This window comes from Vicugna pacos, chromosome 11 (assembly GCF_048564905.1).
Source record: "Vicugna pacos chromosome 11, VicPac4, whole genome shotgun sequence".
Classification (NCBI taxonomy): domain Eukaryota; kingdom Metazoa; phylum Chordata; class Mammalia; order Artiodactyla; family Camelidae; genus Vicugna; species Vicugna pacos.
This window is the reverse complement of record NC_132997.1, coordinates 60,495,698-61,050,554: the sequence shown is the minus strand read 5'-3', so window position 1 is coordinate 61,050,554 and position 554,857 is coordinate 60,495,698. Positions and strand designations below refer to the sequence as shown.

The window sequence follows — 554,857 nt, the reverse complement described above, 5'->3', positions numbered from 1 at the left end:
GTTAAAAATAGACATCTTTATTATTTCTTTCCTTCTTCTCTCTTTGGATGTGCTTTGTTGCCCTTTTCCAATTCATTGAGTCAAATGCTGTGCTTGAATGACTAATAAGCCTACAAAAAAACAGATGCTGGGGCTCATTCATAGTCAGAGACAAGAAACGAAAACAATGAGATACAAGGCTGGTTTGTTACACGCATCTGCATAGTCCAAGAGAGATCCTTAGCATATCTGCATTCCAGCTGTCAGGAAAAGAAGTAAGGAAATGGAAGGGAAAGGGAAATCCCTTCGTTTAAAAAGCACCTGCACACATGACCACCCACACCTCACGACCCACACACCAGAACTCAGTCATGTGGCTACACAAGACACCTCAGAGCTTCCTGAGGGTCTGCGATATGTATGCTTTCTTATAAGGTCTTCATGTGCCAAGATGAAAACTGGGGTATCCACTACTGTAGAAGGAGCAGAGAATGGATACTGAGTGCATAGCTGGCATGCTCCATCATTTCTGCTCACAGACCCTTTCCAGTTATTTCTCAAGAAACAGGATGGATCAGGCTTGTCAGTTTATAAAAGCCTAATTTCTTTTTTTTCTCTTTTTTGTTTGTTTTGTTTTCTGTTTTTTTGGTGGGGGGGATTGAGGGGGCAGATAATTAGGTTTATTTATTTTTAATGGAGGTACTGGGGATTGAACCCAGGACCTCATGCATGCTAAGCACATGCTCTATCACTGAGCTGTATCCTCCCCACTATAAAAGCCTAATTTCTTTAGACAAAAACATTTTAGTCTCCAACTTTCAAGGCAAAAATCTGAAGATTCTGTCACACTGAAGGAATCAAGAGACCTGTTGGTGCCCCTGACTCATGACAGACAGAAGCAAGAAGGAAAATGAGCACGACTGGGGAGAAAAGCAAAAACCAAGAGATGGAGGGTTGTGATACAAAGCAAGGTGCCAGCACTCAAGTTCAAGGTCATTGTAACCATGTCCAAGTTCAGCAGGCCCAAGAGCCTCACCCCACTGACTGAACAGGGTGAAATACCACTTTCTATTCTACCTCTTCTCCGCTGGTCCCATATTACTCAAAGAAATGTAGATCCACAAGGAAAATCTGTCTAAAATTTACATTTGTTCAGGAAAAAAAAAGTGCATAAAAAGGAGAATAATGTAGGAAGTGGCAACACTACCTCATTACAGGGGTGCCGCTGGCTGCTGGCCAGAGTCGATGCCCAGGTAAGGAATTCATTATCCCCTAGGGATGGATCTAATTTCAGCCAGTGGATGTTAGTGTCTTTCACATGACACATTTTCCTGTGTACCCGAGGTTTAAAATGTGTTTGTGCACATGCCTTCCCCCTCACCAGTCCCCAAGCTGACTGCAGAATTCTTGGGAGAGGTTTGGCAGGAATGTGCAGGTGGAAGATGTGCAAAATTGCAAAATGATTAAGAGGAGCCATAAACACCAATGTTGGGCAAAGACAGTGTCGTAAGTTGAATTGTGTCCCACAAAAAGGAATACTCATCAGGACTCACAAAGAGGGCAAGACTTCAGACAGAGCTGAAATGCAGGTAGGAAATAAAAATTAAATTTTTTTAAAAATCAGTTTTCTGTGATCAAAGGGTTTTCTGTGAGAAAAAGAAATGGGATGAAGGGTATACGGGGCTTTTTTTTTAAGTGAGATTTACAGAATGATTTAGCACTTTATGGGTGTGAGATTATAGAAAGCATTTACATGTTGGTCTAGCCCCTGGTTCCTAGCACAGAGCTCCTAAAACCCTTGTAAATTCCTAAGTGATAAGAACACCAGGAGCATCTTTTGCTCTAATGAGGTGACTCTGGGTGAGTTCCTGGATGGGGGTTGGTCACCAGAAACACCAAGGCATGATTAGAAGCTTGGAATTTTCTGCTCCACTCCCCCACCCCCATCCTCCAGAGAGGGAAGAGGGACTGGGAATGGAGTTAATAACTGATGCCCATGCAAGGAAGCCTCCTAAAATCCCAGTAGCAAGGGGTTCAGGAAGCTTCCAGGCTAGGAACACGAGCAGGTGCTGAGAGAGGAGTGCGCCTGGAGAGAGCACGGAAGCTCTGTGCCCCCTCCCACATACCTTTCCCTACTCATCTCTTCCATCTGGATGCTCATTCGTACCATATTCTGTAGTAAACTGGTAAAAGTAGGTGAGCAGCTCTAGCAAATAAATTGAACTCAAGGAGGGGATTCCTGGAGCCTCCAACCTATAGCCAGTGGGGCAGAAGCACAGGTGATAACCTGGACTTCCGACTGGTGTCTGAAGGTGGGTGGGTCAGAAATTTTTTCTGGGACTGAGCCCTCAACCTGTTGAATCAAATGCTATCTCTGGGTAGGCAGTGTCAGAATTGAGTTGAATTTTGGGGCATTCTGCTGGTGTCCAAGAATTGCTTGTTGATGTGGGGAAACCTCCACGTATTTGGTGACCAGAAGTGAAGTGCTCTCTGTGAAGGTAAAGGAGAAACAGAGGAAGGAGACACAGGAAAAAGAAAGACAAAATAGGGAAGAACTGGCTTTTTCCCTACACAGGTGGAAAAACTGTAGGTTTTTCCATACAATATGAATGCATAATTTGATTCAAAAGTAAACATTAAACCATTAAAAATTAGAGAGAGAGAGATTTAAGTCCTAACCCCTAGTTCCTGTATATGGGACCTTAATAGGAAATAGTTTCCTTGCAGAGGTAATCAAGTTAAAATGAGGTCATATGGACTAGGGTGGACTCTAAATCCAATGACTTCTGTTCTTATAAGAAAAGGGAGATTTGGAGACAGAGACACAGACATACATAGAGGGGAAAGGCCATGTGAAGAAAGGGGCAGAGACTAGAGTCACACAGCTCCAAGCCAAAGAACGCCAAGGATGACCTGGCACTACCAGAACCTGGAAAAAGGCAAGGAAGGATTCCATAAGCCTTTGATAGGGACATGGCCCTGCCAAGCACCTCAGCTTCAGACTTCTAGCCTCCAGAACCATGAGAGAGTAAACATCTGTTGTTTTAAGCCACCTAGTTCCTAATTTGTTACAGCAGCCCTAGGAGACCAACACAGATGAAAATTCTATTTCTGAGTCAACTTTGTATATTACAACATTAGAGTCAGTTGCAGTCAGTAGACCTTCAGGGAAACGGGAAAATCTGACATTGGGTATTTGGCTGGAAAGCAGTAAAAACCATGTTAAGGCTGAGAAATGAGACTTTGGCGTCTCACAGCATGCCGTGGTGAATCACCTAATTAAACTAATTCCTGGGATCACCTGGAATGAATTGACTTTTGAAGGAGGTTTAGGAGAACTGAGCTCCTCTCTGGCCGTAGACTAGTATGAAGAGCATGAGAAATTCAAAGTTGTGGGGTGAAAAGTTTAAACAGAAAGAAGTTCAAATCCTTAAGTTGTTTGGACTAAGATGAACTAAAGACTATTATTATTTAGCACCAAGGCTGAGATAGATGGGCACCAAACTCCTTCAGAGCTAAATGCACAGTCTCATGATTTCTAACATGACAATTATAACATCAGTTACAAAAAGTGGGACACCAAGAATTTAACCAAGGATATATGGCAGGTTTTAGAAGATTTGGACTACTCCAAGCCTCCAACACCCTCCCTCTCCCAAGGAACCTCCTCAGACAAATGAACCAGCCTCTCTGCCCCTGCCTGATGAGGCTGGCCCCCACTTTCTTAAAGACACCATAACTCCTTTACAGGAGTGACTCCCTTTGCAAAGGAAGTCATTTCTTAGTGCCCATCCCTGATATTTCCTTCCCACCACTCCTCATAGTCTTCTAACATTAACCAAAGGAAGATGCAGTACGTACTAGGGGCTAAACACAAGAGGAAAAGGACTAACTGTAGTATGTTGTTTAAACTTCAGGGAAGACTCTATATCATGGTGGGTAAGCACACAGGCCCTGGTGCTAGACTGCTGGAGTTCAAACCTTCCCTGCGACACTCACAGTGTGAACTTCGTCAAGGTCCTTAACATATTTTTGCCTCTGTTTCCACATTCATAGAATTGCAGTAGTAATATTTTTACCCCTTAGAGATTTTTATAATAATTAAAATGAGTCAACATATAGATGTGCTTAGAACAGCTGGCACATAATAACTGCTATGTAAGTCCTCACTATTACTGCATGCTACATTAAATTACCTTTAGGAGACAAGTCACGTGGGCTCCAGGCAACAATTGTTCCCCTGAGTGTAGCTAGACTCGGGCCTCTTCTGGCAATCAGGCTCCATCCTGATGTGTTTTGCATCTCTGGTTCACTGCCTCTCCCAGCACAATCAATCTGAACATCTTCTATGCTGAGCAGGTGCACGTGGCTAAGGAAATAAAGACAATGACTGAGCTGTATGTGCCTCTACGGGGTTCATTTCACATGGTCTGTAACATGGAAAAGAATTACTGAGTGAAACTGAAACAGCAAGGCCCAGGTTACAGCTTCCCCTTTGTATATAATTACCAATTCTTCAGGGCCTTCAGTGTGACAGACATTGTGTGCTTCCACTTTTCAAGCTGTTATGGACTGGATGTTTTTGTCCCCCCTCCATAATTTGTCTGTTAAAGCCCTAACCCCCAATGTGATGAGGTGATGAAGGTAGAGCCCAAAGATGGGATTCATGCCCTTATAAGAAGAGACACCAGAGAACTCTCTCTCCCCCTCCACAGTGCATTCTCTCTCTCTCTGTTTTCTATCATATCAGGACACAGCAAGAAGGCCAATCATGCTGACACCCTGATCTCATACTTTCAGCCTCCAGAGTTGTGAGAAATAAATTCTTGTCATTTAAGCCACTTAGTTTATAGTATTTTGTTAAGGCAGCTTGAGCTGACTAAGACAAAGTCATTGTTCTTTGTCCTCACAAGAGTGCATAAGACCCAGTCCCCGCCCTCAGGGGACTTGCAGCTTAGTAATTATATATTAATCTCAGGTGATCAGCTATAGTGATAGGGAAGTACACTAGTGAAAGCTAGGAATAAACTGCTCCTAGACACACATCCACAATTTTCTGCCAAAAGCAAGGGATTTGTTTGTTTCTATCTTGATGATAGCAAGCAATATGATTTATAAACAGCATCAAGCACTGTTTCTTCCCACCCATCATCCAGGCAAGTTCTCAGGAGCTGTACTTCTCTCTCCCTCCCTCAACCTCTCTCTCTCTCCTTCCATGTGTGTACATGTATGCGTGTGTGTGTACATTTCCCTTCACTTCTGCCCTCACCTAATTCAAAATTCTCAGAAGAGTTTGGACTAGGAATCACCAATATCCTAAGGTTTCAGAACAATCTTGCCCTGCTGCGTGATGGTGGTTTCAGAACCAAGGACAGCACCTGGGTCCCACCTTTCCCATGCTTCTAGCTTTCTATTTACACCCATGGGAGTGGTGTGATCAGACTTCCCCCACAGTCATAGGTTAAGCCAGATTTCTCACACACTGCTCTAAGAAAATAATGCTAATAGTGAAATAATAGTCACTATATCATAGATTTATTGTGTTCTTAAAATATGGTATACATGTATTATTACACTTAATACTCTTAACGACCCTAGTAAGGTAGGTATTCTTATTATCTCCAGCTTACAGTTGAGAAATAAATTCAGCAGAAAGATGGCAAGTGACTTGTCCAGGTTCACACAGATAGAAAGAATCAGAGCCAGAACTGGAATCTACATTAGATATTTATTATTATTCAATTTGATATCATTATATAACTAAAAGTATTGTTTTTCTCAATAACTTTGCTAAATAAAGCATTGTTTTCTAAGAATGCTATCAGAATTACGTGCATTTCACCATATGAATCTTACACTGTTGATCACAATTTAATTAATCTTGAGACATTGAGCTCCAGTAAAGTCAGGTAACAGGTGGAGTTCCCAGCAAAGACTCATACTGTGAGGCTGAGGCACAAGACCCCTGGTTAACCACTGCTTTCAATCTTACTCTGTGAGCGAGTTACTGCCACCAATAGGGAAGAATCCAGAAGGGGAAAAGTCATGGAAAATGCCTATCTTTTACAGACTATGCTGGGCATTTTTGCAATATTTTGAAATTTAATGTTAACCTTTAAAAGTAGTTTTTCAATTATAAATACATACTCAAGACAAAAACAAAATCAAAAAGAAAATTTTACCCATTTTTCCAACCCCCAAAGATAACCACTCTTTCTATTTTCGTGTATTTCTGTGTAATCTTTTCTTTATAAAGTTAATTTCATCAAGTGGGGGAGCAAGTCGCCCCCCCATCCCTGCTTCAAACAATGTTGTTAAGCATTTATCAGCTAAACATACTGAGGCTCCAAGTAAACGCTCATTTGGAAAAAAAAAATCATTAATTTTTTAAAGTTTTAAAAATTTATCCAGTAAAGGTTTTAGATAATCTTGTAGATATTTTCAAGTTGAGTTTTAACTATCAACCATAAATATTTGTAGCTGCTGTAGTGATCCCGTAGAAGAAAACAAGGAAACAAACTTGAGGGGTTCAGAAACTCAGATATCAACTTGCTGTCTACTTAAACACCACTAGGTGGTACTAGGTGATTTTTCTTTTCCCTTAAAGTAAGATGATTTGTGCGTGTGTGTATGTGTGTTCTCTCTGTCCTGTTAAGAATAGCGGAAAAAAGTGCAAATGCATTTGAGGGAAATTTTAGGGGAGATGGAAAAGTTCTAAAACTGGATTGCGGTGATGGCTCACAAATTTAAATCACAAATTTACTAAAACATCTTTAATTGTCCCTCAATAAAATGGTAAAGAGGAAAAAAGCTAAGATAAACATTTCCACATATGACATATCATGGGAGTATTCGTAAACTTTGTATATTCATAAGAAAACTCTCTGTTTAGCTACAAGTTAAAATTTTTAATTCATTTACATAATCTGAACCGCTGTAATTAAATATATATTTAAACTCGCTCTTCTGCACTATGTGGCACTCTCAAATAGAAACAATCTAATATTTAGTTCTGGCCTTTCAACATCTTCCTTACCATGCATAGTATTTCCATGTTGCCCATAATGGAACTTGAAGGCATTATGCTGAATAAAATAAGTCAAATAGAGAAAACAAATTTCACATATATGGAACCTTTAAAAAAAAACAGAACTTACAGAGAATAGATTGATGGTTGCCAGAGGTGGGGGTTGGGAGGCAAAATGGGTGAAGGGGGTCAAATGCACGAACTTCTAGTCATAAAATAAATAAAGCATGGGGATGTAATGTACAGCATGGTGACTATAGTTAATAATACTAAATGTATTGGATATTTGAAATATGTATTGCATATTTAAAACTTGCTGAGAGTAGATCGTAAAAAGTTCTCATCACATACACACAAATTTTGTAATTATGTGTGGTGAGGGATGTTAACTAAACTTACTTATCACTTCATAATGTATGCATATATCAAATCCTTATGTTGTACACCTAAAACTAATACACTATTGTATGTAAATCGTATTTCAACTTAAAAATATTGAGAGCCTATAAACCCACATTTTTAATTTGGATATTTTCAGCATTGGATTTGATTATAGACATTTTTTTCTACAATGATAGTACATGGCACAGTGGACTCTCAGTAACCCAGACATCCCTGGCTAGAGAAGTTGTAGAACTTGGGAAGTAAGCAAATCTAGAGCGGTAGTTAACTACCTTGGCCTCTTAGACCTAGTCTGAACTTCTTGTAAGAAGTTCTGTGAACTTGGACAAGCTACTTCACTTCTCTAGGCCTTTTCTTGAATTTGAAGTGAAACTGTTTCACAGTAATTTTGTGAGGATTAAACAGGTCTGACACCAGTAACATAGAGGGGGAAAAATGATACTAAAACTGCCACAGCAAACTGTACTTGTCAAGAGTGGCTATTACGATTCATTTTAGTAAAACTAAATCTCTGTCCTTCTATTTACAGATACTGTTGGGAAAGAGGGAAAACACAAAGCTTGAAAGCCTTGGTGGGTGCTGTTAAGCTTAAGACCTGAAGTAGGCAGACAGTCTATTGTTTTTATTAAAGAGTCAGATATAGCAACTATTTAAAATTCCAGGAGTGGGGGTGGAGGGACTAAAGGACAGTTGAAAACAAGGATTTTTTAATATTCTATCTAATTTGTTGTGTCATTGCAACGTAACCAAGGTTTTTATTCCCAACCCAAGCCTCCCCTACAGCCTGCTATGCAAACAAAGGCCCTGGGTGAGTAGTTTGAGAAGAAATCAAGGAAAAGGAGCTGGTCCCACCCTGGCTGTGTATGGACAGCGAGCTGCAGAAACAATCAAGATCACAGGCTCAGGAATATTGAACACACATCCCTAAAATTTAACAGAATTCTTGAGCAGTATGTTGAACTTCTTATAAGGGATAGATGGTTCTAACCACGGTTAGACCCCAAACTAAATGAATCAGGTTCTAGAAGAAATAACATGTAAATTATTAGCACAATTGCTGACAGAAACAACACACTATATGTATATTTGAGCCTAATTATTCATGGATTCCATATCTGTGCATTCACCTACTTGCTGAAATTTATTTGTAGCCCCAAATCAATATTCATGGGGTTTGGACAGACATTTGCAGACATGCACAGAGTAGCAAAAAACTTGTCACCCAATGCCTACATTCCCAGCTGAAGCTGACGAAGACAATGTTCTGCCTTCTTCTATCAGCTTTCATATTAGAACTGTGTCCTTTTGGCAGTTTATTTAGTGCTATGTTTTCCAATTTTTTTCCTTTTTTTTTGGTGATATCACTGTTGAAAATGACTCCTAAGCGTAGTGCTGATCTGCTGCTTAGTGTACCTAAGTAAAGAAGGCTGCGACCCACCTTAGGAAGAAAACACGTGTGTCAGATAAGTTTCGTTCAGGTATGAGTTATGGTGCTAGTGGCCATGACTCAATGTTCGTGAATAAACTATATGTATTAACTTGGGTGTCTTTAAACAGAAACACACAGTAAGATATTGCAATACAATTCAGATGCTAACTACTCAGGGGTAACTTGAGACTCCACAGGTTAAACGGCACAGTCCCCAATAGCACCGACCTTACTTCAGAGGCAACTCACAAGCTTGGGGGCCATCCACATCTGACCAACTGGCTACAAATTTGGGAGTCCAATGACAACTTCAGTCTCAATAATTCACTAGAATGACTCACAAAGCTCAGAAAAGCCCTACAAGCCTCGAAGTGGGAGGAAAGGGGCCAGGGCACAACCACTGAAGGAGTGACACAGCCATTGAGGACAGGACAAACTGGTTAGAACCAAGATGGCAGAAGTTTCGACTTTCAGTAGACCTTGAGCCTCAGGGTGCACCCACAGGTGCCATGACAGCTCCCCGGCTGACCACAATGTGTCAAAAAGTGAGTGGGGGGCACATTTCTTGGAAATCCTCGCCCCTTTCCCAAAGTGGTTGGAATAATCCTCTTGCTCATTAGCATATGAAATTGCTGAGCCCATAAACCCCAACAACCCCACAGCTGGCAGCCGCTCTGGCTCTGTTGCTCTCACCTTCTGAGATGGCCCCCACTCTGTCTGTGGAGTGTGTATCTACTTTTACTTTAAACTAAACACCCCACACCTCTCAGCTTCTCTCCCTCTCACCTTTCTGAGATGGTCCATATTCTGCCTGTGGGTGTGTATCTCCTAAGCCGTCTTCCCTTCTGAGACAGACCGTTCTCTGTCCATGGAGCGCATATCGCTCTAAATAAACTTGCTTTCACTTTACCATGCCTTGCTCTTGAATTCTTTCCTGCGTGAGGCAAGAACCTATTCTCCCCCAACATCTTTGGCTCAGCCAGCCAGGGGGATTTGGTAAGTCTTAGCCTCTCGCCCCCTCTGCGCTTTAGAGAACTGCGTCTGTCTCTCTGTGTCTCTCTCGCGTGAGCGCGCACTCGTCTCCTGTCTGCACCCCTAGCTCACTCTTACTTTTGGGCCTTACTCTACTGGAAGTGGGGAAAAAGAAACAAGCTAGGCATTCCCCAACCATGCAGCTGGGTCCTGCATTTCTCACTGTTGCATATGCGCAGGGATTGTCAGGAAATTTGGGGGGAGGTTACCGGCCATTCTCACTGGCGGCTAAGGACCGAACCATAGGAGACTTACTTAGACTGTAAGAGTTTCTGCCATGGCTGTGGCCACCGAGATCCCTCTGGGAGATCCTTCGCGCTGCAAGCAGTCTGGGTGTACTCGGGTGTTGGGAGAGGGAACCGTTCTGGGCCATGCGGTTGTGCCGCCATCATGTCTGGGCCGCCATCTTTTGCCGCCACGAGGCGTCCCCACATCCAGCCTGTCCCCTCCGTACATCCGGGTCCATCCATGTCCATCCATGTCTGACCATGCACCACCCTCGCCTCACCCTGTTGGGGCAGCTCAAGGCAGCTCACACCAGACCGGGTGGGGCACATAACCACACCTCGGGATACATGTCCCAGAGGCGACCCTCATCCACTGCTGCCACGCTTGCTTCCCCAGGGTTGCACGGCTGGGGCTGTCCTCACAGGGTGCCAGGCCCTCCATTCCCCCTAAGTGCTGACGCGGTACCTCCAGCTCCCGCCGCCATACTCACCCCGGCGCGCAGCCCTGCGGCGGCGCTGGAGGAAGAGCTCGTGGGAGAGCGTGGGGGGAGGGGTGCGCGGAGGCCCAGGGGCACCGCCCACAGAAGGGAAGAGAAGCTTACACACTACCTGTTTAACTGGCCAGCGCCTGTTTCCAGAAACGTACCACCCTTTCAAAGAAGGGAACCTGGAACCTAAACAGGTCCTGGAACTATGAGGATGTCCATTCCAGGGGGAATACAGCCTGGAACACAGGATTAATCATTAGCCATAGAACGCCTTCAGGAAGGTTGCTCATCCTGGGTACTGCTGACCCCGGAGAGAACCCGGGACCCCAGGACACTGGGGGTCACCAGGGTTGCCATGTGGTGGGGTGCTACCCCCACACTGGCCAGGATCGGCAGCACGAGGTGGATGGGGACTGCTGGAACCAGTCCTATCTTATGGAGTCCCCACGGGACCTCCTAAGGTCAGTGCTTCTTTCTGTCGCAGGAGCACACTCTCCCCGAAGGATCAATGAGAAACACTTACCCAGCCCCGAGAGGTCACTCCTTGGGTGCATTCTGAGTTACTGGGACAAGTTTTTCTCTCAACTAGTTAAAAAGAAAAAGCTCATCTTCTGTAATAACAGCCTGGCCCCAGTATAAACTCAAGGACGATGAGACCTGGCCAGAAAATGGAACCCTCAGCTATGACACCATCCTACAGCTAGACCTTATGTTCAGGCTTTTGTGGCCCCAAGAGAGAACCCAGAACTATGCAAGTCCTATGTTAGGGAACCTTGCCAACTGGGACCAATTCAAGCAACACAAAAGCCCCCTCTAATGTCATCTATGAAGGAACACAAATCCCAGACAGAAGACCCCAACCCCAACACTCTCACCATCTTTAGTCCCTCCCCGACCCTGTAAGCCTCTGTACCCTTCCATACCAGAAGTGCAGCCAGAACTTTGCCCCTCCAGGAAGTTGCAGGCTGTTCAACTTCCTGCCAACTCCTCTCTACTCTGGGAAGCATTGTGGCTGTATACCTTCCCCTCTCTCCCTGGATTTCTCTTATGTCCTCCTCTCCTGACTTCTTGACTGTCTACTGGTACTTGAGCCTTCTTGCCTTGCTTTGCCAGCAAGTCAGTTGTTACCTTTTTTATTTCGGTGAAGAGTTACCCCTCCTCAACACAAAGACACCTTGAGGGGAGATTTTTGCCTTGAATTACTGCCTTGTGGTGCTTCAGCCCCACCCTTCAGCTCTATTCGTTTCTTTTTTTTTTTCTTTCAGAGATAAAAGTAATCCAAGTTAATCAACTCTGGGTCTAGGTCCCCTCCCTCTGAAAGATTTAGACCCTGGGACTCTGGTTACTTTTTCTCCCCTTGGGTCATTGAATCTTGCAGCTAGACCTGTTTTATAAAAGAAGGTAAATGGGGGGAAGTCCCACACATCCAGTGTTCATGACCTGATTCCAAGATCCAGGGCTAAAGAACTCCTGCCAGGTGTGCCTGGCTCACACCCCTTCAAAGCGCATTCCTCCCCAACAGGAGCTCCGTGTTTTAGAGGAACACTTATGGGTCCACCTTCCTGAGGTCCACAACCAGGAACTCCTATTCCCTCAACTCTGAGGGGGGAAAGCCTGCCGGGCCACCTAGCACTAAGGCAGCTGGGGTCCCCCAGGCCCCATGAATCAGCCCATGGATCTGGCGTTTAGAGTATTTAACAACAGAGTTAGGGTTGAAGAGACAGAAAGGACTCAGGGACAACAGCAAAGTCACCAATTTTTGGCAGCAGGCCTACCCCTGCATCACCTCAGGGTTACCATCGCTTGGGAAGACACATGGTGAGGACAGAATCCAGGACACCTGGATCAGAGTCACTGTCTCACTGAGAAGGGACCTGTTTTAGGTCCAGCCAGGAGGGCCACTGGAAGGACGAATGCTCCACGTATAGGGAACGTCCATGAGGACCCTGCCCGATATGCAGACGAGAAGGCCACTGGAAGCGGGGCTGCCCAGTCCCAAAGGGGGTTTGGGACTCCCAAATCAGTGAGGGCCAAGAGGACCAAAGACTGACAGGCCTTGTACTCTCCCTGGCTTCCAGAGGACACCTGGTCATTTCTCCATTGAAGCCTCGGGTAACCCTTGACATGGCAGGTGGAAAAGTTGTTTTCTTATTAGATGCAGGGGCTGCCTACTTTGCCGACAGATTTCCCTGCACCCTCGTCCTCCCAATCCTGTACAATAATGGGGATCCATAGAAGGCCCCAAATCAAGTGATTCACCACCCCCTCCCTTTAGCTGCCTGCTAGAAAATTCTACCTCTGCACACCAGTTTCTGCTCATGCCTGAGTGCCCTGTCCCCTTGTTGGGAAGGCACTTGCTCACTAAATTCCAGGCAATGATCCAATTCAGAGACCCTTAATGGGGAAGGCACCCACCAAGAAAAAGCCATGGGAGCCTGCCTTGGTCCCAAGCCAGAGGAAGTCTCCATCCCACCCCATATTGTTTCTCAAGTGAACCCCACTGTCTGGGACACTGAGGTCCCTGGCAGAGCTACTATTATCAGGGTACCTTTAGAAATGAGGCTATAGGCAAGCCTCTTCACACCAAAGGCTGAACTGAGGTCCATAATTAGAGAATTTCTCAAACCCAGGACAGATCCTCAAAAATGTTTCAAATCTAGTCTTTATAGGACCAGATGTGTGGCTCCAGAAATAATCTAAAGTCCACCAATCTTTTTACCATTCCCCCAAACCAACCCTGTTTATCTTAAGAAACTTAAAAGTATCAAAAAGAAAAATTTTTTTTCTGGCATTAAGGGAACAAAGTCATCCTAGGAGCAACTTGCTTTTCTCCTCAAGCCTTTAGATGCATGTTTTACCTCGTCTTCTCCAGGAACCCCTATTTCACCATTTTTTTTTTAAATTTTTGAGAAAGGAGGTAAGTAATTTGGAACTTGACTTGTTAAGCACAAACAGAAATCTGTGTATTAGTCATCTACACAGAACCCCAGTTTGAATCCAACCTCTTGTAACTGATGACTTTTACATTGTATCTGATTCATGACTAAAATTTTGGAATGGAAACTATGAGGTCTCTGTGTTTGTGTATTGTAGATGTGTGGCATTGCCAAAATTAATTTGTAGAAGAGCACTACTTAACTGGCTAAAGGAAATTAAGTGCTTATGTAAATACTTAGAAACATAACCATAACCAGCCAGAGTGAATTTCAGGGCCATATGATCTGGGAAATAATCAGTACTGAATCGTTATCTTGTATAGAAGCCAGCTTAAGTTTGTTGGTTTGATTAATACAGACATGTCTTTAGATTCATCAGTGTTAAGTGTAATGCTTCTATTGTACCTAGGAAGGAAAGTAAAATTAAAGCTACTAAATGAATAAGGGAAACATTTCAAGATGCCAGAAAGTAAGATGTGTGTTTTCAGTAAAAGCAGGTATTGGGAATGGAGTTGCATTTTGTTAAGGAAGAAGAAAGCAGATTTTGTCCTAAAGCTGTTTGCTTCTTAATGGAAAAGTAAATAAGGGAAAAAATTGTATGGATACAGAAAGTTGTGGAAGGTTTGTGGAAGAGGAACCCTGAGGCATCTCAGAAATATTAAATGAACTAGGATTATTTGGTATGTTAAGTTAAATGTAACCAGTCATAATCCTGGTGGATGCGACAAAGTTTCTTCATTGATCACATTGTAATTCCATATTTAACCACGCCTTTTTAAGTCTTTTGTCTCTAGTACTATTGCAAAAGTGCTTCATCTTCAAGAAGATTCATAAGAAGGCTATGAAAGCAATTACAACAGTTACCACATCAAGGTGACGGCTATGCGAAGATACCACCATCTAACCCCAAACAAGCTGTTCTGCCCCTGGAACCCCTAGATCAGGTACACCCCGACTCAGCCCTGCACTAGCTACAGAAGACTGATCATCACCCTTCTGCACCTCCATAAGATTATGGGAGTAAAATCTGTGAGGCGGAAATGAAGTGGGGGGGAGGGGCAGAACACAACCACTAAAGGAGTGACACAGCCATTGATGACAGGACAAATTGGTTAGAATCAAGATGGCAGAAGTTTCGACTTTCAGTAGACCTTGAGCCTCAGGGTGCACCCACATGTGCCATGATAGTTCCCAGGCTGACTACAAAGGGTCAAAAAGTGGGTCGGGGGCACATTTCTTGGAAATCCTCGCCCCTTCCCCAAAGTGGTTGGAATAATCCTCCTGCTCATTAGCATATGAAATTGCTGAGCCCATAAACCCCAACCCCCACACCTGGTGGCCGCTCTGGCTCTGTTGCTCTCACCTTCTGAGACGGCCCCCACTCTGTCTGTGGAGTGTGTATTTACTTTTACTTTAAACTAAACACCCCACACCTCTCAGCTTCTCTCCCTCTCACCTTTCTGAGATGGTCCACATTCTGCCTGTGGGTGTGTATTTCCTAAGCCGTTTTCCCTTCTAAGTGAGACAGACCGTTCTCTGTCTATGGAGTGTGTATCCCTCTAAATAAACTTGCTTTCACTTTACCATGCCTTGCTCTTGAATTCTTTCCTGCGTGAGGCAAGAACCTATTCTCCTCCAACAGCATGATTACAGTTTTATTATAAAGAACTGACATATAGGGCAGGTCTGGGAGGGTCCCAAACACAAAGCTTTCATGCCCATTAGAAAGCTCTGAAAATGAGAGAAGCTGCAGAAAGACAGGTAATGCAAAACCAACCAAGGGCACCACAGTACCATTTATGTTCAAATATCCTTGTAATTAAGCCCCTGAAGCTATTAGTAACAGGATCATTGATATTTATGTTCTCAATTTTGGTGTCCCCAGAAAGACATCATTTATTCATGCATTCAGGAAACATAACAAGCACCTACTCTGTGCCAAGCAGGGCTCTAGATGTTAGAGAATAACCATGAAGGAGAATGGCCATGCTTCTGCGCCATGGAGCGTCCCTTTCTAGTCCAGGTAAAAGAGGGGTGGAAGATGGACAGTAAGTAAGAAAAAGGCTTTGACACAACATTGTAAAATGACTATAACTCAATAAAAATATGTTAAAAATAAATAAATAAATAAAAACACTTACCCTGAAAAAAAAAAAGGCTACTATATGTCAGACAGTACTAAATGCTAGGAAGAACAATTAGACTGAAAAATGCTAGAGCAATGAGACACAGACTACCTTTTCTCAGGGGCAAACCTTCTATGGCAGTGATAAATGAACAGAGACCTGAGAAGTGTGGACAGAACTAAAGGACTGGGTGAGAGGAGGCAGTTCCAGGCAAAGGCAAGCACAATCTTCAGGAGGAGGATAAACAAAATGCAAGAAGAGCAGAGCCAGTTTCCTCAGGAATGGCAGGACCTGAGATCAGAGATGCAGTCGCCAATTAAAGGATACAAGGTCCCAGAAACTTGTATTTTGGATGGTATTCAAGTGTGATGGGAAACCATCAGAGAATTTTCAGCTGGAGAGGGACACGATTTGACTTATATTTTTAAATAATCATTCCAGCTGTTGAGTGGAGAAAGAGCTTAAGGTGGCAAGAGGGATTGTGTGAGTGCAGGATCGAACAATCCTGCCAGGACTGTGGTGACTTTGACTAGGGTGGTAGCATTGGAGGGGGTGAGAAGGAGTCAGAGTCTGGATCAAGTCTGAAGGTAGAACCCACAAGATTTGCTAGTGGAATGGATGTAGAGAATAATGTTTCAGTCATACATACACATACTATATTCATTTTCATATTCTTTTTCATTATAGGTTACTACAAGATACTGAATATAGCTCCCTGCACTGTACAGTAGAAATTTATTATTTACCTACTTTATATATAGTAGTTAATACATGCAAATCTCGAACTACCAATTTATCCCTTCACACCCCCTCTCCCCACTGGCAACCATAAGTTTGTTTTCTATGTCTTTGAGTCTGTTTCTGTTTTGTAAATAAGTTCATTTGTGTTTTATTATTTTTTAGAGGAATGAAACACTGTCTGTCTGTCCTTGTGACAAACATGTCATAAATATGAAAAAAAAATCTGTCTGTCTCTGGACAGGACTTTTCTAACTTCATGTAACTAAAAGGTAAGTGATGGGCTCTAAAATGTGGAGGAGGAAGAGATGATTGGTACAAGAGGAGAAGGATGGGCCTCCAGCAGCTCTGGACCTAAATTTAAGGTCTAACACTGACAGCATGACACTGGACAAGGTTAGTTAACAAGACTGAGCCTCAGTTTCCTCATCTGTGAAATGGACAATAGTGGCCACATGCACTGACTTTATGTCTATACCTCTGCCTCCCTGAGAACCTGTGCACACTCGAGGGAGGGCCATGCCTGTTTCCGCTGCACCCCCCAGGCCAGGCCCACAGGAGGGAGCTGACCCAGCTTGGAGAACTGAAAGTGCAGCTCTGAGTGTCTCATAAATCTTTTGGTCTCGCCTCAAATTTGGTTCCCTCAGAAAGATGCTTAAGACTCTGTTTCCCCTTCTGCCATTCTCTTTTCCCTTCAGTACTCCTTTGTGGCTCATTTTTGCAAAATGAACACAACAGAGATAAAAAAAAGACTGTAGAAGGAAAGAGGCTAAGAATGGCTGTGTTAACGCTGAAATTGGAAATGTTTATGCAGAAGAAGCTTATAAATATCTTCATTTTAAGGCAGAACTTTTATAGATATGGAAATACAAACTAACTTTTTTTCTATTTTTGTTCAATTTCTCTTTAAGGTGTTTTTTTAAAGCTTTCCTGGAAGGGGGAGGGAGGTAATTAGGTTTGTTTGTTTATTCTTTTAAACTTTTTTAAATGGAGGTACTGGGGACTGAACCCAGAACCTCGTGCTTGCTAAGCACACACTCTACCATTGAGCAATACCCTCCTCCCTATTTAAGGGTTTTTTTTTTAATGATGGTTGCTGTTTGATGAGAATGCATTGAAACTTTAATTTCACAAGGTAAAAATATTTTCACCAGAGAAGAGGGAATTGGACTACAGAACTTCCATTTAGACTTTTCTCACAATGTGATTAGTATTCTCTCCTAACTTAGAAAAAACAACTAACATGTCTTAGTATATGTCTGAATAATTTAATAGCCCTAACTTGTGGCTAGAACTTGACTCTCTTTGAATTATGTTTCTGTGTTTGGGTTTGTACCCAAGTCCCTGACACCTTAGGCAAAACTGTTAAACTATTTGGACCAAAGCTCTCTTATTGACTCAATGGGGATCATAATGGAAATACATTTTAACATGAACGTACTTTACAAAAAAGTACATATATATGCATTTATTTTATATATATACATTATATATATATATATATATACACACAGCAATATGAAACTATGTGATTTTAAAAGGTAAGGAATGTAATTGTATGGATTCATTCAACACATATTTATTAAGGATCACACATAAAACATAGGGGGTTGTGCATTTGTGGACTCTGAGAGTGGATTTACCTCTGACAAAAATCTTTGTGATCTTGGAATTGGCAAGTAGAAAATAAATCTCAAAACAATTATACTGAGTAAAAGAAGTCAGATCAAAAATAAATAAATAAATAGAGTATAGAAAGGATGAAAATGCAAACAAATGTATAGTGACTTGAAAGCACATCAATGTCTTTCTGGGGCTGCAGAGGGGAGAGGGGATGGTGAGGAAAGGATGGAGGAAGGGATGACCAAGGGGCACAAGGAAACTTTTGGAGTTGATATGTTTATTATCTTGATTGTGGAGATGGTTTCAAAACCATATACAAATCAAAACCTATCAAGTTGTACATTTAAATAGGTAGTTTATTGTATGTCAATTATACAAGGAAGCTGTTTAAAAAAACTGTAATCATATATGCTTGGGTTTACTTCTGAACTTTCCATTCTGTTCTATTTTTGTGACTTTCCACCATCCAATACCAAAGTGTCTTTGTTTTCTGTAACCGTATAGTGAGTCTTGACATCTGTATTGTTAATCCTATAACTTCATTCTTTTTCAAAAGAGTTTTGGCTATTTTATTTCTTTTGCCTTTCCATATAGATTTTAGAATTAGATTGTGGATTTCCAAGAAGTAAAAAAATCCTCCTAGGATTTTAATTAGGATTGTGTTTAAGGGACAATTTGGAAAGAACTGACATCTTAAAAACATTGAGTCTTCTAATGCAAAAATATGGTATGTCTTCCCTATATTTAGATGGCTGTATTTCTCTGCAATCATTTTCAGCTCTAAGTTAGACGTGTTGAGGTGGTGGAAAAATTGAAGGCAATTTCTCCTTCGGTAGGAAGTTTGCCTGGTGAATCTGATGGAAGGAATTGGGGTAGGGAGTTTGTGGCTATGTGAATGGGACTGGCTATAGTGAAGGGCTCTGGAATCTAAGTTGCATAAGGATGAAAATGAGGACATAAAGATGATGGAAAATGCAAAATTTGGATCAGTGCACCAAAGATCCTGGTGAAGCAAAAAGAAAAGAAAAGAAAAAAAAGTTGACCTAAAAGACAGTCTCTTCAGTAAGTGGTGCTGGGAAAATCTGGACAGCTACATGTATAAGAATGAAATTAGGATATTTTCTCATACTATATGCAAAAATACAATGGATTAAAGACCTAAATGTAAGATCAGAAACCATAAAACTCATAAAGAAAAAATAGGCAGAACACTCTTTGACATAAATCACAGCAGTATTTTTTGGATTTGTCTCCTACCTAAGTCAAAGGAAACAAAAGCAAAAATAAACAAATAAGACCCAATTAATTTAAAAGCTTTTGCACAGCAAAGGAAATCATCAACTAGATGAAAAGACAGTCTCATCAATGGGAGACATATTTGCAAATGATATGACTGATAAGGGATTAATATCCAAAATATATAAATAACTCATACAATTCAAAAAACTAAAAATTGAACTACTATATGATCCAGCAATTCTACTCCTAAGTATATATCTGAAGATGACAAAAACTTGACTCTCTAGGTTGACTAATTTAGCAACCTAAGTGTCCATCAACAGATGAATGGATAAAGAAGTGGTATATAGTTATACAATGGAATATTACTCAGCCATAAAAAGAATGAAATTTTGCCATTTGCAACAACATGGTTGGACCTGGAGGGTATTACGCTTAGTGAAATAAATCAGACAAAGACAAATATTGTATTTTATCACTTACGTATGGACTCTAAAAATAAAATAAATGAATATAACAAAACAGAAACATACACAGATATAGAGAACAAACTAGTGGTTACCAGTTGGGAGAGGGAAAGATGAAAGGGCAAGATACAGGTAGAGGATTAAGAGGTACAAACTGCTGTTAAAAATAATAAAATAAAAATAAAAGTAGCAGTGAGGAGGAATTAAAAGTGTTGGAGGTAGTGAGTGGGATAGTAATGAGTAGTGTCTAGGGCATGCCCGTAAGAATGAGTGACTGAAGTGGTGGAAAACAAAAAACCATAAATGAGGTGGCCAGGGACTGACAAGGCAGGGTTTTTGGAAAAATCATCTATGTAAACATGGAAATCACTAAGAATAACTTCAGAAACATGGGTGGGGAGTATGGCTGTAAGCTAGGTGCTATGTTTAACATCACTAGAGGGGCTGTGAATAGATTCCTGCAATGAGGGAGATCAGGTAATTCACAGGAATATGCTTTTGCTCTGTTCTGTTTAGGGAAAAGAGGCAGGAATAACAATGATTCTGGAAATGACTACAGAACACCTAGTACCTCCTGGCCTGAAGTTATTATGGGGAAAAAAACAGTCACTACTTACCTTCAGTATCTTCTTCTGAAAATGAAATAAATTGTGCAATGTCTCTTGGAAGGATTACTACAAATAATTTAAGAACATTGAAGTACTTGAAGTTATTTGTAGATTTGTTGTGTGGAAGCTTCTAATATGTTATCTGCTATTTATGGCTAAACTCAAATGTATATGAAGATCATATTTCAAAGAATCAGACATGTGAGTCTTTTGTAAAGGCAAGGTCTCTAAAAAAGTTATAAAGAAAAAAATAAAATCAAACAGCTAGGAAGAACCACATAGCATATATATGTGCAGTTACTGAGCACAAGTCTGATTAATCATCCTACTTGAAGTTACACAGAAATATCACAGACCTAGAAACTAGAAATTAGGGATAAACTCACTGACTTCTTTGGGTCAGTCCAGAGTGCTAGATGTGTCATTATTTAAAAGAGACATTAATTTTATTTTCCCCAGGAAATTTATTCAAAACAAAGTAAAAGGTAAGAACCATAATGGTATCCCTAGTGGTGAAAATGAATAGGAAATGCATAGGAAAGGCAAATAGGGAAGTAAACAGATATTTATCCTACGAATGTTCATCCTTGCTGGCATATTATATACTAGTAATTGAAAAAAATAGTAGGGATTGATGTGAAATTCAGATTTAGGGAAACTAAAATCCACCTAAATTGACAATAAAATAGCACATTTAAGCTCAAACAGTATTTTAGAATTAAGTAGCCTCTGTACCTAAAACCTGAACCAAAACTACTAATTCAATGAAAAGGTAGTCTTAACACTAAACAGTGAACTGGTGTTTATAATATGCAATAGGAACTAAAAGTTTTGCATAATTCTTGCATGGAAACACAAGAGATTGTACACACTGACATGAAAGCTATCATTAAGGAAACTCAGGAATAAGACAAGATTTCTTAGGATACCAAACCACTCCCCAAATTGTAACACAATAATATAAATGGAAGATGGCAACACTCTCGAGACTGCCCAGTGGGTTCTACCTAGTGAAGGTCATGGGTGAAAGCCTCAGTGAAATCAAAAAATAAAGAAACATGAAAAAGAGATTTTACAATATGCATATGCTCCTTGCTCTACTGCTTCTGTTTTCACAGCAGAATTAAGTATCCGTTTTCTAACTTGATCTGATACTGCTTCCTGATGAGACCACGGGCCATGACATGCCAAGACAGTTCCCTGGTGCTCCGTGTGAGTTGGTCTGAGATGGGAGCATGTTGTTGATTGTATTGTGGCCTCCCTGCAGAAGGCCCTTCTGTAGTGTCCTCCCACACTGACTCTGTATTTGTCAGTAGAAGCAACCTTGACTCAAATAAGCTTGAAACATGTTTGCATGTTTCAGCATCTTGTTTTGGACCCCTACTACCATTAAGAAAAAATGCGTAGGCTAGCCTGATGAAAAGATGTGAAAGACGTCATCCTCCTCATCCTTGACTAGCTCAAAACCCATTTCCCACTCAGCTGACCTGCCAGCTGACTACAGAAACATAAATCCAGCCAAGATCAGCGGAACTATATCAAGCATTTGATAAAATTTCATATAAATAATAAAGGGCACTTGTTTAAGCCACTTACATTTTGGGGTGTTATTCAGGAATACTTACTGACAGAGTGGTCAGGAAAGCCATAACAGAGATTGTTCCCTCTGCCTCTGGCATCACCTGATGGTTTAGGGTCAACCATAATAGGGAGTGGAAGATAAGACTGATGAAAACTTAGTTATGATATTACGGCTTCTTTACAATTTACAAAAATAAGGATATGCCTTGAACTGTATCTAAGCCCTATAAACTGTAAATTAAGCTTATAAATTCACCTTAAGTTTATATTCTTCAACATGTATGAGGTGAATACTATTTATTCTTCCCTAGACTAACAAGTGTCCACATGGTACTTCAACATCCATCACCTTCTCTGTGCCCATCCCAAGGCAGTTTGTCAAATTATATTAACTTAGTAATAATTTTAAAGACCTTCCTAACTTCTCTTAGAAACACACAAAGTTTATCAACAACTTTTGGCCAGGCTCACCAAGAAGAGGGGACCCAAATAAACAAAATAAGAAATGAAAGAGGAGGGATAACAACTGATATCACAAAAATACAAAAAAACATGAAAACACTATGAACAAGTAAATGCCAATAAATTGGATAACCTAGAAGAAAATGACAAGTTTCTAGAAATATACGTCCACCAAAAATGAACCAAAAAGAAATAGATCATTTGAACAGAAGGATCACTAGAAGTGAAATCGAATCTAATTAAAAAAGAAAAACAACTCCCTGCAAACAAAAGTCCAGGACTGGATGACTTCACTGGAGAATTCTGCCAAACATACAAAGAACTTATACCAATCTACCAAGAATATACAACGGAGAAGATATAGTCTCTCCAACAAGCGGTGTTGGGAAACCTGAACAGCTGCATGGAAATCAATAAAATTAGAACATTCTTTCACACCATACACAAAAATAAACTCAAAATGGCCTAAAGATCTAAACATAAGACAGAACACCATAGATCTCCTAGAAGAGAACATAGACAAAACATTCTCTGACATAAATCATAGCATTGTTTTCCTCGATCAGTTTCCCAAGGCAATAGAAAAATAAAAGTAAAAATAAACAAATGGGAACTAATCAAACAATAGTCTTTTGCATAGCAAAGGAAACCATAAACCAAAAGAAAAGACAACATATGGACTGGGAAAAAATACTTGCAAATGATGCAAATGACAAGGACGTAATTTCCAGAATATATAAACAGCTCATACAACTCAATAATAAAAACAACCCAATCCAAAAAATGGGCAGAAGACCTAAACATACAAAGACATACAGATGGGCAAAAGGCACATGAAAAGATGCTCAGCATTGCTAATTATGAGAAAAGCAAACTACGATGAGTTATCACCTCACATGTCAGAATGGCCATCATTAAAAAGTCCACAAATGATACATGCTGGGGAGGGTATGGAGAAAAGGGAACCCTTCTCCACTGTTGATGGGAATGTAATTTGGTACAGCCATTATGGAAAACAGTATGGGGTTTCCCTAAAAAACTAAGCAGAGTTACCATTTAGAGTACCACTCTACCCAGTAGAGTGGGATCTAGCAATCCCACTCCTGGTCATGTATCTAGAGGAAACTCTAATTTGAAAAGATACATGTAACCCAATGTTCTTAGCAGCACAATTTATGATAGCCAAGACATGGAAGCAACTGATGAGATCAAATATCCATTGACATGTGATTAGATAAAGAAGGTGTGGTATATATGTACAATGGAATATTACTCAGCCATAAAAATGGAATGCCATTTACAGCAATGTAGATGGACCAAAAGATTATCACACTAAGTGAAGTTAGAGAAATATCGTATGATATCACTTATATGTGAAACCAAAAAAAGGTACAAATGAACTTATTTACAAAACAGAAATAGACTCAGACATAGAAAACAAAATTACAAAAAAAGAAAAAGAAAACTTACGGTTCCTGAAGGAGAAGGGGGTGGGGGAGGGATAAATCATGAGTTTGGGCTTAGCAGACACAAACTATATATGATATAAATGATATATGACATAAATAAATAACAAGATCTTACTGTAGAGCACAGGGAACTATATTCAATAACTTGTAATGACCCATAATGAAAAAGAATATATGTATAACTGAATCACTATGCTGTATCCAAGAAACGAACACATTGTAAATCAACTATACTTGAATTAAAAAAAAGAGACACACAGATTTGACATAAAATACTTCAGATTATCCAAACCAATTGTACCATGTCATTTATGCCTAACGTATCTCTAGAATGTTGTTAGACAGCAAGTACAATGTAATTAACAAGTACATGCAGAATGTTTCCTTCAATTGGTAAAGTAGTCAACATTCCCTCACAAAGAATAGGAAATGGTAAGTCTATCATTACAAGATTCTCAAGACCTGTTGCAAAAGGGATGTTTAGTGGTCTAACATAGCTAATGAACTTTTCTTCCAACTAAGATTGAGTATTACCTTGAACCATTGCTGGCTGAATTTTCTCACATTCTAAACCCATTTCTTTCTTTGAAGAGTTCTTTCTCAGCACTCTTTCCTGACTTTCAAACAGCTCCATTCCTTGGATCAAAGTAATCCAAGTTCCACTACACACTCTACTCCCCCAAAATCATTTTGAAAATCTATTTAAAGTGTAGTCCATGGACCAGGAGCATCACAGATCTCTGTTAAGCCTGCTGAATCAGAATCTGCATTTTAAACAAAAACCCCAAGTGATTACTTTCACTTAATTACACTACTATTATTTTCACTTTTTATTATCTCAGCTTTTATTTAGTTACTATTAACTTTTATTTAATTAACCATAACTTGTGGACTATGGCAGTGGGCTTCCCTGTTATTTTCAGCAGTTAGGCAGTCTTTTTTTTTTTTTCTAAGGCAGCCAGTCTTAAAAAGAGAAGAAACTAAGTTGACCCTTGACCGTTGACCAACATAGGTTTGCATTCAGTGGGTCCACTTATATCCAGTGTAAGTTTTTTGATAAATATACAGAAGTCCTTCTGTATCCACAGATTTGAAACTCGTGGATATGAAGGGTTGACTGTACTAGCCACTTTAAGTGAGGGACTTGAGCATCAATGGATTTTGGTGTAAGTGGGGTCTCCTGGAACCAATCCTCCATAGATATCGAGGGAGGAGTGTACTTCATGAGTATTGCTCCTTCTCCCAGTGCACACAGCAGGCAAAAAAGAGGAAATACGACCATCAGGAGCCTTGACTCACAATTACTATGAAGCTCTGAATCATTCACCCACTTGCATATTATCAGAACTGATTCCCTTTCCAGCCCTGCTAGATATTCATAAACATCAGTCATAGTCCCAATAACATTTTCCACACATTTACCTATTTTTTCTTCTACCAGACATTACATATCTCAGAGACAGGTACTAGATCTCTTATTCAACTTTTCAAAATCTCCAAAGCTAAATACAGTGCCTGATAAGGGGTAGGTATTGGACAGTGCCCCCTCTTTTAATTAAAGAATGGAAAAACAAAACAAAACCTTGGTCACTAAAATGAGTAACTGATTCATGAAATCTCCAATACATGCAAGAATATCTTACCTACTTCTGAAGTTTTTAATTATAGTATACATTTTCAGAGCCAAGAGAATTTGTTTCTTCTATAGTCTACTTCTCCTAGTAGGCTGATTCCAAAGATTTTAGTCCATATGACAGAAAAATTAATATTCATACAAAAGTTTACATACTTTCTCATTTCCAATGCATATTTCTTTCTTTTAATATCCTGTCTTAATCATCTTTGAATCTCTGACTCCTATAGTTTCTGGTACATAACAGGTAGTCAAATATTTGAATGAGTAAGTTATTTTTAAGCTACCATGAGTTTGTTAGCATATTACAATTAATGAAAAAAGCTCCAATGCAAAACATTTTAATGGGTTGTCAAATATACAGTTATTAGAATTATCTAAATATCACTTATATAAAAATTGGTATATCACATTGGATGATTCTATAAAATAAGAACACAAATCACACATTGACAACAACCCCTGCAGTCCTAGAACACCCCCCCCATCAATAGTACAAATTACAAATACATTGAAAAAAAAAACGACATTGTTTAGACATTTAAACCAAAGGAACATTGACTAAATACATTCATTCATCAAGTACAATAAATTTAGCATAGTCACTAACAACACAATTAGGTGCAATTTCACATGCTTTCACTTATCTTCCAGTTCAGCTCCCATAGTAAAGTGTCTTTGTGCACACGCCATTTTCATTTATATGCAGGTGCATCATACGTCATACTTAAGACTATTTCACTTCATAATCAAACGTGTTAATATATATTGTAAGTGAACACCAGGCCAAAATTTAACCCCAATGATGACAAATTTTAACAGTTAAAATACTTTAAAGTATATTCTAATTTGTCTAATTGCATGAATATTATTTCCTCTTACTAGACACTATCAAAATAAGTAGTAAGAATTTAAATATTAACTTCGAAGGAATGGAGACTCCAACCTTCCTAAAATATTAACAAGCATTTTAAGTAACAATACAATCATTCTGTAAATCAAAAAGTAATTTCATATTCGTTGCCAAATTTAAAATACCAGTGATTTGAAAGTAAGTTTCAGGCCTAAAATAGTTCTACTAAATTGCAAAATACAATTTTTAAATGTGCAGTAATTTGCTGATGAACATGTAATGGAATGTTTTTCACAGTAATGTTATGTTAAAACACTACTCTAAATGAACGGTCTAAGTAAACGTACCTTTACCAGCAAGAAAAGTGAAAAATTAAGGCCTTTTAATGCTATCTGTAACTACTACCTGAACTCAAATTTCAAACAGAGGTTACAATGCTGCAAAGTATTATTTTAACCTCTTAAACATATTGTTAGTTGCTTCACCTCAACTCAATTATTACTTTATCTTTACACAAACTTGAATGCTCGTTAACTTTATCTTAATGAACATTTCTCCATATTTTAATTAAGCCCCCAACCCACTCCATCTAGAGAGAATGCTGGAAATGATTGGGCCTTTGTCTGATAGGTTCACAACTATATATTCAGGGACTAAAAATGCTTTGCATATTTATATTTTTGAATGAATTAAGAAGCCTGGCCTCCATAGGCAACATAACTTGTTTCCTAAAGCATTAATAGACAATTACTACCTCTTCACATGACAAAATGACCTTTTTTTCTTTTTTTTAAAATTGAAGTCTAGACTATGAAAACATTACAGGATGTAATGGAAGGATAACAAAGGCTACAAATGTGTCAAATAAAGGTTAAAGGCACTGGATAAGGAAGATTATTACAAAGCACTGTAAACAATTCTTAAAGCAAATCAAGTTTTAACATATCAAATGCCAAACTACTAGGAACAAATGGCACTAAAATGATGACAATGCTTTAAAATAGTGAACAAAATTTCTGTAATTTCACAAAAAAAAATTCTTTCACTGTTTCATCATTTTCTCTTATCCTACATTTTAAAAAATATTCCAAATCGTAGAAAACAAACACGTTTTCAGTTGCATGAAACAAGAAAACTGCAACTGAAATATCTCTGAAAATTAGTTCTATTTTCTTAAGTTACATTATAAATTTGATATATAGACAGTATAGAGATATGAAGAACATCATCTTGGAAATCATAAAATAGTAAATTGTACTCAATCAAAATAGGGGAAAATTTCTCATTCAGGTGAACACAGTCTGAAGCCCCACAATAGCAAACTGTAGTGTAAAGAGGTGTAGTGAGTACAATCTTTCCAGATACATTAACAAAGAATAACGAATACTGAGCTGAAAATACCGCACACTCCATGTTAGTCATTTAATATACACATTTTCACATTTGTTTCTTGAAAAACTATTCAGATAAAATATTTAGCATTTATCATCAATTTTTAATTTATTTGAATCTATGCAACTTCTATCCATATTAAAATATCAATTAATGTAAATACTTTACTATAAAACTATTATACAATTTAAATTTTCATTAGAGAAATGTATTATTCACTATCCACAGTTTCTTAGTCCTTTTCATGAGTGCATTCCATAAGAAACACACTAAAATCATTATTTATGTTTGCTGGGGCCGGAGGTGGGGGGAATTATGATAATCCTATTAACCCAAACAATATCCTTATTATTTCTTAACTATTTACATGCTTACATATGCTTGGTGAATAGTGATCATTTGTCCCCACAGTGGTAAATTTCAGCATAATGTTAAATAACTGGACCAGACAGTAAAATGGTCACATGTGAACAACATGGACACCTGCTCTGTTACATGTAAGCTTACTTATAAAGCAACATAAAGTGGGCACTGGATAAGAGTGATAAAAATGTAAACAAATAGAATTAAATGTTAATCCCTTCCCTGAAAAACAAAAGATAAAATCGCTTCTTGTTTTATTAAAAAACATCATCTATTGTATCAAAAAAGTAAGACACTGATTTTACAAAGCTGTACTTCCAAATATGGATAAAGAAAATCTGGAACAATTGATTTACCCTTTATTGAGCTACAATGTGCAAAAAAATTTGACAATACTTAAATTTGTTAAATTCATTGTATATATTATATAGGCTGATACCATCCCACACCAAAAAAGCCTTGTTTTGTTATGATTCAAAATAGTATTTAATTATCTGAGCTTAAGATCTATTTAAGCACTATCCAAATAACAACAACAACAACAAAAGTCTACATTGGAGGAGAAAAAAAGTAAAACTAAAACATTTCTCACTATTAACTGTGACTTGAAATTCATCCCCACAAAAAAAAGCTACAGCCAATACCCATTTAGGCAGTACAGAAAATATAAAGTCCCTATGAAAGATACCTGCACTGAGTCTAAATTAAAAATGAAAAATAATCAAATTTTGCCATAACAAATGCATATGAATTTTAAAGTTATTCAGGTTTAATAAATTTACTAAGCATGGAATTCATAGAGTACTTGGTACTTCCTTGTGCTCAGCTATTTGCAAAGTACACTCAGAGAGGGCTGGGAAGGTGAGATAACCATAAAATTGTGATATTTTCCTTCATATAAAAAAAAACGGTGCTTGAATTAAAAAGTTTACTTTGTAATTCTAGGGGGGAAAGTCTAATAGTTCACAGCTCTAAAACATTTTCCAGGAATACGGCAAAAATGTTAACTACTTATTAGACCTTTCATTAGTGAATCAAAGTACAAGTAATGAAAATATAAACATTTAACATATTTGCACATTTAATTTCAAAGTTTTAAATATTTTCAATAACATGTAAGTAGTTAATTTTTAAAAGGTGGTGGATGCAAAACAGAGATAATACAAATCTTGTATTTCCAAGAAAATAGCACTGCCCATCCCAACTCTGTGAAATTAAATTATAATTTCTATCTTGAATATGATATAAAACTGTTTTGAGCAAGAATGAAACAGAAGCATAAATTTAGATATCACCAAACTCTACACGTTGCACTAATTTACATACAGTAATTTTGGGAACGTAACACTGGGTGTCGTCCTTCACTACTTATTAGAATTTTGAGAAACAGTTTTTAGCAACATATATTCATACGCCTGCTTAACTAAACTGGGAAGTATAAATACATGAATTGTAAAAGAAAAAATTCTTAAGAGTTATTTAAAGGGAAAATAAAGAGTTATTTAAAGGGAAAATCATCCACCTTTTTGAAGCTGCAAATTAGAGTAAAAAGTATTACATGGTTTATACTTGTCACAATGTATATTTTAAGTTTATATATTTCAATTTTCCCATAAATGAAATTTTAAAAGAAAAACATCTTGTCCCTTGCAAATAGCTTCTCTCTTTTCCTGACTCTGATAAGAATGATTATTAGTGCACTTAATTTCAAGACTTTTGTTGTTGTTGTCCATTTCAATTATCTTTTTCATAGCATGTGATAATTTGAAATATGTATATAAATGGAAATTAAAGACAAAATCTGCTTTTGGAATGCAGTAATTCTAAATCATTTTACTAAAAAGCACCTTTTGATACACTGGTCTGAACTACAAAACTTAAACAGTACTTATTTCTGTAGAATTTTCTCCAGTTTTACTAACTTCATACACAGCAATACTAAGGATATCAACCTGTGCTTTCTAGATTTTTGAAAATGTTCTAATAATGTAATGAGTTTAGATATGGCTCATTGTCAAGGTTGGGTGGACAGAGATTTCATGATGAACTGGCTACAGAAAGCTTAACTAAACTTGTAATGACTGAATAATGGTTTGCATTTTGCTGGAGCCATTTAGATGTTTAAGCCACGTACCACCACATTCCCTGCTTAACATTCCTAAGTTTTTTTATTCTTCATAGTCTTCTAATGAACAAATAATTAGTTTTCCTGAGTAAGATTATAAAAAAGTTAATCCCTCTACCAGAAGTATAAAGACAAATAAAATGTAGACTCAAAATACAATTTTTTTACATAGCATTATAAGTGCAGAGATATTAACCGCTGCTCTTCATTGTGATTGCCCCACCCCTTAAAAAGACAGCATCAAAGGACTCAATTATCTAAAATACTTTGCAGCACAGTAATTAAGTGCTTCAGCCCATAAACATATCCCTCATCTACTGTGTTGCTAGGGAACACGTGAGCAAAGTCTATCATTCGCACTTCTACTTCTGCAATCTCTTGGCAACCAGTGGGAAGATGGTAGAAAACTTTTTCCAGTTGGGAAAGTACATTTCCGTTTAAATGTTCCTGTGACATGCTTTTCCACCCATTATCTTGCTCTATATTTTCAACTTTCAGCGAAGACTGACTGTGATGCTTTTTTGAATACATTTTTCTGTGACGAGCATACATTTTGGACAAGCTTTTGCCCACTGAAGCCTCTATTTTTCCATTTGCTGTGGAACTTAACACGTGAAAGTTATTATTGTACTCCAGTACATCTGTGTCTGAGAGTTGTCTCTTAGACAAAAACTTTTCTGCCAAAGTTCTGTCATTCGATTTTGTAATAGTTGGCGGAGATGAACCTTCATAAACAAACAGTAATGAACTTGCATAAAAGTTAAGCTGCTTCTGGCTTTCAAACCACTGTAAAATATTCTCAATCTTCTGGATACTGGCAGCAATAGCATCTTTTCTTAAGCCGAATCCATTATGAAAAAACCGGGAGACTCCTATAAAAAGGAAAATTATTATGATTATGATGAAATTTAAAAATAGCTATTACTTGGGAAGTAATCTCACCTTAGACAATACAATTCTTCAGTTTTCTCCATCAGCCCTTGTAATTAAGGGAACAGATAAGAATTCTAATCAGACACAGAATCTCAGAGATCAACTTAATTTTTGGTGAAGATGGCCTTACTAGAAAACATGTAAATGACACATATGTAAAGTAAAATACCTTACTTAGACAAAAAATTTGTCACAGGGAGACTGCTAGTTTAGTTTTCTCTCTCTATATTCTCTTAAAGAATAGGATTCCAATATTTGCTTCATTTGCTATTGTGGGGAAGTTTATAGTAAGAGTACTTGGTTTGTTAGAATCATATTCAAGAACTAATCTAGAACCTAGAGTCAAATCATAACCATTTTTAATAATGTCAACAGCTCATTTACCAAAATACCAAACCATAATTGTACTTTATTTTTTCTGTCCTCGATAACATTGATTCAATCAGTCTTTTGGCAAACATTCAGCTCGCTTTGGATATTAGCACTACTCCAAGTTGAGTATGTTATTCAAAATTGAGACTTTACATGTTTTAACCTATCAGAATAGGCATCCTTTAAAATTATGGATATTTTCTCATATCTGGGAATTGATGGGTATATATAATTTGATTTTTGCTGTTCTACTTTGGATCAGAAACTGCAAAAGATATATTCAGATTAGTTTGTGAAATATTTTACTAAAAAGCCCATCTGAATATTATCTTGCTAGTAGTTAACTATACAAAGGCAAATATTAATGGTCAAGAGCACACTGTGGATGCTTACTTTGTATACATAAAATAAAAATTCTTCAAATTAATTACACTACTAATAAGCTCTTTCCCATTTTGGATAGAGATAAAAATAAACTTTAATATTATTTCTGATAATTCACGATATCACTGCTTTTATAATACCTTGGCCATATATATTTTAAAAGCATATATGTTAACAGACTTTACTTAAACTACTTTTAATGCCAGTTTATTTACTCTTTATGTAGTCCAAGAAGCTTATAAGCTCAACATATAATACAGCTCAACTATACATGGAAAATCTTAATAAAAGTACATTACATGCTACAACACACATTTTAAAGTCTCTTATGTAACAAGCAGTTTCAAAATACTATGATTTGAAACATAACCTCTAGTTCCAGGACTTGGACTAGATGGTTGGTTCACAGACGGTCATTATTTTTAAGTATACTAATAAATAAGAAATTAACTTAAATATGAAAGAGGGTCATTCATGGACCCAACTTTGGTACATTATGAACCAGGGATTATGATTACTCCAATTCTGTGAATCTAAGATTTGTTTGTTTGTTTTTATTTTAATTTTAAAAATTTGGTGGGGGGAGGTAATTAGGCTTATTTATTTATTCATTTTAATGGAGGGGCTGGGGATTGAACCCAAGAACTCATGGATGCTAAGCATGTGCTCTACCACTAAGCTATACCCTCCCCCACTTAAGGTTCATTTTTAAAACAAGTTTATATATTGTCAATTGAATCATTATACCAAAGGAGAATTAAAACTGAAATCACTATAGATTTTGATAACTATGTAGTAATAAAAGCATTGAAATATGGTTTTTCAATCCTTACCATCCTTTAGAGTTTCTTTCGTTAAGCTTCTTCCATAGTGCTGGTTTTGTGTCTCATAGCTATCAGAATGAACATGATAAACCTGTTAGAAAAAGCACTGAATATTAAAAACGAACACTTCTTGACCATGTGGGGTTTATTCCAGCAATACAAAGATGGTTAAAGATGGGAAGATCTATTCATATATTTATTCTAATGGATTTCAGATGAAAAAAAATTGTATTGTCGTATTAACGGATGCTGGAAAGGTATTTAGCAAATTTACATTCACTATTGATGAAAACTCTTTAAAAGGATAGATAAGTATTTCCAACACATAAAAATTATCTATCTCAATCCACCAAAAGTGAACCTCAAGTTTAAAGTAGAAATAAAGAAGCATGTGTCCTAAAATACAAGAAATTTCCACAAAAAGTATTCTACCACAATGTCTTTTTTTATCATTATTATCTAACACTATTCTGGAGTTCCTAGCAAATGGAAATAGACAAAAGAAAGAAATAAGAGGTATAATAATTTGGAAAGGAAGAGATAAAAATATTACTCTGAACTGAATTACTATGCTGTACACCAGAAACTAATACAACCCTGTAAATCAAAAAAGAAAGAAAGAAAAAGAAAGAAAGAAAGAAAGAAAGAAAGAAAGAAAGAAAGAAAGAAAGAAAGAAAGAAAGAAAGAAAGAGAAAGAAAGAAAGAAAGAAAGAAAGGAAGAACAATAACAAAAAGTACTACTTTGTAGATAAAAGTTGTATACTGGATAATCAACTTAAACACGAACATATGGAGACTGAGTACAAGTTAGTAAACAGAAAATAAGCTTTCACATATACAGTAATTAGCTAAAAAAAGTAAGACCCAATTTACAAATCCAACAAAAAAAGAAAAGACGGGAATAAACTTAAAAAGTATAAGATCTATAAAAAGATATCTTTAAAGCATTCTTAAGACATGCACAAACACATACCCATATTCTCAGAGAGGAAGATTCAACATCATAAAAGATAATTTATAAGCTAATTCTGAAGTTCATATAGAAAAAATAGCTAGGAAAAATTCAAGTAAGATTAGCAAGAAGGGACAAACCTTGCCATCCTACCAAATATCAAAGTGTATTTTATTTTCTTCCAACTTTATTGAGGAATAAATGACAAGTATAACTGTATATATTTAAACTATACAATGTACTTACTTGGTATACATACACATTATAGAATAATTACTAAGATCGAGATAAACACATGCATCACCTCACACACTCAATTTATTTTTTGGTGTGTGTGTTTGTATGTGTGTATGGTAAGAATGCTTAAAATCTACTCTCAGCCAATGTGAAGTATGCAATATTGTATTATTAACTATAGTCACCATGGTGTACATTAGATCCTTAGAACTTATTCATCTTATAACTAGAAGTTTGTACCCACTAACCTACATCTCTCCACTTCTCCCTCCCCAAAGTCCATGGAAACCCCCATTCTATTCTGTTTCTATGAAATTAGCTTTGTTTTTTCTTTTGTTTTTTTGATTCCACATATAAGTGATACCACACAGTATCTTCCTTTGTCTGGCTTATAGCATTTAGCAAAATGCCCTCTGGTTTCATCATGTTGTTGCAAAGGGCAGGATTTCCTTCTTTTTCAAGCCTGAATAATATTCCAGCATGTGGCTAAAGAGCTACATCTTTATCCATGTATCTGTAGACAAACACTTAGGTTGTTTCCATATCTTAGCTATTGAGAATAATTCTTCAATGAACATAGAAATGCAGATACCTCTAAAAGATAGTGATTCCATTAAAATATATTTTAGAATCAAACACATACGAGAAGTTTGTATGTGATAATGGTAGAAAAAGATGGCTTACTATTAAATGGTATTAGTATGATTAAGTAACAATCTGGAAAACAAGTTAGTTTTATTTATAACTTATTACCAGGCTAAATTCCAAATATATCACAGATCAAAAGGAACAAAATGAAATTATAAAAGTGCCTCCCCACAAAAGATGGAAGAATCCTTGAATAACTAATAAATAGGGAAGGTATTTCCAACTCAGACATTTTCATCACACACAATGTTTTTTAAAATGTTCAGTGTTTCTGCCATGCAGAAATCAAAAGACAAACAAAGAAAAGGTGTCTGAAATTTATATGATGAACAAAGGGCATGTTTACTCTTCTGGGAAAATGAACAATGTATCTGAAGAATTCACAGAAATCAAACAGCTCTCAAACATACCAGGAACAAAGCTTTCCCCTAAACTGTGGAAACCAAAAATGTGTCCAGACATTGCCAAATGTCTCCCCAGGGAACAAAACTGTCCCTGGTTCAAAATCACTGCTCTGTATCAGGCAGACTGCCAAAATCTACCATAGTTATAAATGCATGTAAGCTCAGCAAGTCCCCTCTAGGAACTTCCCTTAAGTCTACTAGCACACTGGTAGAATGAGGTAGGTCTTGAATAACTCATTTTTAACATTATTTGTAATAGCAGAAGACTGGAATCAATCAAAGGCTCCATCAAAGTGAGCTGGTTAAATTATAATACTGTGTCACTATGGAAAAATTTCCAAGACACATTAAATAGAGCAAGATACAAAACAGTGTTCAACAAAGTAGGCTTTGCAGTAAAAACACATATATGCGGTATTTACTTGTATATGTTTAAAATATTTCTGGAAGGATAATATTGGGGAAAAAATAACTATAATATGATATACTATGTGTGGAAGGTGACTTCTCACTCCGTTTCTCTATTTTTTGGAGTTTGAACCATACAACTACGTATCTCTTCAAATTTTTATCCAGTATTTTTAAGAAGTATTAAGAACAAATTGCTTTAGAAACTAATAGTTTATAACTTGCAGTCTGATATCACTATTACCATCTACCTCAAATGCTTCACTTTTTAAATAAAGTTCAAATACAACCAAGTTCTTACACACAGCCTATTTAAGACTATTTATCTTGAACAAAGTATTAGCATGAATGGAAGAAACCATTTTATAAATACCAAAATTACATCTGACTACAGGAAAAACTATTTTGTAAGAACAGTTAAGCCTATCCAAAATGTGTTTTAAAAAAAATAGCCATGTTCTCTATACACAGAAGGAATATGTTTGAAAGAGCACTTTAAAGGGATAGAGGTATAAACTAACGCTATGTGGCAATCATATTGCAATGTATAAATGTATCAAATCAACATTTACAACTAAAATTTACACAATGTGATATGTCATTTGTTACAATATAAAAGGATGAAATTGAGAAAATGAATAATCAATAAATTAAATACAAAAAATAAATTAGAAGAATTGTCAAATACCTAGTCATGTAAATCACTAACTAGAAAATGTACCAGAAAAAGAAGATTCTCAAAATTGTCACCATTCTATTATTCAGGTGTGTATTATCTGAGCTAAATTAAATTTCACATATGAAATATCTAAATTTCACATATAGACTAAAGCTGAGTTAATTTCAGTGGGACTCTATTGATATTCCCTCTTCCTCTACTTAACTTTACTAGTTAAAGCTGGACTAGAAAGACATCTGAGGATTTCTTTCATCTCTATCCAATGCCCAGTCATGGTCAGTGGAAAAGATAATTGTAAATCAAAAGTTAGAGTACCACCTTGAAAATATCTAAATAGGTAGCAAAAGAAGGTACTTAATATTTTTTTTCTTTTAATGGAGAGGAAAGCTGGGAGACATAAGTAGGAGGACAATGACAAGCAAAAAAAAAAGCTCCTAGCACTTTCTGGATCATATTTCACCATATGAGTTTCTTATTTTACATGAACTCACGTCAAGAGCAAACTAATTCACGTATCTTCAGCAAAACACATTTCCTATTAAATCAACTCCTATTAATGGGGAAGAGAAATCTGAAAGGTTACTGTTACCCACTATTATAAAGAGAAAAAGACATACAAAGAAGGAGTCTCATTTTCAGACAATTTGATCAATAAAGACCAAAAAAGAAGAATCTTTCCCCCCAGTAATTATGAATCAGTGATTAAGAAACATCACTTCTTTCCTAAGGGTAAGTATTTCTTCGTCAAAAATTTAAGTTTTTGCCAAAAATATACTGGAACATCTAAATCTTGAACTACATGTTCTAAAAAAAATTCAGGTAAATTTCTACAAAATGTATTTCAATTACTTGTGGTTAATAAATGTAATAAATTGCTATAGTTTCACAGGACATGTTTTCAGAATCAATAGGAAACTGGAAAATTAAACAGCCATGTACACAACAGTTAACTCATAAGGATGCCACTTCCAAAAGGCAGTCATTCCCAAAGTAAGCTGGTGATAACTAACTTCTCTCAAGGCTAATAGTTTAAGCTAATGTACACCCCACCTACCTATATGTAGTACACAATATCACCTTACATAAACTCCTATTTCACAATATGCTGTGCCTCTCCTTGGTCTTCTACCTATTATTTTCCCTGTTGCCAGTTCAAAATACCAACTTTTCTAAAGTCACTTTTATACCCCTCTCTCTCTTGACTCCCTTGCTCTTATAAGTCCTATTCTACTTCTATCTCTTTTGTAATACATTATCTCAATGAATTATGTCATTAAACCAAAGTGAGTCCTATCATCTACACCATCTTGTGATCAAGGAAATAACAGTATAATTGCTAACAGTCATTTAAAATTAAAAGAATTCCTCAATTAGCAAGTTCTTCTAACCCACCAAACCTCTTTTACTACTGGTTAAACATAACAAAAAATTTTTAAAACTGATATATTTGGTAAACTTCAGTCTATTCAGTGATATCAAGGGGTTTTTTGTTTGTTTGCTTATGTCTTTAATTTTAAAGGCATGACTGCCTTGGAGGAAAATTTTTTTAATTTAGAACATCGATTCTAAAATTATTCAAGTTTATCTTTATTATTAGTTTATAAATCCACTGTGATTAAAAAGTACAATGAATTTACCAACTACTAAAGAAATAACTATTTGAAAAAACATTAATTCTAACATAACTGCTATTAAAATTTAAGATATATCTCCCAATTTTAATATTCTAGAATTGTAAAATTAAATCCTGACACTTTGTAGAAAATGACAGGCTCATCCTAAAATTTATGTGGGAGCTTAAGGGACCCAGAGGGGAGAGCACAGCTCAAAGTGAGGGGAGGGTGTAACTCAAAGCAGTAGAGCACATGCTTAGCATGCAAAAGATCCTGGGTTCAATCCCCAGCATCTCCTTTAAAAAAAAAAAGTAAATAAAGCTAATTACCTCCCTGCCTCACTGAAAAAAAAACCCTAAAAATAAACAAATTAAGGGACTCAGAATAGTCAAAACAATCTTGGAAAAGAAGAACAAAGTTGAAAGTCCAACAATTCCTGGTTTCAAAACTTATTCCAAAGCTACATTAATTAAGACAATGTGGTTCTGAGAACATACCTGCAAATCACGTATCTGGTAAGCGGTTAATACTGAAAATACATAAAGGACTCATACAATTTAATAGGAAAAATTTTTGATTCAAAAATGGGCAGAGGAACTTAATAAACATTTTTCTAAAGATGATATCCTAATGGCCAACAGAAACTTCAAAAGGTGCTCGGCATCACTAATCATCAGGAAAATGCAAATCAAAACCACAATGAGATATCACTTAACATCTGTTAGAATGGCTATTATCAAAAAGACAACAAATTACAAGTGTTGGTGAGACTACGGAGAAAAGGGAATCCTTGAGTACTACTGGTAGTAATGTAAACTGGTGCAGCCACTATGGAAAACAGCATGGAAGTTCCTCAGAAAGCTTAAAAAGAGAAATACCTTATGATCCAGCAATCCTACTTCCAGGTACATATCCAAGGAAATGAAAATAGAATACACAGGGAACTACCTGGACTCCCTATACACTGCAGCATTACTCACAAAAGCCAAGATATGGAAACAACCTAAGTGCACTCAATGACTGAGTGAATCAAGATGATGTGGTGCTTACAGGCATACCTCATTTTACTGCACTTCACAGTGAGATGGTACTATAAGGTTTCTCCCTCATAAAACTGGAGGTATGATGATGCCAATTACTGAGAGAGGGAATAATAGAGACTTGCTGCTATTATTGTGGTTGTTACTTTGCAAGAGGGATATGTATCAGTTTTTTATATATTAGTCCAAGATGCCTTTAAGTTATCCAAGTAAAATGTCTAATCAGCTGTTAGCTATACAGATTAGGAGATAAAGAAATACCAGACGCTGAAGATCTATCAGTGTAAGTGGAACTGAACCAATGAGAACAAAGGAAACTGCATAGGAAGAAATAGAGCAGAGAGGGAAGCAGAAGAACAGAACTAAGCGGGATACCTCAATATTTAAAGAATAAACAGAAATGAGCTGGCAGAGAAGACTGCAAAGAGCTCGCAGGAAAAAAACAGGAGAGGGTATAGTGTTGTGAACACAGAAAGAAATATTTCAAGGAGGACCTAGTCAGGGTGAAAGGCTGCTTTTCAAAGTGAGGTAAGACAAGTAATGAAAATGCCATTTGGATTTAGTGACATGGAGATGTCAATAGGGACCTTAGTGAGGAGCCAATCTGGTGACATGATGGAGCCAAAGCCAGACAGGAAAGGGCTGAAGTATACTGAGTAGGAAATAAGGCAACAGAAATACATATAACTAGTTTGGTTGCAAAGGGGAAGCAAGTTAAATCCATTGCTGGAGAGCAGAGCAGGATAAAGTTCGGTTTTGATTTTTTTTTTAATTGAGAGTGATGTGAACACATTTAAAACAAAAAGGAAAAGAGTAAAGAGAGACAGAAGTTGATGACAAGAGAATATGGCTCCTGAAGAGGTGGGAGGGAATGACATCCAGAGGACATACGGAAGGGCTGTCCTTAGACAGGAGGATGGAAAATTCCTCAACGTGACAGGAAGAAATAAAGAGGAAATGAAAATACTTGTAGGTTAGCTATGTACATATCTGTTAGCAGGAAATTAAAGGAAATCCTGTAATATGGCTTATTTTTTTCTGAAGCAGAAGGCAAAGTTATCTGCTAAGAGGGAGAAGGAAAGCGGGAGGGTGAGAGATTTGAAAATAGTGATGGTTTAAATAGTTGCATGGTCAGATTCCTGTGGGATACTTATTCCTTGTTTGTTTCAATTATTATTTAATTATTATTATTTAATTATTATTCCACTATCCTTTCCCCCTTTACTATAAACCCACATTTAATCGAGTTTTCTGAAGTGAAATAACTGTATCAACAATTTCTCTGGTTTTATTTACAATCAGAATACCAAATTAACTGTGCTATTATAATTATCACATTAACAATTCATCTATAATGCTTCTATTAATTCTCTTGTTTAAAACTCAAAAGGAAGACTGTCTATCATCTTACATGATCAATCTCAAAACTATCCATATGCTTATATATAAACGATAATTTATTATACATACAAATTTTACCTCCACACACCTATATAACGTTTAGAGGATTTTATTCCACATTTAACACGCCAATAACTGTGACATATTGTTTGTAAAGATAGCCTCAACACCCTCTGCACACTGCCCTTTGTATTCTGACTTCCCTATTCCCACCATCAGAAGTGGAGTCTATTTCTCATCCCTATCAATATGGGCTGGCCCTGTGATATATTTTGACCTATAAAATTCCATAGAAGTGACATAAAGTGACCTTCTAACCTAGATTTCAAGAGTCCGTGTAGCTCTCACTCTTATGTTCCTGGAATATAGCACAAAAAGAAACTCCACCTAGCCTCCTGGATGGAAGATGAGAGACTACATGGAAAAAGGCCCAGCCGACTGTCAGCATCAACTCCCAGACAGGAGTGAGGGCATTTAGACCATCAAGCCCCCACTGAGCCATCAGAATGGTGCAGCCACAGGAGGGGCCCTAAATGACATCAGCAGAACTGTCCACCTGAGCCCAACTCAAACTGCCAATCCACAGAAACATGAACAAACAAAAAACAGTTTTAAATCAGTCTGAAACAACGGCCTAATTTTTAATTTCTCTTTTCTGTTTTAAATACATAGAAAAGTTACTGAATATATAAACTTAGCACTTTTCTCATTGGAAATTCATAAATAATATCACATTCACTTATGCACGTAAACTTAAAACTTCTTTAAAACAAAATTACCAGAGTCAGAGTCTTGAGGTTCAGACATTCATTAATTATTTGTTATCAAGTACTAAGTGTCGAATAATTGCAGCCACTGACCCTATGCTAGTGAACAAAAGAGCTAAAAATCTCTGCCTACACTGGAGAGTTATGGATAATCTAATTCAAAAATATATATGACATCTATAATTTTCAAGGGAAGAACATACAAAGTGAGATGTGAAAAAAAATAAAATTAAAAATAAGTGAAATGTGTGTATTATACTAATAATCACTCTTACCCTCATGCCAAGCACCAAGAACCCAATCTCTTCCATTAATGGATACTTGCTGACCTGTTGCTGAATCTTCTCAGATGAAGCAAAAGGATCATAGCTTTTTCGCCCTATCTTTACATCCATTATACAGGGCTTATTAAATTTATGGGTCACATCTTCCAGTTTTAGATATAAATCTGTTATTAAAGAAAATTCTTAATTAGTAATAGTAAAATATATTACTACTCAAGTGACTGTCAAGGGAAAACAAAAAAGAGGAAATCTTAAAACTGAGAAAAAAGTTAAAACAAATCCAGAGTCAACAATGATTACTACTGTATCAGAAGGAAAAAAAAAAAAGACTGACCAACAAATTTCTAACAGGTGTAAATACAGAGAAACCCTTGCAAGGAGGTAGAATAAATACTCAACCATAAGCAAAAGATATAAAATACAAGGTTTCCAAGGACATTAAAAAGGCAATGAGATTATTTTAAAAGCTGTTCCAGAAAACAATACCCCTTTGAATATAATTTATGTCATCTATGTCTCAACAGATACCCTAGTATTTTAATAATTCTTTAAAATGTTCATCTAAAATTATTGCTAGGAGTAAATCCTTCCCACAGAGGACACAACAGGTATAGGCTAAGAAACATAAATCAACCTAAACTGTGACTGACAAACAGACATTCTAGTCTTCCAAGCCCTAAAGGAAAAACAAGTATCCTGCTTTTAAGAACACAAAAAATTCTTTAAAAGCTTATTCATAAACATCTGTGGCATCCTGTTTACATCTTCCCTCAGAAAACGATAATAAATGGAGATTCAAGTAAAAAATTATAAACACGCTAGTTACCACACACTGTAGTGTAATGTTATCATACACTTGGTTTTAGCTTGAAAATAAGAATCCAGGTGCACTGAAGGGAACAAGTAAGAAAAGAAATTCTCCCCTACCCTCTCTTCCAGGGTGAATGAACCTCCTGAAAGTTCTGAATGAGATCGTAATTTTCAGTTATGAATGTAATAAAAAGCATTTCTCCTAAAAAAATTTCCTCAAAGACATAAGAGATTGTATCTCCTTTTTATCACAGTAATAAAGTTTTAGTCTTTTAAATAAATAAATAAAATTTAAATAAATACATTTACTTAAATAAACCTCATTCCTCAGTCAAAGGAAGCGGGTGTGTAGGGTGGGGGCAGGACTATAATTGTGTAGAACTAGGTGTAGTCAAGTGACAAAAAAGGAACTGCAGCCTAGGAGAGCAGCTTCGGCAAACATGAAGGAGCATGCCACCTTTTAATGGTTCTCACAAACAGACTTATCTTCAACAGGGTAACAGAAAATAAAAGGTCTGGACACAGACATGAAACTGCTGACACTGAAAGGTAATGAGACAGGTAGGAATATCTTGATCCAAAAATTGGAACCCACCCTCTTCTGTGCTTCAAAGATAACCACAGGAGGGATGGGAAGGTGGGGCAGGAAGCAGCACAGGACAGTCCCCTCAGATTCTCTCCTGCCACTTCCAAATACTGGGAGCAAGAGGGATGGAAACAGACCTGTCCCCTCCTTATAGCCGTAAAAAAAATTTCAGTAACAAGGCTTCTATTTCAAATATCAGAAAAGACTAATTAGATCCTATTATAGTAACTCATTAGCATTCACAAATTTATCATCATTAATTTCCATAATTCAAGAAACCCTAAAAGTCTTACTGAGGTGAGGCTATGTATAGGAGTATAAAGACAGTGAGTAAACCTAGCTATCACACCACCTATAGCTCACTGTAGGGTTATTATTTTCTACTTGCCAGTTTGGTAGTAATTAAAAACAAACAATAAACTGTCTTTTGTAATAAGGTTTAGATGACAGGAGTCAGAGTAGAGACTCTGCAAATCTGAATATAAAATCCCTACTTCCTCCTTCTCTTGGGAAGGGGAAAAATCCAAATGCAAACTCTCTTTACAGTAGTAGGAATACAATAAATGTTTGCTGAATTAATGAATGTTTGCTCTTCGTACTGCCCAGAGGGACTTTGGTTTGGCCTTCCTCACCCTGTAATAAATTGAGTCATTTCTTCAGTAAACAGGCCTTGAGTATCATTAGTTTTATCTGACATTTACTTTGACTAGCCAAATGTGTTTTTCTTTGCCTTACTTTTAGATTCTCAATATGTTTTATATGACTGGAGTTACCAAGTAACTGCTAAACTTTTGATTATTAGTCTTCAGTTAACAGGCCTTAAATTAAGGCCCACTGATAGTTGGTTCAGTGTTTTCGTTCTCTGGCCTTAAACTTTTTTAAAAGTAAGAATTTGAGATTCTCATTTCTCTTTCTAATTTATTTTAAGAAAACATCAAAACTTACTTTACAGATGCAGAGTTTTAAGTTTTAAAGAAAGAATACTGTATTACCTATCTAGCAGCTTGCCACAATTACTTTGAATAAAGGAGGTAAAAAGGAAAATGAGGCATGATCTGAGCACTGAGATCTTTATTTTTTTTTATAGTTTATTATCACTAGAAATAAATCTGAATACTAATTCTCTCTGTAAAATGCTACTAGCAAATTATTTCAGCAGAAGAGAGCTTAATTCAAAGTAGGTCAATCTTGAGATTTAGTAACTTAAATGATCAAAGAATTTTACTACAGGGGAGCCTCACTTATAAGGCAATGCCACAGAATGGACAATAAAAGACACTTTTTCAGCTAAGCCCCTCTGGGTACAGAGTGGGGCTGTATTTTTCAATTTTTAGGTAAACAGAAAATATGTTTTAAAATTCATCCAAAAAATCTGACAGACTAAGAACAAGATAATGTTCTGTCTGGATAGTTTAGGGTCATTTTGACCAAGGCCAAGGAAACAAATCAAACTATATTAATATGATGTTTGGAAAATAATTATGATATGACTATTTGATATGATGTAACGTGCAAGTAAAGATAGGTTTCTGAATATTAAAACTAAATAACTAGATATACTTTCTTCTAATTCTGAAAAAGCTCTATTTAATACAACAGATTCTGATGAAGTTAGTCTGCCAGAGATCCAAGGACTAGCATTTGTGAACCTCAGATCTAAGAAAGCTATTCTGTAAAACTTAGTCTTGGTATTTGTATAGTAAATAAAGAGGATATCTATTTTTCAGAAATACATGGATCTCTTTATAAAAGGTCACACTGACTAGAAATATAGTTTAATTTAAAGGGCTATGGCCATAAGCAACAAATCTATTATTTACTTATTAATTATGGAATGTATATATTGAATTTCTATAGTTTCTCAATTTTTTGAGGTAAGAATCATGAAAATAACTACCAGGTATTCCAAAATACACCACTTCATGCTGTTATAAGTAGACTATTAAGTAACATTTCTCAGTGGCTATACCAATGACATGGTTAGCATGCTCAAAATATTTATATACTCCATGCTGTTGATGATAGTATATCTAAGATTATACGAGGTTATTATGAATGAAAAGCTTTTTTATTTTAAATTTATTTTCTATTTAAATATATATAATTAAATACAATTAACTTAAATATAAATTAAATTAAATACTAATGTTGCTTTCTAATACATTAAGCATAAAAAATTCTACTGCTAGAATATAGTCCTGACACTCTGAGGCAGAAAATTTCCCAGTATCAAAGGAGAAAGAATAAAATTATTTGAAATACTGTGGAAAAATAGAAAGACCTACAAGTAGCTAAACAGTAAAAATGAGACAAGGAAAGGAAAGACAAGGGAGAGGATATCTAGGTATCTGAAGGAAGATTTACTCCGACCCCTTAATGAATATTACTGATTACATAAATCATTAGAACACAGGCTCCAAGTGTCGTCAACCTCTTTCCCACTGTATCTAGGTAATGGCCACCATCTTCATTTCTGAACCTCCCAAAAAGGAGAAAAGGCCTGGTGGTGAACCCTGCTCATCTTAAAAACTAAATGGAAAAACAGGAGGCCTTGCTTCTGTGTTTCACATCAATCATCAGCCATTTCTGAAAGCAACAGAAGCTGAAAGTAGAAGGAATTACAAATAGAGACACTGAGCCTTCAAATGTAAAGTAAAGGGGGAGGAAAGGAACAGCTTACTTCAGTCCATGCTTCCTGAAATTTGACTAGTAACCAGATTCAGAAACCTACCAATCAATTAGGCTGGAGATTACATTTGAGAGCTCTCAATTTGCTCAAACCTACTTGAAGATATACTTTTTTATTCCTCCAAGTAAATACCAATAAAAGGCTTCTGATGGTACACGTTCTAGGCATTTACATGCTTATAAACAAATGTTTTATCTTAAAAAGAAAAGAAAAAAACCCCCACTGTTCATTCATGTTCTAAGTTTTGCTAATGGTGACTGCACAACTCTATGAATACACCAAAAACTACTGAATTGTATACTTTAAAAGGGTGAGTTTTGCGATACGTAAATTATATCTCAATAAAACTGTCATTAAGATTTAAAAGAAAAAATTCCCACTGGTCAGCACATTCTTATGTTTCTCTCAAGTTATAATAAATTGCTGAGCAAACTGGCCGTACTTTCTATACTTATTATTCTGGATTATAAGAAATACACAAAGCTATATAAAACTCTACCCTGAGCACATAAGAAAAGATGTCCAAATAAAAAGAGAGAGAGAAAAAAAAGGTCAAGAAATAATAAATTGTCATTAATTTATTACTATGTAAAGTACATTAATGCAAACCACAGTATTCTACTAACATTTAAGAAAATAACTGTTTTCATGATCCCATGAGCTGAAGATGTCAAAAGTATTAACTTTTCTTTAATGAAGAAGAGAAATGGTAGAAAGACACATATATTCTGTTTTTATAATACTAGGCCTAACTTTATATAAAGCCTTCTAAAAAGCCCCTCTCATGAATTAAGACTAAAAGATGGATTTTAAGGAAAAGATTACCATTTGGTGCAGTGGGAGGTGACCAGATGCCATAATATTTTGGCAAATATTTTCGTAGCTCTAAAAGGACACCATCGGTACAATCAGCAGCATAAACCTGAAGCAAAGAGAAATACAACATATGCATGTTAATTTCTCATAATTCTTTATCATTACCCTACACATTTCTCAAAAAAAAACTGTTGAGTCTGGCATAAGTTTTAATTGGAAGTAAACTTGGGATAAGAAAAAAAAAAGATTACTGTGTGTCTCCAATGAAAAACTATGTATTGTTCAGAGCGCATTCTTCTTGGTTATCTAATTCTAGCCTTTCACTGTCCTTGAACTGTTTTACAACAAAGTAGTAGATAACTCTTAGCAAAAGCAAAAATATTCTTGTCTATAAACATGTAAATAAATTCTGGCCAGAGGAGGTGCAACTGATTTCCCTTCAATCCCAAAGAAGGGGAGATTTTAGTGTTCTTAGGTACACTCATTTCAACTTCCCTTTAAGCCATATAAATTTGTGCTTCTTTTGACTTCTCTTCTGAACCATTTTTAACATTTGCCTAGTTCCCTCATTAAATGAGTTTAACAAAATCTTTACCACATATTTATTTTATACCTGTAAGGAAACTAATTTTACCTTAAAAGTATCCTTTAACTCAATGTGAGTCTAATTATTGCTCATTTAATTCTTTGATTTGTAAACAGTAATAATTCTAGAAAATACTAGAAATGTCCAGATATCCTGGAACTAGATTCTTAATTTTTTTTCCCAGGAGAGAAAGAAAATATTTTTTGTTTTAAAAAAACTTGCAAGACATCTTATCCCATTAACTCTTGCCAGATATGATCTACCTAATTATCCAAAATCATTTAAGTTTACTAGTGAAAATGCTTGTGAAATCTCAGTACTAGAATTCTAATTATATATGTCAAACCATATTCATGTCAAATAGTTATATACAACATAATTCTACAGAATAAACTCAAGTATGACAGAAACTCACCAAATATCCATGGGATACACTGTGTTTCCCAGCTTCCCCTACTGAAATATGAGCAGAAGTGATATCAATCACTTCTGGGCCAAGGTAACTGAGAGCAGGGTGTACTTTATCATGTCTCTGTTCCTGGCACAATGACAGCGAGGATACACAGTGTTCACAATGACTGAACAACAAGATGGAGGAACGAAGTATATCTCCATATACTTACCTGAAGAAGTCCATGATATATTTATAAATGAAAAGGTAAAAGAACTGGAAGAGTAGAAAGGTAAACTTTCTCTTCTTTAAATATTTTTTTAAAGTAGTAAGACTGGTATTTACTCCAACATGCCAAACAAGATAACCTAAAAATTTTCTAACCAGAAATGCAGGATAAAATATAATAAATGCTTTCTAAACACATAGCATTTTACAAAATACTATGAAGGTAATAATGTAAAAATATAATCTATTTCTTACTATCACATTAACAAAGGAAAAATCAAGATGTTTAAGAAACTGAATCACTAGATTAAAAATATATCCCTTCCTAGGAAAAAAGGATGGAAAGGAGGAAAGGAAGAAAGAAAAAAGAGATAGAGACAATAGGTGGCTCTGATCAATTTATAGATAAGTTCTAGCAAGCCTTTAAGAAAAAAAATCCTGATCTGATAAAAGTTCTTCTACAAAATAAAAAAAGAAATGCCTCAACTTATTTTATGAAGCTAAAAGAAATTTGGTATCAAAACTAGACAAGGACAGTATGTGAAGAAAATAGTTCAATCTCATTTATAAGCAAAGCTGGAAAAAAATCTTAAATAAAACACCAGCAAACAAAATCCAGTAATGCATATTATTAAAACCCAAATTTAAAAGGACATGTCTAAGTAGGTTTTACTGCAAAAATGAAAGGTAATGTAATATTAGAAATCTATTATAGCATTTACCACATTAAGGAATTAGAAGAGGAAACTCATATGACCATTTCAATAGATACAGAAAAGGTAACTGAAAAATATTCAATACTCATTTGTATTTGAATTGTTCCTTGAAATAAAAATAAACATTATATATCTTCCCCTTCCCCAAGAAGCTGATCTGAACCAACTGCATCAATGGGGGTTCCTTGTCCTCTTGCCATTGTCTCTCACTGGTCCAAGAGACACTGGAGGGTAGAAGAGTTGAGGTTAAGTTATGTACTTCTCTAGCCTTATCAGTTCATGTCTACTCATAAAGTTAGCCTCCTTGAGTTCCAGAAACCACTCCCTCCCCTTGCCTGTTCAGGCCCAGGGATAGTATAGCATTATCGCTTGCAGGTGGCCTTAAATTCTGACCACACCTTTGTAAACAGTCCTCTTATTACTGACAGAGTGTACCATTTGCTCCTTGACAGAATCTTGACTCACACAGAAGATAATTTCCTTAACCTGGGAAGAAGTACTTCTCAAAAACCTTTAAAGTCATACTTTAATGGGGAAATGTTAGAAGCACTTCTGCTAAATGAGAGGAAGATGCCCCCATCATTGCTACAATTCAGCAATGAACTGGAAGTCCCTGACAGAAGTAAATGGATTCCAAAGGAACAAACAAGACTTCCAATCACAGAAGATATACCTGTCTATAGAGAAAACAATTAGAATTGTTAGAGAATCGCAGATAAATGAGTTAATAAGAGTTCAGAGAGATTACTTTATATAAGAACACTATACAAACATCTATTTCATTCTTATATATTAGCAACCATTGCAAAACTAAATTTAAAAGTTTATAATAGAAACAAAAAATAAGGCACCTAGTATAAATCCAACAAATTATGTGTGAGACTTTTATAGAGTAGATATAAAATACTTTCCTCAATAAAGAGGCAGTGTAAGTATATTCTAAAAGCAAATTCTAGAGCCAGACTATATACGTTCAAATCTGGGGGCCATAATTAACTATTTGAATGATCTTGGTCAAACTATTTGGCTTGTACTTTTTTTTTCACTTGCACCTACATTTAAGTGCTAAAGTTATAAAATTCTTAGAGGAAAACAAACATAAACCTTCATGATTTTACATATGACACCAAAAGCACAAGTGATGAAAGAACACAAACTAGACTTCAGAATTTGAAGTCTGCACTTCAGAGGACACTAACAATACAGTGAAAAGATAACCCAAAGAATGGGAGAAAATATTTACAAGCCACATATCTGATGAGGGATTTGTACCTAAAGTATGGAAAAAACTCCCACCATGAAATAAAGACAAGCCAATAAAAAAATGAGCAAAGGATCTGAATAGACATTATTCCAGAGAAAATATACACAATACATACATAAAAAGATGCACAACACCATTAGCCATTAGAGAAAAGAAAATCAAAACAATGAGATTAACACTTCATTCACTTGAATGTCCCTAAAAAATAAATAAATAAACTAATAAGTGCTGGTGAAGATGTGGAATCCTCATACATTAGTGATGAAAATGTAAAATGGGGCAGCAACTTTGGGGAACACTTTGACAGTTCCTCAGTAAGTAGAATGTAGAATTATTATGACCCAGCAATTACAATCCTAGGTAAATACCCAAAGGATTGGAAACAAGTACTCAAACATTTATAGATGAATGTTCATAACAGCACTATCTACAAAAGCCAAAAGATGGAAATAACACAAATGTCTATTAATAGGTGAATGGATAAATAAAATGTGGTATGTATGCATAATGGACTATTACTTAGCCATAAAAAGGAATGAAGTACTAATGCATAACATGAACCTTAAAACAACAAAAGAGGCTAAACACAAAAAGTCACATATTGTAAAACTCCATTTATATGAAATACCCTGAATAGGTAAGTCCATAGAAAGCAGACTGGTGGTTGGCAGGGATTGAGGAGAGGAAGGAATAAGGCACCATGGCTCAAATGGGACAGGGTTTTCTTTTGTGAGATGAAAATGTTTTGTAACTAGATAGAGGTGGTGGTTGCAAATACTGAATGTTCTAACAAGTATTCCTAGTAACATGGTCAATTAGATGTCAAGTTTCTCCCTTTCCCCCTACCCTTCCCTTTGGAGTCCCACAGTACACATTAGCACATTTAAGGCTCTACGAAATCTTTCAGTTAAAAAACAAAAAACCACTTATTTAAACTCAGTGTTTCTGAGAAATAGAGGTAGTCTCTCAGCTAAGTTTTTTTCAAAATGTAGGTCACAACCTATTAACTGAAATCAATTTAGTAGATCAGAATAAGGATCTTTAAAAAATGAAGTAGAATGGAAAATACTAGACTACATCAGTAAAGATAAGCACTGTCTTTCTTGAAGCTTTTGTTTTGGTCACATACACAGTATACTAGGACATGCTATTTTCTTACTAAGTCACCATGAGAAGACTATGAAAAACACCTTGAATACAACAAAACAAATCTTACCTCACTTACCATATTATAGAATTCCAGCTCTCTTGGACCCCTTGGAGGTGGCTGCAACTGTTTTAAAACTGTGCCATCTGGATGTTGTAGTATACCTATAGAACATAAAAATGGGTATTTTAAAATGCTTTAATAACGGTGTATCTTGCATCACAGGATAAATTTGTTCCTAAAGTTACAGATAAACCACTTTCATAAAATCAACAGTTTCCTTTTACTTATTTCAGAAATTTTAACATTCAACCAACACATTTCAGTGCTTGTTCTATGTATTGCATAGCACCAGAACATAAATTCTAAACAGCTTGATTTTATTATCTCCAATAACCTGAGATTTTCTAATAAATAGAACATATCTGTAAATTTTTATAGAAATTCTTTAGTAGTAGACTTTCCAGGGGATGTTAATTTATAGTTAAACAAGAAGCAAGTTAAAAGTAAGTAGCATAAATTGATCCCACTTTTATAAACAGAAAGGAAAAAAATCCTGTTAACAATGGTCCTACATGAATTTCCTACTTCTAAAAATTCTTCCCTATTCAGATGCACTGTGTACAGCTGTACAGATAGTATGAGGGCACCTAGCCAACAGGAAAAGTGGGGGCTGAAATCACGCACTAGCCTGGAGCAGGAAGGGGCACCTTTTTATAATCTACCCACTCAAAGGGAAAACCTTTTTCTAAAGTCGTCATACATGGACTAGCACTGGCCCTGTTCCTATGCCATGAAGACTCATTCCTAAGTTTATAATATTAAAATCATTAATTTTCATATATTGAGATTTCACAAAATCATGCAAGTTAGAACCCAAAAGAGCTCAAATAAATCTGTTTACAATTTTGATAATATATGCCACTTAAGTTTCTATTTCTTTTGGCAAATGTCAGGAATTTTTAATCATAACAAAAATGCAGAATTTAATCAACAGAGGCAGAAAGTATCTATCAAGAGATAGAGTCATCAAGTTATTTAAGACCCTGTTATAAAAGGAAGGTAAACATTAATCTATATGGATAAGACTGGTTGGTGAGCAGTCAAAAGATCTGGGGACTTCAAGAAATAGTCTATTACACAGTTAAAAATTCCTGAAGAAAAATTGTTAGTAAAGGTTGGGGTGGAGAACAAGAAAGGCCTTTACTCTTATGGTAATAAACATTTTCTCTGAAGATGAAGAATGGTAGATGCAAAGAAACCTTGTGGGTGGGAGGGTTGTGGAGCATTCATAAGTGACAAGAGAACCATGAAGCTTCCCTACCTTGGGACAGGCACCGAGTCTAGATATAGGTGAACATGCCATTAGACAAATACATTTTTAGCAGGCAAGCAGAGATCAGCTAGACTGTAGACAACAGTGAGGAGTGGCAGGATGGATTACTGACAACAATCCTAACACAGAAACAGATTGCTTGGTCCAGCAATTTTCCCACACTACTCACTCTGCAAAACACCCCCTCTAAGTTTTTAGAGCAAGTAGCCATGGAGAAGAAGATGGTAATCCCAGGCATTCTCCCAGTTAGTGAATTCCAGGATCTAAAAGTAAACCAATAGTATCTTATACTTCAGCCAAATCCCTTGCAGCTAAAAAACTGTCAAGATAAAAAAGGAAGCATCTTGGAAGGCTGAGCCAAACCAGATGAATTGAATCTAAGACTGTAGTCCAGCACCAGTTTAACTAAATTCTAGGGGGAATATGATTTATCAGCCCTACACAGAGGAAAGGGCTCATACTCTTTATGTGGAATAATAGTACATTTCACTCCCTACTGTTCTTTAAGATGTCTAAAATCCAATTTAAAAAATTATGAGACATAACAACAACAAAAACAGGAAAATGTGATAATCAAACATAGTCCAATAGAAGCTGACACACAAATGACCAAGTATTAACAAAGAAAGATGTTAAAACAATTCTAAGTATGCATAAAAATTATAAGAAAAATGGATATAAATGTTGAATAGATGAGGTATTTCAGGAAAGAAATGGAACGTCTAAAAAAGAACCAAAATAAATTCTAGAGCTGAAAACACACAGCATCCGAAATAAAAATTTCAATTGATGGATTAAGAATGAACGTAAAGGAAGATCAATACTAAACATCTAAATTAATGTAATGAGAGAAAAAATATCTAAAAAGAAAAAAGCATTAGAAACCTGTAGGATAATATCACACATTCTAACAAATTCATAGTTGAAGTATGGTAAGGAGACAAGACAATGGGTCAGAAAAAAATTCTGGATTCCACTTCTATGTAGGATACAGAAAGCTGGAAGAGTATCATTTCCATGTAAAAACAAGAAAAAGCTAGATAATCTACAAAATCATAACTTTTCTTGAAACCATCAGAGCACTGAGATTGTAAACAACAAACATGTAACCTAAGGAAAGACACACACCACTATTAAAGGCGGGGTGAGAGAACATTCTTGCTTGTGACAGAGCATGGCAAGAAGATTGGGCCACCTTACAAGGCAGTAAGAATAATTTAGCTAATATTTTTTAACAGATAGCTAAAGGCCAAATGTAGGTTAGAGAGATGGCACAAAACTCTGAGAAGTGCAAACACTTGCAGCATCTTTTCCAGCAACCCCCTCCCCTTCTACATCAAGGCAAAACAAAAACAAAACAAAACAAAACAAAAACAAACAGAAAATAAAAACAGAAAAAGCAACTCTTAAAGGTACAGAACTTGAAGCTGCAGACATCACTACTGTAAGCAGTAGCATAGGGGGTCACCAGAGGAAGAGAACCCACGCCTTTCTTGACGTAAGTTATTTTTGGCCTGTCGTTTTGAGACGTAAGCCTGGCCACAATCCTTGTCCTTGAACAATTAAAGATCTTAAGGAAAGGGAGGGAATGTAGGAACAAAGGAAAAGTAGTCAAGAAACAATAGTTCAGCAATAAATTATAAAAAAAAAGAGTCCTAGTTCCTCCTCAAGGAATATACATAACAATCTGACACTCATCTTTGAATTCTTCAGGAACTGAAGCACCCATGAAGGATGGAAAGATGATGTTGACCTTTGCTGACCCTGTGACTTCAATCAATCATCAAAGCTTTACCCCAATTCCATACCGAATTCTCTTCTGCCCAAGCCTCTTCATGAACATGCATGTAGCTTAGCTTAAAACTTTTCCAGTTTTGCTGTCCTGGGAGACACTGCTTTGGGAAAGACCCCTGGTGTTCTCCTTACCCGCTGCAAGTAATAAACCCATCCTTCTCCAGATCTTTGGCTTGGCTGTATCTTTTGGATTGACACCCACCAAGAGGTAAGCCCAGTTTTTCAGGTAACATTACTATAGGAAAAAAAGATCCTCCCAGAACCTTTTCCTCTGTGAACAAAATTCTTAAATTTCTGGGGTAAGGACTGTAAATCAAGTTGCGCCCCAAGGCACAGGTAATCCACTGTGGATGAGGAAATAGTTAAAAAAAAAAAATCCTCTAATGCTGGGTGGGGACAAGAAGAGAACAGAAAATCACACTGGGTCCTGACTCCAGAGGTCTCCTATTACTGGAGGAGGGGAAAAGAAATTTACATAAAGTACTTGCTAAAGAGTTTGATAACCACATTAAAAAGGGGCAGGATCACTGAAAAAGTCACATGCCATGACTCAGGGTCAGAGGGTCTACCTAATGTTGAAGCTGGACCAGAACAACAGACAATACCACTATACCTAGCATCAGCCTACTAATCACCAAATAATAAGCACAGCAGTCTACACTTGGAGGAGGGGCATGGACATGGAGAAAAACCATCTCTGAGGCATGGGTACATAAGAAGGCCTAAAACAGAAGGTTAGACAGGAATATTGAGAAAAATCCTCTGGCAAATCAGCCCTGCTCTAAACGTAAGATTACAAAAGAGGAATTTCAAGCCCATAGTACGCTGAAGGTATATTGGTCTGCTCAGACTTCTGAAATAAAATACCATAGACTAGATGGCTCAAAACAACAAAAACCTATTTTCTCACAGTCCTAGAAATAAAAGTCCCAGATTAAGGCACCAGCCAGCTCGGTGAGAGCTGTCTTCCTGACTTCTAGACAGCCACCTTTTCACTTTGTCCTCCAAAGGTGGAGATGAGACAGGAGGGAAGGGGACAGGGCACAACCACTCAAGTAATGACAGCAATTTAACACCAAAATGGTGGAAGATTCACCTCCTAGTTGGCCTTAAGGATTAAGAGGTTTAACTCCTAGTAGACCTTGAGCTTCATTATATGCTCATTGTAACAGCAAGATCAAATAACATGCCTGCAGGCGCCATGACAGCCCCAAGGCTAACCACAAAAGGCCAAAGAATGGGCAGTGGCCCAATTCCTGGGAATCTCAGCCCCTTCCCCAGGGCAGTTGGAATGTTCTTACCTGTAGGCTCCTGAAGCTACTGAGCCCAGAAAAAGTGGCAATACCACGCCTAGCAGCCCTTTTCGCTCCCTCCTCTTTGGAGTCGGCCCACACTCTGTCTATGGAGCATGTACCTACTTTTACTTTAACCTGAGCACCCAATTCCCACACCTCTTTCTTTGCCTTTCTCTTGCCTTACACTCTGTGCAGTATGCATCTCTCTAAATAAATCTACCTTTACTCAACGGTGGCTCGCACTTGAATTCTTTCCTGCACAAAGCCAAGGACCCACACTTGGCGGGGCAAGTTCCAGGGGCTCAATCGAGACCTGGGACATGGCCCTCCTCACGCCCCACATCTGTTTTCCTGCATCAGGGAGAGAGATAAAGCATGCTCTCTCAGGTCTATTTCTGTAAAGACACTAATCCTATTGGACCAGGCCACACCCTTATGGTCTCATTAATCTTAATTAATTAATTAAGATTACCTTAATTAATCTTACCTCCATAAAGGCCCTATTTCCAAATACAATCATATTGGCGTTGGTGTTTCAATGTATAGTATTTTGGAGGGCACAACATTCAGTTCATACAGAAGATAACTGTAACAACAACAAAATTCAAACTTGGCTCCACTCCTGACTAGACTGGTTCAATCCCCAACATTAACAGCCTAGCAGAAGAAGCGTATTCATTTCAGGCATAAATACTGTTTGCCTCAGTTGCTTCAAGCCTAATATAATGTCCAGATTTTAATAAAAAATTAGAAGTCATACGAAAAAGCAAGGGGAAAATCACTATCAAGAGATAATACAACACACAACAATTTTAGAGATGACACTGATATTAGAATTATCAAACCTCCCACTTCCCAAATCTGGGGCAATTCGAGCATCAAAATAAGCAGCAACAAAAAGGAGTAAGATCCATCCATTGAAGTTTGAAAAAATCTATTAGTCCATCCTACCAATTAAAGAAAGAAAGTGAGAAGCAAAACCTATATTCCTTAAAGAAGAATGCCAACTAACAAGTGTAACAGGAATCAGAGAGTAGAATATTAGCATTTTCCAACATAGTAATAAGTGAGTTGTTCAACTATTGTAAATGGATGCTTGTAACATTTGGTGAAAACTTTGATGTCTCAAAATATTCCTCGCAAATTATTTACTTACAATAGTAAAAATGAAAACTTTACGGTGGAAAAATCAGGCAGACTTCATTTAACCAGGTGATCAAAGTTGTATCATCATTAATGCACCTGAGATCCTGCACTTTATGATATGATGCTTCAAGAAAACATAATTCAACTAGTATTCTTATGAAAAAATGCATTCATCTGAATCTAATCATGAGGAAATAACCAGACAAACTTAAAGGATATTCTGAAAAGCCATATGCCTTACTCTTCAAATATTTCAGTTATGAAAGATAAAGAAAAAGTAAAAAATGGCTCTAAATGACAGGCAACTAAAGGGTCATCTAAAAATGCAATGTGTAGTCTTAGATGGGGAAAATTTGCTATAAAGGATATTACAGAAATAATGGCAAAAGCCAAACATTAAATATTCTGGATTTGCTAATTTTATCATGGTTTGTTAAGAAAATGTTTTTATTTTTAAGGGATACACAATTATTTAGAGGAAAGGAGTCACAATGTCTGCAATTTTATCTTAAATGGTTCTGCAAAATAGCTAACATACACAGAGAATGATAAAGTAAGTGTGGCAAAATATTAATAATAGGTAAATCCAGATGAATGGTAACGTTCATTGTATTATATGTGCAACTTTCTTCTAAGTTTGAAATTTTTCCACACACACACAAATTCTTTAAAAAGGCAGTACCATTTACAGTAGCATCAAATACTTAGGGAAAATCTAGTGTAAGACCTCTACACTGAAAACTATCAAAGGCCTAAATAAATGGAAAGATACACCATGTTCAAATACTGGAAGACTCAGGATTATGAAGAAATCAAATGTCACCAAAGCTATCTACAGATTTAAAGCAGACACAAAATCTTATCAGGTTCCTTGGGAAAAATGACAAGCTGATTTAAAATCTAGATGGAAACGCAAAGAGTCAGAAATAGTCAAAAAACAATCTTGGAAAAGAACGTGGGATGCTTGGCCTACAGTACAAGACTTATAAAGCAGCTTAGATTAAGATAGTAAGGTATTATTGCTAGGATAAACAAATAAATCAGTGAAAATAAGAGTCCAAAAGCAAATGCAGGAAATTGATTGAAAGAACTGGGAAATATATGCACAACAAAGTACAAATAAGCTGTAGAAAAGAATGTGGAGGCACTCTACGAACTGACAATACTACTTCTAAGATATACTCTTAAGTTTAAAAAGCAAAGTGCAAAACAGTATATATACAGCATAATACTTTCTGAGTCAAAAGAAAGGGAATTAAGAAAAACTTACTTAGATCTGCTTATTTCTGCAACAAGAAACTCAGAAAGGATAAATCTGAAAACAACAAAATTGGTTTACCTACAAGGGATGCTAAGGAATGAGGCAGTGATAATGTACCTTTCTGGAAAGTTTTGACTTTTGGATGTATTTTAATTTTATAGGCATTCAAAAGTATATCATTGAAAGAAGGGAACCTAATTTAAACCCAAAACAAATAAACCCATCTGCAGTTCAAATGAATAATACTACCATCGACAAAAGGGGAGTAAAAATAACCAAACCAAACCAAACCAAACCAAAAGCCTAATCCAAATAACTTCTGAAGAGTTTCCAACCACACACGCCCTCAGTATAAGGGAATCTCATCTTGAATTCTTTATCCTAGGTTTGTTTTCTACAGTAGTATGGGTATAGAAACTGAAAATCATAGGATTAAGAAAAAAAATAATATTACTGGGAGCCAGGTTCTCACTGAGGTAGATGGGAAACACAAATTTAGAATCAGGAAAGGAAAAGAACTCTGTGAAGCTGAAATAAAATTGGAAGTATCAGTATGCAATTATGATTTCCAAACTATTTACATATACTTTTTAGTTATGTCCACTGTAAAGGCCTTGAAGCAATGACATCCCAGTGGCAATGAACAAACCTGAACCCAGATCTTGGTTTCTAAATACCATTTCTTCTAAAAATGAACCAGGGCTCCTTGGAGAAATGGCTGGTTCTAGAGCTAGGAAGGGAAGGCATGATATGAGTCAAAAACAACTTGTGACAGAAAGGAAGGAAGTACTCCCACTGGCCAAATATGGGACAATTTGAATAGCAAAGTAAACAAGTTCTATAATGGGTTATGACACTTTATAAAATAAGGATCCATGACTCCAATCTGATCATAAAAAGAACATACATACATAGGAAGTAGTAAGAGGACTATTTCTTTTTTTCCTTTTTACTGATGTATAGTTGACTCACAATATTAAAATATTAGTTTTAGGTATACAACAGAGTAATTCAATACTTTAATTACTACTTTATTATATTTGTATTATACTCCATGCAAAGTTATAGAGGAAGTGGTAGAATTGGAAAAATCACAATTTTTCAACTATCAGAGTAAAGACTGCTTCAGGCAAGAAACATGAAAAGATGCCAAATCTAGGAGTGAAGTATGATTAGTACCCTGCTATCTGGATGGTTTTAAAGTATCTCTCCACAGACGGCTCATTAGTTGCAAGGTGGAAAATATTAACTATTTACTGGAGAATCCAGACCACACTTGGACCAGATGATCAAATTAATAGCACTAACAGTGGACAGACAGACATTGTGGACCTCCAGATGTGATACCTTAAGAACATAACTGTATAATGTTCAAGCCAGAAATGTATCACCTGCATCTCATTATAAAAATCCATCAGAAATCCAAATTAAACAATATTTTATAAAATAACTAGCCTGTACTCTTAACAATGATATTATATATATATATATATATATATATATATATAAAAAGGCTGAGAAACTGTTACAAATTAAAGAATTTTGAGAGACATGACAATTAAATGCAATAAATGACACTGGACTAGATCCTATGCCAAAAAATTAATATGATAAAAGGCATTATTAGAACAGTTGACAAAATTAGGATATGGACAACAGATTAAAGCACTAAATCACAGTTAAATTTTCCATACTTAATAAACATGCTGTGGTTACAGAAATATACACTGAAGTATATTCTTAGGAAATACACACTAAAGAATTACTGTGTAAAAGGGGCATGATATATGTAACCTGCTTTCAAATAGTTCAGAAGAAATACATAATACATATACAGAGATAAGTTTGGCAAAATGTTAAATTCTTTGTATTGTTCTTGCAACTTTTCTGTAAGTTTAAATTATTTTAAGGCAATTTCAGAGGATATATAATAGACTAGAGTAAGCCAAAATAGTTGTCAGTTTCCCCCCAAAACATTGTCCGTTAAAATTCTTCTTCTCCCTGTAGACTATCTCATTTCTATATTCTAAGTTGGACCAGGAAACAAATACCAGATTTCAACCATTTGTTTAACACTTCAAGAACTTTTGAAAGAAATTAATGGTACATGTTAAATATTAAAACAGAAAAAGGATTGTATGCTTTGGTGAACTTTGGGAATTTAAATTGAAAGCAATTGCACTTTTGTGAAACATTTCTATAGAAAAAGTTGTATAAGGTGCAAAGTATACTATAATGTACAAGAAAGTTTAATGTTATTTATAATAACAAGAAAATGGTGAAAATCTAAAATTCTATTACCAGAGGAATAGTTAAATTGATACATCCACTGTAGAATGCAAGTTTTTTAAAGGAACAAAGTAGATATTACAAGCACATACCACATATGCCACATGATACAGAATGAAAGCAAAAAGTTGCTGATTGATATACATGCACATTTGTACAAAAAAATCAGAATTGCATTAATGCGTAATGTACATGTCCAGAAACAATGGTCTGAAAGTTAGCAGTGTTAGAGATTGCCCTGGGAGAAGAACAGGGGAAAAGGTTCTACTATATTCTTTGAATTTTTTCCCTAAAAGATCATGTACTGCTTTTATAGTTTTAAAAAGCAAATTACTTTGTATTCTTAAAGGTAAGATTCAAATATACTTTGATGAAATGATTTCATTGAAGAACATGAAATACAACTGTGATATCAGGGCTATCACATACTCTTTTTTTATTACTTAGCTATAATGATATAATAAGATCTATTTTTCTGTTCAAGTACCTTTGTGCTATTGGTTCCATGTTTTTAATTTTTAATCTAATAAAGCCAACAACTCCTTTTTGGAAACAGGCAAAATATCAATACTAAATTAAAAACCCTGGTTAACTAAAGATGGTAATAAAAATTAAAAACAAAGCAAAACAAAAACAAACATCCACAATGTCTTTAAGATAGCTTATTCTGAGAATTTCAGCTGACAGCCAAAGCAAAGTATGATCTACACAATGTACTTTACAAGTGATTTATGACAGGAAAGATATAATAAATTCCTGAACTTTGAATTTACTGACCATTTGTTACTCATTTTATAAATAAGGAAGATTATCATCATTCAGGTGTCCTTTCACTAACAATATATGCAAGACTGTGTAAATAATTGATAATTAAGTTCAACAAATATTTATTAGGTTGCTAGCAAAATGTTTGAGGTATTGTGCACTGGTGATACAAAGACAGTTCCTAGTCAAGAGAACTTTACAAAACTGAAAGAAAAATGTTTACTTTAAATTAAATATAATAAAAAATAAAATAAAGGACTCCAGACTCTAGAATCTAAGCTACTCCTTTAATTTGGGTGACAAATTAACTCTTTCAGCCACTGTTCGCAAAGTAGTTTGAAGTCACATTCGGGGTACATTTGTATTAGTCAGAGATAACTCTCTGAACAGGATCACTATTACATGTTTTGATAACCAATGGTTACACTCAACTGCTTGTGTTTATGTTGGGATATTTTGTTTTTTCCCCTTTTGTACATAAGTTGTTTTTAGGGACCCTCAGGGAAACAATTATTTCTTCAGGCCTCTAGACTGAATGAATACTCAATAATATTAGGAATATTATTCTTACAATTGATTAATATAAATCAACAGGATGCCATATAAATCTATTAACGGTATTCCATAAATACTTGCAAACTTTCACTACCAGAAGTTACACACACCAGAATGTCTCTATGCTAAGGACCTTGAGAACATTACATGTTTGTTTCCTTACCTGTGTGTACCAAAAACACTGTCAATTTTCACTCAACATTTTCGGAGTTTGAGCCCCAATTTGTGCACAAGTCCATGGCATGGAGATAAACAGATTTGGTCTCTAATCTCAAAGAACTAACAATTTAATGGGGAGAAAGGCACACACATCTACACATCACTAACGTCTATATTTTTAAAGGAGAAAAGAAGTAGGTAAAGATAAAGGTAGTAGAAAACGTTGTTCTTTAAGAAATAACATACATATATCCAAATTCATCCATTTTCAAAAATCCTTGTTTGAGTTATCTGCAAGCACAATACAGTGGAAAAAAAATGCTCTGAGGCAGAACCCTTGGTTTCCTGATTCTACACGATAGCTGTGTGACTTTAGGCTTGTCACTTAACCAGCCTTGGCCTCAGTTATCTAGCCTAAAAATGTCAGTATCATCTTACCAGCACAAACCAAACTGTCCCTAGTGGCTTCCAGGTCCAAGGTCCGCATTACTCACATAGTCATCCATCAGATTCCCCAAGTAATCAATCATGGCCTAGGGAACCAGTGTGAGTAAACTAGGTGAATTACAGTTCCTAAACTGAACTTTTACATCATCAGGAGAATTAACCGAGATAGGCACTGTGCTTTAAACGCAGTGAGCTCGAAAAAAATCTATCACACAGGCCATGATAGTCTTATAAAGACGATCACGAGTATCTGAATGTATCATCTGTGTACCACTCTAGTACAACAGCAGGGTGTATTCCCTACCATGAATCCAAGTTTCACCATTACTGGAACCACGCCTCCCGAAGAAATCCAAAAGATACCAGAAAAACCTCTTAAGGGGGTGGGTAGAGATATCCCGGATAAGCCGAGACAAGCTTTCCAAAAATAAAAAAAAATTTTAAAAACCCAAACAAACAAAACCCTGTTTTTTCCTTCCCCTCCAGCTATGCAGCTGCACCCAGAAGAGAAGCACTAGATCAGCATCATCTGCATTTCATTCCTTTTCTTTTGCAATACTAGCCACCCGCCTATAATAAACAGACCTTGTGCTCAGGGGAGAATTTACTTCCCCGTCCAGCAAAAAAAAAATGAAGTTCCTTATTTTCACTAACAACAAACGCAGTCTCCAATCAATACCCACCCTCCCTGGGGAGACCAGACACTCCTCTCCCCGCCACCTCCTGCTGCCGGCCTGACGCCCCACACCCCAGCAATCGCCCACTTTTCGAGCCCCTGCTGCACGGGTCGCGAGGCTCTAGGGGAAAGCGAAAGAGACCCGGGGTGCGGCGTGACGACCCGGAGGGGCGTGCAGCCCGGCGGTGAGCGCCAGGCTGCCTCGGCCGGCCGGGGGCTCGCGAAGGCGGAAGGGGTGCGGCGAGCCCCGCGCCACCCCCACTTACCTACTTTGTCCTTCCCGTACATGTGCCCGGCCACCTGATGCGAGAGGGGCACGCAGCCGTTGAGGAAGCGGAGCCTGCCGCCCGCCGACTTCGGGCTGCCCTCGGGGGCGGCCTCGCTCGCCGGTGAAGTCCGCATTTCTGGGGGGCCGGGCGCCTCGAGCCGGAGGGGGGATGGCGGCTCCGTTGCCATAACGGAGAGCTGAAGCGGCTGCGGCGGCGAGAGCAGGGAAAAAAATAGGGCGGAGGGAGGGGGCGCCGGAGAAACCGGGGGTCACTCAGGCTCGGCCGCGAGGAGGCCTGGGGGTTCCTGCGGCTGGTGCCCGCTGTGGCCCGGCGAGGGGGCCCATGACGCCGCGGAGGCGCGGGCGCTCCCCTGCCCAACTCTCCGCGGACCGCGGCTCCTGCTGCTGTGCCGCGGCGGCCGCCGGACCCGCAGCAGCCTCGGAGACGGATCCCAGCCGATGAGCGGCGGCGGCGGCGCCCCGCGCTCCCTGGGGCCTTGACGGCGACGGCAGCCCCACCTCCCGCGCCCCTGCCCCTCCCCCTCCCGCCGTCCTCCAGTCCCTTTTACTGCCGCGCGCGCGTCAGCGCCGCCTGCCCGGCCGCCGCCGCCGAGAGCTTCCGACTGCGCGACCCGCGGCTGCCGCCGCTACTGAGCATGCCCAGAGGCCGCCCGACGGGATCCCCGCGGCGGGGCGCGCGCTGGGTGCTGCCCGGACGAGCGAAAGGCGACCTGGATGCCACGAACATGCTTGGCCTTTCTCACCCCCACTTCGACTGGCATTACAGTGCCGCCAGGGCTCTTACGCCTTCAGTCATTCAGTGGGCGTTTCAGCGCTTTCTGAGGTCTACCTCAAAGACGCCAGGGGCTCCAGCTGTGCGGAGCGGCCAGTCACGCGTTAGGAGGCTTGGGAGGCAGTAGCTATGCCAACGGTGCCTTGAGAGATCACCCTTTAGGTGCATTCACCTCCCTCTCCTTCCCCGCACAGATACAGTAGGAGTAATAACAGGCAGCTTAGAAGACGAGCCTTCAAGACACCCTTGGAGTAATCCTAATCTTCCCCAAATTGGTGCCCCTAAACAGCTTTTATTTAAAAAAAATTGAAGCCGACACTGATTTCAGACAGTAACAGAGAATAATCTTAGTTCTTTTTGTTTTAAGTGTGCACATTCTTAAAGAGAAATGAGCCACGTTTTCTTCCTCTCTCCCCCTCGACCCTTAGTGCAGGTTCCAAAATCCTCAACAGACGGAGAATTGGGTCGAAGGCAGAAGAAAGGGGTGCACACTGAGAGAGAGGGAAGATTCTGGAATGGGACACACAGTTGGTTCCTGTGTCTGCCACTGGCAATTTCATATGAAAACTGGACCTGAAGATACCAGACTAAGCAAGAAAATTCGGGGTAAAATCTCAGATAATCTGATTATGGTATTATATCAGCACATGCCCTCTGCCCCGAGAAATCCGCACACCTGGAAGAGACGAAAAACCTGGCCCGGACTCCCGATTCCAAAGGCCCGGCCCCTCGTGATTGCGCAAACTCAGTTACTACCTCTCCAGGTCTCTTCCTCCTCCCCCTCCTGCGGCTGTCAAAATCCAGGCTCGAGACTTCCTAAAGCCGGGTAGGCAGCTCTGCGCATGCTCAGCATCAGCTGGGTTGAATAATACACACGTGCTTACGACCCCGTCACTGCGCCTGCGCGGTAGCAACCTGGAGCCGGTGCCCTCAGGACGGACGCCTGTCACACCGTGACTCCAGCTGCCCGCGCGAGCCGGTTTGTGCTCAGTTCCCTGTGCACACCCTTGCAAGCGACGGCGCCATGAGTATGACTTCCAGCGTACGAGGTGAAGTGGGACCTGGGAGCGGGTGAGGCTGGCGGCCTGCGCACCGGTTGCAGCTTCCTCAGCGCCTCTCTGGGTTCCCACTGCCCTGCGCGCCCGCCTGTCCTGTAACCTTGAGATGCAGAAGGGCAAACGCTCTGCCGGCCTGCGGGCTCCCTAGGCCGCACGGGGGGAAGGGGGAGAGATCCGGGTATGATCCCCGGGCGTGGGGGCCATGCAGGCATCTACCTAGGTCTAGACCACGTTTCTCCTCACTAGCCAGACCGTATATCCTAATGATCCCGCTGCGCTGCTAGCTTTTCTTGTTTTCCCCTGGGACCCCTCTGTGTTACGTCAATGGGCCTGGATAAAAGAAAAGGTGAAAGCAGAAAGAAAGAAAAACCGCTACTCCTTCTCGTGTTTAAATCACTACGGAGTGAGAATGTCGGTTTCCTGCAACCCTCAAGCGATGCATGACTAATCACATCTTAGTTTTGCACATTTTCTAAAAGAGAAGAAACCCAATCCGAGGTCTTCAGTTTCCCAGTTTTTTATTATGCCTCTGGCATCTGGCGCTCGGTGGCAGTAGTCCAAAAGAGCGGATTGAAAATCGAGCTCCCGGGGCTTCACGTTTCTCATCTTTGCTTCCCTTATACTGGTACCCAGCGTTTGGAAACATTACTTCGCAGAAAGTCCCGTTAAAAGTAAGAGACTTTCTAGAAGTCAGTTAATGTGGAGCTTCACTTAATAACAATTCTTGGTGGGGTGTTAATTGTTAATAAAATACTGTGTGCCAGCTACGTGATACATGCGATCTTTGCCCAGGTATAAAACGCCACACCTCAAGGTTTGGTTACGTGTAACTGTAGTTAAGTAAAGGTAAAGAGATTGTCCAGAAGTTAAATAAAAATAGCCTCCTTGATTCATTTGGTAAATATTGAGCCCCTGGAGTGCAAGGTTATGTGAAAGATCTCTACTGAGTTGAGCCCTAATCTTGTAATAGATTGTATGAACTGGAGAATTCCACCTGTTGCCAAAAGTTACCTGGCAGGGTGAGGGTGAAAACCCATGACATTTTTAAGGTACTAATGGCAGTGTATAGGAGGTGGTTATCTGCAAAAAATATTTCAAAGGATACTCATCTTTAGGCTCCTTTAAATAGAGGCATCTTGGTGCATTTAAAATAGGGAGTGCTTTTTGTTTCTGTTTTGTTGTAAAAAAAATTTTTTTTCAGGAATAAGACTATTGTGTAAAATAAGATATTCATGTGACTTGAGCTACTGATAAGTTTATAGGAAGACAGTTTACACTTCTGTGATATGGGCCAAAAGGTTCCAAAATGTATTTTTTAAGTGTGGAGTCATTTTGTGTAGATGGGCACTAAAGTCTAGGTAGCATAATATTAAATGTGAAGTAGGTGAACCCTAGGACTTCTTAAGACTATCTGCAAGCTAATCTTTCTTGCAATCAAGACAAGTTTGTTGTTTTCTTAATTTAGGGGAATCCTATAGGGGATTCCAAAGGTAACTTTCCCATTTGCCATTTTCTAAGGGATAGGAAATTGCTTGGTGAAGTGGGTTATTAGCCTAAATTTTTAAGTACTCAACTTTTTTTATGAGAAGTAACTACTTTTTATCGCACCTAAAAGCATAAAGTTTGTTGTGAGGACCGTGGGTAGAGAGGCCCAAAGCCTTTGTAAATCACTTCTACTGGTATCTTCTTCCTCAAATATAGTGGTGGGGCAAGGTAGGGACAGAATATCCGTTCTGTAAAGTTTAGATCTCAACTTGTTCTACTCTCAGTTTTTCAGCCAAACCTGTTAATTCCTATAGATTGAAAATCAATTTAGATCTTTTGATTTGGGGGAAGAAAGGACCATGTCTCTTCTCAGTTAAATAAGTGAATAATTATAAAAGACTTAGAGTGGTATTTGGCAGTGGTAAGCATTGTATATGGTAAATTTAAAAAGGGTGTGTGTATGCATGCAGAATACTTGTTTATATTCAGAAGGAAAAAAGGGTGGGTGGTTGAATGAGAAATAAAATTAATGGAGATCAAGTCAGGACACAATCTGGGAGAGTCAATGAGGATAAGTGATTGAAATTTGAAATCCAAAGATCCGAGTCAGTGAGATGGCTCTTGAAACCTGTTTGGTTGATGATACCAAACTTATTCTTCACTTGATACCAGATATTTATTATTGTTCAAAAATGATCAGAAACATTAAGTGGCTTTCACTGCTGTTGCGTTACAGGTCTATAATGACAACCAATAGATGACTTTTGGGAAGTTTACTAAACTTCATGCTCCTTATTGCCTCAAAAACTCATTAAATCTGCTCTCATCCTTAATCCCTTCCCTTCTATTTGCAAAGAAGAGATTATCTGAGGCTGTTCTCTCTCCATATCCTCCAGATGCCATTTTCTCCTGCTCCCTTAAGCTCTTGCCTCAGTAATAATACCTATTGCTCTTAATTCTTCAGTCCTCCCACAGGGATTTTCTTATCTTCAACCCATAGTCAGTCATAATTCACCCTTATCTTAAAAAAAAAGAGCTGAGTAAGCCAAATATTTTTAAAGGCCTTCCTTACTTCTGCTGTGCCCTCAAATCACTTTTGTTTTCATATTTTGCTTTACCCTCAAGTTACAAGATAGGCATTAGTCTATCTGCCTTGCACTTATTATATGTCCCAAACCCCAAACACTACAATACATGTAACCAAAACTGAATTTCATAAATTCTTATTTTCTGGCTGTTACATTATTATTTCTTTTGCTGAAACTAATTCATAATTTTCCAATATATTTAACCACACAAAAATAATGTTTGAATCCAATAAATTCATCAAGTCATTTAAGGTAACTCTTCAAGGGCTTTTTTTTTTATCTGAGAAGGAATGTGCAGACCATACTGCAGATAAAGGAGAGAGCACCTATAGGTTATAAACAATAAATAATGGAGTGATTTGAGCTATAGATGAAACAAGATGGGTGGTGAGTTAAGCCTTATTGGAGCTGAGTGAGGGTAACTGGGAGTTCATTATAGTACTTCCTGTGTGTGTCTGAAATATTCTATAATACAGTTTTATTTTTAATCTCAGGAAGTATTTAAATTCCACGCTTTGATACCATAGATTAAGATGAGGTCTAAGAGAAGTCATTAGGTGTAAGAGCAATGTGATAGTAGGAAGGACAGAGGGAGCCACAAGTTCAAATTAGTTATCTGTTACTTCTTTTTACTTAACTAACATTGAAGACCACCCGTACAGCAGGCCTTGGGAGAAAAACATTACCAGGCACAGCCTACTAATCTGGGGGAGCCCTCAAGCAGGCAAAGATTTAAACACAGCTCCCCTCCCCCTTTCCTGAGATGAAAGGAGCATTCTGATTCTATGGCAGTTGATGCTGGGCAGCAGAGGACAGTTTGGGACAGAAAAGGGTCTAAAGGAAAAGAAACAGGGTGAGACTTCTGTCTTAGGTTCAAGCAAAATGATTCTCTCGGTAGAGAAAAGCCAAGAAATAGGTTGTAAACATGGGTGTGAGATTTGGAAATAAGTTGATTTTTCTATCTCTGAATAATTCAGAGAGAAAACCAAAGATTATACAATAGGAGGCCAAGGGAAGAGTAGGAAAGGGAGGGATTATTTAGAAATGTATTTTTTGTATTTTGTTCTTTATATTTTGTTCTTTCTATTCATGGTATTTGTATAGGTAGAAGGCATTGTTAAGCAAGTTTGGGTAGGGTGGGGTTTGATCTGACTATAGGAATACTGTACCTTGCTAGGGGTCTACAGAGAAGAAAAGTAAGGATAAACTGAAAGAGGTAGAGATAATACTCAGGATTTTTTTCTGGACTCCAGTTCTGAAAGAATGTCTGAAAGTTGCCATCTGAAACATCTTTAGAAACTGGGTCTTGGTGAAGTACCTTGTTCAATCAGAGATGGTGTCTATTCTTAATAGACATGTGTGCTATCAAGACCTAAATGTTACTTGGGTTTTATTTTTATTTGTTTACTGTCCTGGGTTTTCAATTGTTTCTCTAATTGTTGACTTTTGAATCTATCCTCATTCTTGTCTGTCTCTGTATAGTTTCCTTTTCCTTCTTTTCCCTAGAGTTGCCAGTGGCATCCATAGCTTTTTGCCAGAAAAGACTGATTCAGGCTGCAGTAATGAAACAATAAAAGAGCAGCATTTTTCTTATTCTGGAAACTTTTACAGTTGTCTCTAATGAGATTAGAGAGTTAGAATTTGGAAAGGGGAGAAGGATGGAAGTACTTTTTTTAAGACCTTATCTAACCCTGTGGTTCTAAAAAATTTATTGGAACAAATACAAAGCCATTTTCCTAGCACATATATGGCTCTGTGACATTTATATAGGGTCGTAAGTGACCCTTCTTAGGGAGTGGGATCACAGAGTGCATGTTTTGATTCCCCATGGGACAGCTACTCTTGGGTGATACCTAGAGTCAGTTCCCTCGTCAGTTATTCTGTCATTTCTTTCACCATCAAAAACTCCAGAGGAGGTAAAGATTTAAAAAAAAAAAAAAAAGCCACCCAGTGGATTCAGTTGGTAATATAAGAAAAGCAAATAGAAGAATGTTTTAATAGCTAAGAAAGATTCTTTTGACCTATTGTGAGTGTTGGGTAGAAATTCCTGTAGGATTCTCTTTTTATATCATGAAACAGATTAATCCTAGCAAATTGTAATTATTCTTTGGATCTCAGCCTTTATATAATAATACAGGCATCATTAAAACAAATCTGTTAGAGATTACTTCAAAATTCACCTCGAAAGTAAAGTATAACTAAGATCAACAGCCATTTAGGGAATTGTGTTATTTTAGTCCTTTGGGATATTTACCCCTTTGTAAATTTATACTGAAGATTTAACATTTACCAAACATTATTGAGCACATACTATACAAGGCAGTGTTTTAGCCCATTTTGTGATGGGTACATTAGCTATTCAGAGTGGCTTTCCATTAGCTAAGTGTGGATTGCCATAGCTGCTGACATTTTCTTAAGGGAGTTCCATGGCAAATGAAAAGATCATGAATCAAGCTAGAAATCAGAGCGAAGTTTCAGCTCTGCTTAAAGTTGCCACAGAGTGATACCATGAAGCAGCACTAAAATTTGGGAAATTGACACAGGGTGTGTAGTTAAAAATATCTCTTCTCAAAAGTTTGAAGCTGTCATATGACTTGTTAACTTTTCTCAGTCAAGTAGCACTTGGGAAGGACATAAAATTAATGTTTATTTTAGGGGATTATGGCAGGGAGGAATAGAAATGTATGGGCAGGGAAACAAACTAAATTTCTTCGTAGAGAAAAATACTGTGGTTGCAGATAGAATCTAAGGAACATGCTAATTAGAAACATCTGATTAAAACTAAATTATTAAATAAGCTACCAAGATAAAAGGGACTAAGTGTGAGAGTGGTTGTTCCTTTCCGTTAGAGTTTTGCAAGAATGAGCTCCAATTTTATGGAAAGTACTATTAGGTTGAGTAATTAATCACATTAGTACAATTAGAAATTTGACTCAATAGTGCAAATAAGTCTTACAGTTAATTATGCATTATATGTTTTTGTTTGGCCTTGGAATGTGTTTTTTGTACTTATCTCTCTAGGGCTTTATTTGATAGTCTGGGAACTTATTTCAAATACTGTGAAGATCTGACTCAGGAAGTGCTGGGACGCAGTCCAGTGTGTTTGTCCTGACCCCTGTTCAACTTCTTCCTGCAGTCCACTCCATGCTGGGAATAGACCACTCTCCTCTGAGGCTGAGGCTAACCAGACTATGCAGAACTCTCTTCTCTCCAAAATTCTCTGGAACTGGGGTAGCTGTTAAGTGCTTGGGTTTCTAAGGGGTCTTTGAAAATCTGTGTGAAAAGAATCCATAGATGGCTTATTGGTCAAGCAAGTAGTTGAGCAGAAAAATGTCATTAAATTTAAAATGAAGTGTGTAGGGAATTCAGATCATCCACTGGTGAAGAGTAAAATTTTAGAATTTATTAAATGAGAATCTAACTGTAGTTATATTTTCTATGAAATTAGTACATTCCAATTTTTATTTTAATGAGTTACTTTGCAATTAAAAAAAAAACAACTTTTGAATGACTTTGAAGCCCAGAATCCTGCTGGATATATTCCCTTGAGTGTTTAATATTAAGGGTTGGTTTTGTTTTAATTATCCTTTCTTATTTTTTCTTTGGATACCAATTCTGTTTGTGGTTATGCATTTTTAAATGACTAAAGGACCTACTATATAAATGAATTCTGGTGAGTCATTTTGTTAACATTATCACCTCCTGATTTTTGGGGGGAGGTGAGAGGGTCTTATTTCTAATCTGAATTTTTTCATGTTAATTTTTTTAAGCAAAAGATATCTGCAAGCTCTCATGTTATTTTAAATCTATTTATGAACACTTAACAATTATTAAGCTTTGTTTTTCCTTCTCCATCTATAACATAATTTTTAAGTTTCCCTCTTCTATCTTAATTTAACTAACACCACTCAATAGAAAATACACAATTGCCTCAGTAAGGGCTGAGGAAAGTCTTAACTAAGGACTGTTACACCAGCGTGTTCTGATCATTTTGTTAACATTAAGACCCTTTGACTGTTGGGATGCTTAATATCCCCAAACGGGATTCCCTAAATGTTCATGTTAGGTTATTAGTGTCTGTTTTGGCTTTGCTCAAACCTGTTTTCCTTCCCTGCTCTAGTTGAATGGATCGCCGCAGTTACCATTGCTGCTGGGACAGCTGCCATTGGTTATCTAGCTTACAAAAGATTATATGTTAAAGATCATCGCAACAAGGCCATGGTAAATCCTCACATCCAAAAAGACAACCCCAAGGTAGTACATGCATTTGACATGGAGGATTTGGGAGATAAAGCTGTGTACTGCCGTTGTTGGAGGTCCAAAAAGGTAAGAGAAATAAGTCCTCTATGTCAGTGCCACCTTTAATATAACATTTCCTTTTGAACTATTCCGTCAAACTGGTGTCATTGGATATTGTTAAGATATGCCTTTTTCTTTTCTTTCTTTCTTTAATAGATTCTGGTTTTCTGTTTTCCATGTACTCTTCAGGAATATATTCACTAAAATGTATAACCTCCATGCAGTAAAATTACATCGTACCCTCATTGAGTTAAGGTGAATGTAACTATATTCTTCACCAAAGAAGAGAAAAAAAATCCCTTTTATTTACTCCTAGAATTTTCTCCCCAAGTGGCTCTTAGCCTCCCCTATCTCAGGAAAAGAAGTGTACAGCCTAAAAATGAAGAAATAGAAGAGGTGATTTTTTTTTCCTTGAGGTTTCAAGCTCCTGAATTCTAGGACAAGTTTTAGAAATGTCAGAAGAGACTTGTGGAAAATCACCCCTGAAATTTCTTACCTGGTAAATATATTGACCCTGTATCCTAAGCTTTCTATAAGCTGCACCTCCTAAATGTAAATATCTAACACAGGATTTTTTTCTATCTTGAAAATTTCCTTTTGTGAGAATTGCATTTTATCAAGTTCCATCTAGAAATGTCATCTGTGATACATGCAGCTTTTAGACAGTGATGACAGCTAGTGATCTAAAGATGGTAAAATGCTTTCCTAAGGTCACGAAGCAAATACTTCAGACATTGAATAACTTCAAAATTTCTGGTATATTTTGAGAAATGTGGTGAAATACTATGTGTACTGCCACTATTAGCATTTAAATAGATTGGATTTCACTAAAGATGACACTGTACGTCCTAAGAAAATGGACAATAAGAGTGATATATCTATTTCTGAAAGCATGTTATGTCAGGGACCTCTTCCCACAGTGGAAAGCCACTATCACAAATCACATATCACGAATAACAAAGAAGTCACACAATAGTACTAGAAAACATATTCCACTAACCTGCTTCTCCAGATACAACTGATCTTGTATAATCCAGTGGTGATACAGTGCTTAGATCATGTCATTATGTCTGAAAACTACTTGATAAACATGTAGCATATGAACCAAAAATTAATAGTCCCATTACAACAAATTATACCTTAAGAAGAGCACTATTCATTTGGAATGTGATTGTTTGTAAGCACTAGCGTGTTGCTAGAAAATAATCCTCAGTAATATTCTGTAGACTAGATCTGGTGTGTTTTAAAAAAATTAACACCTGTAATAGGTTTCATTCTGTTGTTGCTCACCAAAATATAAAAAATACGTTTAGAAATTATGGAATCTCTAAGTCAGAGTTGTAATAGTTCTTTAGTCAGTGATCTTAAATCGTTCATTTAGCATCTGTTATGCTTACATGCATGAGAACAGTTGAATAGTAAAACAGCAAGTATTGTAGATGTGTATAGTAGATGGAGTACGAGTGCTTTAAATAAAAGGAAGAGCTTACACTCTGGGCTAGAATCTTCTGGGAAGGAGTAGTGATAGACATGGAAGTTAAACTGCCCCTGGAAAGACCGGTGGCATTGGAATACACTAGCAGTTATTGGGGACTCTTTCTCAGAATCTGCTAGAAAAGACTCATGTGAACAAAGATGGATAAACGAGGAATCTAGTCTGGTCCTTGCACCTCCGTCCCCCAAGGAATAAGTCCAACCTGAGGAGGGTCTTGAGTACCAGTGTGAGGAATTTGTGCCACCTGACAAGGGGGAGCTCCTTGTCAGGGATTTCAGACCTAAAATTATACTTACATTATATTATATATATATAATATATATGGGAATGGAGAAAAATGAACAGATACATGAAACATTTGGAGGGAAGGATCAGCCAAGTGCAATGACTGATTTGCATGGAAGATTGGGGAAACCTGTAGGATTGGAAGAGGGAGTGCCATCAACAGCAATAAGAAATTCAGGGTGAAAAGCCAATTTTCCAGGATGGTGAAGAGGAGTTCAGTTTCAAAGAGTGACTTTGACATGACATTTGAATGGCAATGTCCAGCAGACAGACTGAAATGTGGGACTAAAGTTGAGACATCAAGGTTGGAGATAGAGATCAGCAGAATGGATGAGTCAAGCGCAGGAATGCAGCAGATCCTTGATAGAGATAAAAATCAAGGGCTGAGTATGAGATCTTGGAGAATTTTCTGCATTTTGTAAAGATGAACAAGAGCCAAAAAAGGAGATGAATTAGGCAAGAGTTACAAGAAAACTATGACTATTGTGGCCTCACAGTGGAAAAATGAGAAGTTTCAAAGAAGGTTCAGTTGTGAACATCAGCCAGTGCAGAAGCCCACGAGGTGAATAAACTATCACAGTTGGATTAAACAATTAGGCAACTGACCTTTTGGTGTAATTTCAACAGAATAATTAGAATAGAAGCTGTGTTCAAATGGGTTACAGGATGAATTACTACTAAAGAAATGCTAAAAGGCTGAATATATGTCAAAATTTTGGTAAATGTGACAGTGAATGGAAAGAAAAAGAAATACAAGGACTGCTTGAGTGAATTCTGAGGCTTAGTTCTGTGGTCAAGTAAAGGGTGCTTGCTTTGGTTGGTTGTTTCCAGAGGGTAAACGGTCAATAAAGCAAATACGGACTTTTATAGAATAAGATCTCAAGTGTTTCAGGAAGAATCACAAATGGACACAAGCTAGTGGTTTAAATGTTTATTCTTGACTTTATAAGTCAACAAAACATTCCAGGATTATTCTTTCATCATACAATTTAGATTTTCCAGATGATTAAACTGGAGATGGCCGTTTCCCATAGGTAGACTTCAAGGAAAGGAATGCCAGCCCAGTCATTTATTTTTTATTTTCTGTGTTGTCTTTCTTTTTAAGCTTACCTTTTATGCCATTATTAATCCTTTTTGCATCTGTGATTTGTCAATTCTGAATTTTCACTGACTCTTGGGTACTTTTTATTCCCACATGAATCAATTAAGAGTTCACTTTGAATGTTATTCAAGTTAATGGATGTTCTTATTCTCCAGACATCTTTGGAAACTCCCTCACATTCCTGAAGTTCCTAAGGTTATCACACAGGTGCCAAGTCACAAACTTACATGTCTGCACAGAAAACTTGTAACTAATACCTTTGATTAGATGGCGATATTCAGTGTTTTTTTTTTCCCCTTCATACAACCAATTGTGTTCGAAATATAACAAAATTTAAACACCTATCTAAAAAAAGTTACATGTGATATAGACTAATTCAGTTCTAATTCATTCTTTTTTTAAATTATAGTTGATTGACAATATTGCACTAGCTTCAGGTGTACTGTTTTGTGCAGATTATATTCCACTATAGGTTATTACAATATATTGGATCTAATTCTCTGTGTTGTACAGTAAATATTTGTTGCTTATCTATGTTATGTGTAGTAGTTTGTATCTGTTAACCTCATTCTCTTAATTTGTCCATTTTTTTCCCCCGCTTCTAATTCATTCTTAGGGTATCATCACTGGAAACCTATTGTGTGTGTCTAACATTTTGAGCAGTTTTCTCAGACCTAATGAATCAGATCTCTTAGTCATATGCAGAAACTACCTCTTATTAACACCTTACTCCTCTCCTCTTCCCCTGAATTGGCATGTCCTCTGCTGTTTCAGAAGCCAGCCTGTTTCATAGTATTTCACAAAAGGGCTACCCACAAGTGAAGTGAGAGGGAAAGGAGCCAATAGAATGGAAATGATTAAAGCGACTGCAGGGAAAGATTCTGTTTGAGACAGCGGTATGTTGAAAGAGGATGGAAGGAGATGAAAGTGCGCACACAGACTGGAAACTCAGCCTTAAAAAGGAAAATAGTCTTAATTTCGAAACGAGGTGAGGGAACGGTGTTGTAAGAGGGAAGAGCATGCAGCAGAGTCTGACTAGATTCCCACACCCCACTCACCTCAGGTAGGTTACCTCATCTGCTGAGTTGTGTGAGGGCCGTTTCGGAGGCAGGGGAGAGTTTGAACAAGGACAGAAGAAGAATGCAGAGTAAGAAATCATCAAGAAAGAGAAGATAGGTGAGCCAGTTCACATCAGGAATGCAGCTGAAATGAAAATGAAATGTAACTGTAGAATCATTTTCTTTCCTTAACAACTTCAGGATTTGAGTTGGGTTTTTTGGTTAATAGTAGGTTTTTTTTGGTTTTGCCCTGTGTGTGTGTGTGTGTGTGTGTGTGTGTGTGTGTGTGTGTGTGTGTGAAAGAGATCATTTGCATCCTATTAATGGTTTGTAAGTGAGTTGCACTAACTTTATTTCTTCATAGAAGCAATATTCTGAAAATTGCTTACATTGCTTGCCCAGTCCACATAAGGACAGCCTTATAAAATCTTAACTTTTCTTACACATTTTCCTATTATATCTACTATCTTACATCTTACTAAAGTAAGTACGGAGAAATGCTATAAAATGTCATATTCTCTCAGGTAGCCTCAAAGATCTCATTGCTTTTGTTTTCTTTCTCAACCAAAGCAAGCTTGTTTCTCTGAGCAATTTATGGTAATGAGCCAAATGGCCCCAGACAACTCCTTGGGAAAATGTAAATCAAACTCTGAAAATACAAAGGTTGGAGAAAGATTGTTTTTTAAGTTTTTGTTTTTGCAAGTAGAAGAGATAAGTTAAGGAAAAATATATATTTAGTTCCATCTTGAATCACCCTAAAAATAGAAACACTGTAACTTGAGACGTGAGACTTGTTAAAAAGAAGGAAATCTTGTATTTTTTTATGAAGACCCTGATAACGTAGCTAGCTTTCCAAGTGGAGAGCAAGGATCGCCAATGGGTTTTGTTTTTCTCCTAAACATTTATTCCTACCTCGTCTGCTACCTTCTTTTCTCTTAGTTTTAAAGATATTTGAGATTTGTAGTTTTATAATTGGGTGAACAAATATGAATAGGGTATTTTCTGGACATATAGGACATTCAGCCAGTTTAATTCACAAACTTTTCTCCAGGATTTGTTAGTAAGGAAATGCTCACATCTTAGAACAAATGTTAGAAGCATCTGTGAGCTATACTTTTTTCCTCATCAGTTTTCTGACCTTTATATTTTTAATTTTAAGTACTGATATTACACAAATTGAATTAAATATACCCTTTGTGCTTTTTGTAATTTAAGCTCTTCGCTTGACATTTTTAACACATTTCAGAATTTTAAATGAAAGAGGATTATTAAAATTCACATGTTTTCATCACATTATTATTTAATACAAAAACTGCTATACTTCCTAGATTATGTTTGAAAGTATATATCCACAAACGTGTTTTCTTTGTCCTGCATAGAAAGGTCAAAAATAAAACAAGATACTTTCTGGAAAAAAACACAAAATATTTTTATGTAATTTACCATTTGAATTTTAATGCCAAGTAACTGCCATTCATTCATTTATACTATATTAAGAATTATGAATTGACTTCAATAAATATATTCCATTAACATATACAATGTTTTCTTAAGAAATTGCTAATTCTGTGTTGAAGTAACTCATTTTGGCTCTTGGTTGGAAAAAAAATGTTTAATCTTTTTATTAACTTAAAATGAGAAATCTCTAATGAATAAACATAAGAATGCCTAATCTTCACATGAAGTTTGAGAGATGATTCTGACTTAAGTCACTAATTCCTGGGGTTAAGTGATATAGAAAGTACTATTAAAAGTTATCTGTGCCCCTAAACAAAGTGATTTTGAATACTAAGTTTACATTTAAAGGCATACAAAACTTTATATACTTTAAAGAAGCATGAAAGTTTATTAACAAATAGCCAGGATCTACTTACTATTTTTTTAAAGAAATATTTATTTCTTTACTTATTTTAAGATCATGATGAAACATGTGAATTTCAGTTTTTAGGCAGAACCAGATTATTATTCCTATTTTAGACGTACGGCTTTCTTTATCTTTTGTATATTTCTCCTTAGATTTCTCTCTGTTCTTTATTCGACATATGGAGGAAAGTAATTTGAGAAAATGTATTAGTTTTCTAGTATTATCAATGTGAGATTTAAAAAGAAATAAAATTTAAACATGCTATTTCAGTAAGTTATTTGAGGCTTTTCACAAATATTTCACTTTTCAGAATTCGTTTTATAACCTATGTGCATAAAACTCTACAGTGACATATTTCGTGTGTGCTGTTTATACACATTGAGCTTTTTACAATGTAAACTTTTATTCTCACTGTAAAATCATCTGTTTGTTTATTAAACATATGTCACTTTGAAATGCTGTTCTTTGCTGTGGGATACATTTTAGTTTGGTTTTTTTTTTTTAATAACCTCTTTTCCTCATCCATGCCAAGAAAACACTGAAAGCTTGGGTTCATGTTTTCGCTGCAAGGACTTGTTTTTAATATGAATATTCTGTACCACATCTTTTGATAAAAGTAATATAAATTTTGTGTACATTTATATTGCTACCCCAAGATAGAATTTATACCTGGAAATAGAAGATAAGCACATGATACTGATTTTGCAGTTAGACATTTCACAATCTCTCTCTTCCTAGTTCCCATTCTGTGATGGAGCTCACACAAAACACAATGAAGAAACTGGTGACAACGTGGGACCCCTGATCATTAAGAAAAAAGACACTTAAACAGACACTTTTGATGCTGCAAACCAACTTGTCGTGATGTTATCACCCGACTGTTTAATTTAGAATGACTACCACTTCTGTCTACTTCCCCCCCCTTGGGTTCTAGATGTGGTATATTGCAAACTACAGCTTTCATATTCACGGCACTTGCCTTACTTGTTGAACCATCGTGGTGCACATTTGTTTAAACCAAAAAAAAAGAAAAAGGAAAAACCAACCTCATGGACTGTGGGTTATTTTGATTTTGTAAGGATCCATTTCTTTACATTTAAAAATAATGACATTAGCATATAAGATGTTGGATGTTGAAGTTAATGTATTAAATTATTCTCAAAATCATGTATGTGCAGATCATACTTGTAACTTTCAAAGAAAAATTAACACTTTACTATTACTTAGGAAACTAGAAAGTAAATTGGGTGTGGTTAGGCTACATTAATCTCTTAATAACAGTCTGGGAAAAATCTGTTATGACCTTGGCTTTCTTCTTGACAATGGTAATGACACAGAAAATACGGCCTCGTGTTTTTAATCAAAATGAACTTTGAATGTTAATTCTGCTTAATTCTAAGTGAGCCAGGTCAATAATAAAGGGGCAGGAACTTCTTTGTATTCATCTCCATGGATATTTAATTGGTCCATTAAAGAAATGAATAGTGGAAATTTAGATCAAAGTGATTTTAGATTTAAAGTAGTTATGAAGGGATGTCTTAAAATTTAATGTTCCAGAATTCTAGCCGAGAAGTGGCAAGCACTTGAACTAGGGACACCGAAGGAACTGGAGCACATGATGTCAGGTCTCTTGACTGCAAAGACACATCCGTAAGAGAAACAGTGGAGTCCAGATCAAAGGCATGGGAAGATTTTTATTTCCTCATTCTTGATCATCAGGCACACAACTGATTCTAGTAAAGGAACTGTTTCGGGGAGAAAAACTACATCCTCTCTCAAATTGTATAATCTTTTTTTTAAAAGCAAAATTTTGAAGACAAGTGTTTGTTTATGTAATGTTCTTCAAAGACTTAGACCAGAAACATGGCATTTCATTGCTGAGTCAGAAAAAAGAGAATATGAAAACAGAATAATTAAGAGCAATAGAAGAATTAAGACAGGAGTAGTTAATATATGTTTTTTAAGAGAAATTAGGTTTTGGGTTTTAAGAGTGAGAAGGAAAAAACATGGCAAAATATATATGTAATGTAGGCAAACGTAGTTTGAAATTAACACAGGTTAACAGGTAAATATTCTTACCATTTTTTTTGCATACACTTGAATTCTCAGTAGTAGTCAATTACAATTTTCTACTTTATAGAATCCAGAATTACCTTGGAAGTCACAGGAATCAGTGAAACCAAACATTAGCATTCCTGTATTTTGTGTGATCCCTGATGTTTTTTTAATGTATGGTTTTGTGTATTACGGTTAGGTAAAGTTGATCCCAAAATTCTGTGTACTGGTTTTTAAGTACATGATTTAGTTGAACTTACCTTGAAGGCACATCTTCAGCACAAAATCTAAAGTACTACAAACCTTGATTCTACCTACAAAATACTTGATTGAGCTTTTCCCAAGCTTCTTCCCCTCCTTTTTAAGTAAGTATGATTGGGTCAACAAAAGAGAGCATCTTGCTTTTAAAGGGTATTGTTTTAAAGAAAAATATATCGGTGAACTCCCAAAGTTACTAATGAAAGGATATCCTTTGAACAGACTAAGCTGTATTCTTAATTTTGAATTTGAAATAGTACAAGTCATGCATTTTTATAGCTAGTGGAAGTATAAAAAGAAACCAACACAAGTGCTCAAAACTGTTTTTCAGTGGTGTAGGTGGGTATGTTTATAGTGAAATTGGAAGTGATCACCTAACTGTGAAATGCAGATCTACTGTAGCATTTTGATAATCCAATATGATAGATAAAAGTCATCCCAAGATCATGTTAAAATTCTATTGCATGCTTTTTGAACTAGAATTCCTTTAGGATATTAAAACTTTTTCATGCTATTTACTTAACCTAAAAAGTAAAGTAGGTGTAGTTAAGCTAATGGGAGGTATTTTTACACAAAAATCTTTGTGTACAATTACTGTTCTCATGTAAGCACCCTAAAGCTTCTAATTGCTTTTTCATTTGATTGAGAGATCGGGCAAGTGGGGCTCCCCTACACTATCACCATTTTTTTTTTCTATCATTTATTTTTCAGTGATTGCAATAAGATTTTGTGCCAGGCTGAAAAATCTAACATTAGGAAGAAACTTGTTTTGCAGTAATTTATAGCGACATTCACCTATTCCAGCAGACAATTCTTAAAGCTTTTATTATAGACCATATAAATGAACACAAAAGATTTTGGAGTATTAAAAGCTTGCAGTTTAGATTATATCATTTATGACAGGTTATATAATTATGATAATCTATGATTTGGGGTTATTTTCCTTGACAGATTATAACAAATACAGTCATGTATACCAGTCTTTCTACAAAGTAGCTGGGTTTATTTGATTTTATATTAGTTATGAAGGATTTTGTTTTAAGATAAACATGGATCAAGATTCCTAATTAGCAAAATGTTTAGTGCTTGGGGATCTGTGAGGGTGTTTTACTCTACTAGTTGTCAGAAACTGCTTTTCCTCCCTGATTTTAACACTGATTTCAGGCAGAGCCGCTCGCCTTTTAGCCTTTTAATTGAAATGGTTCGACCAAATGGCATTTTAAGCATTTGTTTGCAGATTCTAGACCAAGATTAAAATGTCTGCATCCACATGGGGGAAAAAAAGGGTTGATAGAAGATCATCAAATCAAATTTAATTTTTATTACATGGTTATTCCAACTTCTGTGATATTGAAGTATCCTTTTGTGAAATGTTGATAGTGGTGTTAGTTGCTTTAAATATTCTTACCTGACAAAATAAAAAGTTGGCAGCCCTGTATTGGCCCCTACTTTTTTTTTTTAACTGCTTCATGAAATCTAAAAATCTGGGAACAATTAAGGGAAGGTTTTTATCTAAAGTTCTGAGACAATTTTATAAAGGTATTAATATAGGTTTATTGATTTTGTTTATATATTTGAAATTTTTCATATATGACTTAGCACAATGCATTGAGGTTTCAAGCAGTTATTAATGTAAAAAGTTGTTTTCACTTCCATTCAATTTATCATCATGAATCCAAACTAAGAATAATGCCAATCCATTCCAACCCCTTCACAACCTATGACTTTAAAGGAGAATAAAATAAAATACACAACATTGAGATTTGCAGAGGATGATTGTTAACTGCACATCTGCCTTCCTGAGAAAAGTCTTTTTTTTTTAATGGACTTAAGAAGTATTTGGTAAACAAAAGAATTGCATGTATGAGCTGAAGTTGCCAGGAATCATGCCCAAGGGGAAAGACTAAATAAAATTTTAATCAGTAAATGAATGAAAATCTTTCAGATTATAAATCAGGGGTATTAGTACAGTATTAGCCCAAAGGTCTCTGAACAACAAAAAAAAAGCAGTTCAACCTCAAAGCTGGAACAGAAGCGTGCCAAGCTGAGAATGTTGTCAGTGAGGCATTGTGTACACTGGCTGTTCTTCACTTGCGGTAACACCTTGTCTCTGAGGATAGTCTGTTTCTAGTTCTTCCAGGCTGTCCCTTACAGACCAGCAGAAGTCAAGACCTGGTTCTTTCAAGTGCTATTTCAAAAGTTGTCTTCATCTGTAAGTATACAGAGTTTTATAGATTCCTAGCTCTATTTTGCACTTAAAATAATTTTGAACATTGCCCATCAGGCACATGCTCATTAGTGTAAGATAAATTGTTTTTCTACTGCTAATATCTGCCTGCCACCATTTTCGTTTTTGGGTTACGCAGTGGCTCGTCTCACTCCATATACAGGATAGACATGAGAGGTGGTGTTGCTTATGGCTCTATCAACCATTAAACTTAACTAAATCTGTTAAATTTATTTCAAAATCTCCCAACGATGAAAGCTAGAGTTCCATTTATGTACTTCATGTCTGCACAACAATCCTAAACTTTCTTGATCCAGGCTCTGCCTCTCCTACACAGTAAGGCTGTGTATCACCTTAATACCATGATGATTTTGTACGTGTAGAATTGATCAGCCTTCATCTTTCCAACTCGCAGTCTGCCCTGCAGCCATGACATGAACCTTTTTATCTCTCCACCTCCCTTCCAGCAAGGAGCATTCTAATGATCACTTAAAACAACCTCATCCCTTTCTCAATTAATACTATTTCTCTTAGGATCCACTGGGAAACTGCTTCTAGCACAGAAGCTGCAACATTGGCTTTCCACTGCTGGTTACTGCTTCTAGTGCTACGCCACCTAGTGTAGAGTCTCCGGTAATGAAAATATTAAATCATAAATTGCATCTCTTAATTTAATAATGCCATCCAGCATATAGACTTAAGTAAGTCCCTGATCCTGAAGAACTTTTATGCTCTCAAAAGTGTGGTCACTGGTCACAGTTTAGGTTACAATTCTGTGACTTAACACTTTTGGCGTCTGGTTTGCTGACACTGGTAATGCTACATGACATTTTTTTTAACCCTGAGAAAGAAAGTGTTTCAAATTTTGACCACTACAATGTGCCCAGTACCCCAAACAGTACATAGCAGGTGTTTGATAAACACTTGTTTTAATTAATAAGAGATTTTAATGTAATTTTAAAAGAATACAAAGGTAATTGCCAGAAAGTCAGTATTTCTGTCTTGTTCTGCCCCCAAATCCTGATTATCTTTTTTTTTTTTTTCAAATTTGCTCCTCTGTATGCAGTATTACAGACTTTGAACATGCCTATTAGGGAAATTTGCTCCTCTGTATGCAGTATTACAGACTTTGAACATGCCTATTAGGAAAATTTTCCTAATAGGCTATAATTTAGGCTATAATTTAATCAATACTTCCATGCTTAAACTTCTAGTATAAAACCCAACCAACAAGCAAGTACTACTACCTAGATCAGCTTGTTTTGAGCCAGTGTGCACATGATGCTTTATCATTGTGGGGAAATGTGGTACTTGGGATGTTTAAGATCTGTGGACATTGCTTCGGGAGAAGAGAAAGCTGTTAAGAAAAAGACCAAAGATTTGTCAGCCCAGAAGGCTTTCTAATTGCATTTGTCACCTCTTTGGTGGCAGAGTGTGGACAGGGGCAACAGTCATGGGCTTCTAAATCAGACTTAAGTTTAAATCCCTGCTCTGCCACTTGAAGAAATAATTTTCTGTGGCTCTCCATGATGGTTAATTTTGTATGTCCACCAGACTGGGCCATAGAGTGCCCAGATGTCTGGTCAAACATGATTCTAGGTGCTTCTGTGAGGATGTTTTTGGATGAGAGTAACATTTAAATTGATAGGCTAAGTAAAGCAGATTGTCCTCCTTCATGTAGCTCGGCCTCACTGAATCAGATGAAGGCCTGATTAGAACAGAAAGGCTGACCCTTTCTGGAGGAAGAGAGACTTTCTGCCTGCAGCCTTTGAATGGAAACATCTACTTTTCCTGGGTCTCAAGCCTGCCAGTCTCTGGGCTGGAACTACACCATCGGATCTTCTCGGACATCTCCACCTTGCTGGCTCCCCCTGCACGTCTTGGGACTTCAGGTAGATGGGTATAGCTAAATAACTCTAGAGATCCCTGACTAATACAAGCTCTTTCGTCATTATTTTTAAACATGTAAGAGGGGAATTATATCTACCTGAGAGGTTTAGAGATCATGTATTGGAGCATCTATCATCTCACACATGACTTACCCTAAAAGCATGTCCCCTACTAAAAGCAAGATAGAAGGATATTTGAAATGGTTTTCTACATAAATAATACAAAGAAATGATGGAACGTTGGCAAACTTACTTCGTTAACACCCCCAGGACAATTTTCTAAAGAAGTCTCCTATTTTTCTGCATGAGGGGAGAAAAATCAGTTTTCTAAATATCCAGGTCTTTCTACACCAATTTCTACAAATAATTATTAAGTACCTACTGTTTGCCATGCTGTAAATATCAAGACTGAAACAATCCCTGCCCTTATGTAGTTTATCAACTGATAACTCTTGGGAGGAGGGGAGATTGTTATATAATCAGGCCATTATTAATATGATTAGAGCTATGAGGGTGACAGTTACAAAAAGTATAAGAGCACAAGGGGAAAATATCCAGAACCAGAGGATGAGTAAACGTCTGAGGGGGAGGAGAGGTTTTAATTTTCAAGGCTGGGAGACCAATTCAGAGTGGTCCACTTTGCCCTCTTCTCCAAAATGGCCCTGATTGGTTCTACCCCTTGTTATGTCTGCAGTGTACCTCCCTGTGGCATGATCACCTGAATAGTCTTTTTCTTCTGACTTTAAATTGCAAGATGAAATCCAGTTGCCATCCCTCATTCATCAAGTGAAAGCAAGACAAAGTCAGGATTAAACCCAGGTAGGTAAACCCTCATTGCTTGGGCTAAAACTGAAAAGGTCTTGTATTCAACCTTGATCAGTTCACCAGTGAGGCCAAGAAGTCATATCAATGGAGTTATGTATTGTCACTGGCTAATAAAGAAATACCTGATCTACATGGAAATGTTTCATGATCTCAGTACCAATAGTGGTGTTTTAGATTAAGCAATACTACACAGTAATTTTGAAGAGGAAGATTAAGTGGATATTTATACCAGAACCATTCTCAGTATTTGCTGCCCATCAGTGAGCACGTAGGAGGGTCTCTAACAAAGCAAAGAGCTGAGGACTTTGCCTTTTCAATTGTGTGACCTTGGTCAGATCACTACCCTATTTAAGCCCCTATAAAACAGGGAGAATGGGACTGACTATCTCACAGGGCTGTCATGAAGATGAAATGCACATGAAGCGCTTGACCCATGCTCAACACCTGGTAAGTGTACTCAACTGCTCATTATTGTCCATTATTGTTCAGCTGTTTAACAGGGTACCAGAGTGCTGTAAAAATTGTTACTATTGCATCTGCCATGACCATTTTAGTTCAGAAAATTTTTCTTGATCAAAGACTACCATTTGGTTAGAACCACAGTCAACCAATCATAGTTAGTGTGTAAGATTGCTTTGATTATTACATTCTTTGATCAACATCCAGAACAAGAAACTGGAAAAGAACAGAAGCAATAAACACACTGCACAAAGGTGATAAGATTGGAAATAAGCTGAGAGAAGTAACCCAAACAGTCCTACATTTTTCTCCTTCCCCCTTTGTCCTTTAACCTCTTCAATTAATATTTGCTCCATAGGATGAAAAAGCCTAGTGAGAAATGCAAAGTTCTGAAGATTCCCAGGTACCTGTTACCACGACCACCAGGGGGAGACCTGGCTACACCTTTCTATGGCCAGGTACTAGGTATAGTGGAGCAGTCTCTTTCTTATAAGTTTCTTATTAACATTTAATCAAGAATAGAAAAACTGCAGTGCTGTTGACTAATGGGAGTATACTAGTTGATTTCAAAGAAGCTGTTTCATCTAGCTAAGTTTTTATTAGTATCCTCAGAAAAACAGAGGAGAATGTAAATCCTAAGGGTAGAATCAAACTCCAAATAATAAGCAGATCAAAGCAAATGGATCTGAGACTTTTTTATCAGTAGACACAGAAAAATGCACACATGCAGGGTAAAACCTCCAAGAAATTCTGTGTGTGATATTAAATACAATTTCTAATCTCACATCACCTTCAAACACATCTTAAATGATAGGAAACATTTAAAATAATCCACTTCCCGAGTGAAGCACATTTCTCTAGCCTTAATCTTCTAATTTTCTGAAGAGCAAGGAGATTTCTTTTCCTTCTTGGTAAGAAGGATTCAATAAATTCATAATTCTTTGGGAGGATGAAATGAACAATCAACTATCTCTTTCTCTGTGTGTGTGTTTGTATATGTGGAAAATACTAATGTTTTACATGTATCAGCTTCAAGTTAAAAAGTCACTTTACAGATATAAATCAAAGTGTAAAGTATGCAATTACAAAAGAAGCAAACTGCTTTTGGGGGTTAAATTTTTATTGCAAGATGTACCAGCAGAAGGTCCAGAGAGATTCAAAAAAGATAAAGGACTTCTCTGGGTTTCAATAGTTAGAAAAGACTACATGAGAAAGCCAAACATAAACTGAGTCTTAAAATACACACCATAAGGAAAGAAAGACCTGTCGTAGTCCATTCAAATCTAGAATAAATGAACAAATGGCTTCACTCCCTCAAAACTGTTTGAACACAGGTAAAGCAGCAGAAGAGTTCAGTGTGAAGTGGAATTTCATGACAACCTTCCACTTATGCAAATGCCATCAAATTTTCTTAACCCACTAGTCACTTGGGCAATCATTTTAACCCAAATAACTTAGTAAGGAATCGTATCTTCTGCTATTCCATTTGCATGATCTGCCCTCCCTCACCCTTATTTGTGTATAATATTACTTATGTTCAACATCCATCTCAAATGCAATTTCCTCTGAGAAGCCAATGACAATCTCTTGTTCCTTTCACACTCCCCAAACATTAATATGCAGATACTTAGTCATTCAAGGAACAAATATGAAATATCTTAACAGACACTTTGGTTGGATACAAAGACGTACTTAAAAACAGCCTTTGACTTTAAAATGATTTCAGCCTAGTTGGAAAACTAATAATAATAATAGCCTAAAACAAAATCATTATAGCTAAAATAAAAGTATGTGCAAACTACAGTGATCCAGTCCATTCAAATTCCGTTCTTAGGGCTTACAGAGAGGTTGAGACCATCTTTCCAGATAAACTGGCATTGAACTGGTACATGAAGGATAAATGAGATATTCCCAGTCAGAAACTAAGAAGAAAGACATTAAGGACTGCGGGGCGGAGAAACCAATGGGGAAAAAAGCAGAGAGGCTTTAGGCTGTGTAGGGCGCTAGTGGCGTGTGAAGTTATGGTCTCAGTGTAGTTCTTCATGACCAAGCCCGACTACCCTCTGGCGTCATCATTCAGCATTCCCAAACCATGCTCTAGGAATCAGCTATTCCATCCTAATTTAGATGCCATACCAAGCTGCTTTCTCTTCTTGGAATGCCTTCCTATACTTTAAAATATATATATAAATCCAACTTCTCCAAGAATCAAAGAATCAATTCAGATAGACATTGCCTCCTCTGGGGAGCTATCCCTACTCCCTCAGTTAAGATTAGCTGCCCCTTCTTTGCAGCCCACAGAACTCTGCTTATTTTCTCTCCGAGTCCTTACTACACTTATTAGAAGCCTTTTCGCTTAAGCCATGAGGTCTTTTCTGTTTCCCTATCGGCTAATATTTGTTGAGTGAGTGAATGAACACACAAGTGAGTGCATGGACCTCTATTAAGTACCAGAAACTCTGGTAGGTGAGGGGAGGTGGATGGAGGTGCAATAAGACATAATCCTTTCTCTTAAGGAGTTTACAGTCCCGGTAAGTCATCAGTGGTGTTATCAGTGGCTGAGGATGAAGGGAGAAGAGAGGCCACTGAATTGTAGGAGACATTGGCTGACATTGGAGGGAAGAGGGAAGGGGGGAGATTTCTTTTGTGGATGTCTGATGTCTGCTAACACAAAAACTGAGAACTTGTAGACCTGTGGCCAGAAGAGCCACTGGCAGATTTTGTTTACCTCTTTAAGCTAACATTGAAAAACCAGAAGTTTTTCTGTAATAAGGTAGATTTTTGACTTCATTTGAATAATTTGGTGACATGGAACTGCATTCTTAGGGGTAAGGAACAGCTTCCCTTTTTAGATATGGCATTAACTCTCATGTTTGCCAGTTTTTATATTAGAAATAAACTTATCTCAGTTAAGGAATGTGTCACTTCAAAGAAAAATGTAAGGTAAATCACTGTGCAGGCAATATTGAGACATGGCCTCAAAAGTAACGGTGGTATTTTAATGATGATTCAAGGCCACAGAAAACAACTTCAGATTCTCACCTGCAGTTCCCAACAATTGGTCAAACTGTACATGTGAGTTGGGCATGACTATCTGTAAGAACGTCACTGTATGCAGCACACTTTTATAAAGTGTCATCTTTGTAATTATTTTCCAGACTTTAATCTCATCTGAAATTAATATCATAACCCCTACCTTCTTTTATTTGTATTTTCCTAGAAGATCTTTGTTCATCTTTTTCAAATTTTCTGAGTAATTTTAATTTTGTACTTTCTGTGCAGAATATACATAGAGAAGTGCAGAATGTTCTTTATTTTGTAATTCAACTAGAGTCTTTTTTTTAATAGTTAGATCCTAACATATTTATATCTGTGGATACAATAGTTAGATAAGTTTTACTTCTATCATCTTTTAATGATTTCTTTCTTATCTTTAGTTTTTTAAAAATAAAACTTCACTCTATGTTCTACACTTGTTTTGTGTTGGTGTATGTTTTTCTTGTGACAATTTTGAAAAGTTACAATTTTTGTTTTAGTTGTTATCTTTATTATGAAATAGACTTTCTCCTCTATTTGATTAGACAGTGTCTGACTCCTACCTCTTCAAGAATTATGACACGAGCACATTTGCACTATCTCTCCCTGCCTTCCCTCTCTGCTACCAACCTAAATAGGCATCTGAGGGAAGTAGGTTATGGGCAGCAGAACAACAAGTGTAAAGGCATAGAGTATATTATGCTCAGCGTTTTTTATTTATGTGTTTGAAGAACAGCAAGGAGGCCCCTGGGGCTGGAGCTGAGTGAAAGAGGGAGTGAGAAGTGATGAGCCAGAAAAGTTGTTAGAGCTACGTGACTATTTGTCGTTTACTCCGAGAAGGAGCAAACACTACTGGAGGTTTCTGAGCGGGAGGCTGACATCTGATTTACATGTAACACAGGCTCCTGTACAGAGACCAACTGTAGGGGCACGAAACACAGAATCATGGAAACCGTTGGGAGGCGATCGCTGTAACCCAGATGAGAGGAATGGTGGCGACTTCATCTAGGATGCAGTGGTGGAGAGTTGGTCAGATTCAGGATAAATTTTGAAGATAGAATAAATCAGATTTGCTGATGGGCTGGCCATAGTGTGTGAAAAGGAGAAAGAATCACTGCAAGGCTTTTGACCTGAACACTCACTGAGACGTTCTCCAGACTGCTGTAGGAGGATAGCAAAACCTGTAATTAAACCCCGAATTAGCAACCTCAGACAGTTAAACCTATTATTAAACTACAATAATAATTGAAATGGTGTGATACTGGAGCATGAATTTGCACACCAAAAAAAAAAATCTATGAAAAGAATTGAAGCTTAGAAAGGATATTAATTCAAATAAGAATTTAAAGTAAAAGTGTTATTTCTAGTCATCATTAAAAGGATAAATAATTCAAAGGATTATGCTAAAACAAGTAAATATCCAGCTGGGAGGAAAGAATAATGTTGGAAACCTGCCACTACCTGATATCTTACACTAAATGCTCATCCTCCCCAAAAATGTAAAGATGGTGAGAGACTATAAAATTCTGAAAGAAAGGCAGAACAATATTTTTTAACTCATGAAGTGGGAAAGACTCATTAATATAACACAAAACACAGAAGCCATAATTTTTTGCTTCATTAAAAGACAACTTTGCATGACAAACACCCAATAACTAAGATCAAAAGACAAACAAGAAACAAGTTGGGGATACTGTTTGAACAAACATGTACAATATTATTCGTCAACTTTTTGTATTAACAAAAAAAGCTTTTTAATCTCATAATAAAAAGATTGAGAAGAAAAATAGAATTCTATAGAGATTTAGGAGTAGTGGCACAGGGCATTGGTGGGCAAATTTTTCCCTCACATTTTTCTGATTCCTGGTAAGTACGAAAGCTGTGGAAACAGAGAGGAGGCTTGGTAATGCAATCCAAGGCCAAGAAGAAGACAGACATCCTTTCCATTTATTGGAGCTATGTTAGCAGGAGGCTAACTTTAACAGTGCATAACTTTGACACAACATTGTAAAATGATTATAAATCAATAAAAAATGTTAAAAACAAACAACAACAACAACAACAACAACAACAACAACAAAAAACAGTGCATAAGGCTGGCTTTCTTTTAGGTGCTCTACCCGTTGTCCAGAACACAGCACAAGCCTCTTCCCCATTGCTTGTCCTACCTTCGGAATCTGAAAATCCCTGGCCCCATCTGATAACTGAAGCAATATAGGCAATTTAAACTCCAGGAATGAGAGAGGAGCAAAGGATTTATTTAAGTGAACTGAGCAAAGGAAGAGAAGGAAATAGATAAGAGTGGGCCAAGGGAGAGAGGTTTTTGGAGGGGAGATTGGTCATGTAGATTGTCCCTAGCACTAGAAACTGAGGCCACATCTGAGCACGTTGGATGAGATAGGTAGGGATATTTCACACTCTCCTGCACTATGCAAGTGCAGCACTAGGACACTGAAGGCTGCAGAGAACACAGTGCCATTTAAGCAATGGATACGGAAGTTTCCTTTTGAGAAGCCTGATGAAAGCAGAGGAAGCAGGGCTCACCGCCTGTGACAAGTACCCAGTGGGAGCAACTCTCCTGCGAGCATTGAAGGTAGCAGCAGGATGGTACCAAGCCCAGTGACAATACTGAAGTCAGGGACACACAGCTTATACATACTGACAGAGGGTTTCAAGCGGAGGACCACAGAGGAGCCCTTGGGAGGTGGTGGAGGGATTCTGTTACATGGAGTTGGATGACTTCCATGCTCTTGTCTATGATGAGTCTGTGCACGTTTGAGAGCCCTGGTTCTTTTCCTTCTTGTATGTGGTATGACTTTGCTTCTGGAGTTTGTAATTTTGGGGTGGGCCCTGTGAAACTTTGGTACGAGATGGGCAAACTGTCCAACTGCAGAAGACTGATCAAGATGTATCATGCAGTGGATTTCCTTTAAAATGTGTGTGTGTTGTTTGGAAGGAAGAGTAGTGATAATATTTCAGTACTTCTTTGTAGGCAGCTCAACACTAGGAAAGAAGACTGAAGAGGCACACTTGGCCCAGTGACTAAGCTGTTGGCCCCACTGATCCCAGGAAACTGTAGTAAGAACCTGAGGGGCCTCCCGGGGAGGGACACTGGCTGGGCGGATGTTCAGGCCAGGAAGCGCCAGGATGGCCATTTCAAATATTAAATTATTGAAATTCCTCCGAACCAGCCGGCGAATGGCCTCTGCCCAGAGACGACCCCCAAGTGCTGCCCTTGCTCTCCTACATCTTCTCCCAAACCCCTCTTCCACCCAGTTGCCTGTGATCTAACAACAAAAGGGCCTCCACAATCCTGTTCCAACACTACAGTCCAAGGGAATGAATGACCAGAAAAAGGTCTTGATTTTTCCATCAGCTTTTGCATCATTTTCCAAACTTTGTTACACCCTCTCCTGCTGGTTAAACTTATTTTCTCCACTCCCTTTTCTACTTCCCATGTAGAAGTAGCTAGCACCTTCTTTTCTCCCTACACTTACCCCCACTGAGCCCAACTTCTCAAGATAACCTTCCCGAGACTTAAACTCTGGAAACTGCTGACCAGTCCTGGATCTTCTGTTGGAGCAATGCCCAGCAGCTAGGCTGCATCCAGTTTCTTGGAGGCTGGGCATCAGCTTCTGCAGCTCTTGAGAGTGATTAAACTTAAAAGGAGGGTGAGGTTCCTCTAAAAACATGTCCCTCCCAGCCTCTTTTCTTCCTGTCCTCTCATTTCTGCCTTATTTTCTTCACCAGGTTTTTCATTTCTTGGTTTCTCTCCACTAGGCAGATGCTCTTAAAACAGAGACTGCCAGACCCTGGGGTTCAGACTTGGACATATTGGGCACCTGGCCTTTAAAGAGGCCTTTCCTCTCCTGGTGTGCATCTGTTAGGAGTAGGAATACAGCCTATTTCTGTTCTGTTTTCTATTCTCTTTTTAAGCAGTGTAAGGAATGGTTTCTTTCCCCCCAGCTTATTCAGCTACTTTCCTCTACAGAATATTTTCTCATTTCTAAGACAGGTGAATTTTATAAAACACTTTTGTCCACAATAGACACTAGGAATACATTTTTTTTTAAAGTTACTTGAAACACATCCTTTTTTTTTTTTTAAATGGAGATCCTGGGGATTGAACCCAGGACCTTGTGCATGATAAGCATGCACTCTGCCACTGAGCTATCCCATTCCCCCAGCAGTACTCTTTACGTGAATGGTGTGGGTGCTATCAGAGTCTGCTAAAAGGGGGTCAAGTCTCTGTTTAAGGCATTATAAAGGTGAAATAAATGCAAAAGAGATTTCCCCCATTCTTTCAATAGTTTAAATGAAATACATAAAATCTTCTCCATCCCCAAATAAGTAAGTTTTCTGATAAGAACTAACCAGGGCTTTATATTTAATAATGGCACTTCCCCAGATGACATAAGAGTGAATGACTCCTTTACAATCAGTACTCTTTTCATATCTGACACGAGTTAACGCTAGCTGGCGTTGCTGGAGAGAACAGCTAGCTACTGATCCTGCCGCTGCTCGGTTGAGAGCACGGTACTTAGAGATGCCCTTAGAGGAAGCAGCTTAACTAGAAGCAAATTCCTGAAATGTAAAGCTTCCAAACCCTGGTTCATTATTTTTAGAACTATTTTACTTAAGTGAAGCTCAGAGAGGTAAATAACTTGGCTCAGATCACACAGCTGTTACATGGAGGGGTCAGGAATCAAACCCAAGTCTCTCTGACTCCAAAAGTCCAAGTCCTTGCACACAACTCCACTTTTCACTCAGTCCTAAACAAAGATGGATGCTGAAGTCACTACTTGCTGTATTTAAAGAAGAGGGAGAGCATCCTGGACTAAAACGGGCGGAAATCAGCTTAGTTCCTCTCTCTGGAAGAGGGAAGAGAGTGAAGAAAGGAGATACTGCAAACCGGGAGGATACAAGGAAGAGGAGTAAAAGACACAGGAAGAGAAAAGGCAGAATGGTATCACTTATCTATTGCTGCCTAACAATCTTACTGGAAATTTAGCAGCTTAAAACAGCACACATTTGTTATCTCACAGCTTCTGTGGCTCAGGACCCTTTATTTCAGGGTCCCCTGAGGCTGAAATCAAAGTGTTGGCCATCTCATCTCAAGGTTTGACTGGGCCAGCATCTGTTTCAAACTCAGATGGTTATTAGCAGAGATCTGTTCCTGGTGGCCTGTTGGACTGAGATCTTGCATTTCTCACTGTTGGCAGAGACTGTCTTCAGTTCCTGGCTGGTTCCTGGCCAAAGGCTACCCTCAGTTCCCTGCCACAAGACCTCCCTAACATGACCTTTGCTTTATCAGTGCTGTCAAGGTGCACGTTAAACCTCATGAGACATAACTGCAGAAGAGACATACTATCTCCTTTGCAGTATTCTGCTGGTTAGAAGAAAGTCACAGGCCCCACCCACAATCAAGGGGATGGGATTACACAAATACATGAGTACCAGGAGGTAGGGGTCATCGTGGGCCATATTAAAGCCTGTCTACCACAGGGAGCAAGGAGTTTTAGGCCTCCAGACTCTAGTTTGCCTCTCTAAAGCCAAAAAGAAATCCCAGAAACCAACACCTCCTAAAATTATTCTCCCACTTCTTCACCTGCCAAATGCATAATCATCCTTCCAAACTCAGGTCAAATAGTTATTTAATGATCAGTTTGGTTGTTTTTTCATGGTACCCCATCCACATGTTTCATTCCTCCCTCCTTGGTTGTTCCACAGTGTTTTGTTCAAACCTCTAGTAGAGATAGCACTTAATAATTATTTATTATTATCTGTTTATGTATCTCCTACCCAATTCCAGCTTTTGAGGGCATGGCCCTGTTCTAGTCATTGAAATAGTAACAGAATGTAGGCAAGTACCTGCCACATTGTAGACCAGAAATAGTTGTTAACTGATTAATTATGACATTAAATATCTCAAGATAAATTATAATAAATCCTAGAGAAATGACATAGACAGTAAGCATTCAGAGAAGTGAGAAGTTACATTCATTTCCTATGATCACAGATATTACAGTTAGACTTGTGGGTCAATTGTACAAGGAAAGCAAGTTTAGGCTCACTATAAAGAGAAGTGTTAACTATAAAACCATCCCAGGAGCTGATCTGTTCCCAGACTCACTAGAATATCTTGTCATTACAGATCGCTGGTCTGGGGATACCTGTGTTTTTTGAAGTATGGGACTAAGTGACCCTTAATATCTCTTCCAAACTTCCAGCCTATAACTTTATAAAGTTCCTGGGCTTTTGCTTCCAACTAGCATCTCATCTGTACTCTCTTCTTGGGTTTGATATATAAGGGGATTTTTTTCTTGGAGGACCTGCTGAAGGAATTGGAACTAGAAAAAGCTCAGAGTTTTTTCAGCAAAGTAAATCTTAGTCTGCATTCAGGTGATCAGTTCACCCTATATTATGTATTCTGTCTGTTGGGTTGGGGAAGGGATTCAGGGATAAGAATTTCCATTCACAAATGAGGTAACTATCTGGGCAGGTTTGCACCAACCATTTGTTGCAGAGAAGGAAAGAGGAGAGAGGAGGAGGACTAGACACCAGATGCTTCGGCCTGGTCACAAGGAAAGAAAACAGAACTTGAGTCTAGGTGGTAGGGACCCATTAAAGTGGCTTTCAACAGACAAAACTTTAGAAATAATGATAAGAATGAGATTATAATGAACCTTTTTCAAAAAACCACATCCCCCTGCCTTTTCCTATATAACCAACTTCCCTTTTCCTGGTCCCTAAACTGCGCTTCTCCCCATCACTTTCCTTCCTGCCCCCTGAGAAGCCCCCCCCCTGCTTCCTCATGCTTCCCCTCCAAAGCCTTCTCCCTCTTTGTTGCTGGCAGCTAGACTTTTGCTTAGCGGATCACCTTGGTTGTGTTCATTTCCTCAGTGTACTTACCCACGCTTGTTGCCACGGTCTCCTGCCTGCCCGAAGACCGGGACAGCCAAGACCCTAACCCCGACCCCTCAAGGCTTTGAGAGGAGCCTTGGAAGAAACACAAAAGTCTTCTTCTTTCAGAATTTCTCTGATGAGGGGGTAGGTACAGCTCAGTGGTAGAATGCATGCTTAGCATGTGTGAGGTCCTGGGTTCAAACCCCAGTAATTGCATTAAAAAAAAAAAAGTTTTCCCTGCACTTTTCACCGGTGTGAAAGTGGGTGTTTGGTGCAGGAGAATTTTTTTCCTTCTCTAGTGTTTGTACTATGTCTCCAGTTCTCACCTTCCCAGTCCTCTTTCTTCCTCCCTGTTTTAAGTTATGCTTGCAGATAGCACAGGCCCCAGCAATATGGGCTGAAACGAATCAAATGCACTTTCATGGTAGGCTGCTTCACGGGACCCAGCAGCCAGTGCTAAGCATTAATGGATCAATCTTTTGTTTCTACAAGAAAATAACTTAGTTTCAGATAAATACAAAAACCATCAATGTTAACCTCTATGAAGGGGATTAGGTCATTATCTTTCAAAATTAAAACCTTAACATACCATATACCAGAAACTCCACTTCTAAGAATTTATCCTAGAGTCACTCACACGAAAGTAAAGGATATAGTTTTGAGGTTATTATGTGATGCATTGTTTGTAATGGCAAACCAAAAGAAACAACCTAAGGGTTAAAGAATAGAATTCAGACAATGAAACAAAATGCAATTTTTAAAAGAAATGGGGTAGATCTTTATGCACTGATATTAAACTCTCTATAATATATGTTAAGTAAAAAAAAGTGCAGAAGAGTTTGTATATGCTTTATTCATAGCTACATTTTGTGTGAAAAATGTACATTTGTGTCAGTGTATATTTGTGTGGATATGCATAATTATGATTAAAATCATAAGGTTTCAGGAAAAATCAGTGTAAAGCTTTACCCATAGCTACAATGCTCGAAGTATTTGTTACATTGAATGGAGAGGCATTAGCTTCTGGAATCCAAGCCCAAATCTGAAGATGACTGGAAATGGTTGGTAGAATTTTGCCTCAGTTATAATAGATAAACCGAAAGGACATGCGCTTTCTTCTCTAAGCAGGTCCCTCTAAATCAATTCAGCACTTAAAGTTCTGATAGACCCAACTTTTCACATTTCCTCATGCAGTTTCCTCTTTCTTCTATAATTCTGTATATAAATACTCCCTTTCAATCCCTGCTCAACTTTTTTCCAATAAAGCCTTCTCAACTGTAAGAACCCCTAGTGACGGCTCCATTTTTTGATCCAATAAAGATCTCGGTCAGGTCTTTACGGGCACTTGGCATATATTATTTATATTATTTTATCTGTTCATCTTCATTTATGGGTTTTGAATTCCCAGTTCAGCTCCAAACACTTGCAGCAGAGTATCTCTCATTGAAGGAAGATCCGGATTCAAATCCACTAGTTAGAAATTACGTGTTACTATGTAACCTTGTTTACTTTGCTAAACTTCTCTAAACCTCATCTGTAAAATGAAAATAATAAAACCTACAGCATGAAGTTGTTGGGATCATGATTCAAAAACATGATGCCATTCCTAGCGTCTGACACGTGTGAGTTCCAGATGTGAGTCATGCCCTGCCCAGGTTCTAACAGAGTAATTTGCAGGAAGTCATTAGTATATCTTTATTTATGATAACATAGGTTTAAAAAAAAAAAAGGAACCAAACACAATGTAATTTTCAAAGATGATCAATGTAGTGGTTAAATATCTTGCATACCCAACATCCAGAGTAGATCATTTTGTTCTTGTTGCTTTTAAACACCAACACCTTCTATTCTATATGACAAAATTAGCTTCAGTAATATTGTAAAAAGAAATGAATAATAATAATGGCTAGAAAAGAAATGCAGATGGAGAAAATTTTCTTTCATTTAACTTCATGTATATCAGCATGCTGGTAAAAATTAAAATTTTAATATTTCAGTAAAATAAAAGAAAAATAGCATCCATGCTGTTTAATTACATGAATGTCTTTTTTGAAAGAAAAGGAAAACACCTACATATTGGTCTGTGGCAGAAATGAATAACATCACATTTTCTGTTTGGGGTGTTAACTTAGAAAAATTTGTCAGTAGCTTCATCAAATTAGACTTTCTTTGTGTCTTCAAGTTAATAGTATGGCCAGATTTGTGGATCTATCTTCAGAGCAAACAACACATTTCAATCATTTTAACTTGGAAAAGGTTTCTTTAACACAAAGAAACAGACACACAAAGAGTTAAGGAAGGTCTTAAACATGACGATAAATTTGGCAGAGTCGTAAAAATCAGATTTAACAAGAAATTCCAGAAATTGCAATACACTTCATGTCTTTGTCTTCAGGTCTGATTCTAGAGGCTTTCAAAAGTCTCCACATCAAAAATTTTCTATTAAATTATTATCTTTACCAGAATTTACCTTTTCTGTAATTTAGTAATAACTTCCACAGTTTTGCATTCTATTAAAAAAATCAGTGAAAATGACTGAATAATAGTAAATACTGGCATTTTTTTTGATCCATTGCTTTAAAATGGATGTCCAGTGCTTAGAATTCAAACATTGACTTTTGATTTCTTCTAGCAATGTAAGACCAGAATCCTTCATTATTTCTCTTGGCAGTCTTTGAACTTTTATTCTTTTTTAAATGTAAATGTCCCATTTCCTGGCATTTTGTTGTTATATAGCCTTCTCCTCAATTTCTGTGCACAGATCTTCAGGGAGAAATTTCAAAGCTTGGCGTTTCATCAGATATTATTTAAGTTTGATTCTCACTGTTGGCAAATATTTTCATATCTGATTAACTTTCTAAAACTTTCATACCAGAAAAAAAAAATAACAAGAGAAACTTGCTTATATCTATCATTGTTTATTTGAAATCTATAGTTTAAATGTAAGAATGTGTAAATTACAAGGATTGGAGGCAAAAGCTGCCCAATGACCTAAAACAATGCTCAATCATTATGAACTTATTTTCAAAATGAATGCATGTAGCTAAATTCCATTGGGTCAGAAGCCAACAATACAACTGGAAATTCTCCAAATTAACTTGCATGTAGTATGCAAACCTATTAAAGGATTAGTAATAAAAAATGTGCTAATTAGAAGCTTACTAGTGTATTACTAAAACCCAACAGGTGATGAAAATGTTCTAAACTCAGACTGTGGTGATGGCTGCGTAACTCTGTGAATATACTGAAAACTATTGAATTGTATACTTTTTAAGTAGGTGAATTTTGTGGTAGGTGAATTTTACTGTAATAAAGATGTTAAAAAAAACTGAAAAGAAACTGCAGCGATGGTTTAGAACTTAACATAAATGAAAGATTTTTGAGGGTCGGAGAATTTTTTCACTGACTTTGTTTAGAGTTGCTGGCAGCTTTATATTATTGTTAAATTCTCTACAGTGAGCCCCATGTAGTCTGTACCCAGGGCGAACAGTGTGCTTGCACACCGCTGGATCATTCACAAGTTCATAATTCTATGTAATATATTTGTTACTAAATTTTACTCCTTTCGGCTCTCAACTCAGGGCAGCTATACTACAGTTGCCCAAATGCTGATCCACACACTAATACAGAGGATTGTGAATCAGCACAAAATGACATATTCAGGGATGACTTTGCAATTTCCTTGCCTCTGATACTGATTTTTTAGTCTTGTAATTCCTCTGTCTCTCTCTCTCCCCTTCCCCTCCCCAGCATTCTGTGTTATATCTGAAAATTATTCCAAGAGGCTTAATGTTCTTAAACCTGTCAGTTGCCTGAGACATTTTTAAAAGGTGGTTTTCCTTTTATAAGGTACAAAGGCTACAGCAGCTGTGTAGTTACAACACCTACCTCAACACCTACCTTCACATGAATTCCACCTCCTTTTCCTGCCAAGGCAAGAGAAACTTCAACCCAGACGCCAAAGGCTTGCTTTGTTTTGAGGTGGGTGGGATGTTAATGTTAAAATGTGACTCAGTTTTTTTTTTCCATTCCCCACTAGAGTGGTGGGCTGGGGAGACTTAAGAAGTTAACCAAATAGCAGTCACTTATGTAAGTGCACCTTTATGGGATCTTTTTGTCAAAGCCCAGACACTGTGGCTCTCTTTCCCATTTCTAATCAATTGCCCTCTCCCATTTCTTTCCAGACAGGCAAGTTTCAAAACAGCACAGCTATCTCCTAGCAAACAAAGGGCCTCTGCCCGAAGTCTCTCACTTTTTCTCATGGTCAAATGTGCTTTCTCTTCACTGTTTTCTAGGCAGCTGAACTCTTTAACTTTCAAGTTTTACAAGGTGGATTACTCCCACATTTTCTATCTCTCATTTCTTGCATTTCTTCATCATTTAATGATAGAGTTTGTGTCTTTTCTTCAGGACAGCAATGGATGGAGTTCTTTGGCAAGTAAAAGCCAGAGACAAGTGTACAAAAGGGACTGGCTCCCAGGGTGGAGTCACCCATCTGCTCTCTCTATAATAGAAGGGTTGACAGAGTGAATGCCAAATCCCACCCTCTGAGAGATCGACTGTCCACAAGAGAAAGGGGTTATTTGTTAGGGGAACACAGACATTTAGAAGCATATTCTGGTGCAGTAGAAGGCGGTGAAGAGCTGTGGCTAACAGCTTGGCTATTACCTGTCACTTATAGGCTATGTGACCTCATGAAATAGTTTTTTCCACTTTAAATCTCAGTCTCTATATATGTAAAATGGGGCTAATAAGAAGTATTTCCTTGATTAAAAAGCAGACTGTTTTTGTATTCTAATGTTTATGATTGGGCTATCTGACCATCTGTGCTGTTTTATATTGCATGTCTCCTAGTGCCCACCCTCTAGGGTTGCTAGGAGGCTGAAAGGTGATTGTATTTTTTTTTTCTAATGGAGGTACTGGGGGTTGAACCCAGGACCTTGTTCATGCCAAGCACTTTCTACCACTGAGCTGTACCCCCACCCCTTTTTATTTTTTATTTCTGATTATGTGTAAAGTGCAGTTCACTGGTGGAAATTCTTCCATGATGGACACATTCTTCTTTGAGAAAGTAGGGGAAGCATGTTAGAATCTGTGGGAACATGAAAATTTATTTTTATTGTTGGGGACGTGGGTTTGTGTATGTATGGGGCTTTATTTTCCTTCATATCTTCACGTTGGCCAGAGCTCAACTGAGACAGCTCACCTCTGCTCCAGGAAGCACTTGCCCTGGAAACTTGAGTAGGGCTGGAGGACCTACTCCCAGGATGGCTCGCCAGGTGCAGGTGAGCCTGCATCTGGTGAGTTTATTTTTAATATGTATCTTATTGAGGCATAATTTACATACTCTAAAATTCACCAATTTAAAATGTACATGTCAATGATTTTTAGTGAATTTATTGAGTCTAACCATCACCACCATCTAGTTTTAGAACATTTCCATCACCCCAAACAGTTCCTTTGTGCTTCTTGACAGTTCATCAATGCAAGCTTGTTGACTTGCATTCTCAAGCCTAGGCAGCTACTGATCTGCTTTATTTTGGTCTTCATAAATTTACTTTTGTTGGACATTTTATATAAATGGAATCATACAATATGTAGGCCTTTTGCATCTGGCTTTTCTCACTTTGCATAACATTTCTGGTGTTCAACCATGTTGTAGCATGTGTCAGTAGTTTGTTCCTTTTTACGGCCTAATAATATTCCATTCTGTGAATATGCCCCATTCAGTTTATCTGTTCACCTGTTGATGGATATTTGGATTGTGTTCATTTTTTTGGCCATTATGAATATTGTTACATAGATGTCTTTTTGTACACATATGTTTTATTTCTCCTAGGTTGATTCTAAAGTGTGAAATTGCTGGGTCATTTGGTAGAGTTTATGTTTTTGTTAAGAAACTGTCAAAATATTTTTCCAAAGTGGCTATACTATTTTATATTCCCACTAGCAGTGTATAAGGAGCTCCAATTTATCCACATCGTCTCCAACATTTGTCTTTTTAATAAGAATTTTTTTTTAATTGTGGTTAAAAAAATGCCCCACAAAACTTACCATCTCAACTCTTTCTAAGTATACAATTCAGCAGTGTTAGATATATTCACATCATTGTGCAACCAATCTCTAGAAATTTTTTGTCTTGCACAACTGAAGCTCTATACCCATTAAACAACAACCCCCCCTTCCCCCCACCTTCTAGGCTCCCTGGCCCCTGGAAAGCACTATTCCACTTTCTGTTTCTATGAATTTGATACCTATTATAAGTGGAATCACATAGTATTTGTTTTTTTTTTGTGACCGGCTTATTTCACTTATCATAATGTCTTCAAGATTCATCTATGTGTCAGAATTTCCTTCCTTTCTAAGGTTGAAGGCATGAATTTTTGAAGGCTAAGGAACACTGCATTTATCATCCTTAGGGTTAAGCAAAGTCCCTCTTGCAGTCCTAGGTGCAGGGGAGGGAAAGGGAAAGAGACGGAAAGAGGGAGGGAAATAGGAGAAGGGTATTGGGGAGGAAAGTTTCTGAAAATGAGAAAGAAGTACAGAAAGGAATTAGGAATACACACTTTATCCCCGTTTTGCCCAAGGTGAGCCCAGCCACTAAACTCCTTGGCAGTCAGAAGTAATTGCCTTTCACAAGATACATGGATACATGTATAAAGGTTCTCCTGGGCAGACTGGCTTTTGGAGTCCTTGCAGCTTTTAATTGATTATGTAGTTGGCTCTGCATTTACTGCCCATAATTAGATCCTCTTAGGCTTTTCGGAAAAACATATCCAGCCATGATTCTGGGCACTCGGAAATAAATTCGTTAAAGGGCTATATCATGTAGACTTGTTTAACAGCTTTTATAGAATTCACATGTTTAATATTGTTTAAACTGAGGAGTAAAATTACTAGTGTCTCTTTTTCTCAGTAAATTGCCATATATTGTCCTGGATTACTTAGAGAAATAACAGAGCAGGATAGTCATTTACTGCCTCTAAACAATACCCTTTACTATTACATGGTAATAGCAGATGGAAAATGTCCAACTATTGGAAAATAGAGCAAAAATTCCCAGAGTGACGAAGTGTAAGGTTGGAGTTGACACGTTCCATCCAGCACATTTATATCATAGCCTAATATGACAAGTCCCATCAAAGGATGAAGGGACTAAGTTTCTGAAAATACTTGTGGAGAGGCAAGAGATTTCCTGCCATAGGGGAAAATTATTAAATAGAATTGAAAAAAAAAAAGAGAGAAAGAGAGATCTGAAAAGGAAGAACTCTGCAAAAGGGTAGAACACATCTAATCAGGGAATAAGATTCTCTCTACAGACAGCTTTCTGCTCTAGGACTATCAGTACCTTCATCTTTTTTACATGAAACGTCTGAACTGAGTTGCTTAGGGACATTTTCCTATAGAGATTTTTTTTTTCATTTTAGAGAAGAAAACATGAGAGGAGACTGCTGTGTTGTCATTGTTGCTTCTTTAAGAAATTATACAAATGAATTCGTGTACTATTTGTATAATTTGTTAAAACATTTTTTTTTTTAACAAGGGCCACATCAGTGATTTCCAAACCTGTTTTTCAAGTGCTAGAAGCCGTTCTTCTAACAAACTCTGAAGTAGAATCCAAACACAACAGCAGCTAACTTTTTCCTGAGAAGCGCCATGATCCTCTCACTGGGCAAAGTGCATCACGTGCATTATCTCACATTGCTCTATGAGATGGGTGCTGTTAAACCAATTTTTATATGAGGAAACTTACCAAGTCCACTGAGATAGGTTAGAAAAACCAGTAAATGCCAAATTGTTCCAGTACTTGTGTGGGATGAGAGGGCCCAAGCCTAGAGACTCATCCACTGGTCTGCCGCCAGCACCTCCTCATGCTGGCTCCCATGAGCCCAGCCCTAAGTTCTGGGACTTCAGTGAAACACCACCCTGCCTCAGAGCGGACTGTCGGGAGCCCATCTGCTGGGCACTGTGCTAAAGAAGGAGGTGATGCAGCTCCTCTGTTCAAGGAGAGTCCTAGCTACCCAGATGTGGTTCATTTTATGTGTCAGCTTGAGGGGGTGTGTGGGGGGGCGATCACCAGCCTGAGAAAAGAAGATCCTTCTCACCAACGGTGGTGGCGGCATCCAATCTGTTGACGGCCTGAGTGGAACAAAGAGGCTGAGGAAGGGTGAATTTCCTCCCTCTCTTCTTGAGCTCAGACATACATTTTCTCCTGCCCTTGGACATCAGAGGACATGGGTGCTCCTGGTTTGGGGGCATTCAGACTCCAGGACCTACACGAGCATCCCCTTCCCTCCCTCCTCTTTCTCAGGCATTTGGTCTCAGACTGAAGTTGCATCTTAGGCTCTCCTGGCTCTTAGACCTTCGGACGTGGACTGAACGACACCACCAGTTTTCCTGGCTCTCCAGCTTGCGGACAGCATATCATGGCACATCTTAGCTTCCATAATCATGTGAGCAAATTCCCATAATAAATCTCTTCTAACATATCTATGGTCTGTAGACCCTATCAGTTCTGTTTCTCTGGGGACCCCTAACTAATTCACCAGGGCTGCTCAACGCTTTATTAAAATGGATTCTGACTGGAACCACGGAAGGCTTTCCCTTCTCATACCACATCAAACAAACAACCCCCTCCAAACGTTCAAACATTCTTCTGCTTGCTGTTCAGTGCTCAAAAGTGGTTTTCATGAACAATAAAAAAAATAGGCTACAAATGGACAGAAGCAGTTTTGAAAAAAATGCAGGTTGTAGAAGGGTACACATAACAGAAACACCCTTGAAGGAAGCACATGTCTGTCACTCCTGAGTTTATGGCTGACTTCATAACCATGAAGGCTCTCTGCTCTGTGCCCCTCTCACACCATGGTTCTGGTCTAGTTTCAAACAGAGGCTCACTCAACACTGGGTCCTAACTCAATGGAGACTTACTTGGGAACAAGGAAGTTGATGCTACAAACACAGGCCCCAGACTGGAAATCGTCTCCTTGAAGTCTCCTGGCCTGTAGCTGGACAGAGTTAGTAGGAGAGAGGGTAAGGATAGAATCTTGACAGCCAGCAGCCCAGATAGCTATTCTGCAAATGCTTTACAAGGAAATGTTTTGACTTCATGTGTACCACACACCTATTCTGAGCTATTCTGAGTCTTCTGACTGGGTTCCACCTCCTGGTGATTCTGGTTTTACAGTTATGGAACCACAGAATCACACAGGGAAAAGGCCCTGTTGTATCTGAAGACCACGGCAGTCTTTATGCCTGGAGCTGTCTCATAATAAATGAGAGCTCTCATCAGCCCCAAAAAAGCATCCACAGGTCAAAAGAGCTGGGAGCACTTGGGCAGAGAGGCCCTTTACAGACAAAGACTTTTGACAACATAGCCACAAAGAGGCACAAAGGAAAAACCAAACGGAGCTCTATATTTGCAAAGACAAACATGTCTTCATAGAGAGCAGGTGGAGGAAAAGCAAAATTGGCAATCAGCAGCTGTTCCCAGCAGTACCTGAGGAATCAGATAACTTCCTGTTCCAGAGAGAGCAAAGCTGATGGTGGTGTCCCTGGCAGGGCAGCCACTCTGCTGGCCCCGCTCAGCCAGGGTGAAGTTCATGGACTATAGACACTGGACTCCTGGCACAGGCCCTACTCTAGCATGCCCCATTCGCCAGGAATGCCTGACTCTTTTCACGAAACCCTTCCTTTTCACTCTGCTCTGAAAACTTCTGGCCAGATCAGTGTGTCAGTTTCTCTAGGGTCTTCATAAACTGTCCAGGTTTCTGTTTTGACTCTATTAGGTGTGCTTGGCCAGCACACATCAGCTGCTCCCAGGAAGCTCTTGGTTCACCTCTTTCACCTGCTCAGCAAACCTCTCCAGGGACTTCTCCAAATAGGACAATTCCTTTATTCAGCCTCTTTCCCTGGACCAATCTCTTTCCCAATTAACATGACTTGGAAACCACTCTGTAGTCCAAGTGCTGACAATGGCTGCTCTATATCCTGCAGAGATTTCCATTTAAAATTTGAGTTTCTGAAAGGAAGTGCAATCCACGTGGCCAGTTCAACAAGATATGCAGCTGCCATTGGATGATGGTTCTGCTGCAGCCCTGCTGCCAAGTGACAAGAAAGTCAGGATTCTCATTGCCATGGGTGACGGTCGCATGGAGATGTGGAGTCCAGCTCCCACCATCTCTTGGTCCGGCCCAGAGGGAATGAGCTATCTTCTTCAACTGCCTCCCAGAGCTTCGGGGCAGGCAAGGCAAGTGGGTCGGGTCTGTGGGCCACGCTCCCGGCGAGCAGAGGCAGGAAAGGGCCAGGTGGCTCTGGGTAAGGCCTGTGGGTGAGCTGCTGGGGCCACCCGTCCCTGTGCCTCCCTGTGCCTCACTGCCCCAATTCGGATTTCTAAAGAGTGATTCTTGCTAATTCTGATGCACAGCCAGTGTGGAGAACTACTTTACAGATGTTGGGGCTGGAGGATTCAGAGATCTTCTTTCATTTCTTATTTGGAGTGGGTGGAAATACAAACTCAGCAGCCTCAAGATGGAAGCTGGGATAGGACTGACCAGGGAAGAATCCAAGGGAAACAGTAATGGTGATGAATCCTGAGGATTCAAAGCCCAATGTGGATAGAACTGACTTAATCTTTGTAAAACAAAACAAAAACAAAAAATTAGTTTTATTGAGATATAATTACATACCGTCAAGCTTAGAGTGTACAGTTCAATGCCACTTGAACAACATGAAGAGCCCTTGAGGGCATTATGCTAAGTGAAATGAGCCAGACAGAGAACAATAAATATTGTATGATATCACTTATATGTGGAAGAATCTTTTCTAAAAAATCAAACTAATAGAAACAAAGAGTAGAAAAATATTTGCCAGGGTCTAGGGAGAGGGTGAATAGGGAGAGGTCTGTAATAGGGTACAAACTTCCAGCTACAAGTTGAATAAGTTCTGAGGATCTCATGTACAGCATGGTGACTGTAGTTGTTAACATTGTATTGTAAAATTGAATTTTGCTAAGAGAGTAGTTCAATGGGAACCTCAGTCCTACAACCATAAGGAACTATATTCTGCATGAGCTTAAAAGAGGACCTCAATCTCCAGATGGGAAGGCAGCCCAGCTGATACCTTTCTTTCAGTTCTTCAGGAGGAAGAAAAAAAATAAAAACCAGATGAAAATTCAGATCTACATTAAGGACTAAAGAATCCCCAGATAGCAAATATGTGGACAAATGCAAAAGACTATCTTTGTTCTGACTGTTTAATGCAAAATTATAACGTATATTGTGGGATTTATAATGTTCATAAGTGTAAAATATATTGTAACAGTAGCACAAAGAACAGGGAGTTAAGCCATTATAAATGCTTACATTTAACCTGAAGTGATACAATGTTAATTCTGAATATACTCTGATAAATTTAAGACACATATTTTAATCCTTAGAGCAAATGAAAGAGAGAAAGAAAGAAAGGAAGGAAGGAAGGAAGGAAGGAAGGAAGGAAGGAAGAAAGGAAGAAAGAAAGGAAGAAAGGAAGGAAGGAAGGAAGGAAGAAAGAAAGAAAGAAAGAAAGGTAAAAGAGGAAAAAGAAATATGTAAAGGATTAGCTACAAATCTATTGAAAGATTTTCCTCATATTCTTCCTTTTCTTCTTCCCCATCCTTTTCCTTCCCTCCCTGAATAATTCAGATCTAAAGCCAACAGGTAGGGCCAAGCAAGGTAGGTGTCTATGCCAGCGTTGGGAGAGACACAGTGGCTCGCAGTGTGGAGTCAGAGCCCAGCTAGAGTGAGGAGGGCATCCACACGGGGTGGGTGTGGTAAGGAAGGTATGGGGAGCAGAATTCTAAGATGCTCTGGTATTAGTTTCCTAGGGCTGCTATAACAGAGGGTCACAAATTGAGTGACTTCAAGCAACAGAAGTGTATTTTCTGGAAGCCAGAAGTCTAAAATCAGGGTGTTCATAGGGTTGGCTCCTCTAGAGGCTCTGAGGGAGATAGCTTCTCATGCCTCTCTCTGTTCCTGGTATTGTCGGCAATCCTTGGCATTCTTTGGTTTGTAGCATCGTTACTCCAATCTTTGGCTCCCTGTTCCCATGGTCTTCTCTGTGTCTACCACCTCTGTGTCCAAATCTCCCTCTCCTTTCTTTCATAAAGACACAAGTCATTGGAGTTAGGGCCCACCCTAAGTCCAGGATGATTTCTTCTTGAGGTCCTTAATGAGCTACATCTGCAAAGACCCTGTTTCCAAATAAGATCACCTTCTGAGGTTCTGGGTGGAAATGCATTTTTGGTGAAACCATTTAAACCCACTGCATCCCCTAAGACTCCCACTCCCTGCTAATTAAAAAAAATTTTTTTTTGTTGAAGTGTAGTTGATTTACAATGTTAGTTTCAAGGGTACAGCAAAGTGATTCAGTTATACATATACATACATACATAAATATTTTTTCTGATTTTTTTTCCATAATGTGTTATTGCAAGAAATTGAATATAGTTCTTTTTGCTACATTTAATAGACTGTGACACCTTGAGCAGAGAATCCATCTATGCCCTGTCTGGACTTCTGACCTACGAAACCATGAGATAATACATAGGTATCATTTTAAGCCTTTAAGATTGTGGTGATTTAATACTCAACAATAGAAAACTAACACAGTATCTGTAAAGAGGGATGCCTGGTGCAAGGTATAGGAGCCCAAGTTGGGTGAGAGCATCCATGCAAAAGGAAATTCCAGCTTGGATTGTCAGAGAGCAAGAGGAGTTAAGGAAAGCGTCCTGGTGGGAGCGTTGCCTGGTGGGGGATATCAGAGCCAGGGGATAGGGGATGGAATTCACATGGGGAAGCACCCCACTGTAGGGTGCTTAAACACGGTAAAGAAAGCGTCCATGTTGAGGGGAGAGTAACTTGATGCAGGTGTTGAAGCCTGAATGGGTGAAGAGGGCTTTTATGCAGAGAGACAGCCCAGAACAGAGAGTTGGAACAAGAACGGGGTGAAAAAGTCATCCATATGGGGATGGAGGGAGAGGTGGCTCAGTGCAGAGCATTGGAGACCAATTGGGAATCACAGGTACTTGGCAGGGGATGGGGAGCAGGGGGGAGCCCTAGGAAACTAATACCAGGGCATATTAGGAGATGAATTACATCAGAGGATACTAAAGAAGCAAGTATTTTGAGTATAATGGGAGATATGTTCTTGTTGCCAGGAGAGAGAGTTTAAAATATAGAAATGAAAAAATTAGAATGAACTTCATAGTGTTAGAGTTGAATTGGAGCTATTGGTGTAAATTTCAATTTTCACTGTATCACGATAGTTATAGAAATAGGTATAAATGCAAATGTTTGTACCTGCATATACACACATGCATACAGTCCCTAACTTTGTCCATGGTGAGGGCTTGGAATAACTACACCCAATAATAGTGATACACCAAATGCCCAGATTTTGGTTTCTAAATAATAGCTTTTCTTTTTAGATTCCACATATGAGTGTTATCATATGGTATTTTTCTTTCTCTTTCTGACTTACTTCACTTAGAATGATGATATCCAGGTCCATCCACATTGCTGCAAATGGCATTATTTTATTCTTTTTTATGGCTGAGCAGTATTCCATTATATAAATATACCACAGCTTCTTTATCTAGTCATCGTCAATGGACATTTAGATTGTTTCCATGTCTCGGCTGTTGTAGTATGAACGATTGCTATGAACATTGAGGTGCATGTATCTTTTTGAATTAAAGTTCCCTCTGGATATAAGCCCAGGAGTGGGATTGCTGGATCATATGGTAAGTCTATTTTTAGTTTTTTGAGAAATCACCATATTGTTTTCCATAACGGCTGCACAAAAATTCATTCCTACCAGCAGTGTAGGAGGGTTCCCTTTTCTCCACAGCCTCTCCAGCATTTATTGTTCATGGACTTTTGAATGATTGCCATTCTGACTGGTTTGAGGTAATATCTCATTGTAGTTTTGATTTGCATTTCTCTGGTAATTAGCGATATTGAGGATTTTTTCATGTGCCTATTGGCCATCTGTGTGTATGACCCAGTAATTTCAGTTACAAAGTTTTATCCTAGAGAAATGTCAACATATGCCCACAAAAGAGATGTGTACAAGAATACTCATAGCAGCATTATTTATGATACACCCAAACTGAAAATAACCCAAATGTTCATCACCCTGAGAAATGAAGAAAAAATTATAGTGTATACATACCATAGAATACTACTCAACAATTTAAGAATTAACGACTGATACACATAACAAAATGGAAGAATCTCAGAAACATTGTTAAGCTAAAAAAAAGTCAAATACAGAAGGGTTTTTATTGTGTTTTTCTATTTACATGACGTACAACAACAGACAAAACTCATCTATGGTGATGGAAATCAGGACAGTGGTTCCCTATTGGGAACTGAAAGCGATCACAAGGGAATTTTCTTGGTGATAGAAGTGTTCTATATCTTGATTGTGATGTTGTTACACATGTATATTCACTTGTCAAAATTCATTGAATTGCATACAGATAGGTGCATCTCATTGCATGTAAATTTTAACTCATTTTAAAAAAGACATTTTCCATATGTTCATAGAATTCACGTTCTAGTAAGATAGCCAGTTATGAGCAAGATAAGTGATATCCCTAAAGTAGGAACATCTTGCTTCTGAAATTCAAAGAATAATATAAATATTAAATGCACTTCAATGAATAGGTAGAGGAGGATCTCATAAAAGCCTGTATCATTTGAGTTGGGTCTTAAAGAATGTGTTTGTTGAGTGATTGGTGGGAAATCATTCTATGCAGATAGAATGCATTATGCAAGGATACGTGACATTAATTAACTATTGTGTGTAAGCTAGAGACGGAAAGGAAGCATTTAGGGACAAATTGGGATGGATATTTTGCAGTAAGCTGAGGCATTAGACTTCCGTGATACAAACCAATAGAGGCTTTTAAGCAATGGAGTGATGTGAATAGGGTATCTTTTAGTAGAATGTAGGATATCTAGAAATAGGGAGAAGTTGACGCCAGTGTCCTGGGTTCTCTGTGCCTTCTGAATGAAATGGCCCTGAATGTACCTTCTGCTTGAGTGTGTTTTTGTGATCTATTGAGCGATCATAAGACTGTTCTATCAGGACTTCCCACTTAATGACCCTGGAGATCTTTTCTGGGCTTCTTGGTAATGAGTTACCTGCAACTAGTGCTTCCCCATAGTGGGAGTGGCTGAGCATGGCCTCACTTCCTGCATGATATCCAAATACGACCGGCTTGGGAATGCAACTCTCTAAAACAGCTAGAAAGCCGAGACTTTCTCCCCTTTTTACGAAGACACTCTCAGGCTTGCCGTATAAAAAGGAAGAGCAATGTTGGGATAAGGTCCCAAAGATGGTGCATCAAGCTAGCCCCAATAGCGTTTCAGAATCTTCTGCCCCAAATTTCTTCAAACTTCCCACAGCTGATTGGACCATAGGTGGCTAACTAACCCAAGAGTAGTCAATCCACACTTTGTTCCCTAGCTGACAGTTTATAGCCTGGAGTTAAAAGATGGGTTATAGCAATGAGAGTCTTCCTTTTAGGGAGATAAACAGGGAGTACCAAAAGGCTGGGCTGTTTAGCAGCTGAAGCAGTTACTGGAAGAGTGTCAAAAAGTAGAGTAAGGGTGGTTGGAGCTCAGTCCATGTACAAGAGAAGCTAAGGAGATGCTGGGAAAAGGAGGGTGGGCCAGTATGCAGACAGGAGTCCTCAGGGAAAGGAAAGTTAAAAGAGTAGCCAGACTCCAGACCTGGCTTTTAGTTTTAATTTTTTGGGGGGAGGGGGTGAGAGGCTTCTAAATTAAGTTTCAGATTCCATTCATATTTCTGTCTTTCTTTCACTATCCTATTTCCTAGGACATTTTACGTTACGCGAGTAGTTTTTTTTTCCCTTGCTCTTTGTAAGTCTTTAGGGTGCTATGGTAGCTATTGTTTGGGGCTTCCTGGAAAGCTTTCCTCCACCCCTCACCTTGTAAGACATTCTGATTCCTGGCCACTGTGAAGGAAGGTGGACGTGTCCAGTAGTCTTTCGGACATAAAAAGCTGAAACTGGGGTGAAAGTTTGGCTGGAAAGAGAGATTTTAAAGCTATCATCATACAAATAAAAATAAATAAGAAAATCAGTTTTATAGAGCACTTTCAACGTATTAGATATTGGGTTTGGTGCATTATATTAATACCAGTTACTTCTTGCAATAACATACCCAGATATTATTATCTCTTTTGTCATGAGAAGACTGAGGCTTAGAGGGTTTAAGTGGCTACCCAGTCACACAGTGTGCAGGGGTCAGAGCTGGGATTCCGTCCCAGGATAGGGGTAAGTGTACACAGCTCGAGCTCCTCCAGCCACACTGAGTGGCCTCCCAGTTCACGGAAGGACATGAAGTCTATCTTTCAGGAAGGTATTGATGGTGAGAGATCAGAGAATGGAACTCCAAGGAGCTCTCACTCTTGAGAAAAGGAACTAGTAACGGAAAAGGGAAAGTCAGAGAAATAGAAGACCCAACGACTGTGGTGCTGTGGAAGCCAGAGGCGGTGAACGTTTTGAAATGTAAAAGAATAACCAGCAATCCAGTGGCCCAAAAACATCACGGAGGATAAGGAGTGAACTGGATTGGGAATTAGAACCTCAAGAGCAACCTTGGTGAAAACCGAATTCTGCCGGTGCTGAAAGCAGAAGCGAAGTTTTAATGAGCACACAAGTTCTTAAGAATTGAGGGGATGAGGAGGGCGAGGAGAATGCATGGATTGAGCGATAGTGTACTGACAACGGAAGGGAAGGAGTCAAGAGTGAGGATGAAGCTCAGAATTCGGAGTTACGAGGAGGGGCGGACCTGCGGGATTAGCTCGGAGAAAGGAGGCGCCTTTTGAAATAGGAACTAGGGAGCTAAGTGAGGCGTCATAACTGATGTGAGTCTGTGCACGTGTGAGAAATTGAGGCAATTTATATATTTGAGAAGAGAGTGAAATCTGTAAAGGTAACAATGACAAGATCAGCTGTAGCACATTTTAGAAATTCCTCTACACGCTTTGCGAGCAAATTTATTATCCCCATTCACAGGTTGGAGCCCAGGCGACAGGTGGAGGTGGGCGCCGAGCAACCCGCCCTCGCAGCGCGCTGGAACTACACTTCCCAGTGTGCCCGGCGGGGCGGGGCGGGGCGGGGCGAGCGCAGGCTCCTTCCCAGAAGCAGAAGCGGAAACAAAAGAGTCTCGCCGGCGTCCCCGCCCGCACACTCGCGCACTCTCGCGCTCGGGCGCACTCGGAGCAGGCACCGGCGCCCGGAGCGAGCCAGCGAGCGGCGAGCCCGGGACCCACCCGGCTGAGCCAGCCGAGCAGCCGGCGAGCAGAGCCCGCGACGACCCCACGCCCCCGAGCCCCGCAGCCGCCCGCCGCCCGCCGCCCGCCAGTGTCCTCACCGCCCTCCCTGACCCATGGCGCTGAAGCGGATTCAGAAAGTGAGTGCCGGGGCCGGGCCTGGGGCGGCGGGGCGGGCTTCGGCCCCCTGCCCTCGCTGACCCTGGCGGTGGTCCCGAGAGACGCGCCGGGAGGACACAGGAGGAGAGGGTGGGCTGGGGCGGGGACGGGGGCCGGAGGTGCCGGCCGGGCCGGCGGGCACCCGGCAGGTGAGGAAGGAGCAGCGGCAGGTCCCGGGTGCTGGAGGTGCTTGGAGGCAGGGAGCCCGCTGTGCGCTCGCGGCGGAGCTGCTCCCGGAGCCGCTCCCGGAGCCCCCGTCTGGAGATCCTCCGGGATCTCCACACCTCCCCGAAATCTGTGCTTCACGGTCATGGCTGGATTTTGCCCCTACCCGCGGCTAGTTTTGGCCCTTGTCATGCTGCTTTCTCCACGTTGTTTTCTTAAGCCCGTTCTCTTTGATGTTCTTGCTTTCCCGAGCTCCCGGGGAGGGCTAGGAAGGTGTGGTGGGCCTGCAGCCTTCCTCCGCGGAGCTGTTGGGTTTGTTCTTTCTCTCCTGTGCGGTTGGCTCTTGCTCAGATGCCCGAATGGGCTGGAAAAGCTCATTTGGGGCCGAGAAGCCTCCTGCCCCTTCTATTTTGGTGCCTCTGCTGCTGCCACTTCAGGTCACATAGCTGTAGTGAAAACATAGTTGCTGATACACAACAGGATGACCTCCTGGCTGTGATTCGTGGTGAGTCAAGCCAAGCAGGTTCTTTTTCCCTCATGATAAACTTGTATGTAAAGTTTGAGACACAAAAGAAACTGCCACAAATTAAATTGATGCTTTGACGCATGGGTATAGAATGAGGAAGAAATGTATTATATTCATTAAATATTTATCCATCCCAACGCAATGTGAAGAATTGTCTTACCTTGCATAATATTATCACTACCGTCTTTAATGTGAACGTCTTACAAAATTGGGGTTAGGGCATTTTCTTTCTGTTTACTTTTATTATTTGTTGGGTTATTTGGTCTGTTCACCGACGCAAGTTTTAGGTTTCGCTATTGTAGTTCATGGGGAGAACATGGAGAATTTGTTTTCTTAATGAGAAGTGCGTTCAGCCAGTTAAGCCAACAGTGGATAGCATGTTTTGTAAAGGATTTCAGAAGACATCTATGCCTACCAAAAGAATTTATCAGCTTTTTCAGGCATGAATCAGTAGAGCAGTGATAGAGATGTATACATTGTATTCTCAGTCTCCATTGGTGGCATCTTCTGGTACAGCGGACAATTTTGAGACCTAGCCAATTTTTTTTTTAATTTTTGGTTCAAATACTAAAACTAGAATATTGGTTTTGTGTGTGTGTGTGTGTCTTTTAAGATTCCTCTCAATGTAAAACACAAAGCTAATTAGCATTTATTAATTAATATGTTTTCTGATTTGAAGATAATGCAAGTATATATTTTTTTCATATAGTTAGATTCTAATTTTGAAGCCCTACTTGGCATCTATGCCATGCTTTGTATATTTATTAATGATGATGTAATATTGGCTCACATTTGAAGTAAACAGCACATATTTTCCAAGGAAGTCTTAAAATTCCACTTCCTTCTTCCTTAGTTGTGAGAATTTTTCACAAGACTTTACACATAGAATAGATTTGAATAGTATAGAATTTGTCCACAGTAATTAGACATTCAAAGAAAATTGACACTATTTGTAAGTATTATACTGGGCAATTATCAATCATCATGCTGAGTGAATATATTTGGCTTGTATTTGTAATATGGCATATACCTAAGTCGTATTTTTAGTAGGTATTAGTTATTATTAGTTTCTAACAGAGTTGTCTGGCAAAAAAAAAAAATTCTTACCTAGAAATGATGTCAGACCTTTAACAAGTTGATATTTTGGAGAAGAAATTTGGAATCACATAACATCCCATCTCTGTGTCAATCTTTGGCTTTCCTTTTCTGTTAGAAAAGTTGACCTGAACAAATCTCTTTCCATTAATCACATTTTCAAACCATTTCCTCAAACTTTAGGTGGTATTATTTTGTTTGATTCCCCCCTTTTCCTCTTTCTTTACCTACCTCCTTGATTAGAAGCCAGTTCCAGGGGAGGTGTGCTGTTTGCCACGTGAACAGTTACAAACCCCTCTTTGATATCATCAGTGTACAAATTCTTAAATCGTGGATGCTTCAGCAAAAGAATGTACATATTAGCTTTTGGACTTTCTTTTTAAGTTAATTAAAGTAACGCTGTCAAGTACCTTCCAGGTCATTGGGTTGTCATTTTCTTGTACCCACACGGGCAGACTTTAGAACTATGCAGAATCTCAGTGAACTCTGCAGTAGTGCAGTGGAGTCTCAAAGTGGAGTGGAGGGCAGAGGAACAGCCTCTGGAGTGGTGTATGAGAATCACCCCCGGGACATTTTCAGACTGTCTCCACTGCTGTAGATGGAGAGATGTTGAATCCCTCGGATGGGCTGGGGTAGAAAGAAGGCTGAGAATCACTGATGTTCTAGTCTACTCTCCTTTCTGTTCAGAGAAGGAGCCTGAGATCTGGAGTGGAGTGCTTTGTCCAGGTTAATCTCTTAAGAAGTGACTTGGCATATTTGAAAATGTTAAAAAGTTCATAACTTTACATTTCTTCAGTCATATGAAAAGATTAAAGATGGCTGAGTTAAAATTGTATGAATATACAAAGTATGCGAATATGAGTGCTTAAATATATTTTATGCTTGAGTATGCTAAATGATTTAATACTCTAATTTAGACATCCAGTGCCAGTTTTGCATTTCAGCTCATAAATTTACACACCCATGCCCTATTTTTAGATACAGTGGAAGATGTTATCACAGTCACCTAAGTCACTAAAGGAAAAAAATCTGAACAAAGTCTGAGGAGAAATATCTAAAACATGTCTGAAAAAGAGGGCAGTTTTTCAGCTGGGCATTTATTATTTTTTAGAATTAATTTTGAAGTGTTTTTTCTATCAATTCTGTTTTCAAACCTTGGTAAACTTTTTTTTGGAAATCATTTTTTAAACTACAAATGTTATATCACAATACTGAATGTCTTGAAAACCAGAAAGGAAAAAAAAAGGAAATCCTAATACAGTCATCATCATCTTAGTATATTTCCCTCTAGATTTTTTTAATTTGTCAAGAAATTGAAGTAATAATCATACTAACATGATGTGATCTATCTTTTGAAAAGTGAAACAATAGAGTTTTGTTTTGCAAATATAGCAACACAGATATCTATTCCTTAATGTATAGTTCTGTCCCCAAGATGGATTTTTTTTTAGTAGTCAATTTCACTTAAAATGTATATGTAAATATAAATTAAAATACAATTTTATGAATGTTTTAAGCTGCTGAATTTTTTGATTTATACAATTTCACATTAAACTATTTATGTCAGTGTAAAACTCTTAGGATACTTAAAAAAAAAAAAACAAAAAACACCCAGCCTTTTGTGGATGGAGCATCAAATGGGAGAAGCAGCTCTGGTTTCTATTCCTGGCTCTGAATTACTAGCTTCTTTCCCTGTCCCTAATGACGCTGCTGAGAAGTACAACCAGCATGTGTAACACATAATGATTACTCTGTGCTAGACACTATACTAAGTGCTTGACATATATTAATTGATTTTATCATTAGTGAGCCCAAGAGGTAGAAACAATTATCCCCATTTTACAGAAGATGAAACTAAGGCACAAAGATGTTGAGTAGTGTACTCAGAATCACATATGTGGTAAGTGGCAGTGTTAGGAGTCCAAACCAGACTGTTGGCTCCAGAGTCCATGCTCTTAACTATTTCACTGTCCAGATGGACTTACGTCTTATATCTGTTTTACCTAAATTGAAAGACATAGAGTCAGATGAACTTATGGATGTAAGTATTTTGCAAACTGGAATTTTCTACACAAATGTAAAGTGGCATTATAATTAACACTGGCATATTTAATAATTTTCATTGATGGATCACTCGTGTTGGTTATGCATTGTAAATTTCTGCTCTGCAGTCATATGCACTGGATCAGTTAACATGGTAAAAGAATAATATATCTGTACATCTTTGTTTTGTCACTTATTCATAAATGTAATTCATAAATGTTTTGTCATAAGTATCATCTCATTGTGAAGATTTTGTTTGAGAAAGTAGTTTATGAATTGATCTAGCTGTTTAGTTCCTGTAATGACTTTGAATAGTAGTCAGCAGTTCAGTTTGCACAGATATGTTAGAAAGACTGGCGGATTAGAAGATTAAGCCTAAGACTCCAGGTTCCTTCCAAAAAAAAAAAAAAAGACACTGCTTTAAAAAGTTTTTAAAAAGAAGGGACACAGTATTCATGCCTTTTGGTAGATAAATGGTTTGTCCTGAGATGAAAGGGAAAAAGTGTTCTTTTTCTAAAAGCCACTGTATGAATTTTTCTGCTTTTAAGTCTTTATAATTAAGCTCAATCTTCCTTTGGCCCCATTATCATGTATTTTTCTTTCCTCATCATAACAAAGGTGTAAAAAAACAAGATAACTACTGTCTATCCTAGTTTAAAAGTTCTGAGGTTCCTTCTCTGTGGAAATAAATAGCATATCCAAATATGGCTGTTTGTGCCTATTTTAGGAAGCCGGGTACATATTATAAAAACCAAACCTAGCAGGATGTGGGATTGTCTCCAGCGAAGCAGAGTAGCATCCTTACTCGTTTTAGTTCGCTGAAATACATGTAGAAAACATATTTAATGAGTGCCACTAAACAAAATGATCAGTCTAATAGTTCCCATCAAACTGAGTTAATAGGTGTCTCCAAGGTATTAGTTCCCCTCATCCCTTTTTTCAACAGTGGATGAACTCGTATTACACTTAAAAGCTGTTATTGAGGTACTTGTCCTCTCTCCTCTTAACCCCGTATGCTGGAATAAAAGATACTGGAATATATAACATAACCCGTATTTTGAGGGTTTGGGTACTGGAGGGGTCCTCAGGGTACCTGAGAACAAATGAAGGCCAAACTGGATCTTTGTCTGGCCTGTTTTGGTCTAGGTGGCCTCTGAGAAGCTGAGGTTTTTTCTGCATTTAATTTAGTTCTGGGATGAATCTGTGACGGTTCAGTTAACACACTTTAGATGGTAGTCCTAGGCTCCTGTGTTCCAGGGGTTGTCCTTAGTATGGGAGGGCACTGCCATCCTGAAACAGTCTGGCGCTTCCCATCCGATCACCCCTTTCTCTGCGACTTCCAGACTTGCCTCTTTTCGGAGGTTTCCTCCACTGTTCTCTAGTCATACTACCCTGTTTGTGTGACTCTTCTCCTTCACTGACGGCACCTTGCTTATTAGGCTTCTTGTCTCCTCTGAGATTTTGGAAAGCCTTTCTAACTGGAGTGAGGTGGGGGGTTGGTTCCTTCACCTTAAACTTCTTTAGCCAGTAAAATTAACCTGATGGTTCTCACTCCAGGAGGCCACCCTCCTTTTGTGAGTGGTTTGGATTGCTCTGGAGGGGACCTAACAGACCCGGTGCCTGGGCTAATGTTCTTCCCTAAATCTGTAAAACTCTTGCCTGTGTTTTTACTTGCCCCAAGTTTTGATGTGTTCTTTTTTTAGTTTTCACTTAGTTAAAAATATGTTCTGATTTCCCTTTTAATTTATTTTTTGACTCGAGTCATTGAGGAGTATATTATTTATTTCCCAAATAATTGGGATTTTACAGTGCTTTCTGCTCTTGATTTCTAATTTAATTCCATTGTGATCAGAGAATACGTGTTTTTATTTGACTCCTTTAAACTTTTTGAGATTTGTTTTAGGGCCCAGAATGTGGTCTCTTTTTTTTATTTACACAATAATAGCACCCTTTTGGTGTTCAGCATAGCTTTTGAATGAACAGTGAATGAAGTTTAATAATTTCTAGTCTTCATTTTGCTGGGTGTCTGTAGAGTCTAGGTTATGCCTAAGGAATGAATGCCAAACTAAGGTCTACACCTTGCCAGTGCCTCAGTGTCTCCTCGTACTTCCCTGAGCTTTCAGAACAGGGGTGACATAATCAGTTTAGAGGATCACAAACAACATTTTAAAAATTGGAGAAGAAAATATTAGTGCTTTGGGTGTAGTAATGGTATTGTTTTTTCAAGCTTTTGTTTTAGTTACGTATATATGTCCCTGTGTGTATGTGTATGTGTACTAGTTTGTGATGTTTAATGTTTTTCTTATGAATTACCATGAGGGAAGATTGAAAATCATTGTTCCATATCATAAGATCTTTAGGTAAAAACAATATTGTCAGAAATACCTGCCATATATTCATACATGTACATATATGTGTTAACATGTATGTATAGAGAAAGCAAATGAACACATACACACACATATATAGATAAACACATAATGTAAAATATTCTAGCCTTGGAAATATTTCTATGTAAATCGAACTGTCAGTGCTCATTGTTATCTATTACAAGCAGCAACATTTTATAGTCATAAAGTACAACCACAGTATTCAAGAATAGAACTGAGTGATGCTGAAAGAGATTAATTTATGATGCAAATACTTATTAAGTGCCTACTATATATATGCCAGCTATTAGGGACAGAGCTGTGAGAAAGTAAATATTTGGTAAACATTGGTAGATAAGTTTGTGTTTTAAGTAGGTTTTAAGAACTATATTGCTAATTTTTTTCTTTTTCCTTGAAGCACCGTCTTTCTTGGTTACCATGAAGTAAATAGTAACTTCATAATGGGGCACTCCAAATGTTCTATGTTGCATGTTCCATTGTGTGTCAAAATTCTATTATGTATTTGAAAAGTTGTATGTAATTTCCTATCTTTTTTTTTTTTTTTTTTTTTTTTTTTTGCATCTCAGAGTGTCTTTGAGCACAAACACTCTCAAAGCGTATGAAGTAGTGTTCATGTCTAACCTTAAGGCTCCTGGGAAAAGGTAATAAGAATTCCTTTTCATTGCTTCATTCTTCACACTTTTGTTTCTCTTGAGCATAGCTGAAAATGTGCAAATGGCCTTAATTCAGTCCTGGAGCATTGTTGGCTCCAGTGTTGATTGAGAATAATGTGCTCTAGTTATTACAGCCTTGAGATGAGTATTGTTTGGGGTTGGGAAGGGTGCTGGAGTGGAAATCAGCTGGTCTGAGCCTTTGTCCTAGCTTTGGCTTTGTGACCTTGGCCAAGAAACTCATAGCCTTTATTCTCTTTATCTAGGAATTTAATGGATTGAACTAGGTAATTTCTATGGTCCTTTCTGATTTATAATTTTTGGCATACCTAAGTAATGTTATTTACTGTTTTGTTTTTGTTCCATAGAAAAATGGTTATAAAAATAAATATTGAGCAATGCTATATGAAACTTGAGTTAACATTCTATTTATTTTAAATTGTCAGAATTGAAATAAGTGTGGACATCTTAATGTATAAGATCAGTGAGCCTCTAAAGACGTATTACTTTTTGATTAAAGGGCGTTTATTTGTGATGCAAATAAGATGTATTTCTGTTTTTGTACTGGTATCACAATGTACTTTTCTAATTCCATTTAGCATCCATCTGTTTCACAGGTATCTTTTATACTTTGAAGATTATTTTATCTGTGTATTTAGACAACTGCCTTACACAACTGCCTTTCATGTAGATTTTTTAGATTCAAGTTAATGCATTAAGGCAGCACCTTATGTATATAAGGCATATATAAAATGTAATAAGGAGATATTTAGGAAAGTAAGGATAGCCGGCATTGTCTAGAAAATTTAAAACTAATAAGGGTGTAAAACATCTTCTGTCTAAAAGGGAATGATGTTTGAAGCTAGGGGCAAGATAGCATTTTGGGGAATTAAAAGTCATTATGACTGATGCAGAGGACACTGGGGGAAGTGGGAGAATATATGAGGCTAGAGAGGAGTCAGATCCTGGAAGGTCTGCTCAGCCATTTTAAGGATTTATAGCATTTTAAGGATTTATACATCTTCTGTTAAGGCTAATGAAAAGCATTGATACGGTTTAACGTGGTACTTTAAGAAGGTGATTTTGACCCCACTGTGCTGGTAGAGAAATAGGAGGTCAGTTAGGACATCATTACACTTGTTAAGTGAAACCCAAAAGGATTTGAGCTAGCGTGATGGCAGAGGACATTTGGAAAGAGGGGTATGTGAGAAGGGTATGTAAGAAAATTACATACTTGGCCTTTTTGAATTGGCCTGACCCACCCATGCCTGCCCCTACTTGGCCCTGCAGGTCACACCTCTAAGGCTCGGCAGTCTGGCCAGTCCTCCGCCTACTGCCTAGTCTGTTCTCAGATTCTTTCATAGCATCTCCCTGGTTTACACTTTTGGCTTCTTACCCTGAAATGTCTCTCCTCTGGCTTTTCTCTTATGCCCTTTGGACCTCAGGTTTTTTTAATGACTAGCCTGTTCCTGGGACCCTTTCAGTGGGAGGATCTGTACCAAAGGAGAAGGTGATGCTGATTCATGTGTGGGGGTGGGAGGGTGGGGTGGGACAAGAAGGGAAAAACTCCAAAGTTTAGAGTTCGGATTACTGGAATAAGTGCCTTTTTACTATAATACTTTGTAAAGTATACTCAAATACAGTTTTTTTTTTTTCCTGGGATACCTTGGACTTGTCTAAGATATGTTTTTATTTATGTAATTCCTACAGTGGAAATATTACATGTAAAGGGAGGTGATTGAGTCTTCTCTTTAAAAGGAAGCCATGTTTTAAGTTAGAGGCAAGATAGCATTTTGGGAAATTGGAAGTCATTATGGCTGCTTTAGAGAGCACTGGGGGAAAGTGGTTGAAGATCTGAGGCATTGGGTAGACAATGTCCCTCATCCTGACCTCAAATGTTTATTCTAAATTGTGCTCTTTATAGTTCAGATTCAGTAAATATTAATTTGATGCGGCGAAGTCAGTGGCATCATTGCTTTTCTGATCTTCTTCGTTTTGTGTTGAATTTGGCTGCTTTGATATCATTACTTTTAATAAACAGCCTTTGCCAGAGATACCTGATCCAAAGAGACAGAGAAGCAGCCAGGACCAGTTTGTTGAAGTGAATTTGGTCCCTATAACTTAATTGGATGTCGTCAGCATTTTGAAGTCTTCCAGCAAGAATCTCCGTGGTTTAAAATAAAGATGTTTTTTAATTCAAGGGCTTAAAGAAGTCTGTATCCAGAGACATTTCTGAGAATTGTTTGACATCTCCCTATTGAAATAGCTCTAGTCAACTGGATAAGGAGATCAGAGTCTGAACTATAAGCCCATGAAATGTTTATTTACAGACAAACCAAATATAGCTCTTATATCCCTTTAGAGACAACATCAAAAATGCAATCCAGTAAGAATCACTGCCTTGTTTTAGGAGTTTTGAGATAAAGATGGTTGTGTCACATTAATTAATTGCCTGTTGAACCAGGATTTTTGAAATAATGCTTTCATATGCTTTGGATTCAGTAATTTAGAATTTGGACTGTAAATCAGTCCTTATGCATGGGCTGCTTATGTCCTTTACACACACCCGGTGGGGTACATATTATATCTATTATGGAAATTTAGACCTTCTGAATGTTGAAAGTAGACAAGAACAAAGCATTTTCAGTCTGGTCAGCATAAATTTTAGAGAATATTTACTGCATAGTGTCATATTAAGTCTGACCATAAATAAGACAACTGACTTGTTAGCTTTCATTCTCTACTGTTCAGATTGGGTTGTTACCCTTCTGGGAGCTGAGAGATTAATGCAGCCCTCTCTTCTCTTACATTCCCTTCTTTGTTTCCTTTTATTTGCTTACTTTCTTTGAATTAGGCAGCCTCGTCTACTTTTAGATTTTAAGTCCCCTAGAGGCAGGGACTGTGCCTAAGTTGGTTTTATGGAGAACACTCAGCATATTGTGGGGGTGTTATAAACATACCATCCTTGCCAATTTAAAATTCAGTTTCAGGCCTCTCAGTACTTTTCTTTGTGTCTAGTTGGTTATAAAAATCTGAACCAGAATAGAGGTGCTTAGCCATGTAAGTCTATATAAATGCATTAAGTACTTGTTTTTGTGGATTCATAGTGCTTTTATAGTGCCAGTCATAATATAGGGACTATCTTGTAATCTACCTTTCATTACTATGTATCTTTATTTTGAAATTTAAATACCCTAATTATTTTTTTTTATTTGAGTGTGAGTCACACTGGAACAGAAAACTGCTTCACTGACACAGATTACACAGATAACTTTAGCATTCTTTCACCAGTTTGATTGATCTGTGTTTAAGTATAAGGTTGGTTTGTTTTAAACTTACTTTGTCTCAAAGGAGAAGGAAATTGAAACTGTATTTCAATTTTAGATTTAGGAAATCACTGGAAATGAAATTGAAAGATATACACACACACACAAAATATATGTATACACACTGTGTTTACTGTAACAAGTTCTTTTCATGTATGGGTTTATAGCTAGTACCATTATTTGATAGCCATCTTTTACATCGTATGATTTCTCTGTATTCTGTTCAAGATATAGCTGGCAGTAGAATTGCTGGGTCATTGAGCATACCTGTGTTCGCCGTTAGTGGTTATTGTCAAACTTTTCCTCTTCTGCCAGCAGCATATGAGAGTTCCAGTTGCTTCATATCTGTGCCAACATTTGTACTGTCTTCTTTAGTGGCATAGCATTTTGAAAAATTTTCCATTTCCGTCCACTACAACGTCACTGTCTTCACTTGTAGTTTTTGAATTCCAAGTTTGCCATTTTCTTTCCATTTTCAGCAAATTGATGAAATAAAGTTGAAGTAAGTTCTCATGGTCCTACTCAGATGTCAAACATTGGCTTAAAGGATGTGCTGTCCACTTCTTTTATGTGTAACTTTCTGTAATGAAGCTTTGTAGAGCCTTGGAAGGGTTGGGGAGGGTACCAATCACATTGAAGTCTATGTAAATGGCGCCCTTTGGAGTTGGTGCACATGGCCTGTGGGGCAAAATGCAGCAGCCCTGACTGCTGCTTGTAATAACTGACAAATACACACACACACACACTCTTACCTTTTTCTGTGCTCCAGCAATCCACGTTTTAACAAATGAGGATTATTTGTGTTTAAGCATTGTGGTGTGCCACAAGTTTAAAGGAGTGGAGTAAGGTAGAAACCCTGAGGCAATCCGTCTGGCTTTTCAGCATTTCCTACCTCTTATAACCTTTTTAATGTTTCATATTTGTATTTATTTTTGGTATAGTAGGGAGTTTGTGTCAGTCAAGATATTTTATACCGGTTCCTTCCTAGATCACACTTCTGTCCTAGGAGAAACTTTCTTTCTAGCACTCCCTTGAGTGTTATAAACTTCAATGAACACATTGAGATGGTGACCCTTGAGGCTTGTAGCTATTTTTACATACATTTTCTTGGAGAAACAGCTACGTGTAAGTTTCTAACGATCCAGAGGACCTCTTTTCTATATCTTTTAAACCATATCTTATGAAGTTACTTAAGTATTTATTTATTCATTTATTTTGTTAAGAGGGACACTGGGGTTTGAACCCAGGACCTTGTGCATACTAAGCATGCGTTCTACCACTGAGCTATACACTGCTTCCCCCATGAAGTTACTTTTTTCCACAAATAAGTTCTCCTTGAATTTCATGCCCCAGTTTAATCATTAACAAATGTGCCTGACCAGTGACTTTTATTAGCATCATAATATTATGTCATTCAAATAAATCTTTAAAACATTGGGAGTGTAGAGTTGGGACTAGAGTATAAAATCAGAATCATGATCCCTATTAGAAAGGATGTTGAAGTGCTTAATAAACTCTTGCTGTAATCAGTCGGGCTGGTTAAATTGAGCTTGGAACAAGTAAGGAAAAAAACCTCTGTCCAGACAGTCAGCTATGTCTATGGGTAGCTCTGTCACCAAGGATTGCTAGTGTTTGGAAGACAACTTAACTTTGAGACTAGGTCAGCTCAGCACAAGTCCCTAACTCCTTTTGGAAAAGCAGCCGAAAGCTATGTCCTGAAAGTAGGTCAGCAGCATCTTAAATAAACAATAAGAATGGAATGTTTAGAGTGTTGAGGGCTTCTAAATCAGAAAAACCATAACAAAAATGTCTAACAAGAATTCTGTGTGGCTTTGGACACCTTGCTAGAATGTCATACGTTCTGTAAATTGAAAATAGTTGTGACAGTGGTATGTGTTTTTAATACCTTAATGATTAATATTCTTTTGAGGTTCATTTCTAGATTTTATTATATGTTATTATAAAAAGCTACCCCCAGTGTTTTCGAGTGATTTTTCACTATTTTCAAAACCTGTTATTAAGATTTTTTTTAAATTATATGCAGTCTGTATATCTACATGAAGGAGTAATTGATTCTGATTCTATTGCCAAATCTAATCATTTGCATTCCTAAAAAATAGAAATTTGAGATATCTATGCTCTACTGATCATGTTATTCCTTAAATTTTATTGTTTAACTCAAACTATCAAACGCCTGATATGAAAGGCATTGTGCTAAGTATTGTGGAGGAATCCATGAATAAAATGCATGTAAATCCTGATCTTTTAAAATAACATTCCGGTAGAAGAGGAAAGAAAAGGAGGAAACTAGTATTTATTAAGCTTCTATTATACACAGCAGATGTTAAGCTAGGTACTTATGTGTTTTCATTTAATTTTCAGTGTAGTTCTTCAAGGTCATCAGTGATATCCCCATATGAGGCACTTGAGCAAGAGGTCAAGCGAGTTGGCCAAGGTCACATAGCTAGTAAGTGCCAGTAGCAAGGCCAGCTCTGACTCCAAAACTCATGTTTCTTAAGTGGCCATTGGGAAGACAGCCACTGTTAAGGACAATGGATAGAATTTGGGCACAGGAAGATAGTGTAACAGGGAAGAACAAATCTGACTGCATGTTAGATCTGTTCCTTTAGCTCTAACTCTTCACTGTGTTTCCTGGGTTTAGTCATGCTGGTTCTGCACCTTTTGTAAAAGAATGTTGCCTATTGCCTGAAGATAGCCCATTCTCAAGGCTCTAACCTGTAAGGGTATAAAACTTTTTCATTCATAACAGAGATAAGAAGTTGCAAAACACAAAGGATTCTGACACCAAAAAGTTTGCAACAACCAACCGCACTTCTGCCCCCTTTTAGTGTTAAAGGAGCCTAAATTCTGACTTGGGTGAGATCGTTCTCCAGGACATTTGTGCCCCATCTTCTCGGTCTGCTGGCTTTCTGAATAAAGTCGTTATTCCTTGCCCCAACACCTTATCTCTCATTTATTGGCCTGTTGTGCAGCAAATAGAATGAGTTTGGACTCAGTAACAATAGAAGGAAGGTTATTTTGGACAATTATTACTATGAGGTGAAATTACTGGGTCAGAGACCATATTCATTTTCTGCTTTCAGAATTACTGCCAAGTTGCCCTCCAGAAGGTTCTGTCTCAACTTACTCTCTCTCCAACATCGACTGACATGCTTATTTCCCACCAAAGCCATGGGTGGAGATATTCTAATAGGTTGGCTGTGGTTTGGTTTGGGTGATGGCCTTGTGGGGGTTTGACTATTTATACAGTGCTCTCTCTGTTTTTTCCCTACAAAGCACTGTTTTCCTTTGTTTTGCTTCTGTAACACACACATATACACACAGATACAATACTTAAGTAAAATGAGTGGTTTAAAATGCTTTGTCTTTGAGACCTTTTACTTTTAATCAGCATGGGATAAAATTATAGCCATGAGCCTTGGATTTTGTGAGGATCCTATAGATTTGAGCAACTTGTGTAAGTCAGTGTTAATTCTTAGGGAAAGAGTAAAGAGCAAAGGAAGAGATTACTGGTCCTAGCATTTCCTTTTGAAATATAAGAATCATTAAACTATTTTTAATATTCCATATGTGGGTGTGATGCTAGACGTAGATAAATAAGAATGCCAATAATAGTAGAGAAAACATAAATCAAGTAATAGGGTGGTTTTTGAAAACCTTGGAATAAATTCAGTCAAAAGGGAGAATTTAACAAGTATAAATGGTCCTTGATTTCTTGTGTTTATCTAGAAGTACACTGGCTTCTGAAGAGACTAAGAGCAAAAGGGATGAGTTTTGGTTTGTTTGGTTGTAGTTTTTGTTTGTTTTATACTTTCACCTCCTTAGCACATCTCAGAATTCTTCATTTTTCAAATTTAAGACCTGTATTTTTGTGGGCAAGGGAGGGTATTTATTGTGCCTTTTGTTTTCTGTTGGTCATTTTGTCTGTGCATATGCATCATAGTTTCAGTGGCTTATTTCCAGGAACGTTTCCAGACATTTTGACAAAGGGAGAGAACATTAGAAATTTAGACCCTTTAAAAGAGTCTAGGCTGTGTAAGTCTCCTCACCAAAGTGCTTGAGTCGTTATTAGTAGTAAGGAATGATTGCTGTGACTGTTAAGAATGATGTACTGTCAGCTGCCTCTTTCCTATAAGTGAGCTTTAAATAGACAACTTAAGAACCTGGCCTTTGTAGTTCAGTTGTTAGATTTTATCTCTCGTCCTTAGCTCTAACTTCAAACAGGAGGTAGAATCAGGACACAAAGAAACGAGAACCAGATAACAAGTATTTTTCTATACTATTTTAAAGGGATTTGAAAGAACAGTCTGACATTTGAAATTTGAACACAATTCAAGGCTATTCCAAGTAAACTGTGGTTTGAGGTTTTTTGTTAGTGAACAAAATTAATTTGTATGTGTATGTATAATTTATTCACGTATACATTACTAATAAAATATATACATGCAAGTCATCAATTTTTTTTAAACCACAATTAGAGACTATCATTTTCTAGTTCAGGGCAAAGAAGTTCCATTTACCCATTTAAACTAATGTTTAGAAAACTCAACATGATGAATCTTTTCAAAAGCAATTTCCTAAAAGCCCAAATTTAGGAAAATGTTAAATAAAGCACGGTAATTCTAAAATGGGGCTATGACTTGGGAACTGCTCCTCCCCAATCACTTAAACTGGTTAAATAATTAGAGAATTGGATGGTTGTCATCAGTTCCATATTATCTTTTTTTTTCTGAGGGGGGAGGTAATTAGTTTGTTTGTTTATTATTTTTTTTTACGTGGAGATACTGGAGATTGAACCCAGGACCTCCTGCATGCTAAGCATGCACTCTACCACTGAGCTATACCCTATCCCTAGTTCCATATTATCTTTTTTTTAAAACATTTTTCATATTATCTTAACACTTATTTGAATGCCTTCTATGTGCCAGAGACTGCTGTATGCCTCACATGTACCATTTCACTTGTTTATCATAGAAACTGTGGATGAAGGCTGTAATGCCATTTTGTATTAAAGGAAACTTAAGGCTTGTAGAGAAAAAAATGTTTTGCCCAGGATCATATGGCAAGTGAGTGATGGTACATGGACTTGAACTGAAAAGCCTTGCTTTTTTAACCACTATCACTAGGTCAAAGACTGAAATCTTCCTCTTTATTGTTTAACTAAACCTGGACCAAAGAAGCCGCTAACTCTGTTAGTTAATTCTTGTCAGGAGGAGAAGCACGGCACCAGCTGTGGGGGAAAAAAACAACAAAAAACAAAAATGAAAGTACCAGGGTGTAGAGGGTGTATTGAGAAAGACTGGACGCCTTGGACTTGAGGTTGCACTTGGCCCAGTTCCTTAGCTCATATATCACTTTCTTTTCCCTACCACATCCTCTTCCTTGTTTGTCTCTATTAGAACACTGAACTCATTGCTGTAACCACTGTATTGCAGTGATTCTAAGGCGCACGTCTTTTTCATTTTAACATTTCTAAAGTCTGGATGTGTCTTTATAATTGATGGTGTCTTAAAATTAATTGGCAGAGTTTTTTCCTTAATTATTGGTACATAAAATAAAGATTTAGTTTACAGTCAATGGTGTCTTAGATTTGCTGAATACAGTGTTTGTTTACATATGTCCCATGAAAATGTTTATATCATTTGCACGGTTTTAAATACCAGGTGTATACAGTGCTTTTTCTGATTTCTAGTCCCTTTTAATCTCCAGCCCTGCATGTTGAACTAAATTTTTCCTTGGTGTCACAAGGATCACAGATTCATTGTGTCTGTTTTCCAAATCAGTGTGTCTTGTAGTCGTCCCACATCTCAGTAGGTGGTATCTACCTTTGTTACTTTTTTTTTTTTTACTTTTATTTGCATTTATTTTTTGCTGAATTTATTCCCAGGCCATAAGTTTTTGTTTCTTCAGTTTCTTCTGGGATATCTTTTTCTTCTGTGCAACCTCCTCTTCTGGTTTAGGAACAATCTGCTCTTTTTCAGTAAGGATCATCTCAATGTGGCAGGGAGAGCTCATGTAAGGGTTGATCCGACCATGAGCTCTGTAAGTCCTGCGCCGCATCTTGGGAGCTTTGTTCACCTGGATGTGCTCAATGACCAGTGAATCTACATCTAAGCCCTTAAGTTCTGCATTACTTACTGCATTTTTGAGCATGTGCAGTAAAAACTCAGCACTCTTTTTGGGCCATCGACCCTGTGTCCAGCCCCACTGTTTTGCCTGGGCACACCTACCAACTCCACCATTGTAACGACGGAACGGCACACATTGCTTCTGTAAAGTGACGTCCTTCAGATACTTGGTGGCTTTTCGGATATGCATACCCTTAATGGCCTGGGCAGTTTCACGAGTGTTCTTAAAGTGAACACGAAGATTTGAACCTCTTGATTTGCATGACTTTGTGGGGTTTTCTGGGTCAAGTGAATAGCGAACCATTTTTAGAGGTCACCTCAGGCCGCCTACCGGAAAAGGAAGATACCTTTGTTACATTTGTGAAGCTAAAAAGCCAGAGGTTCCACTACCAGGATTTGATTCCCAGTTCCACCCTATACTAGTTCTGTGAGCACACAGTGAAGTGTGGCACCTTTATTCTTCATCTGTAAAGTTAGGAGCATAGTAACACCTATGTCTCAGGATTGTTAGGATGGTAAAACATCAAGTAAATATTGGCTGCCACTAGTCTTCACCATATGTTATTTGTGACCTTTCTCCTTACTCTGTACATGTGATTCATCATCAAATCCTGTGATAAGTAAGCCCTTCAAAATATCCCAGACCCGTCCTCTTTTACCTGCCCCTCCTCCAGTCCAAGCCTCTCTTCCTGTAGCTTCTCTTTCCCACTTCTAATCCATTCAACACACAGACCAGTCGGAGCCATCTCTTAAATCAGATCATGCCACTTCTTTTTTTTTTCTTTTTTTTTCATACCACTTCTTAATATCCCTCTCAATGCACTTGGTGTAAAACCCCAAATCCTTAATATGGTGTATGTTGTTCTCAGTTTTCTGCCTGGCCTCTGCCAATTTCAACCTCATCTTATACCGCTCTGCCTCCCAATGTCACTCATTTCTCCCAAAATTAACTCTCTCGTTCTCTAGATTTCAGCTGAAATGTTACTTTCTCAAAGACATTCCCTGATCTTCCCAACTAAATTAGATTCTTCATTCCTGACATACGGTCTTTCGTACTGAGTGTGACCCTTTCATATTTGAGGGTGAGCAGTTCCTTCCAACTGAAGGGAAGGAAGTTAAGTAATTTCCCCAAGGTCATAGGGCTAGAGCTGGAATGCCAACCCAGGACTGTCCAGCTAAAGCTGTGCCACTTCCATGTTTCTTCCTTTGCTTCCTTGAGAGCAGGAAAGAGCATATGAGTCAGTGTGCTAGGCTTCACAATGTGGCCCACTGCTCTCCTTTCTTTCCATTTAACCTGCACGTTGTTCCTGTAACACCCATCTCTCTGTGAGCTTTCACTTGACCAACTTGGATTATGAGCTTGTTGAAGTAGGATCTGTTTCTTACGTATTGCATACCTAGCACTTAATATATGTTACCTTGAATGCAGTAGATACTCATTAAATATTTTGTCTTAGGGATGTTCAAGAAAAACCGTATTTTAATCCATTTGATTTTTTCCCAAAGTTTGGAGCTGTCTCATGAGGGAACTTAATATCCTTATTCCATACTCTTCTACCTGTCAGTGACAGAGTACATTTTATGTCTCCATATTTTTGAATAGGACTGCCTAAAATGATTTTAAAATGAGTAGTTTGTGTCTTCATGGATTATTATGCATGTTTCCCTGGAAAAGAATTAACCTGAAGTATTTTTTCTTCGCTTCAGGAATTAAGTGATCTACAACGCGACCCCCCTGCTCACTGTTCGGCTGGACCTGTGGGCGATGACTGTAAGCTTTGCTCTCTTGCTAGGATTTTACTACCATTAATAATACAGGTCTGAACACTTGTTAATGACTCCAAAACTGCTTTGTTTGTTTCAGTGTTCCACTGGCAAGCAACTATTATGGGGCCTGTAAGTATGATTCATATATATGAAACTAAATCCCTCAGCCATGCTTCATTCTTGACATTTCACCTTGCAGCAGATGTTTGTGGCTAGGGTTGAAGTTTCCTGTACCCTGAATCACCCAGGAAGCAAAATATGAGTAGAGGATTTATGATGATTTTCTAGAGCCCTGGTGGCAAATACTTGCTAGGATGGCGTTGTCTTTGCCAAATCCATGATTGTTAGGCGTAGTAATGGATCGCCCACAATTTGCAACCAGGCTGCATGTTTGCTTTATCTTTTTTTAAACACAGGAAGTCAGTTGTCCAGAACTAATCATAATTATTCTCACATCAACAGTTCTAGTAGTTTAGAAGTGAGTCTAATTAACCCAGTAATGGAATTCCTACACAGAACAAGCACCAGTTTGCAGTCAGTCTCATCGCTGTTCCTGTGTGTGAGGGAGAACTGATACTTCAGTATCACAGTGGCTCTGTCCTTGCCACCTCATGAACTGGCCTCTTGGTTTCGTTGCATTGTCTTGAACTTAAAATTATCTGCTGTTTTATGCCTGGCTTCTCTTAACACATATTACCTTTATTAAGATTTTTTTTCTTTCTACACCTGAGAAGCAGTTATGACTTGAAGCAGGCTCTTCTTTCTGTGGGCAAAAATCTGATTGCGTAAGAATGGGCCCTGCCAGCTCAAATCTACTTTCTGGGTGAGAGTAACTTAGTAACATGTTTCCATGAACATCATTCTCTCCTTCTTCCCAGGACAGAGCCTTACCTAGTAAGCCATAGAGTTTTTAATCTTATTCCATTATGCTTAAATTTTAAAAAATAGAACAACTGTTGAATTTTCAGAACAGGAGTCCTGGGCCAGTGTCTTAAATTATTAAATTGTTACATTAAGTTAGTTTTTTAAAAGGGTGAAGTGCACCATATTTATTTATCTAAGAATTTTTAGTAAGAATCTATTTGTTTTTCATTGCTTACTAAGAACCTTCAAAATAGTATCATTTCAAGGCTCACCCTTGCCATTTGAATTATAGCCCTTGACAAATATTTCTTAGGTGAATCACGTGTAGCAAATGGTGACAATTATGTACTCATACCTACCCTTTCCTTTAGTAATGTAAATATGCTACTCTGTAGTATCGTTTGAATATCTAAGTGGACCATATCTGTTGATTGTAATTTACTTACATTTTCTACATTCTTTATAATTTTTTATGAATTAGAATTAATATATATAGTAAGAATAATTATATAGTTCAGTCCTCTAATGTATATACAGAAACTTAAGGAGGAAGTAATGAGCTTTGCTATTATTACTAAACTGTTAATATAACATAATACAATTGATTAAATATAAAGGAATTAAAATAGAATTTAAGGTATTTTTGCTACTTTTTTCCTTTTTAAAAAATCATCCTTTTTTTTCCCCTTGCTTGGAACATTATAAATATTTCCTAATTGCCATAAAAAGACATGGCCAAATTTAAATTCCTCTTATAAAGTTGTTTCTTAATTTGATAATTGTATGAAATTGAATTTGTCTAGTTTTGTTTGGGGCTTTTTTGCATTTTCTGTGTTATCTTATAAACTGTTGCTAAGTGAAGATTTGATATCTAAATTATGTAGCAGTGTCACTTAGCCTTTTCATAACTTGGTCATTTCAATTCATCTCCGTTCTTGCCCTTTAAAGTACCATCAGAACTTAAGTTTTATAATTAAGAAGGTAAACAGTAGCCCCAGTGCTTTTTTCCATACTGATTGCTGCTGTAGAAAATTATTCTTTTCTCCCAACAGCCTTGTGTGTTTACTGATCTTTAAAAGTCTGTACTCATAAACAGATTTGTTTGGGCAAGTCACACCACTGTGTGTGTCCTATTTTTGTTTTGTTTTAAACTGTGATGCCATCATGATTGTTGGAAAATCCTCCTTCGTGCCTGCAACGAGAAACCTGTTTTCAAGGTAAATGATTTGAACTTTTGACAAGATGGCATTTTTTTTTTTCAAACTGGTAACTTGGGGGGAAATCATTTTAAGTTACTAAATAAATATAGTAATCAAACACTGATGCAATTTATTTTGTAATTTCAGCCTGATAGCGCATATCAAGGTGGAGTCTTCTTTCTCACTGTACATTTTCCGACAGACTATCCTTTTAAACCACCAAAGGTATTTTTATTTTTATGATTGACATGAGTCCTGGGTCAGGGATTTTACTCTATCCAGAGATATTTTCATGATGTCAGAAGACTGTGGGTAGGTTAGCATGTTCAAACTGTTTTGTAAAACCACTGAATCTAAAATATACTTTCTTACTCAAATATTGTATTGTGTCTATAAATAAAAGGTAGTATCTGTTAGGCTGTAAATTAGCTTCCCTACTTGTCTTTCTCTCCTTATGTATAGTTTGGGAAGTTTTTATGGTCAAGAATTAGCATTTTCCATTCAGTCGTTCCTAGGTTGACCCTTCTTTCTCAGTTTTTAAGTCATCAGCAAACATTTATTGAGCACCTATACTGTTCTGTTGCATTTGGGAAGACACAAGAAAATATGACACAGTTCCTTTAGTGTGATAGGAAAGATAAAAGCACATCCTTATTAAATTTAGATTAAATCTAAAGAGGAAACAAATGATGGAGGTATCAATGAGGGAGAAAATCATTAACAAATTGTGTAACTGAGGAAATAATTATTTTAGATTTCTAAAAACACCTGATTAATATTATATATGAAACGATGTAACAACTCTTGTGGGAGAATAGAATTCTTGGTGGATTTCTTAGGACAGGTAAGCTGGGGCTCCTCAACCTTCCTCTGAAACAGGGTCAACACCCTAATTTTAGTTCCGAATATCTCACTTCCAGGTGTCACTTGATAATCAAGTTAAGACAAGGATTGCTTTGAGGAATGATGAAAGCAATGGTTGATTTCTTGCATTGCTACTCAGCCAGTCACACTAGCTATTACAGACTTAATTTACTACACTTTTCAGAATACTTCTCAGTTCCTTGGGGTAGGGGAAGGCAGGAAACTGACTTTATTTACTTTCACATTTTCAGTAGATAAAACTACATGTGCATAAAGTAGATGTTCATCCAGTTTGTGCTGAATATATTTCTCCTCTAAGATCCCATAAAATTGAGGACATTTTACCCTAGAGCAAATTAGTTCTGTTTGGTTTCTCAGTTTATGGATTATCACAGTTTTGTTTTGTTTCATGTTTAGATTGCTTTCACCACAAAAATTTACCACCCAAACATAAACAGCAATGGAAGTATTTGTCTTGATATCCTGAGGTCACAGTGGTCACCAGCTCTGACTGTATCAAAAGGTAATTTTGTTTATCAGATTTATAGCAGTGAAACAAGAAAAACACAGCAGGAGTATCTTAGGGAACAAAGTGTAAAAAAGCCAATCTACTATGTTTTCTTCTGCTTTGATCTTGCTTTGCTTTCTTAGCTCTTATGTTGTTCTCGCTTTTAACAGTTAGCTTGGGGGACTGATGGGCAAGTATAAATGATGAAATGAGAGAAAGTTAAAATGCTAGAGCTAGGAATTTGGGGATAAGCCTGTTGACATTTTACCCCTTCAGTTTGGGCTTTGTCTTTTAAAAAAAGAGAGAGACAGAACCAGAGACACGGAGGGAGAAAGAGACAGAATTAAAAATAAGATTTTAGGACCAGTTTTTTCTTTCATTAAGTGGAATTATTTATTGATACAATGCGTAAAGCATTATATCTCTTTTACTTCATCTAAGAAGAAATGTCAGATTAGTCAGATAAATGATTTAAAGTGGAAGACATGGGATTGGGGATTAACAGACACACAGTACTATATATAAAATAGATAAACAACAAGGACCTATTGTATAGCACAGGGAACTATGTTCATTTTCTTGTAGTAACACATAATGGAGAAGAATTTGGAAAGAAAGTATATATGTATGTTTGTGTATAACTGAATCACTTTGCTATACACCTGAAACTAACATTGTAAGTCAACTACACTTCAATAAAAATTTAAAAAAAAACAAAATTTTAGAATAAAAATACACATTCTATATGTAAAAAATAAAATAAAATGGAAGACATATTCCACACTTCAGAAGAATGCAGTACATATAGCATGTTAGTCTAAACTTCAAATAATCAACAGCATCATTATAAGGACTGGTACACAATCCATGCGGATTCTCAACTTTAACACATTCTTTGCTAAATTATGAGATGTGTATATAGAGCATTGGAAATTGTTTTATTTCATTAGCCAATACTATTTGCTGTGCCAGCCTCTTAATTTTGTCTTGTTTCTCTAACAGAAAAGAACCTGAGTTACTGTTCTGAGTTAGAAGCGTCTGTCCCTGAAAGGAACTTGGCAGTTTTCCCTTTTTATAAAATTAAGAAAACTGTTTCTCTTGAAGAATTTGGGGGAGGAATCCCTAGTCATTTAAAACACTTTTTAAAATGAATGCTACCTGAATACTTGTTTTAAAAAGTGGTAAGGTTTTTAGGAAGCAGTGTCCACAACCATGATTATTTCAAGTATTAGATAAGTAATAACCCTTCAGGTCAGTTAGTTATTTTTGAATGACAGGTTTTCTGACTTAAAATGTTCGTGCATACCACATATGCACCCAGCACATAGTAAGCACTCAGATGATTGTCAACTATTAATACCTTTTTCCTTATCTTAAAACATTTTGATTTGTTTGCATAATAGCGAAATCAGGGGACGTGGCTCTTGGCAGCAGAAGTGGGGAGATGAAGAACTTCCCTGTTGCTTATTATTGTAGCTTAAACCTTCTTCCTTTGTTTGTATATTTTCTACTTTTTATATTTTAAATGTCTTGTTTTTTTATCATGAGTTTAGTCTGGGAACTTTCTGGAGATCTGAGCCCAGATAATCTACCCTGTTGGTTTAACATACAAGACTTGAAATTTCACTGGGCAGACAAGATAAAAAAGATGAATAAAGTATTAGATTTTGTTAGTTCTTTGCAATCCCTTTCCATGTCATTTAAGAATCAGCTCCACTTTATAAATTCACTTCTGTAAGAGTAGGAAAAGATAAAGGAATACAGTAGAGTAAAGTGAAGATGAAAGATTTTTCCAGAGATTTCTTGTACCACCTCAGAAGCGGTGGCATGTAATTGAAGCAGACAAATGAGGAACCAGAGTCCTATTCCCTCCTTTTTCAGATACTTAGATTTGTTAAAAATTATAGCTATTTGCATTAGTACTTTGATGTAATGTTCCAAGAAACAACTACCATATTTTTTCAACTTTCATTTACATTTTAAAATATATGTTATGAAGTGATAGCTGTTCATATTATTTTTAAATGCATGTGATATGGAATATGCACATGGAATAAAAAATTCATTGAAAATAATCTTACAAATCTTCCTTCTTTAGCACTAAGCCCAAGCTGAAAAAATGCATGAGCATGATCTCTAAAATAGTGGATTGTTAACTATCATTTGATTACTTTACCTTTAATTGATTAAACACAAATTTTCTGCATTAAAGTGGAATAAAAAGTGGACAGTTTTCTCATTAAAGTAAAAAAATACCTCTAAGAAACATCTAATGCCGTTCTAGTATTTTTTCCATTATGTACCATTTGGGGTATATGTGTTGTTACCTAAAAATATTTTTGTAGAGAACTTTTGAGTTTAAAGGTTATTAATAGCTACTTTGGAGGCTCACGTTTTTTAAATAAGTAGAAATTCAAATTGAATTTAAAGCTTCAAAAGTTATAATAATTTTGTCTTATACACGCTGTACAGTAATTTTGCAATTTAAAAAATTAGATACTTGCTACCAACCAAAGTTAACCTAAAATGTAATTTAATGTGTTCATTTTATTTTATGTTTTCTTTGTAAGTTTTGTCTATTCAGTATAGTTATTTTCACCTGTGTAATTTGTATAAAGTAGAAAACTCAGAATCTAATATGATGTTTTCTTTTAAATCTAGTTTTATTGTCCATATGTTCTCTACTTTGTGACCCTAATCCAGATGACCCCTTAGTACCAGATATTGCACAAATCTATAAATCAGACAAAGAAAAGTAAGTGTTCACTTATGTTAGTTTCTCTTTGGGTACATTTTCTATGTAATCTGCCAAAACATAAGTATTATCAATGTTTTTAAATACATTTAGTTATGCTTGTTATGTTTATATTGTTTGTTTATCTTTCCAATGCAGTAAACCTTTCTTTTTTAAAAACTCTATTAGTCTTTTTACAAAGAATCTTCTTCCCTCTCACTTATTGTTTAATCCTTTATTATTTAATGGTACTTCTGCATTTGCATAGTATGCATATTTTTTGATAGTAAAGAACTATAATTTTAGGTAGTAAATTTATAAATGAAAAAAATGGATAATTGGAAAGTATTGAATATCATATTGCTTATTCTTTCCCAGAAAGAGGGTTACTCCTAATTCCCCACTAAACTGACCTAATTTTCAAGCTGTTTTATCTTACTTACATTGATTCATTTGCATTTTACAGATGGTGCCCATTCAGGGTTGGTGTTTATAGGTTTCTATTAGAAGTTGGTTTCTTCATTTTTTTTATGATTTAGGTATGTTTTCATATAGGTTATGAAGAGATCCATTAATTTAAAAAATCATTTTATGTTTTCTGCTATATTTATTCATGAGCCTAAGTTACATTGACCCAATAATTAGTGTATGTATGATTATTGCAATTAAGCATATGAAGGTAGAGTATACAGTTTTATATAGATAGATTCTAAAAGATTTAATTTATGTTTTGATTATATCCCTTTTGTATACCTACAGATACAACAGACATGCAAGAGAATGGACTCAGAAATATGCAATGTAAAATAAAAAAAATTTTCATATATACCAGAGTACTGTAAAATCTAGGTTTTTTCAACATTAGCAGTAAATTGAGCACTGTTTACTGTTTCATTGTACCATGAAATCCTTTGATTTTTACCCATTTTAAATGTATTTCTGAAGCAAGACAAAACAAACTTCCAAAAATATCCTTAAGACTGTGATGAGAGCATTTATCATTTTGTATGCATTGAGAAAGACATTTATTATGGTTTTTAAGATACTTGGACATCTGCATCTTCAGCTTACAAGATCTACAATGCATCTGAAAAGCAACCAAATTATTTTTTGCTGAAACTAGATGTTTTTACATGGAAAATACTGTATGTGTTGTCTGAATGTTGTCAGTTTTATAAATCTGTATTCAGATTTCATTCTTCTGTTAGCTCACTTTATAATTTGTATTTTTTTACTGTATAGACTAAATATATTCTATTTACATGTATGTCAGCTCATTACTTTTTTCCTGTGAACAGTATTGATAAAACCCAACACCTGATAATGAAATGAGTTAACTGGCTGTCTCCCTTGTCTTAAGGTATTCTGTAGATTGGAGATTTCTTAAACATGAAATGATCTTTACACTGTAATTCTCAGTATACTGATTATGAAGAAACACTTGTTTTGATTTTGTTATACTTGACTTAACTTTATTGCAATGTGAATTAATTGCACTGCTAAGTAGGAAGATGTGTAACTTTTATTTGTTGCTATTCACATCTGAATTTTTTTCCTGTATAGGCAATATTATATTGACACCTTTTACAGATCTTAATGTAGCTTTTTCCATATAAATAAAACGCTTTTTCTACTATTTGTCTTGATTACTTAAAAAGATTTTAAAAATTACTTTAAATTACTTTATAAGTAAGGATCAATACTCTATATAAAATTTTGCATGAAAATTAATTCCAAATTATGAGAATGAGATCTATTGTATTAGGCATTAATCACCATTAGTTATATAAATTTTATTGTTTTAGATTTGTATCTGTTTGCCAAGTTGTCGATCTAAAGGATGATATACGTTGGTTCCTTGTTATAGAAGAGAGTTTAGAATAAATTGGGGTTTGTCTTGGATCACATCTAAAATGGATTATTTACAAAAGTACTGAGATGAATGTAAGGTAGTGTTACCCAGATTGAAGAAAATTTTTATAGACTTGAAGAATAATTAGGCTAATTCATTAAAATGCCCCTCTAGGTGTAACTGATGTTGTATTTCTTAACAGTGTAAAACTAGAATTTCTAAAATAGAATTTTAGTGCCATCACAGTTTAAAAGAGGACATCCATTTTTTACCATAGAAGTTACAAAGAAAATTTTGAAATGTTACTTTTCCTATTTTATAAATTGTCAGTTAAAAGTGATATAAATAAGCAAGTTATTGTTGCAGATTTTAAAGAAAGCTAGAAAGTTCTAATGTTTTAACTTGGAAAAAAAAATACATCTCTAATTACTAGCATGCTTACCAAACCTGAGTGTCACTTTTAGGAAGGGTTGTAGCTCTTCTGATGATTGCAGTAGCTGTATAAGTGTGCAAGAATCTGTGATGGGTGTAGTCATTAGCAAAGCATTTAAATCACTGAAGTATTTTACCATGGTTCATTATTATTAAAGCACAAAATAACCCATTGTTAGAAAATGTGTTTTTATAAATGAATGTAAGATAATGAAACGAATTGTGAAATGGATGTTTAAGAAAATATAGGTTTAAAAAGTAACTATATTAAGTGATGTCTTGAAACAGCCATATCATGAAAAACACTACTTTACTAGCTACATTATTATAAGCTACATTAGCCCAGAATTTGAACATGCAACATCATTATATTTAAGTATTTAGTATATTTTGATAATAAAAGGTTTTGTTTCTTGAATATCTTCCACTTTTTAAAAAAGCTTTTATTTGTGTGGCATTTATTTTTAGAAGTGTCTTTTTTTCCTTTATTAAAGTTTTTGAAACTTGCCTAACTTTTGTTTGCCTTTGCTTACATCTGAATTGTACAATCACACTCTTGAGGAGTAAGCCCAAATTCTCATAATTAATTAAAAATCTTCAAAGTTCAGCAGTGGCATATTGGTCAGATCACCATTTTGAGTAGGTTGTTTTGTTTAATTCTAACAGAGTATGTGAATTACCTAACTGAAAATTCCAAGCCAAAAGCCTTTCTCCATAGGTTAACCATTAATTTAAGGACCTCCTTGGAATAAGGGAAATGGGTAGTCTTTTGGAGATTTAGGATCCTATCTCTGGAAGTCCTGGATGCTTTGAGACATAGTTGGAAACCATATTCAAATTGGATTCTGGACACTTGGTTTTAAATTGTAAATGAACTGAACTAGTAGGAAGAGGGAATATTCACGTAAAAGTTCTAGCATTTGGGGGACATTTTTGTATGATACGACTTATTTCTTTATTTCTTTTCTTTTTTTAAATAGAGGTGCTAGGAATTGAACCCAGGACTTTGTGCATGCTGAGCACATAATCTACCACTGAGCTATACCCTCCCATGAAGATAGATTTCTTGACAGACTTATTTTAGTGCTCTCTTAGTTTCTACTGTTGTAGAGGGAGGGATGTTCCTTTCTTACCTCGGGAGGAAGTTGCTTTGATTATGCTGGCACAAGTGCAAATTCTGAGCGGTGCTTTCCTCATCTCATTTACTTGATTGTGTTAAGATCTTTCTAGTGCAAAAGATCACTATGAGTTGTGTACGAAATTTTTTTGTTGTCAACTTTTAATATACACGTTGTGGGGAACAGTTATGAGACCACTTGTGTTAGCACTCCTGATACACTCGTTTTGGCAGGCCTGTGACCACCCACACATTCAGTGTGTCAGTAGAAGAATTCACAAGACGAAGCATATGGTTGTGCTCACAGCTAAGATTTATTATAGCAACACAGCAGAAATACACAGCTGCATCAGTAAGGGGGAGAGACAGATCAGGCAGTGTCTTAGGAAGCCATGTGCACGCTTCCTTGTTGCATTAGTGAGGATCACCCCCAGCATTATGCTAAATACAAATTGTAGTAGCAAGCCTTATTTGTTGATATCTCAGGCATAGCTTTCATTACTTCAATATTAAGTATGGTGTTTGCTTCATATTACTAAATTACCTTCTATTCCTAAGTTTATTGAGGATTTTTTTTATCACTGTTGAGTTACATGTTGAATTTTATTGAGTATGTTTTCTACATCAGTAAGATTATTATTGTGATTTTTATCCTTTTTCTCTTTTCATGTAGTATGAATGATATTAACTAATGTTCAAATGTTAAATTATCCTTACATTTCTGGACCAAAACCCACTGTGAGATGTATTATCTCTTTAAAAATCACTGGATTGTATTCGCTAAATTTCGTTGAGGATTTTCACATCTATGTTCATAAGAGAAGATGGCCTGTAATTTCCTTTTTTGAGTATTTGTGGCCTCATAAAGAGTTGGGCAGTATTTCCTCTTTATTTACTGGAATAATTTGTGTAAGATTTGTGTAATTTCTTCTTTAAATATTTTGAAGAATATTCTGAAGCCATCTGTGCCTGGAGTTTTCTTTGTGGGAAGGTTTTAATAACAAATTCTATCTCTAACGTATATGGGACTAGACATATTTTCTAATTGTTACTCTGTTTTGTTAAATTGTGTTTTTCAAGGAATTTGTGCATTTCATCTACGTTATCAATCTAATTGGCATAGAGTTGTTCATGATATCCTCTTTATAGTCTCTTTATAATCGTATCTTACATATATATTTATATTTTCGTTCTTTTTTCTTGGTGACTGCTAAGGGATTTTTAATTTTATTAATCTTTCAAAGAATCATTTGATTTTAAAACTTTTCTCTTGTACATTTGTTTTACATTTCATTGATTTCTATTTACAATTTTCTTCTATTTCTTTTAGTTTTGATTTTTTAAGCTTGTTGAGATTGAAACAGATAGTTTTAGCCTTGCTTATTTTCTAATATGTGCATTTAAGACTATTTCCCCTTAAGCACCACTTTACCTGCATCTTACAAGTTTTGAAATATTACATATTATCATTCAGTTTTATAATTCCTATTTTGATTTTTCCATTTACCCTTGAGTTGTATATACAAATGTATTGTTTAAGTCTCAGACAATTGTGTTTTTTTTAATTTTTGCTATTTATTTCTAGCCAAGTTCTCCATGGCCAGAAAACATAATCTGAGTTATTTCAATCCTTTGAAATGTGTTGAAGCTTGATTTAAGGCCCAGAATATGATAAATTTTGATAAATGTTCCATTTGCACTTCAAAATAATATGAATCTGTTATTAGGTGCTGAGTTTATGTGCCAATTAGATCAAGTCTGTTAATTGTGTTCACAATATTTGCTTGTTCTCACAGCCATTATGGGAGATGTGTTCATATCTTTATGATTGTGAAATTGTCTATTTATTAGTTTATTTTTGCTTTAAAGATTATGAAATTGTGGGGAGGATATAGCTCAGCAGTAGAGCACGTGCTTAGCATGCACAAGGTCCAGATTTCAATCCCCAGTACCTCCTTTAAAAAAAAAAAAGATTTTGAAGTCATAGTAATGGATACACATACAGTAAACTCACGTATAAAAAGATGTATAGAATGCCTCATTAAGAGATATTTCTTAATGAGAAAAGGATCATTCTCATTATGTTTTATTGGCAGAATGAGAATCTTATTAAAAAATGTGTCTCTCTTCATAATAATGCTTTTGCCTTAAGGTCTACTTTATCTAATATTAAAATAGCTTTCTTTTTGGCTAGTGTTTGCAGTATATATCTCTTTCTGTTCTTTAACTTTCTGTCTTTTAAAAAAATCTGTGTCTCTTGTGCTCATTACATAGTTGGGTTTTATTTGATTTGGTTTTTGTCCAATATGACAGTTTTAGTATTTTAATTGGAGTATTTAGTCCTTTGCATTTAATGGAATTGCTGGTGTAGTTGGGTTTCTACCATGTTCCTGATTTTTTTTTTAAACGTGTTTAATTTTTTGCCTCCTTTCTTGCCTTCTTTTAGATTAATCAATCTTTATAATAATCCCATTTTTCCCCTCTGATAACTTGTAAGACATTCTTTTCTTTTTGTGTGTGTGTGATTACCCTGAATTAAAAGATCCATCTTTGTCTTGTACTTTTAGTATAAATTCTTACTTATACCATTTTCCCAGTAATATAAGAAACTTAAACTACTTGGGCCCATTACCCCTTTCTCACCTTTTACATTATTACTGTTACGAAGTTTGACTCTACATATATATTAAATTCCACAAATGTTAATATTCTTATTTTGTATGTTATTGCCAGTATACTGACCTCTGTATTTACTTTTCTAGTGTTCTTCATTGTTTCTTGAATTTTCTTGTTTCTATCTGAGATCCTTTGCCTTCCTTTTAATATTTTAGTGCAAATCTGGTGACAAATACTTTTTTTTCTTGAAATATTTTTCTGCTATCATTTTTTACAGAATATTTTCACTGGGAATAAAATTTAGCTTACTATTTTCTTTCAGCACTTCAAAGATATCATTCCATTGTCTTCAGATGCCACAATTCTGTTGATAAATCAGCCATTTTACTGTTGCTGCTTTAAAAATAATGTCTATTTTCTCTGGCTGCTTTTAAGATTATACTTTTGTTTTTTATTTTTAGCAATTATTTTATGATGTTACAAGGTGTAGTTTTCTTTGTCTTTATCCTGCTTGAGGTTCATACAGCTTCCTGAATCTGTAGGTTGATACATTTTCGTGAGTTTTGGAAAATCTCAGCCAATGTATTATCAAATATTGCCTCTGCCCCATTCTATTTTTCCCCTTTAGGACTCCAGTATAAAATATATTAGACCTTTTAATGATATCCCACATATTTCCTAGCCATTTTCTGTGTTATCCTTTGTTCTTTTTTCCTTTGTGCTTCTGTTTTGAAATTGTATTCACCTTTTTTCCAGTTCACTAACCCTGTCTTCTGTGTATTCAATCTGCCCTCAAACCCATCCACTCAATTTCAGATGCTGTAGTTAATTTCAGGTGTATCTTTTTAGTTTTAGAAATATCATTTGATTTTTTAAACATATTTTAGTTTTCTATTAAGTTCCTAAATTGTTTATTTTGTCCATGTTTTTTTCTATTGTTTGAAGTCCTTAATCATGGTTATTTTAAAAGTCTTTGTCTGCTAACTTCAATGAACGGAATCACCTGTGGGTGTGGTTTTATGCTTTTATTGAAAGCCAGATATTGTGTATAAAAACTGAAGAGTCTCTGTATGATGTTCTGTTCCACCAGAGAGGGCTCACCCTCTCTGCTAGGGAATAGCATGTAAACACGATCACCTTAAGGCAGTTAGGATCTGCACTTCGTTGAGTCTGGTTTGTAGTTTGAAGTGAGAAGAGTTTTGTCTGGTTTACCCTTCTCCATAGTGCATAGCCTTCTAGGATTGTCTTTGTCTCCCCAGACCAGAAGATTCCACTCTGCTTTTCAATAGTATTTTTTGATTCACAGCTTTATCCTCTTGCTTCTGAGAGCTGCAGAATTCGGCAAACATCTGGAGGGGTAACTAACCATACATTTGAAGCCTTTCAAACCCACCATTTTATCACTTTTGATCTGTGCAACCATCAGAAGTACTACTAGTTTTTCAATCATGAACAGTCACCTTCTGTCAGAGATGAAGCCTGAATTCTCAGCCTTATGCTAAGTCCAAATCAACAAGTGTCCCAGGTAAAAGGGGGACTGTCGATCATCAGTGTCAGCTCCCCACTTCAGTCTTTTAACTCCTAGTGTGTTCCTTGGGGCCCCTGTCTTTCTGCCGGCCTTGGTCTTAATGCTGTGAGATGGCAGGAAATTATACTACTTTTTCACAAGTTCAGTTCTTTAGCTTCCTGATGAACATCGCCTGATTCTGGCACGTATCTTGAGGAGAAAACCAGTTGCGTGTTGAAGTCCTTTAAGTTTCCACTTTTGTCACTTCAGCAGTATGCAACCACAGGAAGTCCTGCTAGTTCCTCTGTCCCCTAACGGTGCTCACTGCCTGTGCTCAGCCCAAATTCTCAGCCTCTAGCTTCTGCTCCAGGAGAATGACTGCAGATACTCAGAGCTCAGTTTGATGTATTTCATCCAGTTCTGATTCTCAGTAGGACCTCCGATTTGGAAACAGAAATCCCTACCTCTTCATTCTTTGAATGCAGTACTACTACAACCTCCTACCTTTTTTCCTACCCTTGGACTGTCTTCAAATTTGTCATCCTCAGAAATATGAAAGTATTTCATTTAACTCAAATCTCATCGTGTGGGTTATCATTTAAAAAATTTTAATAGTTCTCCATGGCCTCAGCTAAGAAAGAAAGAGGAGTCTGGGAAAGAAAGAAGGGAGATGCTTATGGGTTAGCCTTTGAATGCTACACTTCTACTTCAAACAGTGAAGCTCATTTTTATCGGATTTATGTACCAGTGTCCTGTGGGTTCACAGGTTCATTTCCTTGGTTTAAATATCAACCAGTAGATTAAAGTACTAAGTCCTTAAGACTCTCATGATCTGACATGACTTGCATCTCCAGACTAATTTTCAACTCCCTGGCGCCCACCAAACTTCCTACAGTTCCCATTGGCTCTTAACCTCTTCCACTTCAGTAGAGACTGGTGCTTCTCAATCTCAGACTTTGGTCAAAATGTTCATGCTGCCTAAAGTGCCCTCTTCAATCCTTTAACTCTATAATTCCATGTTTCTTCTTCCTTACCTGATGAGGAAGTGAGTAGTTCTCACTGGTGCTGACATGACACTCAGTGTTCATCTTTTCCCACCAGCTTTGTTGAAATACAACTGACATAAAACAGCGTGTGAGTTTAAGGTGTACAACAGGTTGATTTCACACATGTGCATATTGTAAAATGATTACCACGGTAGAGTTAAATAACACCACATAATTACTTTTTTTGTGGTTAGAAAATTTAAGGTTTATTCTCTTACTAGCACATAGGCTTTCTTCACTCTTTTTCATTTTTTTATTGTTTTTCTCTTCTCATTGGATAATACCAAAGTTTTTGCCTTCTAACTAACAGATTGTTTATTTTGCTTATTCCACTGTGATATTGATGCTCTTTACTGTACTTTGCACTTCATTCATTGGACTCCTCAGCTCCAGAATTTGTGTTTCAGTGTTTTTTATGATTTGTATCTCTTTGTTAAACGTCTTAATATTTTCATTTATTGATTTCCCTATTTCATTGAATTGTCTTTCTGTATATTCTTGTAGCTCATTGAGTTTCCTTAAAACAGCTATTTTGGATTCTTTTTCAGGTAAATTGCAGATCTCTGTTTTGAGGATCAACTTCTGGAAGACTACTGTGATCCTTTGTGACATCAAGTTTCCTTGATTTTCATGTTCCTTGAAGTTGTGTGTTGCTGTCTTTGCATTTGAAGTAGCACGTCCTCCAGTATTTACTAACTGCCTTCAGGAGAGAAATAACTTCTGCCAGCCCTGCTAGGGATTCTGAGGCTTTCTCAGACCTTATATAGATACACCTGCTCCACAATTCTTGCTCCATTAGTGGCAGACCTCTTAAATTTGGATGCCTTTTCTCAGTCCTGTAATGCACCAGGTTGAATTCTGACAGCTTTCCTTTTGTTTTCTCAGAGGTGGCACTAATGCTCAAGTTGTAGTCTCTCTCTGGCCTACATATTCTGGCTGGCTTTCTGAGCGTGTTCACCAGCCATATGTCAAAGCTGGCTCTCACTACTGTTACCAGAAATGCATGCAGGAAGCTGGACACAGGGCGGGTGTGTGTGTGTGTGTGTGTGTGTGTGTGTGTGTATGTGTGTGTGTGTGAAGTGTACCAAATATGGGATGCTTGTGAACCAGTGGGGGTCCACAGGTGATGTGTCCCTTGCAGCTCATGGGCTGGTTTCTTGATGGAGTCCACAACACAGTATGAGCCGTGTCCCTTTAATGCCCTCCAGGAATTCTGTCAGGCATTCTCCCAGCCTCTTCCTACTCCCCAGTTCTGAAGTTCACGATTCAGTATTCTGGATGGGCTGAGAGAACTCCTTTCTGTGTTCCACACATCTAGGGAAGCCAGGTGGGCACTTACTCTCACTTTCCCTTGTTGGAGATATTTCAGGCTCAGGAGATCAAGTTGTGCTGTCTGGTGGGAGGGTTGACATGGAAAAATCCAACTGTTCCTTTTACCTTCTCCAATATGTCCAAACACACACACATATATATATATATATATTTGATTTAACACTGTCCTGGAAATAATAAAGTAAAAATAAGTGAAAATGGCCTTGGTAGGTTTATGTGCAATTAATGAGAGAAAAAGATTAGGTGGAGAATACTGGATGTAAAACCTTGATTTGATAGCCTGCAAGAAATCAGTGTTAAGTTTTTAATCAGCAAAATGATATAATAAAAGCATTTGTCTTGGGCTATTTATCTAGCAGAGTATCAAATCTGAATTGGAATAGTCTGTCATAGTAGAATCCTCAAGCCAGTCTTAGCATCCAGGTGTTTAACTAGTTAATGAAATCCTGGTGATTACACTTAGAAATGTCTTTGCAGTATGAGCCATGGCAGAGTCTTAGTTCAGAATCTCAACCTCTTTCCTGGATTATAGCAATAGCCTCCTAATTCATCTCCTTCTTTACAGTTTCCTCACTCCCATCAGTCAGTGCTCCTACCAAAGAGATTTTTCTAAAAACAAGTTTAAGCTGCCTAAAAAGTTACTTGTCCATCTTTTGCTAACAAACTTCTTAGCACATTACACATAGCCCTTCACAACCTAATGTGACTCAGCCTCTTTAGATTTGTCTCAAACCTCTCATTTCACATACATTTTGTCTTTTTAAGGACACCATGCCCTCGTGCATATCTGTGCCTTGTACACACTGTTTTCTTTTTCTGGAAAGTACCTCCACCCTTCCTCACTTGAAAAAAACAGTTCAAATGTCACCTACTCTATGAAGCCATCCCCTATTCTCCCAGCAGATTTAAACAGATGGATCATGCCTTAGTCATCTTTATATTTTTAGAACTTACTGCAGTATCTAACATTGTACTGGCTTCTACAAAGAACTGAGTTTTTTTTTTAAGTATTTAAAAAGATAAAGATTACTGTTGTATTTTGAAAAAAATGTAAAACAATATGGAGCTATATAAAGTAAAAAGTGAGTGCCATCTACTTACTCCTGAAATACTCAGGTATAGTCACCATTAAACCCAATTTTGTGTGTATTATTTTGCACAATTTTTACGCATCACACACAGGCATAAGAATGTGTGTAGTTTAAAAAATTTGAGCCTGTGGTTTTGAATGACTGAATGAGTGAATAAAGGAACTTCTTTTATTTTAACAATCCACTAATTGTTAAAGAAGACAAGGAAGAGTCTTTATGAGGATGAGGATAGGAATAAACAATACAATGTAAGGGAGTGTTAAAAAACTACTGCAACAACATGAATGAATTGCCTGTAGTATGCTTACATAGAGTCAAATATAATTTCAAAGCTGCAAACTGTGAATTTATAGTCAAATATAATTTCAAAGCTGCAAACTGTGGATTTACAGGAAATTTTTAACAAGATGAAACAAGGGAGATAATCCTTTCTATATAACTCTCTGAATACCAGTTTCCATACCTGTATAATAGAAATAATTCCACCTTGTAGGATTTATGAAAGGATTAGGGATAATACATTAACATGCTTGGCACATAGTTGAGCAATAAATTATAGTTATTATCACTTGTATTGATCAGGTGTTTTACAATAATGTGAGGGCAGATGATATAGGTTATCTTGTTTATTAATAGCGTTATTCCTGCAATACAATTATTCTGAATTTCTTTCATTCTTTAAATCAGCTTTCAAATCCGGCAATGTGAATTTGGGTTTTATAAATTTGCATAAAATTATAGCTATCCTTTTTACTTGTCCTTCCTCCTGCTGACTCATAGAATCAGCTTTAAAATAGAAAAGCTATATTTATTTTGCATAATACTGCTACAGTGAGTGGCCAGAAATAACTCTGATACACTCTTAATAATTAAGGCTGCTTGCAGACATTGTTCTAATTGAGAAATAATTTGTAAACTAATTTGGGTATATGGGAACTATTAATATGCAATAGATCTTTCTAATTTATCTCTTCCATCTTTTTATATACTGTTTTTAAAGGCAAACTCTCATGATGTGATAATAGACTCTAAGTGAAAGAAAATGGTTTGAAGAAAATTATACATGTAGTTTTCTTCATATATAAATTATATTACTGTTGTATTTTGAAAAAAATTGTACATGAAGAAAACTAACTTTATTAAAATTTTGATTTGTAGGAAAGATAAGCTCAGAGATATTCAGATTATCATTTTTTTCTCATATTGTTGCAATAAATTGTTACACTTTTGTAATGTTCGTATGTTTATACTTTATTTCCCCGGTCAAAATGTAACCTCTTTGAAACAGGAATGATGTCATCCTTTTTGTACCACTTCTAGTGCCTATCATAGTGCTATATGATTGCTGATGAGTAAATTTTTTTAACATTTTTTATTGATTTATAATCATTTTACAGTGTTGTGTCAAATTCCAGTGTAGAGCACGATTTTTCAGTTATACGTGAACATATATATATTCATTGTCACATTTTTTCCTCTGTGAGCTACCATAAGATCTTGTATATATTTCCCTGTGCTACACAGTATAGAGTAAATTGTTTTTAAATGTGGTATTTACAGTATAATCTTATTTCTAGAAATATATTTTACTTACGAGTTCTGAATCACATCTATTCCTCGTGCTGAGCCTACTAGGTGATTGCTTCTACTGTTGCTGAATTATTTATCCATTATAATTACAAAAGCAAGACTGCTTTCTCTTAGGAATATTTTTTTCTTGAAGTGATATCTCTGTATCTAACTCTGTTATTCATCAGGGAATTCTCTTGGTCTCTGACTGCTGCTATTTACTGGTACTACCTTCAGCTTTACCAGTGTGCAGTCATCAATGAATGTGATCATTGTTTTCATAGACATGTTCCCAAATTTTACACGGTTCCCATCTCGACCCATAGCTGTCCCTCCTGTTGGCCAATGACACTTGTAACAGGTAAGTGCTGTTTTCTATGGGGCTGTTTGTATATAAATAATTTGTACAGGTACTAGTCTTCTCACATTTTTTTATCTCCCTCTCTCTGTCACTCTCTTCATCCCTCTATCCATCTGTCATGCTCAATACACTATGCTAGGTACTATAGGGGACAGAAGGAAGCAGAAGACTTAATATTGTACTCAAGTAGCTTACCAAATGTTGAGGAAAAAATATTTGCACATAAACATAGATTAAAAACTGGAGTGCTATATGATGTCACAAGAAAATAATACAAGCTCATATACCCTAGAAGATCCAAGGAAAATCTTTTGAGCTGGAATGATGTGATGTGTTGACTGAATCAGAGGGAGAGTCTGATTATGGGAAAAGCACAAGACAATGAATTGGAAGACCAAGTTTCCACCTCCATAACTGACTAACTGTTGCAACCTTGCAACGTGGGCTTTCTGAAGTTAATTTCTCTCATCTATAAGTTGGGAACTATGATCATGATAATACCTTCTCTGTTGACTTCTTCAACTTGGAATTATACAATTAAGTACAATTACATTAAAATGTTCTAAAAACATTAAAGAATGATTCCAACGTAGGAGTATGTTGTTTTAGTTTTTCATCACCTACCACAGTGTTTACACTCAAACATTGCTAATTTAGGAAATGTTAAAAGTTCAATAGGAGAGGAGCGATGCAGGTATATAATATGTATGTACATATGCTATTTAATATGGAGAGGAAACAACCAGAAAAGACAGGGCTGTGAAGCAAATCTGACTTTTTTTGTTTCAGGACAATCCATACCATACCTATAATTATTTAGATACTAACAATAATTGTTATGAATAATGTAAGGAAAATTATAGCCATTATTTATTGAGCTTTTACTATGTGCCAGAGGCCATGTTAAGAACCTTTAACACATTTTCTAATTTAATCTTCATAATGATCTCAAGAATCAACCATTACTGTTCCTTCACAGAGGGGAAATCTCTGTGTCAGAGAGATTGTCATCTGGCAAGGTCACATAGCTAGTAAGTAACAAGAGCAGGATTTGAATCTAGATCTGCCTAACTTCTAAGCCTCTATTCTTATTCAGTAATTTCCATAACTTTGACATATCACAGAAAATGGAACAGTAAACTCAGAGCCAGACTGAAGTGGTTTGATGTACTTATTAAATCAGAAGAAGAAGTGGGTATTTAATTAATAAATTATTTCAAACAAAGGGGAAGTGAGGAATGATGCTATAGAGGAAACAGAAAGGCCAGTTCATGGAGGACCTGTATGCCATGTATGAGAATTGAAGCTTGATTCTGTGGGTAATCAGGAGCCTCTGAAGATTTCAAGTACATAGAGTTAGTGCTCCATACGTGTCTGATAAACAAATGAATAAATGGGATTTGCCTTTTAGAAAGATGGACCTGGTGACAGTGTGGAATACAGTTTGGAGGGAAATAAGACTGAAAGTAGGAAAACTACATCAGATTTTGGGAAAATATGGCAGAGCCTGAACCAGTGGCATACAGGAGCTGGTTGGTACTGGCTTGAAGAGCCAATTATGTGTATGTCAGGTTCAGTAACATCCAGGTGGTACTTTGAAATCAGCCATGGTGGGAGTATTTACGCCATGGAGAGCTGATTTATCATCACACTACTGGCCTGAACAAAAGCAGTAGCAATAGAGGCAAAGAGGAGAGAAGTACTTCCTAGAGAATTTAATGAAGTAAAATCAGCAACTTATCATCAGTTGGTCGATAGGGGAGGAGTGAGGGAGATTATAAAATGATTTATCAATTACTGGCTTAGATAATTTCAGTGGGATACTGGTATCTCTTACCAAGAGAAGAAGTTCAAGATAGGGGAAAGATAGTGAATTCTGTTTAGGGAAAACTGAGGTAGCTGTGAAACATCGTGGTAAAGATGCACAGAAGAGAGCAGTTATACAGATGTGGGACCAAAAGGAGAGATCTGGATTCAAAATAAAATACGGGAATCATGAGGATATAACTGATAGCTGATGTGATGGAAGTGGATGAACTTTTAAAACATAATAAAGGGACAGAACCCTGGAAAAGACTGTGGTAAGTCTTCAAGTTTTGTAAAGTGAATATACATGAAACCATATGCCTTTTTGTTTAAAGAAGTTTGCGTAAGTAGGTAGAATTATATTTTTTGTGTAAATACTGAATTTGGAATAAAATTATCACTGCAGTGTACATGAGTTTTAAGGAATATTGGCATCTGATGAGAACAGAAATGTTACAGGTCAGATCTATAAGAACTTTACAGCAAAATTTATCAAAATGACATTTTTAAAACCACAAAAAGATTTTTTACATATCCAAAAGAAGAGTAACTTTATATCAAACATCTGAAAGAAGAGAAATATTCTAGAAAAATGTAGAGAAAAACTGTTTCAGAAATTGTAATTGTTCATTTTTGACCTCTGCCACTAGACTTTACTGGAGGTGGGGAGAATGTCTTGCCTTTTACCTACGTTTGGGAACTTGTACATAAGAAAACCCCCCCAAACACCTGTTTCTTGCAAGACAGGGTGAGAGGTGAGAACAGATGACCTAGAAGGTCCCTTTCAATCCTGAGAATCTGTGAAAAGGGAAGTGGTGATAGTTGCTTATTACTGAAAAGAAGTGGGTTAGTCCTTTGCAGCATCAAAGGGCCAGTGATTCCAAAGCTACAGAAAGATAGCAGATTCTCCGTTCCATATTACACTGCTGAGAATTTTCTAACACAGCTATCCAGCAGAGGAAAGGCTGTTTCAGGAGGCGGCTATCCTTGAAACTGGAATGTAAAGGCTAGAAGGGCTCTTAGATAGCTTTAGTTTCGGTCTTCCCAATCTTTTTCATGCCATCGCTCCCAGGGAGAACAGTTGTACAGCAAACGCCATCGCAAGGCGTACTTGTCACACGTTCTCAGAGCTTAGGCTGAGAAAACTCTGATCTGGTCCAACATCCTTAACTGCAGTGGGAGAAATTAAATCTGAGAGAAGGGATGCGACATTCCCGGATCAAAATGTTAATGCTAACGCTGGGGCTAGAATCCGTTTCCGGACAGCTAACTAGTCAAAGTTTCCTTCCTACAAATTGAGCATATTGCGTTGAAGACTGGGTCACCAATGGTTGCAGTGGATGGGACGATGGTATTGCTTTAAATGTGGTCCCATGACTACTGGCATTAGAACTTGTTAAAGGTTGAGGAACTTGTTAAAAATACAGATGCATGGGACCCACACAGACGTACTGAATCACGCTTTGCGGTAAAGCCCGGGAATCAGCATTTTTAGATTTGAAACCATGTTCCATTCCCCTCCTCGGCAGTGTGTAGTTGGACTCCTGCTTGCACTGAGGCGCTTAGCTGGGCTCGCAGCACCCAGCAGCCTGACCTCAGCAGCGTGGGCGGCACAGCTACCCATGTCCTCGTGGTAATACTGTTTGTTACGTCCTAGCCCTTTCCGCCGTCACAGGCGGACGCCACCCAGTGCCTGGTCGGGGTAAGGACGTCGCAGTGCCTCCATCAGCCTCCAGGACCCGCGGCGGAACAGACCGCGGAGGGGGCCCGGGGGCAGAGGCGGCTCAGCAGCGCCCCCTCGAGGCCAGGGCCCTCCGCAGGCGAGCCGGGCTGCGGTTTCCCTTCTTCGCCCCCGAGCTCCTCCTCCTCCTCCTCCTTCGCAGTACTGCCCATCAGGGTAGCCGGTACAGCGCCTGCGCCAGTACTTCCTTGCCCCGCCTCCTGCCTAAACCGGATGTTAAGCGATTTCCCACAGTGCCGCGCGAGTGGCGGGCATGATAGCGGATTCCGGAGGGTCTCTCACGGCTTCAAGTTGTCATTGTTCGAGTTGTTCTGGTGTGCCAGGGGGCTGTACGAGGTTGGGGCTTGGTTAGTGCTTTGTCCGCGGCTGCAATGGCGCTGCTCCGGGGCGTGTGGGGCGTGCTGAGTGCCCTGGGAAAGTCAGGAGCGGACCTCTGCGCGGGCTGTGGAAGTCGACTGCGTTCTCCCTTCAGGTAGGACAGCCCGCCTGCGCCTCAGGAGGCGGCAGGGCTCAGGACAGCCTGGGATTGGAATGTAGGCGCTTTTCTCTCCTTTCTGATCCTCCTAAAAGGTCGGGGCCATCTTGGCCCTTTGATTCACACCTCGACCTTGCCTAGGGGGTCGTGGTTTTGGGACCAGGCCTTACTCCATCACTACCCAGTGCCTTGGCTTCCGGCCTCCGTCCACCTTCCGCCTTCCTCTCCGCCCCTCTTCACCATTCATCCTTGGAGCACCCGGTTCGGCGTGCCCTGCGAAGTTGCTCCAAGAGTCTCCCGCCTTCATTTAGGCATGGAGAAGGCGGGGCTCAGGAGCTGGAGTATACATGCTTTCCTTCACTCTCTTCCCTAAGGAGGTAAGGGCTTTGGGACTTAAGTTTTGCAAGCTCTTACCCCTGGATAGGACAGGATTTTAAATGTAACTAGCTTTCTTGTCGGCGGTGTCGTGTATAGTATCTTGATGACATCTTATTTGGCATCTGTGTTCGTGTGCATATGAATATGGGCACTTAAATGCTTAACGATGGTATTTTCTTTTTATTTGTATGTAGTTTTGCGTATGTACCGAGATGGTATTCATCCAACTTGACTGGTTATCCAAAGAAGCCTATGACTTCATACGTTCGATTTTCTAAAGAACAGCTACCCTTATTTAAAGCTCAGAACCCAGGTAAGGAGTTTTGGGCTTTGTACTCTTCTCTGATGTAATAAAGAGATCATTAAGCAGTTAGACTGCAAACGTGACTTACACTACTAAACCACCTAGTGCCTGCAGAAACATAACCGTTCAGTTTGATGGACTGTAAAATAGGAGGTTTGTTTGTTTGTTGGTTTTTTTTTTTTTTACCATAACGATGCTTTAAATGTAATTGAGGACTAGTGAAAGATACTTTAAAAATAGTGTATAGAGGGGGAAGCACCCAGGGAAGAGGATGAAAAAGCTGGATTTTGGGCCTAGTTGTCAGTGGCCTAGAGGACCATTGATGAATCATTTTATCTCTTGCTTACTAGCTCCTCCTTCTGCCTCAGGGAATTGTTTAAGTTGCAGTGAAATAACTTTGTGGAAGTGTTATGTAAACTTTAAAGCTCTGCACAAATTAATGTTAATTTCAAGTGAATTTTCACTGAAAATTGCTTCTTGAGTTCCTGAAAGATTTCCAGTTAGGAGGTTTGTTGACTCCCTAGAAAGACTGTGGGTCTTCATTTGGGTTATAGTGTGAAAATAATGACTAAATTAGTAATAGCCTTTGCTTATGATTTCTAAAGCCCTTTCACAGACAGTGCATCACCAGGCACTTGGGAAAATCAAATGAGTTGTAATCTCACATTATAAAGAATTGGTTTAAGACACATGCTTAAGTACTTACATCTTTTAAAATGTACAAGTGGTTTGTTAAATCATTTATACCTTGTTATTCCAGTTAAGATGGGGAAGGAAGTGGGGAAAAATGAATTGATTTTAGGATGATTTAGTTTGTTTGCAAATGGTATTATGAAATACAAGGAGGTGTTATGTGAATCAAGACTATATTTTGTTGTTTAGTCAGGTTTTATGAGCTTGATAATTACTGAAAGACTTGAAAAAATTGTTTCAATGAAATATGAAGTAAAAATCTTGTAGACATTGATTACCCAATTGCTTAAACTAATAATCAATTTCTGAGGACCATTTTGGTAGTGTGTGATATATTCCTTAATTAATTGATAACGGACTTTAACACTGTTAAAGCATTAAGTTATTTATCATTTAAATTAGCTGGTTAAAGGAAAGATAAATCATTTTATTAAGTTGTGTGAGTATAGGGGTGTCTGTAAAAATACTAACTTTCAGAGCTAATGGATTATGTGTTCCTGGAAGTCTTTAGAAATTAATCCTGAGACATAAAATTGTGACATCTTTTTTCACTATTCCATTCTATAGATGCGAAAAATTCAGAACTGATAAAAAAAATTGCCGAGCTATGGAGGGAACTTCCTGATTCAGAGAAAAAAGTAAGCATATAGGTTTTCAACATTGCTGACCAGTTATTCTGCAGTTAAAAACAGTTGTCATCTCCTTTAAGGGACCAGATGCCCCAGGTTTTACTTAACATCCATTGCCCACAAAGGAACTTCATACCTTCTGATCCATGTGGATGATGAGACTGTGGATATATGGGGGTGGCAGTGAAGAGTTGGCAGGAATTTGAAATTGGAAGCCAATTGCTAGATTCTCACCTTGGTTATCATGTATATGAAAAATACGTGATTTATAAATGTGATTTCAAGGCACATTTTCTACCTGGTGGTTCGGTATGTCTTTACCCAGAGTCATGTAATTGTCTCTCCCTGGCAGATGTGCTATGTTTAATTAGCCAGCAACAGCATAGTGACTTCTTATTTGGGTCTTTTAATTTATAGATATATGAAGATGCTTACAGGGCAGACTGGCAGGCATACAAAGAAGAGATAAATAGAATTCAAGAGCAACTAACTCCAAGTCAGGTGGTATCGTTGGAAAAAGAAATCATGCAGAAACGTTTAAAAAAGAAAGCGTTAATAAAAAAGAGAGTAAGTATCATTGAAATATTCTTTTCCTTTGACAAAGAACTGAAATTTATGTATCTATGAATATAGGTCTTTTTTTCTTATTTTGATGATATATGTGGCTATATGGTAGAATGTCATCAGGTGTACTCCAGTTAGGAAAAAAGGACAGTTCCCTTCTGCCACTAGAGAAGCACTTGCCTTTGAGTCTGTGTTGGAAACCCTTGTTGATACTTTTGGATGTATCTGAATTTAAGATATATAGTTAGGACTGGCATGAAAGCTGTAGGAACATAGTTTTGAAATAGCTAAATCAGGAATAGCAAGAATCTTCGTTTCTGAGTCTTATCTAGAATAGCCTGCTGATTTGAATTGTTCTGTAGCTAATGGTGAGTTTGATTCTGAATATTTCTGAAGAGATTGGTCTGAGAATTCCAGCATTCCTGCCATGTCTAGTTCTGATGCTTGCTTTGTCTCTTCAGATTAGGTTTTTCACCTTTTAGTGTGCCTTGGAATTTTTTCTGAATAGCTAAACATGATATGCTAGATAAAAGGAACTGCTGTAGATAGGCCTTGCTAATGTGGTGGTAAGGTGTGGGGGCAAGGCAAGTGTTATACAGTCCTGTGATTAGGTCCTCATCCTTTAATGAGCCTATGCCTTTGCATCGTGAAGTTCACAAGTGTTCCTCAGATTTTTCTCCCCCTCCCTTCGGTGGAATAGGATGGCTTGACTGAGCTGCCACTCAAGGTATTCCTTGCACTCAGTTCAGGCTCTGATAGTACCCTAGCAGGTTAGGTTCTGATTAACTAGTTTTCCTTGAGGGCAGGCTTTGTTAAGAATAATAAAGTGCTCAACCATTTCAAAAAATTCCTTTTCCTCTCCTGCTCGGAGTAGGAGAGGAGTTTTCTTGATATTTAGTGTGAGAATCTGGTAAAGTTCCTGGAGGTAAATCTCACAATATTGTGAGGGCTTTCCTATGACTGTGTCCCTCTGGAGTTTTTAAACTCAGAGTTGCCCATGTGGAACCTCTAGCATTTTGTTAATTATAGTTCAGGTTTTCCTACCCAGCGCTGGTTTCCACTTCTGAGTCTCTACTTCTATAAGCTCCCTGTGTTCACCTGTCTGTGTCTGTGTCTCCAATCTTGGGGGTAGCAGTTTGCCCTGTGTCCTCTTCTGTGGATCCAAGAAGAGTTGTTGATATTTTAGTCTCTTGAGCTTTTATCCTTGTTGGGACAGAGTGGTGACTCCCAAGCTTCTTACATGGGGAACTGGAAACCCAAATCTTGAATATTTTTTCCCGCAGATTTCCATTCTCTCCTGTAGGAATTTTTCTTCCCGTTAGGTTCCCAGTTCCAACTAGTTTGAGATCAGGTGAGAAGTGTGGGAACCAGGAAGTTGCAAGTGAAGCATCTAAGAGAGAAAACTCTAGTAGTAGCTCTAGAAACAGAAGGGGAAGTGATACATGGTTAAGTTGTAAAATGCCTAGAGTCAACAGTAGTTGCATGACTGATAGGTTCAGGAGGAAGGAAATGATCTCTACGTGTAAATCAGAGGAGCCCCACTTATCCATGAAAGTTGGGTTTGTTATTGACTATACCAAATTGCTATTAAAAGCCACATCATTTTATAAATTACAATACTATTTAAATTCAGAAACTATAGAGGCAATATCCCTCATCCTCTGAGCTTAGAAACTGAATTGATTTAGATAGCAAGGAATACTTGTATTCTTTTCCATTCCCACCCCACTTTTGATACCTAGTAAAAAGAACTGAATCTAACACATCTATTGAGGGTTAAAGGTTGAGAGACACGTGCAGAGAAGGAAATGAAATAAGAGTTTTATTAACAGATGTTCACGAGTTGTGGAGGCACATAGTGATTTGTCAAGGAGATGGTAGTGTCCTGTAAGGATGAAACAGAGATTGTTTTATCTTTTAAGAAAGGTTATGTACATATGTGCTCAGTTATTCAGTTCATGGAGACCATGAAAATAATATGTAAAGGAAATGTTTTTGTATGAAAAATAATTAATAAAATTATAATAATTTTCAAAATAGTACTATCAAAAAATTCTGACCCTAAGAGGGAATAGTCACATACTTTATGTAAGAATTGTAATATTCACTTTAAAGAACATTCTGTAATGCATAGTAGTGACTAAAGTTACTGTAGGTAAAATTAAGTCTCAGAGGTTAAGACTTCATCTCACTCTTCGATTTTTAATACTCAGGAATTAACAATGCTTGGAAAACCAAAAAGACCACGCTCAGCTTACAACATTTTTATAGCTGAACGCTTCCAGGAAGCTAAGGATGGTACATCACAGGTAAAACAGAACTGTGTTTGTTTTAAAAATTTTTTTTATTCTAATTTTTAAAATACCTTGACAGGAAATTTTAGTGGTGCCATATGTCAGGTGGTAAAAAGAAGTAGTAAATACTATAAACAAGTACCATATACAAATAAGGCCCTCTTTCTTGTATCTCTTTTAAAGAAAAATCCTTTTTCTTACCACATACAGTTAATTTGAATATGTAGTTGCCAATATGTATATATAATTAACTTTTTTAATTTAAAAGACATGTAAAATTTTCAAGTTTATAAAGGTGTTAAACTTCTGGAGACTTTTCCTTTCCAGCAATTCTTCACTGTTTTACAATCACTAGGAAAGAATGAGAGTAGAGGTATAATATTTTGTACCAGGATTTGCATATCATCTATGGCTTCATGTTATATCCTTTAGTAAAATTTTGGTTATGCCCATGGCAATGTGTTATGCATGTGAATGTCGTCATATGAATGTGTCAAAAAAAAAAGCTTGTCATTCCTGTTGTGGCTTAGTCTTTCCTTTATTTCCTCCTCAGAAGCTCCAAATTGGCAGTTGTATTTTTCCTTTTATAATATGACGTGGTGAGAAAAGTGTTCAGATCCCTAACTCTTGTCAGTCTGAGATTTAGGTTTTTGCCACTCTGCCTCTTTGGGTTACTTGGATCTTTAGTTCATTTCGCACATCCTGTTAAATATATGATTAAATAATGTGTATGTTTTATGTACTTTTTTTCAGGCTACATACTTTCACTGATTTGCTTCTATTGGGATTTTGGATATAGTGTCTATTACTAAATCTACATTACTACATTACTAAAAATGCAAGCCTATTTATTTTTTAATTTTTTTAATATATTTCTATTGAAGTATAGTCAGTTTACAATGTTGTGTCAATTTCTGGTATACAGCACAATACTCTGGTCATATAGGAATATACATGTGTTCATTTTCATATTCTTTTTAACCATAAGCTGCTACAAGATATTGAATATAGTTCCCTGTGCTGTACAGTATAAACTTGTTTATTTTATATATAGTAGTCACCATGTTTATTTTTTAAGTTGGAATTTGCTCAGTCACGAATTTACCATGGACTTGGTTTTCTTATTAGTATAGGAACGTTACATGCTAGAGAATCCTTCTTTTTTTTTTTTTTTTTTTTTTTTTTTTAGAGAATCCTTCTATATCAGTGATTCTCAACTCTGTACTTTGGAATCATCTTGGAATCTTCATAGCTGGGTCTTTTTCCTGAAAATTAAAATTAACTCAATTATATCATTTTTACTCATGTAAAAATTGCTGGTTATACATCCTTATAGTAGAAAGAATCAAAATAAGGTTTGTTATGAAAGATACTAGTTTTTAAGTTAGGTTCTTTACTCCTAAAGCAAATATATTCTGTTTTAGTTTATTCTTTTGGTATTTCCACATCTCTAAATGATATCCTTATATTGTTACCTCTTGATTTTTTTGAAATTTTAAGCATTACCTATTTTAGGCATTACCTCCCACTGTTTATTTAAGATGAAAATTAACTTTTTCTCATTCTGCTATTCACAGTTCCATCACCCTATTGCCCAATATAATTACCATAATTTTGTTTAGATCAGTATTGAGTACTTACTATGTGAACTGTATTCATAGCTGAGCTATTCCACTTGCTAAGATTTTTTTCCTTTCTTGTAAGACTTTTCCTGAAATTGATTATGTCTTGTTTTTTATTTGCTTAGTTTTTTATGTACTATCAATAATTCAGCCTCAGGCTCTTCAGTTTTCACTAGCTTTGAGTACATTTAGTTGCATTAGATATTCTGTCAGTTTGAATCTGGAGCTGTTGATTTGTTCCAGTTTGGTTGTTTCCTTCTCTACCTAGTGTTCAGCTGACATCCTGGGACCTTCTTCATCCTTTTGGTGCTTTTGCTTCTTTTGTTGTCTTTCTTGGTTTGCTAATTCTGTTATAGCATCTTCCCCAGTAAGAGTACATGGGAGATAAAGTTTTTGAGATTTTGTATGTCTAAAAATGTCTCCACTTACATTTGTTTGATAGTTTGACTTGACATAGAATTCTAGGGTAGAAATCATGTTCTTTCAAGATTTTTAAAAGATTGCTCCTTTCTCTTGTAGCCTTTTTAAATTGCTGTTGAGAAGTATAAAGCCATTTTTGTTGTTGATCTTTTGAATGTGATCTGATTTCTTTTTTCTCCCCTTTTCTCTCGCTCCCTTTTTTTTCCTTCTGACTCTCTTGAACTCTTATTTGTTTATGCATCTTCTGAACTAGTCCTCTGATTTTCTTAACTTACCTGTATTGTTTTCTCTTTTCTGTCAGTGTTGTTTTTGCTTTTCTTTCTGGGATACACATTTTCACTTAATCTCCCTGTTTTCAGATGGTACCATTACCCCAGCTGTACTGGGTATCCACAGAGCAACTGTTTGAAAGAATGAATGTCCTCCATGGTGGGGATTTAACCTCTTTTTAAACAGACCTCTTCCATCAATCCTCCTGTTTTAGCCCAACCTTCACCTCTATTTTATACCTATCTGGTGCTGCCAATTTCTGTGCTACTTGGGAATTCTGCATTGTAAATCAATCTGCCTTTTTTACTTTCCCACAGCAAGCTAAGTTATAAAAAAAAAAAATGAGGGCATTTAAGCAATTCTTTCCAAAACTAAGAGAACAGTTATTTAGTGAGTAACTATACCTGAATATATTAGATGTGTTTATAAAGGTAAATTTAAAATGTTCAAAACATAGTGATTGTGTAGGCTCAGATACTATTTTGTACCTTTATTTTTGTTGATAGGAAAATAAAATGCTGTCAAAGCTTTGGTCAGAATAGTAAAGTTCATTGTTCTAACTCTACTTCTTAAAATCACTGATGTTACCCTCCTAGCTTTAAACAGATACTTTTCAAATCATATTCCTCTTTCCCTCATATTCTCCTTCTCCTGTCCCTCTGTCTCTGCCCCTCATTCTCCACCCACCCATTTTCCCCTTCAGTCTTTGCTGTCTGGGAGCAACAGCACAGGCTGTGTGAGGTGTACTCACTCTCCTCTCTGCCTCTTCTCCAGCTGTGGGATTCCTGCATCCCTTTAATTTTATAGATGAAGAACCAAGCCTAAGGGAGGTAATATGACTTTTTTCCAAGTCACATAATTAAGTTCCGCTCAGTAGAATAAGGACTAGTTGTTGTTCCTATTGCTAACCTAAACACTTCGGCACAAATTTTAGAAAAAAAACACTAAGCTACAGAGAGGAAATAAAAACACTTAGTTTTTAAACTTAATCTATGACAGAATGTAGATTATACTCAAATATTAATATTTCTGAATCCAGAAAGACAAATATCTGCACAGCAAAAGGAACCACCAGCAAAATCAAAAAGTCATCCTACCAAATGGGTAAAATATTTGCAATGATTTATCTGATAAAGGGTTAATATCCAAAATATATAAAGAATGCATACAACTGAATAGCAAAAAAAAAAAAATCTGTTTAAAAAAGGGCAAAGGATTTGAATAGACCTCTTCCAAAAGAAGACATACAGATGGCTAGTAGGTACATGAAAAGGTGCTCAGCATCACTATCAGGGCAATATAAGTCAAAACTACACTAAGATACCACCTCATACCTGTTAGAATGGCTACTTATCAAAAGGTCAAGAAATAACAAATGTTGGTGAGGATGCAGAGGAAAGGGAACCCTTGTACACTCTTGGTGGAAATATGAATTGGTGCAATCACTATGGAAAACAATTTGGAGATTCCTCAAAAAATTAAAAATAGAACTATCCTATGGTTCAGCACTTCTTGTGCATATTTTTCTGAAGAGAGTGAAACACTAACTCAAAAGGATATCTATACCGGTATGTTCACTCCAGCATTATTTACAATAGCCAAGATACAGAAGCAACCAATGTGTCCATTAATGGATGAATGGATAAAGAAAATTATATATGCAGTGGAATATTATTCAGCCATTATAAATAAGGAAGTCTTACTATTTGTAACATCATGGATGGTCCTTTAGAGTATTTCACTAAGTGAAGTCAGAAAGACAATGTATAATCTTATTTGTATGTGGAATCTTTAAAAAAAAAAAAACTCTAGATACAGAAACCAGATTAGTATTTGCCAGAATGGGGGAAGGTGGGCGAAATGGGTAAAGGTGGTTAAAATGTACAAACATCAGTTATAAATAAAATCCTGGGATGTAATGTACAAGAATTGGTGAGTCTCTGCCCGTGATTCTTGATTATCTGAGTTTTTGTTGTTGCAATGAATAATTTAAAAAACCTTTCTTTAATCACTGAAGTCCCTATATCTGGTTCTTAAACATACGTTGTTTTACAGGTAAAGCTGAAAACTGTAAATGAAAACTGGAAAAATCTATCTAGTTCTCAAAAGCAAGTAAGTAGTATGGTTCTAGTCTCAAGTGTCTAGTTAGAATATCTATGAGAATATATTAGGACAAGTCTTGATTCATGTGAAAACAACGTTATATCACTAAGTTCACAGTTAAAATATTTTAAAGTTATTTTCGTATTCTTGGAACTAATTTGGCTTTTTTCTTTTGTAGTTTTTGGCTGCAAATAAAGTTGGTTTTTAAAACATTGTCATTTATAACTTAGTGTTGCTCTATCTAGTGGTGATCACAGTCTGCTCTTGCTCCTTTTCCACATTCCAAGCATTGAAATTGTAACAACTTCATTAATATTTAAAAATCTTTATCTCTTACCTTTTTCTTGTCTAATTTTTACCTCACAGAAACACTCCTTTTCAGTCCCCCTTTATACATGCACAATAGTAAGGTAATTTATAGGGAAGCATTTCAGAAATTATTTGCAGAAATTCCTCTAAAGAAATCATTTTAACAATTACACTTTTTCTCAGGTATATATTCAACTTGCTAAAGATGATAAAATTCGTTATTATAATGAAATGAAATCTTGGGAAGAACAAATGGTTGAAGTTGGACGAGATGATCTTATACGTCGCAAAATGAAGCACCCAGCAAAAAAAGACACTGAGGAGTATTAAAATAGAAGGTTGAGTTATGTTCATAATGGATAGACACAAGAAACCAATTAGGTCTCAATACCTAAAGCTGTTGTAAAATTAGAAAGGATAAAGTTGGTAAACATTTTATATTTAATTTCTTTTTCTTTAGCCCATGGACTTCTGCCAGCCAGTTCAATACATTTTGTATTGGTATTTTGCTTTGAAAACCCAAACAGATGAGAGTTCATGCGGAATTTATTTTGTGTTTAGGAACTACTGAGGATCAAAATAATCGATGAAAGGTAAAAAGTGAATCATTTTACCTTTGATAAAGGTAAATCAAACTGTGAGTTTTTTTTTTTTAATACTCGATGACTATGGAAAGAGTATTCTTGTTTCCTTATATTATGGAAGCAGGAGTTTCCTGTTCAACAGTGTCTCAAATTTTGTGGAAGCCATAGTGTGCTATGATACAACTGTGCATTTTTAAAAGAGTGTCCAGAACTCATCTTGGTAAATTCCAAATCCTAGGTATAATTCATATTGCAGTCAGATTTGATGGTTGTACATGCGAGGTCGACTGCTGGTGTCAGTTGGAACTTTTATGAAAGGGATGGCGAGATTTATAAATCTTTTCCTCATGGTCTTTTTTCCTAAAGTAAAAACTAAGAAATTATGCACCAAATCTATTTTGCAGCTTTCTGTCTTTTTTTTTAAAGTAAGATTTGTATGCTGAATAATTTTCTCTCTCGTGAGTATATTTATCCAGAAAGTAGAGAACTTGTCTGGTATAAGCTTTAAAATGAGAGAGATAAAAAAACAAGTCTCCAAAATCTCTAGACTTGGAACCTGTAATTTTTAAACATGTTGCGTAACCTATAAAAGTCTAAAAAGGACAGCCAGCTCTGGCCTGTTGGCCGAATCCAGCCTGCTTCTCATGGCCTTGTGAGCTAAGAACTGTGTTTATATTTTAAATGGTTAAAAAAAAAAAGAATATTTCAAGATGTAAAAATTAACGTGAAAATTCAGTTTCCATAAGTAAAATTTTACTAGAGCAAAGCCATACCAAATCCTTTACTTATTGTTTATGGCTGCTTTTGTGCAACAGTGACAGAGTTGACTACTTGCTACAGAGCTGCGTAGCCTGCAAATGCTGATCCATATAGTGTGGAATGAGATTCTCTTAAATTGTTTGCTGTGGCTTGGTAAAATGAACCTTTAGAGATTGCCGGTTAGCACATAAACCTCATCATATTTTAGCATTTGTTTATCATTTTAGGAGAGTCAAAGCAAAGGTTTGTAAAATCCACACCACCTTTTTGAGCTAAATAATTCAACTGTCATCATCAGTTCACAAAAATAGGATAACTCAAAATTTATATGTACTTTATATTATGCAAAAGATTACACAAAAAATTATATATCCTGGATCTCCAGAAACAAGCGAAGATTTTTGTTGTTTTTGGATAGAAAATAACTAAAAAGTCACAAAAAATGACTTTTTATATACTGAACTTGATAAAGGTAGGGACTGTAAAGAAAAATATAACTTAAGAGGAAACATAAGATTTAAATATATAGAGTTGAGTGTTTTCAAACAACTTTCCCTGTGGTTAGGAATACAGGATGGAGTCTGTCATTAGGTAAATAGACACCAGGGGTCTGAGGCTAGACTATTTTTGGGGGGAGGATTTAGGGAAGAAAAGATGTGTGCTAGTGTCTGTCACAAGTTTTTCTCAGGTTTCCAGGAGAGAATTAAGCTGTATTCCCTGTGGCATCTAGAATAGTGCTGATTTTGTCCTTAGGAAAATGGAGAAAATAATCACTCGAATCATTTACTGTGCTTTACGCTTCAGTTATCATAAGCCCAGGAGCCAGTGTTTGTAATGAATATTATAGAATGGGTGAAGTAGAAAAATGAATTATGTAAACACCTGTAGGACAAATGTAGTATAAAACATGACTTTGCAATTACCTTCTGAGCTCTTTTGGTACTTTATAGTGAACGTATTCAAATCATGTCTTCCCAAGTATATTGTGGAATTCAGTGTCTAGTAAGTTCTCAAGTATTTACATCTTAATATGGTGAAAAGAGCTAGAGCAAAACCATTTTATGATAATATTTGGGTTTCTATGTTTCTAAAAAAAATTGTTAATGCTTCAAATATTAGGATAACCTGATTTTACACCTTAATAAAATTTAGTACATGTTGAAGACTGGCATGCCATATATCAAATATACACAAGTTTTCTATTGTTACAAAGAGTAAGAATTTACATCAAAAACCATTGGCCAGTCATATAAATTCTTAATTTTAAGGCTTTTAAGTTGACGCAACAAAGTAATTGCTGTAAGAGGTAAAGAAGAGTGCCACGAGAAGGGATGCTGAAGAAGTGAAAGTGGTGTTTATGGTGTCTGAGCGGTTGGTCATAAAGAGATGTTTATACTTTGGCTCATTAGCATACCAATATTAGATTTTTTGGAATAATTTGATGACGGACAGGGCGTGTGTAATGATTTTACTTTCTGATTTTTATTTAATGAATATTGTGTGCAAATTCAGCCTACTGTAATCATGTAATTTTGCTATTGCTTTTGGCTAACTCCTTTTTTTACAAGTTTTTTAAACAGTCCCTGTGAATGTGTGTATTTAAATTTCTGAATTAAAATGATACTACTTACAAGTGTAGTTAAAGTAACTACAAAATTTTATTGATTTGCCTGACATTAACTATACATAGAATCACCACCAGGTTGTGCTAAAGTAGCAGGAAGTTTTTATATGGTTAAGTGATAGTACCCCATTATTTCTTCTAATTTTATGAATCTTTACTATAAGAATATTCTCTCCCTTTCTTTCCTGTCCTCACAGCCACTGTCCCTCCTTCTCTTCAAAGCTCTAAGCTGTTACAGACAAATTTGAAAATGTTATAAGTACAGATTGTATGTATATGTTTTGAAATTTTTAAGCAGTAATACTCTTTTTTAAAATTGAACCTTTGGGAAGAATAAGAAACAGAAAGCGAAACTATACAAAGCTAGTATCATCAGTCTCACATTGTTCACAAATAAAATACTTTTGGTAATTGAAGGAAATAATAAAGATCAGAGCAAAAAGAGAGACTAAAAATAAGGAGAGAAGATCAATGAAACTAAGAGCTGGTATTTTGAAAAGATAAAATTGATAAACTTTTCATCTGCCTCATTAATAAAAGATAGAAGGCCCAAGTAAGCAAAATTAGAAATGCAAGGGAGGTGACAACTGATATCACAGAAATACAATCAGAAGAGAATTCTGCAAATAGTTATATGCCAATAAATTGGGCAACCTAGAAAAAAATGGATGAATTCCTAGAATCATACAATTTTCCAAGACTAAATCAGGAAGAAATAGAAAATCTGAATACACCAATTACCAGTACTGAAATTGAATCTAATTTAAAAAACTTCCAAGAAGCAAAAGCTCAGGACTGAATGGCTTCACAGGGGAAGTCTACCAAACATTTAAAGAGTAATACCTATCCTCAAACTATTCCAAAAAAAATTGAAGATACTATATATAGAAAACCCTAAAGACTCCACCAAAAAGAAGAGGAAATACTTCTGAACTCATTCTACAAGGCAAGCATTAACCTGATAACAAAACCAGACAAAGATGCTACAGAAAAAGAAAATGCACAGGCCAATATGCTTGATGAATATACATGGAAAAATCCTCAACAAAATCAGAAACATAAATCCATGGAATGGATTAGAGAACCAGAAGAAACTCAAACACATACTGTATGACAAAGAAGATTATACAATAGGGAAATTACAATCTCTTCAATAAATGGTGCTGGGAAAACTACATATAGCTACATATAAAAGAATGAAATTGGAACATCTTTTCCATATACAAAAATAAACTCAAAATGGATTTAAGACCTAAATGTAAGGCTTGAAATCATAAAACTCCCAGAAGAAAACAAGTAGTATGCTCTTTGACATAGGTCATAGCAATATTTTTTTGGATCTGTCTCCCCAGGCAAGGGAAACAAGCAAAAATAAACACATGGGATGTAATCAAACTTAAAAGCTTTTGCAAGGCAAAGGAAACCAGCAACAAAATGAGAAGGCAATCTACTGATTGTGAGAAGATATGTGCAAATGATGTGATAGGTGTTAATATGTAGAATATATAAAGAACTCAAAACAACTCCATATCAAAAAAACCAAACAACCTGATTGAAAAATGAGCAGAGAAACTGAATGGGCATTTTCCCAAAGACATACATATGGCCAAGATGTTCAGAATCACTAATCAGGGAAACACAAGTCAGAACCATAATTAGGTATCACCTCACACCTGTCAGAATGGCTATCCTCCAAGAGACAAGAAATAACAAGTGTTGGTGAGGATGTGGAGAAAATGGAACCCCAGTACATTGTTAATAACAATGTAAATTGGCACAGCCACTGTGGAAAACTATGATGGTTCCTCAAAGAGTTAAAAAATCCAGCAATTCCATTCTTGGATATATATCCGAAGAAAATCAAAACTGTTTCAAAAAGATATGTGTACCCTAATTCCATATGTAAATAGAAAATGTAACATTACTCAGTCATAAAAAAAAAGAGTAAAAATTTGCCATTTGTGATGGACCTGGAGGGTATTACACTTAGTTAAATAAGTCAGACAGACAAATATTGTACGTTTTCATGTATATGTAGACTCTAAAAGATAAACTAGGCAATATAACAAAACAGAAACAGACTCATACAGAGGAACAAACTAGTTATTAGAGGGAAGAGGGGCAAATAGATGAAGGAGATAGGTAAAAACTACTAGGTATAAATAAGCCACGAGGATATAATGTACAGCATAGGAAATACAGCCAATATTTTATAACTATATGAAGTATAATCTATAAAAATATTAAATCATGGTATACCCCTGAAAATAGTGTAATACTGTAAGTCAAGTATACTTTGATTTTTAAAAAATTACTTTTTTTTAAGTTGAAATTTTTATTCATTGAATCTTGGTTAGGGAAGCAATGAGAGGAGGGGTCTAAAGTTGTTTATTATTATTAATTATTAGAAATTATTAAAGCATTATGACCATTCTTCTACTCAATTTTGAATTTTTTTCCTCAGTCAGCAGTCTGAACAGTTCTTCAGTAGTTGTGTGACTAAGGTGAACAGGAGTTTTACTGGTAGTAGTTACTTAGAATTGCCAGTAGTTTTTCCAAGTTGAAATTTGTACCCTGACTATAATACTTTGTAGATGGGGAGTAGTGGAGATTTGTTAAAAGTAGAAACATTTTCTTATAATTTTGACATGAATAGCATCTGAATTTATGTATGTTTAGTATCAGATATTAACAGTTTGAAAGATTTTTCCAAAACTCCTCACCTTCAGTTTTTACTTTTGCTAAGCTCCTAGTTGTCATTTGTAATAAGAGCCAGACTGACAAATTGACTGGTGATGTTACAACTTGTAGTCAGTACTATTATTGACGGTGTTATCTTGGATTCAGAAGAGAAGTGTTCCTCTTAGGGAAAATGGGGATTGATTGTTGATTGAATTTGTTGCTGGGTGGTAAGAGCTAGAAAATGTACACGAACGAAACAACCACAGCTAGTCATTGTTCTATAAAAACCAAGTGATGAAAAAAAGGCTTGAAAATGATGAGACTAAGTCTTCTTTTTCCCTCTTCCAAGGTTTTATTAAAGTGACTAAAGAAATGCAAAACAAGTATAGCAGACAGTAAAGCAACATTAGAAAACAGGAAACTACCATCAACAGAACAACAATCTCTAGGTATTTTTGGAAGTTAGGAGTTAGGAATCAAGAGGTACTCATTAATGCCAATATGAGCGAACCACATTGAGTGAAGTAGAAACACGGAAGTCTCATTAGTTCTGGGTTTGGGGGAAGGCAATAACAAAGGTTAATCCTTACGGTGGGTGGAGAGACGTTGGGATTGGTTGTTGCAGGAGAGGAGTTCATGAGAATGGACAGACTAAAGAGAGTTTGTTTCTTCCCAGTTATTTGCTTAAACTGAGGAAATAGAGTGATGCGCTACTGCAGGGCAGGCTCTGTTTGAACTAGGTGGTGTGATTCTCAGCACTTGGTTAACAGAATCAGCCCTAGAGCTTTTACACATACAGATGTTTAGGCCAGAATCTGGAGGATAAAACTGGCATCGGTGTTTTTTAAAAGTCCTCTAAGTGTAGCAATACTCAGCTAAGCTTGAGAACCAGTTCGTGGGAGCATTGCCCTAGCTCAGAGCTTCCCAACCTGATAGTAGTATCTGGTATTGAGAGGGTTATAGATAAGCTAATCATAACCCATTATCTAAGCTGGAAGATTTTTGAAAAAGTGGAAAACTATTAAAAGTTATACCTAGACGACAGGCAACGTGACACAGTTGCTCTAGTTATGAACGTTCTTGGTTATTCATTCCTTTCACCTCTTCATGTAGTCGGCTACTGCCTAGAAGAGCCAGTGCTTTATTAGGGAGCCTCTTCTGTTTACTCCAGTATGCCTTTAATATTAGTGTTTTTTGTATGCCATGATATGAAAGATGGGTAAATATGGTTTCTAGCCAACTCTAGGCTACTTTTAACATGTAGTAAGATACGAATTTCCTCTGAAAGAGATACCACCTCCCATGGTGTTGAACCCCCAATTTAAACCTTGGCCAGTAGGCTTAATGCTTTTGAGGCGTGGAATCAAACTGACTGAAAGACTGTTTTCTCTTTTTCCCATGTGTGGCCAAACATATTGGCTTTCTTTTTAAGAGTACATGGAACATTCTTCAGAATAGGCCATATATGTTAGATCATAAAACAAGCTTTTGTAAGTTTAAAAAGATTAAAATCATACAAAATAATCACAGTGAAATAATAAGAAAGTTTGGGAAAGTCACAAATACATGAAATTTAAGCATCACATTCCTAAATAACAAATGTGTCAAAAATAAATCACAAGAGAAAAGGAAACTATTTTGAAATGAGTGAAAATGAAGACAGCATACCAAAACATAGTGGGATGCAGCTAAAGCAGTGCTTAGAGGAATATGTATAGATACTCCTGCCTACCTTATAGACAAAGATCACAAATCAACAACCTAAACTTTCACCTGAGGACAGGAGAAGAAGAGCAAACTAAGTCCAAAGCCAGTGGGTAAAATGAAAATTTCAGCAGAAATGAGTAAAATATTCTGTCTGTGAATAACTGGGTGACCAGCAAGTTACCTCTGTTGCATTTCCATTATAATTATTAAGTGATATAAGATAACCCTCAAGCTCAGAAGGACCAAAATTTTGAATTTGTGGAGGAGCTTGCTTCCATGAACAAATTTATCAGTGAACAGTAGCCAAATTTTAGGGCTCTTGAACTTGAGCTTGAGGCCAAATGGCATGGCTGGATGCCCTTCTCGTAGATCCTGGATCTGACTTCAACATGGTGAGACTTTATCATCACAGATGCTTGTTCTCTGGTTACTGTCGCATGGTTTCTCAAAGACTGAGCCAAGGATCTGGTGCGCCAGAATCACCTTTTGTGCTTGTTTAAAAAAACCCAAAAAACCAAAAAACCAATGGGCCAAAGACCTTAACAGACACTGCACCAAAGAAGGTATACAAATGGCAAGTAAGCACATGAAAAGATGCTCCCCATCATATATCTTTAGAGAAATGCAAAATAAAACAACAATGAAATAACACAACGTAACTACTAGAATCTGAAAAGGCTATATGTACTGTATGATTCCAACTATATGACATTCGGAAAAAGGGAAAACTGTGGAGATAGTTAAAGATCAGCAGTTTCCAGGGATTAGGAGAGAAGGAGCAATAAAAAGGTAGAACACAGAGGATCTTTAGGGCTGTCAGACTGCTCTGTGTGACACTATAGTGGTGGATACACGTCCTTATACATTTGTCCAAACCTATAGAAATGTGCAACACCAAGACTGAATTATAGTGTCAGCTGCATACTTGGCTGATAGTGGTGTATCCATGTTCATTCATCGGTTGTAACAAATGTGTCACTCTGGCAGGATATGTTGTTAATGGTGGAGAGGCTATACCTTGGCGGGGGCAGGGAGCATACAGGAAATCTCTCTACCTTCCTCTTAGTTTTGCTGTGAACCTAAAACTGCTCTGAAATATAAAGTCTGTTTTAAAAAAAAAAAACACCCTCCTCCCCATGCCAGGGCCCAACCCCAGCCCTACTGAGTCATAGTCTCTAAAGGTCCCTTAAATTTTCATTTTCAGCAAGTAGCTGAGATGATACCTATGCCCACTAAAATTTAAAATCTGCTGTGCAAGAGGACATAGACACCCTCAGCTTTTTCATCAGCTGATGCTGCCCAGTTCAGGAACAGATCAGTCCCCAGCTGGCTGAGGCTGAAGGCATCAGAGTCTGACAGCGAACTGGAGTGAATGTCAGCTGTCTTCCTTCCAGCAAATAATCTTCCCTCTCTCCTCTGCTTTCTTAACCTCAGCTAGTGATGTAATACACATACTGTGCTGCCGCTTGATTTTTGTTGTTATTTTTACATTTAGCAATATCTCAGGACAGAGAGAACTTTTTAAGAGGCTGTACTGTATTCCACTGTACCATAACTTTTCTTTAACGTATTCCCTAATGTTGGTTTTTAAACATTTGCCATTACAAAAAATGCTACCCTAAATTGTCTTGTGCATGCATATATATAGATGCCATTTTGCTCCTTTTTGAATATATCTGTAGGATATACGTGGTAATGCCAGATTAGAGGTATATGCATTTGCATTTTTGATCTGTGGTGCCAGGTTACCCTCCACAGAGGAAGTACCAGTCATACACCCATCAGCAATATGTGGACACTACCTAATTTTTTAACAGCTGCATATTATTCTGTTATAGGGATTGCCATAATTTGTTTAATCTGTCTCCTGCTTGTGAACATTGAAATCGTTTCTCTATCACATTTATTTTACTCTCAAATCCTCACTGTTCTATTGTACTATGACTAAGCAACCCACCATGAGGGATTTGACAGTCTCAGGAGGGTCCTTGTGGTTAACTTATTATTGTCATTATCGTAACAACAGCACTACAAACTCTTTCCTAAGGGTGTCTGTGTCTATGATCTCACTTTTGTGGCTAGACCTCACCTCTAGCCCCTGGAAATTTCTTCTGTGAACCCAGCAGTATGACATCCCTCAAGTCAAATTCCACAGCTTTGAAGCAGATCAGGAGATCAGGGCCCCCTAATGACTGATTATACATAGCTCTGACCCCACACAGCTTCAAGCTTGTTGATTTCTACAGCCTTTCATCCCTGCATCCTGAAGATGAGTCCACCTCTTCCCCAGTGGGAAAGCAAACAGTGGAGCAGGAAAAGCATGATGCATGTCCCCCACGCTATGCAGAGGGGGAACACTCTGATCTCTGCAGTGACTTGTTTGCAAATGCCTTTCCCTTAATGCCAGAGAACCCAAGAGAGAAGTGGGAATGGGGACTGGCACCTGGAAACTGAAGGTTTATTGGCATGAAGCAATATACAAAGTGGTTTCGGCTGAGCATCTCCAGCTTCTCATATCTTAGTACTGCTCTAGCCTCAAACTTGGATAGTTTCATACTGTTTGTCAAAGAGTTCCCAAATATTTATAAGTTTTCAGAGATGGTGGTCTTAGGGTAGGGACAGTTCTCAGAAAAGAGTGCTACAATTCCTGCCATGGTGGCTTTTTCTCAATCTCCTTGGCTTCTCTAGACTGTATCCAACTAGAAATCAGAGTGACATTGAAATGCTAGTAGAAATTATTTTGGCCAGAAACACATGAATATTTAAATCCTACCAAAGAATAACCAAGAAAGGCATATAGTCAAGGAAGGTTAACAAAGGAAAACAGAGGAATGCTTGATTGAAAAATGTGCTCCTTGACCCCTAAACCCAATATAGACAATTCACATGAAGTTATCCAAAGAGGAAGCCTATCCTTACTCAATTTCACCCATCCAAAGATCCCCAGCCACAGTTCTGGTGTACCACAAAATGGCCATGAGGGAGGAAGAGGGACAAGAAGGAGATGACTACAACCCATGAGCACAGACCCTGGACCTTACCACCTTAGCAGCTTGGAAGGAAGACAAAAGAGAACCACACTTCTATGGATGCACCTCCAAGGGGAAGCATGATCAAGCAAGGACAAGGTAAGGGCATGCTTCATGTGTCCAAAGGACAGCCCCTCATCCATGGATTTTATTATTCAATCCATGAATCTGGCAAGTGTTTTGGATTGCAATTGATAGCTTTGGATTTAATAATTTTAAACATAGTAGCCTTCAGTTCTTGGTTGCACTGAGCAATGTTTTATTAAGAGCGTTGTTTTGTTTTGCTGACATACACTTATGCTTCCTGGCATAAAAAATTCTGAAATCAGTGATGTTCTCCTAATCACTAACTATGATGGTGGTATGGTTACAAGGATCTTGTAAAGATGGATAACAGACCAAGAAAAGTCAAAATTAAATTAACAATACTGGCAATAAATTAAATGCTTTATTGGAAGTCTTCTCTTGGACCCATAGTTTATGGAAATGATTTATAATTTAATTGATCTTATGCTTTACATGATCTTTACATGATCTTGATCTTTACATGAAAATCAAGAAATACTTGAAATTATTCCCACTCTGCTATGAAGGAAAAAGTAAGCTATATCAAGAGGTCTGAGTCAACACCTTGGCAAACCTGAATGTCAATTGGCTGCTTCATTGGGAAGTAGTTTTGTTGTCTAGTTCAGTGGATTTTTCCCAATTTCTATGAAATTCAGACATCCATAGCTATTTGCCCTGGAGAACTGCAGCTCCACGCATACTCTCATCAGGCTCTGTTTTAGCGTTTTTCAAAAGTAGTTTATTCCACAAACATCAGAGGGCAGCATTTGATAGGGATTTCAGAAAGGCAGCAAAAATTCCCCACATCAGACCTGCCTGAATGCTCCACTGAGCTAGGCTTTTCTCTCTTCTTTCCTGGTTTCACTCCTGTTTTCAAGCCAGGAAATGCCTTTTTTTTTTTTTTTTTTTGCTACCCACTGCCCGCTGCTCCCTTTAGGGACACAGCGAGCTAGCTGGGGTTCCTAGTGGGTTATTGCTCGGCACTCCTTTCCCCTCCTTTTAGGACTCCTGTCTGTACCACATAGGCTGGAAAGGCAAAAACTCAATTCCCTTACAGTTAAGGTTCCAGATGTGATTTAAGTTTGTCCAATCAGATGAACTTGTGGGACGTTGGAAGACAGAGACTGGACATGGAGAAGCACTGTTACTGCTTCTGTTTCTTGTAGGCAAGCGTGGTGTGGGGCGGCTGGGCTTTCTGTAGTAGCATCACCATGTCCAGTCACTAGCTCCATGGGCACCAAGGCATGGGGTCTTGACTGTGGATTTGGATGATGCCAGTCCAGCAGCGTGCCTTTGAAGGCTAACAGCAGCAGCTGTGGGGCATCATGCTTCTCAGATTGCTGCTTAGGCTGTGAGTTTCTGGAGCTAACAGTTCCAGGACTGTTTCCTGATCCTACCTTCTCGGTTCTACCTGGTGCCTTGGTAGGGCAGTTTTGTCATTTGGGAGCCATTCCTGGAGGTCCTACCTCAAATTTACTTCTCCAGATCTTCTATATTTTATATTCACCCCATTCTTTTTTTTTTAACATTTTTTATTGATTTATAATCATTTTACAATGTTGTGTCAAATATTCACCCCATTCTTAAATCCCTTCCTGCTTACAATAGCTAAAGTGGTTTCTGTTTTTCTAAGCTGAGCCCTGGGCTGAAGGCAAACAAAAGCTGCAGCCCAAGTATAGCACTGTCATCCGGATCTCTGTGCTCTTGGGAGCCATCAGGTGAACCGATGAAGCACCAGCAGGAAATCGCAGGAGTAATGAGCTCCTTCTTCCCGTGTGCTTGGCTCCATGTCTAAAGCATGCAACCGTGACCCCACTACTGCTGCTATTATAAGACATGTGAGGTGGTAATCTCTTGGACTGCATGTTGGCGACCAAGCTCGCAGCCATAATTCATTCAAAAAGTGTTTACCTAGCAGATGACAGTGAGACAGTTTAGGAAGGCTTCTTAGGACTAACCACACTAACATTAGTGTAGCGTGGCTTCGCTGGCCCCACAGACACACTGGCTAATGGGTTCTGCTATCACTGGCTTGAGGGACCTACAGCTCCGAGGATGCCTGCCAACTTCCTCAGCTATTCTGCATGCTTTCCTTGTGTATGAGACACAGCTGGGATGTGTTTCCTGACACTATTCACACACTAGTATGAGAAATATCTAGACTGATTCAACCTCATGGGATAGATCCTAAACCAGACACATTCTACTTATTTATGCTTTTCAACAGCTGCTCTTGGAGTATTTGAAGTCCAAGGGCACTTTCCATGAATCTGCAGTATACCAGCCACTCTTAGAACGACTTTGTTACTCCAGCTGGTATATCAAATACAGTCTCCAGTAAGTGGATTCTTTACTGGATAAATGTCCAGATTTTTACACAAGATACTTGACAAGACTCCAATTCAACCTGCAGCTTACAAAATCAACCTCAGAGTTTGATTTTCAGGGAGTCACAAACTGAAATTACTCAAGTTTTTTTATGACCAGCAACCTACAAGAATCCCTAACTTTTTAGTTGCAGGGCTGAGACTGCTATGAGAATTGGTAAATGAATCAGATTTCCAAGAACTCAATCTCAAAAGCCCACCATTAAAATTTCATTGCAGAAGGAAGCAGTTCACTTCCTTGTCTATAGAAACCATTCTTTTTGCCATACTAAGAGCTCTGTTCCAAGAGGAAGCTAATAACTCCCCTCATGCTACATCTACTGTCATCAGGCCAGGGACTAGGGCCAGCTTTCATTTGTTGCCTGGAGTCATATGCAAAACCAGACATTTCAAAAGAAAGTTTATGTTCTGAAAGCATTGCAAGAATTGGTTAATTTTTATCAACAAAAGAAAAAAAGAAAGAGAAAAATCTATTAGTAGATATTGAGGCTACTTGGCTCAGAAGCATAGATGGTACTTTCAGGTGGGGCTAAATTTGTTTCTCTGGGTGCACAATTCCCTGATGGTCTACACCCTACAACTTGCTCCCTAGAACCAATTTTCATGTGTTAGGATTCTTCAATTGTAAACAACATAAACCAACTCTGGATAACTGGAATGGTGTAGTGGTTAATAGCCTAGGCTTTCCTGGGTCCAAATCCTGATTCTTTAACTTACTAATTATGTCACTGGCCAATGGACTTCTACTTGCAAGAGCTAGCTTTATTTCTGTAGGAACGTGCTGCTTCATTTCACTTTGAACCCCCCACAATATGTACATAAGTCCTTAATAAAGATTTGTAGAATGAATGAATAAAGGTCTGCAGAAGTGTTTCATAACTTGCTTCAGATTACCCAGGAAATATATTAACTCATTAAGCATTTATTGAGAAATTACTATGTTAAGACTAGTACTTAGAGTTAAGCAACACAGACAAGCTACCTATCCTTACGGAGCTTAAATTCTAGTATACACTGATGATAAGGATACTGAGAATAAATAAGGAACAAGTAAGTAGCAAATAGTAAAAAACTGCTATGTTGGAAATATGTAATAGAAGTGATTGGCAGTGTGGTTCCTTATGTGCAGTGGTCGGAAAAGTCTGCAATGAGTAGACTTTTTAAATTGTAAAATACACATAATATAAAATGTACCATTTAACCATTTAAAAATGTACAGTTCAGTGGCATTAAGTCAATTTACATTGTTGTACACTCATCATTGCCTTCCATTTCCAGAACTTTTTTGTCATCACAAACTGAAACTCTGTACCTATTGAACAGCACTAACTCTCCATTTCTCTGTCCCCTCAACCACTGGTCACCACTTACCTACTTTTCATCTCTATGAATTTGCCTGTTCTAGGTGCCTCGTGTAAATGGAATAATACCATATTTGTTCTCCTGTATCTGGCTTATTTCACTTAGAATTTCTTCAAGGTTCATCCACGTTGTAGCATTTATGAGAAGCTGACTTTTTAAAAAGCTTTTAGTTGCAGTATAACATACAAATAGAAAAATGGATAACTCCTCACAACCTGAACACATCAGCGAGCAGCATGTAGATAAGAAATATAGTTACCAGCACTGCAGAAGACCCCTGTCATGCTCCCTTCTAGTCATAATCCCAACGGTAACTTCTCTCCTGCTTCTAAGAGCATAGATTAATTTCACCTGATTTTAACTTTATATAAATGAAACCATATAGTATTGATTCTTTTTCTTTCTGCTTCCTTTTGCTCAGTGTTATGTTTGTGGCATTCATCCGTATTGTTGTGTCTAGATATAGTTCTTTTATTCTCATTGCTATGTGTGAATATTCTCATTGCTATGTGTGATTACTCTCATTCTTTTGTGTGAATATACCACTGTTTCTTTATCCATTATGCTGTCGATGGGTGCTTTGGTAGTTTCTGTTTTTAGCTATTATAAATAGTGCTGCCATGAACATTCTTGAACATGTCTTTTGGTGAACACATAAATAGACTTATTTATATGTATATATAATGTATGTTGAATATATAGTACATAATATAAATATATAATATGAAAATATGTACAGGTTTCCTCTGCTAACCGAAAACAGGGTGTTCTTGTGAAACCTTTCATAAGCCAAAACAGAGTAAAGTGAAGAAACAACTACCTTAGGACACATCTTGCTGGTGGAGGCACAGGATAAGCAGAGATAAAGCACAGGTGCTCATGGGCACAGTTCAGAGCCCTGGTGGCTTGATGCTGCGATGCTGAGTGTAGTTCCCTAGCTGCCTCTGCAGTGGCTCGCTGCAAAACAAATGCTGAACGCTGCTTTTGTTTTTCACTTTTTTTTTTCAAAAGCAAAAATCCTCTTCAGATTTATTTTGGTTAGCAAAAACAGGTACTAAAGTGGGTCTTTGATTAACATGAAGGGGTATAAAGCAAACTTTTGAAAAGTGGGGGATACCTGTATATGCATGTACATGCATATTCAGAGTTGGAAATGCTGTCACAGAGTGTGTATGTGTTCAGCTTTAGTAGCTTTCCAGAGTGGTTTACCCATTTAGAAAGGATCACCTTTAAGCAGAGGCCTGAAGGACGAAGTGGGGTGGAGGCTGCCTTGAGATTTCTATCCTAACACCTCCACACCATTCTGCCAAAAATATGCCCTTTCTTAAAGTGGTTAGTGTCCAATGGGAGAAGTCCTCCCACTCCTTTCTGCGTGATCTCCCAGTGACACTGTGGTGAGAGGAGCCTCTGTCATTTTGGGCAGACCCAGGGCGATGGGAGATAATGACTGATGACTCAGCCTCCCCAACTCCATTCCCCAAGGCTCCACTCGCCACATCAGTGAGCCTGGCACTGGGGGGAGACGTAAACACAACACGATGTTGATATCAATTCTAGCAGAGATGGCAAGAGCCACAACCCGAGAAGAGGAGGAGAGAATCAGGGTAAATAAGCTAGTGAGAAAAAGACCAAGTGAGAGACTCGAAAGGCATGTGCAAAGAATTGTTTAAGTAACAGTGGCAAATGGAAACAAAAGGCCTGGAATGCTAAAATAATCAGTGGTACCTGTCTCAGATTCCCAGGCATCTCTGTGTTTTGGGGAGGTCTTGGGGCCCGGGGCTTGGCCAAATGTGTGGCCTGGGAGGAAAACCATCAGTAGAGGCTGGAATTAGGGCTTTCTTTTCAACAGAAATGAAAGGAGGCAAAAAAATAAATAAAATAAAATAACTGGCCACAGTAATGCCTGTAAATGTGTGTGGGTGTGAGGGCCTGCCTCTTTGTCCCGGCTCAGGAAGTATAAACAAAACTGGTAGAAATGGGTCATTTTGGGAAAATGTTTCCAGTGGGAAAGAGAAGACTCTAGTTGCTTTGCCCTTCAGTATTTTAAGTTCCCTCAGGGTACAGAGAGATTCAAGTGGGCATCTTTCAGATGCTGCTCATAAAGTCCGGTTTTTTAAAGAAAATAAAGAGCAAAAATGCTGGGTATGTCAAGGTGAGGTTTCCTTTTGTATACAGGTGGCCACAAATGACTGATCCCTTTTCAAACTGCTGTGTCTTTAAGGTGGCCAAGCAGGTGTGCAGCCAACTGCTCTCAACCACAATGCCCAGGGCTGGAAGGGACTGAGCCTTATGCCAGAATCTCTTTTGGTTACTTTTGTTTCTTTAGTATGTACAAAAAGATTTTAAAAGTAGCTCAGGCTCATCATTCTGAACTGTATTTGAGTGTTCATATTAATAGAGTTGTAGATGCAGACAGTATTAAAGATGGGAGCATACATACCCTGTCACAGTTGTGCATATGTATGTTCTAAGAGAATTTCTTGGATGACATAATTCTCTTTCATTTATTTGTGTTTCCTAAGAGTTTTCTGGGAAAAAAATACAAGTTAAATTAGCTAAGAAAATTTCAGTTAGCTGGGTTCTACTCATCTTGGTTTCCCTATATACAGGGATAAAGGAAAGGAGAAAGAGAGAAAGAACCCATTTAAACACGGGGCCCCAAGTGGTCCAGTCTGTACGGTGTGTCACATTCAACTCAACACAAGTTTCACAATCAGACTCATCAGAATGTAGTTCAAATACTTACTGAGACTCTCAAAGAAAATCAGAAGACTGTCTTGGGGAAGTCCTTAAAATGATTTCTTCGTCGCTTATTCTATTCCCTACCCACTCTAAAGTTCTTTCCAAAGGCTCTCTCGGATCATCTCACCAGATCTCTTTCTCATCCCTGTGTGCACTCAGAGTTCTGCTCTTTCCCCGCTTTTCTGCCCAGACAGAGTAAGTTTCCCCCCTCTTTCTAAGGTTAAAATGATATATACCTTCAGTTTGCCTATTATCTTCCAATACTCAGATCTTTCTATCCATTGTCCTGATTAGCTTCACAGAAGGCCTGGAGGCAAGCACACAGTCACAGAGGGGCAAAGTTGTAAACTCTTACACTGTAACTTTTTGGTGCCATCTGCACAGTAATTTTAATATAATCCATATGACAGATTGTTTTCCCATCACTAAATGGCATTGTTTTTTTTAATTAGAGGCAAGGCTGACAGAGTTACCCAAATCCACATTTTTGTTTTTTTTTTTAGAAAATCAAACTTGCTTCAGTGTTATTTCAAATTAGGCTATTATTTAAAGTTTCCCTCCATTGTTGTGTGTTTGCTTTTTTTTTTATTTTTTATTGATTCATAATCATTTTACAGTGTTGTGTCAAATTCCAGTGTTCAGCACAATTTTTCAGTCATTCATGAACATATACACACTCATTGTCACATTTTTTTCTCTGTGATTTATCATAACATTTTGTGTATATTTCCCTGTGCTATACAGTGTAATCTTGTTTATCTATTCTACAATTTTGAAATCCCAGTCTATCCCTTCCCACCCTCTACCCCGCCCCCCCCCCCCCCCCCCCCGGTAACCACAAGTCTGTATTCTCTGTCCATGAGTCTATTTCTGTCCTGTATTTATGCTTTGTTTTTGTTTGTTTGTTTGTTTTTGTTTTTTAGATTCCACATATGAGCGATCTCATATGGTATTTTTCTTTCTCTTTCTGGCTTACTTCACTTAGAATGACATTCTCTAGGAGCATCCATGTTGCTGCAAATGGCATTATGTTGTCGGTTTTTATGGCTGAGTAGTATTCCATTGTATAAATATACCACCTCTTCTTTATCCAGTCACCTGTTGATGGACATTTAGGTTGTTTCCATGTTTTGGCTATTGTAAATAGTGCTGCTATGAACATTGGAATGCAGGTGTCATCCTGAAGTAGATTTCCTTCTGGATACAAGCCCAGGAGTGGGATTTCTGGGTCATATGGTAAGTCTATTCCTAGTCTTTTGAGGAATCTCCACACTGTTTTACATAGTGGCTGCACCAAACTGCATTCCCACCAGCAGTGTAGGAGGGTTCCCCTTTCTCCACAGCCTCTCCAGCATTTGTCATTTTTGGATTTTTGAATGACGGCCATTCTGACTGGTGTGAGGTGATACCTCATTGTAGTTTTGATTTGCATTTCTCTGATAATTAGTGATATTGAACATTTTTTCATGTGTTTTTTGATCATTTGTATGTCTTCCTTGGCGAATTGCTTGTTTAGGTCTTCTGCCCATTTTTGGATTGGGTTGTTTATTTTTTCCTTATTGAGTCGTATGAGCTGCTTATATATTTTGGAGATCAAGCCTTTGTCGGTTTCACTTGCAAAAATTTTCTCCCATTCCGTAGGTTTTCTTCTTGTTTTATTTCTGGTTTCCTTTGCTCTGCAGAAGCTTGTAAGTTTCATTAGGTCCCATTTGTTTATTCTTGCTTTTATTTCTTCTAGGAGAAAATTTTTGAAATGTATGTCAGATAATGTTTTGCCGATGTTTTCCTCTAGGAGGTTTATTGTATCTTGTCTTATGTTTAAGTCTTTAATCCATTTTGAGTTGATTTTTGTATATGGTGTAAGGGTGTGTTCTAGCTTCATTGTTTTACATGCTGCTGTCCAGTTTTCCCAACACCATTTGCTGAAGAGACTGTCTTTATTCCATTGTATATTCTTGCCTCCTTTGTCGAAGATGAGTTGACCAAAAGTTTGTGGGTTCATTTCTGGGCTCTCTATTCTGTTGCATTGGTCTATATGTCTGTTTTGGTACCAATACCATGCTGTCTTGATGACTGTAGCTCTATAGTATTGTCTGAAGTCTGGGAGAGTTATTCCTCCAGCCTCTTTCTTTCTCTTCAGTAATGCTTTGGCAATTCTAGGTCTTTGATGGTTCCATATAAATTTTATTATGATTTGTTCTAGTTCTGTGAAATATGTCCTGGGTAATTGGATAGGGATTGCATTAAATCTGTAGATTGCCTTGGGCAGTGTGACCATTTTAACAATATTGATTCTTCCAATCCAAGAGCATGGGATATCTTTCCATTTTTTAAAGTCTTCTTTAATTTCCTTCATCAATGGTTTATAGTTTTCTGTGTATAATTCTTTCGCCTCCTTGGTTAGATTTATTCCCAGATATTTTATTACTTTGGGTGCTATTTTAAAGGGGATTGTTTCTTTACTTTCTTTTTCTGTTGATTTATTGTTAGTGTAAAGAAAGGCAACTGATTTTTGAACATTAATTTTGTAACCTGCTACCTTGCTGAATTCTTCGATCAGCTCTAGTAGCTTTTTTGTGGACCTTTTAGGGTTTTCTATATATAGTAACATGTCGTCAGCATATAATGACACTTTTACCTCTTCTTTTCCAATTTGGATCCCTTTTATTTCTTTCTCTTGCCTGATTGCTGTGGCTAGGACTTCCAGGACTATATTGAATAGGAGTGGTGATAGTGGGCATCCTTGTCTTGTCCCAGATTTTAGTGGGAAGCTTTTGAGTTTTTCACCGTTGAGAACTATGCTGGCTATAGGTTTGTCATATATAGCTTTTATTATGTTGAGATATGTTCCCTCTATACCCACTTTGGCGAGAGTTTTTATCATAAATGGGTGTTGAATTTTATCAAATGCTTTTTCTGCATCGATTGAGATGATCATGTGGTTTTTGTCCTTTCTCTTGTTGATGTGATGTATTACATTGATTGATTTGCGTATGTTGAACCAGCCTTGTGTCCCTGGGATGAACCCCACTTGGTCATGATGTATAATCTTTTTTATGTGTTGTTGGATTCTATTTGCTAAAATTTTGGTGAGGATTTTGGCATCTATGTTCATCAGTGATATTGGCCTATAATTCTCTTTTTTTGTAGTGTCTGCCTGGTTTTGGTATCAGGGTGATGGTGGCTTCATAGAATGAGTTTGGGAGTATTCCCTCCTTTTCAATCGTCTGGAAGAGTTTGAGAAGGACTGGTATGAGTTCTTCTTTGTACGTTTGGTAGAATTCCCCGGTGAAGCCGTCCGGTCCTGGACCAAATCCACATTTTTGAAAACTTGAGGAAGGGATGTGGGAAAGAACTGAAACGTGGTACAAGATGAGCAACAGCTTTGAGCAGAGCTGTAATTCTGCCTAGACCCACCTCTTTCCCTCCTCTGAGGACATCACATAGGCTTGTACTTTTCCCTGCAAGCCCCATTTCTTAAAACCTGATGTCATAAACCAATAAGTCTTCCCCTTAGAAATTTGCCTTTTTGATGGTTATTTATTTGATCAGAAGACAAAACCTAAAAGGGAGAGAACAGAACTTCAAGGTTAAGTTTATCCATTCCTTTGCTGTCTCTAATGCCTGAGAGTTTCTTCATTAGGACCCTCTTTCTCTATTAAAATCAAACAGTCTGATCTCTGCTTAAAAAGGGGCTGGGATTGTCCACTGCTGGTATTTAATGCTGAACCTGAAGCCAGGACAGCAAAGGTGCTTTACTTGCAGCATCCTCAAACCAGAGCAGTCAGAGAGGGAGTCTAAGAGCACACAAAGTAAAAACATATAAAGATATGATTTGATAAGATATAAGCATAACAAAAAGAAGAAAAAAAATACTACATACACGCTAAATGTAAACATGCTGAAGAGATCATCAGGTAAGAAGGTTTTGATAGTGTGACAGAACAAATAATGAAATATTTCCTCAACCAATAGTATATTTAGAAAATTTCTGTGTCATTTGTACTTGTCTAGAAAGAGCTATTTCAAAAGCATCTAGATGTCTTGAGATTAAACTTCTCAGCCCTTAGGGAAAGAAACAATTTCCTGTTCATTTACTCATTCATTCAAAATATATTTAAGCAGAATTTACACATACCAAGCACAGTATTAGGCACTAGGACAGAGACTAAGATCAGCATGGTCCCTTCCGTCATGCAGCTTACAATATGACAGGGAAAGCAGACATTGAATAGGTTACTACTCATTCAGACATTGAATATGTGCTTTGATATGATGGAGAAGTGCATGGTGCTTTGGAAGCTATTCAGTCAGGGAACACAATGGAAGAATATGAGTTTAAAAAAAAGGAGGTTAGGATTGCCTTCCTTTTTTGGCCTATTAAACCAGGTGAGTGTCTGTTGAGCAATCCAGGTACCACTGCTGTCACCTCTGGGCAGTCTTTCTCCTTTGCCTGAAAAGAATACATTAACATCAGATTAAGCAAAGAGCTCATAAAATGCTTGATGGCGCACTGACCAATCAAAACATACCAAGCATTCTTTTTCAGATGATTGGGAAAGAGATTCATTTTGAAATAATTATCTGGCAATAGGTTCAACCTGAAAAAAATAAACATGAAGCCATAATTATTTTTCAACAGAACTGGAGCCTTATTCATCCTACTTTCTGAAATTGTATATCTATTTCATAGCACTGGAAGCTCAATACTGTGTTTTATGTTCTAAGGGTAAAAACATGATGTCTGTTTTATTTCACAACATGAATTGAAAGCATTTGTGGGACAGGATGTTGTTTTGGTTCAGTAGGTTGTTCAAGGTTCCTTAGGAGTTTTATCCAGTAACTGCTTTCAGCTTTAAGATATTAATGTTTCCATTTGGTTTTCAGATCCAAAGACTGCATAAGCAGATTTTTCTGTTTTTGATGCCTTACTCTACTGCTAGTGTGGTTTAAGGTAATCAATCATATAACTGAGAGTAATAAAGGACTTTGGCTAGGAGTTTTTACACAAATAAAACTTGCGTTGGTTTGAGTGGGGATGGCGGTTATTCAAGGATTGCAGGAATTGCTTGGAGTCAGACCTCAGAAATGTCCCAGACTTGCAGCTCATGTGCTGTTTGGGAAGGCTGTCCCTCATGTTAATTCAGGTAAGATGCTGGCCAGCCTCCTGCTAGGAAAATGAGAGTACCTGATGGTAACGATAAAGTGACTGATTCCCTTAGGCTATCCAGCAAGTCTTTACCTGTAACCTCAGGAATCTTTCTGCCAAACTCCAGAAGGAAAACCTGCTCTCTCTTTTCGAAGTCCAGGGTTTGTGTTTAGGACCGCAATGAAATAAGTCAAATTTGTCATGGACTGTTTTCCCTAGGACCCTTTTTCCCTTCAGGGGTGTGTTATTCCCATTTTTCAGGACTCAGAACTCTCCTACTGCCCTCTAGAGTTCACCACTGCGGAGCCCTACTTTGGTTGGCCCTACTTGGTGCAATATTGCTACCTGTTTTGATATTTTCCCCCAAGTTTTATGCTTCCCCAACATTTTGGCTTCCAATTGTTGCAACAGGTCACCTCAAGTCAGGGCTTAAACCAGCACAATTTTATTATTTTACAGATCTGAAGGTCTTACTGGGTTAAAATCAGTGTTGGGCAGGGCTGCATTGCTTCCTGGAGACGGTACCCATTATCTTGCCTTTTCCAGTTTCTATAAGTTCTCTTCCATCTTCACAGCCAGCAATGTCTGGTTGAGTCTTACTCAGATCATGTATCTCTAACTTTGCTTTTGTCATCACTTTTTACTCTGACTCTTACTCTCCTAGCATGTCCCTTTCCAAACATAACACTCTTCCCTACCATTGGTGGTAACCACTAACCTAACTTCTATGTTTCAATTTTCTTGCTTTTCATTTTAGTTTTGCCGCCCAGTTACATATCCCTAAACAATATATTTTTGTTTGTTTTTAAACTTTATATAAATGAAATCACACACTACATATTTATTGTGGCTGATTTTCTTTTTCCATTAAAAATTTTTTTGAAATTAATTCAAATTTACAGAAAAGTTGAAAATATGGGCTAAAACTTCTCTTTTCCTGCACTATTTGAGATAAATTGCTAACATAATCATCATTTTAGAATTCTTTAGTATTTCTTACAAACAACATTCTATTGCATAACCTCAATGCGATTATCAAAAGCAGGAAATTAGCACTGATGTGGTACCATTTACTCCTTAGATTCCATTCAAGTTTTGTAACTTGTCTCAGTAAAGTCCTTTATAGCTAGTAGACCCAGTTTAAAATCACATGTTGCATTTATTTGTCCTGTATCTTTGGTCTCCTACAACCCAGAATAGTTCCTCAACCTTTCCTTGACTTTCAGGACCATGACACTTTTACAGATTATAAGTCAGTCAGTTTGTAAATGTCCCTTAATTGGAGCTTATCTGATGTTTCCTCTTGATTAGATTTAATGCATACCTCTTTGGCAGAAAAACTCTAAAAGTGATGTTATGGTCTTTTCATTGCATTCTACCAGATAGCACATAATTTCTATTTGTTCCATTATTGTTGTTGTTCATTTTGATTAAGCTGATTAAGTCTTCCAGGCTTCTCAACTGTAAATTTACTCTAATTAATAGATATTTTGTGGGAAGATTTCATTTTATTTTATTTTGTTATTGAAGTGTAGTTGATTTACAATGTTAGTTTCAGGTATATAGCAAAGTGATTCAGTTATACATATACATACATATATATATACACATACATATTTTCAGATTATTTTCCATTATAGCTTATTATAAGAAATTGAGTGTAGTTTCCTGTGCTATACAGTAGATCCTTGTTTTTTTTTCCCATCTATTTTATATACAGAGAACAGTATGTATCTGTTAATCCCAAATTCCTAATTTATTCCCCCCTCCCTTCCCCTTTTGGTAACCATGGTTTGCTTTCTGTGTCCATGAGTCTATTTTTGGCTTGTAAATAAAATTTGTATCTTTTAAAAAATTCCACATAAAAGTGATATTATAGGATATTTCTCTTTCTCTGTCTGACTTACTTCACTTAGTATGATATTCTCTAGGTCCATCCATGTTGCTGCAAATGGCATGATTACATTCTTTTTTATGGCTGAGTAATATTCCATTGTGTATATACACCACATCTTTATCCATTCACCTGTCAATAGACATTTAGGTTGTTTTCATGTCTTGGCTATTGTAAATAGTGATGCTATGAATATTGGGGTGCATGTGTCTTTTCAAATTATAGTTTTTCTCAGGATATATGCTCAGGAGTGGGATTGCTGGGTCATATGGTAAGTCTATTTTTAGTTTTTTAAGGAACCTCCATACTGTTTTCTATAGTGGCTACACCAAATTACATTCCCATAAACAATGTAGGAGGGTTCCTTTTTCTCTTGTGGAAAGATTTTTTGATGATATTGAAGTACCTCATTTAAATATCCCACAAAACTTTTAGTTTATTCATTTTAAAATTTATATTAAATTTGAGTCATGGTTTCCAATTTTATTCAATGGGCTATAATGCTTTAATAATTTATTTTGATGCTCAAATCATGCCAGACAGTGGTCCCTTCAGGATAGTTCTTTGCCCCTTTGACGTGTCACCATCATTTTTTTTTTAGCAATTCTGCATTTTCTGGCACAAGAAGACTGTTCCAGGATCAACTTCTATTTTCACGCCCCTACCCTGGAACCAGCTATTCCTCCAAGAAATTTAGCTGTAAGATTCCTTTCATGGGTATTTAGAGAACAAGGTCTGGGCAGTGGGTTTGCTTATTTCTCTTGAGTGTATTGTTGCTCCCATGCTCTCTTAGTGGACATAGCTAAAGAATATAGGTATGTGTATGCATACATTTATGTGTATATATAATATTCATACCTAACAATACATATGTACAACTATATTTTTTTCTCTATCAATTTATCTATGTGTTAAAAACAATGAGCCCACAATGATAACTCTAATTTTAATTCAGTACTAGTTTTCTCTTTCTTACTCCCTTTCTCCCAACAGTTAGAAAGCTGTTTCCCATTATTCTTAACAAATTTACTTAATTGATCAAGCCCTTGTAGGCAACCAATCTCCTATCACTGCTTCTGGTCCCTTCCCCACTTTTACGCTCCCTTTGCTTTACTGGTGCTCTGACACCATGCAGTAGGCCCGTGACCAGCCTTATGACCGTTTGTAATCCCTCTGCCTTGTGCCTCCCTAAGCAACCATTGATCTCTATCACTATAGATGGGTTTGAATTTTCTGAAGTTTTATGTAAATAGACTCATACAGTATGTACTCTTTCATTCGGCATAATTAAAATTCACCCATGTTGTTGTGTTCCTAGTTCCTTCCTTGTCATTGTGGAGCAGTATCCCATTGTATGGACACACAAAAATTTGTTTATCTGTTCACCTGTTGATGGACATTTGAGTTGTTTCCACTTTTTGGCTAATAAAAATAAAGCTGCTATAAACATTCATGTACAAGTCTTTGTATGGTCATATATCTCCTTTTCTCTTGAGTATATACCTAGGAATAAAATAGCTGGATAATATTCTAGGAATATGTTTAACTTCTAGAGAAACTGCCAAAATCTTTTCCAAAATGGCGTGCCATTTTGTATTCCCACCAGCAGTGTATGAAAGTTTCAGGTTTTTGACATCCTTGTTCATACTCTGTAAGGCCAGTCTTTTTAATTTTAGCCGTTGTGATAAGTATGTAGTACCTCACTGTGCTTTTAATTTTTCATTTCCCTAGCGACTAGTTGAACTTATATTCATATGCCTTCTGTATATCTTCTTTGGTGAAGTATCTGAGTAAATCTTTTGCCTAGTTTTTAATTGTGTTGTTTGTTCTCTTACAGTTGAGTTCTGAGAGTTCTTTATTTATTCTGGATACAAGTCCTTTATCAGATATATCCTTTGCAAAGATTTTCCCCAGTATGTGGCTTGTCTTTTCATTCTTTCTTTAATTTAATTTAATTTTCATTCTTTTATTTAAAAAATGGTTTTCAAAGAGCAGAAGTATTAAATTTTGATGAAGTCCACTTGATGAATTTGTTTGTTATGAATTGTCTTTTTGGCATCATATCTAAGAAATCTTTGCTTAACTGAAGGTCGCCATAAGTATTTAATATTTTTGCTGCTGTTATAAATGGTAATGCTTTTCAATTTAATTTTCCCAATATTTGTTGCTAGTCTATAGATGCAATGTTATATAGCTCCTCTCCATCATGTCTGGAGGCACATAATGTCTGGTTTTTCCACTCTTAGCCATGTTGAGATTTGAGTTGAGATAGTGTCAATATGATCTATCCGTGGAAAAGTTCCCCATCAACCTTTCACCTAGTATTTCTGGACCACCAATATTGCCTAAATGAATTATTTCATTAGGGGTTCCAAACTGATGATTTTCTAATGCTATCATTCTTTTTTTTTAACATTTTTTATTGATTTATAGTCATTTTACAATGTTGTGTCAAATTCCAGTGTAGAGCACAATTTTTCACTTATACATGAACATATATATTCCCTAATGCTATCATTCTTCTTGAATTTACTAGCTATGGTTCATTTATAAAGAAGAAATTTCCTTGGTCACTTATTTTGTTAGCCTGAGGTAGTGTACCGGGAAACAGTGTACAAACTTGATTGTTTCTTTTTATTTATCATTTTTAGAATAAAGATTTCATGCTCTAGCAACTTCTAATATTGATCAATGAGTTTTTATTTGGAGTATCATTAGGGACACATGGATTTGTATATATTTGATGTACTTCAATCCATCAGAGCCATTATATTTTAGATGCTTGAGTTGTCCCATCTTGGCCTATATGAACCCCTTCTAATTGGCTCATGTGTTCTTTCAGTATCTCTCCAGTAGCCACGGATACCTTTTTAGCTTTCAGGCCAGGCAAGAAATCTCAGATTCATCCTGTACATTTCCTGTTACAGATTTAGAACTGCCATTTCTATAAGGTGCCCTGTTTCTCTTTTTGGAGACATAAAGAAATGATCACAATATACATGCTTTGGTCACTCATTGCTCTGGGACTGTCATTATTTCTTTCAATGGTGTATGTTCGTAAACAGAAGTATTTAATTTAAATTTAGTCAAGCTTAATATTTTTCTTAATATTAATCTTATATTTTTTGTGTGTCTTGTTTGAGTATATTTTCTTACCCTGAAGTTCTTAAAATATCCTCCTATATCATCTTCTAGAATGGTTTATTGTTTGGCCTTTCCTATTTAGTGCCACGAGCTAACTGGAGTTGATTTTGCTGCATGTCAAGTGTTCCAACATCATTTTCCCCCAGTAATGCTCCACTTCCCTGTCGTTACGTACTGAAAAGTCCACCCATTTCTAACTACTCTGCAGTACTTCCTTTCTCCTAAGTCAGCTCTCCATATGTGCAGGTCCCTTCTGGAGCACACATATTTTATTCCATTGGTCTATTTGCTTATCCTTGCACCACTACCTCATTCCACTAAGTACTATAGTTTAATGTCTTACTTTCCAGTAGAGTCGATCTTCCTATTGTAATTGTTTCTTGTGTATTTTTGGGTTTTTGTATGTGTAGTGTGGACATTTTAACAATAGTAATTCTTCCAGTTCATGAGCAGGAATATCTTTCCATTTATTTGTGTCTTTTTCAATTTTTTTCTTCAGGGTCTTACAGTTTTCTGAGTACAGTTCACCTCCTTGGTTAAATCTATTACTTGTTTTTTTTTCTTTTTGATGTGATTATAAATGACATTAAAAAACTCTCTTTCTGATAGTTCATTATTAATGTATAGGCACACCACAGATTTCTCTATACTGATTTTGTATCCTGACATTTTACTGAATTTATTAGTTCTAGGTGTTTTTTTGGTGTCTTTAGGATTTTCTATATGTAGTGCCGTGTCATCGACAAATAGTGATAGTTTTACTTCTTCCTTTCTGATTTGGATTGCTTTTATTTCTTTTTCTTGCCTAATTTCTGTGGTTAGGACTTCCAATACTGTGTTGAATTGCAGTGGTCAGCATGGACACCCTTATCTTGTTCCTGATTAACGGAAAAGCTTTCAGCTTTTCACCATTGAGTATGATGTTAGCAGTGGACTTGTCACATATGGCCTTTATTATGTTGAGGTACATTCTCTCTATACTTCCTTTGTTGAGTTTTTTTTTTATCATAAATGGACGTTGAATTTTGTCAAATGCTTTTTCTGCATCTGTTGAGACAGTTGGGATGATCATATAGTTTTTACCCTTCAGTTTGTTTATTTGGTGTATCACATTGATTGGTTTACAAATGCTGAAACATCCTTATATCCCTGGAATAAATCCCACTTGATTCTGATATATGATCATTTTAATGGATTGTTGGATTTAGTCTGCTAAAATTTTTGAAGATTTTTGCATTGATATTCATTAAGGATATTGGCCTGCAATTTTCTTTCCTTCTTCTTTAGTATCCTTGTCTAGTTTTGGGATTAGGATAGTGCTGGCTTCATAAAATACATTTGGAAGGTTTCCCATCTTTTCAGTTTCTGGGTAAAGTTTCAGAAGGATAGGTATTGAATCTTCTCTGTGTGTTTTGTAGAATTTGCCAGTGAAGCCAACTGGTCCTGGGCTTTTGTTTGTTGAGAGATGTTTAATTACTGTTTCAGTCTCCTTACTAGCAATTTGTCTATTCAGATTTTCTATGAAATAACAAATTTTAATTTTGATTATATATCCAGAAACCTTGTTAAACTGAATCAATAATATATTTCTAGATTATTTTTATATTTATTTGTATATATAATCATACCAAATAATGACATTTTTGTGCTCAACCTATATTGATCATGTTTCTTTGTCTTACTTTGTAGTTTTGACTAGAACTTTTAGGGCAGTGTTGACAGGAAGTGGGATAATGGCATCCTTATTTTGTTCCTGATATCAAACAGATAATTTCCAGTGTTTCCTCATTAAAAATTCCTTGTGGGTTTATAAAATTTATTTTTATATACTATTTCTAAATAAGGAAGAGTCTTTCTATTCCTAGTTGACCGAGCATTTTCTTTTTAATCACAAAAGAATGTTGAATTTTACCAATTTTTTTCTGCATCTACTGAATTGATTTAAAATATTTTCTTCTTGAACTTCTTAATATGGCAAATTCCATTGGTCGATTATTTTTAAGTGTTAATTCAACTGCGAATTGCTGGTGTAGACCCACCTTGGTTTATATTATATCCTTTTGCTGTATTATACTGCCAGATTCAGGTTGCCACCTTAGTGGGGTTTCAGAGGTGAGTGAAAGTAGGTGCATGTTTTCAGCCTGCCATCTTTACCTCCAAGTTAATAGTCCTTGATTTTTGCCAGCTGATTTACTATGTTGTCATCTTCACTTCTATGCAGTATTCCTTGCCACCTCTCTCTACCCTGAGTTCTGGCATCACTAATTGAATTATCTTTTGGTTGTAAATTAATATGACTGTTCCCAGCATTGTGCTGGTACTACATTGCAAGTATTATATTTGTGCTAGTTTTCCTTTATTGGACAGTGAACCTCTTGAGATCCCAATCTTGCTTCTTTGTCTTTGTGCTGTCAGATGCCTGACACAGTACATGTCTAGTAAATTTATGATGAAGGAAAGGCTGGACAGGAACCTCCATTTTCCCCTGATATGTATCAAAAAATCCCTTACCGCTACAGTACCATTTGGCAACTGCTAAAAATGCAGCTGCCAAATGATGTACAAGACTGTGTTTAAATGCCCCATTGGGTACAATAAATTCCACTAGTATAGAACCATTCTGTTTAAACTTTCAAAGCATTTTAACAATAGTCCTCTTCTTTGATCCTCACAACAACCGTGAAATAGGTATATTAGTAGCTTTATATGTAAGTAAATGAGTCCAGAGAGACTAAATATTTACCCAAAACCATATGGCTAATGTTTGGTCAAATTTAGGTTAGAATCCAAGTCTCCAGACGTTAAACTCAGGCTCCTCTAAGTAGAACAGTTGTTCTCAACCTGTGGGTCTCAGGGGCTGCCACAGAATGAGGATGGGAGTAGGATGGAGGGTGAATGATCAGAGATCTGAGCCCTCCACCCTTGTCACTGTTCTGCCTTTGTCTCCTCTATGTGTTACCATTCCAAATAACTTTTCATTTGGAAACTAGCTTTGTTGATGATAACAACATGAATCCCCTAGTTTTTAAGCACATACTTACTTTCCGGCACCATGTGATGTTTCAGTTTTACTTTGTAAATTCCTAGTCCTGTACTTGGTTTCAGCCATTTCTCCAAGGAGTTCTGGTTTCTTTTGGTCAGGAATGAGTTTTAGAATACAACACCTGGGCTCTAGTTGTGCTCATGGCTACTGGTGGTCCCCCATTTTTTCTAGCTCTTTTCAGGGAAAAGGGAAATAACATTTTTTAAAATCCTGCGTTTTTTACTGATATTACATGTATCAAATGCAATATCATAGTGTTTCTTATCTTCTCCCATTCCATTTTTTATCTCCCTTCTCCCATAGTGAAAACTCTGCTATCCAAACAACACTGCAAACAATATTTTGTCATTTTCTCTGTCCTACAGTGTACACAAAACATTTTTAGAACAGTACCACCAATACCCTTATTCAACTCAAAACTTATGAATAGAGTTCAAAATTTCTTTGCAGTTCATTTTTGTCCTTAGGCTATACCATAGTAAGTGTGAACAGTCAAAGAATTGTGTTCAAAATTTACTTGAATTAAATTAATTATTTTCCGGTGTGGTTAAGTGTTCTATCAATTTGATTTATAGATACAGTCATTTGTTTTTGTTTGTATTCAATTTTAGAGTTTGGGTTTTAAAAATCCATTTTGGCTTGACTTAAAAATATTTATGTGTTTCACAGTTGAATATGTATGTTTACGTAGATAGATAGATATGTGTGTATTTACTCAGAGAAGTCCTGAGCCCTATTTCTTCACTCCTCTCTTAGTTCCCAACTACTCCACTCTATTACTCCAGTCCATATAATCATTTTCATTTGTAGTTTATCTTTTCTCTGCTTCTGTATATACATTTTTTTCTTCTTTCATATAAAATGGTAGCATACTCTATACCACTCTAATGTATCTAGCTCTAAAGTTTTAAAAATATATTGAATTTATCAATTTTTGACTTTAGTAGTTTTTGCATGTTGTTTAAGAATTCTTTACCTGCCCGAAGGTCATGAACATTTTCTGCTGTATTATCCTGTAAATTTTTAAAGTTTTGCCTTTTTCATTTAAGTCTTTAATCAGTCTAGAGTTGATTTCACACATGGTGTAAGGGAGCAGTCCATTATTTTTTGTTATTGTTTGTTTTGTTTTGTTTTTTAATATGAATGTCCATTTATCCTATTTATCCTGATATACTTTGTTAAGTAGTTTATTTTTTACTCACAGATATTTAATGTCAGTTTAGTTACATAATCAACTGTCTGCACTTTCATGAGTTTTTTTCTGAGCTTTTGTTCTGTTTTATTTGTCATTTCATCTATTTTGGAGAAAAATCTCTTATTTTAAAATTTCAGACATATTTTTTCATTCTAGAATTTTCATTTTAAAAAATAATTATCATTTCTCTTTTGGAGGATTTTCTACTGTTCATTCATTATGAATGTTTTTCTTCTATGTTCTTGAGGATAGTTACAATAAAATATTTGCTAATTCCAAGAACTGGCCAGTCATTCTCCACTGATTGCCTTTTCTCTTAAATATGCATCACATTATTCTATTTATTTATATGTCTGGTAATTTTGGATTATATCCTGGACACTGTAAAGATATTTTGTAGTCTCTGTTAGATTCCTCTGAGAATGTTGATTTTGCAGGCAATTAACTTTTCTTACTTCAAGCTCCTAACTCTCTTTACCATGAAGGTAAAAATCTATGTTTATCTCTTTCAGCCTTAGCGAGGCTACTTAGAGTCTGTTTCATGCATGCACAGTTAAGGGATCAGCCAGATATTTGGGTAGAATTTACATCCAGAATTAGGGACTTTCCCTTTTTGACTTCCTCCTTTCCTGGATCTCTCCCCTCACCTTTCAGCTATTGTTTTTGGCCCAAAACTGTTCTTCAGTTTTTAAAGCCACTGAGATTGCTGACTTCCATCTGAGTTTTAGCTGACTAATGCCTGTGTGCAAATAAAAATCCACTTGAAAATGAAAAACTCACCCAGTTCCATTACCTTCATCTTAGTGTAGACTCCTCCACAGTTTCTACCTGCTTTTAGTTGCTTTCCAGTTCTTTCAGGGAATTGTTTTTATATTTTTTCTAGAATATTATTTGTTATATGTAGAGGGTTAGTCTAATAGGTGCTATTTAATCATTAATAGGAGCAGAGTACCACACTATTTTATTTATTTTGGCTTTTAATTAAACTTATATCTTGTATAACAAGTCCCCTCACCTTAGTCTAATTCTTCAAAGTGTATTAGCTATTCTTGTGTAGAACCTGAAGTCTTAGCTCATACACTCTTCTACTTTCTAGGATAAATGGAAGGACTCTGGAATTAGTCATGCCAAAGGAAGAATACATGTAATACAGGAAAGGAAGCTGTTTATGCTTTGTACATGCATCTTTAATGTCAAGGGTGGTGGTAACCTGAGGCATAGACATGATATACACATGCATGTCTGGTGTGTTGAGGGAAAGTCGTTTAACACAGGACAGAATATCTGAGAAAAATAAGTATTTTAGTTGAATGGAGAAACACCTGGGAATTCTGAAAATGGAGACATGGGTGGGTTAGTTGAACAAAAGCAACTGTCACTGAGAATGTAGAAAGGGACCAGATATGAAAGGGAATTAAAAACTGATAAACTTTGTATTCAGTGATATGTTGCTGAAGGAGATACTTATAAGGATAAAAAACATTTCCTCCATCACTCAAATCACAGCACGTGCCAACCTCTTACTTTGCTTACACATATAATAACACTATAGAAAATCCAGAAAAAACAGGAAAAAAAAATCCAAAATTCCACTCTCTTTATAAAACCACAAATATTTTATATTCCCTTCTAAGTCTTATTCAGAAACAAACATGTATTTTCATATATGTAATCATACCCTGCGTTGAGTGTCCTTGATATATCATAATTTTTATTATTTCTATCACCTCAGTGAATAAGCAATTTTCATCTTGCTGATCTTCATAATTACATCTTTTTAAATATCTGCATTGTGTTCCATTTTTTTCAGGCACCTGACTTTTTGAATCATTATTCAATTTGTTGGACATTTATACTTCTACTAACACTATAAATAATGTTCCATGAACATTTTTGGTATATTGTTAGTCTTTCCTTTTTGTGGGAGACAGATTGTCAGCAGTAAGATACCTGTCCTAACATAGATACATATAATAATGTTTCATGCATCTTAATATTTACTCACTAGAGCCCGGATGTTAAAAAGCCCTTAGAGGGATATGTGTGAGAGTCTTTCTATTCCAGATCATTACTAAGAGAAGGGACTTTGCCTGTTTGTGGTTTTAGGATCTAGCATAGTGCCTATTATTAAATAGACTCATAAGAGTTGTGTTTCAAATGAGTCAATCAGTGAATAAATGGATGATTAGTTTAGTTGTCTTGTGAGGAGAGTTTTAACTCAATTCTTTCCATCTGGATGCAATTTAGATACAAATGTACCCTATGAGGTTGGCAAGGTCTAGAGAGACATTTAGAGAGTTACTCCTGTGATTTAAAGAAACCTGGAATCTTGCCCTAAGAACACAATTCACAACAGTATCTGTCTGGGATTTTTACTTTTGCCTGGATCTCTTCAAATCCAAGTACTTTCATGGGCACCCTTCTCGGGGGAAAAAAAAAGAGTATGATCTTTTCTTTTTATTTATTTATTTTTTTGTTTTTTAATTTTTAAAATTGAAGTATAATTGGTTTATGGTGTGTTAATTTCTGGTGTATAGAACAGTGATTCAGTTATACACACACACACACACATATTCCTTTTCATATTCTTTTTTATTATAGGCTGTTACAAGGTATTGAATATAGTTCTCTGTGCTATATAGTAGGTCCTTTTTGTTTATCTGGTTTATATAATTAGTTAGTATCTGCAAATCTCGAGCTCCCAATTCGCTACTCCCTTCCCCCCGGTAATCGTAAGTTTGTTTTCTATGGCTATGAGTCTGTTTCTGTTTTGTAAATAAGTTCCTTTGAGTCATTTTTTAGATTCCACATTAAAGCAGTATCGTATGGCATTTTTCTTTCTTTTTCTGGCTTACTTTTTTCTTCTGAAGGAAACTTTCCCATTACTTTCTACCTCAGTGCAATGTAGAAAGGTAGGGCAGGCTAAGCTTGGGCCAGAATGTTTGGATACCTTGGCTCTGTTCTCTCCTGGGCGTCAGAGAACAACTGCGTTCACGCTCAACTTCAACTGGGTCACTGATTCTGTTTTGCTGTTTGATGCTTTTTTTTTCTTTTGGTGGTGGGATAAAGGGAGAGAAACAATTTTGGTTCAGATTAACTTGTGAAAAAGAAGTTTGCTTTGGGATTTAGCTAATCAGATTCATAGAATTGTGGAAAGGAGATTTTCTATCAATGTCACTTGTATTTTAGTAAAAATAATAATTACTACCAAAGACACTTTGTGCCAAGCTTTTTTCTAGCACTTTGCTTACATAACTTGACTTGATTCAATCATCACAACAACCTAACCCTAGGAAGTAGATAATATTATTATTATTGTTTCCGTTTTGTAAATTCAGAAAATGATGCTTGAAGTTCTTAAATCACCTTTCCTTAAGCTCACGGAAGTGATGAAGTCAGGATTCAAAGACAGGTCTGCCTGATACCAACGTCCATGCTTGTGTATCCATTTACAAAGCACTTCTGTGTAAATTCCACTCTCTGATTCACAGCTGCGGCAGTAGGAAGGAGACTGGGATTAGTCCTGCATGGCAGAGGTAGAGACAGGGATTCAGAGATCCTGGTCTTTGCCATCCAGGTTCTCACAGGAAAGAATGATAAGAGCCGGGCTGTGCATGTAGACCTTCTGGTTCCTCATCCCACACACCCTTCCCGTAGTTCCCCCTGGAGATCTCTCTGAATCCTCCACTTTAAAGTTGAGGAAACTGGGGCCCAGAGTATTGCAATGATTTACCAAGGTCACATAGCTGGTTAGCAAACTAAGACAAGAGCCCAGGTTTTCTGCCTCCCAAGCTAGTGTCTTTTCTATCATGTCTATGTGGCAAACAAATGCTAGTTGTTAAAGAATGTTCAATGTGAGTTATATTCCAAACCAGAAAAGATATTAACACAGGCCTTCCAGGTCCGAGACCTTTAACATCGATTTCATTTTGAAAAAATGTCCTCCATCATTTGAAATACCTAGTCTATCTGTTAACTGTCAAATATATACTGAATGATTAATAAAAATGTACTTAGCACTGGGGCCAGCCCCTGAGTGGGGTCTCCACAGTCATTCTATGAAAAGTCTCAGGATTAGCAACCCTCCCTCCCCCAGTGTAGACCTCAATAGAGCCAAAGTAAATAGAATTTTCCGCCTCAACAGCTGTATTTATTTTGGGCTGTTTCTCCACCTACAACGCCCATTTGCTGTCCTCGGAGCTTCTGAACCTGTTTATTTTCAACCTCCCAGAGGCAGCCAGCTGTTGTATTCCTGTGTCAAGGCAGAGAGAAGTCTTCTGGAGGGAAGCAAGCCATTTCAAAAGCTTAAAGGAAATAACCCAAAGGAGAATTTACCAACTGAGGCTCTCTCCTGAGCAAGACACCATCCCTGCTCTCAGATATCTTACTCAAGTAGCTTAACAAGACCTGATTGGAGATAGCACTTGAGCACTGAAAATTACACAATAAAATAAAAAGAGCTAAGTAGCAATATAAGCTCAGGTTTTAAGTGATATCAAGTGAATGGGATTGAACAGAGTCTCCTAGTTGGTGGGCTGGACTAAACTCATGGAAATATTTTGCCTGGGCTCTGAGTTTGTTTCTGCATGTATTTGCTTTTTAGTAGCCAGTATTAGAACATTAAGAGCCTAAAATCCAGATTTCTGACTCCAAGTGACAATTACTATAACAAAACCCCAAATGACAATTACTGTAACTAATAATGGTAGTTACTTTTTTGTGGGGTGGAAGAGTTTAAAATTAACTTTTAATCTTGTCTTAGGGCAAAAGACAACCAAAAAAAAAAAGGCAAAAATACCCCCAAACAAAACCAACCCCAAATTTAATTTATGCACATAAATTAAAAGACTTTTGTTTGGAGGATGGGCTTATTCTGTGAGTGACCTTTCTTTCTCAACTAAGCCTGTGTAACATGTTCCAATGGAGTTTTAGCAGACAAAACATTTCAATGTATTTTCATGGCTTCATGATTCTTGGTACATTTACATTTTATTGTGACGTTTGATTCTCTTGAGTTTTCTCTAGGGTAAAGAAAGTGGCATGTTTAAATTGTATTTAAAAATGGTGTTTATTTGCCTTTGCATGGATTTGGGGAAAAAATAAGTTTCTATGTTGTTTGTCATTCACTTTTTAAATACATTTGAAAATTTCTAATAGTTACTTTTATTGAGCTATTTCTGTATTCCAAACAATTTGTTAAATAACTTACATGCTTTAAATTTGTGAGGGATTTATTATGCAGAGACAATTCTATGTGGGTCCTGAATTTCTACACATCTTATGAGCAAGGTACTGGCTGGCTCCCCTTTGTTCCAGACTAGCTTTTGAAGGATGCTTGGATAACAAACAGCCTTGGAAGACAGACAGGTGTCTCCTGTCAGAACAAAGGACAGGCATGTTTATTGACCATTATAAAAGATTCCTGTTCCTTAAACTCAAGGTTTCTCTTTTGTCACACAATCCTCTTTGCATCTCCAGTGGGAAATGGGGCTTGGGGAGCCAGTGCAGAAATGCTGATTCTCTATCTACTGCTGTTGCTGTAAGTCATCAACTGTCCTCTGTTTCTGACCCAGGAATCTTCTATCTTCTTCTATCATCCATGAATGTATGGCAGGCTAATCTATTCTTGTGCAAGTAGGGTAGTATCTCAGAGTCTACACAGTCCTGTGAAAGATTTTATTATTCCCATTTTACAGAATAGAAACTGAGGTTTTAGGAGGCGTTTTCAACTGCTAGTATGATTATATCTGATTTTATACTTCAGTTTTTCCCCTGGATAGTCTGCCTTTTAGAGATTAAATTGCCATTTCAAAGTGTATTTCTGGCACCCAAGTCCCAATTTGATTCTCAGTTCCTCAGACAGTCATCTGTCTGTCTATTGAATGTTTACTCAGTGCATAATATTGATCTTGTTCTCATCAGTTCTTCCAGGGAATGAAATCTATCTTTGAACCTCAACTCCCATAACTCATAGTATTGTGGTGGAAATTAAATAAAAATAATGGATATAAAAACATCTAATACAAATGATTCTCAGACTTTAGGTGGCATGTGAAATGCCAGGATTTAAAACACAGAACCCAAGAAAGACCTCATCCCAAGAGAATTTGAATCAGTAGATCGAGGTGAAAACCAAAAACCAGAATTTTCACTGTCTAGTCCTTGCCTACCTCTTGTCCTGTCACTCTACCTTGTGCTTGACTTTCTAGCAACTCCTAGGAGCATGTAATTCTTTCTGCTTCTCCTCTTCTGCACCTTGGCCATATTTCTTCTCCACCTAGAAGAGCTAACCCCTTTTCATCCTTTAGCTCAGGTGTCTCCCCGTTTAGGAAGCCTTCCCCATATGACAAAGGGACATCCTTTCTTTATCCTCCCAACATTTGCTGTGTTTACCTCTATCATTCACTTGGACCTTTTATTAAATGTCTATGTCTGTCTCTACCACCAGACTATAAACTCCTTGAGGGTAAGTAATTTGTCTTGTTCACTCTTATACTTTATACAGGAAGCCTTTTATGGGACAGTAGAGTATATGGTTCCCAATAGGTGTTGGGCTTTGAAATCAATTTCTGTTGAATGAATAAAAGAATGAATAAATGGTGGAATGAATGAAGCCATTTGTTTGCAGAAAAATTTCAATATAAAATCCCATTAAGGATATACTCTTGATTTTCTTAGCTACACTTATTTAATGTGAGGTAATCCCAGAAATGTGAGGAAAGGGAGAGAGAACAAGAAGTTAAATTTTAGCATGGATAGAGAGAATGAAGATAATAGAGCCTGGCCTCCTTACTTTACTGAGAAGGAAACTGAGGTTAGAAGGAGTAAGTGAATAACCCAACATTACACAGCTTGTTAGTGGGAAAGCAAGATTGGAAACTTCATCTCTTGCTTTTCAGTCCCAAGTTCTCTAGACTAACCATGATCCCTCCCTTCCACTAAGTTATTACCCTACTCCAAGCCCAGCTAAAGTTTTCATTATCCTGGCTTTTATTAACCTCATCTGATATTGATAATATTGTTATTTCACATTATCTGAACAATTCTAATACCATGTTTTCTTTACATAAGTTTGCTTTCTCTGATGTATACCCAGTATTGTTTTTTTAACTTTCATTGTGTTTATACTTAGTGTTTAATTATATTTTTGTTTTTATATCCTGTGAATCATATTTGCTTCCTCATCTTGACTGACTAGTTTTGATATGATAGGTTTTTCCAGAAAAATGATTCTTTCACTAGTATTTAGGGGAGGAAAATGCGGTATATTAAAAAATAAGCCTCCTTGGTTTCCCAAATTCATCCAAAATACAATCATCTCCATCTGTGTTTCTTCTCTCACTTTTATAATCAGATGTGGAAAATATTTAACATCCCATTGAGTCCTCCAGTTTAAATCAGCACACATGATAAATTGCATGGGGGTGTTTAATTTGCCTCGCAGTGGAAACCTTTATCTTTGCCCTGCGGCCTGACTGTAGTTTAATAAAAGAAAGGCTCTTTGACTAGATCTTGTGCAATATGGGGTCCCAACCAGGTCTATGAATAATTTATTAGGCAAGGATCTTATTTCTGTTTATGAAATACTATTCTGGGACCAGTAGGGCTAGACCTGTGCGGTAGTCACAAAGTTCTTGAGTTCCAGCTAGGACTGTGCAGAAAATTGTTGCTATAACTCCTCAAACATATGGCAAGGTCCCGGGCAATCTGTAACTTTTTTGTGTTGTGTCCAAAAGTTTCCAATTATCAACAAAAGATGGCATACCAGCTCAATTACTCCCGATGCATTCCAGTCAAGGATTCCAAGTAACCCTAGTTGTGTGGGTGTACATGGCCTGAAATCACAGGATCAGTGAAAATTTCAAGCGTAAATACACAACGGAGATCATTTACATATCACAACCAGACAAACGTCTCCCACTGAGCTGAGTGTGCTTTCAACAGGAAGCAGGAATTTTTGGGCCACCTCCCAACCCCTGATTCTCAGCAGTTGTAAACTATTTCAGATACGTTTTGTTTCCAGTTTTGCAACAAACTTCTCCAACAGCTTATTTGCTTCATGTGTCAACAAACTTGAAAAATTAGTCTCTTGCATAAGATCATGAGAAATGTGAAAGCTATTGTTAGTGACCTGGCTTCCCCCAAAACTTGGGCAAAGATATTACGGACTGTGACATGGAAGCAGGCTTATCGTGATGGGCCTTAGTTCGTCCCTTCAATTCCTAGATAACTCTTACATGCATTGGAATGAATTGGCCGGGGATCCTTTTAAAGGATGTTTATATTTAGTGACTCTATGAGCCAAAAAAATAACAAAGTAAGAAAGGGAAAAGAGGACTTTGCATGGTTCCAGGAAAACAGTTGCTGCCTGCTTTGGAGGCAAATCATCCCCAGAGATGAGGCTACAGGGAGATCCCTGAGGGCAAAGCCCCAATAGCCTAGATCCTGTGATCCTGTGACGACGCTCAGCATTTTCTGTATCTGTTCAGATATTAGCAGAAACTACCAAACCTGTCTGTGAAAGTGGCACAAATTCAACCTTGATCTTCCCAAACTGCAGCTCAGATCATGTCACTGAATAGTTACTGGTTCTTCCTCACTTATAAAATCAAGTGCAGAATTCTCACCCTGGCTCTCAGTACCCTCCCCAAATAATTATCCAATCTGATCTTCCATTCATCATACAGATTCTAATAAAAGTGGATTATTGGTGAGTCCATGAGATAGCCCCTATCTTTTCTATTTTTTTGTCTTTGTCCATGTGGTGTGACAAATACTGTTGACAACGGTACTGTTACTAACTCTAGTATTTGTTGAGTACTTGCTGTGGGCCAGGTGCCATGTGACAACGGTCCCTGCATTGTCTTATTTCATTCTCATCACAATCTGTGAGGTCAGGACACAGAGTTACTACTTAATTGCTTAAGATCACAGAACCTACAAGTGGCAGGGTAAGGAATTTGATCCTGTCCTGTGTATGTTTGACACGAGAGCCCTCGTGATACTGCATCTGAAGGTCTGTAAAAAATCATATCTTGGAGAGAGTTCATTTTCTCTACCATTCTTTATAATCACTTCGCAATCTTTCTGACCCTCTCCCTAATGACATGGTGAGAGTGGGGAGCACAACTTTCCATTTTCTATATCCCATGCAGCACCACTGTCTTGCACAGAGTAAGTGTTTATTTGTTCTAGATGACTCTCTGATTATCTGGTGATGAGGACAGGATTCTGAAAAGAAAGGGAAATAAGATCCAAAGTGACCTCTGGCATCGTGGTGTTCCCTCTCTGTGCTCCTCTTTTCGTCCTGGGAGAAGGTCCCATTCTCCAGGGCACCATCAGAATGAGGAAGCAGAAAGCTGTAAGTGTTCTGTCAGGGCCAGAGCTGGTTTGTACACTTCATGAGAATCAGTAACGAGTATGTTTTCTAAACTTTATGCTCAGAAGGAGTAACATTGGAAGCTTGAAATTGACCATGTAGGCACATTTTCACCATGGAAATCAGCAAACACTACAAATTAGGACCACCCCCTGCCCACCTCCCAGAGAGCTGGTTTTGCCAGTACCCTAGAGCCTGCCCAAAGATGTGAGGGCCCCATGATTCCAACTGCCTCTGCTCCCTTTAACCCTCTCAACTTTGGGACCGGCAGAACTTTGTTGAGTGCCTACTGGAAGCAGATACTCTGCCAGGTGATATGAAGAATACTATGATTACTGCCATCGGGTTCCTCAATGAGGAAATAACAGATAATGAACAACATGAGTAATTGCTAACTGATGATCTCATTTGTTTTCTCTCTTCATTAGATTTAAAATTAAAAGTATGTCTATTTACCTCTATGAAAGTGTAGGAGAATTGTAAGTGTCATGAGGGCAAGAACTTGACTTTTCACCACTGTTGCCCACATGCTGGAATAGGGTGGGGCATGGTGTAAGTGTTAAACAGTGAATGAATGAAATTACACATGAGGAAACTGAAAAGAATATATTAAAACACTGACAATACTTATCTATGAATGGTGGGGTCATGGGTTATTTAAATTTTCTTCCTCTTCTTTTATTATTTGGTGGGGGCCTTATCTGTAGTTTGGAAAATTTTAGTAATGTGGATGTATTACAATGGAAGCCAAATACAAATAAAAGGAGAAAAACAGCTGTAATTATGCAAAGTGGTGAACGTTAAGAACCAGAAGACACAGAAACACAAGCCTCATTGAAGTCTAGTTTCAGGAAAGTCTTGTAGGAAGGCTACTTGCAGAAAGGCTTGAGGTTTGAGACAGGTTCAAAATCTCTTTCTGTCAGTCATTTTAGGCTAGCTATCACAGGAGAATGATCAGGTAAAACAGTTAATGCTAAGGGCTGAGTGACTGGCAGCTAATGATACCATCCCTCCAAGCATTGAAAATTCAAACAGGTGGACTATGCAATAAAATCTTCTATGGCGTTGCCAATTTTTCATTTGCTTCTTTGTCAATTACTGAGAAATGTACATTAACATCACTCACTTTGGTGGTGGATTTGTCAGTCTCTCCTTCAAAAACAGCGATTCATTCTGTGAAATGTTTTTCAGATCTATTTTCCAGGTCACTAGTTTTCCTTTCATCTGTGTCTAAACCAATGTTTAAACCTTCCTTTGAGGTTCAAATTTTAATTATGAATTTAAAAAAAACTTTAGACACTTTATTTGGTCGTTTACCCCTTTGTCTCATCAATGTTGATACTTTAAATACTTTTGTATAGTTCTTTAAACTTATTTTTGTGTTTGGTATCTGATCATTCCATCATCTGCTGTCTGTTTAAGGCTGGTCCTGCAGTTTATTTATTTCATGGTGTTGGTGATAACTTGTTTCCAAATACACTTAGAGTCTTTTTAAATTGCGCACTAAATTCCTCTGGCAACTTTGAGGTCCTTCTTTAAGTGTGTTCCTCAGGAGAGGACTGGCTGCTTCCGTTAGGTGTTTTATGGCACTATCCACCTGGGGCTGTTTAGATGTGTGAGTTCTAGCTCCAAACCTGTGAGGTGGGCTCATGATGAGTTAGCAATTACCAGGGGAGATTTTTTTTTCTTTTGTTCTGCTCCTTCTAGAGCTAAGGCTGAAACAGCATAGTGTTCCCACTACTGTTCTTTCATAAATTTTTCCTCCTAATTTGTCCACTGAACTCATTATCTTTTAGGGTCTCCTGAATTTACACAGTGGTCTATGATACAACCTCCCACGTTTCAGTGCTTTTGCCACTTGTGCATAGACTGTTAGACTCAAGCTGTCAGCTACTAGAGACTTATAAAATGACCCCCAGTGAAAGGTGGTTCCAGTGCTTACTTTTTCCTTGGGACTTGTACTTTCTTGTTATTTCCTCTTCTCCCCACTAGTTCAGCTATATATTGAAGAATATGAATTCTGTATTTTAGAAAACATTTTTGGATGTTCTGTACTTGGAGAGCCTTTCTGGAGTATGGATTGCCTTAGTGTCAAAAATAGATGTCCTGGGTCCAGTCAACAACTTGCTGTCCTGTTTGAGAGGAGTCAGTGCCCTCGTTACCCTTCTCCTCCTCTGCAAGTTTCATTCTTCCTCGTCCTCCCATCATCATTTCACCTCTTCCAACTCATAAGTAATAAGAGCTCCCATTTTTCTGAGCACTTGCTATGTGTCAGTCATTGCCCCAAGTTCTTTACATGTTTTATTTCATTTAGTCTTTAGAGTAGTCCTGAGATGTAAGTAAAATTTGAATCTTTATCTTGTAGAAGAGGAGCCTGAGCTTCAGAAAAGTTAAGCTATGTGCCCATGGGAGTCTGTGTGCTTGTCCACCAGGCTAAACAGTCTGTCATGACTGACAGGCAAGTTGATGTGGCAATCTCAGTGTCTTGAACTCAGATATGTTTAGGAAACCCAGGTAATTAGAATTAAAGGATTTTCTTTGCAGAGAAATACAGTAAATGTGCACTGTGAGTCTTTAAGGGAGTGAAGTATGTAGCTTTCCCCAAATTCCTTCGACCACAGAACTCCTCTTTTTTTTCCCCCCAGGGGAACATCTCTAACATCAATGTCATAGGACACATTCTGGGAAATGTTACTATAACATGATGAAATTTATCCCTCTCTTTCTGCACACTTAAGCATCAAAAATTTTGGAAGTTTCAGAGAAAGATGAAAAACAGTCTTTATAGTGATGATGATGATAATGATCAACACCAAATGGAGGGTCCCAGCCTGGCCATCCTTTTAATCATGCAGATTTGTCTTCACGTGACTTTTCCAGTGTTTACAACCAGCCTCTCATGACTTATCACCAAGGGCATCAAAAGACTATGTCACAGTCTAAAGGGAGCTAGTTACCAAAGGGGGTCCCCTGACTTCCTGCTATGTGGAGAGCATTGTTGGCACAAGTGTGTTAGAGGGACATTAAAGGGGCCACCCTCACTAGGAGTTATACATTCAGCGACACTAAAATCCCAGCAGGCTCACCAAAAGGAATTCACAAAAATGTTGACAGTGATTATGACTGTTATTTTTTTCTTTAAACTTGTCTGTATTTTTAAAATGTCTACAATATTATGTATGATTTTTTTAAATCAAGTTTTGATTGACATATAATGTTATATTAGTTTCAGGTGTACAACTAAGTGATGTAAGAAAAGGATTTTTCAAAGAGGAATCTTGTAACTACTTACGAGGGCCAGTAAGTTTTAAAATTTTTGGAATCTGAAGTGCCGGGAGGCCACATGGTCTGTCAGAGGTCAAATTGTAGGGTTCTTTACTTCCCTGGCCAGGATGCTCCTCAGGATACAGTGTTAAATTACCCAATCGTCACCCAGGCTGAGCCAGTGCTGGGGCTGCCCTTCCTCAGGAAAGAAGTTCCCCAAAGAAGAGAAACATGTGTCTTCTGGATGAGTGAGTCCCCACCCTCAGGATAAACAGGAAGCTATGCTGCCTGTTCCACGAGTTCTCTTGCCCACGCTTCAGAGTTGCTCTGTTTTTCTCTCCCAAAGGGTGCTGTGAAAGGAGAGGGAAGGGCTTGCGATAGGAGTAGGGGAGAATTTCCCTCTCTCTTCAGGACACCCTCCTATGATACACGGGGCATTGTTGCTGCTGTTTTTGCTTTTGCTTTTGTTTTCCCAGGCTGTTTATTTCTATTGAGAACCCCCAGAAGACATGGAGAAAGAATGTCACTTGGCTTCCTTTCTAGGGAAGAGCGGCTAGAACCACCTAATGTGAAAGTTTGGGGGATCTTTGGTTGCAGAGGTTGAGAGATTGGGAGGTCTGTGGTGATTCTGGAACTCATTTTACAAAATAGACAATGAAGTAATTGATTGATTCACTGTTTTCAATTAAGATTGCATTTTTGTGGTTTTTCTTGTGGAAATAAGAGCTCAGAGGGATGACGGTATAACATTGGAAGAAGGATGTTGGAACCTCACCCACCTGTATTTGCCCTCCCTTACAACTTGAGCAGTGGAAGCTGAAAAGTGGGGGATGAAACGAGGACTGAGAGTCTAAGTCCTCCCTCATCGTGGTGTAAGACTAGAAGAAGCACCCAGAAAGCCTTGGTGCCAGCCTCCTCAGTTCTCACATGGGGGAAAGGAAATTTTACAGAGGAGGCAATGATAGTTATTTACATATTCATTGACTATCTAGGATGTACTACATCCCGAGCTAGGCATTGACTATACGGCAAAATACAATACCGGCGAGTCCCTGCCTTCTGCAATCTAGAGATTCAGTAAGTGAAACAACAACCCCCAAACCAGAATCCAGATCTCTGAGGTCCCAGTGGGTGGTCTCCCTTACGTTTTCCATCTAATACACCTTGGGCACTGAAGTTTTTCTATATGATTTTGAGCAGCTCACTAAACATGTGTAGGCTTCGGTTTTACTCATGTACCAAAAGAAACTGATACATTTATTCATTCATTATTTATTTACCAAATATTTACTGAGAACCATCTATATCCCAGGCTTATAGAACTCAGAATAGGATCTTTTTGCTGAGAGCAAATTTCCATCTGTCAGTCAGGAGTTCTTTCCAAACAGTAACCAATAGGTTTCTGGAAATTCCAGAGTTGGCTGCATTTTCTTTCCGCCATTCAAAGTTGACTTACTCCTCCAAGTACCTGAACCCCAACTGGATTTCTTTCCCCTTCCTTCCCTTCTTCTTTCTCTTCTTCTTTCTGCCCACCCATCTTCTTTCCACCTGATGTGTAAAACTTAACCCCAGTGAACTGATTTACAATAAGAGATTTCAAAGTCATAAAGCTGGATACTTGCACTGGCACAGTTAGTATATTCTTGCTTTGTAGCTGCTCCTCATTGTAACCTTTATTTGTTATTCCTAAGTGAGAACTTCTAAGTCTCAAGTTTTTATTTAACAAAGGAGGTGTCAATACTGGATTACATCTACCACCATGTCAGGAAAACATGTTGCTGGCATTAATCCCATAGAAGGCAAGAGTAGGGGGAAGAAAAAGGAAAAATGCAAAATGACATGACTGATTCTTGACAAGTTCAGATAAAAAGGAAGAAAAAAGCACTGGTCCTTATCAGGGCAAATAGTGTTATCTCTCAAAGTACATAAGAATTTCCAATATTAACCAACCTGTACCCTTCAAAAGACGTTTTCTCATAGCTGAAGAATCACATTCATGTTGGCAGCTGATTTATAAGGGCAGGAATGTGGTTTCTTGGACCATTGCCTCATTAGAATGGAGAAAATGTAGCTAAGTGGGGCTCATCTGTTTGTTTTTTCAGTTCACTTGCATGTAATTTTTTCTTTCAACTTTCAGGAGATTAATGAAAATAGTTACTTGAAATTAGCAAGAGTTGATGGGCATAGTTCGAAACACTGCACAGTAGCCCTTTCAGGGTCTTATTTCAATAAGTGAGCAGGTGAATCTGCATACTTTCTTTGAAGATCATTGTTAGAGCAGTGTAAAGATGGACCATCTCATCGAGATATTCCTCCCGTTAAGCTGGAAGTTCTCCCAGACACTCTGTGTCCATTCGTTGCTCATGGTGTGTGTGAAGGGAGTAGGGGGACTGTTTCAGAAGGCCCTGGGAGCCTCAGCAAGTACAGTTGATAGATCTATGGTCTAATTGGTAAAAAGGGCAAGTCCTGACTGGAGAAGCACAAAGCTGGCCCCCCTTTTTGGCAGGATCTTGATGCTGCCAGGACTTGGTTTTTCTCAGGCCGGAAGTACTCTCCTGGAAGCCAAGTGGGTGCCATTTCAAACATTTTCCTATGGATTGGGAAAAAATGGCAAAGTTAAAACACACACACACACACACACACACACACTTATTTATTTATTTATTTAGTGGAGGTGCTAGGGATTGAACCCAGGACCACATGCATGCTAACTGAACTATGCCCTCCCCTATTCCCCAAAATGTCCATTTTTAAAGTTCCATTCTATTGAGAGCAAGAAGATCACGACCAAACAGTAGGCTGGAAAGAAAACTGTTCTTCAGAAAATCCCACTTGATGCTCCATTCTACTGTTTGTTTTATTTTTTCACTTAATGTTTATACTTCTGTTTCCGCGACAGCACCTACCTATTGCACATGTGCGTTTTTGGCAGAGCACCACAGGTAAGTGCCTTGTATCCCTTAGCCACAGTTCTTACTACTCTGTACCACTACTACCTCTGTGACTACCACCGGTCTTCCTGTAACTACTACCCTGGGTCATCTCAGCATTGTATTTGGATGCTTAACAATTCTAATATTATTCTGAACTCTAGAAAACTGTGATGTTTTAGAAGTCTGTCTGTAGGTGACAGAAAATTTAACACAAACTGGGGTTAAAAAGAGAACATTAGCGTTTCACTGTTGACTATACAGTGAGCTAAGACAACCTGAAATCTTCCCACAACAAACAAAAAGAAATGCCCCATGAATTTTTTTCTTGATTTTAAACCATGAATTTGATTTCTCAAATACTTTTGGAGTATTCACGTTATTTGTTTTATCAAGGATGAGTTTTAGTATTTCTGCTTGTTTTTACTTTATTGTTTTTGGGCATTTTGACTTTATTGTTTTTCTGCTTTCTATTTTATTGACTTCTGCTTTTACCTTTATGGTTTCCTTCTTTCTACTTGCATTGAGTTTATTTTGCTCTTTTTTCCCTAGTTTATCAAGGTCCTTTCTGTTAGCATTTAACGTTATAAATTTCCCTCTAAGCACTGCTTTAAATCATCATATAAATTCTGATATGTTGTATTTTCATTTTTGTTTGGTTTAAAATATTTCCTAATTTCCCTTGAGACTTTGATGAATGGGTTTATTTTGAAGGATGTTGCTTAATTTCCAAGTGTTAGGTTTCCTGTTATCTTTCTGTAAGTATTTCTGTTTTAATTCCATTATAGTGAGAGAGCATACTTTGTTTGACTTCAGTTCTTTTAAATGTGTTAAGGTTTGCTTCATGACCTGGGATATAGTCTCTGCTGGTGATTGTGCCACATGCATTTGAAAAGAATGTATATTCTGCTGTTGGATGCAGAAGGTTCTAAAAGTATCAGTGAGATCCAGTTGGTTGATGGTGTTGTTCAGTTCATCTACATTCTTGCTGATTTCCTATTAGTTCTATCAATTACTGAGAGAGACAAATTGAAGTCTTCGTAATTGTGGATCTGCCTATTTCTAGCTTTAGTTCCATCAGTTTTTGCTTCATGCATTTTGAAGTCCTGTTAAAGGTACAGACATATTTAGAATTGCTATGTCTTCTTGGTGAAATGAGCCTTTTATCGTTATGTGATGCCCATCTTTGTCCTTAGTAAGCAGTTTGCTCTGCCGTTTACATTGGTATTAATGCAGCCACCATAGCTTTCTTTTGATTAGAGTTTGCCTAGAATCTCTTTTTGTATCCTTTTACATTTAACCTACCTATGTCATTAAACTTGAGGTAAATTTCTTAGAGACAGTGTATAGTTGGGTCATATTTTTTATTTATCTACTTTGGCATTCTCTGTCTTTTAGTTAGTGTGTCACAACTGAGGATCATTTTGACATCTCTCTCATAGTTGTGTCAACCCAGACTGTCTCCAGATACTGTCAAATCTCTCTCCCTCTCCCTCAATATTTCCTTCCCCTCTTTCTCTGTCAGTCATCTATCTACCCACCTACCTACCCATTTGCCAAATGTCTCTTGATGGGCAGAACTGCTCTCAGTTGAGTGCCATTGCCCTAAAGACTTCAATATGCATCCTTAACTTGTCACAGTCTTACCAGTACACTTCCTGAAGAATGTAAGAATCTTAGAACTTGATTCCATTTGTCCCAGTCCTACCTTTTAGTGAGCTGTTGTCATATACTTTACACTGTGTCATGTGTTCTAAGTTCTAAAAGATGTTATTATCATTGTTGCTTTGAAGTTAGTATTCTTTTCTATTTATCCACAGGTGTATACTCTTTTCAGTGCTTTTCATTTCCTCCCAATTTTTTGTGTTTCTAGCTGAGAAAATTTCCCATCTACCTAAAGAAGTCCCCATAGTACTTACATCAATGATGTGCTACTGGCAACACATTCCCTTTGTTTTTGTTTGAAAAAATATTTTCACTGGCCAATAATTCTAGATTGGTAGTGTTTTTCTCTCTCACAACTTTAAGGAAGTCATTAGATTGTCTTCTGACTTCCAGTGTGTCACTTTGAGTTCCCTGAGAGGAAAACAACAAGATGATATTAAAGATGCAAGAAAGACTTATTGGAGGAAAAATACTTGTGAAAAATAAAAGGAGAAGGAGAGGAGGAGGTAGGGAGAACCTTCAGACATCCAGGAAGTTCCAACACCTGTGAAAAATGAGAAGGAAGAAAGGATTGGTCAGAAGGCCTCAGACTATCAAACAATTGTAAGAAATGCTTGGCCAGACCAGTGGAGGTCTCCTTAGCTAAAGCTGCCTGTTAGAGAAATCCCACATCTACTCAAGTGGCTTGGTTCTAATACCTTCATTGTGCTCATTCATTGGCTAGAAGCGGCCTAAAGGAAGTGTGACTTCGTGTGAAGGTTTCAGTGAATCTGAACATGCAGCAGCTGTCAATCAGATACGCTCCCTGCAATAGGGTTTCTTGAAAGAAGATCTGAGGAGTGCACTTCCTTGGCCACCACACACAGTTTCTCCTGAAAAGGTAGCAGTCAGTCTTCCTGTAGCTCTCCTTAAGAGAATGGGCATTTCTTTCTCTATCTGCTTTTAAGAATTTCTCCTTTAAAAAAATAGTTTCTATAATATGTCCACGTATGAGTTTTCTTTATGTTTACCATGTTTTGGAATTGTTGAACTTCTTGAATTGGTGGGTTGATGTCTTCCATTGTTACTGGAAATTTCTCAGTCTCATGTTTTCAGATATTCTCCTGCTCCATTTTTTCTCCCACCTCTCCTTCTAGGACTCCATTCTGCCTATATTACACTGTTGGAGTATGTCTCATGTTTGGACATACTTTTTCTTTCCAGTTTAGTTTTTCTCTGTGGTTCAGTTTGTGTATTTACTACTTATCAGCCTTTGAATTCAGTAATCCTGACTTTTATGTCCTGTTTGCTCTTAAACCCACCCAATATGGTCTTAAATCCAGAAATTACATTTCTTTAGTTATGAAATGTTTGTTTTATATTGTGGATTCTGGTTTTCTCTTTAAATCCTGTATCATTTCTTCTGTTTTCTTTAACTTGTTAGGCATACTTATTGTATTCCACTTTTACGATAACTTCATTATCCCAGTCCTGTATGGGTTTGTATTTATTTTATTTTTTGAGTATCAATCACTGTTCCTGCTTCTTTGAATATATAATATATTCTGAGTGTATGCTAGGCATTGTGTGTAAAAGGACTGTAGACACTTCACTTCTGATGGTATTTTCCATTAGAGAGGGATCCTCTTTTTCTTTGTTAGGAAGATAAGATCAGTGGCTAATCACCTCAATTCAGTCATAGACAGAGTTGGAATAGGGCTGGATTTACAATTTTAGCAAGATTCTGTCTATCCCTGGTTTGTCTCTGTCCTTTAGGCATGGCCTTTCCAGGCCTTTCATTGAGAGCCTGGAGTGTCTTTGTCTTCCCATCCCTAAGAAAGACTTTTATTTCATCTAATTCTCCTCATCTTCTTGATGTCTTTAACATGTTTCTTTCCATTTATCCATTTGTTTTTTGGTTGTTGCAGAAAGAGCTTTGACCTCCTGTAACCTCCTACATTGTATCCAGGAGCAGAAGTGTATCTAATCTGTTAGTCACACTAATAATATTGCAGTAAGTAATCTTGTACATGCTTCATTTCATACAAATGCAGTACAGCTATAGGATAAATTCTTAGACCAAAGACACATACATTCATAATTTTAGTAGATTTTTCCAAAATGCTCTTCTTAGAGACTGTACCAATTTACATCTCCACCAGCAATATACGAAAATACCTGTTTCACAGCACTATTACCAGTACTGTGTGTTAACTTTGCAGGTCTTTGTGCACAGAGTGACATGATCAGAGCCTTGCGTTAAGGTTAATTCAGTGACATTTGATAGATGGATAGGAAAAGGCCAAGGACAAAGTTTACTTACCTCATAGTTTCGTTTTTGTTTCTAATGATCTACCAAGTGAAAGCCAACTGTATTCATGCTTGAACACGTTCCCCAACTTTTCCCATCAGGCTTCATTTTAGCTGAAAAATTGATGGCTCCACATCCTTTCATGGGCTTGGACAAATGTTAGGAGATTTTTAATGGCTGTATGTCTGTTTGTTGCACAGATCTTAGCATTGGAGTCAGGAACAACCAGTTTTGTGATTAAAGAGTAGAAGGGACAGAGATGACTGTGGTTTCCCCTTAGGGCTCTAGCAGAGGAGACAATCTGGGGACAGCAAGGAACATGTGATGATGTCTCTGTTAAGAAGAAATCTGTTCCTGCCTCATTCTTGGCCCAAACAGCCATAAGCCTGATAAAACAATATTGCATGTTAGCTTCAGGAATGTAGCTCAGCCATTTCAGTGTTTCCTTTCTGGGTCTCTGTGGACTTCTAACCCTCACTTTAACAGTAAGGCTATATTATCCTCATTTTCTCCTGCCATCACTCGGCTGTTTTTCTTTCTCCTGGGTTCAGTGAGTCATTTCCTCAAGTCTTCCCTGGTTTGGCTTCAAAAATTTAGGGTAATCATCAAGAGCTGTCCTCCTCTCCCCTTCAGGCTTAAATTCCTCTCAGTGTTAGAGACCTTTCACACCCCAGTGTCTGAGGTGGGTGGGCTCCAGCTAATATCCTTCCTTAAATCTTAGTGTGTGTGCTTGAGAAAGCTTGACAGTTAAATTGCGAGAAAGAGGTTAACAAAATGAATATTACAGGAAAGAAAGAGAGGAGAGAGAGAGGGAGAGGCAGACTCATGCTTCGTCCAAATTGCTGATATAGATGCATTACTGAAATATTTAAACCACTGGACATTTCCTTCAGAATAACATGAAAAAAAAACTGCTTTGTGAGAAACTGACATAGTTTTTATTTTGCCTTCTAGGTCTCTGTGTTCTTTAACTCTATGTAGATAAACTCTTGAGTCCTGAAGGAGACAGATCTGGGTTCAAATACTGACCTACCACCTTCTAGCTTTCTGATCGTTGTCAGGTTATTTGACCTGCATGTGTTTTCACTTTCTTATCTGAAAACGTGGAGAGTATAATAGTATCCATTTCACAGGACTGGTGGAGCCATTAGATGAGGAAAGTCGCATAGGAAGTGCTTCATAAATTGTAGTCCACTATTTGCTCATATGTTTTTCTGGGATGTTCTCATGTATTCAGTAAATAATTAGGTCTACATCAGGTGTTGTCAAACTACTGGGCAAGTCTGGCCCATGCCTTATATTTGTAAATAAAGTTTCATTGGAATAAAGCCATATACATTTTTTATATATTGTTCATGGCTGCTTTTGCTCTACAGTCGCAGAGTTGAGTATTACAACAGAGACTATGTGGCCCTTAACAACAAAAATACTTAACTGGATGGCCCTTAATAGAAAAAGTTTGCCAATCCTTGGTGTAGATCATCATATGTTAAGTGTCTTAAAAGTAAACAGTTGTGTTTTAACAGATAAATTTGTAATTCTGTGTCTCGGTTTCTCTAACTGAAAAAAAAAATGCACATATTAGGTAAGATGACTCCTGAATAGGATATTCCTAGAACTATTCAGCTATTGTAACTTGTGGAATCTGGGAATTTGCAATTGGTTTGGTCTTTCTGGTGGGCCCTTCTATAAGCTGGAAGGAGAGATGAAAAGCAGAAAACAGCCCTCAGTAACTCAGATGTCAAATATCATAGTGAATCACAAGGAGAGATTTATTCCAGAGAGGGGGATGGCAGTTTTGTGAGGCTTTAGCGTTTTCCCTCCGCAGCCAGGTGCAGGAGATTTTGGTCACCACTGGGCCCCTTCCTGGCTGATTTAACAATTTCCCCAATTCTCTGGCTTAAAAAGAAATCATTCTATCCGTCTTCCCACTGCCTGCTCTCCATCCCTCTTCCTCTCCAGGTTGGCCTCTGACTTTTTGTCCTCCTCTTGCCTGACTTCTTTCTCCAGTGGTTTCTCAGCCCTTGGCTCTCCACCCTCTCCCGCCCCCAAATGCGATAGAGGTGGACTGCCCGTGTCCCAGCCACCCTCGACTATGCCACCAGTACTGACTCCAGCAGAGCCTCAGCTCAGGGCCTGAACTCCAGACAGCTGGGGGACCAGCAAGCAGTATGAAAGGGAACTACCACCCACCAGTAATCATGTGACTCATGTGTCCTTTGAACTTTAGGGGTGGGAAGCAGAGAAACCTGGGAAATGTTTGACCATTCCCGCTAGGTACCCAGGGAGCCGCCTTAGACACTGAGTCAGGACTCTGTTTCAGCTCTGCCCCAAACCAAGCATGGAGTCCTTGGGTGGCCCCTCTCTTCCCTGAGTCTTCGTTTCTCTGCGTAAGATGAAAATCAGTCCTTTCCTGCCTTCCTCACAGCGCTTTATGCTGGTCACACGTACCTGAAAGAGCTTTCTTTTTTTTTTTTTTTTTAAATTACTCTTTGATTTCTGTTTTTTCCTTTTCAAAATTACCTCATACTTATGTGCTATAAGAACATCTGTTCTTTTCACAGCCACCCAGCAGTGTCCACCATCCTTCATTACAGAACCCTGATTTCCTTTGGGAGAGTCAACCTGCCACCATTGTGTGTAATCTTGCTGAGATAAAAGTCCAGCTGCCTGTGCCCTGAAGGTCCAGATGGTTTCTTGCCTGTCTTCTGTAGCCAGAAGGTGGGCAGTGGCTTCAGCTCGGCTGGTGGAAGCTCTCTGCTGGGACTTTGACTTCTGAGTGTGTGAAATTGGTCTGTGAAGGGGTTGGCATTCTTTTTTCCTGGCAGCAACATCCCTGCCAGGACCAATCCTGTAATTCCTGCTTTCTAGACCCTGAAGCTAAACTGGCTTCTGCCTATTTCTGGTTGGAGGCCTAGTTCTCCAATTTTCCTGCATTGTTTTAAATAAATTTTATTTAAGTTGCCAGCATTTACTTCTGTTACCTGTAATCAAAACCTCCAAATGACACACATGTTCATTCAGGACCATTTATGGAGTATGGGTAAGGCCATGTACTTAGAGCCCTGCATCCATTATTTAATCTTCCTATGAGCTGGTTATTATTATTTCTAAATAACATATGAGGAAACTGAGGCTTGGTGAGGCTGAATAACCTACCCACATATGCGTAAGGAGCAAGTGCCAGAAATGGGTATTAGAACAAAGGTTTGATCCAAGATGTCTTTGATTTTACACTTTTTAACCTTTATATTATGTGAAAATGGTACAACAGTGGACATTTTGTTTTGTAGCATATGCTTTTTTGGTTTAGAAATTTATTATGAGCATCCCCATGTCAATAATATTCTTGAACAATATGACATATAATGGCTGCCTAATAGTCCATCATTTGAATTTACTAGCATTTGCCTAAACAAATTGATAATGATTAAAATTATGAAATACGCTTAATGAATATCCTTAAATATCTCAAATTTTCTCCTTAAAATAAGTTCTTAGATGTGAAATTTCTGGGTTTAAAACTCCTGCTTAATATTAAGATTTTCGATGCATATTGACACAATGCCCATCAGAGAAATCTTCTCAAATGTTGTTCCCATTCTTCTCAAATGTTTGGGTACCAACAAAAGGGCGTTCTAAATGGGGGAAAGTGCTAAAAAGGTATTAAGAGCCCACAAATTAATGCCTTTCTTATTAAAAAAAAGGATAAAATACCTAAGTTTTATCTATCACAGGAAAATAATAGAGAAATAAAAATAAATAAGGGTCCAAAATGAAGGTACAGTCTGAAATGCAATTAGTATTCAAAATGTAGGCATTGGGTTTCTATACAGATCCTGGAGAAAGGGAATTACTTTAATTTTGAAGGTTTTTTTAAGAAGCAGAATCAAAGAGGGAAGCAAGGGGAAGGTGATGGTGAGGCTGGAGAGGGGGAGGGAGAGGAGGATTCTGCAGTGCATCTGTGGTGGTCATAGAAGCTGCTTGGATTTACTTTACTCCCAAGGCTTTGCCTCTGCATTCCTCAAGAGACAAAGGAAAGTGAGGTTTCTCCCCAGACTTTTGGTAGCCCCTGTGGTAAGGAGGCAGCTGGGCCACCCAGACTTACATATTTGAGGCAATAAATAGTGATCAAAGCAGTATGCCTTGAAGAGAACAAAACTCTTCCTCTCCGTATACCACTCTTTTTATTCCTCAGTAAGTGCACTTGGTTTCTTTTGTAAGAATGTCTACATTAGGATGAAAATTGACATCTGAAAATTCTATTGCCCATCATGAAAACTCTAGCTATAATTGCTTTATAATTTTTATTCCAATCATTTAGCAAGACCTAAGAGAATGAGATACATGACTGAATTATTTTCAGAGGGACAAGGCAGCATGAGGAGGTAAAATCATCATGGTTAGCAGTAAGGGACACCTCTAGGAAGCTTTGGAGACATTTGGGAAATGAGTGGGAACTTGAGGCTTCAGGGAGCCTGGAGTGAGGGTGTGAAGAACCACTGGTGGATAGAAAGTGGGTTGTGTAATAGGGAGAAACAAGAGTGAACTTTGCACTACTTGATAGACTAGGTATCTATCTACAACATATAGGTATGTTGTAGCAAATGCCAGTAATGTGTCAGGGCTTAGAATAAGAAGTGAGTCTCCCAACACCTGAGTGTATCTCATTGATTCTGGGATCTAGTTCAATATCACTGAAGATGGGATGCATCTTACAATCAATGGTGTGTCATTTGGTAGTATCTTTTTCTTTATTAGTGGTACATAAAGAAATGGTCCATATTCGAATCTATGGTGTCTTTGACCTGTGTGTGTGTGTGTGTGTGTGTGTGTGTGTGTGTGAAAGAGAGACAGAGAGAGAGAGAGAAAGAGAGAGAAAGAGAGAAGGGGAGAGACAGAAGGAGAGAGAGAGGGAGAGATTACTGTTCATCACAGGAAATGTCAGAAAGAATATATATTGACTACATATTCTATTTACCTTAATAGTTGGTATCCTCTTGGTTTTCATTTTTCATTTATTCTTTTCTTTTTTGGAGAAAGAAACTTATAGACCACTGAACCTGATGTCTTCATTCTGCTGATGAGGAAATGACCCTGAAGTATTAGGTGACATTGTGTCCATCACATGTGTTTGGGGAGCAGTGATCTGAGTGTTTGGAGCATCACTTCTTGAAAATGGCTTACAAATTACAATGGTTAGGAACCCCAAGCAATAGGGTCTGTTTGGAGTAGAAGGACTAAGAGTGATGAGAGGTGTGCTCTGTGAAAACCACAGAAGGGGAGGGAGGATTAAGACACTGATCAGGGTCCAGGGTGGTCTGTAGTGTTACACTGGTTCCATTTTGCTGACCGGACTCCCCACCCCTACTCACTTTAAATGGCTGTGAGGCATGGTCAGATACTGAATTTAGTTTTCCCTTTGAATGAGGAGGATCTCTCTTGCCTTCTTGGCCAGAGAAGAGACACCTGTTGTTTTATGTCCTCTCTCTACACCTGTGGGAATCAGTCAGCATTGCACTTGTTATTTACATGTAGATTTGGGTCCAGGTGGGCCCGGACAAAGTAGCATGGTCACACTTTTCCCGCTGATCACCCTAAAATTGTCCCACCTAATTTTTAGCCCCCTTACTGATGCTGTAACCTCCCTTCCCACAATTTTCTCTTTCTCTAATTAAATGATACTCTGATCATCCTCAGGTCTAATTGGGACATGGCTGAGGAGTGTTTCGGGATCTCCTTTTAGTCACTATCTTCTTTGAGTCTTGGTGCTGGCGTTTTAGCCATGTGACCCTGGGAACCTTGAACCACAATTTGCTCATCACACATAGGGATCGTGAGACAATTAAATGAAATGCACACAAAGTCTTTTTGTTTCTCAATGTCAGACACAACATTCAATAAATGATAGCTATTTTAAATTACTTTTTATGGTAGTTCCACTCCCCTTCCTCAAGCACTATATTACAATTTTTTCACCATTATAGCAAATTTATTATCTATAAATTATAGCTTTTAATATTAATGAATGATGCTTGTGTGATTTTAAGTTGTTACTCTCCCAAGAGGGTTTGCATGCCTCACTTCAGTTTGTTTTTGTAGAGCATAATGACCCTTCTTATACTGAAGGAAGTCTAGTGAAGTTATTTCAGGGGGTACACTGGTGGGGAGGTGAGGAGGAATGTCTTCCCATCCTTTGTCTCCTCCTTCCATCTCTAGGTAAGGCTGATCCTATTGTCTACCCAGGCGTTTCCCCTTGTTCTAAATGCCCACTCTGTGGCAGTCCCAGTCTTGTGTACACTGATTCTACATCTTCGCCATTTAACTTCTCCATTCCAGAAAACCATTCCAGGTCTTTTAAAGCAGAGAAATATTCTCTCTCTTTTTCTTTTTTTTCCACTACCACCTACTTCCTTTCTCTCGATGATGATACCCCAGCCAAAACATAATTGAGTTATTTTCACCTCTCTCCCATATCTCAAATTCTCTTTAGCTTTCTCTTCTTTCTACTTCTGCACAATAAATTGCACTCTGTCTTCTATTTGTAAATCCAGAAATGATTATGATTGTAAGTAATAAGGAGGAGACTGGAGACTGTGGTAAGAACAGTATCCAGGAAAAGAAAGCTGTAAATATTTTTGTGTTTTTATTGGGTTTATTCAGATTATAAAAGTAATACTGAGTCACTTAAAAAGTTTGAATGATATAAACATGTATGAAGGGGAAAGAGAGAGTCTCATATAACCTCACCTACAAGAGGCAACCACTGATAACATTTGGGGGCGTATCAGTTCAGAGATTTTCTTTTTCCTAGTGGTGGTAACTTTTGAGGTGTAATTAGACATAATGGAGAAGAGCTGGTTTCCTAAAGCTCTAAAGCGCATTTGAAAATACCCAGACCCACTCTTAGGAATCAGCATAAAACCTCCAATAAAGTCTGGTCTTCTTCAACCCAAGCATTCAAAATACATAAAAAGAATCTGTATTCAACTTGCTATTTTGTTTAATAACGACCATTGCTCAAGTATTGTATGGCACTGTTTTCTTAATAAACAAAATGGGTTTCAGGTTCATGATAAGTAGAACAGGCCTAACCTGGAAACTTGGCCACCATTAAAATATTATTTCTGTAAGAAAATGTGTACTGACAAACTTTGGGAAGATAATTTGGGAACAGCTAATATTTACTTCCAAGTGAGTGAAACTTTTGGTCAAAGCATGCAGGACCAGACTGGGAGCAGATCTCACTTCATTGGGTGTTAAAGAAAACCTGGCTTAGAATCCAGCTCTGGCTTAGATGATAAAACCTTGGGCAAGTCATCGAACTTTGCTTGGTTGTTTGGCTCTTGCTAGGAAATACCGTAGCAGATATCATCTGTATGCATGAATATTACATGGTGGCTGCCACGAAGGCAACAAATAATGGTTTGAGAATGGAAAATGGAACCGTTTTGTTAAAAAAAAAAAGTGCAGTCAAGTGTTTTTAGGAAAAAAAAAGTTGATTTTAGGGCTAAAACTAGCAAAGTGCAGCAAATTAAGAACAGCTGAGTCAAACAGGCAGTGACAATGAAAACCCGGGAACTGAGGCTATTCCACCACCTTTCAAAGGCAGCAAGGTCTGCATTCTTGTGTTTCTCTCTGCGTGCTGTCTGTCCCTGCTCTCCAATAATTTTGACTTATAGGTGATGGCTCTGGCTGTGAGCTTGACTCTGAGCCAGAATTTGATATCTTTGAAACTTATTTTCCCCAGTGAATTGAGCCAGTCTTTCAGTGTCCCAATTTCAAATCCTGAGAATGGAAAAATCTGATTGGCCCAGATTATGTCAAATGTCCTTCCATCATCCAGTCAACTGTAACTAGAGATGCAGTAGGGGCTGGGCTTGGGAGTAGATTCTCTTAGAAAAAGCTGTGGTAGTGATGGCCACCATCTTTGATGTAACTTAAGAGAAAAAAAAGGGGGGTGCTTCTTAATTTCTGGTTCTAATTCTTTGATAGCTTTTATTTCAATGTAATTCAATTCAACAAATACTCAGATCTCTTCAGTTCTAAGTCATACTTTTTCATAATTTAATGTATCTGGTATCTAGTCATGCCTCAATCACTGTGTTCAGCTAATGATTTAGGTTGTAATATTTCTTCTTCCTCCTCCCTCACAGCCAAAAACTATTATTAAATTGATGAGATTTTTGAACCAAGGAGATACCGTCTATATTACCGACAGGGTATCCATTGCATTCCATGGAGGACATAATAAAGTTGCCACTAGATATGGGGCTGGGTTGGAAGATGGGGAAATATTCCAATGTCTTCCTTCCACCACATCTTAAACACTGCACCAAAAGACAAAGGAGGCTGTTTTCCTCTTTGCTGTAAGAGATGAAGTCTATTAAAGATTCTGAGGTGGTCTTAGAATTTATAGCCCTGGGAAGCAAACATTTATTTTATAGAATAATAACTATCAGTGCTGACTGAGCAGGAAGCTAATGCTAGAGCACGTGTGGGTACAAAATGTAGCTTTGTATGCAACCAAATTCCAAGCAATTGCCTCGTCTAATTCACTCAGAATTTTTTTTCTTAAATGCTTCCTTTGGAAGTGAAATTCTTTCTACTTGGTTTCAGCCCAAAGGTGAGCATTTTTTTTTGAGAAGGTTAAGTCTTTTCAGATGTTTTTGAGGTGTACAAAGAGGAAAAGCGAAACCATCCTCTATTATGCATATTTCTCGCTTCCATTACCCAAAGTTTAAACTTTACTATTTTTATTCTATTTTGAGAGTCTCATGATCTGCTCAAAAAGTAGCTTATGGAAAAAAGAACTCTTCTTGAATAAGTCCTGAAAATAGCAACTTTTCTGCTTGCTTATTAGAGTAAACTTTTCAAACTATGTGAGAGGTACACATAAGATCTATATATAGAAACTCATCAACTGGAAAACTGGCAGATAGAATCTGGTACATTCCAGGAAAAACTTGAATCAAGGTTTTAAAAAAATAGTTAACCTTTAAAGCATCCATGGATTGGCAAAACAGAGCATTCAAACTTTATGGAGGCCGCACGTACAGTGGGTCAGCTTTGATACTTAGTAACTGAGTGTGGTTGGTTAAATTGCTTCCCCTTTGTTTCAGGTTTGTTATTTGTAAGAGGTTCATAATAAAAGAACTTATTTCATAAGGTTGTGAGCAATAAATCAGGTAATAAACCCAAAGCACATAGAACAGTGAGTAGCACAGTGTAAGCTATCAGTAAATGTTTTTTATTGAAATACATGAAAACTACTTTAAGATAGCTACAAATACTATTTAATTGAGAAATCAACAGTGCCATTTTAGTAGTCATTCAGTGTTTCAACTCATTACTGTCAAACTCAATGGCATTTTTTTCTCATGTCAGTGATTTCATGTGTTTCTTTACTGTTGGTACAACCTGCCAAATGCAGACTGGACCAATTGGAAATGGGACAGTTTCTGAGTATGAGCGTTCCATATGCATAGTAAAAATTTCAAGCTACTCAGTAGACTGCACATTTGGAGATACTCTCCTGACATTTGATATGTCTCTGGAAAAGCAAAAGTGACTCATGTAGAAACAGGAGACTCTGTTGGCACCCAGCAGACCCTCCTGGGCCCATCCACACCTCACCACCTCCAGTGTTAACTTTGCCGGAGAACCATAAAACGTGGGGGTATCACTGATGCCACCAACAATTTTTTTAACTGGCTTACTACCTTTCTTTTGCATGAGGCTAAAAGATTCCTGATTTTTCCCTTTAAGTCTGGCTAGGCCAGAACTCCATGCTCAGCATCAGTGACTATTTTGCATAACACCCTGAAACAAGACAGACACTCAATTTGATCAATGTTAATAAGTGAAGGACACGTTTCCACTGTAGATGAATATGGATTTCCATGCTATGTATGTTCCTAAAATGTGTGCTGTAGACTACTTTTTTATAAATTGAAATTGATCATATTGCCCTTTCATAGACGTAATTTCAGGTATCTTTTTACTTGTCTACAGACATGTAACATGAAGTTTAAGTGTTTCTTTTTCTGACTTCACAGCCTACTAATACTGACTCCCTCTTCTCTGTCAAGACATTCATGACATGTAGACATCTCTTTTGAATTAGAATTATCAGTTCCACCATTCTCCCCCCCCAACATTTGCTTCTTGGAAATTTTAATTTCCAAGTGATAGGTTGTCTTCAAGTCAGGGCATACCTATAAATACATTTATTGCATCATCAAAAGGCAAATAGAAAATAAATTTCAAAGGTAGATAATGTTTCCAAATTTATAATCCTGAAATTAGTGAATAGAAAGAGTATTAATCCCAAGAAAATAAAAGATGAAAGTTTGGGGTAAAATCTCTTAAATGTAACAAAAAACTCTGTTACTTTTATGACACAAAAACCAAGGTACCTATTTTCCCTTGGCATAAATAGTATGTGTTGGCTAGCTAGGAATGGTTGTAATTATGTGGTATACAATAAAAGGTTCCAAAGATGCCAAAAACAGAAAAATGGGTGAACCAGACCAGAAATCATGTATTGGGTAAACAGTTTCCCAGACAAATGAATTTAGCTGATTTTAAAAAAGCAGTTTCATTTACTTTCAGTTTTATGATCTTTATAGGTAGATCCAAACTCTGTTAAAAGATTTAGGTACATGGGTTAGTATCACATATTTAATTCCATGAAATAGTATAGTTTAACAGAATAAACTGACCGTACTTTGGGAGACTACTTTTAGGACTTGAAACACCAAGTACCTTAAAGCTAACCTTTGTACAAGTTATAAAAAAGGGAGGGTAGGAAATTAGATCACTCTTGATTGACATCTTGAGGTTTTTTATTTGTTGTCGTTTTTTTGTTTTAGTTTTGTTTTCTTCTTGGAAGAAAATTTTAATTAGATTTAACTCTTTTTGGTAGTAGGATGCCCAATAATTATGATTTTGAACAATGTCTAATCATCTGGGATTTAATATAAAGTATACATTTAAAATTCTAAATTTAAGATAATTTATATTTTCTCAAATAAAATAGAAAATACAAATAAACAGAAACATTTTAAAATCTGTGATATTTTTCACCCAGAGATAATCACTGTTAACTGCTAACTTCAATACATATATATTCAGTCTCTTACAATCAAGATTTTTAAAAATAGCATATATATATATATAATGCCATACCATGAATATTGTTCTGAAAACTGTTTTTCTAACCTAACAGTATATAGCATTGACATGGTCCCATGTCACTCTTTGGAAGTTCTGGCATTTCCTATTTATGTGTAGGACCAAACAGGTGCAGGAGAACTGATGGCTTTGGAAGCAACCAGCTATTGTAGACTTGGCAAAGACATTGACATTGAGATGTCTTCAAAGAAGTTTTATGAGACATGGACATGGTTAAGTGGGAGCTGGAATATTACATTGTGGATGTCTCATCATGGGTTATGCTAATAGATTGATGTGTGACAATATATAATGTCCTCTTTGAAGAGCCCTTTGAGGTGGCTCTAAACTTCTGTTTTAGCTGGTGAAGAAGTGCTTGGTGAAAGATAAATGTGACCCCATTTGCAGTCACAGTCTGCTGAAGGGGAACCTTATATTTCTGTTTCCTTATGTATATATTATACATTCACCATCACAAATAAGTTATCAGAACCCAGTCAAGAAAACAAAAAATGCACTAGTTATTTTTAGCAAAGAGAAATTTTTGAGCACTTTCTCCAATAGGTTTTATGTATTGATAATCTGCTAGAGCACTTCACTAGTTTTCATACATTTCATATTTAATCATCATAATAAACCTGTAACCTAAGTATTTTTCCTTTTCATTTTTTCATTTATTTATTTTTTATTACATTAGTTTCAGGTGTACAACATAGTGATTCAATATTTTCTCAACATCAAAAACCAAACAACTCAATTAAAAAATGGACAGAAGACCTGAATAGACATTTTTCCAAAGAAGACATACATATGGCCAACAGGCAAATGAAAAGAAGCTCATCACTGTTAATCATCCAAGAAATGCAAATTAAAACCACAGTCAGAATGGCTATCATCAAAAAGTCTACAAGTGAAAATGTTGGTGAGGATGTGGAGAAAAGGGAACCATAGTACACTGTTGGTGGAAATGTAAACTAGTGCAGCCACTGTGGAGAGCAATATGGTGGTTTCTCCAAAACTGAAAATAGAACTACCCATATGACCCATTAATTCCACTCCTGGGTATATATCTGGGGAAAAAAATGCTAATTCGAAAAGATACATGCACCCCAGTGTTCATAGCAGCAGTATTTACAATAGACAAGACATGAAAACAACCTAAGTGTTCATCAACATTTGAACGGTTAAAGAAGAGGTATACACACACACACACACACACACACACACACACACACACACACACACACACAAGGATATATTGTACAACAGCAAAGAATAAAGAGAAATGAATCTAAAAATATTTTATAGGTTATACTCCATTTAAAGTTATTATAAAATATTGGCTATATTCCCTGTGCTGTATAATATATTCCTGGTAGCATATTTATTTTATATGTAGTAGTTTGTATCTCTTAATCCCCTTCACCTGTCTTTCTGCTCCTCCTTTCTTCTCCTTCTGTTGTGGTCGGCTGACTACATGTGACTGGCCCCTAGTCTGGTTGGTTTGTGTAGAGGCTACCAGCTATTGGTTGGCATGGCCAGGTCATGAGGAGGGTGAGTCTGGGGCCCTGGGACCCTTCAGCCCCTTATTATACTGGTCCACTATTGGGCAGAATCATGTTCTAGAATAAATAGTTGCAGGGCCAGGGTTCCCAGTGTCGGCCTGCTGGTGATGGGGCAGGTTCCTGACATGGCTGGCACCAGGTTCCAGGGTGTTCCAAAGCTGGTGCTGGCCTGCTGGTGAGTGAGGCTGTATCCCGGGCTGGTGGGCTGAAGGGTCTCAGGTGTTGGTCTGGTGGTGGGTGGGGCTGAGGCCCAGGGCAACATGAGGCTCATGCTGGCTCACTGGTGCGTGGAGCCAGGTGCCGTTATCTCTGGCTGCAGTGCCCTTGGTGTCCCAGGGCTAGTGCTGGGTCACCAGTGTGTGAGGCTGGGTCCTGGACCCTCTGGTGGACAGGCCTGTGTCCCAGGGTGGCTGTGGGATCAGGGGGTCTTAACACAGTCCACCTGCTGGTATGTGGGGTGTGTCCCTGCATGGCTAGGTGCTTGGCCTGAGGCATCCCAGGGTGGTGAATGCAGCCAGGTTCTGGTGCTAATAGGCTAGAGGGAGGATTCCAAAATGACACTCTGTCCACACGGCAGAACAAGCTCCTCAGAGTGGCTGTTGCCAGTGTCTGTGTCCCCAAGGTGAGCTACAGTTGCCTCCTGCCTTTCTGGGAGACTCTCCAAGATCAGCAGGTGGGTCTAACCCAGATCCTTTTCAAATTACTCTTGCCTTGGGTCCTAGATCATGTGAGATTTTGTGTGCTTCCCTTAAGAGTGGCATCTGTATTTCCCATATCCCTTTGGGTCTCCCCAAAGTAAGCCACGCCAGCCTTCCAATTCAAATGTTCTTGAGGCTCCTCTTCCTGGTGCAGGACTTCTGGGCTGGGGATTCCAACATGGGGGCTGGAGCCCTTGCTCCTTGGGGTTAACCTCTGCAGTTGTAATTATCCTCCAGTTTGTGGGTTGCCCACCTACGGGTGTGGATCTTGATTCTTGACTATACTGGGTCTCCGCTCCCCTCTACCCATCTCATTGTGGGTCCTTCTTTATATCTTTAGTTGTAGAAGATCTTTCCTGTTGTATTCTAGTCTCTCATCAATAGTTGCTATGTAAATAGTTGTAAATTTGGTGTGCTTGTGAAATGAGTTGAGCAGAGGATCTTCCTACTCCCCCATCTCCCTCACCCTTCTAACAGAAAGAATTTAATACAGGAAATTGATTAATCAGTATTGGACATAGGCAAAAAGGGAACATTAAGGTAGTACAGATAAACACTTGCGGGGAGCAACTGTGATCCCCGTGGGTGGGAGGACAAAAGGAAGAGCTAGAGTAACAAAACCTGCAAGTGTGGAGGGGCCCCGAGAAGCTCCAGCCACCACCTCTACAGAGGCGGTGCCACCACCTACTCTTGGCACCTCTGAGTAAGAAGCTAATTCCAGCAGGGATGGAAGAAGCTCAAAACTGCGACTAACCTGTGCTGCTGGCGCCAGAGGACATTACTGGGACAGTGATGACAGGAACAGGTGGCACAAAGGACAGAGCAGATCCCTTCTTCCTCCTCCAGCCTTCTCGTCTCCTCTATTGTTTCCATTTACAGAACCTAACAGAAAGTGCTTTTGCAAAAGAGAGATGACATGTGCAGAGCCCCGGCCCAGCATCATGGAGTAGATATAAAAGAGCCAGTTTGTAGCTGAGAGATGGTAGCTTAATCCCTCACAGAGAGTGCTCAAATATACACATGATTCCCATTTTGTAGTCACAAGGTGCTAAATGAGAGCTGGACATTCCTGTTTCTCTAGTTATGAGTTATTAATCCATAAGCACAGGCGAAAAAGCTTATGAAGAAGACAAGTTGTCTAAGAAGGTAAGCATGAGTTCATGGTAATTGAGTTCTCCACTAATCTGTGCTTAGTAAGTAAATCCAATTGATTTTGTCAATAAAATAGTAGCAGTAGTTTCCAAAATTATTTTAAAAATCTTTTTTGACAGAAAAACTTAAAATTGAAGATATTCAATTGTCAATTTGATATTTTTAAATCAATTGGGGGAAATGTTACATTATTTACTTGAGAATCTGAGCATTAACCCAACCCTGCATTCTGCCAGACGTATTTAGAACCAGCATCAATTTGGTACTAACTGGCTGTAAAGAGTAGATAGGCACCACATACTAAGGGCTAGTCCTCTTTTACTGCTTGTCATTTAATCCCTTCCTTGAAATAGCTCTTCTTCTAAAGTCCATGAAAATAATCATTTAAAAACCATATATATATATATATAAACTGTCACTTAGAGCCAAAAAAGGCAAGAGAGAAATTCTATTGGTTATTTTGTGCTTGAGCAGAACTCTTGATGTTTCATCTTTCCCCCTTTTTGTTCAGTTTTGTTGGAAAGTAGAACATTAATTCATTCACTGTATTAAGTGTCTCCAGTGTGTTAACTTTGTTTAGTGCTGGGAATATAAAGGTAAAGAGACTGAGCCTGCTCTTGAGGGACTTAATGATCTAATAGATAAAGATGGGTTTGCATACAGTAACTGAATTGTCAGGTACCACAGTAGCATCAGGGGACAGTGCCATGAAGACACTAGAGCAGTGGTCGATTCTGCCTTTTGGATGGGGGTGGATAGGAAAGTCTCCACTGAGGCATTGACTTTTGAGTCTTAAAAATGAGAATGTATCAATCAAGTAAGATGCATTGATCCTTCTTCTTTCCATCCCGTCCCTTTCTTGTGTGGATCAGTTGTTTTATGTGGAAATATCAGAGATATTGTACCAGTGAATGAGTAAGAACAAAACCACAGGGGTAACGGCCAAAAGAAAGAAGAAAGAATTCAAAAATATAAAGATCTTTGCCAAGAAGAGCAAGTTTTTTTTTTTAATTGTTGGTTTGACCTTGAGCTTTCATAATACACTCTTCCTCTTCCATTTAGCTAGTCACATACTCCCTTCAAATGTTATTTTAGCCATTTTGCCTTTGGCCTTATAAAATGCAAATTATACAATGCAAAAGCAATTTTAATATAGGAATTAAATGCAGACTCTATTTGTTTTCACTAAGTACGTGCTATAATCAGGGAATACTGAGCTGTATAACTGATGGTAGAATTTAACTTGGAGTTAAAATATGGCAGTAATTGAAACATATTTGAGGGAGGAATTCAATCACAAATATGTGGGGTTTGAGTGGTTTGTATTTTTGAACAATGTGTTTGAACATGGGTTGAAGGATGAGTCTGGAAGATTTTTGGTTGATTTTCAAGAGGAAAAGTATCATTGAAGTGTTTAATTTCTCTTTATATTAAAAAAAGGAATATGTAATTGGATACCTTATTACTTGAGTGAAAGGAATATTGCAGGAACTGACTATATCCCAGTCATTTGTGCCCCAGCCAGCAAGACCCAACTTTAGAGAAAGGTGTGACACCTGGACATAGAGATTATGTTTTGTTGGAGTAAGAATTTAAAATAGTGATTTTCAAATGACTTCTGGGTCTTCTGGAAAACATGTTAATGTGTAGATCTTCAAGCTCTCTTCCTCCATTTCCCTCTGTGAGATTCAGATTCAGTTGGTTTGGGAAGAGTCCCATAAATCTGCATTTTTAGTAAGTACTCCAAGTGATTCTAACATAGGTGACCTTGGGCTACATTTGAAGAAAGGCACCATAGAAATTTCATTCTGAAAATTTTTGTATCTGAAATTCCTTCTTCATAATGCAGAATACAGAGCCACTGAAAGGCAAAAGTCTTGGAACAATTCTTAAATTCTTCTTACTGATTTCTGCTAAAGTAAGATGACTTTCCTAACGTAATGCCTGTAAGCATGAAGGCGATGATGGTGTATGGTCTTGTTAGTTATCGTATTCTTTTTCTTTTTTCTCTCTTTTAAGATTTTTCTATTTTTCATATGCTCTCCTGGTTCTTCCTCATTTCTTTCTGTTGTTTATATCTACATTGTCAGCACATAGAGACATTACAGACTATACTGTCTCCTGTATCATGATCATTTAGTCTTAGTTCTATAGGTAATATATGTTTAATGTTCAGTCCTTATATTGGATATCTCCCAAATCATTTTGGGTGCTGAGAGCTTAAAGTAGATTCTTTAGAAGACCCCGTAAGAAGGGCTCTTGGGAGCAATATTTTCTAAGTATACTCGTAACAGTTTATCTGTAGCCTTGTTGTACTAGTAAACAAGTTTAGCTGCATATAGAATCCTTGATATGGGAGTTTTCTTAATTTTTTCCTTGAATGCCTTAATTTTCTCTTCTTGAATATATTATAATAAATATAAAATAAGTTGAATATATTATATTAAATATATTATTTCTCTGACTTGTGGCATAAAGTGTTGCTGTTGAAAAGTCTGATTACAATCTTATTTTCTCCTTATAAATGATTTGGACTTTTTTGCCTGGCAGTCCGAAGACTGTTTTTCTTCTTTTTTAAAAATATAATCACTTTTACTAGAATATTCTCAGGGTTGGCTATTCTAGGTTGATTTTCCTAAGTTCTGGAAGACTCCTTTAAATATGTAGAGTCATATTATCCTTTATTTCATGAAAGTTTTCTTAAATTACAGTTTTTAGTATTGTTCTGCTCCATTGCTTTGATTTTCTTCTTCAGAGACTCCTATTATGTGGGAGTCCTCCTCCCATTGTTCTAACTCTATCACTTTCTCTTAAATCTCTTTAAAATATTTCTTTCTTTATTTTTCCTTAAAATATTATTCTCCTTCAATTTTTCTATTCCTCTTCTGGTATATTCATTATGTTTGTTTACTCTTTAGTTTCTTCTAGGTTAGTGTTCATTTCTTAATTTAAATTTGATTATTTCTTTCCTGAGTCCTTTTTCCTCTCTTTCAAATCTCCATTTCCTCCATTCATATTAGAGTTTTTAAAATTCTCATTTATTTCTTCTTTCCTCAAGTAGAGTTCTCAATTTCTCTACACAAAACAATTATTAGAAATAATGTCCATCATTTATTGAGTATTTACTACATTCCAAGTCCTGAACAAATTAAATGTTTTATAAGGTATTAGTTGATTTTTATCACACCGTTTGGACATAGCCACTTTATGCCTATTTTAAATAAGGGAGTTCACTGATGAATATAGATGCAAAAATCCTCAAGAAAATACTAGCAAACTGACTCAAACAATACATTAAAAGGATCATACACCATGACAAGTGGGATTTATCCCAGGGATGCAAGGATTTTTCAGTATCTGCAAATCAATGTGATACACCACATAAACAAATTAAAGAATAAAAACATATGATCTCAATATATGCAAAAAAAGCTTTTGATAAAATTCAACGTCCATTTATGATAAAAACTCTCCAGAAAGTGGGCATGGAGGGAACATACCTCAACATAATAAAGGGCATATATGACAAGCCCACAGCTAACATCATACTCAGTGGTGAAAAGCTGAAAACATTCCCTCTAAGAACAGGAACAAGACAAGGAGGCCCACTCTCGCCACTTTTATTCAACATAGTTTTGGAAGTCTTAGCCACAGCAACCAGAGAAGAAAAGGAAATAAAAGGGATACAAATTGGAAAGGAAGAAGTAAAACTGTCACTGGTTACAGATGACATGATACTATACATAGAAAATCCTAAAGGCACCAGAAAACTACTAGAGCTCAATGAATTACTATTAGATCGATGCATTCGGTAGAGTTGCAGGATACAAAAGTGACATACGGAAATCTGTTGCATTTCTATACACTAACAACAAAACATCAGAAAGAGAAATTAAGGAAACAATCCCATTTACCATTGCATCAAAAAGAATAAAATGTTTAGGAATAAACATACCTAAGGAGGCAAAAGACTTGTACTCGGAAAACTGTAAGACACTGGTGAAAGAAACTCTGACATAAATCACAGCAGTAATTTTTTTGGATTTGTCTCTTAGAGTAATGGAAACAAAAGCAAATAACATAAACAAATGGGGCCTAATTAAACTTAGAAAATTTTGCACAGCAAAGGAAACCATAAACAAAATGGAAAGACAACCTACAGAATGGGAGAAAATTTTTGCAAGTGATGCTATCAACAAGGGCTTTGTTTCCAAAATATGTAACAGCTCACACAGTTTAGTATCAAAAAAAAAAAAACCCAAACAACTCAATCAAAAAATGGGCAGAAAAAAAAATGGGCAGAAAGATCTAAATAGATATTTCTCCAAAGAAGACATACAGATCGCCAACAGGTACATGAAGAGATGCTCAACATTGCTAATTATCAGAGAAATACATATCAAAACCACAATGATGTATTACCTCACACCAGTCAGAATGGCCATCATCAAAAAGTCTATAAATAATAAATGCTGGAGAGGGCGTGGAGAAAAGGGAACCCTCCTACACTGTTGGTGGGAATGTAAATTGGTGCAGTCACTATGGAGAACTGTATGAAGCAATGATCCAGTAATCCCACTCCTGGGCATACATCCAGAGCAGATTCTAATTTGAAAACATACATGCACCTCAGTGTTCCTAGCAGCACTATTTACAATAGCCAAGACATGGAAGCAACCTAAATGTCCATTGACAGATGAGTGGATAAAGAAGATATGACACATATATACAATGGAATACTACTCAGCCATAAAAAGAATGAAATAATGTCATTTGCAGCAACATGGATGGACCTATCACACAAAGACAAATATCATATGATATCATTTATATGTGAAATCTAAAAAAGTATGGTACAAATGAACTTACAAAACAGAAATAGACTTGCAGACATAGAAAACAAACTTATAGTCATCTACCAAAGGGGAAAGGGGTGGGGAGGGAGTAATTTGGAATTTGGCATTAACAGATACACATTGCTATATATAAAATAGATAAATAAGGACCTACTGTATAGCACAGGGAACTATATTCAATATCTTGTAATAATCTATAATGGATAAGAATCTGAATATATATATATGCTGAATATATATTCTGAATATTCAGTATATAACTGAATATATATATATAAAATATATAACTGAATCACTTTGCTGTACACCTGAAACATTGTAAATCAATTATACTTAAATAAAAAAATTAAAAAAATTTTAAAAACGGGTAACTAAGGTTTAAAGAGGTAAAATATTTGGTCCCAGGTTGGAGTAGGCAGCTTCTAAGATGGTACTAATGATTCCTGCCTCCTGTTATTAATGCCCTTATGTATTCTCTTTCCCTCATTATGGACTGGATTAAATGACTTGCTATAATAAACAGAGCATGGAAAATGTGAAGGTATGTCACTTCTGAAATTAGCCCACAAAGAGACTATGACACGGCCACTTGCTCTCTCTTGCTTTCTTTCTTGCTCATCCTGATGGAAGCCAGCTGCCATGTTGTATGTTGCCTTAGGAGAGACACATGTAGAAGGAACTGAGGGAGGCTTCCAACCAATAGCCAGCAAGGAGCTGATGCCCTCAGCCCAAAAGCCCATGAGGAACTGGATACTGCTAACAACCATATAAATGACTTGTAAGTCGATTGTTCCTCAGTTAAGCCTTTGAATGAAACTGCAACTCCAGTTGCCATTTTGATTGCAGTCTTGTGAGAGATTTAGAGCCAGAGGCACCCAGCTAAGTTATACTTAGATTAAAAATTTACTGATAATATTTGTTGTTTTAAGCTGTTACTTTGGGGGTAATTTGTTATACAGCAAGAGCTAACTAATGTACAGGTCATAAAAGTAATAAGTGTGATAGCTGACCTGGAACACAGGGGCTCTGGTTCCAAGGTCTATATTCTTTACCTCTTTGTGACACTGACTTTGAGTAGCCTTTACCTTTATGAGCTACTATTTCCACCATAATGAATTTGATGGTCTTCCTGTTCTTTCTTTATTCTATTTATTCTTCTTTGAAAGAACTTTTTCTAACTAGAAACTGTCTGTTGCTGAACTGAGTAATAAGTGAGCACTGTATTTAACTCATAGAAATTTGGAGTTAGAAGGAAACTGAAAATTCAGATAGTACAAACCAAACTGTTCCCAGTTTTTACACATGAAGAAATTACGCTCAGTGAAATTAAGAGACTTGCCTAAAGTTACAGAATTAATGAAAGAATGAGAGTTAAAATCCAGGGCTTCTAATGTCCAGTTTAGGGCTGTGAGCATGTACCTACTGATAATTCTACATGATCATAGCTCTTTACCACATTCTGAATCTGGAGTAGATTCAATTTGATTCTCATTCATTTCCTTTGTACAAAAACACAGGGATCCCCAAGGGAATAGCTGGCAGACAATGAGTAGGATATTTACTTCCTTTGCTCTTAGGCTCACCTTCTCTGAAGGAGGGGTCCACAGCCTGTCCAACTGAAAGACTATTTGTCTTCCAATCCCTTAACCACAGCACTGGATCCAACATGGCATTGAAGTTGCATTTTAAGAGCCAACTCAGAATAATTTGTCTTGGCTCTTTGGACTTACTGAGAAGCATTTCCTGAACTGGAGTGGAAGGGGCTGTGATCAACAAGTAATGTCAGCTATGAGTGGAGGTTGAGGGTGTGGTAGAGTATGTGCCATGTATTTGGCCACTGGCATTTCTGCAGTTCTGGGGCCCGGTCCTTCCTTTGATGATCCACACTTTTCCTATGAACCATTTTTGCCATTCAAACTGCCCAGGAAGGCTCACTTTCAATGCTCCGTTGGCCCTCACTCCTGGAATCTTCTTCTTCTCATTTGACGTGAGGTTCAGCACATAAGTGGCATTGGTAGAATTTACCTTGTAATTGAGTGTAGTGTTAGAAGCAGAGCCAGTTCTCATATCCCTGAAGGTTGGATGTTTTTATGGCTTTGTAGGCTTCATTTCTGGCTGGATCTAAAAGTCTCATTGCCAGCAGACTGTCAGTCCATCAGAAAAAAATGTAGCAAGGTACAATTTTGTACATGCTTAATCTGTCATCTTTTGCTAAACATTCCATCTTCCTCAGTCCCAGGGAGTCATGAGAATAAATTTATGTGTGAGAGTTAGTCCATGTATCCTGGATGACAGGGTGAAATACCGGTTTAGTAGATCAAAAGCACAATTAACATGTGCCTTGAAACCTGGACAACTGTAGGAGCTATGAGGCTGAGGCTTATCCATCTCCATGGGTGGTAGTTTCATCATAGTACTGGTAGCTGGTTTTTTTTTTTTCTTTCCCACTTTAGCAAAGTGGAGTGTTGGGTACTATTAGAATTCAGGTAAGTGACTGGGATAGTTCATTTCCTTCTTTTATTCTTTTGTTTGCTGTTTAACTTTCTTCTTCCATTTTAATCTACTCTATTCTCTTCAATGACCCACATTTTCTCTCTTACTTTTCAGCCCCGGGGTGTTGAAACCCCAATGAACATTTTTCCTTTTCAGAATTTTTTTTATTAGAAGCCTATCTTATTGAAATAATAAGAAAATCCTAGACTATTCCCTGATAACAAGATATCCTCTGCCCTTGACTTCTGGAAGACACAAAACCCTTCTGATGAGAAAGCAACAAAAACCTGAACATGACTTGATGCTTTGAGCTGTAGAATTTGGGCAAGTCACTTTTTCTCTACTTCATTCGTACCCAGGTATAAATGTGTGTGAGTGTGTGTGTGTGTGTGTGTGAGAGAGAGAGAGAGAGTGAGAGAGAGAGAGAGAGAGAGAGGGAAAGAAATCAGTAGTTTTCTGAGCCTTTGGAATCCTGGGATCATGGAAGGAAAAGACAGAGCTAGTGAGAATATCCTGTCCTTCTTTGACCAGAACAGCTCTGTTATTACTAATTTTCTGTGAGAGCTTTCTGCATCAGAGTTTATGTGGAACACAGATTCTAGTTTTTAAATGTGAAGACTGCCAGCATCAATGGGCCTTAGGTTCCTCCCACCTCTAAAATTTTGCATTACCTGCATGTAATCAGATCGCCTCAGGTAGACGGGAAATCCCGTGTGATTGTTAAAAACACCATCTGTGTCAGATGTCTCTGTGTTTGAATCACAACCACTCCAGACTGTGGGTCTCCAGGCATGTTATCCTCTCAAGGCGTTAGCTATTCTCTTCTTTAAGATGGAGATAATAATTGTACCAATCTCATAGGATTGTGGTGAGAGCCAAGTGAGATAATTAACAGTGTCCAGCAAATTATAAATGCTCAGTAAGTGATAGGTATTATTATTAGCCCGAAAAGACATTCACATTACACATGGTATGTTCAACTTCCTTTATTACTTCATTTATGTATATTTCAAATAAGCCTCCACCTAGAACCAACTCTGAAGGCATGAAAATAGAATGTTGACTACATGGCTGCTCTTTTAACTTGACATCACAGGGAAAATTTACATAGTTTTAGAATGGTCATTTAAAAGCAAACTGATCTCTAAAATCTACTGCACCATACCATGGCTATATAATTTGAGGCCAAAAAACTTCATTGAAAAGTTAAAGTTAAAAAAAAATTGAGGTGAAATAAATTGTTTCTTGGATGATGCTTTGCTAAAAATCAGTTTTTTCATAAGTTTTAAGTGTATATTTGCACATCTTAATTTTTCTTTTGAGTCTGTGTGTCTCAGTTTTTTGAACTGTGAAGTCAAAGGACTGGACCAGATACTTTTTCAAATTCAACACTGATGATTCTAAGTTGATATTCACAAAATGTGTCACCCTAATCAATTGGTCTCATTTCTCCAGTCTTTTGTTTCCTCAGTGGCAAATTAAGAGAATGTTCCTGCCTATCAGCTGCTTTTAATTCTAGCATTAGAGTTTTGACTTTTCTTTTATGTTCTTCTTCAACTGAGTTATTCTTTGGTTATATAATCATCGAAACTGTATCAAAAATAATTTCTAAACATATGTTTCTAAGTGCATAGTTAAAAGCTTGTTCACTTATACCAGGCAATTGCTGGGTGTTGGAGACAATGATGTAAAGACACATTTCCTGCTTTCAGAATCTCAGACATCAGATAAATAATAATAATGATGATGCTTATGATGATAATAAAGATAATAGATGCAAAGATAATTGCTTTGATGGGAGTGAGCACAGCATTCACTCAAAACAAAACTTAAAGAGAAGCTAAATCCGCCTGGTGGTGAGGAGCTTGTGAAGGTCAGGCAAACAAGATGGGAGAGAGTATTCCAGCTGCAGTGATACTTTTTGTAAAGCAGCGCTTCAGATGAGAGCGCAGGGCTAGACCAGGAATTACAAATTGTTCTGTACTGTTGGAGGGTGAAATGTAAAAAGAGAATGAGGTGGGCTCGCTAAACAGGAGCCCGCTAAGAGCTTTGTAGGCCATTTAACTGAATGATATCTGGTCACATATGGAGATTATTCAAACATAATTGAAATGCCAAGATTTTAAACTAAAATAGAAAAGTGATTTTAAAGTAAATTGCTGCAACTCTTACAAAAGTACGTAAGTTCAGGATCAATAGTTTTGTATTTTGCCTTAGAAGAAACTAACTCAGTGAAACTAATGAAGAGAGTCTGGGAAAGAACACCAGTCTATTTTACTTTAAAATGCTCCCAGAGATTTTTTTCATCAGATTACCTCTAATCAAAAAGTCCAGCATGCATTTCTAAGTAAATGTAACATAATACTGACTTCTTATTTTGTTTTGTTTTTAATCTCCTATGGATTTTCATATTTTGTAAACTTGAAGACTGAAGGTGATCTTAGTTGCTTGAGTTTTTCTCACTGATTTGCTTTTTGAGAGTCCTGCTCCATTAAAATAAAATCTACAACGTTGATTCTCTGGCATCTGATCTGTTCCTATCCTTTTGGGTAATTGAAATTTATTCTTTTATTAAATAATGTAGGAAGATAAAGGCAAACAGAACAAATATACTTAAAGAGGACAAAAAAGATTGTCAATTATTCTAATTTTGGTTCAATTTTTGTAGGAAAGAACAGCACTTAAAGTTGTGAATTCAAGGTTCTGTTATTTATATACCATTTCAGTGACAGTACTATGGATTAGTTCGTTAGCTTTTTTTTCTTTTTTTTAATCTTTTAATTTTTTTTTTGAAGTATAGTTGGTTTACAATGTGTTAATTTTTCGTGTACAGCATAGTGATTCAGTTATACATATATATTCCTTTTCATATTCTTTTTCATTATAAGCTATTAACTTCATTAGCATTTCTAAAATTAAAGTTATGCATCCATATGGTTTACAGAATCAAATTGTTCTAGAAGACTTGTATAACAACCAGAAGTACCATATGCTTTCCCATTTCCCATTTCCTACAGGCAACCCCTGTTAACACTTGCAGCTTCATTCTATTTTTACCTTCATATCTCGAAATAACATGCTTATATTGCTACTTCTTGATTTTAAAAAAGTTTGAGTCATTATCCATTTATGTTCCCCTAAAGCAGATGAGGTTTCACTTTTTTAACCATTGCTCCCCAAAGCACCCACTACCCACATGCATACTTCCCAGTCCCTCAATTCCTAATCTAGTTCTATGTATAACTTAGGTTAAATCAGCATCTGTAGTTTACATGATTACAACTACATACATCCTAGTTATATACATACACACATCCTCAGCCATGTAGCTTACTCTGACTACTCTAACTTTTCAGCATAATGCTTTGCTTTTCTTGGAGTTATCAACTGTCTTTATTTTTTTTTGTTCCATCGTTTTCTATAAACCAGTCATGACTTTAACCCCAAAGTCTCCACCAACTTTCTTAATCTCCTCTGAATATGTTCATACTCAGGAATTCTATCATTTAATCTAGAAGAAATCTCAACCTTTGAGACTTCCGACCTATTTCTGTTTTTGTTCTCCTTTCACCATCATTCTGAGGAGCCCCTTTGCCTCTATCATGTGCTGGATCTCTTATTTTCCTTGTTTCAGGTTTTTCTCTTCATCTCGATGTACTCCCTTGTTGTGGTGGCACAGTCTGTAAGAGCTTGCTCAGACAGAGTATCAGGAAAAGAATCTTCTTTGAGATCTCTCTTACTTACACATGAATTTGTCCTCATGTTTGATTGAGAGTTTTGCTAGGTTTTACTTCTTTGTTGAAGGAGTTTCAACTTCTATGTTGAAAAGTATCCATCAGGCACCGCTGCACTGCCTTCTAGCTCCTGGTGTTTCATCTATTTGGCAGGACTCCTCTGTCTTCTCTGTGCCTGCACCCAAGAAGCTTAACACTGGTGGAGAAAGTCAGGACAAGGAGGCTGATCCCATTATAAATTTATGACTACCAACATCAACTGGGCTTTCAACAGTACCAATTCATTCTTTTAAACATTTTTTATTGAGGTATACTTGATTTAAAACAGCAGCATGTCTAACTCATTCTTTTACAGATTCAAAAGGCTATTTTAAAACTTTTAAACACACACACACACACACACACACACACACACACACCCCTTTACTTTCCTCAAACCTCTGGTGGCTCTCCTCCCAAACTCTCAACAGATAACTTTGACTTTTTGGGGGAAAATAAATGCCATCAGATGGGATTCCCTTGTGTTCTAGAAACAAAACCTGCAAACTAACCAACATTTATACCCATCTGTTCATCTTCTGATGAACTGTTTCTCCTCTGCTTGTGTCTTGGAGTCTATTCTGTTTTTGTTTTCAGATTCCTATAATATTGATTCCTCCTTTTCTCCTTATGTATTCAATTTCTGTCAACTGGATCATGTGTATTGGTTTTTCTGGTGCTCAAACCTCACCTTTTAAATTGTCATCCAACCTAACAGCCAACCAACCCAATAAACAAGAAATATCTTCTACCCACATTATTCTTCAGCTACTGCTATTTCCTCCCCTTCTCAGCCAAACTTCTCTCAAACTGTTGCCTTTACTCCTCATTTCATTAGCTATCTTCACGCCTCCACCACTCCATTCTGGCTTTCTTGCTAAGGTTCCAGGGACCTCCCTCAAAAAATTTGGACCTCCCTTACTATGCAAAGATGATCACACTTTCCTTTTGGAAATAATCCTTTTCCTGGGCTTACGTGACAAAACTTTATTTGTTTTGTTTTTCTCTTTTCTTATCACTTTTTTCATCTCCTTTTCCATTATACTGTGATCTACCAGATCACTAAATATTAGAATTTGTGAAAGACTCTTTCCTTGGTTCTCTTTAACTCTTTTCTCATTCCTTAGACAGTAGTAGCCATGCATATGGCTAGAATTACCACCTAGAAACAAATAACTAATATGTTTTAATCTCTATCCAAGATCTTTTCTGAACTCCAGACCCATATATTCAGTTGTTTACTTGACACATCTTCTTGGAACTCTCAATGGCACCATAAACTCAATATGTCTAATTCAACTTCATCTTTCCTCCAATGTAGTCAGTCCTCTTCCAGTGTTTCCTATTTCAGTTAATGGTATCTATCTCTCTCCAATTATGTTAGCCAGAAGCCTAGAGTCATTCCTGACGTTTCCCTCTGCACCACCCCGTGTCCAATTTGTTACCAATCTAGTTGATGATATTTTCCATCAAAGTATTTCTCAAATCCTCACACAGTTCTCTATCTTCATTACTCTAGAAAAGCTACCAGCATCTGTTACCCAAACTTCCTGTATAGTGTCTTAATTGGCCTAACTACTTCTATCCTGCCCCTGAGTCTGTTCTCCATCCTGTAGCCACTGTCATCATTTTAAAATGCAAATCTAAGTAAATCATCCTTTACTTAAAGGCTCTACATGGCTTCCTTCTGTTCCAAGGATAAAAACAAAAACTCCTTCACTGGACCTATAGGGTTTACATGCTCTACTCTTTATACATCTCACCTGCCTTGGCAAGCACCACTTGCTTTCTTATTGTCTTTTACCAACTATGCTGGTTTTCTTTTGGTTCCTCCAATGGAGGGACGTATGCTGCTTCCTCTAACCACGTTATCTTTGCTTATGCTGATCCTACTGAGAGCTGATAGATAGCTTAATGGCTAAGCATAGGGCACCTGAAGTCTGATTTTCAAGGGAGACTGTCTGGGTTCAGATCTTGATTTGATAACTTACTTATTTGTAGAATCTTGAGTAACTCACTTTACCTCCTGTGCCTCAGTTTCCTCAACTGGAATTAAAGGATAATTTTATATTTGATCATAATAATGTTATTATGAGCAAACAATCATTTTCAGGGAAGGCTCTTTCTTCTTCTCTCTTGCCCAGTTGATATTTTCTCAAACTTCTGCTCTTAGCCCCAGAGTCATTTTCTCAGAGAAGCCTTCACTGACCTCTCTGAACCCCATTACTTTATTACAGGTTGTCTTGTATGTTGAGTCTCATTTGTAATGCTTAGTACAGGTAGATCTTTCTACTTTCCTGAGTGATTTATATATTTATTTTTGGTTGCCATTCTGTCTTTCTTACTAGAATGTCAGCTCCAGGAGCCAAGGGATAGTGTTTATTTTTGGTCACTATTCTTTAGGCCTACCACAGTATCCATCACTTGGTAGGTTCCCCCCTACCAAAGTATTTGTTGACAGAAAAAGACTGTAAACATCTTTGATAGAGGGCTCCTTGACAACCTGTTTTGATGCTTAAATTAATGCTTTGCACAGTAATGAATAAGTTCTGAGAAGGAACACATGGTGGTGAATCAAGCACTTAAGCTGTGCATCTGCTCCCAGGTCTTCAGGAGGACCCTGAGCAGGAGGGCTCTCTGTTCACAAGGCAGGGCTTTGTGGAGATGATGTGTCAGGTGTACAGGCCTGGGTTCAACCCTTGGCTCCATTATCTGCTGCTGTGTGACCTTAGTCATGTCACTTGACTTCCCACAGTCCCGGTTTCCTCATCTGTCAGTCATATCACAGGACCCAGCACAGGGTCAATTCTTGTTAATTAGGCAACTGAACCTGTAAGAATTTTGACTAATCTTAAGCATAGTACATGACTCTTCATGGGCTCCTGCCAGTGATACTGCTTGCCCCTTGTGTAGGCCAGTACCCAGTCTTCTTGGCTGGTTACAAACTGCTATCTCATTCTCCACTTCTCACCCTTTCACCCCCCCCCCCCCATAAAAAATAAAGTATTTGTGCTCTTGGTCACAAAAGAGGGTTATGAATCAGTGTGACCGGGAAAAATAAAGTTTCAACGGCATCCCTGATACAAACAAATTTCTTCTTCCCTGGTGCTTCAAGTCCAAGTTTGACAGTGGCAGTGATGGGCTGACCTGGGAAGGTGGGATCAGAGATTCCTCTGCTGGTCATCATCTGTAAGAGACTGACCTTGGGAACAGAGAAAAGCCCTCAGTCCCTGACAAGACAGCTCTGCCCAGATGCCGGCTGGTTCGGGATAAGCACCACAAGAATCTCGGAGCCTCTTTCCTCCTGAGCCTGTCTTTTTTTTATCAGCTGAATCCATTCCTTGAGAATTACATAGAAAATGACTCCCCCCCACCTCATTTAAGAAAAACAAAATCCCATTCCTCACAACAAAGAGTAAGCCTCCTGTCCGTCCACCTGGCTACTTTGCTGGGATGAGAGGAGCCATCTGCTTTGAACTTTTAGTAGAGGAATAAAGTTCATGTAAGCAACGACCACAGTGATGTCCGCTAGGGATGGACATTGTTTCTTCCGCAATCCTTCTCTTTTTCTTCTTCCTCCTGTTTCAAACTTGTGGGACCAACCGGGGCTGTGCGTTTTATGGTGAAGTGTGTGTACGTAAATGAAGTGGGATCTGTGTGTACTCCGAGTGCGATCAGGAGGGTGCTGTGCTGCAACCGGGCGAGGCTGTGTGTCGGAAGAAGTGTGAAAGTGTGCGTGTGGGACCAGACTTATACGTGCAAGCGCAGGAGAGTGGCAGTGTGTACGTGGTGAGTGTGTGCGCGAGCCGAGGGCCGGCCGCCCGCCCGCCGCGGCTCCCCGTGGGCCGGCCGGGCCAATGAGCGCGCGGCTGCAGGCGCGGCGGGCGGGGAGGGGGCGCCGGGCCCTGCGGATGGAGGCGCGGGCGGCGCGGCGCGCTCATTCCGCGCGGGCGTTGCTGACGGGGGGCGGCGCAGCCACTGGCCCGGGACCGGGGCCGCGACCGGGGGCGGCGGGCGGCGTAGGCGGCGCCCGGGGCTGGGATGCGCCGGGGGCTCCGTGGCGGCGGCGGCGTTGGCGGCGGCGTCGGCGGCTGCGGGAGGACGAGCTAGCGCCGGGGCGCGGGGAGCCAGTCGAGCCCGGCCGGCGAGCGGAGGCGGCGGCGCAGGCAGAGCGGCGGCCGCAGCTGGAGCCCGAGCGCCGCGTGCCCACCATGGCCGCCCAGGGCGAGCCCGGCTACCTGGCGGCGCAGTCGGACCCGGGCTCCAACAGCGAGCGCAGCACGGACTCCCCCATGCCGGGCTCCGAGGACGACCTGGTCGCCGGGGCGCCCCTGCACAGCCCCGAGTGGAGCGAGGAACGCTTCCGCGTGGACAGGAAGAAACTTGAGGCCATGTTACAAGGTAGGCATCCCCGCGCGTTCTCGGACACACCGGCTGAGCCCCCGACTCCTTCCCGAACATCCCTGCCTAGCGCCCCAGTGCACGCCACTCTGGCCCAAAGCCGACTTAGTTTCCTCGTCCCTTCCCCTGCGGAGCCGGGGGACACCCAGGGAGTGGAGACCTGGCGGGAGTCTCCAGCCTTCCACGCCTCCCAGGTCTCCACGCACGGGAACGCTGTGCTAACTTGACCGGCTTCAGAAAGCCGAGGGCAGTGGGTGTACTGGCGCGCCCAAGTTGCGTTCTTGGACTTTAGAGGTGCCAACTTTAGTTCGGACACCTGGGCTGTGCCATCCGGACTCAGTCGGACCGCACAGAGTGTGCGTGACTCTCCCCACTCCGGCAGTCTTGAGGTCTAGCTGTTCTCTTTCTCCTCGTCAGTATCCACTTCCTTCAGCTGAGGGGCCTTGTCTTGCTATTGGGAAACGCTCTGCAGATGTCAAGGCTTAAGACCAGAGCTCCCGCCCCACCCCCACCTCCACCCGGGAGTAAGAGAGGCCGGGATGAGGGTGAGCGGCCAGAGCGTGGGGATTGTGTCAGGGCAACGCTGCTGAGTTGGAGGACAGTGTGTGTTCATCTCCTGACTGGCTTATAAAACACATCTTGAGTTACACTAGATTCTTAAAAATCTTCCCGTACTGTGGGCGTCAGACTTTGTCTTTCACAACATGGGGTTTTTAAAAAAAATTTAAATTTTGTATTTTTTTAAACTCCCTCGTTTCTGTGGGACTTTCCCAGGCATAACAGCTTTAACCATATCGGACTGGGAACAAATTCTGATTTTTAATGGGAATGATTGGAGTTCTCAGAGCGAATGCCAGAATGTCCAGGGTGATTTTCATCTTCCTTAAAAAAGTGTTAATTACTAGCCACTAGTAGTCAATGTGGCTCATTTCCCTCATCCATAGAACTGTTATTCTTAAAATACTGTGGAGGGACCAGGCAGTGCTTTCACTAAGGGTGCAGTAGTGGATTCATTCAGTAGCTGGTGTCCTTATATCAAGGGAGGATTGGAGCTTTCCAACTTTCTTTTGTGGTTTGGTGCATAACTTACTTTGACTTTATCAGTTAGTGCATCGCAGTATGGGAGCTATTTAGCCCTCCGTGGAAGTGCAGTGGTTTTTTAGAACAATTAAGCAGGTTATTTTAAGACAGAACAAGATGTTTTCCAAAACAATAACTTGGTGGAAACAAACAGCAGGAGTGTTTGGCAGGCATTTTTGGATGAGCTACAGACTTGTCTCCCTTGTGCTTATTTTTATTGATAAACATCCCCAGTGCTTGTCATGTTTCTGTCCTTCTCCCGCTTTTTTTAACCCCCTTATATTATGTAACTTTCTAGGAGCGTTACTTCTGTGATAAACTGTTCAGGTTAAGAATACTACAAAGTAGATTAGGAAATTAAACCCCAGTTGCATTTTCAGTAGCCTATTTTAGTTACTTCATTTGTCCGATGGTTTTTTCCCCCTAGTGTCTATTATAAAACAGAATATTAAATTTACTCAAAAATATTATTGTGAGCTTGTTTGGGTTGAACTGATAACATACATACCTATCCTTTCAACAGGTTTCCAATTTGTTTTCCACATGAGTTTGGAAGGATGTGAAAGATGGATCTCCTAATAATGCTGTGTCTTCCTTACCTGTCTTGCCTGGGCGCATACAAGTAACCACAGTGGTGGTAGCTTCTAGGAAGCCCTCTTGCATGACCTGAGTTTTAGAAGTGGATTTCTTTTTTGAATTAATTCCCATTTAGGATGAAATGAAACATGAGTGAGGCTTTTTTTTTTTTTAAATTTGAAGGCTGTTCCCTTTGTAGATATGACATTCTGACATGAGATGGTTGAAAATTGCTTTGCTGTGGTAGTTTCTTTTACAGAAAGCCTTAATAGAGTTAGCATTTCTTCAACAACATATGTATCAATAAAATATTTACACTTCAAGTGCAAAGAGTTCTTTAGTAAACGAACATAATGCTTTGATTAATGTTGTAAAATCATTAAGTGAATGATGTCTTCTAAGAAAGTAAAAAAGAAACCTAGCACACTAAGTACCAAGGCATTTTGTCTTGTGGGCTCCCTAGTGTCATGTTTTGTTGGAATTACCACGTTTGAAGGAATAAGACTAGTTTTATGAAGCAAACATAATCATGTGTCTCATTGCTTTTATACCAGGTGGTTAAAGCAAGTGTGGGTACTAGAATCACTCAAATCTAGGTTCAAATCCCAGGAGGACCTTGGGACAGTTCCTGGGCACCTCTCTGTCTCAGTTTGCCTGTCTGCAAAATGGAACTGATATTAGTACCTTTCTCTCTCAGTTTTATGGGAATTAAAAGAGATAATGCCTAATAAGCTAAAACTTGCCACACTGCTTTGTAAATGATAACAGCTTAATATGTCAGTTACTTTTATTACTACTAGTGATAAATATAGCATGGATTCAAAAGATTTCCAATGCCTATCACAATTTCTGGCATAGAGTATATGTTTAAATATTTAGGGAACAAAGAAGAATTCTGTAATTTCATAATTGTGGAATGGGAATAAAATAGAGAACAAGGTAGAAAGTTTGGAAAGTCAACAAATATTCTAGTATTGTTAGATATTCTTGGGTGGAAAGCTTTTCATTAAAAAAAAAGCCGAGTAAGAAAAGTCTATATTTGCCTTGTTGAGTTTCTGATTATTGTGAATTTGGATTTGCTATTTTTGTTTGCACAGTTGCCTTAAAATATGTGGAGGTTTCCAGTTTAAGTCAGGGTAAGTAAGATTCTCTGCCTTTAAGTCTGCATAGTGCAGATTGGTGATTATAATGCTTGGAATTTGTTTCCAGAGAGACTGTCCTGGGGGTAAGTTAATCTTTAATGAGTTGTATTTTTATTAGTAGAGAAATTCTTCTACGCAATGGACCAAAAATTTAGTGAGGTTAAAATATGGGCAGTAGGGTAGTGGTCAAAGAAATGAAATATCATTCTTGGATGATCATTGAATCCCAAAAGAACTGATATGCGTAAAATCCACCAGGCCAAAAATGTAGGGAAAAAATCATTAGCTTTTTATTTTTTAGTTTTTATTTTGTCTGAAAATTACTTTGGAACAGCCATGCAGAGTATCTGGCATTTTTGTTTGAATCTAAATTAAAATCTTATTAGTCAACAGTTTTGTAAATGGGAATTTATTTTCAAGTTTAGTTTAGATTTTTGATGGTTATGATCAGCCTTGGAGTGGATACCATGGACAGCATAATAATGACAAAAATTGTGTTTAATTTATTGAATTCTGATCTTCAAAATTTAGACTTCATACTTCATGTGAGGTAGTACATACTGATTCATTCAAGTCAATTAAATGTGCGTTACGGTAGGTAAAGAGAAAGGGTAAAGAGGAAGGTAGGTTCAGAGAAAGGTCTGGGAGAAAGTAGGAAGTAAATGGGTTAAATGAGTCAGAAATATAGCCTTGATGTTTGCCAGAGCCCTGAGAGGCAAATGTGGAATTTATGTATTTATACTTTTCCTTTGTTTTATACCTTACTATTATACTTTTATTTTTATGTTAAAGAACATATATGTGTGCCATGCAAGTAAAAATTCCTACATAAAATTTAGAGGCATAGGCATTTTCAAAGTTCTGAATTCCTTATTTCATCATAGAAGGAAGTGTTATAAGGGGGGCAACGACCTATTTTCATGAATTGAGGTTGACATCTGGTGGGCTTTCAGGATATTGCTGTTAAACACTTTAAAAACCATGTTGCATTTTTACAGTTATGGGCACAGTAAGGATCACTGCTGCTTGCTTGAGCAGCAGAACTGGCCTCCAAAACAGCTAATCACATATTGATTGAAAGTAAAGCAGCAATTACATAGTTATGTATCTTTTTAATTTGGCAAACTTTAGTGAAGATTGTCTTATGATTTAGTAAATAGATTAATAGTTTTTTAGATTAGTTTTTGTGGGAGCAGGGAGAAAGATGAAGTAAAATATAAGAAACTGGGGGAGTACTGAAATTGAAAATAAATAAGAGCTAAGCTTATATAGTTTTCTAGTTAAGGCTTGATTAAGGCTGATAAACAACAAGAATAAATCAAATAACTTTATGAAGCTTAGTGTTCAAAAGCAAGGAGCCCTTGGCCAGATCTGGATTTGAGTGTCAGTCTTACCTTTTAATAGAGAGCTTGGGAAAATTCATTACCTGTAGCCCCCTTTCTAAAAGGGGGTGTTAGTCATAGTGCCTACATCCTGAGGTGGTTGTGACAATTAAGAGAAAAAAAGATGTATGTAAAAACCTCACAGCGCTGGCCACATAAGTGCTGAATAAATGAATATTAACCATATTCATTATAAATCATAGTTCATAAAATGCACATTCTTGCATTGAAAATGAAAATCAAGTATATTGGGAAATGAATTAAATGATCTTATGATAAATGAATGTTCACAGCTATGTAAATATTATTATTGGCCTTCCTGGTGGCTCACAGTGTGCTGAGGGTATTAGCCCCTTGTAAAGGTGGATGAGTACGTTCTGAGTGAAGCCGTATTAGACACGAGGGTGGAATTGTAGATTTTGCTCAGGATGAAAGGGCTTTACACCCTCTTGTCATTGTTCTTGGCTAGCATATTTTTTATTCTTTGAACAGTCCTGAACCAGTCACTTCTAATATTTTCACTAGAGATTAGCTGCAAAATCAGTTAATCACCCTTTTAGTTTTATGTTGCTCTGAACTTGTGGTTCATTGGTGTCCAGAAAGAGACTTTTTCAAAGAAAATATTGTGCCTGGGCTAACGTGTTCTCTTTGCTCTCTTATAAAATGGGAACAATCATAGTCCTGTCTTCCGGGGATACTGTGAGCACAGAATGAGGTGATGTGTGTGAAATGCCTAGCTCACTGCAAGGCACACGGTGCTTGGTCACCATTACTGCAGCAGCAGCAGCAGCAGCACCGTGCCTTGTGATGGACAAGGATTTCAAAGGCTTTTTTTCTTCTTTTTTTTCTTGAAACAACTGCATATGATTTTTTTTTTTTTTTGACGGAGGGGAAGGGGTGATTTGTTTTTCAGTGAAAGTCTTCCTCCGATCAGAAAAGTTTATTAGGACGCATGTAATAGAATCAGCAGAACTGAAGGTTAAGAATGTTTTATAAACTAAATGAAAAAATCCATCAGAGGTTGTGGAGCCTGGCTATAAAGAGCTCAGGAACTGCCCTCCAGCCGGCCTGGGTTGGGGCCCTCACTTTGCCTTTTGCCGAGTCCCAGGAGGATGATGTGAGGTGGGCCCTGCGCTCGTGGGCATAGGGTCAGTGCTCTCAGTAAATGTACATGCTCTCACTCAGTCTTATCTCTGTGCAGACTTCTGGGGTTTTGGTTAAGTTGATCATTGATAAGTTAAAACGGAAAGGCTTGTCAAATCGATGATTTTAACAGGCAGGAATGTATTTGGCTGCAATTAACAGAAAGCCCAACACTGAGTGGCTTCGTCAAGCCAGGGGATTATTTTCTTGACCAAACAAAAAAAACTGGGGCTAAGAGGTCCAGGCCCCAGTAGCTGCCTTGAAGGAGCCCAGCAACTTCCCCCACGACGTTGGCCATCCTCACCTATGGCTTTTGGACTTATTGTTGCGGTCTGGCCTGGGGAAAAAGGAGGACAAAACTTGTTTTTTATTCCAGATTTTGCCTTTTTGTGTGACAAAGAATTCTCCCTCCTGAAATTTCCCACTGTATTTCTTTGGCTATTCTTTGCTACAAGAGATTCTGGGAAAGTAGCTTCTTTTCCAGCTTCTCTAGCAGAAGTAGGTGAGGAGGAAGGGAGGCAGAACCGATGCAGAGTGATCCAACCCATGGTTTCCCCACAAAGGGCGAAGCAGGAGGTGTTGTGACAGAAATTCCAAGTTGTGTCTGAAGCAAAAGGTTACCTGTGTCAGACACTTTGGCCTGCATTGATAATCTCCAGAAATCTAGATTATTTGGCAATTTTTATGTGGGTAGACTTTCTTCTTGGCATTAGTCCGGGAATAAACCTAATTGCTAAAGAGAAAACACTTTTGATCATGGAAAGCTGCTCTCATCTTGTTACTCCATTTGCAAACAGGACCTGGGGCTTCTTAGTACTGTAACTATCTTTTCTTCCTCCAATATTTTCTCCCTGTCAAGTGTTTTGTTGTTTTTTTTTTTTTCACTGAAAATTACATGACACAATACAAATGTGCATTTTACCTTTTATTACTCTAAGATTTCTTTTCTCCTCTCCCTCTTCCTTACCACCCACGACCCATCTCAAATTGCTTTTAGAATTGATGTGTTCAGTGTAGTTCATGCTCCTGCCCTTTTGGCTTTTCTTAGAGTGGTCACTGCAATAGAATCTGGCTGCAAAGCCAGAATTTGTTCAAAAGATGAAGTCATTTTGGAAGCAGTTTGGTAGTAGAGTTATCATCAGATTTGTGCCATGTTTTGCTGTTTGAAATTGCCGAGAGTGATGAGCTAATAAAATATACTCATTGACTCATCCTTGGTTTATTCTGTTGATTTTAAAATATAGTTCTTAAAAAAATGCATGGGATAATAGTGACCAAATGATTCCTTTACGTAAAATGCTTCATAAACTACCTGGAGTGAGGCACAATTTTAAGGTTAATTTATAGTGGCTTTTGCAATGTGTGGGGGTGATCTTGGCAAGAAACCCTCGTTGTTATACCGCAGAAGCCACCACATTCGATTTTTAATCCATGCAGTACTAGCACTTAGGGCAGTGCATTACCAAAATGCACAAACCATTAATAGAAACATTTTGTGGATATCATACATTTATAAATCAATTTACTACCTAATAAGCTACTAATAACTGAAGTTGATAAAAGCATTTGTATTTGTAACATGTATTAAATCCTGTTCCCATTTATGATGCTGGCATATAAAAATACCATGCTCACTTTCTAGCTACAAAGTAGTTCCTCTGATATAGTGAATAAGATAGACCACGTATTAGTTGGCATATTGACTTGCTCTGGAGCTTAACTACATATCTGGTGGAAGAAGATGCTTAAACATAAGATCTAAAAATTAGCCATTGCGTTTTTTCCACATTGTGAAAGTAATACAAACTTATTATAGAATACTTGAAAGTACAGACAGATGTAAATAAGGAAACCCAAAAGTCACCCCTAAGTCCAGAATCCAGCAGTAATCACTGATAATATTTCAGGAATTTTCTTTTACTGGTCTTTAAAAAGTATGTTCACACATAATTTATTTTTGCAACAGATATTGAGTTCCTCCTATAGTCAGGTACAGTGTTAGACAAAACCAAAATAAATTATGGTCCCTTGTTTGACTTGTGTCCCTTAAATTCTAAACTGGGGTCACACTTCCTTTCTTTTTCACTTAACATTGTATCATGGGTATTTTCCATTTCATTTAAGATTCTTGAAGAACATAGTTTTAAGTAGCTATATAATATTACCTTGACACGTCATGATTTGCTCAAACAATATGACATTTTATAACATTTTCAGGTGGCCAGGCAGTGGGAAGAACCTAATGTTTCTATTCAGACTGTCCCAGATATAGATACTGGCTTTATCATTTATTGATTACATGGGCTGGGGCAAGTTAATAACTTTCTGAGCCTCAGTCTTCTCATCTCTAAAATGGGGTAAATATAATTCCCATGTTGTGAGTGTTAAAAATACTACATGTAAAGCATGAGACCAGTGCCAGATGTAGTGCACACACTCAATATTGGCAGATGATGAATATTAACACTGCTACCCCAAACCCTTTTGCCTAAAACCCTTTTTTAAGGGGGCATCTTTAATTATTCTTACAGGAAAAATTCCTACTAGTGAAATTTTTCAGGCAAAGGGAATAGATATTTTTAAGGCTCTTGACAAAGTTGCAAAATTATTTTCTGGAAAGAGCCACAGTTTAGGCAGAAGAGACAACAGCTTTGCAGGATTTCTGCTCCTTGTACCTTTGATCCCAAACCTGACTTATTTGAGCTGGTGATTGTGAGAAATTAGGAAATAATTGAATTACCAGTCCAGAGTTAGAGTTTGTTTCTTTCACCAAAAACTTTGAATGACGTTTATTGTACCCAATTAGCATGTCTGGGAATTAATCATTCTTCAAATCTGAGCATAAAATTCACCTGGGGAGATTGTACAAAATGGCAAACTCTGGGCTCTCAAGAGATTCTAGTTCTGTAGGTTTGAGGGTCATAGTGGTGGAAGGAATCTGTAGTTTGAAAAGAATCTCATGTGAGTCTAATCTACATGGTCCCAGGAACATACTTTGAGAAATATTGCTAGATATTTAGACGAAGATGATCAAAAGTAGGAAGACTGAGATCCTTTTCTTTGATTCCGTTTACCCCTGAAGCTCATAGTTTCTCCATGTTATTAAACCATTTTGAAGCATTTTTAGTCTAGGAGCATAGTTTATAACTGGCACAGTGTTGTTTAGAGTGGCCTATGCTAAGGGCCTTGGAGGAACAGCACGAACCTATATACTCCCGTGGAGGAGATACATTGTCTTTGTTATTGCACAGTGGGCTCAGAGTGCATTCAATTTTCATACAAACTCCTATTGAGTTAGGTGTAATAGACACCTTTTGAATATATTATGAAACAAGTTAAAGCACACATTTTTTTATTATAGAAATTTAAAAAGCCATATGAGGAGAACTTTTAGAAAAACAATCACTGGTAATCCCACCATTCTAACAGCCATTTTCATTTTTCTGCCGTGAAATGTAGTTCTTGCAATATGGTCCTTGACTATTTGCATAGAGTTTATGTAGCTGCTGTTGTAGCACCGACTACTGTTTTGCATTCAGCACTAATCTAATATATTAAGTATTTTTGTATTTCTAAGCAGTTTTCAGAATTAAAATTTTATGGTTACATAATGGTGCATTTGGTCCAAAAATATTTCTTTGCAGTTACACACCACCTTACAGTGAACATGAATTATGTAGCTTTTTTCCTCCTTTGAAACTATATTTTGAGGAAAAAAATTTGAGGGCTATGACTACTGAAGAATGATGGTGATTTTGAAAGCAGTAGTTGAATTTAATTGAGCACTTACTATGTGTGAAATACTGTTCTTATGCTTTACGCCTGCACAGATGCTGTTTGGATCTGTGTTTCATAGACAGAAAAGCTGCTAAGTCCTTTCAATTTGGGGCCTGGGTTTCTTTTTGGAATTCTGAGTGAATCTACATACTCATTTTCTTCTTAGGGTTGTCATAGATTCATAGCTCTTAGGTAGTATGGAGACATATCGAGTCTGAGCCTAGAATGATAAACTGTACTCCAGAATAGGTTCCAGTGCTTCCCCGGCTCCCAGCTGAAATGCAGAGGGGTTTGGTGGTAGGACAGGGGTGAGTTAGAATTCTTGGTGAGAAGGCAGACGTTCCAAAGCGTTGCCTTCTGCCAGCTTTGGTTGTTTTCTCTGTTTCTTCCTTTGTGAAATGAGGATAATAATACCTTTCTCCTAGGGTTATTATGAAGATTATATGATAATGTATGTAAAGTTGGCTTGCAGTTGGTGCCTTGCAATGGTCTGTGTGTTTCAGATTAATTTCTTATTCCTCTCCAGCATCTATCCCAGTGCTGTGAGAATACACAGAATTTCTATGTTTATGAAAAAAATTCTATGTTTATAGAATAAATGACTCATGATGAATCTGAATTAAAAACTGTCCCATTTTGGGCTGGTGGACCTGGCATTGACCTCATAGAATGGAACTTTAAAGCTAGGGCATGTGCTTGACCTTAAGAAACACCAAATAGTTCTGCTTTACATAAATAAGGCAGAGTATTTCTCCACATACAAATTAGTCTTTCTTCACCCTCAGTCTAGGGGCTGTGTAGAATGTTGTGTTATTAGTGACAGTACATTAGTGTGGAGTTTTGAGTGAGGATACAAAACTTAATTCGAGTGAGGTTAATGTTGGATAATTTTTGTCTGTATCTGATCTGGATTAGTTTTACAAATTAAAATTGGTCAAGGTAAATGTAATTTTTCAATTTATTTGGTTACAGACACTGGATTATCTTATTCTTAGAACAGTACATCTTCAGATACTTGTTTAAATATGATTTTAAGGCTTGTCGAATAAAAGATAATCTACTTTTAAAATAAGTGGACTTTTATGTTAGTTTACTCACTGTACTGGGATAACTCATTGAGGTATTTTGGGTCAAAGGGAAATAAGTGGAGTGGGTGACTGGGTGTCAGGCGACTTGAGTTCATGACCTGCTTTTGCCACTGGCACGGTCACCTTGTACAAGTCATTTAACGCCTCAGATTTTGGATTACATGCCCCCTAAAATCCCTTCCAACTCCAGCATTCTGAGTCTTTTGCGTAGTATACAAACCCAGCAGTACTTGGCATGTGGTGTTGGAGCCTGACTCAGATCTATACCTCTGAGAAGTTTTGGGAGTGATTTGCCCTGATCCGAACCCCACACATGAACATTCACAGCAAATAGGGAAGCTGGTGGAATGAAGACTGTTGGAGTGTCTTTGGAGGGGCAAATACTCCCAAGACAGCCGACCACAAGCTCTGCTTTCTGACATCTTGGCAGTCAGGTTGACTGTGCCCTGTAGTCTGTGAGCTAGATGTGAGCTAATTTAAGGTTTTCTGCAGTAATTGAGCAGGAATGTCAGTGTAAACTATAGTTGAGACTTGTTGGTGTTGACATCCCATGTTAGGTGAACAAAGGAGGTTGTATGTGTCCCCAAGTAGCATCTTTTTGTCACATTTTCCTTCCTTCTCTGCCAACGTGTTCAGTTACCAAGTTTCACATTCCAGGGTTTATATGCCATGTAAACCACTAGAGAAATGTAGCAGGGAAGCATAATAATGTCCATTAGAGTACAATCTCAATTAAAAGAACGTTTATATGTTCGAGTTTTAGGTATTTTCCAAATTACTGTAATTTCTTGATTATTGAGAACTAACGGTATTTCTCTTATCTTATACAGAAGACCATGAAGCTTATATTATCTATGTTTTGAGTTGGTTCCTATATCATATTTTGAGCTTTTGAAGTGCCATTCAAACAAAGGCAATATTTTGGCAAGCTTTTATTATCTTTCAAGTTGCTTGATTGTTATAATTTAATTTTATAAAGCCAGGAAGATACATGTTTAGCTTGAGTATTACAAGAGGAACCATATAAAGAAGTGTTTATTTTAACCCAGGGAGAATGTTTTTCTTAAATGAAAAAAAAAATTGTATGGGAAACAGAAACCCAAGATTAGCATAGCTCTATAGAGTTTTAAGTTTTTTTTATTTTAACAAGGAGCTGTAATTTAGTAAAACATTGTTGGCAGTCATATTGTCACCTGAACAGAAAGATTACCTTCAAAAATATATTTACTCTTAGTGAATGGACATCTGGGATGCATTATCTATGGAAAGTTTATTTGACTAAGTTAAAACAAGTAGGCTTGAGCAAAAAATATTATAAAAATGAATTTGAAGGGAGTTCTACATAAATGATTAGCTTTCAAGCTTGTGAATATTTTCTCATTATAAATCATTGAGACTTCTTGGCATACCCAGAGGGAACCTTACTTAATTCAAACAGATACACCTGCACCCCAATGTTCATATAAGCAGCACTATTTACAATGGCCAAGACATGGAAGCAACCTAAATGTCCACCAACAGATGACTGGATAAAGAACTTGTGGTATATTTATACAATGGAATACTACTCACCATAAAAAAAATAAAATAACGCCATTTGCAGGATGGACCTGGAGAATGTCATTCTAAGTGAAGTAAGCCAGAAGGAGAAAGAAAAATACCATATGATATCACTTATGTGTGGAATTAAAAAAAAAAAAAAAGACAAATGAACTTATTTACAAAACAGAAACAGATTCACAGACATAGAAAACAAACTTATGGTTACCAGTAGGGGAAGGGGGTGGGAAGGGATAAATTGGGAATTTGAGATTTGCAGATACTAATATATATAAAATAGGTAAACAGCAAGTTTATACTGTATAGCACAGGAAATTATATTCAGTATCTTGTAACTTGTGAAAAAGAATATGAAAATGAATATATGTATGTTCCTATATGACTGAGGCATTGTGCTGTACACCAGAAATTGACACAACATTGTGAGCTGACTATACTTAAATAAAACTATATAATAAAAAATAAATCATTCAGGAATAGTGAGGCCATTTGAAAAACTCAATGGGAAATTATGGCATGTGTTAAAATCGTGAGGTCATGTAATGGAGCTGCACAAGTGAATGAGGCTTTTTACCTATAAGAGGAATACAGTCTAGTGGAAGAGAGGAAGCCTGTCTGTACTTGTTCACAGAAAAGAAGAGGAGACCCCACAGAGTAAGGCCCTACCTACTTAATGTGCATCTTTGTCTGGGGCTGCCTGCCTCAATCCCACAAGATAAGGATGTGTGACAGCTGGTTTATTTGGGAATTGCTCTTAAGTAGAGTCACATGCGGAAGAAGAAGGCAAAGCCAATACAGTGATGCATTATTGAGTTGGTTACCTCTGAGGGTGATTGCTATTTCTGATGAATCCTAGAGTCTACATCCATAAATCTCCCATCTAAGAGACTCAGAAAAGTGTTAGTCTGTCAGCTTCTGTCACTCTTTGAAGAGAATTAAGGGTTGCTCCATGAGGTTTGCCTCCCGTGTACTTCTGGGTTACACATGTGTGACACCTACGAGTCCCTGCAGGCATCCAACAAACTCCCAGTGCAAGAAGTGAGAAGTCTGTCTGGTGTAAGTTTGAGATGAGGCACTGTCAGCACAAAGTGGTTTTTTTTTGTTTGTTTGTTTGTTTTCTTTACTGTAGCCTGACTGGAATCAGAAATGAAGTGCAGTGGAGATGAGGTGTTGTGTACAGTCCAGTATCTTTATATACTTTAAATGCAAAAAAAAAAAACCAACAGAACACTTCATAAAGGGAGAGATGGAAGTGGGTATTTGAAATGTTTCATACTTTTGTTCCAATCAAAGAAAAGTCTTTACTGTAAATTCTTGTTTACTTCTGTTGTGTATATTTATGCTGAGTTTGCTGTATTGTGAGATTACAGAAATGAACCTGCCTGTGGTCAGACAGATGGTGGAGTAGGAAGCTCCAGAATTCACTCTCCTACAGAAACACTGCTTTAACAATAAACAGGTCAAAAAGCCACTATGTGAATGTCCAGGCAAACTCAAAGGCAAAAACGGCTGCAGTGAAATGGGTCAGAAAAGTGCTTTGACTTTATCTACATCAGCCCCCTTTTCAAGCTGGCAAAGCTAGCAGTTGAGAGAAGAAGCCCAATGTGCTGCTTTTTCCCTTGGAAGGCAAAGAGAATAGTGGAACTTACAGCCAACATTCCAGTTTTCTGGGGGGACAACCTGAGGGATAGGTTTCTGTTTGCCTGACTTGGAGTGCTGATGGGGAACTGGCATACTCTGGATGGCTGGTGGCTGTTGAGAACTAAAGAGAGCTCAGCAGCCTGTGGTGGCACCAGAGAACCTGCAGTGCTGCAGACAGACATCAGAGGGGCAGGAGGCTAAAGCCGCATGAAAAAGAAACCAGCAAGCTTCCCCAATTGGCAGATCACACACACAAGCCCAGAGAAGATGCATCCTTGTAAAAAGTTTGAAAGGCACCCAGAATCTCTAACTGGGCTGATTGATGGAAGTCTTCCTCTGTACGAAGCCAGTTTGTAAAGGCTGGGAGAGGTGGCTGTCTTTTAAATGCAAAAACCACAACAGAAAATGACAAGGCACACCAAAAAGCAGGAATACATGGCCCAATCAAAGGAATAAAACAAATCTTCAGAAACTAACCCTAAAGAAATAGAGATCTATAAATTACCTGACAAAGAATTCAAAATAATTGTCTTAAAGCAACTCTGTGTGCTGCAAGAGAATGCAGTAAATGAAGTAAGGAAAACAATGCATGAACAAAATGAGGCCAGTCAACAAAGAGGAGTTATAAAAAGAGAACCAAACAAAATCTGGAGCTAAAGAATGTCATAACTGAATTGAAAAATTCACTTAAAGTGGATCAACATTGGACTTGGTCAAGCAGAAGAATAAGTGAACTTAAAGACAGATCATTTGAAATTACTGAATCAGAGGAATGAAAGGCAAAAAAAATGAAAAAAAGTGAAAGAAGCCTAAGGGACTTACAGACACTATCAAATGGACCAGTGTATACTATATGGGAGTCCCTGACAAGAAGAGAGAAAAACAGGGAGCTTATTTGAAGAAATAATGGCAGGAAACTCCCCAAATCTAAGGAAGGAAATAAACACCCAAATTTAAGAAGCTTAAAAAAAAAAACTCCAACTAGGATGAACCCAAAGAAGTCCAAATATTATGATCAAATAGTCAAAAGTCAAAGGCAGAGAATCTTGAGAGGAACAAGAGAAAAATAACTTGTTATGTGCAAAGGAGCTCCTGTAAGCTTATCAGCAGGTTTCTCAGCACAAACATTATAGGCCAGAAGGGAGTGGGGTAATCTATTCAAAGTGGTGAAAGAAAAAAGGAACCTGTCAACCAAGAATGCTGTATTCAGCAGAACTGTCCTTCAGAAATGAAGGAGAAATAAAGACTTTCATGGATAAATAAAAGCTGAGGGAGGTCATCATCACTAAAGCATATGAAAATATGAAGAAATGCAAATCAAAACTGTAGTGAGGTATCACCTCACACCGGTCAGAATGGCCATCATCAAAAAGTCTAGAAATAAATGCTGGAGAGGATGTGGAGAAATGGGAACCTTCCTACACTGCTTGTGTGAATGTGAATTGGTGCAGCTGTCATGAAGAACAGTATGGGAGTTCCCTAAAAAACTAAAAATAGAGCAACCATATATTCCAGCAATCCCACTCCTAGGTATATATTTAGAAAAGTTAAAAATTCTGATTCAAAAAGATACATGCACCCCAGTGTTCATAGCAGCACTATATATGATAGCCAAGGCATGGAAACAACCACATGCTCATCACCCTAAGATTGGCTTAAGAAGATGTGGTGTCTACGTATATGTATAGACACACAGTGGGATATTTCTCAGTCATTAAAAAGAATGAAATATTGCCTTTTGCAGCAACATGGATGGACCTAGAGAATATTATACTTAGTGATGTCATATAGAAAAAGACAAAAATATCACTAAGTGGAATCTAAAACTAATAGAAATGAATCTATATGCGAAACAGAAACAGACTCACAGACATAGAAAAGAGATTTAGGGTTACCAAAGAGAAAAGGGAGGGTGGAGGGATAAATTAGGAGTATGGAATCAAAAGATATGAACTACTGTACCTAAAATAGATAAGCAACAAGGACTTACTGTATAGCACAGGGAATTATATTCAATATCTTGTAATAACCTATAATGGAAAATAATCTGAAAAAATGTATAATGAATCACTTTGATGTATACCTGAAACTAACACAATATTGTACATCAACCATACTTTAATAACAAAAATGGATTATAGACCTAAACATAAGACCTGAAGCTCTTAGAAGAAAACATAGGGGAAAGCTTTATGACGTTGGGTTCGGCAGTTATTTCGTGGGTGTAATATGAAGAGCACAAGCACCAAAAGCAATAATAGACAAATGATATTACATCAGAGTTAAGTGCTGCAAAGGAGACAATCAGCTGAGTGAAAAGGCAACCTATAGAATTGGAGAAAATATTTGCAAGTCATATATCTGGTTGGGAGATTAATACCCATGATAAAGAACAATAAACAATGTAATTAAGAAGTGGGTAAGAAACTAGCAGCCATATTTTCCCAAAGAAGATGTACAGATGGCCAAAAAAAAAAAATGAAAAGGTGTTCAATCTGAAATAATCATTAGGGAAATGAAGTTTAAAAATACTGTGAGATACCACCTCACACCCATTAGGATGGCCATTATAAAAAAGACCAGGAAATAACAAGTGTTGGTGAGGATATTGAGAAGTTAGAATCCTTGTGCACTCTTGGTGGGAATATAAAATGAAACAGCTATGGAAAATAGTATGAAAATTCCTTGAAAAATTAAAACTGTCATGTGATCCAGCAGTCCTACTTCTGGGTATATATGCCAAAGAATTGAAAACAGCATCTCAGAGAGAGAGGTTCACATACATGTTCATTGCAGCATTATTCATAATAGCCAAGTGCTGGAAGCAACCTAAATGTTCAACAGTAGATAAATGGATGAAGAAAATACAGTATGTTCATAGAATAGAATGTTACTCAGACTTAAAAGAGGGAATTAAAAAATGATTCTGATAACTTTTTAAAAATTATTTTTTTAACTATAGTCAGTTTACAATGTGTCAGTTTCTGGTGTACAGCATATGTTTCAGTCATACATAAACATATTTATATTCCTTTTCATATTGTTTTTCATTACAGGTTACTACAAGATACTGCATATAGTGTCTGTGCTATACAGCAGAAACTTGTTGTTTATCTATTTTATATATAGCAGTTAATATCTGCAAATTTCAAACTCTTAATTTATCCTTTCCAACCCCTTTCCCCTCCCTGGTAGCCATGAGTTTGTTTTCTATGTCTGTGAGTCTGTTTCTGTTTCGCATATAGATTCATGTGTCTTTTTTTCAGATTCCACATATGCATGATATCATATGGTATTTTTCTTTCTCTTTCTGGCTTACTTCACTTAGGATGACAATCTCCAGTTCCACCCATGTTGCAGCAAATAGCATTATTTTATTCAGAAATGCTACAACATGGATGAAGCGTTAGGATAGTCACAAAAAGACAAATGTATACTGTTTGATTCCACTTATATGAGGTGTCTGAAATAATCAGACTCTTAGAAACAAAAAATAGAATGATGGTGCCAGGGCCTGGGGGAAGAAAAAGGAGAATTGGTCAGTGGTTAAAGTTTCCATTTTGCAAGATGAAAAACTTCTGGAGGTCTGATGCATGACAGTGTGCGTGTAGTTAATCCTACTGTACTGTATACTTAGAAAAGGTTAGGATGGTAAATTTTATGGACCACCAAAAAAAAAAAAAAAAAAAGAAAAAGGAAAAAAGTCCTTTGTGCTGATTTTTTACCTAATATGACAGATTTGCCTTAAATAAACCTTTATGAACAGTCATAATCTTTTAAAAACTGGAAGTTTTCAGCATGAAGGAGCAAAGGCACTTAAAGAATCATAACTAGTTCTTTATCTTTTGTTCAAAGTTTAAAGAGGGGGAGCAGTTTTATTTCAGAAGGGTGAAAGCATTCGTCCATTGAAACCTGAACCATGAGTATTTCCTTCTGAGAGATGCATAAAAATAAGCAGGCCTGAAGGCAGAGTCCTGCAGTAACTGGAACCTCGTAATAGCCTTTACATTTGGTTCTAACACGCACATAACAGGAAGAAGGATTCAGTTATTTTCGAGCCCTCAAATCCCAAATGTGCTGAATAAACATTTCTTTTAAAAAATAAATACTCAAAATGGATTTGTATGACTTGAAGTTTGAAAGAAATGTTCTTGCATTCCATAGTTAACAATTGTAACAGTATCACTTTCTCAAATTCCCATATTTTTAAAGTGGACTATTGTGGTTTGGCTTAGCTACTAAATTAAATTATTGCCTGCTTGCACATTCCTGCTGGTTACACTATAATCTTTACCTCCGTTGGAAAATATGCCCTATTTTGAATGTTTGTTTCAAGCTACTTGGCTTGAAACACCTCTGTTTAGCTGTGAGGCATAGATATGTGTGTGATCTGTGTTAAGAATCTAGAAAGAAAAGAACTAAAAATGTGTTACACATACACGTTACTTGGGCTATGAGGTAGTTTAGAAGTGGAATGAAAAATACTAAGTACAGTTAAATTGTTTTGACAGTTGGTAAGAATGGTTCTAGTTATATACATACACACATACATATAACACATATATGTGCATATGTGTAAGATACACATACATACATGGCTGTATATGTTATGGAGTGAAATGTGTCCACCCAAAATTCATATGTTGAAGTTCTAAACCTTAGAATGTCAGAATGTGATCTTGTTTGGAGATAGGGTCTTTACATAGGTAATCAAATGAAAGTGAAGTCATTAGGGTGGACCCTATTCTGGTGTAACTGGTGTATTTGTAAAGAAGGGGAAACTTTAGACACAGAGACACATAGAGGGCAGACAGTGTGAGGAGACACAGGGAGAATCTGGCCTTCCCTCACAGCCGTCAGAAGAATCCAACCCTGCAGCACCTTCACTTTGGACTTCTAGCTTTCAGAACTGTGAGACGGTAAATTTATGTTGTTTAAACCTCCCAGTTTGGGTACTTAGTTATGGCAGCACTAACAAAGTAATACAGTGTGTTTCTCTATTATGCTGCAAATCAGGATATACTTATTTAGCTGTAACACATGATGAGTCTTTGAACATTTTAACACTTCTTATTATCTCTTAAGCACTCTTTCTTTTTTTTAAATTGAAGTACCATCAGTTGCAATGTGCCAATTTCTGGTATACAGCACAGTGTCCCAGTAATGTAAATACATACATATATTCATTTTCATATTCTTTTTCATTAAAGGTTATTACAAGATATTGTACATAGTTCCTTGTGCTATACAGCAGAAACTTAAAAAAAATCTATTGTTATATATAGTGGCTAAAAGTTGTAAATCTAAAACTCCAGATTCATCCCTTCCCACCCCTTTTCCCCGGTAACCATAAGATTGTTTACTATGTCTGTGAGTCTGTTTCTGTTCTATAGATGAGTTCTTAGTGTCCTTTTTTTCTTTCACTTTTGCAGATTCCACATATAGAGTGATATCATATGATATTTTTCTTTCTCTTTCTGGCTTACTTCACTTAGAATTACGATCTTTAGATCCATCCATTTTGCTGCAAATGGCATTTTATTCTTTTTTTTGTGGCTAAATAGTATTTCATTGTATAAATATACCACAACTTCTTTATCCAGTCATCTGTTGATGGACATTTAGGTTGTTTCCATGTCTTGGTTATTGTATATAGTGCTGCTATGAACATTGGGGTGCATGTATCTTTTCAAATTAGAGTTTCCTCTGTATATATACCCAGAAGTGGGATGGCTTGATCATATGGTAAGTCTATTTTTTTTTGAAGAATCTCCATACTGTTTTCCATAATGACTATACAAACAACATTTCCACCAGCAGTGCAAGAGGGTTCCCTTTTCTCCACACCCTCTCCAGCTTTTATTATTCATGAATTTTTGAATGATGGCCATCCTGACTGGTGTGAGGTGATACCTCATAGTTTTGATTTGCATTTCTCTGATGATTAGCAATATTGAACATTTTTTCATGTGCCTATTGGCCTTTTGTATGTCTTCATTGGAGAACTGCTTGTTTAAGTCTTCTGCCCATTTTTGGATTGGGATGTTTGTTTTTTGTTAAGTTGTATGAGCTGTTTATATATTCTGGAAATTAAGCCTTTGTCAGTCACATCATTTGCAAATATTTTCTCCCATTCCATAGGTTGTTGTTTTGTTTTGCTTATGGTTTCTTTTGTGTGCAAAATCTTATAAGTTTAATTAGGTCCCATTTGTTTATTTGGTCTTATTTCTGTTGCCTGGATAGACTGCCCTAGGAGAACATTGCTAAGATTTATGTTAGAGAATGTTTTGCCTATGTTTTCTTCTAGGAGATTTATTGCGTCTTGTCTTATATTTAAGTCTTTAAGCCATTTTGAGTTTATTTTTGTGTTTGGAGTGAAGGAGTATTCTAACTCTTAAAAAATTAGTGTCCCAGTTTTGCAGGTAGAGAAATTCAGGTTGGCTGTTATGATGAAGCCGTTAGATTTGAAAGTGGATCTAGAAGCTCTGACCCTGCTCTGTACAAATACAAATCAGACCTTATTCAGGAGTTGATGAGATTGTGCAATTTACATCAATGGCAGAGTCCTCTAGAGACCTAAACAAACCCACTCTCATCTAGCACCAAAAAAAGGGAAAAATCTTGAAATTACACATACCGGAATTAAGTTTTCTGGAGATTAGAAACAGATGTCATCAAATGACCATTTTCCCCACTACCCCAAGGTATACGTGCCTTTTTCTTGTACTGATTTTGTCATCAGTAGAAGGGATATGAGTTCGGTGCTTGGAAAAGTAGAAGATGCACTGTTCTTTCAGCTATATGCCTCTACAGTCCATGGCATACCCTGGTTTCCCATATCCCATGTCTGAGTAAGTGCATATCTGAGTTAATGAACCCCAAATGATGCGAGAACACACCTGGCTTACCCAAATCTCCGACTGGGGAATATTGGAGTTAGTGATAGAGAAGAAGAAAGCTATTTAAAAATGCTAGGTATTTTTGTTGTTGCTATGGATGTTGAGAGAGGTTAACCTTTGGGTGAAGAAGTACTATACCTACTTCAGTTTGGTGGATGAAGATAGTGAAGGCTGTTAAACTGGCCTGAGCAATGATTTTCACAGTAATTTTTAATTAAGAAAGTGAAAGAAACTATGTTACATAAAGCTAGCCTTCTTCTAGTTATGTTATTGGCTGTTTAAGTTGTCTAGTAGTCTAGTAACTCAAAATACACCAAGGTGTGTCGTCTAAAAGTTCTTGGTGTTTACTGTAAGATTGTGCAATTTTTGGAATAATGAAGACCCTATATCTCTTGGAAAAGTCGACCTAATCATTGGTAGACTTTTATGGTCTATTCCAAAAATGAATTTCATCTTTAGAAAATAGCTAATCAAGGGAGATTATATGATTTATTGTGTTATGAATTTGAATTATTGTTTGTTGTCACTCTGAGTGCCCTTTCTAAATGTGGTGTGCTTTTTTATGACTATTCCAGTCATAACATTTCAAACCCACGGCTTTTAGTTATAAAATAATCTAGTCAGTCACTTCAGAGTAACTTTTTGTTTTTATTTTTAGTATTTTAAATTGTGAAGTGTAATACAGATACAAAAATGTGGCATAAATGAACAATAAAGTATTTCCATCACTCAGGTCAAGAAAGAAAATATTGTCAGCATCCCAGAAGCACTCTCTTCATGCTCACTCCTTGCCTTTGAAGTCCCAGCTTCCTTGTTTGGATGCTAATCTCTGTCTTAGTTTGCTGTATAGATTTACCACCTATATGTATGTGAATCCCTGTGTATTTTGTTGGCTTTTGCCTTCTTTTAAACTTCAAGTAAATACAGTTATATAATATATAATCTATTGGGTCTGGCTTTCTCCCTTAAAATTTGAAATTCATCCATATTCTTGTATATATTAGAGTTTACTGATTTTTTTCATTGCTGAGTTTTTCTGTGGTATAAACTTATTTTAGTCTATCCTTTCCACTCTGACAATCCTTGTTTTTTAATTGGAGTGCTTAGTTCCAGAAATACTTAATATGATTATTGAGATAGTTGGATTTTTTTTTTAGTATATATGTTGCTGAAACAAGCATGAGATAGTTGGATTTAGATATATAATTTTATGAGTTTTTGTCTCATCTTTTTTTAATTTTACTTCATTTTCAGTAGACTTTATTTTTCAGAGCAATTTTAGGTTCACAGGAAAACTGAGAGGAAGGTACAGAGATTTCTCCTGCATTTCCTGTGCCCACACATGCAGTCATTGCCAGCGTCTCCCACCAGGGTAGTACAGTGGTTTCAGTCGCTGAACCTCCATCAGCACATCGTAATCACCCAAAGTCCATCGTTTACATTAGCGCTCACTTTTAGTGTACATTGTGCGGTGAACAAGTGTGTAATGGAATGTTCTTTGCTTTTTCCTATCCAGCCTTATTTTGACTTAATTGATTACTTATAAAATTTCCACTTAACTTATCTAATAGCTTTTTAGCAATAGCCCTTTTTCTTATTCATGGTGGCTGTAGGATTATACGGCCATATGTATTTTAAAGCCATATGCGTTTTAAAAAAATTAAGATGGTAAGTTTATTTGTGAATCTGTTTACATAGTTGCCATTTCTTGAGCTCTTCATTTCTTCCTTAATATCCAAGTTTCCATGTAGTACTTAACTTTCATCCTGAAAAAAAATCCTTTTATTACTTGTACAATTTTTGCTGGAGACCAGTTTTTAAGGTTTTATTTGAGCATGTTTACTGCTGTAAATTTGTACTTTTTTTGCTCTGGAGTCTACCATTGTATGCAAATACTACAGTTTTTTTTGTACTACCAGTCATGTTATTTTTGTCTGTTCACTATTATGAATAAAGCTGCTATGAATGTTGTTGTGCATACTGTTAGGTTGACTAATTTCTATTGGACGTGTGCCTAGGGTTGAAAATGATACATGGTAAAAAATATGTTTAGTTTTAGAAGGTATTGCCAGTTAGTTTTCCACAGTGGTTGTACCACTTTGCACTTTATGTATAAGCTTAGAGTTTTCTAGCTGCTCCATTACTTTGCCAGGAATAGGCATTGTCACTTTTTAAAATTGTGGTCCTTCTGGTGAGTGTGTAGCAGCATTTCATTGTGGTTTAAATTTGCACGTTCTCGATTACTAATGAAGTTGAGTATTTTTTTCATGTTTACTGGCTATTTGGATGGTCACTTTCATGACACATTTATTCAGTATGTTGTAATCTTACATAACTCCAGTGAATCTTACATAACTCCTGACTCTTTAGTTTCTAGCTGAGAGCATGACGTGGGTTCTCAGATGCCCTTCCTGAAATCAGCATGTGCTTCCCTGGGGAAGGCCCCAAATCTGTCCTCCCCTTCCGGGTCTTCTGTACCTCACTATATTCCTGGCTTGGCAATTCTTCAATTTCTTTTAAATTCTCTAATGCCTCCAAGAAGATTTTTTTTAAAAAGTCCATCTTTTCTAGATAACTACAGTGAGAGGATCTCTGTTATCAGTTACTTGGTCTTTCATTACAAAAGTGGAATTTCTCAGTGTTTTTTTTTTTATCAAATGATTCCAGTTTTTCTAATAATTTTAAAGATATGGAGGAAAACGTCATGAGACATGAAGTTTTAGAGGGAGTAACTTTTAAGGAAATTTGTATGGAACTTCACTTACGGTTTTGTTACAAATTATTTCTTGGCTTTCAATGAATTTTTCATATAAGAGCTGTGCTTAAATTTTCGGTTTTCATTTTGCAATATTATTTCTTGATGTTTTAAGAAAAAATATTTTGGCTAGACTTGAACTTTAAAATAGTCTAGATATATAATTATGGCAGCAAGTAAAAAAGCACATTCTTTCACAGTAATTTCTTATATATCAGAATATCTGCCCTTTCAGTTGAGTTGATATAAATAGACTGACTGTTTGGATAGATGTGGATTGTGTTCTCGTAGAATTTACAAAATGTAATACAGTGGGTTGGGGCACCAGGGATCTGTCTTCCCACCTGGACAACAGTTGCAGTGGCGGACTCTATCTGCTGTAACTATTTTGGAACTCTGGAGTCTGACACATGCTACAACATCGATGAACCTTCAAGATGTTATGCTAAGTGAAATAAATATGATTCCTCTTATATGAGGTACCTAGAGTAGTGAATTCATAGATACAGAAAGTAGAATGGTGGTGCAGGAGGCTAGGGGAGGGAAATCGAGTGTTACTGTTACGAGTAGAGTTTCAGATTGGGAAGATGAGACAGTGCTAGGTGAAAACCACCTAGATGGTGGTGGTGGTCACACCTCAGTGTGGCTGTACCTAATGTCACTGAACTGCACACTTAAAAATGGTTAACATAGTACATTTTATGTTATGTGTATTTTACCACAATTAAAAATAATTGATAAAAAGTGATACAAAACATTGGAAAACATTTTATTAATTCTTGCTCCTCAAATATCTAAATGAAGCTACAATTTGGGTGTTTTACATGTTGTAGCTATGCATAGAAATCATATAGTGAATTATTTTCCTGAAGCGAGGCCTATTTTTGACCTGATGTTTGTTTTTATAGATTTAGAGTTTTATATATTTAGTTTCTTTTAGTGGGACCCATTGTCTTGAAGTGACATACAACTCTTTTAGGTGAGGGAGCCTTCTCCATCTAATAAAATAAATCCTTGACTATTTGTAAATTATTGTTGGAAACTCGTTCTAGATTGTAAATTATCCAATGAGCATTGTGTATGTGCATTCTTAAAAATGATATGGCTGTAGTAAAGACTGTGTAGGATGAGCAATAATAGTTTTCCTGACCATGGCAACTTTTTCAGGAGAAACTTTATAAAGACTAGTAAGCAAATGAATAAATAATTGGAAAACCAATTTCATCCATCCAGATTATTCAATACCAAGTTACAGGCTCAGAAACAATTTACTTTGAAAATACAGCTGAATTATTCAGCATGTCCATAGGTCCTGCAGGCTTTGTATAAACGACCCTTGTTTTACTGCAGAAGTAGTATGTCCCTCACGTATGGCCGTTGTGCTGCTTGCTGCAGCTTAGCCTTTTAGATTATTTTAGTCATCTTTTAGTTTAGGATGTATAGGTGTGCATTTAGTCTTGGTTTTTAATTAAATACTTATATTTACACTTCCATAAATCTGCTCTTGCAGGTTGATTTAAAAGTTATCCTTTAGGAGGGAGGGTATAGCTCAATTGATAGAGTGCCTGCTTAGCATGCAGGAGCTCCTGGGTTCAATTCCCAGTACCTCTATCCACCCCCCCCCCCAAAAAAAAGCAAATGAAAGTTATCCTTTGGATATATTTCTAAGAATAATTTCATTCTTAAAGTTTAAAATGGAAAATTTCAACTTTGATTTCTCCTTAGAGTATTTATTACTATGGCACTGAGTTGTTTGGCTGTTTTGTGACTGGTTTATTAGATACGAAAGTATGAGGTTTGATGTTAACTTGTAGTGTTTTTTCTGCGTCTGAGATTTGCTCGTGATCTTGTCTCTGGGATTTGAATGGTTGTGACTAGCTTGAACTAGCCTGACTTCAACGTTTTTCTTTAAATTCATTTGATACATGTAGTGGAAATAGAAAATGCCAAGAAAAGTGGGTACTCCATTCAGGCCGATATTTGGCTCATATTCTTTAGGTATTTGTTGGAGGAACAGTGCCTGGAGAGGCGAGCCCTGCGTGGGGGAAGGGTGAAGTTGGCCCTCTGGTGGCAGCTCCAGGCTTCTTTTTCTGGTTTCAGGAAATTTTGTTGCTGCCCAAACTTGCATATTCCACCTAGTGAACCAAGCCCACCCGCCCCTTTAATTAGTCCTGCTCTCTCTTGGAGACTCTTTGACCTGTCTTTTGTGGAGTTCACTGTTTATGCAAAGAAGGTTATCAAGTTATTCTCTCCCAAACATGCAGCATCCTCTCTGTGTTGGGCTCTGGTAAATACCATTTTCTCTGTCTTACTGTGTTTGGTTATGTTCTAGTGCCCTAGAGGTTTAGAGCCCCTGCAGGGTTAGCTCTCTGGAGAGCAGCTCAGTTGGGCTGGCCCTTATTTCAGCTCCAAAAGAAGAAGTTCACACAGGTGCCCAGGGCCTCGTTCCTCTTTGTCTCACTTAATGAGCCCATGACCATCCCATTATTCTTGATTCCGAAAGGTAGACAGGAGTTAGCAGAGTGTGTGTCATTGTATCTTATTTTATCTGTTACATATCCATCCTGATCCTTGATTTCTCTCTTGAACTAGAATTAAGCAATTAATGCTGTTTTGGCATTTTTAGTACGGTTGCCCATTATTACTAGTATAATTGAGGATACTTCTGGGTCATGAAACAAAAAATATTATTATTTGTATTAGCTTATGGATATTGTTGCTGTGTCTCCGAAGTTAACTGTTTTTCAAATTTCAGGAGTAATAGGGTGGAAGGTTGCTGAGCTGTAAGTAAGTGGTAAGTGAAGTGGGTTTGGATATTAAAAATACGGAGTGGTGGGGGTTAAAGCAAACTGGAGAGGCAGTGCCTGGCCTAAAGGGAACACCTCTGCTACATCAGGTTGTGGCCCTGTAGAAACGCAGGCCAGGTGTGGCCAGATCTTTCTAGTGTTCAAACAAAAAGGCAGAAATTTGATTTTTTTTTTTTACATGCAGTCTCCCAATTTTTATTATTGGCAATGAGTTCAGATTAAAAAAAATTTATGGAACAAGTAAAATAGAACCCTTTTCAGCCTCCAGTGGAGAGTATAGGAAGCTGGTTTGTTGCCCCTCCAGGTAGCAGGTGATGCTTATAGAACGTTCCTCCAGTGAGGTGTCAGGGTGACTAGTCTTGTAGGAGTCGGCTCTGGGGCTCTCAGGAAAAACTCAGATCCAGATGACACTCGCAGTTGATCACAGTTTTACCTGAAATGAATGGTCCTCTTTATTATTGTAATTTAACTTGTTATCTTGTTATCAGTAGTTTCAAATTGTTAAGAAAAAAAAATCAATGTAACAGTATCAGTTTTGGAATCCAGAGGATGTTTGTACTTTTAAAAAAATGATAGACTTTAAAAAATGATAACCTATTGGCCTCTGGCTTGTGAATGTGTCAGCTTTTATTTTATTTTTAATATTTAAGGTATGAATCAGACTTCTAGGTGCATTTTAAATTGACACCTAGAGAAATAATGGAGGAATCTTATTTTCTTCACTGGTAAGAATTTTTAACTCATTCTTGTAGCATTTTTTTTAAAGAAAATTGTTTTAGAGCAATTTTAGATTTACAGAATAGCTGTGAATATAGTACAGAGAGTTCCCATATATCCCACACCCAGGTTCCTCTCATTAATAACATCGTACATTAGCGTGGTACATTTTCACAGTTAATGAACCAATAATGGTGTATTATGACCCAAAGACCATATTTTATTCAGATTTCCTTCTTTTTAACATAATGTCCTTTTTCTGTTCCAGGATCCAATCCAGGACACCACATTACATTAATTGTCATGTCTCCTAGGCTCCTCTTGGCCTACAGTTTCTCAGACTTCCCTTGTTTTTGATGGTTTTGACAGTTTTGAGGAGTACTGGTTAAGTGATTTGTAGACTGTCCTTCAGTTGGGACTTGTCTGAGGTTTTTTTTTTTTTTTGATTTGACTGGGGTTCTGTGTTTTGGGGAGGAGGACCAGAGAGGTACAGTACCAATTCTTACCACACACAGTGTGACCTGTTACTATGGATGTTAATCCTGATCACCTGGCTGACTTAGTATTTGTCAGGTTTCTCCATTGCAATATTATTCTTTAAAAATTTCCCCTTTCCATGTTGGACACTTTGGAAGGAAGTCACTAGGTGCAGTCCACACTTAAGTGGGGACTTATGCTGTACCTTCCTGAGCAGGGAGCACCTATGTAATATTTTGGATTTTTTTTGCATGGGAGATTGGTTTCTTCTCCCTCTTTTCTTTATTCAATCATTTGTGTATATCATTGTGGACCATGGATATTTATTTTATACTTTGTGATATAAGGCAATAGTACTTTATTGCTCAGATTCCAGCTTTGCCCATTGAGAGCTTTTCAGTTGGCTCCTGTGTCCCTTTGGCATATTCACATCATTGTTGTACCTTTTTTTTTTTAACTGAGCACTTTCTTACTTTCTGGCACTGCACGATGGCCATGCTCATCTTTTCTAGCCCTTGATCAGCCCTAGAATCAGCCACTTCTTTGAGGAGTCCTGGTGTCTTTAGTTGGAGAATGGTATTAGAAACCAAGATCTGGTGTGCTCATGGCTACTGAGACGTGTTGCTTCTAGGCCCTCTCACTGACAGAGCAAGGAGCTATACTGTGCATAGTAAGCCATGTATATACACATATGTCTGTTTGCATCCACTTGTATCTGTACTAAGCTAAACATGAGCTCAGAACTGGTTACTCCGACTCTAGCCTGTCACACATGGATTGTTGGAGCTTTCTTCTCTTGTTTATAAACTCTTGCTCCAACCATGAGACATCTGGCTCCCACGGTCCACCATTCATTTCCTTAATTGTTCACCTTCGGTATACAGTGTATAGTGGTTTTAGAGTTGTTTACTAATGCCTGCTGTGAGAAATAATTTTATCCACAGTTCCTTTTGCCTTTACCCTTCCATACTGCAGTTATCTCTGAGGATGCTTAGGTTGGCACTTCCCTCTTCCCACTTTGGTGAGTTTATGTCACACATTTGTTAGATTCCTTTGTCACAGTCTGCATTCCATCCTGGGGTTCTCCAACCTTATAAACAGTTTAAAATTTGCATACATTAAGGTTTTCTCTGTATGCTGTAAAGTTTTACGGGTTTTGACCAGTGCACAGTGTCATGTATTCACCATTATAATTTACAGAATAGTTTCACCATCCTAACCATCCCATATTCTTTACCTATTGAACCCTCACCTCTTCCCAACCTCCTGGTGATGACTGACCTGTTTACTATCTTTGTAATTTTACCTTTTCCAGAAGGTCACATAAATGTAATCATATAGTATGTGGCCTTTTCACATTGGCTTCTTTTACTTAGCTATATGCATTTAAGATTCATCCATATTTTTGCATGACTTCCTGTAGTTCACTGTCTTTTGTTTTCTTGGTTTTTTTCCTGAATAGTATTCCACTATAGGGAAGATAGTTTCTTTTTATACATTTACCTGTTGAGGCTGTTCAATTTTTTGGCTATTATGAATAAAGCTTCTATAAACATTCTTACACAGGTGTTTGTGTGGACATAAATTTTCAAATGAATTGGATAAATGCCTAGAAATGAGATTGCTGGTTTGTCTGTTAAGTCTATGTTTAGCTTTATGACACTGCCAAACCATATTCTAAAGTGACTGTGTACCCTTTTGCCTTCCCACCAGCAGTGAATGAGAGTCCCCATTCTGCATTTTCATCAGCATTTGGTATTGTCATTTTTTTTGATTTTAGCCATTCTAATATATGTATAGTGGTATCTCATTTTAATTTCCTATTTGGTGTATTTTCCTAATGATGTATGGTGTTGACTAGTTTTTCACATGTTTATTTGCCATCTGTGTATCTTCTTTGTGAGGTTTGTTCAGATCTCTTGCCCTTTGTTTTTTTGTTTTTAAAAAATTTATTAATATTTTTACATATTTGATCATCATGTTAAATACTTTGAAATATTTTTCTTATGCTACTCATCTGTTGATTTATGCATTTCTCATTTAAGCATGTATGCTTAAATTTTGTATAGCATTTGTAGATATTTAAATTTATACTTACGAAAGGAGATTATTCTGATAATGATTTACTGCTTTGGGGAATTCTTGTAGTAGAACTTCCCAAATTCTTCAGGTTGGTTTTTCTTTCTTTCTTCTTTTTTTTTAATTGAAGTATAGTCAGTTTACACTGTTGTGTCCATTTCTGGTGTACAGCACAATGTCATACATGGGTATACATGTATTCATTTTAATTTTCTTTTTCACCATAAACTGCTATAAGATACTGAATATATTTCCCTGTGCTATACAGTATAAACTTGTTTATCTATTTTATATATACCAGTCAGCATCTGCAAATCTCTAACTCCCAGTTTATCCCTTTCCACCCGTCTCCCCCATGTCTTGCCCATTTTTAAATTGGGCTGTTTATTTTCTAAGTGTTAAGTTTTAAAAATTCTTTGTATCTTTTATATGGAATTCCTTTATTGGATATGTGTTTTGCAAATATTTCTCCCAATCTTTGACTTGTTTCTTTGTTTACTTAGTAGTATCCTTCACAGGGAAGTCCAGCTTATCTTTTCTTAGATCGTGTTTTTGGTATGTATCCAAAATTTCATCACCAGACCCAAGGTTGTGTAGATTTTCTTCTGTTTTTGCTTCTGGAGCCTTTATAGGTGTTTTTTTTTTTTTTAATTGAAGCATAGTCAGTTACAATGTGTCAATTTCTGGTGTACAGGAATCTTTATAGTTTTGCATTTTATATTTAGGCCTATGCCACTTTGTGTTGCTTTTTGTTAAAGATCTGAGCCTGTGTTTATTGTTATTAATTACTTTGCGCATACATGGCCAGTGGTTCCAGCACTATTTGTTGAGGAGACTGTCCGTTTTCCATTGAATTGCTCTTGTGCCTTTTTTGAAAAATCAGATGTCTATATTTGTGTGGATCTATTTCTGCTCTTTTAATTCTGTTCCATTGATCTGTGTGTCTATTGTTTTGTCAGTTCCACTTGGTCTTGATTGAGTTTGATCTTAATTGGTATTAAATTTTAGTTGAGAGTTGAGAAGGAGGTTCTCATTCAGTTGTATAACAATGCTTGTGTGTTCTAGTGTTCTTAAACCATTAGATCTTTTATCTCCTTCATCTTGTCATTTACTCTTTTTTTAAACTTTTTTTATTTACAATGCTGTGTCAAATTCCAGTGTAGAGCACAATCTTTCAGCCATACATGAACATAACATACACTCATTGTCACATTTCATTTTCTCTGTGAGCTACCACAAGACCCTGTACACATTTCCCCGTGCTGTACCGCATAATCTTGTCTATCTACTCTACACATGCCCATCAGTATCCACAAACCTTGAACTCCCAGTCTGTCCCCTCCCACCCTCCCCTTGTCAGTTACTCTTAACATTGCACATCATGTTTGTTTTCAAGTGACACTGAGAATGCACGTCTCTAGTCCTCCTTCGTATCTTTGTAAGAGTGGCTACAACTGCTCCCTGACATGTGATGTACTTATTTACTTGTTTTTCATCTGTTCCCCTGTTCCTTCGCAAGAATTGAAGACCCACTGGAGCAGGACTTGGTGGTTGTTCACTGCTTTATCTCTTTCACCTAGGACTTGCCTGGCATATAGTAAGTGCTCAGTGATGCAGTGTAAACTAGGTGAAGGGAATATGGCGTCTCATCTTTATAACATCCTTGAGCAATAGGTTACCGTACAAACGTGCATTTACCAAATAGCTAAGCATTCTAATCATGTAAGCGTTAAGCAGGATTTACAATTGGAAAAATCTACAGTTGGTGTTGTCAAAGCGTAATTCCATGCTTCTCTCATTTCTTAAACACACTGTACTGAACCCAATGTATTCTTTCTGCTGTCTCATACAGTATTTTGACCAGGAATCAAAAAATTGAGTTAAAGGACTATTTCTGAAATTCACTAACCAAGGGATCATAGAAAAGTTACAATTTCTATGGGTCTTGGTGGACCACTGCTTTCAGTGACCAGATGAGCTCTTTAAGACCCCATCAGTCTCTAAAATTCTGATTGATAAAGACCTCATTCCTTGTGGCAGAGAATATGTCTTTCCTCAAAATAATGTTCATGTATGTAGAACTGTTATCTCTAACAGCAGGTGGCTTCAGCCAGCCATATTTTTAATTATTAAAAAAAAAACATAACGTCTGTCTTTTGTTGCTAAGTGTTCTTGTGTTTATCTCTGTATTTTCCCCACTGAATTGTTGTTTTATTTTTTTGTCATCCTCATTAAATTGACTCCCACAGGGCTTGTCCATCTTATACTCTGTGAGTGGCTTTCTTAGTAAATAATAGATGTGGTAGGTGGCAGTTGTCCTAAAGTCCACATCCTAATCCCCAGAGTCTGTGAATATGTTACCAGGGCAAGGGAAAATTAGGGTTGCTGGTGTGAAATTAAGTTTGCTAATCAGCTGACCTTAAAATAGGGGAATTAGCCTGAATTATCCGGGTGAGCCCACTGTAATCACAAAGGTGGTAAGTGAAACAGGGAGGCAGGAGGGTTAGAGGGATAGAACGTGAGAAAAACCCAACTGACCCTGCTTGGCTTTAAATGAGCTAAGGAATGTGGCTAGCCTCGGGAAGCTGGAAAAGGCAGAGAGACAGATTCTCCAATAGAGCTTCCAGAAGGAACACAGCCCGGCCAACACCTTGATTTTAGCCCAGTAAAACCCATTTGGGACTTCTGGCCTTGAAAACTGTAAGATAATAAATTTGTGTTTTAAGCCATTAAGTTTGTGGTAATTTGTTACAGCAGCAGTAGGGCGCTAATGCAAATACAGCTGTCTAGTGCAAAGAGTGCTGTGTGAATCAATTTCAGAAATTAATTTTCTGAAAATATTTATAAAATATATCAAACCAAATAGTGTTTTGGGAGGGAGACCCCCTATTTTTAGCTTTCTGTAATGAATTATAGTGATCATTTTGTATGCTAAAATATCTTGTGTCATTTTCAAGGTTAGCTCTTTAGAAGTTTTGCCAATAGAGTACAAAAATTGTAAGAAATTTGAAAGTGTCAGCCTGCTGGGTCTGGATGAGAGGACATTCACTCATATGATTACAGTTTTAGCTTCTTGGTTACCTACAGTATTTGAGGGGGATAGTGACCTACAGAATTTAAAACATCAAATAATTTATATTTGAATTTGGATTATGTTGGATGGTTTAGAATAAAACTTTTATTTTAAAAATAACTAAAATTTTTATTGTGTATATTTAAAAATAGTTAATATTAAAATGAATTACATATTATCAGCATTTTAACGGGTGATTTCTTACTAGCTGGCAAGTGGAAGGCAGGAATTGATTGAATTCAGGGTTGTTAATCCCTTATTAGAATCACCAGGAGCCATGATTTGCTGACGTCACACCGATTCCAGCAGTAAGGAAAGCTGTGGTTCAGCGAGGGTAGTTGAAGGGATTAGCTCAGGTTAGCTAACCTAACTTACCTAGCTTTGTTTTAGAACCCTGAGCAGAGTTTGAATCTCTGGGTTCTGACACCAGTCTTTTTCTGTCTTGCTGCACTCAGAGGTAAGGTAAAAACTAGAAAATTTTAAGCTCTTAAAGTTAAACTTCATCGCTTCCGTCATTTCTGCAGTTACGTGCTTTTCATAAAGAGCCTGCAGGATATAGATGCTCTTTTTAGATGCAGCATCTTAGACAAACAGGCATTTGTATTGTTCAGTTTCTGAATTTTCTGCTTTTTCATTTTTCTTGTAATGCAACCCTAGATAGCAGTAGTTCTGGAAATATAAAGAAATGGCCAAGAATCAGATAAAATGCTGGTTTCTTTGCTAGGATAAAATGCTTTGTTTACAGATAAAATGCTTTGTTTGCTTTCCCAAAAAAATGGAAGCTGAGGTCTAGCATATTCAATATAAGAATTACTTGTGCTTTGGACTCATATGAACACTTGATAAGGCAAAAATGAAGGACCTAGTTTTAAAAATTTAGTAGTAATATTGTTTTAACTGTCTGATTTTTAAAAGTTTCTATGTAAATTACAGGTAGAGTTTTTTCTTCCCCACCTTTGTTAGAATTTAATTTTGGTATAAATTCTGCTACATTTTGCCTACCTCTTTTTCTATAATGCATATTAATATGCTATTTTATTTCTTCATAAGCTTAATTATGTTATGTTTGTTTGTTTTTTGGCTTTGTGTCTGATCAAGAGCATAACAGAAAAACAAAACAGAACGAAACCAGGCTATCAGTTTGACGAAGCTGAGTTTAGACTTTAACTATAAATAAGGTACCTGATCTTTTTGTATTGGTAGTCATTCCTTATTTCACGATTGTAAGCATGTTACTGCTTTAAAAAATGCAATGCTTGGATTTAATAAATAGGGGATTGCTAAAATGTTAAAAAAAAAGAGCACAACCAAATGTGTAAACTCTGAACTCATTATTTTCAGTTTGCATGTTTGTTCAGATTTCGTGATAGATACTTAAAAGTCCTTTCAAGAGTAAAAGAACAAATCATAAGTAACTCACACATAGTGGGGAGAGTAAAATCATTATTTTAGTTAAAATTGTTTAGCTTTAGAATAATTACTTGGGGAAAAGTACATTTTTGAGATTTAAAAAATTTTTGTTTGAGTTGTGTTCAGATGGTGCAAACTTCTGAAACTTGCTGTAATGCACTTTCTGTGGTTATGACAACTTCATGAATATCAGAGTTCTTTTACTGTTGAAGAGAAGGGAGGCTGTTGGATTCCTCAGGTGGTTGGCCTTAGGGAATGAGGAGCAAGCTAACAAGTGCAGCTTGTGGTCCCAGATACGTCACCTGTTTGATTGAATTAATTACACCTGAGCAGCATTGCTTTTGTGTCGTGTCGGGAAGAGAGCTGACTGCCCAGTTGGTTAGAAAGTAGAGTCCGCGGTAACCCTGCCAGGAGTCCTAAAACATCCATATAAATAGGCACATTTTCACTTGTGATCATCGAGATCAAAAAAGGGAAGCTGAGTCCAGGTAATGAGGTTCTCTGTATGTGGAGTCAGTTAATTTTCAGTGAGCCCAGCAGCATTCCCGCCTCTCCTCACGATAATGATTAGCAGCCCGTGGCAAGGGGAGTTTCAGGGAGTGCTCAAAAAATGTGTGTCAGTGAGGCCTCTCATGTGAAACGAAATGTTGGCCTGGCATGTCTGGAACCCAAACGATGGCCAAATGGATTTGGCCTTTGTTAAACAGAGTTTTAATCATTAAATGGAAATAGATGAAGTTGGTGAACTATAAATATAGTGGCTTCAAAGCCCTGATTTCGGTTTTTAAATAGCCCCTAACCTTGCTTGGAGGAGAGTCAAGTGAAATATTTCACCGCTGATGTTATCACTAAAGAGAATTAGTTCTGTAAATGGTCCTCGCTTCTCTAAGCATGCTGTTCTACACTGAGGATCAGAACCGTCATTCCCAGTTAAGGTAGCATTTGGGTGGAGAAGTAATATTAAATTGCTAGTTTTTAAAAATGTCTTCCCTTTATTTGCTTAATTATGTTTATTTAGATAATTTATAAATTACAGAATGAGAAAGCCTATTTGTAAGACGAACTTCTATTTAGATGTGTTGGAAGATGGTTAATATTATGACCAATTATTAACTTGGGATGACAGTTACACTCCCCAGGTTGTGCTAAAAATGTGACTTTACTGCTGAATGGGAAGCCTTGATTCTGTCTAATTTTTACTGTCATTGGTGTGTGCATGCAAGTGGAAAAAGATTAACTTTGCTCATTTGCAGTTTCTCAAATTCTGAAATTGCGTGACTAATTCTAAAATGTTATAATAAGTCACTTTGATCATGCATTGAAGCATTTCATGTGAGGAAAAAATGTATGAGTTACTGAAATTCTTGATGGGCCATAAATCCACTTAGCATAAAAGTTTGCAAACTGGTTAAGAGTATAAAAGGGAAAAAGTTTTCAAGAAATGTTACATACAGAATTTTGACATAGAGTTAAGTTAGCTTAATTTCATTTTGTCCTTAGAATTAATTTGATTGCTAGAGCACTTGATGCAGGAAGACAGGAGCCTTGGCTTTTTTCAGATCGCTTTTTTGATTGTTTGTGAGTTCTTTTAATAAAAGAGCTTTTACAGTATTATAAATATACAAATATTGCTTGCTGCAGAATTTGCTGCAGAATGCTTGGAGTGGTTAAGAAAAAACCAATCTTAAATTACTAAATCTGCAGATAAAGTAGAATGTTCAGGCATCAAAGTCCAAAGGAATCTCAAATTTTTTCATACGTCTGTTTCTTCTCAGTCATACTCAGTTTATATTGTATTTTAAATATCATGTATTCTCTTGCATTATTATTATTTTTTGTTTTAGTGTAACATTTTTAGTAATTTCTTCGTATAGGGTGTATAGTAGGCAGAATTATAGTCTCCCCCAAATGTCCGTGTCCTCATTCCTGGACCCTGTGAATGTTTGCTTACACGATAAAAGGTACTTTACAGATGTGATTAAGTTAAGGACCTTGGTGAGATAATTATTTTTCTTCTTTTTGAAGAATTTCTTTTACTATTTCTTACCCTTGAGCATTCTTGTTTTGCCTTCATTTTTAAAAAATATTCTCACTGGGTAAATAATTACAGGTTAACCAATTTTTTTCCTCTCTCATTACTTTAAAGACGTTTCACCGTCTCCTGGCTTACTTTGTCTGAGAAATTGATAATCATTATCTTTGTTGCCCTGTAAATAATATGTATTCTTTTCTTTAGTTGTTTTAAAGATTTCCTCTTGAACACTGGTTTTAAGCAGTTTGATGACGCTATATGTCAGTGTTGTTTTATTCATGTGGCTTAAGCCTGGAGTTCATTGAGCTTTTTGAATTTATGTGTTTATAGTTTTCGTCTGATTTAGTAAATTTTCAACCATTATTTCTTCCAACATTTTTTTCTGTTCCCCCTCCTTGGGGCCCCATCTACATGCACATTAGACTGTTGAAGTTGTGTCACAGCTCGCTGATGCTGTTTATTTTTTCCAGTACTTTCTACTATTGTGTTTCATTTTAGTCTCTATTACTATGACTTTGAATCTACTAATCTCCTTTGTTTTTGCAAATTGGTTAAGAGTATGAAGGGAAAAACTATCAAGAAATACGATTTACAGACTACTGACATGGAGTTGACCGTCTGTGACTCTCTTAATGTGCTGTCCATCCAGTGTGTTTTCCACCCCACATATTGTAGTTTTTCCTCTCTAGGAGTTAAGTTAGGATCTTTTGAATATCTAAAATTTAAAAATTTCACCATTGTTTATGTCCTTGTCTGCTACTTCTAACACGTGCCAGTTCTGGGTCAGTTGTCCGTAACTGATTTATCTCCTAGTTATGGATCGTATTTCCCTGCTTCTTTTCATGCCTGCTCATTGCTGATCAGATGCCAGACATCGTGCTTTTCATCTTGTTGGGCACTGGGTGTTTTTATATTCTTGAGCTTTGTTATAGAATGTGGTTAAGTCACTCGGAAAGGGTTGGATACTTTCATGTCTTGCTTTTAAGCTTTCTTAGGCAGAAACAGAGCAGCATTTACTATAATTTTACCACCTCCTGAGGTAAAACCCTGCTAAATACTCGACCTGATGTCTTGTTAATGATGAGATTTCCCACTCTGATTGGTGGGAACAGGAGGAGCCATTTCAAGCCTGCGTGGGCCTTTGGAGATTGTTCCCTCTCGTCCTTTCTGGTGGTTCTTGGGTCGTTTTCTCTCGCACATGGCTCTGTCAGCTGAAGACCCCAGGGGGAACCCAGCATACCTCCACATGTCTCTGTCACCTCTTCATCTTTGTGCTGTGCCCTGCTGACGGTGGCCATCAGCCTCCTGGAACCGCTGGCTCCATCTGCTCCGCTCAGGGAGCTCACCAGCCCGCCTGGCCTTGTGCTCTTTGTGCTACAGTCTGGAAATTCTGTCCAGGCAATAAGCTTTGTGTGGTTACCTTGCTTATTTCCTATCTCTCAGGAATCACTGTCGTTTGTGGCTTAGTGTCAAGTGTTTTAAAATCATTTTTTAAAATATTCTACTTTTGAGTTGTTAAGTGTGTGGATAAATCCAGTCCCTGTTTGTCCATCTTGGCTGGAAGAGGACGTCACTTGCCTACATATGAGATCATAATGATCTTCAAGTAACAGTCTTAGGATTGCCTTGTTGTTAACTTAGGATGCCTCTTGTTTAATAAAAACACCCAGACTTTTGTTCTTTTGCTGTGGCTTGAACAGTATTACGTTGTTGTACATTTAGGATGACTGATGACTTATCTAAAGGCCTATAAGACAGAGTAAAAACTTCAGAGTTCAGTCATAATGCTGGAATGTATTAAAATTCACATTCTAAAGGACTTACAAAACTGAGAAATGGTAGCATACCTACTCACTTTTTTCTGTTTTAAAAAAGTGTTTTAAGATCAGAGTGCAGCCATTATGTAGGTTGTGTGTATCTGTTTTCTGGAATACATAAAAATTTAAATTCAGAAACAATGGAGTGTTTCAAAGTTTCCTTGAGTGTCTCTTAGCGACAGCAAACAAATAATTTTCTTTGGACTGCATTTTTATAGGTGATAAAATTTTTCGTGATATGACAAAGTTATTGAAATTTCTTGGGAAACAGTTGACAACGTTTTCTCCAGTGTTTGCTATAAGAAACAGGTTGTGTAGTTGAATACCCAAATGCATGTACTTAATTACTAATGGAATCCTGTTCCACATTTTATTATATACAACTTTTCCTTTCGACTTGCAAATGGAAAAAAATAAAAGCTCTGTGCTATTTGCCGATAGCTATGTGATCAAAGTTTGCGGTGAGTGAAAGGTGATGACATGTTTTAAGCTGATTTCAATTAGAAATCTCTTTGTTTTAGCTTTATGTTTTGGTTATGTATCTGGGCAAAGCATAGTAATTTGGGGTCATTTTCAGTCTTCCTTTTCCCTTTCTCATTTTGGGCTGTTTAAAAAATAAAATGGTTTTGAAGCAAAGTCTTTCACAAAGTGCTTTGCTCTTAGTTACTGTTTATTTGCCATGGCCCAAAATCAAGTCTGTAAATGAGAAAATGGTCTGGGCTCCAGAAGTGCCGATGGCCACATGGAACCATCGGGGCTCTGCAGAAGGCGGGCACTTTGTGCGCATCATCTCAGAAGCCCTGGGAGCACTGCAGCGACGTTACAGACGAGGGACTCGATTCTCAATGAGGTCATAGGAAGCTGCCCCTCCAGTCACCCCGCCAGCAAAGGGCTGACTCTCTGGGCTCTGTGACACCCACGACATTGTGCTGTCTTCTGCCCTATCCTTTTGGACGGGTAGAGACAACTTTTGGCTCTTCTAGGGCCCTTGTCCATTGTCGTAGAGGTAGGTACCTTCAGCCAGGGGAGCACTGGCCTGTCAGTTACAGTCGTGAACTAGTCTGTAGGGAAATTCCACCGCTTTATTGAAAGTGGGCTGTGATAACCATTTTATATGATTTTAGGAAATGTGGATGTGAATGGCTCTGGCTGTTTAAGAAAAGCCTATGAAATGATGTCCTTTTAGGAACAGTTAAAGAGTATCTATGAAATGACATACTTTTGTGCATAATTTTGTTCTCATATCAACGGAAAAGGGGAATAGGAAAGAAGAAACTATTTAAGAACCTGGGTGCTGGCCACTTCTGACACTCTCTTCTTTTTGATTTGCATCTGATTTATGTTATGTACCATTTTTGCTTTATTTTATTATAAGCCAAACCTTCCAACACTTTTTCAGATTTGCCAATTCATCTCCTGGTTATAACATGAATATTCTTGACTATTTGTGTTCCTGAGTTAGAAGGTCATAGTTTGAAAATCAAGGGACAGATGCATGTTACGTTTAGGATTTTATCGGCCCTTATGCTTACTATCTGGCATTTTAGCAGGGAGGCACAGGTGAGGGACCTCTGGCATGTGTCTGTTAGTCCCTGTGCCGAGGGACACAGTGTGAACATGGCAGGCCCGGGCTCTCATCTCCAAGGGCTTGCAGTCAAGGATTGCAGGACTTTTGGAACCTTGAACAGAGGCTGAGCAAAGCCTCCTTGATCCTGTCCTCAGGGGAGCTGGTCGCTTAAGTGGGCCAGAAAGCTCTGCCTTTGTGCAACCCTTGGAGGTTTAGGAAAGAGAACAAGCCTCTGAGGGAGAAGGCAGACTACCCCTTGTCCTCACGGTAGCTGGAAACCACGGTCCCCCCAGCCTGGACTGCCTGCCCTGGGAGGACAGTACTAAATTCTAATGGAAAGATAAAATACTGTAACTGGGAGCCCTTTGTCATATTATGTAGATCTCTCTTTGGTTCAGGTTGTAAAATTGATTAATACTCTCAAAGTCCTTGAGAGTCTGTGCTAGCTTCTTCAACTAATCTGTGGAAGAAGCGGGGAGATGGCATTTTTAAAATGAGGGTTTGTGATGTAATGCTGGTCCAGGTAAATATCCAGGCCAAACCCAGATTTTTCTCTCTCCTTCTATTTTTCTTTCTTTTTTTTGTTTTTCTTCCTTTTCTTCTCTCTTCCTCCCCCCCTTTTTTTCCCCGTAAAAAGGGCTAAGAAATGCATGAGAAATGTGTTGTTTAATATTTCCTATCTATGAACCAAAAAGTGTGCATGTATGAATGAAATTTCAGTGAGTAAAATGTTGGATGTTGATTTTGTTATCTTTTGGGGGTGTGGCTGTACTTACGCTAAGCTGACTTGTGTGCTCTTTGTTTGGACCATATCTATAGACTGACTTTGTGATTTACACATCTAAAACTGTTAAATATTACATATATGTGTGTGTATAAGTCTGATTATAACCATACTAAAATGCATTTTAAAAATTTGTAGGTGGCTTATAGCAATTTAAAGTACTTATTCTGAGACGTTCATTTTCCTGAAGCTGAGAGGGTCAATTAATAATCAGGATGCTGCTTGGTAACACTATAGAGCAGATCTTCAATTAATAAATAAAAATAGCCGATAAATGAATGTGGCCTTATAGCAGAAAGGGTTATCCTCATTTAACAGTGTTTCTGGAGAACTGAAGCCTATACTTTTAACTCCCAAGTGAGTAAAAACTGTATTTCAGCATGTGTTTTTCAGGTTGTAAAGATAATGTATGATTATTGTAGACAAAGTTAAAAGAAAGGGTAAGAAAAAATAAAAGTACCTCTATTTTAACTATTCAGCAGTACTTTTTTAGTGATAATCACTGTTAATCTTGGTTTTATCTTAGTATCTTTACTTTTTTCCTGTGACTGTATACGCTTGTGTCTGTTAAAAATCAGCATCAGATTGAGCATATTGTAAAACAGATAAAATTTTAAGTTTAGGTGCTTCTGAAATTCTTTATACACTTTTCTGCCTTCTTGAATACACTGACTTTCTTAGTATTTTAAGATCACGATTTTGTACTGTAGGGTGTGAGCATTTTATTTTTGTCTCCTGGTCTGATGTTAATCTGTATCCTGAAGTTAGGCTCCTAACATGTCCTCCGTTCTTCTACATTGTGGTTCAGTTGTGCTGTGACATGGTTTAGCAGGTAACTAACCTTTTTAGGAATTTTGTTAAGAGTCAGTAAAATTCAGAGAGAGGACTTAAAGAATAAAGAGGAGGCTTTCTTGCTGGGATTCATGGTTTTATTTCCATCAATCTCCTTATGGGAGGCTGACAAATCCTCCCTCCCCCCAAGATGTCCATGTCCCAGTCCCCAAACGTGTGAATATATTACCGTATATGGCAAAGGGGCTTTGCAGATGTGATAAAGGATCTTGAGCTGGGGAGACTGTCCTGGGTTATCCAGCGGGCCCCGTGTAATCATTGGGGTCCTTATAAGAAGAAGGGTCATAACAGAGAAGGAGACAGGAGGACAGCAGCAGAGGTTGGAATGATATGCTTTGAAGAGGGGGGAGGCGGCCTGAGCAGGGAATGTGGATGGCCTCTCGTAACTGGAAAAGACAAGGGAATGATTCTCCCTAGAGCCTCTGGAAGGAATGTAGCCCTGCCAACACTGTAATCTTAGCCTGTAAGATCCATTTAGGATTTCTGACCTCCCGAGCAGCTAGATCATAAATTTGTGTTGTTTTCAGCCACTAAGTTTGTAGTAACTTGTTGTAGCAGCAATAGGAAATTAACATGCCCCCCAAACAGTGAGGTTTCTGGAGGGCAGAACTTTATCTCTTACATTTTAAAATCTAATGCAGAACACAGTGCCTGCTAACTAAAGGTACAGAAGAAGAAAAGAATGAGCAAATTAGGAAATGAGTACTGACTTCAACACTGGAATTTAGTTAAACTTACAGTCTAGGGGTTGTCAAAGTTGACAAGAATGAAATTTTGAGGTGGTGGTTTTCAAAAAAAGGCTTCCCTAAATTTAGAGGAATTTGTAACAGATATCTGTTAATTCACTAAAACTCAGCTGTGCTTAGGGATGTAATTCTCCATTTAATTAAAGAATGTTTGTGTTTAAAACACCCTTGCAGCACAGCAAGTGCGACACATTTTTTTTTTCAGGGGACAAACTCATCTTAACAGTGAGTTTTCTGAAGTCTTGCCAGGAAGTGGCCAGGGACATCGAGAACGGAACTTGCTTTCTCATTGCCAGCTGGAGCAAAATCACTGTCAATAGCTTTAGTGGGAAAAAGATTCTCAACACCTTCTCCTATTGCATAGGTCAGCTGAACTACCTCAGCAAAAAGATCAGTGTCTGTAGTAACCGTCCACGCCTGGGAGGCTTTGGCGGCCATGAGACGTGGTTAACGGAGGGTGGTGCCATCCTGACACTGCCGGCCGTGCTTCCCGACAGGCGGACACGGTGCCGCCTCCGCTTGTTTTGTTGGCAGGTAACCCCTTCCAACCCATGCGTCTATGAGAAAGGCACTTACTGCGAACCCGAGTGTTTTCCTCCGTTACTCAGTTTCAGCAAGTTTCCTTAGCTGGGCCGAAGTCTGCAGCCAGCTGCAAGTAGCACATCAGAAGCTTAGAGAAGGGATCCTTAGGCCAGCCGCTCCGACGTGGTCAGCATGGAGCACCGTTGGAAACCTGATGGGAGAATTAGAAAATGGTGTGAAAACTGAGAGTGGTCTGGGGATGCTGCCCCTCACGTCTCTGGAGGCTGTGTGGCGTTGTCATTAATGTTCGTGGTGATGACCTGGTTTCAACCGTCTCTCTGTGCCTTATGAAAGGTGTGGAAAAAGTGTCTCATACGTTTGTAGAACACTTCATATGCTTAATGATTAACTTCAGTTTTGTTGTAGTTGTTTTGCTTAGGAGTATAAATTTCAGTTTTCTATGATTCATTCCCTAAAAGTGCCCGAAGTGTAGATCTCATGAATCAGTCTTTACCATAAACCCTCAGAAATAATTTGAACTCTTTGCCCCTTTTGTGAGAGCTGTGAAAAGAAAGAAAAGTGATTTGTCGTTTCTTAAAAAAGGAAATATATAATGTATCTATAATGAAATAATACATAAAATTTATATCTGTTTCCTCTTTCTCTCCCCATAATTGGCTTATTTGACTTTGATGCTTCAGTATTTGATTGAGTTTTTAAAAATTTTTAATTTTTTAGCTCCTGCTCAGTGCTATAACTAGACTTGTACATTGTATAGCCGACAAGAACTTAAGACCAGCAGTTTCAAGCTGAGATTTAAATAAATTGCTTATTGTTAAATAGATAATTTATAGTGGTATTTTTCAAGTTCCTAGTGTCTAGAGATCCCCTGGCCAACTGTGTCTGGCAAGGTGGTGAAGGCTGCCCCGGTGGGGGTCGTGAGGGGAGATACCATCATCTGGTTCTGAAGTGAACTTCTCAGGCAGGGACAATCAGGCAGAGGCACCTTCTAGCATAAAGGCTCGGGTGTTAGGAGGGAGGCATAGTCCACTCAGAGAGATGAAGGATGTTAGGTGATCAGAATACTGCAGGGAGGAAATCTGAAAGACAAGAAAGAAAAAAAATGTTAATCTCTCCTGGAGTAGGAATTTTGCAGCCAATGACATTCTAATCCTAACTTTCCCACCACATGAATTTGGGTAATTTACCCCACGTCTCTACCTTAGTTCCCATCTGCACAATTGATGGTGCTAATAGTGTCTGTCTCTAGGAGAGCTTTCATAAGGACCAGCTGAGATGATACAGAAACTTCTAGGACACTGGCTGGAATCAAGTCCTCTACATGGGATATCCCTCCTTTTCTTCATTCTCCTCAGGACCCCTAGTGACCATCCCTGGGACTCTGAGCAGGCTGGATCGGATTGTTCAGGTGCCAGACAGAGCCCCTGACTTGTATGGGAAGGGCCTGGCTTGGGAATGCCCTTGTTAAGCACCGTTTGGTTTATTTCCTTCAAAGAGGAGTTCCCCCTGAGAGGTTCACACACTACACCTGGGTCACATTTGTTTCAAGGCCTTCTGAATCTAATTTTGTGTTACATAGTATTTTTAAAATGTTCTGGCAGGTTATCTCTTCACCCCAAAGTTTAAACTGAGAAATCCTCCTGGCAGGGATGAAAGGAAAGGAAGAAGGGTTGCTGGCCAGCAAAAACAGAATAGAAGAGAAGCTTGTGCATGGATCGCCCACATCAGCACACCACATCCACTCCAAGGAGGCAGGAGGTTTCCCAGTCCCCCACATCCAGCCAGGGTTTTTTTAGGTAAGGGTTGGTCTTTGCGTTCGCTGTTTGTCTTGGACTTCTCCACACTCTTTCCTACTCCTGGTGCTCCATCCCCTTCCCCCCACCTCCCTCACCTTCTCTCTACTCGTTAGATTATCAGAAGAGAGGGTAACAATCATATCTGAACACCTTCTGTAAAAACAACATGAAAATACGAAGGCCTTTCTGAAAGAAGTAGTTTCACCTCCCAGCTGCTGGGCCGTGGGCTTTCCTTGCAGCCGGATGCGGAGACCGCTCAGGCCTCCCCTCTCTTACCTTCTGTGTTCCTAGGGAAAGGTTCCCCCAAAACCAAGTCAGGACCTTCCACTTTTTAGGCTATGCTTAAGAATTCTCAGTTTGGGCTTAAATTTTTTTCTTTTCCTTCTTCAAATAGCACAAGTAGGGAAATGAGCCTGGATGTTTGGTAAAATGCAGTTACAAGTGCTGTTTGTGTGCTTTCTCAGGTTATGCTGAAAGAGGGGAAACAGCCCATCAAGTAAGTTATGTGTTGAATTACAGTTCATACAGTTGATACAGCCAGTGACACTCATCTGGAGATGGTGCAACTCCACGTTTATCTGTGCAGCTTCCTGGAGGGTCTTCAGTCTCAAACCCCTTTAATTACCCAGAGTTGCCTTGTCTCCCTTGTTACTGTTCCTTCACCGCAGGGAACGTGGGTCCATGACACAACATTTCAGTGTCTCAGTGGCTCTGTACCACAGTTGAATGGAATGTCAGGAGTCTTTCTGGGGGAAGTATTTATTTTTATGAGTGTCCTTCAAACCTATAGCCTTGGGAACTATAACTCGAGGTGACTTGATCACCTGTGGTAGTCAGCATAGAAGCAGCACGACCACCCAGCCGCAGAGCAATATTCAGATGAATGTGTGTTTCTTGGTTCTGGGAAGCTCAAGAAAATTTCGTAGGAAGTTTTAGTTAAAAACAATAGATGAAGTGTCTAGTTCTGATGTCAGGCTTAGAGAAATTATCTTTGGCCAAGGTTGTCTTCTATCTTGTCCTGCAACATTGAAATGCCTGCTGCAGCATGATGCCTGCATGTGCTTTTCCTGGCTCACTGCTCTCGGAAGTTTGGCCCTGGTAGACTTAAAGTTTCTCCAAGTTGGCCCAGCTCTCAGGACGAACTCTTTGAGTGTGATAGGCTGGGGGTGATGGCAGGAGCAGCCAGGATAAGTGGAGCTACAATTCTGGTGTTGAAAAAGGATGAAATGGAGCTATTCAGAACAGATGCAGAGTTACTCATTCCAATTGATCCCATCTTCGTAGGCTTCTTGTCAAGCTTTAGAACTGCTTCTTACTTTGGCTTTGTATGTTTGTCTTTCCCTTAACTTTCTAGCCATAATATATTTGAGCCAGCAGAACCCAGAATTTGTGCGAATACACTTTGGAAACTTAAAGGTTAGGGAAGTTCCGTGTCAATAGGAAATTTAACTTAAACCAGAACTGGGTGTGTATTTCCTGGACCTGAACCCATTTAACCTGGAATCACTAAGCCAACTGGTAATTTAGTGTTGACCCAACCTAAACAGAAACAAATGGGTAGCAAGTACAGTTTTGGTCAGACTCTGCCAGATGCTCTTGCTTTATGTGAAACATAAAGTAGGATCTTGGTCACCTTGGTGAGATGTTTCAGGACACCATTTCTCTTTCGGGTGTGTGAAAATACTGCTGCTGGTCTTTTTTTGTTCTTCTTGCATAGAAATATTGTCTTGACTCTGGTCATTTTCAGTACTCAGCAAAGGTATGTGTTTCACAAATTTCCCATTTCCTTTACCTTCTTTTGTCATTCCTGTGTATCCAGTGCATTCTCGCCTGGTTTGTAAGCAGAACGTGAAACAATTTGAATTGTGAACCTGACTTCCCAGTTTTCTTATTTCTGCTTCGTAGCCTGCAAGTTTTTGGGACAGCACTCTGGTCAGAGCTGACCAGTTCTGAATGGAGTAATGAGAATTCAGAGACTTGCATACGTTTATTTTGGAGGGAGCCTTTGTCTTTCCACTGGACCTGTCAAAGTACCTAGCTAGTGGAAATGCTTATTTCAAAACTTGTTGAATTGAGCTGATAACAGTCAAGCAGTGCATTATTTTTATAGATGGTGTTGATGGAGGCCAGATTTATAGAGATTACCTAGAGGCAAGACTGTATTATTTCCATGGGGATTCCATTATTAACCTAATATGAAAACATCATTTGTGGATTCAAACAAATTTCATTAAAAATAATATGATTCTTTATGTGCATAAAACTGAAAACCACACAAAAAATCACCTTTAAACATTTAACCTCTCTCATATCTCTATCTGTAGATAGATATTTAGCATATATATTTATACTTAAATATGTAGAGAAAACTAGGCGGACAGTATGCCAAAAAGAATTGTCTTTGATGTTAGGAAGCGTGAGAAAAAACAGCCAGAGAGAAGAACACCATGTTGGTGTATGTAGGTATGTAGTTGGTGGTCCCCTCACCTTTTGGAGGGAGAGGGATATAAAATACTGTGAATGTTTTCCATTGTCATTAGCTATACTTTGAGAGCATGTTTTTCAGTGGTATTCCATCATATGGATATTTAGTTTGTTTTGGTTATTTGGGGGATGGGAGAGAAGATTTAGTGCTTACTATTAATAATTCTTCATCAGGATTAATGGAAGAAAACTCAGGCGGACAGTTGACATCTGACTTCGGATTTTGTAGTCTGAGGTCGTACTTCAAGCAAAATGACTATACAACGCCGTGATGTGGCTTCAATTTTGGAGGCTGCATATTTTCCCTTCTCAGCTCCCTCCCACTCTTCCAACACTTTCTCTTCTGCCTTCCCTGCTTCCTCCAGTTGCAAATGGGGCTGCCCTAGTGATTGTGCTGGGATGCCCTGAGCTGACTGCCTTCTTGTCTTCTGAAGCATCAGGCCCAGTTTCTAGCACTTTTACAAAGGCGTAGCTCAGTGCTGGCTCCTTAAAGTAGTCAATGGATGTTTGTTCCCTTAACTACTTTTCTTGCGGGAGAAGGTAGCTAGATGCCTCATAAAAAGGTAGCTAGACTCTGAAGTGCATCCATTGGAAAAATCTTACCTGGCCTTTGTTGGTACTGAAGATGCTGGCTTTGTAAAGCTTTTGAGCCCTTCTAGGCAGCTCTTAGCAGTTAGGTGACAGTGCTGGACAAGAAGGAGTAGGCATTTCTGAGGCCACAATGGTTTGAAAGAGGTTTTGCTAACACTACTAAACTAATTTGATGGTTTGTAGTTTTTGGTTATTTCTGGAAGATACTCATAGCCTCATAGGCAGCATAGGTGAGGGCTGTAGGTTTCCTCCTCAATAGCCTTATGCCAGGGAGGGTGTAACTACTAAAACAAATTTCACATGGAAGTCTGCCTCACGTGCAAAGCCTTATTAATGAGCAGGGCCCAGTATGGCTGTTCCATAAGTTCAGTGAGATCCTAACTCTCTGTCCTCCTGTGATGTCCTTCCTGCAGTCCTTGTGTGATGTTCACTCCAGCCAGAAGGGAAGTTGTTCAAGCACCATGACTGACTTTTGGTCAACCCATGCACTGGAAGTGCTCAGCCTAGGGTGCTGATCCAAAGGGGCTGGGCCACTGGACTTGCTCAGTTCATGGGCTCTGTTTGGTCAAGGGCTGGGGTACTCTACAGTCTTCGTAGCCAGTCCACATTTTACAGATATTGCTATTTCACCCATGAAAATGATTTTTAACATTTATTTTGCTCATTAACAAAGCCTCTGGTATTTAAGAAAGGGAAAGAAAAATTCACATGCCTACTGGCTGACCTTGGAGTGTGTCCTGAGTGGAGGCTTTCAGATACTAAGGAAGCAGGCCTGCAGTGGTCTTAGCTGGAGTATCCAGCCATTCCTGGGGTGTGGGTCAGAACCAGCCAATGTGCATTTGTCACGTGAGCTGTGCTGAAGTATTTAAAATATAATTGCAGAGAACACAATAGGAGGATGCTTTGTGATTTTTCTTGTATGTGAGAACCAGATTGGGACATGCATTTGGACACAAAAATGTTGAAATATAAGGAACATTTTTGTGGTTGATGGGAAAAATTGGAAACATATTTGATGTTAAGATGGGCCTGGAAAACCTGGACACATGGTTGCCAGAGAACAGGCCATTTCAGTGCTGTTTTCTGGGCAGAGGCAACTTGAAGTGAGATAAAAAACACAGAATGCTAATAAACTTTGCATAAACTAGAAATGCATACTGAAGTAAGGTATATTTACAAATACAAAGTTGATTATATGTATGGATTGCATATGAAAGCATACACAGCCTTTTCACCTTGAGCAGCAGTGTTTAAACATTTGGTCTCATGGCCCTTTGAATTTAAAAAAAAAATTTAAGGACTCCCAAAGAGATGTCATTTGTGTAGATTACAGCTGTTGATATTGACAGTATTAGAAATTAACATGGAGAAATTTTAATATCTTTATCAGTACTTTAAAACATAAATCTAAACCCATTGCATGTAAATGAAAAATTTTTTTTTCATGAAAAATTCTCAATTTTTCCAAAATGAGACTTTGGGTGAGATGAATGACATTGTTTTATGTTATTGCACGTCTCTGTAGTGTCTTCTGTACTGCAAGGCAGCTGGATTCTCATGCCTGCTTCTGCATTCAGTCTGTTGCACTCTTAACTGTTCATGTAGCCTCTGAAAAACTCTAGCGTACACTTGTGAGGACAGGAGAATGAAAAAGGCACAGAATGACCGAGTATTGTTACGAAAATAGTTTTAATCTCTCAGACCCCCCTGGAAAGGATGTCAGGGGTCCCCAAGGGTCCTGGACAACACTTTGAGAACTTTTGCTCCAGTGTGTCAACAAGGGCCCTTTCACCCACTTAACGCCAGCCCTGAGAAGCAAGTAGTATCTCCATCTACAGCTGAGGGAAGCAGAAGTTCCTGCAGGCCTCCCCTTGAGGGCACAGATCCTGAAAGTTCCTCAGATGCCACTGCAGCAGTTTTTTAGCCAGGGTCTTCTCATGGTTCTGCTCACGCGGTTGTTCCTTTTCAGTAATGTCTTCACTTACCAGAGCTCGTGTCTGCCCTCTACTCACTTGCACATCAGGGAGGGGGAAGCATTTGCCGTCACTGAGGCAACTTCACATCAGAGATTGGTTGTTTGCAGAGTTACAGCTCTGGGTGATTTTACAAATTTTTTTTATATCAGGTTTTCACTGTAATATTTTAATGCTTGATGAGCACTTACAAGAAGAATAAGTGATACTATTTACTTTGTTCTTTTTTTTGTAAGTGCTTTTAATAGGTTGTTTCAGGACAGTCAGTCATTTTATTTTTCTCACCTTATGTGGATAATATTTCACACCTTAGAAGGGAAAGTGGATTTGGCAGAATGTCACCTAATGAACTATGTTTATACTCTCCACAAACTTGTGCCCTCCGTGGAGGTCAAAGCAAGTCTCTCTCCCAAGTCTTTCAGTAACAGAGCTATTGTGTAGGAGCTGTGCTTTGAAATTTTAAAGTTGTGGTAGACTGTTCCTTTTTGTTCCATGTACTGTTCCTTTAATAGTCAATGAAAATGAATTATGAGAAAAATGAAAATTACTAGAAAAGCAGCAGAGATAAGCCCTGCTTTTTAAATTATTTTATTCCATATACATGTGACAACTCTTTCAAGTTACTGTAAAAGTTTCTAAATGCTTCTCAATTCTCTTATTCAGTGTCATCTTGCTGCCTGGGAACAGGCCACACTTTGAGTATCATTCAATGTCCATTATAACCACTGTGCCTTCTCACATAATTCAAACCTGGAATTTTAGTTATTTTACATCCCATCTTCCATCCTTAACCTCAGTTTAAACTAGAAAATTCTTATATATTCTGTGCCTCCTCAAATAATGTGTAAATAGTGTTGTATCTTGGAAACTATGTTACAGAAGTAAGGTGTATATATTCAAAGTATAATATTAAAAAGGATCACTTAACTCTTCCAAAAATACACTCAAACATAAGTTCAAGTAACACTGTTCTGAACCTTATTTTCTCACCTAACAACATGTCAGCACTGGCTTCCTTGTTTGAGGACAAAATAGCAAGTTAGTGAGAGATAGAATCCCAGATGGCTTGAGTTAAGGGAAGGAATGAGTGGTTGTTTATTTTTTCTTTACTGGATTCTTCGACAGTCATTTGGTGGAAGGCTTGTGGATGAGGAGGGGAACAGAGCCACAGCCAGTCAGAAGGGGTGGCAGCTGAGAAAAAGAGGGAGAATAGAATCAAACAGGTCAGCCAGGAGCAGACAGGGTGCTGGAGACAGCAAAAGCCACTTTATATCAGATGATGTTGGTTTCCAAGCTGTCCAGCTGTCTACTGGACCTGTGGCTGTCACGGTCAGCGCTGGGTCTCTCTGGGCATTGACCACTTATTGGATGCCTGGATGCATACCATGTGCCAGTCAGGGGCTGGTTTCTTTTCATGTAACCTCACTGAATCCTCACGACAGACCCAGGGAGGAGGGCAAGAGGGCAGTGAAGCCCATGAAAGTGAAAGACTTGTTCAAGGGCACACAGCTGTTAAGTCGTGAAGCTGGGATTGGAACCCACATCAGGGTGATGCCACAGCCTGTTGCTCCTCCCTGATGCTGCAGGTGGAAAAGATCAAGAGTTGAGACCGAGGTGGGCCCACATGAGAGCTGCAGTGTGTCTGGGGCTTACTCACTCCGGTGTAGATTCCTACTTGTTCCTCCAGGACTTCTCCGGATAAAGAAGATGGACGATGAAGTATCTGTTTCCAGAAACATTTTTAAGGAAATCAGAGAGAGGCCAAGAGGGACTTAAGTTTCTCCAGAGAGGAAGTTGAGAAACTCAAGTATAGCAAACCACTAATGCCAGATGTTATTTATCCAAAGGTTTTTGGCTGCGTTGCAATGCTTTCTGGATCTCTGCTAGTTCTCTGCAATCTCTCTGAAGCTGCTTTGAGTTTTATAAATATACGTACCTGAATTTGAAACCATGGTCATTTAATCCAAAATATGCTCTTAAAACCCTAAATTCTTTGTAATAACAATGGTGGAAGCACAGAAGGAATCACTCCAAACGATTATTTGAAGTATTATTTTATTCCAAGTGGAAAAGATATTTCTGCACTGGCAACTATTTCGGCTAGAGTAAGCTGTGTTTTTGCTTTAAAGAAAATCACATTTAGCACTGTCTTACTACATACACATGGAATGTTTCCTACTTAAATTTTTAATTATTATTCCTTAATGGAAGGCCAAAAGGAGGTTCCACTGTAGCTGACTTCGACTTTTCTACCTAAGTGATATCAGAAGCTTTTATATTTAGTCATGAGGCAAAAAATAATTACTTACTACCACATAAAGGGTGTGGAGAAGTGGATATGGAGGTAAGGACAACTAAAATTTTCTCTTGTAAAAAGTACTGTTGATTGGCGACCTCAGTTTCTAATTATCCTTCTTTTCCTGTGTGACATTTTCAGTAACATTCCAATTTTGATATCTTTACTTTTGATCATTTTTTCTCTTCATTTAGAGAGTGTTTTCAAGGGAATTTTTTTTTGTTCCAGAGATTTAAGAATCTTTTCCCATTGCTGTTTTTTATTTTTCTACCAGTACATTTTGCAATCTGTTCCTCAGTATAATCACACAGCCCCTGGTCTAGGGCTCACGGTGTATTCTAATACACCTTCCTAATTGGTGGAAAACTTGGAGTGTATTAGTCTACTTAATCTATTTTTCTTCCTAATAAAGAGTGATGCAGAAACATTTTCTTCTCTTTTTGACTCTGGCTGTTGAAAATGTTCCTAAAATAATAGCCCACATTCCTCCTTTAGTAAGCACAGTGGAAATGATTGCCTCCTGATGACTAAAAACTTCGTAGTGTTTGAGAGCGGCTTTTCCAGATATTACTTCTTAAACTGACCACTGTGTGGTGAATGGGGAGATTTGAAAGGAGTGGAAATAGACAGCTTCTGGCATGACTGCCAGGGAGGCAGGGGATCTGGTTGCTGTGTCCCCGTTCATGAAAGAGGAGCTCGGAATCTGTGGCTGAGCTGCGCTCCTCTCCCACCTGTGCGTGTGGGAGTCGCAGGTGTGCAGACTTCTCCCCGTGCCCCTTTGCTGCTTCTCACTGAGAGCCTGCATCCTCTTGTGCACGTGAAGGAAGAAGTGGCTGTGTTGAAATAAATCCTCATGACACCTACATGACTTACGAGTTGATCCCTCATGAAAGTCTGGGCAGATGAGGACTTGATGAGGTGCTCAAAGCTGCCCTCGTGCTGGACCACTGATGGCCACCCATCCCCGCTCTGCTCCCCTAGAGACCTGCTGCCCTGATTCGCTCGTGCCTCTGGCTTCACTGGAACTTCCCTTACAGCTGGTTTGGAAGTGAGGCTTCATGGGTGGCCGTCCTGGGGATGGGCTGCTCCATGTGGGAGAAAAGACACCCTGACTTTACTCTCAGGTTTTGCTGAGGTGGCCTCACACCTGTGGTAGAGGGAGAAATTTCCTTACTTAGGAGTCGCTATGTGTGTGCGGGTGCTCCTTGGTGGCAGACACCATAATAGAGTCTCATGTCACTGTGGTCACACCCCGGAGCCTGGCCTGGGGCAAGGAGTGTTTCCCTGGCTGCACTGTTCTTATGTTGCCGAGAAATTTAGGGCTCTCACTGGATGCCCTCTTATCACCGCCAGGGGATTAGTTCCTTCTCTCAGGAGGGAGGTGGAGTGGAAACTGCTCAGTCCTTCCTAAGTAATGAAGTGACGGGAGAGTTTTCTCCCCAGCAGCTGAGCCAGTTGTGAGGCACCGACGCCTCCCCTGTGTCACCTGTGTGCCTCTGGATTCCTCTGGCCGTTGAGCTTTGTGCTCCCAGAGGGAACGCAGGCTCATCAGCTTCAAGGGAGCATGATTAGAAAGGTGAATCTACAGGGCAAAGGAAGCCCTGAGGTCTTCCAGTGAATAAAAGAGCAGCTTTTGGGATTACCAATTATTTTGGATAATGTGATGTGTGCACTATCCACTCTTTTTAAAAATGTAATTTAATTTTTAAAAACTGAGTTATAGTCAGTTTACAATGTTGTGTCAGTTTCTGGTGTACAACACAATTCTTCAGTCATACATGAATATACATATTCATTTTCATATTCTTCACTGTCCACTCTTACTCCAGTTTAGTTCCGCGGCTGTGTGAGAATTGACTGTTCCATTTCCCTCTGAATTTGATGCTTTGGATTTTTTGGCTCTCTCTGCCACCAGCCTCTCCTTCCTGATTTCAAACAACATTTCCATTAAATTTGAAAACTTAATGGGGGGTACAAACAAGAGAAATTAAACTCCGTGTATAACAGAGCTAGTGGTTTTTCAAGATCAGCATCAGAGGAGTTTTGTGTTTAATTTTTAAGTCGGCTTAAGATGTCTTAATGATGGGAGTAAGAACAGAAAAATTTATGTTACAGCTATTGTAGTTGATTCTAGGAAAGGTTTTAATCAGGGAGAGTGGTGTGGTATTCAGATTTTGACGTCGTGCACAGAAATCTTAGAAGCGTCTAAGAATTATTTTCTTTTTTTGTTTTTTTTAGATTGTGATACAGTTGACATGTAATATTGTATTAGTTTCAGGTGTACAGAATGTTTTGATATTTGTGTATGTTGTGAAATGATCACAATAAGTCTAGTTAACATCTGTCACTATACATAGGTACAATTTTGTTTTTCCTTGTAAGGAGGACTTTTAAGATTTCCTTTCTTAGCAACTTTCAAATATATGATACAGTATTATTAACTGTAGTCACTATGCTATATTATTTTTCTTTTAGAAAATAAATGGTAACTTTATTTCTTGGTCTCCTGAAATCAGTGAAATCTTTCTCTTGTCCATTTTTATTAAAGGAGGTAATAAGAACCTCTTTATATTCTCATTTTTGTAAGGATAATACAATGTCTCAGATAACTGTGCTTAATAATATCAAATGTTTCATACATTGAAGCATCTTCTTAAGCATTAACTGAACTACTTTTAGTAATAGTCCTTTCCTAAATTTGAGTACTTCAGAGAGCCACAAAAAACTAAGTGGTAGTGATTATATTTAGAATGTTTATCAGTTTATTATGATATTAAGTCATTCACCGTCAACTTGTTTGTAATCATACACATACATGTTTAATACTGATTTAGATGTCTTCTTTTTCTTGATCCACAGATATTGATTGATATCGTCCTTGAGAGAATGAAATATAATCCAAGTTTTAAACAGAGGATATTTCAACTTTTCATGTGCCTTTGTTTTGTGGTTCTTTTAAAAAAAAGTTCAAAGGATGGATTTTGGGTATTCATCATGCTGTATTAGAACTAAGAGGAGGGAAGTGCATAGGGACCCCATTTGCTCCAATTTGGGGAGATTGAGAAAAAAGCTCATCTCTTTGCTTTGAATAGATAATACATACATATGGTAGATTTCAAAAGATAAAAATATACATAAAAAAGTATATTTTTTTCCATTCCTTTAATCATCAAATTACTTTTTTTTTAAAAGATAACCATTTCTACCAGGTTCTTAAGGTTTTCTCCACCCAGAGGTCATCTGTGCATATATACAAGCATATGTTTGTATAACCTGTTTTGTTTTCAAACCAAAATTCTAGCATTTTCTACACACTTTCTGTAAGCTTTTCATTTTTCACTTAATACTTTGAAGGTTGTCCTTTACCAGTACTCATTTTTTGTAATGTGTGGCTGGATATACTAATATTATTTATCTAGGGCTCTATTGGTGAGTATTTCTGTTGGTTTCAAATAGTTTTAGGGTATGTGCAAGTTGATTTCAAATGGTACTACAAAACTGCTCTCCATAGACTCCCCACTTTGTATTCATGGCAGTAATCAGTGAGATTGCCTAGTTTTCTGCATTCTCTCCAGCATCATGTAGTCTAACTTTCTACCTTTTATTTAATCTGATAAATAAAAAATTGTGTTTCTATGTAGTTTAAATTGGCATTTCCATTAAATGAGGTTCAACATTAACTGTCACAAGATGTGATTTGAGCACCAGCCTGTTAGGCCCTTTTCTTCCTGGTGTATATCCTCTGTCTAGATGATATTATATATTCCTATTCAATTACTATCCACTTAGATGTCTCAAAGTCCACTTATATTTGGTTCTTATTGCTTCTGTAATAAAGCACCACAAACTTAGTGATTTAAAACAACACAAAATCATTATCTTACAGTTCTGGAGGTCCGGAGTCCAAAACGGATCTCACTGGGCTAAAATCAGTGTGCTGGCAGGGCTGTGTTCCTCCTGGAGGCTCTAGGGGAGAATCCCTTTCCTTGCCTCTTCTGGCTTCCGGAGGCTGCTTGCATTCCTTGGCTCGTGGCCCCTTCCTCCATCCTCAAAGCCAGATGTGAAACCTGACACTGACTGACTCTTCCATCTTTTAAGGACCTTTGTGATGACACTGGGCCCACTCAGAGAACCCAGGATAGTTGCCTTACTTTAAGGTCAGCTGCTAGCAATTTTAATCCTGTTTTAGCCCATGTGCTTCCTACCCATGTGACCGAACCTGTTCACAGTTTTCAGTGATTCGTGTGTGTGGGCCATTATTCTGCTTACCATGACTCTTAAACTGCACGTATCCAAAACAAAATTCAGCTTTCCCACCCTAAACTAAGTCTTCCTCTGATGTTCTGTGTTTTAGGAAATGGCTCTACTGTCTGTTGGTTGAGCAAATGGATACCTCAGTGTTGTCTCTGATTTGATCTTTTGCTTTCTTTGTATGTAATCTATCGTCCACTTTTGTAGATTTTGCTTCCAAGAAAGCTTTCAGGGCAAAAAAAGCTATCTGTCCCTGCTGTACCTGTGCCAGGGCACCTTTTATGTCTTGTTTGAACTGCTGTAGAACTTCCTAACTACTCTCCCAGTATGTTTTTTTTTCTGCTTTATTGAGGTATGATTTGCAAATGAAAATTGTCCAGTCAGTCCTCTGTATTCGCAGGTTCACGTCCACAGATTCAACCAAATGCAGATTGAAAATAATTGAGAAAAAAAATTCCAGAAAGTTCCAGAAAGCAAAACTTGAATTTGAAGCTCGCAGGCAACTATTTACATAATACTTACATTGTATTTACAACTATTTACAAAGCATTTACATTGTATTAGGTATTATAAGTGGTCTAGAAATGATTTAACTATACGGATGTGTAGGCTACATGCAAAGACCATGCCATTTTGTATAAGGGACTTGAGCATCTGTGGAGTTTGATATCTGCCAGGGCCGGGAAGCCAATCTTCCTGTTGATGCTGAGAGACGACTGTATATATGTGGGTTGTACAACACGATGTCTTGTAAGTGTACAGTGTTTGGGTATGTCCTTTTGACCTCTTCCAGATGTTCTCCACATTTTAGCCTGAGTGATTACTTTAAAAAATGCAAATACGCTAGCGTCACTTCTCTTCTTAAAAGCTTCAAGATAAAAAAGTCTATGATGTGGGTTCAAGACTGTACTACTGTTCCTTTTCTCGTCATTCTCTGTGGTCCTCCTTCCAGTTTCCACTGTGCCTCAGGGCTATCATGTGGACTCGTCCCTCTGCATCTCTGCCACCACTTGCCATCTTTACTTAGTTAACTCACATTCATTCTTCATATTTTGGTCAGTACACTTCCTCACGGAAAACCTTCCTTGTGCCCATCACACTGTGTCAAGAACCTCAGTTGAGGGCTCTTGGACTTCTCTGTACTTTTTCTTCATAACTGTTGTCACAGTCTATAATCTAAACTACTTTATTGACTAGTTGAGTGTCCTTACTTTGAATGTTAACACACCACACACGTGTACACATGCATAATTTTTCAGCAACTATTCTTGGCTCTGCTATGTTGAAACTCCCTTTTCTGTGAGGTAGAGTATAATGTTCCTTAATGATGTTTCAGAGATGATAACTTTTCCTTTCTCATTTCTGTGTTTAAGTCTCAATCTTGTGGTTTTTTACATCTTTTATCTTCAAATCAGGAATGGGAAGAAATAACCTCTTCCCCCATGAATTCTATTCTCCCCAAAAGGTGACCATCCCCTGTGTTGTCAGTTGCACTTGAATATTGACTAGGGTTTGGGTGGTGGTGTTGGGACCAGTCCTGGTGTCTCTTAGTATTATCTGCGTGGAGGGCTTCCGCAGTATCTGGTGCCCCGCCGCTACTCTGTGAACAGGTTCTGAGGTGTCCTTAGCTCTGGGCCTTAGCTGTAATTGCAGGTACAAGGACCGTTGCTGTGATGCTCTGCTAATTTCTCATGGTGTTGGCTAATTAATTTCTCTCTTCCTTATTGGGCAGTAAGGTTCGTGTGTATGAGAATCACATCTGTTTCTTCCTCTTCATTTATTTCTTAGTGTGGGTGACCAACTATCCCACTTAGTTTAGGACCGATGGGTTTTCTGAAGAAATAGGACTTTCAGTGCTAACAATGGAAAACCCCTGGGGAAACTGGGATGAGTTAGTGTAGTTCAGTGTTTTCTTAGTACAGTGACTAACACAGTGGGTATACTACATTTCTTGAATAAATGAGTACAGAAGAGTTTGACAAAGTCTAACATGATTTCCTGTGTTCCTGTTTTACTCAGTTAATAAAAATTCAGAATAAATAGTCATTGTGCAGCCTGTATAGTTATTAATTTCTTTCCCCTTAGATCTCTAATTGGCAAGTGTTAATTTAAGGAGTTTTGGAGGTAGAGTATGAAAAGTGGAATTCAGTTGACTCAGTGCTGTGTGAACCAGATCAGCAATCTGTGATATTTCGTAAGACTGGAGTAATGTGTTTGTATAGTACTTCTTACTGCTATTCTTTCCTTTGGTTTTGAAGAGTGTTTTGCATGGTCAGGTAAGGATCAGGTGGTCTGTGTGCTCTGTTCCTATCCAGGACCGTGTGACACAACTCCCTGTGTGGTCATTTTGAAATTCACTTTTTTAAAAAAACAGCTATGTTTTCTCAATAATTATTGTTAATTCATTTGTTCATTTAATTATAAAAATTCTAGATAGTGTAGGTGTTATTTTCCCAATATGACAGATAATGATATATCTTCAGCGAGGTAGTTAAGATGTACTGTTACTATATATTAACAGATGAACAACTTTTGTTTTGAAAGGTAAGGTTTGGTACACTACACACAAAATTCACAGTATTTCTAATATACATTTTGATTGTTTTCTTTCAGTTAAATGTTATCGTTTAAGAGAGATCCTCACCTTAAAGTTTTTCTGTAACTGTACAGTGAGCTTATACGTGTTAGTCGTCAAAATGTAGGCACATGCAATTTTCTCTATGAGGATTAAATCCTCTAAGTAGAATAACTGAAAAATGCTACTTATTTCCTTGATTCTTTTGTTTCTTAATCCATGTATTCATTCATTGATCCACCCATTTAATGTATATTGTAGGTCTGCTACATTTCAGGTACACAGATTAGGGGATTGGTGGGTAAAAAACAAATGTATAGGTATGATTCCTGTCTGGGTGGATTTCAAGCTCTACAGTTCCTGGTAGCCCCTGTTGATGAGCAGTTAGCTCTGCAACGCGTGCCGAGTACTGAGTCTCAGGCATTGTTGCTAGCTGCCTGAAATACAAAGCGTAGAAGATCTGCACAGATTTCCTGCTCTCACATGTCACATAATAGATATAGACACACACATGCAGTACACACATAGAGACACTACACACTATGTGTATATGCAAGTACATATGCAGGCATAGAAGCATGCAGTTGCATAGAAACATGTGTACCTTGTTTGGCACTGTGTGTGTGTAAATCAGTGAGCTCACGGAATTGGCTTCAGTGACTTCTCTGGCCAGGTTTGCCCACTCCTCTGTGAGAGAGACACGGGGATCTGCCAGTTAGCCTGCTCCCAGCTATGGGTTTTATTTCCGTGTCTTGTGCAGAAGATGTTACCACGGTGGCGTAATTAAGACCTCATAAATATTGAGTGCCACACGGCTCATGTATAATTTGCACATCATGAATATTTAGTGCCTCAGGTGCCTCATGCATATTTACAGCCTTACGAATATTACCTGCCTTTTGTATATTTAGTGCTTCATGAATTTTTAGGTGCCTTTTGGTCCTTCCATCCCTTTCTGTGTTTGCACACAAATGTTCAGCTTACTTTGTCACGTCTCATTACTTATTATGCTTACACGTTTGAGGCGTTTCATTTATCCATCTATTTTTCCTGTGTCATTGAGCTGAATTTTCTGCCCTATTGATAAGAATTGAATTTTCTGAAACAATACAGCAGGTGTACATTACAGATGGCAGGTTATGAAGTTCCCTGAGCCTCATGCCCAGAAGCTTCAGGTAAAGGAAGAAATATTTCCCATAGTCAAAATTTCAGATCAATATTGTGAAGTTTGTGGATGGAGATAGTAATGCTGTTTGAAACACTTTTTTGTCCTCAGGATTTTGAATTTGATCTTAGTTTTATTTCTGTGTTGTAAACATTTTTAATATAGTTATGAATCAAAGTTATAGTGTTTGAAAGTGTTATTTTGTAAGATAAAGTGTCGGACTAATGCCAGTAGGTTTTGCGTGGCTAAGAAGCTCCATTTCATTTTGACCAAGAGCCATGTCTTCATGAAGCTCCTGGCTTTTGAGTAAATCTGGGAGCGTGTTTAAGGTTAGCAGGAATCGGTAGGATTGTTTGCATTTTTCTGTCTTGTGGAAAGTAGTTCATTCCTTTCATTAATAACCGGTCAGGAAGGGGCCTAGAGTTTTGTTTCTTGTCTGCCATTTTCAGGGAGAGTCTCACGTAGATGGTTCGAGGAAGTACCTTTGAACAGACACCCCAGCCACCCGACGTGTACTACCTGGAGAAGTGGTTTCTGGCTGTCTACCGGGAAGTGGTTGCAGACAGTGGAAGGGCTTTTCCAGTGTGACTCAAAGAGGATAAACTTGGATAAATTGGGGGATCATACAAAAAATACACATACTGTAAATATTTATACCCTTAAAATATAAATATACTTTGACTTTTGTTGTTGTTGTTATAGGGCCAAGGCATTTTCTGAATATGAAGGATTATAAATAGTCACATTTTTCAGGATTATTTATTTGACAGACATTTGGGAACAGATGCAGCTGGTGGGAGTGGAGCTGCCCTGGGGTGTGTGTGTGTGTGTGTGTTTATCTTGGCAGCCTCGAGGGTTCAGGGCCATCTTGGGCATCAGTCACTTCACTTTGTAGGAGAGCAGGGAGAATGTCGGTGATGTGGAAGGTGACCAGGAAACCTGCTTCTATTGGTTTTGACATCTTCAGTTCTCTTTTATCTCTAACCTGAATTTCAAGCTGAGCGTCTCTGCTCCGAATCAGTGACAGAGCAGGTAAGAAAGGTATCTCTTGTGTTGGAGCCTCTCCTTTGTGGCATTCTGGAGCCGTTGAAGCAGGCAGGGCCTGAGCAATGTTCTCCAGCGGACCCAGCTCCCCACGCAGGGCCCTCCCTCCCAGGGAGGGCGTGATATCCGGTGGGCACACCGTGGTCTGGGCACCTCATGTCTCCCGGGTGGTGAGAGCAGATCCCATGACTCTGACGTTACTGTGAATATACAGACATAGCTCTCGTCCACTGCTGAGTGCTTCTCTGGACTCAGCACTCTGACTGGAGGAGCACATCCCATCCCCATGATGGATGGCAGAGCAGGCGCTGGCGGTGTCCCGCCCATACCCCATCCACTCACAGCACCAGGTAGGGGGGGCCAGTGGCTTGGTTTGCCTGTGCCTGAGGGCTTTCCTGGGAGCTGGACGTGGAGCTAAAACTGGCTGATGAGTTGGTCTCTCAGGCCCCTGAGGGCACTGCAGGGTTTGCTCACGGCAGAAGCTGGCCTCCCCCAGTGACAGGCTAGGGTAGGGAGGTGAATGCCCGCCTCTGAGCCTCTCGGGGAGCAGCACGGTGATGTCTCTCTGAGAGGTCCCCACGGAGGGGACCCCTCACACACCCGTACACTTCCTTCTTTCCTGCTTCATTTTCCCTCCTCCCCTGGAATCAACTTCTGCATCATTTACTTTCACTCAGGTACTTGTCACGGAATCTGCTGGGAGAATCCAGTCAAAAGCATAATGACCAGGAGCCGTTTCTGCCCTCATTTAACAGAAGGGGAGACTGAGGTGCAGGGAGGTGAAGTCACTTTGCTCAGCATCATTCAGGGGACACATGGTCAAGCTAGTAATGAACTTTCTGTTACTGCGTAGTGCGCGGATTCTGCTTTGTCCATCCTCGCCCATTTGCAGTTATTTCCAGAAAATCTAACATTTTATTCACATGGAATTAACGGTAAGCAGCCATCCATCCAGTGGGATTGCGGATGGTATGATATTTATTATTTTATCTCTGCTCCCTTTATTTTTGGAGGATTGAGCGTGGAGCAGAAACCTCCTCTCAGAGGGTTTGGGGTGTTTTCACTAAGGAGAAATCCGTCTTCTATACAGAGCTTCCCAGGTCAGCGGAGTTGCTGACTAAGGACGCAGTGCTGATCCTTGCCCTCGTGACGCTCAGTCTGGCCTTGGCTGGAAGGAGGACGTTGACTGACGTCTCTGGCGGGGTTGAATGTAAACGGCCTGCTTGTGCTGAGCACTTGTGTCTGCTGCTCTTGGCTCTCACCCTTCAGCTCTCTCTCTATGAAGTGACTCATTATAAGGAAGTCCGTTAGAAACAAATCTCCCCTGTGTTGGAGCATCTCTTAAAATTTCTCTTTAATTAAAGAATTTTGGTGCTTTTCAGTTCTAGTTACTGCCAAGAAGCGTAGTGTGTGCATTGAGGGAGACGGATAATTATGGTACTTCAATTTCTTGTAAAGATGGATGCTTTGGAAAATGGGTGTATTTCCCCCTTGTTTGAAAGAAGGAACCTTGGGAACTTAAAAACTTAAAAAAAAAAAAAAGCTTTCACTGTAGACCTACAACCTAACTGAAAGTGACTCCCTATGTGAGCATGTCAGTTTCTTTCCCATTGTTCTCAATCCCTCATAGTTTCATAGGTTCTTTAGATTATCTGTTGAAAAAAAGGCAACTGCCTGGCAGATGGTCCACAGGAACGAAATGAGATTGTGCAGAAGTGTGGAATATAACCATATGCCCATGTTTAGGAGTCAGTGGGAAATATTTTACTATAAAAAAGACATGAAAGAATTTTGCTTTTGTGAAGCCAGTCTTTGACCATAAGGGCTCACTTGCCTTCTCTAGTCTGTTCATCCTTTCTCCAAGTGCACTGCTGCCTTTCCTCAAAGATCTAAACAGATACTCCCCAGTTTTGGGAAATATGCCCTATTAGTCACATCTGGATCCGCGTTTTCCAGCTTCACATCTGCCTCACATCCTGTGCTCTGAAGTGCCACAGACGCGCGGGCTTGTTCACGTTGCGTTAGGTACTGCTGAGTCGTGGGAAGACGAGAAATGCTGGGAAGGACTAAACCCGGTGTGGGTGTGATTTGGGGGCCTCTTCCCTCGGCAAGACTGGAAAGCATTCATTCCTTCTGTTGTGGCATAGTAAGAAGTACAGGATGTTAAGCTTAACTGGCGGGGAGGTTGTAAGGTGCAGTGAGAAAACGATATTGTCCTAGGTGCTCTGATTCTTCTTGTACGTAGTTCTGTCTCTAGGCTGTGCAACCAAGTATCACAGGTTTGATACCTACATAAAAAATCGTGCTCAGCCATGTTTCTCAGGATGAGGTGGTGATGGCTATTTTTCTGTAACACATAGAGCATAGTTGCCGGGATGTGAAAACCTTTGCATTCTCTCCATACCTTTTATAATTTTATACATGTGACTTCATGATATCCTTAACTTCTCCGTAGAGTGAAAGTTTCCACAGAATATTTTGTTAGGGGAAAAATATCCTCTAATAAATACCTCATTCATTATATTAATGGGTCTTATCTGGACACAGTTCTTTTTTCAGGTGTCATGATGAGAAATACATGCAGTAGTGTGGCTATTATTTTGGTTACAATCAGGATAATATTCTTTGTCCTCTCTTTCGTTGTTCATTTTTAGTTTTGTGTGTGGCGGAGAAGGTTGGGGACAGATTTTGAATCACTATCATTAGAGAATAGTCTGCATGGTTGAAAATAGTTGATTTTCCTTCCTAATTCCTTAAAATAAGTTTTGAAAAAACTCTTTTTCATTTTTGTTTTACTTACCTGTCCTCTTCCTCCCCTGTTATCTCCACCTTGGAGAGGGTTGGATCCAGTGTCTATTGCTTCATCAAAGATCATCTCCATTTAAAAATTCAGAGACCGATTTCCCTCCATTTCAGGGTAGAAGGGGGACGAATAAAGGAGACTTTTTTTTTCCTTCCGATGGGAGTATTTCTTCATAAACTGTAACCACCTGAGTATCTCCCAAATGACATTCTTGCTTGAACCAGTGCAAGACAATGAAAGACATTTGATTGTCTTTCACAAAGTCTAGTAGAACAGGGATGGGAGGGAACACTGGTGCTTCTTTGCTTTGTGATTCCTTACATTTTTGGAAGTTCTTCAGGCAAAGATTGCTCAAGAATTGCTTCAAGATGCATCTAGGGAGGCTCAGCATAGTCTTTGCTAAGTGCTTGGGGTGAGCTTTTTGCTCCTCCCTTTGTGTGCATTGTCTCTGCTGGTGAGTGTGAGGGGGGTTTCTCTGGTTCGTCCAGCAGTGCTATTTTGAGAAGCTGACTTCTGGCCCTTGCTGCTGTAACAGGCACATCACATGGCACCCCATTCTTTGAGATCATTTTTGTTGGCTTGTGATGGTGCTTGTAAAAGGTGCTTATTTGGAAGGCCCACAGCTGTAGCGTTCTGCTTATAGCCACCGAGTAGGTACAGTTAAGCTAAATGCCTTGTACCCAGGGAGTCTGTGTGGATTCAGGGCCGGGGACCAGAAGGTCAAGGCTGTCTCTGAATCAGCGCGGTGGGAGGAGCTTGGCAGGACCTGCTGGAAGGCAAGCATCCTAGCTTGGGTAGACATTTGAAGAATTTGGGCAAGATGTATTCTTTTGTGCATTCCTTTTGACTTTGTTAATCTTAAAATATTCTTAAAATATTTGGAAGTTTAGATTCTATTGGGTTTAGTTAGCTGTATGAGTAAACACAAATTCATAAAGTCCTTATTTTCTCAAAGGAGACAATTTAAAAAATGAATAGACTTATGATAAACACTTATGTGGTTTTTACTTTTATGTTATGTGTGTGTCTATATTTTGGGGGAGATCATTTTCAGTGTACCCTATTTATATCTCAAGAAAATTTTGGGGAGTAAAATACATATAATACTATAATATAGTGATCATATTCTTTCCTAGCATGCACATTTTGGCCATTTAATGAATGGCCCTAGTTTTTGTGTGTATACTAAAAGAATAATAGTTGTAATCAGTATTGTACATACAATTTTATGACCCATTTACAAATCATGCCTTATTTTATTTGTTTTTTTTACTGGATAGTTAATCATTTCTCTCTTACTGCTTCACCTTTTGCAAATCATCAAAACTGTCTTTTCAGATAACCTTAAAATGTTTGAATCAGTGCCTGTGTGTGTATCTTCCCAGCTCTCATATTGCTTTTTCCATGCCCTTTGCTTATTTATAAATATTTTTTAAATGAACATATTTATGCCAATAGTTTTTCCTTTTTACTTCATGCTTTGGATTATATTCTTAGGATTTAGTCTCCTAGAAATAGAATTACTGCATAAAATACATGGAAATTATAGATACTCTTTATATAGATCAAATTACTTTCTAAAATGATATACACACATTTGCATTTCCCTGGGCACTGTATCCTTACTGGTGCTTGCAGTATTACTGAATTTCATGGTTATTATAGTTACATAAATTATAAAACTTTTACTTAATTGAGATAAAGTCTTTACATGCTCTGGGAAAATATACCATTAAAAAAACAAAAGGATGCATTCAGGTATTGTATCTGGCCCATTACATACCAAGAATTTATTTTCAAAACATTCTGAAATGAACCTAAACAGATTTAGCAAAATTGGAAAGATAATCTAGAGAATTTTTACACTTTAAAAATTAGGATAGGTGCTTTAAGTGTGAACATCTAGAACTTGACAGAGCACTGCCAGCTGTCAACCCCAGGCTGGAAGAGAAATTTTCATTACCTTTTTAGAAAAGCTTGAATATTTTGAGACTGGTGAATAATCTAGGCCTAAGACATTTAAGTTCCTTGAATGTAAGAAAAACGAGCTTTAACTTTCCAAAGTAAACAGAGTACCAGAAAACTGCTGAGAATATAGAACTGTTCAAGGAAACGAATATATCCAGGCCCACTGTGCTATTACAGCAGATTCATTTTAATTGAGATAGAATGTGGTCCTTAACCAAAGTTACAGTTCTGGGAATAAGAATAAAGCTATGACTTAGAATATGACCACCACGTTTGCATCATAAATATACGCACATATTTTATGAAAGGAAATCGAGGTACTGATACCGGTCGTTAACTTTTATCCTAGGCCAAAGACTATTACCTTAAAATTACTCTTCAAGCATTGTTTGAGATGAAAACCACATTTAAAGGTGGTTTTCTGCCTACTGATGAAAAACGAATTCATGTTAACAAACCAAGGACCTTAAATGGAATAAATTATAATCAGATGTTAGATTTCAATCAGCTTTAACAAAAACAAATGATTCCTTTCATAAATGAGAATTGATGGCTTAGCCTGAAAGAGTTTATCTTTTTTCAAACTAAATGTCTCAAGAGGAGGGGATCTGCTTAATTTCCTAAAAGTAGGCTTGTGATTTATCAGCAGCAAACTGCTGAGTTTAAGAAATAAGAGCTCCCCTAAATGTTTTCTTAGGCATTCTGAATGAGGATGCCTTGATCTGTAGTAACTTGATTATGCAAAGCCACATTTTACAGAAGGTTGAGTTGTGTGGCTGGCCGCAGAAGCAGGACCTGCGGAGATGGTGGTTCAGAGCCCCTCTGAATGAGTACCTTTGCTGTCTTCCTTTTGCATACCTGCACTCATTCCATAACCCTGTGGATTATAGACCTGGTCCTCTTGAGTGGAGGAAGACGTCCTCCGGGACTACCGGACACCTGCTGACTGTCATAGTATTTACACTTCCTCTTGTGAGATGTGTCAGGCCGTGTTGGTTCAACAGGCCTTGAGTACAGCAGGTTTAGAAAGAGGAGGAAATGGTTTTAGTAATAAAATATAACTCTATGACCGCTTCTGCTGTTCTTTAGTTAGTCCTGCAAAGCAGCTTCTCTGGGCTGTAATGAATTACGCTACATACCCAGAGCACTGGCGTGACCTTAATGCGAAGAATGACTTACGTTATCAGATGTAAACCTTTCACCTGTCTCATAATAATTGTATTTCTCTGTAGTCCTGGGGTTAAGGTGAAATGTGCAGAAGATGGCAGTGGGGGCAGCTGGCCAGGATATTAGGAAACCAATCTGATGGAGAGTTTGGAAACAAAAAGCATCCATGTCACCATGTGATTTTGGTGATGTCACAGTGCTTGAGGCTTCACTGTTTGTTAGAACTATCTGGCATGTTTATTAAAATGCAGATTTTGGGGTACCCATAGCAATTAAGATTCTGTAGAATCTGAGGGTGGGGCCCCAAAATATGATTTTTTTCGTGAGCACCCTTCTCCCCTAGTGTGTCTTCAAGTTGCTATGCTTACAGTCCACTGGGATGTTAGAAAGCCCTTGTCCAACTGCTTTGTTTGCTTAAGCAAATCTATCTCATTTGAGCTAGTGGGACCGTCCAATGAAAAAAGATAAGTTTTGTGATATAGTTAAATTTATTGACAACTTAAAAGATGACAGAAAGGTCAGGTGAATGCATTGCCCACTTGGTAGTTCACAGGTTAATTCTGTGGAGAAAGTGATAGTACCTAGACAGTATGTTGACAGAGATGGAGTCCTCCTTGCAGTGAAAATTACAGTCTTCCATCAGGAGTGGGAGGTCAGTAACATTCTATTGGTACAATTTCTATACTCATAAAGGAAATCAATAGAAGAGTGGACAATAAGGCACGCATTTAGTCCTGGATCCAACATGCAAGTAATATTAAATATCGCCGGTATTAGGTAGGCCAGTGGAATTTTTCTTAATAATGGTCTTCAGATAAGTTCAGATCTGTCTGTTGTGTGCAAAGGCCTCTCTCCTTTCTTGACAGCTACAGGCATTCTCTGCCCTGCTGCCTTTCCATTTGGCCTTTTTCTGCTTCTGCCTTCCGACAGGAGTCTGCACTGCCGAGAAGACTTCAGAGCACAAGGGCTCTTCCAGTCTGCTGCCCCTTGAGTGGTTCACTTAATGTCACCGTTATCCCGCAGCATTCCTAGTAGTAGAAGAACCCTCAGGTCTTGCTGCTGCGGTCTTGAAGGCTGCATTGATCAGCTACCATTTTCTTTTTGTTGTTGTTGTTTCATAATCTGATATTTAGACCACTCAACTTTAGTCAGAATCTTTTAAAATGAAATGTAAGTGTACAGCCTCTAAGATCAAGATAAAAAAATTAAAAGCATGATTTCTATCTTTACATATCATGGAAGAGCATTAGCTCTGCTTTGTACTTACCAAATGTAGTTATAATGGTCTTAGGCCAAATGATCACACTTGCCCTTTGTATTCTTTCTGTGTCCAGAGTACTGAAATTGTCTGGTACGTTAAAAATGATCATCAAATAATACATATACACAGTTTAAAAATGAAATTGTATAAAAGGCTTATTAGGAAACCATAGTACCCTTTCCTACAATATCATGTACTATTCCTTAGTTGCAGTTGCTTTTTACTCTTTGAGCTATTTCTTCTAGTATTTTCTCCATTTTCTTGATTATTTTTATTGCTTTCTCTTGATTCATTTATTTCAGACATATTCTACTGAACTCTTCTGTGTTAGAAATGGTTTAGTTGTCTACTTTTCTCCTCCCCTCCCTTCCCAATAAAGATAGGTCGCAAGTTTTAGTTAAATCAGTATTTAGTCTTTATATTATATTATTTATCTGCTGCTGTTCCCTGACAAACCCAGGAGTATACAGAGATTTCATTTCCTCCTTTGCTAGAATTTTGTTTTCCCTGGAGTTAATGATTGCCTTGTTTTTTCCCCCTCAAGCTTAATATTCTTTATACCTATTACAAACTCTTCCCACACCCTATATGTCCTCCCAGTGTAATTTTCCACATGGTCAAGGTGTCAGATGATTAATCAGTTACTCCACTCCTCCCCCACCCCAACAACCTTCCTCCTGAAGCTAGTTGTTCTGCTTCTTCCTTTACCATTTGCCTTCTGTTCTGGGTGTGCAGCTGTCATCTTGGAATGGTCCTACCATCTAAGGAATTATTTTCACTTCCATCTTGGAATCCCCCCCCATCTGTCTTTAACTCTCAATTTCCTATATTTGGGAAAGTCTCTCACTTCCTTGGCTGAGTTCCTCATTTTGGTAGCATGCAACTTCTTATAGTGCCAGGAACTAGTAGGGAAATAATTTTTTGAAAATGTCACTGTATTCTTCGACTTAATTGAAGGTTTAGCCACGTAAAGAATTTGGGGTTGAAAATTTCCCTTAGAATTTGACTTTTACTCCATTATCACATGGCTTCCTATGGCATGAATGTGAATTCTGATACCATTATAATTGCCTGTGACTTGTTCTAGTCTCTCTGGAAGATTTAAAGATGCTTTTATTCCAGATGTGAAATTTCAGTAGGCTATGCCTTGATATGGGTAATTTTTAATTCATTTAGCTAGATATTTAGTTGGCTTTATCAATAAAAACCAATTTTTTTAATTCTGAAAAACTTCTGGGCTAAAGCATTACTGAAGAGAAAGAAAGAGGCTGGAGGAATAATTCTCCCAGACTTCAGACAATACTATAGAGCTACAGTCATCAAGACAGCATGGTATTGGTACCAAAACAGACATATAGACCAATGCAACAGAATAGAGAGCCCAGAAATGAACCCACAAACTTTTGGTCAACTCATCTTCGACAAAGGAGGCAAGAATGTACAATGGAATAAAGACAGTCTCTTCAGCAAATGGTGTTGGGAAAACTGGACAGCAGCATGTAAATCAGTGAAGCTAGAACACACCCTTACACCATATACAAAAATCAACTCAAAATGGATTAAAGACTTAAACATAAGACAAGATACAATAAACCTCCTAGAGGAAAACATTGGCAAAACATTATCTGACATACATTTCAAAAATTTTCTCCTAGAAGAAATAAAAGCAAGAATAAACAAATGGGACCTAATGAAACTTACAAGCTTCTGCAGAGCAAAGGAAACCAGAAATAAAACAAGAAGAAAACCTATGGAATGGGAGAAAATTTTTGCAAGTGAAACCGACAAAGGCTTGATCTCCAAAATATATAAGCAGCTCATACGACTCAATAAGGAAAAAATAAACAACCCAATCCAAAAATGGGCAGAAGACCTAAATAAGCAACTCTCCAAGGAAGACATACAAATGATCAAAAAGCACATGAAAAAATGTTCAGTATCACTAATTATCAGAGAAATGCAAATCAAAACTACAATGGGGTATCACCTCACACCAGTCAGAATGGCCGTCATTCAAAAATCCAAAAATGACAAATGCTGGAGAGGCTGTGGAGAAAGGGGAACCCTCCTACACTGCTGGTGGGAATGCAGTTTGGTGCAGCCACTGTGGAAAACAGTGTGGAGATTCCTCAAAAGACTAGGAATAGACTTACCATATGACCCAGGAATCCCACTCCTGGGCTTGTACCCAGAAGGAACCCTACTTCAGGATGACACCTGCACCCCAATGTTCATAGCAGCACTATTTACAATAGCCAAAACATGGAAACAGCCTAAATGTCCATCAACAGGTGACTGGATAAAGAAGTAGTGGTATATTTATACAATGGAATACTACTCAGCCATAAAAACCGACAACATAATGCCAGTTGCAGCAACATGGATGATCCTAGAGAATGTCATTCTAAGTGAAGTAAGCCAGAAAGAGAAAGAAAAATACCATACGAGATCGCTCATATGTAGAATCTAAAAAACAAAAACAAACAAAAACAAAGCATAAATACAGGACAGAAATAGACTCATGGACAGAGAATACAGACTTGTGGTTACCGGGGGTGGGGGGTAGAGGGTGGGAAGGGATAGACTGGGATTTCAAAATTGTAGAATAGATAAACAAGATTACACTGTATAGCACAGGGAAATATACACAAAATGTTATGATAAATCACAGAGAAAAAAATGTGACAATGAGTGTGTATATGTCCAGAAATGACTGAAAAATTGTGCTGAACACTGGAATTTGACACAACACTGTAAAATGATTATGAATCAATAAAAAATGTAAAACAAAAAACTTCTGGGTTTTTTTTTTTTGATATTTTCACTCCAGTTTATATTCTGTGTTCTCTTCTTCTGGAGAATTTGATTAGTTGGTTTTGGACTCTTGGATTGGCCTTCTTAAAAAAAGAAATATTTTATCTTTCCTCCTTTATTTTATATACATATGTCATCTTATTTCCTTTCCAGGAGATTTAAAATTTTTTCTAAATCTTGGATAGAAGTGTATTATTTTTGTTATATTTTTAGTTTACTAGATTTTTTTCTTATTCTCTAAATATTCTCCTTTTAAAAATATTGTCCCATTTTGGGAGTGCATTACTTTTCCTTCTCATTTTGATAATACTGTAGGCTTAAAAAAATTCCCCATTCTCCTTCCTCTGTCTTCCCCTGTTCCCCACCCTGTCCTTACTGTCGTCTCCTCCTTCATCTTCCTCCTCCTCCTCCCCTAATCCTCCCTTCCTCTTCTACCCTTCTCCTTTCTTCTCCCTGTCCTACTCCTCTTTTCCCTTCTTCTGCTTCATCTCCTCCTCCCCACTTTCTTTCTGTCATTTTGTTTTGCTTTTGTTCATATTTTAGAGTGAGGCTCTAAAACCTTATCTGCTTTGGTGGGATTTGTTGACAGGTAGTCCTCACCAACCAGAGAATGACCTTGTATGCTGATACTTTGCAAGGTGAATAACTGCTCTGTGGCCATCTTACCACAGTGCAGTCCTCGGCACATAGAGCAGTGCAGCAGCTGTGGACTGGAATTAGAGTATGCTGCGCTAGAATCGGACATGTGGAGTACCCAGGAGCAAATTTTAACCCTGAGTAGGAGCAGCTGTTGTAGTTTTCATGGCAGTGCGTGGCCTTTGAGTAAGTCTAAGCCATTGATGGTTCAGAGAGAAGAGGTAGAGATAATGTGCTATTTAGAAGATCATTTACTGAAGAAAGGATGTTTCAAAAAGAAACACCCTACCAGCATTGCTCAACTAAGGGTATTGGCATTATGGGTGGGACAGTTCTTTGTTTACCTGGACTTTTTGTGACTGCCCTGGATGCTAAATGTCCATCTTCATCACTGCCCCATCTTGTGACGACAGCAACGGAAAACACCCATGTATTTCCAAACACTCCTCTGGGGAGTATTGCCTCCTCTGGTAAAGAATCTCTGTGAGCCAACTTGGGAAAGTCACGTCCCCGGTCACTGGGGAGCTCCCTGTCCTCTCTGCCGTCCTGCACCTACAACTCCTTTTAGGAACAGGTGCTATTTTAAGGGCTCTGAAGCATATAAAAGGGAAACTGAAGTTTTAGACAGACAGACAAGGGTGTTCACAGCATTCTGCCTGCCATGTCTTTTCCACATCACCTCATGTCTCTTCTCTCTCTCCCCTTATTAAACAGTCTGCTCAGAAGCTCCATACTGTATTCATATTTTGAATTCCTATTACCTGTGACTCTTATATGTATAATGTTCAACTTTTCAGAGTCTTGTCATTTTTTATTATTGGTCTCAAAGAACTTACAGTCTTCCTGGTAAGTTCTTTGAGACCAAAGTTATGAGCTTTCATTTATTAAGTTCTTATAGAGTGCTTATTTGCATATTTTAGAGGTGAAGATAGAGCCTTCGGGAGGCTGGATGACTTGCCGTTACACTGCTAGTAACTGGTAAACCTGGAGTTGAACCTAGTTTTTTCTGATGCCACAGCTTCTATCTCCTCTCTCTTTGCCTCAGGTGCTAAATAAGTAGTGTTTAAGTGAATCAATAAATGAGCCTTTCAGCATTAAGATGATTGGAGTAGCCCCGATGAAAGCAAGCCCACCTTTGCGCTCTCCCGTCCCTGTGCCCACTCTGGTGGAGAGAGTAACAAATAGTTCACTCTGCCGCAGATTTTCTGCGTATACCTGAACTTTAAACATGCCTGGAACACATTTGGTTCTGATTTAAAAACCAGTTGGCGTGCTCCATTGCCATGTTATTACAAACACAAAAGAAATATAAACTTCATTCCATTAAATAACCATCCACATAAACTCTTAAATAGTTTTGGGTTGGGACAAAGCTGGATATTAAGGAAATGGTTATTAATGTTGTATGTTTTACTCAAACTACTCTAATTCTTTAACCCTCCCACCACCTCTCCAGACACCAACCAACCTTTTTCTTTTTTCCCCTCAAAATGTTTCCCAGGAGGTTGAAACAGATAACAGCTTTGATTTCGAGCTGCCGACGCCCACTATTTGGAAGTATTCCTTGTTTTCAGTCCTTTGTAGCCTGTCACAGTGCTCTCTGCTTGGATCTTTTCAAACCTCTTTGGGTCACAGCAAAGCAAGTTATTATCCCCCGTGGTATAGCACTGTGAAATGGAAGCGTAATGTGAGCCACAATGTAATTTAAAATTTTACAACCATATAAACAAGAAACAAAACAGGTGAGATTAATTTTAATTTAATTTTCTTTGACCCAGTATATAAAAATATTATTTCAACATATAATAAAAAATTATTAATGAGATTTTTACTTTTTTTTTGTATTGTCTTTGAAATCCACTGTGTTTTGTAGTCTTGTAGCATGTCTGGATTCAGACTGTAGCCACGTTTCAAGTGCTCAGTAGCCACAAGTGGCCAGTGGTTATTGTTTTGGACAACACAGCTCTCTGGCAAGACCAACGTGAGCTACATAAAGGCTATGAACATCCTTTAGCTTTTGATAAAGCTAGAAGAGTATTGATTAAAAAAAAGTAAACTAATATTATGTAATACTCCAAAGTTGTCAAATAGTGCTTATGACCACAGGCTGAACTAAATGGTGCTTCAGAGATTGCTTACTTAAGAGAAATAGGGTTTATCCCTATCAAATTATCTAGGACATATTTCACAGAACTAGAACAAATCATAATAAAATTTATATGGAAACACAAAAGACCTAGAATTGCCAAAGCATTACTGAAGAGAAAGAAAGAGGCTGGAGGAATAACTCTCCCAAACTTCAGACAATACTATAGAGCTACAGTAATCAAAACAGCATGGTATTGGTACAAAAACAGACATATGAACCAATGGAACAGAATAGAGAGCCCAGAAATGAACCCTCAAACTTTTGGTCAACTAATCTTCGACAAAGGAGGCAAGAATATACAATGGAATAAAGACAGTCTCTTCAGCAAATGGTGTTGGGAACACTGGACAGCAGCATGTAAATCAGTGAAGCTAGGACACTCCCTTACACCATACACAAAAATAAACTCAAAATGGATCAAAGACTTAAGGATAAGACAAGATACAATAAACCTCCTAGAAGAAAATATAGGCAGAACATTATCTGACATATCTCAAAAATGTTCTCCTGGGACAGTCTACCCAAGCAATAGAAATAAAAGCAAGAATAAACAAATGAAACCTAATGAAACTTACTAGCTTCTGCACAGCAAAGGAAACCGTAAGTAAAACAAAATGACAACCTACAGAATGGGAGAAAATTTTTGCAAGTGAAACTGACAAAGGCTTGATCTCCAGAGTATATAAGCAGTTCATATGACTTAATAAGAAAAAAATAAACAACTCAATCCAAAAATGGGCAGAAGACCTAAATAAGCAATTCTCCAAAGAAGAAATACAAATGATCAATAGACACATGAAAAAATGCTCAGTATCACTAATTATTAGAGAAATGCAGTTCAAAACTATGATGAGATATCACCTCACACCAGTCAGAATGGCCATCATTCAAAAGTCCACAAATGACAAATGCTGGAGAGGCTGTGGAGAAAAGGGAACCTTCCTACACTGCTGGTGGGAATGCAGTTTGGTGCAGCCACTGTGGAAAACAGTATGGAGATTCCTCAAAAGACTAGGAATAGAGTTATCATATGACCCAGGAATCCCGCTCTTGGGCATATACCCAGAAGGAACCCTACTTCAAATAGACACTTGCACCCCAGTGTTCATAGCAGCACTATTTACAATAGCCAAGACATGGAGACAGCCTAAATGTCCATCAACAGATGACTGGATAAAGAAGTGGTGGTATACTTATACAATGGAATACTACTCAGCCATAAAAACTTACAACATAATGCCATTTGCAGCAACATGGATGTTCCTGTAGAATGTCATTCTAAGTGAAGTAAGCCAGAAAGAGAAAGAAAAATACCATGTGAGATCGCTCATATGTGGAATCTAAAAAAAAAAAAAAACCCAAAAAACATAAATAGAAAACAGAAATAGACTCATAGACATAGAATACAAACTTGTGATTGCCAAGATGGGAGTGGGAAGGGATAGACTGGGAGTTCAAAATTTGTGAATACTGACAGGCGTATGTAGAATAGATAAACAAGATTATACTGTATAGCACAGGGAAATATATACAAGATCTTGTAGTAGCTCACAGCGAAAAAACAATGTGGCAATGTATATATGTATATTCATGTGTAACTGAAAAATTGTGCTGTACACTGGAATTTGACACAACATTGTAAAATGACTATAACGCAATAAAAAATGTTAAAAAAAAAAGAGAAATAGGGTTTGAAAGCAAGACACTTGACATGACCAAAGTTTCTGTTAATCAGTTGGACTGAGAGTCCATTGACATACATTAAGATCATCAGCCCACAAGGAAGTCTTCATTGTCAGGCCAATAAATTTGAAGTCTGAATAAACTGTTAGCCAGGGTTACTTGAAGACTTCAAGTTTGCTTGAAGCAATGAATCATATAACTTAGATGTTCTCAGATTTTTGTTAAGTTCGTTTTCCTGCATTTGACAGCAACAGATGCTTTCTGAAACTAAAGCCCGTAGATTAGAGAACGCTGGCCTTTGCTGGAGGCTACTCTGTGCCCTGAGTGTGCCAGGGCCACCACTGTCTTAGATTGTCTCTTGCATTAGACTGTTGGCAGAGCTTTGTTGCCCTGAGAGATTTAACGTGAAAAAAAAAAAAATCCCCTGCAATCCGAGTTTTGAGAGATGTGTAGTCTGCAAAGGACTTAACTTAGAGTTAGCAGATGTAAACTTTAGAGAGGCAGCAGTGGCCTCCGTTGTTAGAAGAGATGAGGGCTCCTCTCCTCACTCCATCATCTTTGTCATTCCTATTAGTTCTGTTGAAAATTTGGTGGGAAAGGAAATTTTTAAAAAGTAGCTGCCATGGATGTCTTGGATGATTGGTGTAGTTCATACTCTTTGCCCAAATTATCATAGAAAATCCATCCCTTTTCTTTCAGACTCTTAGCCATTGAGCCCTTTTAGAATGTGGTAAATTAATAAGGTGTTATCTGTTTTTTTTCTTTTTTCCTGTTTCATTTAATGTGACCTTTCAGTAAAAAATGGCTTTCTTTTAAAACTACAATTTATTATTGATATATAATTAGAAATATATGGTAAAATCATTCTCTTTTGATTCCTGCCTTTTAGAGAGCATCTCTTTCTTTCTTTTGGGTAGCTATTAAATTTGGATGTGAATCACAGAGAGTTTCCAAATACTGGATTGTTTAGTGTTTTCAGCTGTGAAGTTTCTTACCCTGGGTGTAAGATGGTAAAACTTCCTTACTGAGAGTTAAGTTGCACATAATCAGTACTTCAGTCTAGAAAGTGCCAAGTTAAGTAAGGCCTATGATGTTCCGTATTTGGTGTGATTTTATTGACTTTTATCTGTAGCTGATATTACATGATTCATTTGTCTCCTTAGTTAGCTTATATCCACATGTACCTTCAGATTTTTGCCATATTGTCTCATACACTGGGCTGAAAATGAGGCTGTGGTAAACTTGTAAAGGTAAAAAACTTGGTTCACTCTCTAATAGGAAGAACAATTTCAAATGATTTTTACTTGATTTTTCACCCTAATTAAAGGCTATTAAAAGCTATTTATTTAAACTTTTTAAAGTTACTCTGAAAAATGCAAAGGAGGAACCGATAAATGACCGAATAATTCATCCACTCGAATAAGACTTGTTAATATTTTGATGTTTATCCTGTAAGTCTTTTTAAATCTAGCATAAACATTGTATGTATATGCACACATGTATTTACATACGTAAATACAGAATTGATCATTTTGTACGTCTTGTTTTATAGCCCTTTTTAAGAATTTATTGCATTTTTGGACTTGGGAATTTTTTTAACTGGAAAAATAAAACAGTATTTAAGGAAAAAGCCTGAAGCTGAAGAAAACCATCCTGAAATATCCAGCCACTACTAAGATAAAAAATTATTTTTATTTTTGTCTGTTTCTTGTTGGTTTTTCTTAGTAGGCGTACATGACTCTTTTTTCAGAGTGGCTGAGTTTGATTTGTTCTCAGTGGACTCTGGGAAGCAGTGAGGGAGTTTTAGGAGAGACAGGGTCTGAAAATCCTCACACTTACTGTGATACACAACCTTCCGATGACACTGTTTTCTACTGGAGTTTAAACTTGGGAGATGTTCTTCAGTTGGTTAGAGTATTTGAATGATTTTAATTGTGAATCGAAGAACCTTTAAAATTGACTTAATGTCCACTATTTCTGCATTTAGTTCTCAGAGCTATGCATGCCAGTCCAGAGTTTAGATACGATTCATGAACGTAAGTTCTCTGGGGGTATACAGAAACTGCATCTTCTACAGCTCCTGCTGATTCCTCTCTCAGTAGAATTGGCCAAATTGTAGGGAAGTTTTCTGAAAACAGTAATATATGAGTAAAATATATGGTATAGCTCTTTTAGCATGTAGATTAAGTTGATACATTAAGTGAATGTTTAAAAAAAAACTGTTAGTAAAATATTTTTGCAGGCAAATCAGACTAGCTAAATGGTTACATTTATCTTACAGGTGCCCTTAAGATACAGCAGCCTTCTTAGTTATAAATGTGCTACAGTTAGGTTCTGTGGGGGGGGGGGGGAAAGCGAGGAATGCCCTGAATCTTTATAGATTTGAAGAATTACTTCTCAATTTTTTTTATAATTTGAATTTATTTTTTCTTGCTCAAATTTCACAAAGGTGAAAAAACTCATTGCTTTTCAAAGGAATGTTTAAACATATTCCATACTATATTTTAAATATGAAATACATAGCCCTTGTGTTTTTTTATTTGGCTGCATAAAGCATCAGATGTTATAGTGGAAAAGCATTTCAGAATGAAAAGGATATTTAAACAAGTTTCCATATGCCCGGTGAAGAATTTAAAATTGAGCTCTTCCCCCCCTCTTTTTAATTCAGTAATTAACTAAACTTGCCCTGTAGTTGGAGGGACTGTAATAGTTTACACCTGTTTCAACTTTGGCTGTTTTTATTGGCTGGGGCTTTTGCCATCCCATATTTCTTGCGAAGCAAAAATATGAAATAAAATATAGCAGAGCATTGGAGAAATTATAATAAACATAAAAAATGAATTGTTCAGCTTAAAATGTGAAATGCTTACCTGCACAATCCACAAAGCCAGGTTTCAGTAGTATTGAAGTAATTTATTCTTGGAGTTCTGTGTCGTGAAAATAAAGACAGTTGCTTTCATTGGCAGGAATAACCCAGGGTTTTTTTTATAATTAGACGATTAAATTTTGGAACATCAAGGCAGAAGGCATATTGTAAAGACAGAGAAAGCCTGCTAAATCATCCTGTGTGTGCGTTCATGTTACTGTGAATAAAAAACCTGAGGGTGTGTCAGTGTGTAAGAGAGTGAAGACTCCGTAGAACTGTTGTACCACAGAAGAGAGTCAGCCTTCAAAGGTCAGGGCGTGCCGCGATGGCAGGCATGGGTTGGCTCATTTCCCAGGCAGCGTTTCCCCCTCCAAACGTAATGAAGAGAAAACCATTGGGTCAAGATAGTATCATATCATGTTTTTTCTTGCAGTCTAACTTTCAGAGGGTCCCCCAGAAGCACTCTTTATCCTTCAGTCCTGACGTTAGTTGCTGAGCTCTGGTGTTGGGTAAAGAGTAAGATGACTAGCTTCTTAGTGCATTGTCCAGAGTAAGAGGAGCTAAATTAAATTTCTGGTAAGTTTTAATTTGGATAGAGTTGTGACTGTAACAAGATCTTTGGGAAAATTGTCTCTAGAACTGAACTTTAACTCTTGATTCACCTCACTAGTTGGATGGCTGTGCCTGTATGAACCAAGGTTGCAAGTTGAATGAAGGCAAGGCCTTGCCTGTTTTGATTCACCAGCAGCTGGTGAGAGACCGAGCTGCTCTTTTCCTTTCTGGGTCTGTCAGATGAACATCTTAAATACCTGAGTTTACACGGAGAGAGAAATATTCTGCAAACCTCCTCCCCTCACTCTCTCGTTTCTTCAGGAGTTTATATTTTAATACCGAGGAGTTTAAAGTAAGTTTGAGAACTGGCCCCTCAAATGTGAGCACAGGAGGACCCCTCTTTGCAGAGGGGAGAGAATGATTTTGGTGAAGTGTTGCTCTCTCTTAATTGACTTCTTTGGTCTTGACAGCGTTGCTTGTGTGGGGTCTGTAAAAGTCATGTGGGAGACCCAGCAACCTGGCTCAGTTCTGGAAAGCAATACGAGGCGTGCCGTGAGGACACTCCCAGCACAGGGCCGCTGACCGGGCCTCCCCATGGTCTGCACCTGACACAGTGGCTGACCGGGAGCCCAGCCAGGGGCTGTTCCCAGGTGTTTGCGGGCTTGGAAATGGACACATCTCAGGATTTAGGGGAAAATCGGGCCCAGATTTGGAGTTTCTTGTACACTTGGACTTAAAAGAGCCCCAGGTTTTTGGTGCCAATGAGAGTGCCATCTCTGACTCCTCAGATTGTAAGGTTGCTAAAAAAAAATGCAGGTATTTGGTTAAATTTTAGATGTTTTTTTCTGGGAATACAGTTATAATTTGGGTCTAAGTAAGGCAGTGTCCCCTTTTTTATTCATCCAGGGATTGAAAGGCCATTCTATGAAGTCTGTTTAGCTGGACTTGGCATGAAGGGGCATTTCAAGGTTGTGACATAATGTGCTTGCCATGAGGAAAATAAGTGTCCTAAAAGAAGTTTCTGTAATAAAATGTAATCGTCTCATGAAATTAAAACTGAGAGATTCTAAGTGGTGAAGCAGCCCCCTGTGGGTGAAGGGGGTGCTCATCTGCCTTGCTCGATAGGCCTTGGAAAACATCTTTGTAAACTTCATTTTAAGGAAGAGTTCCCTCCACGTCACTACAATTTTTTTCCCAATCTTTGTGCCCTGGTATGCAGTCTTCATTGCCAAGCAATTGTGTCATTGAGCAGGGGCTCCCTTTAAACTATTTTAAAACGGAGATAAAGATAGCCCAAGAGGTGACTGGGTTGAAGTGCCCCCAAGGCTTTTGTGTCATTAGGTCTGGGGGCTGACCTACTATCTTGCTGGCCCCTCTGGCTGGGATCAGCCATGTTTGCCAATTTATTTAGGAAGAGTGAGCTTTGCTTTTTTGGTTCAAAATTGCTTTTTATGTTCTTTCAAAAGCTTTAGTGTTGGCGTCTTTCCAAGTCAGAGTGAAAAATTAATAATTTGTAGAGTTAACTACAAAGAGTCTGTGTAAACGCGTGATTCACATGCTCACATCAGTGTCTCTGCTCAGTTCATGCTGTTGATGGTGTGGTGTTTGTGTAAAAAGTACAGTTAAAATTATTAGTTTCATTATGGTGCTGTAACAAATCACCACAATTACAGGGCTTACAGCAACGTAAACTTATTTTCTTGCAGTTCTGGAGGTCAGAACGCAGAAATGCACTTTACTGGGCTCTGTCAAGGTATTGGCAGGAGCACACTTTGTCCAAATGCTCCAGGGGAGAATCCGTTTCCTTGCTTCTCCCAGCTGCTGAAGGCCACCTATATTCCTTGGCTTGTGGCCGCGTCCTCTGCCTTCAAAGCCAGCAGGGTAGCTTCTCTGTATCTTTCTCCACTCTGACCCCTTTCCTTTTATGAATTGAGATTTTAATACTTATTATTTTCAGAGCAGAGAGAATTTCTTGGAGTTTTCAGTTCTCTACTTAATGGGAAGATCTGCCACACCTCTTGGGTCTTTAATAATTTTAGCGAGTGCCCTTGTGCATACACACACACGCGCGCGTGTGTGCACCCACATGTATGTGCAGTGCCCCTTGATGATATTGCCCAGCAGGTGCTTGGGCTGCCATGGTCTTCCAGATTTCAGTCTCCAGGAGTTCTTGCTCCAGCTCATTTCTCCAGTTAGCCACTCTTCCACCCGGGGCCTGAAGCTGACACTTGGTGTCTGCCTTCTGAAAAGTGCAGTTTGAGGCTGTTGCAAGCAAAATGCTGTCAGCTCTTTGCCCCCTCTCTCCTTTTAGTCAAATTTCCCACCCCTCCCCACAGATTAAAGAAAAAATGTTCACAGAGTTGTAAAAGTTTTGAACATACAGAACTGGGTTTGTCCTTTATTTGTAGGCTACCATTTAGATATAAAAACAAATATTCAAACACAATGACCTTTCAGTTAAACTCACATGAAATTTTGTTGTCTGTTCCCCTCATCAGTACTTTTTAGTCCTCATGTTCCCTCTCTTTGTAAATGTTGAATAAAGGATTGGGTTAAAGTAGTATATGATGCCAGCCGAAATCCGAGTAGATTATATAGTCATTGCAAAGCATAAAACTTAAACAGCTCCTAGCAGGCCTTGTTAGATAAGCCGTCATTTTAAAAGGCAACCTCATGCCTGGGGCTGATTACAGACAGGAAGTGCTCACAGCACTACCGCTGAATATATAATGCATTGTTCATGTATGTAGTTGCTTAACAATCAGGGGACAATGTTACTTTCATCCATGTGTGAAAATAGACATTTGAAGGCTTTCAGACAGAAAAAGGGGGGTGAAGTTATTCAAGATGTCTAGCTGATTGGATTAGTGCATTATGCTTAGCAATGTTGCATCACAGATGAGGCCTGTAATAAGCTTGCGCTGGGCTTTGGGAGAGCAAGGCTCGGGTCTTGTTTACCTTTGTATTCCCATGCCTGATACTCGAGAGTGTTTTGAATGCATAGGCTGAAAAATGAAACTATTTTAAATGTATACATTTTTATTTACAGCTGCTGCTGAAGGAAAAGGCAAAAGTGGGGAAGACTTTTTTCAAAAGGTAAGTTGCTTTTTACTCCTACCTTGGTGATAATTAAGGAGAAATATACCTGTCTGAGTTGCTCCAGCAGAGGCCCCTGAGAGCTCCCCTTCCATTTGAAAGGGCGGGGAATAGGTTTCAGTAAGCTAGCTGGAGCTGCTGGTGGGGGCAAGGAAAGGGCGGCAGGCTGTTTAGGACTTAGGCTCCTTCTGGGCAAATGTAATCAAGTTTTTGCTTGGAGGTAAGGAGGCCTTGAGGGCTGCCAGATGTGCTGCCTAGATCATCCCCCTTTCCTGCTGCCGCCCGCTTCCCCCTTCCCCAAACACCTGCCTGACTTGGGTGGTGGAAAGAAGGGGTCACTCACAGCCTCTTCATTTCTTTCTGGTCAGCACGACCGTGAGCGAGTTAAATATAATCGACAGAAGATGCACCGTTAGACTTGCTTGCTCACGCTTGGTAACCATGTCCACTGTGTCCCTTGCTGCCCTCTCTAAGTTCTGACCCTCCGTGAAACCAGGCTGGCCAGTCATAAATGGAAATAGGAGTGGAGCTGATTGAAGATGAGACACTGTGAGGAGAAGTTGATTAATTCTAGTTAGCTGTGTTTTAAAATAAGTGTGTATGTAAGGGAAGATGCCTGTCCTTTCAAAGAAATGGACTCGAGTTAATTTTCTTCTTTCCTTTGTTCACTGGAATTCATTAGATTTGTGTGTTTGTTGTTGGGATCCAGAAAGCATGTGTGTAGGGGCAAGCGTGCAGGTGTCCTAGAGTGAAATGTAGCAATTATGGATGAGGCTAAATATCACTGTAGAGGGTTATCGAGCTTTTGGAAAATACCTGTGAGGCCCAGATGTGGCTTTTACAAGCCTCTTCATCCTCTTGCCTTCTGTGTGACCTGCTTTTTTTGGGGAGGGGTCAACTTCATCCTTCATCTGCATTTTCTTCCAGAGATATTAAAAGTGAATATTTTCAGATCTGATACTGGTATTGGCATTTCTTCATTCTGAAAGTACTTAACCACCTGCTGCATGCAACATGCTGGAAAGACCTGAGTGAGCAAGGCATAGTCCCTGCCCTAAAGGAGTCAGTCTGGTGTTTGATGATGCAGTCACTTAAATAGCAGGAAAGTCTGGGGCCATAGAGGATTAAGTACTTGACTGGGACTTGAGATTAAAAAGGACTTCTTGAGGTCTTTAGAAGAGTAAAATTTAGCTGAGTGAAGAAGTGGGCTTGGGTGGGTTGGAAGGGCAATCTAGGGGAAAAAACAGAAAAGAAGAAGGCTCAGAGGTGGAAGAACTCGCGCAGCTCTCACACGTCAAGTACCTGGCTGGCACATGACATCTGAGGGGTTCATGGTGCAAGGTGAGGTGCACTATCCTGTAAGATCAAATACCTTCTTTATGTGGGCTGCCTTTTCTAAAGAGATTTCAGTGTTAAAAACTTAAACATACTGTGCCGGCCAAGTAGAATGTGCCAGACCACAGTTTTCCACCCCTGCTTTTTAGGTTTATGCTGTTGAAGTTTGTGTCCTGTGCCCGAAGCCTTTTTCATTGGCATTATCTGCCACTGGTTAATATCCAACTTGTATTCAATCCTTGGGCGATTCAGAATACTCTGCTTTTAGCTGGGGCAGGCTTGCCGCAAGGGGAAGAAAAGAGAGGACAAATAGCAGAAGTCACGGATTTGCCTTGGGTTGCCTGGGATGGTACAAATACATGCGATCTGTGGAGGGTTTTAAAAAATTTTCTTAAACTTACAAAGAGATGTGAAAAGCAGATTGCTCAGCTTTGTGTGACTCAGACTTTTAAAAAGCTGAATCAAAACACAGTGTATGTGGTTATAAAGGACCTTCATTCTTGGAAGATTTGCTAATATTTATCACTCTTTGTGGAGGCATATATACATTCCAGCAGTTTAAATGGAAACACATGTTTGAATCCAGAAACATGTGTCTGTCCCACAAACTGAGTTGAAATCATGGATTCTGTTCTTGGTCACAGGTTAATGAGGTTTCTGAATAACTAAATGGGAGTACTTTTCTTCTCATTTTCTTCTCTAGTTCAGTAAAGACTGTCTTCCTGATTGACAAGTGTCCATATAGGATTTGGATATTTACTCTGGAAAAAAGCCATGTAACTTAATACAAGGCAAATATCCCCAATTTCTGGAAAGTAATTTTTAGTGTTTTGACCAGACAGAAGTAGACATTATGGTTCATCTGCAGTAGAGTGAAGGAATGGAGAAGTATGGGATTGTCCTCCAGAAACTTTCTTCTAGTCTCACATCTACCAATGAAAAATAATGGCATTTTGGGGAAACATTGAGAAACAAAAAATAAACCACATTGCTAGTCATTAGCATCTTTGAAATAAACTTTCTTCTCCCAGGGAAATGCAAATATAATGGTTCTATATGCTTATTACTAGATTTTGTTTTTTTGGTTTTGACTTTTGGGTGTGTATCACAAACCAAAATCAAAATCTCTCTTGAGCTGAGTTTAAAATTTGACTCTCCTGACTTTAAAAACATCTGAGTCTGAAAGGATACCTCTCAGATTCATACTGGCTCTCCCTAAAGAGGGGATTGGAGGAGAAGTGTGAGATTTTTATATGTTACTTTTTTTTGGTACCATCAAAATATATGTAAAATGATAACAATATGATTATATTAAAGTAATCATTCCCATTAATAATTTTGAAATTAAAAATAAAGGAAAAATTTAAATATCTTTAAGAATAAGAACTGGTAGATTTCTACAAAGAGTCAAAATTGCAGTTTAACAGCTACTGAGATAATTAAATACATTGTCTCAGATTTGGAGCTATGCTAGTAGTTGCTCAGTTTACTCTACCCTTACACTTCTCCCACAGAGTCACAGTTACTGTTTCTTTCAGAGATTAGCCCCGATTTTCTGTGTACTGATCTATTGTATGTGTTTAAAATGTTTCATTTCCACTGCTACTCTGTTAGGATAAAAGACCAACTTATTGTAGCAGGCGAGCCATACAGTATAGTGCCTTGAGGAAAAGTTATTTATTTTACTTCCATGTAACATTCTAAGGAGAATGTTCCTGCTTGGTGGGTGGCGTCGTGCCCTGCTGCCAGTTAGAGACCAGACCCCTTCTAAGACATAGCTCTGCTGTTCCTTAAGGCATGGAAGTCACCTCTGTGTCTGAAGCCGGGTCATCACCATGTCGGAATGTGAGCTGGTGAGAAAGAGGGAGAGACGATGGAGGGAAGTGTGCCACGGTCTGAAGGCCCAGGCCTGGGTCTGGCACGTGTCACTTACTCTCACATTCCATTGGAGAAAACTTATTTATGTGGCCTTACATAACTGCAGTAATAAGGGTGCGAGGAGGAGCATACGGAGGAAATACTGATTTTGCAAGCATTATCTACCAAAAGACAGATTGGTAGGAAAAAAGTACATGGGGTCGAAGTGTAATGTCTCTGCATGCTATGCTTCAAAACCTTTTGTATTAATTTTTAGGGCTGCTGTAAAAATGTACCAGAATTCCAGCGGCTTAAACAACAAAAACTGGTTGTCCCACAGTCCTGGAGGCTAGAAGTCCGAGGTCAGGGTGTGGACAGGGCTGGTTCCTTCTGAGGCTGTGAGGGAGAAGCTGTTCCACACCTCTGTTCTAGCCCCTGGAGGTTGGCTTACCATCTTTGGCATTCCTGGCTTGTAGAGGCATCACCCCAATCTCGATCTTCTTCACCTGGTGTCTCCCTGTGAGTCTCTCTCTGCCCAAATTTCCTCTTTTTATAAGGACACCAGTTGCATTGGATTAGGGCTCACCCTAATGATCTTATCTTAATAATTACATCTGCAGGGACCTCATTTCCAAATAAGGTCACGTTTGAAAGTACTGCCGGTTAAGATTTCCACACATGAGTTTTGGGGGACACAATTCAACCTGTGGTAGCTTTTAATGGGCGAAATGATTTTGTAGAAAATTTACTGTAATTAGAAAAATTTGGCAAATTTGTAAATGTCATTATCATGTTTTGATGCTCAATTTGATCTGTGGATTTTAACTTCCTAGTCATTTAAACCAAATTTTCCTTATTACAAGTCATTTTTAAGTTGTCTGTAACCAGTGTATAATTAACACGCAGGAAAGAGAAAAAAAATCTACATAGTCATGTCACCTTTGAAAGACAACTACCATTTATACACCCTTAGTCCTTTTTTCTGTGTCTATTAAAAATGTATATAAAGTGCTTTTTAATGTTCTCTAATTGGCTGATGGCATTACAAATTAGACTGTTTGCACTGGATGCATCCCAAATATTTTTCTATGTTAAAACTTTGCAAGTTCTCCAGTTATTGTAATTTTCATCCTTTGGATCTAACTGTACTTACAAAAGGAGAGAATGGATACAACTTTATCGATATTCTCTCTAGTTCTTTGTCCACTTCTCATGGCAACTTTAATTGAAACACATGGAAATGATCTGCCAGAATTTTTACAGTCCTTTGGGCCGTTGTTCATGGCTTACTCACTGTCTGTCCTGTTTCCTTTTAATCTGTTCTTTTTTTCTTTCTCTTGTGAAATGACTATGGCTAGATCTTGGAGGGGAAAATGTGTTACAGTATATTAGGTGGGGATGAGTAAAGTGATTGTATTACAAATGTGAGTCATCAAAGCAAAATGCTTTACGAATGCTGAATCCCAGTGGCTGAAGAAGACAAAATCCAGTCAACATCATAACTGATAAAAGCCAAGTTTTCCACTGCATTGAGTTATATAAATAATTTCTTCACAAAGTACGTATCACATATTTTAAATGTAGGGGGATTTTATGTTCTCAAAATGTGTCAGTTTAGGAAACTGACCTATAAGCTGTGGCTTTTCGGAAGGGCCATCAGTAAGACTCATATAAATAAGATACTGTTTGGTGGTTTATGTGGTATATTTTTATTACCCTCAAACTCATCCTTTTTAGGCAAACAGATTACTTTTGTCATTTTGGAAGTTGCATGTGTCGGCTTCTGGGGCAAATTGCTGGGAGAAATATGGGCTCCCTTTGTACCTCAGAATGAGTCTTAGATGGGGGCTGCTTGAATCTTTCTATTGGAGGGAGGCAGAAATCCCCAAGTAAAATTGCTTGTTCTTTCTCCACTGGCTGTTGTTTTGTATAGGTTGGATGGATCATGTTACTCTGGTAATAGAAATAACTTTTGATTTAATTATTTAGAAGTGAATTCAGTTGACTATAGCCCATGATATACTTTCTCTTTATGCTTAAACATTTAAAATTTTGATTTAAATAAAATTAGGGTAGTTAAAGTTTTGATCTTAGTATTTGTTTCAATAGGTAGTAAATTCACATGATTCACAATTCAGACATTACAAAAGTGTGTATATATAGGGAAGAGTATTTGCCGTCATGGTTCTGAAGACATGCTGATAAGGCTGTGCAGAATTAGTGTCAGTTTTGATTCCAGACTTAAGCAAGGGTTATCAGCAATGGATGTCATCACTAATGGACAGTTAGGCCCGGAAGCTAGCATTCAGGGACACTGTGTTCTTGTTCTTGACTCTTCTGCATTACAGCCCTGAGAATAAGCTTCATTTAGAGAATCTGTGATCACTGTTCTCTCATACGACTGGCTAAATAAGGGTAACTGGCCCATATAAGACTTGGAAAAAAGGAACAGCCCCTAAAACAGGCTATCTGGTCATCTTCTAGAAAGTTGTTAAAGATGAGAATCTGTCCTATTTTTGTATCTTTTAATTTGGTCTCTGTCTTCTACCCAAGAGTCTAGCAGATAAGGGCTAGTGAGAAAAGATTAAGAAAAAGGCTGTCTTAAGCTCATCACCCGTTCTTCTTGCCTTCTGAGCTGTGTCTTTGTGTTCATTTGGACACGAGAAGCCTGGGTCTCGCACCCGTATTCTCAAACACGTTGTCACCTGTTGAGTTCTGTCACAACGTTGCATACTCGGCTTTTATTTTGGCAATCATTTCACACAACTGCTCTATAAAAACCACATTTGCTGTTTTATTCCTCTTTCTGCAACCATGGAAGCAGGGGATGTCCGTGAGATTCCTTTAAAGTGTGTGTTTCATGGCAGTGAATATACCCTAATTGCTATTTTGATTTTTTAAAGCGAATAATTGTAATAATTTTAAATCTATATCTTGTGAAAGTTTAGTTGTTCCTGGTTGAAATGTTCTTCTCTCTTCTTGAAACCAAACTCAAAGCATTGGATCATGTGGAAAATCAAATTTACTTTATGATTGGATTACTGTGTAGGCCTTAAAAATCATGCTTTTTTGGTAAATACTTAATGACTTGGAAAATCGAATATCACGTAAGTGCAAAAATTAGGACAAAGGCATATAAATAGCTTGACTCATTTTGTTTTATATATATATATATATATATATATATGTTTATGCTAGAAACATTACTGGGGCAGAAATTATTCTAGAATGTTAACAATGTCTGTCTCAGTGGTGGGATTATGGTTGATCTATATTTGTTCTCATTACTTTCTGTACAGTGAACCCCTATTACTTCTAAAACCAGGATTAATAACCACCACCACTTCATGGAGAAAAACAGATTGTAATGGCTAAACTAGGTTGAGGTTGCCCATGAATGCATAAATTATTACCAGTTTATAGAACATACCATATTTTGTTGAAAGAAGTCTGAAAGGTCATTTGGTTCTGCAGTACTGAAGTTCCTTCTGTATCCCCTACAGCAAGCAGGTATAAAGACAGTACAGGTCTCAGATACGAGGTAGATCATTTTCAGTCAGTGCCAATTTTCAGAAAGTTTCCCCCTTTCTTTCTTCCATGTGCCCTTGTTTTGCCAGTTGGAGGTATAAAAATTTTTTTGAAGGTGTTTTTTTTTTTTCAAAATCTCTATGTCTTCTTTTCTTCAGACTAAAGATAATTTGATTTTATTTATCATATGTCTTGATTTTCAGATCCCTTACCATTCTATTCACTTTCAGGAGCAAGATCAAAGTTGTATTTTAAATGTGGCAGCAATATCTGGGTACAGTATTTTGGCTGTAGCCTAACCCTGTACTGTTACAGTGTCCATGGTGTGGATGGATGGGATCCAGAAGCAGCTAAAGATTATGTAATTCTCAGGCACTGTTAAATGGTCACAGGCATGAGGAGTTGGCGTTTGTTTTACCGCTCTTCATCCAATCGAAGAGGAGTGTTTGGCTTCAGTTGTCATTGCTAGGTGCATGTAAAATAAGGATGCTAGATTTCTGACTGGCAGGTAAAGCTTAGAGATAGCTCACGTATTCTGTCTCTCACCCTAAACTCTTGACCTGACATTTTGCTTGAAGACCACATGGCCATTAAGGTGGCCAGAACATGGAAGTGTGGAAAGCATTCCTCTGAAAGATTTTACCCGGTTCTGTGACTGTGTAGTTAGAACTCCTGTGTGATGTTCTTTCTTCAGTATGCATCCACAAGGTTTCCTGGGGAAAGGATTCGGCTGCAGGAGCACAGTCCATTAGATGATGGGGACAGTACGGTGCCTTTCAGTGTGACTCCAGTGAATGCTGTGACAGTAAAGAACTTTAAGCTTTGCTGATTTAAAATGGGTTTTCGGAAGAGTCAGTGCATTTTAAAACTGGGTGTGGTGGTGATGTCTTTTTCTTCTAGACAATGATCTGAATAGTCTTTGGTTGATTTTTTTTTTTTTCAAAGTCAGATAGCTAGTTGGTGGCAGCTAGGACTTGAAGAGTGCTTTCCTGACTTTGTTTGACTGTTCTTAATAAAACATAAATGATTTCCTTTAAATCAGATGTTATCATGTCCTCTAAGGTGGATGGTGCTCCTGTCATGAGAGTTCTGTCTAGAGCTGTAAGTTTTGCTGAGTAGGACTCTGAATTAGGGTCATTGTGGTACATTAGAGGGCTAAACAAGGGGCTAGAGATAAGTTAATATAGTGAAATAAATGGTGTTGATTTTGTATTCTTTTTAATTTTGTTGGAACACCCAGATTTCAGAATCATATTAAAGTTTGTTCTGAAGTCTACACCTGATATTTTACTATTTTACTCTATCTAGGAGACTTAGAATAATGGCTTATTGTCATCTCCTGAATCAATCCTTTCTTGAATTTAGGAACTCTGTTTTTTAAAAAGCAGCCTTCTGCTTGATGTGTTTAACATTTTGCACTTTATTTAGACAAAACAGATTGCTGTGGAATTTGTCCTTTGGCTAATTAAACTCTTACCTTGCTTTTTGTCTCTGAATAGTACTTTTAAATGTACATACCTTGTCATTGGTGTGATTGTATGCCTGCCTTCCCACATACCCTCCCATGAAAAGAGGAGGGGTCAAGCCGTGTTTTACATCACCTAACTCTATTTCCCAGCTTTTCCAGCCACGGCTGACAGATGTAGATGTGGGCGCCAGACCCAGTGATGACCCTTCCACAGACGCTTGCTGTGATCTGTGTGACTGGCTCTGAAAACTCACTGAGTGAGACTTGTTTCTAGCAAAATGGGAAACTGAGACCTGCAGTAATGATGGGAATGGGATGGGAAAGGTTCTTATGTAGGGTGGGGGTGGGGAGAGAAGCCGGGGTGGCAGTGTTGACCACGTGGAAACGCTGGAGTCATAGGGAGAAGAAGCTGTGAGGAAGCAGCGGAGGCTCACCCACAGAAGGGTGCGTGGAGCAAAGAGAGAGAGAGACAAGTGGACAGGCTGGAAGTGAGTGATGTCTCTGTAGAGGGCTGGCGATTTGTGATGCTTCTCAAGTTTAGATCTGTCAGTGTACTTGCAGTCTTCTCCCTACTCTTGACTTGGTTGAGAACCTTTGTGAGGCCTTGAAACTAAGATTCAGACTAAAAATGCACAAAAGACATTCAGTTACTTGAATAATTGCATAATAATCCTCTTCAAAAGGCTATCCATGCACCTGTTCACAAACATGTGGGATGTGGTATGTTGAGTAGCTTAACCCCTCAATGAGTATCTCAAATTAACTTACATCTTTAAAGGAGCAGCATTCTAGGTAATACATAAGACATTCTCCCAAAGCAGGTCATTAAAATATGTCTGTAGCAGCAATACCTCAGTGTGCTGGAAAACATGAAATTATACTATACTGGTACCTGATGAACACTCTGAATATAATTCATATATATATGTATATATGTGTGTATGTGTGTGTGTATACATATATATGAATTGTATTCTCATTCAAGGTGTGTTTCTTTTTGTAAGTTAGTTGCCAGCATTATTCAAGGAATAGTAAGATCATAATTGCTGTTAATATCTTTGGTGGAAAAAGCTTGTCCTTATTTTCCAAAAAGATTTTGTTGTGGGCTTTAATTGTACGTTTTAGGATTTCTCCTTCTCTTTGGCCGCTGACACTAATAATTGTTTTACTCAATATTGTACTTTTTGTGGGAAGTTTGCAGTCAGCCAACATACAGATGGGTTAGTACAGCCTAAAACATTTTCTGTTTTTCTTAATAGTGGTTAGGGAGAACACTTTGTTACTCTCTTGCCTCTTTAAGTAACTTGATCCTTAAATATCCTGAATGTTACTCTTTGATTTTGTATGTTTAACAGTTGTGGTTTGTCTCAAACTAGTTCTTTTGCAGTTTTTAAAAATTTCTTTGGAGGCAGTTTCCTTCTTGAAAGGAGCTGCCTTTTGTCACTTTAAATGGTGAAAAAATAGATTTCATGACCTTTTTATTTTCCTTTGGTGGAGTCAGAATGGTCTAGGAGAAGTGTATCTGTTTGTCATTCCATCCTCACTGTTGACTGCTGTTAGTCCTCTTGTCACCCTAGGTTATCATCCACTTGCTCAGATTTGCTGCTGCTTAGTGGCTAAATTGATGATGGTTGGGAATGAAGGCATTTAGCCAGAGGTGAAACCAACTACAGGCAAATATATAGAGGCTTCTGTGTTTCCTTCTTGATTTTCTTTCTTGAGTTCACCATCAATAAACTTTTTTGAGAGAGAAAAAAAAAAAACCCAACTTCAACCCCATGTGCATGTTTATTTTGGAGTTACCAGGAAACCCTAATCCTATGTGAAGAAGAAAACTTTAAACTCCTATAGCTTGGAGTTGTTTTCTTAAGTAGACTGTCTTCCTGTTGTATTTTCGTAGGGATTTTCTAAGATGATGGTCCAAATCCACATGTAAGTCAGTAGGTGGTGCAGTATCGAAGCTCTGTGGCATCTTCCCTAACTTGGTAGGTTTGGAGAGCCTGCATTTTTCTTGGTTTCAGCCAGTATTTTGAGAATTTTTAACGAAACTGAGGAAATACTATTTTTCACTGTTCAGTTGGAACATAGATACTGAGTTTCTTCTCGTGTATGAGTACGACTTCACTTCAGTATCCCACTCCTCCGTTAACATGTATGGTGTGCCTACGTCATACTCTGTGAATCTAAAACCTTATATTGTCTTCTATTTTCATAGAAACGCTAAAGAAGAAATAATCTCTACCGTCAAAGAGCTTTCAGGCTGAGGGGGAAAGATGTTTACAAGAAGGGATTAGAATGAGTGATTAAAGACAGGCTTTACAAAGATGCTAAAGAGGCCATTCGTGAGATGTTTACTGCCCTCCTCATGAGCGTGGCACCACCCAGGTGCACAATCGTGGTGGGGGGAAGGGTGGCCATCTGGCCCCTGTCCTCAGGAGGGTCACACTGTACAGAGGAGATGACAGTGTGGCAAGAGCAGGTGATGGGGAAACAGGAGGAGTGACTTGTTCTACTCTGAGGAATCCTGGAAGGCTTCCCTGGGCAGAAAGTGAGCAGGGATTTGAGGAAAAGGTAAAAAGAGTATGATTAGTATGTTGGGTGAGATTAGGTAAGGCTTTGTGGGAGAGTTTCTGAGCAGAGAGCAGGGTTTAGATAAGGTTAAAATGCCTTCTTAGACCTGTGATTCCATGACCTAAATGTTTTAATGGAGGCAAATGGGCAGGCATTCCTTGCAGAAAGAAGGAACTGAGTGCCGTTGCAAAGGCAAGAGTCAGTGGAGAGTGTTTTTCTGCGCTATGACCGAGAAAGCAAATGTGTTAAAAGTGATACATATCATTGTATCATTTTATCTGAGCTAATTATTCAGATTCAAGGGAAAGGGTGAGAGGATGAGTAGGAGGTTTTGAAATCCAGATTCAGTTTAGGAGATCCTGTTGTTTGTATTCTTTTGTCTACTGAGAGATGATGAGAATTAAAGACAATAGCTGGGATAACCAAACACTTTGCAGTACAGTTTGTTTTGCTACTTTTGACTTCTTTGTAAGTGCTGGGTATGGGATGTATTACTACTTTTTTCTTCCCTCTGCTTTCCTGGAGGGTAAATACATTCCAGGAAGATTAACTTTTTAACTGTGCTTTTGAAACACAAGTTTTCAACTGTTGTCATACTTTCATTCCATTTTGGACAACAAAATTTCCAAGTTTGGAATGGTGGCTCTAAAAGAAAGAGCATCATTTGACTAAGTCCTGAACCTTCTATGATATGCAGTTTTTAAAAAAATGTATTTTCCAAGAAGACTGTTGAAAGTTTTGGTTTTGCAATTTACTTCTGGCTGTGTTTTATGGGAATCAAAGTAAAACTTCTGAGACCAATGATTCAAATTTGGCAAATAATAGAAAATTTGGTTCTATTTGTACAAAATTAAAGCCTCTCTTAAAGAAATTGTTGGCTATCAGTGACTTAACATTCTCTAGTATCAACGTTAAACCACCAGTATAATGGTGAACAAGTACAGTGAAGAGAAGGCCAAGAACACTCAAGATCCAGTATTATATGCAGAATAAATACAGCCAATGCTGAATTTTTTAGGTTAAAATTTTCTAACTAAATTAACTGGAATTCATGTTCCTTCCCTTTCACGTTTCCCCAACTCTATCATTAACCGTTTTAGAGTTAGTAAACTCTTAATCTACAGCAGTGTTCTTAACCCTCATTGGTGTAGGTTTGCCTGAGGATCTTGAAAAGTGATTGATGCCCAAATTAGAGATTCTGATTTAATTGTTCTGGAATTGAGTATTAGTATTTAAAAAAAAATGCTCAGGTGATTTTTAACATGCAGCTGAGGTTGGGGACCACTGATATGGCGTATGGGTAAATGCAAAGAGAAATTGTAAGTTCGTGTTGGTCTCTAATGCTGATTAAAAGGAAGGGATTGTGTGTATTTTGTGTGTGTTTGTGTCAGTTATAGATGGATTTCACTTTCTTTTAAGTTTCATACTCTGAGAACTAAATGTTCCATGATATGATTTCGAAGAGGGTATACTGTGGAACACCAGTTTCTGCATTGTTAGTAAATATCATACTTTTAAAAGCTCCATGATAAGGAGTTGGAAGTATATACAGTTAAAAGTTCTTTCCTGCAAAACTATGCTTCCAGCTGTTAATGTGATAATTATTTGCATTTTGTGACATTTTAGAGGCATATATAGCATACAGTATGCTTAATACTGTTTGATCAATTTTTTTTCTTTGGTGAAAATCTAGTCTAAACAATCAGCGAATCATCTGGAAATCGTTTTTCACTGACCAAGATTTGTGTTAGGGCTGGACACATCGTTATACTAAGGAGGCTTTCTTAAAAAGTGTATTATCAGTGAGTCTCATGATAATGATGAGTGTAAATCACTTGAGAGTGCATGATTCTTTCCAAAGACACAACTGCTATTGTTTGATAACCAAGCTCAGAATTTCTTTAACATCTCTCCATCACTGTCTAGATGAAGCTAGTTGTCTACCTTTGGCTTTGAGTGTTCATTCCAGTCTGGTTCTTTCCTGTTTATTTACCTTTGTCTCTCATTGCTCCTCAAACCAATCTCCCTGGTATCAACCAGTGGTTTCCCCAAGCTGTAATCATTCCTGACTCTTGTGGATGGAGATAAAATTACCTACCCACCTAGGTCTTTCTCACCTTGATCTCTGACCCTCTCCAGTTGTGTAACAAAAAGTCCCACCATCCTGTGGCATGTTCTGGGCTGTTCCAGTCCACATTGACAGTTTTCATTTCTTTATACATTGCACGTACATAAGCCCATGGCATCATTTTGGATTTTATTAAAAAGTTTATTTTCTTGCATTGTCATTCTGTTGCTCTGGGTTGATACACTAATAGCCCAACTCATTTCTGAACTCCTGAAAGACTCAAGTATTTTGGGCCCTAACACATTTCTCTGTGGGTATGTTTGGGGCTAAGTAACTTCTTAGAATCTTGATACTGCAAAACTGGGAGGGATCTTAGAGATTTCCTAGTTTAGCATACAGATGAAGGAAGACCTAGAGAATTTAAGCCATCTGTCCAAGTCATGTAACTTCCTAATTCTTGAAGCTGGGGAGGAAACTCAATTCACTGTTGTTTTCATTACATGGATAATTCACATCTTAAAAAAAAAATCCATATGTTCTTCCAAGAAAAAATTAAAATCTCACGTCCTTCTTTCTTGTTAATGGTAAAACACAGTAAATTATTGTTACTTAAAACAGATCAAAGCAGTAAGAGTCAGTGCTGTCATGCTCCCCACCCTCCCACACCACCTGGAAAGATGCCTTGGAAGCTCTTCGGGAGCACGTGTCTCTGGTCGGGTCTGGGAAGCTGGATTTTTTAAAACTTGGATGTTCCGAGAGGTGATTACAATGGGCATTCCTTTATACTGTCTCCTCCTTATCCCTTCTTCCCTTTCCTGATTCATGCCATGTCCTCATTCTGAATCAAGCAGTGGGTGAAACAGATAAAAGATGTCCATGTTATCAAAAAACACTAAACTAGGAGCCATGAGATCTGAGTCCCAGCACAGTCCCAAACTGAAATCTTGGGCAAAGCATTTGGTTGTTGAGACTCAGTCCTCTTGCAAAATGGCAACAGTTCCTCTGTGAGGAGAGAATTGTTGTTAAAATCAGTTGAAAGTGAGCAGTTTCAAATCAGATGAAATCAAAAAGCTTTGAGCAAATGTGAGAGACAATCAGATTCTTCAGAGAGACATCCTCTGCCAGTGCTTGCATCTTTGAGGCCAAGGGCAGCCTGCAGGGCTTTATTGTCTGAGACTTTGTCTTTAATTGCTTGGAGGAAAAAAATCACACATGTGTCTATAATATTGTTGGTAATCTTCTCAGTTTAGAGTGGAGTGATAGTAGCTTTTATCTGAGGATACTACTTTCTGGATTCTTATGCTGAGAAAAGATTTCCATTTATTGGTTTTTTTAATTGGCATATGTTGATAAGTATTTTTGCATTTTGCAGTAAAAATGTTTGCTTCTTTACCGGGTCTTTTTTTTCCCTTTCTTTTTATTTTTTCTTGAGGTGGTGTTGATGGTGTTAAGTTCTTGTGCAGCATGATAGTTTGTCACATATAGAAATCCTGTTACTCCTTTGTTATGAAATGGAGAATTGTCAGAGAATGAATGGTAGGCTGTGGCTGGGTGAGGTTTGCTACCAATGAAGAATTATCAGGGCAAACTCAACTTTCATTTTGGATACAAAAAAATATTTCTATTCTGCCTGGCAGAAGAGGATAAAAAGAAAATCCAAGCAACTTTTTGATTCAGGAGCTGCCAGTCCTCTCCATGGCTCAAGGACTGTTTGAGGTCTCGGCCACAAGTATTTGCCATTTTGGTTCAGATGTGCACCGTCTTCCCTCCTCGTGCGTGCTCTGCTTTCAGCTTGTGGCTTCATGACTCTCTGCTCGGAGTGATGAACGTCTTTTGAAGACTACTCATGAACTCCTCTTTCTCCAGCCCATTGTCCTGTTGACAGGACTAGTGGGAGCCGTGTGTCATTACTGTTTGGAAGGCTTTTGTTGAATATGGAATGCAGGGCACTGCTAGGCTTCTGCAGGGATGTGATAAGACAGTAGATTCTGTTGGTTGCTCACCATAAGGGGAGGCATTTAATTGAGGATCAATACAGGTTTGAATACTGTACCTGATGATTACATTGGTACAGGCACGGTGGACTAGTGCTGTGGGGGTTAGGGGGAGCCACTTAAATAGGACCATAAGGTGAAGAAGATCGGAAAGTTTGGGCAGATATGAGATAGGAAGATAAAGGGGCAAATATGAGGAAATGGGAGTGAGGAATCTTGCTAGCAACTAGTAAAATGGAGAAGAACATGAAAGAATGAAGGATGATGTCAAAGTTTCTAAGGCGTAAAGAACAGACATAGTAGCTTCTAGCAGGTGAGCTGTTTTGGAGTCAAGGTGGAGACAGTAGAGTGTAGCAGAGAGAGCAGGGCAGGAAATAGTGACTTATTTGGAATCACTTGCATTTTTCTAGAAATGGAGAGGTGATTCCTGTAAAATTGCCCATAAGCTAGTTTTCTTATCCATCTTCTTAACATTATGGAAAATAGCAGTTGTATTTTATGGTAAATAATTATGTTTTTTTTTCTCTTAAGATTTGGAATAAAAAGAAGCCGGCCAGAAGATATCCAGTAGGAGGTGTGGGCATATGTGTATTCTTTTTGAAATGTGGGTCTGGGTTTGGAATTGCTCCAGCTGCAGCTAAAGGAAGAAAGCTTTGTTTCTTCGGCTCTTGCCTGCTCTTCTCTCTCCCTGTCTCAGGCTCCTCTCCCCTAACTCTCCTGCCCTCACTTTGGTCTCAGTGCTACTGAGATGTACGCCAGTGCCTCACTGCCACATGTGCATCAGTACGTGGTCACCCAGAGTTCACAGACTTGAAAGTTCCTTCTTCTGAAGAGCCACGTGTGTCACATCAGCCTGCCCAGTGGTTTTGTGGCGTGGTGGTAACGAGAAAGGAGGTCCAAGGCTACTGAACCCAGCTTATTAATAGTTATTGGGAAAAGAACATTGGATGAGGTGAAAGAAGGGGGAGGTAATCCCAGCGCAGGATGTCTTTTCTAGGTCTCTGGTTCCTTTTTCCTTATGAGAGGCTCAGAACCATCTGGTCTCTAAAGCTCTGACAGTTTTTTCGTACCCAGATCCATGCCCATACCATAAGCATTCCCAATAAATCAAAACAGAGTGTAGTAGCCACTCATAGAGCATATTTGTTCTTCATGTGAGATTATGTAGCACTCTTGCATTTGCCAAGGCTTTTATTTTCCTACGCTCCCCAGAAGGATAGGGTAGCCGGAAGGTCTTCAGCTGTTCAAGTAGTCTTGATAAGCAAGCCTGCCATTGAAATGAATCCAGGTTAATCTTCTCAGGAACCATGTGGTCCTGATAAATGGGGTCAGATACAAAAAAAGGGGTTTGGGGTTTGCCCTGGGCCTCATGACTAGCTCTTGTTAACTGCATTTTGGACAGAAATGGTAATTTCTCATTAAGCGTAAGAAAGCATTATCTTTAGTACTCCCTTTACTGGCAGAAGCAAAATATAGTGAATTAAGCAATATAAGTGTCTCAGAAAGGGTTGGATGAGAAAAAGAATTGAATCCAAAGCATAGTTTCTGTTCTAGATTCACATCATATGCCCTACATTTGTTTAGGGGAGACATTCCTTGCAGACTGTTTTCTGTTTGGTACTAAAGGTGTTGGTTTTATAGGAAGAAACAAAAGTGATGGCAGAGCCATTATACCAAAATGTTTACCTGTAAACAGGTGGGGCTATTGTGAATTGTAATAAGTAGTCTTTATTCATATTGAGAAAGCTGAATTGTGGCTTTTTCACATGTGAAATTTTAAGGTGTTTTTAAGTCATTGGATTTTAAAGAAATTACAAACTGCCCCTCTCTCCATTTCGTGAGTTTTAATTCCAGAGACCAAGGAAATTTACATATGCAGCTTATAGACATTTACTAAATCTTAAGATGGTTGTAGGGATCATGGAATAAAGTTACTCAGTATATTTGTTGATAGAATGAGTGAAATGATGAATTTACTCATTAAAATGATTTTTTTTGAGTTTTTTAGTGTGTGCTAGGTACCGTGTTGGGCATTAGGAATACAATGGTGAATAATTTAGATTTAAGTTCTGCCATTATGGAGCTAACAGAAATTTTACTAAAGGATACAGACAAAATATAAGAAAATAAGCAAATAAAATAATTATGGATTATAATACATCTATGAAAGAAACATGCAAGGTGCTGAAATGGAGGAAGGCTAGGACAAACACCTCAAGTAAAAAACTCAATTTTTAAAAACAAAGTAATTTCAGGGGACAGCTAAATTTTAATCATTTGCTTTGAATAGACAAAAAACTTTTTTAAGTATTAACTTCAGCTTTCAAAAGCAAGTCTTTACCCTCCCACTTAGTCTAACACATTTAAGAAATCTTACCCATTAAGGATGTAATTGTATTTTCTTTCAGTTGTCTTGATTGGAATTCTTTTACAGTTCTTCCGAAGAGCTAAGCCTCAGCAGGAGTAATGAGGCATCTCATTTGATGTATTATTCCATTACCTATGATGTCAAGACGGTTGGTAAATAATTTCTTTTTATAGAGCAATCAGAGTGGAGGGGGAAGGGGAGAGAGAAGGGTTTCACCCAATCTCAACAGTCTGGTCCCTAGGAAGTGATTTAGGGAGGCTCTGGCATGTGACGACTGCTATTCATTATCTGCTCTCTGTTGGACAGACTTGGGGTTTTGTTTGCCTTTTAAATCAGGGCAACACTTGGATTGTGGTTTTGCTGTCGTGCCCTTTCTTCATGTGGGAATTTTTCTAGGGCTTGTTGCAAACTCTGAGGCAGATGTTTGTCTTCCTGAGGTTAGGGGATGATTTGGCGCCATCTAGGTTGATTTCTGTGTTTTTCCTGAGAGAACATTTGCTCAGTAGTTTCAGGCAGTCACGGCAGCTGAGAGGAAGTGGGAGGGTGGTACCTTCGTGCCCCGAGCTAGTCAAGTATCAATTAGCCTCAACTAATCATTTGTAATTTTAAGTTCTAATGATGGAGTGAAACTTATCACTCATATTTTAGGAAACCAATAGCCTTTATACTTTCTAATGAAAGATGAATTGGCCAACTGGTTAATAACATGGTTAGTCAGAGAAAAACTCACTTAAGGGATTCTTTGGTTTTTGTTATTTTGGTGAAATACACATACCACAAAATTGATCATTTTAACACGTTTAAGTGTGCAGTTCAGTGGCATTAAGTCCATTCACATTTTTGTAGTACTTAAACTCTTGCTATGAAATAGCAGCCCATCTGAATTGATATTTTAACCTTAAGATAGTCGTATGTTTACAGGGAAAAGAAACTTAAATTGAATCACAGATCCAAAATATTCTTCTGAGAAGATAAAATTGGAACTGTAATTGCTTTACAGTAACTGGAATAGCCAGAACTCTTAGAAGCCAGCTGTGTGCATTTCAGTGAATGGTGTCTAGTCACTCTGGAGCAGGCAGTTAGAATTATTAAATAGTTGATCGATGCTGAGTGCCTCAAAAGAAGCTCAAGGAGGTCTCTGCATTTGTGAGGGTGAGATGCCCTGCACTTCAGGAGTGAGTGACAATAAACTGCAGCTGCTCCTTGTGGCTCTTACTTTACATTGTAAAAGGTGCTGGTGGGGGAGGGCAGAGCACAATCCCATCTAGAGCCCTGTCCATCTTCCTGGAGGTGTTTATTAAGTCTGTGTGTGTTGTGTTCCCATGTGGAGAAGACTGACGCTGGTAGGGCAGAGAAGGAAGTCAAAGAGATGAGTTCTAGGCTGGCGTTATTCCTGGAACTTTGTGGAACCTTTTCTGTAATGAGTTCCTAGTGACTTGAGACATCTGTAAAACCTTGCCGTTGTGTCCGGGCCATGAAGTCATCACTCCTGTTCCACAGGCCTGGCCCGTCGTCCTCTATGCAGCCAGTGGACTTACAGGAAGGTGTGGTTGACTGCACAACCCATCACTGAATTTGACAGATCAGCAAACGACACATATGCTCCTGAAAACATAGACCATTCATTTCTATTATTCTGAAACCTTACTTGCCTATGAGGTGATATTTACTTATGGGGCTTTTCAACCAGATCTGTCTTCTCTGGGACACCACTAAATGAAGTTTTGTGTTGTCTGGCTTTTTCAACTAACCATTACTTAAAGGGAAGCTGAGTTGACTTTCTCAGCTTAAAAACTGGGGAGTTGTAATGCCTGTGGTTAGCCTCCTGAAGGCTTTGTGATGGTGCCAACCTCGGATCAGGACATGAGCATCCGAGGGAGGGATAATATTCTCACTTAACGTGATGGCCTTGTGCATCCAAAAACATTTGGCTGTATCTAGCAATTTGAAGCACCCTCCTTTGATTACAGAGGTCTTAGCCGTCTTCTTCCTTTGCATCTAATTTTGTCAGGCTTCCCAGATATTTCCTGAAGCAGTTTCCTCCCGAGTCATCCATCACCATCTGTCCATCAGAGAAACCTTTCCATTACCTCCAAACTCGAACTTGGCTGGCCTGGGTTGAACACAGCAATGTTAATATTTTTAGTGTGAATTCCGAATGGCAGAGTGGTCAAGCTTCAAGATCCACTGTGTTACCCCTTGTTCCAAAAAGGGATTTGAAGTGACTTAGTAATCTACTAATCTAGTAATTTAATAATGTAATAATTCAGTAACAGACTGAAAGAAATGCAAGAGGAAATTGGTGTGAAGGGAAAATTAAGAATTGGAAAATAATTTGAGGTGAGTAACAGTAAAATTTGTCTACAGCACACACCTCAGAATCAGAGCTTTGCCCCATGGCCAGAGCTGAAAAGGTAGTCTGACCAGTTGTAAGAATCATAAGGTCCAGGAGATTAAAACTGAGTCAGGGACTCAGGAATATCACAGATTTTATTGCTCCAGGAACCTCAACCTCAGAAAAGTTTGCCTGAATTTTCTGAAGGAGACACTGCAGTATGTGTCTGGTAGAATATGTTGTCAACAGCAGCCACCTAGACCGGTGTATGATTGTTCCTTGTCACCTCTCTGTATAGGAAAAATAGAGTTGCTGCTGCGTTTGTGCTAACGTGAATGAGAGCAGTTCTACAAAAGTTAGGAATTTAGGATTCCTGGGATGACTTACACAGCTATGAAGCAGCCCTCTATTCTCCCAGCTGAGTTAGGTAAGCTATTGCTTATTTATTTTTCATTGTCACTAGTAACTCTGGCGATAGCACCCCTTACGGCACACAGCCACCCTTTCCTGTGCCTGTAATGCATCAGACATGGTACTATGGCACTCACTGCAGGAGAGCTCTCGTAATCCTTGCAGAAGCCCTGTAGCTTTATTCTTATTTTAGGGCAAGGAAATTGGCTCAGAGAATGTGACTGACCCGGCCAGGTTTTCATGGCTGCCTGGTGCTGACTTCACCACCTGAGACCAAGAAGTGGTGCGGAGAAGGCAGTGCAGCTCTTTTGAGCCAAATCTCAAAAGCAGTCCGGGGAGCAGCCTTTTTTCCACATTAGCTTGTGCAGCGCAGACATGGCCCCCTCCGGCCGCCGCCGTGCTGGGGCGCCTCTGTTTTCTGTTTAGCCCCGGGTGTGTTGCCCGCGCGCTTTGTGACATTCCACAGCTGGCTCCCCTTAAGACTCAGGCTTGGGCATCCAGGGCCACATTAGAGCGACTGGAAAAGCTAGATTAGAACAAGTTCTTTTTTTTTTTTTTTGCTTTGATTTTTAAATATTCTTAAACTTTGAAAATATAATTAAATTTAATTTGGTTAATGTTACCCGGAAGGGCAGACTTACAGAAAGGGGGGGGGGGAGTCTTCCACATAAAGATATCTGAGATCTGATAGTCTTTCTGCCATGTCCTCTTGATTAAAAATTTAAGTTAAAAACAATGTGTATATTATCTCCTTCCATCATTTTGACGGTATGGTGTATGGTGAAAAGTATCTTTAATATGGCTGTATATATTTTAAGCTAGAGGCAAGGTTACTTTTAAAGGTCAGCTGTTAATAACATCATTCGTTGAATAGTGTTGTGTCCACATTCTAAAAGGTTTAATGTATGTTTAGACAAAGCGTTTGCTTTATATGGACAGAAAGGACCCCCCCCCCCAACTGCCCCACTACACACACATCATTTTGATACCTTAGGTCAAAGTAGAGAAGCTGATGGTAAGTTTTAAAGAGAGAAAAGATATGCAATTAGAACCATTTTGGCATTTTGGCAGGTATTTATTTTTCCAGGGTGAACGTGCTTTCGGAAATTGCCAGTAGTTGCTAGGCAGACTTCAACAAACACAAAGGACATTACCCAAGCGTCCAACCTGGCTGGTTTCTCAATTTAAATTTTGTGATTCTGGCTCACAGAATGTAGTAAACTCTATTACTCTTCGAACTCGGAGTGCAGAATTTTGTCAGCAGTCCCACTGGCATTTGAGGCGGTGGTGAAGTTCTCTCCCCAGGAGGCCAGGTGACTGACTTTAAGCAAGGATGTGCTATCCAAGATTGTGGGCAAGGTCATACGAACTGCCTCAAGGGTGGAGAGAAACTATATAAAGAAAACAGCTCCCTCTTGCCAGGAGCAGTCGTCTTTTCCTTTGGTGCTTTCCTTTCTGATGACTGGATTTGCCTGCCGAAGATATGCTGGCTTTCTGTATCTTTCTCTTTCTTCTGGCAAATGAACAAAATTTTGTTGTACTCAGTCTTTTACTTAAATAGCTTTTCTAGATGAATTTTGAGCAATGAAACTGAAGAAATACATGACTTTTCTGGACTAGTGATTAGATGTGAAAAACTTAAAAAAAAATTACTGGTTAACCATAGGTCTGTCCATTGATTGTGTTTTGTTTTGCACTGACACCCCCCCCCCCCGGCCAAGAACAGTACTATGCTATTTACTGTGAGTTAGAAAATGCAGATGAGGTATGAAGGCTCAAAGTTTAAAAGACAACACCTCTTAAATGTGTCCACCATGCTATGGGCAAGATGCTGATAAATATAACTTTTCTTTCTGCTTTCCCGAATAGAGTAAACATGCACATTTGGGATAGTAATAAGAATGTAAAATAGGAAATTTACCTTTATCTGTAAAAGGATTGAGTGACCCATTGTTTGGGCTGAAATTCTCCACGATACACTAACAGAAGTAGCTTTACCATGCGTCCTGGTGAGGTATGACTGTTATCTGTCCTTCCAATAAGTCTTCGGGTCTTGCAGGCTGCCTGCGTTATCTGTTTGGATATCATTACATAGAACTGAGTCTACGGCGGTTACTGTAAAGATGGATATCCTTCTGTGTATTGCTCTGACTGCTAATAGCCCTTTTTAGTTAGTCTCATGTGTCTGGAATATTTTGATGGAGGCTTGCATAGTATCTGTGCCTCCTGCACAGAGCCTCTTAGGAAGCTCACAATAGAAATAATGGGAGTAACAATTTTATTTTAGGTCGTCTTTTGTGAAAAATGCAACAGGTAACCCTGCAGTTGAGAGACGTAAGGTTTCTCTTGCCTGCTTCTGAATTTAATTTTTAAACTAACCACTAAGGAGTTTACATGCTGGATACAACAGAAGATGTTTCTTTTTGTAAGTTTATACTCCATTTGGAAAAAGACCTTTTTCTTTTTTTTTTTTTTTTTTTTGGTAAAAAATGCTTTATACTCACTGAAAGAAAAAAAAAAAAGCAGAATTGCTGAGCAGAAACTAAAGAACAGCCAAATCCCTCCCTGAAGATAACATACAAATTTTGGAAGCATCTCTCTGCTCAACTTCCCATCATAATTTTGCCTATTAATTTTTGTTTAATTGTCACTTACTCTCTCAACTAGTCTATATTCTGTTTTTTCTAGTCATCAACTTTTCTTGTTCGTAACTATGGATTTAAACGTCCTGTTTGGTGTCATGGAATCACTTAATTTTCCCATAAAAATATGAAAATATTTTACTAGAAAACTAGCATTAAACATTGGAATTTATATATAGGAACCATTGAAAGAGAGGATGTTAAATTTCTGCTGCAAGAAATTTAGTGTATAAAGCATTGAAATTAGGTTGTCTTAGGAAATAGCAGGAATGTCAGAATCTCTCTGCTGCTTTAGAGTATCAGAAATCCTTGGCTTTTAGCTTAATTCAGAAATTTGAAAGAACTTACAGATAATTCATGAGTTTAGGAAGTATTTTAACATCATAAAATATTAGTTATCTGGAATCCAGAGGAGTGAATCATAGTGGTTATAGTGTCAAAGACTGAAGGAGTGGTTTTCCCAAGGTGATTTTCCACACTCCTGAAAACCATCATCGCACAATAACCTGTGTCTTTTGGCTTGTCAGCACTTTGGAAACCTAAGACTTTTTCAAGTCACAAAACCCTCTTTGGCTCTTCACAACTCCTTTTCTGTCTTGTTGATGGGATACAAAGGGCTATCCTTCACCATTGCAAGAGTGTGTGCTTAAGGGATTTGGGGAGTGCGAAAGAAAGAAAGAAAGAAAGAAAGAAAGAAAGAAAGAAAGAAAGAAAGAAAGAAAGAAAGAAAGAAAGAAAGAAAGAAAGAAAGAAAGAAAGAAAGAAAGAAAGGGAAAGAAAGGGAAAGAAAGAAAGAAAGAGAAAGAAAGAAAGAGAGAGAAAGAAAGAGAGAGAAAGAAAGAGAGAGAAAGAAAGAGAAAGAAAGAGAAAGAAAAAGAAAGAAAAAGAAAGAAAAAGAAAGAAAGAAAGAAAGAAAGAAAGAAAGAAAGAAAGAAAGAAAGAAAGAAAGAAAAAGTGTGTAATCATGGGAGAGAAGCATAGCACAGCCCTGCAAATGCGAAACCAGGTGAAGTTTTCTCCAGCTGCCTTTGGTCCTTCGCTTGGTCTCGAACTACAGAGAAAAGTTGACAAGCATTGCTGTGATTGACTGTTACTGTGAGTGTTGTAAACTATTCGGAGGACACACTGCATTCAGCAGTGTATTTTCCAGAAATCATGACATTTTTTCCCACCCCAGCTTCAGGACATGCTGAGTACTTCGTCAACTTCATCTAGTGTTTTCATGCCTTATTTGAATTTGAAAAGGTTTTTAGAAATAAACATGACATAACCAACTACATAAAAAAAAAAAAACAACGAAGATTTTGCTTGTTCAGCAAGCCACCAGGCCATCCCAGTGAGCGGTGTCAGCTCTTTTGATGGAGGCCTTTTACAGTAGAACATGGCTGAAGTCATCATCTGCTGCAGGAGCACGTGGTACTTGGAAGTTTTAGATGCTCATAACATAAAAATATTCCAGCAACTTTCCTCTCTGAGCTGTGGTCTCGTACACATCCCAGTGCACGTGGAATCTGAACTGGTACTGATCCTTCAACATTTGCTTGTGCTCACCCATTTTAAATGCCATTTCCTTCTGCCCTTTTTCAGAGAAGCCTTTGTGTCTAAACTATGAATGGTGTTTATCAGACACAGAATTTTATTCCATGTTGTGTACTGCACTCCTGTGTGATAACCACTCTGCTGTGACTTAGTTTATTACTGTGGAGATGTCCTATGATTTTAAAGTCCGTAGTAGAGCAATGCCGTGTTTAGCCTCATTCTCTGAATCAGTCAGTCTCACTCTGTCTCACAATCGCACACACACCCACACCCACCATCCTGTATCTTTAACTGCCAGAGCGCCGAGGCACAGAATGGCTCTCTGTTGTTGGAAATCCTCTCCACTGCCTAAGCATAAAGCTCCTTGGTCCTTCTGCCTCTCCTGATCATGTTGACTTCTGAGCACTTTGCTTCTCTTTCCTCTTAGCTTTTCTTGTTTTCTTGGTAGTTCCACTACACAAGATTTGAGTAGGACCTTGTCCTGTTACCTCATGGTTGGCACCGAGGACACAGAGTGGAGGGCCGTGTGTCCCTGGCATTCTGAAGAGAGCTTCAGAAGAACTGCCAGCCCTGGAATCTGTGCAGCTCTTCACACTTTCTAAGAGGTGGCAGAAGCTGCTGTAAGAACAGTAGCCGCTACTACAAGCCACCCCTCTTCCCTGCAAACCCCCTTCCCAGTAAGAAGACGGAAGTGGGAGGAAAGAGGTGGAGAGTCGTTGGTGATGTTGGGCTGGTGGAAAATGGGGCTGGTCCCCATGAAGAGGTGAGAAGGTGATCTCTTGGGAGAAAGGACTTCGCAAGGAAATCTCAAAGACTGGGCATGTCTGCAAGAGGAGGCGGGCCACTGTTTTATTACCTGCTGGTGCAGACATGCTGATGTGCCCCAATGCCCATGTGAGATTTCAAAAGAGGACTGGGCGGATATTCTCCTGTAGTTCACTGTGGGTCCAGTAGATACCACTGAAGATAACTTGACTGGAGAGCTGTCTTTCTGGTTACTCACCGCTAGTGAGTGGAGCTCAGCATCTAGAGACCACTGGGTGTTCTGCTGGTGTCAGAGGATAAGGACACATGGAGGCTGTTGGTTTTCTCATGTCAGGGAAGCGTGCAGTGGAACCAAGGATGCTTCTCAAAGCCTCATACAGATTCCCCACAAGAGAGCCACACCTGCAGACCTTCCCTGCTGAGCCTGTCAGCTGCTGGTTAGCATTAGCCAGGGAAGCACTGGAAAGCAGTGGAGAAAAGATTGCTGTTGTAGCCAGAGAAGTAAGGAGGCATTTTTCTTCCATTCCATCTTCCCCTTAATAGCTGATCTTCACTGGCATGTGCTGTCAGCTTTAATATGTTAACTCATCTAATCCTCCCAACCACCCCAGACCATAGTTTCTAATACTGTTCATGGTTTACATACATAGGAAACCAAGGCACAGAGAGATTTAGTATCTGGAATTTGGATCCAGGTGGTCCAGCTCCCAAGGACATGCTGTAACCACCATATTGTGTTGTCACACCATCCGAAATCAAAAGAAGTGATTTTCAGTATTTTGACTGTAACCAGCAGTAAGCAGTACATTCTACACCCTGACCCAGTACATATCTACATAAAAAATAAGTGATAAAAGTTTAATGAAATGACATTTACATGTAATGCAACCTGATCTTTTCCTATTCTTTTCTCTTCTGTTTTGTTAAAAAAAAAATGCTAGTTCCCATCTACTTCATGGATGCTCTGGAGCTTGGAAGAGATTTGAAGGGAGGAAGTGTCAGTGTCCCTTCCCCAGTGTGCCTTCTCTCTGTGTCGCTCTCTCCTCTTCAGTCCCTTCTCCCACGCCGCCCTGAGTTTCCTGAGCTGTAAATCCAGCTGGTCATGGTGCATGGGGTTAGCAGAATCAGTTATGAGGGTGGGGTACTGCACTGGACTGGACTGAGTTTCTAATGCTGAAAGTGACCAGTAATGTGTGTATGGATGCTTAGCTTCATGAGAAGAGATGGGGAAGAGGGGTCCAGCGAGCCCTGTTGAAAGTAGTGACAGTGGGGTTCATGGTACTGTCGCCCGCCAGTTGATTTCTTTGTGAGCTGGTGATATCAGCCTTTGACTAAATGACTCTGTGAGGGGCTGCAGTCTGACTGAGATGGCCTGTCCTCTGTGGGTCTTGCCTGCCATCCATGGAACATAGGCTACGCTCTTCTTACTCACAGCTGAAGTGGAGCTGTTAGGTTTCTCATTTCAGACCTCAAGCTATTTGGTATTACTAGCCCAGAGCTGATTTTTATTGAAATGGCTTATTTTGCTAGTTCAGACTTACTTATTACTGCATTTATTACTTATTGCATGTCATAGTCATTCATTCCTCCTTGGTTTATAATTTATTTTCAGTAAAACTCAGCCTGTTTATATCCTTCTAATAAGCTTTCAAAGTCAACCTGGAGCTCCTTTGTTAAAAATAAGTCAAGAAGAAGAAAAATGTCTCAGTAGGAGAAGATGAAACCAATGGCAGTGAGTCTTGGAAACTTTATAAGAAGGACAAATGTTAATGGCAAAACTTCTGATAGAGTTCATTGAATCACGCTTTCTAGAGACCAAAAAATTACTAGGCTCCTCCTTCACCCCACTCCCAACTTCCGGATTACTTTTGTTGGCGATGAGGAATGCCTGCCTTGAACACTTTCCAGGCTGAAGTGATCGTGACCAGGCTCTGAGCTCTGTGACCTTAATCGCCCATTTGTCTGGGAGTTGGAGTGAAGCCAGACTCTTCTCAAAGGGAGATTTTGGCCTTTTTCGCCTGTACTTCAGTGCTTGCATGTACTTCTGCGGCTCAGTGAGGTGTTCTGTCTCTCCTTTATTTGGCACTAGGCCATCGTCCTGTATTGAGAGACTGTGAGCAGAGAAGACCCAGCACATGCCAGTATTGTGGAGGACACTCACCACATCACAGACTGGACCCTATGGGGAACCTCCAGGGAAATTGCTTACAGATCTTTTTTTCCCCCCAGTTCTAATTTTTTATTGAAGTGTAGTTGATTTCTGGTGTTAGTTTCAGAGATACAGCAAAGTGATTCAGTTATACATATACATACATATTTTTTCAGATTCTTTCCCATTACAGCTCATTATAAGAAATTGAATATAGTTCCTTGTGCTATTCAGCTTGTTCTTATGGTTTATCTATTTTATATATAGTAATGTGTATCTGTTAATCTCAAACTCCTAATCTATCCCTCCCTCCACTTTCCCCTGCTGGTAACCTCAGTTTGTTTCTATGTCTATGAGTCTATTTCTGGTTTGTAAATAAAATTTGTATTTTTTTTTTTAGATTCCACATATAAGTGACATCATGTGATATTTGTCTTTCTCTGACTTACTTCACTTAATACGATAATCTCTAGGTCCATCCGTGTTGCTGCAAATGGCATTATTTCATTCTTTTTTGTGGCTGAGTAATATTCCAGTAATATTCTTCTGTGGTGTGTATATATATACACACACATCACATCATCTTTATCCATTCATCTGTTGTTGGACATTTAGGTTGGTAGCATGTCTTGGGTATTTGTAAATAGTGCTGCTTTCAATATTGGGATGTATGTGTCTTTTCAAATTATAGTTTTCTCAGGATATATACCCAGGAATGGGATTGCTGGGTCATACGGTAACTGCTTTTAATTTTTTGAAGAACCTCCATACTGTTCTCCATAGTGGCTTCACCAATTTACAGAGTTTACAGATCTTAATTCCAGCAACTCTGTGCTTTTGCCTTGAAAAATGGAGCTTACTTTTTTAGCTTTATGGACCATGTTGAATACTATACAAATGTGGTTTCTCTTTTTGCTGGAGGGAAGCAAGAGTCAGATTTGCAGCCCAAGGAAGTGACCATTCAAGCCCGTGTGGTGTGAAATTCTCCGCTCCAATCCTTCCCTTGGCTTTATTCTTCTCCCATCCTAATTTTCCTTCTGGGATTCTCTTGATTCTTCATACGATGCTTTTGTCTCATACGTGCTTTTTAAGACACCTCCAGTCCTCATGGTGAATTGTGTGCATGCAGGGTGCTGTTGCCACATTAGTGTAATGTGTGTTCTTAAAGCTTTAGCCTCATTCATCTACTGCCTTAAGTAGTGGTTGTGGCTGAAAAATATGTTAAGACTCCAAATTCATAGTGGGAGAATGAGACCACAGCTTCTCTACAGACCTTGAAATCTTGTTCCAGGTTTGGCAAGGGTAGATATGATTAAGATAAAAGTGAATTTTTCTTCAGATAATAGGATGAAGATGGTTGAAGGTCATGTTAATTCCTCAGAGTTACCTAGGAGATTTTAAGGAACCATCCAGAGGGCCGTTCCAAACTGAGTAAAGAATTTGGACAGAAAGCATATTAAGAATTCTTACTCAACAGTTCAGAAGAAGGTGGAATGTGAGGTGTTGATACTGAGAAGCAAGAGAACTCTAAAGCAGCTGCGCTGCTCTGAGAAGCTGCTTTCCCTTTTTCAAATTAGTCATCCCCTCTGTAAAGTGAAGGAACTAGACAGAGTGAACATAACGATCTTCCCAGCTCTAAAGCTCTGTGATTTTCCAAAGGCAACTGAAATAGAACCTTGAAAAGAGAGTTTACCATCACTACTTGTTGTGAATAGAAACTTGGAAGTCTTGGGATTCGGGGCCCTTAGTGGTGGTGGAATTAACCTTCATCCACAGACCTGCACTGCAGCCTCTTGGCTGAATGATTGGCCTCCAGACCCGGAATACAAGTGTTTTTCTCACAATCTGTAGTATAGCAAATGAAAGTAACTGTGTGCACACACATGCACGCAGGTGTGATGATAGTCGTTACCAGGAAGGTTACCAATTCACAGTCACGTTCTCAGTGAGTTTTGATATGCCCATTGTGGGTGTTCAGTGTTTACTGTTCTGACTTGAATTTCACAGCATTACCCATTTAAAACAGTCAGTTATAGAGAGGTGCCAAGATGGCAGAGTAGAGAGACTCACAGCTCACTCTCTCCCACAAATATACCAAGAATTACATCTACAAACCGACTAAATCACACAGGACACCTACTGAACTCTGGTGGAGTGTCTCTCGTTTCAAAATACGTGAGGATTCTCACAAAATCTGATAAACAACAAGTTTATACTGTATAGCACAGGAAACTGTGTTCAATATCTTATAGTAACTTGTGAAAAAGAATATGAAAATGGATATATGTATGTTCATGTATGACAGAGGCATTGTGCTGTACACCAGAAATTGACAAAACATTGTGAACAGACTATACCTCAATAAAAATACATACCTACACACACACAAAAAAAACCTCTGGTCAATTATATAATGCCTTGTTACTTTACCTTAGAATGAATTTTTAAACATTTTATAGAGACATAACATATTAAAGTTGGAAGGGACCTTAAAGTCTACCTTGTTAAGCATTTTAGTTTTGTGATTTTGGGGACAAGGGTATTTAATATTGCCTGGCAGGATGTAGCTTGCTTTTATTTGTTTTACAGAACTCTTAAACATAGTCTACACATTTGGTAGAAGAAAACAAGCACTTTGCCTAGCATGTAGTTGGAGCTTAGTTTTTTCTTCCTTTCCTCAAATGATTGTCTGCTGTTAGTGGAAGACTTCATAATTTGCATGTATACACGTGGAGGCTGAGCTGAGGTCTCCTTGACGGCCTGGTGTATATATGCACTGGAACGTTTTGGCCATGGCAGTAAAGACTTTAACCACTCATACAAGAGACAAACAGAGAACAGATTAGTAGACTAGCCGCACAGTAGCACATAGTTACTGCCTTAGAGCTAATTGTTGAGTGCTTTTAATGTGATTGCAACGTTGTATTTAAAAAGCTAGTTATTCTCTACAATGTGTATATTTAGTCAGGGTGAATGAATTTTGATGGTTTGTGCTGCTGATTGGTAGCTGCCAAATTTCACAAAAGAAAATGCATTTTCAGTGAGGAGGGGCAGACACAGATACTGCCCTGAGCTTGGCCAAGTAACCAGAAATAGTTTGGGGATTCATGGAGTTGTCTCCAAAATTCCAGGGATATTGCGTCATCTTCCTGGGTCTGGTTTGTTTTCGGTTCTTTTTGAAACTGAGCCCCACTGGTGGCACAAATGCTCCATAAATCACACCCATACTAAGATTGTGCACACCAGAGGCATTTGCGGAAATTTAAAGCCCCTGTCGTAAGCATCAGACTGGACAGGTCTCTTCTGAAGTATGGCTTTAGTTCTGTGAAAACATAGCATCTCTTCAAGGTTTGAATGCAGAATAGTCAGGCATGAAAAACTGCTGAAGTCTAACCTTCATTTGCCATCTGTTCAGTGCACAGTCCTGTTTGAATCAGGGTACTGTGTATCCTTTACCCAGTATTACTGCCGCTGCCTTGTTCCACTCCAGCAAGTACATGTTTAGCCTGTACGGATTTTGACTTCAGTAAGGAGACATAGTTTTTTAAATCACAGAAGTTCTAATAAGTTTGCTCTTGCAGAATTTTCATTCCTTAATTTTTATTTTTATTCCTTAAAATATTCGGAATACTTTATTTCCGAGGATTCTGTAGGCAAATAATGTTTGTATTAGTTTTTATCCGTATTTGAGATCAAATTCAGTAATTGTTTTGTGATGCTAATAAGCATTTGAGAGATTAAAGACTTACTTTCCCATCACTATTAATATTTTATTTACGTTTTCTTAGTGCTGTCTCTGCTAGCAGTATTGACTTTGCCAGTTGTGTTAGAACTATTTAAAAATAATTTTCAATATATGAATTATGTTCTGCTTGTAGACATGTAAGATTATGTTAAATATGATCATTTCAGCAGCAGTGTCAACCATGTACTGAGCAGTTACTGTGCATCACAGAGCGCCAAGTTGGTGGGTTTTCCTAAGAGCATTAAATATTGGTCTTTGATTCCACTCCCCATCCCCAAAGATTTGATTGGTCGAAGGGACAGCCTGGAGTATTGGGATTTTTAACAACCTCCCCAGGGGATTCTTTATTAATAGGTAAGTTTCCCTTTTAAATAATTTTAGATCTCCACAAATGTTGCCAAGACCTCTTGCACTCCTGTCACCCAGATTCGCAAGTGTTAACATTTTCACTGAGTTTTCTCCCCTTTTTATTAATCTATGTAATATTAAATAATGAAATAAGGCTCCATCAACCCCAAATACTAAATGCTATGGAGTGTACCTCCCCCAAAGAAGAACACTCTCCTGCATGCACTTATATTTACAACGACCACTCTAGTCTTCTTCCCCCTTCACCTCCATTCTTCCTGCCCCATTTGCTTGGGTGTCAGTGTCATCATGTTGGGGGTGGGGCAGAGTAAGGCAAAGGAAAGTAAGGGAAGGAATTGGAAGAAACTGTCTATTAGCTGTCAGGAAATCAGCATTATACAAAACCGTCATACAGTCTACACACTTCATTCAGATTTCACCAAATGCCCCAGCAATGCCTGTCTTTCCCTTTCTAGTCCAAAACTGTATATATGAGCCTATGTTGAATTTAGTTGTCACGTCTATCTGTCGTCTTCAGATGGAAGACATTCCTTCGTCCCTTGCTTGTTTTTCACATTCTTGAGAGACGATTGCTTCTGTAGGGAAACCCTCAGCCGGGACCACTCAGTGTTTTCCCCTGAGGGGACTCAGGCCGTGCATTCTTGGCAGGGGTGATGCCATGCCCTTCAGAGTGCATCACGTCACAAAAATACTCCGTTGATCTGTCCTGCCGCTGGTGATGTTAACTGTGATCACCTGATGAGGCTGGTGAATGCTGACTTCTCCACTGTGAAGTCACCATCATCCCCTTTGTATTTAGATTTTATGAGATGTTCCCAGATTGTGCTGATATCCTGTTCTTCATCAGTCTCCACCCATAAGCCCTCGAGTTCATTAATGGTCCTTCCTTTTCAGGCCTCCCCCTCCCCTGAGAGTTGCCGAATGGTGACTATTTTAATTTTCCCATCTACATTTATTAGTTGACATTCTGTAAGGGCTTTCTTTTCTTCTCTGTTCATCAGTTTATTTATTTACTTGTTTATATCAGTATGGATTAATAATTCTCATTTTATTCCATGGATTGTAATCTGATAATTTCATTATTTCGATACTCAGATTGCCCCAGATTTGAGCTCTTTCCCATCGACTCTTGTGTTCTTTTGACAAATTCCCATCAATATTCTCTGCCCCTGTCCTGACCCTTGTTCTTTTGAGGAGAATCATGACCTGGGTACCAGTGGTGTCATTGCTTCTAGGCCCTCCCAGCAGGCAGAACTAGGAAATAATACATAAAAGGGGAAAAAATTCAGTAAAATATTAACATTTAGGAATCTGGGTGACAGGAGTGCAAGAGTTCTTGGCAACGTTTTTGGAGACCCAGAATACTCATGTGTATATCTGTGACTATTTCTGTATCTTCCTCTGTTTGTATAACTTTAAAAAAAATGGGTTTATTCTGATCAATTTGTAATTCAATTCCTCAGTGTTCTTTCAATTTGTAATTCAATTCCTCAGTATTCTTTCTAGCCTTCCTTCTCCAGAAGTTGAGAAAACTGGCTTCCATTATCCTCAGTGTATTAATCTTATGCTCAATTAAGTCTGCTAATGTAACCAATATTGCAACTATTCAGGAATCCTCTTTTCTGCCATCTTTGTGCTCCCCCGTTACCCTCTCTCCCTGGCTGTCCGCGCATGATTCCCCCACCCCTCCCATCGTGGCCACACTTCTTTGGATTTCAGCATCTTCATGCTGGGAGGGAAGAGAAGGAGATGTAAAGAGAGAAGTCTCCCCTCCACCCACTGGTGATTAATTGTACTGCCAAGATTGAAAATCGCTGTATTTAACGTGTTACGTACATTAGGTCTGATTTAAATATTTCAAAACATATATTTCTTTCTCATGAAGATTTGAGAAGATAGATCTTTTTAGCAGCTTAGCTTTTTATAATTAGTCCATTTCTCCCATAAATGGAATCGAGAGCAATTCTTATTAATTGGGAGGCTCTAGCAGGGTATTGATAGCTGGATTTTACTCTAATACTTTTAATTTCCTTCGTGGTAGTAGGATATGCGTGATCTGGTATACTGGTAGCAGCCTGCTTCTGGCGGTGTTTTTAAGTGGGGAGATTCTTTTCTTTATATTTGTGGCTTTAAAGGGGCTCGAGTCCTGAGCTTGGATTTTTCAGATTTTTCTTTTGGTCTCTGCAGTGCTCTCATGCCTCTGCTTCTGCTTCTTCACTCACCTCGGTAGCACTGACATCAAGATGGTCCTACGTCTTCTCTCCCTGGAGTTTAGAAATGGCATTTGAAAGCAGTAGCACATCCCCTAGACTAACCCCTGTCTATCCCTTTTAGGAAATCTGGAGGGAGACGTGGTTGCGAGCCAGTGGTCTAGACGATAAAAATCAAAGCCCCCAACCTGATTGGAGTCAAAAGAATCCTAGGAGTGATCTAAACTGAAATGCCGTTGCTGTGTGATTCATGATGATCTAAGACTTTGCATCTGTTTCTCATTTTCTGAAGATTGTTAAGTTGGTTGCTATTATCGACAGTGTTTAGGTTTAAACAATTAAAATCGAGGTGTAGAGTTACCTCTGTATGCTGTTGTCAGATTTTGCTTGTTTGTTGGCACATGTTCATTCTGCAAATGTTCTGTGGCACAAGTTTACTTTAGATAATCTCTTCCATAGTGGAAAATATCTGAAGTCGGTTGGAGGATAACAGAGTACTTGATGTAAAATTTCACTTTTACTTGAAAAATTGGATTAAGTATTATTGAATTTATACTAATTTCATATCTGATACAGTTTGGATTTTAAAAATACGAAACTTGTAGTATTCATTTGACTAAAGGTTAAATTTCATAACTGAGATTTTATCCAGTTTTAAAAGATGAAGAAATCAAGAAAGCAAAAGCATAAAAATTAGAGTGTAGTTTGAGAAGAAAATTGGGAACAATAGAGAACTGTATTTTTAACTTCAAGAACTTCCGTATTTTGGAATTTTAAAAAATGGCTATGAATGGGGGATACATGGTTGTATCTCTTACGTTCTGAATTCCTGCTCGCTGTGTTTTCACGGTGATGACGTCTGTGTGAGACTCATAGCATCACGCAGTTCTGTCATCTCAGCATGTGTGTGGAGTGACACCTGTCATCTCGTGGTACCTGAAGGAAGCATCAGGGACTGTGGAATTAGTAGTCCATACAGGCTGAGATATTGTTGACACAGTTCATGGAAATATTCTACTAGAAGTGTATAAATGTCCCAAAGGCTTGTAAAAAAAAAAAATTAAGATACTGTTAAAGCAAAAGAAAAAAGAAAAAAAAAGAAAAATTTTTTCTGAAGTTATCTCTGTAAATTATGCCATCCAAAATAGCTTCTTCAGCAAAAGGATATTCCATTTAATTTTTCTGATTCTGGGAAGTATATTTTTTATAGGGATATTCCATTTTAAAAACGCCTGAATGAAATGAACCTTTTAAGAAGGATTTTCGTATGTTTTCCAGTAAGGATAAAGAAGGAGGTTCAGTATAAGACTTCTAACTAAAACTGGGAATAATTTTGTTGTCCTTCAGTTCTTACATTAGAAATACGAAACCAGACATCAGCTAAGTCGCCATAGCAATCATCTCTGTTTATGAGATGAATAACAGATTTCAGTCTGAATTTCTGGCAAATTCTTGAAAAGTGAAAAAAAAGTTCACCAAAAACATCAGGTGTTTTGACTAGAAATTCAGTCATTGATTATTTTGCATTATAACCAGAAAGTGTGACATGACCACTGATGACGTTCACAGCTTTCTCACTTGGGTTCTTACCCGTGGGAACATAGGAAAGAACCATTTTGTTGGTTAGACTGCAGTTTCATATGGTTCACGGTAATAAATATATTGTAAATCATCATGATAAAGGAGAGTTTGTAATGATCTGGTAAGAAGATGGAAAAACAAACAAAAAAAAGAGTTCTGTCTGATGGCCTTGTCAGCCTGTGAAAGACTTGTACTAAATGAATTTGATTGCATTTGTTCTCATCCGCTACTCTTCCAAATATTCAGACTCTTGCAACTGCAGTTGCTCAGTGTCTAGAGTGGTGCTGGCTGGCTACGTCGCAGGTTCTCAGTCAGTGTTCGTTGAATAAATAACGTGCATAGTATTTTTATCTGTAAGTTGGTTTTGAAAATTCAGTTAAAAGAGCAGTTTCCTTCCCCTCAGCTTCCACACCTTCCCGCCACAAATCTGTTTCTCCCCCTTCAGTTTGGCCTTTTCCAGGATGTCGTTTATGTAGCATCGTGCAGTATTTAATCTTTGGCATCTTCTTTTGCTTAATATTAATCTTTCGAGATTCGTCTGGGTTGCTGGGCATATCAGTAGTTTATTGTTTTTGTTCTGAGGAGAAGGAGAAGTCTGTGGTATAGATTTACTTCTTTTTTGTTGTTGTTCACTCACCAGTTCAGAGGCATTTGAGTTGTTTACATTGTATGGCTGTTATACATGAAGGTTCTGTAGAATTCACAGGTCGGTCTTTGTGTGGACATACATTTTCATGTCTCTTGGGTAAGTGCCTTGGATTGGAGTTGCTGGCTCATAGTGGTAAGTGTGTCAGAAACTTTGTCAGAAACTGCCCAATTGTTCTGTAAAGTGACTCTACCATTTGGATTCCCACCAGCAGTGTGTGAGCATTTCAGTTGTTTCACATCCTTTCTGGTGCTTGGTACTGTCCACCTTTCTAATGTCGGCCCTTCTGGTGGATACCTTAGTTTCTCATTGTGGATTTATTTACGGTTTTCCGATGACCAGTGTTGCTGAGCAGGTTTTCATGTGCTATTATTGGCCATTTGTACGGAATCTTTTGTTCAGTGTCTGTTCCACATTTTGCTAATTTTTCATTGGGGTTGTTTATTGAGGAGTGAGAGTTATGGATGCAGGTCCTTTGTTGGGTGTATGTTTTGTCAGTATTTTTCCAGTTTGTGCCTTTGTTCTGCATTTCAAGCATTTTCATTTTACTCTTTCTATACAGTTTTCATCTCTAGTAAACTAACCCCCTGCATATATATACACGTTGATCATTTTTGCAGTTAGATTCTTATCATAGTTGTTACTGTTTTAAATGTCCTGTCTGATGCTTAAAATCTGGGCCATCTTGGGATCTGGCTCTGTTGACTATGTCATTTGTTAATAATCATGAAAAAGTATAGAATAAAATGGAAATCTTGAATACTCTTGTTTTTAGGAAGTAGTTTTAATTTCTCTGTTCTAGATTTTTTTCCTTTAAAAATCAGATGTGTTACCAAATATCACAACTTTTGGGGTAGAGGTGCTGCTCCTTTTACTACCTTCTTGTGGAACAGGTGAAGAAGAGTGAAACTGGATAAAGGCAAGGAAGACAAGGTAGAGGTGGAGGGGAAGAAGAGGGTGTGGGCATCCATCATCAGTTCCTAAAAGGCCAAATTCACCTTTTAATGTAACTGAAATGTTTAGTTGAGTCTTTATTTTGCGAATGAGAGAATAGAGTGTCAGAGGTGACTGGTATTTTTAAGATAAAATATGTAAGATTTATTGCTATTTAATGGCGAAGCCAGGACTGAAAGATGCTCCTGATTCAAAGCTCCATGGTGCTAAACAAGATCTTTGATCTCTCTAAACTTCCTTTTCAAGTGTCGAAGGAGGAGCATGCTGCTTTATAAGGCTGTATGGATGAGGTGGAGATCGTGTGTGTGTGTGTGTTTACGAAGTGTTGATGTATACCAGGTGCTTGGTAAACGTTTCTTTCCTTGGTTTCATCTTGGCTTACTGTAAATTACTTTTTTTGTGGACATGCTAAATAGAAAATTGGTAGTAAATGCAGAATTAAATCTTTTATGATCCTTTGTTCCCCACCCCCCCAACAAAATGCACAGGGTGCAGATTGAAAGTAAGACTTCTTTTGGAAGATACCCTGAATCATTTCAGCTTCAGAAAATAGAAGTTTTATATCATCTTTAGATGCTCTGATTTCAGTCAGTGCATATTATTGCCTTGGGTCAGGTATGCCAATTTATACAAAAAAGCAGTTTTGAAGACTTTTCCTTGCCTTTTCTTCTGTGAATTCCTCTTGTTGTGAGCTTTTGATCTTCACTGAATGACCTTGGAAAATAAAGGGAAAAGATCAATAAAGTGTAAATCTTAAACTTTCCAGTCAATTTTTTTTCCAGATGAATTCACATCATTCTGAATCTCACCTTTAGGTCTGACTCTCATGGAAGAAAACCTCAAAATTTTTCTTTGGCACAACAGCCTGCATCCTAGGAATCATTTCTGAGCTTTGCACTACTTTGTTTGCCCTTTTAACGAACACACATTCCAAGGATTGCATTAGTTTAAATGGATGGTGTGTGTAACTCGAAGTTCTCTTGCTTGGGAAAACTCAGTTTTATTAGTGACATTGAGTTCTTGTGTGTGTTTACTGCATTTATCGAAAGCACTTTGCTTTGGGCCAGTTACAGTATGCAAACCAGAGCCCATCAACTTGTAAAACAAGATTTCTTTTCCTTCTCTAAAACTGGTAGGTGTACCTAGTTCAATAATTTTTCTGATCAGACCAAAGAAGAATTTAAAAACTGAGAACTTGGGACCAGCCTTGTGCTCACATAGCTGTTTCTTTTTTCTTTAACAGTAGGGTTCTAAGAAGAGATAGTGTCTAGATGTTTACTTGAGGGATTAATAAACCTTTCTTTTGGAGTTTAAAAGGATTGTAAAAAGTTTTATACAGTAAAAGTCCAAGCTGATAGCGTGAGCAGTTAGGAAAGCTATTTGTCTTAGAATATTCACCAGACTATATGTTAAAATCCTCACTGCTGACAGTGGGCAATAAATCATAGTTTCCTAAGCCGTGTTTATGAATATGTAATTAAAATACTTGTGCTACTAAGTGAAAACTCTTTTCTTGTGTAGTATCTACAGTAGTGCTTGCCACATAGTAAGCTCTCTGTAAGGATTGTTTGAATGAGAGTAGATATTGAGCCTTTTAGTTTTTTATTGGTTTTGAAAATACAGTTTAGTTAAATTTTTTAATTAAAAGGGTAATTTGAGCTTAGGGCTCAAGGTGTGGCCTGTGGTCTATTCAAGTCAACATTGTCACTTAGGTGTCCAGAGAAGAACCAAGGCGCAGAAGATGGAAAGAGGTTGGCTCCGTGGGGAAGGGTTCTTCCTCTGCCTCATTCTCTACCTGCTGCTCCAAAAAAGAGAGACACTTTTATTACTAGTGACTTAGGTCTTGACCAGCATGGGATAGATCCTGTGGTCCAGCAGTGTTTGACAGAAATGCTTCCTTCCATACATCAACCACAGCGTCCCCACTCACGTCAGCATCTTCTTCACTCTGTCTGCTGTCCTGAAAGTGGACGCACAGCTTCACATGATGACATCGTTCCTGTGGCTAAATAGAATCTAGTACAACCCGTTGATCAGGTGGAACCCAGAGGAATGTGGGGATGTCAGGAAGTGCAGCATGGCAGCTGAGAACCTGTGGCTTCCAGATACCTTCACTGAGGAGTTTGTGGATGTGGATCGGGTGCCTGCAGGTCTCAGGGCTTGTGTCAACAGCGAAGGTCCATCAGATATGGTAAGCCACTATGGGTGGTCAGCATCTGAAACCTGGACATCTTCTATTTCCCCATTGATGAGCAGAGCTTCACACTCACCTTTGGCGCTTTCATCTAAACCAGTGGCCACCAGGCACAGGTCAAGCCTCTACGTGATGAGCCTTCTGGTAAACCAGTGGCTTTCTGCTTGTCATCAATGCCTTTAGCTTCTAAGTGCTGGCGGAAGGTGAGAGTTGTGCCCCATTCCAGATGACGCTTGTGCAGGACCATGTTATCTTTCTACCCATGATGAATGACTTATTCCTGGCCACTAGCATGCCCTCATCAGTGTCTGCTTGGCCCTGTTTATCTCTGATGGTGCAGGTCAGCCTGCTGGAGACCGTGTTCACCACCTGCTTGTTGTACCTGGCCCCCACCTATGCCTTGGGGGGCCGCTCTCTGTTTCTATGTTGCACCAGCCCAAGGAAATGCTGCCCCACTGCACACCAGGAGGGAAACAAGGGTCTAGGTCTCACCCCCGGCCACCTGCCTGCCCTGAAGGTGCCAGAGACCAGAGAGACAGTTAAACGGATGTCTTGCATCAACAAGGGCCGCTAGGAACGTGAGACTCAGAAGCAACACTTGGTAGACCTGTGGGTGCTGTTCAGCTACACAGTAGACACTCTGTCTGCTCTTCCACCTCTACCTGCCCTTCTTGGCCTCCTCCATCAGCACCGTCATTGTCCTCCAGAACACCTCGGCCGACGCCCATGTGCAAACTCCAGTCCGCAGCTTCTCTTGCTCCTGGAGACCAGTCAGGCTGTCATGCCCGTCCAGGTCCCAGCCCCACAGCCCTGGCAACCACCTCGTTTTTAACTCACAAGTTCCTGCTGTACTTCTTTGGTTGAATTATCCCCAGTAAACTCCTTTGCAGGGGGAAAAAGGGGACAATTTGACTTTATTTTTTGAAGATAAATTTTTGGTAGAATTTAAGCCTTTAATAATTTTATAGTTGCTAATTTTTTTTGCAAAGAAAGATCTAGGAGTTTTAAGTAAAACATTTGTGTTTGATAGTGTACATTGAGAATATAAACAGTATTCCTAGGGAAACTTAAAAAATACGTTACTAAGTAACATAATGTGACATTCAGTATGCCAGTAGTAGTTACATACTTGTTAAATAGGTCCAATGTATGAAAATAAGAAAATAGTATCCCTTAAAATGTTACATAATTCAGAGTGACCATTATTTTCCGTATATTAGCTGGAACTTTCCCCATTTTCCTCCTGAATTATTGTTTCATTGCTTAAAGTGCATTAAAATATTTCTATTTGACTCTTTTTCTGAAAAGTACATATTTTGGGCCCTTGATGACTTCAGGCAGCATAAAATACTAGTTTTCTTGGTGACTGAACTGGTTACAAATGCCTTAGTAGTAAACATTCATGGATTCACAATGAAAGGGAGGAGGTGAAGGGAAGGAGGGAGGGAGGGGTACGCATGTCTGTAATACTGTGAAGTTGCAGGTAATGCTTTTAAAGAAATGTGGTTTGGTTACTTAAGGCTTTTCTACCATTTTATTATAAAAAATACAAAAAATTTCAAAGGATGACGCAAGGGCTACCATATACCCACTACCTACCTTCTGTAGCTACTTTTTCCATACTTCCTTCATCACATGTGGATCCATCTGTCCATCTTTCTGTTTATTGATCCGTCCATTTTACTTTTTGATGCATTTCAGATGGATGTGCAGACATCAGCACACTTCAGCCCTTCACTGTGCATACCAGTAACTGGCATTTGATATTTATTCCTAGTGTTTTGTTGCTGTTAAATTTAGAGTAAGTGTAGCATTCAATATGTTTTGACAAACATACACATCCCAGTAACCCCAAGTCTTAGGAAGATATAGACTACGACTTGAAGTTTTCTCCTACCCCTTCCCCAAACTCCCTTGAGTCTCCTACCCCACCCACTGTGGCAGCCACTCTGAGTTTTTTTTTTTTTAATCAGTGACCTTTTTTGTTCTAGAGTATTATATAAATTGAGATCTGCCATATGTACTGTATGGTGTAAGACTTTCTGAGCATAATGTTCTTGGGGTTTCATCCATATTGTCACGTATATCAGTAATTCATTCATCTTTATTAATGAGTTGTATTACACTGTATGGAACCTACCAGAGTTTATTTCCTTGTTTATAGACACTGGCTGCTTCCCGTTTTTGACTATTATGAACAAAGCTGCTGAGAACAAGTCATTTACTTGCTGGGTATTTCCATTTGATTAACTCGGGGACTTGAAAATTAGTGTGCTCAAAATTGAGCTCACCTGAATGTGTCTCTTCTCCATGAGTCCCTGTGTCAGTGAGTGGCACCACCCTGCGCAGTGCTGTCCGACTCATAACCTCGGGTGCCGTTCTCGACTGCCGCCGTCCCTGATCTCTCAGCCATAGTCAGATACAAAGTCCTGCCAGTACTGTCTTCTTCGTGTCTACTCACTTTGCATTGTGCCATGATCACTATCCTGTTGGAAGCTGTCACCATTTTCCTCTGGGTTGCCAAAATAACCTCCTAACTGGGCTCCTTGCCACTTCTCCTGGTTCTCCATTACTTTCTCCAAACTACTGTCAAAGATCTTTGAAAAAATACACATTCGATCACATTATTTACCTATTAAAAACGTCTAGTTGTTTCCCATTGCTCCTAGGATAAAAAAGTAAAATCCTTAGTTTGCAAGGCTCTGCATTGATTGACTCCCGTATCTTCCCTGGTTCTTACATTTCTAACCATGCTGGGTCTGCACATCCCACGTGCTTCTCACCTTAGACTTCATCTTCCTCTGTCTTGGAATGTCTCTTTGATCACATCATTCCCACTTACACAGTTGTGTTTTAGTGTCTCCCGTATTAAAAACAGACCCAAACTGCCTGTATTAGTTGGGATTAGAATTATCTGTGGAAATGGAAAGTGAAAGCAAAGCACAATGATGGTTGTTTAAGTAAGCTGGAAGATTATTTCTCCTGAAAGGATTCTGCCTGTACAGTTTCACACTCCGAGACTGTGGCCCTTATCTTCATAATCCAGATTGGAACTTCAGACGTCGTGGTCCAATCAGCAGGATGGAAGAAAGGACACGAGACAGTCACTGTTTGGATGGTGAGACCTCCTGGAGTCGGCTAACGTTTCCCTGGGCAGAACGTAGTTACCTGGCCACACCTGTTTTCAAGGAAGGCCGAGTACTTAGGTTAGCTCCATATTCCCAGCTAAAAACTGGAGATTCTAACTGGGAGAAAGTCAACACTGGGGTAGGCTGTTTGCAACTGCCAGACTTCCCTTAATCTCACATTCCCCTCCAGCCACTGTCTTGTTTTTTCTGCTGCTTTTTTATAATCAAAACTTGAAAGAATTGTCCACTAATGATAATTCTCCTTTTTCAAACCCCATTCTCATTTCTCAAGTCACACCAACTCCTGTGCTCGGTCTTCCACTAAATTGATTATGTCAAGGTTACCCTGATCTTGGTGTTTCAGAAATCCAAAGAATACTTAAAAGTCTTCATCCGATTTGATTTCTCAGTAGCTTTCAGTTCTTTTCTTTTTCCCCTCAGGGACACTCCTGTGTGCAGATCAGCCTTGAGTTTTTCATTCATTTTCTGTGACTTCATCTGCCATATTCTGGAAGCTCATTACCTCTGACTTTTCAGCATCTCCTATTCTGCCCATTGTCTGAATGCTGGAGTTTCTCAAGGTTTAGGTGTTTTTTTGTTTTGTTTTGTTTGTTTTGTTTTAATTGTAGTAGCAGATACATAGCATAAAATTTACCATAAAACTTCAGCCACGTTTAAGTGGCATTAAGTATATTCACATTGTTTTGCAACCATCACCACCATCTACATGCAATACTTTTCCAGCTTCTCAAAGTAAAACTCCATAACCATGAAATAATACCTGCCATTTCCTGTACCCCCAGTTCCTTCCAGCTGCCATTCTGCTTTGTCTCTTCTTGGTGCCCTCCCTCAGTTTCCATGACCTTAAATGTCATCTATCCAATTCCAAATTTATGTTTTCAATTAGATTTTTTCCCCCTTTGATCACTAGATTCTTAAAACTTTAGCTTGATATTTCCACTTGGATGGAAATCTACTTCAGTGGCTCATAGACTTTAAAAATACAACTTATCTAAAACTTAACTCTTAACTTCCTCAGTCTCATTGCTTCTTCTCCTTTCTTCATTGATGGCACCAGCTATCCAGTTATTTAAACCAGAGATGTGGTTGATAACTTAATAACTTCCTTTCCTTCCCACCTCCCCAATCAAATCAGTCAGTAGTCTTGTGCGTTCTGCCCTCAGTACATGTGGATTTGATTGACTTTTCTTCGTTGTGCCATCCTAACCCTTCTCCATGCTCCTGTCATCTCTTGCCCGGCAACTGCAGTGTCCTCCTAACTCATCTGTCTACTGCCAGTCCTGCCCCCTTCAGCGTGTTCTTTAAAACACAGATTCAGTCATGTTCCTCCAAAGCTTGGAACCCTTCATTGCCTTCCTAGTGCTCTGAGAATAAGATCCAGACTCTTTCTCATGACTTTCCAGGCTTTGTATGAAGTTGGCCCTTACTTCTCTCTGCATCTCATCTGTTGCCACTTTCTCCTTCCTTTCTGGTCTTTCAATTCCTTTAACACTGAGTTCCCTCCTGCTTCAGGGCTTTTGTGCTGCATTGTACTCTCTGTCTGAGATGTCCTTTATATACATATATGTGTGTGTGTGTGTGTGTGTATAATTTTATTGAATTATAGTCAGTTTACAATGTTGTGTCAATTTCCAGTGTAGAGCACAATTTTTCAGTTATACATGAACACATATATATTCATTATCGCATTCTTTTTCACTATGAGGTACCACCAGATCTTGTATATATTTCCCTGTGCTGTACAGTATAATCTTGTTTATCTATTCTACATATGCCTGTCAGTATCTTCAAATTTTGAACTCCCAGTCTGTCCCTTCCCACCCCCATCCCCACTGGCAACCACAAGTTTGTATTCTATGTCTCTGAGTCTGTTTCTGTTTTGTATTTATGTTCTTTTTTTTTTCTCTTTTTAGATTCCACATATGAGCGATCTCATATGGTGTTTTTCTTTCTCTTTCTGGCTTACTTCACTTAGAATGGCATTCTCCAGGGGCATCCATGTTGCTGCAAATGGTGTTATGTTGTCATTTTTATGGCTGAATAGTATTCCATTGTATAAATATACCACACCTTCTTTATTCAGTCATTTGTCAATGGACATTTAGGCTGTTTCCATGTCTTGGCTATTGTAAATAGTGCTGCTATGAACATTGGGGTGCAGGTGTCATTTTGAAGTAGGGTTCCTTCTGGATATATGCCCAGGAGAGGGATTCCTGGGTCATATGGTAAGTCTATTCCTAGTCTTTTGAGCTTTATATATTCTTAACATCCTTCAAGTCTTGGCTTAAATGACCTGACCCTTCGTTGGAGAGATTGTCCCACCCAGTGTAAAGTACACACCCTGTTATTGTTCTGATTCAGAGCATCCTGTTCTTTTTTAACCCCTCTCCCACTTTAAAAAATGATTTCTTCCCCTCCTTTCTCCATTTCCTGAAGTAGACTTATTTTGTTAAAAAATTTGTTCATTTCCCACAGTAAATTATAAATGTGACCAGGGAGTGTTTAAATTCTATTCGCTATAATATACCTAATGTTTCACATGATGACTGGCACATGTTTGACGTGTAGTAAATATTTGTACATGAATGAAAGCTGATCTTTCTCCCTGGCATGATTCATGTTACCCCCTTTGATGTAGCCATGCTCCATACCATGGCTTACTTTTTCAAGGTAGCTTTCCCTGTTACAGACTACGTGACATCCCTTTATTAGGTGATATCATTGCAACTTCTAGATTTCTTTCATGAAAGGTCTTGTTCTGTGTAATTATACATTGGTAAGGGTTGTTTGGTTGGTTGTTTTCCTGACTATACGCTCAGCCTTGTGAGAGCAGTGGCCAGACCTGTGTTTGCCTGCCATTGTCATCCCATCAGTTGAGGATAGAGTCCCACACTCATCTTGTCTTGTAAATGAATTCATGGCTGTGAAAGTATACCTCACCAACGGGTTCGCATTTCATAATGTGATAATTATATGCCATTTTATCAGATGTGGCTAGGTGCTGGAAACTGAGGATGTATTGAGAGAATCTTAATTTCTTGAAATTAGCATTTGGAAAGTTTAGTGCTTTTTAATTGGATTCTCCTTGGATCTTTAAGAACCTAAAAATTCACAAAGCAAAAACTGTTTTGAAACTTTCACTCCAAGAATCACATGAAGAAATCTGAAATACTGCTAAATGTGATTCTGCACTGTTGCGGATTAGTGAAATCCTACTACATCTGCATGTTTGTCTTTCCACGTCTCCCTTGTGACATCATTAGTGAGCTACAGCCTCCAGAGAAACTTCTTTGGAAATTTTCATAATCAATTAAATTCATTTTTGAAATGTGTGAATTCTTTGAATGTTACTCATAACTTTTTATGGGCTCCACACATTTTCCTATATCAGAAAGATTTAAAATTACTTTTGCAGAAAAATACATTTGGAGTACAGGAGATATTTTCTACCACACTGTATGAATTAGGAGGGGTAACACTTTATTTTTCTGGCATCCTCTTGGAAGGAATAATTTCCAGTGTTAATTCAGGAAAGTCTAGTGGCTTTTAAAATCCTGCCATGTGCCAGGGGATTCATGTACAACTTTGTGTTAATTGGCCTCAGTTTCCCAGCAGCTTTTAACCCTAGGCCTCCCCACCGTACACCCTTGACCAGAAGTCAGGTGCTGGGCTCCAAAGCTGTCTGTTCACTCTCATTCTCCCTAAGATCAAAGCCTAGCTAGGTATAAAATACCTAAGGCACTGCGTTTTCTGATTCTGGTAGCAGCACCATCTATGCACTCTTTTGGATACTGCCCCTTTCCTGTTGAGCTTCTTTTAATTTAACTGAGGTAAACAGGAAATGGACAGGTAGCTTGCTGGTTGTATTTGGCATACAAGCCTGTTTCATTAAGTCCACACTGTATTCGTCTGAGTAGTGATTTTTGATATGTTATGTATCTGCCAACATTTAAAAGCAAGGAGATTTTACATACCAATCTGGTTTGGTAGCTTTTCTTGAAAAATCTGAGAGGGTGGGTGCGTTGGGCCAGCTCCTGTACATGCCCATTGGAGCTGGTGATGGTAGCCCTGGGCAGGACAGGTGCTCTGTTTGTCCCACCCCCCTGCCACGCACTGTTATTTCCCTGACACTGAGGTCCAGTGTCCATTACCATTTATCCTTGTTGTGAGACTGTTGATTTTCTCAAGGTGGACTAGAATAATTCTTGTACCCCTGTCTGGAAGTCAAGGGGAAAGGTGATTGGGAGGGCAGTGAATTCCAAGAAAATGAGAGAAGGTATATTTGTTTGGGGGAAATGAGTAATTTTCATATGTCTTTTTCTTTCCTTTGTGGAATGTACATCTGAATTAAAAGCATGCACTGTTCCCATTCATTCCCCACAATTCCTCGCTTGGCTCTTCTAGACATAACGGCTATGTAGTAGTCCATTGTATATATTCCATTCTTCTGTCCATGGGCACTTAGGTTGTTTCCATATCTTGGCTATTGTAAATAATGCTGCCATGAACATAAGGGCGAGTGTATCTTTTTTAATTAGTGGTTTCATATTCGTTGCATAAATACCCAGAAGTGGAATAGCTGTATCGTATGATAATTCTATTCTTAATTTTTTGAGGACTCTCCTTACGGTTTTCCATAGTGACTGCACCAGTTTACATTCCCATCAACAGTGTATGGAGGTTCCCCTTTCTCCACATCTTCTCCACCACCACTTGTTATTTCCTGCCTTTTTGATAATATCCATTCTAATGGGCAAGAGATAATATCTCATTGTGGTTTTGATCTGCATTTCCCTAATAATTAGTGATGTCAAGCATCTTTCATATGCCTGTTGGCCATATGTATGTCTTCTTTGGAAAAATGTCTGTTCAAATCCTCTGTGCACTTTTTAATCAGGTTGGTTTTGTTGTTATTGAATTTTATGAGTTCTTTATATATTTTAGGTATTAATCGCTTATCAAATAAATGATTTGCAAATACTTTCTTTCATTTAGTAGGTCATCTTTTCATTTTATTAATGGTTTCCTTTGTTGTGTAGATGCTTTTCAGTTCGATGTAGTCTCATTTGTTTGTGGTTGCTTTTGTTTCCCTTGTCTGAGGAGACATATCAAGAAAGATACTGCTAAGTCTGGTGTCCAGTTGCATACTGCCTGTGTTTTCTTGTAGGTTTTTTATGATGTCAGGTCTTAGATTTAAGTGTTTAATCCATTTTGAGTTAATTTTTGTTTATGTGTAAGATAGTGGTCTAGTTTCATTCTTTTGCATGTAGCTGCCCAGTTTCTCCAGCACCATTTATTGAAGAGGCTATCCTGTGTTCTTTGCTCCTTTACCATAAATTTATTGTCCATATATGTGTAGGCTTATTTCTGGGCTCCCAGTTCTGTTCCTTTGATCTATGTGTCTGTTTTTCTGCCAACACCATGTTGTTTTGATTACTATGGCTTCGTAGTATAATTTGAAATAAAAGTGTGTGCTCCCTCCAACTTTGTTCTTTTTTTTCCCCCTAGAATTCCTGTGGCTATTTGGCATCTTTTTGATTCCATACAAATTTTAGGATTGTTTTTTGTATTTCTGTGAAAAATATTGTTGGGATTGCATTGAATCTGTAGATTACTTTAGGTAATGTAGACGTTTTAACAGTGTTAATTCTTCCAGTCCAGTGAGCACAGAATGTCTTTTCAGTTCTTTATGTCTTCTTCAGTTTCTTTCAGCAGTGTCTTACAGTTTTTAGTGTACAGGTCTTACACCTCCTTGATTAAATTTAACCTAAGGTATTTTGTTAGTTTTGTTGTGATTGTAAATGAGATTGTTTTCTCAGTTTCTCTTTATCACAGTTCATTATTAGTGTCCAGAAATGTAACAGATTTTTGTATATTGATTTTGTACCCTGTAACTTTACTGTATTTGTTATTTCTAACAGTGTTTTGGTAGAGCCTTTATGATTTTCTTTGTATAAAATCATGTCATCTACAAATAGTGACAATTTTACTTCTTCTTTTTCAATTTGGATGCCTTTTATATCTTTTTATTGCCTAATTGCTCTGGCTAGGACTTCCAATACTGTGCTGAATAAGAATGGCCATCCTTGTCTTGTTCTTGATATTAGAGGAATAACTTTTGTTTTTCACCATTGAGGATGATGTTAGCTCTGGGTTGTCATATATAATGTGTGTGTGTGTGTGTGTGTGTGTGTATAGAGGTATGTTCCTGTATACTCGTTTCATTGAGAGTTTTTTAAAAATCGTAAATGGGGGTTGCATCTTGTTGAGTGCTTTTTCTGCCTCTATTTAGATGATCATGATTTTTATCTTCTATTTGGCTACTGTGGTGTATCACATGGATTGATTTGCAGATGTTGAAACACCCTTGATTCCCTGTAGTAAGTCCCACTTGATCATGGTGTGATCCTTTTAATGTATTGCTGTATTTGGTTTCCTGATACTTTTATTGAGGATTTTTTTCATCTATCTTTATCAGAGATATTGGCCTGCAGTTTTCTTTTCCATGTGTTGTCTTCACTTTTGGTATCGGGGTGATGTTGGCCTTGTAAAATGAGTTAGGAGACTTTTTCTCCTCTTCACTTTTTTGGAAGAGTTTGAGGATAGGTATTTAATTTCCTTTGAATGTTTGGTAGAGTTCACCAGGGAAGCTGTCTGGTCCTGGACTTCTGTTTTTTGGAATGTTTTTGACTGCTGTTTTAATCTCCTTACTAGTGATTGATCTATTCAGATTTTCCCTTTCTTTGTGATTTGGTCTTGAAAAGTTGTATGGGTCTAAGAATTTATCCATTTCTTCTAGGTTGTCTAATTTGTTAGCATATAGCTGTTCATAGTATTTTCTTATAATCCTTTATATTTCTGTGCTATGTTTTTGTAATTTCTCTTTTTTCATTTCTGATTTTATTTATTAGAGCCTCTCTTTTTTTCTTGCTGGGTGTAGCTAAAGGTTTGCCAATTTTGTTTATCTTTTCAAAGAATCAGCTTTTAGCTTCATTGATCTTTAGGTATAAGATTAGACTGTTTATTTGAAATTTTTTGTTCGTTTTTGAGGTGGGCTTGTATTTCTATAAACTTCTCTTTTAGTTCCTCTTTTGCTGCGTCCCGTAGATTTTGTTATGTCATATTTTAATTTTTATTTGTCTTCAGGCATTTTTAAATTTTTCTTTTTGTTGTTTCATTGACCCAATAGTTAAGTAGCATGTTGTTTAGTTTCCACATATTTGTGATTTTTCTAGCTTTCTTCTTGTGATCAATTTCTAGCTTTATACCATTGTGGCTGGAAAAGATGCTTGATATGATATCAGTGTTATAAATGTATTGAGAATTGTTTTGTGTCCCGACATATGCATTTGAGAAGAATGTATATTCTGCTGCGTTTGGATGGAATATTCTGTATAAATCTAAGTCCATCTGGTCTAATGTTTTATTTAAGGCTGCTGTCTCCTTGTTGACTTTTTGTCTGGATGATCTACCCCTTGATAAAAGAGGGATTTTAAAGTCCCCTACTATTATTACATTGCTATCAATTTCCCCTTTTGGGTCTTTTAATAATTGCTTTGTATGCTTTGGTGCTCCTATGTTAGGTACATATGTATTAATAACTGTTGTGTCTTTTTGATCATTTGTCCCCTTTTTCATTATATTATGTCCATCTTTGTCTCTTGTACCTTTCTTGTCTGTTTTGTCTCATGTGAGTATGGCTGTACCCTCTTTCTTTTGGCTGCCATTTGGTTGGTATCATCTTTCATCCCTTCACTTTGATCCTGTGTTTGTCTTTAGAGCTGAGATGAGTCTCCTGGAGGCAGCATATAGTTGAGTGTTGTTTTTTACTCCATCTGTCTAGTCACTTTGTGTCTTTGGATTGGTGATTTAATTAATCCATTTACATTTTACATAATTAAATTAATCCATTTACATTTAGAGTGATTATTGATATATGAGGACTCAGTGCTGCCATTTTAGCTTTCGTTTTCTGGTTGTTCTGCATCTCCTTTTTTCTTTTCCGTTGTGTTTTTCTGACTGCCATTTTATTTTGGCAGTTTTCTATAATATTTTTCTCAGTTTTCTCTTTTATGTTTCTGCTCTAGATTTATGTTTTGTGGTTACCATGAGATTTGTATAAAATGTTTCATGGCTAAAATAGTCTTTTTTATGTGGATAGCATCTTACCTTCATTTATGTCTATGGGTTCTGTTCTTTTCCTCTTCTCCTTTTATGTTTTTGTTGTCTCAAGTTACCCTTTTTATGTTGTGAATTTGATACCAAATCAAGTAGCTATAGTTTTTTTTTAAACTGCTTTCCCCCCTTTAACCTTTAGGTTATAATTTAGTGTTTAACAATTACTCTGATACAGAGTTGCATTTTTCTGATTTTTCCTGTCTGATTATCACCTTACTTAAAAGTTTTGTGTACTTTTGCCTTTTCGTTCCAGGGAGAAGAGCTCCTTTCAACATTTCTTGTAAGACAGGTCTAGTAATGAACTCTCTTAAAGTATGTTTGCTGGGAATGCCTTTATTTTTCCTTATCTATGAAGGATAACTGCTGGATAGAATGTTCTTGGCTGACAGTATTTTATCTCTCAATACTTTGATTATGTCATTCTACTCTCTGGCCTGTAGAGTTTCTTCTGAGAAATCTGCTTATAGCTTAATGGGGGTTCTTTCTAGGTTATGGTCTTTTTTCCTCCCTGGCTGCCTTTAAAATTTATTCTTTGGCATTGACTTTTGACAGTTTTAATGTAATGTGTCTTGGTGAAGGTATTTTTTGCATCAAGCTAGATATCCTCTTGGCTTCATTGACTTGTATATCCAGTTTCTTCCCCAGGTTTGGGGAGTTCTCAGCTTTTATTTCTTTTTCTTTTTCTTTTTTTATAGAAGTATACTCAGTTTACAATTTTGTGTCAGTTTCTGGTGTGCAGCATAATAGTTCAGTCATACATATACATACATATATTCATTATAGATTACTATAAGATATTGAATATAGTGCCCTGTGCTATATACAGAAGAAACTTGTTTATATATAGTAGTTAGTATCTGCAAATCTCAAACTCCTAATTTATTCCTTCCCACCCCCTTTCCCCACTGATAACTATAAGTTTGTTTTCTATGTCTATGAGTCTGTTTCTGTTTTGTAAATAAGATTGTCTTTTTTTTTAAGATTCTGCATATGAGTAATATGGTTATTTTCTTTCTCTTTCTGGCTTACTTCACTTAGAATGACAATTCCAGTTCCATCCATGTTGCTGCAGATGACATTATTTTATTTTTCAGGGCTGAGTAGTATTCCATTGCTGTTATTTCTTTAAATAAACTCTCTGCTCCCTTCCCCTTCCCTTCTCCTTCTGGGATACTCATTAATTTTATCTTGCCCTTCTGATACATCTTACCCTTCCTAATGGAGTCAAGATTTTTTTTCCAAATTTCTTCACTAGAAACAAAATCTTAGCCTTCTCTCCTGGGTAATTTCTAGATTTCAGTATTCATACTTACTAATTCTGTCTTCCATATGGTCTGCTCTGTTTCCAGTGCTTTCTAATGTGTTTTTCTAAAAAAAAAAAGCCTCATTTATTGAGTTCTTCAGTCCAGAATTTGTTTAGTTCTTTAAAATTTTAGAGTTTCAGTCTCTTTGCTAAAGTATTGTTTCCATTCACAAGTTTTATTCCTGAGACCATTGGACTACCTTTCTGAGTTTTCTCATACATCACTGAGTTTCTTCATGAGTAGGTACTTTAAATTCTCTGTCATTCAGATTTCAGTATTCCTTTAAGAAATGACTTTAAGTTTGGTTTCTGGAGAATTGTCATTTTCTTTTTGCAATACTATATTACCATGGTTTTTCACGATGCTTGATGAGTTGTTCCTCTGCTGGTGCATTTGAAGTAGTGAATGAATACCTTTCTTCCTTAGGTAATGCTTTTTTTTCCACTTGATTCTAACAATTCAACAGGTTTGTAATTAGAGGCTTTTCTTTCAGTAGATGGCGCCGTATCACAAGTTTTGTATTTTTCTTACCTGAGCTGCCTTTGGCTATCTTGAGAATTGGCACTTGCCATCCTCCACTGCCTCTCTGTCAGTTATGTCTCCTGATGCCCTCATTGTCGCTGTTTGTGCCTCTGGGGTTGCTGGTGCCTTGCTGCTGCTGGTGTCACTGCTGGGAATAGTGGGAGGGTGGGCACCTCCACCATGTCTGGGTCACCTGGGTTGCAGGCACTGCTGCTGCAGCAGGTGGAGAAGAAAGGATGGGGAGGTGAGTTGGGGTCATGAATACCTCTCTGCATCCAGGGTTTGGGGTTCATAGGCACTGTTGTTGCATGTTGAGGGGGCTGAGGATGTGGGTACTGCACCAGGGTTGTAGGCTCTGCTTCTGCAGCTGCCCAGTCCCCTGGCTACAAGTGCACTTGCACCTGGGAGGCCAGAGCCTTGTCCACTGCCTCTCCTGCTGCTGAGTTCTCTGGTTTTGCTGGCTCAGCCTCTGCGGCTGAGGGCCAAGATCATGGATGCTACCTCTGCTGCTTCCCTGGTCTCACCTCCTCCATGTGTCCCAGTCCACTCACCTTTAGGTATGCAGACGTGTGGATGTCTCTGGTGGCCTGGTGTGCTGGGCAGAGGAACCTTTGTTGAGTTACAGGTGTTTCACTAGCTGTAGATTAAAGGGGAGAGACAGAGGGAGCATCTCATGCCACCATAATGCTGATGTCACTCCATCTTAACCATTTTTAATTGTACCGTTCAATGGTATTAAATACCTTCCTCACCACCATCCAGCTCTGTAGTTCTTTTCAAAAAGTATTGAAACTCTATACCCATTAAATAATAACTCCCCTTTGCTTTCTCCCCACAGCCCCTAGAAACCACTGTTCTACTGCTGACTCTGTGATTATGACTCTTCAAGTTTCTCATATAAATGGAGTCACACAGGATTTGTATTTTTGTGACTGGTTTATTTCACCTAGCATGATGTCTTCGAGGTTCATCCACGTTGTAGCATAAGTTAGGATTTCCTTCCTTTTTAAGGCTGAATACTTCATTGTATGTATATATCACATTTTGTTCATCCATTCATCCAGTGATGGACATTTGGGTTTTCACATTTTAACTCTTTTGAATAGTGCTGCTATGAACATGGTTGATACATGGAAGTACAGATGTTTCTCCAACACCCTGATTTCAGTTCTTCTGGGTATATACCCAGAAGTGGAATTGCTAAATCATATGTTAATTCTATTTTTAATTCTTTGAGGAACTGTCATACTGTTTTCCACAGTAGCTGTACCGTGTTACATTTTCACCAGTAGTGCACAAGAGGTCCATTTAGCCACATTCTTTTCAACACTTGTTACTTTTTTTAGTAACTATCCAGATTGGATATGAAGTGGTATCTCATTATACTTTTGAGTTGCATTTCCCCAGTGTTCAGTGGTGTTGAACATCTTTTCATGTGCTTATTATCCATTTTGTATATCTTTATTGGAGAAATACCTATTCAGATTCTTTGCCCATTTTTGGATCAAGTTGTTTGTTTTTTTGTTGTTGAGTTTTAGCATGCCTATTTTTAAGCCGGTCCCTGGCAATGGGAGTGACATCTGTCTTAGATAAGTGGGTTGAGTTTTGGACCCTGGGTAGGCAACTTACCATGCCCAGTTGCATGGAGAAGAGATTGTGTTCGGTTTAAACACGTCTAAGGAGCTAGTGAGATATCAAGGTGGAGACAGGCTTAAAAGGCTGCGTGTCTGAAAAGAGCAAGGGAAGATTGTATCTTGGAATAAGATCTCGGACTAACTGATGCTGAATCTTTTAAAGAACTATCTTGCAGAGGCAGTAATGCCCAGCAAATATTCTAGGTGCCCCTTGCATGTCCCGGTTTCCTTTGGGTCTGCAGAGCTAGATACGTAGTCATGGCCAGCGGACTGTGAGGGAGGTGGTGTGTTTTCCTTTTAGGCCAGGGCAGTAAAAGATCAATGCAGGATTCTTCCTGTTTTTCTCCCAAAGGGAGACTGAGGGGGCCATGGACTCCAGATGGGCAGCTGTAAAGTGGAAGGGCCTCCATCAGCTTGGGTCCCTGAATGATTGTGTAGAGCCAAGCCCCTTGCTGACTCAGGCAGGCCATTCAACATGAGAGAGAAATAAACTTTTGTTGTATTCATCCACAGAGCACACTCCATGTGGAGTTGCTGCAGTAGCACAGCCTGCATGGAGTTTTACCTCTTCTTGATGTTTCAAGGACATTGTGCTATTGTATTGATCTGCCATTTCTCACCAACGTCAGTGCCTTCAGGGATGACTAAGCTAAGTAAGGTTGTTGCTCTAAGAAGAGTAAGATGAGCTGGGTGGTATAATGTATTGCCTAAAGAAGTATTTAATGTGGATTCATATGAATGGAGTAACTAGGCATATGAAAAATTGGAGGTTAGAAAATTAACGATCAAAGGTTGGTAACTTAATTTCATTAAATATATCAATAGCATTGCATCCCCCCTTCCCCAAGCTGTATGCTGTTACACTCAAGTTACACAAATGTTAGAATTTGATAGTTCAAATGTAATAAATCTCTTTATAGCTACTCATGATGTCATGTAGAGATCTGCGTAATCCTTCTGAACAATTATAATAAAGTGATACTTGGAGAATGAAATAGCCTGAAGAATCACAGATCATTATGTCTCAGAGGAATCAAGAAACCAAATTTTCACTAACATTGTAGGCCGTCATGAATAACTCACTCATATGCCCTGAAAATTCTCCTTGGTTTGGTGCATAGATCAAAAAGTGGAAACTAGGTTTTTTTCTTGCCTACTAAGTGTTTTTACATAATTGAAATGAGTCCCAACGTTTAGAAATAAGGAGATTTAACACAAAAATCTGGCTCATGTTTTAAAATGAGTGGGCGTGCTCCCTTCCCCCACGGCTGTGCCAACCATAGCCCGGAAAAGAAATGACAGAACTTAGGTTTCCCACTTTCCACAGCCTGTACTTGGCCCAACTTGCCACTTGCTGTACTTACCCCACCGCTTCAGACATTTTGGTTGAGGGGTGGGCTTCCTCTGTCATAATACAGATATACCCTGGGGGAATTAATCCTGTCTGTGGTTTAGAATTGACTTTCATTTAATGAATATTGACTCAGTTCATTTATTCTGATAAGCATACTCCTCAAAAATACCACGTTTTGGATGAGTTAAAGGAGCCTTTGTAGATGGAACGGCCATACTGTGTAATCCACCGAGTGCTATGTAACTGGAAAGACTTGTGTAAAGGGAGTCTCCTCTTCCCTTCCTGATGCCTGCTTCATCACTGCTGATTATGTCACCAGTGCTTATTGAGATCCCTAGTGCTAGATTCTCATGTTTAAAGATGGAGAAGATACAGTTGTTGGCCACCAGGAGCCGAACTCATTGGTGGGATTAGTTACATAAGCGAAGAAATAAGCACTATAACATTGTTGCTACAGAGTGTGAATGGGGAGGGGAGAGAGAAGGCTGTCCTCTGACTGGGAAAGTTGGAGGAATTTTCACAGTGGAGGGCACGTTTGAGCTAGGTTTTGATTGATAAATAAGAGTTCTCCGAACTTTTTGAAATAAAGTAGCTAAACCTGCCTACAGTATAAACAGTTTGAAACTCCTTATCAGTGATTTTCAGTGGGGCATAAAAGGTCGTCCTCACCTTGTACAGTGATGTGGGACCCTCAGAACGACTGTGCAAGCCGAAATCGTGCGAAGCCCTTTTAGCAGTCAATGGGAAAATGGAATGGTCTCCAACCTTTAAAACTTTGTCAAAACATTAAAAAAAAAAATCTCTTGTCAGTCATGAATGTATAGGAAAGTGGAAAAGAATAGAAAAACTAATATTTACTCAGAACACCTGATTTAAACATTAGAAATACTGAGAATGTGCTTTCATTTGTAAAAAAAAAGCTTGTCAAGAACTTGTCGAGTTGGAACAGTGTTGGCTTTCTTTTTGTTGTATAACTTGCAGTAGGGAGAGAGTATTTTCTGTGCCTCAGTAAAGTGTCATAATCATACATCTGGATCAGATTCAACTATTTCATCCTTTGTACTTTCAAAATTGTGAAATATCTCCCAGAGACTTTTTTATGTGAAGTGTTTTGCTGGTGTGTCTTCCCCTGGGGCATCTTAATCCTTTTTGTCAGAACAGCTTTCATTCTTTACGTTGATACCTCTGTCCTCGCTGAGTTCCTGTGTGTATTCAGAGTCTCTCAGACATCGGCAGCATCACCGTGCCCCATGTCAGCTGTTGATCTTACACCCATTGACATTTGATTCAAATTTCAATTCCAGCTGTATAATTTTTTGTTTCTTTGCTGCACTTTCATCTTTGTTGGCCAGTTTTCACTTTTGGTTACCCATTTTTCATAAATGTCACTTGGTTTTACCACTGAAAGATGAGAGTTCAGCACAATTCCTTGCTTTGCTGTCTGTGCGTGAACTGATGACAGATGTCCAGTGAATAATCGCAGACAGACTCTGAAAGAAGCACCATGATTGGTCACTAGTCAAGGTGAGCATCTGTTATATATGTAACCATTTGTCTACTGAAGAGCTGGCAGTGGAATTTGTAATTTGATGCAACCACTCACAATCACAATTAATATAATGTGGTAACTGTAATGTTAACTTGTGTTGTTTGAGGGTTGGTAGTGTTTCACTGAGCTGTGGTAACTGAAATTCATGCATGTCAAAACTGTGCAAAGCCAGGACTGTCTCTGTGGATATCTTGAGTCAGTTCTCCCACCCTTTGTTGTTCGCATCTGGAGTGCTGGCCGCTGGGTGTCACTGTGACAACCAAAATGCTTCCCACGTTCTCCGTGCGTGAGGATGAGGATACTTCCCTGGACTGAACCATTCTGGAGCCATCTATGAGTCACTTTGTTATTAATTGATCAGAGTGTTGAGGGGCAGCCCCTCACTGCTAGTGAGTGCGTCAGTGTTTGTGGCAGAGTTCAGACGGTGACCTCCCCACCGTGTCTGGTGCCTTCCACTTTCTTCATAAGCCAAGTGAGGCAGAAATCGCCCTTGTGCAGGGAATCATGTGACTTAGGATCGAGCTGGGCTGTGCCATGTGCCTCTCTGCTGCTTAACCTCTTTGAAGCCTGATTTCAACTGTGAAGCAGGTGTCACACATCTGATTTGCAAGATGATTGTGAGGACTTGGGACGTGTGTGTGAATGTCAGGCAGATGTGGGCAGTTGTTCTGGGGATGATGAATCATTGGACATTTCTTGGATTTGTAATGAAATACAACAGAGGCTTCAAATGTCTCAGTAAAATAAACATCCTCAGCTTTGAGACACCGCCTTGTGTGAGAAGTTCACTGCTTTCCCATCCCCACTTTTCAGAGTCTTCTAATTGGTTTTTTTCTCCCTTAGCTCCTTTTATGGTGTGGTTCAGCAGATTGACTCATAATCCCTTAGTGCACGAAGTGACTTGAAACAGCCTTCTCCGTGAAGGTGGACCTTCTTATTGTTACAAGGAAAGCAGAGCACACACGAGTTGGTCTTTTGGAGACACAGCTGCAGATGGCTCCCAGCTGGTAGCCATTGTGGGCAATGAATTTTCAATAGTTTAGAGTCTGAATGCCAAGTGTTCTTTTCCTAGTCCAAGAATGAATGGTTCAAGTAAAGTCAGCATAAATAGACCTGTCTTGGGTTGATCTGAGATCCTGATTATTTACCTGTGGATTTTTCACCTTACATCTGGATTGAAGAATTGGGTGAAATAAGCACGTTAGTAGGATGTTGTTGGTTTGGCCAGGGTTTCCTTCACCTGTAAGATATTATTCTATAATTGCTGCATAGACTTGCAGGATGTGTGGTATAGAGAACACTCATAGATATGTTCTCTTTCCACATGGTGTGCTAATCCGGAAGTTGTTGGAGATGGAAAACAACTATTATAACTTGAGCATTGAAGGATGTAAGTGGAATTTTTAAAATCATGAATCTACACGAAGGATTTGATTAGATTGTGCTTATTTTATTCTAATTTTGGCAAGTTATTTAAGAAAAGTGATATGATTTAAATGATTGCATGTAAATCTGAGGTGAAATTTTTTTCAATAGCTGATAGAACTTGCTTCCAATCAAAAAACTTCCGTATTCCAGCTTCTGTAAACGTCACTCCCCCTTCCCACTCTCCTTCCCTTACTCCCCACAGAAACTGAAACCAAAATAAGAACATAGGGTCCCATGTTTATTAGGTACCTTTTTAATATAAAAAGCAGTGCTGCTACTCTTTGATCAGGAAATATTCCTCCTTGTTTATGAAAAGCAAATATGAATTAGAAAGCTAAGATGACCCTTTAGGTTCCAAAGCTGTTACCTGTCCATAAGATTTTATCTTCATCAGACTTTCCACGATGAAATGTAACCTTAAAATTGAACTATAAAAGTACCTGTTCTTTCTAATGTTAACAATCTTAATTGCTGTATATATTCCAAAATTGGTTTTCTTTGGTCAGATACTTTCATTACAATGAATATTTGCATTTCATCATATAGGAGATTAGCATAAGAATTAAGTTCCATTTTAATTATGAATCCCCTCTAAATAATGAGTACAGTAAGTCTAACAATAAAAATTTAAAAGTTATTTTTCAAAAAGTTACGTTTTTAGATAGGCTTCTCCAAAATTTCCTCTCTCCCTATGATATACAGGATTGCTGCCTGTTATCAGAGAGCAGCTAAAGAAACCTAGCAGAAGTTGGTAGGATTGAGAAGGGATTCTTTCGACAGTGAAGATGTCCAGAAGTTGAAACTGACCTGTTTGAGATGTTGTAAACATACAGCCTCCAGAATGATGACTTAGAACAAGTCTTTAAAATATTGAAGATATCTTTTAATGTTTATTGAAAATGATTCAAAATCACATATTTGTTCTTGGAGCTTTGATTTTGTAAAGGTGGAAACCAGGACAATAATACAATTAGGGGGAAAAGAAACTAGCTAGAACTCACTTCAAGATTTTTTTTTCTTTTTTCCTGAGGCAGAGGATAGTCATTTTCTCCTTAGAGGTTTTGTGGCTTTGCATACCTAGGCATTCGTAGCTCAAGTGGTGTCAGGGTATGTGTAGTTTTAGTCTTACAAGGAAACGTTAGTCATTTTCAGCATGTTCCCTAGCTTTCAGTTCAAATTTCACACAATGGGTGGCATCAGCATCTTATTTTTGGGAGAGGGGTTGGTCAGCATTTGCCACTTAATTGAGTTATTCCTTGAATGCAAACCGAACACTTTGGACATCATCCTGATTTGCTTAAGAATGAGAGTGTCTTGTGGGTTTCTGGGAATTGATTTCTCTGTGAAGTTCTGCAGGAATTAATTGGATAATGGAAAATGGAGATTATCCTCTTGAAAAGGTATCATTGTTTCCATGCATTATAATATCTATAAAATGAACTGCTTTTAGTGTCCTGTTTCCATGCTTTTTTTTTTTTTTTAAATGTCACTTGAATTCTCACGGTTCTCTGTTAAACCTGTCTCGATTTCGTGAGGGTGGTGAGACGGCCCACAGCCCCTGTGATAGCTGCTCCTGCTGATCTCCTTGCCCAACGTGCTTACCCATTGGATGTAGTGGTAACTTGTTGCATCCATAGCCCAGTCTACTCAGTGACTTATACATCATGTGTGTCCACACCCAGGCTCTTGTTCAACTCAAAGACATGGCCTCTTTGAAAAGAAAAGGAAGCGCTTAGGTCAGGGTTGTCTGGAAGCCCTGGGACCTCTTTTTAGAAACATGTGAAACTGACCTGTAAGCTTTCTTAGCTCTTTTTGCCCCTAGGAGGAATCCTAGCTTTTTCTCCGACCTTCACTCATTAGCTGCTTTATTAATGTACAGCATCCAGAATTATGAGTTAAAACAAGAATCTTTAAAATGTTTAAGGTGTAATTTAATGTCTGTAGGACATGATTCAAAATGAGTAGTTCTTTGAACTTTGGTTTTGTGCAGGTAGAAATGGGCCATAATAAGATTTAAAAAAAAAAAGCTGGAACTCACTTCAGGACTATTTTGTGTGTATGAGACATGATGGTAATTTTTTTTTCTCAGAGGTTTTGTGGTTTCTTTGATTTCAGCCACTGCTTCCTGACCTCCCCTTTTCCAGTTCCCCCATCTACCTGTCTTGATGACCCTGTAGGGTATCTTTTTAAGCATAACATGCTAGATACAGAGCCTCTGACCTACTTGGTGCCCTCCTTTCTGCCTCTGAACTCCCTGACCCCGACCCTTACCCCACTTCTGCCAGGGGACATGGCTGCCAGCTCCCTGTTCCAGTAATTCAGTGTCGGTCCTGGGGTTCCTGGCCCAGCCTCCACCCACACTTCCAGCGGAGACCTGTACTCCCCCTCCTCCTGATCATGCTCTCTGCTGCTGGTGTCTCCTGTACCACTGCTCCTCCCACAACTGGCTATGGTGAAAACCAGTTAGCAGTGTGCCATGTCTGAGCTGTAGAAACTGGCTTGGAGTCACTGTAGATGATGATTTGAAAAGCTTCATTGATAAATTCCTATGCGGAATTTTGACTGCCTGAAAGTGAAGTATGGCCCCTTCCCGTTTGTAGTTAGCCTGCCAGTTCTCAGAGTTGATGCCTGGCAAGGGACAGTGAGCACAGGCCGCCGGTGGCTCTGGTTTGTGTGGTGTTTTCAAGTCTGTATTGCGCATGTCCATGCACAGAGCCGTAGAAGGGTGGAGAAGATGAGGGGCACACTCCCTGGCCTGGATGCATAGGGTGCGCCTCGAAGCAGCTCTGCTGGCTGCATGAATCACACTCAGGCTTGCTGGGGTACCTTCTCCCTCTTCTAGACCTTTCTGCACACATTTCTCTTCTGCCTTGGTCACTGTATCCTCCCTTTCCCCAGCTAGCCAGCTCTTTCTCCTCCTTTAGGTGACAGCATTAGCGGCATTTCCTTGAGATAATGTTCTGTGGCTGTGCGTGACTGGGTCAGGATCCCTTCTGTACATCATACTGGCCTGCCCCATACTGAAGCTCGGCACACGGTACCTAACGGTGGCTTAACTTGTCTTTTCCCTTGTTAGACCACAAGCTCTCCCTTGTTTGCTGTTGTAGCCCTAGTACCTAGGACAGTGCCTGGCCAGGTGTCATCAGTAAGGAACGAACACAGCAAGGGTGTTATCCAGCACTCAGTGTGTGCCAGGCTCTGTGCCTGGGGTTTCCCACGTGTTTCATTATTGAAATCCAACAGCAGCTCTGTGAGTAATTAACTGTGTAGAGGAACAAAGCTAGGCTGATGGAAGTAATTTGCCCAACACGGTAGCAAGAAGGCGACAGAGCTGGTCTTTGATTCTTGAGCTGTGTGCCCTTAGTGACTACTTTAAACACAGCGATGAACAAATAAAGGGGTGTCTGAGAAGGCATCCAATCAGAGCTCCAAAGGGGACTGCAGCCTAGTGAACGACCCCTGAGGTTGGCCTTGGCTGGCCACAGTCAGTCAGTGGAGTTGGTTTTTTCCTCGTCATATGGGAAAGTTCAGCTACAGGTACCCAATTCCAAAACTAGTATTTTTTTTTCTCTAAAAATTTTGACATTTACTGCAGCTCATAGAATTCTGGAGATCACATGTTACAGAAGATTGAACTCTGATTTTAGAATTAGGGATACTAAGCTTGGGATACCCTCTCTTCCCCTGGACAGTCTTGATGTGGGTAGTTCGAAAGTAAGTTTTTTGGGTCTCACTTCTTCACTGCACAGTAGAGACACGGGACTGGTGTGAGGTTTAGAGGGAGCGTGTGTAAAGAGGCATTTTGACTTGGCGACTGTTACCTACTGTTAGGATATTTTCTGTGGCACATTATTTTCTGTCATAGAGCATCTATTGGTGTTTAATATAAAGAGATGATCACATGCAGGGTAACTTCTGCAAATAATTAAGATTTCAGAAAGTTATGTCTTCCAGCCATATTCAACAAGGGAGCTTCTCTATTACAGTATTATAATGATGGCACTGGACATAGTTTACTGGTTTAAATGGCTAAATTATTTAATTAAGAGAAAGTACATAATTTTCTTCCTGCTCCCCCCCCAACAGCATCATAGTAAGATTGTAGTGCTCCATTTTTATCTCTTAAGGTGTCTTAGCCAACTTAGAGGAAAATTTTGAATCTAATTTTAGTCACTTTGGAGATGCACGTACAGTAACTGGAACTAATAGGTGATAAAGTGTGACCAGTGAGAAACCCCTCCTACCTGGGCCTTCCTGCCCTCGTTCAGTGACTAGTGAACTTGCCCACAGATTTGTGTTTACTCGGCTTTTGGGACTTGAGTGATTTTGCAGGCTTTATTTTGGGGAACCCTTTACTAATGTCCCCCCGACCCCAACCTTTCCAGAGAGGAGCCGGGGCCCCTGGTGCGCTGGTTCTGTGTGGTACCCAGCCCGCTGCCAGACAGTTGCCCTTTTTCATTCCTCCGCATCCCTGACTTGACCGTGAGCTTGTGAACACAGGGAATCATTTCTTGTTGCTCTGGGTCCTGGCACCTGTGGCACCTAAGGAGGCTTTTGATAAATATTTGTAGGTTGTTAAAACCAGACAGTCTGCCCAAAGTACACACATTTGAAAGAGCTAGAGGCCCCGTATTCAGTGTAGTGCGGTGGCTGAGAGAATGGTCTTTATCTGCACTCCGGGGCTTTCCTCCCCGCTGCTTCCCTGCGGCTGTGTGGGGAATAAAGGAATCTACTTCCTCAGGGTGTCTTGAGGATTTATGTACCCAAATGTGTCTGTGCTGTCTGTGTGCAGGGTAGAGAGCTTTTATTTTGCAGAGACAAATGATTAACAAAGAGAAAAAAGGAGAATTTCAGATTGTGATGAAGGTTAGAAGGGAAACAAACACAGTGAGGGTTTGGGGGATGGGGTTTGGGGGGGGGCGTGGAGAGGGTGGTGGGTGGGGACATGAGGGTAGGTGCACTGCCCTGAAGGGGACACTGGGCACATTCTTGGAGTGCCCAGTGGGGCTGCAGCAGAGGATGTGAAGGAGGATAACACTTATTTATTTTATTTTAAAATGTGGATTTAGAGTTAACTGAGGAATTTAATGGTGAAGACAACGAAACACGTTAACACGGACAGTGTAGATGGGAAGAGAAGAGGCAGGGGCCAGGTCTGTAGGATGCGGGTGACAAGCTTACCTACCTTCAGGGCCAGGCGGGTACCTTGACTTGGTGAAGACAGTGTGAACTCACTTTTGTTTGTCGATTTTTAATAGAGACAGGGGTGCAGGGAAATACTTCTCCAAGACAAACAGCAATGCAAACACCATGATGAATGGCAAGTTCTGTGCCGGCACCCAACCCATTGCCCTGCAAACGTGGTGATGATAATGACACGTGGCTCTTGATCTCATTATGGGAGACCCAGCTTGCAATCTTCTGACCCTGAGTGAAGGGGGCATCTGGTCCTCAGTGCCAGCTGGGTGTGGCTGGGTAGGAAGGTGGGCTCCAGGTACTGAATCTGCCACATTTTTCCAGAGAACCAGAATCTGAATGTCTATGTGAAATTCCCAGGTTTAAGAATGTTGGCTCACATTAAAGAAAGAAAAACTTTATAATGGGTTGACAAAATGCATCTGTGGGCTGCCCATCCGAAACGTCTGCTGCAGGCCCTCTTCCGCTCTGATCAAGGGGATTAAGTGAAGTATAGTGCACGTTAACATGCTGACCCTCTCACCTTGTGCCCAGTGCATAGCCAGTACCGAGGGGAGAGGGTGCTTTTCGTTCATCACACTGTTGGTGCGTTTCACTGCCTTCACCATTCATTTGTTTTGTTAACTCCAAATCCGTATTAAAAGATAAATATTCTAGTGATTAAGTGGTAGTTGCTGTCATTTGCCTACTGATTGGTTTAGCTGTTTGCTCTGTTAGATTGTTTGATTAATTTTATATTCGTGGTATAAAAGTAAATATGAATCTAGGCTAATTCATGTGATAAAAGCGGAGAAAAACAAAGGATGAGTGTGTTTTGGTTTCTTCCTCTTCTCATTTGCCATCAACATTCTCTGCTTTGCACACATGACTTTCATCCCTGCTCTGGGGCTTTCACACATGGGGGTCTCAGGTCCTTCTGGCCAGTGCTAGCTGTGTGTAAGTGGGAAAGAACTGTGGCAAAAATGCTATTCTAGACCAGGCGAGAGGTGATGGGGAGTGCAGCCTTAGGATGACGTGGTGTTCTGTTTAGATGCTTTACGTCAGTTTTAATGAAGTACAAATGTGCCCATAGCAAGTCGCCCCACCCCCCGAAAAAAAAATCTTCATTAAGTATGGCCTAACCCACGTAGTTTTGTATTACAAGGGTCACGTTTGGTGTGTTGAAATCCACTGGCGATTGTCTTGGGGAATTTTATTCAGTGTAAGCATCTTGAATGATTTGGCATCAAACTGGGTCAGTTACTTATTCGTGTACTTTTTGGTCTTGACGTTAAAATTCTGGGGCATCGCAGAGAGGAACATGGGGAGTAACAAAATATAGTTGAATATTTCTAATAGATTAAAGGCTTATAAAAATGCATCTCTTTTTTCCCCCCAAGGGTTTATTTTTTTGCATTGTTTTTAAAGAAGATCATTTTGTTGCATCAGCATGAGGCTAAGGACTTGAAAATAATTTTTGAGGGCAGAAATCTTATCTGTAAATACAAGCTCTTAATTGAATCAACATTTTTCTTCTCATTTTTGTTGCAGATTATGGAGGAAACAAATACGCAGATTGCTTGGCCGTCAAAACTGAAGATTGGAGCCAAATCCAAGAAAGGTAAATCATGAGAGATGGAGAAATTGGTAGTTTTGATAAAGGAGACTGTGGAATTCTTGCAAGTTTGGCAGGGAGAAAAATCAGCCTTTATCCTTACCATGTTTGTCCCCAAATATTTGTTAAACAGCAGTGCTTGGGGAGGATTATCATAATGAAAAACAACGTACAGCCTTTTATTCGATAGCAGAATGATATTTTAAAGTATTTTATTATAATAGAAATGTTATTCCAGAAAATGTCATAGCATGTTATGATTTCAAGGATGACCATGAGTCATGGTAACTCTTCACAAGTAATCACGTGTTTTCAGCACATGAACACTACACTGTTTACATTTTAGGCTTCCTTTTTCTGTACCACACAGATTTAATAGCTGATTATTTTCCCTTCCAATATGATATGAACTTAGTTTCCTTTCTCGTCAGCTTCTTCTCTTTCTCTGTCACACAGTGAAGAACCCACTAGACTTCTCTTTCAGGCCGAGCATTTCTCTAGCCTGGCCTTCCCTCGGCTTTAACCTAGAGGACACTCACGCATGCGTGGGTGGTCAGAAATGGAAGTATGGGACCCTTAGTTTTCCCGCAAGGTTACATCGTATTTTCAAATGATCTGCCAGTATATATTTTTATGGATAGTTTTGCTTTTCCCAGCGTAACCTCAGTGTCAAGAAACTTGGTTGTGTGTAATTCATTGAAAGATGCACGTAGTCACTAGCAGATAATGGAAGCTACTACCGTCAATCAGTTTAAAAACCAGCGGTTGTGCAAGCTGGCCATCATCTGCTAGCCTTTTTCTTGTTGCTGTTTAGTTTTGTGCTTGCTGTCCCTTTTCCCTGTGACTTTTCTTGCTAAATGATCCTAAACACTGCAAGATTTGCAACTTTTTTTCTGTTTGTCCAGATTCCCTTCTTTCAATCTCATGTTGTTAGAGTTACTCATCACATAGAGTGTAAGTTCCTCTGCAGCTGTTGCAGTGAGTGTTGTTCACTGGACTTGAGTGCACTGGAATTCCTACTCAAGTTCTGGTCTTGTTACTATCCTTTTTGTGACCGTGGTGGTAAGAGAAGGGAAACTTACGTGCTCAGCCGTCGTAAGAAGACATGGTGAATTTCTGAGTGGAGTTCCACACCTTTGTGGAAACCTTGCCTTTGCCGAGTGCTGTTGGGTATGTTTCTCACCGAATCTCCAGTGTGCTGAGTTGTTGTAGACTCACTCTGCAGGAGAAACTGCCTTTAGTGGGCCGTCTACCTGTTTGGTTGTTTGTGGCCATTCAAAAACCCCTGGCCTGCAACTTGAATAAATTATCATTTGAACATGTCCTGTTGTCAGGTATTTTTACTTAGAGAATGAAATGAGCTTCATTACTAGCTTAATAAAAATGTAACTTGATGTCTCCCCAAAGAAAACCCCCAAGGAAACAAGAATATTAAAACAACCTCAGATAATTTTGGATGGCTTATTCCCTTGCATTACCCACACTACAGTTTCCCCCCACGATCGTGAGAAATGGAGAATTGATTCATTTTTTAATTTAAAATGTGGTTACAACTTTAGAGATGTTAAATAATATGGAGATGAATGGATTAATGTTTTAGATTTGTTTCCAGTCGTTGACACATTTAACCCATTTAGAAGGGCCAACTATATTCCACATTTTGATTATACATTGTGCTCTGAAAATAAGAATATTTCAGCAGTACATTTGAGGGCATTTAGCATAATTTCCACATGGTTAAAGTTAACCTTTGGAATTATGCCTAAGAATTGATCCCTCCAGGCCTGGGTCTACAGACATCATTTTGTTTTTTATTATTTATGAAGTGCTGTGAATGTACACAGTACTGCACGATGAACAGGATGTGCCAAAAGAGAGAGGCTGAGTTCAAGGAAGGGAAAAAGAAATCAAAAGTTTTCCTTAGAGGAAATTACTGTTCAGAGTTTACTTGAGTTGCTCTTATTACTTAAACATACAGCTGCTGAATCAGTTCTTGGCTAACATTCTTGATATGATGAATATTCCTATATTATTTTTAAAATGGTCTTGTTCGGAGATGAAGTTTGTTTGATTGCAGTTTGTGGTTAGTGAGAATGCCATGCAAATGGCAGGAGGAACCTGAGGAGGTAATGCCTTGCCCTTTCACTGGTCGTGGCTGTCCTTTCTCACCTCTGAACGTCGTAGAGGAAAGAGTTAGTGGTCTTTATTTTAAGCCTTCTTCATCCCAAACTATTATTATTTCAAGAGACCAAAGAATAGAAATGTATCTAGGGCCCCGTGCCCTGTTTTGGATGGTTACTGAATTCTGAGTCCCAGGGTGATGTGGAGATTTGGAAGAGACAGGCGAGCCCTGGCGTGCCAGAGAGACAGTACAGCCCTGTGTTTGTGTTGTACCTCACTTTCTAGCTTTGTGATGCTTTCTGGTTGAATATTTGAGCCTAGACAAACATTTTTCATGGCTACTGTTACCATAGTCTGTCCCTTTCTTTACCTTACTGGAATTAGTCCTGTGTTTTTCAAATGAACTTCTAGTAGTCCTGTCCCAACTTTATATTTTTAAGTCATCAATCCTTTGTCAGAGCCGCCGTGTGACAGCTGCCTGGATCCTGCCTGGCAGAAAGGCAAGAAGCCACCAGCTGGCATTTGCCATCATTTAGGAAATTAAGATTCTTCTCTAGAGATTCCAGGTCAGTCGGTCTGAGGTGGGACTGGGAATCCATCTATTTAACAAGTTCCTCCAGTGGTTCTTAAGGTTGAGTTTGGGAAACCAGAATCTCACCATCTGACACAGAAATATCATGATTTAGTCACTGAGGAGACCATGTGTTCAGAAAGGCAATGAATGATGACTGCTATTGAGAAACAGGCAACATCCTTCAGTGGTGGTTGCTCTTGGATAATGTCCATGTTGGTTTCTAAAGGACAACACCTTTATGGATTCATTCATTTTAAGTTTCTTTGCAGTCAGTTAACATGGGTAAGTGTAGAGTGATGATCACCTCACTGTTCAGTGCCCGTGTGAGATAGTTTTGGATAAAAGATCGTGTGGTGTTTGTCCTGTCCCCTCTACCTCTCTTTCTCCTGTGCCACCTTCTCCCCTCCCTCCTGTCCTTTCACTCATCTTCCATTCACCTTTAACCACAGAGAAGATAGTGGAAAAAATGGAATAGGAGCATTGTCATTTAGTAAGCAGGACATTTTGGGGAAGTGCATGTTTTATGATACAAACTCAGGGACTACAGAATTTTTAAAAATATTCCCTAGCATTTGAAATTATTGAAAGATTGAATCCTCATCCGAGCCAGAAAAAACTAAGAATTTAAGAGTCAGTACACCAGAAATCGACACAACATTGTAAACTGACTATAACTCAATTTAAAAAAAAAGTCAATATACTGGGCACTTAACTAGGCCAGTCTAGGAGTGTCTTAATGTGGGTCATGATTAAGAAAAATAAAGCAATCCTTAGTATGTCTTCTGTATAACATAAATTCATTTTGAGTGGAAGAAAATGAAGCTCCAGCTCTTGGGGTCAGAATACTAGAACATTCCACTTTATGTAGAAAAACCTGAGGTTTGTGCCTGTGAGAGCAGTATTTAAGAACTAAGGTATATAATACTGTAAAAGCTTACTAACGTAGAATAACTCCAGGCATTCATTAGAATTTTGAGTGTTACTCTGAATCACAGCCTATTTTAAAGTAAATGCAGCTTTATTAAAGTACAAGTAACATTTTGAGCAAGTTTAACTGTTTTGCCAAACAGAAATCCTGCCAAAGCTGCCTTAGCAAATAGATAAAAGTGATTTGTGATGAGAATTTATCACCCTGGTATGATCACGCTGCGTGCTTCGTGATTCTAGATGAGTGTATTCTTTCAAATAAAAGAAACATTTTTTTACAGTCCTCTTCTTGCTCTTAACTTGCTCATCAATCTCTTTCTTCTTAGACTGGCAAGGGTAAAGTGGGTAAAAATTGTTGACAGTCTTCATGCCAGATTTCAAATAAATAAGGTCAGCATTCATGAAGCTTGATTATCTTTTCTTCTGGGAAGAGCTGTCCTGCAGAGTTTAACTAAGTGATGGGAACTGTTCTCTGCGTGCGTTTCTCTGACGACCACGTCGGATGCCCCAGGACAGCGGGGGGATGAAAGGTGTTGACTGGGTGGCTTGATTCATCCTGTTTTGGAGGCCATTTGGCGCCAAGTTTGGCCATTCTCTTCCTCCTCGAATAAACAAGAGAATCATCAAAATTCCATGAGGTTTTATTATTTTTGGTTGTGTTCCATCAGAATAAGCAATATCTGGTAGAAAAATCTTAGCATGGGAAAAACCGTAGGCTGCTTACTTCATTCTTTTTCAGAGGAAAAAATTTGTTGAGTGTGTTTCTACTTCGGCTTTGTGTCCTCACCTGGGATGAGGTGAGGCCTTTACCATAGTGACACTCAGAGGGCAGAAAAGAGGCCTGGCATCGTGTGCTGGACCACGGTGTTTCCAGGGGTGGGTTGTGGCCTGTTCTTGTATCATGAATTAATTTAGGTGGGTTGTGACCTGTTATTGTATCGTGAATTAATTTAGGGGTCACAACCAGCTTTTAAAAAAAAATACAGCTAGATTAGAGAAGAAAATACTGGACTGTGCAAGTAGTGTCATGAACCTTTTTGTCATATACGTATGTTTATACATACGAACAAATACACACATGTATACGACTAGGTCATGATGTAAAATGGGTGACAAAGGTCAGAGACCCCTGTTCTAGGCAGTTAGCTCCCCAGAGGGTAAAGAGTACATGAATTTTGTTTATCACTGTGTCCCTAGTGCTGTAACCAGCACATAGTTGGCACTGAGTAAATATTTGTAGGTTGTCTGGTCCCTCAGTTCAGTTCACTCACGGTTATAGTGGAACTGCTGATACGGACGGGGATGTCTGTCACTACGGTGTATTGTGTAGGAAGAAGGTTTAGAACCACAACCTTCACGAAGGAGTGGCATTCACTATTTTGAATTACTGTTATCAGTATTGTGACTAATGATATCTTTCCTGTAGACCTCTGAAGTGAACGAAGGTGGGACATGATTTGTGGCTGAAGCTTCCTTTCGTGGTTCTGAGCAGCCCTAGCTGGGGAAGTGGAAAGAAACGTAAGGGAAATGAGCTGGTGGTTGTCATTCATGGGACACCTGAATGTCAGTGTATCTCTTTCTACATGAATAACCTCATTTGTAGATAGTGCCAAACGTGTACACTTGAGTTCTTTTCTGAATGTGATGTTCTCATACACAGACACACAACACATGCACACACACACACACACACTTCATGTTGTGAGTGAGATGATTCATGCTATGTGACACCTTATCTGGACTCAGGACCCGAGCTTGGGTTCATTTCTCGATCTCCAGCAGGCTCCCTCTTCTTCCCTCCTGAAGGCCCCGGGATGGGCTTACTTGCTCTTCTTGTAACTACTGCAGGGCAGCTGCTCTCTCCAGTCTATTCCCTCTCTCCTGTGCCAGGGCCAGAGAGGAAAGTGGTCATTGCTTTTCAACTGTCCCCTCAAACCTGAAAAAAGCAAATAAATCTGATGGTTTTTTAGAAAGATATTTTTCATTAACTTAGTTAAGGAAACAAATTTGGGATAGAATGGAGAGGTGAGAAAGTCAATGGAAAAGTGAAAGCATTAAGATAATGAGGAGACAAACCAGAGACTGAGAAGTAATATTTGCACAAAATATATCTGATAAAGGGCTATTACTCAAAATGTGCAAAGAATTCTTAATACTCAACAGTAAGGAAATGAACATTGCAGTTAAAAATTGGGGAAAAGACCATAACATACACCTCATCAAAGAAGGCATACAGATGGCAGATAAGCATGTGAAACGATGCTCAATATCATATGTCATGAGGGATTTGCAAATGAAAACGGTGAGCTACCACTACACACCTGTTAGAATGGCTGCAGCCAAAACGCTGACAACCCCACATGCTGGTTGAGGACGTGCAGCAACACGAACTCTCACTCATTGTGAAATGGTACAGCCACTTTGGAACATGGTCCAGCAGTTTCTTATAAAACTAAACATAATCTTACCATACAGCTGAGCAATTGTGCTCCTTGGTATCTCCTCAAATGAACTGAAAACTTAGATCCACACAAAAACCTACACACAGATGTTGATAGCAGCTTTATTCACGGTCAAACATGGCAGCAACCAAAAGGTCCTTCAGTAGGCGAACCAGTACCTGCAGACAGTGGGATATCATTCAGCACTGAAAAGAGATGCGCTATCAAGCCTTGAGAAGACATGGAGGAACTTTAACTGCATATTACGAAGTGAAAGAAGCCAATAATAGGTGCTGTATTATTCCAACTATATGACGCTTTAGAAAAGGCAAAACTGAGACAATAAAAAGATTAGAGGTTAGTATCTGCTAGGGGGTTGTGGGGAGGGAAGGATGAATAGGAAGAGCACAGAGGATTTTTAGGGCAGCTCAGCTATTCTGTATGATCGGAAATGGTGAATGCATGTCATTATACAGTCATCAGAAGCTACAAAATAGGTTTTGATGTTGGTGTGATGCTGATGGTAGGGGAGGCTGTGCCTTTCTGTGGGGAGGGGCATACTGAAACTCTGTACTTTGCATCAGTTTTGCTGTGAACCTGAAACTGCTCTGAAGTAAAGTCTGTATTTTAAAAAGTAGTCATAGATATTGGGTGCAACACTTTAATCAGCATCTTAAAATATATTATATACAAAGATAATGTTACATGATCAATAACTCTTAATGTGTAAGTTTAAAAGCACCACAAAATCTCTTAAGAACCAATGAAAAGTTTTGTAAAATTAAAAAAAATGAAGAAAGCAAGAAGGACGGTTAAATGGTAAATCACACCTTTTTTTCCCCAGAAAGTGGCTAGAGCCAAGTCATGATCTCTCTTGGCTTACCTGCCTCTGTGACCACCGTCTCCTTGGAAGAGTTCCTTTTCCTTCAGCCCTTTTCTTTCCTGAACAGGTGTTTTATTTGAAGTCCGTTGCCTTTAGTGAAGAAAGTGCCACCCCCAGGACCTTGTCTAACTACAGTTCTTTCTTCTTCTTAAACCCCATGAGGGGGAAGGGCAAAAATATTTCTTACTTGCCTCCCTTGTAATAGGCGTGTTCTCGGTGTGTTATCTCTCTTAATCCTCACAAAATCCTACATGAATGTCTGTTATTAGCCCTGTTAAATGTGTTAATAACTGATGCGGAGAGATGGTGTAACTTGTCATGATAGCGTTTGAAGTGATGGAGTTAGGCTGTAAACGTTGATTTCAAAGTTCAAGGTAATTCCCACCACTCCACAAGCAGGCATGTTGGTGCTAATGATGAGTGCTGGTGACCAGACAAATGAAGATTCACTTGCATATTCATTTAAAAACACTCAGATTTAGAGTATGTTTCTTAACTGTCTTCTTCAAGAAGAAATGAAATCCCAACTCCTTACTCACATTTTAGAAGCTTGCTGAATGTCCGTCTTTTACAGTTTTCAACCTAGATTTATGTTTATTTTTCCCTGTGCCTTTTGCAGTATTTTTTCCTTCCTTTTGGCCTCTTTTGAAACCCATTCCTGGTTTACTGGGATTTATGTACTTTTATCTGGAGTAGTGGTTCTCAAGCTGGGACGATTTCATTCCCCTGGGGATGTTTGGCACTGTCTGGAGATATTTTTGGTTATCACAGTAGCCAATGGTGCTACTGGCATCTGGTGAGTAGAGGCCAGGGATGAGGCTAAACATTCTGCAATGCACAGCTCCCCCCACAACGAGGCTTATTTGATGCAAAATGGCAGTAGAGCGAGGTTGAGAAATGCTGAACTTAGAGGAGCAGGCGTGGTATCAGGAGACTGCTGTCTGCACAGCACTGGATTCTTAGACCATTTCATGAAGCCCAGTGCCCTGTGTAACTGGTTTCCTTTTGCAGCCTTAGAAACAGGATATTTTATCTATATTGGTGACTCCCGAAGGAAGGGCATACCTAGGTAACAATGTAGGCAAACTGACAGAATTTCAGTAAGAGAGAGAAAACATGGTAGGGGGGCAGGTGTGCACATTTAAAAAGCTGATTTGCAGTCTATTTTGATTTGCAGAGTTTGTGCAACTTCAACTGCTTGTTTATTCTCTGTGAGTGTTTGAACTGTGTTTTAAGTTGTGCCTGTAGCCCCAGCGCTGGGGAATGGATGCACCAGCTACCCTCCCCACTCCCGCTGCCTGTGTCTTCTGTCCCTCTTTTCTGGAATGTGTGGTTGTGATCACTGTGACAGTTTATGACCATATTTGAACACTGTGATGGTGCCGTGTGCTCCTCTCTTGGCCTGGAGATGGACACCAGATTTTGATGGTTTCCCAAACCACGTGTGGCATTTCCCTAGCTTTCCTCCATTAGTCACGGCACTGCTGGACAGAACTGGGTGACAATCTGTCAAGCCTGTCTGTAGCCATTAGATGATTTTCCCGAAGCCTTTTGCAGTTGCAAACGTTACCGAGCTACCATGTGGCATTTCTCATTAGCTATAGAAAACAGCAAATCATAGTGGCATCCTCATTTCTTCAGATGGTCTTTTTGTGGCATTAAAGGATGGTTTGTGGCCTATTATAACATTCTTAAACAAACCTTGGTACTAACAGGCATTTTTATCAAAAGATACTAGAGAGATTTCAGGAATGAGGAGTTACGTTCTTTTTATATCCTGTTGCCAGACATGACTCTTAAAGCAGAATAAGCCCTGCCTGAAATAAAAAACAAGAAAACAGAGTATGAATGTGGTTGGCTCTTTGGTCTATGCACAGAGCGCTGTATTATCGCTTTATGAAAATGGGCTTGTTCTATACACACACACATTTTTTGCAATGGGGTTTATCTGCTTAAATGAGAGGATATTTTCCATATAAGCACATAAATAATAATGCTATTTTTATAGCTGTATGAAATGCCATTGTGTGTATGTGGGGTATGGATGTATCTTAATGTATTTTGACAGATCTGTTTTGCTGGACATTGGGCTATGTTCTCTATTTTTCTACAATGAATGTCCAATTTGTGCGTTTATATATAAGCTCTTTTGTTGCATAAATTCTTACAAGTAGAGTTCTGAGGCCACAGGTAGTGAGCAGCTTTGATAATTTTTAGGGTTGCACCTTGTCCTCCCAGATGACCATTGAACCCCTACCAGGCAGGGACCCGCTTCTGGAAAGGGACTGGCTCTTCCCTCCCATCTTTGCCAGCACGTGCTTTCCCATCCTCGGGCAGCCTAAATAGTGAAAAAGACGTGGTCTCTTGCACTTGCGTAATTAATACAAAAGTTGAACACTTTCACCTGTTTATGGAGCGCTTACTTGCATCCTATCAATTGTCCTTTTGTTGATTTAATCATACACTTTCCCTATTCTAGTCAGTAGTTCATCTGTTTTTTCCCTAATGAAATAAAGACCTTTAAATTGCTTTTTTCTACTGGGAAGTTTAAGATTACTTATGCGTGTCTCTAACTATATTGTCCAAATGGCTCATTTCTCACTATTAATATTTATTTACTACTAATTCATGGATCATTGCTATTTGAAACTAGAAAGAGATGAATTGACTTTAAATGTTAATAATGTGTTAATTTTTGAAGGACTGTAGAAAAGTGTGTATGAACACTTAACACACTGGATTTCCGAAGTAAACTATTTGAAGGTTAGATCTTTAATATTAATAGCATGGAATTTGTCTAAACATATATACACATGTACATAAACAGGTATATATATGTACGTGTATGTGTGTATGTATTTGGCAAGGCATGAGAAATAGAATATTATTTAAGAATCATTGCGCTCTGGTTTTATATTTTAGTGGGGAAAGTTTCTGAAAATTTTTCCATTCCCTTATATTCAAGGTAAAGACACTTAAATATGTGATTTTGGGTTGACCTGCATTCCATTTCTACATTGTCTGCATTTTTAGAGTGGGATCCATAAGTAAGAATATTTAGTTGTTGGTATAACTTACTTCCTCTTCAGCATTCAGTTCACTTAACAGAACAAAAACCACCTTCTACATTGCCCTGTTTCAGAAATGCCCCTTTGCTTTCTTTGTTGTGGTTGCTTTCTCGAATCTGACACAGCCCCAAGGGGTTCCGATTTATTTCACTTGGCTGGCAGGTATGTATGAATTCAGGAAAGTGAGGGAGAAGAAAGCAAAAAGGACTTTCAGCCACCAACGACATACATGTTTGAGATCAAACTATGTATCTTAATTTCCTTCACTTTCATGATCAAATGGGTATATTCTACTTTCATCCTCTTGGCAGAGAGAGGGTATAGCGCAGTGGTAGAGTGTGTGTTTAGCATGCACAAGGTCCTGGGTTCAATCCCCAGTACCTGCATTAAATGAGTAAATAAATGAATAAGCTTCCCACCTCTCCACCCCCAAAAAGGTCCTCTTGGGCTTTCTCCTCAGGCCAGGCTTTGAGTACAGTTTGTTTCAGCGGCACTGACTTCTGTTCAGCTCCCCAGCCCATGAAGCCATTTCACACCTTTACGTCTGCTGTGTCTGCTGTGTGTTGACTCTTCATTTCCCAGTTGGTCAGCTCCTAGTCATCCTTCCACGTCCATCTCGGATGGCGTGTCTTCCTGGAAAGCTTCACCCACACTCCAGATGGAGTCTGTACGCTGTTCCCTGCGTGAACTCAGTTCTTAGACATACTTAAATTTTCGCACTTTTCACGCTTGTGGTGTCGTAGCCTGGACGTTGGCCTTTCCTCCTGGATTGTGAGCGCACGGACCTGTGTCAAAAGCCAGCACGTCTTCCTCCCTTCCGTGTGCACGTGCCTGTCAGGAGTGGACTTAAAGTATACATTATCGTTTAGGTTTAGAATAAATGTGAAGTTAATTCAGCAATGGTTGAAGTCATTCTGGTATCTTTTGAGTAATTTTTGAGAAAGTGAAGAAGAGCCCTGGCAGTTGGCCACACTGTTCCCAACTGGACGTGAATACCCCTCACAGAATATAAATGATCAGACAGGGCTACTCCTTGAGTGTGTCTGAGGCCAGGCTGAGACTCTGCAGCCATGAAAGTAATTAAGCCTCCCTCTCTCGTGACTGACCTAAGTGATCATTGCTACTTTACCAATGATGACTCTGACTCTGCTTTAATCCTCTGCCTTCTACATTAAATTTTCCAAGATACTCACTCAATACATTTCCCGTACTGGCCACTATTTCCTTACACCTCCTTGGAATCACCGAAAACAAACCCAGATTCTATAATAAGCATACTTCAGTTTCCTCCTCAGGTGCCGCAGTTTCTTTGGTGTCTTCTCTCCTGCTGTAGCAAGCTGAAGAAGTCTCATTTTACTGACTGCAGGTGTGTTCCTGGTGGTTTTTGGCTAGTGGGCCACCACAGTGAGTGTTGGAGGAACTTAGGAAAGAAGCACTGATCTCAGTCTCTGCCCCTTGGATATTTAGTTTGACCCTCTGCCCTACTCACTTGCAACAAATTTTTAAAACTGCATTTGCTGTCAAGACTAGAATCATTTAGTGGAGAAGGAGGAGAGTGCAAGCCACAGCCAAGGATGATATTCCTTAGGAGTTGGGAGTTCCTTGTGTGGATTTTGGAAGCGTGGGTAGGGTTGAGGCATTCTATGTGGGAAAGACTCAGAGCTGAGAAGGATCATTGTGTGTTAGAGGAAGAGAGGAGGCTGGTGAAAGGGAGTGAGCTCGAAGGGTTGGTGGCTAATAAGGTTGGACAGGTAGGGCAGATCATTGAGAACTGTGACCTCATGAGAACCTCGTCCATTCTGTAGACAGTGTAAAGTCTGGGGAAGGGGGTGGTGGTCACAGGAGATAATTGTTGTAGGAGGAGGGTAAAGACTGGAGGACAAGTGTGATAGATCATATTTGATGACAGTAGGATCAAGGAAACTTTTAATTGAAGCATATTCAGTTACAACGCATCAGTTTCTGGTTTCTTAAAGGGTGAGTCAGCAGAACATGGTGACTTGACAAAAGCAAGGAACTGGGTAGTTGGCTGATGTAACAAATACTGTTCTTAGGCTCTTGGTCTTTCTCTGCCTATGTTTACCTGTGGTGGGCATTTCCCACGCAGGCTGACAGCTTCCCACCTCAAGTGCTGCGTCCCTGACCCTCTCTCCCGGGTCAGCACTGCGAGAATTTACTCCTCTGGGGCAGAGCAGCCAAGTGCTGGCAGTGATGCTGGTGTGTGAACTCTCCTGGGGACAGCCTTCAACCAGTGAGGGACTGAGGTCAGAAAACAAATGTCCAGTTTCCCCTTCTCTCTGTGGACAGGTCTAAGGCAACTTCTTCACGTCTCCTCAGAATACCCTGAGGGGATTGAGCCCCAGCAGTGACTGTTCATTCCGTTTTCTTGATTGGCTTCCCTCTCCCTCAGTCGTGTTTTCCTTGCTCCCTAGCTTGTGCTCCCTGGGACCACCTCTCAAATAAACAAGCCCAAGAAACACACACTAACCCAGAGTCTTGTCTCAGTGTCTTTTTTGAGGGAACCCAAACTAAAATGGCCCTCTTGGATGATTGAACAGTCATTATGCCATGGAAAAATGGAATTGGCATTCTTTCCCCGTCGTTAATTACCGACTCTTTTGTTTAGTGAAAAAATGACTTCAGTGATCTCAAGTGTATTTTATATATCAGTACAGAAATATGGCAAAATGATTTCGAGTTCATGGCTCATTTTGAGAAAAAAAAATGCTCCAAACCATCTGCAGAAGTATTAAAATGATCCCAAGTGGAACATAGACACTTGAAGCAGTTTCCAGGCACATTAGATCGTTGTCAACAAAGAGAAAAATATCCACTCTGGAGAGAAGCAGGAAGAGAGAAAGGGTCTGGAAACCTGTGATTTTAGCAGGTCAGGAAAAAAATGTTAGCGGGTGAGCAGGCAGGAGCCCTGAGCTTCCTTACCTGGGTGTCATCCAGGTAGTTGAGGAATCCTAGGCCATTGGCAGCTCTGGTGTGATTCTTGCCAGGTTAGGGAGCATTGATGATCAATCACTGGGGAGAGACTCAGCCATAGCATCGTTTCTGTCCACTTGTCCTCTCCTGAAAGTCGTGCTTAGTGGCTTGAGCCAAGTTAGGAAAAATATTTCCGTTACTAACAATGTAGTTGTTAAGTGTGCTCCGTGGGGATTCTGAAGTACTTACTTGACAGTAATCATTAATTTCAAATCAATTTCATTCTTTTCCTACTTTTCCTCATGATCATATTAGCATCCAAATGTTTTAAAAGTCAGCACTTGATGGAGTTTAATAGACAGTTGGCAAGAACATTGCTTATAACTAAAAGAAGCAGTGAATCCAACCAGTTTCCATGAACAGTCATACCTGCATTCTGCAGCATTTGGAACTGATGCTTGACTGAAAAGATGCCCACGCAGGGGTGGTCCTGTCTATTACATTCTCTTAGAAAATGAAACCCTGGCTTTCCTTAGCCCTGTGTTCTGTGTTGGACCTTATTCTAGAAGGGAAAGAATAGTGTTTATTGATGTTTTTCTCCTAACATCTGTGAGTCAGAGATGCTTAATTCTGTTGAAATGAGTTTAAAACATGGATAGTTTGTTTACCATTTAATATATTTTGGAGGGTTCATATGCATTATCATGTTATAAACTCATCAATCACTTGAATTAAGGGATAAGATAATAAGACATGAATTCTTTTTAGGAACATTTTTTTTAAATCAGATCTTCACCTCCATTGAATAAAACATCATATATAGGAAGTTAAAATTAAGTAATGATCACATCAGTGGCCTTTGAGAGAGCAACAGAACCTAGAATACAGTGATCAGGGAGGGAAGAAGCAGCAGCGAAAGCTGAAGGGCACCTGTCTGTGAGACAGGATGGCAGCAGACGGGGCGATGCTTGACACGTCGTGGGCTGAGGTGAAATTAGCTTATTTTTCTTGTTCTGTTTCATCCTTACAAGAATAAAAGTCAGCTGAGTGGATGTCTAGGCTGAGAAAGTATAGAGAAGAGCATGGCACTAGAGAAAATAGGAGAGCAGGGCTAGATTTAAGAGAACAGGTGTTGGGGCTGGGTTTAGTTCGCCTTGGGCTGTTCACCTCAGTTTGTGAGTCCTTCTGCTGATATGCTCATTTTAATAAAATAACCTACTTCAAATTTTGGTTTCTATGGCCCTCAATTGATTACTAGGTATGGTCATGAGTTTAATGAGCCAGGTCATTAATTCTGCCAGGTCCTTGCCTAGTAGAATGCTCGGCTGGTAATATGTCCTCAATAAATGTTTATTTAAACTGGTCTGAACATATTTTCCTGAGTTTGGTGAGAAGGAGGTGAAAAGAGTAAACACTATGATAGATTTAAGCGAAAGGGGAGAAAATTGAGTATAAATTTCCTCTACTTTTTCTCAGTCTATTTGGAGATGAAGTCATCTCTTGGGAGCATAAGGGGATAGTCTGGACACTTGAAGAAACTGAGGAGAGTTCAGAACAGCTGCTTATGGAAAATTCAATAGAGATGAATAAAAACTTGCCAAACCAAGTTAGTATCCAGCTGAGGCTGCATAGTATGTATTTGTAGAATTTGTAGTTCTAGTTCTTTGGTCACTCAGAAGTGGAGAGCACAGATTGGGGGGGTTTCAGGGTGTGTGATGAGAAGGTGAAATGGATGACCAGGGAAGACTGAAGGCAGCAGGAGGCTAGAGAGAGGGCAGGGAACCAGCAGACGCAATGACCTAGAGCACCTGTAGGGTCGAGGGCATTCAGGAGTTGCATTGCTGGGAAAATGTAGCCACAGAAAGAAATCACCAGTTAGAAGTGGCATGGTCTGGGTTGTGATGAGGTTCAGTTTATGGCTGGCTGAGTTTGTGAGTTACTAATGCATAATTTATTACACAGCTTAATAATTCTTAGCACCTTTAAGATCGCTTAGCAGAATTACATTGGATTCTTTAAACAAGCAAAAGGAAACTTGTTAATGAGTTAAAACCAAGTGAGATTGAAACAGTTAGTGTCAATATGACTCCAGTTTACCGAATTTTATGTGATTTTAAAGCTAAGTAGCCAAACTCATATTCCTTTAGTAATTGACTTTCGTGTATGGAAGAATGACTTACGTAACAGCCGATCAGTGCTTTTGCTAGCCAGTTTTAAAATGTTACATGTGCAAACACCTCATAACTTATGCATGTTTTCCAGTGAGAATTACATCATAGGTCGAAAGAAAATAAATGCATCCATGTTTCTTAGATGTTACACAATCTAGGAACTACATAACTTCCTAGTTACATAATTTGAAGTCATTGTGTAATCTCATGGCTCCTGACAAGGGGGAAAAAGTTCTATTTCTTATAGAAGTTCAACACAATGATTGGCTAAAGAACATTTGTGTGTGGGTGGGTGTGTGTAATTTTTCAAATAACGCAGATATTAAGTACTGGTTAGAATTGATCTGACCCTCTCTCTGGCTGCTCCCTCTCGACCACCCAGTGGACATCTGGGTCATCTCTCAGTTCCAGAACATTGGTAGTTGTGACCTGTGCCAGCCCAGAGCTATGCATAGGGTTCCTTGGAGTCACAGGGAGTATTGGCCACCCTCCCACCCGTTCCTTCTCTGCCGGGCCTTTGACTCTGCCTGAGTGGCCATGTATGCTCAGCCCTCCTTGTCCCACCAGCATCCTCTGAATTGGTTGCTGCAGTGGCGGGGTCTCTGGGTGATTTCCAGGATGTGTAGGCTTTGGCTTACAACTGCCAACACTGGAGCACGTCTGCCCAAAGTCACAGCTGCCACTGTCATGACAAGGCAGACAGTGCACCTTCAGGTCTCTGATTCTGGTACCTCCAGTTACTCATCACAGGGTCTGGCCTCCCTTACTGAGAAGGGAATTCGAGAGATGAAGGCAGATCAGAGCCTCCACAGATCTTGCTGCCTGTTCTGGCTGCCTGTCTCTGCCCCTTTACTAGCAAGAGTCTTATTTGAACTCAGATACCTGCCTGGTACAGTGTCAGCTGAAGTGCTCTACTCCCTTTGAAATCCGTTTTGCTCAAATCCCTCCTTATTTGCAGTGAGGCTCTGGAGTTCTCTCTAGCCATGTGGGTGGGGGGTGGGTTTGGGGAGACGGTCATCTAGCTGGTCATTTCTACCTTATTTAACTTGTGGCTTCATTTCCCGCCTGTGTCCTTTATTATGTGTTAATGGCAGGGAGCACAGCCTTTCCTTTTGGCTCTTTGTCTTACAGACATCAGCCAGACGAGACGTGTGTGTTTGTGACCGACTTAAATGTGTGCGGCAGCGAGAGATCTCGCTTAGTCTGCGCTTTTCCTTGGAGACTCTCTGCTTCCTGGCAGCCCCACCCTGCTGCAGGCTCTACTCTGGGCTCTGCCCACACGTAGTTCTGCAAACATTGTAAGACATCAGATTTTCTCTCTGCCTTCATCTTGATTCTGGGCCCCATTTGGGCTTCTCTGAAGTATAGATTGTCTCTTCTAGGTTCCAGCTTGTGAAGTTACCTTCTCCCTCACCTACCCGTCCTTAAGAGGGGAGAGGAGCAAGCTGGGAACGTATTTCACCACTGGCGTGAACACATCATAGCAGAAGGCAGAAATAGCTACTTTGGGGAATTAAACCTCATGTGTTTGTGTTGTGTGTTTGCTTGCTTTACTTTTACAAATCCACTTGGTTCTTGAATCTTCAGACTGTGGTGGACCTGTGGACCCTCATCTAACCCCTGGGGCCTTCCTGGCCACCTCAGGATTGGTAGACGGCTTGGATTACTAGTCTTGACACCACACATTTGGAACTGCCTGAGGAGATATCCTGTGGGCTCTTGGTTTCCTGAAAACTTGCTTTTAGGGGAAAGTTAGTAAAAAAATTTTTTATATGCTGAAGTATGTTGTTGAAGGCTTGCCTTATGATTGTTCTGATTGATGTTTCTTAACTTTATGGGAAACGGTTGCACGCTCAGTGCATTAAAAATACCCTTTATAATTGGGGATGCCAAGATCAACGTTAATGTGGATTTAATGTTAGTGTTGTTTTTACTTATAAAAATTATTTAAAAGGTTTCTGCTGCTGTCCCTTTCTTATCCATAAGGGATTAGAATCTGTTCCTTTATGTAATGTAATTTTAATTAGAATGAAAATTGAGTGATTTGATCAACTCTTCCCTTCTCATTAAAATTTAGTCTTTAGAGAGGTGGGTATGGCTCAAGTTTAGAGCACGTGCTTAGCATGTGTGAGGTCCTGGGTTCAATCCCCAGTACTGCCTCTAAAGATAAGTAAATAAGATCCTCATTAACCCTCCCCCCAAATTAAGTCTTTGTCCCCTTGAATGGGAAGAATTAAAAATAAAAATGGAGTCAGATAATAAACATGTCTATTTTCATTCAGGTAAGACTGTATTACTATCCACAGTGGGTTTAACATTTTGACCTGTTTCAATAATAATAGTAATTAACTATTATTTATTGAACACCTACCAAGTCAGGCACTGGTTTACAGTGTATATGTTTTATAATTTATCTCACTGTAATAAATTCTTTGAACTAAGCATCTCATCTCAAATGCAGAAACAGGCTCAGAGAGCTCCACATGGTTATACAGCTCGTAGGTGCCCTAACTGAAATCTGCATCCACAGTTCATTCTGTGGTATCCTGTCCTCTTGCTTAGAGCTTCTAGTATAGAACCCTGGACCGGACGTTTTGTACTCGGAGAACACAAACATACTTTTGAGCACTTTAATCTTTCTGATTTCATAAGACAGTGCTTTTTATTCCATGTCTTATGCATAGAGAGGAGATGGCTGTGCAGCCCTCGTCCGCCCTGTGTCTCTTACTTGTACACAAAAGAAATCAACTGGTTGCCTTTTCTTTTGGAACAACTAGAATTGGCCTACTTTTTTTTTTTTTTGATCATGATCTTAAAAATATCCACCTATTACCATGGAATGTTCTACATTTGTTTCTTAAGGTTGAATAACTCAATTGATGGTAAATATCTTTTAATCTGTGTACAAAGGAACAAGTTTACCCCAGGGGAAAAAAATCAGAGCTTCAGACTGTTACGTAAGATGAAACCTTTTCCTCTTGGAACTTGGCAGAGTTTAGAGTCCAGGAGGAAAAGAGTATGTGTGTGGGTGGGAGATTGAGAAAATTTGAAGAAGTTGCCTGAGAAAGGTAAGCAATTGATTGAAAAGGAAGCAGAAGTTATTCTTACAGAGCTTTGTAACTATCTTACTGATGTTAATGTTTGCCTTTAAAAGATGATAGAATTTATTATAGCTCTTTTTGTTCCAAAACCCAATTGAATTTTACTGAGAGAAAATGGAATTTTCCATGGGACAGTGAAAAAGTAATACATACGTGATTAAAATGTTCATTCTGGCTACAGTTTACCTATTTACTTCCCCTTGAGAAAGCTTAATGCATGTGTCCAAAATCTCTAGCCAGATAGTTAAAAAGTGGTTTTCATACTTGACAGTTGCAAAAGGATTCATAGCAAAGTTCTATTAAAAAAGTAGATCTTTTTTTGTATTGAAAACATAGTCTTTAAAAATAGGATTCATGTTCGTTTAGCAGTACACCTGAGTAATACCATTTAAGAGCTTAAGCAATAAGCTATGAATGTATGGGGAAATTAGATAGACAATCATGATATAGCTATAATAAGCTTAACTCTTCTCATTTTTATAAATCACTAAGAATAGGACTTTGTGAAACAGTTGCCAGCTCTTGAGGTAATGCCAGTGCATGGTGGTGCCAGTGCACAGTAGGTATTCAGAACATTTTTTGAGCGTGCATGTGTGAACAGGAACATGCATGGTTGATGCCTGGGTCGGTGGTTTGATATGTGACTACATGGGTATAACACCTCCCTTTGCTGCCGATGCAGTTTCTCCTGGTTCTAATACATAGCCAGTGGTTCCTCTTCTTTTCCCTGTCTCCTTACTCTGATACACTTAGATGCGTGCTCAGGGAATGTGCTGGCTTAAAACTGGAAGAATAATCCCAGGCACACAGGCCAGATAAATTTGGGTGGAGATTTATGTTATGGAGGTGGTGTTGGTAGGGACCAAGTCTCACCCAGAATAGCCTCAGCACCCTGGACATTCTCAGTCCCAGATTGAGCTGAAGCCGAGCAAGTCAGAGGGCTCGCTGGCTGCCGCAGCCACCGCGTGGTCAGTCAGTCTGGCTGTGGTGAGTGCAGGACTGGCTGATCCTGATTATCTTGGAAGCACTTTCTTTTACGCTTCAACGGTCTCAGTCTAGCACAGAGTAATGGTTAGGACCATGACGTCTTGATCCAGAACTGCGTATGTTGGAATCCTGGCTCAGCCTACTTGCTTGTTATGAAACAGTGGGCACTGGGCCCCCTTAAACCTCTCAATTCCTCATCTGTAAAATGGGAACACAAGTAGTAGCTATCTCTTAGGGGATTTGTATTGATGTCCACCTTCAACTGTGAAAGCTGCACTTCCTTCCGTGGGAAAAGTCTTTTCTTTGAATGTGGTCACTGACGTGCCCAAGGGTCTGAACAAAAATGAGGAGGATTCTAACACGTAGTCAGGGCTGTATTTAATTATTCATCTGCCACCATGCCTTGGTCATCTGCAACTGCTGGGGAAACAAACGCCGTCTCCCTGTGACTCGTGAGCTTGGTGAGGCCTTCGGGTCTCTGTTCCCATCAAGTGCCAGTGTTTAATTAAACTCTTCGGAGTCTGTGATCATGATGATAAAAATGTTCATTCTGGAAAAGTTTGAAAATGCTTTCTGGTTAGAATGAGATTTTTAGTATGTTTTGACTGTGGTCTTTGGCTATAAATGCCTGAAATGCTGACATAGTTGAATTTATTTTTGTTTTAAATACAATTGCTGACATTTCCAAGCGTCCATATGGACTCGATAAATACTTTGCTTCTGCTTACTGTATATAGGAACTGGATGAAGAGGAACGATTATGATTTGGGGAATCCTGAACCTTTTTCATCATTTAGCTTGATGCTGAAGTGAATTAGAAATATTTCTTTGTCATCATAATTTGGGGGTTTCAGAATTGTTTGCATTTTCAGGAAATTGGTGGTAACTTTATATTAGCTGAGGAAAGTGAATTTTAAAATTCTCCTTGAAGAGGCAAATGATCTGGTTTTCAGAGGAAAAACTTATTTTTCAAGAGAATTTGCTGCCAAACTATCTGCATTGGCTTTAGGCATTGCTTGATCTTTTGGCACGTCAAGAAATTATTTTCTTTGTCTAAATATTAAATCAGTATTTGGGGAAGGCTGGGTACTAGATGGGGTGCAGTGTGAGGGCACAAAAACAGTCAGCTGTGCGTATTTCCACATCTGCAAGCAGATTTAGTTTCTGCAACTGTCAGTCAAGCAGATCTTATGGAATGAATTTTCATTCTCCTACGAATTGCCATACAAATTCTCATTCTCCAGGAAATAAATCACAATGGCCTTTCTGACAAAGGCAGATGGTGAAAAACAGTAAGAGGATGTAGTCCCTCCACTGTTAAGCAGAAGTAAATTGCTTGTTTTGTTTCTTTTATACTATTAAAAAAAACCAAACAGTTTCTTCTAAACATGCCTTATCTACGTGGGGAGAGGCCATGTTCTTTTTGTGACTATTTACTTCTGCCCGCAGCGAGGACTGCTTGGAACACACGGTCTGCTGGGAGGCCCTTGTCGGGGCTGTTTTCTCAGCCTCTCTGCGATAGCTGGCTGGTGCGTGGCGGCACCTTCGGCTGTGACGTGCCACACGCTGTTGAAACCTTTTGATGCTGAGTTTCACAGGGCACAAAGCCCTCTAGGATGTATTTTATCAAACTCTTCCGTGTATGTGTCCATCTTGTGGAGAGGTTGGTGCTTATTAACAAATGTGTTCACTGAGATTGGAAGAGAAATACAGAGTAAACTTCTTTTTTAAAGCATCTGCTGTATCTCAGTCACTGAGCTAGACCACAGCCACCCTGGGATTACCCCATGCATGACTGGGAAACTGATACTGTGGCATTTTTGGGAAGCTGTCCAGCTAATAGGTGTGGGAATCAAGCTTGTATCTTTTAGACTCTGAAGCCCACATACCACACCAGTCACCTCACTGAATTTTACAGTGACGTGAACTATTCAGGATCATCAGTGAATATTGTCAAGCTGGAAAGAAATTCACAGAATTCCCGTCTGTGTCCCAAGCTGTGTTATTTGCACCGTTAGGTCCCTGGATGAAAGTGGATTTCTCATAGGTGCCTTGTTCTTAGCTTGACCCCAAGTGAACTTATGATCTCCCTAGATTTGTCCCTCTTTTTGAGTTCCCGTTTCAGATGCTCAAGCCAGAATCCCAGGAGTTACCCTTGACCCCTGTCTCTCACCCTCCACATTTCATCGGGCACAAAGTACCATTGATTCCAGCTGTGAGGCATCACTGTGTCTGTTGGGGGAATGTCTGGGGAAGAAGCAGAGTAGAGGCCCGGTTTAGCTCTGACGCCTGCGAAAGGAGATTGCTGGAGAGGAGACTGGGTCAGGGGTGCCTCAGACTGTGACACAGGTCTGACAGCGCCTCTGCTGGGCCAGCAGCAGCTCTGGAGCAAAAGTTGCCTGTTATGGAAATCCCTCGTGAACAGAAAGGACAAGATCCTGATATGCCCCTGGGCTTAGTCTTTGGGGGCTGCTGGGGGAGAGTGTCCTGGGCTTACAAGCGGAGGTGAACCCTGAGCTCTGCAGCTAGAGCAGTCTTACAGCTGCACTGCAAGTTCTGAAAGGGAGATGGGAATAGCGCCCCCAACTGGCCACCAGCATTGCTCCAGTCTGTTCACCCTGCCCCGCTCACCTGGGCTACGGTACTCCGGCCACTGGGTCTCCATTCTTGTTCCACTCTGATCCATCCCTCCAGCCGTTTGGTTTTCCTTTGGTTTTTAAGAAGGGGGCTTGATTAAACAAATGCAAATTTAAAAGTTTCTGCTGCTTGTAGGCTACATCTCGACGTAAGACCACGTTTAAAATGGATTTGTACAAGTCACCTTGAATGAATTCTCTTTGGCAGAATTATGGCTTATTTGCTAACACCTTTTAGGTAACTTGGAAACCAAGAAATAGAGCCCTCAAAGGAGTTATATACAAAAATACCAGCCGGTGGCAACAGGGAGAGATTTTCAATAAATTTTCCCTGGTGTGACTTTTAGACCGCATGAAATATTAAAACTGCGAAGTCTTGCTTAAGGTGAAAAGATTTGTTTCTTTGTCCTTCTTTTCTTTTTTCTTTTTCATTTTGTTGTAGTGTCACTACTAGAAAATAGCTAATATGACACATGAAATGGGACATTTTTTATCTTCCTGTGGTTCCATGCCAGAATTTTTTAATGAATGCCATCTTAGACCTCTAGTATTTCTAACCTAAGGCCTTTGAGCATCACAATACATGCATGAAGCCAAGGTTGGAGGACCACCAGTATACAAACTGAGGTATAGTCAGGTTTATCAGAATTTCAAGATGATTTCCTTTCCATAAAAGGCTCTGGGTACATCCACCCTGATGTTCGGATCATCTGGCCTCAAGGCCTGGGGAGAAATTCTCTAGTGGGCCATTGTTTATTTTTCTCCTGATGTTCCCTCTTTGTTTTCTCTTGTCCTCTTTTTGGACTCACCTCTAATGATGTAAATAGTGATCTTATCACACCTTTATTTTTTAACCCCCAGGCTGAATTCCAGACAGGGCCCTGAAGGAGCTGTCCTGTGTCCACTTCTTAACCTCTCATCCCTGCTCACCCTCGACCCCAGTGTTGGAGAGCAGACTCTGGGAGTTTCGTGTCGGAGACATTTGTGGGGGGTGCCCTCCCCCTGGAGACAACACTGGGGGAAGGCGGGGTGGAGAAGAAGGCTTGACGGGGGAGGGAGGAGTAAGCTGCAGGCCTGCCTCCATGGCAGGGCCCCCCACCCCCGGGAAGCTTTGGCATTGGGAGGCCCTTCAGAGCTGCTCCAAGTTGGGTCACAGGGCCAGGCTTTTATTTATCATGAGCTGAGAAGTCCCTAAATGCCAGTGGAAGGAGGCGTGACCAGGCAGGGGAGTTTCTCCAGCAGGGGCTGGCCACTCCCAGCATCCTAGGGGAGTGAGTCCTGCATCCTGCAGGGAGACCGGCAGGGCTCGCCTCCACTGGGCTCCTGGGCTGGATGTCTCCACCCACGGCCCCTGGGCCTGCTAGTCTGCTGCTCCTCACACCCGCACACTTCCTATTGGCGGGTTCCTCCCTGCTTTGCCTGTTTACCTACTGTTTGCTGTTCAGATCTTACCTCGTGGCTCTCCGCCGCAGGGAAGCTCTTAGCAGACTAAACTCTCGTTATGCAAAACCCAAAGCTATTTCTCTTTCTGCTCCTTTGTAGTGTCATTACTTGTTGACGGTCTTCATTCCCTCTGAGAGGCCCCTTTGTGAGGCATGGCCCACTGACTCCCTCAGGGGTGGTGCATGGTGCTGCCAGGCATTCAGCAAACAGATGTTGATTCAACAAAATGAGGCAGTGTTAAAATTACTTATTAAAAAATTATTTTGCTTTTCAAATATTTCTTCTCTCATAAACAATTTAAATAATACGCAGAGTTCTGTGATTACATTTGGTACTTGCTTTATTCATTACTTCATCGAATGTAACATGCTGTTTTTTTCTGGTGCTTCTTATTCTTGTGAAGAATCAAATACTAAGTAACTCATGTGAGTCATCATAGAGGTGGAAATATTGGTCAGTTTGGAGCATTTATGACTGACTAAATTTCTGTAAAATTTAAGGAACACTACAATGCTTTATTTCTAATGGACATATCTGTGATTTACTGATGCATTTTTAGAAAGTATAAACAAGCAAACAGATTTTAAAATTATCTCCATGCTGATTAAAGAAAGACCATGTATGAAGATAAACATGTATTTACTTACAAAGCAGTTAAATTGAAGGTCAGTGTTATGATGTAGAATTTTCGTGTCAGTGGAAGACTTAGTAGAGCACAGTGCTCTTTGTTTATGCTCACCCAGTACTTGACAAACAGCAAGAGCTGAGTAGTTTGAAGGAAACGTAAGTCTTAATTGTTTGTCATATTTGTTCAAGATGAGAAACATTGATTTGGTTGGAAAAGTAAAGAAAATAGAATTCACGAAACTTTGGTTTAATATTTTCTATACTTTACTTCCAATAATTCTTACATGAACTGCAAGATTTTCCCCTCATTTTTTTTGAGATAATATAAATACATTTTAGTATAACAACTCCTTTGTTCTTAGAACTGAGCTTCTTTAAATTGAGTTTATAAGTTCTGTCAAATTTTAAAAATATTTATATATCCTTTTCAAAGGAGATGTTAAGTTTCTCCCTTTATAAGGAAATAAAAAGTACTTTTGATGACTTGGTTTAGCACTCTCAAAGATTGGTATATAAATCTTAGGTGAATGGCTGATGTGGAAGCCTACTGGTTAGAGAAGGCTGCCCCTTTGAAACGGACAGTCTGAGCAAGTCTTTGGTAATTGGCTCCATGGAAAGTCATCCAGTTGGCCTGGCTTTTGGTACTATTTTGTAGCTTATAGAGTATGTGCCTCGGCCAGGGAGTCACAGGGTCTGGATTTGAGTCCTCACTGGGTCATGTCTAGCTGGATTCCCTTAACCTTTGTGACCAAGCTCCTCATCTGTGAAATAGAAATAATGACTCCCGCTTCACTGAGTAGCTGCAGGATGTACATGCGGGCGTCTGTGGGGGAGTGCCCTGGGGAGTCCTGGCACTAGGCCCCCAGCAAATGGTAGCGATTATTATTATGACCAGTGTCTGGAAATAGCATATGCTTTTATTTCCCAATTTCAGAGTTAAGTTTTGAAATGAAGGTTTATTTCCCCATCGAGTTCTAAAAGTTTTACACGTGTATAAAGAAAAGACTGTTACAATTTAGAAATTATATTTTGGAAACTTACGAGACTCTTAAAATTTTGGGGCTATTCCCTGAAACTCCTTTGACATTTAAAAGTTGTTAAGACACCATCAGTTAATTCAAAACGAGATCAGGTCTGATTCATTTGGATGAATCTGATGGGTTCTGAATTTATTTGATTATATTGAGGCTTTTTGTTCCCAGTATTTCCCTGGATCTTGTGTGTGTATGTATGTGTGTGTGATCAAGGGAAAGTATGGAGTGCCTGGGATTTTGGTGGAAAAAACTCTTTGGGAATTAATAATTTCTAAATCAGTGTTTGTATCCTTTACTTTTGTTCTTGAGTCTTAATAGATCCCCAGGACAGAGTTGAGAACAAAGTGCTGTGGGAGTCCACAGAAGGAGTGACTAACTCATCCTGGAAGGCCTCACAGAAGAAGTGACATTTGAATTGGCTTTGAAGAATGGCTTGTTTGCCAGATGGAGAACGGGACGGGTGTGGGGTGGCTTTTACAGACCAAGGGAGTGATATGTGAAAAGGCAGAGCCCTGGAAGCACACGCATTTCATTAACAGTAAAAATGTTAGCCACTGGAACCGCAAGCAGTTACAGTGTGAACGCTGCTCCCAGAGCTGTGCGAGAGGGGCCTCAAGTGGGGCAGGTGCGAGAGATACTGGAAAGGGATTTGGGGCCCAGTTGAGAAGGGTGTGTTTCTCATGGAGTTTGTTCTTTTCTTGGAAGGCTGTGCTCACGTTTGTATTGTAGGGAGGTTTCTGGGTGGAGGAGTTGCTGAGGAGGTGAGAGAACAGAGGGGCTGTTGGAAGGCGTAGACCATAGTCCTGGTGAGAGATGAGACGTGGTGACAAGTGAGAAACAATGAGGTGAAGAGGGGGATCCTTAGGTGATAGGATTGATCTGCAGAAGAAGAAAGGCTTTTAATTAATATGTATGGGATGTCATGAGCTTTAACCTCATACTGAATTTTTTTTGAAGTGAAAAAACAGGAAGTTTATTTTCTAAAGTGCATCCAGTGAGTATCTTACATAATTGAGGAAATGGTTTCTCTTTTAGGCATCTGACTCTTTTATCAAAAGAAAATCTGTCCTGCTGAGCCCCACCCCCAGGGGGACAGAAGCAGCCCTGAGCAGTGTTCCGGTCCCAAAGTGAAAGGCGGGTGCCCACAACAGAGCCCCTTCAATGCCCAGACCCCCTAGGCCTGGTGGGACTGCTGTGAGGGGGGCAGCACCCTAAAAGACACCCACATTTCCCCACACACAGCCATAGAGCCAGCCCCATGACATAGGTTAGTATTTTGCAACCATTTTTTTTTTTTTAAGAAGAAGAAATGTCAGTACATTCCTTAAAAAAAAGTAAGACAAATAAATTCGGGAAAGAGTAATTAAACAAAGCGAAATAGTTTTTGCTCTAAATATGTTATTTCTCATAATCTTTAATCTGATAATATGCTTTGTGAATTCCAAGAGAACAATAATAGAATAACAGAAATCTATCTCAAGATCTATTTGTTTTCTTTTATTTTTTTTAATTCTTAGATGACTCATATCCTCACTTTACAAAATGGGTAACTGAGAGCAAATAAGATTAAATATCTTGTCCAAGGATTTTACAGTTAATAAGAAGTCCTTATATTTAAATCCGTGCTGTATATTTTACATGATACTGGTTCCCTTTTGAAATTGTTGGGTTTAGGGTTTGAGGATAAGAAACAAGTCAAGGCCGACTCAGAGGCTTCTGGTTTGAGTGACCGCGGTTGCTGGCACTTTTAACTGAAATAGGAAATGTGAGCCAGGGAGCAGTTTTGTATTTGTTTTGTGTGTGTGGGAACAGAATGGATAATCATTTAAGCTTTGGACTCGTGGCATTTGAGGTAGTTGGTGGAGATGTCTAGTAAACAGTTGGAATACCAAAAAAAGGAAAGATGTATTTTTTGTACTTGACAGAACTGTAACTTTTTCTGCTATACAATGGGCCAATAAAGTTTGGATATTCAATTGTATTATGACTTTAAATAGAAATTTCTAAGCTGATGTCTCAAATTGCCACAGTAGTCACTTTGAAAGCTTCTGGGTTTTTTTTTTTCTAGATGCGATTATCACTTCACGCCCAGGTAGCATACTTTATTTTGTGTGTGCATATTTTATTAGAAAGCTGTCTAGAAAAAACTTGAGAAAAATATGTTTAATCTTTTTCTTTAGAGAGAATTATGCTGTGTCTAGCTCCTCTGGAGAATTTTAAGAATTTCCTGACACCAGGAAGCATCCTTGAGAATAACTGTTGTATCTCAGTGGTGTTTTCAAGAGTCATTCATCTCTGCTGTGGGGTTACCTGTATGATTTTTTTTAAAAATTATGTTCTAATAGTGTGCCTTATACAACTTTGGCTTGGTCCACTTAAAGATTCATACTTCACTGTTACTACGTTGTTGATTGTTGAAATCAATATTCCTTAGTTTTCTGCCATCCCTTCTATTACTGCCCAGCTTACTGGAGAACTAGATATCAGATCGAGAACTGTAACTCCTTCTTCTTTTTTTTTGTATTTATGTATTTTTAAATTGAAGTATAGTCAGTTTACAATGTTGTGTAACACCCTTCTTAACTGGTCAGTATTACATAGAGGTGAGGTAGACCCCTAAGTACTCTGGGATGCATGAAGTTAATGTCAAGTAAGCCATATGAATAACATAGTTATGTCAATTCAGAAGGCATGTGTGCTGGATGGGGCTTGGTCATGGTTTTATAGACCATTTTCTCCTTGTAGGAAGATGGCTCTGAGGGCATTCCGGTGGTGGGTATGGTGAGGGAAAGTCAGAAGGGCACACAGCATCTTTATGGAATGACACGCAGGCCGATTAGGCTGGAATGCAGGGTTCATGGAATACTGTAGTTTGAGATAGGCCTAAAATAAGGTGGCTTGGAACTAAACTAACTTTATAGTATCTGGTTTTTTAAGAAGATTCAATCTCCAGGTCTCTAAGTATGAGTCTGGCTATCAGCCTTCCATGGGCTGATATAAGACCACAGAGCCAGTGCAACTGAAGCTGTAAAATGGCACACGGATGCTGCCAACCAATTAGGATCTGGTCCTCCCCTCTTCTCCTCTCCTGAATTTTCATTTCTCTGATGCCACTTGATTTCACCATTTGGGCAAATTTTCTGATATTTTGATGGTGATTTTCAGATAAGCTTAAAGAAAAAGATGAAATTAGCCGAATTTATTTTAAAATACCAACAGAAATTAAACAAGGAGACAGCAGCTGTAAAAACATACACCAGACTTGTCAGTTACGGTCTTACCGTGCCAGCGTCGGTGCGGGCTCACACGGTGTGCTGCGGTTTCCATGACTACTGCTGGGCAGCAAGTCCCCCAGGTTGGTATGCTCTCGCTTCGGAGTTTTTCAAGGAAAGGAAATTTAAGACTTTTCAAAGACTGAAGTCAATACTTCTTCTTCTTCTTTTTTTCTTTTAGCAGATGGGTTATACATTTTTAAAAAAAGAAAAATGGCCACCACAGTTTTGATTTCCAAGTTATAAGTGAAGCCAGACTTGAAGGCAGTATTTCAAGGGCTTTGAAGTTCTGGCGTGTAAATAGTTTCTCCTGTATCGTCCCCATGACAACAAAACTCAGTGCAGGTATTGAGTGTCATCTTTGCTGTGAAATATTCATGCCATGAAATTGCCTTTAGGTCTTCATGCTACTTAATAAGCTAAGGCAGGAGAATTTAGCTTGTCCACGGTGTTATGTGGACAAATATTTCAAAATCTTTTTTGTTTTATGAGCTTAATAAAATTAGAATTATAAATGAACTGTTAAGAATTGAGTGATACACTGTATTTTAGTCTTAATGTTTTGTTTACTTAAAAACAAACATTATTTCTGTTGCCAGTTGGAAAAAGTACTGTTTTATGATTGAAAATTTTAAATTCCTTAAGCACAGAAGAAGATTGTTGTTTTAATAATGCTGATTTTTGTAGTGTAATAAAGTCTCTCACTATTCTCGAATACACCCTCTCCCCCAGTCCTTCTGCCAAACAAAAACTTTATTTTCCGGTTAACACCTGATCAAGCCATACATTCATTGAAAGATGTAGTTTAAAATAGTTTCAGTGTTTTAGTTCAGTGGCCATTTTAATGTGTGCTTTTTGAAGCTTTGTAAAGGATTTAAACTGTTACCCAGGTATAGTGAATGGGGTGCTTTTAAGGAATAAGCTGTTTATTCCTTAACCAATAACACTTGAATTTTAAATCTTGTATTTGTTTATTGTTAAATATTCTATTTTATTTTATTGACCATTGAGGAGAAAGCATAAAATCTTAAATTCCATGATGAACTTTCCATGATTTGACATCTTTATTCTTATCTTGGGTAAGAAACCATTTGCTGATCCCGTTTGTCAAATCCAGATGTCTCTGTGTGGTGCTCAGTACAGTGTCCACTTCTAGACCACAATTCCAGAAGAAGGATGCAAGAAGTCATGGCAAAGACATTGGGAGGTGGTGAGCAGGGGTAACTATATAAGCTCTGAACCACGGAAGGGAAATTAATTACAGCAAATGGACAGGATGTCTGGTCTGGAAGAAATGAGAAAATTTGACTAATTTTGAGAGAGATTACAAGTGCATTTTTATTTGGTGTATTTCCACAGATTCAGTCAGGCCTTAAATTAGATTTTTCTTCTTGTCTCCTGTTATGACTTTGTTCTGATACATCCACATTCTTGATTAAATGTTGCAACAAACCACTTCCCTCACTTTGACCACATGGTAACTCTGATTTTCCAATGACTCTTCATCACTTTAAATTTTAGCCACAGGATTTGGTTGTTCATGAGGTGTTCTGTGCAGCGTTGTATCTTTCATAGTCGAAGCCAGTGGCTGGCAGTGTGGGCACTGGAGCCTGACTACCTGGGTTTGGATCCTGGCCCTGCCAGTGACTGGCTCTGTGACCCGGGGCAAGTTACTAATGTCTGTTGTCACAGTATCTTCATCTGTGAAATGGAAATAGTAATGGTACCTGCTTCAAAGGATTATAAAGGAATTGAAATAGCAGGGTTGTCTAATATGTCGGTTTTCTACCACTGCTGTAACATATTACCACAGCCTTACTGACTTAAAATAACACGCATTTATTATCTTACGGTTTGTAGGTCACAATTCCCTCACAGGTCTCATTGGGTCACAGTCAAGGTGTCAGTAGGACTATGTTCCTTTCTGCAGGCTCTAGGGGAGAATTCATTTTCTTGCCTTTTCTGGTTCCAACAGGCTGCCCACCTTTCTTGGCTTGAGGGTGCCCCATTCGTCCACCCTCAAAGCCTTTTCTTCTGTAGTCACATCTCCCTCTGACTCTCCTCTTCTGCCTCCCTCTTCTCTTTTTAAGGACCCTTGTGGTTACATAGAACCCAATTATGTAATTCAGGAAAATCTCCCTACTTTTAATATCAGCTGATTAGCGACCTTAATTCCATCTGCAACCTTAAATATCCTTTGCCATGGAACCTAACATATTCACAAGATCCAGGGAGTTAACATGTGGAAATCTTGGGGGACTATTCTGTCCCTTTTGACCTCATGCTGGTGTTACAGGGTAGATGTGTTTATATTTTTGTATAGTTCTTTTCTGTTTTGGAGCAGATATGTTACCACAGGCAGAGAGAGGAGTCAGAGAGAGAAGTGGGAAGAATTATTTGCTGATGCTGGTTTTTTGCACCCACATAGACTAGGGATAATTTCTTTGTCATATTTTTATAGCCATCCAAATTGGCCTTCCCTTTGGTTAGTGCCTCTGAAAGTTTGCTAGTAGCAGTTAAGAAGATATGAACAACATTTAATCCGTTTATCCTTGAGAGGTTGTTTTTCTAGTGAAATTTTTTTATCCATAAAATATGACCTAACTACATCAACTATTATGATTTAGAGTGGGCAGAGACTCAAAACAATGAAATAAAATGTATTAACATTGGCGAGGTGGCTCACAGGTTACAAATGTTTTCATAAAGATTATTTTATGAAGCCTGTCAGGATTCTTGAGAAGTAAAGCAGCCCAAATCTTTTAGACAGCAGAGTCATCTCTAGGGATTTGCTTGCTCATTGCTTCTGCTGAGGAGGACGGGGCGAGAAAAACACCTGCTTCTCACTTAATTAAAATTTGGCAGAAGTGGAATCGGTGGGAAGAGGGAAAAATGAATGCGTAGGTGACTTTTCGTGTGTGCCGCCGAGGAAACTGAGGACAAACGTGACGGCTACCTGGGTTTGTGCCTGTGTTTCTCCATCAGTGTGGTTCTCTGTTCCTTGATGTGACTCAGTTTGCAGGGGTGGGACGGGGGAGTGGAATTCTTTTCCTTTCCTAAACCAGGCCAGGAATATATGAAGGCATTGTTCTAGTGCAGCGTACAGTTACCAGCACACTCAGTGATCACATGTAATAAAAAGGAGGTGGAGGGAAAAATCTGTTCTGAGTTCACAGAACTCACGAAAGAAAAAATTTGAAGTCAGCTGATATGTCAACAGCAGCGAAATAATTCATTTTCTTCGAATAGCGAATGCCAATAACAATAGCCATGATTCTGGCAGCGGAATAGTGCTTGCGAGGGCGACTTTCAGCCCTTGGCGCTCTCCTTTGCCTCCGTTTCCAAAGGACATTCTCCCCAACAACAGAACCGAATGATTTATCCTTGCTCATGTAGCAGCCGAGGTCCATGGGACCACACAGTGTGGTTGGGGGGCCAGGTCTGTCTTCCTAGGGCTATAATTGCAAAGGAAGTACTCTTTTTACAAAAAAGAGAAATACAAAGTGATATATTAGTTACTAAACCCTTTTGGGATGCAACGGAGATTAGCTTTGGGGTGCCAGAGTAAATTACATTAAATAAAGTCATGGGCCTTTTACTACTGTCTTCATTGGCCCTGAAGCTTGTGAGGTCAGTGAAGTGAAGGAGGCAGCCTTCCCTTAATGTCCACCTTGCTTGTGTCTCTGTAAATGTTGAAAGATACGGGAATGAACTTTATGTTGACTAATTATTTATAACTAAATAAATAATTGATGTAACAAGTTGATGTAAGTCTCCACAACTTTTTTTCATTTTTAGAAGGTATAGATTTTAAGTAACATAAACATTAATGTGCTCTCCCTAAAAATAGGCATTTGAAAGCTGCTTATAGCTTTTCATTTGTTTTTAAATATAAAAGTAATAATAGTTATTAGCGCTGTTGCTTTTTTGATCAGGGGTTGGCAAACCACATTCCACAGACCGCATCTGCCCTGTTGCCTGTTTTTGTAAATAAAGTTTTATTGGAATGCAGCCACATTCATCATTTACATATTGTCTCTGCTTACTTTCCTGCTACAGAGGCAGAGTTGGGTAGTTGAAATAGAGACATGATGTCCTGCAAAGCCAAAGATGTTTACTGTCTGGCCCTTTACAGAAAAAAAATATTGTCAACTCTTAGACAGGTAAGGTACATCACACCACACTAGGTGATGTGGGTTCAAAAATTATTTAAGGCTGAGTCTCTAATAACTTACGATATAATTAGAGAAGAGACATCCTCAAGTTGAAGTGATAACACAAGTCAAATTTAAATTCATTTATTCATTCACTCAAATTGAGTGACTTTTGAGTGTCTCCTGTGTGGATCTAGAAGTAAGCGGTGAAGACGAAGTTTCTGTCTTCATGGAGCTCACAGCCTTGTAGAGCAGGCAGATGATAAAGAAATGAACATACAGTGTAATGGCTGGTATGTGCTTTTATTTTTATATGTATTGAGATGCAAGCCTGGGGCCCACCAACGGTGTTGTTTGTTTTCAGCAAAAAGAAAACAGTTAATTTTCCTCAAGGTCTTAATCTCCAGTGAGATTCAGATTTTTAAAAAAGGGATGAGAGGGAGAATGAAAACATCTCAAACCAATAATTCTTTCTCTGCGCTTTTGCATGTAGTTCAAAATTATATTTATACATTGATAAAAAGTGGCAAAGACGGCGTACATGTTTTGGTGTGGTAAAAGAATATTTGATCAGGCAACGGGAAACCTGTGTATTAGTCCCTGTTAAGTCACTTTTTGGCCGAGTGGCCTTTAAAGGTTCTTAATGTCTTTGCAACATGTAGGCGGTTATGTCCTGTCAGTGCCTCTCAAAGTTGAATGTGTATCAGAATCATGTGGAAGGACTGTTAAAACCCAGATTGCTGCCCTGTCCCCTGAGTTTCTGATTCAGTGGGTCTGTTGTGAGGCCTGAGAATTTTCATGTCTCACGAGGTCCCAGGTGAGGCCAACTCTGCTGCTGGCCTGGGAACAACCACCCTGAGAGAATCACCACCCTGCGTGATTGTGGGGGCCCTCTCAGTCCCGCGATTGTTTTAAACTCCCTGAGAAAAGCTTTGTAGCTCTTAGGACCAGACTAGAAGATCCCACTAATGGTTTGACCAAGGTGACTACTTAATATTCAGGACTGTTTACTGAGGAAAAGCTTCCAAAGAAGTGAGAATTATAAAACACTTTCCCGTGGTCACATGGATTGATACGCATTTATTACATTTTCTATGGCTTCTTTAGGACAATTAATGGACAGTAAATTCTGAGGGTGGAAGCCATGATTGTTCATGATTTTCTCTTCTTTGTATCCCAAGCCCACGGTTTGCAGTACGTGCTCAATACTAATATGTTTAATGGACCTACACTTAGAGAAAGACGTGCGTCATAAGGTCCTCTTCCTGAGTGCTGTTGGTTTCCTGTAAAATTCCACTTAGAATTAAGGAGCATTAATTTCATTGGATGCCAGAACTCTAAAATGTATTCTGTGTTTGCAAACTGTAGTGTCGTTATTTCTATAGAAATTAACCCCAAACCTTCAGTGATACTCAGTCTCTCCCCTTTCGAATGTACAGCAGAAGAAACAGGCAGATACAAAACAACCAGCATATTAAAGTAAATGAAAGTTCTCCACACTTTTCATTATATATGATAGCAGCCACTTACTTAGTTCAGTGTAACTGAAGACATTTCAGTTAGGACTTTTGCAGAGCATCCCCCAAAGCTGTAACGTTAGTAGGGTGGGTTTTTTCTCTAAAAAGTAAATATTTATTTCAATCTCTGTTTATGAGACTGCTACTGTGGGACTACGAAGATAAAATTTCGACCATTAAGAGACTTTCAGACCCTAAATTGGATAAGGCAAGGACTGCACATTGAAATGTCTAAGAAGCTGGGCACCCAATACTGAAACTTCGGATTTTTGTGATTTTTTTTTTAAATGTTGGCTCCAGTTAAAAATAAAACATGATGTGGATCAACAAAATGTAGTTCACCAGCTGAATTCCAACCTGAGGCCTTCCGTTTGTAATAACCAAATACGGATCGTGCAGACATAGTATTTGGCATGCCTCACCGAGTTGGGGGGTGAGACCAGATACAGGTGCAGAGATTAGAAAAGGCTGTTTAGAGAAAGTGGTATTTGACATGGACTTTGAAAGATGAGTAAAGTTTCAAAATCTAGAACAGTGTCAGGATAGTGCATGAGGAAACAGCAGGAGAGAACATGGGGACGTGCTTAAGGGAGGTGGATGGAGCAAGTGTTTAGGGCCTCGTGAGCAGTTTATTCCCAATAGCGGGACAACCAGCATCGTCGCTACTGAGGGCAAAGCCTGATAGAAGCAGTTGGGACTCTCCCGTGTGGGGGCCCTACTGGCCGGTGGGAAGGCCTGATGCTCAGTTAGGCAACTCGAATCACCAGTCATGGCCAAGTGCTGCTTACCTGGATTGTATTTATGCCCTGTTTTATTGATTCCAGTGCCACGGGACATACATGTACAGCACCCGGGGAGGAAAGAAACGCTACCATTTAAACTAAGATGCATTCCTTTCTGGTCATTTGGAATTATTATTTTAAGTTTCTAAGAGCTCTTTTAGAAATGTTTGGACACAAGAAATGTGAAAATATGACCTTTGTGTCCCAGTTTGCACAGTAAGAACTCTGCCATCCATGACCAGCACAGGACCAAGGGCTGCGGGAGCTGTCAGTTTAAGGTGCATCACAACTTCGCTGGTGTTGAAATATACATCTTAAAATCAGTGAAATACAATAAGTAAGATTTCTACGTGCTGGATATTATGTTTCTGCCCATAAACTGGATTGAGTGGAAGATTTTTGAAACTAAACAGCTAGATCATAACTAACATTACTGTCCAACTGTTAACACTTCCAAGTGAAAAGTTTTTTTTTTTAAGAAAGACCTAAGTTTTAGAAATCTGAAGGGCACCTGCTTTTTAACTGGAATCAGTCTTGACTCTTTTGAAGCCACAAATATTTTCTTCCAGGAAGGGTTCTCACTGAACACAGCTGATTCCCATTTCATGTTTGTGTTCTTCTTTGGAAAAGTCTTTCGCTTCCCACATTTTTCTCTTTCTAAAAAGAAATGTTAAGACTTTATGAAATTGATGCACAACTCTGGAGAATCAACTATTAATCACAGGCTGAAAGAAGAGGTTTGCAATGGAAGATGCACACACCCAAATCAATAGCAGCGGAGGGGAGTGGGGCTGCTGGTTTCCAGGAACTGTTCTTAATTCAGAAAGTGCCGTGGGCTCAGAATGATTATAGTTGTTTTTCTCATCTCTGGTAATTTTTTTTTAAATCATCCATTCCTGTAACTTATCTAAAATCCCCCTTTAAAATTCTACACTATGAAGTGATTCTAACATAAATGGTACAGTTGCTAAAATACTGATCTTAACTGTTTCCTAGTGTCTCTACTGTGATTTTGACTGGTGTCAGCTTAAACATCTCAGTTTTGAAATGTTACTGGTAAATGTTTGTAATATATAGATGTCAAAAAAAAAAAACCCTGTGTCAGCCATAGATGTCCTTAAAATTTAACTAAGTCTTTTATTAATAGTATCTGAGATACGTTTTGTGTTTATGAAGGAACATGCCTAGTAGGAACTAATTCATCTTTTTCTGTGTGTGTGTGTGTTTGTGTTACAGTTTTGGGATATAATACTTACCAGTTAAGATGCAAAATATTTCACTACTGGAGCAAACAGATCAGTATTGGTGGAGAAAAACAGGAACTAATACAACCCCAAATATAACCGGGGCTTACTGTCACTCAGAATGCATACTCTGCTTATATTTTATTTTTATTTTTTTTTGCTTGTATTTTAATTTTCCTTTATTGAACTATGAATGCTTCAAATTTTGTTTCTAAGAGGCAATGAAAGTTGATTTATTTTTAAAGTGCCTGAAACATTTATCCATTTACATGTATCTTTAGAACCAAAAATTCATAGGCTCAGTGTTTTTAGGTGATCTAATTCACTTGGGAATTGAGACTGTGCATGTAACATGCCTACAGGGTGCTTTTTTTCCTCCCCTCTGGAAAATCAAGTTAAAGAGAAGGTGTTAAAATGGCAACAAGTCTCCCTGAATGTTATAAACTTCTCTGCGTTGTACTTCACTGTGATCTAGCATGAGCAGTTGGACTTGTGCAGTGTTGCTTATTCTGAGACCTAGAATCGAATGCTGTGTGCGTTTTTTCTTTTATACCTTTTCAGGTAAGGAGGGAAAATGCGACCTTACCCCAAATCCAAAAACCAAAACCCAGTTTGGTGTAATAGTAGTTCTGAATCTGAGATATTTCTCAATTGTTTTAAAAAGTCTGAAATGTTTTACCAGAGGCATGGTTAGCCCACTGTCTGGCACTTGGGTTATTGTTGAGTTGTTGCCTGAAACGTATAAACCAGCTTTTGTTATCATCATTGTATTGATGGCATTTTCAATGTACGGTTATACAATTCTCTGATCTCAGAAGTGCTCAGGGGCAGAGTTTGAATATCTCAGTAGATGGACCTGATTCTGTCCCACACAAGTGCAGAGACTTCTTAACTGTCCCAGTGTCCCTCTGAGGCCGATTCCACCCTGAAGGCCTTTGGACCCTGGGTTGGCAGCAGTTGAACCAGGACTCAACAAGGGTGATGAAAGAGCTCTTTTCCTCCAACACTATTATCTTCCTTGGCCACTGACCACTTTCTGTCTCATGTCTCTTCCTCCTGAATCTTCCTCTGATACTCAGATCCTCCACTGGATATTTTAGAGACGCTGTTGATTGAAGAATTAGTTTTGATTCTTTTCAAGAGCACATCTGCTCTGTGTATTAGGAGACATTTTGAAAAATAGTATGGGCATAGTTTTGTCACCCTTGGGGATATGTAGCATTTACTTGATCATGCACTTTCGTTCATGGCTACAAAGAACAGAAACCTCAGTCAGCAGTAGTTTCCAAAAGCAGAAGCTGTGTTTTTCCTTGCATCACAAGAGATCTGGAGGCCAGCAGCCTAGGGCCAGTTCCACTGATGGATAATGTTTGAGGCCAGGCTCCAGGTGCTTGCATTCTCTCAGTTACATGCTGATCTTCATGCTTGTCGTCTGTGGTCACAGGATGGTAGCCGCATCGCTAAGCCATCAGGAGGAAGTGGGGAGGAAGAAGGCCTGTGTGGTATTTCATCCCTCCTTCCTCTGCTGATGGAAATTTAGACTGCCTCTGCTGGTCTCCCACCAGCCCAGTGGCTCAGAGTTACCTGATTTTTTTTTTTTTCCTGTTTGATTTTACCTTTCAGGTGTAGATCTTTGATCCATCTGGAATGTGTTTTTGTATATGATGTGAGGTAGGGATCCAAATTTATTTCCATAAAAAATTCAGTTTTCTTAGCACCGGTTTTTAGGATATCTAGGTTTTCCCACTGATTTGTGATGCCGTTTCTCTTGATAACCAAGTTGATGTACACAGACATACACACACACACACTCTCTCTCTCTTCCTCCCTCCCTCATATTTTTCTGGAATTTGTTCTTTTTGTCTCTTAGATGTCATAACATGTCTTAGTAAATCATAGGCAAAGACTGTTTTATCTTTTCTAGTCCTGTCCTGTCCTTCCTGTCCTTTTTGCTTTCGATTCTATCCTAAGATTTTCTTTTCCTTTTTTCTCCTTTTTGCTTTCCCCATCTTAAAATTGACATTGTGGTGGAGGTGGTGTCTCTGCATTCTCATTATGTGGTAGAGCTTATTAATTTTTGTGTTTCTGTTTCACTGATCACCAATTTAAAAAGCAAGTTTGAGGTATTAGGTATACAAGAAGACTAGATTCAACAATAACCCCCTAAAAACAGCAATATGAAAATCATACTATGCTGTCTACCACAGAAGTTCATGGTTTGGTTTGATTTTCTTTGTTTCTTTACTGCCAGATGGAACAAAGCGTTCACCTAAAACTGTAACATTTGGCCCTGAACAGTGTGGCCTTTTTTCACTCTTGCCCCCTCCTCATCCCTCTTATCTGGCTAAAACTGAGTGTACTGGGAATTTAGAGTGAATAACTTTGAGAGGAAGTGCTTATTTTCTTTTATTCCAAGTAGAAAATGACATTTTGGATTCTGTTGAATAGTACTTGAAAGACTGAATAAATCTAGCAAACTCCATCAGCCAACTGGAGAGTCCTGAGGTTGGAAACATGAAGGTCTACAAAAACCAGTCACAGGGGATTAAGGCACCTTTGGTCACAAGTTGTTTTAAAAAAACAACAGCAGCAGCAAACTCTGCAGCTGTTGTAAAGTGGGCGTTTCCTCTTGGAGAGAGGTGCAGTCTCTTGGAGTTCTATTCGGATTTCTTTCTAACCTGCCAGAGGTTGGCAGCCTCTGCTCAGCTATGTCCCACACTGCACGGAGCAGAAGGAACGTCTCATCTATGTCTGGAGTGTGTGGTCTAGGGGGAGCCCAGGGACACCATAGGCGTGGCTGGGAATTTTTCCTTCTGTGGCTGTCTGTACTGTACCGGCTTTAGGGAATAATGGGTGTGTGTGTGTCTGTGTGTGTGTGTGTGTTAAAGACTCTCCTTGAACTATAATTTCCAAGCTGGAATTTTTTACCTTCCAAATAACCAAGAGAAAAAAAGAGGAAGCCTGAAAAGGGACTTTGGATGTGAAAATGCTCTTCTTGTAGCAGATCAAAATTGCAAGCGGGTGCCCTGCAGACCTGAGGCTTATTGCTGCCATACCAGATGAATTACAGTATGTATTGTAGCCATTGTATTTTAGGTTACATCTGCTTTCTCTTAAAGTTCCTTGGTAAACCGAAACTGTCAGTGAGTAGAAGCCTGACTCTGAACATTTGGAAAAGCAACTGTGTCCAGATCACAAGACTTTTCTTTTGTTTTTGTTTTCATGGAGGAATTGTTCTGGGTTTGGTGACTGTGTATTTAAACCAAGTTCTAATATAGGGAGCTAAACAGCCTTATTTTACCCTTATAAACTTTGGTTTGTTTGATTCCTTTTTTAAAAAAAAAAAAACCTGCCAGGGCACACATTTTAGTGTCTGCTCTGCTTTCTGTCCCCAGCACTGCTGTCTCGCCCTTGGTCTTCTTGGGGAAAGAGGCAGATGACAGCATTTGTCCTCTGATTGTTCTCCGCCTTACAGCCTCCACGCCCAAAGCCAGAGGGGCTGTTGAGCTAAAAACTGAGAAAAGCGGGTCCCTTGGTGGGCAGCTGAGACTCTTCATGTGACTTTGGTTTACATTTGGTCGGGTTCACATTACAGTCCATTTGGTGAATTCTTTCTTGGGCTCTGGCAACTCCACACCACTTCCCAGGTTTCAGTGGGGGTTTTTCAGCTACCTTCCTGGATTATTTATACATATTTTTCTTTTTAATTTTTGTTTTCCCTTGGGTATATTAAACGACAGCATGGAAGGGGGATTCTGATTGGGTTTTGGGGAAATCTTGGCAATGGCGGTGGAGTCTAGAGTAGACCCGGCTGCACCCACATCTGGAACAGCCCGGGACTCTGCTGGTGGCACTGCCCGTGGCGTGGTGATGGTCACCTCTCTGTTAACGCTCTCTCGGCCGTGAGGTGACCTCGCTTGCCCCGTAGGTGCTCATGGGCCCTCTGTCTGGTTTTGCCCACCTCTCCTTTCTCCATTTTCCTCTCGATTTGTTCCCCCCACATTTCTTTATGCCATTACTTCTTCTCACCCTTCAAATGTCACACCTCTGCGTGTTCCATTTTCACTAGTGTCTTGAAATTTTGCATCTTTTCCTTTGGAAAAAAGTTCCTTTTTCCACATGTGACCCATTCTAGCATCGTCAGGATGGAGGCCTTTTTTCAATTCCCTTTCACATCTTTAGAAATCAGTAGCTTTTCTCACTCAAAGACCAGTTGGAAAGGCTTCTTTTTGCTTTTCTGCTTTTTTGCTGTTCCTCAGTGGACTCGGTTGCTTCGTCCTTAGAAACCACAGCATTCCTGGGTGAAATGAAACTCACTGTTTTGAGATTGTGTGTGTGTGGGTAGAAGAGCAGCATATTGAGTCTCTAGTCTCTGCCTCCCATAGTTTTTTTTTTTTTTAACATTTTATTGATTTTACCCTGTTTCTATATTTAGGACAAGCTTACTGAGTTTACCTCTGGTTCTCTTTCTAGCAGGACACCCAGGAGCCCTGTTTGTTTGCTTCTTCTTACCATAAACATTCTCCGGGTAGTTACACCTCTTTCCGTAGAGGTTCTTGGTCATCGGAATTCTTTAGCACCTACTAGGGTTTTTGCTAGAAGGTTCTCCATGGTAATAGTGACATATTAAGTGAGCAGCTAATTCCTTTGTGAGGAAAGGCAGGAGTTGAATAAACAGAATGATATTTGTACAAGTATATCTTATTTGACACTTTGGCAACATTGAGATACTTTTTTAAATGGGTTCATCTCACAAAGAAAAGAAATAACTTTCTAACCTTTGTGTGCTGCACTGTGCAAACCATGCTATCAGAACTTACCTGTCTGAAACTCAGGGACCTAATAGATCCGGATAACGTGAATTTATTAGACTTTGGTAGTGAAGAATCCTTGTATGGTATTTGCAAAGAATTTCCCTAGGTGCTAACATTAAAATTTTCAATTTATTTTCTTGGTGCTTTAATTTCTTATTTGCTGTGACAAGAAAACTCTTTTTATGCATAGAAATAGCCATATGTAATTAAAATGCACAATGCTGAACATAATTCATGTGTATTATCAGATACCTCACTTTAGAATAGACAAGGGGTGCATGCATGTAAGATAATACCAGTTCTCTGCCTGGCATGAAACCAGCCGCCTCGTTGGACGTTAACACTACCGGTATATTGTCTTCTGTGGATTTATATTTGCTCAAGGATGTGTGGACATTTCTCATCTGTGAAATATAGATTTCAGTAAGTTCTTTGAAATCATAGCACATTCTCTGTAGGAAGAGTTTTTGGCTTTACCAGTTCATTTCCCAACTATTGCATTTCTGTGTCTACTGGAGAATGCATGCCTAACTGAGATGTAGGAGGTGAAAATCACACCAGATATCAAAGTGCCTCTGTGTGGGCATTGCTTTATGTGTGAAAGACACAAAAATAAATGTCAGAGAGTCCACTGCCAGCGTGTAGCTCAGGATCATGAGTGGATATTCAGGATCTCTGACTTAGGGTTCCGTCGCTTCAGGAAGTGTTGTCTGGAAAGAGGGGCAGGAAGGGCACAGGCCTTTTCCTAACTCTGCGCACCTGGATAGGTCATGTCCAGCCCCGTCGTTCTCAGGCACTCTGAGTTAGAGAGTAAAGGAGGTGGTAGGACTGGACCAAGAGAAGACGTTCGTCAAAGATGATCTGTATGTTTAGGTTGCTCATGGGTAAAGTGTGTTAGAACCTGAGACGCTACACATACTGATGCAGTCTGTCCTTAGGCCTGAAACCTCCAGCTCACATCAGCTGTGAGCAACTGGCCTGCTCATCAAAGGCTTCTCTTTTTGCTGTCACAGCAAAAGGTTTGACGTTCTTGGAAGTTGGCGGCGCTGAGAAGCTGCGCATCCTGTCTCAGAGACAGCCTTAGAAATCGTGCTTGCTTTTCAGAGCGGTTCTGGAGAAGACAAGACATACTGATGTGCATTTGCATTGTGTTTTCTCTGTCTTAAAACATTACACATCTAGATTCTTAGTCACCCCGTGGATTATTAGGCCTTTAGGAGCCAAACCTGGGACCAGAGCCATCATATTAAAAAAATTTTTTCTTTGGCTGGGAAAATACATTGCATATTTTCTACAACCAGTCCACAAAAACCTTCTAGAATGCCCCCTGTTCATAAGTTTGTAGTCTACAATGTGCGTTGAGCATGTGCTGTGTGTACCCGGAGACACTGAATTACGTGGGAGCCCTCACTGTAGGTGCCTAAAGATTGCTGGGTGGTCTCTCCCCCTCCTCCCGGACCAAATGAACACTTCACTGAATTCTGCTGAGTAAAAAGGGAATTTGTGGTAGATCCTGGTGGAGGCAATTCTGTTGCTGTCATGAGTATGATACTCAGTAAAAAGCAGTTACTGGCACACAGTTATCTCTTTTTTTTCCCCCTCCCCCATGGGGGCTGTGACTGAAAAAAAAACAAAAAAACAACAAAACCAGCCCATTATTCTTCCGATCTCCCATTTGGTAAAGACAAAGTTACTTCTAGTAACCAAACTGTTGGACTAGATAATTCCATTTCAGCCCTTTAGACCATTACCAAAAGCTGTCAAGCATCAGAAATATTTCCCCAGCCACTTCTCACCATCTGTAGGTCCAAGATAATGAAACAAATGGGACTAACTTTTATTATTTCTTACTTGTAAAAAATTTCTGTTGCTCTTGGGACTAAAAACTATTAAGTTCTGTAAAGTGTGATCAGAAAAAAGAAACTGAAATTAAAATAAAAACTGAGCATTTTTTTTTTTTTAAGCTGGCCTCTTGCTGAAAGCTCAATTTAGATTCCATGGACAATACCTTTAGGCATTAAAATAGAAGTCTAAACATATTCCAGTATAAACAACAACAACAAAAAAATGTAAAACCTAAAGTCTTTGTAAACTGTTCTAGAGAGAAAAACCAGATTGCTTTCTGGGAAGTAGGCATTTTAAGCCCTTTTCTGGCACATGGAAAGGATTAATTGATAGGAACAGCTCCGCGTGCATACGGTTTGTATTTGGGTAGTGCCAAGGAACGTTCTTCCCTGACTTACAAGTCAAAGTAGGGGAGGGATGAAGACGGCTAAATTGCTCATTCATTGTTAAGACAGTACTCTCCGTTATTCTTTTTCTTTGTTGTAGAAGAAACTCCTTGTTCACCTTCTGTTTTGTGAAACCTAAAAATACAGTTAGACTAAGAAGAAGGACAGAAGGGTGAGGAAGGTTCACTTCTGAGGGAATTGTGGTTATTTGAAACATGGCATCGTGTTAGCTGTTTTCCATAAACACATTTTAAGTTGTCACGTTCTTAGCTGTTTTTGGTTTTAATAGTAAGTCCACTGTGAATTCACACATTGTGGGAAGAGCCAGTGGTGCTACAAGGAGCCTGGCTGTTTGTTGCCAGGTCTGAGAATGGGGTTGGTTTTCTCACGGAACCCTTATTCCACCAAGGGTGCTCAGTTACTGTAAATTACACTCCTGCAGCAGATTGGTGAGTCCCCAGCTGACAGTTTCCACTATTTTCCAGCTTCTTAACGCATCTGTGCCCAATAGTTTTGCTTCTTGTTAAGCCGTAGAACTCATACATTATGAATCTTCCACAGAGAAGCTCACGTGCACCTTCTAGGTGCAATCTCACTCACCACAATAAATACGTCACCACCAAACACCGGAGAATACGTTTCCTAAGTCACTTATTTGAACTAAAACTGAATGCAGAGAAATTTCTCTTAGCCAAGAAATGCTTTTTGGAATCTATTGTAATGGGATTTAAACTGTCTTTGTTAATGGCCTTGGGATTATTTGCTTTAGGGTTAAAGGATAATTTTCCCCTCAAATGGAAAATCCTGACTCTCATACAGATATAAATTGAACACATGTTGGAGATTTTATTTATCTCATTATTAGTGAGAAAGCCAGACAGATGTTATAAACTCGCAAAGGAGAAGCACACACTTACATGGAATAAAGAAACGTCAAGATGAATTTACAAATGAATCTGAAGTGGGCTCTTTATCTAAAGGGAAGGGGGAAGGAAGTCAAGTGATTCACCAGGGGAGAGAATTTACTTGCATGTCTGTAGACAACACTTATTCTGCTTTGCTCTCAATTACCTAAAATTTAAGGAGTTATAAACAGTTCAAGGCACTGCAAAGCTAGCGTCAGAGAACCTGGGAGGATGCGCCCTGAGGGACGTGCAGTTCTCCGCGAGAGACACCCCGCAGTCTCGGGTGCTTATCGTTGGCTCACATTAGTTGTGAGGGACACGGATGAACATTCGATGGTGCCAGAGGAACCAGTTGAGACATAACATACAGCTTCCCTGTGTTTCTTCCTGAAAGGTCACAGGTTATTTTAATTCCTTTACAGACAAAGGAACTTCTTCGTTCACTGTCATCAAGGATGTAAAGTTCATTCGTTAGGGGTATGATTTAAGATTCCGTAAGGTAAGACACTAAGAATTTATAAACAGAATGATGAGTTTGTGTGAAACTAGATGATGCTGAGAAAACCTCTCCTTTGCGAGGTTATAACATCTGTCTGGTTCTCTCACTGATAATGAGATAAATAAAACTCTTTAACATGTGTTCAATTCCTATCTATATGAGAGTCAGGATTGTCCATTCCAGGGGAAAAGTATCCTTTAACTCTAAAACAAATAATTCCAAGGCCATTAATAAAGACATTTAAAATCCCATTACAGTAGATTCCAAAAAGCATGAATGGAGGTCACTCCCTCTGTACCAGCTGTCTGTAGAAGGAGAAGGATGGGGCTGGGAAGAAAGTTGATTCCTTTCTCATTGGAAAACGAGATGTACAAGTCCTTGAGGAGAAGGCAGTGACGAGGTTTTAAATCTACAAGAGAGAAACACTGAAAAATGAGTCAGCGAAGGACTTTAAGCTCCATGGGGGCTAAACCAGTTTCCCTTTGAAGGAACTGGCAGAGATACCTGTCCATACAGCATTTTAGGGATGGCTTATTGTGATTTCCCTTGTGCATTAATTAGTTCCATCTGTCTCTCTTTATTTTGATAAAATCACTTAGAAAAATGTAGACGTGTTTGTGTGCTTAAATACTATAAAACAGCAGGAAAGGGCGTTGTGCCCCTGTAGATAAGGGTTGTTGAGAATAAATGACTAACAAATGGTCCAGGCTGCTGATTCCTTGATTCTGTTTACGAAAAATAAATAAATGAATAAATAACTGAAGGCTGTGACTTGGGCTCCTCTCCTGGAGACCGCAGAGCCGGCACTGGCGTGGGAATCCGATTGCTGAACTGTGTCACCATCCTCCAGGAGCCTGGAGTTAACTGCCTATATAATCCTTTCCATCAGCACATTTTAAGAACTGATGAGTTTTGAAGTTCACATCAGCCACTGAGAAAAGCAACCATTTCCATGATGATTTTTGTAGGGAAAAAGTTCTTATGAAATATTTCCATCAGGAAAGAACTGGGAGTCTCCAGCCAGATGCAAATACGTCCAGTTGTAGAAGTCAGCTTTGTTTTGTAGGTGGGAGTCCAGGTTTCTATCTGAAGCCTTTTTCAAGTGTCTGTTGTCAGCTTGGCACTGCTTCCCCCACATGTCACTGTTGTTGATTTACGTCGGAAAGAGGCTGCACACCCTGTGCCCCCAGCCTGGGACAGGCCCGTTCCTCCTCACTTGAGTGGAAATTTGTGGCCAGGAGCCTCTCTGAGCCTATCAGATTCAAGGCCAAGTAAGTGAAAGCTGAAGAAAGTGCAAACACAGAAAAGCAAAAATCATGGAAACTGGAAGAGAACAAGACAAGAGACTGGAAGAGGTGCCACCGACATGAGGAAGTCGGGTCAGACGCTGAGATCTGATTTGCAGCCAGCTTGATGGGAATGTCTGTGAAATGTTGGAGAGGGTCGTTGTCAGGCTTGCTGAATACAGCACAAAATGTCTGAAGCATACAGTGGAAGTGCCAAGATCAAAAATCCATAAGGTTTTCCATGGTATCTGGCCAAAAATGTAGTCAACTTTGTTTTCTTTTGTTTCCACATCATGTGGTTAGAGAAAGAGGAGTAGGTTATTAGGTGCCTGGCATTCTTTACAAGCCCAGGGGTCTGGTCTGCCCTGCTGCAGGCGAGGTCCGGCCTGTCTGGTTAAGTGAGTGGACTGACTGTCACAGTGGGCCACTTGGGCCACGTGACGTACGTGGCATTAAGCTCCTGTACATTCTCTCTTCAAAATTTTCTTTACATGGCAATTGACTTGAGTTTTTATTGTGAGATGGAAATTAAAAGGCATTGGCCAAACGTGCAAGTGTACTTTAGAACTTAAAAAAAATAAATAAAAAGAGTATTCCTCTCTTTCTAGATTTGCCTTATAATCACAGTGCAGTATTTGGGCAATTGCATCTTTGAACAAAGGATGGTCAGTGCGTTCTCCACGGCCACAGCAGACCCCCCTCCCTGTGTGGGCAGACTCAGTGGAATAGAAGGTCTATCTGAATTTCATAGGTTCTAAATGAAAAATGAAGCCAGCTCTATTATGTTTGCTGTTTCAAAGCCCTGTGATCTCTTCGTGAGTAAAGGAAAGGTAGGGGAAGCCACTGACTCTTGAGTTGTTAACATGAAGTGATTTCCCTCCTGATACCCAGATGTCGTTCTGTCAGATCTTCATACTGACACAATCTTGCCATCCCTACCAGGGATAAAAATAATAAGAGTTTTCCAGTAATGAATAAACCTTGAAAAAATAGGATAGTTACTTTAAAGACATTGGAGACTTTGGGAAGAATTATTGCCTAACATGTATTTTATCTTCTTTTCCCTATGTTGTTCAGGCAGCAGCCACTGTAGCTGATCGCACGAGTTGGCCAGCTTTTAAAGGTGATTTTTGAACTATGAGCATGTAGCCCTGAGATTCTCCTAAGACAGCATCCCCAAAAGACAAGTTAAATCTGGTTTAGATGAAGGAAGAACATGTTTGCAGATAAAAGTGAACTTCATAAATTTTGGCCTTATTCAAAGAAAAAAAATAAATACAGTGATTCCTAATAATGGTTAGCGCCACCCTGGCGGGTGCCGCTGAAGATGAATTACTCACGGTGGGGAGAGAACCAGGAGGAATTCAGTTCTGAGCACAGACCCTGTCAGGTGGGACAGGATCACATGCTGGTGATCTGTTCATCTTTGAACTATTTTTTTTTGCACAAGCACGTTTCTTCCTAAACTCTGGAGATGCCCATTTCTCCCGAAAGCAGAGAGGACAGTAATAAATTTTGGACCTTCCATGTTGAAATTGGAGAGTGTAAGGTTAGCGAGAAGTTGTTTGCTAGTGGCTGGAACTGTAGGGAGACCAAAGCTGGGAAACTAGAGCTGGAAAGCACTGGGGCGTTGGGTGGGAGTTAAAGCTACACTAGTAGATGGATTATCCAGGCAAATGACACAGACAGATGCCAAAGGGGATACCTTGGGAGCAGAGGGAGAGAAGGCGGGAAAAGAGTCTGAGAAGGAATACCGGGTGAAGACTCAGTCATAAAATTGCTGTAAGTTTAGTGCTGTTTGGGGGCCCCTGGAAGGTGTAGGTGCAGTAACACATACTTATGTTCACTAAGCACGTATTAGGAAATAGGCAGTTTATCAAAACCGTTTTATGAGAAGGAAACAGAGTTCACATCGGTAGAACCAGGACTCATACTGATTTTACTTTGATAATAACCATTTGCCTACCTTTGGCTTTTGAATGTTATTAGGCAAATGTTCAAACACAGAGAGCTAGAAATGACTGCAAATTGCCAGAAACACAATTCCATCAAGGATCTGTAAGAATTTAGCTTGCTTACCCAGAGACCTTAGACGTGAGCAGCAGATGTGGAAAAAATCTAGTTTATGTGACTGTGGGGAAAATCTGTACTTGGCATGTGGTATCCTTTTCCGGACACCTTATTGGCAGAGAGATCCATTAACTTGGAAGGGGCCTGAAATTCGCTTGTGGATGAAAAAGCGAAAGAAATGCTTAAGGCAGTAAAGCATACAGAAAGTGGAGAAGGGGATACGTGTGTGTATGTGCTGATATAGCAGAAGGGCAAAAAGACCTGAGTAAGCGTAAAACCCGCCCCAGACTCAGGAGAGGGAAACAGAGAGCCTTGAAATTGGGCCATAATTTCCTTTTTGGGGGGTTCCAGGTCAAGTGTTTCCCACTTTATTTCTAAAACAGGAAAAAGGGTTGGTTTTAAATTTTATGCCTTTAATTTTCTTTAATCCAATAGAGAGAAAAATATAAAATTAGTGGACTGAATTCAGGGACACCGAGGAAATGAAAATGGAATAAAATTGGGCAACTTCACTAGCCTGTCTGGGAATAATCAACAAATTATGTGAGAACAAACATTTCAGTAAATCACTACTCATCCAGAATAATCAGTCTGTGTTAACTAGGAGGAAATTTGAATTCAAAAGCTATTATTTGAAGACAGTTTTCTTTCCTTCCTTTGGATTGTATTATCAAATTATTACCTAATACTCCTGAGGAGGCTAGTTTAATGACTAGTTATTATGATTCTGTTGGTAGTTTATGGTTTAAAAGGTATAAATTTGGCTTCTGAAGGACCAGATGGTGTTCAAATAGCATTTCTCTAGCCCATTTTTATTTACATTCATTTACTTATTAGCACTTTCTTAATTTCCAAAGAAAAGTAAACCCCAGCCTGGCTCAAAGCTTCCTTGTTTGAATTGGTGACATTCACATTAGTGAGGTTGCACATAATAAACTCTCAGTGTGAAGCCTGAAACATGTTCTCTGACAAGGGTATGAGACTTCCTTTACTATCTCAGATTTGAAAACCTACTTGAGCACAGTTCAGGGTAGGCCATAGCACAAATGAAGCAGTCTAACCTTTCTTCAACTAAAATTTTGGATTCTAAGGTATGGACTCAGAAGGGGAAAAGACCATTCTCCTGCTCTAAAAGGGTACTTCTCGTGCTTCTGTACTTACGAGTACTTTTGTCAGAAAAGTTAATGCCTGTTTCACTTCTGAGCTCTATTAAGAGGAAAAAAGCACCGTTAAAATTTAATCACAGAAGCAGGTGTTACAGAGAAAGGTAGGTCTGTTGAAAGATGCCAGTGAATCTGACTGCCATAACTCCATCTCTTTCCCAGGCACACGATAGAGTTAGTCCACAAGGCACATGAAATCTTTCAAGTCCCAGTAACATCAGAGGACGTGTTGTGTTACTGGGTGCAGTGCGGAATGTTCCCTTTTGGCCCAGTTCTTAGCCCCACATTCCCAACCCCCAAAGCTTCCTCCTGCTGGTTTGAAAATCTTGATCACTCAGGCCGGACAGTAGTACTGCTCTCCAGTTACACTGCTGTGAGTGTCTGGTGGTTGCACAGGCAGTTCATGCTGATCATGTACCAAGAGAAAGCAATCCATGAGCCAGAGTAAGGGCAAATCTCGTCTTGGGTACAGGGCTGTGGGGAGGGGTAGAGAGGCGTGGCAGGGCAGCTGGACCTTGATGGAATACTGTAGTAGGAGAATAGCCCCGTGCATGTATTTTTAAATGTCACTGCTCTCCCTGGAATGGAGTAGGGAGAGTAATTGAGTGTGGGTGCAGGAAAATGTTTCACTTCCTTGTTAGCACATACACTTGTGCGCGTTAATGCAAATCGTAACAGTTGGATCATCTCAGAGTTATCAACTGAAGGAGCTAAGATATCTTCTTCAACAATAAAATCTCGTAATTTTTGAAGCAACCCCCCCCCCCCGTTTCATGCCCATATTTCATTAGGGAAGGATTTTATACCATTATGAAAATGAGTACCATGTCACGTATTTTCTTCGATTTTGAATTTCTCATTTTTCTCTATCTCTTAACTTGTATTCTCTGAACCCATGTTGGCCCAACCGTAGATACATAAACAGGTCTAAACTTGAGCATTCAATAATTGTTATCTTCCTTTGGAAAATATTTGTGTGAATATTGATGGCTTTTTTATTTTGAGGTTTCACCTTCATCATATGTTTTATTTCATTAACCATATACCATGTTTGTATTTTAGCAGCTAGGAAGCTGAGAGGATCCCCAGATATTTAAGATTTGGGCCTAAATTCCTAAAAGTGGGAATACATAGAAAATGCTCAATAAAGTAGTGTGGGTTAGGGACTTTTGTACCGATTATTATGAACATGGGAGATTTTTGAAAATAGGACTTGCAAAGTGTTCCAGGTTTACATGTCTTTATTATATGGTCTTTCAAAGCTATCTGAACCAGTGGTTAAGTTTTTAATTACCATTGCAAAATGAAAACTCCTAAAATTTTCTGAGTAATCATTTATAATATGTAGCAGATATGACCTAGTTTAACTTCTAGAAGTCTTGCTTAAAACTCCTTTGCTGGATTTTCTAATTTATAATGTATCACTGAGAGACTCTGCTATGAAAAATATAAATCATAGAGATGTGATGGATTTATGCTAAATTAGTCTTCATTGATTTCTCGGTTTTAGAATTCCTATTGTGGCCATAATGATCTAATCTGATTATTTTGCTTTTTGGCGCAGGGAGCGGGAAGGAACAGTGAGGTGACAACAAAGTGGATACACCTCGTTTTAATCCTTACCTTTCTCTTCTCAAATGCTCTCCTCTCACAGGCCGCAGAGGGAATCTGTCCACTCTAGGGAGTTACTGTGCTGCTGTGTTGGACATTCCTACTACTCCTTAAAAGTGAGGGAAGGTGGGAGAGTACAGCTCAGTGGTAGAATGTGCTTAGCATACGTGAGGTCCTGGGTTCAATCCCCAGTCCCCCCATTAAAATAAATAAACAAACCTAATTACCCTCCCCCACCCGGGGGGGGAGGGAGGGAAAGTAAAAGATCAAATGTCAAATCGCATATAAATGTTTTCCTAAAAAGCCCGGAATAAGAGTTTATCATATTGTCTTTTATTAATCTGTCTTCATGATGCGAACAGTCCAATAGGAGTTTCCCATTAAAAAAGAAATACTCATGTAATAAAGCTAATCAGAGACATGTTAATGTAATTTATATTAAAACCATAGTAAAAGAGAAGTTGTTGGCACTTGATGGGACAGTCCGGGGAGGGGAAATGCAGCAGAGGGTGTGAGGGTGTGCCAGAGATTAAAGATTCAAAAAAATTTAAAATTTCTTCACTTAAAATCAGTTCCTAGAAGGGACAAGGGAGGGAAGCAGGGACGATTGCCCCAGAACAAAATGATGGCGAGTGTAGCTGGTGGCTGTGATGGGTGTGCCAAGAGCAGTGGGCTTCTTTGTGTGGAGGAGGTGGGGACACAGACATGAAAAATCTCAGTCAGTCTCATGAAAGCCAGTCATCCAATGCCTGGATTCTAAGATGCAGTGAGCAGCATATTCTGTGGAGGATATAAACATGCACACAGTGCATCCCGTCAGATCAGGGAGCCTGCAGACTGAGGAGAGTGGTAGGTGTGTGGATAATAGGGAGCATGTGCAGGGCTGCTCGGGGATGAACAGTGACAGGAGAAGCCAGCAGAGATGTACTTGGCACTGGAGGGACCTGATGAAACGTGACGTTGGAGTTGACCTTAGGTGGGTGGATTGGACAGGTTGAGCTGAACGTAGGGAACAGTGCGTTGTGTGATGACTTCAAGCACAGAGGCGTGGGGATAGGGAGTCATGGGACGTTTCGTTGTAATGGTGAGTGTTTAGGTTTGGCTGTAGCGCAGGTTATAAAGGGAAAGACGGGAAGTGAAAGAGAAACAGCTGAGTGAGATCCCAATCATTAAGGTTTTGAAGAGTACAGCAAACAGTCCACGATTTTGATTCTGTAAAGTTGGGGAATCATTGGAGGTTTATGATGAGAAAGATGGTTTGAAGGGAATTATTTTTAACAAATAACTTTTGCTGGTTGCAAAAGTAGTACACTTTCTGTCAATAAGAATGTAGCAGTCTTGATGACATTTCGGGAGGAATGTTACAGAGAAGAAAGCTTGCTGGGAGTGGGGAGTTTTGAAAAACTGGGCCCTGAGTGAACCTGATGAGGGAAGAAGGGGAGGGGATTAGGACTCAGTTCCATTCCAGGTCTGAAGTTTTTTGATATGATTCAAGTTGTTGTTCTGAAACAAGATTTCACATCATCTGTTGAATAAAGATCTACTTCTGGAGCAGAATGATAAAAATTCTAGGATTTTTACTCTTAAAAAAAATAAGAGTTTTTAAAAAGAGATAACTTGATTCAGTTGTACCTTCTTTCACAGACATTCCATTCTTTCTGATTGTTACTGTTTCCTCCTGTGTCTCTTAAAATAACTGAGTGAAATGAACACAAGTTTGGTGTCATCTTATTGGTTAACATTCATGTTTTAAATGTAATTGCTGAAATTATATTCAAAAGTATAACTGTTGAAAATTTCTGAATAGAAGATAAATAGCAGCTTGCATTAGTGCCAAACGAAAATTGAATATTTGAATGTTTTAAAATAGGCTCTCCTAATGTCGATAAAAATTCCATACTCCTTAGACCAAGACTTCTTAACATTTACAGCCTTCTTGAGACGCTATAGATTCATTCAAAAAATTTACGAAAGCAGGTGTGCACAGTCTTTGAATGCAATTATAGGCTGGTTCATAGGCCCCATAAAAGTGATCCATAGACCTTTCCTGCCCAGCAAGGGAGTCCGGCTGTAGAATGATGCAGTGGTTTAGAGAAATTCCACTTCTGCAGATTTGAAGTTGGCACAAAACAGATGTATGTATATGTTTAAAATGGTGGTCTTTTGGGGAGGCATGCAAACAAATACTTTAGAGGTAAAAGTTGCATAGAAGCCCAGAAAATATTACAGAAATTTTTAAGTGCTGTTGAATCCACACATGTTTCTCAAAGGTCCTATAAACATTACAACACATTTATCTAGGAACATCTGAAGGTGCCAGGATACTTCTGGTAATGTACCAGGGTGAACATGACCATATGGTGGAAATGCATTTGCACAGCCTGTGGAGAGAGAGGCAGAGAGACAGCAATGGGTGTGGTGGGAGGGAGGGACGGAGGAGAGAAAATAAAAAGAAAATAAAGAGAGAACTGTATTACAGTTCTTTACTATAGTTGTGAGATTGGCTGTGTTGAGCAATAAGAGGAAATCAGTCTTTTCTGAACATGTCTGCTAAGACCTGAGGAATATTATTTTTAACCCATGTAAGGAAGGCATAGGGTCCACCCCTAATGGTGCCTTTGTGGAGAAGAGGTGGCACTGATGCTGAAGGCCGGGTCCCCCACTTCACCACCTCAACCTCAGGCACACTTTCTTGTCCAGAGAAGAAGAGGAGTTGGTGAAACAGGTGTCCTCTCAGTCTTGGTCTGACAAAAGCCAAAATCAACTCCCAGTGATTTAAATAAACTCACACAAAGGAGCGAGCTACTTAGAGTAGACAGAGTAGATGAGCGGAGAGTTATTAATAGATGAAGAGGCACAAAAACTGGCAATAGCTGGAAACCATTTGCACCCAAGGGCTGAAGGGGCAGGGGGAGGACAGAGTGGTGGGAGCCTGGGAGAAGGGGCGGGGCCGAGGGTGCTCAGTGGAGTCCCCGCCATGGAGCCGCAGCTCCAGCCAGAGATGCTGGTTCAGCTTCCTGGGCCCAGAGCAGAGCGGAGGAACCTGGGGCAGAGGTTTTCAATTCTTGGACTTCTGTGCTGAGCAGACAGAGGAATTGTTACTGCCACCCTGCTGAAGCTATTTTTGTTATGAGGGCACTGACTTAGAGATGATTACTTACTTACGTTAATCAGTGGTTTAATCGCACAGTGGGAATGATACGTAAGTAATGCTTCTCTCAGTGTCTTTGCTTGGTGGGGGACATGGGAGAATTCTTTCAAGAAGGAGCACTATAATCTCACTACCAGGATTGCTTTTGTTTCCATTTATCTTGGAAACAATTGCTGAAGAAAAAGAGACATGTGGCCATAAATGTTGGAAAGAATTCCATGTGTAGTGTGTGGTGGCGGTGAACACACGCCCTTCACCAGCTCTTTGGACTCTGTTCTGGCTGTGTCTTTCCACTACAGTTCACCCCATCATTACATAGTCTTGCTCCAGTTTCACTGGGGAAGTCTGTGTTAGAGCCAAAGTATGTCGATAAACTAGGAAGGGCAAGGGCACAACAAATAAAAAGAGGTAAAGTCCAGGAAACGCCTGGCAAGAAGCCTGTCACAGAGTTGTAAGTGAGAAAGAAGGAACTTTGCTAACTGAGAAGGCACTGTTGTTATAATCATGCACATTTTTAAAGGTCTCAGTTTTTAAGAGAATTCTTCTTGAAATATTGTGCTTGGAAAACGAGGAGTTCTGACTTAAATACATTTTGTTTTAAAGTACAAGGATGTAACGGGAGCAAGATGTTTCAGGTTTTACTGATACAGATGATCTTCTTTTAAAGTATGCATATTTTTCTCACATTATAAACGTAGAAATACAGAAAGTATTTCTGTATTTAGTAGTAGAAAATAGTAGAAATACAGAAGAGCCTGAAGCATAAGTAAAATGAAAATTACCTGTGATCCAGCTATTTAGAAGTAGTTGCTGTTAATTTGGTTGTTTTCCTTTTTATTCTACGGAATATGTATGTATGTATCCTTGAAATTATGATATTATGAGTCTTCATTAATATTTCCAAATTGCTCTCCAAACATTTTTCACCAGTTTTTATTTCCATCAAGAGTATGCTAGTTTGTCTAATTACATCCTTGTTAGCCCTACAATTTAAAAAATCTTTCTCAATTTAAAAAAAAATTTAATAAATTTTATTCATGTTTACATATTGCTTTTGTTGATGATTTAAATTATCTATTGATTGACCATTTTTCTATTAGGTTATTTATCCCTTTTTTTTTTTTTTTGCCTATTTTCCTATGAGACAATTAGTGTTTTTTCCCTTGATTTAGAGGAGCTCTCTGTATGGAATTTCTCTAAACCACTGTGTCATTCTACAGCCAGACTCCCTTGCTGGGCAGGAAAGGTCTATGGATCATTTTTGTGGGGCCTGTGAACCAGCCTATAATTGCATTCAAAGACTGTGCACACCTGCTTTCGTATTTATTTAAGATGATCAAATTTCTTGTTAGAAAAGATACAACAGATTTGTCACACCTTATCAGGTGACATTTGTTTTCTGTGATTTTTGATGAGACACCCCTACGTCCTTGTTCTCAAAAGACTAGTCAGTTTTTAAAATACTGAACTCTCCAATTTTTCATTATTTAAGATATTTAAGCAGGAGTATTACCTTTGGATAAATATTTGGTGAATACTGAATTTAGAAATCGTTAGGCCTCAAGGTAACTTTAGATTTTTTTTTTATTAAGAACAATAAAGGACCATTTTAAAGTTATTAGATAATTTAAACTACATTTCCCCCAGAAGACAGAAATCTCTTAGGACTGAGAAATTAAGACGCTTGGTTCCTAGTTACTGGAAACAGTTACCAGAAAAATACGAGTGAGTGAGCGAGAAAAACAATACAGAGAATAGTTTACAGCTGGACACAGGGGATGACTATTGTTTCCGAGCTGTGCGGCCGCATAAAAACCAGTCACCCGCCAGCTGCTGAGCGGGTCTGTGGATGGTGCAGTGGGGGTGGGAGGGAAGGATTGGCAGGTAGGCATTTTCCAAATAATTTTCAGGCTCATTTACCTAATATTAGATACTTTCAATTTTTTTTGTAAACATTACTAACTTTCTTGAGATCATAAAAAAGATTGAACTATCTTTACCACCCAGAGTCATCTGAACCCTTAATTAGCTGGTCTGCAGTGCAATCTGTAAAACTTCCTCACGAGATCTTACAACAAAGAAGAGAAAGGTGGAGAATTTTAATGCCAGTCTCAAGCTGGTGAGTTATTTTTAGAACTGAGCTCGTAAGAATTGTGCTATGTCTTACATAAACCCTTAATTGTGCCTCAAATACCTTTTTCAAAAGACACAATTTCTGTTTTTTAAATTTCTCCTCTGCATAAGCCAGACATCAAACAAAGGGACCATGTATGTGGTGTGACAGGGTCACATCTTCACTGACGGGACGTCCCTCTTGTAATGTGTGTGACTCCTCAATGTCTGGTGGCTTCTCTGTGACGGCAGCCAGAAGTTACATGTTAAGACTTTGCATGAGTGGTCCCAGCTGCTGCAAGACGGAGCAGTCTGCCCTGGCCACAGATACAGAGTTTGGGGTTGAGACCACAGGCAGTATCGCTGGGACTGCCATGGAGACTGTGAGCATCAGTATTCCTTGGAGAGAGACTGAAGATCAGTCACTTCCGGCTCCTAGAAGTTCTTGCATAACTTGCTGTTATCTCAGTAGTTTCCTGGGGATACTTGATCCTGGCACGAGCCTCCAGCCCCACTTCTGGGCTCCCTCGTTTATCAGATGGACCACTGAGTATCAGACTGGACTCCAGTTCCACTCCACGGGGCTAGTCTTTTTTTCCCACGCCCCTTCCTCATCCCGGGTTCTTGCATCCTGGATTATTGCTTTTGTCACGCAATGTGGCTTGGGCTGAGTGCCCACTGTCACCGAGTTGCCCATCTCTAGTTGTCCGTATGTGGCGTTCTCCCCGGGAATAACCTCGCACTGCTCACACTTTCTGTAGACTAGGTACAAACCATCCTGACGATTCCAGATCTCCTCCTGGCACTTCCTTCCCCTTCCTCTCCCTTCCCAGAATCCTGTTCCTTATCTCTAGAGTGCAGAGCTCGGATTCTAAAAGACTTGAAGCGCTAATTGAGTTAAGCTTTGTGTTTTTAACTTTCTGTGTTCCGAAGCTAGATTTCTCTTGTGCTGTGAATTTTTTTTTCTCCCTCCCTCTGCCTGAACAGCAGCTCTGCAGTTATGCTAGAGTTCAGTTTACACTGCATAAGATAAGGAGGTTTACACTATAAAGCCGTTAACTGCTTTCCAGTTCTCACACACCTTAAACACCTCTGTTCTTGGTGATCTCGTCTGTCATGCCTTGAGTTTGCTTTGTACTTCGTCTGCCTTTTGCTGTTTTTCTCTGAGACCATTTCTAGGTTTTTGCTGAATCCCTAAAGCTCTGTTTCTGATTAAATAAATACCTTTGATAGAGTACAGAGGAATCTTAACAGAAAAGAGGTATGTGCGCAATTTACCTCCTTTTTTATGCCTTATTTCCTCCTCAAATTGAAATATCAGTAAAGAACAATTATAATAGCATGTTATCATTATATTTGAACTGTCTTATTGCTGATTTTGTTGGGGACGCTGGTATTCCATCAGCAAAAGCTCTTATATATCTTCTAGCTAGCTTTAGATTTTCTCAGGCTGATAGCAAGTTTCTGCCAACTTGATGAAGGGTCCATCATGCTCCAAAGGGTGTACGTGAGTACACCCTTTCATTTCGTTCCACAAGAACTCGCCTGAAGTGTTTATTTCCATAGTGAAGAGGGCGCCCCCTCTCTAATCACTGCCAAATACTTAACTGAAAATTGTCTCGAGGAACTTGCCGTAGTTTCTGTCTTTTCGTTTGTTAGTGTCATTCATGCCCCTGTCGTGTCAAGAATACCCTTTCTCTGTTGAGTATTGTTTCATTCTGCCAAAAGGAATTTTGACAGGAAGTTATCTAAGGGCATCATGGTATATAATGGAAACATTTTTTTCCCCTGGTGAAAACTAGGTTTTTGAATTTAGAATATATTTGCTTTTTCACATCTCACTGTTCCTTTTCTCTTCTAGTTGACTGGCAGGTAGATTAATTTTTTGTTTTAAGACAAGGTAAATAAGGCTGAACATAAGCCTTATCCTAAAGCAGCATAGTTGCCTTAGGTGAATTTGTTTTTTCTCGATCTCAGTTGTAATGTCTAACTGTTATGGCCATTCACCAACATTTTGCCGTAAATACTTAGAGCTTCGGCTCTTCCTGTCCAAATAGACTCTTTGCCCTTTTACCCTAACTCAGTTTATTGAAATTCTTGTTGTCAAAGAGCATCCCTTGAAAGAATCTGGCATCTATATTACTGGCTACAAAATAAGCTTAAAGTGCATTGACTTCCTGTTACTGTTTCATTCTTTTAAAGTCATTTCCAGTCAGGTTTAATAAGTGAGTTCAGGTTTTCTCTCTCTCTTGACAAAGTGTCTATCTTTACTTCAAAAAAAATTGTGATACTGGTGTTAGTTGACCCATATAACATTTCTGTCTAAAAAGGAAAGTCTGTTTCTCAAGAAGTCAGATGGAAACTCTTTTTAGTTTCACAGAAAAATTTGGGCCATGGCCAGTTGACTGTAAACTTACTTCACTTTTGCTGATCAGCAAAGTGACTTTCCAGCCTAAAGGAAAAGTGATCAAAACAGCAGACGCATTGGATGGTGTCTAATTTTGAACTGGGACCCTGTTCAAGTAGGGCTGGAGGTAGAATCTCATCTCCACGTGGGGTTGTCGCTGCATTGTGTGTGCGTGCGAGCACGCCTACAAGCACCTTATGCAAGAGATGCCCGCGGGGCGAACACTGGACTCCATCTACGTTGATACACGCGTCCGCGTTCCTAGAGTGTTGCGGAACAGCAGGAAAGCCCAGGCCGCCGTGTCTGAAGCCGGGGGTGGGTCTGTCCCCGCGGTTGCACAGAGCTAACCTTCCTCCGCTCAGAAGCAGGTCGCTCTTTCAGACATATTTGTGTTTACGCCCTGCATCTTCAGGTTCTTGGAAACATTCAAGATTGAGATGTCTTTGGTGTGAGCCACTTATCATGAGATAACCAAAGAGTTGGAAAATAAATTGTTTCTGAGGTTGGTTTAATTTAAGAACCTGATAGGACTGCGTCACACCAAAGAAGTTTAGATTTGTGAGAGAGTATAGCAATGATCTGACCAAACACCCTCGTTTTTTTGAAGGAAGTGCATACTCTAGAGACTCAGTGGCCTTTCCAAGGTGACAGAGCTTGTTTTTGCTTAAGGGGATTCAGAACTTAGTATCACGACGGTAGAATCTACATCTTTCCCCACAACATGAAGGGAATGTGTAGCCTGTGGCAGAGTCAGAGACGTGGAAAGTTCACCCCTTCTCTGTGGGCTCTGCTGGTTTTCCCTAGCATCTCCCTGTGTGATCCAAGTCAGGCAGTGCCCTTGAGACGTGCGGGGCTTTTTCTGAGACTTGATGTATTTTGGCTGTTTGACAGAATTCTTACCCTAGAGCCAAAGTCTTCCTTACTTAAAAATTTTGGCCGTTACTACTTTGGAACTACTTGCCAATGGTGGATATATCTGCAGTGGTCAGAGGGAATTTCAGAGGAAGTTGAAATCCTCTGCCTGTCAACACCGACTACTCCCAGTGGTGTTGACGGACCTGTCCCCGGTCAGTGTCCTTCTTGGTTAGACAGGTTTAAAGGCTAAGACTCTTTAAGGAGAACATGAAATAGAAGTGAAAAGAGCTCCAAACCAGGAGAAAGTGAATTCTGTCCACTGGTCTCTTCTTATGGATTTAAGGCCAGTTTGATCGTTTGTTTATAGGCATAAGTGTGCCAAAGCCGACTTGACTTTAGGCCACAATATGGAACAGATGTGCAGTTCTAACGTGATGTCTTTTATTTTGAGGTGTTGTGAGTGGGAGAGTGGGGTTAGTCAAACAAAGGATTTTCTGTTGTTTTCTCTCTCCGAGAGAACATGCTGAGAATGAAAGCATTGCTTTGAATTTTTCTGATTGAATCTTTTCACTCGACAGCCTTCAGTCATGGAGGCAGGAAGGTAGTTACAGACAGATCATTGGTGGAACACTGAAGGCTTAAATTCATCAAGTGTCAACAGTGCCTTCCTTTCTGTAGCATAATAAATGCAGTGAAATGGCCAACAAGACTTTTCTGTAGATTTTTGCTGTGGGATAGGAGTGAAATGGAATGGGGTGAGGAGTGAGACGCTGTGGAACAGGGGGTTTAAGCTTGAGGAGAGAAGGAAAAGACAATCAAATACTCATCAGTGTTTCCAGGAATGGGAGTGTTTCCCAGGATGGAAGACCAGAGAGCAGAAACCAGAGTTTCAAGAGAAAATCTTTTAAAACCATAACTTCAGCTCGTAGAGACATCCCAACTCTTTGAAGTGTTTATCTTTTCTGAAAGTATGGGTTTTAGCATGTTCTTATGAAAACAGTTGTTGCCTTACCAAGTCCTTATGAATCTCCATATAGAGTTGTGAAAAAAACAACAACAACTTTTTTTTAGCCCCAAAGTTTAGCTCTTTTGCAGGGTACACATAGAAAGCACCCATATCATACCCTTGTCCGAACAGCTTCACGTTACCTATAGAAGGCTGGATCACTGTCTGGTCTCCTCTCTTCCATAGGTGACACCAGAAAGCAGAGCAGACTGATGTAGAGGAACCTAAAAAACCAAAAATCTGGATGAATATCTGACAGTTTTCTGTATTTTCATAGAGGTACTAAAATCAGAATATTTGAAATCAAAACTGTTTTGGAAGTGCAGGATACCTGGTCACCTTGGATAGGAGGTTTAGACTCTGCCTACAGATTTGCAGCCCCTGTCTCTGTGTTTAGCCATCTCCAAAAATAGGGGAGCCATCAATCTTTTCAGCAACAGTTTGCCAAGTATCTGCTCCTTATTTGGCAGGGTGGAACTTACAAAACCAGTTAAGACAATCCCTGTGTTCGGAGAGCTGGAGGGTGGATTGCACAGCAGTGGCTATGGTTTCTAGAGTAATGGCTCCAAACTGCCATGCCCACATTAGAGCTGTCCTCCAAAGCAGTTAGCTTTGGGGAGGGGGAGACTACACACTTACCTCCTGTTTCTCCACCAGCTTCCAGCAGTCTTCATGGCTGACCTTTTCCTTGTGTTTAGGTTTATTAATATGGTTCATACTTTGATTTTTCATCTCTCCATCAAGTTTTTCCAGAATGGGTCTGAATGAAACCTAGTTCCTTGTGGTATTACACGGACAAGCCTGAATGGTAAACTGTAACGCTCATTGAAACCAGAGAATTGTACTTTGGGGTTTGAATGAGCACATTAAGTTCAACTGGGAATAAGGACTCCAATCCTGTGGGTATCTTCTGACAAGAGGGAAAAGGGAATGACAAATACAAACTCCTGGCCACTTAAGCAGTCTGAGCCAGAATTTTTTCATTTTTATTTTTCTCCGTACTTACAAGACTTGATTATCTAAAGAATCGTTTGGGTCCTGATTTGGGTCCTGGAGACAGCTCCATGCTGTTGGTGACTTTTTTGTCTCGTGTGTCCATTGATGGTTTATATTGTTGGTCACTAGATGGTGCTCTTTCACTTTGAAATACCTTTTTTTTAATTGAGGCTTTTGCTTTTTTATTTTGTTTATTGTTCTGTTGATGCAGAGATGGTGGAAAATCAAATTCTTTCCTAAATTGGATCTGAGGTTTCCTGTCCCTCTGCAGATGCAAAGGAATTTTAATGTGATTATCCAGACTGCAAAGTAATAGGTTTCCAGATTGTCATACCACTCAGTACTTACTGTTAATTTATTTTGTGAAAAAACATTTTTTTTCTTTAGAAGCATTTTATGTTATATATACTTGGCCAATACATAAGAGACTACAATTACATTTTTTATGTGGTTTGATCTACTGTGTCCAACCCTTGATTTAAGAATCACTTGGGAAAACAATAGAATGCTGATTGCTGGGTCCTGGAGACCCAGGAACCTGTGTTTTAGCAAGTGCTGCCAGTGTGTCTGATGAGCAGGCACGTTTTGGGAAGCACCAGGCTGTGAACCCCCGCTGGAGGAATGAGCGTTTTTAGTAGACATTCATGTCAGAGTCAGCCTACAGTGGTTGAAAGCAAAGTTGAAGATCGTTGAGACCAAACTTTTGAGTGTCGACAGCTCTTGAGTAAATATTGCCTAGAGGAGTCCTAATGGATATGATAGGAATTACTAAAGAGAATATTTGTTTACGTAAGTGTGTTAAAGTTGGCCAGAGCCTCACACAGAAAGGGCGGTTCCTGTTAGGATTCATTAAGGAGCAAGCAGTGTGGACAGGAGGCTCTCCCAGCATATGGTGGTCGAACCTCAATTTTCCCCTACTTTTATTTAGGCTCCTCTCCTTATAATACCTGATATTTAAACATTTTAGAAAGTTTTAACCAATCTTGAGGTCTTTGATCTTCACAACGTCCCTTTGATGGGGGAAATGTCAGAGGAGGGATTAAAGAACAGAATAAGGAGAAGTGCCCAAGCCAGGAGCCTCCACTGGGAGACACAGTCTGGGGAGAGGGTGGGGCCGGAGGTGATGGTACCGACTCAAATTAAGCACAGCTGCGGGGAGGGCTCCCCAGGAGGCCAGATGCATTCCTGAGCTCTGAAGCTCCGTGGTGCACTGTTGTTGACTATGATTGCTCCATCCTGGTCCTGAGAGTGGGTAGCTTTAGAAAATGGTTTCCTTCCTCTTCCAGTCTTTCATTCCTGTCTGTCTGTCTGTCTCTTGATTCCTCTCTCTCTTTCAATGGCATTGATGACTGTGGGGTGGAAGAGGATAGCGTAAATCAGTTTCAGGAAGTATCCATAGTTTGACAAAATCTACACTAGATTATTTTAGATAATCAATGGTTTAGAAGGACTTGGGCAGAACTGCTTGCTCATTGTGGAAGTTGCTCAGCAAACATTGGCTAACTCTGTTGTTGACCTAAGTGTATGAAGTATACTTAGCAGAGAAGGCAGTGTGTTGTAGGCAGTCAGTAAGATTGGCATTATTAATGACTGTGATGATGGTAAATTTTCTGTTATTCAGCTTTATCACTAAAGCTAATGGTGTAGAACTTTCCGCTTACTCCAGGATGGTAGGGTAACAGAACACCCAGACTGCTGAGGAGACTTGAAAACCTGATTAAAGAGAGAATCCAAGAGGCATGTCCCCCCACCTCAAGAGCTTCAGCTCCGATGTCTCCCTGCACCTGGAAAATCCTAGCTCAGCCAACTGCCTCGCCTCCCCTACGCCTTACTTCTCAGTGAAGCCTAATGCCCCTTCCCATAGCTGGTCTTCCTGATCCTTTGTCCTGTTCTCCTTTTTCTTTTTTTTTCATAATAGTTATGTTCTGATATAGTAGGGAATTTGTTTATTTGATTTATTTTTGCCTCCCTGCACAAGACTGCAAGCTCCATGTGGACAGAGTCCTTCTTTGCTCTTTCGTTACTGATGTATCTCCCAGCCCCTGGAATAGTGCCCAGCACATGGTAGAGGTTCAGAAAATATTTGCTGAATGAGTGAATGCTTGACTGTCTAATATTCCCTGGCAGCAGTAAACAATAGACATAGTGCATATATATATATATATATATTTTTAATTGAAGTATAATCAGTTACAATGTGTCAATTCCTGGTGTACAGCATAATGTTTTAGTCATATATATACATACATATGTTCGTTTTCATATCCTTTTTCATTAAAAGCTGTTACAAGATACTGACTATAGATCCCTGTGCTATACAGAAGAAATTTATTTTCTATCTATTTTTATATATAGTAGTTAATATTTGCAAATCTCAAACTCCCAAATTTGTCCCTTCTCATCCCCTTTCTTCCCCGATAACCATAAGATTTTTTACTATGTCTGCGAGTCTGTTTCTGTTTTGTAGATGAGTTCATAGTGTCCTTTTTTTTTTTTTTTAAGATTCCACATATGAGTGATATCATATGGTATTTTTCTTTCTCTTTCTGGCTTACTTCACTTAGAATGACAATCTCCAGGGCCATCCATGTTGCTGCAAACAGCATTATTTCATTCTGTTTTTATGGCTGAGTAGTATTTAGATACAGCATATATTTAATCACTTGATACTAATTCTGAATAAATATTAAATATTACTGAGTGAAGATTAAGTGTTTTTCTATTAACCTTGATCCATAAAATATCTTCTAAATTATCACATAGTTTAAAGTATGGATCCAGAGTTAGAAATCACTGGATTATAATAAGCCCTGAACAGTTTTCTGGGCAAGTTACTTAACTGTTCTGTGCCTTAGTTTCCTCTGCAAGTAACCTCATAAAACCATGTGTAGATTAAATGAGTCAGTGCATTTTAAAGGCTTAGATCAGGGCCTGGAATGTAGCAAGAGATGAATTAATAAGGTGAATGCATAGACTCCTCAATTGTTTAAAAAATAATCACATGGTATTCTTATTTTGCAATTAAATTTAAAGTTGGGTTAGCTAGTGTTTAGAAGTAATAAAACATAGATAAATGCATGGTTTGGGTATTTTTCATATTCCTGTTTTTAGCACAATGACAATACACCTAGAATAAACCAAATACTGGGTTTATTATGGCATCACTTTTCTTATATTGTAGCATCAGTTTTAAAACAGAGTTTGGGGGTTTCTTATGAGCCCTTTGTTTCTAATTTCTTGTAGATCCCCATATTAAGGTTTCTGGAAAGAAAGAAGATGTTAAGGAAGCCAAGGAAATGATCATGTCTGTCTTAGACACAAAAGTAAGTGAATGTTAAGGACACTCAGATGTCAGAACCTTGTCTCTGCAAGGGCTGCTTCATGCTGTTATGAAAGAATCATTTGGAGAAGAAAAACCAGGAGAAAGTAATGGTGGGTTTTAAAATAAGCACGTGTGATTCTACAATGGATTTAAAGTTCTGTTTAAAATTTGAATAGGTTCTCTCATACTGGGTAATTGAATAATATATTCTCTCTCTCTGTATATGTATATGTATGTGTGTGTATATGTATGCATATATGTACGTATATGCCATCTTCAAAAAGTCATCGACCCTGATTGGTATAGGGCAAGTAAGAAAGATCTCAAGAATTAGCATATTTGCCTTCATGATACCAGTGGAAAACCAAAGGAATCTGTATGGCTGTGTGAGAGATGGCATGAAACTTAACACTTTGTCCTGTATGTTCCTCTCAGTGCAAGTATATGTAGAGAGAGACAATAGGGAAATTGAAGTATGTAAAACTGTGTACTTAATTGTGAGAATTTATTTTAATAAACACTTCTAAATCACTTACTATATGCCAGGCACTGAACTATGCACTTTACAAATATTAATTTGTTTAATCCTCAGAGCTTAACTCAGCACAGAGATAGATGCTGGGGAATTTGCCCAGGATCCAGTAGCTGATGGGTGGGGAAGTGATGTCTGGTTCTTAACCACTATGTTTTGCCACCTAGTATTCACTGAGATGGTTTCTGATCTCTTCCTCTTTCTTTTCTTGTTCCTTTTTGTTGTTCCTGTTGTTTCTTATTTTTAAGAATGATTCATCTTATAATTATTAAATATTTTAGAATTTTTTCCCTAAAAAGGATATCTTTTTCTTTTTCTTTTTTTCAATTTTAGAGGTTAAACTAAAAACTGTAAAAACTAAAATATTTCATGGATATAAGTTTAAAATTTAAGAATTTAGATGTAACACTACTGATATTTTTAACATCTTGCTGTATTTTGACTTTTTAATTTTACTTTCTAAGGACTGAAGAATTTCAATATCAATTTTGTAATTGATTCATAATCATAAGTCATAATTATTTATGAAGCCTTAGAATTTTACATTTTGCTTTAATATAACTAATCTGACACTCTGTATTGGTTTACTCAAGCCATTTACCCTGGAGATCTGTACTTGGTGGTCCCTTCATCACACTTCCTACCAGCAAGAATACTACATCTCCTTTGTCAAATTTGACATACAGTGGTAGAGAAGTTGTGGAAACGTTTGTAAATACTTTTTTTTATTCCATTCTGAGTTTTATTTTTACTTCTAGTTTTCTCTCATTGTTCAGTAGTCCTAGTAACATACATACTCAGCCTTGTAATTATTTTCATATGTTTCTAGTTATTTGAATTATGTTTCATGAATAAGGCCTATTAAAGAAAAAATGAGTTATTTATTTGTAATCGTATCTGAATTACATAACTGCCACTTTCTAAAACATTGTCTTGGTAAAGAGTGTATCTGTCTATTTCTTCTGACAAGTTTGTCTTTAAAATGAGAGTTTTTTTTTAACACCTTCCTTGTGGTATGATTCCTGTACAGTAAACTACACATATTTCAGATGTACAATTTGATGAGTTTTGATAGGTGTATAGTGGAAGGGCATAGTGCAGTGGTAGAGTGCTTGCCTAGCAGGCATGAGGTTCTGGGTTCAATCCCCCGTACCTCCATTAAACAAACAAACCTAATTCCCCCCAACAACAAAAGATAAATAAAAAGATAAACTTAAAAAAAAAACCCTGAGAATTTCTTTTTTATTAGCCAAAGAGAAATAGATAGAAATTGAACATTCATAGATTAAGATGATCTCATTAAGAAATCTGTAAGATCTCCTACTGGGTCACTTTGTTAATACAGTTCCCTTAGGGGAAAGGTGTTTGAAGGAATTGTTCTTTCCTTTTTCATGCATCAAGAAATAATACATTATTTCCATGTAGAGCAATCGGGTTACCTTGAAGATGGATGTTTCACATACAGAACATTCTCATGTCATCGGCAAAGGTGGCAACAATATTAAAAAGGTGATGGAAGAAACAGGATGCCACATCCACTTTCCAGATTCCAACAGGAATAACCAAGCAGAAAAAAGCAACCAGGTGCTTTGTCTTTTCACATGAACTTTTACGGGACAAATTACAGCTTGATTTTTCTGTATGCGTGTCTTCTTTTGGGAGAGGAGAGCAAATGAGTAACCACGCAGGCAGCACGTGGATAGACTGTGTGTCCTCCTCTAAGGAGACTGGAGGTGCCCTGCTTTTGTAAAGAGATGAGTTGTAGATGGGCCGTAAGTTCTTGGTCTCTACATGAGTGGTGGCAGAGAGGGAAGGATGTCAGGGCAGCATACAATGCGGTCCCCGTGGAAAGGCTCAAAAGGCCTGTGAGTTAGGAGAGGACCTGCAAGCTTGCCTGGTTCTAGCTCCTATGTTTTTCTGGGATTGTGTCTGCAGCATCGCACAAGCGGTCCTCCTGGCTACGGCACATCACATTCTGAGAGGCAGTGAATGAGTGTCTGACTTCCTCACATTGACTTAAATTGTGTCTGTCTTTAGTTTATACACATTTTTTTCCAGTTCTTGTGTTTGAAAATAAGTGGAACTCACCTGCCTACATGAAAAGGCTTTTAGTACTTGAAGAACAGGTGGTATTATTTGTGCCATTTAGAAGGTTTCTCTCCTGATCTAATCACAATACTAGGAATTAGGTCAGCCACAAAGATGAGTAAGATAGTGTTCTCTGGGGGGACTGATGGTGACAGTGGGCACGTACATAAGGAACTGGATACGAAGCCATGGATGAAGCGAGGGCAGTAATCAGAATATGTGACAGCTGGTGTGGCTTGGGCGTGGCTCACGAGAGCAGTGTCCTGGAGCCCCACCCCTTCCCCTAATGCCGAGAGTAGTTCTTTAGTGGATGCATCATAGGAAGGCCCAGGAGCTCCCAGGGGAGGGCTGCTGAAGCAATGGTTTTTTGCCAGGCAGCATGGGAGTAGTTCGTTATCTTGAGAACTTAGCGCAGCAGTATCACTGCACGTTGATGTTCATCTCGTATGCAGAGAGTTTGAACCAAAGGGAGAACATGCAGTGAACAGGAGAAATCATGAAGGGGGCAGGATGGCCTGCTGGGGCCTGTGATGTTTTAGGTAAATCCAGGAGGTGATGTAGATCACCGGACACAAATGTTAAAATACAGATTCTGATCAAGGAGGTCTGGGTTGGTGCCTGAGATCCTTCACTTTTAACGAGCTCCGAGATAAAGGCCCTGCTGTTTCCTTTCCTGGACAACACTTTGAGTAGCGAGGATGTAGATAACTGGAAAAACAGATGTGGGTCCAATTACAATAAATCTGACTCTTTTTTTCTTATTTTTGTAGGTATCTATAGCAGGACAACCGGCAGGAGTAGAATCTGCCCGAGTTAGAATTCGGGTAACTATTTATTACTTTATGGACTGTGAATCAGTGTCCGCGATGCTTGCATTGTAAGGCAATAAAAATATCATAGTTTACCAATCTATATCCAGGTCGTATGTTCAATATGTAGGAAATAGTGACAGAAATTGTTTCAATGTATTGAAGATGTTTCTTCGAATCATTCTGGATTTTATCTGACTTGGTTTCTCTGATGATTTTGAAATGATCAAAAAGATGCCTGAGGAAAAACGCCACAGGCAGTCCAGGTTACATACTCTCAGGTTTCACCAAAGGCTCCTTTCATTTAAAAAACTTTATACAGTCTGTCTAAGTTTATGGCTGTAATAAAAGCATTATGCTTTAAGATTCCATCTTTAGAAAAGAATGAATGAATTATACACATCTCTAAATGTCCAGCGATTTAACTGTCTGATCTGGGTTCTCATAATTTCATTTCAGGAGCTGCTTCCTTTGGTGCTGATGTTTGAGCTACCGATTGCTGGAATTCTTCAACCAGTGCCCGATCCTAATTCCCCCTCTATTCAGCACATATCACAAACGTACAACATTTCAGTGTCATTTAAACAGCGGTCCCGAGTGTATGGTGCTACTGTGATAGTACGAGGGTCTCAGAATAACACAAGTGCTGTGAAGGCAAGTGGTTTTGGTAATTCTGAACATTGTATGTGTATAGATCATGAAAGTTTTATTTTTTAAAGGATTTTAGATGAATTTGTTTCCCAGAATTTTTTTCTCTTACTGCATTCTGGTTTCTAGAACGTATTGAATTTTTCCATAGCTGTCAGAAGTGCAATAGAATCTTTCCCTTTGTGTGGACAGTTACTGTATAGGATTATTTCTCTCCCGCCCTTTCTCCTAGGAAGGAACTGCCATGCTGTTGGAACATCTTGCTGGGAGCCTGGCATCCGCCATCCCCGTGAGCACACAGCTAGATATTGCAGCTCAACATCATCTCTTTATGATGGGTCGAAATGGAAGCAACATCAAACATATCATGCAGAGAACGGGTGCTCAGATCCACTTTCCCGATCCCAGTAATCCACAAAAGAAATCCACCGTCTACCTCCAGGGCACCATTGAGTCTGTCTGTCTTGCAAGGCAATATCTCATGGTAGGTTTACTGAAATTAATGTTACACTGTACCCAGAGAGGTAAAAAAAAAAAATGTTGCTGCACATATTGTACCAGTGTGGTATTTATAGAAGTACTTTGGAATCCTGGTCAAATAAGGAAGTGTCTTGGTAAAAGGAAATAAAAGAATAAGGTATATAGTGCCTCACAGACTTAATTTCATTAGCTAGGTGAGTAATTTCCTTGCAGTCTTTGTTTTTTTAAACTTAGACTAAACATGGAAGAGGTTACAGTGAAAGAATTGGCTGTATTTTGTGAAAGGTGATTATTTTTTCTGATGTATTAGTTTGCTTTGATAAAGAAAGTCTTCTGTTTAAACAAAAGTTAAAAAATACATTAAAAATTTTTTTAATTTTTTATTGACGTATAGTCAGTTTACAATGTGCTAATTTCTGGTGTACAGCATAATGCGTCTGTTTTATACCTTTTGAAAATACATTTAAAATTTTACCCTCAAAGACATAAATTTTGGTAGCATGAAACTTTGAATATTTCATAAATCTCCGATACAATTTTAAAAATGCTATTTAAGCCATGAATTTGAGTGTTGTGCATTGAAGAAAAATAGCAGTTATATAATGTACTACTGCTTCCAACTTATAATTTGCAATTTTTCTTTCCTTCCTACATTCATCTAAAAACTCAGTGTGTAGGTTGATATATAGTAACAAAATGTACTGACATACTCTGGACTCACAAGTTTTCTTACTATAAACACCATTGTATTCTCCTGTTCAAGTTAGACCTTTAGTGACATTTGAATCCGTAAGCTTCAGGTGTGACCTTTGCTTTTATTAACTTGCAGAATTAGTTTTTGAGAAACTTACAGAAAATCCAATTTGTATTGTTGATCCAATTCTTCTGACAGACGACAATGTGTTATAATCAATACACTAATTTTAAGAAATTAATTTTGTGCATGATTTTTTGTAGCCAAGCTGACTTAGGCTATTTTTAATATACTACTAATTAGATAGCATTTTTGTATCCAAAGATCGTTATGATTATTCTTCACATTTTTTTGCACTGTTCAAATTCTTTAGATCTTATTCTGAGCTCAGTGAACTTTCAAGCATTCTGTGCAGTTATGAGTTCATATTCATACTTTGATAATACCAGCCAAAATATGGGTGTGCGGTAAGATGCAGTATTATTATTGCACAATCTTGAGAGATGTGAGGAAAGGATAAATTAAAAGGCTTTAACTTATGTTTTAAATGCCATCACTTTTTTTTGTATAGCAGTGTCCTTACAAACATCACTTATCCAGAGGAGAAACGGAACACAGTGATTTCATTTTAGTTCTAGTATGTTTGACGGTGACTTCTGAGACTTAACATGCAGACCCGTCAGTCAGTGGGCCAGCACTGAGTATCCTGTGCATCAAAAAAAATGTATGGGTTGTGGTTTCTATACTTAGTAGATGAGGGGACAGAAAGAAAGCATCAGAGATAAAAAAAACAGTGCTGAACTCTGTGGTGCTAAAAAATGAGATAGTTTAAAGAAGGGATAATAGTAGCAGTTTACTCCAGGAAGGAGGTTAAGGTTTGAGCTGCATCAGAAGAGAGGTACCCCAATACTTTCGATAAGTAAAGACCCCGATGGACAGCATTTCTTTAAAAGATAGTCAAGAGGGTGGTCTAGTCTGGAGGAAGGGGCGGACGTGAACACATGTAGGCCCATGACTGCACAAGCAAAGCTGGGCTGAGATGTGGGAGATTTTAAAATGCTGACACATGTTTAGATTCCATTCAGGAGACGACAAAAAGCCACTGCTGCGAGTCTTTGAGCCAGGGCACAGTATTGGTACCCTTGATGTGGTTGAGAAACTAGTTTCTGGCATTACTAACAAAACCAAAGTCAGAGAGTGGAGGAATTTTCCAAGGTGGAGAGTAGGTAAAAAGTTCAGAGCCAGAAACAGAAACATAAGATGTATATTTTTGTCATCCAAAAAATAGTTTCCACCCCTCAACATTATTTCCACACCAGCATTCTAAGCTGTGTGAAGGTACGTAACTTAGCTTTAATATTTTGGCTTGCTTCTTAATCCATAAAATACTGCATTCTTTGTAGGCATGTTACATTATCGGATGTTTAAATGAGTAACCTTTTAACCTCCCACACTTTCTCTCGTGATGTTTCCTAGGGTTGTCTTCCTCTTGTGCTGATGTTTGATATGAAGGAAGAAATTGAAGTCGATCCACAGTTCATTGCTCAGTTGATGGAGCAGCTCGATGTCTTCATCAGTATTAAACCAAAGCCAAAACAGCCGAGCAAGGTGGGTTCAGAGTCTGGACCCAAGGAGAACCGCATATTGTATCACATTCTGTATAGTTTTATTTTCATTTAAGTGTGTATTTGCCTATACATGAAACTAAATATTCTATATAATATCCATCATTATGTGTTATATTTAGTTATTTTATATAGATACAGATTTGTAACAACATTCATTATGATCATTTTATCTATGTGTTGGTTTTTGGAGTCCATTTGTGACTATTGTTTTTATTATATATGAGAAGGAAAGAGAAAACTTTTTTTATTAGTTTGCCATCTGGTAACTTGAAGGTTTACTAAGCTGCCAGAGAGTTGATAAGGCTAAGTAAACGTTACGTTCTGTGCGTCAGTATACATGTACATACCCGATGCAGTTCAGCAAATACCTAGGTACTTACTGTTTGTGAGCCGCTGGGAGATTCAAAGATTAGGTGCCGATTCTCTTTCATAAATATTTTACAAAATGACATGTCCCCAGTTCAGCCTTCTTGGAATTTCTCCTCTAAGATGTTGCAAAATTTCATTAATTACATGTACTGCCCAAATTTAATGGGATAATTATGATGATATCAAGTCCTAGTGAACATGTGAGGAAAGAGGAATGTACCTACTTTGAATCGTGTACATTGGCACAGCCACTTTGAAGAGCCATTTGTAACCATCTGATCATGCTGGAAAAGCGGACGGGCTTCCCACCCGCCCCCAGCAGTTCTGCTTCTAGTTAGACATGCTGATGAAGCTTTGTATCAGAAGTCGAAGGACAAGGACGGTGCTTTAAAAAAAAAAAAAAAGAAAGAAAAGCAAGTTGTGGAATAACACATACTACATGGTAACATTCATGTATACATTTTATTATAGTTGGTAAAACACCAAACAATTGTAACTTCCATTTTTTAAATTTCTGAACTGTGAATTTTATCATAGCTGCCTATGGTATGCATGTAAGATGCATTACTGTATACAATTTTGTATATGTGTAAATAATGTGGTGTTCGGTGGCCAACTTAAGAAAAGCAAACACGCCTTCCTCAGAAGCAAACCTTAAAGGAAAAAACAGGATTGCTTCTTAATGAACTTGACATACCGAGTTGCACGTTAGAGAATAGGATACTAATTTTATGTATCGTGGAGCTTTACGCTTGACTAATCTGCGCTGACTGGAGTCACTGTAGGTACCAGGACTGAAGGATACAGACAGAAGGGACCTCTGAGGACTTGGGCATGTAGAGATGCACAGGCATAGGAAGATTTCTGGAGCTGAGCGAGAAGTGAGCCGGGGTCAGGGGAGAACAGGTTGTGAGAGCTCTGAGAGCTTGAGTGGCCCCAGGGCCGTGTGATGCTGTCTCGCTGGCCCTGAGGCTGACCACTGCCCTCACTGCTTTCTCAGCCACACGTTTTCTTCATTGTTCATCGGAGGCTTTCCCCCTTGGGTGCACATTTTCAGTTCTGCAGATGGGTCCATTGAGGAAAAAAAAATGATTTATTGTCTGGAAATGAATTTTACCACAAGCTTTGCCACAGATCTGTCATCGATGAGGAATAGTGGCACCTCAGGGTCCGTTAGTTAACTAGTAAACTGTAAATGTCAAATGTGACTGTTACTGTGCAGTCTATATATGGTGACAAGTTGGATTTGTTTTGGAAAGACGAGGTGCAGGGGGAGGGGAGCTTTCGTGTAAAGGCAAGAGGATGTGAAGAAGAATGGGCTGAGGGACGGCCCCAAGTCGCAGCCCTCTGACTGCCCCTCCACAGCTGCGCCGTGACCGTGGGCAGCGAGGCCCTGAACCTCACTGAACAGGAATAAAAATTCCCACCCCATAAGCGTTTGGCAGGAATTGAAATATATGTGCAGCTTCCATCAGTGCCTGGCACACAGGCCACACCCAGCAAATGGTGACTAACATTTCATGGCCTTACCAAAAGGACTGAGCTTCAGAAATAAGGGGTTAGAATTTGCAGTTGATTTTAAAGCAGCATTAATCCAGTGCCTGAGTGGAATTCTTATTACCATATTCATTTCTCATCCTCCTCCCCAATTCATTGTGGACTACTTGCATGTCACTTTTTTCTTTCTCATTATGTGTTTTCATAGTCTGTGATTGTGAAAAGTGTTGAGCGAAATGCCTTAAATATGTATGAAGCAAGGAAATGTCTCCTCGGACTTGAAAGCAGTGGGGTTACCATAGCAACCAGTCCGTCCCCAGCATCGTGCCCTGCCGGCCTGGCATGTCCCAGCCTGGATATCTTAGCTTCAGCAGGCCTCGGACTCACTGGACTAGGTATAAAATTTATTATTATAGCTCTTCTCAGTCACTGGGGGATTGCATATCCAGTTCCCTTTCTTTCTGTCGTTAGAGGCTACATTTTAAAGGCAATGTTTCTCCCTCTTCAGGCTCTTAAGATCAGGTGAAAAGCAACAAAACTCGAATCAATCCATTTTGATTTTTTTTGTTAGACTCTATGGATTTCTGTTACCCAGATTCTTTTTATTTCAGCATAAATAATCAAGGTCTGGCTGTTTTATTTTCAGTGGCTGTGTTTGTTCTTCTAAATTAAGAATGCCATTGAGAGTGAAATGAGCAGACTGACTGTAATTTATGTGTTTGTTCTCCCTTGCATTTGCAATATTGCCATCAGTCCCTAGAGATAAAGATTATCCAGTGTGCTTTTCAAAAAGTAATTGCAAATCTGCAAGAGAGATGGGGAGAAGAGGAGGTGAAAGCAGGCAGGACCCCCACTCCCACAGGCGAGGCCTGCCTTGCCCAGACACAAAGGAAATCTAGCCTGTGGCCACCAAGGGAAGCAGACGGACCTGTATTTATATCTAAGGTGAAGTAGAGAAAGATGAAAGGACAGCATGATCTCAGTGCTTTAGTTCCTTGAGAGAGTAGGGTAGGGTGAGCCACTTAACAGTCATGGGGTGATATGTGTTGCCTCATTTACAGATTCCCATCTTGCAGGCTGAAGCTCACTGCTATATTACAGTTATGCTGGGTTCACTACTTTCTTGCACATTATATTAAAAGTTAATGTAACAACCCTCCCAAATCATTCTGCTTCATTCAGTGTTGATTTGAGACAGAAAAGAAATATACTTTCAGCAGGCTTTAAATTTTTTAATAGCTATTCTTGCTTTTAGAAAGTGTAATACGGTTTACTATGATTAGGATTCCAAATAGCCCTGCCCAGACACCATTACAGGTAAAGTCAGATTCCTACCCCACCTTGGCCCCTGATCTCCTACAGTTGAGGAGATCTGAAGAGTCGTAGTAACACTGCAATGCGTGTGAGTCGGGAAATTGCCAGTCAGGTGACTTAGCAGGAACTGAGTTCCTCCTGCACTAGAGAGGGAAAAAGTGGACAAAAGATCAGAGTGACTTAATTTTTAAAAATGTTTTCATGACTATCCCTATCCTGTAATACTTAATGCTCTAAGTATTCCCGGAAACTTATTATACAGATTCACACTTAAGAATATATTTGAAATGCCTAAAGGGAAATTTCATTACTAAATCAAACATTTAATCCTTAAAAGAAGCAAAAACCCTCAAATATTATTTTCCTGAGAAAAGTTTTCATATGCGTTGAGATGGACCACAAAGAAGTCATGGATGTGTTTTGACATCCACACGAAAACATTTCCAGGTAGGCTAGCCCGTCTACAAATGGACAGAAGGAAGCCATCCCACCGCAGGCAGACATCCCCTATCCACAGCTAATTGTAAGTGGTTTGAAAAGAGGTTGTTTGGAAGCTGGTGACAAGTGAGTTATGCAGATAAATAAAAATGGGTTTCCACTGGAGCAGAGGTGTGCTCATCCTGGCAGTCGAAGTGAGTCCAGAGCTGCAGGGGGGTGCTCAGCGACTGGGCTGCTGTCCTGGTCCAGGCACACCTGTCTTCCATTTCCGGATCACCATCTACTTCTGGATAAGCTGGGTCCTGTGCTGGAGTTGTGCACATGCAGTGTTTCATGCGAATATTTGAAAGAAGGTAGTCTATCATTCATATGTTATATTTAGAAAATATCAGATTATGTGCGTGTGATTCCAAATGGCAATATTGGTTCCATCTGTATTTTAAAATCTTAAATTTATGTGTATTGACTTCACATTCATTCATTACAGGTCTTTTGGGACCCACCACCTTGTCTCTAAACACTTCAACTTCTCCGAACTCACTCTTGAATGCTCTCAATAGCTCAGTCAGTCCTTTGCAAAGTCCGAGTTCTGGCACCCCCAGCCCCACATTGTGGGCACCCCCACTTGCAAATACTTCAAGTGCCACAGGTCAGTATCATTTAAGTATAACCAAAGGCATGTATCCTTAGACATGATCAGTTTTTAAATGAAATTTATGAGTGGTTCTATTTCCTCAGGGAAAAATTTTGGTTCAAAGCATACTGTAGCCAGACAGATTCCCCAGTGTGTAAATTAGCTAAAATGAAGCATAGCAAAGCAGTGAGTTTTTTCATAAAAGTAATATGTAATCTTCCAATGTGACAAGCAGATCAGGAATAAGAGCATGATGTGCAGGGGACAGTGGCAAAGGCACAGAAGGGTCACTGACCCGGCAGTGAGGAAATGCAGGTTCTACTTTGACAGATTTGCTTGGTTAGCCACATGCACGAGCTGAGTCCAGCTCGTGTCCTCCTCTGCACAGTGAAGAGCTTGGATTAAATATTCTCTGAAATGTTCTTCCATTTTCATAATTTTTGTGTTTTTATAGTAATATGTTAAACCTGTTAACAGAGAAGTATCAAAATTGAATTCTCTTCTGAATGTGCAGCAACAAAAATGACATTTTTTGTTGTCATTACTGCAAATGATAAAATAATATGTGTTGATTCTAAATGTTTTTCCTGTCTAACATTTGCCTTCATGAAATGTTGTAGGTTTTTCTGCTATACCACACCTTATGATTCCATCTACTGCGCAAGCCACATTAACCAATATTTTGTTGTCTGGAGTGCCCACCTTCGGGCACACAGCTCCATCTCCGCCTCCTGGCTTGACGCCTGTTGATGTCCATATCAACAGTATGCAGACAGAAAGCAAAAAAATCTCTGCTTCTTTAAATGGACATGCACAGGTAATGCCCTTCAGCTAGAATCATGTGATCAGTGCTGTTTGTGAGGGATAAGCCACGGGTGACACGTTTAAGCTTTCACTGAAATGAATTTTAGAATTATGACCATATCTGTATGTTATTTTTTTCTATTATTATTTCAGTCTCCAAATATAAAATATGGTGCAATATCCACCTCGCCGCTTGGAGAGAAAGTGCTTAGTGCGAATCATGGTGATCCTTCCAGACCAACAACTGGATCTGAGCAGGTGTCTCCCAAATCAAACCCTGTGGAAGGTACCTTTCCTTCTGCTCTGCATTTTGGATAAAGGGGATTGTAGAAAGTCTGTGCAGTGATTTTAAGTTGGTTTTGCTAACTGGTCATAACTCATCCTGCCTCTAGTATGCAGAAAGACAATATCTTGAATAAAATTCCAAAGAGCATGGTGAAAGATAAACTGAAAAGGACTTTTCCACAGAAAGAATCACTTTCCCATTACATTGGACTCCCTCAATTAAACTGAATGTAATTGTGTAGCAGGAAAGCATCAGTTTACTGTGTGTGTGTGTGTGTGTGTGTGTGTGTAATTTTTTCCAAGTAGAGTATTTCTTTTTATAACTCCTTCATCCCCTAAGAGTCTTTCAAAAATATGAGCATCTTTTCTTCAAATTTCATCCTGAGATTTTGAGACAGCCTGAATTTAAGATGTCTTCTTTGCAGCTGAAAATTGTTACATTTATGTCTCTACAGAGTTGGATTCTGATTTGTTTCCACTGCAGGTGATTATTGATTTTAAGGTGATGATCGGATTTTACTTTTTTCTCTCCTCCTCTGCAGGTTGTAATGATGCTTTTGTTGAAGTCGGCATGCCTCGAAGTCCTTCTCATTCTGGAAATGCTGGTGACTTGAAACAGATGATGGGTCCCTCCAAAGTTTCCTGTGCTAAGAGGCAAACAGTAGAACTATTGCAAGGCACGAAAAACTCACATTTGCAGTATGTATTTTAATCTTAAAGGCCCTTGATCCTTTGAAGGAAAGTGTATAATAGGCTGGAGTTGTTTTAAACTCAGTAGTTCATGCTCTTTAGTTCAAGTGAGTTTGATTTTATCCACGAGTTTTTTCATTTCTCTTTATAATTATCTTTTTTTTTCCTTTTAAACTTTTTAAATTAAGAAATAATACCTGGTAACTTTTACCACTGCTATAAAACAAAATTGAACTGAGTAAATTTAAAGATCAAGTTGGCTTTATTTAACGATTCATGCATCAACAGCCATCCTATTTAGCAAATAGAAAGGAGCTCCAAAGAGCTGCAGGAAAGATTTTTAAAAGCAGAAGGAGGGTGGGACAAAGGATTCATAAACAAAAGAAAGGTTTATTTCAGACAAGGTCACCTTCCTTTGGGAGAAGGCACGGATCAGTCAGGTGGATTACCTCACTAGTGCTGGCCAAGAAATTCTAGATAGGGCTGGCTAAGATTACATTCCTAGGAGAGGCTGAAACTGGTTAGGTTAGGAATAAAGTCTTGGTTTGCCGACAAGGGGTTTAGCACAAATGACTCCATTTTGGGACTGTTGTGTCCAATTCTCTCCTTTTGATCAGACTCAGCCTAAGCAAGAGATGTGAAAATTTTGAGGCGTTAGTCCCACTCTCAGGATTCTGTAGTTCTTACAGCTTTTACTGATTCTCTGTGTGACATTCACAGGTCATGATTTTTTGTTGTTGTTGCATCTCTGTGGTATTCAGAGGTCATGACTTCAGGCTCACAATTGTTTGCTCAGTCATTTTCTTCATTTCTTTTCTGGCATTCAGCTGTTAGGGAGATCATTTGCTTGGTGGTTAGTGGCTGTGAACGTGCATTTAAAACTTTTGAGAGAATGCAATGCACCAGGGAGATCATTATGACTATCTGTGGTCCCCCAGACTCAAACCAACCAAAATTAAATAAGTTAAAGAAAGCCCTTGCTGAAAGAGTCATTTTTTTAAAGCCAAATGGCTTGCTCAGTGACCTTATGTAACTGACTTTTAGCTTCCCCAGAAGTGTTATTCCAGGTGCAGCAAGTGGTGTTGGCCACAGCACAGACACTTCCTTGCTCAGCTAAAAGACAGTCAGAGGCTATCCCATTGTCAAGAACAACGCTGGTCAGAGAGTCTAAGGATGTTTGTTAGGCATCTATTGTCTTAGTAGTAGATTCTACCATATTTTCAAGAGTTAAGGAGAGGTTCCTGATAATGGTTGACTTAAATGTACTCATAACCATGGGGGTAGGGCTCTGCCATGGAATGTGAATCCTGAATCATGAAAGCCTCTTGATAAGTCTTCTCTAACTCGACAGTGTAAATTCAGGGGAAGTTGCTTGGTGAAGTGTCTCAGTTTGATCGTAAATAATTAGGGGCACAGTTAGATGACCTAAGAGACATTGCCCAGTTGATGCACACGCCATCTAGGCATCCATATCCCAGGGAGAACGACAGCCACCACAGACAGAGATAAATACTGTCAGGGCACAAACTTCTTCCACTAAAGTGGCTCTGTTCGGGGCTTCATTCGCAGGGGCTGTTGGATTTGCCCACTCAAGCTACTAGTTTATTAAGTGTTCAGTGCCTTTAGAAAGTAAATCTAACGAAATAAGTTCTAAATGCCAGAGGTTACCCCCTCTTAGCAGTGGCCTTGGGATACAGGTGACGGTATTATCTTTCCAGTACAATTCTGAGTAAATGAAAGAAAAGGAGAAGTATAAAGTCTCGTTTAAAGTATAAAGTCTCGATCTCGGGTCTTGGGAGGAAGCAGTCTACCTCAGTCACTTCTCTCACTAGTCAGCTTGAGTCTTCGGTCTCCGGCTGGTGTGCAGGACTGGATGTCGGGTGGAGGCGTCTTCAGCTGTGAGGTGTGTGCCTAGGGTCCTGTAGTTTAGCTGCCATCTGGGTAGTGAAGATGATCTGACGTAGTGCCTTCCAAGGAGACTCAAACACTTCTTCTTGTGATAATGTAAGATAATAAAATGCCTGTGTGAAGAGATGAAGTGAGGGGACTGACGTAGGCATTGCTATGTCGTGTTAGGCTTCTACTGACCTGGTGGTGCGTCAGAAGGAGTATTGTCTGCTCCAGGAGGTCCTAGATCGTTGAGCCATGATGGTGTTCATGGCTGGGGATCCCAGGATGGAGTGGAGGGGGATGGCCACTTCACCACACTTCTCAGAGAAGCGCACTGTTTAAAACTTACGGCTTGCTTATTTCTGGAACTTTTTATTCAGTATTTTCAGACCAAGGTTGATTGTGAGTAACTGGAACCATGGAAAGTAAAACCGCATATAAAGGAGGACTACTGGATTTAATTTACTTATTTTATATGAGCATTTAATTTTTTAAGCCATTTAAATAGAGGTTTTTTACAAATTAATTTTGGCAGTAACATCTGAAGGTGGAAAATACCATACATCTGCAACACATATGTAGGCACACATAAATAGTCTCAAACAGAGACCTTTTGGATTTCATTTTTAAATCACTGCCATGGATCAGGTACAATAATACAGAATTCACTAGTTATAAAAGAAGTTGGATATTAAGTTGTTTTTCTGGTAGATGGAGTAAGTTAAGTTTACCTACTCAGATGGTTAAAGCATTTGTGGGGAAGCCACTTAAAAGATTTTTTTATCTACCTTTGTTTCAATGACTGTTTCCCTTTTGTTTATCTTCTGATAAGATTACCTCCCTGAAGTTTGTAGAATATTTACATCTCGGAGGTACAGGGAAAGAATGCAAGTTTCTCCAAGGACTTTGGTTTCCTAAGGGTAGAATTTCTACAATGCTTATAAGCCTTTTGGGATAAATAGGGGAGGTTTGAGGATTGGAAAAAGGCATAGGTGGATTTTGAACTACCTCTAGAGCTGTATTTCTAGTTTGCAAAGATTTGTGAGATACAGTTGCTCTCAGTTCCTTAAAGAATTGGGTTGCAACCTAAACGACATCATAGTTTGATCCACCCATCCAACTACATTATTCTTAATTTGCTTTAAAAATTATGTATATAATCAGGGAGAAGATTTCTAAGATGGAAATCAGAAGATTTCTGTGTTTTAGTAAATCCTTTCACAAAGGCTTAAGAGGGATTTTCTTTCCCTGAGTTTTTGACTTAAGGGAAGAGGCCTAAAAAGAATTCCTATCAGGCTCTGAATATCAGCTTCCAATTTCTGACCAACTTCTGACTAGAGGGCTACTTTAAAAAATTCTTTTAACCTAGTGTACAGTAGGGACAAACAGTAAATATTTCTGGCGGTAGTGAACAACCTCATGGATTTCAGAAGTGCTCCCCAAGAGGGTGCAAAAGATATTTTATTTTCCTCTCTTTATTGGGCTCTACAGACAGAGCCCCAGGAGGGCTGACTCTGGCGAGAATTCCCACCTTTAACCAGCTCCTGCCAGTTTTCCCGGATGCCATATGCAGACCCCAAGTGGGGTTTAAGGAAGTGGGTGTAGCTCAGTATTGGCTAGAATTTGGCAGTTTTTCATTAATTTTAATTTAGTTTCCCTTAGCTATTTAGGGGAATAATGTAGCAGTTTACCAGAAAATTCCTCAGAGTCTCAGCAACTCTGGGAGGGTCCCATAGAGGGGCTCTCCCTTTGACAGTAGATACAAGAGGGTCTATAAGACCACTAATTTGGCAGACTTCTATTTAGTCTTGAAGTCTCTTCAGAGTGGAAAGACATTTGAGACAGAGTAGAAAGACATTGAATAAGTGCTCAAACAAAGGAGGGTAGAGGGGAGCAGGAGGAGTCACATCAGTCTCATAGTCCCTTGTTTAGGTACCTCTGGTGTCTTTAATTTTTCATTAGCCTTTTTGCAATGAATCTTTCAATGAATCTGTTTTGGAATTTTGAAGCCCTTTGGAGGCGTCTGCATGCCAATTAAAATAGGTGTCCCATTCTGTTTGATTTAGGAGCCCTTGCTTTTAAGTACAACTTCTTAAATAATGTTATCTATTTGGAATGTTCTTCATAATGGCCATTGTAATTCTGTGTTGTCTTTAGTAAGACTTGGCCATTTTTGTAGATATCTGTAGCTTCCAGGATCATAGTTCTTAGACATAAAACAAACAGGTGTACTGGCAGAAAGCACACTTAACTCTTTGTGTTTTAAGAATCCCATTTTTTTTAGCCAAGCTATTTGTGTCTTGGAGCCAGGTTAATACCTAAGAAGGATGTGCCACAGGTTTTGGGATTCTGTGGTGTTTTACAAACTGAACCTTGTTGCAAAGAAATCTTTTTGAGGTTGGTGGGTGATCTAGTGTCAATCTAACCTGCTCTGTGGCCTAACACAGGAGCCTTTGCGTTAGGCGGCTAGTGCTTTAACAGCTTTTTAAGTGTGCCACTTGCACTCACCAATTTTTGAAGCCTTTTGGCTTCTGACATTCCTGGTAGCAATAGCCTTTATCTACACAAAACAAGACAAACAAATGTGTACACTTCATCAGTAACCAAGAGATGCTGTGTCCTGGCCCAGAAAAGGCCCTTTGTATACCGCCAACAATTCCCAGCATGGAACATTGGCCTGGGAAAGGACTGAACCAGAAGTCCTCAACAAATGGGAACTAACAGTTCCCACATGGGTCTTGGGACAGAATCAAAGCCTGGGTTTTCCACCAATTAAATGAGAATCGTGGTCTGAAATAAAGGCTAGGGGCTTGGGCTCCAAGTTAGAATTGTCTGCCAGCTCAAGCTGACCTGCCCTGTACTGGAAAGCCAGTTAGATTGGGAGCTCCCTGCAAAGAAAGCAGAGCTCAGAACCAAGAGGAGATTACCTACAGCCCTCAGACACAGTGAGAGAGACAGAGAACTCAAAAGGGTTTGTGGGTGCTACACCTGTGTTTCTTATTGTCCCCAAAGCTGTTGAAATCTCCTGCAGTCCTATCACTGCCACTTAATCAGTTAAAAAACAAAATCCAACTGAGTAAATTTAAAGATCAAGTTTTCTTTATTCAGCAATTCCTGAATCAGACAGCATCCCATCTAAAAAGTAGAAAGAAAATTCGAAGAGCTGCAGAAAAAGAAAGATTTTTAAAGGCAGAAAGAAGGAGGGACAAGGAAGTCAAAGAAAGAATTATGTCAGTCAGGGTCAAGGCAGTGAGCTATCAGTCAGCTTCCCTCCCTAGTGCTGGCCAGGAACGTCCAGACTGACTGGCTGAGGTTGTATCGCTAGGAGAGACGGAAACCGCAGTCAGGTTAGGGATAAAGTCTTAGTTTGCTGACTTGGATCTTAGAGCAAGTGACTCCACTTGGGGCCTGTTGTCTCTTTTTTAGTACCTTTAAGTCTTCTCTATCGTTTATGTCTGGGTCTTCTAAACCATCTATATGCCTCTGAGACTTTAATATTCTCTCTGCTTTTCAGGAATCAGCAGGGCAATTTTTACTCTCTGATTTTTGCTATTAGAAATTTTCCTGCTGTGAATTCACCTTCATTAGCTTTGAGTTTCTAAGCTAAACTATGGCTCCCTTGTTCCAAGGCAGTTAATTGTTCACCTTGGTAATAAATACTTGGCAGTATCATGATTTTAATTACAACTTACAGGAAGTATAAATACTTAGGTTAACTATAACTGTCTCTTGCCATGGCATCGTTACAGATGTGTTATCCTTACTCTATTTTCTTTTTCCATTTATTGTATTTTTTCAAATAGGCAGTCTATTCACGTTTTAAAGAAAAAAAGAAAAAAATGGAATGCTTCTACATTGAAAGGTTTTGCTCCCTTGCACCTCCATCCACCCAGTTTCTCTATTTTCTTATCTGTCTGCACAGAATAGAGTATCTTTAGGCAAATGTAGCATATATATTATTTCCTTTTTCTCAACAAAATGCTTGCTTTTATAAATTCTGGTTAATTACCATTGTCTTCATTTTGTCCAAATCTGTTTTATCTGTGTTTTTATTTACATGGTACTGATACCCCAAATTTAACATTATTTAGTATAGGTCAGAGAAATGATTTTATTTTCTCTCTATATTGATGCATTTAAAGTACATACCTGTTACTTTCATCATTAAATGTGATCCCTGAGTGTTTTCTGACTTTTTATTTCTTATCTGCATTAAGCTGCAGTCTCCAGAATGGTCTCCCTGCCTCCAGTCTCTTGTTGGCTTGATCAGTGCTTTATTTTGTTCTAGGAATTTCTGTCACATTCTGGCTCTAAAACCACCAATGATCTGCCTTACATGCTTCCTTTTCTTTGCTTATGCGGTTCCCACTGAGTTGCTCTTCTCTTGGCCTTTTGCACTGGTGAGCCTGAAGGTGTCCTTTGAATTCCAGTTCCCATACCTATGTGAAGCCTCTGAACTTTTGTCAAAGTTCATCACTCCTCCTTTTATATTCCAACAGCCCTTTCTAAATTCCTCTGAATTCCCCTGGCACAAGTGAGTAGTGAATGATAAAAAGAAGAACGCATAAAAACATCAGCTCTTTGACTAATACTGTTTCTTATTTCTGATTTACTTGAGCTTACTGTGCAGTTGGATTTGAACTTGAGATGCACGTACAGGGCATTATCAAGTCTTGTAGCTCAGATAAGTGTCCCCCATTTTAAGAAGCACTTTCATGCTCTTCCCCTGCACCCTGAACAGATGGTAAAGGATATTTATTTATCTGCTACTTTTATCATCACAGACTTATTAGCAATGTCATGTATGTTTCACACAGATGAACTGGACCACCTGCATGCCTTCAGATTAACTTAGTCTGCTTACGTCAGTGATATCTCCTTGATGTATACAAATTAAAAATCTTGTCTGTATGTCTATTTCATATATACCAACTACAGTATATCGTTATATTTAATGTGTGTGAAAAAATATCATGATAGTTTCAGCACCAGCTCTGGGGTCAGAAAATCTGGGTTCAAATCCCAGCTCTACCATTCACCAGAGATGTGATCTTAGACAAGGTACTTCCCTCATCTGAAAAATAGGGATGGTAATACTGCCTTCCTCATAGTAGTGCCGTGAGGATTAAATGAGATAATAACCTGTAAATGGTTGACAGCGGTAAAAGTACATAGTAAATGTGGCACCTAGAAACATTGGGTCCATTTGTATGGAACAGTGGAGCGTTCAATTCCAAACTCTCTTTCACAGCAGCACTGACAGGTTGCTCTCAGATCCTGAACTGAGTGCAGCAGAAAGCCCTCTGGCTGACAAGAAGGCTCCGGGGAGTGAGCGCGCTGCAGAGAGGGCTGCAGCTGCCCAGCAAAACAATGAAAGGGCCCGCCTGGCCCCACGGCCGTCATATGTCAATATGCAGGTAATGATAAAAATAAAAAGAAATGGGTAAGTCATCCAAATGTAGGGTGCCTGGGTAAGGGAACAGGGAGTTCACTGAGTCTTAAGCAGGAGAACAGAAATTAAGTTTTCTTTCTGCATGCTGGCCAAAATTAAATTTAAATTTATATGTACTAGTTAGGAATTGGTTTTGGTATAAACATTAAAAATGAAGTGCAGGATTTAGTTTAAGTGAGAATTCTTTAAAATATAATATTAAAGATGACATAAATGATCTATATCACTATGTCTTATGCAAATGACATTTTTCATCTGTTAAAAAGAATTTAGATAAATGTGAGAGCTGTTATTTCTCAGCATTATTGCCTCATGTCATAGTCTTGGATAAATAGACATAATATCCTTCTATCTGTGAAACGAAGATAATAACTTTGTTTGGTGTCCTTAGTCATTATAAAAATAACTAATGTGAGGCTTTAGTTTTCCAAAAGTAGATGCTAAATATGATTGATGATTATGTTGGTTCACAGATATTTATGATTATTTTACACTTTCTTCTGCCAGGATTTTCTCTGTATCCATTTTCAAAATACTAGGTTAAGTACTCAAAGCAGACTATTGATCATGAAATTCAGAATTCTGATCTTTATATCGATTGCAGTATGAAAAATAAGGATTTTGTGCTTTTAGAGATGCCTATAAACTTTTGATTTTAGTGTCGGAATCACTGGGTAGACTTACCTACTTTAGTAAGGGATTTATCATCCTTATCCTCCACCTCCAAAAAAGGGAAAACTTTTCACAATATCTTGCAAACAAAGACACTGTCACAGGTATATCCAAGAAATTAATTCATGGAACTAAATTGTATTTCTATAATGCCAGTGAGCACTGCAGTACAATCCTACATGTCTGTTTTTTAAATCCTTTGCATCTGAACATTTTCATGAGTTTTTAGAAGAATGTTTTTATAAAAGCCATGGCCTTTATAAAGTACAAAGTTAAAAAAAGACATTTATTACATTTTCTCTGGTGGGTTTATTTTCAGTTAATATAAATTAGAATTCTCTTATCATCTAAGAAGTATCAAATCCCTTTGTGAACCCTTTATGGTTTTTGTCCATTTTGTGATTCTCATCTTTTCCATCAGGCTTAAACCTACAGTGAACCATTTTCATGGTCCTTTCTTTTAGGATGGATATGAATATTCTTGGTGATAGTGTTTCAACTTAAATAGATGTATTTATGCCATTAGTGAAGAGCTGACTCTTAAAAAATCACTAAGAAGTCAATAATAATAGTCACTGAGCATTGACAGGGAGGAAGATGGAAGACTTCCCTGATTCCTTCAGCTAGAAATGATCTCTGTCTCCTGATTGTTCTTGGAGTTCTGTATCTCCAGCTCTCTCTTCACATGTTTCTCACTTTCTAATTTATTTTGCAGTTATTTCTTTCACCCATTCCTGCTAAGACTCTACATGCTTCGAGGCTATAGATTATTCAATTCATTGTTGTCTTCTTCACAAAGTGCAGCACAGTCCCTTTAACCAAAAGGCATTGATAAATATTTATTGAACAAGTGAATTTAGAATCTCCCCACAACTTGCCCTTAGACATTAGTCATGAAGAGCTGATTTTAATTCCTGGAGTCATTTTTGACTGATGATTTCAAAAAACATCAAACCGTGTCATCTAAAAATCTGACCTTCCCAGTTTACTGGCATGTTCTTTCTGGTTTGTCTGGATCAGCCCGTTAACTTTTTATGATTTTGGACCAATCATTTGTAGCACGGTTTACTCTCAGAAGTGCCCTGTTTCAGACCATTAATTACATGGACACCCTACATATGATGGTATAGTCCTCCTGGGAGGAAGGTCCAAAGAGCTCTTGCCAACTGGTTCTTGACCCTCCTGGTAGACCCTTGAGACATTCTTAAATTGAGTCTAAGCTAGTTTCTAAATTGGGTAGTTGAGAACACTGCGTTAGCATTTGAGATGTAGCTATTGTATCTGGTCTGCTTTCTTCAAAACAGCCTACCTTGGTCCCTACATAGCCCTGACTGTCACAGCCACTCTTTCAGTGTGAACGGGAAGAACAAATGGTGTCATCCTAGTCCTATACAACAAAAGATAACTAGGTTTTATTTTTTTCTTTAGGTTAATTTTTTTTAATTTAGGCTTAATTTTAATGTGTTTTAAAAGCTAGACATTTGCCATTTGTGTCATTTCAACAGCAAAGACAATGCTGATTAGGCTAAATAATCTCATGGGTTGTCTTGACATCATGCCACCTTAGGCCATGCTTTACCTAAATGAAGAGGGGACTTGGAGAAACAAAGGAGGCCGACAGAGAACCTGAAAGCGTTTTGATAATGCATTGTTTTGAAATGTAGCATGACTATCATTAGGCTGTGCCCTATACTTTAGCATATGTTGGTCCTGGTGTGTTAAATATTCATAGTAAATAGGATTTTTTTTTTCCTTTTGAAGGAAAATTTCTAACTCTTATCACTGTCATGACAAAGTCAGAAGTAATAATTTATTATTCTAGTTAATTAGTTTTGAAAGCATGTTCAAGTTTGTCAGACAGTCTGGATTACTGTCACATTAGCATGTGTCCCTGGCAGATTCATGGGCTGTAGTCAAAATCTTTGTTCCCTAATCATGGGGAAGACATTAAGATAGACTGGCAATAAAGATACTTTCTCTGTTTGATTTTCAGGCATTTGACTATGAACAAAAGAAGCTATTAGCAACCAAAGGTATGTGATATGTTAATGATCTATACTTTGATTTTTTTTTCAATAGACACATAAAAAGGTTTTTCAATATTTATGTTGAACTGTGAAACTGAACCTCCATTTATAAAAAGAAACCCAGAATGTTTAGGTTCATGTTGCACAAATTTTGTTGAGGTTGAATAGATTAGATTATTAGCATTAGATCAATTAAGAAATATGTATCATTTAAAAATTTACCATTACTTTTTATAAAATGTTTCATTTGTGAAGATATTTTAAGGCATTTTGTGTTAAGAAATAATATTCAGTGATAATAATTTCTTTACATGTATCAAAGAAATAATACTCATCAATATTTCATTTAAGAAATACATTTAAAATACCAAACATTTATTTTATGTTCTGTTTCCCAAAGCAATGTTAAAGAAACCAGTGGTGACGGAGGTCAGAACACCCACAAATACCTGGAGTGGCCTCGGGTTTTCTAAATCCATGCCAGCTGAAACTATCAAGGAGCTGAGGAGGGCCAACCATGTGTCCTATAAGCCCACAATGACAACCACTTTTGAGGTTTGTAGCGTCATGCCCTACCCATTCTTCCTGTCTGTTCTCTTCAGCGAAAAGAGAACAATCATCTCTCCCCCTCTCATTCTGCATTTACATAAGGCAAGCCATTCATGGTGATTTTTTAAAAATTTCTATTTCTGCAAGTATATTGCTGTGAAATTGATACAATCTAATTGCAGTCTTTTATATGTCTTCTGTAAGTTGTTGACCAGCTGAGAAGGAGATGTAAATGTGGATAAATGTGTTTTTGTTACGGGGGAGAGTGTCATAAGTGATACAGCAGGGCTGAGATTAAGCAAAGGACAGATGTAAAAAAATACATAGAGTCCCTTTATCCAAGGGTATCACTAGCAAGCCCACCCTAGGGAGAAAAGGCAAATATTCAAGAAAAACAAGTTCTCAGATATGAGTTAAAAATTCAGTGTGTTCACATGTGCCAGGAACACAGCAGGAAGTATCACAAACAAGAGCTCCAGAGCGTTACGTTTCCCAGACGCCGGCTGCACTGCTCGCGGGGGACTGGGAAGCTGGCATCCTCAGCATATGGAGAAGGGATCCCGAGTCCCAGGCTTCTGGGTCCGGCTCTACATGACTCACTCAGCAAGGGCCTCTGACTAGGAGAGTGTCAGACTGTGGCTCTGAGCCTTTTCTAAGTGACGGTGGGGTCAGAACGCATGTACACACGTGGTACTGGGGAGACCGCGTAAACCCAAACGTGGATGAGAATGATTTATCCAAGAATCGCCGTGTTCAACCACAACACTGTAGGCTGAAAAACAGATACTGGTTCAGAGTTTCATAATTGTTAGTCTAATGACTAGTATTTAGACACTGACCTGCTTTTCTCCACCCGTTTTCTTTGTAATAAATTAGAATGTCAATGAAAGGCGAAAACAAACATGCAGTTTTTTTTCTTTGTCCCTTTGAGTAAGTGAAAAAGAAAATGCTATTGAAATACTAAAAAGAACAGTCTCCTGTGAATTTCATGGTCAGACTTTCAGTAGCAACCTGGCAGGCTGTATTTAAAGACTGAAGTTACTGTCAGCAGCTGGAATGTAGGAACCATTATGAAAAATTTGAGGCTCTAGGAGGTACATGCTGCTGTTATAGTTCTGAGAGGAAATAAGCATTTCCTTTTGTGGGCAGAAACCTTAAAACCGCTGTGCTAATTCTTAGGCTTCCACTGGTGCACCTACAGTCGTCCACTCCACTTACCTTTGTCATTGGCAGAGTAGAGTATTAGAGATGGCTGATTGAGTTTTTGTAGTTTCAGAGAGGAAATACTCCACTTTAGAAATGCTAATTCGGTTCTCAAAGACCAACAGCCAGGCAGGTTGAAATGGTGAGCATTCTAACAGCGTAGTGGTCAAGTGCAAGGACCGAGGTGTCTGACAGCCACCACCGCCAGTTGTACAGCCCCGGTGAGTGACTCTACTCTTCTGAGCCCAATTTTCTCATTGGACTTGTTTCGAGGATGACGTGGGAGAGAGCACCCAGTATGTAGCATGGTGTGTAGGAGTTCTCAGTGATGTTTACTGAGAAATAGGCTACTGTTATTTCCACTCAAGAACTTCACTCTGAAGAAAACCAAGAGCCCAATGAAAGATGTGATTATGTCTGTGGATGCTGATGCTGGGAGTATTTCTGCACATTCAAACTAGGTATGTTTCTTATATTTAAAGGAATAACTTAGAGCAGTATATGAACATATATAAAGTACTAGTAATAATTATCTTAAATCACATTCATTTATTTCTTTGTGGTTTATTAGGTACATTTTCATCCATAAGCTTATTTGATTCCTGTAAGCTCCCAGAGGGAAAGGAGCCCAGATGGGTTAAGTGCCTTACTTGAGGTCATGGTGGTAGATGTCAGAGAAAGAACCTGAATTCATTTTGCAAAATTTCTTATACTCCTCTGCCTAATGGTTTAACTCAAGAGGATACATAGCAAAGGTGCTAGGTAAACATTCTAGAACCATGTTGCCATACCTTAACAGACGTAAGAATCACTTGGAGAACTTGATAAAAATGCACTCTCCCCCCAGGATCCCATTCATCAGTTAGGGAGCCAGCACAAACCAGTAACCTACATTTTCAGCAAAAGCCTGGTGTGATCCGGTTGAGGCACCCTTCTAGAAACACTACTCTACAGGGCTGTAACACCAAGAGGGATGACACAGAAATGATGTCAGAACCGGCCTCTTCTGCCCCAGCACTTGTCCAAGGACAGTAGACTGCTTCCTGTGGGCAGGAGTGTGCAGGGTCCTGACACAGCGGCTGAACCCCCTCCTGTGGCTTTTCGTGCTTTGGGCCAGTCTGTCCCGCCTTCCTGGCTAACGTCTAACAGCCCACTCACACTGAAGGTGGGGGAGAAGATGTGACGAGCTAGATTAGGGCAGGGTATCCACCGCGTAACCTGCTTTTATCCTGGCCCCTTTAAACACTGCTGATGGGGAGAGAATCGCACTCTCTTTGGGAATGGTGTTCTAGATCCGTCCTGGTGTGCAGGACTTGAACTTTCCCTCGGGCATCTCAAGTCCACTGAAATGGGGTGGAAGGGCCCTGGTAGCATGATCTGATATTCTGCAGCAGTTCCTCTCTGCAGCTGCATGCCTTTCCCTTGTTTCTGTCGCAGCTCAGAGGGATTAAAACTGGGCAATTAGTGAGGATTGCTTCTCTGGGTTAGGACATGGGGACGCGATGGGGTTGAGAAGGACATGGGGAAAAGTGGAGAGAACTTAAAAAAGCTTTTTTGAAAGATTGACCACATCTCTGCTTGTAGCACTAATATTTTCAAATTAGAGGGTAGCTAGAAACACTCTCTTTCCTTATTCTTAATGGACGGGAGTAGATGCGTTTAGCCAGTAGGTCCTGGTGGGTGTGGGCTCCTCAGTGTGCGGGGATCAAGGTACAGGAGCTTCCTGCTCTAGGAAGCTTGCTTAAGGCAAGAAATTGATACTGTGAACACCTTGTTCAGATGACTGAGAAACTAGATTTGAGCAACTATTTCCAGTTTTAAGGCAGTTTTGAGAAATTAGCCTTTTCCAATGAGCTTCTTTAGATAAGAAGCAGATAGCTTGACGCTTATTTTTGTTTTCTTCAAGACTCAAAAATATGACCTTATCCACTTGTTGATAGACTGGGACACCAAAGGGCAAACAAAAGGCTGCTTTGACCTGCAGTATTTCTGTCGCATTAACAGAACTACAGAAGGTTTGGGATTTTCCTTTTCTTTTTGCCACTCATCTCTTAAAACCATTAGGAACGGTTCCATATTCTCTGGAGCAAATAAAAACCTGCATTGGGAATCAAAAGTTTTTTAATTTGCCCAGCACTAAGAGTGATGAGGTTGTCTGATTATTTTAAGTTTTACAAACCTAAGAGTGGAGGTGAGCTGCTCTTTTGATACTTTAGTTAGTAGATAGCAAACTATTAAATATTACAAGGTTGTGTTTGACGTAATGTTTTTAGAAAACATCGTGTTTAGCCAGGTCTGATACAGCTGTGTGCATTAAGTCAGCTTAGAGCTTAGATGAGTGGTTTTTTTATACTCAAAGAGTTTAGATGCAGAAGTTTTAAAATATATAGAAATAATGCATAATGATCTCATTAATGCTTGTAGTAATTACCATTCCTTAGTAAAAGATTCTGTTGGAATTACCCAGTAAACATAAAACTTTTAGAATCAGAGAACCCCGACTCTAATACTCTAGATAGAGTACAAAGTAAGGTGCCTATAATACAGTGATTTTAAAAATGAATAAAGAATGAATAAATGCAAGTTCACTGCAGACTTTGAGATCTTTTAAATTACTATTTCTATTTAGATTTGGAGGAATTAAAGGTAAATTTTCCCAAGTATTTGTAATTTGCTGGGAGATCATATACTTACCTGGATACAGAAGAAGTGCCAGCTCCCTCTCCACCTCCCACTCTGAGAGCATGGGTGCTCAATTCCTGTCAAAGCACTGGGCGTAGCTACACCTCTTCCCCATTCGTCCTTCTTACGTGATACAAGGCAGAGAAGCTCCGCTCTACCAGCTGGAAGATTTGCCTTGTGGTTCCCCAAAACAGGAGTCTCAGTACCCACTCTTCCAGGTCTTTAGGAGTGAATCTTTATGCTGGGGCTCTCAGAACTCCTCTGGGCACCCTCATAATCTGCTCCCTCATAATGAAGGAAGAACACCTCACCGTATGTATTACCAAGTGTCCTTGGTGACTGGAGGACAAAGGCTATAGACGGTTATTGCAGCCTCTTGAGCATCAGCATCCGTGGGTAACTGCAGGGGCTAGCAATCGAAATTAACGGTAGTGGTCCGAAGTGGATTCCTTTCTCTTCCTACCCCAGGAGACTTACCATTTTAAACATTTCCTTTTCTGGCTTTGATTGTTTGCAGGGCTCATCGATGTCCCTCTCGAGGTCCAACAGTCGTGAGCACCTGGGAAGTGGAAGCGAATCTGATAACTGGAGAGACAGAAATGGAATAGGACCCACCAGTCATAGTGAATTTGCAGCTTCTATTGGCAGCCCCAAGCGCAAACAGAACAAATCAAGTGAGCTTTGACTTTTAGTCATACTTTTAGATGTAACCAGCTTGGAATTTGTTTATTTGGTTTAGGGTGATGCTCAAGTATAAACTCTGGACTCCATGCCTTCAAGTGTTTCGGATTACTCACAGAAGCCTCTGAGAAGCCTTCCCTGTTTTTCCAGGGAAGCAGGCCACGTGGTTCTCTGCTTTCACTGCATTTTGTATATGCTTTCACTCTCACATTTGTCGTATTGAAGCACAATTACTTACATATCTCTCTCTCTCTATAGAATTTGAGCTCCACGAGCCAGGGACTGTATTCAATCTGTAAGCACTTATTTAGTGTCCATGAGCCAACCATTCTTTCTGCCTTATTTTTTTTATTGAAATATAGTTGACATACAATATTATGTTAGTTTCAGGTGTTCTGATAGTGATTTGACATTTGCAGGCATTATGAAATGATTGCTACCATCAGTCTAGAAATCATTTATTCCTATACAGTTATTACAGTATTACTAACCATATTCCTTGTGCTATATATTACATCCCTGTGGTTTACTTATAACTGGAGGTTTGTACCTCTTAATCACCTTCATCTGTTTCACCGCCCCCACCTCCCCTCTGGCAACCACCCCTTTGTTCTCTGTATTTACACGAGTCTGTTTTCACTTAGTTTTGTTTTGTGTTTTTGGATTTCTCATTTAAGTGAGCTCACATAGTATTTGTCTTTCTCTGACTTATTTCACTTAATGAGATACCCTCTAGATCATCTATGTTATTGCAAATGGCAAGATTTTATTTTCTTTTATGACTGAGTAATCCATTGTATGTATGTATGTGTATACACAGACGCACACAGAGCACCTTTTCTTGAATCCAGTTGTCTGTTGATGGACACTTAAGTTGCTGCCGTATCTTAACTATTGCAAATAATGCTGCAGTAAACATAGCGGTGCATATAGTCTTTTGAATTAGTGTTTCTGTTTTCTTTGGATAAATACCCAGAAGTGAAATTGCTGGAAATGCCAGTTCTATTTTTAATTCTTTGAGGAGCCTCCATACTGTCTTCCATAGTGTCTGCTCTAATTTATAATGCCACTAATAGTAGGCTGTACCTTATTTCTTAATTTGTTTTTTCCTCCCAGATGTCTAATGGGGTCTGACAGCTCATAGTTGCTCAGTAAATGTTTGTGGAATGAATGTGTGAATGAGTCGTGCACACATGAAGATCAGAATTATTAGGAAAAGGCAGGGATGTAAAGAAGTTGAACAGAATGTGGTCAAATTAGTATCTTGGACAATAGAAGAAAGTCTTCCCAGCTACCAAAGGTGAAGAACAGGATTTTTCAAACTGACAGGATGTAGCTAAATGACATCAACAGGAGAAAAAGTTTAAAGCATAGGCTTTGAACAAATACTAAGACTGAGCATGAGTCTCGTGGTCGTGTCTGTAACAGCACCCATAAGTCTCCATAAACAGACATGGATTGACACAGTAATCACCAGGTATGCTCCAATGCCTTTTTTTTTTTTAAGGGTTTCTGGCAATTTTGAAAGCCTGAAACATATAGCTTGGAGTATTTGAAGAATACTTGAAGAAAGGCCATCTAAACGAGCACAGTAAACACTAACAGCCAGTTGTTACCATCAATCAAGAGTCTCAGATTGGAAAAGGCCAGTCGTGGTGTCGGCCAAGTCTGAATAAGAAAGCATGGTCAACTCTTTCATTCCCAAGTATGCTGTCGGTGGTAACTAGAGGCCTCCTTGAGTCCTGGGCTAGGTCCTCCATCGCCCACAGGGGATGGAGCTAAGAGGCTGGCTGGTGCCAGCGGCAGATCTCAGGGTGAAATGATCTCCATTTCACATTCCAACATAAATTAGCTCTGTGCCTCTCTCCTCTCTTTATCTCCTTTCCCTTCACTTAACAACGGATAATTAAAATTGACTATGCAACTTAGCTGCACTGAAGTTCAGAATTGGGGTTAAGATAAAAGATTGATTAAAGAAGAACTGTTCTTTGGCTTTTGTCAGATGTTTTAAGAGCCTAGCGGATTTAAAAAAGACTATAGACACTGTAAGTAGTTAAGATAAAAAGAAATGTAAAAAAAAATGGTGTATCACTATAAATATTTGTCAAATAAGAATATTTTAAAACATTTTTTCAGCTTTTACTGATGTACTTGCTTCACCCAATATATGTAAAATATTATCATTTAAACATGTAATCAATGTAAAGACATATACTTTATTTTTTGTGGTAAGTCTTTAAAATATGGTGTGTTGTATTTTACACTTACGGAAACAATTTAATTACCACTGGCACATTTCAAGTGCTCAAAAGCCACATATGGCCAGTGGCTACTGTATTGAACAACAAAGTTTTAGATAATCTTTCCTGACACCTTTACCAATGTCTAGGTTTTCTCTGGGCATCCCTGTTTCATCAGGTGTCCCACTATAATTCTCAGTAACTCTGTCTTTTTTTTTTTTCTCAAAGTAACCTATCATTTGGACAGTAAACTATGTGGTCAGCCTGCCAGTGAAGTCCATGTTGTCAAGTCAGTGGCCACTCCAGTGCGTGTCACACTTGAACCAGGACCTCACTGGTCATTCATTCCTCCTCGGTCTGTTTTGGTGACTTTGGGGCCTTACCTTCGATTGGTGGAATGTTCCAGGGCTCAGGGCCTCAGGGCTTGGTCCTGGATCCTTTTCTCTACACATTCTTCCCACAAGAGATGAAACATCTATTTTTAAAAGAGAAACCTTATCAAGAAAATTCTTCCACCTGAGATATACATAGGACTCTCAAATGGGAGATGAAAACAATGACAGAAAGTAATTAGTGGCACCTGGTGCAGTGCAGAACAAGATTCTTAGATTTGGTGAATGCACTGATCCCAGAGGAGAGTAGATGGATCTGATTAGCTTGGTGAGTGTCTTCTGTCCCCATCAGTCTGGGAATCCCTCCTGAAGCTGCGTCTGGTGTAAGAGGATAGAATCCCCACAGTGGTGACAGTCGGTTGTCGGTCAGGTAGGAATGGCTGCACAGTTCTGCTTGATTCTGTAGATGGCTACGGAGGGCCATCCTGCATCCAAAAGGAGCCTGGACTTCCTGTAATTTTCCATACCTTCACTGTGCCCTAGGGGTCCTCCTTCCAGTTCCTCATTTAATTCACATCAAATCAATTAGAAAGAGCAAATGTTTCAGAATGCTTGGGGAGAATATGATGAATGATTATGAACTACAGAGGCACTGTTGGTGAATTGCTGCCTCCCAAGTGTAACCTTTTAAATGGCAAGAGCCTCCCTGAAAGCAATAACCAGCATTTCCTTAATGAAAAGCCAATGCTTCAGTAAAGGATGGCTGTATTGCTGCAGCTACTGCTCTATTCAGCCCAAAACAATGACTCTGGAATATTTGAGTGATTAAAACTTTTAATTAAACCACGTTCTCTCTGGGCATTTGTGCTTCAAGCCTGCCTCTCCTTTGCCTTTCAGCGGAACACTATCTGAGCAGCAGCAATTACATGGACTGCATTTCCTCGCTGACAGGAAGCAATGGCTGTAACCTGAACAGCTCTTTCAAAGGCTCTGACCTCCCTGAGCTCTTCAGCAAACTGGGCCTGGGCAAATACACAGACGTCTTCCAGCAGCAAGAGGTCAGTCATTATGTGTTTATTTTCCCAGGCACCTTTGTTTTGGTTGTGTGTATGACGACTTGCAGAATGGAACCACTCGCTGACCTATGACTGTGCTTTCACCGAGCATTTATGCAAGTCTCACAGCTTGGTTTTGCTGCTGAGAAAAATCGCCCTCTCATTTCTTATTTATTTAGTGCAGCTGGTAAACAGGATAGCAGAAACAGGAAATTGTGTTTGCAAAAACACATATAGCCATCCTTCACCAGTTTCAAAACTAAAAGACCTAAGGAGTATATAGATTCGTAGGAACTTTTGATTCACGGCTTCCCTAAGGTCAGCAGCAAGTCTATATTTAATCTGATTTTACTGTTTCATCTGTTGCTATCTTTATTTGTGGCACTAAAAAGTAAATAATAGCATCTGAAATAACTATGGTTGTTTTCATGTTACTGAAGTCTGTTCTCACAGAATATAATGCGCTTTTTATACATGTTAACTTATTCATTAATTTACTGTTTGGCTTTTACCTCAACTGAGACAGAACTAAGATGTCTCCTGAAACATCCTTACCATGGATTTTGGTCAAACTGATCAGCCGTGGCCATGAAGCACTGGCATAAAGAAAAAAGCTCCTAAGCATGATTCTTTCTCATCATCTGATCTAGTCATAACACCAGGGCACAGCTAATCCACGGCAACAGGAAGTGAGAACAGTTCTCTAAATCTGTCTGTTTTTCAAATCCTGACATGGTCCACGTTTCATGCCAGTTGGCTTTATTTCATGCAAGAGAACATCTGATTATGTCAGTAATCCCCAGGCATGCAGCAGTCAATAAAGAACCTAAGATTTTCATTCGGCACTTTATATCATAAATCTAATGTCATGCCCATGGTTCAATAACTTATCAAGTTTAATTGTTGAACTTTTTTAACACTCAAAAAATGTGTATTTTAGACTTCAGGATAATAATGATTTTGTTTTCTTTTCCCCACGTCTAAATGAGTGTTCATTTAACTGAGGGTTTTTCTAAGTTGAATAATAATACTTTCATCATCAGTACATTAAAGAACTGCATTTACTTAGTCTTGCTGGTTAGATGCAGGTGGCTGAGAAGCTCAAGGGCAGAGGTATTTTAATTTGTTCATGTATAGAAGGTTTTAGAAGTAAGTGATTAGATGTTATTCAGTGATATTCTGGGTTTGTTTTTGATATATGTATTTATTTCCTATTTGAAGCAGCACAGAAATAAATTGACCATAGTTACTGCTTATCTAGTTACTTCAAAAAGAAAGAAAACATAATATAAAGCCAGGATGGCTTATCTAATATGAACGGGAGCAGGGGTCAGCAAATTACAGCCTGCAGACCCAGTGCCTCATTTTGTAAATGAAGTTTTACTGGGACAGAGCCATACCAACTCATTTACATATTGCCCGTTTGCTTTTGAGCTAAACCAGCAGAGTTGAGTAGGTGAACCAGAGACTGTATGGCCCACTAAGCCTAAAATATTTATTCTCTGGACCTTTAAGAAGAGTTCGAGGATCCCTGAAATAATCTTCATTGACCAGAATTTCTAAAAAACATCTCTAGACCTGTTATAAATGATAAATAAAAAGGTTTCTTAAGATCTGGATGTACCTTCCAAATCAAAATAGAAAATTGCAAGTTAATTTCCATATAATTTGAGTAAAAAGTATATCTTACTATTTGCAGGCGTGTTGAAATTTGGTACTGTTGCCTTCATGGAGGATATTTTCTAATATTCAGATATGACTTAACAAGAATCCCCCATTAAGCAACCTTCTGAGATTTATTTTAAGCAGGATGAAGCTTTATTTAGCAGCTTTCACAGATGATATGTCTATATGCATTGTTACTAACCATAGCTGCCAGCTCTTTCACCCCTTTGGTGAGTGCACTGCATTGTATCTAAGATCATGTTTAATGTCCACTACAACCCTGTGAGGTATGGTATTGTCAACCCTAAGCGCCTACAACGCATAGTGGCACAGCGTCTGAGCCCAAGTCTCTCTGGCTTCAGAGCCCGTTGCCTTTCTGTTCTTCCAGACAGTCTCCAAAGGAAGGTGAGACTCTTGGGCTGCTTGCTTCCACACTTTGTTGCTGATGCCAGGATGTACAGTTACACTGTTCCTGGAAATACTTCATATATGCCACTTTCAGAGATCGTCTGCTGGGCTGAGCCAAGTGTGTCACGGGTCTGAGGTAGTCGGTGAATTCTGCTGTGACTCTTATGTAGAATACGATGGAAGATACCACTTATGGTGCTATTTTTTTTTTAATGGGGAGACATTTAACCAAGTCAGAATCCAAAACTAAGAAATATTTTCTCCCTTTGAACAGGTAAGTGTTCCTCCTTTCACCAGTTCACAAAAACCGTGTAATTTGTGTTTTCCTTTTTGCCCTGAGTGCCAGGATGCTAAGACCTAAGTTTATATCTCAGGTGCAGTAAATCATTGGCTTAGACTGTCTTTGGCTAGAATTACCACCTTCATTTTACCACCTCTGTTACGTAACTCTTGTCCCTGAGGTTTGTGACACCACCATTCTTTTCTGGAAGTAAGTAGAGCATAATGAATAAACAAGTGTAATAATGAGTTGAACCTATAATAAGGAAGAAAATAAGTACTTAATATATTGATTATAGATTACTTTTTCACCCACAGATCGATCTTCAGACATTCCTCACTCTCACAGATCAGGATCTGAAGGAGCTGGGAATTACGACTTTTGGTGCCAGGAGGAAAATGCTGCTTGCAATCTCAGGTGAATATAAATGTTCTTATTCACATCTTAAAACCTGAAGAACCTCTGCCAGTGGTCTCAGCCAGCAGGGCTGGTTCTGCCCATCACTCGCTTCCTGTCCTGGGACTTCGTGGTTGTGCAGAGTGTTTTCCCACCAACGCTGACATATGCCAGGAACACCCCACCCCCACTCCTTCATTAAGGCATAGCCTGAAAACCTGCCTTGACAATGTCATTCCTTAAAATGGATCTCTTCAGGAAGGTCTAACTCAAATTCCCCTTGCAGAATGTGAGGATGAGGGAGCAGTTTAATTCTCCATTTCGTGGTTGTGTTAACTTATGATCACTGGGTTTGTGAATAATTATTCTGGATTGGTTATCATGCTTTAAATGCATGTGCCCTCATAAACCAGCTCAGGTCACTGCACCACAGAAAAAGAATATGCTTCTGGGTATAGCTGGAACCTGGTAGTGTTTCTTGTCTTAATGCTTTTTAATTTTTCCCCAAGTTTTAATAGAATTTGTGAATCATAGAAGAGTATAGTATCCTAAAAATGGTCACAGGATGAAGGAGAGTCTGAAGGTCTGTCTCCCAGACTGCCGCTTTAGTGCATCTTTTGCATATTCTAGGAATAAGAAAATATTCTATATGTATTTACTAGGTACCTCCGCCAGGTGATGAGTCGGGAGTTGGCAAATACTTAACGATGTACCTCAAAAAGATGTTGACAGAAATGAGGAAGAAAATTAGGGGGCAAAAAAATGATGTGCTTACTTTCTGAAGACTTTCTGATAAAGTTCATGAGTGTTAATTTTATATGTGTGCCAGTCTCTCAAAAAGAGACACCAGGTGTCAGGTGTGGTGAGAAAATGACTTTGCTTTTTCAAAACACAGAATTTGCAGGCTTTGCTAGTTTGAGGCCAGCAGTGGCCTCCAACTGGTGAAAGTCCTTTCTTAAACAGCATTCTCTGATCAGATCATCAAGTAAAATTAAAAGCCTCCGTAGTTTTCCATTTTTATTTTAGCAGCAGATCAACGCTACCGCCACCCCAATATCTGCTTTAGATTTTAGATCTATATTAGCAGAGTAGCTTTAGGGCTGGAAATTCAGCCGTTGGGCAGCCTGTTAGGCTCCTCCGTGGGTAAATAGAGTTCTGCACATAGCAGACTGAGAAGCCGTCCTCCACCCGGTGCACCCAGGCCGCTGCATTAATGGTGCTCCACAGGGCAGCCGCTGTTTCTTGTGCTTGTATCAGCTCAGTACAGTGGAAAGAACGCTGTATTCAGAATAGGAGAACTGACATTTGCTTCTCCACATCATGAGCCCTTGGATGAGTTTCCAAACCTCTTTTGGTTTTGGTTTCGTACCCATGACGGTGGATTGGCGTAGATGATCATGTAGGGTCACTTTCCATTTCTAAGCCCTGCGCTTCCATGTGATGGCTCACCAGACGGAGTGAAGCGAACCTGAGGTTTTACCAGTACGTGTTATTAGGAGGGGTCCCTTGTTCTTTTTTACTGTCAATGCCAATATCATAGTTTTCAACTTGTTTACCCTAAAGCTCAGCTTCAGAGGGCTATTTCTGGACCCAAATTAACTTTATATATCTTTATATTCTTTTAATTGTTTGAAAGTAAAATTAATATACTGCTTGAAATTTGATTAACTCAGTTACCACACCAGAGAAGTGTGTGTTTCAGAACGCCATAATCTTTCACTAGAGATTTGTGGGATGTGCGTGACAGTATAATGAATAGTCAGTCCTTTCTTTGTGCACCAACCCAATTACGAACTTTCTAAAACTTTGAGCAACAAGCACACATCTCTAAATATTTTCACAGGTTCCAGTTGCATCATCAGTACCTCTGCTCTGGAATACATAGGTGATGTATTCCAGGTGTGTTTTGGGGAGTAGGGTGTGAAACAGGAGGCGTTTTGAGTCCTTGTTTAAAAAATATTTTCTCTAATCATCATCTTTAGTGTGGTTCTGTTGAGGTTGTAGCCTGCTTCTCCAAACTGCCTCTCAGTGGGGTTCACAGGTCCTCTTGCTTTTAAAGGGAATTAAAGACTGAATAAGATGCCTTATGAATGCTCTGCACAGCAAGAAGTATTTGATTATTTTAAGGATGATTTTGCCTTACTTTGTTGAGTGCATTTGTTTGAACCTGGTAAATCATTTTCTCTGCAAGAAATAAGTTTTTATAGAGAAACACTTCATCAAAAAGCTTCTTTTTCCAATTCAACTCATCTGATAACAGAGACATTCATTTACAGTCTCAGAGCACTTCATTTCCAGATAGATGCAGGGTCTCAGGGCAGCCTTGACTCCCGTTGGTCTTGTGGTTACACAGTTTAGCTATAGAGTTTGCTCAAAATTCCTTTTAAAAACTTTGTAGATTTTTAACTGGAAATCAAGAGTTGTTCTTTCAGTGTAAGGTTTTGTTTTGCTTTAAATCTTGGGCCAGAAGACATTTATTTTAATTGTTATAGGAGGAGTTAAGATTTATCTCTAATAGAATGGACCAGAGGAAAAAAATTTTTTTCCCCCAAATTCACAAGTCGATTTTTCTCTGAGAATTATAGTGGTTGGTTACCTAAGTATACAGGAACTAAGTGAAAGGAAGCTTAGCATCCTGTTGACAGGCTTTCCACCACGGCCTCAGGTAGATCTAACATCTCCCGACCTATTCTTTTAGTTTGTGACTCTGTTCAGATCCGCACCAAGATCCTGAGAGCTGCCAGGATTGTGTGAACCTTGGAATTTCAAAGAAAAAAGGTTGGTATTTTCCCAAACTACCCCTTAGGCCTACTGAAAAAAAAAAAAAATCAGAAGAGGGAGTTTGCTTTTTAATTTAAAAAACAACAACAAAAAACGGAAGTCTCTTTGGTAGGACTTGATTCTTGATAATCTCTCTAAAAGACTTACCTGTGTACTTCACACTTGGAAATGTCTCTGTATACGTACTCTTAGAAACTACATCTTTAGGGAATGGCTGAATTTCTTCATGATCATTTATTCTCTCAAAAATCTGGGGGATGTGACTTTTCACATTGAAGTTTTCAACATCTATTTAAAAATGTCTTCGGTGGCCCGATCGTTTTCATGTGCTTAATTGTACATGTTTTACGTGCTAGGAGAGAACGGTGTTTGCCGCCTTCCTTTCTTTTCCTTCTCTATAATGTGGGAGTGTCCTGGATTCATGGGTTATCCCCCCACGAGAACATGGAGGGCAAAGAAAGTCTCCTCATTTAAAGGCGATAAAAACTTTCCCAGGCTATGTTTTAAGAGGATTCAGATATTTTTAATTCTCCTACAAGTGTGCCTTTAAATATATTCAATTGTCTTGATTTCTGAATTTTTTGTGTTTGTTTTTTAAACAGGACACACGTGATAGGAATGTCATTGCTACTGTTTCTGGGGGAACTTGAAACAGTAGCCATCCATATGCATGCCTGCATGTTTTTTACTCCTAATATCTTCCTTGCTTCTTTAGAGTTTCTAAGCTATGTTTTTCTGTTAAAAAAAAAATCAATTTGGTATACATATAAAGTATGAAGGAAGGCTCTGTTATCCGGCATACCTGAAACTACCAATTTCTCAAACTTCTATTCCCGATGCCTTGGGTGGTCTCCACCCAGTGGGTAGATCCCTGCCGCCCACAGCATGGACCTTTGCCTCAGGCAGAAAGGGCTTCAGCCACGTGGGCTTACTACTTCATCCGTTTCTGAAACTCAAGTTTTCTTATCTATAAAATGGAGGATGGTAATGTTATCTGCCCTTTAGGAGGACGGAAATAGAACATACTGAATGTAAAGTACTTGTCATATTAATAGGCTCTAATAAATCACTGTTGTTTTCTTTTCTCCCCTAAAACCTAGAGGTGTCTCCCCTCTTGGATTGCCCCTGTGGGGCAAACACTGACATTTTGGGAGGCAGTGGGGTGAAGTGTTAAGGTCACTGATCCATCTTTCAGAACTTGGGAGACAAGAGCATGTCTGGCCAGATGGCTGTCCCTGGACACCTCTTACCCACTGCAACCTGCCTGAGTCTCTGTTCTCGTCCTCAGCTTTCCTGTAGCAGGCCATCGCTTGCCCTGTAACTTCAGAATTCAAACAGGGATTGTATGTGTGTATTTTTGAAAAAGTACCGAGTACTATATAAATATTAGGTGCCGACTCACTTGCTCCACCTGACCCCCACCCTCCCAAAGAAAAAGGCAACTTTAAGCACATCATCTATATAATCCCTCTATCTGAGACTGAATAAATTTAAAGATACAGTTGACCCTTGAACCACACAGGCATTAATCCCTGTATAACTTAAGTCACTCTTTGTATCTGCAGTGCCTCCTTCCGCATCTGCAGATTCAGTCAACCACAGACCAGGTAATACTAGTATTTACTATTGACAAATATCCACGTAGAAGTGGACCCACTCAGTTCAAACCCACATGATTCAGCGGTCAGCTGTACGTGCATTTGGCAGCTATCAGAAACCCCACTTTCCACAGACTGACAGTTCTGTCTACTTGTATGAATTCATTAGTGAGGATTGTATCAGTTGACTTGAGGATTTGTGAATGTGTGTATGAAGGGGAAGATGGGACACTGCTTCAAGTGTTCACCTTTGTGGTTAATCATTTTGAGTTGGGAAAAGACAAATTAAACAGTACTGTGGTTTCTTTAAAATTAAAATTGAGCATCTTAGTTTTTCCCTGAAAATTTAGATTCAAGTATTGGTCATTTTCAGTTGTGTTAATTTCCTAAACTGTTGCTATTTTCACTAAGTTGATTTTTTTACTCAAAGAAACCTGCTGGTAAGCTTCTTCGGATAGCTCTTCCTCACTCAAGGAGTGTAGGCAAATGAGTCCCTGGAGCCATGGGGCTGGGGCTTAACATATCAGTATGCTCCTCCAATGTTCTTGTGTTTAGATGTGGGGTCTTCTTTTCACGTCTGATTTAAATAATTTAATTAATGACTTCTGTGTTTGACATCGGTGAATTTACTGAGCTGTAATAATTTTCTGGGTCACTGGTAATGCATCCTCTCAACTGCCTTTTACCAGCTTCGATGGTCCCCCTCCCTTTGCCTCTCAAAGGACATTTGGGATAGGTCGAACTGTTTATATTGTGTATCTGGACTTCAGAGGGTTCTGAGAATGACATATCCCCTGGGTAGTTTACAAACTGCAATGAAAACTATTTGCTGTCCTTGGTTCTCTCAGCTACAAGATGCTACCTTTCATATCAGGCGTTCTAGCATTTCAAAAATGTCTTGACAGTGGACTAAAGGTTTTCCTTTTTGCTACCTACTTAACTTTCCCCCCAAAATTTAACCACATCACCATTTCTGAGCTCTAATGCCATGTCCTGAAGATTACAGAACTTCCCCACTGAGCTAACAATCCTCTCTTTCTCTCTCTAGAATTAAATAAAAACCGAAGAAAGCTTTTTGAACCACCAAATGCACGCACCTCTTTCCTGGAAGGCGGAGCAAGTGGGAGGCTACCCCGTCAGTATCACTCAGACATTGCTAGTGTCAGTGGCCGCTGGTAGCAGGACCCTTCAGGCACACGCCCGCCAACTCTGTCAAGTGGACACAGGAGCTCTGTGAACAGTCTTCACTGCACACCGTCCTCAGCACTCTGGGTGTCTGGTATCAGGACCAAAGCATCTTATTCGCACCTGAACTTTGTGCCAAAAAGGAAGAAAAAAGAGAAGATGTTCTTATGTCACCATACAGAATGCCACATGTGGATCACTTTTTTTTTTAATGGCAATTGGACAGATTTTGCAATATGAGGATAGGGCTTTTTTTTTTCCCGTTTTTATTTACCTATATAACATATGCACTGATTTTTTTACTTAAAATGAAGGATGAGTTGACATCTGGGATGCCAGAAAACATAGAACTTACTTTGTTTGCTTTTTGGTATTTGGGGATTTTTAAAAAAATAATCAAAGTGGAATTTCCTGGTACTGCTTTAAAGCAATTGTTGAGGTCTTGCAGCACTTTACACTTTCTAACTTCTTGTCCTGTGGAAATTCTCTCTTTCATTTTTATGTCACTTGATGTATTGGTACAAATCGGATTTAGTCACATCTTTTCTGCATTGAATTTTTATTTGAATTAGTACTGGATTATTAGTTTTTGTGCAGAATATTCTGTGACTTTGAGAAATAGTGACTCCACTTGGTTCTGGACCAGTTCTGTTCATTGATGTCAGCATCCTAGAAACACTTAGTGTTGAACCTAGTTCACCGTAACAGGTACAAGCAAAGAAAGACCAAATGGACTTTGCAATATTAACCCTTTGCAGTCATCATATTTAGCTGCTGCCTTTATTGCTAAAATGATCTTAATGGTTATCTGAAGGCAAAGGGCTATTCTTAGTATACTGCCACTAAAGGACACTTATTTATATCAAACTTTTATTTTTAGATATTATAAGCGTACAGTACATAACTGATTAAATTGATATCTACTAGAGATTTATGATAGAGAATGGACGGCATTCAATAACTGGAGCCCTAGATTGTCACTTTATTTAAAAAAGACAAATAATCATCTGACAAGACAGCACTGTTGCCATTAGGAGGAGAAATACATTACTGTCTTTATGTACACATTAGCTGTGCTCCATATGGTCACAGGACTTTCCTAAAACCACATCTGTCTGCTTGAAGTAGACTTGGGTTTGTTGAGAATGGAAAGGCCTTATTTGAGTCTCCAGGGTAACAACTTATAAAGACAGCTGAATTCTGAAGGAGGGGGAAGAAAAGACTATTTTGTAAGTGGCTAACTCATTGTTACAATCTTATACTGTGAAAGTCCAAGAAATCAGGCAATATTGCTTCCTAGGTCTTTTCAGACATCTTCTTATGGATTTATGAAGGGTTTTCAATCCATGAAGAAAATCACTAAGTGCCTTTCTTTCTTTAAAGCATTATTATTTCCAAGTGTATTAATTTGTTGGAAAACTTTCCCATAGGAAATGTTGTGACTTACCTGTACTGTAATGACTTATTTATGTTCAGTATTCAAGACTTTCTACGTGGACATAAACCACTGTCACGGGCTCTCCTCAGAAGGCATTAGATAATCATACAGAAGAACAACTGGGGACTTTCATACAAGTGCGGGATCAGAAATACTTGTCTGACATTTTTCCATGGCTAAGTGTTACCATTAAGGTAAGAACAAGAATTAAAATTTTGCACAGAGAAAAATTCACTTAAAAAAAATTGGTTACCTTGAAGGCATAGATAATGGACCTGTCATAAAATTATCAATTGTAACGGCTCTAAGGGGATGTAGAACTAACTTGCTCCCTGTGCAAGTACAATGGAATCATCCTGCACACGTCACATGTATGCAGGTCACTACGGGAAGCTCCCTGCCTTATGGGGCTGTATGAACACATCATGCTACACATTCAGCACAGGGTAAGAATTCCAGATCTGTTTCCTGTTCAACAACTATACTTAATAAGACTTTCCCAAATAGAAAATAATCATTTAGAGTTTTATCCCAGCTCTCAACCTGTTGCATCTGTAGCAGAAGGAAGATGGAATGGATTTACAGTGTTAAGTTGATACAGGTTTTATGAACAGTGCTTTAATATTATGCCAAAGGGAAAAGTGTCCCAATTAAACTAGATTAAATAGGGTGGCTAAAAAAAATAAATAAAAACACTGGAAATGACTTTTCTCACTTTCTCTTGATGCAATGAAGGGAATATGACACTACAGTATACGGTGTTATCAGTGTTATATGATGCACAAAATATTTGGATTATTTGAATAAATGTTAGTTTTTAATCAATCTGTGCCTTAATAGTGACCGGTTATCTGTAAATATAGAACAGATACAGATTGTATTTTTGTGTGGGTTTTTGTCCTTTTAGTGATTTTTTTAAAAAATGAAAGATGGAATTAAACATTGAAAATGGGAATTTTTCTAAACTAATCAATTGTTATATGAAAAATAAATTTATATAATCCCTTTGTATTGCCCTTGCTAGATGAAATGAGTCTTTGCTTTCTAACTTTTTTTTTTCTATTTTCAGCAGAATTGAATATGCACTCTCTGTCTTGTTGTCTTGCATTGATGGTCCTCATTTTCAGCTAGAAGCTCAGGCACTTTATTTGAGCCAGAGAATCAAGGACCAGTAATCAGCCATTCGTTCTGTGGCCACCCATAGGTACATACAAAAAGAGTAAGATTATGGAACAGGTTTATTCTTCTTCTTTCTTTTATAAAGACTGTAGTGTATGATTGCTTTGATGTCCTCATCCATCAGCAAAGGAGCTCCTTACTAAAGTGATGCTGGGCTTCTTGACCCAGGTTCCCATTTCAGAAACTAACCACTGTGCTATCATGCTAGATGGTTACTGTGCCTTGCCCTGAGATTTGTCTAAATCTCAGAAACCCTAGCCCTCCAACCCTATGCTCCCAGAAATGTCTCCACTTAAATTACATGTGCCAATGGTTCTTAAAAATTGTTTCTAGCACAAGAGTTCTTTTGATAACTAGAAATATTACTTGGGAACCCAATATTAAATAATTCATCCATTAACTCATTCATTCATTACATAAATACTTAATGAGAGCTAAGTACCAGACCCTGTTCTAGGGACACCAGTAATTGAACCATAAAGCCTTATCCTCACTAAGCTTACATTCAAAATGGAGAAAGATGAAAGTGTTGTAGATGAATAGAAGGATGGAATACCCTACCCTTTAACACAGGCCTCCATGAATTTATAGCACTCCAAGCCAACTCTTGAGTGCTGCCTAGAAACCCTGGTTTTTGACAAAACTTTTGAAAGTACCTATCTCATAAAAACAGGCCTTTGCTCCCAATGCAACATATTGACATCTGCCCTTCCTTTTTCTAGGTTTCATAGGTTTAATCACATTCTTAAAAGGAGTGTGTGGCCAAAAGGGTTATGACACACCTTTGTACAATGACCCGTCACTTCTTAGATTTGACTCCAAGTGACTTTGCAGTATTTGGGAATCAAGTTTACCTTGAGAGAATATGCGTTTGCTATCCCTGAGGATACTCCAAGAAGGCAGTCATAGAGAGTGATGCCACCCGGATGGTGACAGGTTATTCCTGACTTTGCTTCCCTTCACTAAAACAAAAACTAATCACTATTGATGGACAAGACACCACTAAGGAGGGGCTTGCAACAACCGGGGCTCAGGTCTTGGCAGTCTGAGTTCCTCCCTGCAGTGCCCAAGTAGCACTCCCAGCCAGCGGTTTTGCTCATCTGCAGAATCAAGAAGGGAGCACAGTCTGACGAGGAAACTCAGAGGGGTGCAGGGGTGCAGGTCTGCCTCATTCAGGCCCTGGGGCCTGGTCTGCCCGTGCCAGGTAGCCCCACCCACCGCCAATCCTGGCTCCAGGTACCTTCTGACCAGAAGCCCTGTTTGGGAAAATCTGGGAGTTACCTGAAGCGGGCCCTCCCAGTCCCACTCAGGCAGGAGGGCCGAGTCATAGCCCCAGCCTCTGGGGACTGTGACGCTTCCACTCCATCTGACAGGAAGGGGCTGTGTCACAACACCTGGAAGCTGCTGCAAAACCCAGTAATGCTCAACCTGAGAGGCGGGAGATCAGAGCTGACCTCCTTCAGAGCAAAGCAACTGGCCCTGTGTGGGTTGGGTTGAATCAAAACCACAAACAAAGAGACTTTCATGGGCGGTGCTCCTCCCACTGCATTAGGGAGGGAAATGAATTCATATCGTTACTCAGTGTTGAATACAGCCTTCAGGCTGCCTGACTAGAGAACCTAATCAGAGAACACCGCAGAGCCCCTCTAACAACCCTGCTTATGGCAGCCCTTAAAAGGAGCAAGCCATGGCTTTTCCCATCTGCAGAGCAGAACCAGTGGCCTCATCTGACCAAGGTATTCAGTGCACGCTCTTGCCTGATTCCAGTCCCCAAACAAGCTGTGCAGCCCCTGGGTCCTATCCTACAACCCTGCCAAGCAGGCTAATTCATAGCCCCACCTACTGCTGAGTATAGTACCCAGTCGTGACCATTTAATAAACATCACCAGAGAATCCAGGCAACTGCGGAGCCCATCCTACAGCTTCCCTGGGCAGGGAACCAAGCAGCAGCAGTCTGTCCAGCTGTTCTCAGCTATGGCTCATGCCTCATCCCAACCTCAGGGCTCAAACAGTTGCCTTGCTCCAAAATAGACCTTAATAGCAGTTGCCCGCCTGCCCAAGGATGTTACCAGCAGACACGCCCAGAAAAACCAACTGAGCTGACTGGTGAAAAACTGTCTCTGCCTAAGTGAACCAGCAAAGTCTGGAAGGGGAACCTACTTATTCAAATACAACAACAAAAGAAATAAAGGATCACAAAACATCAGGTAAATGTGGCAACATGCAAGGAGATTAATAAATCACTAATAAATGAGCCTAAAGAAATGGAGGGCTAGTAACTGTCAGGGAAATAATTCATAATAATCCTCAAAGAAATTCAATGAGATACAAGAACATAGAGGCAACACAATGAAATTCGGAAAATAGTCCATGAACAAAATGAGAAGTTCAGTAAAGAAAAAGAAACCACACCCCAAAAAACCATACTGGGAATCCTAGAGCTGAAAAAAGAATAACTGAATTGAAAAATTTGATAGAGAGCCTTGAAAGCAGACTTGATCATACAGAAGAACAAACCAGCAACCTGGAAGATAAAACATTTAAAATTATGTAGTTGAGGAACAAAAAGGATGAAAAAGAGGAGGCAGGTTGGCAGAGCAGGAGATTCTGAGCCCATCTCCTCCCACTGACACACCAAACTACATATAGAACAACTTTCTCTGAGAACAACCTAAAGACAAGTAGAACAGCTCTTCTACAACTAAGGATATAAGGGAAAAAACACTTGAGACAGGTAGAAGGGGCAGAGACACAATCTAGTCAGGGCCAACGACCCTAGAGGGTAGCCCACAAGCAGAAGGGGCTATCACAAAGTTGGAGATCCCACCTAAGAAGTGAGGGGTTAAAGCCCCAAATTGAGAACCACAGCCCTGGGGATGGCACTGGGAATATAAGCCCCCTTAACTGGTTTTGAAAACCCATGGGACTTACAATCAGGAGTGCCAGAGGACAAAAGGAAACCAAGAATTTGCTCTTAAAGGGGTCACTTGCTCTAAGTTTCAGCATAGAGGCAGCAGAATGAAAAAAGTACTGGGTACTCTAGCCAGTCTGCTAAGACAGCCTTAGCATGCCCCTCACCCCCCAGCCTATTCTGAGCTCCAGTTCCAGACCTCCTTACCCACCAGGGCAGCAGTTCCCAGTGCACCACAGGAGAAGCCATGGTCTATGATGGGCTCCAGTGGCCCTCACCCTAACCAAGGTGAAGACTCCAGTGTAACCTTAGAATCCCTGGCTTTTAGAAGGCTCTGACCCCAACCCCTAGTCCCCAACCCCTACCTACCAAGGTGACTGTCTTGGCATGCCCTGGGAGAAACCCTGGTCCATGACCACTTCAGCTCCAGCCCTTCTGCCAAAGCCACCAGACACACACAGTCTGCATAGGGATGCTTCAATACAAGGGCATACTTTCAAAACTGGGAGAGTAATTGTCACCTAATTCGTAAACACAGAAAGTCAAACAAAATGAAGACAGAGAATGTGTTTCAAATGAAAGAAAAAGACTGAACCCTACCAAAAAACAAACAAAAACAAAACAAAAACACGAATGAAACAGAGATGAGTGATTTATCTGATAAATAGTTCAAAGGAATGGTCACTAAAATGCTCCCTAAACTTGGGAGAAGAATGGAGAACACAATGAGCACTTCAAGAAGAATTAGAAAATATAGAAAAGAACCTATCAGAGCTGAAGAATGCTATAACTGAGACAAAAACTACACTGCAGGGAATCAACAGCATATTAGACATAAAGGGGGAAAAGTGACAGTAATACAGTAATAGTGGGGAACTTTAACACCCCACTTACATCAGTGGATAGATCATCTAGAAAAAAACTAATGAAGAAATAGTGGTTTTTAATGACACATTAGCTCAAATGGAGATTTTATATATATGTATGTATATCCATATATCTATATCTATATATATAGAGAGAGAATATGAATGAGGGAGAGAGAGAATTCCATCACAAAACAGCAGAATATACATTCTTTTCAAATGCACTTGGAACTTTCTCCAGGATAGATCACAAGCAAGGCCACAAAACAAGTATCAGTAAATTTAAGAAGAATGAAATCATACCAAAGATCTTTTTCACCCACAACATATGCAACATGAAATTAATTACAGGAAGAAAACTGGAAAAAAAAAACACAAGACACTGAGACTAAACAATATGCAACTAAAAAACCAATGGGTCAAGAAAGAAACCAAAGAGGAAAATTTTTTAAAAAGCACCTTGAGATGAATGAAAATAGAAACACAACTTTCCAAAATCTAAGTGACACGGCAAAAGCAACTGTAAGAGGGAAGTTCATAGTGATACAGGCCAACCTCAAAAAATAAGAAAATGCCAAATAATCTAGTTTTACAACTAAAGGAATTAGAAAAAGAAGAACAAAGCCAAAAGGTAGTATAAAGAAGAAAATAATAAATATTAGGGCAGAAATAAATAAAATAGAGACTAAAAAATAAAGAAAAAAATCCGTGAAACTAAGAGCTATTTTTTAAAGATATAAAAAAAATTAACAAACGTTTACTCTGACTCATAAAAGAAAAAGAGGACCCAAAAGATAAAATTAGATGAAAGGGGAAATTACAACTGATACCACAGAAATACAATCAAAAGAGAATATACAATTATATACAAACAGAATGGACAACCTAGAAGAAATGAATAAATTCCTAGAAACACAATATTCCAAGACTGAATCAGGACTAAATAGAATATCTGAACAGACCAATCACTAGTAATGAAATTGAATCAGTAGTCAAAAAACTCCCCCAAAACAAAAGTCCAGGACCGAACGGCTTCATGGGGGAATTCTACCAAACATTTAAAGAGTTAGTACCTTTCCTTTTCAAACTATTCTAGAATACTGAAGAGGAAGGAACATGCCCAAACTCATTTTACAAGGCCAGCATTACCTAATACCAAAATAGAAAAAGACACTATCAGAAAACTACTGATCAATATCTTGGGTGAATATAGATGCAAAAATTCTCAATGAAATACAAGCAAACAATATTCAGCAGCACATTAAAAGTATCATTCACCATGGTCAAGTGGGATTTATCACTGGATGCCAGGATGAATCAAAATATGCAAACCAATCAATATGATACATCACATTAATAAAATGAAAAAAAAACACTATGATCATCTCAATAGATACAGAAAAAGCATTTGACAAAATCAATATCTTTTCATGATAAAGAGTCTTAACAAATTAGGTATGAGAAAGAAAAATGCCATATGATATCACTTCTATGTGTAATCTAAAAAAATAAGGACACAAATGAACTAATTATTATTTATAACTCAGATGACTGATTTCTTGAATATGTGTAAGCACATCTGACTGTCCTTTATGACTGGATTACCACATTCTGTTTATTCTTATTTTGTGGTTGGCTTTATTCCTTTGTTAACTATGTAAGTTTAAAAAGCTAAAGCTCTAATCTGTTCTTAGAAACAATGATCAGTACATATATGTAAACTAAAAAAAATTTGCAGTATATTGTATATATATATATTTACATGCAGTATAATGTTTATGTGCAAAAAAGTAAGGTATAAAAGAAATGTATCTCAATGTAATAAAGCCCACAGCTAACATCATACTTAATGGAGAAAGGTTGAAAGCTTTTCCTAGAAGACCAGAAATAAGATAAGGGTGTCCACTCTCTATACTCTTATTCAACATAGGACTGGAAGTCCTAGCCAGAGCATCAGGCAAGAAAAAGAAATAAAATCATCAAAATTGAAAAACAAAGTAAAATTATCTTTCTCTGCAGATAACATGATTTTATAGGTAGAACATCCTTAAAGATCCCATTGAAACACTGTTATTTCTAATCAATGAATTTGGTAAAGCTGCCAGATGCAAAATTAACCTACAAAAATCAACAGCATTTCTACCTACTAACAAAAATTACCTAAAAAATAAAGAAGTGGATCTCATTTACAAAAGAATAAAAATAGTAAATACTTAGGAATAAATTTAACCTAGGAAGTAAAAGATCTATCTCTGAAAATTGCAAGACATCAAAGAAAGAAACTGAAGAAAACAAATAAATGGAATAATATACCATGGACATGGATTAGAAGAATTCATACTGTTCAAATGTCCATAACTACCCAAAACCATCTGTAGATTCAGCATAATCCCTATCAAGATTCCAATGGCATTTTTTAACAGAAGTAGAAAAAAAACCTAGATTTTATATAGAACCACAAAGACTCCAAATAGCCAAAGCAATCCTGAGAAAGAACAAAGCAGGAAGAATCATCCTTCTTGATTTCAAGCTGTACTATAAACCTATAGTAATCAAACCAGTATAGTTTTAGATAAAAACAGAGAAATAATGGAACAGAATTTAGCCCAGAAATAAACCCAAACATACATGGTCAACTAATACTTAAAATGGAGCCAGAGATAGTCGACAGAGAAAAGGCAGTCTTTCTAATAAATTGTCATTCACATGTAAAAGAATGTAACAATATCCCTATCTTACTTTGCTCACAAAAATTAACTCAAAATGGATTAAAGACTTAAATGTAAGACCTGAAACTGAAACCATGAAACTTCTAGAAGAAAATACATGAAAAAAGCTCCTTGATGTGGGTCTTGGCAATGATTTTTTGATATGACTTCTAAAGCCCAAGCAACAAAAGCAAAAATAAAAAGTGAGACTACATCAAACTAAAATACTCTGCACAGCAAAAGAAACGGTCAACAAAATGGAAAGATAATCCAGGAATGAGAAAAAATATTTTGAGTCCATACATCTGATCAGGAGTTAATATCCAGAATATATGAAGGACTCATACAACTCAATAGCAAAAAACCAAAAAATCCAATTGAAATAGGGCAAAAGAACTGAATAGATTTTTTTTCCCCAAAGAAGATACAGGAATGGCCAACAAATACAAGATAGGATGCTCTACATCACTAGTCATTAGGGAAATGCCAATCAAAACCACAATGAGGTAGCACCTGATGCCTGTTAGAATGACCATCATGAAAAAGATGAGGAAATAAATGTGTCAAGTGTGGAGAAAAGGGAGTCCTTGTGCACTACTAGTGGAACCGTATACTAGTATAGCCACTGTGGAAAACAGAGTGGAAGATTTTTTTTTTTAATTAAAAATAAAACCATCATGTGATCCAGCAAATCCACTTCTGGAAATATATCCAAAACAAACAAAGACACTAACTTGAAAAGATACCACCCCTATGTTCATAGCAGCAATATTATTTATGATTTCCAAGACATGAAAGTAACCTAAAGGTCTATCAATGGATAGAGCTTAAGATTAAGAAGTTGTGGTAAATAAATACAATGGAGCATTATTCAGCCATTAAAAATGAGAAAATTCTGTTATCTGCAACAACACAGACTAAACATGAGGGCTTTATGCTAACTGAAATAAGTTAAAGAAAGACAAATGTAGTATTATCTCACTCATATGTAGAATCTAATTTTTTAAATTCATAGAAAAATATTAGATTTATGGAAGCCAGAGGCAGAAGGTGGTTGAAAGGTACAAACTTCCAGTTATAAGATAAGTATGTGATGATAAAACATGATGACTATAGTTACTTCTGTATGATATATAGGAAAGTGGTTTAGAGGGTAAATCCTAAGAGGCCTCATTACAAGGAAATAATTTTTCTTGCTTTTTCTTTTTGTTGCATCTATGTAAGATGATGGGTGATAAATGTATTGCAGCAATCATTTTACAATATGTGCAAGTTAAACTATTATGCTGCACACCTTAAATTTATCGAGAGGTGTATGTCAATTACAGCTCAATAAAACTGGGGGGAAATGCAGTAATATTCAGAAGTTAATTCCAAAAATAGACCTCCCAATTGTTTTATGTATCCCTTAACAGCCTATTGCGGATATGGATGATTTTAGTATTTTTGTCTTTTACCTTCCTACTAGCTTTTTGCATAAAGGATTTCTGACCTTTACTGTATGTTTGCCTTTACCAATGAGCTTTTTAATTTCATAATTTTCTTGTTTCTAGTTGTGGCAGTAATCATGAGGAGAGGAGACTACAAATGCAGGGTTTTAAAAATGCACTTGATATTAAGAGATTGGCAACTTAAAACAATTTATATACACACACACATATACACATACATATAAACATATACATATATATATATATATGTAGAGAGAGAGGGAGACTGCTATATAAAAAACTCATGGTAATTACACACCAAAAATTTATAATAGGTGTACACATAAAAAAAGGGAAAGGAATCCAAACATAACACTAAAGGTAGTCATCAAATCATATGAGAAAAGAACAAAAGAAAGGGGAAAAAAGACCTGCAAAACAACCCCCAAACAAGTAACAAAATGGCAATAAGAACACACATATCAATAATTACCTAAAATGTAAATGGACTAAATGTTCCAATCAAAAGACATAGAGTGGCTGAATGGATACAAAAACTAGACCCATATATATGCTGCCTACAAGAGACATACTTCAGACCTAAAGCCACACACAGACTGAAAGTTAGAGGATAGAAAAAGGTATTCCATGCAAATGGAAATCGAAAGCCAAAATAGCAATACTTAATATCAGACAAAATAGACTTCAAAATAAAGACTGTTACAAGAGACAAAAGATACTACATAATAATCAAGGAATCAACCAAGAAGAAGATATAACAATTAGAAATACATGCACCCAACACAGGAGCACCTCACTATGCAAGGCAAATATTAACAAACATAAAAGGAGAGATCGACCTAATACAGAACTACTAGGAGACTTTAACAACCCCACTGACATCAATGGACAGATCATCCAGACAAAATTAATAAGGAAGCACCAGCCTTAAATGACACACTAAATCAGATGGACTTAATTGATAGAGGTATACATTTCATCTGAAGGCAACAGAATATACTGTCAAGTGCACATGAAACAATCTCCAAGATAGATCCCATGCTAGGCCAAAAAACAAGCCTCAGTGAATTTAAGAAAATTGAAATTTTATCAGACATCTTTTCCGACCACAATGCTATGAGACTAGAAATCAACTACAAGAAAAAAAAAACTGCAAAAACACAAACACATGGAGGCTAAACAATGTGCTACTAAACAATCAATGGATCACTGAAGAAATCAAAGGAGAATTCAAAAAGTACTTAGAGACAAATGAAAATGAAAACATAATGAACCAAAACCTCTGGAACAAAGCAAAAATAGTTCTAAGAGGGAAGTATATAGTGATACAAGCTTACCTCAGGAAACAAGAACAATCTCAAATAAAAAACCTAAACTTACACCTAAAGCAATTAGAGAAAGAATAACAAAACCCAAAGTTAGTAGAAGGAAAGAAATCATAAATATTAGAGCAGAAATAAATAGAAATTAAAAAAACAATAGAGTGGGGGGGTGCCAAGATGGTGCAGTAGAAGGATACTCCAAGCTCGCCCTCTCCCACAAATACACCAAGAGAGACATCCACAGACCCACCCATTCACTCAGAACACCTGCTGAACTTTGACAGAATTATCACCTTCTTCAAAAGACAAAATTTCTCACAAAATCTGGTAGAAAAAAAAAAAGGAAAGGAAATTAGTGTGGTACTTGTCCCACAGGGAGAGAGAAGCAAAGAAGAATAGCACTATGCTGGGATGCCCCTTCTCCAATGGAGAGGTCAGTGGGGACAGAGGGATAACCTCCAAGGCTCAGAGGAATGCATAGCAGCCTCTTGGCCAACAGAACTGAAACCAGCATAAGGGGTCTCTGTGATCCCCAGCGCTAGACATGAGCCGGCAGGGGTGGGCAGGGACTGGCCGCCCGACCTGGGTGGCGGGTTGGGGTAGACTGTGCAGAGGCAGCCTCAGGGGGCTGGAGTGTGCTATGGGCTGTGGCTGGGATTGTATACAGAATAAAATAGCCTGGATCCCCCATTAAAAAAACAAAACAAAACACTGCTGGTGTGCGTTGTGGGGAGGGGTGGAACACAGCTTGCCCATAGCCACTATCTCCACAGGCCCAGGCGTTCTCATGAGAAGAGAGGCGGGGCTCAGCAATAGCCACCATATTCACTGGTGCATGGCTCCCAGGCAGAGGTGGGGTTGAAACCTGAATCCATACCCAAGGGCTCTGCAACTTCGTACCTGGGACTGAGATTTATTTACAGCTCCAAGAACAGGGGACTGATTTTCTCCACAGGTGCTGTTTTTGGACCCATGCCTCTAAGAAAAATGAGCAAGGAGAGGAGTTCTGTCACACAGCAGGGGCGAGGGCTAGTGCAGCCATTTTCAGCGGGCCTGAATACAATACAAGGATGTGGCACTGGGGACGGTGCTGACCTGGTAGCATGACTGCACAATTGCTGCAGGCCTGGAGACTCTAGCAGTGCAGGCCTCTAAGATGAATGAGCAGAGTCTTTACAGCAGGGGTGAGTGTAGGAGCAGCATTTTAGCAAGCCTGCTTACCATGCATGGATGTGGTGCTGACCCAATAGCATGCCACAATCCATGTGTGTGACCCAGATGTCAGTGGATCTGCGTTGGTAGTTCTGAGGGCAGAGAACCTTGGGGACACCAGAGCAGAGTACTGATATTCCTACCACTGAAGTGGGGACAAGGGCAGCATCAACAAAGAGAACTTGAAATGCACCAACCCTGCCTACCATGCACTGCAGCTCAGAACCAGGTCTGGAAGCCTCCCTTCCACAGAAGGGGAACAGACCTGGCCCCTGTCAGGGCTGTGACAACCACAGAACAAAAAGGAGGACCAGCCCAACAACCAGGGCAGGCTCTGATCACAACAAAACCAGCCACACCCCTAAAGGGATAACAGCCAACACACACAGAAGTAAGACATGGCAACCATCTATACTAAAAACAGACCGTGCGACAAAATTATTAGAGATACACAGTCTACACAGGAGCACATCCTTTTTTTTTTAAGCCCTCTAAGACCACAGTAGATAATTGATACTCCATAATCCATAGTGCCAGAGAGATCTAAGTAAAATGAAGCAGCAGAGGAACTACTCCCAATTAAAAGAACAAGAGAAGTCCCCTGAAAAAATGATCTAAGAAATAGACCTTGATAGTCTACTAGATCACGACTTCAAAAAGGGGATGATAAAAGCACTGAAGGAAATAAGAGAGACTATGAATAAACATGCAGAATACTATAAAAAGAGGGGCCAATTAAAAATAGAAAACTCAATGGCTGAGATAACAGCCAAGCTAAAGGCAGTCAAAAGCAGACCACATAATGCAGAGGGACAAATAAGTGACCTAGAAGACAGGATAACAGAAATAACCCAATCAGAACAGACAAAAAAGCAAGTGAAAACTAATGAAAGAAATATAAGGGACCTATGGGATCATATAAAGTGCGTCAACCTACACATAATAGGGGTCCCAGAAGGAGAAGAAAGAGAAAAGGGGATTGAAAAGGTAATTGAAGAAATTATGGCTGAAAACTTCCCAAATCTAAAGAAGGAATCAGATATCCTAGTATAGGAAGAACAGAGGGTCCCAAACAAGAAGAACCCAAATGGACCTAACCAAGACATCTTATAATTAAGATGGCCAAGGTTACAGATAAAGAAATTATTTCAAAGGCAGCAAGAAAAAAAAAATCAGTTACAAGGGAACCCCCATAAGGCTTTTTACCTGATTTCTAAACACAAACATTGTAGGCCAGAAGGGAGAGGCAAGATATATTCCAAGTCCTGAGTGAGAAAAGGCTGTAAACTAGGATACTCTATCCAGCAAGACTATCCATTAGAATAGAAGGAAAGATAAAGAATTTCACAGACAAGCAAAAACTAAAGAATTCAGCAATACTAAACCTATGCTAAAAGAAATACTGAAAGGTCTACTCTAAATAGAAAAGTAGGATGCTACAGAAATGAGAAAACCATAATTAGAAATGAGATAACTACAATGAGTTGCAACAGAATAAACATGAAGATGCACAAGAGGACATCAAAATCATTACAGGTAGGAGAGAGGAGCAAGAAAATACAGATTATTTTTCTTTTTTTCTTTCTTTTTAGGATATGTTTGAGCTTATATGACTATCAGTTTAAAGCAAACAGATATAGTAATGGGTTAATATACTTGAAAAACAGAGTAACCACAAATCAAAAGCATTCAATAGAGTCACAAAAACCAAAAAGAAACCAAGATAGTACAAAAGAAAATTATCAAACCACAAAAAGAAACAGAAAGGAACACATATCTATCAATAATTACTATAAATATCAATGGACTGGATGCTCCAATCAAAAGACATAGACTGGCAGACTGGATAATAAAACAAGAACCTACAACATTCTGCATATAAGAGACCCATTTTAGAGTGAGGGACACATAAAAGATTGAAAATGAGAGGATGGAAAAAGATGTTTCATGCAAATGGAAACAAGAAAGCAGGAAGAGCAATATAGATTTCAGATAAAATAGACTAAAACATAGACCATTAAGAAAGATAAAGAAGGACACTATATAATGATTAAAAAAGCAATACAAGATGACGATATTACACTCATAAACATATATGCACCCAATATAGGAATATCTAAACATATAAAGCAAATACTAACAGACATAAAGGGAGACATTGATGGGAACACAATCATAGTAGGAGACTTTAACACCCCATTAACATCACTGGACAGATCTTCCCGACAGAAAATCATTAAGGCAACAAAGAAACTAAAGGACACAATAGAATAACTGGAGTTGGTTGATATTTTCAGGACATTACATCCCCCTAAAACAGAATATACATTCTTTTCAAGCATGGAGCATTCTCCAGGATAGATCATATATTCAGGCACAAAAGAAGTCTCAACAAATTTAAGAAGATAGAAATTATTTCAAGTATCTTTTCTAACCACAATGCCATGCAACTAGAAATCAACAACAGAAAAACAAAGGAGAAAAAAATGACAGCATAGAGATTAAACAACATGCAACTAAAAAAACACCAATGGGTCAATGATGAAATCAAAGAAGAAATAAAACTACTTTGAACAAATTATATGAAAACACAGCCACACAAAATTTATGGGATGCAGCAAAAGCAGTTCTAAGAGGGAAGTTCATATAGAAATAGGCCTTCCTCAAAAAACAGGAACAATCTAAAGTTAACAACCTAAGCTATCACCTAAAAGAATTAGAAAAAGAAGAGCAAACAAAACCTAAAATTAGCACAAGGAAGGAAATAATGAAGATCAGAGAGGAAATAAATAAAATAGAGATGAAAAAAAAAAGAAAAAAAATCAATCAAACCAAGAGCTGTTTTTTTTTTTTTAAGTAAACAAAATTAACAAACCTCTGGAAGGCTCACCAAGAAGAGAAGAGAGAGCACAAGTAAACAAAATAAGAAAGGAAAATGGAGAAATTACAACCAATACCACAGAAATACAAAATATCATAAGAGAATACTATGAACAACTACATGGAAACAAACTGGACAACTTAGAAGAAATGGACAAGTTTCTGGAAACATACAGTCCAAGACTGAATCAAGAAGAAATAGACCACTTGAATAGATTGATCACTAGAAAATGAAATAGAATCAGCAATTTAAAAAAGAGTCCCTGCAAACAAAAGTCCAGGACCAGATGGCTCCACTGGGAAGTTCTACCAAACATACAAAGGAGAACTCATACTGATCCTTCTCAAACTCTTCCAAAAGACTGAAAAGGAGGGAGTACTCCCAAACTCATTCTATGAAGCCACCATCACCATGATACCAAAACCAGACAAAGATACTACCAAAAAAAAAATAGTACAGGCCAATATCATTGATGAACATAGATGCAAAAATCCCCAACAAAATATTAGCAAACAGAATCCAACAGCACATAAAAAAGGTCATACTTCATGATCAAGTAGGATTCATCCCAAGGACACAACTGTGGTTCAACATACACAAATCAATCAATGTGATCCACCACATTAACAAAAGAAAGGACAAAAATCACATAATCATCTCAATAGATGCAGAAAAAGCATTTGATAAAATTCAATATCCATTTATGATAAAAAAAAAACCTCTTACCAAAGGGGTATACAGGAAACATATCTCAACATAATAAAAGCTATTTATGACAAACCCACAGCCAGCATAATACTCAATGATGAAGAACTGAAAGCCTTCCCACTAAAACTTGGGACAAGATAAGAATGCCCACTCTCACCACTTCTATTCAATATAGTCCTGGAATTCCTAGCCACAGCAATCAGGCAAGAAAAAGAAATAAAAGGGATCCAAATTGAAAGAGAAGAGGTAAAAAGATGACTTGATATGATATATAGAAAACCCTAAAAGCTCCACACAAAAACTACCAGAGCTGATAAAAGAATTTGGCAAGGTAGCAGGATACAAGATTAACATCCAGAAATCAGTTGCATTTCTTTACACTAAAAATGAAATAGCAAAATGGCCATCATTCAAAAATCCACAAATGACAAATGCTGGAGAGGCTGTGGAGAAAAGGGGACCCTCTTACACTGCTGGTGGGAATGCAGGTTGGTGCAGCCACTGCAGAAAACAGTATGGAGATTCCTCAAAAGACTAGGAATAGACTTACCATATGACCCAGGGCATATATCCAGATGGAACCCTACTTCAAAATGATGCCTGCACCCCAGTGTTCATAGCAGCACTATTTACAATAGTCGAGACATGGAAACAGCCTAAATGTCCATCAACAGATGACTAGATAAAGAAGTGGTATATTTATATAATGGAATACTATTCAGCCATCAAAACTGACCACATAACGTCATTTGCAGCAACATGGATGCTCCTGGAGAATGTCATTCTAAGTAAAGTAAGCCAGAAAGAGAAAGAAAAATACCATATGAGATCACTCATACGTGGAATCTAAAGAGACAAAAACAAAAACAAAGCATAAATACAAAACAGAAACAGATTCATAGACATAGAATACAAATTTGTGGTTGCCAAGGGGGAAGGGGGTGGGAAGGGATAGACTGGGATTTCAAAATGCAGAATAGATAAACAAGATTATACTGTATAGCACAGGGAAATATATACAAGATCTTATGGTAGCTCACAGAGAAAAAAATGTGACAATGAATATACATATGTTCATGTGTAACTGAAAAATTGTGCTCTACACTGGAATTTGACACAACATTGTAAAATGATTATAAATCAATAAACAGTGTTTAAAAATGAAATAGAAGAGAAAGAAAGTAAAGAAACAATCACTTTAAAAATTGCATCCAAAACAATAAAATACTTCGGAATAAATTTGACCAGGGAGGTGAAAGACTTATATATGGAGAACTACAAAACATGATTAAGGAAATTAAAAATGACTTAAAGAAATGGAAAAATAGTCCATGCTCTTGGATTGGAAGAATCAATACTGTTAAAATGGACATAATATTCAGGGCAATCTACAGATTTAATGTGATCCCTATCAAATTACCCAGGACATTTTTTACAGAACTGGAACAAATGATCCTGAGATTTATATGGAATCACAAAAGATCCAGAATTGTCAAAGCAATATTGAAGAAAAAGAACGAAGCTGGTGGAATAACCCTCCCAGACTTCAGACAATATTACAAAGCTACAGTAATCAAACCAGCATGGTATTGGCATAAAAACAGACACATGGATCAATGGAACAGAATAGAGAGCCCAGAAATAAATCCACAGACCTACGGTCAATTAATCTTTGACAAAGGAGGCAAGAATATACAATGGAGAAGAGATAGTCTCTTCAGCAAGTGGTGCTGGGAAAACTGGACAGCAGCATGTAAATCAATGAAGTTAGAACGCTCTCTCACACCATACACAAAAATAAACTCAAAATGACTGAAAGACTTACACATAAGACGAGACATGATAAACCTCCTAGAAGAAAACATAGGCAAAATGTTAGCTGACATAAATCGTAGCAATGTTCTCTAGGGCAGTCTACTCAGGCAACAGAAATAAACGCAAAAATGAACAAACGGGACCTAATTTAACTTATAAGCTTTGCACACCAAAGGAAACCATAAGCAAAACAAAACAACCTATGGAATGGGAGAAAATATTTGCAAATGATGCAACTGACAAAAGTTTAATTTACAGCATAAACAGGTCATACAACTTAATAATGAAAAAAACAAACAAATCAATTCAAAAATGGGCAGAATACCTAAACAAGCAATTCTCCAATGAAGACATACAATGGTCAATAGGCACATGAAAAAAATCTTCAATATCACTAATTATCAGAGAAATGCAAATCAAAACTACCATGATGTATCACTTCACACCAGTCAGAATAGCCATCATTCAAAAGTCCACAAATGACAAATGCTGTAGAGGCTGTGGAGAAAAGGGGACCCTCCTACACTGCTGGTAGGGATGTAGTTTGGTGTAGCCATAAAAACAGACTAATCATATGATTCAACTATCCCACTTCTGGGCATATATCTAGGAGGGAACTCTGATTCGAAAAGATATATGCACCCCAATGTTCACAGCAGCACCATATACAATAGCCACGACATGGAAGCAACCTAAATGTCCATCAACAGATGACTGGATAAAGAAGTTGTGGTATATTTATACAATGAAATACTACTCACCCATAAGAAAGAATAAAATAATGCCATTTGCAGCAACATGAATGGACCTGGAGGTCGTCATTCTAAGTGAAGCAAGCCAGAAAGAGAAAGATAAATACCATGTGATATCACTCATATTTATTAAAAAAGAAAAAAGAAAAAAAGAGGACACCACTTAATGCATCTACAAAACAGAAATGGACAAGCAGACATACTTAACTATCTTATGGGAAAGGGGGTAGGAAGTAATGAATTGCAGCAATTGAGATATGCAAACATTAGCCACTATATATAAAAGTAGATTTAGAAAACAAATTTCTTCTATATGGCACAGGGAACTATATTCTATATCTTGCAATAACCTTTAACGAAAAAAATGAAAACAAATATATGTTTGTATATGCATGACTAGGACATTATGCTGTACACCAGAAACTGACACAATGTTACTGACTATACTTCAAAAAAAAAAAATTGAAACGATCAAAGAAGCTAAAAGCTGGCTCTTTGAAAAGGTACACAAATCTGATAAACCTTTAGCCAGACGCGTCAACAAAAAAAAGGGAGAGGGTCCAAATTAATAAAATCAGAAATGAAAAAGGGTAAGTTACAACCAACATCACAGAAATACAAAAGATCGTAAGACACAACTACAAACAACTATGCTAATAAAATAGGAAACCTAGAAGAAATGGACAAATTCTTTGAAATGTACCATCTCCAAAGATTGAACAAGAGGGAATAGAAATATGAACAGCCAATAACCAGTAATAAAATTTAATCAGTAAATTAAAAGCTCCCAACAAATACAAGTCCAGGACCAGATGGCTTCACAGGTGAATTCTACCAAACGTTTAGAGAGAGCTTAACACTATCCTTCTCAAACTATTTCAAAAAATTGCAGAGGAAGAAATACTTCCAAACTCATTCTGTGAGGCTACCATCACCTTGATAACAAAACTAGAAAAAGATATCATAAAAAAGAAAATTACAGACCAATATCACTGATGAACATAGATTCAAAAATCTACAACATAATATTAGCAAACTGAATCTAACAATATATTAAAAGGATCATACACCATGGTCAAGTTGTATTTATCCCAGGGATGCAAGGATTTTTCAATATCTGCAAGTCAATCAATATGATGAACCACCATAACAAATTGGAGAATAAAAACCATATGATTACCTTAATAGATGCAGAAGAAGGTTTTAATAAAATTCAACAGCCATTTATCATTTTAAAAAAATCTCCCAAAAGTGGACACAGAGGAAATACACCTCAACATAATAAAGGCCATATATGACAAACTCACAGCTAACCTCATAATCAATCATGAAAAGCTAAAAGCATTTCCTTTGAGACCAGGAAGAAGACAAAGATGCTTAGTCTCACCACTTTTATTCAACATAGTTTTAGAAGTCAAAGCCACAGCAATTAGAGAAGAAAAAGAGATAAAAGGAGTCCAAATTGGAAAGGAAGAAATAAAACTGTCACTCTCTGCAGATCACATGATACTGCACATAGAAAATCCTTAAGATGCCAACAGAAAACTACTAGAGCTCATCAATGAATTCAGTAAAGTTGCAGGATTCAAAATTAACATACAGAAATCAGCTGCATTTCTATACACTAACAATGAAGTGCCAGGGAAATTAAGAAATCAAGCCCATTTACCATTGCATGAAAAATAAGATACCTGGTAATAAACCAACATAAGGAACAAAAAATCTGTACTTGGAAAACTACCAGATACTGATAAAAGAAACTGAAGATGACACAAACAGACGGAAAGATATACTGTATTCTTGGATTGGAATATTGATATTGTTCAAATGACAGTATTATCTAAGGCAATCTACAGATTCTGTATAATTCGTATAAAATTACCAGTGGCATTTTTCACAGAACTAGAACAAAACATTTTTAAAATGTTTATGGAAACACAAAAGGCCCCAAAGAGCCGAAACAATCTTGAGAAAGGAAAGCAGAGCTGAGGGAATCAGTCTCCCTGACTTTTGCCTATACTACCAAAGTACAGTAATCAAAACAGCATGGTGCTGGCACAAAAACAGACAGATCAGTGGAGCAAGATGAGAGCCCAGAAATAAGCCTACACACTTATGGTCAATTAATCCACAACAAAGGAGGCAAGAATATACAATGAAGAAAAGACAGTCTCTTCAATAAGTGGTGCTGGGAAAACTGGACAGCAGCATGTTAAATAATGAAATTAGAACATTAACTAACACTGTACATAAAAATAAGTTCAAAATGCATTAAAGACCTAAATGTAGGACTGGCAACCATAAAACTCCTAGAGGAAAACAGGCAGAATACTCTTAGACAAAAATTGCAGCAACATTTTTTCAATCTGTCTCCTAAAGCAAAGAAAATAAAAGCAAAAAATAAACCAGCAGGACCCAATTAAACTTGAAAGCTTTTGCACAGGAAAGGAAACCATCAACAAAATTAACAGGCACCGTACTGGATGGGAGAAAATAGGTGCAACTGATATGACCTATAAGGGGCTAAGATCCAAAATATATAAATACCTCATAACACTCAACATTAAAAACCAAAAAACCCAGTTAAAAAATAGGCGGAAGATCTGAGTAGATATTTTCCCAAAGAGGACGTGCAGATGGGCAAAAGGCACATGAAAAGATGCTCAACATCGCTAATCATCAGGGAAACGCAAATCAAAACAATGAGATAACACCTCACACCTGTCAGAATGGCTATAATCAAAAAGAACACAAATAATAAATGTTGGCAAGAATGTGGAGAAAAGGGAACCCTCATATACTGTCAGTGGAAATGTAAATTAGTGCAGCCACTGTGGAAAACAGTAATGGTGGTTTATCAAAATAGTAAAAATAGAACTACGATATGACACAGAAATTCCACTCCTGGGTCTATATCGAAAAAAATGAAAACACTAATTTGAAAAGATACATCAACTCCAATTTTTAATCACAGCATTATTTACAATTGCCAATGTATAGAAGCAACCTAAGTGTCCATCAACAGATTAATGGAGATAGATACATAGATAGATAGACAGACAGACAGACAGACAGACAGAAAGGAATCAATGGAATACTACTACTTAGCCATAAAAAAGAATTAAATTGTAGCAACATGGATGGACTTGGAGGGCATTATGGAATGAGTCAGATGGAGGAAGACATTTACTGTATGATACCATTTATATGTAGAATCTAAAAAATACAGCAAACTAGCAAATAAAACAAAAAAAGAAGTAGACTCACAGATATGGAGAACAAACTAGTGGTTATCTGTGGGTAGAGGGAAGGGAGGGGCAACATAGGAGTAGGGGATTAAGAGGTACAAAGTATTATGTATAAAATAAGCTGTAAGGATACACTGTACAACCAAGGGAATAAAATCAGTATCTTACAACAAGAAAAAAAACAGCTCTCCCAAAAGACACTGGACAACGGAATCATGGAGTCTCTCAGATGACGTTTCCAAGGGAATTTCAGTCTCTTAGCTATGTAAATCTTGGTATACATTATTAAATTGGCTCAAGATTTGTCCTGAGTAGTTATTAACTATATTCAATTATGTTACTGTGCATTTAACTTAATTTGGATAACATACTGAAGTTTTTTCAATGTTACATAATTCCAGTCTTCACCAGAGGCTATGATCCTGCTTTCCTTTCCCCTTACAATCCTGCTCCAGGTAAGTCTTTTCCTTTTCTCACCTCAAGAGTCATTCAGATAACTTTCAGTGAATTTGGCTGAGTGGTGAAGAAGCTGGACTTCGTAGTTTGACAAACATGCATTCAGATCTTGACTTTAGACCTCAGGAGAATCCGTCTTTGCCTGACAGCCCCTATCTGTAAAATGGAAGTAACACCTACCTCTTAGAGTGGTTGGAAGGGCAAGTACAAGTCCTGTGTTAGTCACCCCACGTGGTACATGGTACATAGTGAGCAGTGATTCAGGAGCAGCTACTTCGGTTACTAGCTGGGCGTTCCTTTCACTGTATGTTTCCTTGCTCATCAGGGAGCTTCACTGTGTTCATCTGCCTTCTGCCTCAGGAGGGGAAGCCCATTTCCTGGGCCAGAATATTAATCATGAGAACCATAAATTCCAGTGTCAGGTACCTGCCTCTAGACTGAAGACTGAAGTCAGGGCACTTTCCTGAAGGTGAAGGTCAAGGACCTCACACTTTGTACAGAAATCTGTACTGTATTTGATCGCTTTTTATTTTGATTCTTTTAAACCTCTGACTCACCAGAGTTCTGATAACAGACTTCTCCAAATGTGTGGAGAGGATTTAGCAGCTAATTCTAATAGTCATATACTTTGTGCCTAATTGTCATGTTCCAGAGAGTTCTTACTACTTCCAGATGGCTATTTTTTCCCCTAAGATCACCTCAAACCTACTCCCTGGTTTTGCCCAATTTCTCCCATTCTAATTCCCTTGGTCCCACCACTACCCTGCGATTTAATACTGGTTTCCTTTGGTTGTGTATAATGAGCTTTTCTTTTCTTCTCTTTTGGAGGTAGCCATTTGCCTAGATTTGTGCTAAGTTTAGTTGTTTTCCACTTTAAAAAGTGAGTTGAATTAGATAATAGTTGACCATTTCCACAGATGTGGCCAGGGCATTTCAAAAACACTTCATCAAGGGATTTCACATTTTGGTTACTTTTTAAAATACTTTGACTCATTCTGCAAGGAGACAAGTGGAGCCTGAAGTTCCCTTTCTCAAGGATTAGGCCATGAGTGTGTTTTGGAACAGATTTTTGGGAACTGGATTCTCAGTCTGACTGTGTAGGCAGAATTTCAGTGTGGGAACCAGAATCTTTACGGAAAAATTACAGTAACTAGAATGTTTCACTTTGTAATACTGTTTGGATGGATTACAAGAATAGCTCAATAATTTGGTGTGTGTGCCCCCCCCTTTTTTTTCAAGGCCAGAGAAAATAAGTGACTCTGAAATTACTGTGTTCAGTGCTTCTTAATCCCTAATAGAGAGGTTGTGGGAATTAGACATTAAAAGACTTTAGCAAAACATCTAGAAAACAATTTAGGTTCAAACAAAATTTTCACTGAAGTACTACTGACTTTGTCTGAACCGCTGATGCAGTCTGATATATAAAGTCATTGTGGATGCTTAACTGGAGACCAGGGATAGACAGTTCTCCCATGCACATCTGTCCAGAGATCACTCTGAGAGGAGGACTCAATGATAAGTTTTTCAAAACAGATACCTTAAAAATGTATCTGAAAAGATACACATGGAATTCCTGAGTGTCATCGCATATTTTACCAGCTGTGCCAGCCTAGAGAGAACTTGGATGTGCTTTCAAGTGTCTTTAAGACACAGCAAGCTGAATAAATCTCCTGGAGAAATACTGAATGCGCCTCCTGTGTGTGCTCAGCATCAATGTGCTTTGCTTTTGATTTCTGTTCTTTTGCCAGCCCTGTGGCTACTACTACTCCTTCCTCTGTGCTTAGTGTATCAAATTTTCCCTCTGCTGGTTTCTCCATCTCACGCTGTCCCGTGAATTTATGCTTCCCCCACAATTGAGGGGAAATAGCATTTTCAGGCACTTGGAGGAGAGTTTATTTTGTGTGGCAGTACCTCTAGGATCTGGCATGCTCTCGAAGCGGAAAATATTTCCTTTGATGTTCTCAAGATGGTGGCTTGGAGGGTTCCAAAGCAAAGGCTGGAGGGGCATGCATGTAATATTGTAGCATTTTGGAGGCAGGCCCGTTGTCATTTTCACCCTTGCAAGGCTAATCCAGGCCACTTTGTTTGAAGCCATTCTTTATTAGCAGATGTTAGAACTTTACCTCTTTAGGATACTCTAGGAATTTGATTTTAATGTTTCGCTAAAGTAGAGGAATCATCTCAATACCCATGGCATGCAGTGACAAGGATACACTTTTAGCAGCAAAAAAAGGAAACCAAATCCCAAACAGTGGCCACTCCAGCCCACAGCCTAGAGAAACAAGTTGACAGTTATGTGAAGAGGATGTCCAAACCAATGTGCCTGCTCTGGAACCAGAACGGAGAAACTATGTGGAGCGACTGTAACAAACCAACTACAAGCTGGTTGAGGATTATGAGGAACAACTGTTCATATGAAAGGGAAAGGAACCAAATATAATAGTAAAAAGGAAAAGAGGGAGAGTAGGGGACATGCTACAGCAAGCCTCTGCACATGGCAGAATGAAATCCCTGGGACTGCGTGTGTGGACCTTGGATGGGTTCTGCTTCCAAATCCTCCAGCCACGCAGTGGGAACTGCTCCATTTAACAAGGGGACTCCTGAGATGGTGGCTCAATGAAGTGGCTTCCTTTCCAAGGACTGCTCAGGCATTCCAGTATTTCTCCTAGTTCTTTGTGGGGGAGAGAAGGGACAGACAAGAGCACTGCCATTCCCATGATGGCACCATGGCAAATCTGAAGTTAAGCCATGATCAGAACTTGGACACAGAACCTTCCTTTGTAAATAAATAAATACGCCTCCTGCAGCCACACATCTACTGTCCTGCCTGGGTGCATGGGGCTGCGTGTGTACAGTGCCCGTGACGGCTTGGAGGGTCGCATATGATACTTTCACTCCTGGCTCTCAGCCTCAGCTCCACTTATGAGTTACAAACATTCATTCCTGCCTTGTGCTTTTTTTCTATTTTGACTTGCCATGCTTCTGCCCATACATCTAATTTTAATGTTTACTGAATTAAAACCAATGGTTTTGAAATACAGGTGTCCCAGCTCCACTCTTAATGAAAAATTTCTGGGGGAAGGTTCAGGGAATCTGTATTTTTCTCAAAGCTTCCCAGATGGTTCTCTTATATCAGGACCAGAAGCCCAGCCTTTGTAACCTTTGGACCAGACCATTGTTAAGTGATCATTTCAAATTCAGCATTTTCTATTGTAAATTTGAGTCTAAAACCACCTTTTAAATACTATGTAAAGAATTCTGGTAGAGGATGAATTGCAATTTGCTTTTGTTTGACAAATCCATTCTTCAAAGTGTAAATAAAAGGGGGGCAATTAAGAGTTCTAAATGGGGCAATCCTGAGGAACATGCATTCTAAGCTTTCTCACACATTAAAAACATGTACTGTGTACACATCAGTTGCAAGATAATCCAAAATCAGTCACAGACTCCATAAAGATTTGTATAAGGCAGTGGTCTGAATATTAGACTAATGGGTTGGGCATTGTACTGGGAAGGGACAAAATTACATTATTAGAATTCTGCCTTTCAGACTGGCCTCCCTTCCCCCAGTTTGGAAAGCACCCCCCCAACCACTTTAAAAGTCAATTTTTGTTACTGAAGTTCTTTTTTGTATGATAAAGCCTAAACCTCCATGTCCTCTAGTTCATCATTAGAAGTAATGATCTGCCATATTCTGTACCGCCATATTCTTTCCCTCTTTTCGTACACCAACAGGTTTCTCCCTCTGAAGGGATGAGATGTTAGTCGGGACCCAGAGCAGACAGTGGCATCTGTGTGCTGAGGAAGGCAGCTCCCATTGTGGGTCTGGGAGCCCACGCTCTGCTGGGACTTAAAATATTTCTCTTCCCGGACTGTCACTGTACCTGAAGCCCATCATTAAATCTGCCTCTTGGGCAAAGACAGCTATGTTCCTAAACAAGCTGCAACAAGATGTGCAGATGGGAATCTGTATCATTGTACCTCTTTTTGTCTTTCCTATGTTGCTGGATCCCTTGGTTCTGAAAAGGCTATGCCTTTTCATTTTGGGCACACCAATTATGCAGCTGTTCCTGCCTCTAAGGTTGATCCAGCTCCCTATGAATGCTCAGAAACACTTGGCCAGTCCAACTTCCTTTCCATTTTTGTGGCTGTCACATTAAACTGTGCAGCAAAATGAATGTGGAGAGGTGACCTGATTCGGGGGATTAGACATAGGTCTTCTCACTGGAACTGTGATGGGGAGAATGCTTCCCTTGGCCCATTTCCCCTACTTGGCAAGACACATAGAGCTCCATCTGAGCCACACTTGGCCCGTAGACTGGGCTCCATTCAATAAACAGCCAATTCGGCATATAATTTTATCATTATTGTTTCTGTGGAGAGTTTTAGGGAAGCCAGAATCATAAAAGAATCCTTTTTCCCTGGCCTCTTGCTTAGGCTGGGCCATGGCATGTGTGTGAAGTAAAAGGGCCATGTGGTCTGGCCAGTGACTGCCATTAACTTCTTGTTCATTCTGACCAGGGGCTTTGCAAAGAAGCCTGCAGGTCCACTCTTCTCCCTTTTTGGATCATCTGCCTTTTTGTAATCTTTAAGCTAAAACCAGCTTCGTATCAAGTGGGACATCAGGAATAAAATGAGAGGTGGGAGTAAAATGAGAGGAAAAAGGGATGTTGGACCAGGACAGGGCAGGTCAGAGGAGAAGAAAAATTGTTTTCTTTTGCCTAGGGCATTGGACAGGAAGGAGGTAGCGTGTAGTCAAATGAAGGTTAAAACCCTTGCCCAGAATTGCATCCTGAACCTTTTAAGTAGCCCATGATTTATGTTCTAAGATATCCTGGATTTAGCCTGACATGTGTCAGGGAGGAGAAAGGTCAGATGGAACAGTCAACATGACAAGCAGAGGCGGCACTGAGAGGAACAGCACCTGGCTAAATTCTGAGAACTGCAGAGATCAGAAGTTACTCAAAGGAGAGAAGAATGTGAGTGTCTTGGTATTTACCAAGTGCTGGGGACTTCCTGGCAAGCACAGCCTGCAGAGGGGGTCAGTCTCTTCCAGAGAGCTTTGCACTCATCAGGATGTGAAAATGGGCAGGCTGACTCTCAGCCACTTACTGAGCTCTTGCCATGTACTGTACATGCACTGTGCTAAGTAGGACACATAGATTATCTCATTTCCTCCTCACAGTCACCTTCAGAGAGAATGTATTAGTTAGCAGTCCTTAGGATGCAAGTGACAGAAACTCATCTCAAATGTGTTTTCGCCAAAAAGGGAATGCATTGACTCATATAACTGAAAAGACCAGGGAATGCTTTAGGCATGGCTGGATCCCTGTGCTCAACAACGTTCTTAGGAATCCGTTTTTCTCCAACTCTCAGGTTTGCCTTTCTTTCTGTTGGCTTTATTCATTAGCTCTCCCCAAGACGGCTGCTAGCAATTCTAAGTTTATAGCCTATGGAAAGATGTCTTTCACAATATTCTAGCAAAAGTCCTGAAGGAGACACTTACAGGCTTATATCAGATCACATGATGAACCCTGACCCAGTCTTTGACTTTGATTAGGCAGGCTTGGCTTACACGCCCACGCATAAAGCCCACAGAGCCACATGGATTGAGTGGGGGAGGTGTAGCGCCCCAAAATAAAAAGGACTGTTGTTGGAAGAAGATGAAAAAAATATAACATGGAAAACAAAAACCTTCTATTATAAAGTGGCACTATTGTCACTCCCTCTTGCAAATGGGAAAACTGATGCTGTCATTTACCTAATTTGTGAGAGGTCATATAATCAGTGGGAGATTAAACGGGATTTAAACACAAGTTCTTCTCCACTCTTTTCCACTATGCTGAGCTGCAAAAGATCTGGGGCAATGTGGGCTGGGCTGATATGGCTGGGTCGCAAGTTGCCTATTTGTTTTTAAAGTGGAATTATGGGTTAGAATATTGGAAAATGATTTGAAATGGAACATCTCTGTCTCTGGGAGCAGACAAGAGGGTGGGATTCTATGCAGCCTGCCCTCTGCAGGCAATGCTGAGAAGTGCTGATGAGACTGTCTCGTACAGGCAAGGGTCAGAGCTGAACGTGCACAGCTTAAAAGTGGCAGGACCTCCTCCAGACTGTGTGTTGAAAACTCTTGACTTGGGGGAGTCACAGATGGGAATAAATGTGGAAATGCTCTTTCCTGACACTTCACCTCTCTTGGGGGATTCACATGCTCTGATTTCTCTAATTGTCAAAGAACCTAAAGAAGCCTTGACGTGGAAAATAATGTAAGGGTTATGTGTTTTAGCCAAAAAGGGAATAAATTGACGCTGTTTTCCAACTTACATACACTGTTTTCCAACTTACCTTTTTTTTCCAATCAAGAAAAACACTGCAGTTATCACAGGAAGGGGAAGAGGCATGGAACGAGGCAGATATCCCCCAACCCACTTTTACTTTCACCCTCCATTCCCAGCCCTTCTTCCTGGAGGGGGAACATGTCTGATGTATCTTTGAATTCCTCCAATGGTATTGCTGGGAAAGTGTTTAATTCCAAACATTCTGCTGTGCTCCTCCCAGAGATCTGATGGAATTTAAAAGGTGACTATTGGATTTAGCCCACTTAGCAGCTTGTCATTATTCCAGAGCAAGGTATTTGGCTTCTCTGACACTCAGGCTTCTCATCTTAAAGTGTAGTTAACAAATGACTACTACCCAGGGTTATGCTAAAGATTAAATAAAACAATTGGGCTTAAGCATCTCACTTGGTATCTTTCAATTAGCATGTACTCAATACATGTTTATATCTTCTCCCCTTCTGTCCCAGTTATCTTTGGAGGGCAGCACTTCCAAAACTGTTGGAAAAAACAACTACAAAAGCTAGAAATAGCATAGAAAATGCATAGAAAAGCATAGAAATGATGTTTTGAAATCTGACATCCAGGTTCCTTGACTCTCCTGAGGTAGATCTTCCACATAATATAGTTGTTGCTGTCCCCCAGCCAGACTCACAGCGAGCACACCTGGAGCTGATGACTGGATTTATTCTCCATCGCAGGGAGGAAGAAAGCACCCTGATGAACTGTGATGTCTCAGTATGTGGTGTTAGGAAGGCCTTCAAGGGCCATAAAGAAAGATAAAGTAGGACATTACATAATGATTAAAAGATCAGTACAAGATGAGGATATTACACTCCTTAACATATATACACCTAATATAAGAGCAGCTAAATACATAAAGCAAATACTAACAGACATAAAGGGAGACATTGATGGGAACACAATCATAGTAGGAGACTTTAATACCCCATTAACATCACTGGACAGATCTTCCAGGCATAAAACTAACAAGGCAACAAAGAAACTAAAGGACACAATAGAATAATTAGAGTTGGTTGACATTTTCAGGACATTACATCCCCTCAAACAGTATATATTCTTTTCAACTGCGCATGAAACATTCTCTAGGATAGATCATGTACTTACACACCAAAGAAGCCTCAACAAATTTACAGAATAGAAATTTATAGAGGATAGAAATTTAGAGGATAGAAATTATTTCAAGCATCTTTTCTTACCATAATGCCATGAAACTAGAAATCAACCACAGAAAAACAAAGGAGAAAAAAAATGACAGCATGGAAATTAAACATGCTACTAGAAAACCAATGGGTCAATGATGAAATCAAAGAAATTAAAAAGAACTTGGAGACAAATGACAGTGAAAACACAGCCACACAAAATCTATGGGATGCAGCAAAAGCAGTCCTAAGAGGGAAGTTCATAGTGATACAGACCTTCCTCAAAAAAAAGAGTGTCAAATAAACAAACTAACCTACCACCTAAAAGAATTAGAAAAAGAAGAGCAAACAAAACCAAAAGTTAGCACAAGGAAAGAAATAATAAAGATCAGAAAGGAAATAAATAAAATAGATATTAAAAAAAGACAAGAGAAAAAAATCAATCAAACCAAGAGCTGGTTTTTTTGAAAGAGTAAACAAAATTGACAAACCTCTGGAAGGCTCAGCAAGAAGAAAAGAGAGAGAACACAAATAAACAAAGTAAGAAAGGAAACTAGAGAAATTACAACCAATACCACAGAAATACAAAATATCATAAGAGAATACTATGAACAACTACATGGAAACAAATTGGATAACCTAGAAGAAATGGACAAGTTTCTGGAAACATACAGTCCAAGACTGAATCAAGAAGAAACAGACCACTTGAACAGACTGATCACTAGAAAATGAAATAGAATCAGAAAAAAAAAATCCCTGCAAGCAAAAGTCCAGGACCAGATGGCTCCACTGGGAAATTCTACCAAACATACAAAGAAGAACTCATACTAACCCTTCTCAAACTCTTCCAAAAGACTGAAAAGGAGGGAATACTCCCAAACTCATTCTATGAAGCCACCATCACCATGATACCAAAACCAGACAAAGATACTGCCAAAAAAGAAAATTAGAGGCTAATATCATTGATAAACACAGATCCTCAACAAAATATTAGCAAACAGAATCCAACAGCACATAAAAAAGATCATACATCATGATCAAGTAGGATTCATCCCAGGGACACAACGATGGTTCAACATACACAAATCAATGTGATACACCACATTAACAAAAGAAAGGACAAAAATCACATAATTATCTCAATAGATGCAGAAAAAGCATTATAAAATTCAACACCCATTTATGATAAAAACTCTTACCAAAGGGGGTACAGAGGAAACATAACTCAACATAATAAAAGCTATTTATGACAAACCCACAGCCAGCGTAATACTCAATGGTGAAAACTGAAAGCCTTCCCACTAAAATCTGGACCAAGACAAGGATGCCCACTCTCACCACTTCTATTCAATATAGTCTTGGAAGTCCTAGTCACAGCAATCAGGCAGAAAAAGAAATAAAAGGGATCCAAATTGAAAGAGAAGAGGTAAAACTGTCACTATATGCAGATGACATGATACTATATATAGAAAACCCTAAAAGCTGTACACAAAAACTACTAGAGCTGATAAAAGAATTTGGCAAGGTAGCAGGATACAAGATTAACATCCAGAAATCAGTTGCATTTCTTTACACTAACAATGAAATAGCAGGAAGAGAAAGTAAAGAAACAATCCCTTTTAAAATCGCATCCAAAACAATAAAATACTTTGGAATAAATGTGACCAGGGAGGTGATAGACTTATACATGGAGAACTACAAAACATGATTAAGGAAATTAAAAATGACTTAAAGAAATGGAAAAATAGTCCATGCTCTTGGATTGGAAGAATCAATACTGTTAAAATGGCCATACTACTCAAGGCAATCTACAGATTTAATACGATCCCTATCAAATTACCCAGGATATTTTTTACAGAACTGGAACAAAAGATCCTGAGATTTATATGGAATCATAAAAGATCCAGAATTGCCAAAGCAATATTGAAGAAAAAGAACGAAGCTGGTGGAATAACCCTCCCAGACTTCAGACAATATTACAGAGCTACAGTAATCAAACCAGCATGGTATTGGCATAAAAACAGACACATGGATCAATGGAACAGAATAGAGAGCCCAGAAATAAATCCACAGACCTACGGTCAATTAATCTTTGACAAAGGAGGCAAGAATATACAATGGAGAAGAGATAGTCTCTTCAGCAAGTGGTGTTGGGAAAACTGGACAGCAGCATGTAAATCAATGAAGTTAGAATGTTCCCTCACACCATACACAAAAATAAACTCAGAATGACTTAAAGACTTACACATAAGACAAGACATGATAAACCTCGTAGAAGAAAGTTTAGGCAAAATATTATCTGACATAAATCTTGGCAATGTTCACCTAGGGCAGTCTACTCAGGCAACAGAAATAAAAGCAAAAATAAACAAATGGGACCTAATTAAACTTACAAGCTTTTGCACACCAAAGGAAACCATAAGCAAAACAAAACAACCTATGGAATGGGAGAAAATATTTGCAAATGATGCAATTGACAAAGGCTTACTTTCCAGAATATATAAATAGCTCATACAACTTAATAATGAAAAAACAAACAAACCTAATCCAAAAATGGGCAGAAGACCTAAACAAGGAATTCCTCAATGAAGACATACAAATGGCCAATAGGCATATGAAAAAATGCTCAATATCATTAGCTGTCAGAGAAATGCAAATCAAAACTATAATAAGGTATCACTTCACACCAGTCAGAATGGCCATCATTCAAAAGTTCACAAATGATAATCGCTGGAGAGGGTGTAGAGAAAAGGAACCCTCCTACACTGCTGGTAGGAATGTAGTTTGGTGCAGTCATTATGGAAAACATTGGAGATTCCTCAAAAAACTAAAAATAGACTTACCATATGATCCAGCAATCCCACTTCTGGGTATATATACAGAGGGAACTCTAATGCAAAAAGATACATGCACCCTAATGTTCATAGCAGCACTATACACAATAGCCAAGACATGGAAGCAATCTAAATTTCCATCAACAGATGACTGGATGAAGAAGTTGTGGTATATTTATAGAATGGAATAGTACTCAGCCATAAGAAAGAGTAAAATAATGCCATTTGCAGCAACATGGATGGACCCAGAGATTGTCATTCTAAGTGAAGTAAGCCAGTAAGAGAAAGATAAATATCATTTATCACTCATATGTTGAATCTAAAAAAATAAAGGACACTATGAACTCATTATAAAACAGAATCAGACTTGCAGACTTAGTAAGTAATCTTACGGTTACTGGGGGAAGGGGGTGGGAAGGGATAAATTTGGGAGTTTGAGATTTACAAATGTTAGCACTATATATAAAAATGGATTTTAAAAGTTTCTTCTATATAGCACAGGGAACTATGTTCAAGATCTTGTAATAACCTTTAATGAAAAAAATATGAAAACGAATATATGTATGTATATGCATGACTGCAACATTGTGCTGTACACCAGAAATGGACACATTGTAATTGATTGTATGTCAATTAAAAAAAAAAGAAAGGTCTTATAGGATCTGGGCTGGTGTTAGGTGATTTGGGGGAAGGGTTTAAAGGAGGGGTTTTGCTCTGGGTGGGATGCTGTCAGGAAACGGGGGTAATTCTGACTGGGTAACAATGCATTTTGTCTAGAAGGATATAGGATAGGATAAAGGTGTAATGTGTAAAAATGCAACAAGCAGCGACTCATATGAGCTAGGAGAGTGGGATGTTTGGAATTCTGAGAGTTGGACAATGTTCATGTTTTGTCTATGTTCAGACATGGTGATGGAATGGTCTCATGTTTGTCTTCATCTATCACGGTCACAGAGTGGTCTTTTCTGATGTTGATGTTGTGTAAAACTGATTATGTTCAACAGAAGAACAGCGAGTTCTGGCTGTGAGTGCCAGGCAGCACTCCCAGATGTTAGGGGCTGTCTTTCTCTTGTGACTTTTTTGTTTTTGTTCTGGTTAAGTATTTTCTTGAGCAAGCTAATTTATGTATAGCGTTGACTATCTAGTACATGCCAGGGATTGTTCCAAGAGCTTCACTGATGTCAATACATTTAATCCCATAATACCCTTGAAGAGATGAGTACTTTTTTTAAACCCCCATTTTACAGATGAGGAAACTGAGAATCAGAGAGATGAAATAATTTGCTCAAGATCATGGCTCATGGCTGACAGAGCCTGGGACACAACCCTATGCAATCTGGCTCATGAGTCAGGGCTCCTAAGCTTCATCAGTGAAGACAGATTGTGTTTGTCCCAGAAGGCAGCCATCTCTGTCCTTTCAGCAATCCCCATCCCTGCGCAACCACATGAGCTATACCAGCCTGCCCTTTAGGACAGCTCCTGCCATGCACACAAGAAGGAAGAGATTTTGAAAGGGCTTGTCCCTACTGCCCTGATGTCTGGGACTGAAGCTTCAGAAGTAGTCCTGGGACAGCTTGGGAGAGAAAGGCCAGAAAAGGACAGAAGGAACATCAACCACAAGTTCTCATGGTCCACATAAAGGTTTTTCAAAGTTACTTTTGAGTTTTGCTCTTCCTTGGATCTTCTCATTCCATCATTGACCCTGGATTCTCTACATTTGTTCATTCAAAATTCTTCACTGAATACCTACTGTGTGTACACAGTGTGTGTGTGCGTATGTGTAACCCAGACATTGCCAGCCATCCTGTGGGCAGTCTCCCTTCTCTGCTGCACCTATGTCAAAGAACCGGCACCCCGACCCCTGTTTATACCAAAGCAAGAGACAGGTCACTCTCTCTGGTTCAGTTGTTGGCAAGGGAGATAGTGAAACTTGAGGGCAGGTCAAGTCACAACCTCCTACCTGCCAGCACTTGGACTGTGTGGCCAACAGCTGAGCAAACGGGATGAGACGTTTACATCCCAGAGAATGCTGCAGCAATTCCAGGTGTTGCTCAACCAGAGTGACAGCGTGGAAGATGAACTGATTAGGTTGGGAATGGCTGACCAACCATTCACTACTGTTTTAGTGCTGAGGTCAGAGAGTGGGAAGATGCAGGACCATCTTCCTACATGGTCAGCTTATGGACACAGTGACATTGGCTTGAGGTTTCTTTTGGCAACGCATCTTCCAAAGGAATTATAATCGAGACTCCTCCCAAAGCTATAACCTAAGACCATCAGCAATTTCTGTTGTCTGCAGTATTTCTCCAGAAGGAAAAAATGCAGACAAAGACCCCAAAAGAAGTGCGAAATGCATGTGGAAATGGCAAAGATAAGCTCAGAGCTGGAAAAGACGCGAGATTCTGCTTCTAGGGGGTCAAAGATCAGTGAACAAAAAGCCCACCTTCCCTCTAGTAGCCTATCTTGTAGAAGCTACTAGGAGGGAGCTCTTCCTTATGCCTAGTTAAATCTCTGCTCCTGCAGCTAGTTCACCTCCTCTTTGCGTGCTTAGTTCTTTCGCATTGGAAAGAAACAAAATTATCTGTGGGGAAAAAGCTGTAGAATGAGTACATTATCCCTGACAGGCTCGGCATTCAGCTTTCCTTCAGTCTTCTAGACCCTCCAGTTTCCCCTCCTGTATCTATTTTCATAGGCTCCCCAGCCTGTGTCCCCTTCCTCAACAAATTAGTTTTGCTTTCAGGTCAAATAAGCTCACCTAAGGAAGAGAGGGAGAAAAAAATCTGCTTGGGTGTGAATGGGCAAGAAATTCTTTTAACTCTCAAAGTGGCTGTTGGTAACTTGTCCAGAAATAATGACTTTATCCAACAGAATGAAGAACCAATCGTGGAATATCAGGCATCTGCTGTTGTCCTTTCTAGAAAAGATTTTCAGTATGGTTTTTGTAAAACTTTGAATGGTACCAGGGAACCAGGCACTTGCTCTGTCCCCATTAGAGGCTCCGTGGAGGACTGATGATCATCATGAGTTAAATAAATAAATAATGATCATCATGAGTTAGATAATGCTGTTGCATGTTTTGTGGTCAATGCAAGGCACCCAGAATCATTATGATCTATTAAACTGCTCTTTACATACTTTGGTTATTACTGAGATGGGCAACTGAACCTGCAACTGGAGGTCATGATCTTGTAGAGTAATAGATTCAGGCTGGGTTTAATGTGTGGGAGTGCCATTCGCCCCATCTCCACTCCAGGGTATCCTGTTCTCGAAGGACAATTGGATGTACCTTTCGGCCTTGCTGTGCTTTTTGTAACTAACCATGTGATCCAAATTGCTTTTTATTAGTACATGACCCTCGTAATTTATACTCTGACATACATTCTGAGCTAAAATATCCTGTGAACATCATCCAGGACAGAAGTTGACAGAGGCTTGGAAACTCACATTGGACATACACCAAAGATGCCTGAAACCAGACACTATTATAGAGATCTATGTGGATCTGAGCCAAGTCATGTCCCAGTTCTGACATAATTATCAGGGAGGTACGGTTTTCATTGGCTAGCTTTGGGGGAAGTGAATCCCCTCCTTGCAGTGCTCTAAGGTCATTCCAGAAAGACAGGGTAGGCTTAGCTGCAAATTACAACATGAAAGCATCCTGGGTTAGACCCAGTGACATATAATGATATACGAACAGGTTCTTTTGGGGATGATTATGCTTCTCATCCAAGCTCATGCCTCAGGGTAAATGAGAGTAGTCATAGAGGAACCATCATTGGGGATGAGGCACGAAGGCATTTACACAATACATTGAAGTCTAAAGTAAGAATGATGTAAAATTAAAAGTGGAAGGGGGCTAAATCTAATTAATGTTCAAACTGGTTGTTGTGGCTCTTTTCTTAGCTTGGTTTCCCCAAAATACAGAAGAAAATCTTTTGTGTTAACACTTCACTGGGAGTGCACTGATCAACGAGGAGTGAAGATAAAAGGGGAGTGAGTCAGAGAAGGCAGGACTGTAAAGATAAGGCAGTGCATTCCCAAGCTGGACATAGCTGTGTGACGAGATGATCGTGGGGTCTTGCAAGAAGTGTTCCAAGGGCCATGGATCCCCAGTCTCTCCAACCAGCCATAATCAGACTTATGCTCCCCCAAGCATCAATTCCCACATGCTTCTTTCTGGGATTGTGCATGCATGGGTTCCAAGAGGATCCCTTTTGGGCCTCACACCTCAAGGGGGCAAGCAACCCCCAAGCAGATGGTACACAGTATGGGCATGAGCAAGATACTGTTGTGACAAGCTCAAGAGAGACTGAAGGATCAGGACCAACCCACACAGCAGGCCCTGCAGTCCATGGCAGGAGATGGAGGCAGCAGAGATCTGACTTTCTGACAATAGCGCAAGCTAAGGTTAGGGCTGTTTAAGCCAGAAAGCAAGGCAAGGGTACAGGTCTACATTTCCTATCTCCTCCTCACACCCTGGAGGGTGCTGAAATGAAATGAAGACAAGAAAGTTTGCCTTTCAGCCCGCAGGTAGCCAAGAGTCAAGAAAGCTTGAGTTTAGAAGAAGTGACCCAACAAATTAAAAACTCTCTGGACAATGGCCTTATAGTTATCATTCAGAACAATGGGATAAATAAATAGATCAAAGCCATGGAAAACAAAAGATACTGCTTTTGATGCAGCAGAAGAGTTCATAAAAGAATGTCACCATTTGGAGGAAGGGGTGGGGCAATTAATATTTTAAACAGTTTAGAGGGAGGGATTATAATAAGAGATTTTCATAATTATCCTATTAATATTGTATCCTTTTTGCAATGTAGTCTAAGAGAGAAAAGACAACAAGAATAAACAGGAAAAAAATGTCCTGATGGGCACCTTTTTGGAGGAGCTAATGTATTTCAGAAGATAGGTAGGGGCTAATGAGAAGGCAGTATTGATCAGACTGATACTCCTGAGTCGGAAGGTGAAAGAGACCAGGGTTGGTAAGAAGAAAAGAATGGGTGAGGTCCGTGGATTCAGAGTAACATATACGTATTACAAAAGACTGTGTGGGGAAACAAAATGCAGAGGGGAGCCTGCAGAATGTTTGAACTGTGTAACTACAAAGTAAGGTAAGCCAAGAACACAGTGGATGTTAGAGCAGAGGTGCTTCTGCCATTGGGGTAGGACACCTGTGACCTGCGGGGCTCCTCCTCAGGAGAACACCTGCATGCAAATGAGGTAAATGGTCTTTAGAGGTATTACTATGGGTGGGAATTCTAGAATTTGAGAGCTGAGAGCAGGTATGAAGAATGAGGTGAAGGAGAAGAATGTGAGTTCTGCAAATAGAGGTAAATGGAGCCTGTGTGATCCTAGGGTCCTGGAGGGTTTGGTTTTTGTAGAGGTCAGAGCAAGTATTACAAATATCAAGCAGTTTCTTACCCACATTGCTTCCAAGCTGGACTTAACAGCAATGTTGCCTGAAGGAACTGAGGGATGAAGAAGTGATGGACACGTTCTCTCTGGGCTGCAGTGAAGGGTGAATGGGGACACAGCTGTTGATGCATAGATTCTCTCTGCTTTTATTTCCAGGAGGATGGTCTGGCCCACCCAGAAGGGAAAGACAGAGCAGAACAGGAAGGCCTCAGGGAATAGTATCCAAAGGGGAAATGAAGTGCTTTTTTTTTTTATTAACAGCTGAGTCCATACCCAACATTACCTCCAATTCCCCCTCCCTAAGAGGGCTTCTTTGACAAAACTGAGTTTGGGAACATGGCTGAGGTAAAGTGAGGTATCTCTTCCCTCTGCCTCATATGATACTGGACAGTTGGGTCGATGGAGTGCAGTCTGAGTTCATCCCTAGGGGCCGGGCCCTGGGCACACATCACATGGAAACAGAAAGGGGGAAGAGGAAGTGAAAAGGGGGCCCATGGGGCAGGGACCAGAAACGGCACGAGGCAGGCTGAAGCCTGGATTCTGTCTCCAGCACCAGCCCACTAGGAGTAACAGATCCAAAGGATGCTGGAGGCTCTGCCAACTTGATCTGTAAATTTTCCTTTTTTGAGGAGGAATATATGGGAAAGACCATTCAATGACACTTCTCTCCTAGATGTTAGCTGACCTAGAAATTTAAGGTGACAGACAGGAAAGTTGTCCCCACCTCAACATTCCCCAGTTCCTCAGATCAAGGTTCAAGTTCCTTATTATAGTTTTCAAGACCCTCCACACTTCGTTTCTAGTCTCATCTTCCAAGACTCATAACACATACCCTCTGATTAGCCTGAGTAAACAGCTAGATAGTCCTTGAACATTCTCCATATCCAGGAGCCCACGTCCATGTCCCTTCAGTCTGATGTGCCCTCCCTGACACTCGCTGGTTGGAGAAATCTTATCCATTTCTGCAGGCCCAATTCCAAAGGCAGCTCCACCATGCAGATTTCTTGATTGCCTGCGTGGAAGTATCTTATTCCTCCTTTGAACTGCTGTAGCTCTTTGTAGCCCTCTCACATGGTTGATCAAATATTGCCTGGTAACACAGTCTGAGGATGGATGCTAGCTTTCATTCTTCTTAACACTGCCTCAGTGGGGCCTCGGATGGTGCCTAAGGTAAGGACTCAACTGTACGAGTTCAGCAAATATTTGCCAGCATGAACTGAGTTCAAGGATACTTGATGGAAAATAAGGAGAGACCATAGAGAAGTGCAAATGACCAGCATTTCTCTTCTGCTTCTGCTTAATAAATATTACTGCATAATCAGTTACAGTGGAGGAGGTCCTGGAGGTGCCTGAACTAAGGCAGGAAGCAGAAGGGTGGAAGACACATGAGTTACAATTATCTTCTTTCCAAATTCAGAATCTGTTGTTCTTGAAATGGGCAAAAAGCATGCTTGGCTGCAGCTCAGTGTCATTTCACAGCGTGACCCATCTGCTATAATTGCTCTGTGAATATTTGTTCTGACATTTGGTTTGATGTGTGTGTCAAAGACCAAATGATGAAATGGATAAGAATTACTGAGAAGAGCTTCAAACTGGAAAGGGGAAATGGAACTGAGAACAAAAATGAAACATAAGTAGGAGCAACTAGGGGTTCTATCTGGTGGCTGATATCATTGTGGAGTGTACTGGGAGTCAAATCTGCTAAATAACACGCTTAGCAATGAGGACTTCCACTGGCCTGAGAAGAGGTTGGTACTAGAAACCAGGAAATCTAAGTTCTTTTCATAGCTCTAATCTCCTCTAGCAATTAACTTCGATCGGCCTCAATTTTTCCATCTATGAAATGGTCCTGATACACTGCAAAACATCTGTCTCCCAGAGAGTATGGAGCACACAAAAGACATTCCTCTCAATTCATGTCCTGAGAACCCCTGGCCTTTAATTCTATTAGAACAACAGCTCATGCAGGACAACACAATTTGTATCAATCTATTCCAAAATTATTGCATAAGTAGCTACTGTGTGTGGGTTCTGCAATATGTTCTGGGAATGGAAAACTGAACAAGACAGATACCTTTTGAGGCCAAATTGCATTTGATATGATTATAGCCAAGTTTGCTTTATGAGTATGACCTTGGGCACCCTGCTTTCCATCACCAAGCCTGTTTCCTTACCTGAACAAATAAGCTGACAATAAAATCCAACTCAAAGGATTGTTGTGAGGATCATATGATATAAAGACGTGCAAAGCTTTCAGCAGAATGTCTGGCACATAGACCACTAACAAATGTAAGCACTGATGATGATAATGATTTGAGTGTATCAGAGTGACAGAGAAGCTAGGATTTGGAGGGAGGCATACAGACCAATCTGAATCAATCACATGACAACTTCTAAAAATTCAGATAAATCATGGTACATTCAGACAGTGGAATATTATTTGGTGCTGAAAAGAAATGAGCTGGAGAGTGACTTCACCAAGATGGTGACATAGGTCACCCCTGACTTCACTCCCCCTCACAAGAAGAAAAACTAAAAACTATTCATGGACAGGACTCCACTGAGAGAATCCTAGAACATGGGGATGAGGCTGAAGCACCTCCAATACTACAGAGACCAAGACAGACTGCACTGAATGGGCAAGAAGAAATGGCTACATGCTGACCACGTTGCCTACACCCCAGGCCAGGGCAGTACCATGTGGATTGGTCTCCTCTGAGTCTGTAGTTTCTCCACAGGAAAACGGAACCTGGGAGGGACATCTAGCTTCCCCTCAGTGTGTGGCTTGATGGGAGCCCCTACTCTAGTGTCACCCCATGGGAGTCTACAGGACTCAACCACTGGGCATTTGACTGTGAAGGACAAGAGAGGAGAGGCTTTCAACCACAGCACTCAAATCTTGGCAGACTAAGTTCCTTCCTGCAAAGCTGCAAACCAGCAGATTTGCTCAAGTGTAGAACTAAGTTAGTGGTACACTTTGACCAGGAAACTCAGTGGAGTGCAGGTCTGCCTGATTCAAGTCCTTAAAGTTTTGCCGGCCTTAGAGCCTGGTTTGCCCATGCCCAGGCAAGGGATCTGAGTCATAGCTCCACCTGCTGCTGCAAGCATGACTCCTGGCCCCAAATGACCAGCTGGGCTGGAGAGAAGCTAGTAACCTAGCAACACTCCAGCTGAGAGCGGGCAGAGCTCATGTCCAGGGCAAAGCCAGTATCAGGTGTTAAGAACTCCCCTGCTATATCCAGGCAGAGGAATTAACCCATAGCTCACGTAAGGCTGACTTTAGCTCCTGGCCCCTCCTGATTGGAAAGCCTCTTCAGGAAAATTAGGAGTTGCCTGGAGTGGCCCCTCCCTGCCCCATGCAGGCAGGGAACTGAGAGCTCACCTGCTGTGGAGCCTGGCTTCTGGCCCCGTCTGACCAGAAGTGCTAGAGACATCACCTGGAAGCTGGTAAGCCAACAATGCTCAAGCCAAGAGACGGGCAGGCAGAGTTTAGTCTGCAGAGCAAAGCCAGCGGTCTTTTTCAACCCAAGGGAAGTTGAGGCATGGGTCAACTTGAGTTAAGGCCACAAACAAAGAGACTTACTGACCTTAAAGCTGCTTCTACTGCTGTGCCTGGGCAGGGAAGCTACTCCGTAGCCACATTTATGCACAAACAGGGAAACTAATCAGAGCACACGGGAAGCTGCAATGCCCATTCAACAGTGCTCACTTACAGCAGCACTTGGACAGACAGTACAGTTTTCCCATCTTCAGGGCAAAACCAGTGGCTTCACATGGCAGGGAATTCAGCGCACACACTTGCTCGACTTCTCCAAACACAAGGCATATAAGCCCTGGGTCTTGTCCTACTGCCGTGGCAGGGCAAGGAAGCTAATTCACAGCCCTGCTTACTGCTGAGTAAAGTACCCAGTCAAGACCATCTAGTAAGCATCACCAGAGAAACCAGGCAACTGTAAATTCCTTCTTACAGCCTCACTTGGGCAGGAAACCAAGCCAGCAGGCATATCCAGCTTCTCAGCCAGTGGCACACCCCTCATCCTGAACTCAGAGGTCAAATAGTTGCCTCATCCAAAAATAGACCCTAATAGCAGGCCCTGCCTACCAGGGGCATTACCTGCAGACATGCCCAGAAACCTAAACTGATTGGTTAAAAAAAAAAAGTCTCTGCCAAAGCAAATGTGTAAAGTCTAGAGAAGAGTCTGCTTATTCAACTATGCAGATACCAATGTAAGGAGTCTACTTATCTGAAAAGTTAGATAAATACGACACCAACCAAAGCAAACTAATAAAGCTCCAATAACTGACTGTGAATAAATGGAGATCTATGAACTATCAGACAAGGAATACAAAATAATCCTCTTAAAGAAGTTTAGTAAACTGTAAGAAAACACAGACAGGTGACTAAAAATTAAAAGAAAACAATGCATGAACAAAACAAGAAGTTCCAAAAAGGAGTAGAAATCATAAAAAAAAAGAAATCTAAGAGCTGAAAAATAGAATAACTGAACTGAAGAATTCAATAGAGAGCTTCAAAAGCATACTTGACCATACACACAAAATACTCAGCAACCTGAGAAATAGGACATTCAAAAGTATCCAATCATAGGAGCAAAAATACAAAAGAACAAACAGGAGTGAAGAAAGCCTATAGGACCTATGGTACACAATGTGAAGAAACAACATTATGGAATTCCAGAAGGAGAAGAGAAAGAGAAAGGAACAGAAAGTATATTTAAAGCAATAATGGCTAAAAATTTCCCAAACCTGGGGAGAGAAATGGCATCCAGATCCAAAAGGCCCAAGAGGACCCTAAATAGATTGAACCTGAATAGGGCTACATTGAGACACATTATAACTGTCAGAAGTCAAGACAAAAAAATAATTTTAAAAGCATCAAGGGAAGAGAGAAGTAATATACAAAGGAGCCCCCATAAGACTGTTGGTGGATTTCTCAGTGGAAACATCTCAGTCCAGGAGAGAATGGGGTGACACACTGAAAATATTGAAAGAAAAAAACTGTCAACCAAGAATTCCATACCTAGTGAAGCTGTTCTCCACAAATAGAGGTACAAAGACTCTCCTAACAGACAAAAGCTGAAGAAATTCATTACCATTAGATATGTCTTACAAGAAATGCTAAAGGGAGTTTTCTAGTGAAAGGAAAAGAACACTAATTAACACCATAAAAACAAGAATGTAGCATAAAACTCACTGGTTAATGGTAAATATTAGTCAACATTAGATTCTGTAATATGATAACGGTGGTACATAATTGACTTACAATTCTAGTTTAAAAGTTAAAAAACAAATGAAGTCAAAATATCCATAACAACAATAATCTTATTAGTTACACAATATAAAAATACATAGATTGTAGCATCAATAACCTAAAATGTGGGGAAGGGGGAGTAAAAGTATGAAGTATAGGAATCCTCTTGAAGTTAAAACTGAAACCCTTATTTTAAACTGGTAACAGCTTACGATATTTAATGTAAGCTTCATGGTAAACAACAAGGGGGAAACTTTTAGCAATTACACAAAAGAACATGATAAAGAAGTCAAAGCATACTGATATCAATAGACATCAAAACACACAAAAAAAGACAGCAGGATAAGAAACAAGCAGTAATGGATTTATAAAACAACCAGAAAACAATTAACAAAAAGGCAATAGTAAGTCTTTGCCTATTCATAATTACTTTAAGTGGAAATACACCAAAATCTCTAATCAAAAGACACAGAATGGCTAAAGGAATAAGAAAAAACAAGATCCAACAATATGCTTCCACAAAGATTCACTTTAGCTTTAAAAATGCACATAGACTGAGTGTGAAGGAATGAACGAAAGGTATTTCAAGCAAATGTCAACGACAACAAAAAAAGCAGTGGTTCTGTACTTACATCAGAAAAAGTAGACTTTAAACTAAAAATGCTAAAAAAGAAACAAAGTTGCTATATAATGATAAAGAGGTCAATCTATGAAGAAGATTAAAAAATTGTAAATATTTATGTACCCCATGTTGGCGCACCTAAATACAGAAAGCAGAAACTAACAGAAGGAAGAATAAACAGGAATACAATAATAGCTGGGGACTTGATATCTCGCTCTCAGACAGAGAAGCAATAAGGAAATAGCAGATTTGAACAACACTATTGGCCAAATGGACCCAACAGACATATTCAGAACATTCAATTGGACAACAGTGGAACACACGTTTTTCTCAATCACACCTGGAACATTTTCTAGATATGTTAGGCCATAAACCAACTCTCAGAAAATTCATAAAGACTGAAATCGTTCCAAGTATCTTCTCTTATCAAAATAGTATGAGCCTAGAAATCACTAGAGTAAATCTGGAGAATCCATGAATAGATGGAAATTAAACAACACTTTCCTAAACAACTAATGAATCAAAAAAGAAATTAAAAGGGAAATAAAAGTATTGAGACAAATGAAAATGGAAACACAATATACCAAAACTTTTGGGATGCAGCAAAAGCAATTCTAAGAGGGAAGCTTGTAACAATAAAAACCTACATCAAGAAGCAAGAAAGATCCCAAATAAATCACCTAACTCTACTCCTTAAGGAACCAGAAAAAGAAGAATAAACTAAGACCAAATTTAGCAGAAGGAATAATAAAGATTAGAGCAGAAATTACTGAAATAAAGAACAGAAAAACACTGGAAAAGATTAACCAAACTAAAAGTTGATTCTTTGAAAATAAAAACAAAATTGACAAACCTTTAGTTAGACTAACCAAAGAAACAAGAGGAGACCCAAACCAACAAAATTATAAATAAAAAAGGAGACATTACAGCACATACCATGTAAATACAAAGGATCATAAGAAGCTACTACAAACAACTATATGCCAACACACTGTACAAACTAGAACAAGTGGAAAAATTCTCAGAAACATACAACGTACTAAGACTGAATCAGAAAAAAACAGAAAATCTGAATAGAATTACTAGTAAGTAGATTTAATCAGTAATCAAAAATCTCCCAACAAAAAAACGCCCAGGACTAGATGGCTTTGCTTTTGAATTTTACCAATTATTTACAGAAGAACTGACACCAATCCTTCTCAAACTCTTTCAAAAAAAAAAAACAAAACAAAGAGGAGGAAACATTCCTAAGCTCATTTTTTATGAGGCCAGCATTATCCTAATACCAAAAGCATAAAATAAAACACTACTAGGAAAGAAAACTACAGGTCAATATCCCTGATAAATATAGATGCAAAAATTCTTAACAAAATATTAACAAACCAAATTCAGCAGCACATTAAAGGGGTCATTCACCACAATCAAGGGGAATTTATCCCTAAGATGATAGGATATTTCAATATCCACAAGTCAGTCAATGTGTTATATCACGTTAATAATGATGAAGGAAAAGCATGATGTTATCATCTAAATAGAGCAGAACAAGTATTTGACAAAATTCAATATCCATTTATGATAAAAATGCTTAACAAATTAGGTAAAGAAGGAACATATCTCAATGTAATAAAGGTCATATACGACAAGCCCACAGCTAACATCCTTAATGAAGGAAGATTGAAAGCTTTTTCTCTAAGATTAGGAAGAAGACAAAGGTGCCCACTCTCACCACTCCTAGCCAACAGTGCACTGGAAGTTCTAGCCAGAGGAATCAGGCAACAAAAAGAAATAAAAGGCATCAGAATTAGAAAGAAAGAAGTAAAATTGTCTCTATTTGGAGATGATGTGATTTTATACATAGAAAATCCTGAAGACTCCACTGAAAACACCTTTTATCCTAGTCACTCTCTTATTTGTAGGGGACACATTCGAAGACCCCCATGGATGCCTGATATCACAGTTAGTACTGAAGCCTATGCATGCTTTTCCCTATACAGGTACTAGTGGGCAGGTAGTGTATATAGCATGCATATGCTGGACAAAGGAATAAATCACATCCCAGGCAGAACAGAGTGAGATGATACAAGATTTTATCACACTATTCAGATCAGTAGGCAATTTGCAATCTATAAATTTTTTTTATTTCTGGAATTTTCCATTTAATATTTTCAGACCATGGTAGGCTGTGAGCAACTGAAACCACAGAAAGTGACACTGTGGATAAGGGGAGATTACTATATACCTAATCCGTGAATTCAGTAAAGTTGCAGGATACAAAATTGACAAAAATTAATAGTGTTTCTATACACTAACAACAAAATGTCTGAAAAAGAAATGAAATTGATCCTATTTACAATAGTGTCAAAAACAATGAAATTTAGGAATAAATTTAACCAAGGAAGTGAAAGTTCTCTACTCTAAAAAATACAAGACGTCAATAAAAAAAAAATCAAAGACACAAATAAATGGAAAGGTTTGCCATGTTCATGGACTGGAAGAACTAATACTGTTAAAATGTCATACTACTCAAAGCCATCTATAGATTCAGTACAATCCCTATAAGATTCCAATGGCACTTTGTACAGAAATATGAAAAAAGATCCAAAAACTTATATGGAACCACAAATAGCCTGAATAGCTAAAACAATTGAGAGAAAGAGGAAGAAAGCAGGAAAGCTATAGTAATCAAAACAGTATGGTACTGGCATTAAGAACAGACAAACAGACCGAGGGAACAGGATTGAGAACCCAGAAATAAACCCTAGGATACACGGTCAACTTATATTTGACAAGGGGGCCAAGGATACTCAATGGAGAAAAGACATTTTCTTTAATAAATAAATGGTCCTGGGAAAATTGGATATTCACATATAAAATAATGAAAGTATAACCCTATCTCATAGAAAAAGAAACCATATTTATTGTTACCAGAGGTAGGGAGTGGAGGAGGGGATTGGAAAAGATGGTCAAAAGGTGCAAACTTAACAGCTGTAAAATGAATAAGTGCTTGGGATGTACTGTACGACATGATAACTATACATACAGCTGCTGTAAATACATATGAAAGTTATTAAGAGAGTAAATCTCTTAACATTTGTCATAAAAATGGAGTTATCAAGTCACAAAAAGACATGGAGGAAACTTAAGTGCATATTACTAAGTGAAAGAAGCCAATCTGAAAAGGCTACATACTGTATGATTCCAATTATGCAACTTTCTGAAAAAGGCAAACTACAAAGACCATAAAAAGATCAATTGACAGAGATGGAGAAGAAGCAAGAAGGAAACACATCGAGGATTTTTAGGCCAGAGAGAATACTTTATATGGTATGATAATGATGGATATATTGTCATTATACATTTGTCAAAATCCACAGAATGCACAGCAGCAAGAGTGAACCCTAAGGTAATCGATGGATTATGATTATGATTATGGTGAGTCAATGCAGACTTATTCTTAATAACAAATATACCATTGTGGTGAATGATATTGATAATAGGGAGGCTATTCATGTGTAGGGACAAGGAGCACCTTCTTCTGAATTTTACTGTCAATCAAAAATTACTCCAAAAAATGAAGTTAAAAAAGTACTTAAAAAAAATTCTAATGTCCTGAATAAAATCCTTTTCTTGGGTTTTGGTCACTTAGAAATTCCAAACATTTCTACTCTTGGCTTGCACTTAGCAGATGTTCTATTCAATGTTCCTAAGGTCCAGGATTCAGTGTTTCAGTGTTGAGTCTCCAGCTTCTGTTGTTGGGACTTAGGAACTTTAAGTAGTCATGATCATGGTTCATGACAGCTTCCTATCCTGGGGAAGGCTGGGAAGGGTGAAGAAGTGAGCAGGGGCAGCCCATGAGGGACACTTGTTTTCAGCTTCCAGCTTTCCCAAGGTGCCATTTTCTGTATTTGAGAAGATTAGACTGCCAGGAGTGACAGAAATTGAGACTCAGAGATAGTTAAGTGGCTTGCTATTTAGGATTGGACTAAAACCTACATTTGCTAACTCACTGCAATACTCTCTCCTTTATGGTACATTTCACTGAGTTTGTTGCATGGCAAATGATAGAAAAGAACAAAGAGAGTCTGGTGGTCTTAAATCTGTATCTCTCTTGATATGTTTTTTGTCATCAACAAGTTCAAATAAGTTTTAAGTTAACTACGCATAGTATCCAAGATGGTTTTGTGCTACTCTGCATTATAACAGGTTAGCCCCAGTTTCCTTTTAAGTACTCCCAAAGCACCTGTGGTTTTCTTTTCTTTTTTTTTTTTTTTTTGGAGCAGCAACATTCTAAGGTAAGTTGGGTCCCTCCTCCAGGTGCAAGGAATGACCCACAATGTGTCTAAAGCCCATTACACTAATCTCAATGATTGGCTTTGTTCCGGCCAATGAAATATAAAGATATATCTGTTAGGGACTTTTGGGAAAGAATTTCCTCTCTGACAAAAAAAGAAAAAGTCTTCTAATTAAATTCCTTCTTATGTACTCAGCATGGGAGAGGCATTTTCCTTAACTTCTTGTCTTTGGATATTTCCAAAATGATGAGATGTTGTGGCAGCCATTTTGTGACCATGAGACAAAACCAAGAGAATTGGAGAGAAGTCATTGGGCTGTTGAATTGCTTAACTCTGGAACTCTCTAGCTTCAAGCTTCTTTTTACATGAAATAATGACGACTAATTATTTTAAATATTCTGCTACTTAGAGCCAAAAGCATTCTAGCTGATTTTGAAAACTTCCTGGAGGAGACAAGAAATAGGTCTTAAAAGACAGTAAGATTTAGGTAGACAGAAAGGAAGTGGGGCAATCTTCTACTAGAGGATGAGCAAAGGCAAAGAAATAGAAATTAGCTTAACCCATTTGGCTGGTTGTGGAAAATGCCAAATGAAATAACTGCGCCTTTAGAAACTCATAGTATTTACTTTTACTCTGTGTATATGCATTTGCAAATCTTTATTTGTTTGCCGACTTTTGTCAACAGGATGAGAAAAGTGGTTTGGCTCAGGTACAGTTTTTTTCCCAGCTCTTAGTCCCTGGCCAGGCCCCACAAGTTTTTTCTGCAGTCTTACGGAGCGTGGCTGCAGGCAGAAGCCAAAGGAACCCTTCTCACAGGGTGTTGTGTAAGGCCGGCCCAAAGCAGAGGCTTTGGTTTTCAGGTAACTAGACTCCACGGAGCTGCGGCAAGGCCAACACTGTGTGGACTGCTTTAGCCAGCTCTAGGGGCACCAAGGGCCTGTGGACTGGGCTGCATCGCTGTCTCCTGGAGGCGGGTATGAGCAGCTGTGCATGGATTTCTCTCTGAACTGCCACAACATGGGTAGAAGCTAAGGGAAAAAGCCTACATGACCCTGAGACAAATTCACCTGAGACAGTTCCTGCAACACAGAAATAATAGCATGAGACCCTGAGGGGAATGAAGTCCTTCACTGTGCAGCTGGGCCTGATTCTATGAAATATAGTCCTTACAGTCAATGCGGCTCTGCTGGAATTCTCTGGCAAGTGAAGCTAGATCAGGGTTTCTCATTATCGGCACCACCGATTCTTGGGCCAGATGAGTCTTTGTTATGAGAGCTGCCCTGTGCATCATGGGATGTTTAGCAGCATCCCTGGCCTCCACTCACTAGATACCAGGAGCACTCCGTCTCCTGAGCTGTGATGACTAAAAGTGTCTCCAGACATTCTGAGAACCACTGGTCTAGAGAACCATGGGAAGAATGAGTGAGTGAGTGAGTGAGTGAGTGCATGTGTGTGTGTGTGTGTGTGTGTGTGTATGTTTGTGTGAGAGAGAGAGAGAAACGCATATACACACATGAGAGAGAATGTAGTATCTGTTAGTCATTTACATTTATATTTGTCGATCATTTAGATTTCCACCTTTTCACTTTACAAAAGCTTCAGTCAACATTTCCTTAGTTTAATCTTTGTCAATATCTTTAATTATTTTCCTGGGATAAATTCCTAGACATGGAGTTGCTTGGTGAAAGAACAGTAAACTTTAAGGCTTTTTATATACACTGACTAAATGGCCTATAGAAAGATTTTTCCAAATTAGATTCCAATCAAATTTGACACCTCTTTTGAATCTTTCCAGAGTTTTGGACCTAGTTTTGCACATGGTAGGTCCTCAGTGAATACTTGCTAGTTAATTGACTGAATGTTGTTTGTGAGTTTCCACCCCTCTTTTTTCCAACAAATACCTGGTCATTTTGGTCTATGACACTTCATAACAATTTCTGTATGGGCTGGGTCTGCAGAAGGAATGTATCTATGTATGTGTATATATACATACATACATACACACACATATATAGTTACATATATTATTTCCTGTAGATCCACACCTCTTAAAGTGTGGTCCTTGAACCCATGATCTTCACCTCGAACTTTCTAGAAATGTAAATTCTCTGGTCACACACCTCGACCTACTTTGTGTTTTAAAATCCTTCCAGGTGATCCTCTAAAGCTGAAGTCTGAGAATCACTGCAACAGACATAAGAATGAACAAACACTTCTCTCATTAGCATGAAGCTGCTATTCCTTAGAACTTCCTTCTATGATGGTATCTCCCCGGTAGGAACTGGCCAGCCTGCTGTTTGTTCATAAGAGATTGTGATCCTTCACAATCTAAATGTATGTAATGCTATCTCACTCCATCTGGTACCTGGTTGGTCTCTGAAAGGTTCTCCTATACCTTATCCTAAGGCTAACTCAGCCTGCCTGATGGTCTACTGCCTATAAGCCAACAGCCGAGATGATCACAAGAGACCCAGAATTGCCAAAACAATACTGAAGAAAAAGAGTGAAGCTGGAGGAACAACCCTCTCAAACTTTGGACAACACTACAGAGCTACAGTAATCAAAATAGCATTGTATTGGCATGAAAACAGACACATGGATCAATGGAACAGAATAGAGAGCCCAGAAATAAACCCACAGACCTATGGTCAATTAATCTTTGACAAAGGAGGCAAGAATATACAATGGAGTAGAGACAGTCTCTTCAGCAAATAGTATTGGGAAAACTGGACAGCTGCATGCATATCAATGAAGTTAGAATATTCCCTCACTCCGTACACAAAAAATAAACTCAAAATGGCTTAAACAAACATAAGACAAGACACTATAAACTTCTTAGAAGAAAACATAGGCAAAACATTCTCTGACATAAATCTCAGCAATGTTCTCCTAGGACAGTCTACCCAGGCAATAGAAAAAAAAGCAAAAATAAACAATTAGGACCTAATTAAACTTATAAGCTTTTGCACACCAAAGGAAACCATAAGCAAAACAAAACAACAATCTATGGATTGGAGAAAATATTTGCAATTGATGAGACTGACAAGGGCTTAATTTCCAGAATGTATAAACAGCTCATACAACTTAATAATGAAAAAATAAACAACCCAATCCAAAAATGGGCAGAAGAATGACGCAAGCAATTCTCCAATGAAGACAAATGGGCAATAGACACATGAAAAAATGCTGGATATCGCTAATTATCAGAGAAATGCAAATCAAAACTACAATGAGGTATCACCTCACACCAGTCAGAATGGCCATCATTCAAAAGTCCACAAATGATAAATGCTGGAGAGGGTGTGGAGGAAAGGGAACTCTCTCACACTGTTGGTGGGAATGTAGTTTGGTGAGGCCATTATGGAGAACAGTATTTTGATTCCTCAAAAAGGCTAAAAATAGACTTACCTTATGACCCAGCAATCCCACTCCTAGGCATATAACCAGAGGAAACCTCAATTCAAAAAGATACATGCACCCCAGTGTTCAGCACTATATACAATAGCCAAGACATGGAAACAACCTAAATGTCCATCAACAGATGACTGGATGAAGAAGCTGTAGTATATTTATACAATGGAATACTGCTCAGCCATAAAAAAAGAATAAAATAATGCCATTTGCAGCAACATGGATGTACCTGGAGACTGTTATTCTAAGTGAAGTAAGCCAGAAAGAGAAAGAAAAAGACCATCTAATGTCACTTATATGTGAAATCTTAAAAAAAAAAAAAAGACAAATGAACTTATTTACAAAACAGAAACAGACTCACAGACATAGAGAACAAACTCGTGGTTACCAGCAGGGGAAGAGGGTGGGAAGGGATAAATTGGGAGTTCAAGATTTGTAGACACTAATATATACAAAATAGATAAACAAGTTCATACTGTATAGCACAGGGAACTATATTCAATATCTTGTAGTAACTTATGGTGAAAAAGAATATTTTCACGTATGACTGAAGCATTACGTTGTACACCAGAAATTGACACAACAGTGTAAACTGACTATACTTCAATAAAAAATACACATATACAAAAAAAGGATACTTGCATGTTCAACCTCATTTGCTAGATTGCTCATTAGATAGATAACCCTATCTTGGCCAGATATGAAGTACCCTGTGAGTAAGGTGGCCATCTGTTCAGGACTGGGTCCTTCTAATATAATCAGAGATCATGGGACTCTAGCAGGCCCCCCTGCCAGAGCGAAGAGCAGAAAGGTCCCTGGGGCTGAACTGCACAGGTGGCTGTGAGCAGGGCAGAGGAGAAGATGGGGTGTTGCACACACCTTCCAAGGCTGAGTCATTCTTTCCTCCATAAAGGACAATCCCAGGGCATCCAGATGTCTTTCCAAAGTGTAGGAGACGAAGTCAGGAGGTCAGTTTGGAAGGGAACAGCTGCAGTTGGCAGGAACCTTAGTGCTTGCACTCACACCTGGTTCCCCTCCTCCCTCGTGGGTCAGAAATGAGTTTCTGTACTAACAGCTCCTGACATCTGTAATCTCTGGGAGCTACAGGATTTTGTGTGTGCGTGTGTGCGCGCGCGTGTGAGTGTGTGCGCGTGCATGCAGTTGCCTAATTAGACTGCACTCTCTTAATTAAAGGCAGGGGCTATGCCTCTTACCACATGCTCAGCCTTGCTTATAATGGGGATTTTTAAGTCAGACTGCCTGCAATCCAAATGCTCATGCATGCTGAAGGACCTCATCTTCAGGCTTCCCAGGGAGCACTGTGTGGTCCTGCTCACAGGACACATGCTTCTGAGAAGCTTAATTGTATAAGAGATTAAAAAACTTAATGAAAAACAATTAGTCAAAATTCTTCATTAGGGCCAGTTTCAGATAGTGCTTTGTAACTGAGAAGTTTTTAAATGGTGAAATGTATCACTATTCATGTCTGACATCTCTATCCCAGGTTCACAGCAACCTATCTGATGACCAGTTCAGAGAGTCAGCAGCTCAAGGGAATGGGGTTAAATTCTAAACAAGCCAGGAAGCTCTACAGCCCCTCTGGCTGGGAGGCAAGAACTAGTCAAAACAATCCCATCTGATTTAAGCAGACCAGGTCAGTGAATAAAGCCACCATTCTAAGGAAACGGGTGCCGGGGTTAGAGCAGTACTAGCTGAAGTGAGAGTCAGAATAAGACACGCACAGTCAGAACACGTTTGCGTGACTGGAGGCCTCTGTAGCTGTGAAGAGCACAGCTTGACATGACTGGAATGCACTGGAATGAAGAAGAATCCTAAGGTTTCTTGCTAACCTGATCCTAACATGAGTGGACGGTGACCAACTGTTCTGGTTTTACACTCAAAGTCTGTGTCCCTAGAAGTCCCTCAGTCCCAGGCACACTAAGGTAGGTCACTCTACCTGGCTTCTGGATGTCTTCACTGACAGTCTCTTTCCGCAGAGTTCAGAGATGGCTGAATTCTTCGTGAGATACATTTGATGCAGTCCTGAAAAATAAGAAAGCCAAGTCAGCTATTTTGATCTAACTTTTCTTCTCTCCATGAAGTGTGTGCTTGGTGTTTGTAGATTTTATATGTTTTTCCTACCTCTCAGATCTACGGCAGGGAAACAGCAGGTATGGCAGTCCTAAAGTGGGGCAGCTGCTCATGTTGGAAGTAGAATCTGCCTCAGCTCTGGGGGCCAGACTTCCCCAGATCCTCTGAGTTTCCTCCAGGTGTCTCCCCTCAGCCTCTGGTGTTCCAGCAAGAGGTGTTGGGTGAGGTGATGTGTTACAGTGGGAGTGTGTATTATGTTGCTACAAGTTGCAGTGTCTTTCCCGTTCAGTTACTTGGTTATCACCTCTCTCATTCCTAGGACCCTGGTCAGGCGTGTTTCCGTTTACAGGCTTATCAGTGCCCTTTTGGATTTTCGACACTGTCTGGCTACAAAGTCTAAAATTCTGAGAAGCACTTAGGCTCCAGAATATTTGAAAATAGAACAGTGGAATATGTTGAGAGTATGGTTTTTGGATGCAGACTTCCTGGCTTTGAATCCCATTTTTTTCCCCTTAATATGTATGACCTTGGGCAAGTTATTCAAATTCTCTGACCTTAGTTTTCTTGCTATAAAACAGGGGTAGTAATGGTATCTTTCTCATAACGTTGTCGTGAGAATAAATGAGCTAATTTATAAAATAAAGTGATTTTCAATTAAAAAATTTCTTTTCCAGTTTTACTGATATAATTGACATTAACATTGTCTAAGTTTATGGTGTTCACTGTATTGATTTGCTGCATTTACATGTTGCAAAATGATTACCGCTCGTGTTAGCAAACACCGCCATCACATTGTTACTATTTCTTTTGTGTGTTGAGAACATTTAAGATTTACTCTCTTAGCAACTCTCAAGTACGTAATACAGTATTTTTAACTATAATCATCATGCCCTGCATTAGATTCCCTCGAACTTATTCATCTTATAACTGGAAGTTTGTACCTGACAGTTTTTCTTTCATGTAATGCAAGTGTCTGACTTAAGCTTTGATTGCCAGGGATCCACTTCAAAGAGGCATCCACTCCAAAGACAGCTATCTTGAATAAACACCTTGCCTGCCACATGACTAGATAAAGAGCCAGGCTCGAGCTGCTCCCCCACCACTCAGGCTCCTTTGTTTCAGAGTTTTTTCTTTAATAGCAGTAGCTTTATTGAGATATAATTCACAAAGTTCATATCTTTATATCTTTAAAGTATACAATTCGGTAGTTTTTATATATTTACAGAGTTGTGCAAACATCACTGTTATCTATTCCAAAACAATTCTAAAATTCCAAAAAGAAATCCCATCCCTTTTACCATTTCTTCCCGTCCCCTGGCAACCACTCACTGACTTTCAGTCTCTATAGATTTGCCTATTATGGACATTTCATTCAAGTGGAATCATACAGTACGTGGCCTTTTTCACTTAGCATAATGTTTACAAGGTTCACCCATGTTGTAGCATGGGTAAGTATTTACTTCCTTTTTATTTCTGAACATTATTCCATTGTTTGGACAGACCAATTTTTTATCCACTCATCAATTAAGGAACACTTAAACTGTTGAAAAGTAATACTCTTAAAATTACACAGCTTAAAACATCAATCCCACATAATGTATGTGTGGACTAGTAATGATCAGTAATATTTATTGCGGATCTACTATACACAAGGGGTTGTTCTAAATGCTTGTACGTTTCAGCCCATTTAACATTCACTACAACCCCAAGAGGGGGCTGTCACTATTACCACCATTATTTTTACACGGAAATTAGGAAATAAGGAGATTAAATGACCTATCTCAAGATAAACAGTTAGTATATGATTCAAACCTAGGAAGTCTGTCTGCAAAGCCTGCATTTTATTTTTCATTAAAAGAACTATTATATAATAAAACTGACTTTTTTGGGGGGATATACAGTTCTATGAATTGTAATACACACCACCACAATCAGATAAAGAACTATTCCATAACCCCCACGATACTCTTTATATCCATCCTACCTCGCCCCGACTATTGGAGGAGGTCACTGAGAGGATGTGACAGCTGGTTTCAGAGACCTTGGTTGATTTCAGTAACTGACCACTTGGGCTGCTTGCTTTTTCTCTTCCTGTTCTATGTCTTAAGTTCACCAATAAACAGAAGGCCCTTGAAACCCTAGGCCCCCACACTTGATCCCAAAAAAAGCAGAACCTCAGAATTGCTGGCTGATTTTCCCTATTCTTGACCTCACTGTGTGGGCTGAAGTATGCTGTGTAATTTCCAGGACCTTCGAGTAAAAATCCTTTTTATTCCCCCAAAGTTTTCTATTATTGTTGAGCTCATCTTGCAATCATGATAAGGACCACAAGGGTCAGTCCAGCAACAACACTGGTTACTGATAGGTTGAGACCAGTATGAAACAGACCCCTTGATCCACATCTCCCCTTTTTCCCTACCCCTCAGCCCTGGGTAACCAACACTCTCCGTTTCTATGAGTTTGGCTTCTTTAGATTCCACATAAGTGATATCATACAGTAGTTGTCTTTCTCTGACTTATTTCACTTAGCATAATGTTCTCAAGATCCATTCATGTTGTCTCAAATGGCAGGATTTCCTTCTTTCTCATAAGTGAATATTTTCCTATTATGTGTATTTATACTACAACTCCTTTATCAAATCATCCCTTAAGGGACAGTTGGGCCGTTTCCATGCCTCGGCTACTGTGAATAACACTCCAATGAGCATGACAGTGTAGATATCCCTTCAAGATATTGTTTTCATTTCCTTTATGTATACTGAGAAGTGGGATTGTTGGATCCTATGGCGGTTTTATTTTTAATTCTTTGAGTAACTGCCATACTGTGCTTTATAGTGGCTGCACAAATTTTCCCACCAACAGTGCACAAGGGTTCCCTTCTCTTTACATCCTCATCAATACTTGTTATCTTTTGTCTTTTCCAAAATAGCTATTTTAACGGGAGTGTGGTGATAACTTACTATGGGTTTGATTCGCATTTCCCTGATATTTAGTGACGTGGAGCTTCTTCTCATGTACCTGTTAGCCGTTTGTATGTCTGTTTTGGAAGAATGTCTAGTCAGTTTCTCTGCCCATTTTTAATCAGATTTTTTTTGCTTTTTTAGTTGTATAAGACCTTTATGTATTTTAGAATATTAACCGCTTATTAGCAATATGATTTACAAACATGTTATCCCATTTCATAGGTTACCTTTTCATTCTGTTGAAAAGGAGCATTTCTTTTGCTGTGCAGAAATCTGATGTAGTTCTACTTATTAATTTTTGCTTTTGCTGCTTATGCTTTTGGTGTCATATCCAAAAAATTACTGCCAAAATCAATGACAAGAAGTTTTTCCTATGTTTTCTTGTAGGGAGTTTAATGGTTTTCAAGTCTTATGTTTAAGAATTTCATCCATTTCAAGGATGGGATGATGTAGGCAAAATGAATTGTCTTTCTTCTCTTCTTGTGCAGTTATTCTCAGACTCCACCCACCCCCCTCCGCATGTTGCTAAAGTTTCTTAAGCAGGCTCCAGGGCTTTTCCAAGAGCGGCTTTTGTTCATGGATAGCTTTCTAATTGTTGATCTTTGTGAGGAAACGGAGGCTGGAGTCATGTCACCTCAAAGAAATGCTTAGAGCACAGAAGGAGTGCTATATAAACACTTGCTATAACCATTATGCCCATTAATATTATGGCTGCAAGTGGAAAGTGTTTAAGAGAAATGGCTCCAAAATATACTTTTATTATTTGCTAGCTGTATGGTTTAGGCAATTTATTTTACCTTTCAGTCTCAGTTTTCTTACTGGTAAAGTCATACCCCATCAGTTTGTTATGAGAACTAAATGACATAACTAGAGTATCCAGCAAAATGTCTGGCAGCTGGCTTGCTGATTCTTTTCTACCCATAGTAAGTTAACACAGATTTGGTGCCAAAATTATTTAGTCACATTATTCAAGTAGTTACATGTAAGGCTGGTCCTTGGATTGTCATTGCTCCTGGGTTGGGTGCAGCGTGTGCTAAACTTTATGCATGATTAAAATTGGCATCCATGGTCTCTTTGTAACTTCAATGGCAAGGGCTACTGAAAAAATTTCTCTGAACCCCATAGCTCCTGAGAATATATAACTTCACTTCACAACAATGCATATTTTCATGAGTCATGGAAACAGTTATCAACTCCCAGAGGATTTTGTTAACAATCACAAGACTGCTTATTAGCTATAAATGAATGCTTTGGTCTGGCCAGAGCCAGCTCAGTACCATGCAGTATCTGGAGATGTGCCAACTAGGGCACTGCAGTCTTTCTCCAGATGGTGCCATTACAGATTGCCTTATGTCTCCATCCCTTTGATCCCCTCCTTGCATGGCATGGCCTCACACTCCCCCTGCTTTTTGCCTCTGTTACTTTATCTGACTCACAGAAGAGCACGCACAGCCCTCCCTTCTCCCACCCCCGACACAAGACAGCTTCTACATAGCATCACATTGTCTATTTGTTCCTCCTGCTTTGATTTCTTGGAAGAACCAAGCTTTCAAGCTTGACCTGTCTTTCCTTGAGAGGACAAGAAATGAGACCCTTTCTGACCCATGTGTAGGGTTCATGCCTCTACCATGTGGTTCCAAGGAAAGTCCACAGCTGTTCTGGGGCCAGGGAGCCCCATGCTAGTCACCACACAAGAAAGGTCAGCAGCATAACTCTCTTTACCTTACATGCATACTCCCATTCTTTTCACCAGCTTCCATTTTTATCAGAAGGCCAGATAAATGGATCATGGATTCTAGACAACTGTTCTAAGCCACACTTCTGAGTCTTTAATAGAGCAGGTCATGTCTGGGTGATAACACTTGCATCTTTTCATTACCTTAAACAGTTCACACTTCTGGGTATCTGATATGAATGTAAAGCTGAATAAACAACACGATTGTTTCACAGGGATGGGATCATGCCTCTTTACATCACCATTTGACTGAACTTTTGTTAGCCACCCACTGTATGCCATGCCTGTGCCAAGCCCTGTGAGAACAATTCACATAACACGCAACATATTTGCACGACACTTGCATTATGGTGAGAGAGAGAAATTCATCAGTGATAAGAGGACCATGCAGTAAAATCTATGACAGAGACATACTGAGGGGAGCAAGCTGAGTCCTCGTTGGAGGCGAGGGAGGTGAACAAGGGGGAGATTTTGCAAAACTGACACTAAGCTGACTTAGTGTGAAGCAGTGGTTAAAAGCCAGATGGATAAAGACAAGTGGGAGAGAAACCTACATCTCCCTTGGCCCTCTGTCCCTTCTGATTTTGTCACTGTAGACTGCACATTGTCCCTGCTCTCTCTGTGCATTATGGATTCTGGAATTTTCACATAAAGAAATGGAAATCCCTGTTCCTCATAGTACAACAACAACAAAGTAAAACCTCTATTCCTTGGGAAACAGTGACTGTTTAGGGTAGTTTTGCTCCACTCTGTACTCAGACATGGCCTGTAATTTTAGTTTTTGATTTGTTCTCCACTAACCCCTTATGATACTGGGGCTGCAGATGGAGTAGGTTCTCCCGGATCTTTGAGCTTGAGAAGATAGACCATTTCTATGATGCCCTGTACCCTCATCTTTGGGAATCTGTAATCATGGAAACAGGGCAGGCAAATTTCATGAGGAAAGGGTTTTCTGCTTGGAGAGTTCAGTCCTGTGTAAGTGGCAGGAGAAATGTCTGGGTAATCAGGGAAGAGTATGAGGATTCAGGATGCCAGAAGAATGTAGGGAAAGAGGAGGAAACTTGTAAGGGAAATAAGGTAGCTTCAAATATAAACTTGGTCTTCCTCGCAGCATTTTTGTTGCATTCTGATTACATCCCTAGCTAAGTTGCTCTGGGCAACAGAAAATGAATTATAGCATTTCTTAAGAGATAATCAAGCCTTAGCAACAACCAACATCTGTAGTGGAATTGCAAGGACTCCCACGCAAGGATGTGCATCCAAAATTACCAGCTCTTTCCTAGGGAAGGACTTTATTTTCCGGAAATAATCTGTTGTTCCTGGAAAACTAAAAGCCCTCTGAAGTCTTCTAGGCCTGACTGAGTGTATGGTTTCTATGCTGCTAAACAGGTCAGGATGGATGCTACGGGATATGCTAGCAGCTAGGGTGTGGGGTACTCCTGTCCTCTGAGGTTCAATTTCACCCAGAATTCTTTAACACCAGCTTCTTGTCAAGCCTTCACTAGCTGTTTATGATAATAACCAACCATTAGCTGAGTCTAGTCTGAGAACCTCACATAACCTTAGCCGGAATTTAGAGCTGGGATAGAATTACAAGTCCAGAATTAGGATTTCATACAAGGGCCAATTAGGGAAAGTTGCATCACCCCTCACAGTTCATGCTGCAGTAAAGTTCAAAGTAAAAACCACAGACTGTTTGTGATTATTTAATATTGTTCTGGGACACAGTCTACTCAAATGCAAAACAAAATGCAGTTTATTCCATTATGCTGAGAAATAAAATAAAGCATATTGTAATCATTA

General features: G+C 38.7%; 5 protein-coding genes, 2 long non-coding RNA genes and 1 pseudogene across 21 annotated transcripts; 5 read left to right on the top strand and 3 right to left on the bottom strand.

The window, feature by feature from the left end:
- Positions 1–25,791: 25,791 nt before the first annotated feature.
- On the bottom strand, positions 25,792–62,890 carry IPMK (inositol polyphosphate multikinase). Of its 3 annotated transcripts, none has more exons than XM_072971497.1 (6): positions 62,369–62,890; positions 50,449–50,543; positions 46,057–46,153; positions 41,138–41,310; positions 32,722–32,803; positions 25,792–31,071 (listed from the first exon to the last, which is right to left on the bottom strand). In XM_072971497.1, the coding sequence occupies exons 1-6, from the start codon at positions 62,556–62,558 to the stop codon at positions 30,449–30,451; spliced, it is 1,260 nt and encodes a 419-aa protein (XP_072827598.1). In that variant the 5' UTR covers positions 62,559–62,890; the 3' UTR covers positions 25,792–30,448. The 3 variants fall into 3 exon arrangements, with proteins under 3 accessions (XP_072827598.1, XP_072827600.1, XP_072827599.1); XM_072971499.1 differs by having other exon boundaries at positions 41,192–41,310; XM_072971498.1 differs by having other exon boundaries at positions 50,458–50,543.
- Positions 62,891–64,040: 1,150 nt separating this feature from the next.
- Positions 64,041–78,064, top strand: CISD1 (CDGSH iron sulfur domain 1). 5 transcript variants are annotated; one of them, XM_072971503.1, is made up of 5 exons: positions 67,583–67,647; positions 69,816–70,025; positions 70,444–70,467; positions 70,915–71,120; positions 77,636–78,064. In XM_072971503.1, exons 3-5 carry the CDS (start codon positions 70,458–70,460, stop codon positions 77,723–77,725), a joined length of 306 nt encoding a protein of 101 aa, XP_072827604.1. In that variant the 5' UTR covers positions 67,583–67,647; positions 69,816–70,025; positions 70,444–70,457; the 3' UTR covers positions 77,726–78,064. The 5 variants fall into 5 exon arrangements, with proteins under 5 accessions (XP_006209147.1, XP_072827601.1, XP_072827603.1 ...); XM_072971502.1 differs by lacking the exon at positions 69,816–70,025 and having other exon boundaries at positions 67,567–67,647; XM_072971501.1 differs by lacking the exon at positions 70,444–70,467 and having other exon boundaries at positions 67,581–67,647.
- A 5,099-nt stretch (positions 78,065–83,163) lies between these two features.
- Positions 83,164–85,144, top strand: LOC140699805 (uncharacterized). The gene is made up of 3 exons (XR_012078048.1): positions 83,164–83,329; positions 84,021–84,145; positions 84,969–85,144. It is a non-coding gene; the product is annotated as an uncharacterized lncRNA (long non-coding RNA).
- A 26,496-nt stretch (positions 85,145–111,640) lies between these two features.
- Positions 111,641–137,973, top strand: UBE2D1 (ubiquitin conjugating enzyme E2 D1). 3 transcript variants are annotated; one of them, XM_072971494.1, is made up of 7 exons: positions 111,641–112,038; positions 130,109–130,172; positions 130,266–130,297; positions 132,379–132,456; positions 133,513–133,618; positions 136,265–136,358; positions 137,097–137,973. In XM_072971494.1, the coding sequence occupies exons 1-7, from the start codon at positions 112,015–112,017 to the stop codon at positions 137,140–137,142; spliced, it is 444 nt and encodes a 147-aa protein (XP_072827595.1). In that variant the 5' UTR covers positions 111,641–112,014; the 3' UTR covers positions 137,143–137,973. The 3 variants fall into 3 exon arrangements, with proteins under 3 accessions (XP_072827595.1, XP_072827597.1, XP_072827596.1); XM_072971495.1 differs by lacking the exon at positions 111,641–112,038 and adding an exon at positions 118,831–118,917; XM_072971496.1 differs by lacking the exon at positions 130,266–130,297.
- Positions 128,108–128,751, bottom strand: LOC102543985 (large ribosomal subunit protein uL22 pseudogene; annotated as a pseudogene).
- Positions 137,974–152,786: 14,813 nt separating the features above from the next.
- On the top strand, positions 152,787–163,848 carry TFAM (transcription factor A, mitochondrial). Of its 2 annotated transcripts, XM_072971493.1 has the most exons (8): positions 152,787–153,279; positions 153,855–153,973; positions 155,225–155,295; positions 155,704–155,853; positions 158,064–158,159; positions 162,512–162,568; positions 163,052–163,206; positions 163,329–163,848. In XM_072971493.1, exons 1-7 carry the CDS (start codon positions 153,179–153,181, stop codon positions 163,196–163,198), a joined length of 741 nt encoding a protein of 246 aa, XP_072827594.1. In that variant the 5' UTR covers positions 152,787–153,178; the 3' UTR covers positions 163,199–163,206; positions 163,329–163,848. The 2 variants fall into 2 exon arrangements, with proteins under 2 accessions (XP_072827594.1, XP_006209150.1); XM_006209088.4 differs by lacking the exon at positions 163,329–163,848 and having other exon boundaries at positions 163,052–163,306.
- On the top strand, positions 163,343–493,971 carry BICC1 (BicC family RNA binding protein 1). Of its 6 annotated transcripts, none has more exons than XM_072971490.1 (22): positions 163,343–163,461; positions 173,164–173,352; positions 324,947–324,993; positions 389,567–389,636; positions 453,893–453,972; positions 455,929–456,087; positions 457,362–457,415; positions 457,860–458,054; positions 458,281–458,532; positions 460,699–460,830; positions 462,925–463,111; positions 464,956–465,117; positions 465,723–465,919; positions 466,060–466,192; positions 466,734–466,890; positions 474,023–474,188; positions 476,889–476,928; positions 477,323–477,477; positions 481,874–482,030; positions 485,507–485,667; positions 488,335–488,434; positions 493,841–493,971. In XM_072971490.1, the coding sequence occupies exons 2-22, from the start codon at positions 173,310–173,312 to the stop codon at positions 493,969–493,971; spliced, it is 2,778 nt and encodes a 925-aa protein (XP_072827591.1). In that variant the 5' UTR covers positions 163,343–163,461; positions 173,164–173,309. The 6 variants fall into 6 exon arrangements, with proteins under 6 accessions (XP_072827591.1, XP_072827592.1, XP_015098863.3 ...); XM_072971491.1 differs by having other exon boundaries at positions 163,409–163,461; positions 173,102–173,352; XM_015243377.3 differs by lacking the exons at positions 163,343–163,461; positions 173,164–173,352 and adding exons at positions 243,379–243,876; positions 491,112–491,191 and having other exon boundaries at positions 493,841–493,961.
- LOC140699342 (uncharacterized) lies at positions 481,296–494,007 on the bottom strand. Its single transcript, XR_012077450.1, has 3 exons — positions 493,890–494,007; positions 484,661–484,752; positions 481,296–481,915 (listed from the first exon to the last, which is right to left on the bottom strand). It is a non-coding gene; the product is annotated as an uncharacterized lncRNA (long non-coding RNA).
- Between the last annotated feature and the right edge of the window lie 60,850 nt (positions 494,008–554,857).

Coding starts and splice junctions, on each gene's coding strand:
- IPMK (XM_072971497.1), bottom strand. CDS start 62,558: ATGGCAACGGAGCCGCCATCCCCCCTCCGGCTCGAGGCGCCCGGCCCC. Junction 32,804..41,137: donor TCTTGGTGCTTGGCATGAGG/GTAAGAGTGATT, acceptor TTTTTCTAACAG/GTTTATCATGTTCATTCTGA. Junction 31,072..32,721: donor GAAAGAAACTCTAAAGGATG/GTAAGGATTGAA, acceptor TCCTTTTTATAG/GAGTCTCCCGGTTTTTTCAT.
- CISD1 (XM_072971500.1), top strand. CDS start 67,590: ATGCTGGGCAGCAGAGGACAGTTTGGGACAGAAAAGGGTCTAAAGGAA. Junction 67,648..70,914: donor TCTAAAGGAAAAGAAACAGG/GTGAGACTTCTG, acceptor TCCCTGCTCTAG/TTGAATGGATCGCCGCAGTT. Junction 71,121..77,635: donor GTTGTTGGAGGTCCAAAAAG/GTAAGAGAAATA, acceptor CTCTCTTCCTAG/TTCCCATTCTGTGATGGAGC.
- UBE2D1 (XM_072971494.1), top strand. CDS start 112,015: ATGGCGCTGAAGCGGATTCAGAAA. Junction 132,457..133,512: donor ATCCTTTTAAACCACCAAAG/GTATTTTTATTT, acceptor TTTCATGTTTAG/ATTGCTTTCACCACAAAAAT. Junction 136,359..137,096: donor TATAAATCAGACAAAGAAAA/GTAAGTGTTCAC, acceptor GTATACCTACAG/ATACAACAGACATGCAAGAG.
- TFAM (XM_072971493.1), top strand. CDS start 153,179: ATGGCGCTGCTCCGGGGCGTGTGGGGCGTGCTGAGTGCCCTGGGAAAG. Junction 153,280..153,854: donor CGACTGCGTTCTCCCTTCAG/GTAGGACAGCCC, acceptor ATTTGTATGTAG/TTTTGCGTATGTACCGAGAT. Junction 153,974..155,224: donor ATTTAAAGCTCAGAACCCAG/GTAAGGAGTTTT, acceptor TCCATTCTATAG/ATGCGAAAAATTCAGAACTG.
- BICC1 (XM_031682482.2), top strand. CDS start 243,387: ATGGAGGCGCGGGCGGCGCGGCGCGCTCATTCCGCGCGGGCGTTGCTG. Junction 460,831..462,924: donor AGCCAAAACAGCCGAGCAAG/GTGGGTTCAGAG, acceptor GTGTTTTCATAG/TCTGTGATTGTGAAAAGTGT. Junction 474,189..476,888: donor CGTCATATGTCAATATGCAG/GTAATGATAAAA, acceptor TTTGATTTTCAG/GCATTTGACTATGAACAAAA.